Here is a 576,716-nt window from a genome sequence, read left to right on the forward strand (position 1 = left end):
TCCCCATTTGCTTTTCCCCATCTTTTCCTTGGCTCTGGTCTAGGTTGGAAGCACTCAAAGTATTGAGTTGTATAACAAAATCATCTGTGAGAGTTCACCAGTCCAGCAATCATGTGACCTAAGGGCACTGCCATGTCCACTTACCCTTGCTCCTGTCCCTTCTAGATTCTGAAGCAGGACGGGTGGTGACCAGAATCGTGGGCCTGACCCCTACTGTGCAGCTCCACTCTTTGAGCCTTACTGCCCCGGAGTGAGGACTGTGTGTGAGAAGCCAGGGGGAGCACACTGAAGACACCTGTAACCGCTCCCCACCCCACCCCACGATTGTTGTAGTGCTGTTCAAAACAGTCAGGCAGATAACCAGCCTTGGTGCCCTTGAACAGACCAATGGAAAAAGAGGATGTGTTCTGTATGCACGCTGTGAAATTTTATTCCACCATAGAGAAGAGTGAAATTGTGTCATTTGCAGGAAACTGGATGGAACTGGACATCATGATGGATTGGGACAATAAGGCAGACTCAGGAAGATCCATCTTACATTTTCTCTCATAAGTAGAACTGGGGTTATATATGTACAGATGCATATGTAAATGTAAGTCCATGCATATGATGTGCATGTAAACGGAGGAGTATTTCAGGATAGCATGGGGATTATCCCTAAGAAAGGGAGGGGGACAGGAGAGAGTAGAGAGGAATGAGTATGATCAAGTGAAAAACGGCATCACGGGGTCTTAACTTTGGCCAATGGACAGAGGCAGGTAAGAAGTTTGTAAAAAGTGTTGTGTGGTATCGGAGAGACATGGATGAGTGATAAAGATGTGACCTGGGCTCCTTTCTCTGAAGGGGCAGCAAAGAGTCTAGCTTCTGTCTTTCGTTCTCTCTGTGGTCAAGCTGGCCACTGTGGAGACACCTTTCATCCACCGCTTTTAACTGGTCAGCTGGCCACTTAAGGCAGCACAGTAAGTGGTGTGAGAGGGAAGGGGAGATGCAGGCCTCCCTGGGAGCTCCTGGAGGGAGAGGTTGCCTTGCCTCCCTTCAGGGGGCCTTGGCTGCATCAGCTCTGGGCCTGCTGTGATTGACAGCTCAGCTTCTCTTGTGTCTGGAGAAGCAGGAGCTGCTCTCAGTCACAGGAGAAAGTGGAAACATCCTCACACTGAAGATGGCGTGCGCATTCTTCTTCTGCCCCTTGCGTCCAATGTCAAGGTAGAAAATAAACGTTTAAAGTACTCAAACCTCATTCACCTCACATTTCCTGAGAAACAGGGCAGGATTGGTAGGAGTCAGACAGAGAAAAACAAAACCATGTCATTGCGGAACCCACAGCATGACTTCCAGAATTAGACAAAACAGACTGGGAACCTGGCATGGGTGTGTGTTCATACTGAGCTGGTTTTATTTTCTATCGTAAAGCAAGCGAGGCTTGATGAAAATCTTATGTTGGTTCACTGGTGCAGGAGTTACAGAACTCAGTCAGCCAACTTCACAGAAAGCAGCGCTGAAAAAGCTAATTTTTCTTTTCTTTTCTTTTTCTTTTTGTGCTCTAGCTGTCTCGTGTGCTAAACGAAGGTGACGTTACTTCCTTCATATCACCAGAAGGATGTGAGAACTGGGACCTTTAACACGGAGCGTGTGTGAGATGCTCAGGGAATGCCGACAAGTTGTCACACCACACGGCTGGCGCCTCAGTTTCTTCATACTCAGTGTTGGGGTAGTAGCAACACGTGAACCTTCGCTCCCGAGACAGGACTGACACTAGCATACAGAAAGCCTTCATGTCCCAGGACATCATAAGGCTTAGGGACCGGCAATATTTCTCTAGGGGCTGCTCAAGCGACAGACAGGAAGGAACACGGAGGCAATCCCACAGCAAAGCGGAGAGGGTGAAGGCTGCACGCTGCAGTGGTGCCTGTGGCATTCAGTAAGGACGTGGGCTCAGTACCCAAATGAATGATAAATGGCGCTGGTGGCAGCGCTGGTTACCCGTGTAGAGGTCACAAGGCACAGCCAAGACTGCCTAGTAGCAGAGAGCTTTATTAGGAGGAAGAAGGAGAGGGTACAAGAGAACCAAGCCTGGGAAGGAGCACGTGTGGAGAGCAGAGGGAAAGATGGTGGGGTGGAAGACACAGAGCAGACACACAGAGAGGGTGCTGCCTGTGTCTGGCTTTTTAAGGGTTCCCCGTGAACATGCTCAGGTGGGCTTCTGGTGCTACACCACACATGCCCTGATTGCGTGACCACACCACACACATGTAGTCCCCAGCACACACCGATGACGTAAGATGCAAGACCCTTTGCTTAACTCCAGAACTGCGCATGTGCAGTCATGCAGCTGGAGTAAGGGCAGAATTCTAACAAGTACTCTTCTGGGCAATTTTTAAAACTGAAAATAGGACTAATTTCAAATATCACTCTTAGCCAATTGCTAAGTGCTTCCATACAAGCTAAGTGAAAAAAAAAAGACAAAAAAATTATGTCTGGATCAAGGTGTAAATGTTTTACAGCTCTTTCCTTTTTGGGTGTTCACGGAGTTCCAGTATCACAGTAGGAATCTCATGTATGTAAACGATGCTCTCTGGGATGGGCTTTTAATATGGTCTCATGTAGCTGGGGCTGGCCTTGAGCTCCCAATGTAGCTGAAAATGACCTTGAACCTCTGATCTTCCTGTCCTACTACCGGAGTTCTGGGATTACAGCTGTAAACCATTGTGCCAAGTTAATTTGGTCCTGGGCCTCCACAGGAGGCTCTCTGTACACTAGGTAAGCACTCTTCTACCCTCTGAGCCTCATCCCCCCACTATGAATGTTATCCTGCTGCTTAGAAGGGCAGGGCAGGGCAACGCATCGTCTCTCCCCTCAAATATTGGGTCAAACTCTTGTGTTTTTAACCTTCACTTGGTTACTTATGTCTGGGAGGAACTGTTATTATTTTCAAGAATTAAAATTACGGAGAGATTCAAGTGGAAATGTGAAAGAGTAGCTTTCTGGGCTCTGAATTTTGTTCTGTGTGTTTCAGAGATTCCATTTTCACACTGACGGCCATGTTTCTGTTTGAGAAAGATCTTATTCTCATTTTACACATGGTCAGACGGATCTAGCCTAGTGGCTGTGAGCATGGGGCCTGGTGCCAGCATATTCCCCAGTGAATTCCACATCTTCCCCAAGCACACATCCCCACTTTATCTAAATCTCCCACCTCTGATCTCAGAGCACCAGGGGGTTCTGCAGGTTAGAGGCGTTTAATACATTCTGGTTGAACAACTTTTTTAATGAATTTTTACTATGAAAAGGGGGGGGGACTCAGACCTGCAGGCAAAGGAAGGGGGAAAACCACACGATAGTCTGGTTAAATGCCTCCTACATTACTCACATGCCAGAGGCTTGGTACTGCAAGCAGTTAAAAAACAGATAATATGTTGTAACACATAGGAGTGACTAATGGAAAACCAGTGTGAAATAGCAGGGCAATGCAGAAAGACAGAGCACACACACACACACACACACACACACACACACACACACACACACGTGCGCCCTCATATGTGGATCCTGGTCTATAATGTCTACAGGTTTACATACAAGCCTGTGCAAGCATGGAAAAAAGAAGACCAAGAAAAGGCAGTAATAGATGATGAGAAAGGATGGGGATGGCAAAAAGGATGCTCTGGGCATGAAAGAGTAAAAAAGACCTGGGTGGGGCTACACATGGGATGGAGTAGCAGGGATGTGGGGAGGTGTGGGAGGAACTTCACTAAAATGTGCTTGGTTTGAGATGTTACATGATATCTAACACATTTTATACTTATCTCACAACAAAACTTTAAAAAATTCATAGACATGTATTATGAGAGCTAATTGGTTTTCAGTTTTCTCTGTATTGAAAATAAACAAGGTGAAGTAATATATTTGGTAAATTTCTTGTTTCAGCCATTTCACAATATACACATTTAGCAAAGCATTGCCTCGTACTATGTAAATGTACACTCTTTACTGGTCATTTTAAGATGGCATATAAATAAAAACCAAAATTTTCATAAGGAAAAAACATAGGGCTTATGTTTTGAAGAGCCTGTTTCTTGTCTTGATTGAAACAATTAAAAGTGCTTGGATTCTGAGCCCGAGTTTAATGAAACAACCAAAATAACTCCATCTTTTGTATGCATAGCTTAAATAGATGGATGAGGGGGACTCTGCTTCTAACCACAGAGATCTCAAAATTGTCCATTAAAACTTGCATTTCTTTAGACATGAATATGATGAGCTGCGCTGACATGCTATGTATACCAACATGTCCTCAGCCCCTTGCAGCCTGCTTGATATTCAGGGAGGTGTGCGAAGGTGCTTGGCAGGGTGGCAAAGGGGGAGATGAAAGAGGGTCATATTGGCTTTCCACGATGAGCTGGGCTCTGCTTCCCCAGCATCCATTACTGTCTGCATGTTTAGGATTCCTTGAAAATGTCAGCAGAGTTGGCCTTTTCTGTCACCACCTCAGTCAGTGTTACGATTAATGAGAAGAAAATACTGCAAGCCGGCAGGAGAGGCCATCCAGCCTGGTGCCCTTGTGCATAGCCTCCCCTCCTGAGGTGGCTAAGTCCCCGTCTTACAAAGGTCTTGCCCACTTCCAGCTGTTGCTCTGTTCCTCATGGATTTCAGACTTATCTAGCACAGACAAAGCATCTGAGATACACTGCTGTCCCCTCCTCCAAGGCTGAGCTTCTCTGCCACCCCCACTTCTGGGGTCTGAGATGAAGGATGAGTTACTAAGAGTCCTTGGCCTGAAGGCTCAACAGCAGGAAACCCAACCTAGCTGCCTTGAGTATAGACAGAAAAGATTCTCTTCATATAATTGGCTTTGGAAATAAAAAAAAAAAAGGACACACCAATTAAATTTGGTGGGGAAAAATTAGAGAAAGAAATTTTATATGTGCCTGATTTTGAAAGCACCAGCCAGAGGGATGACTAGTTAGTCTGAAGATCTTATGTAAAAATCATAATTTGACCTTTGCTGTTTGCAATATCTATCGGCCAGCTGCATACTAATGAGTGAAGGAGAATAATTGCTCAAGGTTGGGTACCAAAGTGCAGTCAAATTCCTGCTGCTGTAAGGCTCAGCACTGCTCTGATCCCTGCATGGAACACTGTATTCATTTGCTTTCCCGGTGCTGTGATAAAAATACCCTGGACAAAATCAACTTCTGAGGGGGGTTGTTTATGCTGTCTCACAGTTTGAGGATACAGTCCATCCTGGCTGCAAGTCATGGTGTGAGGAGCTTGAGGCAGCTAGTCACATTTTCTCCAAAATCAGGAAGCAGAAGAAGAGGAAAACTGAGCTCAGCTTACCATGTCTTTGTTCACTCCAAAAGCCCAGCCTGGGGATTGGTGCCACCCACAGCCAAGGTGGGTCTTGCTGGCAAAGTAATGCCAATCAAGAATTTCCCCACGGGCATGGGTAGGGACTAATCTATTTTTGATAACTCCTCACAGGCATGCTCAGAGGTTTTTCTGTTATGGGACTTCATATCCTGTCAAGTTGTTGATTTAACCCTTATAGACCACATGGGGCACACCACACACTCCATTGTTACTTCTTGTAACAGAAACAGAGTACACGAGGAACCTGTATTTGATTGCTAAATAATACAAACCAGGAACATACATTATGAGGTTATAGGCTCATTGCCAAGCAAGTGTAGAGCCCAGAAGTGAAACTACTGAGTCTGACTGTTTGCATTTAATTTCTTGGTGTTTTGCTGGAGAGCAGAGCCTGGGGCCTTGTTGGTGCTGTTCCCAATGAGATCATTCAGCCAGCTCTGGTTGCTTTTTTATAAGATGTTACAGTGAACAGAGCTGGAGACCTCACGCAACTGAGTGATACATTTCTTATTTAGGTGTAAGAATTTGTTTTTAGACTTATCGATATCCAAATTTCTAATAAGATTCTTAGAAACTTTGCTTTTTGTAGTTGTTTGGAGGCAGTCTTACTATATACCACAGGTTGCCTTCAAACTTTTTATTTGCCTACCTTGGTCTTCCCAGTGCTGAAATTATAGTTATGTGTCACCATGCTTAGCAAAATTGTTTTTGACTTAATATGACTAACTCTTCATTCCTCCTAGTCCCCTAAGCAGAAGCCTGTTCAAAATTAAAGGAGAAAATAAGAGAAGCAAACAATTAAAAAAAATTGCAAAAAATGTTTGTCATTATCTATCAAAGTAATGCAACCTACAATGAGATACCCTAGCATTCCAGTAAGAATGACTGTTATCCAAAAAGCAAAACAAAGCAAATGTTGGTGAAGATATGGAGGAGAGGTACCTGTATGCTTTGGTGGAATATAAATTTATGCACCCACTATGAAACAGTTAAGAAGTTCCTTAAAAATTAAAATAGAACCACCTTATGACCCAGCTATCCCCCTTTTGAGTATATATTCAAATAAAGTTAAATTAGCACACCAAAAACATACCTGTATGCTCATGTTCATTACAGCACTATTCACAATAGTTAAAATGTAATCAGCCTGGGTCCCAGATAACAAGCTGGTAGTATGTGCATACAATGAGGTTTTATTCTGTGTTAATGAAATCCTATTAGTTGTAGGGAAATGGATGGAACTGGGGAATGTGAATTTAATTGAAATAGACCAGTCACAGAAATAAAAGTGCCATACATTCTCTTCAGGATGCAAAAACTGAAAGAGGTTTACATGGCTGTGAACTATTAATAGCTGCTGGCAAGAGGGGAGGGTGAATAAAGGGATTTTCTCAGGAATGCTGTGTGCAGCTATAGAAACATAACACTGAACCCTGTTCTTATGTTCATTTAATAAATGCCAGTTGCGGTTTTATGAAAGAGAAACAGATCATGTGCGTGTTGGCCAATGGTTGGAGGTAAGCCCTTGCAGAAGGGGAAGGAGGAGGCCCAATGCTCAGTGAAGTCTGTGTTTGAGACTGGAGAAGTTTTGCCTTGGCTGTCATGATCTGCCCGAGTCTTCAACCGTCCTGTCCCACTGGAGAATGTAGAAGTTGGTAAGTCCTGACAAGGCTTTTCCTTCTGGCTCACACAGCAAGGGCAGAAAAGACTGTAGAGTTTTGAAGGGTGGTGTGTAAGTTTTCTCAGACAGCTCATCTTCTTTTATTCTTCCTTTCTCAAAACAAGGAAATTGAGAATGGACTTTTGTTGTTTTGAGATTTCTTTGGACTTTCCTGCCTTTTCTAGAATCTATTTCTTGAAGGAGAAGTTATGTTAGCTCTTAACATTCTCTCACTTTTCTTGGCGCTCACTTAAAAACTGTGTGTATATGTATGTCTGTATTAGTTTATGGGCTCCACACATGTGCAGGTGCCTGCAGAGGTCAGGAGGTGGCATTAGATCCCCAGGTACTGGAGTTAACGGTTGTAAGCCATCTGATGTGGGTGCTGGGAACTGAACTCAGGTCCTCTGAAAGAGCAGTTCAGGTTCCTAACCACTGAGCCATTTCTCTAGCCCCAGCTCTTACTTGCCGATGGCACATATGCATCTGGGTGTAGAAAGAAAAAGCTCTGCCTTTGTAGTGTGCTGCTTATGCAAGGCCCACTAATCTTTCTCTCCTCTGCACTTACTGATGGTAATGGAAAGGAGGTCCCAGAAGTCAACTAAACTCCTGCTCTGATGATGCGTTGTGCAAGTTGTGCAAACAGACCATAGGGATCCAAGTTGCTTTCACCACTTGACTTTTTAAAACCTATCTGTGATCTACAGACACAGCCCAGCTCCTGAGATAATTTTAAGTCTTGGCTTTTACTAGCATCTTATTTGTCTCCAAGAATCTCTTTTCATTCTTTATCCCTGTCCTCTAACAACAAAAGGCTGGAGTCATGATGTACAAGGTATCATCCCACACTTTCATCACTTCTCATGCTGCTCTCTCCTGTAGCTGGAACATCCTCCATAGAAACATCTTTCTGGTTTCTCTTGTCCTTTTAAATGACACTTGAAATGGTTGCCAGGCATTCTGCACAGACTCAGTCTTTGTGATCCCATTCTCTTCTGCCCTCACCCCAGATCTTCAAGATCCAAATTTACTTTGGCTGGGCCCTCATTTGCCATTGCATGTGAAGCTGAAGAAACTTTGAGTTTTGTATCAGTCCTATCTATATTTCTGGGTCTCTCTTCTAGCAGACGCTGACTCCTTGGACAGGAACAGTAATATTTCTATATCAGAGTTCAACATCCAGAATAGAGTAAGCAAACAAAATATGCAGTAGTTGAAGAGATTAAAATGCAAATGAGTTAAGTGGCTCGTGTAGCTCACATGATTGGCTTCATGGTAGGCCTCTGAACTTCCTGTGTCAGAGGAAGTAAGATGAATGCTGTGGAGTGTTCCCCCCATCAGGACTGACGGCCACTGCAAGAGTGTAATGAATAAGGAGAAAGCATTTCTCTTGACAGCTTGTTCTAACCACCGCAGTACAAAAAAAAAGTGCAAGAATTCAAGATTTTTCAGGAATAAAACTTGTGTTAATCCCATTCTTTCAGCAACAACCTTTATGCTCAGCATTACATACTTTATAGTATTTTTTCTCTTAAAATTAAGAAGATTATTAATAATCTTGGCATCATCTTTCTGTTGATGGTCTTCAAAAAGGAGAAAAATAGTAAATTAGGAAGAATGCAGTTTTTTTATAGAAGAGCTAGACACAATGGGTCCAGAGAGAAAGTGGAAGCAAAGAACTTTAAGTTTGAAGTGCCAATGACCATTCTAAATTCTGTAGATGGTTTACAGCCAAAACACTAGCTCTAATCCTACAAACATTAAATATATTTTAATTGTTCAAAGTCAATTGGACACCACTGATATTTATTATTAGAAGTCCTGTGGATGAAGTTAGATTGCTTACAGGATTTAAATGAGCTTTGGAATCTCATGTATCCCACTACTGGCCTAATGATTTGAGACCCACGAGGAGGTGCCAGGGAATTGTCTGGGTGGGAAGAGCTTCTAAGAAATCAGTGTGAAGGAATAAGTCAGATGCCCCTGTTTAGTTTCCCTTGGAAGGTTTAGCTGTACCATTTGCCATATTTGTTTGTTGTATCCAGCTGGAATGACAAACTCCAGAAATACTCTTTTAAATGAGCTCTGTAAGACAATATCCTATACAAAGAGGAAGAGCAGGGGCCATGGCTGGTGACAGTTTATAAAGATACACTGTTGAATTATATCTTTCCTGCAATGAAGGAGTAAATACAATGAGTCCTGAGAGGTATTTAACAGAAAAAGAAAAGGAAATTAAATCAGAGATCAGAGCACTACAGAGGTAGAATGATGGGCCCCTAGAGAAGCCCACATCCCAGTGAGAACTCGTAAACGTTTTGTTACATGTCAAACGATGGAATTAAATTTGTATGTTGAATTAAGATTGCTAATTAGCTGACCTTAATATAAAGACAGCATCCTGTATTGCCCAGGTATACATAGTATACCCAGAAGAATCCATAAATGTTTTGGAAAAGGGAGCCAAGGTCAGAACTTCAAAGAAGTTATAACCTATCCTAGTTCTAATTTTAAGGATGTAGACAGGACCATTAATCAAAAGATGCAGATGGTCTGTAAAACTTGGACCAGAGAGCTGAGGCTGTTTCTTGGGTAGTGGAAGGCTTGCGCAGCATGCGGGAAGCACCCTAGGATCACTTCCTAGCACAGTAGAAACTGGACGTGGTAGAGCATCCCGGCACTTGGGAGGTCAAAATATTCATGGCCGTTCTCAGTTATGTAGTGCAGTTGAGGGTAGCCTGGGCCACATAAGACTCCATCTCACAGAGAAAAAAGATCAAAAGTTAAAAGAAAAAATCAGAAGCTGGAATGTGAAGGGAGTGGAGTCTCTCACGTTTTTTGTAGAGGACAGAGGCTCAAATTTTAAGGAGAGCTGGTGTTAATATGGTGACATTCCATAGGTTAGCCTGTTCTTAATTCTTTACCAGATTTCACCTCCCATAAATGTTGGAAAAGATGGATAATGTTATTGTTTTTCTGCTTTATTTTCAGGTGTTCTCAATGTAAACTAAACTCGAAACACAAGCCATACAAAGTTAGAAAATATTTTGACAAATTTTCATCTTTAGATAATATCTGCTTCCATGGTATCAGGATTCATAACAAGGCTTCCCTTTGTGGGTTCATATGGATGGGACCTTTGAATTATTTTTTATAAGATTCAATATTCAAATTAGGGACAGTGTGGTAGTACACATCTGTCATCTCAGCACTCAGGAGGAAGATAATAAGATGAAGGTGGAACTCTGCTCAAAACACAAACAAACAAGAAAGAAAGAAAAATAAAAAAGAAAAGAAATAACCCCACTTACTTTGGAACTTCATTCCATCATATGCTTGTGTTTGATTGCCACCAGTGGTCAATTTTTCTTTTAAATTTTTCTTTTTTAGTTTTATGTGCATAGGTGTTTTGCCTCACTGTATGTTGATATTAGGTACATGCCTGGTGCCCACAGAGGTTAAAAGAAGCCACTAAGTTCCCTGGAAATGGAGTAGCAGATGGTTATTAGCTGCAATGTGATTGCTGGGAATAGAACCCATGTCCTCTGGAAGAACAAGAAAGCAGGGCTCTTAATGTTTGAGTCATCTCTCCTGCCATCAGTGGCAGGTTTTACTGTACCTTTTTATATTTATGGAGGTTATCACTTAAAGGAAATTCAACAATCATAGAAGTGTTTCATCAAATCGTTTAACAAGTAACTATGACTCATCTATAAGAATAAAACTGCTAATGTTTAATATGGACACCTCGTTCTAAGGTGTAGTGTAAAATGGAATTATTTAGTACTTGGCAGCAGCAGGGGACAGCACAAGCATCCATTCAGGAGTGGCTGGGTCAAATGCTGGCTTCAGTTCTAGTGTTGTGCTCTCGGCAAGATTCTGCCATTTTTAGACTGCTGTATAAAATGGGGATAGACTGTGCCAATCCCCCAAGTGTTGTGTGATATTTTGATTATGTTCTGACAAATAAAGCTTGCTTAGAGTCAGAGGGCAGAGCTAGCCATTAGCCACCAAAAGTAACCACAGAGATTTTGGAGGTCTGAGGAGAGATAGGACAGGAAGTAGAAAGGCAGGGCAGAGAGGGATTTGGTCTTTTGGAGGAAGGAAGGGAGCAGGTAAGAGAAGACTGGGGGCTTCTATGCTTCTCTGCTCCTTCAGGTTCTTACCCCAATATCTGACTTTTGAATTTTTATTGATAAAGAATAATTAGATTAATGCTTCATCCAAGGTCACTGAGGGACCTTGAGATGAAATGGTTTTCTTTGTGTTGGAACTCAGTGCATGCTGGCCATCACTTGGTCTGATTCTTGCTCTACCCATGTCGTTACCCAAAGCTACAGAATTCAAGAAGTTTCAGTGACCACTCATGCTTGTATGCTTTCTATAGCTATTTCAAGATGTGCTTTCTCATTAAAAGTGTTCAAGCAATACAGTGTGTGTGAGTGAGTGTGTGTGTGTGTGTGTGTGTGTGTGTGTGTGTGTGTACAGTACATATGTGGAGGTCAAAAGACCTCTACAGGTTCTCTGTGTGTTCTGGGGATCAATCTTAGTTCATCAGGTGTGGTGGAAGGTACCCTTATCTGTTCAATCATTTCACCTGCCCAAATAGAGATAACATTGCCTCTCAGGCAAAAAGGAAAGGAGAATATTATTTCATTTCTACTCCTTTAAGGAAATGAGTAGAACATGGTGTCCTATTCATGCAGATACATGCAAAAGATACTGAGGATTTGAGTCCTATGTGAGCAGCCATGGGAGTGATAATGCCATGTATGTCAGACAAAAACAAGTGTGGTTTACTGAGTTTAGCATTGCATTGGCCGCTGCACTCCATGGTCATTATGAAGAATGTTTCATGTTTATACCAAATTCAATCCTGAGTGCTGGATTCTGATTATGATGTCACAGGTCAACAATGGATGTCTTCCTCATTAACTGTCATCCACTTTATTCTTTAGAGGCAGGGTCTCTCACTAAACCTGGAAATCATGGGTTGGCTAGATTGGCTGGCCAATGCACACAGAAGTAGAATTATTAACATTCGTGGCCATGCCTGGGTTTGTATGTGGGTGTTAGGGATCTGAACCCATGTGTCTTCATGCTTTCCGAGCAAACACCTCACACACTGAGCTACCCCCTTAGCCCTGGAGCATGCAGCCATCAGCTTTAAAGAGTCAGATCATATTGAAAAAAAAAAAAAATGAAGCCTAAAGCTAATAAGCCCATCTTTTTCGCGTAGATTTGAAGAATCCTGCATAGTAGCCTTGCCCTGCTGGTTCCCTTCACTTCTCCAAATGAAGTTTTTAGTAGTCTGAGTGTGTCAGCTTTGGGGTATTTAGGGAAATAAAGTTTGGAATATTCGTTTTTCAAATGTAGGCACAAGACTGCGCTTCATATTTTAAGCAGAAACTGCCCAAAATTAAGTACTAAAATTTATAGGCAGCCAGAACAGCCCAGGGTTAGAGTGCTTGCCCAATGTGTCCAAAGCTCCGGGTTTCACCCTTAGCACCACAAAAAAACAAAATGAAGTTTACAAGAATCATTGCTTTAACACAGAAATCTGTTTATTAAACCAAACAAAAACAGAGAAAATTATACCAGCCCTCATTTTTTAAAATTTTCATTAAATAAGCAAACTCTAAATTCACACCTTTAAAAGGTGTTTGTGCATCTATGTATTTCCAAAATACTCATATTTCAATAAGATTTTCACATTATATTCACCAACAGTATCACAAAATTTCTTTTTTTGTTGTTTTTTGTTTTTTGTTTACGTAACTGTAAGGAACAATAATTCTAGAAACACTAGAAGAAAAAAAGCATAGCAATGTCCACAGTTACAATAAAAAGTGCACATTACCTGGTCACAATCACAGTCAGTACTTGGAAAACTATATGTAACAAGTAGGAAAGGAACACCACTGATGCCTTCAGCTCATTGTCAAAAACCGAATGACATACATTTTACATAAAATAAGGCAAATTCAAGAATGCACAAAGAATCTGTAATTCAACCCAAGCTAAACAACAGAAAGGAAAATAGTACAAGCATGAACTAAAAGTACTTCTTAAATATTTTAAAAATAGGCTTGCTTCAGTGCACAGAAAACACCACTCCGTGTGTGTGTGTGTGTGTGTGTGTGTGTGTGTGTGTGTGTGTGTGTGTGTGTGTCTAACTCTAGAAATGGAAAAAAGAAGGGCGTTGCGGGACAGAGGGGGCAGTTCATTGTAAGGTTCAGCTCTATGTGCTGAGAGTTCTCAATTTTAGCAAAAAAGAAAAATCTAAATGATACAAATCATATCAGGAGATATAACAGCCTTTTCTGGAAACGATTTCCAACAGAAATGGAAAGTACACACGAGAGTGCAAAGTTTACGATTGTCACTTGCAACCTCCTAACATTCAGTCATCTACATCCAGTCGCTGCTCTGGAGGGTCGCTCGTGGGCCAGCAGCACAACCAGGGGCCAGCAGCGTTAGGGCAAGCACGGTGTGCTGCGGCGTTTCAACACATCTTTTTATAACGCTTAGAAACCTCGGTCATGAAAACTGCTGTGGTAAGCTGCCGTGTGGCGTGGGTGTTTTGAGATTGGCAGAAGAAGTACAGAAGTGCAGGCATCTCTTGGGAGTAGTTCCTGATGGGGCGGCTTAAAGAAAGTAGGCAAAGGGTTGGTTGGTTGGTTTGTTTGTTTTCCAGCATTGAGTGTTATTATTATTATTTTGTAGAAAGAATTTGGAAAGAGGAGAAGGCAAAAGGGATGTGGGAAGGATACTTACAGTAGTTTCTCAAAAAACAGTTTTCTTTTAGGACCTATGAAAAAGTTACCAAAGTAAAAATGACCATTTCGAATGAAAAACAAGTATTCTTTTTATAAAAATTACATTTTTCTTTTAAAATACAAGATCCTTTTCATTGTTGTCATATCCTGTAGCAACAAGAAATTTGGCTTTTTTTTTCAGATACTTCAGCTTTCAGTCCAGTGAGTCAGTAGAAAGTTCCACTAATATTTCAGTTGGATCTTGAGCTATATTTTATATACCCCAAGCTTCATTTTTATCCTTGAATTAAGAATATGCAGCCTTTTAAAAATTGCTTGTGATATTTATGTTGACACACTAAAACAGAAAGCAACAGGCTGGGCACATTAAGCATCTCAAGTACTTCAAGGTCAGAGTTCCTTTGAAGTTCCTGAACACACCAGTGTATAGATCAAGGACGACGTGGCATGATGGAAGTATTTCTCTTAGAAGACTGTGCAGCAAGACCAGGAGTATCTCTGCTGGGAAATCAACTGTCATTAGTGGAAACTGCAAATTCAGAACTCAGTGACTATGGACATCGTTTGCCTCAGTTCTGTTGTAAAATGAGATTTTCCAGTTCATCTGCAGAACGCAATAAAAATGCAGCCGATTCTCGGTATCCTGCGACAAGCTGTCTCACAGCGTTGATTTCTGTTGGACTCAGCTGAGGTCTGGAGTTTGAACTGCTGGAGGATCCTGAGCCAGTTGCCAGCTGCCTCTTCATGCTGAGATCCGTGGGTCCTAGACAAAAAGAATCACAAAATAAGACAGGAATAGTATTTATTCTAACATCTCACATATGAGCACCCATCAAATTATGACTGAATTTATTCATGAATGCTGTCATGAGAAAGTCATGGTCTCTATAATCAAATGCATCTGCTCTCTGGAAGACTAAAGAGTAGTATGATGTGATGTGGGTGTCTGAGGATTTTTTTTCAGGTATCTTGGGCAGCATCCAACCATCACTTCTTGTTATAGAGAAGACTCAAGCCCTTTGAACATGAGTTCTTGGCAAAATTCAATTTTCAGTCTGTCTCCCACATGTTACAGATGCTTCAGTGTATCAGCAATTGCAATGATGAATTGCAAATACTTTTATTTGCTGTATTTATTAACAAAGATGATAACTCCCATAAATTCAGAATTTTAATGATTTCCAGGATAATTTTTAAAATTATATTTTAATATTTTTACACATTAAAATTTACTCTGAGAATTTCATGTTTAGAAGATATATTTGATCATGTCAACCCATCCACTTCTGCGCTTCCAACTCCATCCACACCTCCTTCAAGTCTCCCTCCCAAATTTATTTCCTTTTTTTTAAAAAGTCCACTGAGTCCAGTTAATGCTGCTGGTATGAGCATGGGTATAAGACCTCCACTGAAGCATGGACTACCCACACAGTCCATGTATCTCAAGTTACCAAGATCTTCTCAGCCAAGAGTAGGGCTGTATGAGCCCTTTCCCTATCCATACTGACATTTTTACTGGCTTGCAATTGGTCAGGTCTTGTGAAAATAATTTGTCCATTTGGCACAATCAAGAATTATCTGGGAAGAGAGTCTCAAAGAGAGATTGCCTAGATCAGGTTGGCCTATGGGCAGAAATATATGTGGAGCTTGATTGCTTTAATTGAATTTTCACTTAACTTGATTTAGACCTACTCAGAATGTGAGTGGCAGCACTCTGTGGGCTGAGCTCTGGAAGGCGTAAGAGTGGAGAAAGAAGTGAGTGTAGGAACTCATATAGTGACTACTTCATCTCTCTGCCTCTTGACTGTGGATGTGACTAGATGCTTCAAATTCCTGCTACCTTGAGCTCCCAGCCATGATGACTGGTAATTCAATACTGTGATTTCAAATAAACCCCTTCTCCTCTAAATGACTCTGCTAGCATTTTACCACAGCAATGTGTGAGGAAACCATACAACCTCTTAAGCAGTGTAGACATGAGGGCTGAGGGACTTCTGTTTGGTGTGTAGAGGAGACAAAGTTCAAGCTGCCTATTAAGGACTTCATTTAACACTTTCTTTCTTTTTAAAGGAGTTGTTTTAGATCTTTCTTTCTTACATGAAGATAATGTTGTCTACTAGGTGGATTAGTTTTATAACAGGTTAGACTGAAATTTTCTTTGAACTAGAGCAAGGAAGTACTTCTTGCAACAGCCCTATAGAGGAACTAGATGTTCTACGTTATTAAGTTGCATCTGTATTTGCATAAAATACAGTCAGATGTCCCTAGTATTCCATTATACATTTAAACCAACTCTGGTGGTTCTGATTTTGGACAACATTTAGTAATTTATACTTAAAAAATTGTATACAAATTTATTTAAAATCTTGAGTTCAGACATTAACATTGAGAAGACACTTCACATCAAAATCTCATAGTTATATATTTGCTTTTATAATTCAGCAAGCATTTATTAAAATTCATACAACTTGGAGAGAATATCTAAATTTAATAGTAATTGAATAAAATATCACTAAGCCTATCACAACAGTCAAGATCCCAAACTGCAATGATTCTGCAACATGAAAGTGTTTTTAACAGACTAAATATGTGTAAGTATTCAGAAAATGGCATTTCTTTTTGTGAGCTAAAGCAAGGAATATCATTTTCCTGCAAGTTCTTTTTGAGTCATGCGGGATACAGGTCAAGACCCAGCCCCTCTTCCATCGATCCCTGAAGGAGGTAGAGGTCTCCTGAGAGGGAAACATCTTGGCTTGAAATTTAATTAGAGCAGACATAAGAGCTGCACAAAGAACTCTGACCTCTAAGAGATACACACTTCTGCTTCTGTCATGGCCTTTCCAAGCTTTGATTTTTCAGGCAGGGTTTATCTTCCATTTAGTCTGCTATTTACAAAATCATGTTATCGACATGACAAGCCTGGCTTGTCACATTTGTGGAAAGGAGTCACTGAACCTGCGCTCAAACAAACAGTCAACAGTCTCTGCTCTGTCTGCGAAGTTCTGTGTTCTATTTTCCTTTTATTGATAGACTTGTTTTTCATATAATATATCTTGATTATGGTTTCCCCTCCTTCTATTCCCCTCCAAGTACCTCTTCACCTCCCCTCCCATTCTAATCATCATAGTGGCAGGTGTTATGGGCTGCAGGTGGACACTCTTCTAATCTGATTTTACTTGAAGGTCAATATGCATACCAACAAAGTGAAAAAATGAAAGAAATAGGAAGAATCCTCCTCCCAGTGTTGTATATGCCTCAAGTCTGTGCCCAATTACATCCTTTAAAATATAGAATGCTTTGGCTGGTTTTGCTTGTAGCTGGATTGCTGAATCCTGAACTGGAATTGAGAGAAGGTTGAACACAAGGTCTAGTTGTTTTGGGGATGAAGGAACCTCACTCAATTAGTACAGTTTAAGACTTCCTCAGAGTGTACCTCTGGCTTGAAGTTCTTTTTTATAGATTTTTGATTGCTAGAGTTTGTTTTGTTTATGAGATGGAGTCTCATGTAGCCCAGGTAGCTTTGAACTTACTATATAGCAAAGGATGACCTTTAGCTTCTGATCCTCCTGCCTCCACCTCCCAAGTGCTGTGATTACAAGCATGAACCACCAGGTCCCATTTGCCTTAAAATTCTAAACATCCCAACTTAGTGAAGATTTACACAGTTTTCCTCAATACTTATTAATCTATATAAATTTGATAAAACTTCATAATCTTTATACCTTCATTAGCCATCCCACTTTCCAAACCATAAGAAACCCCTTTTGCTAAGTGTTTGTTATTCAGATCTTTAATGTTATGGGGTGAGTAAGAAGAAAAAAGTATGTAATAGACATTTCTTCAATGAGCACTCACATAGCCCTCCTCCAGTTCACTACCACTCTTCTATTTCATCTCAAAGATGCAATGCTAGACTGGACCGATTGAGCTTAAATCAAAACACAACTGTCACATAATGAGAATGCATGTCCACTCTAAGAGCTCAAATTTGATGATGATTGTGGAACTTAAGTCTAGGAAGTTACTTTGAAGACAACACCATTGAAAGCATGGCTATTATGGTTATTAGATGAGCCAGGCCAGCAAATTGGAAGGACAATGACCAAACCAAAAAGATGCCAAAAGCGGAAAAAGTCTCAGTAATAAAGCTAAGGCAAATACAAAACTCCATAAAGTCATGTTTATTTAAGTATTCTGTGTTGGTCAAAGTGATGTGGACTTGTTTTTTATGATAATTCTAAAAAGTTGAATCAGAAGTTAAAGGTATGCCATGTTAATCTGTGCCAAAATTAGAGCCATGATTCATTCTTTAAGGTGTGAGGTATATTTAAGTGGTAAATAAATGGCCATTTATGATTCTTAATATTTAAGTGAATGTATATATTCATAATTATTCATTTTCTTTTCTAAAATTAATCTATCAGTTGACTGTTTGCTCCCAGTTTATGGTACATTTTTGTTTCTTGTTTAAAGCTGCTTCATTTTAGAATAATGTTTTAGTTTTAATTTACTTGAGATAATGTTGCTATTCTAGAACACTTTTAAAAAATTTTTAGCAATGAGAACTATATTTTTGAAGACCATGGTAACTCTTTTTAATTGTTAAAATTTATAGTGAGATGGGTAGAGAGATTGCTCTTGCAGAGGACCTAGATTCAATTCCCAGCATCCACACAGTGGCTCCAACCATTTGTAGCTCCAGTTACAGGGGATCCAATGCCTTCTTCTGGTCTCCAGAGGTATCAGACCTACATGTGGTGCACATACATGCATGTAGACAAAACATTTATACATATAAAATAAATCTAATATATATGTATTAGACAGACATGGCTGAGAAGTGGCTCAGTCAGTAAAATGCCTGCCACATGAGCATTTGGACATGAGTTCAGGTCCCTAACACACACCACAAAAAGCGAAGAGTGTGAACACCTGAAATTCCAGTGTTGAGGAGGTGGTGACAGGTAGAGTCCCTGGGGCTTGCTGGTCAACCAGCCTTGCCTAGTTAGTGAGGTCCAGGCCAGTGAGACTCTGTCTTAATGGAAAAGTGGACACATTTGAGGAGCAGCACCTGTGCTGGCTGGTTTTATGTCAACATGACTTAAGCTAGGGTCCTCAGGGAGGAGGGGGGGCCTCAATTGGGAAAATTTCTTGATAAGACCCAATTTTAATGCATTTTTTTATTGGTGATCAATGGAGGAGGGCCCAGCACATTGTAGGTAGTACCATCCTTGGGATAGTGGTCCTTTGTTTTGTAAGAACACAGGCTGAGCAAGTGATGAGCAAACCAGTAAGCAACACTCCTCCATGGCCTCTGCCTTTGCTCTTGGCTCCAGGTTCCTGCCCCACTTGAGTTCTTGTCCTGACTTCCTTTAATGATGAACTGTGATGTGGAAGCTAAAGCTGAATAAACCCTTTCCTCCCAAACTTGCTTTGGTCATGGTGTTTCATCACAGCAATAGAAATCCTTTACTAAGGCAACACCTGAGGTTGTCTCCTGGCATCCACATGCACAAATCCCACTTTCACACACCCATATATGCATACCTCCACCAATACTACACAGATTCTATTTCTGGTGTAATTTCATAGAATTAAGATGGTTTAATTGGTGAGAATTAAGTTTAAGGATGACAGTGTTTCAATTACATTTGGAAGAGTAGGATGTTTCCCACCATGCTCTTACTATTATCTTAATGAATGGGTGTATGTCATCTGTTTCAATACACTTCAAAAATCTGTCCAAATAGCTCTCTGTGTTTCTCATATCTTAACTGATCCCACTTTAGACTGTGCTGAGTTAATTTTTTTGTCAGCTTTGAAAGTGATCTTGGCAATAGTTAATCCATGCCTAATAGACACCAGTTTTTCAGTCTCTTCACTCTCACCAATTCCTTGAATACACACGGAATAAACGAGTAACATAGCAGAAACATCCTAAGTTCTTAAGAGGCAAAGAAAGCTATTTGCAGTCAGTTACTTAGATGTTTTAAGTGATCACTGATATTGTCAGGATCATATTTTCCACATACTTTCAGAACCATTCATTCTATAATCTCAATAGTTTTCAATGGTTTTTTGTTCTGGGCATGACTTTGGCTATTGCAGTAAAAAACAATAACCTAATGTAAATGAAGTGCCTTTGTTGGCTAGCAAGCTGTTTGGATACTAACTTTGTCTATAAGCTAAGTTTCATTTCTCTTTTGAGGGCAGCAGATATTCAATACAAGTATTCACTGATGATAATTTAGTACCTTTCTGTCAAAAGGTAAAATAAATTCACAACAAAAAAAATCGATATTTTAGCTACATTGAATAACATATATAAAGTATCTGCTGCAGTGCTGGCTCTCCCCAGACACCTCATAAATGACCCTCCCTTCACCTTCAGATAAAGAAGTGAATATTTATCAATGGTAAACAATAGCTGAACCACCAAACTAAATACATCACCAGATTCAACAGCCAATGAGTTACATTTATATTCACAAATCTAGGGGCACCAGAATTTGCCTTTGGGATATCTTTCCTGATAGGATCACTATGACATCATAAAAAATCCAGGTACTTTCTGTGTTTCCCAGCCACAGCTTTGTATTTGTTCCCCTAAAACTGAGCTTATCAAGTTCCATTGTTTTGGATAAAATTATTTGCAAACCCACTGGGGTCTGATCCCTTGAATAGGAAAGTATTTGTGATTCTGATTGTGCTCGATGTCTGCAGATTAATTAGGGAGATTTATTTTTCTTAAGAGTTAATGTTTGTAAAATCGGCTCTTTCACTGAATGGCATGAATACACTCTCTCGTGTCCTCTCATTGTTTTATTATCTTCCTATGCTCTTTTCTCTTGATTTGTCTTCAAAGAATTTTCAATCCTTTCAAATGTTCAGCTTTTGGGTTGGTTGGTCATTCTATTTCTTGTTTCCTATTTAAAGTAATATTCAGACTTATTTTCTTTTATTTCAGCATTTTCTTTGTTTCTGACTTGGGTTAAATGATTATATAAGAGAAATGATAAAGAGATAGGAATGCTAATTACTTTGATACTGCATACACTATATTTTACAAATAGGTACAATTACAGTACATTAAAAAAAAAAAAAAAAAAAACAAAAAAAAACTGATGTACCAGTAAGATGGCTCAGTGATTGACTTAGGATTACTACTGATGTGATAAAACATCATAAGCAAAGCAACTTCGGGAGGGGGTTATTTGGCTTATATTTCGTATTACAGTTCATCATCAAAGGAAGTCACAGCAGGAACCTGGAGGCAGGAGCCAATGCATAAGCCAGGAAGAAGGGCTGCTTACTAGTTTACTCACCATGGCTCACTTAGCCTGCTTTCTTATAGAAACCAAGACTACCAGCCCAAGGGTGGCCCAACCCACAATGGACTGGGCCCTGCTCCATTAGTCACTAAAAAAAAAAATGTGTGTGTGTGTGTGTGTGTGTGCGCGCGCGCGCGCACACGCGCGCACACTGAGGATGTCTTTCTGTATGCTGTAAATGTGTTGCTCTGATTGACTGATAAATAAAACACTTATTGGCCAGTAGCCAGGCTTCCTAGTATAGGCAGGATAAGCAAAGAGAATTCTGGGAGCTGGAGACAATACCAGCCACTGCTGCCATGAGAAGCAAGATGTAAAGTACTGGTAAGCCACAAGCCATGTGGCAATGTATAGATTTATAGAAATGAGTTAATTTAAGATATAAGAACTAGATAGCATGAAGCCTGCTATGGCCATACAGTTTATAAGTAATATAAGTCTCTCTGTGTATATTTGGGTCTGAGCAGCTGTAGGCTTAGGAGGGACTGGACAAAACTCCAGGTGTGTGTGTGTGTGTGTGTGTGTGTGTGTGTGTGTGTGTGTGTGTGTGTGTGTAAGCCAAGCAACAACCTTGAGTGTCATTCCTCAGAAGCTGTCCATCCTGTTTGAGACAGAGTCTCTTTCTGGCCTCGGGCTTGTTTAGACAAGGCTGGTTGGCCAGTAAACCTCTGGGATTCTCTTCTCTCCACCACCCCAGCTCTTGGATTAACAGTGTGTGCCACCACACTTAGGTTATGTTTAATGTGGGCTCTGAGAATTGAACTCAGATCTGCATGCTTGCATCACAAACACATTACCAGCTGAGCCATTTCTCCAGCTGTATTAGCATTATTAAAGTTTAAGGACTTATTTAAGTTGGTATAATTCATTGTGTTATAGCTCTTCATATATACTAATTATAAACATATGCATATATGCATATATATGTGCACATGCATGTCTGTGTGTGCATATATAGAAAATAAAGAATTGAAAGTTACATGCAATTTGGAGGCTGGGATATCTCAAGATCTGCAGCCAGCTGTCTAAATCATCAGCAAAGTAGGTAATGAAGCTGTGTTCAGAGCAGAGATGGCAATGTACTCTAGCTGCAGACATGCAGACGTAGGCCCTGGGAGAACTAAGGCTTCAGTCTGAGAAAGCTCCTGCACTGTAGTTCAGTCAGTCTCAAACAGGGGAACATCCTTCTTTTTAACAATTTGGCTTTTTTTGAGTGAGGTCATTCAAGGTTGGATGATTCTGACCTGATTAATAGTGAAATGTCTGGACTATAGCCATGTCAAATTGATAAAAAACATATTAACAATTACATTTAAAAGTTTATTATGGAGTTCTCTAAAGGGCTGGTAATCTCAGCTACCTTTAAAGTTTTGAGGTAATTATCTAATTTGTTATAAACATAAAATGTGAAAAGGAGTATTCTTTCTGTATGCTTAATGGCTATATGAATACTTTTAAATTCCTGTATATTAAATACACACATTTATCCCATAGTGATTAGATTTGATAGTTAGTTCTATAGTGACTTAAAATCTTAGGCAAACTATAGCCATCATAGAATCACTGAATAATAATGAGGTAAGAAACATGTTAATTGTTGAGGATATACTTCCTCTAGAATTGAAATTATTAGTAATTGACAATCAAATTGATAATTAATAACTACATTAAAATTTTAGAGTATTACTAAAAGTTCAACATTGATTCTCAGTTTGGTCATTACTATATTGGAAAATATTTTTAGAAAAGTCCTTCAAGGCATGGTAGAGTTTTGTATTTGAATCAGTACTGATTTTGAGGTTTAATTTTTAATTGTACATATATCCATGTGTCTGTGTGTGGATATGTCCACATAAGTGCAGGTTCTTGTGGAGGTCAGAAGAGGTATGATTCCTTGACACTGGAGTTACAGGTAAATGTGAACCACTTGATGGGGGTACTGAAGACTGAGTATCATTTCTCTGTGAGTATCAATACTCTTAGGAAATGAGACATCTATCCAGCCCTCACCAACTGTTTTAAAAAACAAAATTACATACTTTTTTAAAACCATTTTTCCCATATTCACATTACTATCAATAATGTGCAGTTACATATGACACATCATTTTTATTCAAGTGATTTAAATCACTGTCAAAATGTGCCATAAGGAGGTGACAGTCATGCAGGTCATTTTATACAACATAACATATTCATAGAATTCCATAAGTTTTATATTCACATTATATATGTATAGGACAAAGTAACATGAAATTCTTCAGTGTGACCCATCTATTTCTATAACCTTGATAAATTATTCTATATTTTACTTTCTGACGAGGAAGACTTAGAAAGTTTTAGCAAATCATATTTTAAGAGCTGCTATGGAGGATGTGTATCCACGGTCACCGTAACTCTGGTTGCCTTGGAAGTGGAGGTAAAATAGGGTGCTACTTCTGGAACATTTTTTGTTGTTGTGTTCAAATTCAAATGATTTCAAGATTAGAAGAGGAAAACAGACATTACCTTTTGAAAGGAAAACGCGCAGGCCTCTAGTACACAGACTATCATTTAGTGAGTCATCTAACAGAAATGAAGGTCAGCAAGCCTGGCTTTCCTATGCACTCAAAAAGAACATTCATATTCTATCTACAATTACCAAACACTGTGAAAGACACAGGACTCATGCAGAATAGGGTATTGGTGCTGAAGAAACTTCTCATTTTGTGTGTTTGTGGTAGAAGCTTGGTATGGGCTGTTTTCCTTGCACAGTGCCCTTTGAACATTGACACATCCTCTGGGGATCGGTTTGTACAAACCAGTCCAATTTGTACAAAGGAGGTCAGGACAATACTGGGTGTGAGCACTTGCTGTCTGTCTTGTTTGAGACAGCCTGTCTTGTTCATGCTGTGTATGCCAGGATAGTTGTCCTGTCAATTTCTTGGGGTTGTCCTCTCTCCATCTTGCTGGAGAAGTACTGGGATTTCAGGTACACTGCACACTTAGTTGCCTCCCAGTCCTGAGCAGCTTTTTATCCTATTTGTCAATATGGCGTAGAAGTAAAGTATAAAGATTTAAGACACATAAAAACTTAAGTAGAGGTTTTTGGAGCTAGATTGTGTGCGCTTGCCTTATCTCTCTGATTGCTTATCAAATATTCACTTTACCTTCAGCAAACATCAAGAGATCTGAAAGTGAAGCAGAATTGTAGGTTTCTACATCCCTTTCAATGCTCTGACCCACGATGATCTACCCACATGATTATTCTATTCCTTATAAAATATTAACTGGCTTTCTAAGCCATTTAATAACAAAGGTGAAAAGCTGGGAAAGGGGCATTAACCTTAATGGAAATCTATAAAATCTGTCTTCAGTAATATGCAGGGAGAGGCTTTGTATAGGTCTATAAAATGACTAGTATAAAAGAATAAAATATGTCTACTTTGAACATAAATATAAGATAAGCTTCATCCTTTTGAACAAACTGTGTTCATGAATATGATTTTTGGAACAAGGTTTTTATCATATATAACCATCCTTGTAATCATTTTATATAGCATAATCTAGTCATAGGATTCCACAAGTTTTATATTCACATTATATATATATATATATATGTGTGTGTGTGAATATATATATATATATGACAAATAAAGAAAGGACAATACAGAGTAATATACCACTAGATATTTTTAAAAGATTTCATTTATTTTATGTGTATGTATATTTCATCTGCATGTATGCATGTGCATGCCTGGTTTTTATGGAGGTCGGAAGATGGCGTTGGATCCCCTGGAACTGGAATTACAACTGGTTGTGAGCCATCGTGTGCATGCTAGTAATGGAACCTGGATGCTCTACAAAAGCAACAAGTGTTCTTTGCTGTTGTGCCGTCTCCCCAGCTTACCGCACATTTAATTTTGGGATCAGTTCTGAGATGGAGTGAGTGGCCCACACAAGCATGGACGCAGACTTCCTGGAGTACAGGTGTGTGTTTCCATGAGTTCTCGCTGGTGCACAGATGGAAGGAGAGATTGCAGGGTAGACATCTACATGTCAGCCAAAAACCAAGGTCATTTCAAATCACCATGTGACTTGAAATAACCAAAAAGAATACCAGCATTGTAACTGGAAGTGCAAAGGTGAGGCAGAGTGCTCAGCCATCTTGGGGTGATTCAAGCAGACAAAGATCTCTAGTAGGGGGAAGTTAGTGGCCTGCTGCCTGTGCTGGGAGTTCCACCGATATCCAAGCTAGGAGTGGAGGTTTCGAAGGGCAGTTCATTCAAGCACCCTATAGAAGGTAATGGTGCTGACTCCCTAGAACAGCAAAGCATGCTGAACTCCTCCCCAACCCAGGAGCTTCTTCCAGAATCCAGAAGCTAGAGAGAGTGGTGAAATCGGACTGGTTTGTACAAACGGATCCCCAGAGGATGTGTCAACGTTCAAAGGGCACTGTGCAAGGAAAACAGCCCATACCAAGCTTAATGATCTCATGTCACTTGAAGAGTCCTTGTGCAGTTTATCAGCAGGCTCAAGAAAGCAGCCCCTGAACACTAAGGGGGTCTTGTTCCATTTCTCTGCTGCAGTAAACAGCACAGGATTCTCAAGAGGACATTTGGAGTGCATAAAAATCCATTTTACTATGCAGTAGTAAAGATCGGGCTTTGAGAGAGGAGCCCTGGGAACAGCCTGCTCAGTGTTGAACTGTAAACACAATTACACATGCTGGATAGTCAGGGAAAGCCCAGGTCACTCTCCTCCTTTTTCAAAGCCTGTCTCTGAGGGTCTCTGACCTATAGGAACCCAGTGAAAGCCCAGTGGTAATTAGAAAGTTGCTTCATGGTTTCTGCAGATAATTCATATTATTTCTTTGATTTTCTAACAAATTACTAGAATCATGTTCAGTTATTAAACTTTAAAGATAAGTATAATCTCTCCAAATCTCTATGTGTTACAATACAAAACTGTCTAAATAATTCACGGTCTCAATTGAATTTTAGGTGATTGTTTTGATCCACATGGGAAAGCTGGATAAAGAGTGAAATTAAGTGTCAAAAGTGTGGTTAGGTTTTAGATACTGAGTTCCGACTTCCTTCAGCTAAACATCACATCACATTCTGCCACAACTGAATTTCCTGAATTTTGTTTTTGTTTTAGTTTTCTAATTTCATGGTAATTCTAGTTTATGTACAAAGGTTTTTAAACATCTATGTTCCGTTAAGAGTTAGCTCCACTCAAAGTTACTAATTAATAGCAATTAACTTTACACAGAACTTCCAGATGCATGAAAGTTATTTAAAAATCAAGCAAATTGAGCTAGAACTACAGATTTCTTTTTCTTTTATTTTTTTAAATCTTTGTGTATAGTGTGTGCATTTGCTCATGTGGGTGTGGGTGTGTGCATGTATGCAGGTGTATATACACACACGTTTGTGCATCCTTGTGCATGTAAGGTTGACTCCTGGTGTTTTTCCTTTAACTGATCTCCATATTTTTTTGAGACCAATCTTTAAATAATCAAAAAGCTCATGGATTTGGCTCGAATGGTTGGCCAGTAAGTTTCAGGGATCTTCCTGTCTCTGCTCTCTTCCCCCAGTGCCGGGGTTCCAGGCATGTGCCACTGGGTTCTGGGGATCTGATCTCACGTTCCTGTGCTTATACCCACTGCAGGCATCTTACCCACTGAGCTATCTCCCTAGTATCCAGAACCATAGCTTTCTAAGAATCATCCTTGAAGTTCCCATGCCAACCAAACTAACTTACTTCATTGAGAAAATGCCCGTGAGAGCGGCACTGCCCTTTGTGCCATTCACTACGCTCTGCTCTGGAACTTCCCATTAGCTTTGTGCCATTCACTACGCTCTGCTCTCGGGCTTCCCATTAGCTTTGGCTACTGAACGGTTGAAATGGAGCCTGTTGTGATGGAAGATCTGAATTCTGAACTTTATTTCACTTAGTGCATTTCAATTTAATAGTCACCTATGGTAAGTGACTATCATATTGGATTCCACAGATCTAGATAAAATTGCATTTGAAGAAAAAATAGAAAACACAATGTGGATACAAGAGTAGTGTAGAGCAGAAAAATGCCCTGATTAAATAATCAAAGGGATATGTTATAGCAGTGACTCTCCACTTGATCTTAGCCAAAAGGCCGAGAAGCGATTAGCAGTGACTCTCAAAATGTGGATCACAACCCCTTTGGCAAACCTCTATCTCCAAAAATATTTACATTAGACTCATAACAGTAGCAAAATTACAGTTATGACATAGCAATGTAAATAAAATAATTTTATGGTTGGAGTCACCACAACATGAAGAAGTGTATTAAAGGGTTGTAGCATTAGCAAGGTTAAGAACCACTGTATTAGAGTCATGAGCTTACTTATTACAATTACTTAGTTTTGAATTACTTACAATTCACTAGGGTGATACACATACCTGTGTGCTAGCATTTGGGAGATAAAGAAAGATTAGGACTGCCTAATAGTGCCTGCGGGGCCAGTCTGTGTCACTAAAGACTATCTCAAGGAACCAAAATAAATAAATAATGTAACAATAGGGGCTAAAGAGATGGTTCCATAGTTAAGATCACAAGCTGCTTTTCCAGGGGACCAGGGTTGGTTGCTAGCACCCAGATGGTGGCCCACAACCATCTGTAACTCCAGTTCCAGATGATCCACTTCTGGCTGCCATTGGTACCAGATATACTTGTTTACAGACACTCATGCAGAGCAAATATTTGTATATACAATAAATAAAATGTGTATGTGTATGTGTATGTGTGTGTGTGTGTATGTGCATGCATGCATGCGCACAAGTGTATATAAATACAAGTGCAACAAGTTGAATCTATTAGTGGAAAAAAATCTACCTATAATACATTGATTTTGTTTGTGTGTATGTATGCAGGTATGTGTCCACACGTATCCTCAGGTACCAAAGGCAAGAGGTTGATATTAGATATCTTTCTTTGCCATTCTTTACCTACTTTTTGAGGCAGAGTCTTTCACTGAACCTGGAGCTCACTGTTTCTAACTAGCTAAGCAGCTCGCTCTAGGAATCCCCTTGTCTCTGCTTCCCCAGTGCTGGGCCTACAGGCATTCAGGCTTTTTATATGAATGCTGGGTCTTCTAAATTAGATCTTCATGCTTAATCAGCATACTCTTTACTCACTGAACTACCTACCCTGCTTTAAAAAAATAAAATAAAATTTCACTCTGTTTTGACAACTCATTGCCTTTCAGCAAGAAGTCCACAGAGTTGTAATAACTGCAGACTCCCAATTACATGGACTCTAATTTGATAGCATAAGTCACCTTACTCACATAATATGCTATTAAGAACATCTTTCCGTATGTAAAGGACCTACCAGCTCACTGTAGAGGACTAGGTAGCATCTGTGAATCATTTTTAGACATTGCTATGTAAAATCATTATCTATAGAGCTTTCTGTGATAGATTACAGAGCCAGAGCATTTAGCTGATATGGAGCAAGAGGTGAAGGCCCCTCCCCATGCAGCAGCATCACTTCTTCACATGTGACTGTCAAGCCATCACCATTTATTAAGAGTAGAAGTTAAAGTCACATGAGTACCTCCCAGGTCCCTGGATGTTTACAGCAATCATTTTTTTTTCCTGAATCTCAGGTTTAAAAACCAAGCATATTTTCATGCAGAACTGATGAATTTCAAAATATTTCTGTGAAATATTTGAAATGAAATGTTTTTCTTCCTTCAATATTGTACTCTTCAGGGTATTAAGGAAAAGATGCCAGACATTTAGATGATATCTTCAGAGCAGGGAGCATGGCTCAATTAGTAAAATGCTTGCCTTATAGTATGAGGTTCTGAGATTCCCAGAGTGCTCCTGAAAAACACCAGGTGTGGTAGAGTGTACATATAATCCGAGCCCTTGAATAGCATATACAGTTAAATTCCTGGGGGTCGCTGGCTTACTTGCTACTTGGGTTGTAGGCCAGTGTGAAAACTCTGATTCAAATAAAAGGTGGATAGAACCTGTGGTTGTTTGGATGAGATGTCCCCATATTCTTGGGCATTTGGATATTTGGTCCTTAGATGATGGCACTACTGTGGAGGTTTAGTTGGCATAGTCTTGCTGGAAGCAGTGTGTTCCTGGGGTCAATTTCGGGTTTCCAGAGATAGGCACCATTCCCACTTCACTCTTGCTTCCTGCTTGCAGTTTGAAGATGTGTCTTATCAGCTTGCTACTCAAGCCACCATGTCTGCCTGGCTGCATGCTTCCCCATCTCAATGGTAATGGACTCTTATCCTCTGGGAACCATAGCCCAAAGAAAACCTCCTCCTTTTATCAGTTGCCTCTGTCATGGTGTTTTATCATAGCAGCAGAAAAGTAACTAATACCAAATCTAAAGAATATTATCCTAGGCTGCCTTCTGTCCTCCATGTGCATATGTGCACCTGCACACATGCACTAACACATACCAACACACGTACAACACACACACGCACACACACACACACACACACACACACAGAGAGAGAGAGAGAGAGAGAGAGAGAGAGAGAGAGAGAAAGAGAGAGAGAGAAAGAGAGAGAGAGAGAGAGAGAGAGAGAGAGAGAGAGAGAGAGAGGAAAGAATAAGAAAAATATCCTCAACTTCTATCATTCCTATGCTTAACCAGACTTTGTGAAGATGTCCAAAGAGGCACAATATTTCATTGGGAGAATCTTTTTACATAGACATTCATGATGCATGTATTCATTTAGTGTCCATCCAGTCCAAATATGAATCAGTTTATTTACTGATATCAATTATAAGGAAAGTTAAAAAAAAGTCATCTGTATGTCTCCAAGCTATGCTTATTCTCTGTGGAAAATGTACATAACAAATGGATGAAGACACAAGAAGTCTTCACAGTGCATTATGGGAACATACAAGAAGAAAACTGACCTGGGAAGTGATGGGGGAATAGCACAGGTGTTTCAAGGAACCTAAAAGATGACATGAATCAGGTGCAGGGGAAGTTATATGTACCCAAGATCAGCTCCAAGACAGCCCATGTCCTATGGAACATGTGGGGAGGAAGAAGTCATTTTTGCATTGTTAACTGAAAGTCTCTTGGGATGGCTGGACCATATCGTCTAGTTAAAACTTAGATATAAAAACTCTAAAGCTCAGACCGGAGGATGAGGACACAGACATTTGCAGAAGAAAAGGTAATAGCTAATGAGCTTTTCCTTGAGTAGCGTGCAGAACAAGGTACTTACAGGGACAAAGGGTGGAGAAGGGAAGGGAAATTGCAGCAAGAACAAAGTGAATGGGAAGTCAAAAAGCCAATGCTTAAGAGGCAGGAGGCAGAGAATGCTGAGGACACAGGTGATGAAAATGTTCTGCCCTAGGTGGCAGGACCATGGACGTTTCAAAATTCTAATCATTAGAGTATTCAAATATGTTCATAAAATCTGGAAAAAAAGGGTAAAATCATCTTACATTTGACAATTGGTGCAGATAATTACAACCTACCCATCAACTTCTACAACACTGTAAGGAAGAGCTTGCTTTAGTGGACTAAAGGAAACTGTAAGCCAAGTGTGAAATGGGTAGATGAATGGAAGGGCTACTTTGAATATTTCCCATAACACCTGTGATGGCTGAGGGGCTGCGGTGCTAGACTTATAAGGTCCACATAAAAAAACGAGGCTTCAGTCTTTTTTTTTTTTTTTTTTTTTTTTGAGACAGGGTTTCTCTTGTGTAGCTTTGCACTTTTCCTGGAACTCACTTGGTAGCCCATGCTGGCCTCGAACTCACAGAGATCTGCCTGCCTTTGCCTCCCGAGTGCTGGGATTAAAGGTGTGCGCCACCACTGCCCGGCCTGTGGCTTCAGTCTTATATGACTATTGTGATAACCTCTAGGTAGGCCTATGACCAAGTGTATCTGTTCTAGACTCAGTGACAAGCTTTGATCAAAAGAACCTTTAAAGTAGAAATCGCATATATTCATGTTATGACAAAACAAGGAAGATGACTGATACATAGATTCAGGCAGACTAGAAATAACCATAGAAATGTTAATTATTAAGGCTCATTATTACAACAACTTGGTCCTGTAGATTTTGATCTGTATGTCAGCCTACTTTATACCACAGTTGAAGAACAGATTGAAAAGTCTACTCCCCATGGAGTGTGTGGAGAGGAAACAGCCAGAAATAAATGATGCCTTTTGCACATAATTTAGATTTAAGGGGTCCAATGGGAAACTGCAGTGAGTCACAATAGCCTTCTGTAGATGGTGTGATGTGAGCTTCCTGACAGAATGCCCCATGTCAATGGGAAGGATAATGATGGGATGACTGGCTGCTTCTTGCTCCTTTCATTTGGTTAATTTGAATACATTCTTTATACAAATTGTAACTGCTGTCATTTTGATAATACTCCAATTTGAAAATTTGGATTGTTGGGTGCAGGCCATTGCCAGCTCTAAACAAATGGTGGGTTGGCTAGCAAAAGATTTGAAGGGCACTCTGGCAATGGTCACAGACAGACTCTTCTTGTGCTGTGAAGTCTCCAGTGTAGGCCAGATTTCCCAACTTCTATTATATTCAAAATGAAACAGGAGTTTATAAAACTCTACAAAAACCCCTGTGGACCTACACATTGATGAGTCAACTGGAATCTTCCTCTCTTTTGTTTTGCTTTCTTCTTGTTCATTCTTTTGCTTCTTTCTGGTTTATGTGCTGGATCAAACCCAGGAAATGATACATGGTAAGCACATAATCTACCACAGACTTGAATCTCCAGCCTTCTTTGTGTTTGTATCATATAAACGATTCCCCCCCTAGCATCCAAAATACATAAATGATTGTCTCTGCAAAGTGTTCAATGAGCTAAGCAGTAGAATAAGGTAGGATTGAAAGTGTTTTGACATTTAAACAAGACAAAGACCGCCTTAAAAACATATCTATTTCATTATTTCTATTGCAGGGGGTATTTCCACAGATTCTGGAAGAGGGCACTGGGCCTCCAGGAGCTGAAATGACAGGTGGTTGTGAGCTGCTTGATGTGGGTGCTGGGAACTGGGGTCAGAATAGCTTACATTCACAGAATTTCGGAGAGAGTCCCAAGATAAATGAAACTGTGTACCAAATCAACTTAGTAGTCTTTCTGTACTTGAAACAAAACTGAACAAAACCAAGACAGGAGTAAGCAATACCAGTGTTAAGAGAATTCTAGATTCTTAGAGAATGAAAAGCTGTTCTGAGTCCCTTTATAGTATGGAGTTAATCATTCCCTTGGCTATCACCATCAATGGATGCCAAACTCCTTCTACACTGGAGCAATTTTCTTTAGTGTCAGGGTAAACAGGATGTTTGCCAAGATTTTTATTTAGCTGTTTAATTGCTGTTACACTTAGTCCAAAGCTACAGGCTCAAAGAAAGTCATCTCATTTTCAAAGCGTTACAAATAATAGTGGATTAACTGTTGCGAAATAATAGTTTCAGATGTGTTTCATTCGTTTATGCTGTGTAATATTTGTTTAATGATGCAAAGATGTATTGCATTCTTTTATGTTGCACTTGTTTAACTCTTTAAATCTGTGTTACTTTGCTTGCCTAAAACACATAATTGCCTAATAAAGAGCTGAATGGCCAATACCTAGGCAGGAGGGAGTGAAATAGAAAGAGAGAATAAATAGGAGGATAATTCTAGGCTCTGGAGGAGTGAGGAGTGAGAAAAGGAGGGAAGAAGGATGCAAGGGCCAGCTGCACAGCCACACAGCCAGCCACAGAGTAAGAAGGAGAGAAAGATATATAGAATAAAGAAAGGTAAAAAGCCCAGAGGCAAAATGTAGTTAAAGTGAAAGGGGATAATTTAAGTTAGAAAATCTGGCTAGAAACAAGCCAAGCTAGGGCTGAGCATTCAAAAGTAAGATTAAGTCTCTGTGTATTTATTTGGGAGATGGATGATGGGCCCCCAAAGAGGAACAAAAAACAACTACAGTTAACAAGTAGGTTAATCTCATGGTGTGCTTTCTCAACAGCACACAGGCAGTCTTCAGGGCTTGGAAATTATTCTTTGTAGAGTATTTAAGTGACCCTCATCTCATAATTCAGGCCCATATCTACATGTTTTTATCATAAGCTAGCCAACAACTTGCCTGTGCCTACTTCTTATTTTATAACCTTCAAGAAGCAAAGATGGGTGATGGTATATAACATGAAAATGTAGACTGTAAACACTGATGGCAGAGAAGTAAGAGAACTGAGGGGCTCTTCCCAGCACACTCTGCTCCCAGTCTTCACAACATCCATCTTTCACTCTGATGCTTTGGCTGACATAAGAGGTCAGCAGGAACTTTTTTATTAAAAATTCAGAGATCCTAGTAGGAAGAGATTGCTGTTAAAGGATCCTCTAGCTTCTTTAAGTCTTTATCATTATATGAAACTGGAGGTTTTTAGGGGGAGGAGATGAAAAGAGTATCAAAAAGTACGTCTCAATATAATATTGCTCTGTCTGCCCTCAAACTATGAATTTGTAAGAGTTGCATTTCTACCACTTACACAGCTGCATGATTGGCATCTGTTCTAGAATTCTGCTGTGGCTTTAGAATACCAGCAATGACTGAGGAATGGACACCAAGGTGATTGTGTGTGTGTGTGTGTGTGTGTGTGTGTGTGTGTGTGTGTGTGATACACTTCACAGGATAAAGTTATGAATTTTCCGAGGGTGTGTGAGTACACCTGGGAGTCCTAAGTAATAGACTTAAAGGATGAGCAACAAACAACATTAGAGAGGAACCATCAAGTTAAAGAAACTCAGGAGGCTTGATCTAAGACAAGAGAATTAGATGATGCTATTTTTCTGACAGCAGTTAAAATGGTTACACAATCTGGCCAGACTTGATTCTTGTTTTGTTTTATTTGTCTTTATTTTTGTTTGAAAGACAACTTTGCTTTCTCTTTGGATAATTAGTTGAAATGTAAGAACAGCTTTCCTGTTACTATTCTATGGTAAAGATCAGCACCCCAATTGGTCTCTTTTCTTCACAAAACAGCAACAGCTACAACAAGAATAAGAACAGCAACAACTTTTGAAATCCTGTATGAGTTTTCCTCCTTCTCTGTCTTTGTACACATTTCTCGCACCGGGATCTCTTCGTATTTTTAATGACAGCCTCTTAAGTCAGACAAATATCACAGTGTAGGACAGAACTCCTTAAGTCTGGGAGCACAGTTGGCTGCTTCTCTGTCATCCATGTCTTGAGGCTCTTAATTAAAAACAAGAAGCCTCATATTTTCTTATTGTATTGTCCCACAGCATGATTTAGCCATTTATGGAACAAAGATAAATTATTCTGCTTGTGTAGGAATAGAGGTTGTGTAAGAATAAAACTATCTTGGTTTATTCTAATTTTGTTCACTTCTATTTATTTTCCTTCCCACTACCAAGGGAACCCAAGTTAGCATTTTCTTTTGCAGATATTATAGAAATGACTAAAATTTGGTGCAGTCAACTTTCAAGTGACGAACATCAATAGAGATCAAGAACAATGCTTTAAATGATAAAAGAAGAGGTGTCAAGCCATTGAGAAGATCACACCTCAAAGTAAAGCATTTGTACCCACAGAAGATTACTCTCAGCCTTGATGAGAGAAATCTCTCTTTGCAGTTGTCAGTGGGACAATGAAACGATCCATGGCTGCAAGGATACAAGTACCGTTGATGACTGGGCTTTAAACATGACATTCCTACCACCTGCTGTGGCTTAGGGAGCATCCTGATGGAGGTAGAAAGACTGAGACCTGAAACTAGGGTCTTGTGAATGTTAGCCATCATTGTACAAACTGTTTTATCCCACCCCACTTCCTCTCTAGCAATTGTGTACCATGAAGTTAAGTACACCACCTTTTACATTTTAAAGGATGTGTTATTGAATTATTCATCTTTTCTAGTATAACTAACTAAGAATTTTCCAGTTTGGAGCAACACCTCTGCTCCAAATCATGTGGCTAGGGCAGGTAGAACTCAACAAAACTCAGTCCAGGGTTTCTAGACCTGGCCTGCAAGAAGACTCCAGCAACACCTCCACACCAACCAGGAGCCTGCCGCCAGAGGGTAATCACGTAACCAAGAGTTACTTGATTCTGTGTCAAGCCTTTCAATCTCTGATTAATTTGAGATGTTGTGACATACAAACACAAGAAATCCAAAAGCATGAGCAAGTACAAGCTGGCTCTAGGCACTGCTCACTGATAACAGAGCATTGTTGATGCTCATCTACTAGCTGAGGAGGCATGGTAGCTTCTGTATGTTGTTCCATTCCATGTGTTTTTAGCAAAATCTTGTACATTCCATAAAGTTCCCAATGCCTTAAATTCTCCAAACTCACACATCTCTGTGAACTAGTGCATCATTCTTGACACACTGTACCTTTTAACATCAGATGCAGAATGAATTGCTCCTTGTGAAAAATTGCTTATTCTCTTTGAATTATTCTGTCTAATATAAAATAGCAATCATTCAATCAAACAACACTGCTGCTACTTACAGAAGCTGTGACAATGTATAGAGAGATCCAAGCAGAAAGACAAACATTGTGTTTTCAAATACCCTTGTTTTCACCCCACTATCACTGGCTAGTATGGATAACAGTATAACCATTTTCTTCTCTCAGGTTTAGAAAACACACCAGCCCCAAACGAATGTACAGAATGCAATCTGTTATAAAGACTCACCACTACTAGATGTGTCATTCAGGTTTAGCAGTCCTCCTCCTAGCCCTCGGTAACTATGGTAACTGTAGGTCCCATTGCCATTGATGTACAATACCTCCTGTGAGCCTGGAACAGTAGATGTTGAGTAGGTGGCCTGGGCTGCCTCAGGCTTGCACTGTTTGTCAGCAGGAGTCGTTTCGTCCTGCAATGAAATAGCATTGCGTCATTGTGACATTTCTGTTCTGCTTCACCTTGCACACTCTCAAAGCCAGGCACATGGCTGCCACTGGGTAAGAAAATTCCATACAGTGAACATTAAGCTAATGTTTATATTTTCTCCATCTTTGCTAAATAATAATAACAATAATAAAAAGAGTAAGGCAACAATGTGGACAGGCTATAGATGGAAAACATGACAATTTCCAACTAAATTTAAAATGAGAGAGAAAGAGAGTGCTTCACAAGCACCAAGAGGTGAAAGTCACCTAAAGGACCACTGGCAAGTGAAGGGACAGAGAAATCAAGGGACACGTACACAGTGGGATCCTGTTTGACCTTGAAAACAGGTAAAGAAACCCTCATATGTACTATAAAGCTGATGAAGCCCAAGGACATTTGTTAAGTGAGTAAGTGTGTGCTGTAATAAAGCAGATGCTACAGGAGAGGTGGGTGAGAAGGCAAAGGCACAGAATGGTGTTCCCCAGGTCTGTGTGGAGTCAGGCTGGGGAACAGGGTTTCATCATTCAGACAAGTAGGAACATGGACCTGGGATCTATACTTAATATTTCTATCCTAATATTGGGGAAGTGACTGGGAGAGAGGGTGGCTTTTAATTAATAGAAAACAACTTTAAGCAACAAACTAAGACTAAAAATACACAGAAAGTGATTGCAGTGGAAAATAAAAATATTTAACAAAATTTGATCTTTTATTTGTTCACTTCTTCTTCTATCTCCCGCCTTTCATTTCTTCCTTATTTCCTTTCCTGTTTCTTCCTTTCCTCATTGTCTTTCTATTTTATTTTATAGTTTAAAAACATCAACAATTTTGATTGAGTACAACCTCTTCACTAGGCCTGATGTGTTCATTCCAGGAGCCTGACAAAGGCCTTAGCAAACACCCAGGTCCTTCAGCTTTTTGCCTTTCTGTTTGCATACACATTCACCATTGTCCACAAAACTACCTTTACCCCAGTCAAAAAGGTGAGTTGTAAGGGAATAAAAAAATTAACTTTGTAATAAATGGTATATTTTCAATGACAAAATGATTGACTTTCTCTTTAGCTGTGAGTTTATAAATCTAAAATATACGCAGCATGACTAGTTTAATCTCACTTGCTCTATATACTATATTTCTTCTGACCTCATCCTTCCCTTAATGCTTCCATGTTGAGAAGACCTTCTCCAAGCAAGATAAGATCTTTATTCCCAAGCCATATCCCTAGCCTTCTTTGATTTTCAACAAGAAATATTTCTTTTTTTTAAGAATTTATTTTTATTTTATGTGTGTTGGTGTTTTGTCCATATGTATGTCTGTGTGAGGGTGTCAGGTCCCCTGGAACTGGAGTTACAGACAGTTGTGAGCTGCCATGTGGATTCTGGGAATTGAACCCAGGTCCTCTGGAAGAATAGCCAGTGCCCTTAATCCCTGGGCCATCTCTCCACCCAAGAAATATTTCTATAAATCCATTTCTAATAGATTTTAGGAGTGAATTTTTCATAATCAGGAGTGTTTTGCATGGCTTCAGATGAGAATAAAGTAAGCATTGAGTAGAGCATGTAATTGTCAGGTATTTTCCCAGCTGCAACAAAAGGGAAACAGTGAATAAGATCGTTCTACAGCTGAGCTATGTTATATTGATATCTCATCTTTCCTATGATGAAAACTTGGCGTGATTCTGTTCTTGTGTAAGGTGACGTACTCAGCTCAAATGAGTCTGTTTCACTCAGCCATGGGTAAGGGGCACATGATCTACAGCTTTCATATTTATTTCCAGTAAGATTATAAAAGAGAACTCGCAACTTGTTGATATCTCAATCTTAATGGTACCAGTGACTTAATTTCAAAGTAAAAAATAAGAAGAGAGAGGAAATGGAAAAGAAAATTTACATGGCATGAAATTTGAATTTTGTTGTAATATATTTACTAATATAACTATTTTTAAAAGTAACAAAATGATGCTTCTGAAATTTATCTCATGCAAACATGAACTGATCTAAATTGGTATACTGTTTGAATGTCGGGTTGTAACTGCAAAGCTTGCCCTTTGAACCACAGAACCCCTGCAGGGCGTATTACCTTCATATAGCACTTTTTCTGGGAGAAACTGTCAAGTCAAGCAAAGACCAAAATAGAATTAGAATCTGTTGCTGCTGCTAGCTCTACTTTCCTGACTGTCCAGTTGGTAGTTCTAGTTGACTAATTTTAATTTTTTACCAATGAAAGAGCACCCAGAGAAGGTGGGTTTCAGACTATGGTTCTCTGTAGAAAAGAATATGGAGTTATGAGACCCACTTCTGATAACTAAAATTTTAAATACATTTCTATTTGATACATAGGCAAATATTATATTTTGTTTTGTTTTATACTTAAGATGAAGCTTAAATAATGTGGGACAGTGAAGACGGTGTTTCTGGAAATCTGTTGTTGTTGAAAGCATAGGTCATAACAAGCAGGACTCAGATAATCAGGTTAATGACAGTGATGTGAACAAGTGTCAGGGACAAGGACAGAATCTCTAGTTAGTGGAAAAATACAGACCCCCATAAGACAGGGAACTATATTATTTTACAGTAAGGTTGCCTACCAACAGGACATTGAGTCAGAGCCTGACCCTTTCACCCTGTAAACATCCTATACAAATATCCTGTTAGCTTGCCCCACCTTATACAGATGACAGCTTCTTGCTCCCCCCACCCTGCAGGAACTATATAAACCCTCCTGAAGAGAAATAAAGTTGCACCTTGATCAGAATCTAGACTTGGTGTATTTCCTTTGTATCTCCTGTCTCTATATTCTGTCCTTAGGGTGGTCTAGAACCACGTTGAAGCCCTGCTGGCCGGGGCAAACAAGACTCATCAATAAATCACTGTGAGTAGTGTACAAACAGCTATCATGGGACAAACTGTGTTTGACAGGGGGATTGAAATAATCAAGTCAGATCTTGGTATATGTCCTACTTGATTCATCAGTTCTTCCAGTGAAACAGTTTCTTGTGTAGGTGTGCCAACATCTCTTGATGGGCATAGGACTATCTACATGCCATCTGAAGTAAAAACATTGCCTTGAAATTCAAAACTGAATGTGCAAGCAATGTTAACATTTTTATTTTGTGAGTGGGAACTTTGATCATTTTAGATTTTTAAAAATAATTTGAGATACTGGACATTCAACCAGTATTCTATGTAAATATTAAAAAACAATATCAAACACTATAGATGTGTTACACTGGTCCCAAGCAGTTCTGACTACATATACGCAACCTGTTTACATTAATTCTTCCATATTAACATAGGTGTGGCATATATGCCCTTAGTGTGAGCTTATTAAAGCTCACCAAAGAATGAATAGATGGATCTATGATGCTTACATGCTGTGGAAGTTGACTGTTGAATTCCCCCAAAGTCCCATGACTTATAAGCTTGGTCCCCATGGTGAGGTTACTGGGAGCCTCAGGGCTGCCTAACAAATGGAAGGTCCTAAAGTCACTGGGGACAGAATTCCCACGGGACTGTGGGATCTCAACCACCCTTTCCTTGCTACTCATTTGCTTTATGGTTCAGGATATAAATGGTTTGCTTTGTCTTGTTTTCTCAGTCCTTGCAACCCAGGTAATCCCATCATATGCCCAAAGCAACACAGGCCCTTGATTGCATGCTAACATGTCCCACAGGGTGAGGTAAATAAACTTATAACTACCTCTGGGGCTTTATTATAGCAATACAAAGCAAGTAATAAATATACTCAGATTAATTTCTCATGTAACCACCTATATCCTCTAAAGGTATTACATTCTTAAACTGATCTTTATGAAATCTGTATGGTTTTTAGGGAAAACATCTGAGTGTCTCCCTGAGGTTATGAGTTACGGAATGCTGACATGTGCTACACCACATCCTTTCTCTGTAGCAGGATTTGCAGCTTTATTTCACTGGGAACTCACCAAATGAATGCATTAAAGCATTACAGAAATGAATCAGCTCTAAGATATTCCTTCTGCCAAGACATAGCTACTGAAGTCACAAAGCAAAGGACATCAGAATGCTCTCTGTTCTTGGGGTACTTGTGAGAGCAAGACTCAGTTCTACCACTCATATGGCGTAAATAATCTGGGATCTGGTTGTAGGAAAGTGACAGCTCTCCTGAGATACAGTGGTCTCTCATGTCCTGTTTGAAAGTGACAGGAAGATCCTTTCACCAGAGAGGGTCTTGTTATGTAAAAAAGGCGACACTGTTACTGCAATATTTTCTTATGTATTCTTTGTATGGTAGAATTAATTTGTATTATGAAGTGTACTGTTTTAAAGTTTTGACTCTTTCTTTATTAACTGCTGTTCAAAACTGCTGTAGCCTGTAGCCGTACTGGGAAGGCAGAAAAATTAATTCCATTAATAAGCAAAGCCAACTTTCTAGGGATTATTTGCATTCAAACACAAATTTGCATTATTAGTGTTTTGGCAGTCCACTATACCTAGAGAAATAAAACATACAAATCTGCCAATATAATATGTTCTGTAGTGTCTTTTGGACAAAAGTTTAATGGGAGTTAATTCATGTTTTTGTGTTGAGGGATAATCATTTTTTAAAGAGAGATGATTTTAATGACATTAAAAGGTACATATGCCTTAGAGTCATGTTTTACCTTTGCCATCATATTCCAATAATTAATATTTTAATAGTTAGTGAGTGCTCCACACTTTCATAACTATCAGTTTACCCTGAGTACCTATGAAGTCTGTTTTTAAAAGAGGGCTGTATTAACATGCTACAAAGGTTCATATCTACACAGTGAAATAAATTTAGTTAATCTACAAGAAAAAGGGGTAACATTCCTTTTTATTAGAAATATTTCAAAATTTATAGTACATAAAAATAAGGATCAACAATGGAATAACCACAAACAATACTCTAGACAATTCACACACATCTTCTACCCCCCTCTTTCACACACACACACACACACACACACACACACACACACACACACACACACACGTTTTGATAAAAATATTTAAAAGAATAAAGAAGTATTTTTGTTCACTTTTACAATTAGACTCTGGCCCCATCTATTTTTATCTCCCTCCTACCTTCAACATAAACATACATTTGCATTTCATGTGTAGAGCAGGCTTATAAGAAGGTAGGCATTTGCTTTTCCAAGGAGGGCAAGACTGGGTGGATTGGAGAAGAGACTTGACTTTCAGCTGTCAGATCGTGACATGTCCTTTGAACTCCTTTGTGTTCCCTTCCACGAAACTGGACAGCTACCTACTGGGGTCTGCAATTGTTTTCTTGTTCCTTGATGGACCACACAGGTGGAGTCCTAATACCCTCAGGCACATAAAGAAATTTCCACTCAATATCTTCCACACATTCTCTTTTTAACTGAAAGTTAATTGTTTCCCTGTGAGGGTCCAACAGTAGGTTTTTATAAATATGGCCTTGGAAAGGTAGCATTAGATTAACTTCCACTCTCAACGCTTCCAGGATTTTTTATTTTGGATTTTATGTTATCTATATTTACCAAACATTCTTTATTTTTGTGACAACAGTTTCTATACAGACAAGCAGAACATACTAGTTAGATTGTGGGTGGAGTCAGTATCAGTCATGCCCTATCTGTGTTTGCTTGTCACTTTTGGTTTTTTACAGCACCATGGAATTTGCAAAACACTTCTCCTAGAACATGGAATAATATTTTTAGAACATCAGGAGGTGCGTAAAGAGCAAGGCATTATTAATTCACCTTTTCAAGATGAAGAACCTTGAATTAAGCCACAATCTTTTTGCTAAAGAACAGTAAACATGTAGACACAATGCAGTTTTCAATTTGCCCTACTTTTCTGTAAGCTGATTGTAGATTTTGAGTGTCCCTACATGTTCTTTGCAGTTTATATAATAGAACATTTTTACTTAAGATACATATTTTTAAATTCCTCCCTTGCTTTATGAGTACAAATGGGGCTAGTGAGTACAATTCAGTCCATGTCCAAACCACCGGAAATACTTCTTCCTTCTAAAAGCTTCTCTTCTCCTATTTGAGAGCATTCCAGAAATAAGTACATTGATAAGAGTTTCCAGGGAGGATAAGAGAGAACCAGAGCACTATTGAAAATGCTCTTCAACCAGCAAGAAGCTATCTGCCATGTCCGTGCCTGAACATATTCTGTGGGATAATGGGAATAGGCCTTTGATGATTTAGTCCATCCTTACAGACTTTATCCCTGGCTGGTATATGCTAACACTCAGAAATTGATATCTTACATGCACTTAGAAGGACTCCATATTCTTATCTCCACTTGAGGGCTATAAATGGTTAAGATGCCAAAATTGAAAAATTTTTTCCCCATGCAACACAGACAGACATTATTGAAAGTCACATTTGGATGGACTTCACATCATGCAATAATAAGTCTGATTATATTTATTTCTGATCTAAGAACTCAAACTCTTAGGAGGATAGCTATATTCAGAGATTCACCAAACCTTTTGAGTTTTTTGTCTGATATGTTCTCTGTAGAGTTATTTAAACACACCAACATACATGATTTCATGAGCAATAAAGTAATATTCCATGTATAAGTAGAAACTAATAAAGCTGCACTGAGAGAATGGGGGTACCATGATGGTTACAGAGGCTATATGAGGGCTAGAGAGGGAAGGAATAGGGAGCTGTCAATCAAAGAGTACAACATTACAAGTAGGAGGAGTCAGTTTTGAGATATATCTCACATCAAGGTGATTTTGATAGTCAATGTATTTTATATTTCAAAGTAATTAAGTTTCAAGAATCTCTTCATAATAAATGATAGGGAAGTGAGGCAATGGCTATGCCCATTAGCTTGATTGAATCATTTTGCACTATGCAGGCATATAAAACATCAAATTATACTCTCTGAATGTTTATAATTACTTCCCAAATAAAATAAAAACAAGGGTTCCTTGATGATAGCCATCCCAACTGGTTGGGATGGAATATCAAAGAAGTTTTAATTTCCATTTCCTTAATACCTAAGGATGCTGAACACGTTTGAAGTTGTTTTATGGCCATTGTATTTTTAACTATTTTAGTTCATTGCATGAACACGTTGAATGGTATTTTTGTATTTTGGTTTTTGTTCAGTTCTTTACATATTCACAACATTAACCCCCATGAACCTAGAAAAGGAAGTACTGAAGACAGAACAGTACAACTACGGAGGAGCCAAGGAGATGGAGAGAAGGGAGTAGGTTGTGTAACCAAACTAAGCCTGCATGATAATACCATATGGAAACCTATTACTTTGTATGCTTATTAAAATTATATACTGTCTAACTTGTAGAACATGTAGTAAAGAATTTATTCTGCTTCTTATATAAATATGCTTGTAGAAAATACACAAAACAACATAAGAACTAAAAGTCTAAAATAATAGCAATGTTTTTTGAAGTGTGTGTGTGTGTGTGTATGTGTGTGTGTGCATGTGTGTGAAGCAACTGATTAAGATCCACTGTCATCAAAAATACAAAATAAATACCTTAGCACAAACATCAACCAAATTACAGTGGATGCCTGTCTCTCAAGAAGAAACCAGGAGAGCACACTGTCATCAACAGGTAAGAATCTCTGCCATGCACGTGAGGTTTGATTGTTGGCAGTTTTCAACCTAAATGTTACAATTTGCTCCTTAGCAATTGATTAAAAGTCCCTGCACTTAAATTAAGAAATCTCTTTCCATAGGTCAGTGCTTGTTATTTTGGCAAAAGTGAAGATTTTAAAGACAATTCCTTTGAGATTCCAAAAAAAGACTGCAAGGCCTTTTCTCAATAGTTTTGTGTGTCACATGCAGAATTTCTCACCACAGAGAAATCTTTCAGTAACAGTAGATATTTTTAACATTAATCTTCACTACATTTTAGGAATAAGAAGTGATTTATACTAGTAATACAGTATGCTTTCTTTCTTTATTAGAATTTACATTATGAAAGCCTCAAAATATCTATGAAGTCATCATTTTTATCTATAGCCGAACTCTATTGATTAAAAATACTTTTGGGCCAGGCAGATGGCTTCCAACGTAATGGTATCTTTCAGATATGACTTATTTATCATAGCAGTCACTAAGTGTGACACTGAGAATTCTTACTACTCACAAGAAAATTTCATCCAGGACACAGATATTCAAAAAATACAAAACCCAGAGATGATAGAAAAGGTTAATCTTTTCATTTTTTTTTTCTTGAGCAAGTAGGAAATCCTGACTAATGATGTTATTTGAGCTCTGATGCTGTGAAGTAATCACTGATAGTTTCAAAATTAGAGACAGGTGTGCTATCATGGTTGAGTAAGCAGAATGGAACACAATCCCTCCTAATGTCACTCTACAGAATGGATTCTTTCACAGTTATCTTTGATGAACACAATGTTCACATGGTAAACATACTTCCATGGGGATTATGTATCTTGAAAGAGCCATGTAACTGAGATCTTAATTTCTACACATTAAAAACAAACTTATAGGTTATTATAATTTAACTGGGTGTAAAAATTACCCATCCATTTTTGGTAGTTTGAATATATTAATTATGAAGCAGTCAAACCAATGTAATTAGAAAACCATCAATACAGCAAAGTCTGACTCACTGAGGGATAATGGTTTTTATACTAATGTGAAATTAAATTTTAAAAGGAGCATGCATGAGAAGCCACAGAATGATCTAAAAATAAATAATCTAATGAGGAATTTAAAGCCCACTATGTAAGCCTGAGTGTGTGTTAGGTAGACGTGCAGACCTGAGCTCTTTGTTAATGTTCCTACTTTAATAGAATTGTTTCCTCTATTTACTTCCAGGTTATATGAAGTGTCTGACTTAGCAGATTGGCTATGAATGTAGTATGTTACAGTTTTAATATGATAGAAGATAAATGTTTCTATATTGCTTTATATGTAAGATGAAAAATTAATAGTTCGCAACAAACCAATTTATCAAAAAATGGTAATTTTTAGTAATTCTTTGTTTTAATTTTTATATACGTATATACATGAAACTAATAAATCTTCATAAACTACTTGAATTTGGTAAGCAGCAGCTCTCTGCCCACTCCCCAACCTTAAGACTCTGAATTATATACTCCATGTCACTGGGAGTAATAGGCAAATTTTCCTTCCATTTTGATTTCCTAGAAGTCTCCATTCTCTATATTCCCTTGCAACATTATATCTGTGCCTTTGCTGGCATCTACAGATTTTCAACAAGGGTCTCTAAGTCTAAATCCACGATGCAGACCTTTGCTCAGGCCTAGATTTGAACTACCTGCAGGACACAGCTACACACAGACTTCATGAATACCCCGAGGCAGTATGTCTAAGTTAACCTGTTTTTTCACTCTCTCCAGTTTCCAGGTGTAATTTGTTCTGCTTTCTGAATTCTTTCACTTGATTAACGATACTGTCATCTCTGTCTGGTCTTCTGTTCTAAAGACCCTGTCCTAACCAATAGCATCTTTGAAAAATCTCCTATTTATAATCTAGAATATTTTTTAATGATCTAATTTTATTTGTAATTGAAAACTTTAAGCAATGTTCTGTGAATGCTTTCCAGTTACTAGGCTAAGCACTTAACTAAGTGCTGTGTGCTTGTCAATCAGCATATAAAACAGACCAGCTCACCTACCCTCATGAGACCTAGGTAAATGTGGGGGAAAAAATGAAATATGTAAGATACAGAAGTTATTTCAGACAGAGAGAATATCTAATAGTAGAAGGAAGTTGTATAAAGTGACAAAGCAATTGGAAATGAGTGTCCAAAAGAGAATTTATTTCTAAGAATTGTATATGAATCAAAAAACTAAAAAGAAGAATGATAACAGATTTGTTTGAAGTCACAAAAGATCATTTACATGCACACCAGTGTGTCTTCATATGTGTATGTCTTCACACATGTGTACACATGTATTTTCATATGTCCAAACTACACAGAAATATATTCTACAGTAGATAACCTTCATATACAAAGACTGCTGGATATATTTTCTGTTTAATTTGTTCATATAAGGATAGAATTTAGATTTAGATTTCCTTGCAACAAAATTTTCAGATATGATTATTTTCTCCTTGCTCCGCAGTAGTTTGCTCCATCCAGATTAACTCCCTGATTTTGATTTCCCGGTATATAATCACTATGAACCACTGTCCCTGCTGCTGGGACACCAATGTACATGCTGAAAAGAGTCTACCGGTCGTAAGTGCTCGTGTCTGTGCTATTATTTACCGCTGTCCTCCCTGGACATGCCAAGAGCTGCCAGTTGCTGTCCTCCTCCAGTGGCTCATTTAGATTCTGTCAGACAGACGCTCCCAAGGCCTCTGTCCCTTTCTGTCACTCTGGTGACATACTGGTGCTTCTGTGGTAGCCGCCTCTCACTTGTCAGCTCTGCCAGCTCCACCAACCCTACCTGACTCTGTAACTCACCAAACACATGCCCTCCTTGTGAAGCTTGCCTCAGTTATTTCATTTTGAGGATGGATCTCTGTCTGTCTTTTAAGGACTTAGAATATCAGTGTTTTTTTTTTTTTTTTTTTTTTTTTTTTTTTTTTTTTCTTTTTTTGGTTTTTTGAGACAGGGTTTCTCTGTGTAGCTTTGTGCCTTTTCTGGAACTCACTTGGTAGCCCAGGTTGGCCTCGAACTCACAGAGATCTGCCTGCCTCTGCCTCCCAAGTGCTGGGATTAAAGGCGTGTGCCACCACCGCCCAGCTTTTGTTTTTGTTTTTAAGTGTCAAGTTAGTCATCAAGAAATATGGTCATGTTTATTCTAAGTTAACATTGTTTTTTCTTTTTCTTTTTTTTTTTTTTTTTTTTTTTTTTAGCAAGGTAGTGTTGTTTGCATTGTAAAGCATTACAAGTCTCCTAAACTCTAATTCAAATTCAAATATAAGCCCCCGGATACTTTCCTGCATGGTCAAGTCTACTACGTGTGACGTCCATTAAATATCTTCCCTAAACTCCACTGGCCTGGAGACCTCTTAGTCAAGTCTGGAAAGGCCATTCTCCAGGTTTGCCACACTGTTGTATTTTAACTTTCCCTCTGGTCTATATTTCTCTTCTAGAACACAACTGGCTGGATATTGGACCTTTTTTCCCCCAGAATTTTGAAGGCATTTATCATATATGGATAACATTTTGGGAAGAGGCATGGACAAATATGAGATTTAAATTTCCATGTCCAAAAGACATCAACTTCCTAAAACTCAGACTCCTGCCCTAGTTCATGTAAGTAGAAGGAACTTCATAACAATTTTTTCAGAATTGGGATAGATGCATTAGTATACTCCCTTTTTGAGATTCGTGACATCTGAACTGTTTTTTACATGATGGGTTGCATACTCCACCTGAAAATTCTGTGTATGGTAGAAAAAAATGTAAGCTAAATTAAAAAAAAAACTCAAGGATTGCATTTCATATCACAGTGATAGTGTAAGTCACTGTAGTTTCCAAACTGACATTCTTTTTTTAAAAAACAAATTTATTTATTTTTTTGCTTCCCAGCCACAGTTTCCATCCCTCCTCCCCTCCCAGGTCCTCTTCCCTTCATCTGTTCCTTCTCCATTTCTATTCAGAAAGGGCCAGTCCTCCCATTTACCCAACATGGTAAATCAAGTTGCAGTAATACTAAGAACCTCCCTGTGTATAAAGGCTTGGCAAGGTGACCTAGTATGAGAACCACTAAAAGAGTCAGAGACAGTCCCTGCTCCCATTTTCAGGATTCTCTCAGAGGGAATATATGATAAAAAGACAACTATTCATCTCAAATATTTTACAATGATATGGATTTTTGTATACTAATAGAAATTTAAGGCCTTTTTTGCTATATCATATGTATTTTTCTACTCTTATTTAAGGTATTATACATATGCAGCAAAATGTATGCATTTGTAATATGCAAAATGCAATATAAAGTTCTAGTCCTTGAAAAATATTATTACAAATTGTTTATGATAATTAAGTGCAGATTAATAGTTAGTCGTCTGTAACAATCGAACTTGTGATCATGTTAGGTATGTTTTCAAAATCATAGAGAAATATATTGTAGATAGATAGGTGATGTTCAAATGCTTCAGCAACCTATGGAATATGGCATTTAAGATGTTTAATAATCTAAGGATTTTCATGACAGTGAAACACATCTATTTTGGCAGCACCAATCTACTTCATAAAAGGATGATGGGCATCAAAGAATCTCTATATGGTGTTCACTTTCACTGTGGCAAAGCTAGTCATTTGGGTAAGAAACTGCCCCTGCCTTAACTGCTGACAGCATCCTGTACAAACTGGACAAGCAGGACACAAAGGAAAAAGACTGTCAAACTTTGTCAAGAGAAGGTGGGATAGTCCTTCAAAATTCCCACTTCACAGAAAAGTCTGTCAGATATTCTAGGTCTGTAGACCAAAGATGGATGCACTAACATTGCAGAGGAACCTTGGGTGACTGTCCAGGCAGTGAGATGTCTTTGTCATTTCTATAGTTTTGAAAGCTGCTTTGCTTTGCATTTCCTGTTTACTCAGGTAATATTATATTCTTCTTGCGGCTCTGATGGCATTGAAAATGAGATTATAGTTACCAAAATCAGAAATTTACATAATAGATGTAAAGTTTATAAGGTTGAGATACATAAAAGCTTAAATTGTTTATCTAAGAAAATTTTATGAGTTCTAAAAACATAATTTTGCACTGGTAATACAAGTTAATGATAGAAAGTAAATTAGGTACACAACTTTGGACTCATGAAGATAGGCTAGATAATGGAGTATTTTCTCTAATTTGCCAAATGCAAAAGGACTAGATATTATAAATGTAATTCTTACATGATAATTCTTTTTATTGTATGTAATCTTACTATGTTAAAGCTAAACATCTTTCTTTTCATTTAGACAAAAAGGGGGAAATGTTGTGGAATATTTGTTTAACTATGTAAGAATGTGTTGCATTCATTTAACTATGTAAAGATATGTTGCATTTGTTTAATTACATAAAGATGTGCTGCTGTTTTACCTTGCCTGTCTAAGGCAACTGATTGTTCTAATAAAAAGCTCAATGGCCAATAGCATAGGAGGAAGTATAGGTGAGACTTCCAGGCAGAGATAGCAATCAGGAAGAAGAATTTAGGCTCGAGGAAGAATGAAAAAGAAATGATAGGGAGATGCCAGGGGTCAGACAGACAGACATGGAAGAAGCAGAAAAGTAGGACATGAGAATAAAAGTAAGGTAAAAAGCCCAGAGGCAAAATATAGATGAATAGAAACAGATTACATTAAGTTAAAAGAGCTAGTAGGACAAGTCTAAGCTAAGTAATTCTCCATGTCTTTACTTAGGGGCTCCTTAGTGGCCCAAGGAAAGTGCCAACTACAGTTCAGTTACATAGGATAAATGTAGCAGGACTAAAGCTGTAGCTTTACACTATGTCAAAAGTGCTCTATGTTACATAAAAAGGGACTAACTTTAGCATCACTGAAAAACATACCTATAATTAAATAAAATGCATACTGTAGTATATATTGAACACACACCCCGTTCAAGACACTGTGGCTGCAGATATAGAGAATATCATAGATGGAAATCTGCTTCCAGTGAGCTTGCACATTAGCATGGGATGCAGGTAACACATACACAGATAATTAATTATAAGTAATTGAGAGCTAAAAGAAAACCAGCCAATATTACACATGCATAGAATAGAGGACCTAAAGATAGATATCCAATCCAGCACAGGTCATATGCACAAAACTGCAGTGTCTGGAGGAAGAGACGTGCTATTTAGATGGTGTTTATCAAGCCTTGACTACATCCAGAACTGCTCTGACCTGCTTGTTTGCTTAACTCATACAACAACCCTATGAATTAGACATCATTAAGCTATGGCTTCATGGGAGGTGAAAAGGGGTATAAGTGATTTGTCATTCTATGAGTTCAGCATCTAAGATCCAGACATGGAGTTCTTGCTCCCAATGGAGAGGCTCAACCACAGTATCTTCTTGTTCTTCCACTATAAGACGAGCCTTCTTTCCATCTCAGAAGCATCAAGGTCACAAGATTTCCAAACCTTACTATGAAGTCAACAGGATGGGGTTATTTAATTGAACAGAGAAAGCAAACAATGATATTTGTTCATCCACTCTAATTATTTTGCACCAGAGTCATGATCAAAAACTGTCAAAAGCTCTCTACTCTCAAAGGCTTGCTTTTTCTAGGAATAAAGCTGGCCACTGATAAGTAAATAATTAAAATGTACACTTTATATGATAGTTAATGATTTAGCAGTATAAATGACAAACAGTACTAACCTTAAGGTACAAACTGTTGAAGAGAAGGTCATGGAATTTAAAGTATGGCGGACAGAAGCAGTCTAGGAGGATACTTGCAGGAAGCATAGCTTAGCGTAAGCATTGGAGAAATCAGATTGTCAATCATACAGACCTATTTTTTTCATTGGAGAGAAATGAATAATACCTCTTCACCTGGAATGCTGGAGTGGCATGGTCAAACCATCTGGTGATCCTTCACTGTTCTATTAGGAGTCAGCCTCTACCGGGATCCCCCAACATCCTAACCACTGTTTAGGTCCTAATCCTGACCTTTGTCTCTCAGTGAATAGAACACATCTCTACTAAAGAGGCTCCATGTACTTTGTATCCTCCACCAATAGAATCTAGACTTGTGCTTGTACCAGATCCTTCCTCTAGGCCCTAGCCCTGAGCTCTGTTTACCAGCCAGAACCATGGCTCCTGTGTCAGGAAGCAGTATGGGAAGAAGGGACAGTCAGAGACTGCATTGGATTGATCTCTTGATATCTGCTTTGAATATACTATGTAATAATGCTGATCCAGGAGGGAGTACAGACAAGCAGTTAGGCACACAGATTGGAACTTCAGAGAGAAGGTTTGCCGGGAATGTATATTTTTGAGGGAACACATTCTGAATAAAATGTAAATCCATGAGACTACAGAATAAAAGAAAAAACTCCACAAGCAAGGCCAGGGGTCAGAAAACTCTAGGTTGAGAATAAGAGACATACTACATGCAGAAATAGTTGTAAGAACTTGTGAGGAAATGAACATTCTGTCCTACAAATCAAGGACAGTATAAAGTATTAGGTAGACAAAAATAACAGACCTGGACAAATACTCCTGGAAGTGCAGATCAGATGATCACTAAGACCACCAGCTTTAGAAAGGTAAAATTCATTTGTGACCTTGAAGGAAGAGTAACTTGTAAGTGGAATGGACACATAAATCTGCATCTTTTCGAGGCAGAATCTATGGACTGAATTGGGCAACAGTCACTGAAGACACTGTGTTTAAAGAGACCTGCTGTGACAGGGAGAACACATGTAAACTGTGAGAACTGGGGCATGGGTAGAAGCAATCATATGTGGGGTTTCTTTTCTTTTCACCTTTTTCTGATGGGAATGGAACTGAAAAAGTGACAGAGAATAAATGTTGACTGAGGGTAGAGTGGAGGGTTGGTGGAGTGTGTGAGCAACAGGGTTACTGTCTCTCCTGGGACCCCAAAGAGTTCATCTTTGATGAGAGAAGGGGAAGCCATACCTTAGATGGATGTATGCTAATGGGCAGAGGAGAAGAGAAACTGCTTTGTTCCATGAACAGGGACAGGGTATGGTGAAAGGATGGATAACACACAGCAAGAGAGTCAAGTTTCACTGAAGACACTGTGGTGGTTTGAAAGAAAATAGCCCCCAAATGGAGTGACACTATTAGGAGGTATGACCTTGCTGGAAAATAGTGTGTCATGGTGGGGGTGGGCTTTGAGGTCTTCTATGCTCAAGCTATTCTCAGTGTCATAGTTAACTTCCTGTTGCCTGCAGATCAAGATGTAGAACTCTGAGCTCCTTCTCCAGCACCATGTCTGCCTGCATGCCACCACGTCTTGCCATGATAACAATGAACTAAACCTCTGAAACTGTGAGCCACCCCAATTAAATGTTTTCCTTTATAAAAGTTGTCATGGTCATAGTGTCTCTTCACAGCAATAGAAAGCCTAACTAAGACAGACATCTACACAAAAGATGCCATGAGTCAGCAGGGTTCTAATGCAAAAGGAACAAGCTCTCCCTGATGAAGAAGCCACCTCTCCCAGGTGTGTGCCCCGAGGTAGGTGCTGTGCTCATGCTTACATACTCCTGCTTTGTTCACATGAGTTAAGTGAGATGAAAAAGTAAAATGAAACAGAGAAAAGACTTCCCAAGTTATAGGGGAGGAAACAGTCTTCCATGAGAAGAATGACATTTTCCAATATTGTACAACATAGTCATAATAGATGGGTATAGCAGGGATCTACTTGATCCCAAAGCTACACTCATGCTGAAGACTACAGCCTTATAACATGAGCAGCTGTACTGAGCTGTAAGGATATGGTGGGATGTCTTCAGCTAACTTCAGATAGAGTGTGAATGTGACAGAGCAAAAACTCCAAATTCTTTGAATTCTACACTCTTCTGACTAATGAAAGTTTATTTGGGTACTCCTTCACATTCCAGGTTCTGGAACAATCCCTCACGCAAGTGACTTTTATACAAGCCCACTCTTTTCCCTGCAGACCACCATCCCCTCCCATCCACGCTCTTCCTTCCCACAGGTGATGAAGCACTCAGTGAACCAAGGACTCGGCTCTAGTCCTAACTTCACTCTTGTCCTAAAACAAGGCCTGCCCAGAGTCTTTGCTAAATCGCATTGGAGATGACAAGAGGACACAAATTCAAACTCTGAGGCTTCAGCAATGGCCTCTCTCCATCACGGACCAGTTGCTGCTTACCGAAATACCTTTAATGGATCCTTCTACTCTGGCAGAGATTGCCAGAAACATTGTATACATAGTTAAGGTAGGTTAAAGGAAATCCTTATCCACTAGTGTGCCTCAAGCTTAAGCTAATTTTGTGACTAGAAAATTAGGACACAGAATGTAAAGAGAACAATGGGGCTGGGAGGTGTGACTCATTTGGAGCACTCATGCCTTGCATATGGAGTAGGACCTGAGTCCAAGCCCCAGCGTAGTAGACACAAAAATCATAACAAAATAATTAAAATTAGAAAAAAAGAAAGAAGGCTAGTCATACAGTTTTAATAGGATTTATTTTAATGTAAAACAATATACCAATGGAATTAAAATTTTAAATTTAAAAATAGCCTCTTCTTTTTATGTTTCTTTAATAAATAAAATGGTATAAATGGAGTTAAAATTGAAGATTATTTAGGCATCCTAGCATTACATGTATCTAGTTTTAGCTGTACTTTCCACCCAATGTCTATAGAAAAATGTACAAAATGTGGTTTTTTTTTGTTTTTTGTTTTTTTTACTTTTAAAGTTTACTAAGAGCTTTAAATGATAGCTTGAAGTCTAAATATCACCCAACTGTTCAGGATGGGGGCATTTCGCTTTAAAAATGGCATTTAAAAGAAAATTAAAATGAAGAATAATGGAACTGCACAAATCATATCTCTGTGAATTGAGTGTTGTCTTCAATTCAGAATTTGTCTTTGTTGGGATTAGCTGTTTGTGGCAACCAGGCATTTTATAGGAGGCAGACTTACTGATAAGCAGTTTTCTTTTCCCTTTTTTAAAATTCACTTTTGTTCCCAATCATTAAGATGATTAATATTTTTAATTCCTCCAAGGCTAAATTATGCAAATAAGCTGAAACTCCCCTCTCCCCTCCCTCATTCATTTTATGAACCATTTGCAAAAGGATACGACAGTGTACTTGGGAGTGTGGACACTGCAATGAGTTATGTGAAGACACTCCAGTGCTTCTTGGGAGCCTGGCCTGAGCTAGGGTACAAGGTTGAGGCCAGCCCCCAATACCACACTTTTTTTTTGTCCCAGGTGTTTATGTGGATAAAAGGCACTATGGTATCTGCCCTTCAAGATGCTGTTGAATAGAGCTTTACTGGTCTTTGTAAAAATCTTATAATAGTGTGGTCTAAGTTACTATGTAGACATTGTATACATTGTATACAACAAGAAAAACAATCTGAACATCTTAAATTCTAGAGGAATGTAAGGAAAACAACAAACCTCCAGAGCCTGCCTGTACCCTTCGGCTCACTCTATCAAAACCTGTGTTTCTCTTACTGGGTTCTGGTGTGTTTGTCTGCCCCCGCCTGTGGAAGCCTGAGGTTGACTTCAGTTCACTTCAGTTGCTTTCCACCTTATTCATGGAGACATGTCTTGTCACTGAACCCAGAACTTGCTGGTATGTCTATTCTGAGACTCCCCCTCTGCTTTCTTAGCACTGGAACTTCAGGGGCACCACACCTACTCCACTAGGTGCTCACTGGGCTTTTGTTATCCTGGCATGGGGCATGACACTTGCCTGGCCAGGGCTTTACCAATTGAGCCATCTCCTTGCTACCTACGTTTTTAAAATTTTACTATTTGAGAATTTCATACAGGGTGCTTTAATCAAATCCCACCACCCCCAGCCCGTTATGTATCCATCTGCCAATTTTATCTCCCAATTTCATGTTTTTTGTTTGTTTGTTTTTAATGCACCAAGTGTTCTTAGTGCTTCCAGTATGTGCGTGGATATAGAGCATTCCAATGGATCGTGGTTCCATTAGCAGTTCTCCCAGAAGTGAAAAGCTAGCAAACAAAAGCCCAGTCCAGGTACAGGTTATGTCCCTTTGAGGTCACATAGACCCCCTTCTCCAACTGATACAAGCGATTGCCATTTCTACCTCAGAACTTGAAGGTAAGATCCTACCCCTTCTGTGGGATGTCTTCCTATATGCTGTGAATATATGTTGTTCCCATTGGTTAATATATAAGCTGCTTTGGCCTATGGCAAGGTAGCTTAGAGGCAGGTAGAAAATCCAATGAGAGAGAAAGGAAGGAGAAAGGTGGAATCCAGAGAGATGCCAGCTGCCACCCAAGGAACAGCAAGATGCCAGCAGACTGGTAAACCCACAGAACACGTGTCAAAACATATATTAATAGAAACGGTTTAATTTAAGATATAAGAGCTAGCTAGCAAGAGGCCTGCCATAGGCCATACAGTTTGTAAATAATATTAAGCCTCTGAGTGATTATTTTATAATCAGCTGTGGACTGTGGGGCTGGGCAGGATGAGAGAAAACTTTTGACTACATACCCCTGAAGACACCACATACTTGGGTCATAGGACATGGAGAAATCAACCTGATATTGAAGAACAGATATTGTGTGTGTCCCTTGAGATACACTTTTTAACCTGATCAACAATGACAGCATAATGGGGTGCATATACATTTGTTAAAAAGAACAAGACCCCACCACCCAATGTGGAGTTAAGGGATATAAATCAGTTACCGCACCCAATGTTCCTGTTCCATGTTTGCTTTTCAATTTTCACTTCAAATGATTTGTTTCTGTCGTGTTCTTGATTTCTAGCATTTCTTTTTATTTTGAAAGAAAATTTCATTTTTTATGAATTTGTCTATACTATGAGTGGGAAGGCAAAAAAGTGAGGAGAGATATTAGTCTCCTGCTAGTGACACTTATAGAGTTTTGATAATGCATAAATGATTGCATTGGCATTCCTTCTCATCTTCACATATAAAAACTCAATGATAATTTGTATATATTTTCCCTCTTGAATGGAGTTAGAAGCGATTTTATGTTTTGCATGCACAGTTCCACATTAGGTATAACTCATGGACACAAACCACCTTTAGTATGTTGATAATATTTTTCCTTTATGTGTACCTAACACATTTGCATATGTGTGAACATTTTAAAAATAACTTTAAGTAGCTACCTTTGTACATAGTTTTCAGATACAGAATATACATACAGTATATAAATGTATGCTTGCATATATTTCTAAAAATACAAAGTAAATAAAAATGTCATATAGACTTCTTTTTCTTTTTTTAGCAGCTTTGTTTAAAACTACTTTCTCCCCAAGGAGCTATGCATTGGAGACATAATGTCTTCTCATGGTATACATTCTGCCAGTCTTTCAAGGGCACAAAATTATCATTGCCTTTAAAAGTGGATCTTTCATGAAATGTGTATTTGAAGCATATGATCAGAGCTGAAGAAAGAAGATGGCTGCCATGAGGCTTCATCTCCACCCCTGTATATTGATGCTCTAAAGTGCTCTGTTTGGTGTGAAACATCCTCCATGGCCTGCAGTAGCATTTATAACAAACTACTGCATTCAGCCTGCTGCTATGACAACTATCCAGGGGCAAATGTCAGGTCAGCTCCCTGCATCTGCATCTCCCTATAATTGCTTTGTCAGAAGCCTAATAGCAGCCTTCTTTCTCTTGCAGAGCAGTAAAAAGCAACAGTGGCCAAGAACTAAATGTTGAGGCATTCTTTGTCTGTTCCATGCTCATATTCTTGGTTCCTACCATACTGTCTGTGATTTTTCCCTATTTGGTGCAAAGTGATATTTACTAGGTTGCCTCCTGACATTTGAAAATGCAGCATTAATGTGGATGATTAACTAACTGTTCTTGCGATTGGGCACTCTTAATGTTAGTGGGCATTTTGTGGAAAGTCTCCTTTTGTCCCTAAGACTGATTATTTGTCCTGCCACATCTAGCTGACATGTAATTATTATTAAATGCCTATCTTCATTCTAATATGAAACTGAGTGTCTTTGGGGCTCAGAGTGGTAAAGAAATCAAGGCTGTTTTAATCCCACAGAATGATAAAAATCATAGAGTCAAACACTAACTATTCAGAGGGACATCTGGAAGCCATTACAGTGTAGCTGGACATGTGTCAAGCACTAAAATACCCTGTGCTCAGAGTTGTTCCTAAATAGTGAGGTAGAAAAGGGACTTCATCATGTGTATCAATGCTTCATGCAGGAGGTGCATCTTCTAGCAGATACACCTTGAGGTGAATATATAATAAAGGCCAGGTGTGAGGCAGGACTGCGAACAGCTGGAGAGAAAGTGGGTCTGCTGATGAAAGAGTTAGTTAAGATCCATACTCAAACACCTTCAATCCATCAAATGTCACTCAGAAAGACAGAAACCAGGCACAGCCAGATCTGCCTCTGCAACACTGAGTTGTGAATAACAATAGCAATGGCATGCATATTACTCTGTGTCTGATAATCCCAAATACAGGCATATACATGCACACAAACTTGAACTCTCAATGTAAGTATGATGCTGTGTGATGCTCTGCCTCCGTGGTCTGTCTTTTTTTTTTTTTTTTTAACTGCTAAATGAAAATGATACTGAAAGGTGAAGACTGTAGAATTTAAGTCTGGACCTGGCATATGAAATGTTTGACAGATGTGGCTATTAGAATATGAATAATCGTTAAGTGCTAGTTCAATGTAAATAAGTACAGAAAGGGTCTTGCATTTTAGGAATTGACTCAAGGTGGAACTTAAGGAAATTCACAGATAACAGGACGGTCTCAAAGATAACTTGAAAGCCTCCTTGGACTTCACAAACTGGTTTCATAGGCAGTAATTAATGGATAAAGATGCAATTGAATTAAACTAATGTGGCCTTTGGAGTTCTGTACTCATAGTAATATTCAAATTCCTGCATGCTGAGAGCTGAAATTCATGAAGCATTCTGATCTTCATTATTCAGACCATTACCCCCAAATCAAAAGGGGGATGGATCTTCTGCACTGGATCTGTCTTTTGTTATCCTTTTAAAGGGAAACTATGTTTCTAGTAACATAAGCAATGAATCTCTGAAAAGGTAGGGAAAAAAGAAGGAAGGGAGGAAAAGAGAGAGGGCAAGGGACAGAAAACCTAAGCTGAAAACTAACCCTTTTTTTAAAATGCCAAATGCTGTTTATTGAAGGAGGGGAGAGGTCTTAAATACAGGCTTACAGCATAATGGGAGAACCCTGGAGGGCAGAAGTTCGCTACCGATGTTTTACAATCTTGTATCTAAGCTGTTAACATCCATTATGCAGGATACACAGACAAGGAACTTCCCTTAAGCATTCAGGAGGGTGGAACCTGGTAGGGAATTAGCATAGGGAGGATATCAAGGTCAAGGTCAGCAAGCAAGACAACAGTTACCCAAAACGGGGGTCAGAGCCCTACAGGTCCCCCTTTTACTAAAAAATGAGCTTCTGACTTAGTTTGCATGGGACATTAGCAGATACCTTACCTGTCATGGGGACACCTGCCCAGGCCACACAGGTGCTCTGTCTTAGGTTGGTGAGTGCCCCCCAGGAATTACCCATCTCTGAATACTCATTTCATAATTGCTTACTACAGCTAGCACAGTGAAGACCCTGGCAGCAAAAGTAGCTACCACAGTTAGTTAATCTTTCATTCTATTGGGCATGATACATTTAATTCAATAGTTATATACATTTCAATTGGCTTTGAAAATTATAAATTTATAAACTCAAGTTCCATTTGCTTTTGGGATACCATCTTACAAGGACTCCAATTTGCAGTAAGGCTCATTAAGGAAGGGAATGGCTCAGTTGCCTTTAGCCTACTGGCTATGGGTGGGATAGGACCTCTGTTGGTCTTTTCTGTGTCAAAAACTAACCCTTTTTAGGAATGCTATTTTCACAAAAAAAGAAGTTGGTTTTTATTTATATATGTAGCTATTTATTTATTTTAATGTGGTTGTTATCATTATTATGTGTTGCTCATGACTGAAGCATGTGCCATGCTGCCTTGTGTGCCAATGATATGTGGTGTGTGTGCGTGTGTGTGCGTGTGTGTGTGTGTGTGTGTGTGTGTGTGTGTGTGTACACAGGCATGTGCCCATGGTATATGTGATGTGTGTATTTGAGTAAGCACAGGTGTGCCTGTGTCATGCTGTCTGTGCAGAAGTCAGAGGACTTTTTATTTATTTGCTGATAAATAAAATGCTGATTGGCCAGTAGCCAGGTAGGAAGTATAGGCGGGATAAGCAGACAAGGAGAATTCTGGGAAAAAGAAAACTGAGGCAGTAGATGCCAGCCTGCTGTCCAGGCAGCAGCATGTAATGGCACACAGGTAAAGCCATGGAAAATGTGGCAACATATAGATTAAGAGAAATGGGCTGAGTTTAAGGGTAAGAGCTAGTCAGTGGTAGGCCTGAGCTAATGGCCAAGGAGTTTTAATTAATATAAGCCTCTGTGTTTTCACCTGTGTCTGAACAGCTGTGGGACAGTGGGGTTGCAGGGCCCAGGCAGGACCAGAGAAACTTCAGTTACACCTGGCTCCTGTACTTCACACTCCATGTGAGCTGTCCCAAGCTACAGGTGGATTCTCCATCTCTACTATGCATCTCACATTAGGTGTTGTGGGACTACAGGTGTGTGCCATCTTATCCAGCTTTTTCACATGGGTTCTGGGGATCGAACTCAGATTGTCAAGGTTTGTATAGAAAATGCTTTTTTTTTTTTTTTGAAACCTGTAATATACCACTTCATTCTTTAAATGATTTGTAAAAAGAGATTCTTCTTCTGAGAACACATGTTCGCAGCCTCTGAGCTGAAGCACCTTTGTGTGCATGCCCACATAGACTCACAGGACACCTTGACACTCCTACCTTCTCACTGTTTTCTAAGGGCTTAAATCAGGCTACCATACTCTTCTGCTTTCTCAGATACCCGAGATGAAGACAGATTTTCTGTCCTCTTTTCTACAGTACCCTGTTCAAAATAATAACTAGCCAAAAGAAAGACATTATTAACCAAAAAATGTTTTGTTTTACGTCTGTCTACTTGAATTACTTGAGGATTTTCTTTTCTGAAACATTTAGGAAGCGTTTGCTCACATTGAGATATTTTATGACTTAGGTTTAATGTTTAGTTTAGTTGTAGCTCTCTTTCATCTTTGACTTTCTGGTATCTATCAGAACTATAGTATATAGTAAATGACACTTGGATTTTTATAAAGGAATTAGAGAACACAAAAGTTAGAGACACAGAAGTGTGACAGGCACTTCATGCCACACATATCATATGATTGATTGTAGCTGCTAGCATGCCCCACTACATTTTCTTAAATAAAAGAGCCCAGAAATTTTATAATAGGAACAGAAAATCACTCAGGAACTGGTTGATCTTAAGGAGAAATCTGACTTGATGCACCACTTCTGGCTTTACTTCCTGATGAAGGTGCCAGTGATGATGATAGAAAGCCTCTTTCCAGAGAATCCTAACACACTGAGTAGTGGTTTCCATATGTCTCATTCCTGGAGTATGAGTGAGGATTAATGCAGGTGCCATGGAGAAGTGTAGGAGTCACTGCCTTGTCCAATTCAAGTCATTTTTTTCCTCAAAATTATTGCTGACAAAGTAAAGGACATGAGAGGACCATAAAGATGAGCTTCCTGAGACTGGAAACTTCAGAAACTTATAATGCAGTAGTCAAAAAGGCTGCTGTATGAAGACCACCAGTCTTCCTACACCATTATGAGAGAGAAGTCATCCACCGAGGCAGAGCACCAACTGAAATAGACATCTGCTTGAGAACATGCTTCAGAGAATAGCTTGTTCATCTGCAGTGCCTAAGCCTACCACCGATGCTCTAATGGTACACAGTAGGACTAGTAACTGTGAGCTAAAAGGACATAGAAAGACCGACAGTGAAAAAGAATTCTTAACGAGGGCTACTCTTACTCTCCTTCAAAGCCCCAGCAATGTTCACTCAAGTCTCAGATTAAGACTGACAGCCTATACACTGTGCATCCCCTGAGGCTACCCGTCTCATTGTATCTACTTCATATGTGGTGTCAAGAATCACAAAGTCTCCTTCTTTGAAAAATATTATCCAATTTTCTGAGCTTTGAAATCCTCTAACTTCATAACAGATGTGTGACTCTAGTGCAGTTTTCCCAATATATGTAATATTGGTCCTTCTCAGTTACTAATGGCTTGTAAAGTATATAAATTAAGGGGAAAGGATGGGACAATGAATGAACAAATTATAAGATAAAAATGAATTTATTTGCCACAAACCAAATATATAAGATTCATCATTTCTCTGCTAAGCCTAAAAATAGCTGTTTTAAAATAACTTTAACAAAGTGCCTCATTCATGGAGAAATCAGTCAATTGTGTGTTTTTCTGCCTTTGACACAGAAAGCATATCAATATATTATTCTGAGTTTCTGTGTCTGAATTTAAGCCACCTATTCATCCTGTAGAGTGCTATCTACCATCTTACAATTGAGAGCATCATAAGCTAAAGATAAGCCTAAAAATAAAAATACAATCTTCTATTTAAATATGTGAGAATTTTCCATGAGGCTAGGAAATGAACCAGTAAACTAGGCAAGTGATAGAGAAATAAAATAATCAGAAAGTGGGGATTGTGAACAGCTTCCGAAATTCAGAAAGTTCACACAAAATAAGCAAGTTGCTGAGCTTCTCATTGTCCTACCCATTCAAAAGATAATCAATTTGATCTGTGTGCCTTACACTATTGTTGACAGACAGACAGAACAATATGGCTACATTACCATTTAGATACACATAGACTGGTGTGTGTAGGAAAAAAAATGAGTGAAATTATTTATTTAAATTAAATTTAAATAAATTCAATTAGTTATATAAGAAAAATGAGTGAAATGATACACTTCAAACGGAAATAAATTCACTTTCATTTTTTATGATAAAAATTATCTGATTAATTTAATAAAACTAACAACTGCTTTTTGCTATAAAATATCTCTAAGGTAGAATATTAATTTCACATGTAGCTATATGGACATAAATTATTAGAAATATTCTGAATCAGCTGAGCTAGGCTGTGGTAATAAAAATGGCATTTCAATATTGCTTGTGTTTATTGTAGAAACATTAACAATAAACATGATTTATATGATTATTTCGTTGTAATTGAACTTTTATAATTATTTTAGGCATATATTCCAAATTGTTATATATATATATATATATATACATATATATATATATATATATATAGAGAGAGAGAGAGAGAGAGAGAGAGAGAGAGATGACCTAGAAAAACACATCATGTGAGGCAACTCCACACTGTGGGAGGAACTCAGCTTCCCTAGACCTGTACGGACAGGCACTCCCTTACACACCTGCTTCTGAAACCCTCTGGACATGGGAAGTCATCTTCTTTACTGCTCCCCTTTGGCAGGCACTCAGGGTATGCATTATTTCACAGAGCACACCAGAATCCTGCCAATCTACTTGGCATCCAGCTCCATGTCCTACCATTCCTTATCAAAAGCACCAAGCTGAAGCCATGGAAGCAGCTTGGTTGATGAAGTGATGCCTGCCATGCAGGCATGTAGACCTGACTTTGACCCCTTGCATCAACATGAAAAGCCAAGTGTGGTGGCACATACCTGCAGTCCCAGTGCTGGAGAGGCAGAGGCAGGTGGATCCCAGGGGATGGCGAGCCAGCCGGTCCAGCCAATTGGTGAGCTCCAGGTTCAGTGAGAGACCCTGTCTCAAAAAATATGATGGACAGCAGTTGAGGAAGACACACTACATTAAGCCCTTATCTCCACACACATGTATGTTTATTGTACACATCTAACATAAATGAACACACACATACACACATCCCAAGCTCCCTTTATGGAGAATATTGTTTTCAGATATTAAAGGACATCTATCTGTTTGGAAATGCTCCTCATGTCAAGAATATGTCTGGAAGATTTCCTGCCTGTCAACATCTTCCTTTCTCAAGGTCTAGCTGAAACAGTTTCTCCTCTTGAGTCCCTCCCAAGTGCCCAGAAAGACTTTATAGGACTCTCGACCTTGGTAGCTCACCACAATCCATCCACACAGTATACCATCTGTGCTTTGCTGACTTTTAATAGAATGAGAGCTTATTGATAAAAATGATGCCTTAGTTGGATTCAATGTGAGAGTTACAATGACTGCTTAATAATTTTCCAGAATTAAAAATCCTCTATTATAAAACATCGAGCCAGGCCAGGAGCTCCTCGGGAAAACTTTTCCCTCCTTTCTACATTGGCTACACTTGTCTATCACACATTAATGCATATTGGCCAAAAAAAATCATTTTAGGATGGATATAGAAGTAATTTTCATCAACCATTCTTTGTTGAGATAATTTAATATTTATGAAAATTGTAGTTCAACAGAAAATTAAAAAAAAAAAAACCTGTCAGAAAAAAGTTATCATTTGTGAACACAAATGGGAATTCATTTGTATTTGAAGACCAGCCATTATCAAGCTAATGCTGACAGGACAGGAGCAATGCAGTTAGTTTTCTCACAAAATACTAATAGTTGTGGTCAAATATTTCTATCTGCACTCAACTCTCATGAAATGTGAATAGTGAACTCAATTTTTAAAACATAAATGGCAAATATGTATTGTTGCCTCTGTGTGATTTTTATATTCCATAAAATGCTTTCATTGCACAGATAACATTGTTTTATCTTAGTTGAGTGGATCAGGAGGTAGGCTATTAAGTGGCGATTTCCTCCAAGATTCAAACATTCCAATCTTCAGGGAAACTTCGTAAGACAGGAAGCAAAGAATTCTCAATAGCTTCAGGATGTCCCTCAAACTGACCAGATTCTCCAGGCTCCTCCTTCCCTAAGATGTATGAGCTTTAAAGACTGCTCAGAGTCTCTCCTGGAAGAAGAGAGCAGCAGAATTGTCTCGAAGAACAAGGACTGCCTGGAAGGGGCTCGGGCCATTTGAGGCACCTGGAAAAGACAGTGTATGATCTGTTGAGCAGCCTGCAAGGGTTCAGCTTTCACGAGCTGTCACCTACCCTGGTGGGCCCTGGTGATGCAGCTGTTTTTGAGTCATTTCTGCTCCTGTAAGCAACTGCAATAAAACTCATTGGTTCACCAAATTGGGCTTTGGTGATATCACACTTTGGTCTGTCATTGGTTCCTGGTCTGGGGTGAAGAGACATTTGTTCTCATCTCCCCAGGAAAGTCTGTCTATCATACAACACAGGAAGACGAGGGAAGTGGGAAGTAAGAGTAGGCTGTTAGCATTGTGTACTTGTGTAAAATTGTCAAAGAAATTTGACTAATAATAGGCGTATAATGGGGTATAAAGAGACAGCTCAGTGGTTAAGAGCACTTCCTGCTACTTTACTGGACCTGTGTTAAGTTCCCAGCACCCATATGGCAGCTTAGGACTGTCTGTAACTCAGTTTCAGGGGATCCAGCAACCTCTTCTGGGCTTTGTGGTATCAAGCATACAATATACATATCATACATGCAGGCAAACACTCATACATAAACTAAAACATATAATTACACCTTATATATTTATGGGCTGTAAAGTAGTGGCACATGCCTTTAATCCCAGCATGGAGGAGGCAGAGGAAAGTAGGTCTATGAATTTGAGGTCAGCTTGCTCTACAAAGTGACTTTCAGGACCACCAGGGCTACACAGAGAAAACCTGCCTCAAAAACTATACACACACACACACACACACACACACACACACACACACACACACACACGTTATTATATATACATATGTGTGTACATATATAAAGAAATATACACACACACACACACACACACACACACACATATATATATATATATATATATATATAATAATTTCCATAGATTAATTCTTTAAAAATATGCATGTGACCATTTCCCAATTCTGGCACAGGAATGAGGATTTTGCCACCACAAGTCTTTGGATTGGTTTTCTAATTTGCCCAGCACATTTTACTTATAAATTTAAGCCTATAATGTCAGATCCAATTGTTAGTGACTTTTCTTATATGAAAAACCCCTGCATTCCTATGGGAATAGAGGGTTCGAGGCCATGTGATTATACAGATGTTTCAGCACAAACCTATCAATGCAAGGAAGAGCAACACTCCTACAGCCCCCACTTGGTATGGATCCAGTCTATGCACATGTGAAAGAAACTCATGGACAGATTCATTTCAGAAGACTTTTGGGATTGACATTCCCTTGCTATTCTTTCTGCAGAGGTTGGACTTTATGGTGTCCTGTTGTGTGAAGCAGGTGGCTGAAGGACAGGAGACCTCCCAATTAGAAAAGATCATCAGTGTATACTGGGTGACACTTAAAATAGTCACATTATGAATAATGGCTATAAAGGGACCTGAGCAAAAGTAAAACTGGAATTAACATTCATGCCTGACTGAGCTTCTTGACTGAGGTCTAACAGATATGGCCCCTGATACTGAATGACCTCAGCCTTATCAACACAGGAACAACAGCAAAAGAAGAACAAGAAACAAGAAAACTAAAGAACTTTCATTATATAAATATATATATATATATATATATATATATATATATATATACACACACATATATATATATATATCATATAAATGTCTTCCTTGCAAGTTCTATAAAAATTAGAGAGAAAAGCACAGAAGAAAAATTCACATGAACAAAGCTGACTGACAACTAGAGGGTTTGGAGACTCGAGTTCAGTCTCCTCAAAATGGGAATGACAGAGAGGGTGGGATTCATGAGACCTGAAGATTTATGACTTAGTCCTGCATTCAAGCCCTATGCGATTCCTCCCCCAGCAATGGGGACAGTGTCCCAAATCTTGGGGACAGGGTAGAGTATGTGCTATTGGCATTGACAGAGGTAAGGGTGGGTTTGCTAAAGCCTGACCCACTCTGTGCAGATTGTGTGACTGTCTTTATTCCCACATGGTTTTCACAGTCCAGCCAAAGATCCATGTGTGTAGCCAGAGAGCGTATTTTGAATGCTTGGAGGCAAAAACTTAAAGTGACTGTTAGGAATAATCAGAGGTTTTAGTGTCTACATTCACATGTGTGTTATCTTAGGCTTGTCACCCTGTGTAAATCTAGAGACTAGGGTATTGTTTCACTTGGAATGTTACAATCTTTTGAAAATGTGTGAAAATGTGTGAAACTGACCCATCATGGACTTGGCACTTGGGCAGGACCAGAGGACAGTTTAGCCTCTAATTCTCATGAATGTGACATAGAGGTGCAAGCACCTGCTGATTTCCTCACCTCTTCTAGTGCCCCAGTGTCCCCACAGCTACACATTAAGATACTCTTTTATTACTATTACTATGCTACTTTATTACTCTCCTTTAAGACATTGTTAATATGAACATTGGAGGACACTATTCTGTAATTGTGATCATAGTTAATTTATATTAAATTTAATTTTTATATCAGGTTTTAAAGGGAGATATTACAAGGATACAGATCTTCTGTTTATTGAGACTCTTAGGAGCCTTGGGGATTCTTTCCCTTTATAATGCTGCTACTTGGAAATTGTCTTAGAAATAATAGGCAAGATGTCCTTTTACATGAAGATTGTATTAGAATAAGTAGAATCTGGCCCTAGTAATCTATGGAAAGGAAGTAATAGGAAGCTTTCCAATAATCTCAGAAGATTCATAGTGACAGAGAAGATCCTCAGAGAACAGATGGAATGGGAGCCATAGTGTAACTCTTTTAACATTTACAAATTTTTATCTAAGAAATTGTAAGAGAGGGGAGTAAATGGGAGAAGAGGAGGGAGGGGAAACTGTGATCAGGATGTAAAATAAATGAAAATTTTTAATTAATAATTTATAAGAAGCAAGTATGCTATAAAAGCAGGGAATGAAATGTTCAGTAAACATTTCTTTATTAATTTCTCAAATTATAAAATCCATGCTTTATGACTAAAAATACCTTAAAACCTTTAAGTCAGTATGATCATCAAATGCAAGATGACTGTCTTAAAGAGGAGTGTCTTCTCGAGCAAGCCTGTGACTCTGGAAAATTTTTTCAATGGCTCAAAACATTGGTTTATCCAGTTTAATAAAATACGACAATTTCCTTGGCCATATGTCTAAGATGTCGCCAATAAGTCCATACCTTTTCATGTGTCTACTATTAATATTCATATTAATGAGGACATCAATGCCTAGCAACACATACTCTACCACACAAAGCCAAAAATATCATGAAATATAAAATGAAGAACATTTTATGATTACTGTCAATGGGGTTTGTTTTCCTTAGGTAGTATATTTCATCCTATAGATAGAAGAGCAATGTTGAAACATATTAAAAGATTTGAAGATACAGATCTTTCTCCAAAATATTGTCCTTAAGAAAGGAAAATGCTACGAGTGTAATAGAGACTGAGGATGCCTAAGAACAGTGACCAGGAGATACGCACTAGCAGACTAAGAAAACAGGCATCAAGTCAAATCTCAGTTACTAGGACAGTTTGTAATTAAATCAAAGATTATACTGAAAATATAGCTTTACATTCAGTGTATGGTCAAGCTTATTGTCTTAAGGAAATCAAACTGCAGAAATGTTGAAGAGGCTTTCTATCGCAAAACCTGGTCCACAGGGCTAGGGACTCAGTAGGTAAAATAATTCCCTGGAAGCATGAGGACCTGATTTCCAGATCCCAGAGCATACATGTCTGCACTTCCAGCACTCCTAAATTAGGATGGAGGCAGAGACAAGAAAATCTCCTAAATCCCGTGGGCACCTCACCTGGTTTACACAAAGGTGGATAGCAAAGAGACATTGTCTCCAGCAAGGGAGAAGGTGAGGTTGTCCTCTGATCTCTATACATATGCCGCAATACAGACATAAATGCACATATATACTCATAGACACACCATGCATACACACAGGGATGGGGATTTTAAGAAGATGAAATTGTCTCAGTCTGCATTTTTGGTATGTATCCAAATGTATCCAAGACAAAATAAAATGTATTAAGATTCTCTCCACATACATGGCTACAATTCCAGTGTTTGCACCAATAATGACATGTCGTCTAACAACAGGTCCACTCTCTAGTGTGCCAGAAGACCAAGGGAAAAAGCATGAAGAAATGCAGACTTCAGTAAATGCATCACCGTTAAATTAAAAACTACAATAGCAAGGAACTATGGTCTTTTTCGATATTTCTAAGTCTTGATCCGATAAATTCATGCAGAATTTCTGCCAATATTTTTTTAGCTTAGTAAAAAAGTCAGTGTTTAGCATTTTATTATTCTCTTCCCTTCCCTTTTATTAGACCAAAGTAACCAACCAACATGCCAACCCCTCCCACTGGGTTATTGATTAGAATCAAAGGTGTTACATCAGAGTCAAGCATCGATTTTTCCAACTTTCTCAGTAACTGTGCAAGGGGATGTCCCCCAACATCCACTGCTTTATCCTTCAAGAACAGGAGTTTCTAGAATGCTGCTGGGGAAACCACCAACCATTTGACTTTAGGTGAACTCTCCTTTAGAACTACCAATTAATGTAATTAGAAGAATGGAAGCTATAAATCAAGAAAGCCATTATTTCCAAACTCTTAATCTTAATCATCGATCAAGCATGTGGATAAAATGTGTGACACTCCTCAAAAAAAAAAAAAAAAAAAAAAAAAACCTCACAAAAAGTTGACGTGGGTGAGAAATAAACAACCAGTGGGGGGGCCGGGGTCACTCTCCCCCTTTCTCCTCCAGGATGTCTTTTTAAACGCACTGTGACCTAGATAACATTCAAGTGTTTTTCTGATAGTACTTGCCTACAACCCAACCTATCACTGAACAACTGGGGCCAGCCTGGGCTACAGAGCAAGACTTTGTTTCAAAGAAAAAAGAAAGCGAAAACAAACAAACAAAACCAGAAGAAAAACTCAAAGCGATAACGAAGAAAAAAAAAAAAAGAGCTAGACAGACACAGGAACTTTCATTCAAACTTACACTGTCAGAGACAAGCAAACTCTGGCCTTCCTCTTTTTTTTTTTTTTTTTTTTTTTTTTGAGTACACACCCAAACTGAGGGAGAATTTCTCTTTTATCCTAAACAAATTCCAGATTTTCATGCACAGGAACAGAAACCCTGCATGTATCCTGATGTGTGTGGTGATTCACTTCAGTTCTGTGAACTCGGATGTCTGATGAAGCTCTCATCTTCAACCTTGCCACTGGCTGGCTTCAGGCCTGTGCTGCATAGATTTGTATGAAATGGACTTTTGGAATAAAGAATTTAACACATCCATAACACCTTTTATGTTCATAGCTCAAACAGCTCCATAAAAATCCAGTTAACTCATCAAACATCATAAACTATGAAGGACATACATAATTAGAACTCACTATGTGGCCAGCCAGTGGCAATGAAGGGTCAGGGCGAGGCTTAACACAAAAACAGAGTTTGACCTTTCAGTTTCTGAAATGTTATGTCTTTACTTCAGCCAAGGGCTGATGGAAAACTTCTAAAACATGGGTAAATTCTAAGAATTGTGAGTTTGGTTATGGGTACACACAGAAAGCACAATTTCAATGCCAAGAGCCCAAATAACTAGGCATAGGTTTGGATCCAATATCAAAGCAACATTATCAATGTCAAGTTGGAAGGAGAATGATGTGTAGAAGTCTTCATGTGTTATCTCAGATGATATCTACAGAACTTGTAGTAAGAATAAATAGTTTAGAATTTTTTTAAATGCTAATTATGTATGCTGTACTAGCATTCAGGGTGCATAATCAGGCCTTGGCCTTTTCTTGGGCTACATAGCTAATGAGAAGACACTACACTTTACATGACTTCAAATGTGCTTCCAGAGAGCTTAAGCATATAGGTGGCTGTTTTCATGCAGTTTCAACTTACGTTTATGAGAACATGACTACCAGTTTGGTAGGGTTGTGGTACTTGTAAAGTGTCTAACTGATTTAGAAAAAGATAATAAAATACAATCGATTCATTTAATTTCATGTGGATATGAAGAGGGCTATCAGAAGGCAACCTTGGATATTGTTTCCTAGTGCTAACTACTTTTATTTTCTACTGAGGCAGAGTCCCTCACTGGTATGTAACTCCCCAGATAGGCTAGTCTGTCTGCCCAGAGAGCACCAGGGACCTGCCTATCTCACCCCTCCAGCTTTGTAGCTACTAGTCCATGCCACTCTGCCCAATGTTTTTGCTGTTGCTTTGTTTTGTTTTGTTTGTAGGTTATAGGGATTGAAATGAGTTACTAATGCTTGTAAGGCCAGTGCTTACTGTCTGAGCCATGTTCTCAACCCATAGGATATGATTAAAACATTGGTTTCTTTCTTTCTTTCTTCTTTCTTTTTCTTTCTTTCTCTCTCTCTCTCTTTCTTTCTTTTTCTTTCTTCTTTCTTTCTTTCTTTCTTTCTTTCTTTCTTTCTTTCTTTCTTTCTTTCTTTCTTTCTTTCTTTCTTTCTTCTTCTTCTTCTTCTTCTTCTTCTTCTTCTTCTTCTTCTTCTTCTTCTTCTTCTTCTTCTTCTTCTTTTTTTTGGTTTTTTTGAGACAGGGTTTCTCTGTGTAGTTTCAGTGCCTATCCTGGATCTTGCTCTGAAGACCAGGCTAGTTTCTTACTTATCACCCTGAGCCTTCCAAACCCATTTAGGGCTCAGCAAGAATGATCCTACATATACCCATTTCAAAGCAGTCAGCTTTTCATGATACAACCACCATGTTTTAGCAAATTCAAGGGAAGAGTCAAGGGACCACTGGTACCCAACTATCCCAGTATAAGGAACAATAACAGGCAATCTCATTCCGAAATATTGCTGATAGTTTTTCTTTAATTGATGGTTGCTCTAAAAAACAAATACTAGCCTGATTTAAAGGCCTTCAATAATGACAGCACAAATATATTATTAAAGAGTAAATAACTATCGAAGTAAGTGTGGTATTTCTACTGCTCAAGATAATCAAGCATATGGTACATATATACTTAACAATATATGAAAAATAAAATATACTCTTCTTTCATACATAAAGACTTACCAAACCACCACAATAACTTTATGAGTTAAATATATGTCTTTATCTATTTTATAGCTTGAACACACACCAGTATATAACCTGACAAGATGGATACTGTAGAGTGATCTTATAGATAATAATACAACATGAATTTGTCACTTTTCATCAAATATGTGTGTTACTGATACTGTGCAAATTCTAGAGTCAGTAGGTGGTGCATGTGGATGTACATCAAGCAGGACAGTCCTTTCCCTTCTAGAACTTTAATATTTCAGATATTAGAATTAAGACCTTCTCTCAAATGGACTTAGTCCAACTATTGATGCTTATTTCTAGTTTTACTGCTACTGAGGTAATGGCAAAGGACCCAGAGAGGAGAACATTCTAGGTGGACCTTGTTGCTGCTTGCTTTGTTCCCAGAAAAATGCTTAGTATGTAGCATGCACTCTCATTTTTAAGGTGCTTATATAACTCTGAAAATTAGTACTGTTAACAATTATTATTTCTCAGGAGGAAACTGGAGCACACAGGTCTGACCTAGCTTGCTGAAGGCTGTCCAATCTGTTACGGTAGACATGAGAATAAAAATGGGGTATAGTTATTCTACAACTGCACAAGCTCACCATGATGCCAGATGGCAATGCATATAGTACTGTGTCCCACCTTATGATAAATTTCACCATTATAATGATGATAAATCATCTAAACAGAAGACATGGACACCAATAAAGCCCAAATTGTTTTATCCAACAATGATACTGTATCTTGTTTAACTTTGCAATACTTAGGACTATAAGTACATAATATTTAATAATAATCAATTCATAAAATAATGTCCTTCTGAAATATTTAAAAGATATTCTGATCTTGAAATATAAATCTTCTTTTGCTTGCTTGAGGAAAATAATATTGAACTAACAATTTACCCTGCAATCACCTCAGCTGCCGTAAGTAGGATGCACCCACTTTATTTATAAAATTAAAAAGAAACAGAATAAAGCAAGCCTTTGTTGGTAGCATATAATGTAACACACTGCAATTTAGAACTTTCACCATGGATAATTAAGAGAGGAAGACCGAGACGGGAGGGAAGTTGACTGGGAAGATAAGAAGGAAGGACAGGAAAACACAGAAGAACTAAAAGACCCACCAAGGGAAGCAGCAGTGAACAGTGCACCCAATGTGCATACACACGTTCCACTGCACAGCCAAAGCATCCAGACCATAGCTCTCAGACGTTCCCTACCAAGAGTAAGGTCAGGACGTGAATAGCCATTAGATTAGGTCCCCACTTCAGACTTTCTAATCTTTCAGGGATATCCGTACTTTGATTGCCCTCAGCATAATCTATTGCCATTGGTGCCACCCCCACCACTAATCAGTCTAGAAATATATGCCAGTACAGACCTGACAGCACTAAAGAAAGGTTCATTTTCATTACAAATGAACACGTTTGAGTCACGATCATAAACGTCAAGATAAATTTGAATAATATGATAATCAGTAAGTCAGAACCTCTTAGTTAGCCATTAAATGGATGCAGGAAGTTCAATTCAGTCTTGCTATTGTCACCCCCAGACTTTTTTGTTTGGTATTCATGGATCACCAGAGCACAGCGTTTTTCAACTCCAAGTTTCTAAGAACAGAAGTCTGTCTGTGTGTCAGATCCATTCATGAGTCCGCACTCCTCCACACTCCTCAGTACCTGGGGTTTATCCAGACGCATCCTCTTGGCAGCATTTCTACTCTCGCTTTCACAGGCTGAAGCCAAGATACTCTCTGCAACTGCTGAAGTAAGGTGGGAAGGAATAGGTCGAGACTAAAAAAAAAAGAGAGAGAAAGAATATGAAAAATTATTAACAGTATCATTAACAGACCACATGTCAGAAGAGCTCAGAAGGCCATCAACATGGGCAGGAGAATCTATTTCAATAGAGGAAATGGAAATTGTAAAGATGAAAAATGAAAGCTAGTTAGAGGTTAGAGCTACAGCTGCTACACAGAGCTATCATTCATTCCTGTGTCTCAGTTGTCACGAGTACTTATTTAGGGTCATTATGTTGGAGTATGAACAAGCAATGGCAAAACTGCTGACCATAGTTCGCAAATAAAACATGCCCTTTAATTATTTTATGAACATGACAATGCACACACAAACCAGAACAAAAACAAACAGGGCTGTCACAAAACAAAACAAACTAACAAAAATTAACCAACACCACACCATGCCAAAAAATCTCAATTTTAAAAAAATATGTGTGTGTGTGTGTGTGTGTGTGTGTGTGTGTGTGCAGCATGTGCATGAAGGCCATAGAATCACCTCAGATGCTGGTCTTCATCCTCCACCTTGATTGAGAAGGTCTGTTTTATCGCTGTGTTTGCCAGGCTAGCTGGTCCAGGAGTTTCCATGGTATCTCCTGTCTATGCCTCCCATCTTGTTATCAGAACAATGTAATTATGAATGTTTGTTCCCATGCCCATATACCAAACAATCATAATGTGAATAGTGCAAATGCTTATTGAGGTTTAATTTGATGAAGAATACATATGGTTAAAGTACCTGGAATATTTCTTACCTTGGTTAAACACAAGATAACTGAACCAGCCACACAATAATTTCTGTATACCCAGGGGTTTGTTTTACGTGAGATTATTTGCCTGTGTGTTTAAATCCACGTTTTCTTTTATTTATTAAATATGAATATGAGTTTATATTAATAATTTAATAGGCACATGTTGGAAAATATATCTTCTACATAAGCTACATAGAAATTAATTAATCTTCTAACTGAGCTAATTATAAAATATGGGCAACTCTCCAGATCATTTACTATAATCACTGAAAAGTTTTTCATTCTTTTTGCACATAATTACATGTGAAACTATCTAACTGAAAGATGAAATACTTAATGATATAGCACATTTTTAATTAAGATAAGCAAAAGATAGATTTAAAAAAATACATGAAAATTTAATCACAGAGATAATAACAAAATATGGGGAAATTGAAAAATATATGTATCCTGGATGCCTAGCATGTACTTTAACATACCACTTCAGGGATTTCAAAGCCTCACCACAAAGTATGTGTTGTTATTTATTTATTTTTGAATTAGAAATATCATTGTGTATGTCTAAGCACAAGTGTGTGAGTGCCAGGAAATACATGGAAATCAGCAGACAACTTCCAGAAGCAGATTCTCTCATCCACTGTGGATTCAGGGCTTTGAACTCACATCACTGGACTTGTGCATAAGTTCTTTACCTAGGGATGATGTTGCCAGCCTTGCATAGATATTATTTATTAGAAGTCTCTCATGTGATTCAGGATGTGATTCAGGCCTTTTTTTTTTTTTTTCTCTCCTAGCAACCTTGAATATGCCTTTGTTGTATGTGTCTCATTTTACTGACTTTGTTATATAAAATGTGCTTTAGGAAATTGAAATACAAAGCTGTGGACTGAATTTAGCTACTCTAGAGTACCATTTCAGACAAAAGCTTTGTATTTCAATTTCCTAAAGCACATTTTCAAATGAGGCAAACCCAGAGGAAAAGTTTGTCTCAAAACTTGTATAGCTTCATTTCACTGTCTACTTCAAGTATGGAAAACACACTCTAGCACAGCATCAAATATGTGTTGAACCATAAAATCAGTCTCCCAATAAATAATGACCACTGTCTGGCAAAGCATTAGAATCTAAACTATATGGAAATTTTATCTATGCCCTTTTCTATGGAACTTCCTTTGAGGTAAAGTTATAGTAGAAGTGGAAATAAAGACATTTCATTATGAAAAAAGAAAATAAATCATCTGATATGAAGCTGGTATTATTTAAATGGGTGTTAGGAGTTTATAAAAATCTATCTGCATTATTAGATTTTCATCTGGTTCCAGGAATGAAATTGATAATCTCAATTACATATCAGAAATCCTCTTTTTCTTAGTTTAACCAACAATAGTCACACATGGCACAGGGATACATACTTCCATTTCTTATTATTTTTATATTTCTCTTTTTTTTACATCTCTATTCCAAATTAGATATAAAAAGTTATAAAATTTAGTAAGTTGATGGGATTTCACTAATGAACATGCAAGTTTCTTAAATATGTGTTGAGTATGTTTTATTTTTTTTTGTAAAAGTTTGTTGAACAGGAAGTTTGTTAAACATGAACAGAAAGTAAAAGAAATACTTTTAGTTAAAATTATTTCACAGAGGGTTGGCGATTTAGCTCAGTTGTAGAGCGCTTGCCTAGCAAGCACAAGGCCCTGGGTTTGGTCCTCAGCTCCAGAAAAAAAAAAGACAAAATTATTTCATAGAAATTCTTTCTTTATTTTTTTAAATTGAAGAATTAAGCCAGAGGTGTGGCTTTTACTCTAAGAATAAAAGTTGGCCTTCAAAAGAACTTACATAATTTTCTTTAGAGAAAATCATGGGGATGATATGGTCTTTCCCATATGTGTGACTGGTCTATTGAAGCACAAGAAGAGAGTTCTGCCTGAGTGGAACAAATTATCCTTTTAAGGTCACCTGACAATTGTAAGTCTCAGACTTGGGGAGAAAATTAAGTTCAAAATTAAAGCAATCTTAGACTCTTCTAACTAGTGGGGAGATAAGCAGACATACAGACACAAGATTCAATGTTGCTAACACATAAAAGACAGAATTTTGAAAATTGAGCTGTTCTAAGTTTCTCGTGGAACTATAATGTGACAACTATAGATGACCTTTGAAACAAAGTCACAGACAGTTTGTTTTCCTCAGAAGTCTGAAGAAACTGACAGCCAGATAGATTAATTTGCTGTGCTAGAACCAACAGATCTACGTTTGGGAGTTAGGCTTCCTGGATTCCAGTTCTCCATTTTTTCTTTTACATTGTATTGTAATTAGCACTTCTAAATAATTAATAGTTAATGAAATAAGAAGTTATTAAAAACAGTTATCTGCAAACTGATGTGTTGATCCAAAAACAAGAAGAGAAAAGTCATCCTATACAAATTTGTATTTTAATCCTGTTTTATTCAAGATCACTGGACAGAATGACAAAGTGAATTAGGAATCCTCAGTGTGAGATGTTTTTAAAAACCTCAAGTCTCAAATGTATAATCTATGTGTGTTTCTAAGTAGAATCTTATGTCATGTGAATACAATTTTGAGATGATTCTCAATAATAATTCATATTGGGAGCTTAGGATATTCATAACTTAATACAAAAAGCTTAGATTCATCATCTAAGTTTCCAATCCTTGAGAAAAGTGCTTACATTATTCATTTTTTAGAGAAAGTTAAATCAAAGTTTGAAGAGACTGCATGACTTGGCCAAGTCCATTAATCATGTAGATTCACTGGGATTCAAACATGCATGATATGAAATTGTAAATAATTTATACTAAAGAATTATTTTCACTTCATAATTCCAGTGAGATAATACAAACTGGAAGATGGATTATTATAGATAACCTCATTTTGTTTCTAATCAAGGAATTAATTAGGGCTTCTTTAGCATTTTCATTTTTGGGTGATTTAAATCTTTGCCTTACACTTCTCTACTAATTCCTAAATACTATGTTCTGCCACAACCTAAAGTCACAAACTATTAATGTTGGATAGGCCAGAAGTGCCAATCAATTACTTCACATGATCCTGTGGTCGGGCTCTGTTTCATGCCTGCAATGAAGGTGTAGGAGATTCTTCATGAGCTATCAATTCTAGAAAGCACTTTGCTTCTAACACTGGTGAGTCAATAGTAAAGTTCTCAGCGTCCCATACATAGTTCAGTGATAATTCATCTAATGGCGATATAGCTGAGGTTAAAACCATTGGCTTGATTTTCCTTCACAATTTGTCTTTTCTGTACTTCTCAGCTCAGTTATTTATATCAAGAAGGTGAGAAGAAAATGGATCCCGGTAGCATCTTATCAAACAATATTCTGTGGTATGAAGTGTGGGCACAATGGTAACCTGAATCCTCTGTTCTGTCATCAAACTTAACAGCTGAGGGCTGATTCCAGTGTTTCTGCTCTAGCTGGGATGTAACATCAGAATATGCTACGGGATTTAGTCAGATTTCAACAGTAGCGAAGGCTAGATTCCTTCCCTTATTCCTAAGACTGGCCATAAATACAAATGCTTACATATAGTAAATGAGCCAGGAAAAAGCACAAAGAATCCAAGGAAGAATTTATGAAAAACAGTACCTCTCCTGGTGAATGTGATTTTAGTAGACATACTATGAGGCATATGTATCTTAAAGGAAGATTTCTGGAATGATTAAAATATAGACAAATGCACAGTGTGTGTATGTGTGTGTGTATGTGTGTGTGTATGTGTGTGTGTCGTATACCTATACCAGAAATTTGCTATTTCTCCCCCCTGCATGTGGGATAAGCTCTTAGTAATTATCTCTTCATAATTAACAGTCATTCTCAACTGGATCCCAAGCTGAACTTTCCTCTGCACTGTTCCTGCAGCCATAATTATCTAGGTTAAAATCAGTGGGGTTGTGTCATCCAACAGATGGCTAAATGGTCACATAGAGCTTTGGAGTTGGAAAAGTCACATTTTAATTGGAACTTAAGATGTGATTTCAGTTGGCACCATGGAAATGTATCTTCCTTTTCAAAACCAGGGGAAGTGTGTCAACAAATAGTGCCAATTTTTAGCTGTAGAACTGCATATTAAACAACCTAAGGATGCACTGGTGATTGAGTATACATTTAAGATACTGTACAATCACAATTATAAAAAAGTTTAAAAAAATCAAGAACTTAAATCTACTTACGGTTTAATGTCACAGTGCTCTCTAAACTCTACTTTTAAAATGCAGCTTGATTAAGTGTTAAACAAGACCACACGAAGAAGCAACTATGGCATCCACCATGGATGTAAATAGAATTACTCTCTCAGACACTTAGAGAAAGTGATCCAGTGATAAAAAGTTAGGTAGCATATGTGAATTAAGATTTTTTCCCTTCCATTCTGGTTACTTAAAAAATTCATAAGTAATAATCATGCTTTTTGTTTGATATGAACACACAGTTTCCCCAAATGGTATTTAAATGCATAAAGGAATAATCATAAAAGCTACGCAAAAAAATTAAGCTCCAAAAGACCCCATTTATTTGCAGGGCTCAATGGTTCATCAACATCAGTATTATAGAGACAGTGAATTGACTGCTTTAGACTGACCCGGGTATTTGTCAGCAACTGCTTCGTGACTTGATTGCTCTGAGCCCCTCTACTAGGAACCGTTCTTTTTAGTTTTATAAATCACAAAACTGAGATTCACTCAATGTCATTGGTAATCTTGATTGTCAGTTTGACAGGATGTAGAATCATCTAAGAGACATGTCTGGGCATGCCCGTGAAGCTGATTCCACACGAAGAAGAAAGAACAGCATTCATCTCTGTCTACTTCATTACTGCCGATGCAATGTCACCAGTCACTTTACATCCCCACAGCCATCTTCCCACGCCACAAAGGACTGTATCTCCTCATTCTGAGCCAAGGTAAACCTTTCATTTCTTCAGGTGTTTTGTGTTAGGTATTTTGTAACAGTGATAAAAGTAACTAATGCAGTAATTCAATAGCAAACAGGAATATCATGTCACAGTGCATTGCAGGAAGGTACATATGGCAAGTCAATACCATCTTCTTTTATTCAACAAATACATTTGATGAGTGCTGTCTCTAAGTCAGAAATGTATAAAATTCAGAGAAATACATGCAACTTCCATGGTTATGACTTCTATTCTAGGTTGTGCTAGTACTGTGCCTAGCACACAGCTTTTAAAACATTAGCAATAGATTTGTAATCTGTCTTCAGATATTCTTAACTAATAGAGACAAGTATGTTTTCAAAACTTTGTAGTAAACTTATTTGACAAAATAGATATTTAATCTTTCTTATTGTGAATTTCTGTGAATGTTTTGAAACACGGAAACAGATGTGTTTGTGTTATTTTCCCGGGGTGTGCACACACTCTGAGTGCCATCCAACAAGCAAGGTTGCACTCCACCATGGCCTGTGGTCTAGATCATTTGAAACCTGAACTCCAGGTAACTCAAGATTTTAAACCAAGGCTTGCAAATGTGGTCAAAATAGTAGTTTGACAGTCCTTAATAGTGTTCTTAATATAGTTTTGATAAAAAATAGCAAGCAACAGAGCCTTACTGATCTCACCTGGCCTCCTGAGTTTTGGTCAAGAAGTTATGGAAGCTCATTGATTAGTTCCCAGTGACTGGCCTAAGAGGTCAACATATGACTTAAATAGATGAGGTGAGTCACCATTCTTTCATGAGACTAAGACTTGCAGTGAGAGAATTGCTTTTAGGTTGCAAGTTTTCAGAAGTGCTGAGGACAACATTTCTAGCAGGTAGAAAGGAACTGTGTGACAGATAAAGTACTACAGAGAAACACAGGTAAAAAAGTGGGGGTGGGGGGTAAAACATGCACTGTGGGCCAGGGGGTCTGTGGGGGAAGAACTAGCATCATTATCCTGAGAAAATTGCTTTGATTAATTTTAAAGAAATTTAAAACTACATTTTTTTTAAACAAAAGCAGAATATAAAATAATTGACATTTTGGCTTTTAATGTAAGTTCAATTTTTGTTGTTCATTTTTGATGTACTGGAACAGTGCCTTACTACATTGGATGCTGGCCTTGAGTTTGCAGCCATCCCTCTCCCATGGCCTCCTCAGGGCTGAGATGATAGGCAGGGGCCACCACATGTACTTCAAGTAAAAGCTTTCATTTATGAACTAGTGGTTCATATGTCTTGACCTTGATTTTTTAATATTCTTGGTCATGAATAATGATCTTTCATAAATTAAGGAAATTAATGTCTTGCAGCTTCATTCATAGCTGCAGAGTTCGGCAAATGCCAACTGAAAATAGAGCTGGCCAAGATGCAAGATAATGAAAGTATCATGCTATCCTTTCTAACCAGTTGACCCTCCAATCTCCACTAGAAAACATCACCTACTTCTGCAGACATATGGTTATATATTATTACATATAACAATACACAATTGTACATAATGGCATCTTTTTCTATCACCGTTTACTGCACATTAATTCTAGTCATAGACAGTCACTACTGTAACTACTTATTCACAATAATTACCACTTACAGAAAAATAAAAATCAATGTGTCAAAAGTCAAAGGAGAGTTAAAATTAAGTATCATATAAATGTCTTTAGAGGAAAAATTTAAATATTTAAATATATAAGTCTTAAATTTTAGTTAGCAGTAAGTTTTAGAAATTAACTCCCAAGACACTGGAGCATGTTCACAATAAAAGCCATGTAACCTTTCACTTGTTTCCAACTACAAAGTAACACACTGTTCTATATCTTTTCATTCACTCACTCTTTCACTCAACATTTTTAACACAGTTGAATGGGAGTTAGTCAACTTTCGTGATCAAGTCCTTGCACTCTGTTAAGACAGTGGGGATACTACAGAGATAAACAAGTTCAAAAACACAGGAGTCAAATCCTTCAGGAGCTAAGACTTTACGTAGGCAACAGCAATAAGACAGGATACAAGAAAACTGGAAAAGATGCACAAAAAGTGAAATTTGCACATAGAAGAAAGAGAGACTGGAGATTACTCTTAGAAAGTTGATTTAACAGATGAGCACACATCTGGTCCAATCCTAGTTGTTCACCAGGTGGAGACGTCTAGCGGATTTACAAGAGCAGAATTCAACCTTGGGTTTTAAGGTATGTTATCAGAACTCTCATGTGGGCCAGGCAGGAACTTTGACATCTGTTATTTCAAGCAATGCTAGTCTTCATCTTTAAGATGAGTGCTATCATTTCATTTTATCCAATGAAGAAGTTAAGGTTCAAGGATGCAAGACCCATAATTTGGTAAAATGTAGAATGAAGATCCACTGAATATCAAACCAGGGTCCTCCCTTAATTACTTACGACCAGTGTTGCTAATTGCCCACTGTTTCCTAGTTTATTTTTCTTCTTGCCCTGACCTTAGCTTGTGAGAAGAAACTTTAGTAGTTTTATGAAGTTGGTTGCTTTTTATGTTATTTTTTTTCCTCCTCATAATGAACATGGGGTTTTCTCAACACTAATTTGTAAGTTAAAGGGAGTTTTGCTAAAACAATCAAACAAACAAAAACAAAACTTTGGAGCACATTTTTCTTAATAGCTTCAGAGCCTGCTCTGACATCATGTGGAAAAGTCTTCAGTCTGATGGTCTTTCTCTTTCAAAGAGCTGTTTTTTCCTGGTAAATGTTAAGATTGCTCTGCTCTGCTCTTGTGTTATTGCAAAGTTGATTTATTTTTACTGCTGACTACTCACCTCCCCACCCCTTACCAGAGCCTTCATGGTTTGATCAATTCAGAAAGTTGATCATCATCTTCCCTTCCTTTTTGTATCTTCTCCTTAGATTTGCTAAAGAGGTCTATCTTTATTATAGTGAGATTCTCCCCCCCCCCCATCTCTACCTTCTTAAAAGAAGGTGGCTTTCTTTTTTTTTTTGGGGGGGGGCTCTCTTATTTATACATGCTAGCCATCACTTTTCTCTTTAGCTAACATTTATATTCTATTTGACCCACCTAATAGGGTTTTGATTTCATTGCATATAATGCCTGATATTTTTACTTCTAGAAGTTAGAAATGGAGGCTTATTTCCCTGTTTTGAAACAGCAACTATTTGCAGGGGCCAGGGCATTTCTTGTTTACCCACAACTCCCAGTTTATAGTCCTGCCTGATCACAAACTAAAATCCATCTATCCTGGAGTTGTATGATCCTTCAGCCTCCAGTCCTAAACTTGTCTGTGTTCTCTTAGTCTATCTTCCAGGCTGCTATCCTATCCCAGCAAGTATTTGTAACTGTGGCTGTACATTTCCTAACTCTTTTACGTCTTTAGAAATGTACTTGGTTTCCTTTTGGGCAAGATTTTTTTTTTAAATTCATATTTGATTCAGTATTTGTGTCTATAGTGGGAAGATGAGTGGTACAGGTAGGAAGTATTCTGTAATACTTAACATTATGCTTAAACTAAGTGATTCTGTGATAAGTAATTGTGACAAATATATTGGGCATATATATTTTTCCCATATAATTATTATTTAATTAAAATACATGTCGGAAATAATGGGCAGAGGGTTACCATAATCCTTGAGAAAATCCACAAACCAAGAGACAAAATATTAAGGGAAGCAACAATAAGTCTTTATGATAGATTGTGGTATGAAAGGAAATAATTGAAAGTATTAGAAAAAAAGTAGAAAATTGCTTGTCTGCCAAATATTTACATATATTATCATACATAATGGCCCAGCAGCCATTTCATTTAGAATATGAGTATCTGAAATATATAATCCAATTAGAGGAATTAAACTAACACAAGAATTAAACTTGGATCTCCTAGCTTCAGAAAGTCATAGTCTAAAATATGGGATTTAGACTATTTTTGAGATGATGAAGTTTTACACTTTGGAAGCCAAAATTGAGGAAGGTACTCTATGAGCAAAGACTCCAGGGTCCTAGCGTGGGTCTCCTGAGTGCTGAGTTCCTAGAGGTACTCTGAGCAGAAAAAAAAAAACAGTTTCACTATTAACATTGACTTGTAGTGTGTCTGAAAGTGTCTCTAGGCATGCCAAGAGAATAGGTTAGGGGTTCAAATGTTTACGGAGTGCATTTTCTAACTATAATACATATTCAGTTTTCTTCCTATTCATTGCTTGTATTTTGTAGATTATTTTAAGATGTGTTACATTTTATGCCAAGGAACATTTAATGAGGCAAAGATTTGTTGCATTCTTTTATGTTGCCTTTGTTTAACTCTGTGAAGCTGTGTTACTTTACCTGTCTAAAACACCTGATTGGTCTAATAGAGAGCTGAACAGCCAATGGCAAGGCAGGAGAAAGGATAGACGAGGCTGGTAGGCAGAAAGAATAAAGAGGAGGAGAAGTCTGGGAGGAGCAAGATCAAGCAATGGAGAAAAGGATGAAGGATCGAGAAAAGAAGGAGCCAAACATGGAATAAGAAGGAAAGAAAAGATATACAGAAATAGAGAAAGGTTGAAGCCCAGGGGCAAAAGGTAGACGATATAATTTAAGTTAATAAAAGATGACTAGAAGCAAGCCAAACTAAGGCCAGTCATTTATAAGAAAGAATGAATTCCTCATGTGTTTTATTTGGGAGCTGGGTGTCAGGCCCCCAAAGAGTAAAGAGTAAAAAACAAGTAACAAGATTTTGGCATACCAGTGTGAGGCTCTAGAATTTCCATAGGGCCTGAGAAAGCTAAAAACAAAAACATGGCTCCTTTAAGAGTTTCAGCAGTACAGTGAGCCCTTGAGCAGCATTAAGTAGGCACAAAAAACTAACTAAAAATGCCTGCCACAGTGCAGGACACCAGCATTCCATAGCTGGGGGATTGAATGAAGTTGCTGGTCAGGCACCTCTAACTGGGTTGCAAGTTTTAGGCTTAGCTTTCACAACTGGAGAGTGGGGTGGAGCCAGCCAGTAGGGTCACGCAGAGGAGGGCCCAGCTCTGGTTTCACAGTTTAAAGTTTGCTCACACATTCAAAAAAGATACACAGTAAAAGAGGTTCAGATGGAAAAAAACTTTTAAGTTCCAGTGTGTTTTATAATGTACATAGGCTTAAGAAAGAAAGAATGAGTATAGACAGTCATAGAAAGAAAGAAATAGTTTAAAATAATAAAGTCTAAAAAGATAGAGTAAAAATAACATAAAAGAGAAAGACACATAATGTGGAAAATACACGGGGAGTTTGGATCCTGTATTTTGCTGTATTAACCTTGAATTTTTTGATGGTTGATAAAAAAAAATGACAGCAGCTAAGAAACATGGGATTGAAAGGGGAACTGCTGAAATAAACCAGTCTAGATACTTAGAAATACCTTAACTTTAAAATGGAAGTGAAAGAATACTTTTGTCAAATGGAAGTCAAAAGTGCTTTGGAGAAGAGCTTTTGCTTTTGTTTCCACAGGAAACAAGAGGCTGTGGATTCGTTCCAGGTTAATATGGATCAAGTTTGATCAAGGGAAACCTTCTGAAACTTGACAGGTGACACATAACAATGAAGGTTACTGCTGGTTTTCTCAGGACTTGGCCATTATCTCAGTTTTCCCAGGGACCCCTAAAGATGCTTCACCCACAGACAACAGGAAGCAGCCTAAAGAAAACTATGCCCACATTCCCAATAAATGGTGTGAGTGGCTGTTGGTTATTTGGTGGGTTATGGATGTTTGTTATCATTTAGGGGAATATAGTATATTGATACAAATTTAAAGTTACCTTTGTTACACTATATATGTTTCTACTCTTCTTTAAGGTATTGTACCAATGCAGTTCATTTAAAAATTTAAGGTAAAATTCTAGTTTTTTAAAGCTACTATCATAAACTATTTAGGATAATCAAGAAACATAGGTTAGTAGTTAGTCATCCATTACAATCAAATTTGCAGATATTTTAGGCATGTTTTCAAGATTATACAGAGATATATTTAGATAGGTGATTTTCAAAAACATTAAAGTCTTACAGAATATGGCATTTAAGATGTTTAGTAACTCAAGGTTTTTCATGACAATGAGACACATCTGCTCCTGATAGCACCAATTTACTTCATAAAAGGATGATGGGCATCAAAGAAACTCCTTATGGAGTTTACTTTCATTATGGTAAAGCTAGCCATTTAGGCAAGAAACTGTTCTTGCCTGGACTACCTGAGAGTATGCTGTAAGAACTGGACATGCAGGACACACAGGAAAAAGGCAATTGAATTTTGCCCAAACAAGGCAGGACAGTCTTTTGAGATTCCTGCTTCACAGAAGTGTCTACCAGATAGTCTGCCTTCTGATGGATACCAGGCTCGCCTTGAACTCTCTAAATATACCACTATACCAGTCTTATTTACTTTTTTTTAATCAATTATTTTACTTTTATAACTTTTAAGCTTATTTTTGTTAGGAAAGACACAAAGTTCTAAAATCTTCAGGTTCCTGTAACACTAATTCTGCTTCTTTTTAAGTAGTGTAGATACAGAGACTTGTGTAAGGTACAAGCAAGGAATTAAGCTAGAAGACTATGCAGGAAGGTAGTCACAAGATGTGAAGGACTGAAACTAAAACAATAGCAGAAAAAATAAGAAGCTATAGCATTTATTTAGAAAATATACCACAGAAAGAATAAACAGTATTCAGTGAGTAACAGAGTCTCATTCTGAATTTTTAGGCAGGGGCGAAAATGACAACAACAATGTTATCCAACATAAACCAACTAGGAAGGGGCAGGTAAAGTTTTGGTAGATAAAGAATCCATAGAAAAAACATGTTTATGGGAAATCTGGATGCCAGTGTGCTAGAGCAGCAACATCAACATCTGGATGAAATATCAAAGTTCTGCTGGAGACTGTTGCTCATCTCTAGAACACAGTACTGTGCACTGAGAAAAACTTACAATTATGGTTAGGGTGCTCTGTAGTCCATGACCAAATACACAATTAAAATCAATTGCCCAAAGCAGACATAGGTAAATGGGGAGGCAGGGGAACAAGAGATGAAGAACTTGGGGTTGACGTAGGAAATGCAATGGTGGGATTTGGTACAAAGCAGTCACGTGTTCTTCATAAGAATCAATCCAATAGTAGGGAAGTAAGAGCCAGAGTCTGAAATGGTATGAACCCAAGAATGGAGAGAACGGTGTAATCTGCAAGTGAAAGTGTTCTTCTGAGGAAGCTGAAATGGCAAGGTAGATCAGCTGTATGAGGAATGACTAGAACTTGACTGGAGTCTATGGACAGAAGTCCTCATTTTCAAAGGGTCAAACAGAGCATGTAATAGGAGGACACTGTTGATAAATCAATGTTTGAAGGAGGGGGTGAGAAGAGGAACAGGTGCAGAATGATTATTTATTCAGAGAAAATAAGACTGGACACTGGTTCTGTAAAATCAGGGGAACACGCAAGAAACATTAGATGACTCCATGGTGTGTGTATTTGTACAAGTATGTGCACATGTCAGAGGCACCACCCATTTTTCTCAAGACAAGGACTCTCTCAGCTCCAAGCTTGCAAAGTAAGTAGGCTGGCTGAGAAGGGAACCCTGGGGATATGCATGTCTGTCTCCCCAGAGTTAGGTTTATAAGCACATACCACTGAGCTAGCATTTTTTTTTTTCATGTATTCTGTGGACTGAACACAAGTCCTTGCATTTTTGAAGCAGGAACTGTACCTGTACCATATCAGCCATCTCTCTAGCCTTTGGGAAGCATTGGGAAGCTTTTTTTTTTTTTTTTTTTTTTTTTCTAGACAGGGTTTCTCTGTGTAGTTTTGCGCCTTTCCTGGGACTCACTTGGTATCCCAGGCTGGCCTCAAACTCACAGAGATCCGCCTGCCTCTGCCTCCCGAGTGCTGGGATTAAAGGCGTGCGCCACCACCGCCTGGTCCAGGGAAGTTTTTATTACTGATGTGTAAGCTGTTTGAGTGAAGCCTAAGATTTAATGTCTCTACACTAATAAAGCCTTCACTGACAGAAACTCAGACTCTTGAAGCTGAACATGTGAAAACTGTGACATCAGAAGGTAAGATGTCAGAATTACTCAGGAGTGCATTATAGAATGCAATCAAATTGAACTGTTGGGAGTGAACTACTCGGATCAAGTGAAAATAGCCTGCAGTGTGTTCTGTTATAGAACTGCAATAGTAGGGGTGGACAGCTACAAAGGGGAAAGGGTTCCGATAACAGTCTGGAAACTCAACCCCAATGCTTGCTAACTAGCTTCCACTAAGCTAACTGGTCAAATATGTACATACATGAATATATATGTAATATGAAAATAATATATATATTTATATTTACATACATGTAATATGAAAATAATATATACTTATATTTATATATATGTAATATAAAATATATATTTATATATATGTAATATGAAAAATAATATAAATAGTTAAGAGTATAGAGGTGCCACAGAGATGTTGTTAAGAACCAGCGTGATGGGTAAATGATATTGTTGATAGAATTTTCAGTTTAAGAATCACTTTAAGACATTTAGTTAATTGTGGTTTGGGGGGAGAAGGAAGAGAGAGACAGAAGGAGAGCGAGCAAGCGGGTGCACACTCTAGAATGTACATGTTAAGGTCAGAGGATAGTTTCCAGGAGTCAGTTCTCTCCCTCTGCCTTTGAGGCACAGGCTCTATGGCTCTCATTGCCTCTGCTGTGCAGCACACTCTGAACCATTTGGGCCAAGTACTTCCAGCTGATTCTCCTGTCTATCTAGCTGTCGGTGTGTTGAAATTAGACGTGTGTCCCCGCATTTAGCTTTTTATACAGGTGCTAGGGATCACATTCATGTCGGCAGATTCGGTCTTTCCCCAACTCTGCTACCTCTTAGCCTTTTGATACACATTTATGAACCCTGTGTGAAAGGACAGAGATACCACTGCACCCTGTGATATGTAAGCAGGGACCGAAGGCAAGGGCTTTGTGTGGGATGTGACAAGCACAAGAAAAGTATAAAAGCCACTGGTCAAAACCCAGATTTTCTTTAACATGAAAGGATAGTTTTCTGGTGGTTTTAGAACTAGACTCATTTCTTACCCTTTTAAAAATTGTTACCGTACTTTTCCCTACAGTAGGTGTGATAACTACTATGGAAATATGTACAGAGACACAGACACAAGGACTGCTGAGACTGTGGTGACATCTGGCTCAGACTTCCTGACAGTGCGGCACAAAAATGAAGACACTAAGTGAAGAGCGCCAGTGGTAAAGGCTAAGGCAAACTCTGTTTCTTCACAAGTGGTTTCCCTTGCATTAAACTCTTAAGAAAGTCTCTTAAAAAGGAGTCTTTTATAATTCATATTTAGTAACTCAGTGGACATTATATTTTTTCAGTAAAATTTTATATAAAAAATTTAAATGAGACTTATTTCTACAAGGTAAATAGTCTCATAAACAACTAGGTGTGTGATTTTTTTCAAGAAGATGAACTCATTGAATTCAGAACCTAAGCTACTTGGACTATGTCAGTATAATGACACAATTAAGGATAAAAGAAGGATATTGCATTAAGTCCCTTTTACTGTATTTTTTCTAAATATTTTCATTTGAGTTTTACAGAAATACACATAAATATGTCCAGGTGACAAAGGTTTCTATGCAAATCTAGGAAAGAGAGAAATAGTACAGGAGGAACCTCAGTAGGCGTCAACTGTGTCTTATTTATAGACTGTTGCTTTCGTCAGTTTCTATTATAGCTATTATTGAATTTAAGATCACAGCCCTTTGGAGAAACTGATTCATTTCCTGGAACAACCAACTCCTGTTCTTGAGAGCAGTTATTGAAGTAACTTAAGGGTCAAAGCTACACAGTAGAATCAATAACAATTTAGCACACAATATTTTTCCAAGGCTTAATTTAATGGCTGCTTAATTCACTGAGGTTTTACAGTCTGAGAATACTAGCTGGACACTGGATCAAAATTATTCAATTTATTTTTCATTAAACATGCTATTCTATTTAATGCTTAAGATGCCAGGGTTTGAGTTTGGTGATAAGGACTTGGTGAAAATGTGTAGCAAAGAATCTTTTTGCAGCGATTCTAATTCATGTGTTAGAAACACCATGTAGAACACGAAACAATTTTTTTTCTGCTAAAGCAATCAAAATTTACTAGGTCTTGGTAATTCTAAGAAAATAAAAATCTATATATATGCATTATATAAATGCATATATACATATATATGCATATATATATGGATGGATGTACATATACCCTAATGTTTGTTTAATGTATTCAATGAAGCCAATTAAAAGTATTTCAGTCTTCTAAAATCCACATTTATGCCCAGAGGTTACTACTGATGTCCTTGGCCAGAGACACTGCCTTCTGCACTGAGTGGCAGTTAATGCATAGATTCATAGTTGGTGAAAGTACTGAGAATAAGCAACTGGCAAGTGCTCACCCGTAAAGGGACATCAATATCACCCTCTCCATGGTTCAAAGAGCATTGCAGAAGAGGTGGTTAAAAGCATCTAAGGGACAGAGGATGGGAAAGAGCTCTGTGAAAGAGGTCTTCTGGACATGACATGATTGTTGAACTCCGAGTATCAATAGTTACCAGCACAAGACTTACACAAGATTGTGTCCATCAACATTTCATCCATCACAGACAGGGAAGGGGCTCATTAGGCTCTTCCCCTTGTTGAGGACCTACAGTCACATAATATTTGCTGGGATAGGGACAGTCACATTCTTCAATGGTGTAGCCACTGGTAAGTTGCCCTTGCTTAGTTACATAATTGCAACGACATCAATAGTCATACAGGTAACTCTAATTAAATTCAGTGGACAACAGAAATGACATGAATATTAAAAAGGAATAGATTTTGTATGGCCAGAGGCAGAAGTAAAGTGAATATTAAGATCCACAATTATATATATATATATATATATATATATATATATATATATATGTTGTGACAAAGTAGGAATCTCACTTTGAATTTCATAAAGTCAACAAGAAACTCATAATCCAGCAGTTCTGAGAGTTTCTCACTACTTTCAGGGTGTTCTGGTCTCAGGGACCCCAAGAAAGTGGAGAACTAAGCCTATTGATTGGTACTTAGCCTCCTACAAAATACACATACACTTTACAGTTCCTTTTTCCGTGTATTTAAAATGAGTTGATTTCCTCCTGACTTGATGCATATTAGAGAACAAAATGCACATATAAAGAGAGTCATTCTGAGAATTTTTCACTCTTTCTCTTGTCCAATAGGGATGACTGTTTTAAAAGGAACAAAATCCTACTCAACATTCCATCGTAAGGAAATTTATGTAGAAAGTGAATGGAACATTCAAGTGTGCCTATTTAAGAGTGTGCTTCTCATTTCCAAGGGGGTATTCCAGTCTAGGGAGGATTAATAACTGAAGGGATGGAAACAGCTTAAGTTCCAGTTTCCATTTTCATCTACATTTTTCACATAGTTACCGAGGACCCTCCAGCTTGCATTTGAGCACTTCATGTCAGATAAGGGGTCATCTCAATGAATCATAATGACCAGGAAAAGGTAATCTTTCCTCAGTAACAAGCCAGATGAGTCATAGTTCTCTCTCTTACCTTTGAAGTTCTATTTATATGAATCACTGAATAAATGAATAACTGAATAGATGAAAAATATTAAAGGATAAATATTTCTTTGTAGCATGTTTAAGTTTAGTATGTAAAACTTATTGACTTTGTATTAATCTACTTTTTTCTTCCACACAGCAGAAATTTCTACTAAATAAACATCTGTGATAAAGTGAATACATGTAATTAATAAAATGACAGTGATGTTTTTATGGTTTTTTTTTTTTTTTTTTTTTTTTGGTTTTTTCAAGACAGGTTTTCTCTGTGTAGCTTTGCACCTTTTCTGGAGTTCACTTGGTAGCCCGGGCTGGCTTCGAATTCACAGAGATCCGCCTGGCTCTGCCTCCCGAGTGCTGGGATTAAAGGCGTGTGCCACCAACGCCCGGCTGACAGTGATGTTTTAAATGATGCAAAATCTATGATAGATCTTAGAAAAATTAAGAATTCTGTATGGTGCTTATTTATTTCTCTCAAAGAATGATTAATCTAATACTATATACCAAGAAATAAATAAGATAAATTTTACCAAAGGATGGAATCTCTAAATCTCATTGAAAGACGAGTGGTGGCAGGCACTTGCAAAAATGATACTGATATATGCTACCTTCATTTTTATTAAAAGAAGAATATATGTGTAATGTAATCTAAAATACACTTAGTTACAAATGGAAATTTTGTTTGTGAGTCTAGGCTGTAGAGGCTGAGCCATCTCTCTAGCCCAGCATCTGGAATTTTATACCAACTCTTTAGTGTGCTTGATTCTGATGTCAAAGTCAGCTGTGTGATATAAGATCATTCTTGTCCCCTATCTTCCTTCTATCGTGTGAAATATTATTAGATAATCCATAACAAGGAAACTAGTTCATGTTCTTCAAGCACGTCTCTCACTCTCTATTGCACTCTATTACCTGTATCATCTAAATCTAGTCACTCAGTCCTACCATTTTGCTTATTAAATGGCTTATGTACTGCAAACTTTGGATTTAACATAGAAATCATAAGAACCACATTTGTATTTGAAAGGCTCTGAAATTGCTGAATAAAAACATCACAAGAAACTTCTCCTTGGATGACAAATTAATAATAGATGATAATGTTTTCTTGTTTCAGATCCTTTGAAGACTTACTTTGTGCCAGAAATGACTTGCAAGGGTTTCTAGGAAGCACTGTCTGTGCTAGCAGACAAGAATTCTCCCAGAACTATGAACTGGGGTGATTATGTTCTGTAGAGGGGGAACCAAGCACAGTAGGAAGAGACAACTTACCCAAATCAGACAGCGGAAGGTGGTGGATGCAGAACCCCTAAATAGGCTCTCAGCATGTACTCTAAAATACAGGAAGACCATATCCGCTTTAGAGAGCAATATGAAAATTGACAATAGCTGGGATTTCTATGACTGTTATTCATTTCCTATGATTTGAGCTCCATAAAATTCCAACTATAAAGCCATACTTTGAATCCATCTCATTTTTAGCAACTTCTACCCATCACACTGAAACAGCCAGAAGGCCAGATCACAAACCCCAGTGATCTAGACTTTCATTTAGCCTTTTTAAGTAATGGGAGTGAGAAAACAAAATGACCAGAAAGTTTTTAAAATACTTTTAAAGCAGGAGCCATAGTGCAGCAATAGAGCATTTGCTTGCCTTGTAGTATGCTGAGCCCTAGGTTGGAGCTTCAGTAAGTGTTGAACTATAAAGCAGCTAACGTTTGTGGAACCACGCACACATATACCTTGAAAGGTGCGAAACATCAAGCACACATCAATGTTAGTTAGATTTGTGTAGATAAAAGAACAGTGGAAATTCACAATATTTTGATTACCAGTTTCTACCCCAAAGTAATCAATGCCAGGCAAACTCATCTCCTACAAAGCACAACATAGCAGGAAGGTCACAGCCTGGTTCACCACATGAAGCCAGTCTACCTAGGGCAACAGGCGCTTAGGTTTAAATGTGAGGACCTTCATTCCCCATCTTCATTATCCAGGCTTGGTATTTGTTAGACAGCAGAGGCACCCATCGCCGTCCATTCCAAAGCTAGCCATTCTCACACGCCCAAAGCTGCACCTGCACCTTCAGTTCAAGACTGGTTAACCTCGCATGCACTTGAGCAGTCACGGAAAGAAAACAAACACAGATGACGTGTGTGTGATAAGTGGCTTCTCCCTGATTTTCTCTCGTATTATCCTTATTTTCTATGACATGTTAGCACATGGTTCTGTGAGCACTGGCCTCCCAAGAGAGTCCTTATCATATAAACAAAGGGGATAAATGCTTGGGGTGAATGAAAAGGAAAGTGGGGGGATAAACACAAGCAAATGAAAACCCCTTTGACCTGACGTTATGGAAAAATAAACATAAAGACACTAAGATGGAAACAAAATAGTGCCATGGTTTACATGTGGGGTTTGGATGGAATCTAGGGCTGTGTTCAATTTATAACTCACCATCTCAAAACCACTTCTTTTCATCCGCCTGCAGGACTTGAGGTAAGTACGGATACGTTTCCTGGCACGCTCTTGATACTCAGGGAATTGTCGCCTGCATGAGTCAATGATAGCCTGGATCTTTTCTTTGGGCTGCTTAGAGATTGGGACCATTCGGTCCAAGTTTTCATCTACAAACAGCCTGACAAACATCTGTTGGCAAGAGGGAGACAGAGGAGAAGGGTTTGGAGGGCTGCTCTCTTCTCTTCCTAGCTTCCTGTCTTGATAACCGAGAGGAAAAAATGCTTTTTCTGGTTTATGCACTGGAGAATTTTGCAAATGGAAAGCCAGAAAATTTAAGCAAACATTCTTTTAAAGATTTTCTAAATGGTTGAATAAAGTATATAAATATATATATATAGAGAGAGAGAGAGAAAGAGAGAAGGATAGGGAGAGAGAGAGAGAGGAAATCAGACAGACAAACAGACAGAAAAGAATAAAAAAAATCAGGAAATAACAGTAGAACCAGGACAGCTGAGCACCCATTACATCTGCTTTTAATGATAAATGGGACTGAGACATCGCCACACTGCACAGTGGACTCATCTCTGAGAACCAACAGTTGACTCTTTTGTCATGCACAATTAAGAAAGCAAAGGAAATAACTGATGACAGACAGGCATAACCATATGAGGGCTAATCTGAGCCCCCTTCAGCCTAGGCAGACATGCATACTCACACAACACAGTTCCAATTCAGCACCCACTTGGCTTTAAAATTCTAAACAAAACACAGCAATTCTGGGGTATGCTTGTCAAAGAGTGTTTGGTATACTTTAACAATCCTTCTGAAAATTAAACAGACTTGGTTCTAGAATATTCACATTGACCAACAAGCAACGGCATGAATGTGAAGTGGTCAAAGCATAGCCACATAATGTGGGGGACTCACATTGAAAGCTTTCAGCCTCTCAGCTTCCACGCCATCTGTCTCGTTCACCTTCTCAGAATCCTCATGTTCATCATGGTCATCTTCATCCTCATCTCCCCTGTTGAGTGACAGATCCTCTGCACCCCGGTCAACACTTTCATTCTTGCCAGAATCATAGCTGGAGTAGCTGTGTGCTGGGGACTGGAAATAAAGGACAACATTGGCATTTTTCAAACCTCTGCCTCAACCATCACTTTTATGCTTTACTTTTCATTCCAATAGTTTCTCAAAAATCATTTTTGTGACTTTGTAACTCTAGATCTATGGCATTTTAAATTTTTGATCAAAGTTTAATTGAAATAGATTTAAGTATCTATTTCCTCCCCTACCCTGGTACATTTCAAGAGTGTCTACAGCAGTACCTAACAGTTATATCTCTCCATAAAGTTCTTATTGAACTTAGTGCTTCAAGAGTAATTACTGTTTCTACTCAATGCTTATATCAATAAAAGGATCAATCTGTAATTAATATACAATGGAAATATTGAGTCATATTGCTGGAAGTAGATATGACCTAGGTGTGTAACTGGTCTGGCTGTATTCATTTTCTTTGAACACACTAGAAACTGAAGAAAAAGGATACTTAATTTGCCTAGCAAAGATTTAAAATATTTAAAAATATTCCTGAGAATAAGGGTATTAATTGCATGATACTTTAAAAAAGATTTGTAAGCTGTCTATGGAATATCTTAAAATATCATTTGGTTTGCATATAGTAAAACTTCATTAAGCTTCTTCCTAACTGATACATTTATTGCTTCTATATCTTAGCATCTAAGGACACAGTAAAGTTAAAGCCAGATGATTAAGTGGATGCACTGTATATTTCGACATAAATACTTAAAAATTTGAAAATTAAATATTTTTAGATTTATTCTCACATATTAACAGTTGATGACCTCTCTAGAGGCCTATTTGTTTGTTCAAGTACCCATGCATCTGTATGTAAATGCGACAATTCTACATCAAGTAAACAGATTTAGATTATTTGTAATTTGGAGATAATATATAATCACATTTTTTCCTTAGGATCTAGGGATTAATTTGAGAGTTAGTTTGGGAGAAGAACCTGAAAGGAAATCTGTGTGTTATTATGATAAAGGGCTTAACTGGACACTAGGTAGCTGAACAAGAGGCTGTTATCTGGACCCACTGATACCAGCAGTTACCAAAGGCTACTGAGATACTAAGCAGAGATGCAAGAGAATTTAAAGATGATCATTCTGTAATTGGTTTTTAATTACTGACACTAAGATTTTCAGAGATATCAAATACCGTAAAACAAATAGTGAACATTTTGAATACATGACAAAGAAGAAATTAGTGTTTATAATTGGCCTATTGGTTGCCTCTGGGTTTACATCTATCCAATGAGGTGCTTCCATCATCCCAGTTCTTCAGATAAAGAAACAGCTTCCCAAAAGCTAAACAAACGTGGTTCATCAAGACAACTGTATATGCTTATTTGAGCTCAGTTCTGCCTGAATCCAAAAGCTGTACAGTTTACAGTTTACTACACATTCTCCCCTCTCTCTCTTTTCCTCCCCTCCTTTCTAAAGAAATAACAGAAAACACTTCTATGTATTGTACATGTTAATATTAAAACAAACAAGCAAAAAAGAGTTCATTCAGAAGCCCTCTTACACCTAAAGAAACAACATATTATTTCTACTTCCTCCTAAAATAGTAGTCTGTGATTTAAAAATCCTTAGGAAGAAGTGTTATTACCTGCTATACAACTTTTACATATATAGTGTAATTAAGTAATTAAATAATTTATTAGTGTTGTACCCACTTCTTTGTTTAGTTGACTAGAGAAAGGAAATGCCAGTATCATAAGTCAAAAACAAGCAGGTTTTCATACCTAAGATACAAATATTAACAGGAATTGTAACAAGGCTATTTTTCAACTTTATGGATAATCATACTTTGGAGTTAGATACATTTTAAGAATAAAATACATTCAAGAGAATAAACAATTAAAGAACAAGTTTTTAAAATAACATGATAGCAACAGAAAAAAAAAACCTTTTGCTTCAATTGCCAAATTAACTATACAAATAATATACAAATATACTAAATATTTAATGAGCTTTGATTTTATGTCAGGCATCATTCTAAGTCATGTACATATAACATAATTGAAGGCCATATAAACTGATGAAGTAGCTTTCTCAATGTTATATAACTGGCAAATGAAGTCAGGACTTGAACCCAAACAGTATCTCTGATAATTGATTATCTTAACTACAGTTTTTTTTTTCTGACTGTGGAATGGCCATTTACTGTTACAATGTATGTGGGAATCAACTCATGAGGCACTGTGTTTCTCAATGCCAACTTCTAAAGAGAATACTTCTAATGATAAATTTGTTTAAAATATTAAAGGGAACATACCCTCAGAAAATCTGAGAGACAATATATATGGTATGTGTTTTGTGTGGGTTGAAGTTGTTTAATGTTATGTTCTACATTCAAATGATGCAGGGGGCTTCACATGTTGCTCTAGAATCTTCATGGCTGAATTTCACAATAGAACTAACACTAATACATTTATATATGCATATTATAAATGGCCTAATTTTGACTGGCAAAATGGTTCAGCAGGTGACAGGGCCTGCTGCCTAGCCTGACAGCCTGAGTTTGAGTTTCAGTACCTAGATGTTGGTAGACTAGAACAAGCCTAAGTTGTCTTCTGACACCCATAAGCACACTGTAGCCCACACATGCACATACACACACTCTCACATACGTACACATAGAAACACACAATAAAGATAAATAAATGTCCTTTTCCCCCTTTTATTTATTTTTCAATTAAAATTTTTTTATTTATTTTACATACCAACCACAGTTTCCCTTCCCTCCTTTCCTCCTGCTTCCTCACCCCAAATTCCCGCACACACAACTCCCACCAACCTCCCTCCCCATCCACTCCTCCTCTGTCTCTATTCAGAAAGGGGAAAGTCTCCCATGGGCTTGAACATAGCATGGCACATCAGGTTGAGGCAGGACCAAGCTCCTCCCCCTGTATCAAGGCTGGGTGAGGTAATCCAGCATGGGGAATAGGTTCCTAAAAGCCAGCTAAGGGCTGCAGAGATAGGCCATGTCTCACTGCTAGAAGCCTCACAGACAGACCAAGCTATGCCTCTGTCATCCGCATGCAGAGGGCCTAGGCTGGTCCCATGCAGACTCCCTAACTGCTGGTCCAGAGTCCATGAGCTCCCATGAGCTCAGGTCAGCTGTCTTTGGGGGTTCCTCCCTCACGACCTTGACACTCCCCCCACCTCTGGCTCATACAATTCCTCTTTCTTCTTTCTTCAGCAGGACCCCTGAAGCTCGGCCCAGTGCTTGGTTGTGGCTCTCTGCATCTGCTTCCATCAGTTACCGAATAAGGGCTCTCTGATGGCAATTAGAGTAGTCACCAATCTGATTACAGGAGATGGTCAGTTCAGGCAACCTCTCCACTATTGCTAGGAGTCTTAGCTAGGGTCATCTTTGTGGATTCCTGGGAGTTTCCCTGTCACCAGGTTTCTCCCTAAACCTGAAATGGCCCCTCCTATCAAGACATCTTTTTCATTACTTCCCCCTCTTTCCCACTCCCAAGCCTAAACTGGCCTCCTGCGCCCAGCTTGCCTAACCTCATGTTCCCAATTCCCCCACCCTACTGCCCCTAATTTACCCAGGAGAGCTCTTCTATTTTTTCTTTCCAGGGAAATTCTTGTGTCCTTCTTTGGATTCTCCTTGTTATCTAGCCATTTGGCATCAAAATGTCAAATAATCCAATTTTAAAAATGGGGTACAGATCTAAACAAAGAATTCTCAATAGAAGAACCTCAAATGGCCGAAATACACTTAAAGGGTTGTTCGACATTTATAGTCATCAGGGAAATGCAAATCAAAGGACTCTGAGATATCATCTTACACCTGTCAGAATGGCTAAGATCAAAAACACTAAAGACAGCTTATGTTGGAGAGGATGTGAAGCAAGGGGAACACTCCTACACTGTTGGTGGGAATGTAAACTTGTACAGCCACTTTGGAAATCAGTATGGCACTTTCTCAGAAAATTGGGAATCAATCTCCCTCAAGACCTAGCTATAGCAGTCTTGGGCATATTCCCAAAGGATGCTCAATCATACTGCAAGGACACTTAATCAACCATGTTCATAGCAGTATTATTCGTAATAGCCAGAACCTGGAAACAACCTAGGTTCCCCTCAACTGAAGAATGGATAAAGAAAATGTGGTGCATTTACACAATGTAGTATTACTCAGCTATAAGAAAAAATTACCTCATGAAATTTGCAGGCAAATAGATAGAACTAGAAAAAAGATAATTCTGAGTTGAGTAACCAGAAAGACAAATATTGTATGTACTCACTCATAAGTGGATATTAAGACTAAAACAAATTTCTTAAAACTAAAATCTACAAAAACGATGGACTACATAAGGATGGTAAAAAGAATACTACATAATGCCAATGTCAATTTCACGTGTCAACTGGGTAATAAGATGGTTGAATATTCAATTAAACATGATGCACAGCTATGTCTGTCAAGAGGTTTATGTGTGAGAATAGTATTTGAATTGGTGGACTTAGTAAATTAGATTTTCCTCCAAGAGTAGGTAGGCATCATCCAATGCTTTAAAGGATAAAATGGACAAATGGAGAGAAACAAGGAAAATTCTACCCACTGTGTCTGACTGCATGAGTGGAGGCAAACTGGGACTCACTCCATAGGCTTCCCAAGTTATCTGACCTTTAAACTCACACTTAACACTACAGATAGCTTCCCTAACTGCTTGGCTTTCAGACAAAACGATATGGAACCTCTTGGTTCCCATAATTCACTGACTCAATATTTCTGTCTTTCATCCCCCATCTCTCTCTCTCTCTTTATTCCTCACCCTCACTGATATCTCTATCATGTCTATCTTTCTATCATCTATCATCTATCTATCTATCTATCTATCTATCTATCTATCTATCTATCTATCTATCATCTATCTATCTATCTACCATCTATTCCCTTTATGTTTTCTAAATTTTATTGATTTTGTTTCTTTGGAGAACTCTAATACAATGTGTTATTCATGTTATTAATGGTTCTGTTTGGGCTCAGCAAATTGTAGAAAGTAGTAGAAAAGTAATTAATTCCAGGACATTCAGATACCTCTGGTAGGTTAGAACTAACTAGAGGAAAGAACGTTAGCTCTGAGTTGCAAAAACAAAGAAAGAGACACGTATAAACACTATCTGGTGTCTGAAACTGCCATAGGCCTTGTGGTAGCTCCCATTTCTTCCTCATCTGGATACCTTTCCCTTTTAGAAAGAGCCTCTATTCCAACAGATGAAACTACTAACATTTCAGGTTCAAGCCCCCCTTCCGAAGGCATGCATTTTCAACTCAGTCTTTACAGGAAGAGAGCTTATCTGAGTACGACAGTAAGCAGAATCCAGGGGATTCTGTGTGGCGCAGACGACATCCTTGTAAGATTCATGCATCAAGTTCCAACTATGCTTCAAATTAATCCCTACACTTTTCCACTGTGAAACAACACACATACCCCACTGACTCAAACCTCTTTTATATCTTGTTTAAACTTGAGTTTTATTAAGGTAAGTCTAAAGTGGTACAGAGATCAGTCAGTGCAAGGCCAGCTTAACAATATAGATTTCACACAGCTTAACAATATAGATTTCACACAGCTTAACAATATAGATTTCACACATGATATTTAAATACATAGATGGACCCTGCTAAGCAGATAATAGCATCATAAGAAACAAGGACAACTGTCCTCAAATCGGTTAGCAAGGTAAAATACATCTAAATGACCTCTATAATAGGGGATCTTAAAGGGTCAATGCTCCTTTAATTTCTTGTCAGTGATGACCTATTCATGAGGTTTTGCAAAGATTACACTAAAATATAACTGTGTCAATAGCAGAGATACACTTAAGGAAAATTATTGACTTTAATGGAGGAGTTAAGTTATAAAAATAGGCTTTTTTTTTCAGTTTGAATTACTAGCAAGGTGAAGTTACCTGAAGTCATAAAAAATATATTCAATAAGTTCAAGGTTTCCCTTTAAATATATAAAGCATAATATATATTATAGGTGGCATTGTGCCATATTTGAAAAATTTTATAGTGTATTTGCTGAAATCAAATAATTCAGCTTTTCTACACACTATATAAGGCATAGAGTCTTAGCTATCTGCTATATACCCTTGTAATGGGGACGGAATTACAGTCAGTCAAGATAAAGAAAGCCCAACCTTCAGACCTGAAAACATACAGTAAGTTTAAAGCTTGAACTATGTGGCCTGCTGTCAACAAACTGAATTTCCGAGAGCTCAGAATTCTATTTCTGGAATAGAAGTTCTTGCCTCTCTTTGTGGAGAACCTATCGATTATGGCAAACCTGATTAAATTCTCTGTGTTCAGAGATGGCTTCAATGTTTAAACTGTGAACTCCAATGAAGCTGACTGAACATGTTAATTCTCATTTTCCTTCAGACCGGAGCAAGACATACATGATTCCCTCTACCTTCTTCTCTTCATAGCACCTCACATATGTTCTCCTCATATTGGGTCCAAATCTGCCAGGTACTTCCCTTTCTTTCACAGAACTATTCCACATTGAACAATGAGGGCATGAATAAATTGGACTGACCTCATGGACGGATGCTGTAAAAATCACCACACATCCCCAAAATAACTCAAAATATGACAGTCATTTGATTCAGAAACTTGCTTTGCCAGAATAGGGACTTTGTATGATCATTGCCTTGGAAACTTTAATTTTAACAACTGTGTTACTACTTCAGAGATAAATATGGAAAGTCTAAATGAAGGCATAAAAATAAAAATATATTAAGAACTACAGTTCAAGAAAAAAGGCAATCCTGGTTTTCTCTAAACAAAGTTGTTAGTTAAGTGGATAGGGGAAATCTTAGCCCTAGGTAAAGTCTGTTGCTTTCCCCAAAGCATCTAGCTACAGTCGGAAAAGACTTTCTGAACACACATTTGCACTTTTCTTTGGCAAGAAATTCTGCTCTCATAGTACCACCAGGTTTGTACTTTGAAACACCCCCATTGTCTTGGAATTTACCGATTGCTTCCCCCTATAGTAAAAGTCCATTTGTGCTCCTCTCTCCCTGCTCAAATGGCTGTGACAGTATCTACTTCACAGGACTAGGCTGTTTAAAGTATGAAGCACATGGCTAAAAGATAATTTGCATAACATAAGGTAAATTACCATTACTGTACTTTGCAAAATTAATGATATAGCTTCAAGGTTTTGCAAACTGTCAGCATTTGTCCAAAGACTACCTTTAACATATGCAATCCAGTTTTCCTTCCCTCTTTTATGACCTGTGTGATCTGGGATGGCTCATTTAACCTCTCAGGTGTCACCTTAAAAATTGAGGACAATCAAAACACTATGTTGGACCTAATAAATATATACCATTTTGCTTGTCAATTAAAATAATGCAGGCTAATAATAGCACCTACTGAGCAGGATTATAATGGGTTATAAATGACTTAGTGTTTATGGACAAAAATTACTAGAATATTGTTTCCTAGAGAGTGTAATACTACAAAAGGTTAAGCTAATGACTAACAAGAGGGCTGTACATAATTTATATTATAATACAATACATTAATATGCTAGTGTAGTTAATACTGTAAAGATTAGTTTAAAACTTCTCCCACTATTTGAAGAACCAACCTGAACCAGCCAGCCCAGTTATATCTCTCATGAGGCCACTTTTAAGGGCATTCCAGAGAGTCCAGAAATCAGGCGCCTGAAGGTGTCATGTGGAGCCAGCCATACTCCACAATCTTTTGGGAAGCATTCTTTGCCTGACAGGCAAAAAAGGTGTGAGTACACTGAAGCCTTAACTGCTGGCATTTTGACTGCACAAAGTGACATCATATAGTTGACATTTTGTTCATGTTTATTTGAAAGCGCCCTAAGACTTATTTTATGGCAGGAATGGTCAGGAGGCAGTGTTTCAGGTCTTCAGGACAGCTTATCAACAGTTTAATCCTCACTCATGTCTGACTGCTCCCTCAACTCTTAGCCTCCTTTTAGTCACTCAAATACTTTTTCTTTGGGCTGTCATTTAAAAACCAACATATTTAGTCTTTCTCAATATTTTTATTTTAGGGATGCACAATGAATGTCATAATATTGAATGTAATTAAATATAAGCATTTGTGTTGTAGCAAGGAACTTCTGTGCATAGATTGGAGATGAACTTCTAATCATAATGTGTCTTTTATGTATATTGGAAAATGCATAAAATATAGAGAGACATGTTATTATGGTGGATTTTTGGCCTCTTCCATCTCTCCAAAGAGATGTTCTTATGAATATAGGCTGATCTGAGACATCAAACAGCCAGTGGGTGTCAACCACTTCCATTCCATAGATGAAGGAATCAGGACATTGATGTGTTGGTGACCAAATAAGCAATGGAATTGGTTGTAAACATTTGGTCAAATAAATAACTTGCCTTTATACAAAAAGCCAAGCCAGAAAATAAGCTCTTTTGAATTTATTCTTAAGCCACAATAAAAATAAGTAAGAAAATATAGAAAAATAAGTGTAACTGAGACAGAAAATTTTTCTCTAACTTGTATAGATTTATATGTCCTTTGTAAGTTCTGTTTTTAAATATTCATTGAATTTAATTAAAATGAAATATAGCTATTTATCATATTGATATAAAGTATTTTAATACTTTTGGAAAAAATAAAGTGTCATTGTTGTATTTTTTAAGTAGGAGAAGACCTAAAGCAATATACAATGTAAAGGTGTATGAACCATGATTTTCCAAACAGCATTTTATTAAAAAACTGAGTTTATAATTAAACACTGTTTATTATTTACATGGTACAGATACCTTACATGTTAACATAAAACCATTACCTTTCAGCATCTGAAAAAAAAATTGAATTTCTCCAGTTTGACTTTTAGATAACAGGAAAAATTTTAAAGGAAATCTGTTTTTGTTTAATTGAGATCCTATGACTGTTCATAACTACAGTGAATCCCATTTCTCTGAAATAAACTTCCCCACAAAGTTCCATATACTACATTTTGAATATGTCTCATGTATTGCTAAGGGTGCTATTTTATTTCCCCCATAGTTCACATTAAAATCTAATCTATCCACTAATGTAATGGTATTAAGAGGTAGAACTTGGCAGGGGCAATTGCTTCATGGGAGTCAGGCTTTGTGAGTAGGATCCATGTCTTTATTTAATAAAATAAAAGACTCCAGAAAACTACTCTGCTGCATCTCTCATAAGAGGATGCAACAAGAACACCGAATTCCTCAGCCAGATCCCTCATGAAATATGCAATCTATTCACACTCACAGCCTTCCCTTCCTCCAGAACTATTAGAAACTAATATTGGCTGTGTATAGGCTACTCAGTTCATTATGTTTTTATTAAAAAAGTCTTAAAGAACAAAAACAGTCACTGACCACCACTATTTAAGAACTAAAGGCTAGTTTTCATTCTGTATTTCAAATACAGGGCATTGATCTTTATAACTTGTTTAACAAAGATTAAAATGTATAGAAACTGTTGGTCATGACTGTCCATAGATCATTTTATCATATCATCACATGGCTTTAGTTTATATTTTTACTTCATACTAGCATTTTGATCCATTTGAGATATTTTAACATATTGTTAAAATCTAATTATTTAAATATCTTAAAGAATGGAGAAATACTCTCACAATTTCACTTTTTCATTCTTTTTATTTTTCCTAAAGCAAATAGAAATGTTGAGAGCTAACATGACATTTGCTTTTGAGGAAGTAAATATATATTGGAAAAGTATGATGGAAATTTGGCTTTAAGAATATATAATTAAATGTGCATCTATTTTCAATAGATATAAGTATATACTCATTCTTGAGGGAGTGAAAACCTAAAGTTACTATAAATTTAGAGCGCATATGAGAAAAAATTTAGTAATACAAGCTGATTAGTAAGACTATGTCCATAAAGAATGGAGAAAATTATCTTTAAATATATCAGACTACAAAATAAAATTAAAACAATAAAACATACGGATAAAATATTTCCAAAACCTTATGATTTAGGTTATGTAAAAACTTCTTAGCGGGGCGGTGGTGGCGCACGCCTTTAATCCCAGCACTCGGCAGAGCCAGGCGGATCTCTGTGAGTTCGAGGCCAGCCTGGGCTACCAAGTGAGTCCCAGGAAAGGCGCAAAGCTACACAGAGAAACCCCGTCTCCAAAAACCAAAAAAAAAAAAAAACTTCTTAGCTAAAATATAATAACTTTGTTCTATAGCTTAAAAGAAAAAAATAGTGACATATTAGATTTCTCTAAAATTTTAAAATTCTGTACTCTAAAAGAAGTTCATAATAAAATTTTAAGAGAAGCCATGGGTCAGAAGACATTATTAAAAACAATTCTAGAATACACGATTTTCTCCAATGAGTGTTGCTAGATATCTCAAACACACGGAAAGGCAGCTCCCATGCCCAGAAAGTTGAACAACACAAAACAGGCTCCATTTTTGTGAACTTTTTAAATAGTTTTTGTTGTTGTTCTTTTCTTTTCTCCTCTCTCTCTCTCTCTCTCTCTCTCTCTCTCTCTCTCTCTCTCTGATTTACTGGTTTTTTGTTTGTTGAAATTTTTACTTTTGCATTTGAGACAGTGAGAGAACATGAACTATGGCAAGATTTAACTAAAAAACAATTGCCAGCAGATATTTTAAAGTTCATTGGCAAAAGAAGCTACAATAATGTCAAAAAAATCCTTAGTAATTGGTAATATCAAATTAAACTTCTAAGATACCACCACACATTCATAAGTTGGGTCTAAACCGACAAACAAAATTGGCATTACCTGGATGAGGATACAGAACCATGGAACTAGTTTACATTTCTAGCAGGAATACAAGATGATACAGATCCTTTCACATTCAGTGAGGTAGCTTGTTGTAAATGAGACATATACTCTTAACAGAACTTTAAAAAAAGATCCCCATTGAAAAGACAGTGAATCATGTCTACAAAAAACAAAGAAACAAGCCGGGCAGTGGTGGCGCATGCCTTTAATCCCAGCACTTGGGAGGCAGAGGCAGGCGGATCTCTGTGAGTTCGAGGCCAGCCTGGGCTACCAAGTGAGTTCCAGGAAAGGCGCAAAGCTACGTAGAGAAACCTTGTCTCGAAAAACCAAAAAACAAACAAACAAACAAACAAACAAACAAACACACAAACAAAAAAAACCCTGAATGTTTACAGTGATTTTATTTATTTATAAATCATCAGTAAACCAGTTGCACTACCACCATACATGGAACTTTAATAATACAAAATAACAAACTATTTATACAGGTAAATACGTGGATGCATCTCCGTAGGATAGTTTTTGCTGTGGGATGTTCTGTATGTCAAATGTGTTACTCTGATTGGTTAATAAATAAAACAATGATTGGCCAGTAGCCAGACAGGAGAAAGTATAGGCGGGACAAGGAGGAGAAGAATTCGGGGAAGTGGAAGGCTGAGTCAGAGAGACTGCCAGCTGCCGCCATGACAAGCAACATGTGAAGATGCCGGTAAGCCACAAGCCATGTGGCAAGGTATAGATTTATAGAAGAACTAGATCACAAGAAGCCTGCTATGGCCATACAGTTTGTAAATAATATAAGCGCCTGTGTGTTTATTTTATAAGTGGGCTTTCGGACTGCCGGGGCTTGGCGGGACCTGGAGACAAACTCTCTAGCTACAAGTTTGTTTTTTTTTCCCTCAAATAAGACATACTCTCCTAGAGGGAGGAAGGAGACTCACAAGCCTCAGCAAATGATAAAACTTAAAAGGATAATGAAGTAAACTCAACTTAGACAGCTCAGGAAGCCCTGAAAGTTGGGAGTTACAGGACTCCTTCCAAAGGTTATATAAAAACAATTCTCTGGAGAAGAGACTTTTAAGCAGTGGGGATATCTGCAAGTTGTACAGTAAGAGAGCTCCAAGGCGGCAGCTTTTGTGAGTTGTCAAGTATGCTGGGGTAGGATTTTTGATCATAAAGCTCCCTTTAAGTCTTCCAGGTTCTTGTAAGTAATTCATTGCTTATGCTCCTGTAGGTATACCCAATTAAACTACTTGATTCACTAATTCAGACTTAGATGGAATTGTTTATTTTGTGTATCATAGTGCTCTATCTGGGATGAACAGACATTTGTTTATGTCTCTCCATTAGGTCATCCAAAATTTTCAAGATCATTGTATCATGTGAGAGTAGCCTAACACAGTCACTTACTTACTGTATGACTCAGTTGAGTAGAGAACAAGGATAAAGCAGAATTACGGAGCCAAACTATAAGATTAGTTATTGTAGCTGGGGTTGGAGATGGCATGTGTTACAAAGGGGCATGTCAGGGGAAGTTTGGCTACATGGTTGCCTTCTCCACCTTAATTTATCCATGGTCATAGAATTAGATGTATATGTCAGATATATAGAACTCCTAGGCACAAGGGTGAGCTTTACTCAGTATAGCATATTATGCAAACAGATGAAAAGGAATGCTTGGGCTTTGTAAAGGCGAAATGACAATCATTATAATGGCACGTGGGAGGTAGCAATGAAAACTTTAGAGAACATAATGGACACAAGAATTCCATGACCAGTGGGACTGAAAATAATTCCTCAAAGGTCGTCTTCTGTGAATCACAGACCACTACAGGAGCAAGGATTTTAGTAGGTTGGCACCAAAGAGCAGCTGAGGTCTGGAGAGTTCAAGCCAGTCTGGTATCAAAATATTAAAACCAGAGTTCTGGTTTGATTCATGAAGCCTGGAAAAACAGACATGCCTCACCAAAACTACCCACTTTATATTTTTCCATACTGAAAGTCCTCAAGAATTAAGAAAAAGCTCTTCACGTTTCTCAGTCTTTTTTGAGGTGGTAAAGGACACAGGAAGGATGGATTATTCACTTACCATATATAGATTTGGGTTTTCAGATCTAAACATAAGATCCAAATATTGTTTATTAAATATAAAGTATCTCATTTTATGGGGGCCTGGATTCAATTAGACAGTTCTTAGTTACTCCAAAGATATAAGTGCCCAGTACTATGAACCTAGCCAATTACTCATGGCAGGAGAGGCCAGGAACCTAGAAGAGAATCTATTATTGCCACTTTCTGAAATCATTATATTCTTATACCACATATAAGTATAGTTCTCACCACTCATCTAAGAAGCTTGTCTTTGCTACAGACAGAGAACACTACAGAAAGCCACAACTGTTCAAAATGCAGAGAATGATGAACCATAGTCACAGATCCCAGGCCAAATGGATACCTTTGCAGCACAACATGTATTCCTAAGGCGCAGAGAGTATTGAAGCAGATTGGGATGATGTATTTCAAATACCAGAGGACTAGGACATTTACTTTGAGATAGTATCTTCTATTTGTGTCAAGAAAGCTATAACCATAAAATCTCTACCATGCGGTCACCTAAACAAGACTTGTTTAATAACACCAGTTGACATGACAATGCAAATGGGGAAATCTGACAAGGCCACAGCCATAGATGAACTCCTGGAGAATCTGTCTTTTCTTTGAGGGGGTTGAGTCCCCCATAGGTTATCCAATCCCACATGGTCAACCCTAAATGTATATACATATAAACAGTGCTAAATGAGTTCAGCAGATTATATATGCATACATACATATCTATCTATCTATCTATCTATCTATCTATCTATCTATCTATCTATCTATATGTTTATATATATATGTATATATATATGTATATATATATGTATATATATATGTATATATATATATATATATATATATATAACAAGCATACTTAAGAAGTCAATAATTTGAAAGGAAGACATGGGACATGGAAAAATTGGAGGGGATAGAAATGATTATGTAAATACAGTACTATTTGTGTATAAATTCCCAAGAAATTAAATATGAATGTAATAGAATAAAAGTGAATAATAACAACAAAAATATTAAGTAGAACTCATTGTGGGTTTCTGGTTAAATATACTGTTATAGAAAAGGTGTAATTGATTATTTTTAAGGAAAAGGTCCCTATTTGCTAGCATAGTAAAATTGACATATACAGTAGTATGACCCTGCCCTCCTTGACTTACACAGACACCACTAGACCTTCCTTTTCACCTACCCCAGAGCTCCAATGAATCCACAGGGCAGTTGAGAGCTCCAGAGTTTTAGAGGGTGCCTGAGGCTGGAAACATACAAGTGAAAGAAGATGCCTGAGATTTGATCACTTCTTGACCACGCTAGGGAAAGTCAACTCATCAGAGGAAAGGTCCAAACATATAAAGAAGCCCTAATAACTTCACAGAAGCTTGTCCATGTGGAGCAGATGATCTTTCATAGGCACTGTGATCACAGACATGAGATTTACTCTAACTAGTGAAATGAATGAAGCATTCTTTGGTAATTACAGAATTTGAGCCAATGAAGAAATACAATGATATAGACTACGTTCCAGTCCAAGTTAATAATCTGGATTCACGTATCACTCCCAACCACACAGCTGTACACAGCATGGGGAAGGAAAACACGACAATCATGGCACATGGTACATACACCTTAGCTAATGAAACTGTACCAAAGAATAAAGACCTAAACTGCCTGTTGTGGTGCAGGTCTGTAACTCCAGTAAATCTGGGGGATTGCTATGAATTCAATGCTAGCCTATGCTAGCAGACCATTTCATACTACATGACAATACCCTTCCTCACAATAAACAAACAATAAAGCCCAACCAAACAGAAAGTTTGAAAAATCTTATACAGTTCATGATACCAAACAAAATTTTGAAAATTCTACCACAATATCTTGAAACAAATATTTGAAATCAATAGTAAATTATCCAGAATTAAGACTAAACGCTAATTGGTAACACTGATAGAATGTGCAGCAACATATCTTTGCATCTTAGTGAGATGAAGGATGCCATGGTTTAATTGGCAAGGAAAATAGAAATTTATACTTTACAATGTCTTTATTTTCAAAGTTTAAAAATTTGTGTGTATGCATCCACATGCATATATATGTATGTCTGTGTCTGTGTGTGAGTGTGTATGCTTGCATGTCACATGTATGTAGAGGCAAGAGAACATCAGATCTCTGGAGCTGAAGTCATAGGTGGTCTTGAACCACCAGATGTGGATGCTAGGAACCAAACTCATGTACACTGGAAGAATAATAAGTTCTCTTAACCACTGAGGCATCTATTCAGTCTCCATACACAATGTCTTTAAACTGGAAAGTGAAGATATTTTACCATTGACCAGCCAGTAGGTAACATAAGTTCAGCTCATGTCAATGGGAACTTATGTAGTTACACTATTACAACAGAAATAAGGAGTGGTTTTGTAACTAGTGAATGACAACAAGAGCTACTGGGATATCCACTTAAGCTCATTATAGTATTTACTTTCTGTGGAATGCAGATGGTTTGTGGTATCCTTTTCTCAGCATATTTTAAAAGTTGAAGCAAAACAACTATCAAATTCCAGGCAAATTTCTTGGGGAATTTCTAAGATAGTATAATAATTCAACATTAATAATAAAAGCCATTAGAATATTTCATGCTACACATAAGTACTATATGTGTTTAATAAATAAACTGAAAATAATTACTGTTGTGATTATTTTAATAACATGCTACCAAAGAGGCTCAGTAATGGTATATGAAGCATCATACAGAATTTCCAATAAGCTTTGTCACTATGTTAGTGTCCTTGTTTCCCCACTTAGGATACTAGATTGGAATTAAAATGTGTTAGTATGGTTACAAAATGCTTATTCGGGACTTATGATGTAGCAGACACTATGTAGGGACTGGAGACAAATTTGCAAACTAAAATGGGAGATTATAGTTCTTTGAAAGAATGTCTTTACTAGTGAAGAGAGACAAATAACTAGCCACATTTTTATATGAATCATTTATATGAAAGAAATCAAGAAGAACATCAGGACAGAGATGGGAATCTGAATGATGTCACTGAATTATTAAAATCAAAACTACGTAAAAATAAATTTCTTTTGGAGAATGAAGTGGGTTTGTTTTTATACCTTACTTCCAACTGAATGGAGTCACTCCCCAAACTGTAAATGTCCACATCTGAATATCCTATCACACTGCACATCTTTCCAAAATCCTTCTTGGTGACTTCTGAACTCTCTCACTGCTCAGTAAACACATCCCACTCACCCTTGAGAACCTACTTGTTTGGTGGAGTTTGCCACTTATAACACATTTTCTCAGGATCTGTTTGTCACCAACACCTAGATAACAGGTTGCAATCAATACCCCTAGGTCTTCATTGTCTAATCCAACATTAACTTCTTTACTGTGTTATCAACACAACCCTTACTTTGAAGTCTGTGTTATTTACTGATAAAGCCCCTAGAGCACACTGTCTATGCAGTTTATCTTTTTACCTTTCCTCACATCCCAGTACATAGGTAATATTCATCACCTGACCAACAATTCCTTCCCATTAAAAATGATGCCAACTCCCAAGTGACTTCAATGTGCTTCAAAATGTATACTCAATATCTATCTGGCCCTGTGCTGTTCAATCCAAATGATGTTTGTTTTCACAAAATCCAGCCACTTAAATTTACTTACCGATCTTACCAACAAAATATATTCTTCAGATTAAGCTCCTTTTCTTACACTTAATCTTCCTCCACCTCCTAAGTGCTGGGATCATACGTATGTACCTTCACACATAGCTTAAGATTCCATTTCTCAGTTGCCTGACAATAAATTATGACTTTACAATTTTTTTTTGCACACTCTGGGCCTGCTGCTGTTTTTATGAAGGCCAGTCTTTTGAGTCATGTCTCTCCTAGTGTCTGACACATCTCTAGCCCCCTCATTTAAGCAAAAAATTGAATCACAACCTTCAGCTTTCCCGCATCTGTTTCTGTAATTTATTCATTAACCTCTAGCATAGTATCCAGTCTAGAACACATTCCCTCCCTCAGTCTAACACCACTGCACACTGATCCTGATACATAGGCTGAGGAAATCAGTAAACTCCACCAGGTAAAGCTTTACCTATAAATTGGTGCATATTTGCCTCAAAAGTAGTGCTTTGATGGTGGGAATAACAAATATTCATTAAACCATTTTAACCAGTTTTGGCTAGACATTAAGTTATCTCATGTACTTAGTTTTTCTTGCAGATAATGACTGATTTACCTTTATATTGTTAAAGAGAATGCATAATCGATCATTTTAAAATATGTATATGGGTGATGGTGAATGGCAGTCAGGTGTATAGGTTTGTGGTAGCTAAGGGAAGGATTTATTATTGATCACCTATGTAGCCCAGGCTGGCCTCAAAATCTCTATGTAACAGAAAATGAACTTCTGATCCTCTTGTAACTACTTCCTCAGTGCTGAGATTAAGCACATGCCAACATGCATGGCTTTACATTTGCCAGTCACACTCAGTGTAATCCTCTAGCTTCATATGAAAAGGGTTGTTGCATTGACAATGTGGAACATTTCATTCACTTAGACATTCTCTTTTTTAAAATTTACCTATTTTATTTTTTAATTTAGTGTTTAAGTTTCATATATTTCTATTAAATTTACATCATTTGGCCCTCCTTCTCTCCACTCCTACCCCTACCTTGGCACCCCCTTCCCCTGATCCCTCTCAAAGTTTCTGTAATTGTGTTAATTATTATGGTCACATATATGAATAACTATATACATACAACCAGTGCTGCTCTTATTCAATAGATTTGTATATATGCACACATAGGTTTCTATGGAGACATGACATGAGATAGTTAAGTCCGACTTTTGCATTTTTTTGGTACATCTGCAAGTAAAATTAATAAAATCTTTTTTTTTGGTAAAATTAGTAGTGCTACCTCGAATTGCAAATAACCAAATTCTTCAAGCATGTGTCTGTAAGCTTTTTATGGAAAATATTTGACATTACAGATTCAGAGGTTAATTTCTCATCAGCATATGCATAAATCTTCTTTAAATGTTAATGAAGAATGTTAATGACAGACACTAAGATCGACCTGAGAGAGCAGTTTCTGTACTATAAAATCCATTTTCTCTACATTCTCAGTTACTAACCCTGAATCTGTGCTTAACAATTGTGTAGTTTAAGTTGAAATCTACAAAAATTAAAACTATGCTTTTAAAATACTTAGACCTCAAATCTATGTTTATTTTTGCTCTGGGTTCACTGAGAAACCCTGTCTCAAAAAATGAGGTAGAGAGTGACAGAGGAAGACAGCTGATGTCACACACTCACACACACACACACACACACACACATTCATACGCACATATATACATATGTATACAGATAAAAAATCATTTTGGAGAATGAAGATATGCATAAAGGAGACAAAGAAAGTGTGGTGAGTGTTCATATCAAACAAAGACTGTGGATCAGTCCAAATTGTAAAATGTGGAGATTCTGGAGTTCAAAAATACAACAGCTGAAAGGAAATATTTACTGCAAAAATTCCACATTTAATGTGACCTTGCAAAGGGGCAGGGGAGGACTTTCAAATGTGAAAATGGATTGGCAGAATTTATGAACTGAAGACAAAGGTATTTGAATAAAGAAAATTGAACAGTCTCAGAGAGATATGGGTTATAAGTGGTATATATGAAAACAGGAGAGAAAGCTGGGAAAGAAGCAAAACATCTTCAAATAATAAGGATAAAATGTTTCATTTTTAGAAAGCATTGCCTTAGTATTTAGGAAGCTCAAGAAGCATCAAAAGCATAACACAACGCTGGAGGAAAACAAGGGGAAAATACAGAAAAAAACAGACAAGTGATTCATCATTCACAACTCCTCATCAACAACAAGAGCTCCTGGGCAATGGTACTTTGTACTTAAACGTTTGACAAAGAGAACTCTTCACTAATAATCCTATATGCAGCAGCTGTTTAAAAATAAAATGCTCTAGAACTTATTGCTGAAGATAGATATACTTCAGACACAGGACTTAGTGGAATTGAGCTGAACTGGCCTGAAAGCCTCTGCCTTGTTCCCAGGACTGGCTTTTCACAGTATTGGAAGGTGCTATGTAAGCTGTTAAGAGAGAAAAACAATCCATAGCTCCATCCAGCTGTAAAAACTGTGAACCAAAACAGAAACAGGTCTCAAAAATATTCAGTCGTGCAATAGTGTCACCTTTATGTTGGGGGAACCAACAGCAATCTAATTGGACTTATGGCTCATTCAACAAGAGGAAATTTTTGTCTGATACTGTAAAGTGAGCCAACTAGTCAGTCAGCTACCACACAGGGCTAATGATGTCATGGATCTTAAAGAAGAACCCACTACTGCAATTTTCCTAAACTAATATAATTTCTAACTGTATTCTAAACATTTTTCTTTATGTCCATATATAGCTGAAACTCTCATACCTCATCAAAAAAGCTCCTCCACCTAATATATAGAAACTACTATATTACATAGGTCCATAGCTGGCTGCAAACGCACAGAACAAGTGACTGTGGAGTTTCTAAGCCAAACTGATACATCTGAAATGCAAACCTATGCCTAACACTAAGGAAACAAAGTGGAAGAGGAGGCAGAAAGATTGCAGAGCCCCAGTTACCTATTAGTGTTCCATAGACCTGACAGGGCAAATGGACCCATGTTGAGAATTCTCTTACCAATACGGTCGCCTAAACAAGAACTGCATAATGCCAGTTGACATACCAATGTCAACAGGGGGAATTCTACAAAACAACTCCTATAGATGAAGAGCTACTGGTTGTCAATGGCTGCTGAGATAAGATGTAGTTTTCTCCAGAAATGAACTACCATAAAGGTTGTCAGTCCCAAGCATCCAGCCCTAGATACATGTATATATGAGCAAATATTAATGGAGTCATAGGTTATATATACATAGTGAATACATATATATGTGTATGCATATGTATGTATATGTGTGCATGTATGTATATATGTATATGTGATGTATATATGTATATATGTAAAAAAAGCTTGCAGCAATAATTAAAGAATTATACCATGAATTGGTGAGGGAGGGGTAAGAGTAATGTAGAAGCAGTGCTTATATGAAGTTCTCAATTAAAAGAAATGTAGGGATAATAAAGATAAAAATAAGTAATGCAAAGTTGTGAGGGAAACAAAGATATCCAGATACACAAAAACAGAGATTATTTTTTTACCTACAGAATCACTTCATAAAAATTACAAAAGGAAAATGTTTATGTTGGAAAAAATTTAGAAACTAAATCATACCCAAACAAACACAGAAAATAAATTACTACTGATTTTATAATTCCAAATGATATTGTGCATGAAAATTTATTTCCAGTCTTATCTTAAGGGATAATAAACACAACTGTATAAAATGTGCTGTTGAGTCAATAACATGTAGAAAAGCCATATACTTGTAACGAAAGCAAGAAGGAGATTGATGGGAACCCAGCTTTATAGGAAATAAAATAAGATAGTAGATTGCATACAGAGGAATGAATAAGAATTAGAAATAATAAAGCTAAATAAGAAATATCACAAATACATACTGACTTCTGCTTCCTTCTCTCATATTCAGAAAAATTAATAAAGTTGTAACATGAAACAATAGAAGAGTGTATAGTGCTTATATCTCATAAATATAAAAGAATAGCATCTTTGTACAAAGGAAAATAGGAAGAGGGAGACAGCACAGTGTTATTTGTCACATTGAAACAGAGTCACTGTAATCTAAAGCTTATTGTGATATAGTATACTTTGTAATAAATAGTGAATCAAAAATGAAATGCCCTAAAAATGAACAGAATACTTGAGTAAGTCAAAATGATGATTAAATTATTCACTCTGTAAAAGAGAAGGGAAGAATAAGAAAGATAAAATACTAAGACAGAGTGAAGTCAAAAAAATAAAAACAAAAATTCAGTTTGAGAATATATTCAACAAAAAGTATAAAACTTAAATCTTAAGACCCACAAAGGTGATTTTAACGTATAATAGAAAAGAATGGATTGGAGGACTTAGTATTGGTAAGATGGCAGTGATTTAGAGATTCAATTAAATTCTTGTGAAAATCTCAACTAGAGTTTATAAAAATTAACAAGGCGATACCAAAATTAATGTGAAATTACAACTCAGAGCAGCCAAACCTAATTTTAAAGAACAAAATAGAAGGATTCTTTCTGCCCAATTTCAAAACTGACTGCAAACTCTCAATAGCAAGACAAATACATATATGAGTAGATGAGAATGAAGAGTAGAGAAATAAGCCCAAATGTCTCTCATCTACTGATCAACAGAAGAAGAAAGGCCACTCAAGATCACAAGCCAAGCTCTTCATCAGGGGATAGTAACAATAAAAACAGCATCCAATACTATGAAAAAGAAGAGAGTTAGTGATGAATACCATGCTGTGGGTTGAGCAATGGATTGTTTTTTTTTCTCATTCTTTTTAAGTTTTTGTGTCTTTCACATCATGCATCTCCATCCCATCCATTTCCCTGTCCCTTCGTATCCACTCTTTGTCCTTGCAACCCCCACCCCACAAATAAAATAAAATTTAAGAGAAAAAAAAAAGAAGAAAAGAGAAAGAAAAAGAAGAAAAGAGAAAGAAAAAAATCAGTGTTGTCATGGAAGCTGCAGTGTGACACAGTGAATCACATAGTAAACACTTTTGTCCATATATCTTTACTTGCAAGAGTTCATTGCAAAGAATTCTTTGTCTGGTTCAAGGCCTCTAGTTTCTGCTACACTATGGATGCTGGTTCTTCACTGGAATTCCTCTTGGTTATCCTGCTGTTGCCCCATGTTTTGAAATCCTGCAGCTTTGCATCTGCAGGACCGATCCCTTCACCTGCTCCAGCAGGTCACAATGGGGTGGAGGTTGGGGTGGGCCAACTCATAACCCTGATTCTGGGCCAGTGTAGTTACAGGGTTGGGCAGGCCACCAGCTCTCCCCTGCCCTCACCACCAGGGTGAGCTCTCCTGCATTGCCCTGGTGAGTCCACCCCTTGCAGTGAGGAGCAAGGGGTAGGGCCAGTTCCGCTTTTCATGTTTTCAGGTTTGGATCTCCCACATCTACAGCTTCAGGGTCAACTCTACTGTGTTGTCCAGGTGTGGTGCAGGGAATGAATAACTATATAGTTTGGGTTTCACCAAAATTAAAATCATTTGTGACTCAAGAAAGACCATCAAAATAGGTAAAGGAGCAGGCACAGAATGGGAGAAGATATTGGAACATCATGTATCCCATGAGGGTTTATATAAAACATACAAATACATCATATAACTCAATACTGGAAGGAGAAATAATCCAGTGAGAAAAATGGCAAAGAATCTGAGTAGAAAACTCTGCAAAGAGGAAGACACTTGGCAGCAGGTATCAGCCAGGGAATGGAGTCAAAGCCACAGGATGATTCTACTTTAAGTTCAGTAAGACAGCTAAAATAAAAGAGTAGATGGCAAGTATTTGTGAGAATATAGAGAATCCAGAATTGTCATTCAGTGTAGTTTAAAATGCAAAATGCCGGCCGGCAGTGATTGCACACACCTTTAATCCCAGCACTTGGGAGACAGAGCCAGATGGATCTCTGTGAGTTTTGAGGTTAGCTTGGTCTACAGATCCAGGACACACACCAAAACTACACAGAGAAACCCTGTCTCGAAAAACAAAAAAACAAAACAAACAAACAAAAGACCAAACAAACAAAAAATGCAAAATGCCACCAATACTTTGGAATACCTGCTGGTCTTATTTAGAATGAACAGAGCAACCACATGAATGTGTAAGTTTACATTCAGATATGCACCCAAGAAATATGGAGAAATATGTATCAACATGACCTTGTACACAAATGTTTATAGCAAAACAAGTCTCAAAGTGGAAAAACATACTTGTCATGAACTGATGAGTGGGAACATAAGATATGGTCCTGTATGTTCAGACCATGGGATGCTATCTGCTCATGGGAAGAAATCTAGTACTAATTAGTGATATGAAATATCTAAGTCTTGAAAATGTCCTAGGAAATGGAAGCCTCTCTGCAGAGACTACATGACATCAATTCTGGGAAGAGATCTGGAGATTGATGCACTTCCTTGGTTTCTTAAAGCCAAGGAAGTGGGGGAAGAAGGTCATTATTAGGGGACAGAGTTTCTTTCTTTTCACTTGTTTGAGACTGGGTCTCACTATGAAACTGGCTAGTCTGGAACTTGCTATATAGACTAGACTGGCCTTGGCCTCACAGAGATCTGCCTGCCTGCAGTTTTCTGAAATTAACCATAGTAACAGATGCATTATTTGTGGATATACCGAATCACCAAATTACACAAATTAAGTTGATGTGTTGCATAGCATAAGAATTCCATGGTAATTTTCTGGAAGGGAGACCATGGGACAGGCTAGTGGATCCCTTTCTATATGCAGGAAGATCAGTCAACCTCATTCCCACCCACGTGAAGGCGCTCTTTTACCAGAAGTGCTTCATGAATTATGTGCCTCTAGATGCTAGGCACACCAGAGGGTAAGACATAACTGATGAAGAAATGCCAGAGCCTGCAAGCAAAGGCGAGCCTCCTGATTTTCTCGTGTGGATGCCATCTACTACTTAATGCACAGAGGAAATGCTTGCCTTGAATTTAAAAAAATCTTGAATGAATTGACTTGAAACAGAACATGATGTCAGAAGCAGAGACAAGTACATGGCTGGCAATTTTACACATTACTCCCAAACATTAAATTTAAAAAAATAATGTTTTATTCATGGGCACAAATAAAAATGTATTTGCGCTCGATGTTTAGGAAATGTGCTGAATGCATGAATGGACAATGACTGCAGGGGGTGCAGGACAGGACACTTGTGCAAATTTACTGTGGGGCAGACAGCACTGAGTCTTGCTCAAGCTGGCACATGACAAGAACTTCTCTTCCTCCTCAGCCTTCCCCCTGCCTTTCTCAGCAGAGTGTAATGTAAAAGACATATGTGCAGGGAAGGCACAGCAGTCTTGCTAACATGTTTGCAGAAACTCTGACATGGATTTTATACTATGGGCTTTTGTGCTCATGATGCTACCTGGTACAATACCATCATTTTCATCACATCCAAATAGAAAGGCTTTAACGAAATGCTTTCTCTCGTTGTCTTGTGGAGTTTAATGCTCACTCATTCTTTATTACGCTAATAAATCAGAATAGTTTTGACAGCTGTATCTCGTCGATAACACATTGAGAAATGGTCTTTTATCAAGGCAGTTCTGTATGTGGGTATAATATCCATATAGACTTGTGCTAATGTAGATAAACATATCTTTGAATTCTTGTTGGGGACACAAGAGCGTTCTACCTGTGCAAGCTGTACCTAAAAGTCTGAGGGGAAACTCATGATCACGACTGTGGTCATGACAGTTTTACCCGAGGAATTGTGCTGCAGTTCTCTCGCCTTATCCTTATGACACAATTTTTAACACTTCATTTTCAAAATTAGTAATGGTAAGTATGAAGCATCAGCACAGGAAGCCATCAGTGAGTGTATACCAGTGCAGCAAAAGTTCAACTGTCCACCACCTAGAGCATAGATAGTATTTATGTGTCATTGTGACAGGGAACACCCTCCCAAGGAACATGGGTTACGTGGGTAACAAACTGACTTGACTAGTCACATGGCATTTGTCCTACTTTCATAACTAACACAATTACAGAGAATAAGACCTTTATAATCAAACTCTCAAGAAGTTGGCCTAAGTCTAAAATAACAGGAAGCTAGGTAAGAGGGCCTACAAAAACAGCCAAGTCTGTAGCAGTTATAGCAGGGTGATTTCAGAATTTATTGATGTGTTCATATTGACACAGTCTTTGCACTGTGCTAGGGTTGTGATTTCAACTATGAACAAAACTGTTGTACTTGATCTATCGATATTTACATTATTGAAATTGTGATGAAGAGATTTAAGTGTGTTTTATACTATTTTCTCCCTATAATTACTTCATTATTTTCTACCAAAATAGTAGTAGTAGTACTACTATTCAAGTAGTCTGTGAAACTGGACAACAATATGTGTGTGTCTGTACCCAGATGTGTGTGTGCCCATTCTTGTATGTGTATACAATTGGGACTGTGACCACTTGTATGTGCATGTATGCTCATATATGTGTGCATGGTGAGGTTGACTTTGATGATTATCCTGTAGACATGACAACATTTTTTGTTTTTGTTTGTTTGTTTGTAAGTTAAGGTCTCACTCTGATTACAGAGCTCACTGCTTCAGAGACTGACTGGCCAGTAAGTCCTTGGGATCCACCTGTCTTTATGGCGCCCAATAGGATGGCTTGAGTTTCCACCTGAAACTTGAGAATACTTAATAAGCAATTCTAAATGGAGCCCAAAACAGATTCCTGCTTCATGTCCCATGTGAGTGGTGACATGCTGCAGCATTTGGGCTAGAATGCAACATGGCAGGTTCCCACTGCAGTACACAGTGGCGTCTTCAAGCCACACAAGCACACTGCATGACAGATTTGGTTTTTACTAGTACATAAAAAAAGAGGTTTCTAGGCTACACACTGCTTTAATGGAGGCATAGGCCCACTGCTTCCTAAAGTTGATGATACACATGGCCCAGAGCTGGAGGTAAATTACCTCTGCCATACTGAAATGCTAAAATGGGCAGAAGCAGCAGCCTTTCATTCTGGCCATGCAGTCTAGCAGTTTAAATTCTCTCCTGGCCAGAAAAAAGTTATAGATTCAAATCAAGACCGATTCAGATAAGATAAAACTTTAAACAGTTTACATTGTTTATAAAAATGGACATAGACTTAAAAGAATGAAAAAATGATAGACAGTTAAATAAAGAAATAGTTTTAAAAAATAAAGTCTTTAAAGAGACAGTAAAAGTAATATAAAAAATAAGCCACATAAAAATGGAAATCACACAGAGAGTTTAGATTATATTGTCTTTGAGATTTTTAACTACAGACAGATATTTGATTGTAAAAGCTGCTGAGTTAAATCAATATGTATATTTTAAAGGTATCTGGACTTCAAAGTTTATGTTTAAGGATATGTTGCTTTAGAAAAGAGGTTCTATTTTTGTTTCCACAGAAGATGAGAATCTATGTATTGCTTCCAGGCTAATATGGTTTGACCATCTGAGATCCCCTGAAAGGTCTCCAATGACATCATGGCCCAGATAATCCAATATCCAAAATCACCTTCAAGGCAACTGGCTCAGAGAATACAGCCTCACCCTCACAGACTACTCCAGTCAGGAATTGACCATAATCCTAAATTTTTTTGTGTGTCCCCATAAGATTACTAGTAGCCTCTATCAGCAGGAAGTAGCCTAGAAAACTATGCCCACATTTCCCAAAAATGAATTGTGGATATTTGTCTTTGTTAGAGATTTGTTACAAATTGTTATTGGTCATAGTCATTATCTTTCTAAAAGAAGAAAGGGGAATAAGATATAGAAATGTAGGATACAGATATGATAGGATGAAAGGGTAGATTATTGAATCTACTTTCCAAGAGCAGCAACTTGTTTAAAATGCTTAAATTGCTATAGATTTTAGTTTATTGATACAAATTTAAAGTTGATTTTGTTATACTGTATGTATATTTTTACTCTTGTTTAAGGTAATATGTTTATACAACTCATTTAAAATTGTAATGTATCGTTAAGAAATAAATATTAATAGTTAATCATCTATGATAATCAAATTTATGGTCATGTTAGATAAGTTTTCTCAATATACATAGATATATTTCAATTAGGTAGGTAATCATCAAACACTTCAAAGACCTACAGACATCTAAAATGTTTTAAGAACTTTGACTTTCTGGACTTTGAGACATGTCTGCCCCTGGTAGCACCAAGCTGCTTTAAAAAAGACAATGGGCAATGAAGAAACTCATTATGGAGTTTGTTTCCTTTTGGCAAAAGTTAGCCACTGGGCAAAAATGTGCCCTTGCATCAACTTGCATAGACAGTATGTTGTATTAAATGGACATGCAGGACCCATAGGAAAGTGACCACTGAACTTTGCAAGATGAGATGGTCCTTAAGGTTCCTGCTTCACAGAAGAAACTGTCAGATATTCTATAGGAAACAGAGAAAAGTGACTGAGAGACTCTGGACCTAAGGGCTGAATATGGATGCCCCATTGTTACAAAGGAACTTTGGATGATTGTCCAGGCAGACAGATGTCTCTGTCATTCTTGATTTTTAGAAGTTGCTTACAATGCTCTTCCTGTTTACTTATATCCTCCTGGGGTCTTTGATGTAGTTGAATATTAGATAGTTATAATTATGGTTTTCCTTGGTTATGATAAGAGATAAAGTAGATATGAAACCTTAGAGTCACAAATAGAGGACAGATATGATATCTTCTTTAATTTTGCCAAATACAAATAGACTAGATATTATAACTATAATTCTTGCTTGATAACTGTTTTATTATATGTAATTTTACTGTGTTGAAGTTAAAACCTTCTTTTTGAATAGAAAGAAAAGGGGAATGATGGGTGATGGCTTTCTGTATGCTGTGAATATGTGTTGTACTGATTTTTGGCCAATGGTGAGGCAGAATAGGTTAGGTGGGATATTCTAACTAGAGAGGAGGAAGGAGAAAGGCTGAACAGAAGAGACACTGCCAGCCGCCGCCATGGGAAGCAAGATGTAAAGGTACTGGTAAGCCACAAGCAACATAACAAAGTATATAGATTTATAGAAATGGGTTAATTTACCATGTAGGAGCTATCTAATGAGAAGCCTGAGCCATTAGGTCATGCAGTTCATAATTAATATAAGCATCTGTGTGTTCATTTGGGCCTGAGTGGCTATGAGACTGTAGGGCCACAGGAGCCAGGCAGGATCAGGAAAACTTCAGCTACAGGGTTGCAATCTTGTGCTGCAATGCCCAGCTTTCTACTTGGGTGCTGTGGGTGCAAATCTGATTCCTTTTGCTTTGCATAGCAATCACTTTGCCCACTGAGATAGATCTTCAGGTTCCAGAAAATTCTTGTTGGGAATTTTTAGTCTGAATCAGTCTTTAATGCGAAAAAAATCAAACACGGAGCTAAGGACTCCTGTAAATAGACCAAGATCTCAATGTCCCATCATGCTCTGGAGACCTGGTGAGAGACTCCCAAATTAAATAGGAGAGTTCTGAAAGGATTCAAGTCTGGATGCTTGCCCTATGATCTTTCTCAGGACAATGTATATGTCATTTACTACAGACAAGGATGACATAAGGTGACAAAGAGTAAAAAAATCCTTCAATAATAATGATAACAAAGTTCTCACAATTCAACAAGACTGTGGGAGAATGGCAGACCTGAAGTTGGATGCATTTACTGAGAACAGGGAAGTCATTTAACTGTGAATGCAGGAAAAAGCTAAGGCAAAACATGAAGGGTTAGACTCTCAGACACAGTGTCTTCACTGAGAAATGATTCTGAAAATCTAAAGGGAACACATATAACTACAGAAGAAACATAACCTTTAAATATTTTTGTTGTCACTTTATTCCAAGGTGTCATAGTACACACTATAAAATCCCTGCAAAATTATTCCTACTTGTAAAGCACAATTCTTCTCAGCATCACCATTTCAGATCAGATACAACTCAACTCTTTGGAAAACGTTAACTTTAACTTCTAAAAAGTCCTGTATTTCATTTTAGCATGGCTTGAAGTTCCAAAATCAGAAGGAAATTTTGTAGTTAGTTTTTAATGATTATAGTTTTTAATTTTATATTGTTAATATAGTTAACTGATTCAATAAATATTTCCTAGAAATTATGCTACATGCTAATTTCGCAGAAATTGACAGTTGCATTATCTGAATCAATATGGGAAATAAATATGTAAATGAGTATTTCTAACTATATTTGAGCAGCCATCACCTCAACCACCTAAACCTTGGTCCCTAAACTTAATGTTTAAAATGACACCATGGAAAATGGTAAATCACAGTAAATAAAGGCACAACAAGTCAATGAGGTGTGTGTGTGTGTGTGTGTGTGTGTGAGTGTTGGCAGGGGTAGATAAAGCAACAATCGTGATGAAACTATATATAAGAGGAGGTTCAAAGTATTTCTTGAAGACCCCGATTTATTCATGGAGAATGGTTAAGTTCTAAGCCCAGCACTAAGTGTGATACTTGTGGGCTGAGTGAGAGTCAAGGGTGCTGCAGAAGCAAGGACTGTGTGAAGCAGTGACTGCCAGACTTAGGAGTCAAAAGGACTGCAGGGAGTGGTATCTACCCAGAAACTGACTCTAGTGGTTTCTGCTCCCATTCTACCATCCACTCAGCTGGCCAGTGCTGGAAAATCGACAAATGAGCATCTTGGTTAGACTATTTTAAACAGTTGAAATGACATTTTAGTCCATTTGTCTCATACAGCTCCCACCTCAACATGCACAGAAAGAAAATCTCATCACATCCTCTAATAGAGACGACATCAAGTTCACAAAAAAGCCTGTACAGATGTTGTCTCTGTATTCTTCCAGACTCAACATTGTTACTATCTCTCCATGTAGCTAGAGTTTTCCTGCCTTGCCCACAGTCAGGACAAATCTTTGTCACCCGCCAGTCCCACAGCCGCTCAGACCCAACCAAGTAAACACAGAGACTTATATTGCATACAAACTGTATGGCCGTGGCAGGCTTCTTGCTAACTGTTCTTATAGCTTAAATTAATCCATTTCCATAAATCTATACCTTGCCACGTGGTTGGTGGCTTACCGGTGTCTTCACATGCTGCTGGTCATGGCTGCGGCTGGCAGTGTCTCTCTGCCTCAGCCTTCCGCTTCCCAGAATCCTCCTCTCTCCTTGTCCCACCTACTTCCTGCCTGGCCACTGGCCAATCAGTGTTTTATTTATTGACCAATCAGAGCAATTTGACATACAGACCATCCCACAGCATCTCCACATTTTAATTCTGCTACTCCTTCTTTTCTTCCTTTCTCCTAATGTTGACTATGTCTAGAATTAGTCATGCATCATTAGATGCAAGCTCATCACCCAGCTCCTGCCCATTCATTCTCCAGTTCCCTGCTGAGATAGTATTTATTCCCCAAGGTGGTCTTGAGTCTCCAAATCTAAACCATTGCCACTGTGTTTCTACTACAAGCTCTCTTCTCATTCAACCTGTAAATTCTCTGTTTGGAATAACTCAACCCAAATAGACTTGTGATGCCTCCATGAAACAAGGATGGCCTATTTTTTTCCATTATTGTATTCTTTTGGTATTCCTTGCTGGAGAGACTCAATAAGTATCTGTTAACTGATGAACAAAATATCAAACAACATTTAAATAAATTCATTATTTAATGAAAAGTTTCTATGTAAATGTTAAATCAGAGTTTCTAATATTCATAAAACATGCATCTCTACTGTCTTATTCATAAGTGAAAATCAGGACATGAAGAGACAATCATGAAAGCCAATCACAGCTGGTATTCTAAGATCTCCATCAGCATTAATCCTAGTCCTACATGCAATCTAATTTCTGCTCTGACAATATGAATGAAAATATTGTGAATGAGGAATAGTGAGCCAAACTGCACAAATGAATGCCATGGGAAAGTAAGGGCTGCTAGAAAGAGCACTGTACAGCCACAGGGGATAATGGAGAGGTCTGGTCCTCTTTAGAGAAGCCAGGGAAAACACTATCCCTAGAATTGGAAAAGAGAGCACATTTACAAACCAATGAACAGTGGTCTTCCCTAACAGCCTTGAAGTCCAGGCACCTCTGGCAGTGAACACCTTCACCAAGGCAGGTGGTGCTGAGACAAGGCAGCTGACAAAAATGCTTTCCAGCCTCAGAAACCTGGTCAGTGCTGACAGTCTGACTCCATCAGGAAACTGGCTGAAACTCTGCCCACACAACTGTGGGTGGAAGAGCACCAGATACAGATACAGAGGAAGAGAGAGGGAGGAGAAGGGAAGAAGGAACAAGCAGCAGAGGAGAGTTTAAGATATTGCAGACGATTTAGATGAGGCATTTACAAGGGAGGCAAACTGAATAGAGTCAACTTTTGAAGAAGTTATTGGAGAGCTGGAATTTTATATTTTGACACCTTTTTGTTTTATGTTACTGGATCTGATAAAATTCAGGCCTTCAGTATTTTTAAGTCCAAATCCCTTGGGCATTGCAGTTCTTTTGAATTTTGCTTACACACAATTCATTCTCTGCAGCTAATTAAGCTGAAGAATTGTATTATCGAGTTTGAAACAAAAGATGATAAAGTTCTTAGCCTATTTAGCAACAAAACCATTGCAACATGTTAAAATTTGTGTACACACTAATCATGACTTATAGTCAAGTTTAAAACTTTCGATCATCTTTCCTAATATTGGGATTCCTCAATGATACTTATCTCATGCATGAAACACTTTGAGATCAGAGAGTGTCTTGTTTTCAGACAGGGGGTATCAGGAAACCCATCACCCCTATTCTCTGCTCTCATGAGGCACAGACATAACTATAAATTGTACTTTTGCTTTTACAGCATTTTACTCAATGATTGAGTTCTGAAAATCATCCTTTCCTTGAGCTTCCTAAGGACATGTGTAAAAATATGAAGTTATTCTCTTGTTTCTACTCATGTTTTCTAGGGGTCTGGACCTCTTTAATGGACACAAGCATCTTCACTGTTTCATTGTTTTGTTATACTCTATTATTTATGTGACTGTGTCACTCAACCAATTTTTCAAGAGTAGGAATTGTATTTTACTTAGTGTCAGCATCTTCCTTTCCAACATGATAACTGGGATTTTGTATCAGTGTTTCTTTAATGGGTGAAATAACATTTTCCTTATCACTTTTGCAAATTTAGTATTTTGATGATATTAAACACCTCACCAATGAGTCAGAATTGCATCTTCCTAGATACTGGGAATCATTTCCTTCTCTCTCTGAGATAAAGTCCAAACCTTTTACACTCAGTGGAAACTGCTCTTCACTGGGCCTTCTAATTCATTTTTCAATTCAGTCCTGCCTCTTGTCTTAAGCATACACCAACTCCCATCATTCACCAAATTTCAGAATCTTCCTCATTCACATTATGCATAATATGCTGCATTGCTTGCTGATTTATAGTTATAACCCAAACAGTGGTCTTTAGAATTTTCTCCTGGATCCACTCTAAACACTTCAAATATATTTTTCATTTGACTTTGAGTTTGACAATTATATTCCTAGTATTTAATTCAGGGATTTGCACAAGTATGTATTGTGCAATGCAGTTTAGCCCCTCATTTTATGAGTAATTCAAGTTGAAAAGAGACTCAGTTTAGTGACAGCTGAAGGTTTCTAAATAACTCCCTTTTCTGTTTTATTTTTGAAAATTGTTTCTTTTAAAACCCAAATAATATAATATATTTTAGCAAAATATGTCCTGACCATCATAAATTTACATTCCCAAGCCTCCTCCAAAAAAGAAGACTTTCTTTTCTTGCACCATGCCTTATTGATGTAATGTTAGGGCATCACTCCACCTGTCATGGAGTATGTTCAATGTCTCTCAGCTTTCATTGATGTCCCTGTAATCCAATAATGAACATTTGAAAGCTAGGGAGTCAACCCAGTCAGTAAAGTGCTCACCACTCAAGCATGATTATCTAGGTTGAATCCCCAAAACTAATGTTAAAAATTGAACAGCTAGTGTGGTCTTGCACACAGAGGGAGAAGGAGGCAGGCAGAACACTAGGGTTTGCTGGCTCTTCACTTGACCTAATCAAGAATTTCCAAATTTCAGTGAGAAACTTATTTTAAAACACAAAGTGGATGGTTCCCAGGAACAATACATGAGGTTGTCCTCTGGTTTTTACAGCATGAGTACAAAAAGATACATGTGCACCTATACATATACAAACATGTGTGACTATACACACACACACACACACACACACACACACAAGCAAGACTGAAGATTTGGATCGCTCTGCCAACCAAAGGACACTGAGTACTAGTGGTGTGCCCTGAAAGCTGTGGGTGAAGCCAAGAACAAGTAGCAGAAGTAGGAAGTTATAAATATCAGCTATTGCCATAGGCCAGTTATGAAAATGTGATACATAACTGTCATAAGTATTTTATTTTCTCTGGTTATAAATAGGTTTTCTGTATATTTATGTATTGAAATATATTTGATTTCCTCTTTTTGTATTTATAATATAATATATTGACTTTACGTTAGAATTTGGTACTATTGATTTTATGCCATAGCATTTAAGCTACTGGATAACAAGATAAGAATAAACATCACTTGAGCATTTTACTTCCTCTCAAAGTGAGAGGTTAGTCTCTTCAATATTAAATCTAGAATGGTTACTGTTTCTTGTTATGCAGAATTATGACCTGGTTACTCTCATTTCTTTTGCTTTAAGCATGATGTAAGAAGATACAGATGGACACTGGGTTCATAAGAGTCAACCTTGGATAGTTACTTTTATGAACTAGCTTGACTAGAATATATGACAGAAAGCTGATAAAGCATTGCTTTCTACATGTTGGGGAAGGGAGTGATTCTCATTTTCCTGGCAAGTTGGCTGTAGAGTATTACATCATCAGAGTTAGAGGGTGTTATCCAATCCATTGAAGACTTGAGCAGAAGACAGAGGAATAGTGAATCTATGCTTTTCAGGAATTAGGCATCCATCTCCTCCTGTTCTAAGACACTGGCATTGTTCAATTGAGTTTCATCCTTCTTACTTAGACTAAAACTTAGGCCACAAGTATTCCTCATTTTCAGGCTTGTGGAGTTAGATTAGAGATATCTTACTAGCTTCCCTGGATCACAATCTGTAATTGGCATATCAGGAGCTTCCACAGTTATGTGAGTCATATATATATATATATATATATGTATATATATATATATATATATATATATATGTGTGTGTGTGTGTGTGTGTGTACATATATATGTATATATATACATATATATTATCTATATATGTATCTATCTGCCTTATATTCTATATATTTTATTGATTTTGCTTTCTTGGAGAACCTTCAGTAATACAGAAGGCATTCCCAGGAATAATGTCTTAGTTAATGAAAGTATAGAAATAAACATCACAGGTGAATATTGAGGCTTTAAATTTTCTATAAATACCAAGATGAAATCAATTAAAGATGCTTAATTTCTTTCTATCATTGTGGTTTAAAACTCACAAAAGTAGCATTATGACATTACATTCTTTAACGATCCCCAGTGCTTCCCAGTTTGCTGTGATGCCTTTGTCATCAACCCCTCATGCTGAAAATTTATCTCATTTAAATTACCGTGTGGCAACATAGTGAGGAATCTCTGCTCAGAAGGTAAATTGTATCCTATCACCTGGACTAGGACAGGCTAAGTCCAAAGACTGGTACTGGTGAGTTTAATAACCAAGGTGAAAATGTGAAGACACTGCTATCATGAAAAATCAGATGGGATCAAGAGCACAGTAACATAGTCCAATGTCACCACTTGTCAACTCAATAAGCATTTGATAGGGAGTGAGCCTTGGGCATACAAATGGCTTCAGCATGTGAACATGCCACCATCACACTCTCCCTCTGTCCCTGGTTTACATAGACATCTCCTAGAATTTCACAAAACATTGTTTTCTGGTGGAATTAATTCTGACTCATAGTACCAGAGAAGTAGCATTTTAGTTGGATATTGATTCCAATGGGATCAAGGCATACTTTAACAAGTAGAGATGCCAAGGTATCCTGGGATCTGTTTTGTCAGTACATGCTATTCATAGAGACAGGCGATGGGATTACTGCCTCTGGAGAGAATTGCATGTTTCAGGTATCTGCACAAGAAGTGGAACTAGAAGGAAGGATGGGATCACAAGGGGAGAGAAAGAGAAGGCAGTATTTACTCCCTTGAAGAATTTAATATACTTCTCTATGTGGCCAATCTCAGGAGGTGATTTACAGGCTACTGAAAATGTGTATTAAGTTTCCCAAATAAAATGCACGAGTTGAGAACATTCTTGTCATTTCTAAAGAAGCTTTAAATTCTGGTGCCAGTAGGAACCACACTGGCAACAAATGCCTATAAAAAATGTATTCCATCTTGTTCAGACTTTATAGTTGCTTACAAGTTAAATATTATTATTCACAGTTAAAAGTGAAGACTTACTAAGTCATAAATATGATCAATGTGGCTTTCTGACTAGGAAGTAAATAGGAGCCGTATTGTAGTAGTCGAGGGTGTGCCATCAGTGAAGCATCTTCCTGCTTATTATCAAGAGACTTTGTTTTGTGTGTTTGTGTTTTGATCTCACACACACACACACACACACACACACACACACACACACACACACACACACACATTGTGCTTCCCTTCCTCCCACCCCACTCTCTTGTCTTTCTCTTCCTTTGGTCACCCACACCCATAGATGTTAACATAGCTATGGGGTCGGAACTATCTATTGGAGCCTAGCAGTCTTGCTTTTGGGATGCAAGCAAAATGAATGACTGTCCTCCCAGAATCCTTCAGTTGCCAGTAGATCAGCATGGAGTGTTAAAGCCCCATTGGCTCCTCTTCCATCCACGACTGGCTGGAGATAGGCCCAGCCTTGCAAAGGCCCAAGGCAGTGAAGATAATGTTTAGTAACTCTTCTTATCATTGGACTCTTATATTCTGTCTGTTTCCTCTTCTACAAGATTATCTTAATTTACATTGAAGTTGCAGTGGTTTAAATGTGAGCTAAATTAGAGATTTTTTGATTTATAGAGATTTTATTTTCCTATATGTAAAACCAGGAAAAATAACAAGTTTATTTCTAATGGATCATTGGGAAGATGGCATAAGATAATTCTTTAAGTAGTTCCCTAACTATTGTAATAACACAGAACATTCTACTTTCATCATTGGTCCCCAGGACAAATTAATTAGTTCATGCTTTTGAGCCCATTAAGTCAACCTATCCTCTTGGCATGACAAATTTCAATATTTCCATTTCAAAAGTATAAAGTACATGACAATAGGGGCCTGTGAGATGCCTCCATTGGTTAAAAGTGCTTGCTTCTCAAGCTTGAGGACCTGAATTTACACCCTGGGGCCCATGTGGAAAAAAAGCAGGGAATAAATCACACAACGTTGCCCTTTGACCTACACGCACATGTGTGGCACATTCACAGTGGCATGTAACTCACATGCACACACATTAGTAATAAATAAAGTTTGAAAAATCACAAAGATGATGTCATCAACTATTTTCAGATGTGTCCTTTAAGACTGATTCTTGAATGTTTAATATTAATAAGAATATAAAACCTTATATTGAGACAGTTGGTTGATTAATTTGGTTTTCATTCTTCTTCCTTTGTTCTTTTCTCAAATATAGGTTAGTATTGTTTCAATGAGTTCTAATCACACCAGTTCTTATGAGAAATGCACAAATCATTTCAGATTGTTAAAACTAGAGCATTTTATTATTCTACCTTAAAACTCTGTTACTGTTGCCAAGACACCTACAGAATAGAAGAATATTTTTAACCATTTGACCTTATTTCTAAGAATGAGCACAATTCATTAAGTACCCACACATACACATATACACAGACCCCACAAACCAAGATTAAAATCCCATAAGAATAATAAGCATCATTAACCACAAAATCAATTAAAATAAGATTGTTTTGAACTATAAAGTAAAAAAGAAATCTAATGGTCAGTCAGTCTTGTGTCTTGTTAAAAAAAATGCACCTTATAACTTCCATTACATTAGTTATAAATGCAAGACAGTGGTGGTTAGGGGCCACTTGGGTTTTCTATTGACCTCACTGAACTCTTGCATGTTTAAAAAGGAACTTAGAGTGCATATTTTGTTGCACAGGCAGAATCACATTTACCTTGCACATTTACCTTGCACATTTCAGGACATAAATTATAGAAGACTCTGGTCTACCATACTTGTTATTCTGAGATAACAAACCTGTGATGACTGAGTGTATTGGATATGGACAGGAGACACTCATAAAAGACACTCTGCCTCTACCCTGCTTCTTGTAATCACATCAGAATATTGGAGAAAATAAGCGTATGTGATGGGAAGCAGGGCAACAACGACTATTCATTGCAGCATTTTTATTATAGTGTGTGTGTGTGTGTGTGTGTGTGTGTGTGTGTGTGTGTGTAGACACAAGGACTTCTACAGTTATGTAGACATCAGATAACAAATGGCTTGAGTAATTCTCTCCTTCCACAGATTCAGATTCTGAAACTTGGCAGAACATGCCTTTCATACTGAGCCATCTTGCCAAGCCCACAATGACTTTTAAAGGGGTCTGGTGCTATAGAGATGGATCAGAGGTTACACTGGCTACTTTCCAGGAGATCCAGGTTCAGAACCCAACACCCACATAGTGCTCACAGAAGCAGAAGACCTGTTTTCAACACTAGGCTTCATCACTTAATTGTGTAATTGACAATTAAGTCAAATTAATTACAATCTGACCTTGATTTCCTTCCCCATAAACACAACTGGTGAGATGCACCTTCTCTTCTTACCATGACAATGCTTAGAGGTTTGACTATGAAGCCTTGCACAAAAGCTCATCCTTCTTACAGCTGATATAAAACACCGGTAGCAGACCTAATACTCCCTTTACTCTGTGGCTATCAATGCAATTCAAGCCCTCTATCTCCTGTATAACACGTTTATTTTTCTAAATAGTTCTTGGATCTCATTTCCTCTTGTCCCATAATGCTCCCTCGAGCCCTCACCCTATTAGTAGTCTTCTTCATTCTGTGTCACTTAAAGCCACCTGGCATCAGAGATGCCTGAGCAATCTACCTCAAGGCTCAGTCTGCCCATGCTCTCATGCAATGCCCCCCACCCACCATGCCCCAAAGGCTCTAAAAGGATCTGGAAGTTTCCTTCGATCAATATGCTGACTCTCCTGACCTGTCTGTGATTTATTGTTTCCTGTTCATCATCATTGTCCTTCCCTGGTGCTGTTCTCATCTACTCCCTTGTCTCTGAAATTGCCCCTTTGTCACCAAGAGGCTAGGTTTATTTAATCATTACGAATTAATCGAAGGGCTGGCACGATGACTACAAAAGAAAAGGCATCTATGTGCAATACCTGGCTACCTGAGTTCCATCTCTGGGTCCACACACTAGCCCTGGCATGCCCTTACACTACACACAAATTGAATAAGATAAAAAATTTAGAAAGAATTCATTCACAAAGACATGATTAGTAGGCCCAGATGACATTCTTTCATACATCTCATTTTCCATGTTTTCCATCATTCTCATCAAAATACAAATTCCTAAACTTGGTCTTTCTAGCCACCAAGATAGTACCAAGTACAATCCACTGCAGTAGCTGATATTGTGAAAAAGAATATACATTATTATTTCTATCCTAAACAATTATTCATCTGGACCAACATCTCTATGTAACACCAAAAGAGTCTGCTATTGAAAAATCATCAAATTTAAACAATAATAAGTTAGAAGACCCACAAACAAAGGCAATCTAATTACAAGTGTCAAAGCCTGGCACTTAGCATTTCAAAGACCATCTCATGCATGCACATCTTAAGAGAGGTCATTCCTTAAATTCTTTCTTATATTCACAGTTTAAAAAATATTATATCAATTTTCATGGTAATTAGGACTAATATTTCATTGTCTTTAATTTGAATGGTAACATTCATTTATGTGAAAGTAAATGCAAAATTAATTGAAATAATATGACAAGGAACATGTGGGAGAAAGAAATATCATTATATAAGTAAAAGCAGAAGCATCCTGGGGCCTGAGCCCAAACATTATAACCAAGATTTCATATTAGGCATGAAACAGTACTCACAAACCCTGCTTGATGTGAGTATATTATTAATATGCTTTACATGTAACAGCAGTTATTATTGAGGCATTATTCTTGTGAGATTATATTAGAATAGTTTACCATATTATGTAAAATGTGACTAGGCTACCAATTCTCAAAATTAGAAAAATAACAATTAAATGCCAACCCTTCGGCATTTCTAGAGTTCTATATTTCCCTCCATTAGAATTCTGGATTTGTTTTCAGTGCCAGCAATTAATAACTTCTAGACTATAGTCGACACTAAGTTTGTGATTTATTGCCTTTTCTTTCTCTATATAGCTAGTTCCCTCACATTTCCTCGTGGGTCTCATTTTCCAAGATCATTGTCATTTCTTCTTAGTTCTGAATTTTAATGTTATTAACTTGCCCCTTAAACTGTGGCCATGAGCAAAGAAAACAAATACCACCTAAATTCTTTGGGTGCAATATATCTTGTCTTTAGATTGGTTAATGTGATTTCTTTCTGGTCTATTGAGTGAATTTGCATAATAATAAGCAATCATTTTAAAAGTATCCTCCAATTCTGCTCTACTTTCCAAGCATTTCTATGCACTGTTCAAGCCTTGAAATGCTTTTAAATCATTTTTGTTTGATATTATTCTCAATAAAACTGTGAAATAGGTCAGTGTTAAACTCATAAATCTAAGCTTCTTGGTGATTCTACATTATTAAGCTTTTAAATCCCTTCAACAAACAGAGAAATTGGTGGCTGTATAATTACCTAAGATTTCACAGAAAGTTCCCTGAGAATCCATAAGATAGTGTTGATGGAACAAAGTTTGGAACAAAATTATTTTGATAGTATTAGAGTAAAATAATGCTGATTGAAAACCAGAAACCATAGAATATTTCATGTATGGATTCTAACTGCAGAAAAATATTACCAGACAAAATCTAGCACATGCAGATTGGTATATACACACATGAACTCCACATACAAACATGTACAACACACACATACATGCACAACACACAGGTACACACAGCCCACACGCTAAAAACAGAAAAAGAAAAATAGCGAGCTCATTTTTTTCCCTATGTCTCTTTTTCCATTCCCTGCTTATTTGATTCCTGTTTCCATTAGTTTCCTTATAACTTGCTGTAATAGCTCTGTAACCAGGCCCCCATCCCTCCTTCCTCCTGGTTCTCATCTCACCCTCTACAATGTTGCTAGAATAATATTCATAAACAACCAAGTTAAAGACATCTTTATCATACTTGATAGTGAACATAACTCAAAGTCTTAAAATGCTCTAAATCCTTGACTAAGGGACTTTAGCCATTCTGAGTTCTCTAAAATTCTCTAAGTCAGGAAGGCAAGCTCACAGATATATGCTCAAAACAGGTTCCACACACTGCTTAATCCATTCTCCTAATTAGAAGTCTACATTTGCCCTACCATGCCCCTTTCTGTAACCAATCTTTATCACTGCTGTCCCTTGGGCATGATCTCATTCCATCCCACTCATTTCCCATTGTGTCACTTAGAAGATCAGACAGTGGCCAGACATGGGCCCTGTTCTGCTGGATCATGAGTTGAAGACAATCTACTTTGTTCACATACATATTTTCGATTTCTGTAATAATACTTTGGAGGCAGAACCTTCAACAAGTATTTGGGAAATAAATACTATGCACATAATTTATCTTGCATAACAATGACAAGGTCTTCAAATGTTAGGAAGTCATCCCTGATAAGTCTTAGTCCTCTTGAAGGCCTCTTCGACAACACAGCAAACCGAATCAGACCAAATCAGAAAGCCTAGATTTAATGAGTAAAGCACTCCTGGGTGATTCCCTCCCTGCACCCCCTCCCCCCTGCAAAGAGCAGACAGACATGAGACGGGACTCCAGATCAGAACAACCAAGAGAGTCTGTTTTCTGGGATGCAGCTTATACTCCCCTGTGGGAGTCACCTTGAACCTCTCTGGATTTGATCCAGATCCATGTAAAAATGACCAAGAAGGAAAAAGAAGAAAAGACTAAACCAAGGATAATTCTAGACATAAGATTCAATAAACACACACAATAGAAAGAAGAGTTTGCTTTTGGGCTCTCTAAACAGTACCAAGGAAGAACAAGGGCCCTAACTAGGATCCAAAAATGGAGCCAAGAAGATGATTGTTCCAAGAAAGGTTAGTAAATATGAATGAACTAGATATGGTCAACGTAAGGAACATAAGACCCAGAAGTCACAGAGAACCATAATTGGACAAAATACCCTTACAAGTCCTGCTTTGCTCTGTGCTTTGTTTGTCTGGAAAAAGATGTTGCATTTAGAAATTTAAGCTAATTACTGAGTGTGTTTGAGACAAAATCTACCAAATTTCAATGGCATGGGTCTTAACCATGATGAAAGGCATTCTATGAACAAAAAACTGGCAGATCCTGATTGACGGTCATGTGGTCAAGACTATCAGTGGTGGTTTGCCCTTTCAAGAATCAGATATGGATGTCCTGGCATGTTTAGAACCTGAAGGTCCCACAAATCTCAAAGAAGATGGAAACCATGCACCCAGATGTGCAATTAAGTGACATGAAAATAAAATTTAACAAATTTATTTCAGACTATGTTGGAAAAGGCAGCGAAAGCTCTGCCACTGTTGATCCTTTTTGTGATGTCTTTATTAGAGAAGTAAAGATAAAGTCCAATGCTGAATTAGGAAAACTTTAACTTCATTAAGATGGTTGTGGAGTTGAAGGGAGGTCCTAAAACTGAGTGATCTTATGCATGCTTAGAGCCCCCAAATCTTAAAATTCAGAATTATCGTGATGACAAGCAAACTGTCCTAATTATATTCATATACATGTTTTGTGGTTATCTAGGCTTTTTAAAGGCACGATACTATAGAATGAAGAAAAATGCATCATTCTCTTTTATAAGATGTATGCAATGATTCAAATGTTAGCAAGTAGAACATCTCCTGTGCTGTGTGATCTAACTTTGAACCACCAAAGAATGTATTTATGCATTTACCAGGGTAAACGTGGTAGCAATCTCCCTCAGGCAAAAGAGCTTAAGTGTCTTATAATGTCAAGTGACTCGCCTGAAGAGGATAAAACAGAACACCCTCGGGCAAAGAGGAGATTTAAATAGAGCCAATTTCAGAAGCATAGTGCCTGAACTACAAAATTAATCCAGGTTGAGACATTTTGCTTACAGGATCATGTCAAAAGCCAGGTCTACAACTAGATGTTAATGGTCTGGAAGAATCAAGGACATCAACAATGAAGAATGCCATAAAATTCTCAGTTCTGTCCAAAGTGCTGCACCTTTGAAAATGACATTCTTTATATTCTCTGATGACAGCTGGATATCTCCTCTGCAGCACAACTTGATGAGCTGGACTAAGATGCTAACAAGTTGATTGACATCTATAGAAGAAATTGATTCTTTAAAATGAACAAAGCAGAATTTCCAGTATAGATACTTTCAAAGATTAAAATGTTTTAAGTAATAACCTGAGCATAGCGAGGTTGTAATTTACTTTAATATAACCATCTAGAAATTAGATAATATGTCTGAAAGAGGTTTGGGATCCATTACATCTTTTTGTACATATTTAATCTACAAATTCCAACTTGAACACTGACACTTCACAGTTCTTTGGCATCCCTAAAGCAAATTAGTGATGAAGCCCCCAGGTCTCCAAAGCAAACTGGAGAATTTAATTGAAACCTTACTGCCCATTCACCTATCCAGTCTAGAGAAATAAGAAATTGATGCTATGACTGTTCAAAATTGTGAGCTGAGACTAAACGTTTCACACTTGTACTTGGCAAATTCCCAGGGACTGATCCATAAGTAGATTATAGAAATGAAATTCATCAAATCAAACAATTCCTATATCAAATAATACCCACATCATTGAGACACAGTTCACTTGGTTATATTGCTCCTGACACAATGTTTTGTGAACACACAGGATGCATAATTATGAGCTTATTAGTAATGTGTATGTGTGCTTCGTCTTGATATTCATGACCTTGCACAAACCATCCAGCGATTGTAAGGGAGTCTTACCTTGCTTCCGTTTTCTCTTGCTTCTCCTTCCATCTTGAGGTCAGAGATTAGAAGGTTCTTAAACTTGCTTTTCCCATTACTGCCTTGCTCATCTATCCTGTATTCTGAAGTCAGCTGCGCAGAGAGGGGGCTGTCGCTCAGATTCAGTGGCTGTTCCTCCTGCTCCAGCCCAGTTTTGCCATCACTGCTGGAGTCCCCAGGCTCCCTGACATGAGCTCCCCCTGAAGCAACTGAGCTGTGCCCCAGAGTCTCATTGCCATTAAAGCTCTCTGCAGCAGAGTCATCTGTTAGGAAGAAAGATGTGTAGTTTGAGTAATATGCTAGATAATCTCCAACTGGTGCTAAGTTTTGATAGATACGCAGCAATATGCTTCTGATTTTATTCAGAAATGTAATTTAACTAAGCAGTAACCTCGTTTGGAAGCAGCAATTATTGTTTTAATCTAGTAAACACACTAAAACACAGGCATGATATCAAATTAAAAAGAACATAGTTCAATATCAAAAGCAATCTGAAAGAAAAGTCAACTTAACAAAAAAATGATATAATTAGCAATTGTTTTGCAAATCGATTTGACTCCTCCATTAAGAATATTCAGGCTTGGGGGCAATTCACAACTAACCAGGTAGATACATTGCTATATGCTTCATGGGTGTTAAGTATTAAGTAAAATATATTAAAACCACTCATACATAATCTTTGTCCCAGGAAGTACATTTTAATGACTTTTAAGTGTAGATGGTTTAATCTTTGCATGCAGCTCTGTGAAGTTAAAAACACATGTGTATCTGTGTGGAGCTGAATAGCATAATGATTTAGAAAAGGCAAATATTTACAAAAATAGAAAAGTGTGCTAATAAGAGAAATAATTAGAATATTATATATCTACTCATACTTCATTTTAATATTTAGGAAAATGTGGTTCATGAAGTACTGACAGGAAAAGCTACTCGGGTAGCTGATTTTGTTTCAATGTATAAAAAGAAAATACAGCCGGGTGGTGGTGGCGCACGCCTTTAATCCCAGCACTCGGGAGGCAGAGGCAGGCGGATCTCTGTGAGTTCGAGGCCAGCCTGGGCTACCAAGTGAGTCCCAGGAAAGGCGCAAAGCTACACAGAGAAACCCTGTCTCGAAAAACCAAAAAAAAAAAAAAAAAAAAAAAAAAAAAAAAAAAAAAAAAAAAAAAAAAAAAAAAAAAAAAAGAAAATACACAGACAAAATTTACATGAAACAATTACGTTCTATTTTTCTTATGTCAACTTTACCATAGTCTACAAAGGGTAATGCTGAACAGATATGAGAAGCTGTTTTTTCTTAAGGGTATTAATAAATCTTAACTATAGTAATATAAATAAATAAGAGGAATAAAATACACTGTGATTTTTGCACACTTCTGGATATCATGAAATATGCATTGTTTTGTAGGGTGTAATGGAATAGTTAATGTTTTTAATCAATTCCATTCATAGAAATACACACTGAGCCGGGCGGTGGTGGCGCACGCCTTTTATCCCAGCACTCGGGAGGCAGAGCCAGGCGGATCTCTGTGAGTTCGAGGCCCGGGCTACCAAGTGAGCTCCAGGAAAGGCGCAAAGCTACGCAGAGAAACCCTGTCTCGAAAAACCAAAAAAAAAAAAAAAAAAAAAAAAAAAAGAAAAAAAAGAAATACACACTGAAACTCTAAAACAGGTCTGTTTACTTATTTATTCAAAAGATCTCTTTTAGGCCTACTCTCTATCCAGTATGTATATAAATACTTGGCCTATAAAGACTCTGCTTCCAGTGAGTTCACAAATAATTAAAGGGACAGAAAAGTAAACACAATACAGACAAATGCACTTCCTATCCAGGGCAAGAAACAAAGACTTCTGGAATTATGGTAATATGAATTGAACTCCTATAGATAAAGAACACCGGCCAGGTGAACATCTTGGGAATCTTACTTGCAGGGAGGTGAGCCCGGGCAAAGTCATGGGCAGAAGGTTACTTAGGGCAAAGGAGCTGTAAGAGATCATGGTGAGCAGCTAACACAGAATAGGAAAAGAAAAGTGGTGTGCCTGTTAGAGGGCTGGGCCCTCCCTCGGAGCAAACTTCAGCATGTTAGATGCGTTTGGGGAGGTGACATGGAATTGGCAAGGAGGGGACAGAAAGAAGATTTTTCTCACGTCGTTTTGCTTTATGAGATGATATTCTCTATGCCGCACACACCTGACTGTAAAATTCTGTTTTACAGACGTTACTCGGACTTTTGTGAGGACAGTGGTATGAAGGGGGCAGAAGGGAAGTTGAGAGGGATCAGTTAAAAGAATCAGAACCCATCAAAGTTGGCATCTCTGTAGGCTGGGGTGGGCAGGGAGAGAAATAAGAACACAAGAGTGAAGAGAAGAAATGAGACAGCCAGGGGTCCAGGATGAACACCAGGGTCCCAGGATGGACACCAGGGTCCCAGGATGGAAGGCAAGGAAATGTACTTAATGAACTTAAATAAATAAATAAGCAAACAAACAAATAAAATGACTTATACAATAATTTAAAACAGTTTTGTGTAAAAGTTAGAACATATTTAAATGGAAAATTATACTTCATTACACAGTTTATATTTCTAATCAAACCCAGTTTATGAATAAATAATATATACACAGGAATGCTCAAGAGACTGTCCCAAACAACATAATGGTAGTTTTCACAGCTATTTATTTGAAAACAAAACCAACTTTTAAACAATGAAACATATTATTTTCTAATACGGATTTAAAGAAAATGACCTATAAAAGTAATTTGACTATTTGTCCCTGTGCTTTATCTAACCTTGGTCTCAACAATTCTCGCTCATATAAACCCTCTTCTTTCTCGCCAATTGGACTCCTGGAGCTCCACCCAGGGCCTGGCCATGGATCTCTGTATCCAGTTCCCTTAGTCAATGGATGGGGTTTCTAGCACGACAATCAGGGAACTATGAGCCAGTGGCTGAGGGGCCCCCAGCTGGATCAGGCCCTCTGAATAAGTGAGACAGTTGATTGACTTGATCAGTTTGGGAGGCATCTAGGCCATGGGGCCGGGTCCTGTGCTCAGTGCGTGAGTTGGCTGTTTGAAACCTGGGGCTTATGCAGGGACGATTGGCTCAGCCTGGGAGGAGGGGACTGGACCTACCTGGACTGAGTCTACCAGGTCAGTCTCAGTCCTCGGGGGAGTCTTTGCCCTGGAGGATATGGGAATGGGGGGGTAGGCTGGGGGGAAGGGGAGGTGGGCGGGAGAGGGGAGAACAAGGGAATCCATGGCTGATATATAGAATTAAATTATATTGTAAAATAAAATAAAATAAAAAATTTAAAAAAAATAATTTGAAAAATGTGTGTTATTTTATTCTAACTGAAGCATTTATGCTAATTCACAATGGGTTATTTATTTTGCGTTGTTATTTCATTCCAAGAAAATCTAAAGGAGAACACCATGGACATATTTAAATATAATTGTTTTCATTTATAAACACATGTTCTAACTTTTGTTCACTAGAATCCTCTAAAAATATATCAGACATTCCCTGTAAGAAATCTTTACCAATATCAAATACATAACCTAAATATGTGTTACATTTTAAGCCAAATCCATGCTAGCATAAAGCAAATTAAATTTCTATTATAGTTAAAATTAAACCTACTATATTTTTTGTTTAATCTGAGATCATAATAAATAGGTAATACACTGATAAACTTATTTATATATTAGGTTGGATGAGAATTACCATTTTGGAGAATCTTTTACAAATATCATTTAATTATAATTTCACATAAAATATAAGCAATGTGAGAAATATTTTTAGATGGAGTTGTTCACTCCAGATGTTACCAAGGTAACTAAACTCAATAGCTTTACATATTTGATTCCTAAGTAAATCAATATGCTTTACAGAACAAATCAGTAAACTATGTTTATTTGTATAAGATATACTTACATATCTTGTAATTAAAATGATTAAAGGTAACATTTCAGGATAAAATTTTTAAAAAATCAATTTTGAAACAAATTTCAGAGGTTTTCATTTAGATAAATCAACATAGAGCACTGAATAAACATTAAATAGAGGGTAAATTAGCAAATTTTTATTGTCTCGCCTCATTCAACCACATTAGCAAATCTTATAGTCTGCGGTTTATCCTAAACAATCAGACCAATTCATTGCTTTCAGGAGTCCTCTGCCTTCTTACCCAATGCAGTTGGCTCCATCCACCTTGGATGCTGGTGTGAATGACAGGCTGCTAGACTGAGAAAGGTGTTTTGAATTGTAGTGGGTGTGGAGGGGAGGGGCTTCGGGTACTCAATCAAGGCTGATGGGTCTTCTCTCAAGGATTCAGTTTAGGAACTATAGCATCTGAATCAAGACTCTGTATTAAGTCTGAAGAAAAAACAGCACTTGGAGCTTGGGTGAACAGAGATGCCCAGGGTACCTAGCAACAGATGAGAATGTGGAATATGGTGATGCAATAGTGTGGAATCCACTGACCTGACATGGGGAGGGCTGGGGGATATTTGGATTTGATGTATCCTTAGATGAGTTTTGATGGAGTGGATTTAGTGTTGTGGAGGCTTGTGTGCCTGCTACCTCTGCTCTAATTTCCACAGAAAGATTGTAATACCAAACAGGAGGCTATCCATCTTATTCTTTCTCCTTCTTTACTCCCCATATCAACCATCAGGTAGTAAGGATCTTTCAAACACCGATTGCCTTGAACACTTCTATCAGCGTTTTACATGGAGGTCATTTTAATGACAACCAACTTTAATGCTTAGCTTTCCCCCTATGAAGCTGACTAAACTTTAACACTGTCTAAAGTGTATATGTGTTACTGTGGGTATTTGACTATGGAATCGTGAGTCTGTGTATATCAGTGCTGTGTGTGTGTGTGTGTGTGTGTGTGTGTGTGTGTGTGTGTGTGTGTGTGTGAACACTCCTGAAGCACCTGGCTTTTAGTCACTCTCCATAGCCCTTCATCGTGGCCTTTGACCAGCTGCTTTTAGAAAACAAACAGGAAAAATTCCATCCTTACCTAAAGATTCATACTTGGAAGCTTACTTCTAAAATCTGGGTTGGATGCTTATGACTCTAATACGACCTTTTTGTTGTTGTTTTTAGCCTAAATGCATTACATTTCTTCACTTAGGGTAAGTTGTTCTTTGATGTATTTTTGAAATTTTTTTTCATATATCAGTATAAAACAAACTTCAAATCCCCAAGTATAAATGTAGATAATTTTGTTCCAAAAGATAGCACTTTATATGAAGAAGAAAAAGAATGCTTCAAAGTTCTTTATAAATCTATCTGCAAAGTGAGATCAGGTGCAAGCACTCTTAATATCTGTAGATGTATTCTGTAATCTCAGTGTCCTGCAAAATCTAGACCCATGTGCACGCCTAAAGGGAGCAGACCCACCCCCCCTCACTCCAGACACCCTCTGCTCTAAAGCAGAAGGCAGGTTATTGTCACTATCATCTTTTATTATCTTACACACAAGAATTTAAAGTCTGATTCCTAACATCCTGCACCCCAAGATGGGAAAAATATCTATTAAAATGTTATAATGCAGTACCTGACCAGCTAAAGCAGGAGGATCATGGGTTTGAAATTTTGCTACCAAATCAAACCTTGTTCTGAATAAATAAATGAATAAACAAAAGTCGGTCACTTCTGTTTGCATTGCACAATGTTCTTTGGATTATAGACTATTTGACAATATAACCTTGAATGTGTACAGAAAAATGTAGCCAAGGTTTGAAGTCAGAGTATTCATACCAAGGACAAATTTACTGTGATAAATAAATGCATGTATGACAAACACTGAGAAGGTACAGAACACTGGTTTGTAAATCATAAAACTGATTTTACCAAGACTGAGAAAATAATGCCTTCAGGTTTTGACTGAATGAATACTACAGTAGGTGATCTTGTTGCCTTTGTTTGGTAGCCCTTAGTTCATTCTAAAAATTAAATTTCATATAAGAAGGTAATATAAAGTATGCATAGATATAAGGTACCTCTTTCAAAGCATGTAAGTAAGCAATGAGTAAACAATGAAGCTAATTCCTGTCAATCGACAAAAGGTAACCTTGATTATTTATTTTGTATTAAGTGTTCTGCCAGGGATGAGAGAAGTGGTTCACTTGGCATGAACACTTCAGAAGATCCAGCACCTGCACAGTGGCTCATAAATTTCTGAAACTCCATTTCCAGGGGAGCTAACATCCTCATTTGGCTTCTGTGGACACTGCATGTACATGGCACATAAACATCTATGCCGGCAAATACTCAGACACATAAAATAAAATACGTGTTAAAAATAAACAAACATCTATTAAGCACTCATAGTGGACAAGATACTCCATTGAGCATGGTAAATCAAAGATAAACCATACAAAACTTTGATCTTAGTCCAAAGTAAACTGTCAAGAGTAGAACAGTATCTGGTTCCTGAGAGTCCCGCATGATTAATATAGAAGTGAAATTAATATGAAGGCATCTCTAGGAGAAAGAAAATCACTAACATCCATGGAAGTGACAGTCATGATTATTTAGGTACGATTTAAGTCAGGTAAAACAAGGTTCCGGTTTTCAGGGAATGCTGGGGACAAGAGGCAGAGTTTGAAGGACTAAAGATTCGTGCATATCCGTATTGCTATTGGTTGAAGCTTATCCAATTCAGGACAGCCTGCAAGCAGCTCCAGAGGCATGCAGCAAGCTAGGAAGAGTTCCTGCATGATACAACAGGGATATGGACTTCAAAGAACTATGAGTACTTTGCTATGGATTCTTGTTTCCTTGATGATTAAGTAAGTCTCCCAAGGAAGGAACTTGGAGAAATTCATAGATGACATCAGTCTAGTCTCAGGAGAGACCATTTATCTCTATGTGACCTCTAAGCAACTATCAAATGACCTATGACTAAACTGCCTCCCGATTCTAAGATGATTCAGTCCTGTACATGAACATTAATATAGTAACTTCAGTGGCTTATTAGTTGTCTAAACTACAAAATAATATTTGAAGTTTATCTGTTGGCTTGCTTAGTATTTTACAGAATTGAGTTTCTGATAGAAAATTATGTGTATGCACATTTTAAATATGTCAGTCACACACACACACACACTCACACACACACACACACACACACACACACACACACACCATGCACAGATGCATCCACAGACTCTAGAACAGATGTTCCTGAGTTAGTTAACCTGCCACTTAATTTGTCTTAAATTGTATCTAACTAGTCAATACCATTGTTGGTTTTCAAGTCCCTTTCTCTAGAACTGATTTGGCACACATCAGTAGGAGTTGACTTATTTCCCTTTTTTCAAGGCTTTCCTTTCCTTGATTTTCGAAATGTGTACTATTAATCAAATTGGAGTTTAAATTTTCATAAGCTAAGCATTTTGCATCTTTTTCCCCTTTCTCTATTTGTGTGTGTGTGTGTGTGTGTGTGTGTGTGTGTGTGTGTGTGTGTGTGAGAGAGAGAGAGAGAGAGAGAGAGAGAGAGAAAGTTTATATGATGCACTGTGTTTGTGTGTGTACATATGTGTGTGATGCATGTATGTGTATGCATGTTTTTGCCTGAGTTCATGTGGAGGCTCAGAGTTGATATAAACCAGTCCTGGTGTGCTTTTATCATATTTACAGAGGCAGGGTTTCTCAGTCAAACCCAGGGTGCCTCTACATAGTTAGTTTGGGTAATCAGCTTGCTCTGAAAATCCCCTTTTTCCACCTTCTGAGGCTGAAATTATAGGATTACCAGTAATTATACACACTTTGGGGATCTGAACTCAGGTTATCAGGCTTGCTTGATAAGTACAGTAACTGATGAGTCATTTTAGCAGACCCTAGACATTTTACATATTATACATCTTTGTGTTCCTTTGAAGAACCTAGTCTAGTTTTGGACACAAAACTAACATCACAGATACAGATAAAGATTCAAAACCAGATATAGATAAATAGATTGAACAACATCATAGATTAGGGAAGGCAATAATCCAAGTGTTGATGGTATTCATATACTATGAAGCTATTTACTATCATTAATTAAAATTAAGGCAATTCTGTAGACTATGTAATATTTAGTTTTATATAGGAGTCAATATTTACAAAGACAAAATACCATGTTATAATTCAGATAGACCTAAGACAATTATTGTATAGTGGCCAGTGTATTCAAAGAAGGCTGGTACAAAACCACCTGAGGGATATTTACCTGAAAACAAATTAAGGTGACAACAGAAACAAGATATTATCATACATTAGTAGTAAATGGTCATTCCATTAGAAGATTGACAGTTTCTAGAAGAAATGATCTTTATCCTTAACTGTTACAAGCTGATAACTAAGGCACATACACACACACACACACACACACACACACACACACACACACACACACAAAAAACAGATTTAAAGTAAGTTATTCTGAAAAAGAAATGTTCTAATTGAGGCTAAAATTAATACAATACAAAAGGAGGTTGCCCTATATTGGCACTTAGTCCAGCAACAAATTAAGAGGAATTTTTTTTTACCATGTCAATAATAAATCAGAAAGTACTTTATTCTTAAGAGCTGAAAAGAAATAAAAAATATATAAACACCCAGCTGTAATAAGTTCATGTATGATACAAATGCCTTTGGCCAGATAGGATCTTGGCTACCTTCTTTTTGATGTTTGTGAGTACTATCAGGTCAGCTCTCCACCTCACAGAATCTCCCAGGTGCCTCATGGGAGGGCGAATACATGAAAGCAAACAGAGAAAGGGTGCCCTGGATATCTGGATCAAATCTGGGTTTTGTATGAAACCTGGGGCAATCCTTTACAGAGGACAAAGAGCCGAGCAGGTTAGGAGATGTGTCTTCAGAAGACACCTGATGCATCCCTTGTTCTGCTCTGCAGAAGGGAAGGTATTATCAAGGCAATTCTTGTTGAAAAAGAGAAGGCATCACTTAAGACATACACCCAGCAAGTCCCTGAATAGCTTGACATCTGATTGAAGAAACTGAATTTTGGCATGTACAGTGAAGTTTGTTCATCACCAGTACAATTTATGGTTCGGAACCAGAGGTAAAGTCTTGGGCTACAGATGTTTTCGGGATATCTTTGATCACTGTCAAGTATTTCACTCTTATCCCTAGGTTTCACCTCCACTGGTGTATACAAATTAGTCAGCAAACACATCAATTAGTCCATCAATTGTGTATTGCATATGTCCATTGTTAAGGAACTAAGGGAAAATAAAACATCGCCTCAATTCAGAACAACAGCTGGAAATAACTTATATGTACTTTAGTTTCATCTGGGAAAAAAATGAATCTGTAGGTGATTTGTGTGAAGTACTCATTACAAGTGTCTTTGGGTATATGAGATTGTTTAGTGATGTGTGATGGTGTCGTGTGTGGGTTAGCAGTCAAATGTTAGGTGTAGAAATGACCCACAGGGAGAGCTGTAGGGTGTCCTTTCCCTCCTGATTGACAAGTGCTGGCTTTCGTAGGCATCTCCTCTGTCCACGTTGAAAGAATAAAACCTGTGCAGCAAAGGAAATGAGTCACAGGAACGTGGTGTTTGCTAACTCCTAGAGAGGATAAAAACTGTTACCACTGAACTTCATTGTTTTTCTAGTTATCATCTTTACATGTTAGTATGTGATCATTTTTTCCCATGGGTTCTGTCTATCTGCAATAGATTTTCCAATAGATTATCAACTTTTGTGTTTGTCTTGCTTAATCTGGTGAAATAGTTGTTCTTTTTAACCCCCATCCCCCCAAAAGCAAACTTTAAGTTTGTCTTACTAGTGTGGAATATTCCTCTTGCTTTTGAGAAAATCTATTGTCTCAATTAGCTTCAGATGTCAACTTGACACAGCTCAGAGTTAGCTGAGGGTATCTTAGCTGATAGATTGCCTTGATCAGATTGGTGGTGGATGTGGTAGTGGTAAATATACTTGATTGCTCATTGACATAAGAGGGTCTAGTCTACTCTGGGTAGTGCCACCCCTGTCCTGAGCTGTATAAGAAAGCTAGCTGAACTTCAGAAGCAAGAAAGTGAGGACCCAGTCACCAGCACTCCTCACTGGTCTCAGCTTCAGTTCTTCCTTGAGCTCCTGCCCTGACTGCCATAAAAAAAAAAAAAAAAAAAAAAAAAAAAGGATGGACTGTGATCTGGAGATGTAAGATGAAATAAACCATTTCCTTACCAAATTGTTTGAGCCACATTGTTTATCACACCAACAGAAAACAAGTCAGGACACCCAGAAATAGAGTGATATCACCATCATGAAGATGATGGGATGGGAAACATCCTCCCCATGAACACAATGACTGAGTAAAAATATACATAAATTCACTAAAATTCTAGCAATCACTTGAGAATGACCACACAAACAATCCAATCAAAGCTGGCAAGAATATCTAAGAAAACAGAACAGATACACAAAGTGAATGTCGAAGGGATCCAAACTACATAACAGAATACTTCGAAACACTGAGGGGAGTTATACCTGAGGAGACAACACACTGAGTGGCCAAGGAGTGGGATATAACTGAGTACCATATTTGAAGCATTCATTGTTTCTTTTACCTGTGAGGGATATGAAAAACTAAAGCTTAAATGGTAGAGATTCTGTTTTTATACAACTTCTGAGAAAGTATCCAGGTAAACTCATGCAAATGTTGAGTAAGCACCTCTGTCTTAGAAGCATTTGAGGGGAACTATTGGGAAGAAAGCTCTTTTATCTATTTCAACCAATCTGATTGGTACGAGACAGATATTCAATAACTATTTATAGACCTAGACTATCACAGGAGCACACACCTCACTGTTAGTGTGTATATGAGAACTAGGCTATGGATCCTCCACACACATTTCTAAACTAGTTTTCATATGCATTAGAGACTGTGATGGTGAGAAATTAAGCGGCCTCCTATCCACTGTCCCTCAGCCTAATTTCTAGAGCCTGAAAATATCATCAAACATTACTCCCTTGATCCTGCTGTGTTATGTGGTACAGTTGATCTCAGAGACAGATATCAGATTAAATGTGATTAATCAATCATGTGAGCTCTTCCTTAGAATTGCAGAGGTAATCCAGGAAAGGGGATGTCCATCTGTAACCCCAGCACTCAAAAGACTGAGGCAGGGGAATTAGGAGTTTGAAGCCAGCATAGTCACATAAAAAGACAATGATTGAAATAGGAAACAAACAAACAAACAAAAAAGCCATATACACTACCATAGAACTTTCTTCTGATTAGTGTTGAGAAGTGAAACAACCTGAAACACAAGTCCTGTGACCACTTCTGGCCTGAGAATCCAGAGGACAGCCACTAACAATATCAGGACAACCTAAGGCACTGAAAGACATTCCTCTAACAGCCAGCAAGGAAACAGGAGCCTCAGTCCCACACTCAGAGGAATTAAAGTCTGCCAGAAAGTCAAATAAACTCAGAAATAGACTCTTTCCCAGCCCTCCTCATTGCAGCTTAACAAAACTGAGACCTTGATTTCTACCCTGGTGGCACAGACCCAGCAGAACCTGCCTGGACCGCTTAGCAACAGAACTATTAGATGTGGCTATTGCTTCAAGATGTCATGTCTGTGATCAATTTTAGGCAGTAAATTTACAAGAGTTATATAAGCACATTTACAAGTATTTTTGATTATGTGTTAGGATGAGTAATAACAGAATTCAGACATGACAAAGGGTAGACAAGTATCAACCCCCTCAAAGTTTAGTTCCTGAAGAATTTCCAGGCATGACTGTTTAAAAAACATGTAGGCATTTCTAGCCCAACAAAACCAGAACACCAGTTCAGTTCATCTCAAATAGGATCAGAACTGCCTGTGTGTGCATGTGCTTGATATGAGTACATATTTGTACAAGCACATATGTAGGCCAGAGTAGGGTGGTGGGGATTCTTCCTCACTCGTACTTCACCTTAGTGCTGCAGACACTCACTGAACTGAAGGTTTGCTGTTTGCTGGCCAGTGAGTTCTGCGGGTCTGCTTTTCCTCACATCCCAGTGCTGAGGTTACAGATGGTACATGCAGTTCCATGCTGAGGTTACAGGTACATGCAGCTCCATGCTGAGGTTACAGGCACATGCAGCTCCATGCTGAGGTTACAGGTACATGCAGCCTTGCTTGAATTTTTTTATTGAAGACCAAACCCTGTTGCTCACAGGGTCAACTGTTCAGCCCTAGAAGCATTTCTTATGCAAGAGTTTAAGTGCCAAATGAGAGAAATTAATACACCTACACTTAGCAATTGGCTGGTTGTACGTGCAGTCACAGGGGTTGACTGTGAGTAGCAGTAGAATTAAATAAGATGGACAACCCAGAAAGCTAGGTTCAGAAAAATTGAACCTGAAGATAGTTTAATCCCATCTACTTACCTCTGGGGACTGCTCAGAAGAAAGGTCTATCATTATTGTTCTCTGCACTTATCAAAACCAAGAAGGAAAAGGACCTCTAGCCACAGGAGTCTTACTTTGTAAAAAACCACATGGAAGGATATTTTTCAAAAGAGTGATGTAAGTGTGAGAAGGCAGGGAGCTCACAACATTAAAGACATCACCCTTAACACAAGTGAAGAGAGTTACATGTGTAAGCTGATCCCAGATGAAGCCGAGCTGTGTGCCATCACAGGTTCCTTGTGCTGAGACACTAGTGATTTTGCTCACATGGTGAGGGGACAATCACCCTGATTAGCATTATTTAATCTTCAGAGTCTATCTTCTGAGGCCCTCAAGTTCCTGTTGGCTCCTGTCAGCTAACCCCCCCAGCTATCTATGTGCACAGAGGCTTTCTGCAAGTCATTTCACAGAAGGACAGATCGATGGGGAGATCAATCTTGCTGAAATTCCACCCTGGAAAAATATTACTTCTAACATGGGCCTGTGATTTAAACATTTTATCTCTAATTGTAGAATGAGAGACTTATTTTTCTTTGTTTTTTTCTGCCATGAGAAAGCAGGTAGAGAAATGTGCTGTATGGTGGGAGTGTGTGCAGAGAGAGACATCCTGGATTCATGGCAGACCTATTAAGGTGCCAGGATTTTAAAACAAATGGGAGGAGAAGGTTTGGAGTACACACCCATTAGGGTTTCTCCTAAGCCCTTCTAGCCCAGCCTGAGAAATTCTTCCCTTTAAGTGTGTTGTGTCAGGACTATATGCATTGAGAACACTGGGACTCTCTTCTCTAGGGTTCTGAGAAAACTAGGCTATCAGCCCTCATTGGATTTTTTTTCAACAGATAAATCCTAAAACAAGTACTCTGAAAAGCACTCTTGCATTCCTTGATCTTCCATACTGGTCATTGGCACATTGACTCCTCTTCTATACTTTGAAAATGTCATTTCCTAGGCTCCATTGCCTATTGAATTATACCATAGTCCAGACAATGAAAAACATGGGCAGGGATGTTGACAGAGCAAGAAGAAAATGCAAGGCTAGTCCCTCACTTAAGCCTTAAGGTGGAGCTGTGCCATACATAAACCTTCTTGTAAAATTATCCTCGATTTTTACCACACACACACACACACACACACACACACACACACACACACACACGGCAGTGTGGGGCTTTAAAAATGCTCAGTGGAAAAAAGTCTTGCAGTGTGGCATGGGCACCCCATGTAGATATCCCAGAATCCCACAAAAGTGGTCACATACATGTACCTACAATCCCATTGTCTCAAAAGATAGATAGGTGGTAGATACCAGCTGGAAGCTTATGGGCCAGCTATCCTGTGTACAGAGTGGCAAAAACCAAGGCAGCCCTGTCTCAGACTGGGAAGGTGACTACTGACACCCAGGGTGTCCTCTGACCTCCACAAGTGCACTGTGCCACATGTCTACATTCATTCCCCACCCCATTCCTCCTTATGTACCTTACTTATGATGAGGCTTTGTGGGTGGTGATTAAGAATAACTATCCAGAGTTTTAAAACACTGCACCAGAATTGTAATATTTGGTTCTATTTATATTACTTCCTACTGTTTTTTCCACAAAACCAACAGAATCAATTCTCAGTCTTAAATATGCCAACAAAATAAAGTAAATCAAGAAAATGTCTCACTTTTTTTTCAGTTAAAATCCATTTGGGCAACTGTTGCTATTTCACAGTAGATCAAACTGTGCTATAATTGACTCCAGGCCCTGGAAAACACTTTCCTGCTTTGATATTATCTTTTAAGCAAAGCAAAGGTCTAAATACAGTCCTAGCCTGCCTACATTTTTGCCTTTGAAAATGGACTCTAACCAACTGTATATTTGAAATCCCCCCCCCCATTTCTGTGCATGTGTGTGTGCATGTGTGTGTGTATCTGTGAAGTCTTGAAGTTAACATTAAGAATCTTCTCTAAAGTCTCCACTTCATTTGTTGAGACAGGCTCTCTAGTTGATCCTAGAACTCACTGATCCGGGTAGTCTAGATTGGCCCAGGTTGCTATGGGCAGGGGCCCCATCTCATCTTTCTGCTGCTCTCTGCGTGCTGGAGTTCTAGGCAGCTTCCAGACCTGCTTAGGTTTCACTCAAGTTTGGATGATCTGAACTCTGGACTTTATCCTTGCACAGTGAGTGCTTTCCTCATGAGTATTAGTGGATTTATTTTGAGGAAGTTAGACCAAGGTCCAGGAACACAGTGGACTCAATTCTTACTTCATAGTTAGAGCAACCTAAATTTTAAACAAAGCACTGAATGGTGGGTGAGATAAAAGGAGAAAAGGGGGTGGAGAAAGCTAAGATGAGGTGGGTACTGCCATTCTCACCCCCCAGGGCTCCTTTCGTGGCCTGGATCTACACTCCAATGTACCACAGGCCACTAGCTTGTTCAAAACAAATTCTGAAAACATGAACTACAAACAAAGAACAGAATCCAAGTCCACCAACTTATTAAGATTCTAAAGACACTTAACTGCTTAGTTACAAGAAGTGTGCTGATCTTGGCATGAATGCGTAGCTAGCTTTGAGGACTAGCACTAGGCGCTAACTTCATAAATAATGTGAATAGGAAAACTCTGTAATTGCATACCATGTATGCAATGTATAAGCAATATAGACACCAAAACATTAGAAGCTCAATGATGTAATTATATCATGGCTTTGTGGGATTTGCTCTTTTTGGATATTTTCCCCATCATATTGCAACAAAATAGAGTATGTCTCAGTTCTCTTCACACCCAGGCCACTGCTTTTCCCCTTGGATTGAGTGGTGCAGATTTCCTGTAGTTGCATTGGACATGCAGCATTAATTAGCAAGCTGGAAAGCACTGTGGTTTTCACTTTTGGCTAGCAGACTCCAGTGAGTCTCTAATTTACACATTTCAGCTCTGCAAACACTTGCCAACCAATATGTTAGGAGTGACTTTTAATTTGGCAGAGCCTCCGTTTCTATATGTGTTCTGCATATGTGTTCACTGTCACTTGTATTATTGTACAGCTAAGTCATCACCACAGTTATTGTCGTAATATATTATTAATCACAATTACATAGCATTATGCTCACATTTATTTTCCATTTGTATAACTACAGAATGATGCTATTGCTACAGTTAATTAAGGTTTCTATGAAGAACTGTGAGGTCAATCCTAGTCTTCTCAAAGTGTTAGGTCTTTTGAAGTGACTGGTCACATTTAAAATAATGACAGACTGTAATTATAACTCAGTGGGTTACACACTTGCCACACAAGCCTGATGACCTGAGTTCAATATCCAGAGCCCACATTAAGGTGGAAGCAGAGGAATAATTCCACAAAGTAGAACTGGCCTCTATGTATCTGACATAGCTTGCAGGACATGCACAGCACACACATACCACACACACACACACACACACACACACACACACACACACACACAGTGGATATCTGTTCTACCTATGACCTTAAAGTACCTGCCCCTGGGGTGTGGCCTCAAACTCATGATCCTCCTGCCTCTGTCTCCTTCATTCTTGTATATTGACACAATGTAAACTACTTTTCTATTCCACTTAAGATAATTTGTATATTGATATAAATTAAAAACTATAATTGACATACTGTACACATGTTCCTACTCCTATTTGAAATATTTTTTATATGGATACAAATATAAAATTATGTTTGTCATACTGTCTGTATGTTCTACCTCTGTTTAGGATATTTTGTATATTGATATATTTAAGGGTATTGTTATCATATTGCACTAAAAATTTCAATCTCTGTTTAAGATATTTTGTGTATTGTCACAATTTTGATGTCATTGTCCTTATACTGTACATCTATTTACAGACTGTTTACCTTGACATGTGAAGCCTTAGTCCTTAAGTTACTTAGGCGGATAAGACTTACAGAGTAATAGTCACCCATGCTTGTCATATCTATAGTTATGTTAGCTAGGTTTTCCAGATTTACAGAAACTTATGTCAGACGGATAGATAATCTTCAAACACTTTATAGACCTGGAGGATATGGTATTTAATTGTTTTGATCATTTAGAATTCTGTTGACATGAGGCATGATAGCTCCTGGCAGCACTGATCTCCCAAGACAATGTTGGGCTTCTAAGACACTTGATATGAAAGTTTGTCTTCTTCTTGGTACAAAATGGCCTGCTGGGCAAAGAACTGCCCTTGCCTCAACTGCTGACAGTGTGCATGCTGTCCTTTCCAGATGAGTAGAACACAAGGAAAAGTGACTACTGAATCTTGCCAAGATAGGGTAAGATAATCTTTCAAAATTCCTGCTTCTAAAAATGGTCTGTCAGATTTTCTAGGCCTGTAGTCAAAACTAGATGCCCCAACAGTGCTGACAAACTTTAGGTGACTGTCCAGGCTGCCAGCCATCTCTGTCTATACTCACAATTTTTCAGAAATAGCTTGCTTGCCCTTCCTGTTTTCTCAGGTGATATTATTTTCCTTCTCAGGTCGTTGATGGGGTTGAAGACTAGAAAGTTACATTATAATCCTTTAATATCTTAGCTAAGAACATTCTAAGTAAAGTTAGAATCTTTAGGGTAGGACAGCTATTGGAGTAATCTCTGTAACATGCCATTTACCTATGGTCTGGACATTTCTGAACATTTAGTGTGTGTTTCTTGTTTGATGTTGTTCTTACTGGCTGTATTTCTGTTTTTGTTTATGTTATTACCTTTTCTCTCTCCTGGACAATACTTGATAATTGTTCCTATCCTAGATAGTTTTGTATTCGTTTAGAACTTTCTTATTTAGACAAAAGGGGGAGATGTAGTGGATATCTCTTCTACCTATGACCTTGAAGTGCCTGCTCCTGGGGCGTGGCCTCAGGGCTACACTTAAAACCTGGCACTCAGGTATGCTGGTCTCTTCTCTCCCTCATGGGCTTGGATAGTGCTGACTGACTCAGGCAGCAGAACAGCGTGGGACAGTACCCCAGCATTCCATGACCCTGCAATGATTCTCCTATTCTCCTATTATGTTTAGTGAGTTTTCTTTCCTAATAAATTCCTTTTAACCTTTAAGCAGATGCCTGTGGATTTCTCAATTTACACACACATGCATGCATGCAAATAAAAACATTAGCAACTTCAGGAAATTATTACCAAATTGTTCTTTTCATCAACTAGTTCAAGATGTTGTTAAAAATGAAGTTCATGCCTTCAATCTCTTGATGACCGTAGTTACACATGAATATCTCTTGATCTACCAAAGATTAACCAAGCTTATGCAGAAATGTGCTTTTCTTGCTGTCAGAGTTTATCTGCTGAGAGGATGGTGTACCCAAAACCGAGAATGAGAGACACTCCACTGTCTTTATGCACCTCTGCACTTTGGCAGGAGTGTTCATGACTCTACACTCTGAAGCTGTCATTCTATTAGTAACTTTATAACTTTTACTAACCAAGTTTTGAAAGAAATTCAAACACAGGCCGATTCTCAGCCCTTTAGGATGTAAGGCTAAAACGAGCAGTGAAGATATGGGACTAAGTTCCCAATGGATGCATGTGTGTGAGGTCACTTGTCACAGTTTGAGAAATTAGGCTATGGTATAGTGTGGCGCAGTCTTGTGTTTATAATTTAGGTGCTGAAAATGACAAAGAAGAACCATGTGAGGTATGTCCAAGCATCAGTGATACAACTGAGAATCCAGACCATCCTATGATAAAATGGTTCTCACAAATTTGGCCATATGTGTATTTTATATTTTAACTTTCATCCTTTTATCACAAGAGAACATTGAGTTTTAGGAAGGTTAGAGTTGGTGCAGAGAACATAATGAGTTGATAAGGTCACTCCAGAATATTTTATCTGATTAACAACTCCTCTCTAGTACATAAAACACAAAATGAAAATATTTCCCATTATCTAGTTTTTTTCTCAAAATTTCAGTAGCACCTTTTGTTTGTGATTACTAGTCCCTCCAGATCTAAGTATTTGATATAAGGGAGTAATGAGTAATATCTCACTAGCCTCACCAATGATATTCCCCTTGATGACTTAAAAACTAAAATACAAGGGCTAGAGAGATGGCTCAGTTGTGAACAGTGCTTGGGGCTTTCAGAGGGTTGGAGTTTGAATCCCAGCACTCATACTGGGAAAGGGACCTCACAACTACCTGCCTGTACCACCAGCTCCAGGAAAGCTGATACCCCCTTCTGTCCTCTGTGGGCACTGGCATGCAGGTGTACACACCCTTACAATAACACATAGACATAAATAATCAGTCTTTTAATAATTAAATCTTTCTTTTCTCTCCTATCTTCTTGTCTTTCTCCCTCCTCTCAACCACCTTCCCCCATCTTCCCTTCCTTCATTACATCACAAACAAACAAATGAAAAATCACAAGGCAAGGTTATAAAATCAAAGACCACTAGGGCAACCATGGTTGGTAGTCAAGAAAAAAAGCGAGGCTGAGAAAAGAGGTAAAATTTCTAAGTTCAAGTGATGCCTTGGGACATCTTGGGAGCAATGCTGTGAATATCTTTAAGAGAAAAATGAACAAAGGAAGCAGCCCACAATCTTTTGGCCACAGCCTTTCCCCTCCATCCTCCATGTGAAGAGCAGCAACTAAAGGAAAGAATTGAGGGCAAAGAAAAGCCCCAGTTCCCTCTGTGCGGCCAGTGTTCAGAGAGACACATGTCTCCTCACAGGAAAAGAGAATCCCCGGAGGCCTGGTTAATGAATGTGCAGAAAACAACAGCAACACAAAGATCACATTAAAAAATACATGATTTTCTCCCTTAAATTTCCCCCATGCTTAAAGCAATTTCTAGGGAGAAGACACACATGTACAACATTCTCTAATTAAAGTCATGGCTTCTGGGTGTTTTTAATTTTTTTAAGTATTTTAGAAGCATTTTGAAAGCATTATAAGTGAGCTTTATTTTCTCTTCCTTAATATTTTTTTCTAATTAGAATAACTATTATTAGATAAATCTCTGAGTTATTGGTTGTGCTGAGTAAAGTTAATTTATTCTCCTTTTAAAAAAACTCCCTTGGGTTTGCTCCACAAATCATTGTATAGTCATATTCGAATGTGGGTTATAGTTCTTAATCTATATTATCCATGGGATTTCTAATACTAAAGTTATTTTTTATTCAAAGGAAGGAGACAAAATGAGTCTCTCACAGACAAAGTAAAAATTTTAAAGGGCTTTCTGTTGCATGAAATTATTAATGTGATTGAAATTTATTGTGCGTTTTGGCAGGGGGCTCACTGGGTGCTTAATTTACAAGCTGGAGGTCCTGAATCTGATCTCAAGAACACGTGTGGGGGAAAAAAAAAACCCAGCCAGGTGCCGTGGTGCATTATTTGTAATCCTAGCACTGGAAAGCAGTACTGGCAACAGCCAAGCCCTAGAATTTGATAGCCAGTCATCGTATCCTATCTGGCTAGTCCCAGGCCTGTGAAAGATGATGTTGCAAATAAAGAAGGTGAACAGCACCTAGGCCCTCTGCATGTGGGTGTTGGTGGTGTAGCTTGTTCTGTTTGTGTGGCCCCTAGCAGTGGGACCAGGATCTGTCCCTGGCACATGGGCTGACTTTTTGGAAACTATTCTCCATGCTGTGATGCCTCGCCCAGCCTTGATGCAGTGGGAGAAGCTTGATCCTGCTGCAACCTGATATGGCATGCTTTGTTGACTCCCATGGAAGCCTGCTCCTTTCTGAATGGAGGAATGGATGGCTGTAGAGGTGGAGTAGACAGGAGGTGGGGGGAGGGAATTGAAAGAGAGGGGGGGAGGGAGACTGTGGTTGGTATGTAAGATAAATGAAAAAAATTAATAAACAAAAGAAAAAAGAAGCTGGACAGCAGTTGAAGAATGGCACCCAAGCATGTCTAGTCTCCACATGCACATGCATAAATATAGACACATTACATGCACGCATAAAAAAACAAAATTAAAGTATATTATCAGGTATCAATATAAAATTAGGCATGAATTCAAGGAAGCAATTGAACACATTTTCATACAGTGTGTAAGGTTTTTGAATACTCTTTAGTATGTTTTGATGTTTTCACTCAGATTTTAATCCTTTTGCTTCTTTTAAGTCTTGGTAGTAAACAGTTTTTCTCTTTCTTTTAATTTTCCTGCCTTTCATTGCAATTTCTTTAACCAAATGTATTAGTGAGACAGAGGCAATTAATCTTTCCAATGCTAGCATCTTGAGCTTCCATAAATGAAAAACTCTGAGGTACATCCTCCCAACAGGCTCTTCTTTCTGCAAAGACACAATGTCTGAAAACCATGATGGTGTTTTCTAGAGTTGAGAATACTCCACCTATTTTTCCTTGTTGCTGTGAATCTGAGCGGATTTATGTGGGTAAACAAATGTGGGGGAACTTGTCTATTGATCTATACCTATAAAACATTTACATAAGGAAGAAAGATAGGATGTACATCAATAGGTGCATTACTTACTAATCAGTATTATTCGCAAAAGGAACAAGAGAAAGAAATTCAAAGCATTTTCTGTCTAAGAGATAGAAAATGATTCTAAGTGGCTACTGTCATGCATTAAGCCCAGTGTAGGCAAGTTTCTTCATCATTCCCTCCTTTAATCCCATGACACAACTATTATCTGTGCATTTTGAATCAGAAAACTTCACGTGCTGAAGCCTTCTCAGGTGATAGCCCCACACTCTTCCTTTTCTTAGCACTACAAGTTATGTTAGCCTTCAGCACAGAATGCTTTCTGTTTACAAAGCAGGAGAAATTATGTTGTAGATAGAAGCCCTGGATTGACATTCTGAAAAGCACAGACTCAGGACCTAGCCCTGTCTCCCATAAGCTGTGTGGTTGGTCAAAATGTTCTGAACCTTAAAATCATTACAGAGAAGAGGCAGCTGTGGTACTCTCATCATGGGATGCTTGCTATGATTAGTTAATGTTGCTGAGCATTGAGCATCATCTCTATCAAAAAAAAAAGATATTATCTTTGGGGAGATAGACAACCTTTCATGAATAAGTGGGTGCAAGAACAAGGGATGGATATAGTTTGTTGAAGGAATGACAAAAGAATGAATGAATCACTAGATAGATGGTTGGGTGAGAGGATGAATTCACAGATGGAGAAATAATATGAGTCCCAAGATCACATTCTAATAAAGCTCTGATTTGTCTTCATCATTTTCCTCTTTCTGGAGTGCAATGTTTTTCTGTGAAATGTTGAAAGTGGCCATGCTCTCCTTATTCATAACACAGGACATTCAGGCCCATGAATATCCAAGGCAAAACAATAAAAACAATTATTTCCTCATCACTTTGCCTCCATGAGGCACACAAAATGACTTCTATGCATCACTTAGAAGTGTTAGCTCCAGAGTGAATTTGAATAATCCTCTGCTTATTAATTACACACCTTTAACAAACACCCCCTGACCTTTCTAACTATCAGTTTTCTCACAAAACTAGACCATCACATAAGTATACGTATCAGAAAGGGTTTTGCAACATTTCTGTGAGATAATGTATATTTTGTATACATTATGTAAAGGTAAATTTTGTAGCAGGATAAACTTAATTAGAGGAAACAGTCCCTCCCCAACATCTTTTCCGTGTAGTCTTAGTGAAAATACAGAGACCTCAACCGTTTATAAATGGTTTTATTATTTATTTTGTTTTTGTGATATAATTACATAATTTCTCCCTTCCCTTTTATCCTTCCAAATCCTTCTGTATACCCCTCCTCGCTGTCTTTCAAATTCATGGCCTCTTTTTTTCATTAATTTTTATTACATGCATATGTATATGTAACATTATATAGACTCCAATCTTCGGTTCGTGGATCAAAGATTGGACTCATCTGAACTTTTCTTATAACGTATCTCAGGAATTTATCCTAAGAAACATTTGAGAGACAATCATGGTGAATCAATTTAGTTATTAAAGGGCTAGAGAAGGACTGTGCTTTCTTCTGAAGAACTGTGTGGTAAACTCTGTCTAGACTTTGTGATCTCTCACACTTTCTCACAAATCATGTTCTCCTCTTTCCTTCCATCATGTCCTCTTAAGGTGAGATTGTGACGTCTCCTTCACAGGCCTATGCTGGGCACACGGCTCTCCACCTGGCAGTGCCCTTTGGTAAGGCTGTGGAACCTTGGGCCATTAGAGCCTGCCTGCAGGCACGGGGCACTGGTGGCATAAAGTCTGGCTCCACTTCCTGTTTCCTGGGTTTGTGGTCTAACTCTGGCAGTGATGTCCTCAGCGCCTCTGACCCCCTTTGCCCAGAAATGCAAGCTACTCCTACCATTGTTGTTCCCTCTGAGATGAACTGTCCCTCTGAGACCATGATCCAAGAAATTCTTTCTCCTGTCAGTTGTTTCCAGGTATTTTATAAAAGTAGTGACAGAAGTAATTAACTCAGGGACAGAGGCTCCCTCTATTAGCAGGGTTGGTGGATTTCCCCAGTAGCTAAAACTGAGATAGATCAAATAATCATTAATCCTGAGGTAGTTTTTATAATTGTTAGAATTACTATGACATAAGAACTGTAGTGTTACTTGTATGTGTGTTTTCAGGTCTGGCTGCTTGATACTGGACAAACAATGGTGTGCTCTTCCCTGGGGAAGACCACCTCTTCTAGTCCTCAGCTGCGTAGAGTTCTTTGTGTGGGGGAGGTGATGCCTTTCCCCCATCCAGTTGGCATATCCATTGGTTTCATCTTTGTTTTTGCTCACATTTTGGCAATCATGTTGGTGAGAATTTATGGGTGGAGCTTCTGACATTACTAGGAGACACAATCTCACAGCACACTCCCTGATCCTCTGGCTCTTTCCACAAATTTCCACCCAAATTTTAACAGAATGTATATGTATATTTTTTATTTTGTATTAAATAGACTTTTGTCAAACATTGAGCTCAAGAGCCAAGCATAAATGTTTCCTAGTTAAAATGGTTACATTTTAAAAATTATTATAATCTAGTAATTAAAGCCAAATATTGTTTAAGCATACCAAAGAGTTGTAGAGGTAATGGGGAAAAAAACCAACTTTGAAGTTTTTACATAGTCTAATTGTTTTACAACATGTAAACATTAAGGTGAAAAATAAAAAAGCGCAAAAGAACAAATTTGAAGTGTTTTTGAAGTTTCATATATATAAACTAATTATAGGAACAAAATATAGTATTTATTATTTTGTTTAAGATCTCTAAAGTTAAATTTCCTGCTACCTCCTCTCTACAACACCTCCAAAACATACCCTCTTCTGGTCGATTTCCTCAGGTAAGTGGTGGCACCTGGGCATATGAGGCATGACAGTTCTTTCTTCGATGTGCACAAGACCTGGCTAAATCTAGCTTCTAAACTTGCTGTCCTATCACCCTCACAGGATGCTATGATTTTTCTGAGTATTCACCATGACCTCCAAATGGAGTGTTTTTATGGAAGCCTCAACTCAGCATCTCATTCCACATTTATTACTGCCTCTGTTGTCACCTGTAACTCTTCAGTGGTTACACAGTTCTTGGTTAAACAAATGCATGCATCTGAATACATGAATAAATTACATATTTTTTTGCATGTATTATTTCTTTTCCACCTATTCAGTGCTTCCAATTTTCCAGTTTAGGCTTATAGTCTAACTACTGCTGCCAACTCTACCCCATATTAGTGATCCATCCTACCCAACTTTTGTAACATACATCTTCACAGGGCATTAAACCTTTTTCTTACTCTTTTACAGATGCTCCTGGCCCCCATTCATAATTAAATATTACCCACATGTATTCCAGAATCATTCTCATCTTTCCACAACTTCTATAGTCATTTTCCCCACTGTTTGCTACACATTTTATTACAGACAATTCATACTCACCTTTTGCATTCAAGATGTTGGTCTCAAGTCAAAATCAAATGTACAGAATATAGAAAGATGCTATTGACATCAGCAAAATTGTTATTATTATTTAACACTCATCTAAGGTGACCTTTTTAATCTGATGCTGTCTCATAATATTGAATCTTAATTTCCTTTTTAGAAGCAAATGCAAGCAGTATTCACGTCCCCACCCTGTCTTTTCTGCTAAGAATTCTTCTTACAACCTCTTCCCTAATATCATATGAACTATCATCTATAATGGACAGGTTACAAGCTAGTCTTGGTTTGCACAGTAGCCAGTCACCCCACAAATCATGTGTCCATGTCTGGAGCATCAGAGACTTTAGAGGTCTTGGGAGACCCTGATAGTCGCAAGGTTTTCACTCCTCAGCTGAGCCCTGGCCTTATCCACTGGGTTCCAAGCTCTTGACACTGGGTTAAGAGTTGGACATTTGACTCTTTGAAAGATAAAGCCTTTGAGGAGTAGCTGTGCACTGAAGATGATCTACTCTTCACCAGGCAGAACCTCCACAGAGCAGAAGGGGCAGATGAAACTTGCCTTGGAGAGACAGCAAATCACCAAGCTGTGTCTCCAGGGCAGGTGTCACTGTGTATTTGAGAGACACAGCACAGAATGGAGAGTGTAAAAAACTAAGCAGAGCACAATGATTTTTTAAAAATTTGTTGTAAAATTCTAGTTAAGATAGTGAATGGCCCAAATCCCGCTTAAAGATTTAAATTATAATCTATTTATCTACTTACATGGTGTATCACATTTAATAGTGTCCCTTTTCTCTCGATCATTGTTTTTTTTTTTTTTACATTTTTTCAGTCATTTGGCCAGTTTTGAGCTTAGTGTCATGTATAATGCGCGAGTCAATAATTTTAAAGTTGGTCATTGGCTTCTCTCATATTTACTCAGTCTATGGAAATCAGCAACTTATTCTTCTTTGTTTTGTGGGGATAGCAAAATAAAGTAGATTTTCCTCTTCCTGTTTGTGGTTTTTAAGGGCTCTAACTCTTAAAAATCACTAAATCAAAAAGATTGGAATAAGCTGTATTACTTTTTCAGAGGGTCTTTCTGGGTCTCCATTTTCTTAGGCGACCCAGACGCTACATAGTTATGATGGGGGCACTGGTAAATGGAACGTGACCTGCACCACCCCGTGGGCACTTTGTGATATATGTAAATAATAATTTCATGTAACATTTTAATGCATCTGTAAGATTCAATACCTGTGGTTTATTTCAGCACTAATCAGTCTCAGAGAAGTGGAATGTAAGTGTGATGTGTAGTCTGTTTTCACAGCAACACCCAAGTCTCTTCCATTCTGGGAAATTAAACCAGCACACACTTCAAATGGTAATTAAGAATTTTATGATAATGGCTATATTTAGCACAGACTGTCATGTGAATTGTAGCGTGTAGTACATTAGTAACCCAGCATTGTATACATGGGAAATAAACCCCAGTTTCTGAATACATCTTATAAATACATAGATCTAAACAATTGCAAACCATTATGAATACAGTGTGCTATAATTGTCACCATGAGTATTTTAAATGAAATAAGTATTCACTCAAGGAAAATCACAATTAGAAATTATACCAGCAATATAGTATGTAAAAATCTATTCTTTCAAACACGTGTCCTGTTTCATACGTGCATTAAAATGTCTTTTGAAATGATTAAGTTTTTGATAGATTAGACATTTCCACAATGAACATTGATATCAAGCGTTGCAAACTCATAGCTCTTAACATAAAAGATAAATTATTATAAAATGAATTTTGTAAAGACAAAACAAGGGGGCAAACACAAACACTCTCCCAGAACAAAGTCCATTTGCAGCAGATAACACACAATCCTGAAAGAGTAACACGTTGTATGTGTTTTATACCAGCATGCTGAACAAAGTACCAGCAGAAAACACAATGGCTCAATAATGCACTCTACCCTAAAGAATACCTTTCATCATATTGTAATCACCTAAAGATTAATGCCACTTTGGGTTTCTAAGAGCATTTTTAAAAGATAAATATATATATAATGGACAAAAGAAAACTCAACAGTCCCCAAATCAAATGTCATCACTTTTGGTGATGAATAAACACAACTTGCTTAGGCTACCAGCTTTTTTAATGAAAAAAAAAAATCCCTCTGGAGTTTTAAATTTCAAAGCATGGGACTTGGGATAAATGCAGGAAGTGCCAAAGAGCAAACAATGCATTTTCTTGCTTATTTAATTTGGCCTTGCTCCCAGGATTTGCATTAGAATTCAAAAGTATCTACCTTTTGTCCCTAAAGTTTCTGATCCTGTGATCTCAATATGCTCCTTAAACTAGGCGCTCCCGAAGCTCCCTTCCGAGTTCCCCCGCTGCCTTTCTGCTGCTTCATGGGACAGTCGTCAGCGAGGCTTACAGAAACCTCACTCACCAGCCTTTTACTAAGAAGGAGCCCACACTTACGGTGAATCCTGCTCTTCAACTTAAACACCAGTGGCAGGACAGTTCTATCATTGCTGATCCAGCATCCCTCAGGCGAGGTCCAACCTTTCCCGGGAAGTGTACCCAGGGATTAGTCTGACTTCCCCTAAATTCTCTCCTCTGCACAGTAAGAGCTAATCTTTCCTGTATGAAGCAGGAGATGGTGTTGCTATGACAACAGAGCACATTCTAGCAGTGGGACTACTGAGATGAGCCTTCAAAGACTCAGAAGCCTGCACTCAGTCTTCCTCCAGGGCGATGGGTCCTTCCTTTAAGATTTAATCCCCCAACAAGTTGACTGTGAGCATCTATTTTGCTACAGGGGGATCAGAGCCGAAGAACACGGACAGATGATCCAGGAGTTTTCATAAAAGTGCCGTTCTCGGCTATATTGAATTTCCAGTTGTAACTGGTCCATAAAGCTCTGTTACCCTACTCCAGTTTATCACAATCTGCTTAACTCTTTGGTTTTCCCAAAACAACAAAAATACATTAGAAACAGCGGTAAAAGGAGAAGCTTCATCTTTTGTGGAAGTGTTTGTATATTATCACCAGTGTATTAACTTGATGGTTAGATACACTCACACATACAGTTTCGAGAACACACACACACACACACACACACACACACACACGTCCATTTTCTCTCCAGCATCACTGTCTGGAGGCTTCAGGTTTCAGAGTGGGGGAAGGGAGATGCTAACAAAAGCAAATCGCTGCAGCCACATTTTGCATACATATATTAGCCAGAGAACAATCAAAGCTAGCACCAATCATCTAGGAAAAAAAAAAATCTTTCCAATGTAAGTGCCTATACAACAGCCATGGAGATCAAGTGCCAGGCCACGGATGGTCTCATTTCATATACTATTTTCAAACAGAAATATTAGGTATGATGATAGATCGTAAATAGCTGACCATGCATTTTAATAGTTCTAAATGTGTACTCTTTGAACACTTATTTCCTTCAGAAAGATTACTGTGATTCAGAAGCAGATATCCATTTTATGGGAAGGAAAGACTCTGGGAAACTTCTCCCTTCTTGGTAGCACAGGTTTACCTTAAAAATCGACGGGGTTATACCCAAAGTGAGACTTTGACACTTTGCTCACGTGCACATGTCTGCATGTGCCATCAGGAGCGCTGCTGATGGGGGAGGGGCACGTACATGCTAGTGTACACGAATGTGCAGGTCAGGAGAAGGTGCAGGTCAGAGAGCAATACCCACTGTTATTCTTAGTTCCTCTCTACCTTACTCTTCTGAGATAGGTCCCTCATTGCCAGTTCAGCAGCAGCAGCTGCCTAGCATGCTCCCAGCATCACCTACTTTTGCCTCCCCAACACAGGTGTTTCACATGGCTGTGCCTAGCTTTTGAGTGCTGATCACCTGAGCTCAGATGTATGTCCTTGGATGACTGAGCCGCCTCCCCCGTGCCACCCTTGACAGCTGACAGGTCATTTCCCCCATTATTTTCCCATTTCTTAATCCTTTATATCAGGAGTGGCTGCTTTTAACATACAGCACCATTACTCCCATCAGCTTCCACTGGGCTCCTCTTTGGCTAAACCGGATCTACAACACCTGCCTTCTCTTGTAGTGCCCCTGGAGAACAGGATGCAATGCTGCTACCACCCAGAGGTGAAAGGAAACCTAGGTAAGACGATGTCAATGTCCCATTGATCGACTGCAAAAATCCTTGTTCTTGGCCTCTCACCCTAATGTGTTTGGAAAACTTTAATATGAGCTAGATTTCAATACTGAGTTAAAGGCATGAGTCTTCATCTTGCAGCTCACAGAAAGTGGACGTGGCATTTTAAAGCTCTTTTTGATTTGTGCTCTTGATTTTTATTCCAGTGAAAAGTACGAGTTCTATTTGTGTGATGTGTGCCGAGCTCGGTGTACTTCCACTTTAGGATGCATGGGACTCATCCCCTCCCCCCTCACCACACTCTTTTCTAGGGATTATCTGAAGATTTGGTCTCATAATTCAAAAAGTTATAGCACCTGTTTTCATTATGTTCGTTATTATCTAATTAGTAAAAGGATTTTATTAATTTTTTTCTCTCATCTTCAGGGAAACTGGATAAATGCCAAAACAAGTAAACAACATATGGCTTGCTTTCAAAACCAGCCAACCAGAATCCTTTATTTCCTAAGACTTTCTTAGCTTAAAAAATGTGTTGAAATAATTTCCTACTCTAATAGTAATGTCTACCATCTGCTGTTCCTTTAAGAATGACTACCTGGAGAACAATTATAGTCAGTATTCCCAGTTCTCTGTCCCCTCAAGAAGACAATATTATTTTTATAAAGTTTGTAAGTCAGTCATAACATGGCACACCTTACACTTGAGTTTTAAAAATGAGTTATAACCAAGTAAGAACATCCATAAGTCACTCTTACGCTAAGAAATCTAAAATTGATAATTTTCCCTCAGCTATTATTTATATGAACCTCTATTTTGCAACATAATAATTAGTGTGTCAAATAAATTATAATACTATGTTTAGCTTAGAGAAAACAGAGAAAGGAAACAGCATATTTATAAAAAAAATGAGTTATTGCTGGGTAGTGGTGGTGCAGAGGCAGGTGGATCTCTATGAGTTGGAGGTCAGCCTGGGCTACAAAGTGAGTTCCAAGACAGCTAGGACTGTTACACAGAGAAAACTTGTCTTGAAAAACAATAACAACAACAACAAAAAGAGAATTATAAAGATCATTGCAGTTTGGATTTCGAATGGGTCAAAGCCTTGATCCACAGAGTGGCGATACTGAGAGATAACATCAGCAGATGTGTTCTAAAAGGGTTGGCTGGGCTCTATGCGTCTGCTTCTGTCATTGCTTCAGATGGCTGTGCGACCATTAACAGTTGGAGCCTATTGGGCAGTCCTTAGGTAACTAACTAGTCGTGTGCCCTTTAAAGGATGACAGGGCTCTCCTGTCTGTTTCTCCTGCTGCTTTTAGCTGGAGATGTGACTTTGTTCCTGCCTTTGCTTCCAGCATGACATGCTCTCACCCTCTGCTTTTCCCAAAGGGAGATGCCTGACTAATAGTAACATACCTCAGTTTCCTAAAAATCAAAGTAGGGGAGATAAGAATATATCACAATATAGGAATTTAAGTTGTACTTACACATAAAATTTTTTCTCATGGTGTCTGGCATGCTACCATTAATGATAGAGATTACAGATGATGGAAAATACAAGAGCTAAATATTCATCTTTGTTTCTATTCTCTCTCTCTCTCTCTCTCTCTCTCTCTCTCTCTCTCTCTCTCTCTCTCTCTCTGGTTTTCAAGACAGGGTTTAATCTGTGTAACAAGCCTGGCTGTCCTGACCAGGCAGGCCTTGAACTCACAGAGCTCTGCCTGCCTCTGCCTCTTGTAGCACCATGCCCAGCCTTGTTTCTGCTCTAATGTATTTTCCACAGAAGGGCATGCATGCAATACAGTTTATGAAGGATTTAAAATATCACCCATATGATTTTAATGTCTAGTAAAGTGAATAAGGGTATCTTAGAATTCTAAACATGCTGGGGAAAAATACAAACTTGTTTATGTAACAGGTAAGTATGGTTCAACAATGATAATAAATAGGTAAATACCATTTCAGTTAGTGAAGTCAATTTAAACATGTTTCTATCATGCATGAGTTATTACTTAGGCAGTTGACTTGACACCTCTTTGTGGATATTCTGGTAGGCACTAGGTTATTTAGCGTTCCGTCACTGGGCTCTAGAGAGTTACAAATAAGGACCATGGTAGCCAGGAAGCAGCAGAGTTCACCAACAGTCTCTAAGGACTCTCTCTCTGAGAAGGCCTCATAGAGAGAGTGATCAAATTTCAGTGAGCAAATATAAAAACAAATATTCAAACATTTTTACTTTTATAGCAGACAGTAATATTCCATGGTTGTCTATAATTTTAATACCTATTAAACAAAATAGATAAATAATAATTCAGGAAAATACCAGATGAGAAACATAAAAAAAAATCACTGGTCATTAACTATATTGATATCAACAAAAGCAATATTTTTAAAAAAATAAATACATGACTAAACAATGAAAATGGACCCTCATCTTGATACTATCTTCTTTTTGGGGATAAAAAAATAACTACAGGGGCATAGTTACAACATACTTTAAATTGTACAACAAAATATATTCCAAATGAATCAAAGGCTTAAATTTCTTAAGAACATATAAAAATACTAGGAAAATTAAGAGGGAATTTAAAAACCATATACCTGGAGGTAAACAGGTGAAAAGAATTAGTGCCTGGTCCCCAACTATACTAATTTATTCTCACAGCTTTAAAGTATCCATTGGGAAGTCATCTTTCCAGCAGCAAGCACATGGAAGTGGTAGAAATACAGGCAAGACACTTTTGAAATTGTAAACATTTGTTGTCTAGCCACAAATAAAGCAAAACACATTATCTTTCAAGGCACTAATTATTTTGATATAATTATACATAGAACATGATGGCAAAGGGTAGAGGAGGCCTTCCTATGTCTGCCCTGCTACAAGAAAATGGACACACTAGGTTAAACTAGAATGTAACAGTCTATCAAAGGTCTGACTGAAAATAATATAAAAGCTAATTTTTAAAATACATGTTTGAAATACATTTCCAGGTACCAGACAGCCAAAGGCCAATCAAGTTAAGAGCCCCAGGCCTCTGAGAGAGAACTCAGAAAAATTCTAAAGAGAGAAATGTGAACACACTTCCTATGCTACCTTTCCCCCATCAGGGGAATTACCAACTTTGGTGTTAGGAGAAAGACTGAGACTTTGAATGTACAAAAAAAGAGTAGATCTTCTGATCTTCTGAAAATCCTGTAATACTAGAGGAGAAAAAGTAGATTGCCTATTGAAAATGGCACACAGAATGTAAATGGTCTTGAGTAGAAGGAAGTAGCCCCCTGTTCCATACTTTCTATTTCACAGAAATAGCAAAGGAGACGAGCAGAAAATGAGCAGATTGCTATTAAAAATGTACCTAGCACTGTCAGAGACAGGGGCTCACTCTGAGAGTAGGAATCTAATATCAGATAAGTTCATCACTTATTATGGCTCAAATGATCTTGCCCAACTGGGAAAATCTCTGAGATAGGTCATTTTCCCAAGATTTCCAACTATTTTTTTTTATAAATAATATCCTAAATTTGAGTTTTTTTCAAAATATTTGAAAACATTGTAAAAATAGGGCCAAGAAGATAAAAGAACTAATTTTTAAAACAGATAATGGAAAAGACACAGATGTCCCATTCATTTAAACTAGCTTCTGAAGCTACTTTAAAATAATGAGGAGTAGATGGGAGGTGGGCTGGGCATGAGGTGGGAGGCAGCAGGAGGATGGGAGGGAGGAGGAACTGTGGTTGGTATGTAAAGTGGAAAAATTAAATAAAACTATATGTATATACATATATATATGGCTATTATATTTAAGAGGAAAGATGAAAACAATGGCATTTTACTCAAACTGGAATATGTAGAAGAGAATTAAATGGAATTTCCCAAACTTAAAATGTAAGGTAATTAAAATCAGTCATTTGCTAGGTTAACTGTATTGGCGATGGCAGACATAAGTAGAGGAAAGGCAGACATAAGTAGAGGACTAGAGCATGACTTACTGAGTCAAATGGCTAGAAAGAAGAATAAGAACCTCAGGCAACAAGATAGTGATAATATGGGTGTGCTTTAAAACTTAAACAGGTCCCAAAATTGGACTATACACTACATTTCACTGATAAAGCCTGATAAATTTGACCATTACAAAACACAAAAACCATAATGGATTATTGTAAATTCCATGGAGTTCATTGATTCAAATGAATCAATTGTTGATTTTTTTGCAAAATTGTCATATTTGTAGGCAACATATGGCTGTAACTGCCAATCAAACATGCTTCTGTATTGTCGGCAGCAGTTAAGTTTGCTGCCTTAATTTTAAATGCCCTTTTTTGTCCTGTCCCAGTTAAGTTGTTTGTGTGAAAAATGTGCAGTTGGGTTTCGAAGGGTGCTGGGGATCAGTTCCCCTGTGGTTTTTCCTGTTTGGAAAACAGTGTCTGGCTTGCCTACGGATACAGAGTAACCATTCCTTGACTCCTGCTGTTAGAGGGGTATATAAGCCCATGTTGGTACGAATACAGAGAGCTGCTTCCCTGACGAACTGCAACTGGGTGTCTAGAGTGCTGTTTAACCTCGGCATCCCTCGCCAGATTTCGTGCTCCAGCTGCGCAGGTCGCGGCACTACACAGATGCTGGTTTGGGCTTAATTTGTTGAAAACTGCAAGAATATAATGTTGAAAATGAGTGTTGGAAACTTGTGTGCCAGTAATGTGAGCAAATTCTTTATGGAATCCAGTACCTTCTCAATTCCACATACAATTGTGATTTACATATAAGTGTCGTACTTCCTTGATGAATTGGACCTTTATTGTTATATAATGTCCATCTCCGCATTGGCTGATGTTTGAGTGTGTGTTCTGTCTGATACAAGCCCAGCCACTCCTGCTGTATCGTCATATAATGTCCATCTCTACATTTACAGATGTTTGTTTTAGTGTCTGTTTTACCTGATACTAGCCCAGCAGGGAACATCTGCTTCCCCCATTTAGTCAAGATGTGACCAGCAAAGGAGACAAAACAAAAATGAAGAAAAAAAAAAAAGAGCCAGGCATGGTGGTACAGCATGCATAAATCTCAGCACTTAGGCTGAGGATGGAAATCATCACTTTGAGGCCATGTTGGTCTTCGTAATAAGTTTCAGAAGAATCAGGGCTACATTGCAAACTTCCATGAAATTTTAGAAAACAGAAAAAGATTTTTTTTAAATATGTTTAAATATGTTCTGTATGCAAGCCTCCTGAAAACGTACTTTGAATCTGTTTTCAGTTATTTAATTCATTTAGTTGAATTTTTTTTTACTGAAGATTTAAAACAATATTTGTAATGTTTAAGGAAGGTTTAATTACGTGAATGCATGTATACTGTTTGTGGGCATGTACATATGAGTATAGTTCCCATGGAGGCCAAGGAAGACCTTGGATCCCATGGAACTCAAGTTAGCAACAGTTGCAAATTACCTGACTTAGGTGCTGGGAAGTGAGCTGGACCCTATGCAAGAGCAGTGTGTGCTCTTAACCACTGAGACGTGCCTTCAGCTGCTTTACTAGGGAGTTAACCCATTTACTTAATTTTCTTTTTTGAGATCTAGTTTCTTTATTTTACAAAGGAGAAAGATGATATCTAGGTTATCTCAGTGAGAGAGAAAGTTTAATTTTCAAATAATTATCTGCATAGGGATGAACGCACTCCCGCCGGTTTAAACTTGCCTTTGTATGTTGCTTAGCTCTTTGTCTTCTGCCTGTCTCTTTGCCTGCTTTCTTTGTGTTCCACTAACTTTTGTTACAGTAGCATGCTTGGACTTTTCCTCTTTTCCTTCCATTTATGATCCTGACATTTGCTTTGTAGTTTCTACCTCATTTCATGGAGCACCTTAAAATTAGAACATTTCTGTTTAATAACATCTCAGCTTTAAGAACATACCAACCCTCTATTCCTTATATTGTTTATGTCCCATCTATTATACACTGCATGCACATTAATACTGATTAATAGATATTTTTTGTGTTTTGTCTTTTTTTTAAATTATTTATTATGTTTACAGTGTTCTGCTTGCATGTATTCCTGTAAGCCAGAAGAGGGCACTAGATCTCATTACAGATGGTTGTGAGCCACTATGTGGTTGCTGGGAATTGAACTCAGGACCTCTGGAAGAGCAGTCAGTGCTCTTAACCTGTGAGCCATCTCTCCATCCCATTTGTGTTTTGTCATTTCGATTTCATATATTGTAAAAGTGGCCAAAATTAAAACAGTACAGTTTACTATATTTTGTACCTGTTTTATTGGACAGTTTGTATAGTACTGTGTTGTAGTGTAACATTGAAGAACTGGCCCACCTCCATTTTAGGCTTAAAAGCCATCTTATAACAAAGACAAACTAGGTCCATTACTGTTCATTACTCTGTTTTTGAAGGATCGGACTGTGCTCCACCTATAACCTTAACTACAAATGGTTCTGTATGGCCAGGAATGTCAATCTTATCTTTGTTTCAAAAAGTTAATAACCATCTTGCAAGCCTTCCTTTGTTTCAAAAGGGTTGTTATGGCTTCCTTGTTATGACCACCTACTGTTAAGGCCACCTTACAATCATGTCTTTGTTTCAGGAGGTCTTTAGGACTAACTTACTATGTTTATGTCCTGCTCCTGTAACCCTGCCTATTTTGCACACCAAATCCTCTATTTGGAAACCCTCTACCCCAGGCTGTAAAATCCCTAATCTTCCCCATGTCCAATGCTGATCTCTTGAACCTGCCTTAGGGGGAGGCAACCTGTGTATATGAATTTAAAAAGCTTGCTTTAGTTAATTTGGCCATGATGACTTGGGTCAGTGCTCTTTCTCCACCCATCTTTAAGATTAACATCTTTCCATTTAAATCTGAAGGATCCCTTTCACATTTCTTTCAGGCAGACTGAAAAGAAACTCATTCAGTTTTCACTGTGTGACACAATTCTTAGTTTGCCCGCCCCTCGTTTTTGAAGGAAAGCTCTACTGAACTTGGTATCTATGATCAGCGTTTTTCTTCTAACCCTCTGCTGCCATTGGTCTGCAAGAGTTCTGCTGAGGAGTCACTGGTTACCTTATAGTAGCCCCATGGCCAGGACAAGTCTCATTCTCTGATTCCACTACTCTGACTGTCAGAGGTTTGACTGTACTGTCTCACTGACGGTCTCTTTGGAGTTATCCTAGTTGCGTTGACTTCAGATCTGTACATAAGTGTCCAATATTTCTTTAAATGAATTCCCTGTCTACTTTCTGCTCTGATTGTTCTTAAATTGTCTGCTTGACAATGTCTGGCATGATCCTTACACTATCTTAGTTTTAATTTTCATTCCTTTTATTCAGTGACAGTTACATGACTTGTCTCCAAGTTCACTGATCCTTCTCTCCGGTTGAATCTGCTACTAAAATTTTCAAGAGAAATTTTCAATTCAGTCACTGAATTGGAGTCCTGCATTTCTTTTGATCGTTCTTGTCAACTATATTGTTTCACCAACATTCCCACTTTTATGATACACTGATTTCAGGATTTTCATCCAGTTGCTATATTCTCTTTGAGCTTGTAATTCGTCTTCTACAGCAGTGTTCCAAGCCTTCTGTCAGAAACTTCACTGATAGGATGTTGTTCATTTGATTGAACCATGCTTCCTCATATCACTGTATGCCTTATGATGTTGTTGTTGTCATCGTTGTTTGGTAATCTAAAAAATTATCCACCTGTGTCAGGCTCTGTGGACTGGATTTGTACAGAAATGACATGTGTCAATCATTTCATCTATAAAGTCTTAGACCTATCAAATATTTTTATGTGAGGGTGTCCTCTTTGAGTTTATGTAGTTACTTTCAAATGTCCTCAAATACCAAAGCAGCTTACTCATTCTTCTGAGAGATCAGTGGCTGGTGTTTGCCCTGGAAATAGCCTTTGGAACTGCAGAGTATCTGTTGCTCTAATGTGCCATGCACTGACCTCTGATTTTCAGTGGTTTCCCAAATATACTACTATCTCATCCAGTTTTGACTAAGGCTAAACACTAGCTTGTTGGTCCACCATAAACCTGTAAGGTATTCCAATCATGTGAGTTGTGGTTCATTTGTTTCTATTTTGAGAAGAGAGTAATCCCTATAGGAGAGGTTTCCTCCTGTGTGCATCCTACTAGCTTGCTACAAGGAAGGGGTATGTGCATGTAGGATTTCCAGGACTTTCCTATGACTCTTTATTGTTTTGCATTAAAATGTTTTATATCATTCTGTTTAAAATTCTGAAAAATGTGTTTCCAAACATACACTGCTGTTGGCTCCATGCTTTCATGGGAAAATGGAGGTCTGGGGTCCTTTATTGTTGGCTTTTCCAATATCACTCTGCATGCTTCATTGAAACTGCAATAACTGTAGTATTGTAAACTCATAACTACTTATTGGGAACAGACATTGAAAAGGCCTGGGCACAATGCAATACTCCTTTTAGGTCAGTTACATTTGATGCCATTCATCTCAAGACACTGAGATAGTTTCCGAGTCCTGATTAACACTGACATATTCTGCTCAAAAACTTAGAAACAGGCAGTTGTAAGACTAATCTGGGGTATGGTTGTACCCCTATAAAGAAGATTTATATAGTTGAGAGTTCTAAGGACTCCTGTGAAATTTAGCCTCTTGTATACATGCTCATATATGCATTCTCTCTTCCTCTAAAATTAAAAAACTAAGCAGATGTATATTCACAAAAATTGAAAAACTGGAATATCATTTTATTGAATTGTGCTCAGGTTTTAAGAAAAAATAGTGAAAACTCTCTCTTAAAAAAATCTATTTTGGGAATCTAAAGTTAATTATAGATGAAGCCAAAAGTCCTGCTCCTTCTGGACCTGCCAATTGATTGAACTGGTCAAGCCCTCAATTACATTTGTTTTTCAGATGAAGACTAGGCCTTGGATAAATGGCCCATTGATGGCATCTGTCTTACCCTAAAATATTTGTAAACTATACTTATTAATAATAATAGTGATAAGCAACAGTTGCAATATTAGCTGTACTATATTCCAAACAATTTTAAAATCTAAATGATTACGTGATTGGGTGTCCAAGGAACATACCATGGAGGAAACTATACTCGAATGTTTCATTAGTGTAATAGCCATGCCTTCTACATCTCAATTCTAATTGCACATTGCCATGGAGATAGCAAGTGGAAAAAAAATACCACTCATAAAAATCAGTATTAATTACAATGGTGTGAGTTATTAATAGCTTTGCCTACTTTCCTTTATCCATAATATTATCTGAAATTCCATGCATACTGTTAAAAAGGAAGAGCACAATTTCAAGAGTTGTGTGTGGCTGATGTGCCTATTGCTTTCAGCTTCTGAAAACCCTGCTGATAATTTTCATTATAATCTGCCCCCCACCACCTGTTATTTATACCGTTCTCTGACCACACGGACACTGTACTTTACCAGGCTCTAGTCAAATGTTAATCTCAGTGGCCTGTTTCTCATTTCTCCACTGTTCTTCCCACTTTGTCCTACTTCCTAGGCCTTCACCTCTTTAAGATTACTGACAATCTTCTGTCTAAAGCAACCTTCACTGGAACCCTCCAGGATGTTTCTATTTGGGTAAAAGGACACTTCTATATTCTTACATGAACATGTATTTGTCATGTTGTTAATTGTGTTCAGTATTGAAATTGTCATAACTAAACTGAACACCCTGAGCATAAAAAAATGTATTTAATCACTGAATATCATAGTCTATCATGGGGACTACCTTCAGAAATCGTTAAAATTACATACACACTGTGATAATAAGTAAACCATTAAATGAATGGACAACCAGAGTTCTAAGGAATAAAATTAAATAATGTCTGCTCAGATTTTTCTCAGCTTCATCCCCACAGCCTCTGCCTTCTGACATCCTTTCTTTCTGACCTGGGAAATGCAGGAATAGATTCTGATCTTCTAACCTCTACCTTCCTAATCAGTTCTCTGGACTCTGCTTGAAAGTGACTTTATCAAATGCCAACTCTATCCTTCGTTGATTTCCCATCCACTTTAGGTTGAATATCAAACCCTAATCATGGCAAAATAAGTCTTGGGAATCACTAAGGATATTAGAGATACACACTGATATGTCCTTTGTGCACACACGGCTTTCAAATTCATGTAACTAGTGTAAGTGCACATGCTGGACACTCAATATAACTTAATCTTCACAGCAACTCTGAAATCCTGTCCCATTCTGTGAAGGATGCCTTGTTCAAAGCCCTGCCTTCCTTCTGCTACAGCTCTTTTGTTTACTATGTGCCAAGGAACCCGTGACATTCTTTTTAAAGTCACTAGAGTATTTCTGTACATAATTTAAGATCTTTTGGTATCACAGTCTATGTGTCTTGTGTTCTTATGCATGTACTTTGACTTCTTCCCTCTCTCCCTTCCCTCCCTTCTCGCCACCCTGTCTCCCTCTCTTTTCCTGGTACGTGCTTCTGTAGCTCTTTTTCGGGTTATTCCTGATTATTCTTTCGGAGCAGAAGTTTTCAACCTGTGTGGTCTCGACCTTTCACAGGAATCGAATATCAGATGCCCTACATATTTAATATTTACATCACGACTCATAACAGTAGCAAAATTAAAGGTATGAAGTAGCAACAAAATAATTTTATGGTTGGGGGTCACCATAACATCAGGAACTGTATTAAAAGGTCGCAGGGTTAGGAAGGTTGAGAAGCAATCATTTAGGGTATAGTTCAGTGGCCTCTTGTTTTTGGCAGCCACGCCTGAGGGCCTTTGGTCTGACAAGTGCTCTTATTCAGTGTTTACACAGGACTTCTGTGCAATTTGACTTTGCTTCCTGGGTTTGTTCTTTAAAAACAAAACAATAACCTGTCAGTGAGTGATCTCTGTATCCCACAGTCTCACTATCCTAATATACCTTTCCAGAATGTGGGTTTGAGTACGGGTTGTTCTGGGTCTTCTATAATCTGTGGCATGTAGAAGGAGGGACCCCTGTAAATTCAGAACCGAATTTTAAGAAAAGCTGTTGGTTTTTTAGTTTCTTCCTTTGATTGGCTATGTCTGGAGACATGATGGAGAAGAAGGGGCCCATTTGTAGTGAACCAACTTGCCAGCAGAAATGGGCCTGCCAGCACTTGCCTATCAAGACATTAAGGGAGTCACATCTTGCCCGTCCTGTCAAGTCTGCCCCACAGACACAGGTTTGGCACCGCCACCTAACCTCTGTCAATCACAAAGTCACAAAAGATGTGAAGAACTTTCTGTTTCAAACAGTTGTGTTTTGGAGCTACATTTTTATGCAGCAAAAAGTAACCAACATATACTCTCCTTGGTCTTTGATCAGCTCCAAGGGAATGCACCTTCTTTCTAGTCTGTGTTTGCAACTCCTTTAAGAGCACTTTCTATGAAGTGGTGGTTAATAAATGTTTACTGAATTAAATCAATAAATTCAATTCTCCATCAATTTGATTACCAAATACAAAGTATCCCTGACTTCGTACTTCAGATTTTATCATATTTTTTGTTTTGGTGGTGGTGGTAATGGTGTGTGTGTGTGTGTGTGTGTGTGTGTGTGTGTGTGTGTTGTACATTTTTATGTGCATGTTCACATGTCTATAGGCATGCTGTGGAACAATCCAGAGTATAGATGCATGTAGGGACAGACTCAGACAAAAAGAGCCTCTAAATGGTCACTGTATGTATGTGTGTGTGTATATATATATATATATATATATATATATATATATATATATATATTTAGAGAGATAGAAGAGAGAGTACATAAAAATAGTTTAAGAATAAAATAGTTAAGTTCTTTAAAAAGGAATAGAGTAATAAAGAATAATAAACCACATATAGATGGAAAATACAGAGAATACAGAGTCTGGGTACTGTATTTTATTGTATGGTTTTTACATTTTTTTGACTACTAATGAACAAATGAAAACTGATAAGAGACATTTGATTAGGAAAGCTGCTAGATTCAATAAACCTGTATTTTTAAAAAATCTTGACTTCAAAATTTGAGTCAAAAGGTATGTTACTTTGAGGAAGAGTTTCTGCTTTTATTTCCACAGGAAATGAGAGGCTCTGGATTCATTCTGGGTTAAGAAAAGTTAGGTTTGATGGATAAAGACTCCCTGAAAAATCTCCAATGGTAACAGAAGGCCCAGATGCTCCAACATTTTAGAGTACCTCTATTGCAGTTTCCTCTGAGTTCTGCATCCAGAACAGTTTCAAAGCTGAGATGATCCAGCTCACAGAATAATCCTGTCAGGATTTGACAAAAATCCTAAACTCTCTCTTGGTCCCCCAAAGATTACCAGTGCCTATGGTGATAATTTATTTGTATTCAAATATTATTTGTATGTTAATAATTAAAGTTCCCTGGGGGTCAGAGCTATTAGCAAGCCATAGGAAATCAGGGCAGTGGTGGCGTACGCTTGTAATCCCAGCACTTGGTAGGCAGAACTAGGTAAGTCTCTGTGTGTTCAGGGATACAGCCAGTATTGGATACACCTGCCTTTAATTACAATACCAATCAATAGAAAACCTGGAGGTCTATACAGACAGGCCGTGATAAGGCGGTCATGTGGTTGGATTTACAACCAATGAGAAGGCAGAACAGAAACACTATAAAAAGACAGACACACAGGAATTAGCTCTGGTTCTGAGAGGTAGGACCACTGCAGGAGGGAGGGTAAGGTTTTAGCTCTTAGCTCTGACCTCTTGGCTTTCTTCTTTGCAATGGTTCTGTGTTTCTTATTTAATATGGCGGTTGGTTACATCTACAAATGGCGCCCAAAGAGAGGGCAAGAGTTTCCACCTAAAACCTGAGAAAAGATTCTAAAACAGAGCTAAAAACAGCTTCCTAATTATCTCTCTCAAATGAGCGGCAGCTTGCTGGTTTGAGCTACTGGTGCGTTCCTAGCGTGTGCGCTCAATCTGCCCTATGGTGGGAATGAGGCCTCTGCAAGTGGCACATTAAGCTGTGTGGTAGATTTAGCCTTTGCTAGTACAAAACAAAAAAGGTTTCTGGGCTACACACTGCTTGGATAAAAGCATAGGCCCAAGATAGCTCCCAGAGCTGGTGGTAAACAGACCACCACCATGTTGGGAAGCTGAGGTGGGCGGAGCCAGCAGCCATAGTGCTGTTACGGTCTTAAAATGCTGCGGTTTAAAGCAATAGATTCACAATAAGACAGATTCAGATGGAACAAGACTTTAAATGCTTTACAATGTGTGTAAAAATGTATATAGGCTTAAAAGAGAGAGGAAAAGGAACATAGACAGTTATATAAAGAAATAGAAAGTTTTAAAAAAATAAAGTCTTTAAAGAAAAAGTAAAATTAATATAAAAAATACGCCATGTAAAGATGGATATCACACAGAGAGTCTGGATTATATTGTCTTTGGGATTTTTAACTGCAGAAAGACATTTGATTGTAAAGACTGCTCAGTTAAATCAATGTATATATTTTAAAGGTATTTCAATTTTGAAATTTGTGTCTAAGGATATGTTACTTTGGAAAGGAGACTCTGCTTTTGTTCCCATAGAAAGTCAGAGGCTATGGATTTGTTCCAGATTAAAATACATCAGGTTTGACCAGCCAAGACCCCCTGAAAGGTCTCTGATGACACCATGGCCCAGATGATCCAACATCCAGAATGGTTTGAAGGTAACTGGCTCAGACAATACAGCCTCATGGACTATTGCATAATCCTAAAATTTTCTTTGTATCCCCATAAGATACAGCACCCCCCTCCAGCAGGAAGTAGTAAGAGAAGCTATGCCCAAATTCCCAAATTATATGTAATTTTACTTTGTTAAGGTTAGAAACTTCTTTTTTGAAAAAAAAAAAAAGGAGGGGGAGTGCTGTGGGAACCCGTTCTTGGGTTCCTTGTGGCTTTACCCAGCAGGTCCAAAATAGACAGCTATTAGGACCACGGGTCTGAGTGCAAGTGTCTGAGATGGTCTTCACTTGGCTGTGCTGGGGGATGGTCTGTATGTCAAATTGTTCTGATTGGTCAGTAAATAAAACCTGATTGCCCGAGGCTAGGCAGGAAGTATAGGCGGGACTAACAGAGAGGAGAAATAAAAGAACAGGAAGGCAGAAGATCACTGCCAGCCGCCCACCAGGACAAGCAGCATGTGAAAATGCCGGTAAACCACGAGCCACGTGGCAGGATATAGATTTGTGGAAATGGACTAATTTAAGCTATAAGAACAGTTAGCAAGAAGCCTGCCACAGCCATACAGTTTGTAAGCAATATAAGTCTCTGTGTTTACTTGGTTGGGTTTGAGCGGCTATGGGACTGGCGGGTGACAAAAATTTGTCCTGACTGTGGGCAAGGCTGGAAAACTCTAGCTACAAGTGCCCACAATCAGCAGGGAGTAGTCTAGAGAACTGTTCCTACATAATCAAAAATAAATTATGAATGTTTGTCATTGTTTAGGGGAATTAGTTACAAGTTGTTATTAGTTATGGTCAGAACAAAAGCTAAACAAAGGAGATTAGATTCAAGAATCTTGTTCTAAAAAGAAAAGGGGGTATATAGAAATAGGATAAAAAGGGTAGATTATTGAATCTACTTTAACCAAAAAAACAACAATTAATCTCACATATTTTACATTAGTATGGATTTTGGTTTATTGATACAAGATTAAAGTTAATTTTGTTACACTTTATGTATATTTCTACTCTTGTTTAGGGTATTATGTTTATGCAGTTCATTTAAAAATGTAATATATAAGAAATACAGATTAATAGTCATCTATAATAGCAAACTTATAATCAAGTTAGTTAGGTTTTCAAAGTCATACAGAGATATATTTCAGAGAGACAAGCAATCTTCAAACACTTAGAAGACCTACAGAATATAGCACTTAAAATATTTTAAGAACTTAGACTTTTTTTGAGAGTAAGGATGGTGGGCATTGAAAAAACTCCATATGGACTTTGTTTTCTTTTTGGCAAAACCTAGCCATATGGGCAAAGAAACTGTTCTTGCCTCAATTGCTGACAATTACTATCCAAACTGGACCAGCAGGACAAAAAAGAAGTGACTGCTGAACTCTGCCAAGACAAGATAGGACAGTCCTCCCCCTGCTTCACAGGAAATTCTGTCAGATATGCTAGGCCTGTATGCCAAAGATGGATGCTCCAAGATTGCAGAGAAACTTTGGGTGACTGTCCAGGCAGTCTGATGTCACTGACATTGGGTAAAATTTCATCCTTCTGGAGTCTTTGATGGAACTGAAGACTAGATAGTTGCAGTTTTAATTTTTCTTAGTTACAATAAAAGGATAAATTAGATATAAAGCTTTAGACTCACCAAGATAGGATGGATAATTAAATGTTTCTCTGATTTTGTCAAATACAAATAGACTAGATATTGCAACTGTAATTCTTATTTGATAACTGTTTTGTTGTATATAATCTTACTATGTTAAAGTTAAAACATTCCTTTTTAATTAGACAAAAGGGGGAAATGCTGTGGAATAATCCTCTTATACACTGTATAGATTTGTCACTCAAATTGATTTAAATCAGTTGACATGACTTTGTTTACATATTTAAGGACACAATCTGTTTTCCCTTACTATCTTTATATTGTTCATATTTTCATTGAAATATTACATTTACTATAGTATTTATTTTGTGCTTCCCCCATCCCTTATAAAATGTAAGTTAATTAAAACATAAGTTAATGAGAGAAATGTTTTACTGTCTTTTCCTATTTGTATCCTTGATTTATCTCAAGTTCCCAGTATAGTACCTAGTATTGATGCTTGCTAGTTGGATTTCGTTATTTTTAGAGGCATAGGACACATGTGAGCTTTGGATGAGAATGGACTCCATAGGTTCATATGTTTGAATACTTGGTCATCTGTTGGTGGAAGTGGTTGGGAAGGATTAAGAGGTGTGGCCTTCTTGGAGGAGTTGTGTCATTAGGGGAAAGCTTTGAGGTTTGAAAAGACTGCTACCCTGTGTCTCCCTCTGTGTCATGTACTCATGGATCAAGATGTGAGCTCCTATATATTACTCCAGCACCCTGCCTTCAGGACTGCTGCCATGCCCCCACCATGATAATCATGGACTCTAACCCTCTGCAATTGTGAGCCCCAAATCATTTTATAGGTCGCCTTGGTCATGGTGTTTTGTCACCACAATAGAAAAGTAACTAAGAGCATACTGTGGAGAAAATGACTATTTGGAGAGGACATGTATTGTGCCCATATAACCCGGGTAAGAACAGTTACTTCTCATAATTTGGGCAAACTCTACAGAAGGAATCCCTAGGTAAAAATGAGATGAAGAATTTGAAAAACCATTACATCCTCAGAATAAAGGTGTTATCTATGTAGAAACTTCATTCTTTAGCTGCTACGTTACAATCTTAGCTACAAAGACATTTTTTCAGAAATTCAGTCTTTTTTTTTAAATCTCGAGAATATGTAACTTCAAATAAATGTAAAGGATTCAATAAAGCTGGTTTACCCTAACTAAGCTGCATAACTCAGAGAAGGAAATCTGGAGGTCTAAACAAAACAAGGCAGTCTTATTTATTTATTTATTTATTTATTTATTTATTTATTTATTCATTTTTCTTTATTAAGAAATTTTCTACTCACTCCACATGCTATCCACAGACCCTCCCTCCTCCCTCCTCCCTCCTCCCTCCTCCTTCTTCCCTCCTCCCTCCTCCCACCTCCAGCCCTCATTCCCAAGCCACCCCACATCCCCCAAATCGCCGTCTCCCATGAGGAGTCAGCAGAGCCCAGCACACTGAGCCTAGGCAGGTCCAAGCCGCTTCCCACTGCACCAAGGCAGTCTTATTATTCTGAGGTTTTCATTTAAATGTTAAAGGATATATAAAAAAACACCAAAGACAACATGATGAAGAATTATAAGTATTTAGCTTCTTCATTAGTTTATACTACAAATGTGAAATATTTGCTGAATGAGTACAGTGAGTGAGTTTATCTTAATGGTGCTCTTTGACACATGATGGGTGAGAAAACTATCCTGGCATCCAAATCCTGAAAAGCACTTGTGTAGGAAGGGAGAGAAGAGCATTATGAGCCTGTATAATGTTCACTGATGCATCTATAAGTGTGCCAATTTCTGAGCTCCTTGGACAAATAACAGTTTGTGTGAGATCCCCATTGGGGATGGTGGCTACTGTACTACACTTCCAAAAGATCACTCTTTCAGGTCACATGTCCAGCATTGCTGGAGTCAAACTGAATTTATTGTCAACTGACTAAGGATGAGGATATTATTCTAATTAGTTCCGCATTCATGGAGTCATAATTCATAAAACCTATGCATACATGAAATATAGCTGCTTTCTATAATAGCAAATATTGATTGTATTTATAGTTAGAATAGCATTCTGGTAGTGATATCATAAATATATTGACATAGAGATTGTATCCTCAGTACTGTTGTATTTAAAGGAAACTGAAATGGTGTTTAGAAAATCTGAAAAGCCATTACTAAGTCAACATTAAGATGTTTGCTCCATGTATCTGTAGGTATAAGGACAAATGGTTATAGATCATTGCCAGGGATTATGAGCCAAACAAGGATGACACTAATAGACTTGCCAAACTGCACAGAAAAAAGCTGATCAGGGCTTGGCCTTACACAAACAACTACAAGAAACTGAGGAAATTTGGGAGTGGGAAAGGTGGTCTTTCCCAGGGAAGAACACACCAATTGGTTGTCCACTGTCAAATGGCTAGCCTGAAAATATACATACAAGTGACATTATATAGACTGAGCAGGTTATATTTAGGAATATATGAATATAGACAAATACATGTATGCCTGCAATTACAATTAGTTAAATAAAAGGCTACAAATTTGAGGAAGAGCAGGGCAAAGAATATGGGAGGGGTCAGAGGGAGGAAAGGAAAGGGAGACACGCTGTAATTAGATTAAAATCTCAAAAGGAAACTAAAATAAAACTAAAAAGAATTGCTGTAACTCCTCTAGTTATGTTACGTTAGAAACTACTTTGATTACCAAGGGAAATAATTATGCAATCATTAGAATTGTGTATTCTCAAAGATGCATCAATTCTTCCAAGACAGGAAAAAAAAAAAAGATAAAGAAGCAGCAGGGAAACATGCAATAGGATAAAAGAGTTAAGGGTAACAACAGAAAAAGAAGGGGCTGAAGAACTGCAATGGGATGTTGTAAACATCAAAGTCTATGAAATTAACAATTAACAAGATGGTTCAAATGGAAGAAGAAAAGATGACAGAAGCCTGATTGAAGAGAAACAATGAAAGAGACCAAACGCTTTTAAGAACTGTAGAAACTGATCCCTGGATGGTGAACCTCAGATCTCAACTGTCCATCATCTGAGGGTCGAGGAGGAGAGTGATGGTTCTCCATAAATGAGCCTTCCTTATGAATTTTAACATGATATCTCTACCACAGCATTATAAATGAGCTAAAAATGCTTGACTATTTCCCAATATATTTATAAAATATGACCGAGGAAGCAACTGCTGTTTCTAAATCATTCTCTCTTTGAAATTTGTAAAATTTTTCAAGAGACATATTTAATCTGATTAGTATGCCAAGTATCAAAAGAGAGATCATAGGATTTTCTAAAAAGATTAAAACAGGTTCAGTTTCACTCATATATTCAGCATGTCTTTATATATTAAAATTCAAATAGGCAGAGAGGAAAATATGTCAATATTATGCTGTCAAAGAATTAATTCACTTGGATTTGGTAGTGTATATGCACATAAATATCACTAACACCTAGAGTTAAACGTTTTAAATATTTGAAGAAAAGGTCAATATGATACTAAAATTTAATTTACAGACCTGACTATACATAATTAAGTTTGCCACATAAAATGCTGTCCATCATTCAATCAGTTTCACGGCCGAGAAGCACAGTAACATCATTGCCTTTCATATTGATGCTGATACTCTTCTACAATGATAGTTTTCTCCCTACCCACTCCCCACTCCTAACCCTGCATGAGTGGAACTGTTCAGTACTGAAATATCTCCTCAAACAGCCCATGTATGGAATGGTTGTTCTGCGGATGGAGGTACTACTTGGTGAAATTCTGGAAGTTTCTGGAGATAGAGAGGTTCTAGCTGAAGCAAGATGTTCATTGGAATACAGATTGTTCTCTGAGATATTTTGATCACAGTGTTAAAAAAATAAACAAACAGCAACAAGAACAAAAACTAGTGAGTGGACATAGGCTAAACCCTCACCTGAATTAAATAAAGAGTAAAGGAAAATAATTGCCTTACTGGATTATGGGCTAAATTAAAGAAACATTTTGTGTTGGCTAATTGTATGTCAACTTAACACAAGCTGGAGTCATCTGAGAGGAGGGAGTTTCCCAAGTGAGAAAATGCTTCTATAAAATCAGGCTGTAGGAAAACCCACAGGGAATTTCCTGAGTTGGTGACTGATGTGGGAAGACCCAGCCACAGCTGGTGGGTCTGTCCCGGGAATGGTGGTCCTGGGTTCTATAAAGAAGCAGGCTGAGCAAGTCATAGAGAGCAGTAAGCAGCACTCCTCTGGACTCTGCACCAGCTCCTGCCTCCAGGGTCCTGCCATGCTTGAGTTCCTGCCCTGACTTCGTTCAATAATGAGCAGTGAGGTGGAAGCATAAGCCAAACTCTTTCGCCCAAAAGTGGTTTTTAGTTATGGGATTTCATAACAAAAGTAATAACCCTAACCAAGACAGTCTTTCTCTCTGAAATTAACCATATCAGTAGGTTATGTCAATAAAGCAATAGAAAGACGACTAATAGACTCACTCATATTAGTAAAGTGATAAGCAAATACATTGCTTTCCTAAATTTAATCATGTTACCTCTAATCTGTACATCCTGAAAGAGTTCATGTCATGTCCCAATGAAATACCTGTATTTTGTATAACTCACAATATCATGAAAACTTGTAAAAACTGTTCTTTCCAGACATTCTCTGCTGGTTGTTATTGTATTGTGATGATGAATAAATTAGTAGCTAATCACTGAATATTATAGATTAATTATTTTCCTTCATTGTGGGGTATCTTTCTTCCAAAAATTACATTTTAGAATTTGTATGTAAGAGTCGTTATTACATGACACTAATGTATAAGGAACAGTTCCATTTCTGCAGTGGAAGGCTGGCATGTTTTTTTCCCTGACATACACTAAGCGATGTGATTGAATAGTTGGTTATATCTCCTGTTTTTAAAGAATTAACACTTATGAGTAACATAGATCATAGAAAGAGCAGCATACCTTAAATGATAAAATCAGAACACTATCACTACTTTCTATGGCACAAATGAAGTATTGTTGAAGGGCCAGATAATCCTGAGGAAAGCGAGTTTGAGATCTGTCTTAGCTGACTGCTCTGATTTGTTCACCTACAATGGAGCAAGTCAAAGGATCCAGGAAAATGATGTCTACAGTAAAGAGTTTTCACTAATACCATGTGCAAAGAGTTTTCTAATTATTCATCTGTTCTTTGAGAATGTATATAGCCCAGGGGTGTGCCCTTTACTCCACTCTGCATTTACTACAATATTATAAACATTTTGACAACACATTCTTTATTTCAGAAGTTATTCTGAAGTGTCAGTAATAATTGTCAGTCACAATTGGGTTTTTTTCCTATCAGGACAACATGCTTGAACACATTTCATCCTACTATATTAGCATGCAGTTAAAGTTATAAAATCTCTACTTCATGTTCTTGGAATATATAGATAAGAAAAATATCCTTTGAAGATAAGCAAATGCCCAGCAATATGAATAATAGTGGGCATAGAGCATACACTGTACTTGAGAACTGTAAAATGTTCAACAAATAAACAGTGGCAACACAAGCCAGTTAGTATATATGTTCCCATGGTTTGTCTTTAGGCATCAACATGTTCTCCAGAATTGGAGAACTTGATTCAACTCTCATAAATTGTTGAAACATAATCCATTTATTCTACTCAAAGGGCTTGCTAAAATCACTCTAACACATAAAATTTTCCACAAAAAAAAAAACATCAAACATCAGTTTTATTCCCTCATGGTATTTTAACTTATATGTAATATATCATTTTCAAATCATAATATGTTCATTTTATTGAGTAATAAAATACAATTTATAAAGTTACTGAATTTTATTAAATTTACTCAGTAATGCCAGGTGATCAATTAGAAAAGGATATCCACATAAGGATACTATTATATTCTTTAGAAAAAATAAGAATGTGATCCTACAGAAAAAACAGCACAGATATTTAGAACAGATACAACTTTAGAAAGTATGGTAAGAACTATCATGCCCAGAAGAGAACACATACAACTTACTCTCTCAAACATCTGTTATCATCTCTTAAATCCATTTGAATATGTACCTATAAGCAGTTATTAATTTTGGAGGTTAAAACATTATAGTAAGAACTAATTACCAGTTTTTGTCCTGCAAATAAACTTATGTCTTTCATTCTTTAGTTAAATACATCTTGTCTACCTGCCCATTGAAGTTCAAGTGATGCTACAATGTATTATATATTCAAGATGAAAACTATAAAACATTACTCATTCTAAAAGTGAATACTTAATATAGTCTCATCAAAAGGAATGAGAGATTTTTAGGCTGAAATTCATGAGCTTTTATCATTTGTGCCACTAACAAGAATTTTGGCATGCAAATAAGTTCCAAAAAAGTCTCAATGGGTTGCTATGCACTATGAAGTGCAATGAAACTATAATGAATCACTTCTTTTAAATTAGAATACATACTCACTTACATCTGCCCACTACTGCAGAGCAGAATAATTTTGAAAGAAAAATCTGTTACCTAAATGTAGCTCACCACACCGAAAGCCTAATAATAGGTACAAAACCTGTTTGTGTGTACAGAGGTGTTTGGAAGTACCGGTCAATAGGTGCCTACAGGTGTGCAGCCAGAAGTCGATACGGGCTTTCTTCCTTAGTAGGTCACCACTTTATTTATGAGACAGAGTCTCTCACTGAACCTGGAGCTGACTCTTTTGCCTAGGCTGCCAGGTCAGATGTTCTCAAGATCTACCTTTCTCTGACCTTGTCTTCTACCTCATCAATCCTGGGAAACAGAAGGTAACTAACACATTTAGCCTTTAAGTGGGTACTATAGATCTGAAGTCAGGTATGCTTTGATGTGAGTGCGGAGGAACCAAACTTAGGGCCACATATTTGCACAATAAGCACTTTACCCATTAAACCATTTCCCCAGGTCCCATAAAAATCTGATAGATTAGTCACCAAGCTAGAGGACTTTTCAGAACATTTGTGGGTTTGTGTTTTTTTAATTAAATTGAGGTCTTTGTTTGAATATCAGAGGAAATGTCAATATATTGCCAAAAGAAAGATGAAATGTCAAATCTGACATTAAGTAACAGTTAGTAAACTTGAAAAAAATTAAATATTCATGCATGTTTTCAAAATACAATATTTAAGAGTTTGATCTAAGCATAGTTGATGTCTATAAATAGAACCAAGTTTCACAGGATAAACTGATTTCCAATGTATATTCTAAATACAAAGTTAACACTGTGAAATCACAGGTACAATATATCACCTGTAAGTCCTAGTGACATTCTGCTGTACTCATAGATCACAATGCCTTGCTCAGCCATCATCAGAGAAGCTTCTGCCTGAAGCAGATAAGATCAAATACAGAGACCCAGAGACTGACATTATACAGAGAATGAGAGACCTTGGAGCACTCTGCCCTAAATGGGTTGTAATTATCAAAGCCCTTCCCTCAGAGCTTAGGGAACCCTGTCAAAGAGGAAGGAGAAGGAGTGTAAGAGCCAGAGAGAATGGAGGACATTAAGCAAACAAGGCCCTCTACATCAACAAGATCGAAGCATGTATGAGCTCACAGAGACTGAGGAAGCATGCACAAAGCCTGCATAGGTCTACACCAGATCCTTTGTGTATGTATATATTATGGCTTCCAGCTTAGTGTTTTCATGGGAATCCTGAGTGTGTCATAAAGTGGGTCTCTGTTTCTGGTGCTCTCTCTTGGGCTCTTTTCCTTCTCTTTGTTTGTTTGTCCAATCACAATGTGTTACTTTTGTTTTATCTTATCTTTTTTATTTTATTATCACTTAGAAGCCTGTTTGTTTTCTAATGAGAGACAAAAAGGGAGTGGATCTGGTAGAAGGGAAGGTGGGGAGAAATTAGGAGTAGAGAGAGGGGAAACCACAATCAGGATGTATTATGTGAGAAAAAATTTATCTTCAATAAAAGGAAACAAGTATGACAACTATGAAAATCTAGTCAACTTGGAGCATGAAGTAACATATACTTTTTCTTTTTGAGAAGTCATATGGTAAAGCATTCATTATTAGAAATGAATGATTCAGTTCTGAGTATTATCAGAGCAGTTCTCAAAAGATTTCAACATTTTACCACATTAAAATATAAAGTTCCTTCTTTGTTTTTCATAATTAATGACTGACTAGCTTTATTTTTTCTGTTTATACAATTATTTCAGTTTTTACCTGATAAAAAATATTGTCTCTAATTATATGTGTATTAAGACTTCAAAGCTTTAAATTTGTTGAATTCTTTAGAAATACTTGATCAAGAATATTAACATATTTTCATATAATTTGCATGTTCAGACTTTTCTTTTATTATCTTGTTAATTCTCAATGCTTAATTAAAAGCAGCCTGTCTTTGCTGATGATGAGTTTTCATGGAATCCTCACTATGGCTCTCTAAAGTGGTCCACTATGCAAAGATTTTAGTTCCTTTTATTTGAAAATGGCTTTAACATTGAAAAGTATTTTTGAAACACATAATATAAACACATGCTCCTTTTTCCAAGATAACATCAACTCTTGCTCTAGACTATTGTTTGCATCTACTAGCCCATCTACACGAATAGCTAAAAACTGTAATATAGAACTCTAGAGGCTTTGAAAAAGTCAAAAAGTCAAAATATTTCATCTGTTTAGAGTGTGATTATGTAAAAAGTTTAAGCTTGCAACATGAATCCAACAGATTAGCACTAACATACTAACATGTTTCAAAAAAATATCACATGTTTAAGACATTATTCTAAGGATGCAGAATGAACAATACAGTTCATGTCCCTCCTACACACTTATATTCACACACATATTGATGGCATATGAAAGAAAACAAATAAAATACAAAAAATAAGTTATAAAAGCAAGTACTATAGAGAAAAAAATTAAATTGAGGAGATATATAGGCATTGCAATCTACATAAAATGATCATTTAGGCCATGGAGAAAGGTGATATTTAAGCAAACTATTGAAGAAAACTGTGGGATCAGGCGTATAGAGAAGAGAGTTTTTAACAAAAGTCATACTAATCACAAAGAACCCTGAAGTCTCTGTACTTCTGGTATGAGTAAAACATGGCAAGGAAATCATATTTGTTGTGGCTTTTGTTGACTTTACACTTTATTACGAGCGGTGTGGAAACCACTAAAGCGTTTAGCAAAAGAGCTATGTGGACTGATTCTAGTTTCAAGGGGTCATCCTGACTGAGATTGGGTCGTAGAGTAGAAGTGAGCCAGAAGTGCCAGCAGGGAACACAGATGTAAACTTTAATCACTAGGACAAATTATGGTTGTGGTTTGTGTTAGGAAGTACATATAGATGTGAAGAAAACAGCTCAGATTTGGACAGGTTCTAAAGGTAGGATGAACAACAATCAAAATCTTAGAGACAAAATAATGGATTAGAAAAAGAGGGAAGTAGTGCACCACTGCCTAGAGTGACTAGAACAATGGAGATGAGTTTGATGTGGAAAAGTTTGCAGGGACAGCAGGTTTAATTTAATCATCACTGTGTAAAGATGAACTCAGTTTAATGTAGAAGGAATCTTAAAAGTTCTTATTAATAAAATCAAACCTGTGAGCCAGGTATTGGGGTGAAGCTGGAAGATCAGAAATACAGAACAAGCCACAGCTACCTCACTTCTCCGGATCCTCAGCTGGTCTTGTCTCCTCAGACTGGAGGCCTCTGAGTCCTCATCCAGAATGGGTCTCAGCTGAACTGTGCTGCTCCAAAGCCTGAAAGCTTAACCAGGCCAAATGCTTAACCAGCTAAATGCTTCTAGTTCCTGGTCCTCACGCCTTATATACCTTTCTGCTTTCTACCACCACTCCCTGGGATTAAAGGCTCATTCCCTGGGATTAAAGGCGTGAGTCACCATGCTTGGCTGTTTCCAATGTGGCCTTGAACTCACAGAGATCCAGAGAGATTTCTACCTCTGAAATGCTAGGATTAAAGGAGTGTGCTATCAACTGCCTATCCTAAGTATCTAGTGGCTTTTCTGTTCTCTGACCCCAGATACGTTTATTAAGGTACACAATATTTTGGGGAACACAATACCACCACAGTTTAATATGGATTAAATATTTTATTTTGTGTCCATGTGGAAATGCAAAATTAGCAGTTTTTTGTAAGTCTGGGTTGAAAGAGTATTCTGTTTTAGAGTAAAAAATGACACTGTTGAATAGATGGCATTTGAAGAAAAGTATAAATGATGTACACAGAAAGTGACTGTAAAAAGAAATCAGATATTTAAGGAACCACAAATCACTAACAAGTTAATAGTGAAAAAGGGAAAGATCAAGACAAAAAGTGAGAATGAAAAGTTAGAGATGTAGAAGGAAAGTAGGAGGAGAGGAGAGAACTGCTGGCCTGTGAGGATCACACAGTGGAGGCCTGCTGTGACTGCAAAGGCTTTGTAGGGTACAGAAAAGTCAGCCAGGTCTAGGCTGTAGATGGCACTGGCAGAGAGGCTTAAACACAGAAAACAGCTACAAGTTTAAAGACAATATCTTAGTATATTAATTTATCCTCTCTCCTCCTATACCCAAAATTTAACAGTAAAACAGTAAGTCTGAATTATGCAGAAAAATATTGCTTATTTCTGAGTATTCTTGCAATAATTTTATTAAGAAAGTCATTTGAATTTTAATCAAGGTGAACAACATGTATCTAGAACAAAATCTGGTCTAGCCTGAGTACTGTATAATACCATACATAGTGTCCAAAACTCAAAAAGAAAAAAAAATGTGTGTTCTCTGTCATATACAGATCATATGTCTTTATGTAGAGAGGTGTGAGTATGAGTAAGGTCTACAATTCAAAAAGGCTATCGAGGGAGTGTATTAGGTTTTGTAAAAGGATGAAATGTAGGGAAAAACACACATGTTGGGGGAAAATGATACAACTATTTTTTTTAATTTGAACTCCATAGCTTTTATTTTTTCATTCTTTCCTTTTTCTTTCTTTTTCCTTTTTTTTAGTAAATATATGAATTCAGATTTCTGTATATTAAAGTAGCAAGAATCATTATTTGTACAAAAGAACCTGACATGTCAACATGTGGCATCCCTTTGAGGCACTGACTAGAAACTGGGCTTGCTTCTTAATTTTATTTCCCGTTAGTGCAACAGGAACAAGACATCTATTACATTGATCCACTTAGAAAAGTTATTTATTTTAAACCTTTGGGAAGAGAGATCTTTAACCTGAATTCTTTTTCCCTTTCCCCTCCTGTTGAAACTATATAGAGGTTTAACACGTAAACTATATTGTTATATAGAGAGAATGATTTTAAAATTAATTAAAAAAATCAGCTGTGGAAGCTGGGAAACCACAGACTCGATAAATCAGCAACAAGGGAGTTATAAATGGTGACCTTCTTATGTTAAAGCCATGCAGAGGTGCACAGAGTAACACTGGCCCAACAGCCATAATACACTGTCACATGTCATCCTGTTATACACAGACCCCAAAGTACATTAAAACCTTGTTAAGTTATTAAGGAAAATTACTTCTTTAAAGGGAAAGAACAATAAATAAAAGATGATTCATTGATTATTCAGAGACCAAACTCAGTATGCACTGGGCTTTAAACTAATCATTATTAATACGCTAATTTGCAGCAAAAGATGGAGAAACTCCATTCATTGGTGCAGTGCTTTGGTAGAAAGTCAAAAGCCCTTAGCAATCACCAAATGGAAATTATAGAGCTGGGGAAAAGAAATGTCTGAAATGAAAATTCACAGAATGTCTTTAACAGAAGCTTGAACATGGCTGGAGGAAGGGTAAATGGTTTTGAAGTTAGATGAAGGAAATGACTTAAACCCAAGCACCACAGAAAAGGGAGTTGGGGAAAGACACAGCACAGTCTAGGTGGCCACTGTGTTGTTGTGAACAAACATAGAAAGGCTGGCTGCTTGCAAAGGGCGCTTCCTACCTGCTCTACACCCTACCATGCTTCCCTTGTGCAAGCACAGCTTCCCAACAGTGCAGTGAGCACAGCAGAATGTGGCCTGGAAGGAGTAGCCTCTACAGACAATGTAAATCTCACCAAAGTATCATTCACATGGGCCAAGAGAAGCTGTTTGTAGCATCTTCCAAATACTCACTTTGGCAGATGCATTATGCTTCTGCAAAAGGCATGTAAAACACAGCTAGTCAAAAGCATAGAACAAAAGGAAATTCGCTCTAACTGGATGAAACAAAGAACGTTTCTCTGCTGCATTGGCATCCTTGTAATGATACCCAAATACAGTGTTATCTAAAAACAAATACATTGTGAGGTAGTCTATCTACTACATGATAAGACAATCAAAATGAGATATTTCTGTGCATTCAGATTGTCATCTTTTCATAATGTAAGTATTCATAATTATCTTGAATAAAGAATTCCTGGAATTTTGTTGAATTCATATATTCCTCCAATTCTTCCAAAAATATACTATAATCCAACTTTAGGTTTTATTTTAGTAAGAGAATAGGGTTATAGAAAAAGTTATCTCTGCTAAGATTTGCAAGCTGCAACTGTTCAAAGTACTGCAGATGCAAGAAAGTTTCACTGCAGAGCATTTTAGTTCTTCAGATGTTACCTGGAGTCCACTACAGGAAGACAAAGCTGTAACTTCCACATGCACTGAGTTCCTTCTGTGCACCAGAGTTCAAAAACAGAACCCTTCATTTGTTTCACAGAGATTTGAGCTAAGATATTCTTTTACATGAAAGAATATAAAAGGCAAGTTGAATTGTATAGCAGTATTTAATGTTTTCAGGGTTCTAGGTGGTGGCTATGGTAGCATTTATTACCCATAACCAAGTGGAAAGCATTTATTTTTAGCCACATCACTGAGTATAATGTAGGTCCCTGAATGGTGAACTCTCAGCTTATATTTAATTTGCATGTGTGTCTGAAAACCCCCTGAAGGGTCATTCACAAATTGGCATGGGAAGATGTATTGCTAGGTAGTACATTCTTTAAGAGCAAATGGAATTCACATACTCTACTGAACAAAAATTAAGACAAACTTATTTCTCTTTAATGAATAGATTTACATATATAACTACTAATTTTACATAACACAAACATATATAAATATATTAAATATGTATATAATTAAACCTAAGGGCTACTCAACCATTAGCTGTTGTATTTTCTTAAAATGAAGTCACAATTCAGCATATGTATGAGTGAAAGAAACAGAAAAATATACCATATAAACAAACTGAAAGAAAAAAACACATGATGATCTCCTTAGAGATATCAGAAAAGCTTTGACAAAATACAACACCCCTTCATGATAAAAGTCTTGGAGAAACTAGGTATATAAGGGACATACCTAAACATAATAAAAGCAATATGCAGCAAGCCAACAGCCAACATCAAATTAAATGGAGAGAAACTCAGAAGAATTTCACTAAAATCAGGAACAAGACAAGGCTGTCCACTCTCTCCATATCTATTGAATATAGTACTCAAAGTTCTAGCTAGAGCAATAAGACAAGTAAATGAGATCAAGGGGTACCTAATTTTCAACAAAAAGCCAAAATTATACAATGGAAAAAAGAAAGCATCTGCAACAATGGTGCTGGTATAACTGTATGTCAGGATGTAGAATCATCCAAATAGATTCATATTTATCACCCTCAAAATTCACGTTCAAATGAATCAACAATATCAACATAAATCTAAATACAGTGAACCTGTTAGAAGAGAATGTGGGAAATAGCCTTGAATGCATTGGCACAGGAAACAACTTCTCAAAAAGAACACCAGCAGCACAGACATTAAGATTGACAATAAATTGTACCTCATGAAACAAAAAAGATTCTGTAAGGCAAAAGACACTATCAATAAGACAAAATGGCAGTCTACAAATGGGAATAGATCTTCACCAACCCCACATCTGACAGAGGACTGATTCACAAAATACATAAATAATTCAAGAAACTAGACATCAAAAACCAATCAGACATCAAAAAATAAATCAGTCCAATTAAAAATGAGGTACAGATCTAAACATAGAATGTTCGACTGAAGAATCTCAAATGGCTGAGAAATACTTGAGATGTTAAACATCCTTAGCCATCAAGGATATGCAAATCAAAACAACTCTGAGATACCATCTTACACATGTCAGGATGGCTAAGATCAAAAACACAAGTGACAGCTTATGCTAAAGAGGATATGGAGTAAGGGGAACACCCATCCATTGCTGGTGGGTGTGCAAACTTTTACAGTCACTTTGGAAATCAATATGGTGGTTTCTTAGAAATTTGGGAATTAATCAACCTCAAGAGCCACATATACCACTCTGGATATATACCCAAACGATGTTCCATTCTATCATGAGGACACTTTCACAACTATGTTCATAGCAGCTTTATTCATAATAGCCAGAAGCTGGAAATAACCTAGATACCCCTTAACTGGGGAATGGATAAAGATTTAAAAAAAATGTGGTACATTTACACCATGGACTATTACTCAGCTGTTAAAAACAATGACATCATGAAATTTGAAGGCAAATGGATGGAACTAGAGAAAATCATCCTGGGTGAGGAAACCCAGACCAGAAAGACACACATGGTATGTATTCACTTAAAGGTGGATATTAACTGTTAAATAACTGATAATCAAGCTACAGTCCACAGAACTAGAGAGGCTAGGTAACAAGGAAGGCTCAAGGGGGAATACTTTGATCTCCCAGAGGAGGGAAAATAGAACGGATTTCATGGATGGACTCGGGTCAGGTGGGGGGATAGAGGGAGGGAGTATTGAAAGAGATGACTGGGTGGGGGCAGACATTTCAGGGTAAGGTAGAAACCTGATACAAGGGAAACTTCTAGGAATCTACAAGGATGACCCCAGCTAAGACTCTTGGCAATAGGGGTTATATTGCCTAAACTGGCCATCTCCTGTAAGGAGGGATTAGGACATCAACCCAGCCACATAACCTTTGACCAACAATCTGTCCTGACTATGAGATATGCTGGGGTAGGTAGCATAGAGACTGTGGTAGTGGTCAACTAATGACTGGTCCAGCCTCAGACCCATGCTATGAGACACCCAGGAGCACCAGGACCCAGAGGCTGGATGACCTAGAGACCTAGGATGAAACCAAACATGACTGGGGGAAAGAAGAGTCATTGTGATGGATGCCTAATGCTATTCTGCTACAACCAAAGATTGGTGCCTAGCCCAATAGTCATCAGAGAAGCTTCATCCAACATGTAAAGGAAATAGGTGAAGTGATCCACAGCCAAACATTAGCCTGGGCTCAGGGAATTCTGCTGAAGAGGGGGATGAAGGACTATAGGAGCCAGATAGGTCTAGACAACCCACAGAATCAACTAACTTGGGCTCATAGGGGCTCACAGAGAGTGAACTAACAACCAGGGACCCCGTATGGGCACTGACCTAGGGCCTCTGCGTTTATGTGACAGTTGTGTGGCTTGGTCTTCTTGTGGGACTCCTAAGAGTTGGAGCAGGGTCTGTTTTTGACTCTTTTGCTGACTTATGTGACCTCTTCCTTATATTGGGTCACCTTGCCCACCTTAGTACAAGGGGAGATACTTAGTCTTAGTGCAACTTGATAGGCCATGTTTTGTTGATATACTTGGGAGGCCTGACCTTTTCTGAATAGAAATGGAAGAGGAGTGTTTGGTGGTGGGGTGTAAAGGGACAGTTGGGGAAAGGGGCTTGGAGGAGCAGAGGGAGAGGGAACTGCAGAAAGAATATAAAATAAATTAATTTTTTAAAAAAGAGCAAATGGGATTCACATAGTCTACTGAACAAATATTAAGACAAATTTATTTTTCTTTAATGGATATATTTATACATATAAATACTAATTTTACTTATGAATACACACATACATATAAATATATTAAATATGTATTATTAAACCTAAGGGCTAGTCCTAACCACTAGCAGTTAAATTTTCTTAAAATCAATAGTCACAATTCAGTATTTAAGAATATGAGGGAAAGAAACAGAAAAATCCATCAATTACTGGGCATCCTACCCATGGGTAGAATTAAAGTCCACAAAATAAATGATACTAGAGATAAAAAAAAAGAGGAAAGTTTAGCCTCATTCATATGAGCTAGCTAATTAAAATTATTTTAGAAGTGAAAGATACTCAGAAATGTTCTATTTGAAGACCTCTAGTGGTGATTTGAATAACTGGCAAATTTCCTTTCCTGTCCTATCTAATCCAGTACAGTATTTAAGTATTCCAGGATATTCCTTTCTGTAGACATAATGCAAGTGCTAGTGGGAGGCTGTTTCATTTCTTGGGGAAAACAAAAAAATTAAATTTCCAAATAAGTTGACAACAAGCCATCAAATAAAATGATGTTATTTTTACACTTAAAAACATTTTAAGTAAAAAAAAAAAATTAAGTCTATAGATTTTCATTTCCCATTTATAAATATTCATTTGTTCTTTCTTCTCATCTCAGGTTATTTGAAATCTGTTGATGTTTTACTGATCAGAAAAGGTTTTAGCCAACATTAAAACATGCAAGCAATAAATATATAATTGCCCTTACAGATGAGATTAATGCTTGTATTTATTTTTAAATTAGAAAGAACTGAAGATTTATTTTGGAGGAGGGTGTCATAACCCTATAGGCATAGACATAGTTACCCACACTCATATTAGTGGGCACAAACTGGGTCCTCATTAAAAACAAAGTACCTCAGGTAAAGTTAATTCTGCTTTTTCAAACTTATGCTCTTCTTATCGAGGATTTTTTTTTTTTTGTCTGTTAATATATCTTTGGTCAGCCTCGTTTCTGAAGAGATACTATATACTGTAGACATTAAAGTGAGTTTGCCCCGAGCAGATAGATCAGCAAATAAATAAACTATGCAAGTGAGAAAAGCTGAGTTTGGTCTCGGGAACCTATGTAAAATAGCCCAACGTGGTGACATGTACGTAATCCCAGCACTCCTATAGCCAGATGGGAGACAGAGGTAGCAGATCTTTAGAAGCTCCAGAGCCAGGTAGCCTGGCACAAGTCTCAGGAAAATAGCAAAGGAGACCGTGTCTCAAACAAGAGAAATGTGAGGATAGACACCAGACATGGTCATCTGACCTCCACATGCATGAATGTTCTCTTTTTCAGACTGCACACACACACACACACACACACACACACACACACACACACACACACATTAAAACATAAAATTAGTCTTGTGGAACAATGTGCTTCCTAAGTCCTAAAGTCACTTTAGTAGATTTGCTATTTGTCGCAAACCACAGTGTGTTCCTCTCTTACATACAAGACATTTTAAAGGCAGGTGTGTAAGAGAAGATGAAACATGAAATATTTAATAAATCGTGTTCAAGATGACACACACATATACGTATAATTATGTACTGCCTAATTTTCAGCCCAGCAATGGACCACAATTCATGCCTATCAACCAAAAGAATTGTATTGCCTAAAAACACTGTAGCCAGCTTCACTGTGTAAGTGTATTCCACAAAAGTTGCACAAAGATAAAATTGCCTAATTGTGCATTTCTCAAAATGCATCTTTGTTATTTGGTTAATGCGTGACTGTATAATGACGTCAATATAAAAAGCAATGATGAAATGATTGTTTAGATAATAATAAAATTACAGAAAATGATTTAAAGCATCCATCAGGCCTAGAGGAGGATTTTTGAAGCATGTAAAGATTACTTAGAAAATAATAAAGGTGCAGTAATAAACACAATGTTCAAACACCCACGTGGTACCAAAGAGGAAAAACAATGGCCGTGACAATTATCTGAAGGAAGTTGTGAAACTTGAGAAGTGGTCATTTCAGTCCCCTGCTACAGTTCAGTGGTGGTCATTGCTAACATTTGCACTTAATATACGAAGGGTGCAATCAATATCCACAAAGCTTCCCTATCATACAAAAAGGACAGTTTTTCTTTTAAGTTGAAATGTATTTATATTCATACTTCTGTTCTGGAAAAAAATTATCAAAGGTCGTTCAGTAATTTCTAGATCAGACTCTGCATTCCATCAGCATTAGAACCACCACCATCTTCTTCCTTGGGCCCTCTTTCATAGGAACCGATGGCAAGATGTTTTGAGATTCTTGGAAAAGCAGACTTAAAAGGTGATCAATTTATTCTGTTCTTACTCCTATCCAAGGAACAATGACTCTCCCATAAGAAGTCTGCCCTTGTCAAAACTGCTCATGATGACTCCTTATTTTTAACCCAAACAATCTAACAGCATCCTAGACCACTCCATTTGTCCCACACTACACTGGCTTGTGCATCTCTAAGACTCCTTCTACAAAAAAGCAAAAATTCCCAAGTGCCCTTTGCTCATGCTCTTGGGTGTGATTCCTTAGGACACAATGCTAGACAAGGTAAAGTGAAGCCATAGGAAGCTCCCGGTCATCCTGACCAGAGAGTGAGTCACCATGCACAGGCGTGTGCAGACCTTATCCTCTCAAATTACACTCCTATTCTGGCTACCGCTACTCAGATCTTCACAGAGAATTTTACATATCATCTCTCTCAAAGCAGTTTGCTTCTGCTGTGATTCATTTATTAAACTTTTCTGTAAAGATGAAAATATTCTCATAAAATTATCCATTCTTGTCTTTCCTATAACCTGTTCTCTGAGATGTTTAGATATTTGTTCACAATTAAAGCACATGTATATATGCTTTAACTCAAAAGTAAGCATTTGAACCTTTCAAGCCAAGTAATTGATTCTTTTTGCTACATCAAGCTTAGCCTGAGGGCAGTTCATCTGAAAAGCCCCAAATTCTGTATAAAGGAGCTGTGAGAAGAAAAGGAATGTAAAGTCACGGTGTGGTTGGCATCAAAACATTGACCCACTGTACAGTGTAGCAGCTTCCTGGGGACAAGACCTTGATACATTACTTCTGCCTGTGCTACTCTTAGAGTCCTTTGTCATTTTTCTCTTCCTACATGTGCATTGTCATCTAGCCTCTAGATCGTGGCAACTTCTGTAGCTAGAGTTTTCTCCAGCCCTGCCCGGGCCCTCAGCCACTCAGACCCAAATAAACACACAGAGGCTTATATTAATTAAAACCGTATAGCCTAATGGCTGAGGCTTCTTGCTAGCTAGATCTTACATCTTAAATTAACCCATTTCTATAAATCTATACCTTTCCACATGGCTGGTGGCTTACTGGTATCTTTACATCTTGCTTCTTATCAAGACTGGCAGCGTCTCCTGACCCAGCCTTCCTCTTCCCATAGTCTCTCTGCTTATCCCGCCTATACTATACTTCCTGCCTGGCTACTGGCCAATCAGCGTTTTATTTATCAACCAAATCAGAGCAACATATTCACATCATACAGAAAGACACTTCCTTTGAGAGGATCTTCTGCTCTTTTATTTCCAGTAAGACTAGGGCCCTACTCTGAAGGCTCTCTTCCTTTAAAACTATGGTTCCCATTTTTTCCCTGTCATTTATAATTGTTATCTAAAGCATCTCTGCTAAACTGCATCACAACCTTAATAATGAAGGCCCCATTCTATTTTGCAGCACCTCATATAATCATGACACACAGGAAGCACTTGATACATATATTGTACATGACTATGTAATCTAATTGGTTCCTTTTATAGACTCTGTGATGGGACTGAGGCAAATATTCCTTTTAATCTCACATGGAGTCTCCTTAGATGACCTTACCATAGGGCACACATGTGAAGTCACAGAACTGGGATCTGAGCTCAATTCCCATGGTTCCATGGCCCTCATTCATCAGTACTATGAAAATATCTGCTGCACAAAGAACTCTTAGGAAACTTTCATGAATATAACAAGACATTATATTTTAGCAGAAAATCATCCCAACATGGTTTATGGGGGAAAAAAGAAACAGCTTATTTTATAAAATGGGAAGGAATCATAACACAAGAGACCATTTTGAAAATTATGCTATTCTCAGGGAAATGGATGGAATTCATTATGTTGAGCAAAATAAGCCAGCCTCAAAAAGATGAATATTGCATATTTTCTCTCAAATGTAGAAGCTAGATTTCATCATATATATGCTTATATTTTTGTATATGTGACATGAAAGCAAAGGTGGCATATTTGGTAGAGGAGAGGAACCAGGAGAAGCGGGGGACATGATGGTTATATGAACAAAGCACAATGATTATGTATGAAAATGGCATCAACCCACTATTTCATATGATAACTACAAAAACCTGAAAAGTGAAAACAGACAATTTTGGTTTGGTAAACTTCTTACCTTGTATTAGGATATCCTCACCTCCATAGCTCAAAAAATATTTACAAAGGAAATGTCAAAATATCTACTTTATAAAAATTTTCTTGCCTAGTGTAATGCTTTTCTTTCATTATAAGAACTGGAAATTCTCATTTATCTATAGATATAAGATGCAGGAAGTGTCCTGTTCACAGATCGGTGGTTGGCAAGCTGTGTAACACAGGGAAGGCTAGATACTATTTAAAACTCTCAGACAAAAATATGTGCAAACTATAAGTAGTGACTATAAGTGGTAACTAACTAACTTCTCAGTTCGCCAATACATCCTCCAAAGCCTTGTGTCTTATAAGCACTTAATGAAGTTTACTGTGCAGGTTTTTTTTTTTTTCCTGTTCACTAATACAATTAACCTCAATTTGTTTCTGTTGAAAGTTGTTGTTTTGTTTTAGTTTCACAGTTTGCTTTAGGATCAATTATCTGATTATCATCCAGGTCTACTCAGATGAATAAATTATACTTTGGATCATTTCTACTTTCCATACAATTTAAAACTCATTTAAGTATGTTTATTATATCTAAATACTGCTGTGATTATATTTATTTTAGGGTATGGTATTTCCAAGGCTGATACTTTAGGCAGCTCATTTACTTTTATACTTTATGTAGAATATGGTACTCTTCAAAAAATATATTTTATTGTTATTTTATGTGAGGCAAAGCTCAAAACTGTTATAAAATAAAAGGCTTATGAGAAAATGTAAATCATTATTGGCATAAGTAGATAGTCATGAATGAAAATTTTTTTATTCTACTTTCTGCCAAAGCCTGCCCCATTATTTAGAATAAAGCACAGTAAAATAAAATGAGAAGTTTCAAAACAATGAAAGCAATAGAGGAACCCAGTCACAATTTCTTATTGTCCTTTCTACACAGGGGTAGAATAGAGAAGGATGAAAGAATTGTCAGAAGTCAATTAAACTTTTAACAGATAAAAAGAAATAAGAATTTTAAGCACAGAGTAATTATTGTCAAGAGATCTTATTAAAATAAACAGAATTCAAAGTTTGCTTCTGTTTTGGAAAACCATACAGAACCAACAGATTTATTTTTTGCAACTTATAAACAATTTAATTGGGAGCTTGCTTACAGTTTCAGAGGGTGAATGCTCTGCACCATGGTGGTCAAAACCAATAGACTAACAGTTAGGGATGATACCAAATGATCTATATTGCAGTGTAAAATGAAAAGGATGCAGATGTGAAGTGAGAGGGTATGGAAAAATCATTCAAATGAGTTATTTTATAAGTGGATTCAAAAGCATAAGCTACATGAAAGTAACAGAACATCAATTATATGTTCAGGTGACAAGAAGTGGTGCAATGATTGAGTCTGTATGGTTTAAACCTTAGAAGCAAGGACAGGCTATAGATATAGTCAGTGAGTGATAGTTACAGAGGAGGGCATGAGATGGCTTAGAAACTCACATCTAACACCAGATTCTCCAGAAAGCTGAATGTTTTTGTTCTAACCATGCTTCTAGCACTTCCAAATTATGGAGATAATAGTTTAATAAACAAGCCTGGGTTTCCTCATCTGTATCAAGAAAATAACAGCTTTGTTATAGGGTTATAGCAAATTTAGTAAGTTAACTCTGTAAACTGTATGTGGTATGCAATAAACAATCAAGAAGGGTTAGCTTCCATCATCATCTATGCTCGTTTTCTGTTAGAAATAACATTAAAATAATCTGACTTTATAGTTGCACTATGTGAGTGTTGGGCTATATTTTTCTGACTCTAAAAGATTTGTGCACATGGACATTCAGAAGAAAAAGCTACTGATATTATTGGCATGCGTTACAAGATGGTGTACGCTCTTGCAGACTACATAAGGACACTAGGATAAGCATTCAGGGCACCGACTCTGCTGTATGGAAAATTCTGGTCTCATTTCCTCGGCTGTTTTATCATAGATTTGGATAAAGACAAAGCCAAGCCTTGATGAGTTGAGCTCTTTATTCTGTGCAATGCTAAGAGCTATCCCCCAAGCTTTTATAATCTCAAAGTAATAATATGTTACTAAAATAAATCCCCATGCTGAGAGACTAGTTAAAGATATTGAATTTAAAAACTCTTCAAAATTCTGGAAGATATCCTGACATTTCAGGTCACCAAATGTATAATGAAACAATTTTATAAAGTCCAAAAAAAATAAAATGTGAATGAAAAAAATATCCTTTTAGGGAACTTGAAAGTAACAATTATTGTTAAAACAGCTTTCTTCTCAACTGCCTCTTTCTCACACCGCTCCCTCCCTCCTCTCCTCTTTCTCCCTCTTCCTCCTATTCCTTCTCTTTCCTACTACTGCTTCCTCCTGTCACCCTCTCTTCCTCTGCTCTCTCCTCTCATTACTCATGGCACACAAACCTGCACACACACATGCTCATTCCCGATGCTTTATCTTGACTGTCTACTGCTATGGATTAAGAGATGCCTCAGAGTTTAGTAATGCACACCTCTAGGCATGTCTGTCAGAGTACTTCCAGAGCAGATCTGCTCCTGAGATTTTTGATCCAGTGAATAAATGAATCCCTTGGTGAAGTCATAATATAATGGCATTATTTCAACTTGATCACTGATGGCATGCCTTTGGGGCTTACATGGTGCCATGTCCCTTGGCCTTTCCTGTGTTCCCTTACTCTTCCTCCTGTCTACCATGCGGTAGCCTCAGCCATTGGCTCCTTCCTACATGATTTTTCTGCCTCACTTGGAGCTATAATCAATGAGGTCTGATTCTTGTGAACTATGAGTCCAAGTAAATTCCATCTGCTTTAAGTTGTTTATCTTATTGGTCACAGAGATGAAAAGCTAACTAACATGCATGTCTGTCTACATTCAAGACCCAAAGAGGTAAGTGTATACATAAACAGGAAGGAAAGGGTGCCTGTGATAATATTCTTGAGATAACTGTGAGGTTTCATATTGCCTGTAGATTTTGACCACATTTTTTTTCCCACCAATACATGATGGATAGCAGGAAAAGAAGGCAAGGAGTCCTGGATCACTTTTGCAAGAAAAAATTTAGTCTGTTCCTTCAGCAATATCCTTGCTTTCTAAGCACTCCTAATGTGTGCAACCTAGCTATTCAAATGGCTTTTTGAAGCAGAGAGGATGATCTGGGAGAAGGCTGATGATAAGCCTTCCATCATCCCATAATCCTATAGTCCATGTTTTCCATTTAAATAGCACTAAACTCACTCAGAGATGCAGAAAAATGATAATTCTCACATACATTGGACTACAAATGTTCCTGGGAGAGTAGGCACAAGCCACCTAGTCTCACTTCAGTTTCCTTTTGCTTTGTTTTACTATTTATTTTCATAATAAATTTATGATATATATAGTGTGTTTGTAAGCACTAATGTAATCGTTAATGTGATTAAAAGTAATATTTCATAAAAATCATTAATAAATCATTTTATTTAACAGTTTCTTTACACTATCTTCTTAAAGAGCTCAATTTAAGATCACACTACTTTACAGTTTCATTGTTTATAGGTGAACCTGGGAGGTAAACACAGAAAGCACACATCACCAAAACAAATACTTGGTTAAAAGATACTGAATAAAAAATGGAATTTAACCTTACTACAAAGACAAGCAGACAGGGAAGAAACATCATAACACAGTTTCAGCTCAGAAATGAGTTTATTTTTCCAGATGTCTCACTCTAAAGTGAGTGTGCAAAGATGAATAAGATAGGTTTGTTTCTTGGCCCCAAAGCACACCCAATCAAATGGAGACCTGCAACTGATAAGAAAACAATTATACTACAATTTTATAATAAACACAATGAACTATCCTTTCAATCCATTTCTTCAATACCCTCCAGCTGTCCTTTCTTTTTATCAACCCACAATCTTACTACGATTCTTATCAACCCAGTAAATAAAGATTTTTATGGTCAATTTAGCTCTATGATGTAGCTTATTTATCTGTTTGGCCATCTGTCATATAACCCTAGCTTCAAAGCCCTATTCAACACTGAACTTATTGAGTTGCTGAATTGCCTAAGGAGTAAAGCTGGGTTTTTTTCCCCTTCTGTTCTTTAATAATAGCTAGCTGACTCAAATGAGCACAAGGAAATGGTAAAGAATACATAATTAATTTGCTTTTATATAAAAGTTTATAAAATATATTTGTGTAGTATTAACACCAAAGAAATAAATTAGAGAAAAGAAAACTATTGCTCAAGACAATAAGGGAAACTCAGGTGGTTCCCATGTTGTAATAAGATGCAGAGAATGATTTATAGACAGACTTAAAAATTGTATTTGAGTAAACCAAACATGGTAGTTTATAAATAATCACAGCAATTGGCAAATTGAGACAAGAGGATCACCTCTAGTTTGAGGGTAGTCTGGGCTACGCGGCAAGTTACAGGCTAGTCAATAATACATAGCAAGTGTAGGGAAAAGGTGCTGGCTAAAGAAACCCACCCTGACCCTGGAGCCTAGAACTAGGTAAAGATGGCTCAGATAAGGTCAATGAAAGAAACACAGTTTGGCTCAAATCAGAGCCATCTCTGCCCCTATCCAACTGACTTGTGAAACCAATCACAGAGCAGGACAGTAGAACCCTGGCCCTGGGACACAGGACCAGAGAAAGAAATACAGCCTGGGTTTGGGACCTTAATCAGAGAAATGGATCAAGGAAACATGCTCTGACTCTGAAACTAGTACCAAAGAAATAGTCGTGATCCCTAGAATCAGAGTCAGCAAAAGAAGTGTGCCCTGGCCTTAGAATTAGTGGCAAAAAGCCAAGAAAGGCCAGTGAAAGAAACACAGTTTGGCTCTGAAATCAGGGCCATCTCTGTCCCTTGCCCACAATACTGTCCAATCCCTGTGCAGAAAAAAAAAACAAAAAAAAAAACCTAACCAATCACTGGTTGACTCCACCCCCAAGACATTCTATATAAACTGCCCTGCCTGGTCAGTTGTGGGCTGTTCTCTCCACCCTGGTAGAGGCAGCTACTCTCCTCGACTCCTCCGTCCCCAAAAAATCTCTTTCTCAAATGAGTTTTAGGTGTGAAGATCTTCATTCACTGGCATGGAGAAGATCCTTGCTGAGAGGTGCCTCAGTGTGTACAGCAAGAGAGAGCTGAAAAAGTAACACTTTTCTCCTGAGCCAGAGGAGATTGCTACATTTCTGCAAGGATTTCCTCTTTTGCAGAGTGAAGCAAAAGAAGCAACATCTTAGGTTGGAGAAGCAGAGCTCTGCTAGGAAGTCCTCTTAAGTGGTGGCTGAACAAAGCTCAGCTGTAGCAGCTCTCCAGGAGAGGAGTGAGATTGTTATATCTTGTGGGGAGACCACCCCCCATCACACCAAGTATAGCCTGTCTCTCCTGAACAATCAGGATACCCTCCCCTGCTGAAGCAGTTCCAGGCCTGACTTTCCTGAATAGTCAGGATACCCTTCCCAGCTGAAGCAGTTCCAGGCATGACTCTCCTGAGCAGTCATAAAAACTTCCCTTCCAGGGCTGAGCTGTCTCTTTGCAGCTCCAGCCAGCAGAGCTGTCCTAAGCAGCTTAAGGTTTTGCCTGACTCCCCAAGTAGTCAGGATACCTTTCCATAGAGCTGCAAAATTCACATTTTGGTACCCAAACCTGGAACCAAACCCACAGAGTTGCAACAAATTTACTTACAGTCAGAACCACCTATCTCAACACACACACACACACACACACACACACACACACACACACACACACCTGAATAAAAGCACAAAACATATCTTCTATAAGAGTCAAGCGATCTCTTCACCTGCACATTGGAAAACACATATGACTTAGTATTCAGACTGAAAAGGTCTTGAATCCACTTCTCAGTTTTGTCAGGATTCTCTCATCTCCCAACATGCAGATCCATGCAGTCTTTCATAGACTAGGAAATGTGGTCACAAAAATACTGACAAACTTCAATTGCAATATCTCAAAGTAAATTGGCAGGAAGCAAAACTCCCAAGTCATCTGACATCCTTTGCTGAAAAAAGCAGGTGTGTCAAAGCAAGGAACTACGCCTAGTTCCCTGAGTTAGAGGAGCAAGATCTAGCTAAGAGGAGGTAGCCTTCGGGGTGTGGCAAGATCCTAGATCCAGATGGAAATACAAGAAATTCTTTAAGTACTTTTTTTACGTAAAACCGCTTATATAATATGAATGAGATGATAAGAGGCAGAGTTTTAACTTGGGGAAAGAAAGCAAACTTCTCAACATTGCAACTATACATGAAGGACAAATGTAATAACCTTGAAAATGCACTTTAAGTAAATGTAGAACTAAGCATTTTTTTTTTAATATTTAGGATTTAGATGTAAGCCAAATTTTTCTTCCTTCTGCTTTTAGAACATAATTACCACTTACAAGGAATTTCAAGTAATTAAATATACATGTGCATGCAAGTGCACACACACAAATATAGCTAAAGGATTTAAGAATCAAAATTCCTTACAACTCATAGTAAATTACTTTCTAGTTGCCTGCTCTTTTTATATTACTTACAGTTCATCTATAATTCTGAAAATTATGATCTGATTATTTATATAGCAAATGCCATTAAAAACACATTCTAAAAGCTTCATTAGTTTAACTACCTTGACTCAAAAAAATTAAATAAATTCATCAAGTAAATAATTTTAATTTGGTATTAAAGAAACTTGATGAGAATAAAATGTCAGCATTGTGGGATTTCCAGGTGTTTTAAATCCAGAAATGTTTGGGATTTAAACAAAGAGAACAAAACCATGTTTACAAACAAGTTTAATTTTAAAGCTAATTTTATTACATTTGTGTTTGCAAAACAAAAAAAAAAAAACTTTTAGTCCACACAAAACTTCCAGAAAAATTCCAAAACTGCTAAGTAAAATATTTTAAAATGCAGAAGAAATTATCTGACTTACATAGACAGGAGAATCTCTGGGGAATTTGACATTCAGACTAAAATCACTTTTAATAGGTTTTCTAATTAAAACTCAGCATCATAAAAAATTAACCACTAAATTTAATTTCCCACTAAGTAAAGTTTTACATCATTCTTATTAAAAACATGTTTTATTAGATTTCCCAACTAAATTAAATGTTGAGCGGTGGATGCATTTATTGTTAGTTTATGTGCCTTAAAAATTACACAAAACTACCATATTTAGCCAAATTAGATGCAATTTTAGTGAGGAGCCTATTTTTACTAAAATGTTACTTACATATCAATTGAGCAGTAAAAAAAGGATTGCATATAAACACTGAATAGTTGTATGTCATTTCGGTACATGAGTCTTCTTAATTTACATCCAATGTGTACAATTTTCAGCAAATAATCCCAGACTGAACGTCTCTTAGATCAGTAGAGAGGCATGTTCATAAATTATAAAAGAACCCATAGCAACTGTCATAAGAAAGGACAGAGCTGAACCCTGTACAACCTCACATATGAACTCTCATTCTGAAAGAAACTTAGAAAGTGCTAACTAGAACAGCATTTGAGTATGAGGCTCTGAGCTTGACAGGGCTGCCATTGTGGAATTAGGGGAAGCTAGGAAGAATTTTAGAGGAGGAAGATTGGAAACATTGACTCCCACATGTTCATTTAGCTTGATAGGCCTCATAAGGATATGCACAGTAGCTCAACACTCTGTACGTTTTAGGATAAATGTGTAATACAGATTCATGCTACCAGTTCAGCACACAGTCTAAATTGTGATAGAAGAAAATGTGGGACCTTATTTCATAAGTCTTTACTTATTGATTCCTCACACAACTAGAGCATTCTATTTTTAATCTATGCCATTCATACCTCCCCGGGGCTATTGTCAATTTACTTGTATAGGTTTTGCTGCTCCCTGCAAGAGAAATGCACTTAATTTCAAATACTATTTGATTTGATATTATTAATGGTCAGGTTACTTTAGAGCTTTTGGCGTGGACAATGGAATGGGACAAATCCATGTAGTTCTAACACGTTATGTTCATTTTTATATTATCCAACCATTCTAGGAGTCAGCTCACATGTGGAATGGATGGAGAGGATTATATTTCTTGACACTTACTCTTGTACACCATCTACTTAAGGTCCAAACAGTTACTTTTTAGAATCACACCTCTGAATAATATATTTACTTCCTTTTTGACTCAACACTTAAGTGAGTACATCCTATTTGAGGTGCATTCTATGTAACATATGTCTTTGATGGAGGCATAAATCCCCAGTATGGAAGCAAATTGACTCAAAATGTTTACTATAGAAAAGAAGAAAGCTGAAATCAATTAATATAAAGATAGTTAAATAGGTTTCTTAAGAACACATTTCAAGGATATTGTTCTACGTTATTATTTGGGGGAAAGTTCTCTTATTATTGTGTTACTATATGAAGTACCCAAGTAATGCCACAGCAGCAATTCCAGTCTACATTCTAAGAGAGACTTGTTGACATTGTTTGTTCTCATCTAACAAGATCTTACAGCACTAAGTTGACTTTGGCAGCACCAGTTTTTCCAGAGGGTATTCAAAGTAAGAGACATTGAAATCTCAGAAACTGTCTTCTGAATGTTTACTCAGAAAGCTAGTTTTACAGGTAAACTGTGTTTTCTATTCAGAAGAAGGACATTAGAAACATTAGATACTGAAAATTACCCAGGTGTTTCATTCCCATAGTAACCTGTACATAAACAACACAGGGGATAATGGTTACTCTTCATTGTCAGCTTGACTGAATTTATAATCACCGTGTAAACATACCTCGAAATGTGTCACTGGGGGTATTTCCAGAAATGTTCCACTTAAGAAGGAAGAACCTTTATGAATGTGACCAGCACTATCCAGTGGGCTGGAGTCCGGGACTGATGAAGCAGGAAAGGAGAGCTGAGCATCAGAATTCATCTCTCTCTGACCAGCTGCCTCCTGCCACCATACCTATCCCACTAGGATAGACTGTATCCATTCTAAAACCACATTGCCTATTTATCCAAAGCAATGTTGCCTATTTATCATGTGATATTGTTACTGCAATGAGAAAACTGACTACTTCAATAAGGAACAAAGCAGATTTTATCTATTTGTTTGATGTTTTAAGGGGATAAAATTTTACTTTGTAGTATGAACTGGTCTTAAACAATAGTCTCTATAGATTCTTAAAATAGATTCTCTAGTCTCCATCTCCTGAGTGCTGAGACATCAGATTTATGCCACCATTCCTCACATAACGTATTTATACTATTATTTAATGATTTTTTCTGAAGTTAATATTCCTAGTTTGAAAATGCATTCTCTTAGTAGTGACATAGGTGTGAGTAACATCACAATTTATTATAATTAAGCATGATTGTTGTAAGATCAATACACATACACAATTACATATGGACTTTACAGTATAGTGTTTGTATTTGGATTAGCCACTAAATTCCAATGTAATGCTATTTTTTAAATAAAAAATAACCTGATCAGTTGGAGTATATCAAAGCATTTCTATAAAGAATATATTACAATGAAATAAGAAATTTAATTCTAGTGAATGAATCATATATTTCTAAATGCTAACAAAATTATCAAATGTATTCTTGAATGAAAACTTTGCATAGAATATATATTTGAAAAGCTAATTTCAAGTGGAAGTTAAAGTGACTGTTGAAAACTCAATCTGCATGTGTTTTTTCCTCTTTGCTTTTTCTAGACATTTCAACACTCATGTGCTTGGCACACAGGTACTGTTAACAAGATGTTTATCCAATAATGAAATAGTCATGAGCCACATTATCTTCAGTAGATGGCAGAGCATATGTGTGATGTTGTTCCCATAAGATTACATCCTTCAGTGACATCATAGCTATCTTCATTTACGGAAGCATACCAATGTTTACCCAATGGTACAACCACATAGTGACACATTACTAAGGATGTGTTGCTGCATGACTATTCCAAACACAACAGAAAACCCAATTTGCCTAGAAAAAATAAATAACTCTAATTTGCTGCAGTGGTTAAGCTGACATATCACAGTTATAACACTGACTAGCTACCCAAGGACACTATGTACATGAAGTTACTACCCAATAATAAGAAGGTGTTAAGAATAGAAATATACATTTTCTGTTGTAAACCTTTAGTCTTAAAGCTGATTAACATGAAAAGAAGATAATTACGTGGATGCGCCTCAGCTTCCTTTAGCATTCTTATCTTTTTTTAAGGAAAAGGGACAAAAAGCAAAAACTTACTGTGTCTTCAAAAAGAAAGAAATCTTCTGATGCAAGTTTTTGAGTTAAATCAGGTGCAAGTATTCTCTTACAAAATATATCAGAAGTAGTTTACAGTACAGTATTTAATTTAGGAAACCAAGCAGATTATTTTGTAAAAAACAATTGACCCTTCCAAAGGGAATCAAATGCATCATTAAGCCAAAGTTTCCAACCTGCTCCTAGGGCAGACACTCTTGTTGGCTATCCTGTCACAGACAACCCCAAAAATCAAGTGTCAGATACTTCAGGCATCTCATGACAAAGTAATAACTCAGAGGAAGAAAAGTCGTTTGGAGTTGCTCCAGTGATTATAATATCTGATATGTAAAGGTAAGAACTTAGTGGGTGTCATTTTTACCTAGGATCTATTTAAATGGATGCCATAGCATGAAAAGTAACAAACAGGCAGTCTCAGAATCCATGTGATCTGTTAGCTCTGGAATGTTTCCTGGAACTCTGTGAGCCAGCCACAGCCATTGCATGCCAAAGTTGTATTCATAACAAGCTCCCTAACTCAGCAACATTGAGGACCACAGGCTTCCTCAATTTAGGCAAACTCAAATGTTACAAGAGCCTTTTGAATTTAATCAAAAGATATTATTTTAAACCTATTGAACTATTTAAACATGACCATGGGTTTTCTTTAAACCAAAAATAAGGGTTAAACGCTTCCTATGCAAAGACTGTGATTTTTACATATTTCTTACATTTTTGGTTCTGTTTTTAAACAGGGTTTATGTATTTCTTATTTTTATATTTTTAACTGAGTGAGGGAAGCAACATGAACTCCAAATAAGCAAAAGGAAGTATTCTCCACTGACCTTGAAATACTTCTCTCATAAATTCTTCATCCAGTTTCTGTCTTTTTGACCCTTGCTTAATTATCTAACCCAGAATAGAAAACTTTCTTGCTTTTCCTCCCTTCCCCCAATACACAAGAATTTGATGACTATATTGCAAGTCTTTCATAACCATAGTCAAATGAAAACAGAAAAGAAAGGCTTTAATTTTCATTCTCCATTTTATATGGTGCTCAATAAAGACATTATGTAAACCTGCCCACGTTAAAATTTCTGGAATTTCAAAAAGCCACAACACCCTACCTTCAGCATCTTAAACAAATATTTTCAACTTGATCTTAAAGGAAAATAGGACATTTTACTCTAACTTCTAAAATTTTTGTTTGTTTAGAATTTAAAAATCACATTGGTTAGGTTTCAGCTGGTTATACTGAGGCTGAGACAGAAGGGCTAGGAATCCGAGGCCAGCCTGCACTACATGAAACCCTGTCAAAATGAAGAAACATGCAAAAATTACAGGGACAATAAAAGATTTTAGATACAATAAAATGGACGTTTTAATCAATCATTAAAATAGGAGTTTATCCCAGGATTTCTCCCAACATTTTGGACACATCTGACTTATGGGTACAGACAAAGGAGCTCACATTGTCACAATAAAATATTACTCTTGCACTGTTCAGCTATCAAGTGTAATTATTCAAATTGAAATCATAAGCTATTAATATTGAAAATGCTCCCCACTCAGACTAACTGGATAGTGAGCCCACAGTATGGACAGTGACCACCATATGGAACAACATGATCATAGAAAATTCCCATCCTCATAGGTGTCTCCTGTATCACATGTCCTATGCTTTTCTCCAAATTTCCCTTCAGAACGTCTCCCTGTGGTTTCTCCTAGCATCGGCTTCTGTCTTGCACAGACTCTGCTTTCTTACCCAATCCAGTTGTTTGTAACTATAGGACTGCTTGCATCCCTACTCACCAAGAATGCCTTTGTCACATCTGGAGATGACATATTTGCCTCTAGGGGGAAACATGCGACTGCCATGGAGTCAATAGCTGGAAGGAGGCTGCTGGAAGTTCACCCAATGAGTCAGGGAGGCTGAGAAGCTCTGCCCCCATGAACTCTACAGTGGACTCACATTAGGATGCTCACCCAAAATTAGATAAGCTACATCAGAAGTCATTACCTTTTCACACACTCCAAAGATTAATGTACACCATTCACAAGGAAGTAATATATCCCAAGCTAACCTAGACTCAGTTCCTAAAACAGCCCAGTAATTTTTAAAAGACACATATATTTAAAATGTTTTTACTATAAATTCTTATTTTTAAAGAGCAAAGTAGTTTCTCATACAGGTTAGATAGATCACTTTCATTTCATGAAAGTTGGGGCTATGCCTTTTAATTTTTTTGTATTTTTTGTATTTTATCTGCTTACCATTACATACAAAGATACACACATATATATGTTTACGTACACAATATTGTATAGACACATGCCAATGTACACATACACACACATATATCTATATGTATGTATATATCTCACTTGTAAAAGAAGGACAATTAGGTATGAATGGTATAAGATAAAAAGCACACTATAATTATAAACAAGCATGATAAAATAGTGCAAGTGTATGTAGGTGTTTGTGCATTTATGTGCACACACACATATGCACATAGGGGTATAAGAATTATACAGTGTGGTGGTAGCATGTATTACTTAGGAAAATGCCATTATCAAGGAAAAGGAAAGAAAATATGTAAAACTCATTTTACAAACCATAATTACATTGGAAAGCTACACCTTAATTATTTAAATGATGGAACATGTAAGAACTATCTGAAATGGAGCACATGACAGGAAACTCATAGTGTGAGAAGACTTATGAATTAATAATTCTCGCAATATGGAAAAGGGTAATAAATGAGAAAATGATATAGTTTCACATGGTAATTTCTCTGAAGAATGTTAGCAATTAAGAGATGGATAAAGGGAGGTGGGCCTTTAGCAGATGTCCTTTTATAGATCGCAGGTCTTGAAAAAGAAAACTGGGGATTCATGTGGGTGTAAATGGTATTGAAAGTAACAGGACTAGATTTGCTCTCCTGAGTGGTGAGTATGAGAACAGAGTCAAGGAATACACCCAACATCTGTGAGCAGAACGCGGCCAGGAGCTCACCAAGGTGACAGGAAAGCAGATATCTCATTATCTTACTTTGAGGTCATGATCCTAATAATCTATGAGGATGGAGAAAACCTCTCATACACTAGAAGGAGAGATGGGGCAGTGTGAGGGAGAGCCCTTAATGTGTAAGAGGAGGGTTAGAAGGAGGCTGGGGCGTGATGTGGGATGGTCTGTATGGCAAATGTGTTGCTCTGATTGGTCAATAAATAAAACACTGATTGGCCCGTGGCTAGGCAGGAAGTATAGGCGGGACTAACAGAGAGGAGAAAAGAGAGAACAGGAAGGCAGAAGGAGTCACTGCCAGCCAACGCCAGGATAAGCAGCATGTGAAGATGCCAGTAAGCCACGAGCCATGCGGCAAGGTATAGATTTATGGAAATAGATTAATTTAAGCTATAAGAACAGTTAGCAAGAAGCCTGCCACGGCCATACAGTTTGTAAGCAATATAAGTCTCTGTGTTTACTTGGTTGGGTCTGAGCGGCTGTGGGACTGGCGGGTGACAAAGATTTGTCCTGACTGTGGGCAAGGTAGGGAAACTCTAGCTACAGGGGCGGAGCTAACTAACATTCACATGCAGCACGCATCAGCACAGCAGAGTGTTTTCCCCAGAGATAATATTGGAAAAGTTGTTTCATGGCATCTTATTAAGTCAGTATAGATTTTTATCATGAGTTGTGCCCTAGCCAAAGACCTACAACTGGCAATTCCAACCAATAAAGCAATACATTTTCATGATCAGAGGCATTGCTCTAAAATGTACATTCTCTCCATTCTCTAAAATTATATATGATCAGAAAGAGATTATAAATAGGCAAAATGCATTGATTACAGTGTATATATAATAACTGATAAATATATAATAACTGATATATATATATACATATATATATATCAGTTATTTTGTGATGCTGACACCATTAATATGTGAGGGATATCTACTTATTTTACATCAAAGTGACATGAATTTCCTTATAGTATTCTGAAATAAAAGCCCTTTGTACTGAACAGCTATTCTACTGAATAGCAAGTCAGATATCATCTTGAAGTCATTGACAACATTCTCTTTCCTTTCTTATAAATCACGATGATGTGACATCCATGCCACTTAGACGCTTCTAAATGAGGAAAAGAGAAGTGCCCCATGATGGGGACATTTGCATATTTAACACTAGAGATATCTTAAGTCTTTCTGGTGCAGACTGAACGCAAAATCATTTCGAAACACTGGCAACTTTTAAAACTAGATTTTAATAACAAGTTTCAGGAAAAACAAAAACCAAGAAAAGAATTTATTCCTATCTACTGATGTAGTGAAAAAACTTACCAGCCACAAGAGTCATGTAAACTTATATGTGATTGAACTAATAACAAATTTTGAATGAAATTCTCTGGTTTTGACTTACAAAACTTCATTTTACACCTGATATTATATTTGCTTGCATCGAATTTTATACTTACAATGACAAAAATCTACAAAGAATTTTTGAAGTTCTTTGAGCATATCAGGCCTGAAGCACTGACTTTCAATTGAATTTGTCTATAATGTCCATATTTGTTCCCAGATCATCAGTAGGGAGACTCAGGAATCTTCCTGAGATTCTAGGATAGAAAACGACAATATTTGCTTCCTTCTCTCTGATGGGAAAGCAGCTCAGGATCACAACAGAGCAATTTTTTCCTACAGTGTCCCTTTGATAAGATTGTCCTTTAACATATGGTCCTTTATATTTGGGACTAGGCTGTTAGGTCAAAGAAAATTTAATCATCTTTAACTCTTCATCTGCTCAAAAATAAATGTTGATGTAAGAGACATAAGCCAGAAAACATCATCAGAGATCTCCTGTAGCACATTTTATATTTGAGAAGCAAAACAGGGATTGCTTGGATTTCATAACTCACGTCTTTTTATAAATCAGTCTAACACTTTAATTTTGAAAAGAGTACTTAAATCTAAAAATACTAAAGTGGATGACATAACCTGAGTGCCCAGAAAAAAGTCTCCATAGAAACAGACTTTTTTTTAAGATGGACACAAGAGTGAAGAGGTGGCTCTGATTTTAATAGGTTCTTGCTCATTGCTGGGCCTCATTGCTTTCTTTATTCATTTATTCAATGTGAAAGGCTTACCATCTTGCTGGCCATGGAGAGTCTGGGGACTTTGCATTCTTTCTTCCAGATTCGAACTAAGGTCAGAGTTCACGGCTGACATCCGTGTTGAATCACTCATATCAAATTCATCACTTTCTATTGAACTTTCATCCTGAAATGGTTTGAAAATATCATTAGGCACCATAAAACATAACTGTGTGCAAGTAATGACTAGTCTATGTATGTGGTCAATGAGAGGTTAGTCAGTAAATTATTATCTGACTCTATAAAATGTGGGACATGTGGGGCAGTGGTGGCTCATGCCTTTAATCCCAGCACTTGGGAGGCAGAGCCAGGTGGATCTCTGTGAGTTCGAGGCCAGCCTGGTCTACAAAGCAAGATCCAGGACAGGCACCAAAACTATACAGAGAAACCCTGTCTTGAAAAAACAAACAAAAAAAAGTGGGACACACTGATAAATACTTGGAACAGTAGATGATGAAATTATTTCTACCTTTAAGAAATGTTAAGAATTTTGGAGATTCAAACAGCATATTATGCACAGTCCTGTTGTAAAGGTAGAATAATGTGTTTATAGAGGAAGTAATTTAGGAATTAGCCTGAACATTAAAATAAAAATGTTCTTGTTAATGAATTTATCTTAAAAGAGGTGACCATTAAAAAATGATGGAATGAAAAATGTAAGTTTTACATAAACAAAATGACTCAGAAAAATATTCTAAGCACAGATCTTATAATGCAGTGGGAATTTTTCATCAAACAGGATGGACTCTAATAATAAACTAAGATTATATATATTCAATGTATTTGATATATCCTAACATATTTTACAAATAAAGATGATAGTTGATAGATAGATAGATAGATAGATAGATAGATAGATAGATAGATATAGATGATAGATGATAGATATGCTAGAGGGGGTACATAGATGATAGATATGTGATAGATTATAGATAGGTAGATAGATACTAGATAAATGATATATGTATATGATAGAAAGACAGATTATATATGGATGATTGGTCAATCATAAAGGAGAGGTAGATGATTACATGTAAATAAATAATACAAAGATATGTTATAGGTAGACAGAGCATTGAAATCCCAAAAGGAGTTCTATTGTATAAAACTCTCACTAAAAGTCGGGTCACAAAAATGTCTAACAAATGACTAGTTCAGCAAAAATGTCAAGTGTGAACAATTAATAAACCAAGACTTGTATACTTTTTAATTTTTGAGATTATAAAGAAATTACAACACTTCTTTCCCTTTCCTCCCTCCAAACCCGCCCATATAACTCTCATTGCTCTTTTTCAAATTCATGGCCTCTTTTTTCATTATCTTTTGTTATGTGCATATATGTACATGTATATATACATGTACATTCTTAAATACAACCCAATTGGTCTGTATAATGTTACTTATATGTATGTTTTCAGGGGTGACCTGAATAGCCAATTGGTGTTCTCTTCCTTAGGGAAGACTATTTTTCCAACTTTCAACATTCTTTAGTGGCTTGTGCATCTTTGTTTAGGGTTGAAGCCTTGCAAGCTTCCAAAGGCGGGGGCAACCAACAGTCATACCCAGCTGTGACACCCATGACCAAATCAACTACCAGTATGGCACAGTAAGTTGGCAGTAGTGGCACACATACTTTGATAATAATGAACAATTCCTAATTGGAATTAGGACCCACTTAACAAGAGGGAAAACAAGCTTGGCACTGGAACCCTAGTTAACTTCTCAGTGCTAGTGAAGTCATAAATATTGGTAGAGAATCTACAACCACTAATGTAGTAAACCAGCATAATCCCTAACAACAATATAAACATTTGTCCTTAAACTAAAGGTAAGTGTAGTCATTACCTCTCATCAAGGAAACATCTCTTTGAAACTAGGATACTTAACTCCAATTTCCCTGAGTTTGTCATTGTACTTCAAAGTAATTTCTTTGCTGATTACAACATGCTGTTGGCTTTTGTGTTGTTAAAAAAAAAAAACTAAGAACTTTTCCTACTCAAAGAAGCTTTTTCTTCAGTCTTGGAGTACTTCAGACTTCATGGTTATGAGGCAAGTACTCTCTATCTACTGAGCCACTCTTCTAACCCTAAAAACTGTTTATAAGTAAATATTTTAAATCTTTAGCATTTATTTATTTTTGTTGGGGAGTTATTGTGCAGGTCAGAAGACAGCTTGCATTGAGTCATTCGCCCCCTTCCATCACGTACGTCCATCCTGAGGCCTGAACTCAGGGCACCGAGTTTGGCAGTAACATTTTTCACCTGCTGAACTATCTTGCCAGATCAAGTATTTCTTATAGATAACACAAACAGCTGATGAGATCTAACTGAATTAAATTATGTCTATAGGATTTATGTATGTGTAAAATGTGTGTTTGCGTGTGTGTGTGTGTGTGTGTGTGTGTGTGTGTGTGTGTGTGTGTGTCTGTGTGTGTGTGTGTTTAAAGAGGGGCAAGAAACAAAGTCTTAATCACATTCCCTATACTGTAAAATGACTATAAAAATTGCTGAACATTGTAGCTAATCAGTATAAATTTATCATCATTACATAACATTTATCAGCATACTTTCTTAGAAGTTTGGACAAATGATTAACAGGATCTCTTATTAAATGTGCTATTGTCCTAATTGGGCTTCGATTGTTGTGAATAAAGACCATGACAAAAGGCAACTTGTGGGATGGAAGGGTTTATTTGGCTTATATATGTCAAGTCATAGCTACTGAGGAAAGTTGAGATGGGAGTTCAAGGCAGGAACCTGGAGGCAGGAACTGAAGCAAAGACCACAAGGAACAGAGCTTATTGGCTTGACCCCCATGGAAAGCTTAGTTTGCTTTTTTACCTATCCAAGGGTGGTACAATCTACAATGGACTGGTCCCTCTCACTTCAGCCATTAATCAAAAAATGCCCCACAGGCTTGTCTACAAGTAATCTGATGAAGATATTTACTTAATTGAGGTTTCTCTTCCCAGGTATGTCTAAGTTTGTGTCAAATTGACAAAAAACAAACAACAACAACAACAAAAACAACCAGCACACCTGCCACACATATCAGCTATTTAAGATACCAACTTTAAAATACTTGTTATCATTGGTGAATCAACAATTGGAAAATTTATGTTTTTCTTTAGCATTACCCTATGAAGTGTAAGTGACTTATTATAATTCTCTTTATTCAAATACCAGTCTTTACACATTTATACATTATACAGTCTCATCTAAAAGCATATACTCATTCTATACATTTTCTTACAATTATTTTCTAATTCTTAACTAAATTATTCTTTTTAATGAAATAATAAAAATTAACAGAATATAAAATTATTATTTTGTTAGCGTGGAAATAAAGCTAACTATAATCAGATAAAAACCAACAGAAGATTTCTAAGGATTAAATTTTCAAAGGAAGGTTTATGAGACTAGAAAGTACATTTATTATTATTATGTAGTTGTTTCTCCAGGATCGTTTTTCAAACATTCATTTGAAAGTTTTCTGCACAAGCATCTGCTTGGTATTGTAACACAACCAGGGATGACTGTACAGATAAGTCCATGCCTTATGGGATTGAAATATCACCATGGTTCTTAGTCCTACCTAACTGTAATTGAAAATTCATCTTCACATTTCTGAATGTGCCTTTTCTCTACTCACAAATTCATGACCAATGTCTACATCATAGTATGTAAGTGACCCAATCACTACCATTCAAGGCAGTGAAAATTTGATAATCTTTTATCATTAGTCTTGAAAATGTATCCAATCATTCACTATCAGCAATACTATTTTAAATATCTTAATGTTTAAATTGCTTCCTGTACCACATCTCTGAAACTAACTTTATTATCAAAGCAAAGAAATGTCTTCTAAAAGCTTTTTTTTGTTTGTTTTTTTTTGTTTTTCGTTTTTTGTTTTTCGAGACAGGGTTTCTCTGTGTAGCTTTGCGCCTTTTCCTGGAACTCACTTGGTAGCCCAGGCTGGCCTCGAACTCACAGAGATCCGCCTGGCTCTGCCTCCTGAGTGCTGGGATTAAAGGCGTGCGCCACCACCGCCTGGCCTAAAAGCTTTTAATAATTATTATTTTCTACCCTGTCCACCACTATTCACCCAGCACTGTCTGAGACCTGTCAATGGTCCATTCTAAAATAAACTCTCCCAGACCAAGAAGAAAAAATAGGTTGCAGGAAACAAAGCTGGAGAGACAGAAACATCTAAGTCCTTTAATATTGGACATGGAACTACAGGATTTAGTATTTTCCCTACTAAGTTCCAGTCTTACTTTGGTCCAGTATTCCATCACTTCTGCTAATATAGATTCTGTGTCATTGTATGTTGGAAAGACATAGTTAGCTTTTTTTTGTTGTTTTACAGGTGCTTACAGTTAAGAGATCGCCTTGAGTCACAGAAAAGACTTTGGGCTTTTAAACAGTCTTGCGACTGAAAAACTATGGGCCTTTTTGGTGTTAGACTAGATACAGTTTACACTGTGATATGGGCATGAGCCTAGGGGGCCACAAAGCAGATTGTGTTGGTTTGAATCAGAGTATCTTCCCTAGACTCTGCTGTTTGAATACAGAGTTCCCAGTTGGTGGCACTGTTCTGGTAGGTTTAGGAAGTATGACTTAGCTAGTGGAAGTATATAATTGGGGGCAAAGTTTTAGGTTTCAAAGCTACATGCCATTCCTATTGCATTCTCAGCTTGGTGCTTGCAGTTCATGAAAGGAGCCCTCAGCTTCTTGCCCCCTCCTTCACCCACTCAGCTGTCATAGTTTCTAGTCTTCTGGAACTACAAGTCAAAAAGAACTTTCTCCTGTAAGTTGCCTTGGTCATGGTGTTTTATCCCAGCAGTAGTAACTAACAACATACTTCATTTCTTTCAGTTTTGCTCAAATGATGTCATCCATCTCTTTATTCTTCTGATCATTTGTTCAGTTTTGGGGTACTTGTTGCTGAACCCAGGACCTTCCATGCAGGAGGTAAATTCTGTATTACTGATTTGCATTATAAATAGATTCCCTTTGACCTTCCTTTCTTCTTTTAATAGAGTTTAAACATCTTTTTACTTGCCTAATCTTACTGATTATTTTCTTTATTGCCTTTTCCTCTCACTGGAAGACATGCTTCATAAATATAGGATTTTTGTTAATTTATTTCTAAGAGTATCTCAGTAAATATTTGTGAATTCATTGTGAATTCAATTCATCTCTCTGATACAGATGCTCAAGCATTCATTCTTATTACATTTAAATACAACTTACGATCAAGATTTACCTTGTTTGAATTTCAGTTCAGTATGGCTTATCTTATTCAACTTCCCAAATCTGTAGTAGTTATAGCTTTCTAAAATTTTGTAAATAATCTAATAACAAGTAATTTCTTTGTATATTTTTAAATAGTATGCATACAATTTAATAATTTCAAACTGTAATGATAAGGATAATTTCCCTAATTATAATTTTAAAGGCTTGGCCTTTTAGCTCAAACATGTATTATGCTTTAGAGTCAGAAGGACTCAGAATATGTGGGCTGTGTGGTTGGCACAAAGCTGATCATAATTTGAGGAGAGAAGTAAGCTTATTGACTTCCAAATTAGCTTCCTAGAAATAATTTGACAGCTCTAACTTTTCTATGAGACCTTATTTTTCAATTCTATAATGATCATGGTGTCAGTTGTTCCATTCTTAGTAATAGACACATTTTAAAAACCTGGCTTTGAGGTCTTTAGTATAATGACTTTATTGCTGTTAATTCAATCATTTATTGTTGGCCATCTGGTAATATTTAATGTAATATGGCCACTTCACAGATATTTATAGACAGTGAACCCCAAATCTTTGGAAGTAAAATAATGTTACAGTTTCAAGATTAAAACTTTGTCAGTATAGAGGAAAAACAAAAAGATAGGTTTAAATTTTATGAATAAAGTAGCCAAAAAATAGGATTTGATCATGTTTTACAAATAATCTAGTATTTTAAAGTAAATATTTAACCACATTTCCTGTTTCAGGGAATGTTCAAGGAGGGAATTTACTAGGTTGAAGGTCTGTTTCCAACAGAGATAATCTGAATGTTTCTACTAGTTAGTGGTGACCACTAACTAATGAGAATTTACTAAATTCATACAGTGTCTTGATTGCCTTTATGAAGAATACAAGTAGCCTACACACAGACACACACACACTGATACATAGATACACACACACACAAACACACACACATATACACAGACACACATGCAAACTTGAAATCACAGAGATACACACACAAACTCATACACATACAAACACATGTACACAGATACAAACATACACAGAGATACACATAGACACACATGCAATCTCTCTCTTTCTCTTTCTCTCTCTCTCTCTCTCTCTCTCTCTCACACACACACACACACAAATTCTTTTATCAACATTAGAACTAGAATTCTAGAGAATATCAATAAACATACATTTGGTGTCTGACATAAGATAGTACATTGCTAGATTCAAATAAAACACAATAATCTGAAACATGAAAATATTTGTTATTAAAAAATTATAACAAATTTTCTATCAAAAATGCAGACATGTAAACAAAACATTATCAGATAATTCATGGGAAAATGACTTAAAAAGATATGTATGTGACTGACAGGGACATTATTGCACTAGAAATCATCTTAAGTTGGTTTTTCAGCTTCTAAGAGAAGACAGTCGCAGAGGTCCTCTGTCCTTGGCTGCTCTCTGGTACAGATGCTCAAGGACTTCCTAGCTCTTTGCCAAGACCACCCACTGGCAATTTAGTGAGAAAAAGGAATCTTTCTCACATAGCACTAAGGAAGATGGATTCATCCAGAGACTCTGTATCCAGGCTGTGGAGTCTCTGTGCCCTTTGCATGTCAGTGAGGTCCTGGTGACATTTCTTTTCATTAACAATATAAATTACAGCCTTCAAGTGGTACCATGCTCAGCTCCATAGCCATGGGTCTGGAGCTTCGTTCCCACTGTGGGGATGCAATCACAGATGTTTGTGGTTTACCTCATCTTGCTGTGAGTTTAGCAGCTGCAGTTTCATGTGCTTCATGTACGCCATGGTGATTGGCATGTTGTAGTCAATCATGCTGGTCACCAGTGTTGGAGGCTTTCCATTATCTGCAACAGAACATTTCAAATCCATGGTGAATGTGACACTGTATTCCAGCTGCACCTTCAGGGTGAATCAGGGTGTCTAATTAAAATATAGTCTTCAGCACATTAATGATTAAAAAAACATGAAAGCACTGTAGATGAATTGCACAAACTATAACATGCAAATTACTACGAACTATGTTGGCCCAATTTAACAGACTGAACAAATCCACTATTTCTTACTGTAGAGTTACTTTAAATATCCTGAGTAACAATAAATAAAAATAATATGCTGATTAAGCACTTTAAAAAAATCAGTGAACAGATGTTATATATGTGTGTATATATATATATGTATATATGTATATATATATATATATGTATGTATGTATATATGTGGAAGTTGAAAGAAATTAGCTTTTTATTTTTACTTTCTTTTAGGAGCTAAGTTATCTTCCACCACATAGTAGAAGGATCTTAAATGTACCTGTAAGATTAATGTGATTTTTGAGATAACTTAATGCTTAGGAAAATTATCTGTATAATTTCAATGAATGGAAAAGCCAAATTATGCTTACATAAAAATTTTAATTGAAGGCATTCCACATAATCTATGATTTCTGGAAATAAGGATTCTATAGACTGGAAAGCTTATTTATAGTGTTGAACTTTCGTGTTGAACTTTCTTGCTGAGTATATCTAAAATACCATGAAATAATACCATGATGGAAATTTAAAAAGTAACATATTAAAAAAAAAAAAAAAAAAAAAAAAAAAAACTTGTACAGTTGAAGCTGCCTTTGGGAGTGGATCCCGAATTACTTTGTAAGTGGGTATTCAGGATCCACTGCTCCCAACTTGAATAAATGAGATGATATGACTTGTTGAACTGTTTCAATCCTCCACATTTTTGTAAAATGTAAAGTGCGAATTGACATTACGAAGAAAAATTCCTTCAAATCTCAGTCCTGGGCACTGTGGCTACCTTTGTGATCGGTTCCATCTGGGTTCAAGTGCATTCTTTTCTGACACTCGGAGCAGCTCATTAGAAACCGTGTCACTGCTTCTCTTGGGAGGAAGGCGTAGCTCTCTGAAATCTGAAATAATTCACAAAATATCAGTGTTATCACAGGAGCTGACTGAGCAAGATTCCACAGAGATAATCACTGTCTTTCCCAATAAGACGCGTTATTCCAGAATGGCAGTAAGCACAATGAAGGCATGCACGGCAAACCATGCATCATTTCAAGAAATATCTATCCAGCTTGATCAGGTGACTCTTAATAACAGCCAGTAATGCCATGTGAAGGGCAAAGCATTGGCTGCATCTGGGTAGATATGTGCTTTTTGTTTCTGCATTTCTTTTAGGAAAATAATGACAATGTACAGAGATGCTTATGGATTTTCAGCATTATTGAATATTGTTCTTTAAACTTACTCATGGCAAGATCAAATTTTGGATCATTTCATCTATATATTTTAAAATTTAGCCTCAATGAGAGGCAATGGACTTTGGATTCTGCATGCTGATCATTTCTCCAGTATCGCTTTAAAGTGTTATAAGAGAATAAAAGTTAAATTCACATATATACTACAGCAGTCAATTATCCTCTCCACAAAAAATGACACACTTGGGAATGAGCTTGGGCCACCTCGCTCATTTATTTTATGCAACTTTCATAATTTATGTCTAGAATAGCTCCTGTTGTCAGAGCAGCATTTCCTACACTCTATGCAAAACTTTATGTTCAGACCTATGACCTTGGTTTAGGGTAGCAATCTACACTCCTGTTGTGATGATTTGCTTAATATTAAACTTTTTATAAGGGTGTTTCTCTCACTGAAGCAGATAACTCTGTGGTGTACAGACATTAAACTTAAAACTCGGTGGTGTTGAGCCCCTCTCTATGAAAGCTAGTACTGACTCAGACAGTCCTACAAGGAAGTCTGATGCAGGCGTTTAGATTTCTCCTAGTGTTCTACGATTGTCACAAAACAGATGACAAAATCAGTAGACGGAACAACTGGGTTATACATTAGATGCAAACGTGTGGGGTAATTCCTTAGGTGTATGCATCACAGTTACAAATACTGATGTATTTCAAGTTGCCCTAAAGGAGAAGGAAATGTGTAGCCATTGTATCATTGAGAGAATGTGTATGCCAATTCCTTTGCTCATGAGGAGGTCATTTTTGCTACCCTATGCCACGGGAGGAGCACAGCATGGAAGAAGCAGCACATGCTGAAATCCAACATCACAAAGCTCATGCCTTCTGAGCTTCACATTGCTGTCAGTTTGCCTTACTCAGGGGTCCCCACTGACTCCTCCAAAAAAGCATACAGCAGCTCGCTAATGAGATTTAAAACCTGCTCAACAAGAGGGAGATGACGCCTGGTACTGGAAGCCTAACTACTCAGTGTTAGTGAAATCATGGTTATTGGAGGGGAATATACAACCACTAATTTACTACACCAGCGTAATTCCTGACAACAGCCTAAACATTTGCCCTTATACACATAGATAAATGTAATCTTCACTCTTCATCAGGGAAACTTCTCTTTTCAACACACAGGATCCATTACAAAAACCCACAACCCATCAAAATGCAGAATTGTGGAGCCCAGTCCCAGTAAAGATATCTACAAAACACTCCTAAGAGAACATTGAGGAAGAGGAGGGGGAAAGACTACAACAGTCAGAGAATCAGGTCCTTTGCTGTGAGATTGTGTCTCCCGGTAGCATCAGAAGCCATATTCATTAAGTCTCAGCAACATGACCGCACAAACATGAGCCGAACAAGGATGACACCACTGAGCACGGCAAACAAGATGGAGAACCTAAACCCTACACCAATAACTACAGGCAACGGACGAAAGCTGGGAGCAGGAGAGGTGGTCCTCTCCAGTGAAGAGCACTCAGACCACAGCAGCTGCTCAGGCATAGGAAATGAAGACCCATGGAAGGTTTTCACATCTATTCCCTATTTCTTAAACACCCATCATCTCTACTCTTTCCTGATCTCTTCTGAAATAAGACTTCCAGGATTGCCAACAGTGATAGCACCAAGGAAGAGAAAGAAGAATGTCCAGAATCATCTTATTATGGAAAACTATATTAGTTGAAACAAGAGGCCACTATTCAAGACTATCATACCAGTGTAAGAGAGTACCATGTGGATGGGGCATAGAAATAGGAAGAAAACTCAATGAGGAAGGTAAGAACAGCAACTTCATGATACCATGTTACATGTTACAACTATTCCTTATACCCATGCACAGAAGCTTAGTGAAGGAGATCCTATGCATGGCTGAAAGAAGAGAGAAGTGATCATTTGACCTTAGTTTAGAACTGGACACCAACAGCTGTCCTACCCTCACACCCCAGCAGACAGTTTTTAATGTCATCTACATTGAACTGTAATCAGCTTAAAATAGTATAACTATGAGAAGTGCTATGTAAGCTACATAGTAACAGAAGAAGTCCATAGCAAACAGACAGTTTACAAAAACTAAGACATGATTTCAAAAATTATCATCATAAAAGAAGATGGCTTATGAGGAAGCTACTTTGTACTACATAACAGTCTGAAAGAAATGAACAAATCCACAGTCAATCCTTACTCACAAAGAATTATTCTAAATGCAAACGGATTAAGTTTTCCAATCAAAAAAACATAGAGGACTGAATGGTAAAAATCCACATATAAGTCCTCTATCCATGAAAGATTTCTTTTAAGTATAAAACATATATAGGCTGAAAATGAGTATGTCTAAAAATATGCAACTGACAACCAGAAAGAGATGAGTGGCTATATTTTTATGGGATACAACAGAATTGCCACAAAAATAAAAAATCAATATAACATTATAAAGGGAGTAATTATCAAAAGGATATAATAACTGTAAGTATATGCACACTCAACACAGTACCAAAATATATAAAGCAAGTACTAATATAACTAAAGAACATGGCAGACAGCAATAGAACCATCCATTGATTTGATGAAGGCATGGGTCTAGGACTCTCATAGGTATCAAATCTATAGCAGCTCAGATCACCCATGTGAAATGGCATAGTATTTGCATATTATGTGCACATATCTTCCCAGATGCTTTAAATCACCTATAAATCACTTGCACTGTTTTATACAGTTTAATTGTTAGGCAAATTGGGAGTGGATGGTACATGTCTTTGGGAGATGTAGGCAAATCTCTAAAAGTTCAAGGCCAGCCTGGTCTACATAGTGAGTTCCAGGCCAGTCAAGGCTACATAGTAAGACCCTGTCACAAAACATAGCCCACCCTTTCCTGAAAAGAAATGGAGGAGAAGTAGATGGGGTAAGGAAAGAGGGGAGGTGAGAGGGAGGGTCTGGGAGGCAGGAAGGGAGGAAAAACTGTAATTGGGATGTTTAAAAAAAACACCAAAAAATAAAGATAAAAGCTTTGCAATCATTGTCATACAGAGCTGTTCCGTGGAATAATGATAAGAAAGATGTCTCCACGTGTTTGGCTCAAGCACAGGTTGTTTAAAACCGTTTTTTCGTATGTTGTTGTTCAGTCTATGAATGTGAAACTTGCACAAGTGGAGTGTTGACTATGAAGTAACAATGGAGGCCCCAGTACCTTCCTTTCAAACACAAACAAATCGAAGCAGCAGCAGACTGGAGTGACACTTGAGGTCCAAGAACAGACACAAGCAGGCCATCGAACCACCGCGGCAACAGAATGTGCGTCCTTCCTACGCACACGCAACCGCTTGCAGGAAGAAACATCTGTGGCCAGGAAACAAGACTCAGACCCCACAAAACTTTATTGTTTTCTGAATGCTGATGGGAAATTCGACACTATCAACAGGAGGGGCTGGAGAGATCACTCAGTGGTTAAATGTGCTTGCTGCTCTTGCAGAATACTGGAGTCCATGTCCCAGCACGCCTACCAGACAGCTAACAACAGCCTGCCACTGCAGTTACAAGGGAACCCATGCCTTCTTCTGGCCTCTAAAAGCACATGTATACACAAAAGATATATATATAAATGAAATAAAATATCTTTTAAAAAGAAAAAGAAATTACCAATAGGAGAAAAGTTGGAAAAGTCACACATGAATGGAAATTTCTAAGAATGGGTAAATAAATTTAAAACGGAAAAAACCTTGAAACAACTGAAATGGACAAACAAACCAAACGGTTGGCACACTAGACAAAGGGCTCTAAGAGAAGTGTCAGTGACAAACACCTGTGTTATGATTACAAAGGGAAGGTTTCAAACAAACAGCCTTATAGCTGAATAATATAGAAAAAATGCAAAACTATCAACCATTGTTGAAGGAGAAAATGTCCATGCTTTAAAAAGACTATATAAATTCATGTACAGCAAACTAGCCCTAAGAGAATACTCAAAACAATCATTTGGATTATAAAAAAAAAAAAAATGAGCACAACCAAGAGGCCACAGGAAGGACTACAAATTTGAAACGAAAAATCAAAATTATCTCTGTTTATGGATGGCATGATATTTACATGTACAGACAACTGTAGACTCTACCAAGAGCTGTTAGTTAACAAATTCAAGAAAGATGCAAGATAAAAGATGGAATTTAAAAAAGTTGTATTTCTACATATAAAAACTATCCTCCAATTCATAAATACCATTTAAATAGTGTCAAAAATAAAATAAATGATATATTTAATAGAGTGTTTTAAAGTTCCATGCATTAAAAACTATAAATGTTTTTATTTATGAGATAGTATCCTACTCCATAGCTCAAGCTTGACTGAAACTCACAATTTAGTCCAGATTTTCTTCAAACTCGTGAAAATCCTGCTTCTGACACCCTAATGCTAAGAATATAGGCATCAGCTATCATACACAGCTTAAGTAAGCAACAATTGATGAAGAAAACTGAAAATACCAGTAAATGGTAAAATACCGTATGTTCATGACTGAAAGAATTAATATTGTTAAAGTTTCCTTACCATTCAAAATGATCTACAGTTTTAATGTAATTCCTATAAAATCCCAATGGTATTCATATAATCACAAAAAACTTAAATTTGTGTGGAACCACAAGAGGCTGTTGACATGTCAATGCAATTGAGCAAGAAGTGAATAACAAGGCATAAACTACTTGATTTCAAAATATCCTCAAAGGCTACAGCAATCAAAACAGTCTGATAGTGATACAAATATACAGATAGATTAATGGAGCAAGATATCCTGAACATAAATCTATGGATTGTGATAAATTTGTCTTCAACAAATATGCCAAGAATGTACATGAAGAAAGGATAATCATTTCAATAAGTAGTAAATAGAAAATCAGACACAAAAGAAAAAGTTAGACCACTCCTGTGTTAAAACATCAACTCAACATGAATGGAGGACTAGAATGACCTGAAAAATTTGAAATACTGAAAGGAAATATAGATAAAAATCTTGACAATGAGTGATGGATTTCTAGATATGATCTCGAAAAAAAAAACAAAATCACAAAAAAAAATGAGATTGCAATATAATTTTTTCAAAGAAAAGGAAAACATAAGTATAATGAATAATTAGCCTATGAGACGAGAGAAAATATTTGCAAATTATGTATATATAAAAGTGTTAATGCTGAAAATACATGAAGAACTCAAATAACAAATAACAAAAAAAAAGTTTTTAAAAATACTCTACTGTGAACTGAATATTGCATTATTTGCAAGTTTTTATGTTTCAATCCTTAGTGCTGTGGTATTGGGAGGTGAATAGGTCACAGATGGAGCTCTCATGAGAGAGACCTGAAGGATCTTTATTACTGCTCTCATCAAAGAGACTAGAGGGAGGTTGTCTTTCTCTTTTGCCTTACACCATTTGAGGATTCTTGATTATAGCAATCATTTCACAATATATTATTATACTAAGATACCATATTACTGACTCTAAATATATATAATATTTTGCTATTTATTTATACAAAAATAAATCTGAAAAAATAACAAGTTTTAATGTTTTTTAAGAAGGCATTAGAAAAAATGTTGGAAAGACTTTACATGATCTTGGGTTGGGAGAATTAATATTATGAAAACAACCATTTTACTAAAGTAACTTGTAGATTGAATGACATTCTTATTAAATTCTAATGATATTCCTCACAAAACTAGGAAAAAATCAAGTTCAAATGGTAACACAAAAAACCATAGATAGGGAAAGCAATTCTAACCAAAAAAAATCCAGGATGTATTAAAGAAAATCTCAGACTACACTACAGCACCATGATGACATAGACATCATAGTAGCAACATTAAAATAGATGTGTAGAACAACAGAACTGAATATAAAACACACAAATCTATATTTTGACTAAAATGTCAAGAATACACACTGGATAAAAGATAAAAAGACTGAACAAAAAAGACTGGCAAACCCAGATTTCACTTTCAGAAGTATAAAAATATGTCCACATATCTCACTTTGAATAATGATCAATTCAAAATGTATCAATTTTTGATACATTAATTTAAAATGTGGAATGCTGAAACCACCATAGGGAAATACTTCCAAATAAAGGCTTATGTAATGACTCTCTGAAAATAAGACTGTAATAACAGAGGAAATCATGTCAAGAAGTGACTAATGGGGTTACATTAAATGACAAAGGTTCACAGCCAAAGAAACTATCAGTAGACTAAACACACAGACAACCTATAAAATGAAAAAAAAAAATCCAACTACACTTCAGACAGGGTGTTAAGACCAGAAATAAATAAATAAGTACAAAACTTAAACATAAAAAAGTCTAAAACTGCTCATCAACTAATGAGTCAATGAATTAAACAGACAGTTCTCAAAATAATAAACACAGATGATTACCATACATTGTTTAAAGTGTTTTATGCCTTTAACTGGGGAAATGCAAGTTAATACTTACTCTAGTCAGAATGGTTATGATCAAAAAAATAACAACAGGTTATTTTGAGATGATGTGGGAAAAGAGGGACCCATTATGGACATCAGTGTGGAAGTTCTCAAAACACAAAATGTAGAACTACCATATGACATAACTGTACCACTCTTGGGCATGAACACAAAGGACTCATCAACAGATAGATGGACACTAAAATGCTGAAACATACATGTGATGGATTTTTATTCAGCCATAAAGAAAAATATGGAATTTTCATAAAATGAATAAATCTGAAAATTACTGCATTGAGTGAGGTAACAAATATTCAGAAAGATGAATATTGAATATATATTTGCAAATCCTAGCTTTGATCATCACATATGGGTATATATTTAGATGCATTAGTACAAACCAAGAAACTAGAAAGGGTACCATGACCATGAAGAAAAAGTTTGAGGAAGTGGGGGAGCAGTAATAGAGTACTTGTAACCAGGAAGTACAAAAGACATTACCAGGGTTGGACTAGTTTAGGGTAGGGAGAATAGATGGAAGAAGGGACTGTGAATGGGGAGGATCAACCAACACAAAGTATATGTGAAAACACCAAAATGAAACCTACTGCTTTGTATGTTAACTAAAAAACAAACAAAACCCACAAACTCTGAGGCAACATTCTTAACTTAGGTTCACAAAATATATCTTTATAAATAAATTTTAAAGCTCTTAAATTACCTACATTTGAGAAATTAAATTTAACAGAGTCTGGAGACAAAATACTCTCACTTGATCCTGTGGATATCATTCTTTAGTGTGATGAACAGTAATATTAAAAGATTGTTAAGAAGCTCCTTGGAATATGAAGCACATGGTAAGGGCCCCTATGGTAAAGAACCCTGGAGTCCGCTGCACAGGCAGCCTGGAAGAAATGGTGAGCTGGAGGTTCAGTAAGAGACCATGTCTCAAAAAGTGAGATATACAATGGTGAGGAAGAAGAAAGTGTCCATCTCTGGCCTCTACATACAGGTACACATGCACCTACACAGACACGCCAATGAAAGCACTGTTTACATTGGCTCATAGGGAATTTCTAAAACACAAAGTCAACTTTAAATGGGTGTTCTTAAGTAGCAATGCATTTCAGAGATAAGTTCTTGGCTGACGAGGGTGTGTCCTTCATGTCTGACTGTTCAGTAAAGCCCCAACACCCTTCCTGTGATAAATAACAGTCCTAAGTAACACTATAACTATGTTGGTAAAATGGCTCAGGAAAGTTCTTGCCAGGCAAGTATGAGAACCTGAGCTCAGATCCACAGCATTCATGTAGAAGGCTGGGTGCCAGTGCACACCTGTACTTCTACACTTCTTGTAGGCAGCAGGAACCCTGGAGTCCACTGCATCGGCAGCCTGGAAGAACTGGTGAGCTGGTGGTTCAGTAAGAGACCATGTCTCAAAAAGTGAGATACACAATGATGAGGAAGAAGAAAGTGTCCATCTCTGGCCTCTACATACAGGTACACATGCACCTACACACACATACATGCAACACATACATTCACATGCGTGCGCGCACGCACGCGCACACACACACACACACACACATACACACACAATTTTAAACAGAAAAATACTATAAATATAAAACAAAACCAAAATATTAGAGGCTAGGTGTCCATGTTGATAGTAAAGCCATTATGTCACAAAGGTGAGGTCCTGGGGTCCATCCCTAGCACTGAAGAAAATAAAACCTACAAAGAAAAAAACCTAAAATTGAAAAATATATATTTATTCAGATATTGGATCTAGCATCCTATCAATACTATAACTAATCACATAATTACATATGTATATATAGTTCAAATGTTATGATATTAATATAATATTACATGTTATATTCATAAATGTCTATCTGCTTGATTTCTTTCTCTAAAATGACCACATCTGTGTTTCTGGTTCAGGTACCAAGTGTCATCTCTATCCGTGTCCTCCTATTCCTTTGAGGCAAAGTCATTCCCTAAAGCCAAGGCTCATGCATTCTAAACTGGGTGGGAAGCCAGCCACCATCTCAAATGCCTCTTTTCTTTGTGGCCCTTGGAGCTAGGTTTACAGGCATGTGCAGGCCTCACAGCTTGTTGAGCAGGTGCGGGGACCCACTCTCCATTACTCATAACTGTAACAAATACTCTTCGCTGCTGAGCTATCTCTCTAGCCCCCAAATTGGATGACAACACTTTTTTAATGAACTGAAAAATAAAAATATAAAAAGCCCATAGGAACTGACTCCAAGAGACTATGAGACCAAAGAAAGAGGCAGCCAGATTCAGGACAAAAGCATGGTCCTGGGTGGCAATGTTAATGACTTCCCACAATTTGGGTAGAATATAAAACTGAATGTACTCATCAAGACAAAAGTGACATTATCCAAGCCAGCACATACCTTTGGTGTATCTGAAGGTAACAGAGCACAGTCAGCTGCATTTTTAGCACTGGAGTCTGGTAAAGCTCCACTCAAATGGATATGTCTATGTTTAGTATTTGTGGAAAACTGTGTAAGGGCAATTGGCCAGGACTGCTCAGTCCTGACAACCACAGCAGGTATGACTCAAGATGACTATAACTGTGTCACGTTGTGTCCACAGAACTACTTAGGAAAAATAATGACAAACTGATCCACCTGCAAGATCAGATCAATGATCAAGCTGTAAAGGGGTCACTTCTGCTTTTCCCTCTTGATGTTTAACAAAAACAAAGCAAGCTAACCATTAAGAACATATTTTTGAGAAGTCCACTGCAAAGATTGTAACTGAAAGAAAAAGGGCACTCTGCCTTGCCAATCAATGTCCTGTAGTTGGGAAGAAAAGAGAACCGGTATTTAAAATCAGACTCCAAATGCTGTTGACCTCCCATCCAACACAGTAAAATGAAAGGGGGGAAATCAGGTACCAAAAAGAATTGAAATAAAGAAACCAGCTGTAAGGAAACCAACTTGCAAAACTTATCCTGTAAATTCAGCAGCAAATAGTACCAAAATGTTTTTGAAATAAAACTATGTTAGTGTGATTGGTTATAGGGAAGCCAGAGGTCCACATTAGGAGTTTTCCTCAATCATTGTCCAACTTATTTTTTGAGACTGGTCTGTAACTGAACCTTTAGCTTATCCATTTGACGACCCAGAGAGTTTCAGGGCTCCCACTGACCCCCATTCCAGTTATAGGATTATAAGCATGTATCCCCACATGCAGCATTTGGCATAGATGCTGGGACTGAGGCTCAGGTATTCCTGGTTATGGGCAATCACTTTGCCTACTAAGACATGGCCCTTTACATACACTATTTAAATATGAAAAATTTTTATTTAAATATTAAATTGTTAGTCCAACTTGGATCTGAACATGTAAATGTAAAGGTTAAACTAATTAGAATCATTTAACAACAAGTAATTGTCTTACTGAATTTTTCTGACTTTGTGTCTCATGGTTGTATAACTCATCTTTATTTCATTAACTCAAGACACAAAATACTGAAAACTGAGAGAAACACTTATACCAGAGAATTTGAATTGAGATTATTTGTCCCATGATTTCATTCTCAATACCAACCATCTTTATCTAACATCAAATGAATTACATGTCTCCTTTCAGCAGGAAGACTATTCATCTTGTACATAACCACACAGTTCTCAGGTCCACAAATGTAAAGTATTAATCATTCTCATGATTAAGATTCACACAGATTATATGATACTATGACCTGGTTCAGACATGTTACAGAGGAAATTCTTACTAATCCATCAATGTAGAGTTCCATTTCCCATTTAACCCTCACAATAGTCCTATGAACAGATCTCTATTCCCCTATGACAATTCTTCTGAAAAATGAGAAATCTATGCTTCAGAGGGATGTGTGTCTTGCAGGCAAATGCAAGGCAAGGTTTGACAACGTGGTTTCGGGTGTGTCTCTTGGGTCACTCTAAATTATATGCACCTCTGGTAACTCTCTCTTAAAACGATGCAGAACACAATGTCAGAACAGTAACCTTAGAGTGCAGGGTAAGTATTCTAACATGTTTACAATGTCTGCTGGCGTGAGGTTCTGTATATATATAAAATGCTCTAACTCATTTGGGTTCAGTATTCTCAACAGGAGGTGACAACTCTAGCCTGGTCTCAGTTTACAAAGTTTCATGAGAAAAGCATCAGAATACCTAGTAACACTCAGAATTCTACCTGAGAGAAGTTAACTGGCAATCATGTTCCAGAAGAACTGGCAGCTAAAGTTATGGCTTATCAGTACTGCCATATTATTCTAACATCGAGAAACAGGACTTCTGATGTTAATGCAGTGAGTTAAAGGAATTAAGTCATTTTCTTTTCTAAAGGAACAGGATTTCATCTAGGTATTGGCCATTTACATTTCTTATCTGCACCTGTTTTTTTTTTTTTTAATTAATCAGGGACAAACATAGTAAAACTACATCAAGATACCATTTCAACTGAGTCAGAATGGCTACCATTCAAGGTAGAGGCCCATGCCTGTAATCCCAACACTCAGGAGACTGAAATGAGAGAGTTTCTGTGAAGCCAGATTGCAAAAGGTGGTGAATTCCAAACAAACCCAGTATAAGGTGAAACTTCATCTCAAAACAGAAAGGAAAACAGGAAGGGAGGAAGAAGGGAGAGACAGAGGGATGTGCGAGAGAAAAGGGAAAGAAAAAATGACAGCAAATGCTGTTAAGATGTCGGTCAAAATGAGCCTGTCTACATGGCTGGTCTATGCTGTGCAGCTATTAGTGCCACCGAGGCACTCAGTATGAAAATTCACCAATGAAGCAGAAGCAGAATTGCCACAGGATCCAGCTACACCACTGCTGGGTATGTATCTGAAGGAATCAAAGGCATCATAGCATGGAGATCCTTGCACTAACATATTTACTACAGCATTATTCAAGCCAAAATAGGGAACCAAACTGAGACCTAGTAATGAATGGATAAGGAAAACATAATGCATATCTACAGCCATAGAGAAGAATAAAATTATGTCATTTGCAGGAAAATGGTAAGCAAATTAGACTCCGGCAAATACATGTGTCCTTTCATATGTACAAACTAGATATATATGTGCATATGTATGTATGTGTGCATATACATGGCATGTAAACAGAGGGGACTTAGGAAAGAAAAGTGTTCAAAGAGAGAAAAGAGGGGAGAAGGGAGAACTAATGTGTTGAGGAAGAGAATCCAGCATATGCTTTTCTGCAATTTTATGTATTTTTATTAAATTTTAAATAAACTCGTCATTTATATATGATCTCAAAGCAGGAATGTGGAGTATTTAGGGGTTGGAAGGGACCAAGCAGTAGGGAGGAGAGGACAATAGGAATGAAGAGGTAAATATGATGGGTGTATGTGTGTGCAAATATATATATATATAACTGTCATACAGAAACCCACTATTTTGTACATTAACTCAAAATAATACAGACTTCTGCTTAGATACCAATCTTAGCCTAAGATTTGAAGTCAATGAGCTGAAAAAGCTCTAAAGCATGTCGAGTTGTAAGCATGGACCATTGTTTCATAGAACACCAAATAGAACCCAGCAAACCACAAGATTTTGTATTCAGTACTGTACCATGTTGACCCAAGCACACCAGAGACTACCCTCCACTTCAGAAGTCACAATCTTACAGTTGCTCATGTGGGAAGATGGCTTTGGTTTGCCTGCAGTACTACTGACCAAACCAAGAACTTCTGGCATGGTAGACAAGCATTGTACTACTGAGCCACATCAGTGACAAAGAAACAACATGCTGTGCAGGTAGAACGTGACCCTTTTCAGATACTAAGCTAGAAAGCAATGAAAACTTCTTATAATCACATTAATTTATAAAAATTATCTCTACATTAATTTACATAATAGGAATTAACACCTTTGAAAATCACAACTTTTCCCTGTTATTGTACAGCATGTCCTTGTAAAACTTTGCCCTTAGAGGTCAAACCTCTGTATTTTTCTTTTATGAAACCTTATTCATAATAGGTGAAGAATAAATTACATAATGATCACCTAGTGAAATTCTTTTCAATTCCTTTGAGAAAATATCTATAATAAACCACCTGAAATGTATACAATGTGATATTGCAGCTGTAGAAAAATATTTTTAAATTAAGTTAAATAGAATTGAAAAGAATTGTATAAATACAAATCTTATTCATATCTGTAAAGTCACATACAGTGGTGTGAATCATGATCCTAATTAGTCTTATCAGTTAAAAACCAGGAGTCAAATATCGGGGTAATAACCCAAAAGATTAGAAAAACAAAGGAGCAGCCACTGGTGCCTTCTTCCTTCTCCTGAGCCTCTGATAGAATGGGGTGAGATCTTGTCTCTACAAATCCTCAGACCAAATCGGGGGAGGGGAGGTCCTGTCTCTAGGAATCCTCAGACTGAATGGGCCAGAGATCCTTTCTCCACCCACCTTATAGTCCTGTCTCCACCTCCCTGTGCTGGGATTAAAGGCTTGAGCCACCACAGCCCAGCTCTGTTTCTCTTTTAGACTGGTTCAATCTCCTGTAGCTCAGAGTGGCCTTGAATTCTTGACTTTCCTGTTTCCTCCTCCCAAGGGTGGGATTAAAGGTGTGTGCCACCACTGCCTGGACTTTATGGTTAACTAGTGGCTAGCTCCACCCTCTGATCCCCAGGCAAGCTTTATTTGTCAGAACACAAACAAAATATCACACAACCGTGGTGTACAGAGAGAGTCCTGTCTAAAGAAGAGAGACCTCAGCCTGGGCAGCACTGCCAACTGAGTAAGTCTCAACCTTTACTTTACCTATCATGTGAATTACAACATTTCATAGACGGGACTTAAGACTGAAATGCCTATAGTACTCTCACATTTGACGAAGAGTGAAATTTTAAATGATGCCTGACATATATGCACAGATCTGACATACTTATAAGATGTTACAAAATGAAGATGCTAAGGGAAGAGGAGCTATGAGCACCATTGTGCTGCTGCCAAAGAAATAATTTTCAAGGATGTATAAGAAATGAATACCCATAAAAATTAAGACATTTCTCAGCTGAGATGCAGTTGCTCTGAGTCTTATTGAATGGATAATCACAATAATTATTAACTAATGCTGCTAGATAAGGTTCTAAGAACTAATGTGACTAAATAGGCCACATTATTCGAATCAGCTATTGGTAATTACTTGATTAATTTTGCAGTGATTTTTGAAAGCTACTGTGATGAGGATTCAACATGTAACATCTGCTAAGTAAAAAGTGTGGAAATAGCCACAGTCAATGAGGCCAAAAGTCAAGCATGCCAACCTGCCAATCAAAATGTGTTCACTAGGGACCATGAACTTAGCTTCGAAACTCTTTTGGAATGGCTGTGCTGTGTTGTATCTATATGTTCTATAAATCTGTGCTAATGACCAACCGAATTTCTGTGTCTTCATGATATATCTAATGTCAAAACCAGGGTGTTGGTAGACTTGCCTATCAACCCAAGCCCACCACTGCTGACCTGTGGAGTGCTCTCATATTGTGTTTGGGTTTCTCTCAGTCCTACAGTACTGCTGGTTTTCCTCTTCCTGGCTAAACACTATTATCATTTCTCCAGCTTGCTATTTTCACCACATTTCTTTTTTTCTTTCTTTAATCACTTCCTAGATTTAATCTTGTCACTTTTTCATCAATTCATCAGGCTGTTTGTACTTATCTGAGCCAGGGAAGGATGACTTAGCCCAACCAGGTATATGTAGGGTTCATTTTTATTTTTTATTTGTGTGTGTATGTGTTTGTGTGCATGTGTGTATATGTATGTGTGTGTGCATATGTGTCTTTGTGTGCATATGTCCTGTATGGATGGGTGCCTACAAAGGACAGATAAATGCATTAGATCTTCTAGAGCTGTAGTTACAAGTTGTTGTGAATTAGCTGACGTGGTTTCTGGAGCCAAAATCAGGTCATGTGGAAGAATAGCAATCTCTCCAGACTCTGAATGTTAAACAAAAATAAAATTTCTAGACAAAACGTAAGTAATTCAGTGTCACTTGATATGTGAGAATGTGGGTTTGCATCTGAAGGTTTTTGTTGTTTCAAATTTGAAACACATTATTTGGTCAGGAACATTGGAGAATCTGAGAACAGAAATGTGAGTCAAGGTGTGCGGAAGTAATATGGGAACAGTCTGTAGGCAATCTTAAGTAAACATATTGACATAAAATAATGTTTTATATCTTTAAACCACATACTTCACACTATAAATGGTCATATCCACACATTCATGACATATGATTGATTGTTTCTGGTCTTCATTGTATTTGTTAGTATTGCAGTCCACTAAATTGCCTTGATAATTCCTAACGGGATATACCATGAAATGTGAAAATACTGGTTGAAAAGCAAAGTCATGCATCTCTCCATCCAAAAGCTTTTGTGTGGTGCTGAGAGAAGGTGGTGGGAAGTGGCCATATTTAAAATGAAAGTTGGCAAAGCCAACAGAAGACGAAAGGGAGCAGGAATATTTCTAGGCACTTCAGGTCTTTTTTTTTTTTCCAAACATCTAAAAGCAATTTGAAGATTTGAGGCAAATGCTTCAAATTTGGTGTGGAATGCAAGAAATAATGGAATGTGGTACAGGGGCAAAAAAAGAGTCCATTTTCTGCAGAGACATAGGAAGGCTCAGAAAGTCAGTGCAGGCTCTCAAGAGCCTACCAGAGGCAAACACACAGAGGAAACAATCCCAGGGCATTGCAGATGAATCTTCAACTACATCCTCCTCCTCAGAAGAGCAAGGACAAAAGAGAAGTAAAATGTGACTCGAGTCAAATTATAAGCATTTTTTGTTGGAAATAATTTTACTTTATTAATTAGACCTCAAATAGAGACATTGCTTTATAAGGAAAATGTTCTTCTATTTGCACATACATGTGCATATGTGCAGATTTACGTGCACATATGTGGAGGCCAGAAGACAACATTGGGTGTCATTTGCCCCTTTATAGACATACTGCCTCACTGGCCTGGGACTCACCAAGTAGCCTAGGATGGCTGGCCAGAGGGCCTGGGAATCCATTCTTGTCTACACGCGAAGTCTGGGAGCCACTGCACAAGTTTGGTTTTTGGTTTTTGGTTTTTCCAGACACAGTTTTTTTTTTTTTTATTTAACAGGTCTGGCTGTCTGGAACTCACTCTGTAGACCAGGCTGGCCTCAAACTCACAGAGATCAATCAGCCTGCCTATGCCTGCCACGTGCTGGGATTAAAGGTGTGGACCACCACCACCCTACATTTTTTCTTTTTTAAACAAGGGTTCTAGAAATCAAACTCAGGTCATCATATTTGGCAGACATTCTACCTTACTGACCCAAGAGCTTTCTTTCCTCTTTCCTTTCTTATAATAATGAGCTTTATTTTACAATAATTAAAATAATCAAGTGTGATCATATCATAATTCAAATAAACCAAAAGGTGGTTCCCTAAAGTTAACAGTGCCATTTTGTGTCAGCTCTTGTTGAGGACTACTGGGCTTCTAGGAACAGATTGCTGGGAAAGAGAATTCTGACACTAGATGAATAAAATATGAGCAGATGGGCCCTGGAAAAGGTTTTGTTCATACATGTTTCCTAATAGTAAAATGAAAGAATCCCTAAATATTGAGTGAAAATAGGACTCAACAAAGCCAGTGTTTATAGAATTCCCAGAAGCATGAAGAACTACGTTAAAATACATGATTGTGTGCGTAAGAGTGGAAAATAGACTTCTACTTCCCCTGAGGAGTGAGTAGAGTATGATGCAATCCTGCATCTGCTGGGGCTAGGGGAGATGAACAGACAGGCTCCTCCCTGGTCTAGTGTTCTCTGTCACATTCCTGCTCCCCTCTAAGCTTGTGCCCTTCCTGTACGCTGCTAGTCCAGGGAGCATCAGCAATTTCCTGGGTGTGTGCATGCCAAGTATACAGTTATTGCAAACACCCAGCATGAGCAAATGAGCCATCTTATGGTGATGGAAGCAGATGAAGTGTAGGGTTGGAGACACTATCCAATGGTTAAGAGTGCTCAGAGCATTGGCAGAGGACAATTCAGTTCCCAGTACCCACAAAAGGTGGCTAACCACCACCTGAAACTCTCATTCCAGGGGGATCTGATGCCTCTGGCCTCCACTAGGACCTGCACTAATATACACACACCTACACACGGACACATGGACCTATGCCTAATGAAAAATAAAAAATAAGCTTTTTTTAAAAAACAGAGGATGTTTAGATTTCAGATTCTAGGAGCTGGAGATATGGTTCAACCCATAGGAGCATTTGCTGCTCCTACAGAAGGCCTGGACTCGATTCCCAGCACCCACATGGCAGCTCATACAGTCTGTAACTCCAGTTCCGTGGGATTTGATGTCCTCTTCTGACCTCTGTGGGCATCAGATATGCATGCTGCATATACATACATGCAGGCAAAACACTCATACACGTTAGATAAAAATAAATAAACCTTTGGCTATGAGACTCTGCTAATGAGTTTGGCCCTTTGGTACCACCTGTGTTAACTTACACAGGCAAGGTTCAGAGCATGACAGGATGGTAATGTACCATGGAGGCAAAATGTGTTATCTGAATTTTTCAATCGCTCAACATCTGGAAAATGAGATTTTTAGAGACACTACATGAAGAACTTATCACACAGTTCCCTTTAGAAAATGTTGCAAACCTGGGATGCTCACAATGATCGCAGGTGAGTTTTTCAAGCAATGAACAGACCTGTTCTGATTACCATCATGCCAGGGGGCTGTGCTTCTGAAAATGTAATCTTAAGGAAGACTCCTTTAATGGCCTGGAGTACTTAAAGAAATGCCACATGTCTGCCTCTATCACCTCTTCTTGGAAGATACTGTTTTATAATACATATAATATAATAACTGTACTAATATTTACACACCTACTGGATTTATCTAGCAATAGCAATCTTGCTTACATGTTCTATACCAAAGTGGAAAGAAAGGAAATCCTCGGTAGAAACTTCAGATTCTCGGAAGTGTCTAAGTCACCGTTTCAGCTTTACAGACGTCTTTACTAATCACGACAGTGTCTAAGTGTGCTCAAATACAGCGTGATGCCTGCTGACCATGAGAAGGCATAGCCTGGGGGAAGAGATCTGCATGAGGAGTAGCACAGAAAAAAATAGGTAAAAAAAAAAAAACCTCATTAATTTTTCATTTATCATGAAATGAATATAACTGATTTTCATAATCCTGGTGAAAGCCCTTCTCAGTTCATGGATAGGAATGCCTAAATGCCTAGGAGGTGATGTCTGTAGGTCACTGGGAAGCATAGTTGCCATGAAAGAAAATAGACTTTTCATCACAAACTTAAATAGAAACATCTATTTCTCTCACTTCTTCCCACATAAACAATACTTTATTTTTTAGGAAAAAAATTCATATCATTTCAATAATGACTACAGTGTTTGAAGCAAGCATTGTGTTTACCTGTACATATATGATTCATGGTCCTCAAAACAGCAACTTTAAGGTAATCACATGCCAATATAACAGCATAGACTTTCAGGATATAGACTCAAATTTCGTTGGCATCATAGCTGCTACCGTTCTTTCTATTACCTCATGCTAGTTCTTGAAATTATATCCCATACCAATTCAATACCATATAATCATTTAGACATATGCACACGCTGCCTTGAGAAATTCAGGGCTTTATTTAGTATAACATGATGGTACCCAGGAAAGAAGCAGCCTCTGAAGTGAGTGGAAGCTCTTCCAGAATTAACCATGCCTATTACTTTTTAAAGCTTCAGTATCTCACTTTCACCACTAGGGTGCACTGAAGTTGCAATTTACTAGGTAGATGCAGTGTTAACGGAAATTCACACACAGGTTGATTTCCTTCAAGAAATGTTCATTTGGACACTATTATCTAATAAGAAATTCATTTGTGACATATAATTTGATACATTTATGTCATTTAATGTGATATTAGTCAATGATTAAATTGCTTCTGTAAGTTCTCACATCTTTTGGCTGACTCCACTGACAGCAAAAATAACTCCAGAATATCAAAGATCTGGGTGACATTTCTGCCACTGTTACAGATAACACTATGTCAGTTTTGATAAGTAAAGCAAACTGACCTTCTGATTTAAGGTTGCTAGTAGATGAATTAAATGGCTGTGTCATTGACTCTGTTTTAGTTGCTTCCTCCCACCTTAGGGTTTTTCTACACGTGTTTTATTAGGTTGAATGAATAATAAGTGGTAGTTGTCCCCAGATAGACTGTCCTAACATAAAAAAAAAATGAATGCAACATTATGTGTGTGGTTTTTAAATTTAATCTTTTTCCAATATGCCGAACAAAATGGGTAACACCTCAATATGAGTGTGTGTGTGTATACTGGTGTGTGCACGAGGGTGTGTGTGTGTGTGTGTGTGTGTGTGTGTGTGTGTGTATGCAGGTAAAAAATACGTAGTAGATGCATTTGAAAGTCACAATAGACTGGACTCAGCTCAGCAGTGGCACCATTATTTAATGTGCACAGTTGGAATGAGCCGGTCAATGCAAGGGAGAGTCACAAATAATCACAATACCTCCAGTATTAAAGGGGAATCAACGCTGGCCCAGAGTCAGTCAAAGAAAAATCCCTGCCCTACATTAAATTGTGGTTTGTTTATATAGCGTACCAGAACTGTGTGGAGTGAGGGGCACTGCTCACTTATTCCATCAACTGCTCCACACCATGTTCACAGCAGTTGGGTGTAGCCAGAAAATTACTCCATTTTTACTGTTTTATCCAAACCACTCATACTATTTGGTCAAAAGGGCAAAAATCTTCATAGATTATAACTTCTCCTTCCTGCATTTATTAAGCATACAATAGGAGCCTGGCATTTTACAGCAGTATCAAAGAAATTTGGGTTTTCCACCTTAGCCACTTATAAAAATGAAAGAAATAACCTCAAAAATTTCCCTGTAAGCTACCTATAATTGAGCAATATTTACCTATAAACTCTCCATGAAACTATGAAAATGTTTTCAAGATATTCATCTCTTGTTTATAATGGTATTGATTATTTTGGAATTGTTACTATTTGATTATTTTGATTAATTAAATTGATTAATTTGGAATAGTGTACTATTGCTTTTCCCTGTCTCAGATATCCAGAATGGCTGTTTATTTAAGGCACTAGAATCTCTAATAATAAGTGAAATAAATAATATATACTGTATAAAGTAAACAGGATTCTCCATTTGTTTGTTATTTTATGTTGATTTTCTTTTCACAAGTCAAAGAACATGGCTTACAGATAGGAACTTAGTTGAAACTCAGAGAATATCTCCTGTGTCCCTTTTAAACTTCAGCAGGAAACTATTATTATATTGGATTTATGGAAAAAGATGAAAAAATATCAAGAAAGTGAGAATTTCTCTCTCTCAAACATACACATACACTCTCTCTCTCTCTCTCTCTCTCTCTCTCTCTCACACACACACACACACACACACACACACACACACACACACCTTGTTTTCTATTCTGTTAGTATGTCACACCTACAAAGAATCTTTTCTGAGGAATGTACTTAATTTTCCTGATTTTTAGTCTAATGCTTTCACCTCAAAATAATGTACTCAAATCCCTTAAAAATGTTTCTTCAAGGGAAGAATTTCTCTCTTTTTGGAAAATAAAGATGTTTGAACGTTAACTTCATACCTTCCTAACTTCGTCTTGTAAACAAAGTTCTCCACTTGTGTCAGAGGCCACTGTTCACTCACAGCATTTAGAGAGGGCGTGCACCCACAGGGAGGACAGAAGCTTTGGCCATGCTTTGTCTTGGACTCCCTTGCTGGACCTATGCTTAACCCAAGCACATCTGGCAGCTTAACTTATTTTCAGCTTCCTTTTGCCTGAAAACATAGGATTGTCATATAAACAACGAGGTCAATGGTCCAATTCAAATACATTAAGTTCTAAACACTAAACTTTGGGTACTGTGATAAAAAAAAAAGATTAAAATATGCTTGGAACACACAATGGTTAATCTCAGTTGACAACTTTGTGAGATCTAGAATCCCTTGGGAGATGGGATTATGGGCGTGAATTTCTGTCAGAGAGTATCTTGTAAAAGTTAGATGAAGTGAGAAGATATGCCTACTCTGGGTGGCATAAGGCCCTAGGCTGGGCTCCTGGACTGTCTGAACAAGAGAAAGTGAGCTGAACACAGCATTCATGGGTATCTGCTTCTACTCTCTTCATGGAATTTGAGTAGTTCCTTCAAGATCCTGATTTCTGAACTCCCACGCTATGAGGGACTGTACCCTTGGATTGTAAACTGAAATAAAAGCTTCCTCCTTTGAACTGTTTTTGTTTTGTTTTTGTGATTTTATCAAGGCAACAGGAAAACATCCTAAGACAAGACCAAAGATTTCCTGGCACAAACCACAGAAATGTATAGATAATGTCTTATTTGATCAGTAAAATATCCAAATAGCCCTGCTCCACTGAGCACTAGCACCAAAATGCCACAATACCAGAAGTTCACAATGTCTTATGCGCTTACAGCAAAGATGCAGAAGAAAATAGCTGAAAAAGCAGGGTGGTCTATAGGACGGTCATCACTTTTCCTTTCAGGTCAAGGGAAAGTGCCACAGAAGTGCCCTGACATCTGCTGCTCTGGAACTTAAAGACACGTAGGGAGCTGCATATACAATAATCCCATCATAATTCTGAAAGTTTGTTTGAAAAAGTGGAGAAAAATGAACTGTCTGTGGACATAGGTATTTTTGGTCTTTCTTCTTTGATTGCTATTTAAAAATCATACAACTGTGAAAAGCATGTTACATCCCATTTTATCATCATCATCATCACCACCACCACCACCACCATCATCATCACCATGATTATCATCCCTGTAGAACTCTAGATAACAACACAGCAAGGCTTTTCTACCTCTGAGTAATGTTTGTGAGCCAGTCTGATATTATGAAAGCCAGGAGCATCCCATACACTAGGCCATGACTTATGTCCTCCTGTTTGCTCACTTTGTTGAGTATTTCCATTTTTTGTTCAAAGGATAACAATGGTCTCACATATTACCATCACTTTGTAAAACATTTTAAAAATAAGTGGAATAAAGACCTGCCATATTATATCCATGAGTCAGCAACTCCTGGAGCCAAAAATATTTTTGAATAAATTGTTATTATGTTTTAGCTCAATTTAGTCTCTCCACACCAAAAGGCTTGTCATTCATCATGAGTTCACAAGAACTCTGGGAGTTTTTAATATAACAGATTAGTAGAATTAAATGAAGGTTAAAATATCAATTTTAAAGGCAGATCTACGGGAAACAGCAGGTATTTGGATAAGTACAGGACAAAAGTGATATAAACTAAAGCTTGAAAGTTGTGTGTTCTAGACACTACACAGCAAGTGTTTTCCCTAAAAACTGTCAGAGAAGAAATGAAGTCCTGTGTAAATATGCTATTTCTAGGCTATTTCTCTAAAACAAAATCTTCCATTCCAATTGAAAACAAGTCTTTAGAGAGTGGGTTTTATGATTGATGTTGGAGGGAGAGACTTTCTCTTTCTAGTAGTGTGGCTGATGATGAAGTGCTCCTGTGAACAAACTCCTCACAAGCTCTTGTAAGCAACCAAATGAAACTCATCAGGTCATCAGGAAAAAAGGATACTAAAAGTAGAAGTGGGATCATGGGAAAGACAGAAGGGAAAAGAGAAAATGATCAGTGAGAAAATATGATTGAAATACAGTATGTAAACACAAGAAAATTTTATGAACCCCATTGTTAACTGTCATTAATATATGCTAATAAAACATATTAAAATTTTATATTTTATTAAATTAGATATTTTATTAAAAATAATATTTTAAAATATTAAAAAGTCAGTTTTAATTTTTTCAGAAAATTATGATAAGTTCCTCAGAAAATTAATAAGCAAAAATTAATATTTGAATATGAAACTTTATTATCTTGAAACCTAAACTTTAAAACCAGCAAAACCAAGGATTAAAGGACCCATAATCCTCTGTCTGGAGAGCTAAGTTAGGCCACCTGTCCTGTACACTCTTCTGCGAGGATACCCGGAATTGACTGGGTAGAGAAAAGCATACCACTCATCACAAAATCAACACGTGTCAAGCCATTTACATATGTAAAGTCATTTAACCCACCATGCACATCAGTACCTCTTCCCAAAGGCAGGAAGAAAATGCAAATAATTGCCTACAGCACCACAGACAGCAAATAAATATTAACCCTGAAATTTAGAACTCTGACTGCCTGGCTTCTAGCATTTTTTTTTTTGGTATAGCTCTCTACCATGAATTAAATAATGTCATTATTGGCTATATATATATATATATATATATATATATATATATATATATATATATATACACTCCCTCACAAGCTCTTGTAAGCAACCAAATGAAACTCATCGAGTCATCAGGAAAAAAGGATACAAGGATACTAAAAGTAGAAGTGGGATCATGGGAAAGATGGAAGGGAAAAGAGAAAATGATCAGTGAGAAAATATGATTGAAATACAGTATGTAAATGCAAGAAAATTTTATGAACCCCATTGCTAACTGATATATATATATATATATATAGAGAGAGAGAGAGAGAGAGAGAGAGAGTAGTACATGTACATTACTTATTTCATACTACAAATTATGTACGTGTGTGCACACATACACATGTAGATGTTCTCACATTGATGACACTGTCTTTCCCCAGGCCCTAACTAAAAACACGTTGCTGAGCAAGCAGCTGTGCTCAGCTCATGATGAAGTGGGAGGGGCAAAAGGCAGCTGGAGAACAGTGGTGTCTTCACTAAGGAATCATTTAGGTCAAAGCTAATTACAGTTAAGGACTGAAGCACAGGACAATATTCTAAATTACATATGTAAACTATTATTGTATCATTAATTCTGAAGTAACATTGCACATTGCTAAAGTGTATTTCTGCATTCAATTTTCCATAAGAAGATATATTTTAAGCTCAAACACAAGTGGTACTTAAATGGTCTATTATGCTAATGTGGATAATTATAAGTTGACTCTAGTCAAATACACTACAGGAAACATATCTAATGCTAGAGTAACTGTTAATAAAAAACTTATTCAAAAATAAGAATGTCCTATAAAATAATGAGTAACTACTTAAATAATTATCAAAAGACCTCATATATTCCAAAAATGTGTCATTTTTGTGGATTTTGAGAGCTCATGAGTTAGACTAGACATCTTCCAAATTTTTCTATGGCCAAATTAGATAGAGATAAACTTTAATTGGCATAATGCCTAGATATTTCAAGGAATGATATACTGCAGATAGAAAATCAAATGGCATTCAATAGTTAATTCAATATTAAAAGACCACCATTTCCTGCAGAGTGGAAATATAGAAAGAATATTTGCAAAAAAAGGCAAAGTAAACAAAATGACCACTAAATCTATTGGTAATATTGTTAAGACATGGTATGCTTTTATGATTAGTTGTACAAGTATGGTTTCTTGGCCATGTAGAAAGGGGAGAAAAAGGTCAATAAACATAACTATGCATGCTCTATGTGCTAATGTGTTAGAAGGAAGAAAAAAATTGAAGTCAAATTGGAACTGTTAGCATTGCAAAAGGTTTTTAGCTAATGAAGCCAGTGGTACCGTGAGAACTAAGTTCTGGCCCAACAGCCTTTGACTCTGACAGCACTATGCCATCCCGTTGTAATTGCACTTTAGCTTTATGCTCCGTTAATGGCATATTTACATTACTTTTTATCATTACATTCCACGCATTGTATAGTCATGTGCACAGTTTCACTGACACTGCAGTTTTTTCCCCCCATATTGAATTAGAGATATAAAATGGAAACGTTTCCTAATTAAAATTCATTTGAGAGCTAGAACTAAAAAGAACTTAAGTTACAATGAACTTTCTTGATATTAGGACAAGGAGATAAAGCTTTAACGTGGAAATAAGAACTAAACTTGAGGAAGGAGTGGATCTCCTAATAAGACATTCTCAAGAGGAACTACGAGTTTCAGGTGCTGCTTAAGCTTTTGAGACTAGTTCCCCAACCTCAAAATGCAGAAGGGGTTTCATGAAATGTGGATACAAAATTTTATGTGTTGGAAACACAGTAACAAATTCACTGTAAATATTTAGTGTCTGTAAATTAGATTATCCACAGTCACCCAACAAAACATGAGGTGAAAGCTTGGATCTGGTATTGGCTCATGCCTCTGCTTGAATTTAAAATATCTGATAAATTCATTTTAAAGGCTAAATAATTTCAAGTTGCTTTTGGTACCACACTACCAACAATGAAAGCGCTTTCTCCTCATATTTTCATTTTATTTTGTTCTTTATTTTCTTTTAATCTGATAGAATTTGTATATTCCTATCACACAAAGTCTTGTCAAGTGCACATAGCTAGTTCATGAGAATGCAGTATCCTAAGAGTCCACAGTTAGTGGTATTAGTAGATCAATGTATAATTTTTCTGTTACTATCCAGAGGAACAAGCCTGGTTTAGGAGACAGGAGGAATGGGTATGTTCAGTGATATTAGTCTACATAAAACATCCCAAGATGCTAGGTCGTTTTCGTTAGTCATAGGAATGCCTCCTAGGGTGCATAAGTCAAAAGGAAGTTTATGTGGCAGAATTATGTAAGGAAACTTACACTAGTGCCTGCCCACAAACCATGCAATTGAGAAACAGCCAAGAAACAAAACCGTATAGAAGGAGGGATAAATAACAACATTGTATTAAGGGTTATTATGCAGCTACAAAGATTCAATATGACCCTGGCAATATAGCAAAAAATAGTTATGAAAAGAAGCTATTTCTTATGCTCAGAGCTAATTTTCAAACATATGTACCTGTATTTGAAACTTTGAGCATTTCACACATTTTTCTGTATCTGAAAAAAAAATGGATCCAGACTGATATTGTGTATCAAGATAGCTGAAAACAGTTCATATAAAGGTAGCCAAAAGCGAAGCTCAGTAAGAAGTCATAAAAAGAACATTATCCCCACTGCTGAGAAAGCTCTTATAATGTACACTTTGCTCGTATTGGCAAAAAGTAATTTACCCTTCAATGTTGGTAGAAAGGGTGAAATATCTATAGTAATACGGTTTTATAAAAATTTTAATTAAATAAAATGTAGATTAAAATGTGTATATCAAACAGGTACAATTAGTAACTTCAAAACTGAAATATAACTCCATTTCAACAATGCATATTCCACTATCAAATAGTTAATTAAATTTTCTTTTCACATAATTTACAATAGAATAATATATTTCAATTTTTAAACACTCAAGGGCATTGGTACTATGAAAATAACATATTTTAATATTTTGTTCAGGAAAATTAAGACATATAAAATAACACAAAAATAGTGTATAATTTTCTTATCTATATTGCTATAAGATGGAAGGGGAAATATACAAATACATTCATTTGACTTGAGAGGTAAGAAATAGGAATTTGAATGATTATAATCATGTTCTTATCTCCCAGTACATAATTCATATATTATGACACATTGAATATACATTTCAACTATGTCTTCCTATTTATAGGTGTTTGACTGGGAATATTATGTTTATACATATTTAAAGAAATTAAGTTAAGAATTATAGAAACAGGTTTAAACTTTATGCAATAGAGCCCATGACTAACACAGCAAGTGATAAATTGTGGCATAAGTGCTGAGTCTGACCATACTCTAATACGGGACATTACTAACCCTTTACACTCCTGTCAACATCAAAAATAGTAACAAAATTCAGAATGCAGGCTTTCTCTCTCCTCTTCCACTTACTGCTTTGTAAGTTCTCTTCTGTCCAGCGTGTTTCCGAATTTGTTCTCCATTCGGCCCTGTTTCCACGTGCATGGAGTAGATGATGTCAAAGAAATCTTCAACCACAGCCACTCGCCTTAAAGACAGCTTCTCATCAACTCCGACGCCATCCTGGCGATGATACATGACACCAACAAAAAGAACGAAACAAAAACACATGAGATTAATGAAACTATTTGCATTTAACAGATGATTAAACCAAAATATTTTGATAAAATGAACCAAATCATCTTCTTGCCTTCCTTGTTCTTTCAAGACCAGATTTCTCTATGTAGTCCAGGCTGGCCTCAATTTCCCAGTCCTGCTACCTCATATAGATACCACCACACCCAACAATCCCATAAATATGTGTATTACACATACTGAATTATAAAATGTTAGTGAAAACCATGGTTAATATGAAATAAATCATTATTACCCATCAATTTCATCCTTTGAGTTTTCATAATGATTCCTAGCCATTAGCATAATTTTAAAAATTACAAATTACATGTTAGCACCTGGTAATTTTTACTACAGTAATTCCACTCTAGATACTGCTCAATCCATGCAAACAATATTTGAGTTGCTAGATCATGCCTGCTGTATTTAGAAAATAAAAGACAAGGATAATAATATATAGCCTCTACCTCTAAACATCATAACTTAAGAAACAAAAGGCACCTCTCTCCAATTGTAGACTGGGTGGCAGATGTACTAAAATGTCATTCTCTGAGGCAAGTGGTTCTCAACCTGTGGGTTGTGAGTCCTTTGGGGATCAAATGACCCTTTCATGGGGGTCACATTATCAGATATCCTGCAAATCAGACATTTACATTAATATTCATGACAGTAAATAGTAATCATAGTTATAAAGTAGCAATGAAAATAATTTTATGGTTGGGGGTCACCACACAATAAGGAACTGTATTAAAGGATCACAGCATTAGGAAGGTTGAGAGCCACTGCTCTAAGGAGTGTACCCAGTGTGTGAACAATGAATCTCCCAAATAAAACTTCATATTGAACAAATTGCTTATGCATCTCTAAATTCAAGTTTCACAGCTGCAAAATGGAGACAACAGGAGCTGTTGACCCAATCTGTCAAACTATAAACCTTCAATGTAGGCTGGCAGCACTTGTCATTTTAATGATCACATTGCAATATAATTAGGGTCCTGTAGGGGTGTCAAGGATCAACATGTTATCTCCTGCTCAGAAAGCTCTGTGGAAGAAATATAACTTGACATATAGGGAGGTTTTATGTTTCAGCAGAGGGAAGTCCAGGCAAGAATAAACAGTTGAAATGGATGCTAAATCATATTAAATGGTAGGCTTGAGACATTAGAAAAGATTAATATTCCATGAAAAAGTTAATCTTATGTGACTGCAGCATAAAATGGATTCCTATTTGCAAAAACCATCTATACCCACATTCACATGCATACACACACTCAAACAATACATATATGTTTGAACACATGCACATAGTGTTCCTAAAGAATAGCCTGGTATAATATGACCTTGCCATTGTTGCTTGAAAATACCATGAAATAAGTCTTCCTCAGGGAAAAGCACATCAATTGATTATCCAATATCCAATGGTCAGCTCTAATAATATATACAATCAAGTAACATAATACAGACTGAGTATATATACATACATATATATATATACATATATTTAATAAACTTTTTAAAAAGAAGCCATAAATTTTAAAGAAAATAAGGGTGGGTACATGGGAAGGTTTGAGGGAAGGAGAGGGAAGAGGGAAAAGATGTAATTTTAATATCAACTTGTTGTGAGATATTTGATGTCACTGTGATTGGTTTAATGAAAAGCTAAAAGCTAAACAGCCAATAGCAAGGAAGGAGGTATAACAGGTACTTCTGGACAGAGAGAGCTCTGGAAAGAAGAAGGGCAGAGTTGCCAGCTGGGCACAGAGGGAGCAAGACATGCGGAAGAGGTAAAAGCTACGAGTCATGTGGCAACACAGATGAGTAGAAATGGGTTAATTTAAGTTATAATAGGTAGTGGGAGAAGCCTAAATCTTAGGCCGAGCCTTCATATTCAATAATAAGTCTCTGTGCCATTTTTTTGTGAGCTGGAAGCTCTAAGAAAAGTCATCTACATCAATTTTTTAATTAAAAATAATACCATGAGAGGGTAATTACTCCAAGTAAAAGTTTTAGGCAGTTAGTGAGTCAAAGGCAAGATTGTCCGCCAATGGCAACGCCAACAGGCTGAGCTCCTACAAAATGAAAAGCAATCAGCATCTATTTTTTCTTACATCTAGCTTTTATTTGTGCATTTGCAATGTGCAGTAGGCTTTGTACATAGCAGAGTCTGGAGCAGCATGCTCATATAACGTCATACACGAGATTGCGTAGTAGGCTCAACTGCTGGATCTTTTACCACCCTTCAGTTTGAAGTGCTCCCTCACATGTCACCTGTGATGCTGATAGTTTCTAGTTTGGCTTCAGATCCTTCTCATACCTGTTTAAAGCCTTGGGGCACCCCTTCTATATTAGGATCCCCAGAATAGCACCACTCTGCCTTGTGTCACAAGAACAATGCATAGCAAGGACTACATGGAACTTAACAATGACCCACCTGGAAACACACAGCTTAAAGGGCAGTGTCCAAGAAAGCACAACTTGTTCCAGAGGTCTCACATTAGCCTGCATCCTCCATCCTCAGAGAACATCCATCCTACTAAATATAAATCTAAATTCTGACTCTGTCCATCAGCAAAGTCTTCCATGAAACTTTATCTGCTTTTTTCCACATCATAAAATTTGTACAGTGCCTACTCATGTTTCTTTGCTAAATAGCCAAATGTACACTCTGCATAATCTTACAAATGGAGGTAATGTATTTTCTTCCCCAGATTAATTTGAATCTTACTCATTTACCCACTTAAATCTAAAATGATAACCTATTTATCCATTTTATAAAGTATCTGAAAATCATAAATATTGGCAAGTTCTGTGTTAGCTACTAGAATTCTCAAGGTATCTATATATAAATATATATGTGAGTGTATATAATTGATATATATTATACACTTTGATGTAATATATATACACATATATATATCTTAATATAATATATAAATATATAGTATATAATTGAGAACTTGATGATACCCACTTTCTAGTGCAGGGAAGAAATATTAAAGAGCTGATTGCTGAGGGATAAATTTTCATTACTCTCTATAACTACTTGTTTAACAAAACAGAAAATGATTCTTTCATAGTATTGGAGGTCAGAAATCCAAAGTCAAGTGTCAACAAAGCTGTGTTCCATCTGGAATTCCTGGAGGAAAACAAGTCCCTCCTCCTGTGCTCCTGATTAGCGGCTAACATTCCACAGTTGGGCTTTCAGAACACTGCCTTCTCTTCCATATACCTCTTTTCCACCGATCACTCTTAATAGGGAACTTTATGATGACATTAAAATCCGTTAGGTAGGGACTGAGGAGATGGTTTGTGGGGCAAAGTGCTGAATGTAGAAATTGTGAGAACTTTCCCAGAATCAAGTCAAGCCAGGCAGGGTGGTGTACTTCTTTAATCTCATTGCTCCTTTGGTGAGACAGAAGGCAGAGACAGGGGAAATCCCATCATAGAGAAGGGAGGTGGGCATCAAGTTCCACCCTAGCCAAGGAGTTATTGACAAGTGAGAGCTCTTGGGAGAAGGGGAGTCGGCTTTCTTTAAGAGTGCACTTTCCTAGCAGGTTGAGCACATTACAGTGGATGGCTATAACCTAAGAGCATACGGGCAGCACAATTTGGACTAGATAGGTTTTACAAAAAAGAAAAAATAAATGTAAGGACCAAGAGCTGTGTGGGAAGGAAGGTAGCTCTGGGAGGAGCCAGGGATAGGTGAGTGAATATGATTGAAATTCTCAGGTAATTAACAAAAGTTGCAATTGATTTTGATGAGAATTTTTCTAAAGGTGCTGCTCAAAGAGCAAATGAACATGAAGTGATCACTGTTAGTAGTTAGATGGGAAGTGTATATCAGAAGAGCCCTATGATAGCACTTCACATTCACTGGCTTTGCCAGAATGAAAATATATATTGAGGATTTAGAGACATTAAAACCCTCATACATGTTTACTAAAATGCTAAATTACACAGTGACTCTTCAGACAATTCAGCAGTAACTCAGAATTTATTAAACAGATTTGCCATATTACCTGGCTGCTCTACACGAATGTATATTCAAGAGGAATGATAAATGGAGTCCATACAACATTTGAACAAGTGTCCACCGCAGCATTTCTTTTGCTTTCTCTGGGCTATTTTATTATAGCAACATAGTAATTAGTACATCATTATATTATAAATTTATTGCAAAAAATATGCTGAGTCAAAATATTGTAGAGAATACTGATAACTTACATTTTCTTTGTGAAGAGATCACTATACTCAATCAATCCCTGATGAACAGCTGCACCTCCTAGATAATTCAAGGTTTTGCACATGTGGATGTCAAGTTCCTCAGCTTAGTAATGTGTACTGTCTTCCCCTGTATACATTTTCTTTGTTAAGTTTCTCTAGTACATTAATCTCTTTCCCACATTTACACACTTTGGTTGTGTATTTTTTCCGTTGTCTCACTCTCCTCTACAATTCTTTGTTGACCCTTCATTATATACATTTGTTCATCATGAAGGCTTTTGTTCCTTTTGTTTTTCTTTTATTAAAGGTAGATTTTTCAAATAATATATCCTGATCATAGTTTCTCCTCCCTTTACTTATCCCAGGTCCTCCCCACCCACTGCCAACCAGATCCATTCCCTTTCTGTCTCTCTTTAGAAAAACAGGCTTCTAAGGAATTAATGTAATACAAAATATAATATAATGATAAGATAACACAAAATAAACACTTCAGAATAGAAAAACCACAACAAAAGCCAGGAATAAAAGAGCCCAAGAAAAGCACAAGAAACAGATTATAGACTCAGAGATCCACTTATTCTTACACTCAGACTCCATAAAAACACAAAAATGAAAGTCATAATATATACACAAATAGCTTGTAGGGTTTAACCAAAGGGAGATATAGGAAAAAATAAAATTACAATAAAAAAGACAAAATTTAAGAAAAGAAAAAGCCCTCACATGATAATACCTTGTCACCAAATGAAGATTCCAGTACCAGGCATGGATTATATCTAATTGAATAGTTGGCCAAAGGGTTCTCATGGGAACCCGCAAACAACAAGGCTGTTACCAAGGCTATAGGTCACTCTTTATAAATTGTCAGCAAGACCTCATTGCTGAAGACAATACCTTCAAAACTCATTGTGCATGGAGAAGTCAAGCTGGTTTCTACATACAGCCTTCACACCTATGGGCTAGTGTTCTTGTTACCTGAAGACAATGCATGCTACCAAAGGAGAAATATAAACACCAACCCAGCTACAGACTTTTCAGTATAGAATGGTGACCTGCCTGCAAGATATGGTGGAATAAAACTTGTGGGAGTGACCAATCAATATTTCAAATGACTTAATGCCTATTTCATGAGATGGAACCCATACTCAATGTTGCTTCATAGCTGAGAATCTGAAACTAGATAGCCCAGGAGTCTAGAGTAAAATCAAATATTACTGTTCTACTAAAGAATTTCAGAAAAAAAAAGACTCCTAATGATATTCTGCTGTACTCAAAGATCAGTGTCTTACTCAGCCATCATCAAAGATTTCTTCTGCAGCAGATGGGAAAAATACAAAGATCCACCATCAAACAGTATGCAGAAAGTGAGAGACCTTGGAACACTCAGCTTTACATGGAATGTCTCCATCAAATCTCTCTCCTCAGGGATCAGGGGACTCTGCAGAAGAGGAGGCAGAAAGAGTGTGGGGGCTGAAGGAATAGAGGACTCCAAGGATACAAGGCTTTCTAAATATAACAGTACAAACACATATATGAACTCACAGAGACTGTAGCAGCATGCACAGGGCCTGCATGGGTCTGTACCAGATTGGGTCTTAGATCTGAAAGGAGAAGTGAACACATGCCACCATCCCTAACCCAGAGCTATCTCCAATTGATAACTACTTGAAAATGAAAATTTAGCTTTCTCCAAGGGATTCTCACAGGGCAAACAAACTATTCTTAAGGGTAGGCCCCATACCCAGCAGCAGATAGCCAATATAAAATGAACTCAACATCATATTTTGAAGTTCTTTGTCTCATAAAACCAGTACCTTTTAATATCCAATTATAGAAATCTAAAGTTCTTTGAAATGAGGAGTATATGCATATGGCATAACCATACAAGTGAATACTATTCTCACAAACAAAGGACAAAGTATTTGTCATGATATGCCATGAATAAACACTGAAGGTGCTGAGTTAGAGAAATCAGACACAAAAGACCATGCATTGTATGGTTCCATTCATATGAAGGACCTGACATGCAAACATAAATTTGACCAATTCTAGTCTTGAAAGGGGAGAATAAAGACTTACTACTAATGGTTAAGACCTTTTAAGAAAAATAAAATTATTCTAAATTTAGATGATAGTGATTGTTGTACAACCCTCTGGACTTATTGAAACCACCAAAGTTTACACTTTAAATGATAAATAGTATGGTACATGAATGATTTTCCAACAACACAGTGGAAATGTAGTATCTAATAATTTGGAATGTTAAGTACAAGGATGTGTGGGAAGAAAGTAAGATGAGGGGATGAGATATTACTTAGATCAGAGGCAAAGAACTGGCCTCATGTACATGAGGCCATGCAGTTTACTCCCAGCAGTATGGAATGAGAAAACTCAAATAATATACTATCAAACTGTCCACATACACATTAATGTTGAAAAGTGTTGCTAAGCAGCTCAAACTAAACTCTAATGGAGGCAGATATGGGGTGGGATAGTAAATGTTAGGCAATTATCTCATAAAAGAAGTATACAAGTACATAAGGTTATAAACTTCACTGACATAAAAGATGTGTGGCTTGCAATTTTACATAGTAATAAAGTATATTTTCATGATAAATTCTATGTAGGAGTCTAATTCTCACAGGATGTTTTCGTGGACTTCTATGTTTCTAAAAAATTCAGCTGGCCTATGGCTTTGGTTGGTCTATGAGATGACAAAATTTCATCTCACTCACACCCAGTTTTCTCAATACTTTTGTGTATAAATGTGGTATTTGATTTACTGTTAAATATTTTCTCACCCATGTACAAATTTTGATCATTAAACTGATAATTCAAATTCTATGCTAGGCAAATAGATAAAAGAATAAGTCAAACCCTGGCTTATGGCATTTTCTGGTTTATGTGTTGAACACTTCCAACATGGCTGTTTCAAGCCTCTACTATATAATCACTGAACATAGAATTGGGAGGAAATTAACAGAAGTGCCATATTATATGATGTTTTCAGCCTGATATTATATACTAGAATAATCCCTTCAAGAGCATAGAAATAACTATACTATAAAAGAGTTTGGCATTGACAAATTCTGAGAATTTATTGTAGTCTAAATTACTTAATTTAATTTTTAGTAATGGTCACATTTCTCAAACTATTGATTCTAAAAATATTAGCATTAACCCTAGTTATCAAAGACTAAGCCATAATGCCATTGTTTTATATTAATTAAGATGAGTGAATGGCACATTTACTGAACTCAGTAAATTTATTTTATGGAATAAATTTTAAGGTAAAGGTGTGCAAAGACAGCAAGAATTCAGGAAATGAATTCATCTAACATGACACTTCAAGATCCTATGAAAATCTTTGGTATTGTTGAAGAAAATTGATATCTAAACAAATGTGAGAAAGCTTAGCCAACACATGAGTGGAGCCTATGACACAAGTCTCTGCTGAACTTCACCCTCCTTTTCCACACAGAATTCACTGAGAACAACTAACTAAGGGCAATATACCATGGTACATACTGTGCCAGAGTCAGGGGTAAAAATGTCTACCACCCTCCCTTCCTCAGATAAGCTATTACCTGACAGGTGTCCTAACTGGTAAAAATCATTGTAATCATGTGTTAGCTGTTGTTATGGACAGCAATAATAGTAAAATATTTAGATCCAAAAGCATAAGGAAGGGCTGCCAATTTTCAACAACTATAGTGATTATATAATAAGAGGAAAGAGAGAGACAGAGACAGAGAGAGACAGACAGAGACAGAAACAGAGACAGAGACAGAGAGACAGAGACAGAGAGTGGATAAAGACACAAATATGTTTCTGGGACTCACTTTTCAAGAATTCCAAACCCAATAACTCACAAAGACCACCAGTAAATATTCTAATTTTTCAGTCACCTTCAAGATTCTATTTATAGTGAAAGGTACCATTTATTCAAATAGAAAAACTAATTTTAAAGTAAACATGACAATCTCTAAACTACTCTTTTTTATCATAAAGAAAGATCTTGCCATTTGACCTAGAAGGCTTCAGTTGACAAAATATCCGTAAAAACAAAGCATCAGGCTGACTAAGTGATTTATAGGAATGTTTCAAGGTACAACATTTGAGTTTTAGGTATTGATCACTACAGACATTCACTAATTTTGTGTAAAACCACATGCTTTTCAATCAAACTATAATTTGGAACATGCACTGCACTTTTTCTTAGCTCTTTCCATGTGTTTAAGCTACTGGCAATATTTTTAAAAGGGAAACAAATACAGAGCAGGCATAATTTTAAGCAGAAGGTATTTCAGGGAAAGAAAAGCAGGCCAAAATAAACGTCACATAAAGAGGAAATGGAGGTTTTGAATCTTCAAAAAAAAAAAAAGCCTGAGAAAAGCAACTCTATACAAAATTTATTAACTTTTCATCAGCTATTCATTTGCAAAGATATAGAAAAAAATCCTATTTATTCCAAAATTGACAACTTAACCATGAAAACAGTGCTGCATTCCAAGTTTATGTTTCTTCAATGAGAAGATAATTACAATTATTTACATGGAATATTAATCCTCTTTTCAGCACAAACAAAAGGCCATGTTACTAGGAGGTCCAGGCTTGCCAGCACAGAGCACAGTGGAAAACAGCTTCACCCAGAGATCAGCCTATCAGACACAGTCGTACACCAGGGTTGTCAACACTCCAGGAGCTTGGCCTATCAGACACAGTCTTACACTGAGAGGGCTGGGGAGCCAGACCAGAGCCATGAGAGGTTTCTGACAGCCCTGCCAGGGACCAGGCCTTAGTTTCAGTTTACTGAAACTGGCTGGAGCTGAGCAAGCAGTTCTCAGAAGATCACAGCTCAGGGGCAACCAATCAGAAGGTGCCCCACAGCCTTCTGCTGGATCAGCAGGACCCCGCCCCCCTGCAGCCTTCTGCTCTAGCTAAAGATAGCTGTGCATACCCTACAGCTGGAAGGTCCCTAACCACTAGAGCCTCCAGCCAATCAGTCCCCAGTCGTATCTTTCCTCCACCAATCAGCACCAGGTTAATCCATCCTCCCTGGAATTGCCTAATTGCTTAACAGGAGCTTGTGATCTCCCTTCAGGGCCACTATTTGCCACCCCAATATGTTGGAAATAATAAATGTTCTTGCTGATTGCATAATGATAGTCTTTCTTGGGAGCTTCTCTTGGACCCTAACATATGGTGCATTGGCCAGGAAGCCCCTCACCCCAAGACCCCTGACGCATTGCGTGTTGGAAACCCAGCTGGCTGGTAAGTGTAAGTGTGAGCGCTCTCTGTCTTGGTCTGTCACTGTTCTGACTGTCTGAATGTCACCGTTCTCTTCTGTGTTCCATGTTTCTGTTTTTCGTTCTGTGTTTCTTCCTCTAGAGAGCTTGAGCTGACTGAATTTAGAGGCCAAGTTTTGCCTGGTGGATGCACTAGAGGCACCTCCACCACGTGGGCCAAGAGATGTGCTAGACTCACTTGAGAGGGATGACTGGGTCCCTTTGGTTGAACTGGGACAGATGGTCCCTTTGGCTGAATGGGAACATCCCTGTTGCAAAATGGAACTCCCCAGGGAGACAATCCCATTCCTGGTTTCTTTTGTGTGTGCTGTGCCAGTACATTGTGGTCTCTGTTGCCCCCTTATGTTTTTTGTCTGCTCACTCACTACATAACACTTGACTCATTTCCTCTGTTTGCTCAGCTGCAGCCATGTTGTAACGGTGCACTGAGGCAGGACTTCAAACACCAGATAAACTGGGGCTGATTTTTTGCGATGGCCAGGGAAGGTGACAATCTTTTTATTTTCAGGATACTGACTGCCAGGAAGGCACTCTGTGGCCACAAGCTGCCCCTGTGGCTGCTGCACTCCCCCTTCACTTCCTTCCTGAGCCAAATTCTTCACTGTGCATCAAGGCCCTTGCTGCCAGTGACTTCCCATCAACCCTTTCATGTTCTGACATTGCCTAGAAAAAAGTATGCTTTTGTTTTCATGGAAAAATATATGGTTTTTGTTCATTCAGATCCAATGGGTTATAGGTATTTGTCATCATTTAATGGGGTTGGTTACAAATTGTCGTTGGGTAGTGTAAGGAAAGAACTACTGCTAATCTCAGATGTTTCATGTTGGTACATGTTTTTATATGTTGACGTAAAATTTTGAGTTAGTTTTGTTATGGCATATGTATGTTTCTGTTCTTGTTTGAAATATTATGCCATGCAATATTCTGGACTACTGAAGGAAACCACAAGAAGGACGTTGATAAAAGTTTTCATGTTGTCTGAGAAATAGGAAGAAGGCAGGAGACTGGAATAATGAATAGAAGAGAAAGGAAAGAGATGCTTGTCTAAAATAAGAATGCCTTCATGAACCAGAGGAGCAGAGATAGGAAACTAAGGGTATATAGTAAGTTGTAGAAGGCCAGAGGGGGTATGAGATTTGACCCTGTTGTGTTAATTCTGGTTGGTTTTCTTCATTTAAAAACAAAAGCAAAAACAAAGCTGATAACTCTTCACTGCAAAATGTTTGTATTGGGAGTGGGGTCAGTCATGCTCTTTATTTATTTTTTTTTTCCGAGACAGGGTTTCTCTGTGTAGCTTTGCGCCTTTCCTGGAACTCACTCTGTAGACCAGGCTGGCCTCGAACTCACAGAGATCCACCTGGCTCTGCCTCCCAAGTGCTGGGATTAAAGGCATGTGCCACCACCGCCCGGCCAGTCATGCTCTTTAAAGGAAAGAGGGGACTGAGGTCCCATGTCAGACTTATTTAAAAATACAATGTATAATTAAAAAATACAGGCTAATAATTAATTATCATGTCACAGCCCTCCAGGTTACAGGGTTCTATATAATTGGCCTCCTATGAAATAACAAGACTAAAGCTCTCAGCTATTCAGAGTTTCATAGAAAAGTTCAAACCTGTTTCTTAAAAATTGTCAATGTCACATCTATGATCTGTAAATGAAAATTGCAGTCTAACCACTCCTATAATATCTATGGAGAGGGAATAATGCTTATAAGATAAAATCAGAACAAATGCAGAACTTATGCCTGCAAATAGCAATACCTCTGAAGAAGCCATTTCAGAAAAATATAGCTCTAACACTGTATTTGGTGTAAGAAATGGTTGCCATCAGACCAAGAGCAGCAGCACTGATGTGGACTATTGTATGATGACATGTGATTCAACTCTGATTTAGAATATACTCTATATGGTGATAAATACTTAAGGTTATACAGGTCTATTCAGATTAATAAAAGCTGACTTAGAGATTTACAGCTAAGTACCTATATCTTTGCCATATGTATTTAAATCTATCATAAGACCCATACTGCTCCTTGGCACAGGTCTCCACATCTTACTCCACAAATACTAGCTCAGCCATGTTCATTGCTGTTCTAGTCACAATAACTAGGAAATAAAGTCAACCTGAATATTCTAAACCAGTGAATGGATAATGAAAATACACTATATAGACACTATGTAATATTTTCAACTATAAAGAAAAATGAAACCATACATTTTGCAGGTAAATGGAAAAGACTAGAAAAGATCATATTCAGTGAGGTATAACCTAGATCCAGAAAGTCAAATGTTGCATGTTTTATCTCATGGAGGCTTTAACTGGAAATATTCAGACATAAAAACATAGCCTGTAGTAACTACAGAAACCAGGAAGGTAAAATGGGGCCATTTATAGGATAGGAGGTTGGGAAGTAATAGAGAGGGGATAGCAGGGAGTTCTGATCAGAAAACTGGAAGAAGGGCAGATCTTCAGAGCAGGGGAGATGTAAATGCAGAATAAAGTGGGAAGAGGGTAAAGGGGGACAGAAATATCCAAGGAATCTGATAGGGGAAATGGAAAGGGAGCCTCTTTAGGGAAGGGAGAGGGAAGCAAATACAGAAGGAAGAAGGTGGGTAAAATACAAGGATGTCTGAAAAGCCACAAGGAATTATACTTCTATTTACTAAATAAAAAGTGGTAATACGTGTATTTTCAGATGACCTACCTAACTATAACAACAACAAAAAAGTACCAGACATGAGAATCTGTCTTTGGTGTTGTTGGCCAGGACTGTCAAGGAGACTCCAAATGTGCAGCCTATTGCTGCTGCCCTTGCCTAACCCCCAGAGGTGCAAGGCAACCCCAATGCTGAAGACATCACACACTTTGAAAACAGGACCCAGAGTCCCCTGAGCTGGAACTGATAAGAATGTCCCCTTGCTGAGGGCTAGCTTTCATGGTACCAGACATCACCATACAAGCTTCCATAGGAAGAAGACAACCAACAATTCTGCCCAGCTATGAGTCATATGAACCACATCAATGACCATCATGTCATGATAGCCCTAATTGTACAAGTGTCAATCTTACCTTGTCAGTAACCAACAGCTCTCTTATTGGACTTAAGGCCTATCTAACAAGAGGAAGGTCATGACTGGTACTGAAAACATACCTCACTATTCATCACTAGTAAAGTCATAGTTTTTGAAGGAGAATCTATAGCAATTAATTTACTCGATCAGCATTATTTCTAAGAACAACCTATACTCACATTGGCCCTTATACCCAGAGATATGTGTAGTCTACAACCATCATCAAGGAAACTTCTCATACAACAGATGGAGAGCATTACAGAAAAACCACAACTGAACAAAGGGTTGTGGAAGCCAGTCCAGTGGATTGATCTAGAAAACACTTCTGAACCTAAGGCTCAGGAAACAGTTGAGAAGAAGGGACATAAAGATTCTAATAGCCAGAATATCAGGAAGTTTACTGTGAGATGGTGCCTCCTAGTAACATCAGAAGCTACACCCGTAATGTCTCACCAACATGACTGCCCAAATGTGAGCTATACAAGGATGATACCAAAGAACATTCTAGACTGGACAGAGAAAAGCCTATGAGGCCTCAACCCTACCCAAGGAACTGTAGGCAGCTAGGAGAGAGAGAAGTGGCCTTCCCCAGGGAAGAGCACACTGATTGATCATTCACTGACAAATGGTCAGCCCTGAAAACATACATACAAATGTTATACAGACTGAAGAGGTTTTCTTTAGGAAAGAAAGAAATTACACATATATAAATTACATATATATTATATAATATGTAAATGCATTGTTACTGTAAAAACCAAGGCAATGAGTTTGAAGGAGAATGGAGATGGGTATATGGGAGGCTATGGAGTAATGACAGGAAAAGAAGAAATGTAATTGATTCATAACCTCAAAAAGTAAAATAAATAAAAGTTACAAAGAAACTACAAGAAGAAAGAAATCATTGTTTAACAAAGCACAGACTGTAATGTGTGTATGTGTATGAACAAAAATATGTTCAAAAAGTTATTCACAATATTCAAAGAGGCCACGAACCTCAAACAAGGAGAAAAATAGACAGTATCTCTATTGACTAAGGTTATAGAGTAGACAAATGAGTGTCTAAAAGAAAGTTCTACATCATATGTCACTTGGAAAGTGCAGATTGGCCAACAATCCCACTACCTGCCTATTAGAAGGGCTAAAAATCCACACAAAGCTTCCAAAATACAAAACCACTTAATTTTCAACTATTACTCATGAGAATGAAAAGCATATATCAACTTTGGAAGACAAATTAACAGTTTCTTTTAAAAATATTAAACACACTCTTAAGATATAATTCAGTATCCACACTATTTAACATTTATCACTAGAAGTTAAAATTTTATACCCACACACACAAAAAGAAAATCTACACATGGATACTTACATCAGCTTTGTTCATAATTGTCAGCACTTTCAAACTGACAAGATGACTTTCAGTAGATGTGTAGATTATATGGCAACCAGAGAATAGAATATTATCTACCACTAAGAAGAAATGAACCATCCACACCAGAAAAGACAGAGAGAGATCTAAAGTATATGCTTATAAATGAAAGGCACAATTCTAAAAAGGATTTATATACTCATGCTAAATCCAAAACTATAGAGACTGTAAAGAACTGGTAGGTGCTGGGGTTATGGGTGGAGAGATGAATATCAAGAGGAGGTTTGTAGAACAGTTGGATTATGCTGGTTGGATGCTACTATACTGTGACAATGAAGGGTGGTGTAAATTAAGACATTTTGGTGACAGTGGTTTATCAATGGCTTGCTGGTGGTGAGGAATCTTGATGATGTCGGCCAGGATGAGCCTATGGGGATGGCGCATATTTAGCATGCTGCACTTTTATATAATATTGCTGTAAATGTAAAATCTCTTCAAGCAGGAGTGAAGTGGAAAAGAGGGTGCCAAGAGCCATGGAGAGCAAAACCACCACTCTCCTGAATGGCAATTATAAAACCCTACTCAAATTCACAAAAAGCCAGCTCACAGAATTTTATAAACTAAACCCATTCATTCAAAAATACTGAAAACTTATAGAGAACTAAAACATGCCAACAAAATGTTTATGTACATTGCTGTATGTGCATCTCAAAATGTGTTCTTGATTTTTTTAAAACATAGTTCATGTGTGGGAGCATGTATCTGTAACCCTAAAATTCAGGAAGTAAAAGCAGAAACACTGAGTCTGAGAACAACCTGGGAAATATGTCAATATTACATCTCAAAGACAACAACAAATATACAGTAAAAGCATGTTTTCCAGGGATAAAAACATTTACTTCCCTCAACATTTGTAGCTAGAGTTTTCTCAGGTCCCGCCTGGGCCTGCAGCCACTCAGACCCAAATAAACACACAGAGGCCTCTATTAATTAAAACTGCCTGACCATTAGCTCAGGCTCGCTACTGACTAGCTCTTAGACTTAAACCCAGCCCATTTCTGTTAATCTATATGTCGCCACGTTTTCCATGGCTTTACCTGTGTGCCATTACATGCTGCCCCCCGGATGGTGGGCTGGCATCTCCTGACTCAGCCTTCTACTTCCCAGAATTCTCCTTGTCTGTTTTTCCTGCCTATACTTCCTGCCTGGATACTGGCCAATCAACGTTTTATTAAACCAGTGTACAAAAGCATTATTCCACAGCAAACATTCTTTTAGCAAAGAAAACTTCCCCCATGAAATAACTACAAAGCCTGAGCAGCAGCAGGTTTAAACTGTTGAGCTCTGTAAGTCAGGCAAATGCCCAGGGTTATGTGAGCAATGAGGCATTAGACATGAATAGAACCTGCACAGTAAAATAGAACATTCACAGGCCAAGATCTGCCTGCAGGGACACTGAGGACTAGAAGAAAATCAGATCTGTTCTCTTGCAGAGAAGCAGGGCAAGGTGACACGTTTTGCTTTGCTTTGCTCTTGGTTAAGGAATAAGAGTTTCTGTTTTTAAAGAAAAAGGAAGGAAATTTGAGAGAGATAGATCTCAGAGTTAGAAAACACAATAAATCTTTAACCAGGACAATATCATCTTAAGAATCTACCCTTGCATAAGCAGCAGGAGAACTGCATATAGCCTTGGAACGACTATATTTAAATCAGCCAGACAGAGATGACAGATCAGCTTTACAGAATAGCAGGTCGTCTGTCAGCAGAAGTCTCGATCCACAGTCAGAAGGCGCTGGAATATCACTCCAGGAATCTGAGTGAATGTATACCAATAGATGCTTGTATGAACAGACAATTATCATTGAAGAATGAATATTTCCAGGCAAACAAAACTCAAACACAGTATCACCCTATTATAGGACTTAAGGGATGTCCTGTAGATTGAGAATTGCTAGAAGATTCTAGAAGGGAAATACTATAGTTCAAAGTCTGATTTATTTGTAACACCTTAAAGATCTTTAGGGTTTCTCACATACTGTAATAGCTAAGTCCATTTCTATGGACTTGACTAGCACAGATTATTTTTGCCTGTGTTTTACAGGAAATGAAATTGTGCACAGTGAAGAGAAAATGGCTAAAATTAAGAACTAGTTTTGTTCCTCCATCTGGGAAATAACTCAGTCTTCTGGCTGTGCTTATTGGAACAATGGTGCTGTGAGATGTTTTGTGTGGTTGGTGTGTACACATGCTATTTATAAACATAGAAATAGAATGATGGTTACAGATTTTATAGTACAGATCCTATAAAATAATTGTAAGTTTATTGGAGGGCAGGAATTATAAAACAAGATGAGTGGCTCTTTAAAAAAAAAAGATGTTATTTTTGAGCTTTCTGTATGGGTGCTCGTATGCAGATTTTAGCACATGTGTGCAGTGTCTGTGGAGGCCTGGAGAGGGTGTTAGGTCTCATGAAGTAGGATTCACATGTAACTGTGAGCCATCCGTCATGGGTGTTGGGGAGCACACGTGGCTCCTTTGGAAGGGCACCAGGTGCACTTAACCACTGACCACCTCTCCAGCTCCCGTGTTCATTTGCTCCTTGATTTTATACCACCAGTGATTACTGAAACTTTCCTCTTGTTGACTACGTTAAACTCTCACAGGTACGGTCAGTGTTAACTCTTCATACTAACTGTCTAGTCCCAATTTATGTTGGGAATGTTGAAGCTCAGAGAAATGAATATGTCTCTCGAGGTGACGTGTCTACAAAACAGCAGTAGATAGACTAACACATGCAGCATAGCCTTGATCACTTTGTTAAGCCAGGACATCTCAGAAAAAGACATGAGCCTAACCAAGTACCCAAAGATGTATATGAATCACAGTATTTAGGGCATACTTAGTGTGTAAGACAGAGACTATATTCTATATTATAATAATGGGGAAAAAAAGCTCAAAATACTTTAACTGAAATAAAACAGAAATTAATGGTTCTCTGCAGCATGGCAGTTCTGGCACCTGGAACCCTTGTTTACCAGGCTTTTCCAAGACACTGACATCTTCGAGTTTGGAGGAAACATGGAAGAGAAGATAGGAATGAGCAGCGCCCGCTGTTCCCACTGTTCACTGCAGCCCGAGTACCATCTCACAAACAATGCAGCCAGGTATCCCATGGGACTAGGGCTTAGCCAGTTAAATGTTTGCTTTGCAAGTACAAAGACCCAAGTTTGATTCCCAGATTCTGGTACAGGTTTGCGTTCTAAGTACTGGGGAGACAGAGACAGGTAGAGTCCGGTGCTCACTGGTCAACTAGCTTGACTACTTGACGAAGTATGGGACAATGGAAGATTCTGTTTCAAAAAAAAAAATAATAATGTGGCTAGTTCCTGAGGAATTAAATCCAAGGTTGTCTTTAGAACTTTGCATGCATACATGTGTGCACACATACTTAGAATGGATGGGCAACAGGCCCATTGAAATCCAAAATGTGCTATTACTCAAAAGGATGAAAAGAACAAAGATGGAGGACAGTTTGGAAGTCCCTGCCACATTTACCATAAAAATCCATTAGAAATGTAGGATATACACAAAGATGGGAAGATACCTGATAAGAAAAGAAAAAAAGAAAAAGAAAAACAGGTTGAAATTCAGTGGGGGAGAATCAAATGCTTAAGTAAACAAAACTGCTTAGTGAAACAAGTAATGAAAGATCCCCTTAAAAATACTTAAAAATGCCCGGGCGGTGGTGGCGCACGCCTTTAATCCCAGCACTCGGGAGGCAGAGGCAGGTGGATCTCTGTGAGTTCGAGGCCAGCCTGGTCTCCAAAGCGAGTTCCAGGAAAGGCGCAAGGCTACATAGAGAAACCCTGTCTCGAAAAACAAAAAACAAAAAACAAAACAAAACAAAAAATACTTAAAAATATGTAGAAAAAATGCAAAAATTATAAATGTACAGAAGGTTGTGAAATTATGTAAAGTAAGTACACACATGCAAGGAACAGTCAGGCCAGTCAACAGAACAGTAGTCTTCACAAACCTCCTGTGGCTATGCCTGGTGACAACCCATGCTTGCCTACCCCGAGACAACCACTACCTCACTGCTCAACACAGACTACTGGGGTCCCACTGTTATGCCATGTGTTGTGGTATGTACAGGTTTATTAAATTATCTGCCTTAATTTACTCTTTGTTCTCAAGGTAAGCATTAGAGGGTGCTGAGGAATGTTCTGTATGTCAAATGTGTTGCTCTGATTGGTTAATACATAAAACACTGATTGGCCAGTAGCCAGGCAAGAAGTACAGGTGGGACAAGCAGAGAAGAGAATTCTAGGAAGTGGAAGGCTGAGGCAGAGAGCCGCTGCCAGCTGCTGCCATGACAAGCAAGATGTAAGGTACCGGAAGGACACGAGCCGTGTGGCAACTTATCGACTGATAGACATGGGTTAATTTAAGATAGAAGAATTAGATAGTGAGACACAGTTTGTAAGCAATATAAGTCTCTGTGTGTTTACTCGGGTGAGTCTGAGCAGCTAGGGTGGGCCTAGCGGGTGAGAGAGATTTGTCCTGACCGCAGGCCAGGCAGGACTGGAGGAAACTCCAGCTACAAATGGCGCTCAATGGGTAGGCAAGAGTTTCCACCTAAAACCTGAGAAAAAGGATTCTAAAATGGAGCTAAAAACAGCTTCCTAGTTGTCTCTCTCAAGTTAGTGGCAGCCTGCGGGTTTGAGATACTCTATGGCGGGTTCATGGCATGTGTTTGGGCTTGACCTATGCTGTTACACAGAGGTGTCTCCAAGCTGGGTACTATGCTGGGTGTTGGATATAGTTTTTGCTAGTAAAAAAAAAAAAAAGAAAAAAAAAAAAAAGATTTCTGGGCTACACGCTGCTTAGATAAAAACATAGGCCCACGATGGCTCCCAGCTCTAGCAGTAAATTATCTCCACCATGTTGAAAAAATAACTGGGCAGAGCTAACAGCCAAGACTTCTGCTTTAGTACTAACTGCTGCAGTTTAAAACAATAGTTACACAACAACGCAGATTCAGATGGAACAAGACTTTAAATGGTTTACAATGTATGTAAACATGTACCTAGGATTGAAAGAGAGAGAAAAAGGAATATATGCAGTTATATAAACAAATAGCTAGCTTTTAAAAATAGTCTTTAAAGAGACAGTAAAGGTGGTGTAAAAAAAATAAGCTACATAAAGATAGATATTAGAGAATCTGGATTGTGTTGACTTTGGGATTTTTAACTGCAGAAAATCATTTGATAGTAAAAGCTACTGAGTTAAGCAAATATAGATATTTTAAAGATACCTTGACTTCAAAATTTGGATCTAAGGATATGTTGTTTTGAAAAGGAGGTTCTGCTTTTGTTTCCACAGAAAGCAAGAGGCTATGGATTTGTTCCAGATTAAGATACATCAGGTTTGACCAGCCAAGACACCCTGAAAAATCTCCGATGACACCATGGCCCAGATGATCCAACATCCAGAACAGTTTCAAGGCAACTGGCTCAGACAATACACCCTCACGGGCTACTCCATAATTCTAAAATTTTCTCTGTGTCCCCATAAGATACAGCGCCCCCCTCCAGCAGGAAATAGTAAGAGAAGCTATGCCCAAATTCCCAAATATACCAAGCTGGCTTTGGAGATGGAATTGGCTCCTCCTTCTCTAAACCCAGGCATATTGCTAAAAGAAAATGTTAAGAGATTCTTGTGTCTCAAATTAGAAAAGCCCTCTGGTGTGGGACAGAGAAAAACCAATATTTTTATTTAAAACAGGTTGATTATAACTGCGATCTCTTTCTAAAGAAGAAAGGGGATAGTATAGATAATGATAGGATGAAAAGGTAGATTAATGAACCTACTTTTAAAGAGTAACAACTTGTTTAGAAATGTTTTACATTGCTATGGATTTTAGTTTATTGATACAAATTTAAAGTTAATTTTGTTATACTGTGTGTATATTTCTACTCTTGTTTAAGGTATTATGTTTATGTCACTCATTTATATTGTAATGGATAATTAAGAAATACAGATCAATTAGTCTTCTATGATAGTCAAACTTATAGTCATGCGAAGTTTTCTAGGTATACATAGATATATTTCAGATAGACAGGTAATCTTCAAACACTTCAAAGACCTACAGAATATGGCATTTAAAATATTTTCAAAAATTTAGACTTTCTGGACAGTGAGACATGTCTGCTCCTGGCAGCACCAATTTACTTCAGAGAGGAGGATGGGCATCAAATACATTCCATATGGAGTTTATCTTCACCTTGGCAAAAATAGCCATTTGGACAAGAAACTGTTCTTGCCTGGACTGCTTGATCGACTGGACATGCAGGACCTGTAGAAAAGTCCTGAACTTTGCTTGGCAAAATGGTCCTTCAGGTTCCTGCTTCACAGAGGAAACTGCCAGACATTCTACAGGACACTGAGAAAAGTGACTGAGAGACTCCAGGCCTGTGGGCTAGAGACAGATGCCCCAAATTTACAGAAGAACTTTGGATGACTGCCCAGGCTGCCAGCTGTCTCTGTCTACTCTTGCAAGACTCCCGAAAGTTGCTTGCATCCTTCTCCCATTTCTCAGGTAGTATTATATCCTTCTGAGGTCTTTGATGTAGTTGAAGAACAGAGATAGTTATAATTTTCCTTAGTTATGATAAAAGATAAGTTAGATATGAAACCTCACAAATATAAGATAAATAGGATATCTTCTTTAATTTTGCCAAATACAAATAGACTAGATATTGTAACTGTAATTCTTGCTTGATAATTGTTTTGTTATATGTAATTTTACTATGTGAAAGCTAAAACCTTCCTTTTTGAAAAAAAGAAAAGGGGAAGTGCTGTGGGATAATCTGTATGTCAAATATGTTGCTCTGATTGGTTAATACATAAAACACTGATTGGCCAGTAGCCAGGCAGGAAGTACAGGTGGGACAAGCAGAGAAGAGAATTCTAGGAAGTGGAAGGCTGAGGCAAAGAGCCGCTGCCAGCCGCTGCCATGACAAGCAAGATGTAAGGTACTGGAAGGACACAAGCCATGTGGCAACTTATCGACTGATAGACATGGGTTAATTTAAGATAGAAGAATTAGATAGCAAGAAGCCTGCCACAGCCATACAGTTTGTAAGCAATATAAGTCTCCTGTGAGTCTGAGCAGCTGTGGGACTGGTGGGTGAGACAGATTTGTCCTGACCACAGGCCAGGCAAGACTGGAGGAAACTCCAGCTACAAGAGGGGCCTCTTATTTTCAGCTGTTGGAAATAATACTATTGCAATATTTTTCTCTGCCTCTTGCCTATTGCTTTTGAATACTGCCCTAGTTTGGGTTACTGTTGCTATAAGAAACACCATGACCAAAAGCAAGCTGGGGAAGAAAGGGTTTATTTGGCTTATACTTCTACATCATAGTCCACCATTAAAGGAAGTCAGGGTAGGAACCTAGAGGGTGGAGGCTGATGCAGAGGCCATGGAGGGATACCGTGTACTGGCTTGCTCTTCACGGATTGCTCAGCCTGCTTTAAATAAAGAACCCAGAACCACCAGCCCAAAGGTGCTCCCACCCACAAGGGCCTTGGCTCTCCCACACTGTTCACTAATTAAGAAAATGCCTTATATGTGTGTGTGTGTGCTCACAGCCAAATGTCTGGAGGCATTTTCTCATCTGACGCTCCCTCCTCTCAGATATAACTATAGCTGTCTCGTTGAAATAAAAGCAGCCAGCACAAATGCCCAGTCAAGTAGGAGAGTTTCTTCAAAATGTATTATACATATTTAGCTTTTTTAAAAGATTTTTCCAGTAACTTTTCATTTTTCCTTTTATTGAAAATAGATTTTTTTTCTCACATAATATATACTGATTACAGTTTCTCCTCCTTCTATTCCTCCCAGTTCCTCCCCACCCCCACTCCCATCTGGATCCACTCCCCTACTGTCCCTCATTACAAAACAAACAGGATTCTAAGGGACAATAGTAAAATACAATGTAATATAGTAAGATAAAACACAAACTAACACATCAGAATGGGACAAGACAGAAGGAAGGAACAGAGCCCAAGAGAAGACAACAGAATCGGAGACCCACTCATTCACACACTCAGATATCCCATAAAAACACTAAAGTAAAAGACATAATGTCTACACAGGGCCCTGGTGCAGACCCCTGCAGGCCCTGTGCTGATTGCCTCAGCCTCCACGAGTTCATCCAAACTCTAATCATGTTGATTTAGAGGGCCGCGTTTCCTTGGTGTTCTCCATTCCTTCTCACTCTTATAATCTTCTAAAGATTATTTTTTAATGCACATGAGCTTGTAGATGCCAGAAGAGATCATCAGATCCCCTGGAATGTGAGTTATAGGTAGTTGTGTGCTGCTGTGTGGGTGCTGGGAACTGGACCCAGGTCCTTTATAAGAGCAGCAAGTGCTCTTAACTGCTTATCTCTCCAGCCCTGCATTTCACTGTTATATATGATGTTGAGGACTTTGTTCAAGTGGCCTCATCAATTTACTGTCCCTGTAACAGTAAGTGCACATCCTCTTTGTTCAACATTCCTGTCAACACTTGGGATGTCAATCATTCTGCCGTTCTCCAATGGGATGGTGTTGACTTCAGTTGCCTTCTCTGATGACTTGAGGTTGAGGAGGAGATCAGAAATTATCTGTATTCATAACTGGCACAGACCTTGCCTTCCACATTTCTCCTTGTGTGTTGCCAGTTTTTAACCCGTCTTTTTTACATGCGTTCTTTAAACCAGCTGCAGATTCATTCTGTGCCAGCTTTTCACTTTATGAATAATATTTTCAATTTTTGTCTGAAAGATGTTAAGAATAGCTTTATATTCTGAAAAAAAAATCAATCTTCCCTAAATATCCTGCAGATGGGCCGACCTCAGTGGCACAGGCCCATAACACCAGCACTTGGTGAGCTCCTCGCCAGCCTGGGTTATACAGGGAGACTCTGGCTCAAAAAGAAGTGAAATCTGAATGGAACTATATGTAAATTGATAGTGTGTGTGTGTGTGTATGTGTGTATGCACATGCATGCACGCGTATGATGTGTATATTTATTCATTGGAGAAAAAACAAAAATATTTAGCTAGAAAGTAATAATCATTTTTAAAGATAAAGTTGAGATGTTTTATTTAGGATTAATTCATCAATTTATTCGGACGATACAGAGAAGCTTTGATAATTGACTGCAAAATGAGAGATTCCTTGACTAGACAACCAGACTGTCATATGTCAACAAAGAAACTGGAGAATAGCTGCAGCTTTAGTGTGAAACCAGCAAAACATGAAGACCACCACACAGCACTGGAGCCTAGGTTTCCTTGCTTCATTATTATTATTTGGCATTTTATCTCCCTACATGCTTCTCTGCTTGCCTTTCTATGACTAACAAGAAAATAAAGTAGTCTCAAAGAAAAGCAAATTAATATCAATAAGGAACAGAAAATATTTTCTTAAACAAAAATTTCCCCAGGACGGGAAGTTTGAAGATGTGACCATCCCAATAACAACCCTCCCCACCCCGACTCAAGTGGTGGCTCTCTCCCTACTCAGATGCTGCATCTTGGTTGTAAGTTGGATGTAGATATTGGAGCCTTTTCCGGGTGGTCTCAATGTCATGTTTCCTAGAGTGGGATTCTGGGTGCTCTGTCATTCTCCCAAGCACCAAGCTCCTCTGCTAACATAAATTGGCACCTGTCATGAATATGAGTCCAGGCTGTTTCATTTCGGAGCCCATTTATTCCCCCATTGTCCTTTACCTTCTTTGGGGCACATATTGTGTGGTTACCATTGAGAGAGCCCTAAGAGATTAAGAATCATAACCATCAGAGTTCTGTGGTCAGGATCTGGGATGTGGAACGCTCCATATGGCATGGAGTCCTCTAAGGACAGAAATGAGATGAAGACACAACAGTGGGTGACAAGGAAGAAAGATCACTAAAAATACCACCTGTCTGTTCCCTCACCGCCCCCTCCATGTCCCTCTCTGACATCCATGGAAAAGCTCCACCGTACTTCACTTTGCCATGTCCAAATTCTCACCTTTCTAATTCGATCTCCACCCTAAATCCAGATAATCTTTGAACATGCTGGACCAAGTCCTACTACCCTTCTCAGAAACATCCTCTTTGCACATAGGAAGAAACCCACCATTGTTGAGACCCACAAAGTCCTCAAGAGCCATCTCCTGCCCATTCCCAACCTTACCACACCCACTTTCTCTTCTCACTTCTTTAGTTCTATCCTTTAAAGCCAACCAACCTTTCCTTCTATACAGTGGCTTGATAGAATGCCTCCAAAGGTAAGATTTTTACCAGTGGGCACTGAGAGGGGATGAGGTCAGTGGGGCTCTTCTGCTATAAATGGAATTAGATATTCTTCTCATGAGAATCTTCAGAAGACAAAGGTTCTTTTCTGCATTCCCTTCTATCTTTTACCATGTGATAACACATGTTCTCCCCTTCTTGAGGATATACAACCCTTACCAGACACAAAATAGCAAGGCTTTGATCATGGGCTTTCAACTTACAAAAAGTGAGAATTTTCTCTTAAAAACATCCAGCCCATGGAAGTCTGCCATAGCAGCTGAATGGAATATGGTACTTCCATGAGATTTTTGTTATTACTGTTCCCTCTACTTGATGACTCTTTTTCCAGCAACTTCCATGTTTGAATTTTTCTCATCCTCATCCCAACACATAAACATGTTGTGTCTAAAGCATCCTCCCAACTTGTCTTTAACACATGCTATCCAATTCGCTTCTGCATCAGATGAGAAAAGCTGTAACTTAAGCACATAGGTATAAATGTATCACTTTCTATGCTACTAGAGTGAAGCTTCAAGACACTATTTTCCTGTTGCATACAAAATATCAATAAGAAAGTCTGATAAGATCAAATGGATCAACAAGTAGTTTCATGCAGCTGATCTTAGGTAACTAGTACTCTCTGAGATTTTTAAGTGAGACACAAAACAGAGTGGGAGCAGCCACTTTCTACACAGACACAGCTTAGTGATTGGCAGGTTGACCTTGAGATGGATACAGGAAAGAAAAAATGTTTTACAAGCAGGTAATCTAAAGTTCAGAAAAGTCTTCAAAAGAGCATGCAGATTTAGTAGGAAAAAGAACAAGATGGCAAATGGAGGAAGTCAAGAAAAATATTCATAATGAAAAAATAAAACTAGGAGAAAGTAAAGACACAAAATTGGGAGTGGGAAGGAGTATGACCAGGATGGCAGATCAGAAACATTTAACAGCTTCTCTGTACCTCAGAAGGGAAACCATCAGAAAACAGCTTCTTGGTGAAGTGAGTGATACATAGAACATGCAGACATTCAGAATGGGACACACACTGCCTACAAGAGGTCCAGAGACTGTTGTCAAAACACAGGGTAAAAACGAATGCACCAACCAAGAAGCTGAGACAGAACAGGAAAGGGCAAACAGATAGGTGAAAGGAGAGAGAGACTAAAAATCTTATTCAGTAAAGTATATGCATTTTTAAAAATTATGTATAGATACGGGGTTGAGAGGGTATATTCCTGGAGGTGCAGGTGTTCACAGAGGTAAAAAGAGGGTGCTGGATCCCCTGAAGCTGTGGTTCTTGGCAGTTGTGAGCTACCTGACAAGGATACTGGGAACCAAACTCAGTACGAGCTTTTATTCACCGGACCACCTCTCTAGTTCCAGAACATGAAATCATAACCAGTGAGATAAGGCAAGAATAAATAGGTAAAAGGGCCACAAATGACTAATGAAGAGGTTAATTTATTCAGACAATAGGAAGCTACCCAATAACAAGATACTAAAGACACCAACAAAATATTTTTAGATCTGCTGAAGAAAGCCTACCAACTTATCACCAAAATGAATATATAAAAAGCAGCAGTTTCTTAATAAACACAAATATTGACTGGACTGAGAATGAATTTGGTATATATCCAAGAAAATAAATATCATCTTTTAACAGAAATACCCAGATATTCATGCGTATATGCGTATGTTCACAACAGTCCAGTCATAGAATATTCTAGGAAAGTGGAACACTGGGTAAATAAATTGTGTTATATAGTCACATGTAGGATTATGCAGTCATACATAACAGTGAAACCATGTCATTTGTGGGAAAAATGAAGAAAAATCACCATGTTACGTGATATAGGCCTGAGTCAGACCAGCATTGCATGCTTTCTCTTACACGTGAAATCCAGCAGAGAAAAGGACATGAACGTAGAAGCCAAACTATTAGTAAGAATGAAGGTGATTTGAGAAGGGAGGAGGAAAGAGATAATAATGTGAAGTGAATATGATAAAAGTTTCACATGTATTATAAAAGTGTTACAATTAAATCCATTATTTTGTACTATTAATTTTTGCTAATAAACTATGTGGAGGAAAACGGGATGCTTCTCAGTTATGCAGCAATATCTATGCATTGCCTTTTCCACAAATCACTCTGGCCTCCTCTTTTCCTTCATGGTTATTGAGGATCTACAAATCCACCTTGGTTATAAGCTGATAAGGAAAACTATTATTAATGAAAGGAGGAGAGGGAGGCTGGGAAGGAAAAGGGGCAAAGCCTCAGTTAAACTGGTACCAGAAAATAAAATGTGAGCAGCTTCAAAGGAAAATTAAAGGTTGTATCAAGAAAGTCTCATCCTTAAGATTAAGAAGTGTGGCAAAGGCGGCATGTGTTTTGGGTTTCTTCAGGAAACCCTGGGTACATTTTGAATGAAAAAAAAAAGTCAAAGCCACTTCAAGCAACTCAAGTCATAGTTTCACCTGGGGCTTGGACTGTATCAGAATCTTTCAATAGCTATAAGTCCCTCATAAGAGAAAGTGTGGCCAAACAAAATTACTAAGTGTCCCATCTATCGAGTTTGAGAAAGACACATCCATCCTCCATTGCTAGGATTCTTCCGAAGAGTAAGTATAAAAGCCCAGTTCAAAAGGATGGTCTATTCAAAACTACAGATCTACTCAAGAAACTCGTAAATTTCAGAACCTGAAGCTCCTAGGGTCCTCTCTCGAAATGAAAGCTGTTGGCATACACATGGCATGGGAAAGTAATCTGACCAAGGCAGTTCACAGCCTGCCAGGCTAAGGCTGGCAACTGAAGGTCACAGATGGCTCCACCTGTTCTCAGCAGACCCCTTTCGCTGAGTGTGTTCACACTGGTAATCAGTAGGGATGCACCCATGCACTAGATTTTACTCTTGAGCAGACCGTGATCAGTCTGGACTGTTTAATCCAAAGGCAGAATCCCCTGACCCGTATCGCTAGCCCCACCAACTGAAAATGTCAAAAGCAGCCCCAAACGGAAAAGGAATAGAGTCCAGAAAAGAGAGGCTATGGCACTACATTAAGTGCGGAATTGGAAGTAATACAGCAAAGGAGCTTCCAACCATCCCACTCTTTATCTTCCTGGAACTTCTGATATCCTGACCCAGAACAGTGTCAAGTATTTGTCAAGAAAAAACAAACAAGCAAACCCCTTCTGGCTGGTGCGTAGTGACAAGGAGACAGTCCTATAAATATAATCCATTTTGATTAATGAAACTGTGGTTTTCACGTATATGCTGGAATGAAGCAAGAAGGAAGACAGGAAGGGGGGAGTAGAAATGGGCGGGGAGAAGGAAGGAAGAGGCGAGAGAGGGAGGGAAGGAGCAAGGGAGGAGGGAAGGAAGACTTAAAATATCTTGATGGTTAAGCATGGTCCGAGACATTGTTTCATGGGACTAAACGCTGCATGTTAACAGGAAAGATGTAGCAGGCAGAATAAAAGGAACCGTGTTATTTTCCCCTGTGAACTCTTTATCACAAAAGATGCCAAGGTATAACATTCAGAATGGAAAGCCAAGTGAAATAGGTGTGGAGGAGGGACCAGCCCACTCTGGACTTCTGCCCTCTCACTTCCTGCCTGTGGGAGGCTGGCTGAGGTAGCTGCTGGGTTTGAGTTCCTGGAAGAGGCGCTGAGGCAAAAGAGGGCTCAGGTTGTTTCTTCTTGAGCGGCTCTGGCTGCTGCAGCTGGTACTGGTGAGGTTGCCCTGGCGGTCTCCATGGCAACAAGGGAGGGGGCTGGGAGGACCAAAGCCTGCACCAGTAGGCCGGGCCTCGCCTCTGATGGGCCTCCAGGGCGTGCTTGGTACTAGGCGTTCCGCCAGGGGGAGCTGTGCTGCAGCTTGGGGTCCGGCAGCCTCAAACAGAGAGGTTGCCATAGCAATGGCTGGGCGGGGGAAGGCCTAGACTCTTCCTGCAGGTTTTAGCACACAGTGTCCTAGGTGCCCAGGCATGGATGAGATCAGCGCCCCCTTTAAGCGCTGCTGGGCCTTTGGGGCCCTCAGAATTTCGAGGCACGCTAAAACCTGACCAGGCTCTGCTGAACCTAGCGTCTCAGCAGCTCCAATCTCTTGCATAGCCTGTGCACCCCTTTCCTGCAGAGCCTGCTGAGCACGATTTCAGTGTGGCATAAGGTACACATCACCAGACCCTGTCACTACAGAAACGTGCCCCACCCTAGTTGGCTCTAATTCAGCAAGGCCAAAGCCGCCCGTGGGACAGCAGAGAATGACTGGGGTCTTTCTGATACCTCCTGGGCCAGAAACAGCTGAGTCCGACCCCTTCACTCTCCCCAGCTGTTTAACCCTAATATCTCCCCTTTGCCTGGCTTTTTCTGGAATCTGGGAGCGAAGAGTCAAAAGGGTGATTTATACATATCGGACAGAGCAGACTTTGTTGGTGCTGGCACCCACCACCCACACCTCCCTCAGGTCTGCAGCTTAACTAGTCCCAACCTTCTAGCTGCCTAGACCCTGGGGCCTTCCCTACCATTCCTGGCCTGATAAATCAAGTACCTAGTAGAAGCATCACGAAAGGACAATTCAAATTTCCATGCAGAAGGGCAGGGGCTGTAGCTCAGGGGTAGAGTGCCTATCCCTCAGGCATCACACTTACTGCCAAAATACATATAGGAACTAATGTGGCTTAGGACCTAAAAGATTTAAATGGTAATTCTTTACCACAGCCTGTTCAGGTAGCTACATCCACAGAGAAACATGTTCCTTGCTTTCAAAGTCATCAGATGGTGCCAGGAGTCGGAATGGTGGTTCAAACCATAACCCTAGTGTTTGAGAAGCTGAGCCAAGAAGGAATGCTGAGCATTTGAGGTTACATGTTGAGTTCAGGCTAGCCTGGGTTACAACATGAGACTCTATCTCTAGCCCAACTTTCCCAAACTGCCAGATTGGGAAGGAAATAAACACTATTGTGGGTACACACACACACACACACACACACACACACACACACACACTCAAATACTTTTTTCTCTCCACTTGAAGTTTTTGAGAGTTTTTGATGACGCACAACGTGGCACTGCCATTTTCTAGAGCAGCAGCTGACAATTTCCTGTTGTAACTTGGATTGTTCATAATAAAAGCTTCTGCAGTCTTTTAATGCAATGCTTAAAAATTTGAAATTAATAAATTTGTAAGAGATAAAGCATCTCTGAATGCATGCTGCATAATCGGTTTTCTAGATATTCATGAAAATGCCTGAAGAATCAGTGTGGGATTGAATGACTGCTTCTTTTCCGGTACCTAGAACAAAGTCGATCACTATCTAGATAAAGGGTACAGGAAACAAAATCACTTGCTAAGTTGAGTTAAGCATAACGGTTTGCTTAAGAAATGTCAGTGGTTTTACACACACACACACACACACACACACACACACACACAGGTAAAGGCAAATATTTGGACACTAAACCATAAAGTATCATTGAAGCAGATTTTTAAGTTTCATATATTTCTTAAAATACAAACTGATTGTTAACACGGATATTTCTTGCTGTATTTGTTCTGAAACGTCCAGTTTTATAAGGTGATCAATTTCTAGATTCTTCTGGAAGTTTTTATCTTAGAAATTAACAAAGAATATGCATCTTAAATCATTTTCCAAACTGCTTAATTATTTTCACAGTGGCAGAAGTCTTCCTACTCTCTCTTCAGTAATATTACCCTCAATTCCCAAATTTGCTGTATTGGCCATAGTGGGGGAATGTGAGTCTGTATTTCTCCTTTGAGATGACTCTGTGTATAAGCCACAGACTGTGTCTATTGACATTGAAAGCTTTGTCTTATGTCCCCAGGGTCTCATGGAGAATTGCAAACAATTAGAGAGCCTTCTGTTCCAGCATACAGAGGTTTCATAAAATGAGAAGGTAAATGGAAAAGGTCTCAGCCTTCTGTGGGGCTTCCTGTGACATTTGAAAGTTTCTGCTCTTCACGTGTTTCACTTGTTCAGAACTTTACAGCAGACTGGCATACTTTCAAACAGGTCCTGAGTGTTTGCCTCTCTAAGTACTGTTTGTTTCTGGAGACACAAACAGGTGAACATAATTCATGTGTGGAATTGTATGACTGTAATTCCACCATACAGGAGCCTGGGGCAGTAGGAGTTCATGTGTAGCCTAGTCTGGATTACTTAGTGATACCTTGCCTCAAGCAAACTAAACAAGACATATGTGTCTACACTGTGTGTACAACATAATACAAATTCTCATGAAAGTTCTCAAAATAAATTATTTAACGTGAGTGTGTGTTGTAATTGAAGAGATTGGAAAAAGGAAAGCATATTTAAATATGTTGATCTAGTAGCAGATACCAAATACTCATTACCTAATTTTTACTAACAGCAGGCAGGTGTCAGTAATCAGAAGTGGTATTCTTTTCATCTTTACTTTTCAAGAAATCTACAGTAAGAAGGTATTTGGATAATAATATAATATAGTACTTGCAGACCCAAACACCCAGGACCTGTCTGAAAGCATGTCAATCTGCTGTAAAGTTCTGAACAAGAGAAACACATAGAGAGCAGAATGCTTAGCAAAACTTTTTAAATATCACAGGAAGCCCCACAGAAGGCTGATCCCCATCACTTACTTAAAAAGCCAGATGCAGTAGAGCAGGCCTGCAATCCAAGCCTGGGGAGGCAGAGACCAGGGCTTTACTGCCTAATCCATCTAGTCATGAACTTCAATCCTATCTCTGAAGGATAAGGTGGTGAACAATTGAGGAAGACATCTATGTTGATATCTAACCTCCATGTATATTCATACAAAGGAGCATATACCCATTCACAGTCTGAATATGCACAGAGATGATGCTTTTTTGCATTGTGTAACAGAAAATACTCAAAAGTTAATAATTATCTAATCCTCATGTTATAGTACTTCCTACCTCTTCTTTCTTCCAGCAAAGGATTCAGATTATTGGTGACTATAAAAATATATAATCTTAATTTTGCTTGTCATTTTTGGTTAGTACATTACTGTTGTTTCCATTATTCTTCAGGTACATATATTTTCTCTCTCAATATTCATCAGATGCTCCCTGAGACAGTAAGTTTAATTTAGTGTCCCACATTTTCCATTGTAAGAGTTTACATGTATGTAAGTTTGTGCTTTGGTTATTTTTCCCTCAAGGGGTAGGCCAGTTGGAAGAGCTCCCTCTGCTTTTTCTTTATCATCATCTGAAATCCTTTGATCATTGAAGATTGGTTCCTGGGACTTCAGAAGTGAAGCTCTTTGTTCATCTACCCAGTTCCCCCACTCCTCTGCTGGTACATTCCAGTCTGAGCTGGGATCAGCAGAAGACAAACCACTTAACCCAGACCATTTATCATTGATATAGGGTTGATTATGGCTAACATCCCACTGATAATCAGAAGTGGTAGACTGAGAAACTGGCTCAGCAATAAACCCAGTGCCAGAAAATATTGAATGATCACTCCAGCTCCTTCCCCAGTCTTTCCCATTGGCATTAACATCATCAGTGTCTTGAGTCCAAGCAGATGGCTCTGTTTTCCTCTTGACTGCAGAAGCAGGTGGAACAGAGTTCCACTTCTCCTCACCAGGGTATTATTAACGAAAAAGAGTATAGTTTCCTCTGTAGAACCGTTTGGTAGACTTGCTTGGTGAAGAAAAAAATACAGCTGATAAGGCTTCATCTTGAAATAGGGAAACGACTTGCAATTAATTCACTGGCATAGACCAGGTGAGAACCCAAGTGAACAACTGTACCACCAATCTGTGCTGTTACCACAGAATTTCAAGTAGAAACAAAATAGGAGTGTTTCTAGATTATTCTCTGTATTCTCCTCTAAGCAGTGATAGCCAAATCCCTGAACAGCCATAGTCTGGGCTGTTAAGTACAATTTAATTAACAGAGGAAATTAGAGCAGATGACAGCTGGATCTAGAATGAAGGAGGTGCTAACATTCCTCTAGCTGTGCCTCTGTCTCCTTGGTGAAGTAAAGGCATTCTAATGGACAGATGTTTGAATACAGTCGCTTAACAAAAGTCAGAAACATTAGTTATGAGTCACCAATGCAAAGTCTACTTTAACCACCCCTTCCTGAAGTAAGACTTTATAACTGTATGCTAGTCTTAATCAGAATTATTCTTTCCATCCCTAAATAGCAAGAGAGTTCTTACATATTTCCAAGTCTTTAATCATTTGGTAGAAAATCCCAGTAGTACACCCTGATGTCGAAAGTAAGATGTTTTATCATAAACACACAAACTTTGAAAGTGGGACTTACTCTTTATTCAGACTTATCTTCTCTGTGTAACTAACTACTCTGCCTCTAGTAGAAAATGAACCAGCAATTTGGATAACTGTGTTGCTGTTAGCATTAGCCTTAATATAAAATGTCAAACTGACTTAAACTTTTATTCAGTGACACATACATTCCAGCCTACAAGGATGCCACTCACTCACTCCCCTATCCACTCACTCACTCTTTCAGTCTTGGCAAGTGGTACTGCAAGGAACACGGGGTTGCATGGCTCGCTCTCTCCAGCACCAGTTTCAATTCCTTTGGACATGTAGAGGTGGGATTCTTGAAGTGTATTTGTCTCTCTAATTGTGTCAGGAGCCTCCACATTCTTCTCCATTATGGATGTGGATTTTGTTGCATGTGCAGAAAAACATTGTACAATGTTTATATATAGCAGTCCATGTTGTACATCTACCTATTTTTCATTTATTATTTTGCATAAATAAAATAGCATATCTTAATTACTTGCTATGAAAACAAAGAGATGTTCGGTTAAGAAAAGAATCAGAGCCAGGTGGTGGTGGCACACATGCCTTTATCCCTGGCATTCAGGAGGCTGAGGCAGGTGGATCCCTGTGAGTTCAAGACCAGACTGGTCTACAAAGTGAGTTCCAGGACAGCCAGAACTGTTACACAGAGCAACCCTGTCTCAGAAAAAAAAAATCAGTTTCTGCTTGTATATGCCAAATAAATGTTGAAAGAACATGTTAAGAATATAGTGGCTGACATACGATGGCAATCCTTATATCTTGATGTGTCCCAGCCTATGTCAGTGTTCATGGATTCCTAAAGAGCATATATGAAAGATGTGTGAATATCAAACCTTTTTATTGCCTTGTGTTCTATCAAGGTAATGTTTTTACTAAGGAAAGCATCCTTTCAGTAAATGGTACATTCGTCCTTTTCAGTGTGAATGGTAATATCCACTGCAACTTCAATTATAATTGCTCACAACTACTTTGTGATCATTTCTTCAATGTCAATTTTATTTTTTCAACTTCGGAGAAATGAGCTAGTGAATACAACTTCATACAACAGTTGGGAGAGTGGATACAGTTAGCACATTGTCTCTTCTCATTCACTTAGCACATTCTGTTGTGCTGCTGGTGGAAGTGAACTTGACAATGGAAAATGTAGACAGATTTTGCAGACTATAAGATAAAGTTCAGGGCCAGCAAGACGGTTCAGTGGATGAAGTCAATTGCCACCAAGCCTGACAACCAGAGTTTGAGTCTCAGAATCCACAGGGCTCAAGCATCAGTTCAAGAAAAATACTGATAAGAATGGGGAAATTGCTGTGGGATGGTCTGTATGTCAAATTGCTCTGATTGGTCAATAAATAAAACTGATTGGCCAGTGGCCAGTCAGGAAGTAGGTGGTACAGGGAGAGAGGAGAATTCTGGGGAGCAGAAGGCTGAGGTAGGGAGACACTGCCAGCCGACACCATGACAAGCCGCATGTGAAGACACCGGTAAGCCACAAGCCACATGGCAAGGTATAGATTTATGGAAATGGATTAATTTAAGCTATAAGAACAGTTAGCAAGAAGCCTGCCACGGCCATACAGTTTGTAAGCAAAATAAGTCTCTGTGTTTACTTGGTTGGGTCTGAGCGGCTGTGGGACTGGCAGGTGACAAAGATTTGTCCTGACTGTGGGCAAGGCAGGAAAACTCTAGCTACAGGAAATTGTTGGTTGAATTTGCCTTTGCTCCTTCTGTTATTCTCTAACTCCACGGTGGCCTTGAAAAATGGACAGCCATGTTCCTGTGCAGCCTTGTAAATGAGAGCAAAGCCACAACTTTTATGAAGTCTCAACCCCAAGGTCCTGTTGTGTTATTTTACCTGTCCACTGGTCACCTGGAAGGCACACCTAACAGGCTGTCTGCTGTTTACCAGACTCAGAACTCATCCATTGTGAAAGCCTTCTCCTTTATCGCCATTTGTGGAAACAAACTGTGAGAAACACCTTCAAGGAACGGTTTCTATCTTTGCCATTGCCTGAGGCAGTGGATAATAGTTAAGCAGCAGGCAAAATAAAAGGCTTGAAGGGAAAAACCAAAGAATGATGTAGCCAAGCTGTCATAGTCCACTGTTTGTCGTTTGTTTGTTTGTTTCTGATGAATGCAGGAGGCCTCAAGTATAGAGATATGCTTGTGCTCAGCTAATAACTGAGGTACCAAGGTCCCATCTCTGACTGAACTTAAAGCTCTGCACAAGCAGTAATGTTAAGGGAGGGTCATTAATCCCCTGACTGACAGTAGAATGATTGTGTTGATGGATGCTAGTCTTTTGACAAGCATAAGAAAATTCATTGGTTTCACACATTTAAAGTCACTAGTTCTGTCATTAAAATCCTAAAGTAAGTTGGATTTGTTGCTATACACCTGTGATCCCACCACTCAGGAGGCTAAGGCAGGAGGCCAGCCTAGTCTATACGGCATAGTAAATGTGTTAAACTAGGAAAGACCTCCCTGAGTAGAGCATGGAGTTGCCTACCTGCAGTCTCAGCACTTAGAAGTCTGAAGTAGGAGGATCACATGTTTAAGACCTATCTGGGCTAAAAAAAAGCTCTGAAGCCACCCTGACTTTATAGTAAGTCTTTAAAAGACCATGTGTTGTCTTTAAAAGGAAAGGGATTGTGTGGGTCTAGCAAAGTGACAATAGCAGATTGTTTTCTAAGGTCCATGACCGCACTAGCCCCAGGAAGCTGCCTAGATTTCACATACCAGACATGAATGTCCCCTGTTGACTGGGTCTTAAGTCCAATTAGACAGCTGTTGGTTGCCAGTGATATGATTATGCCTATTTTGCCATGCTAGTCATTATCATGGTTCATAGGTGTTGTAGTTGATTAAGACTGTTTAATTGCTTTCCTCCCTTGAAACTGTGTATTATTTTCTAGAACCATGGAAGCTGGACTAAAAAAAAGAGTCTTTGAGGTCTGATACAGCTCACATCCTCTGAGTCATTTGTCCTAAGTGTGTGGTATCTTCAGCAATAGGAACTCACCCTCAACCTCTGATAGGCAACCAAGGACTACATCAATAGTCTATGTTGTTTTGGGAGTCATTTGGACTGTCTTGAAAGGAAGTTTCTCATGTCTGATACTGGGTGTTTTGTTAGTCCATGGTTCTTGTGTCAGTCTATGTGGTTTAACTTCATATACATATATATTTTAATATAAAATAAATATAATTTTATATAAATATAAATATGATTCCTTGAGGCTTAATCAACAACCTTGGTTGTTATTTGTCCCTCCTTCTTTTCCTTCTATCTCTGCTAGACCAGCATACCTTACTACATTCTAAATCATATCCTCATTCCTACAGACAAGTATCAAAGAAGTTTGGCTTTACAGAAAATGGAGACCATCACAGAAGACCAAAACTGGACACAAGTAGGGATCAATGGATCCTGGAGAGCTCAGCCCCAGTGGACACATCTGCATCACAGCTTCTGCAGCTATGGCTCAAAAAACATCATGGAAGAGAGGGTGGAATGTTGTAAAAGCCAGAGTACCAGGAAGTCTGCAGTGGAAACTGTCTCTTCTAGAAATGGACGATAAGACAGAAACAGCAATATCAATGGACACATTAATGTGAAAGAAGGGAAATCCGACTCCTGAACAAAGAGCTGCAGGTGACTACTGATTTCTGGGAGAAGCAGAATTAGTGTCTCACAATGATAAGCCCCTTTATTGGTTGTCCAATTCAGAGTACAGAGAGGTTAGCCTTGAAGCTATAGCCACATAAATGACTCAGCGTGATTATGTGTGTGGGCAGAGCATGTGTGTGTTTGCATATATATGTGACAAATATAATCGAAGAAAAAGAGAGTATCAACTTGAGAGCTGGGGCATGCAAGGGGTTCAAGGGAGGGCAACTGGGAGAGGCTGGAGGGATGATGGGATGGAAGGGATGAAGGGAAGTGACGTAATTCTATTTCAATTAAAAACATTTTAAAGAATAAAGAGGCAATGGGAAGGGAACAGAACAGCGGAAGGTGGAGAGAAGACGGGTTCCTTGGTTGTTAGTGACAAATAATACAGACAGCAAAAATAGTAACTCATAAGACTTACTAAACAATTGCCGGGCGGTGGTGGCACATGCCTTTAATCCCTATACTCGGGAAGCAGAGGCAGGTGGATCTCTGTTAGTTCAAGGCCAGCCTGGGCTACAGAGTAAGATCCAGGAAAGGCATAAAGCTACACAGAGAAACCCTGTCTTGAAAAAAAAACAAAAAAACAAAAAAAAAAAAAAAAAAAAAAAAAAGGACTTACTAAACAATTACTAAGCACAGGTGTTCCTTCACTGCCTCTGAGGTTATGTTCCAGTAAAATTATCAGCTAATCATACCATATGTTTAAATATGTTTAATACAAAGAAGGTAAATAGCAAGTGTTGGCAAGGATTTAGAAAAATGAGACTGTTCACCCACTGCCCTGGAAATCTCAACAGTATAAACAACATGGCAGCTTTGAGAACAACCTGGCAACTCCTTAAAAGGTGAAGCATTAAGTCCATCGAGTGAGTCAAACAACCACCCCTTGGTTTTATATCCAAGAGAACTGGAAGCAAACGTCCACATAAATACCCATTCACAATTGTTCCTGTCATTACTATCCTGATAAGCCAGAGTGGAAACTATAGAAGTTCCCACTAATTAAGTGGAGATGAAATTGGACATGTTTGTGTAAAGGACTTTTTGCCTAAAACAGTGATGAACCTAGACACTCTAAAACATGACTGAAATTTGGAACATGATTTTCACCAAAAGAATTCATACTTTCTATCATACCAGATATGGAATACATCCAATATAGGGAGCTGATTTGATATACAGTTGATTACTTGTTAGTGGCCTGGGGACAAGGTTAAAGAAGTAACTATAAAGGTTGAACATGTCACTGTGGGATGGTGGCAAAGGGATCTGGTGAGAATTGCAAAGACCTATGGATACTCTTACTAATGTTCGATTGTAATTTGTAAAAATATTGTAATTTTTACAGTGTCTAAGTTTGGTCAATAAAAAAATACATTAATACATTGCAAGTGGTTTCATATTTGTGCTGATTTATTATAAACTGAGTACAGGAAGAATAGAGTCTAGAAATAAATGTACTGAAATGTCCCGAGTGATTACATTTTAGTATTGGGCTGAAGGGAAATATCTAAAATTAACCTCCTTTTTACATTTATTTGTTTTATATTTTTTTAGATTAAAATACAATTACAACTTTTTTCCTTCCTTTTCTTCCCTAAAGTCTCCAATATATCCCTCCCCACTCTCCTTCAAATGAGGCCTCTTTTGTTTACTAATTGTTGTTGAATGCATGGATGTGTATGTGTGTGCACAGATCTTCTTAACTATAACCTATCCGTCGATATGATGTCGCTTGTGTGTATGTTTTCAGGGTTGACCATTTGGCACTGGATGACAGAATTAAGTGCACTAACTTTATAACCCAAAATTAGTCATAGCAATTTAATTGATAAAGATATAAAATGAAAATGAATTTGATATAAATAAGTAGAAAACCATTTACCACAACACAAATGAGATTTGCCCCGTACTTTATATTGTATCAACTCAACATGGATGACAGACTAACAGTGAACTGTGATTTATTTCACATACATAGTACATAGAAAAATGTGTTTGAAGTTGGTTTAAACAAAGAGTCCTTCAGTGTGTGTGATGGTTAGTTTACATTTTAAATTTGACCAAAATATGAAGCACCTAAGGAGAAGAGAAGCCCCTGGGAGTGGTTGAGGACTTGTCCGGGAAAGATGAACTGGTGGGAGAAGGTCTGCCCTGGATGTGAGCGACATCACCCTATGGAGTCTAAGACTGAATAAAAAGAGGGTAAGGAGGAAAACAGCAAGCGGTCCTCTTCCTCTGCTTCCCAAGTCAATGATAATAGAGAGAAGCCTCCTGCCGCAGGGCCCTGCCTGCCATGATGGGCTGTATCCTTTAGCCACCAGCCAAAGAATGAAACTCCCATTCCTGAAGCTGCTTCTTCAGGTGTCTGATTGCATTTTAAAAATGACTTGTACAGTATGACTGCAAAATAATAAACAAAAAAGCCAGTTTAATAAACAAGTGCCTGGATACATCTTATCACTCCCAGGCAAAGCACTAAGTAGCCATTCCTAAAGAGAGAGAATAAAGGAACTGAGGGGAACTAATATGTTTGTTAAACTTGTGGGGGTATATGCATGACTAGGCATTTGTCAAAACCAATAAAACTACATTACAGGGAAAAACTGAGTTTATGTAAGTAAATATGTTAGTTAAAGAATTAGTAAGCTCAATAAAGAAAATACTAAAAATAAGAACAAAAATAAATTTGGTAATATATGAATAGGGTTGATTAAATATAACTGGGCAAGTGAATCATCTGCCACAGGCTGCATGGAATCACGCCCTTACATCCACACACACAGGGCCTGGAGAATAGAGTGTTTATCAAAACATTGAGTGTATTGCCTGAGCACTGAACTCAAAGCTTCAGTTAATTCCTATAATAGAGGCTAGTGCTGTTTTTGAGTAAGTGCTAAGTTACTTCCTATGAGAAAATTATCTGCATCATTATTACCACAATAATATACTATGATGTAACATAAACACATGTATGCCCGTGTAACACGGTATATAACGTCCCTATGGAAAGTGTATCTTCAGAAGAGTCAGTGTTATAACAGAGGACACACCAACCACATGAGAAGCCTAAGGGCATTTCCACTGGGATGATGTACTTGATCTCTCTCCAAAATGATAGTAAAAGTCACAAAAAGAAAGAGAGTGCACTCAGGGGCCAGGAGGCTACAATGCCAGAATATTTTAAGGAAGGCGCAGGGTATCATGCTCATGAGGTGTCAGTCTGAGGACAACAGAAGAATCAAAAGGACAGAGCAAAGTGCAAGATTTCTGCAAAGGCAATGCTCAAATTCAAAGGTGAACTGAAAATAAAACCCTTATTAATTCACAAGAGTTTGAGTGACAGTGCGAGCCTTTTTAAACTTCAGAATGAATGCTCAAGTCCATCTCACTGAGATATGAAGGGACAAAGCTTTTGCAAACATATGCAACAAATTACAAACACAAACTCTGAGCAAGCAGAGACCTAGCTACAAATCAGTTGTAAAGTGTTTTTCTAGTATGGCAGGGTCCTAGGATTCAATATGCAAGCCTTTATTACCTTTTTAAAGTATATAGAAAGCAAAACAATAAGCCAGATGTGGTGGCACACACCTTTAGTCCCAACACTCAGGAAGCAGAGGCAGGTGGATCTCAGTGAGTTCCAGGCCAGCCTGGTCTACAAAGCAAGTCCCAGGGCAGTCTAAGACTGCTGCACAGAGAGACCCTGTCTCGAAAAACAAAATAAAACAAAACAAACAAAAAAACAACAAAAGAAAGAAAAAGAAAAAGTGTGTCACAGAATTAATATACCGGGAGAAATTGCAATTCAGAAAACGGAAGTTATATTGAGAAATAATGTGTAGAATCTTCTTTATAAACATTACATTGTGAGTTTTATAACTTAAACAGTATCCTAGGTTAGGGCTGAAATGGCTCTTATCTCTTACACTTCACCCTCTCTTTTCATGATGTTCCCCCTTCTAGTTTATCCCTAGTTAACATTTTTGGTGATTTTTTCCAAGTTTTCAATTATTAGCCCACTTTTAATTTTTTTATTTTTAATTGTATATATGCATCTATCTGTCTGAGGGGGGATATGTATATGCATGTGCAGGTGTCCATATTGGCCAGAAGAGGGCATCAGATCTCATTGGACTGGATTTACAGGTAGCTGTAATGGGGAACCTGATATGGGTGCTGGGAAGTGAAGTTAAACTCTCATCAAGAGTGGTACATTCTCTTACCACTGAGCTATCTCTCCAGCTCCTACCAGCCCACTTTACACTATACTTACTTCCCTACCTTAGGCTTACATGTTCAGCTGTTAAAGTAATGGCCATCTTTATGTCTGGATAATTCTGCCATGTCTTTGAAAGATCTGAGCTCATATTCTACCTACAATATAATGACTTAACTTGCCATAGTTTCATGGGTGCCTGAAGAGCATACTACTGCCCTGGACTGTGAAGATCACTGATTGTATTACAGAGATAACAGTAGCCAAAACACCTAATAGGTATAGTACTCCAAGCCTCAGTTCTCACCAAACCAGAGGAAAGCCAGAAGACACCTGGATACGTACTGTGGAACAATCCTTGTATACTGTAAACATGTATCACTCTTATTGGTTAATAAAGGACTGACTGGCCTATAGCTGGGCAAGACGAGATTGGGCAGGGGGGCCAGACTAGGAGGATGCTGGGAAGGAGAAGGGTGAAGTCTCAGGAGTCGTGAGCCAGAAGCAGAGGAAGCAGGAGCTAAAAATGCTATGCTGAAAAAAGGTACCACCACATGGCAGAACATAGATAAGAAATATAGGCTGATTTAAAATGTAAGAGTTAGCTAGTAACAAGCCTGAGCTATTGGCTGAGCATTTGTAATTAATAGTAAATCTCTGTGTGGTTACTTGGGAGCCAGTGGTCCCAAAAGAAAAACTCCACCTACAGACACTTAATGAGATGTGTAGCAGCAAAGAAACATCAAAACTTTTACTCTGTAGGGAGGTAATTTTTATAAAGTTGAGCAGTGAACAAGCCAGCCTGTCGTTTTGAAGAGAGAAGCTACCTCTGGCCTGACAGCCGTGGGCAGACAGCCCTACTGTTATCCTTGAGAGGACAGGAGCAAAGGCTGTCAGCACCTCCGCTCACAAGACATGAAAATGTGATGGAGAACCACAGAAACTGCCTTCCAGGATTCCTCCAATCTTTCTCCTGGTCTTGGGCCAAATAAGAAAGTTATTAAATCATACTTAGGCCTTCATGCCAGAGAATTTCATATGGCTCTCATAGATAATTACCGTTATTGTTTTCATCTTTTGGCTACAGTAGAGGTGTCAGCCTGCTCGTATCTGATTCACAGAAAATTGTCTCCACCAAAGTCTACACTGAGTAACCTCAATACGATAGATACCTCACAACTATTACTAATCAGGTTAAAGTTCCCTTTCTGAATTTGAAATTGAGAGGAGAGGCTACAAAAATTTGATGCTACAGAAAGGCATCTTGTGTAAGCAAGGGCATGGTAGATAAATGACTTTTTTTTTTTTATTTTTAGAAATGCGATTTTCAGAGAAAGGAATGGACTGTTTCTGCAGAAGGAAGCATTCCAAGCCTCCTCCAGAAGCCTACAATGAGGAGGAAACATACTCTTCCCAGACCCCAACACTTCTCCTCCCACTGAGTCCCATGAAAATTTATTTTGTACAAAGTTCTCTTTGATTCTTCCAGAGAGTTTACATTGTCTTAACTTATCAAACTTTGTTGTCTTTGCTTAAGTAGCAGTCACCTTCCTAGGAGCATGATTAAAGTGTTCGAGTCATGACTTAGCTCCCACTTCACTGAGAAGTGAAGGTCAGAGAGGCCTTCTCCCTCTGCTTCAAAAGACCACAATACCCTCCTCCTACTCAGAGCAGAGATATGGTAATTTTTACACCATGTGCCTAACACATGACAGTAAACAGTTCTTTTGTAGAGGAAAATGTTTTTCTTCAAGTTTAAAATCAGGCTTGACAAAGTTATGAGAAATAATCATACATATTTGTAAAATATCTTCATTGCCGAAAAATGTCACTTTGTTTAGAAATCTTTCTGGCCTTTGATGCAAGATGATCTGTTTTATCTTGGGAAGTGTTATTTTCTCTTGCTTTGAAATATAGCTCTGAACGCTTTGCCAAGACATGGCTGCACTTTCAGTTTTACAACATATTTGAGCAGTGCCAGACCACTGTAAGATAGTTTCATAACTGCTAATGCACACGAAAAAATAAGTAGACATGCAGGCACGTAACATGGATTTTTCTCCCTGCATACCTGTCATCATTTTCCCATTTAACCCAAATGTGAAGAACGCGCGATGGGAATGTTACACTGGTAAATCTATTGGTCCTGAATATGTTCCGCTCCACCCTCTACATGCTTCTCTCTTTTCGTAAGCTATATTATGTTCATCCTTCAACAAGTCATTCTGTTTCCCTCTTCTACCTTTGTAAATTCAAGACACAGTGTAGCAGCACAGAAGCAGCAAACTCCATATGCGAATTTCACAAACAGGAGCAATCAAAAATGCACGCATCCATTCTCACCTGCTCCCTACTTACTGAATGCAAATGACGTTACTTACTGTTCTTACTGTTGTGACCAAGGACCTGACAAAAGCAACTTGGGATGAGAGGGTTTCTTTTGGTTTGAGGCTATGGTCCACTGTGGAGAGAAAGCCATGACAGCAGGAACAGACCATGGCAGGTCACATTGCATCATTGCTATTGGAATCCTAGTGCGATGAATGCTGGTACCCAGCTTGCCTTTTCCTTTATATTCAGTTCAAAACCCCGTCCATGGTGGAGTGCCAACTCCACTCAAGCTGAGTCCACCCTCCTCAGTTAAACTTTTGGGAAACACCCTTGGAAAGAAACCTTGGGGTACACTTACAATTATAAACCCACTCATGTTAACAAAGGACTGATTACTACAGCTGCCAAGACAAAATGATCACTCCATCTACCACTGTTCTTGACCTAGGGTCATAACAGTTACAGGCCATTGTGAAGAAGGTGGTGATGAGGTTGAACAGATGGCTCAGGAGTTAAGAGCACTTGTTCCTGCAAATTGCTCACAGCCTTCTGTAATTCCAGTTCCAGGGCATCTGACACTCTCTTCTGACATCGCAAGGCACCAGGTGTGCACATCTGCACATACAGGTAAAATGCTCATTCATATAGAATATAATAATTAAATATTTTTTATTTTATTTATTTTTTATTTTTTTGGTTTTTTTAGAGACAGGGTTTCTCTGTGTAGCTTTGCGCCTTTCCTGGAACTCACTTGGTAGCCCAGACTGGCCTCAAACTCACAGAGATCCACCTGCCTCTGCCTCCCGAGTGCTGGGATTAAAGGCATGCGCCACCACTGCCCGGCATCTTTTTTAAAAATTAAAAGGCAGTGATATCTCTGTTGACATTGTACTCAGTCTTTCATATCCAATATACATATGAATACTTCAGTTTTTTTCCTCTAGAACAGCTAAAATGCCAATGAATCATTAGCTACCTGGCCAAGTTATAAAGTAGGTCAAATACAACTTTGAGTAATACTCAAATGCTGTTAGCTACCTACAGGCAGATTTTTCACCCACTGCTTTGGCTATCACGCAGCTGCAAATTAACATGCCCTGCTGCAAATTAACATGCCCAATAAAAGATCTCAGTCCTGGAATATAAGTATATTTTAAGATTTCTTTTCCTTAGGGGAAATAAGAGAGGAGGGGAGATGGGCAAGAAAGGAATATGGAGAGAAACAACTAACATTAAAGGCCATTTGAAAAGTCCCTGGAAGCCTACTACTGCAGAAGCTTCCTAAAAGATCTACATATATAAAAGGAATCTAAATTGAGTCACCAAACATTAGTGAAGACAGTGTGCCAACTAGACATGCCACCCAGTAAAACCTTCAGTGCCACTATGCATTGTTTCTTGTTGAGTCATTAGCCAAATGGTTCCTGTGAAGGCCCCCAAATATCACAGGCTATTGTCAAGGCTACTGGTTTCTCTTCACAATCTGATGGCAAGGCCCTGTTGCTGAAGAGGACACTTACATATGCCACCGAACAAAAGTCACTTGGTGCCTAACTAGAACCATCACCGATACAGATTAGTGTTCATGGCACTGGATGCTGCAGGAAAGGTAAGTTCCATATAATAATGATTCCCAGCTACAATTCCTGCGACATACAGCAGTGACCTGTCTGCAAGATATACTCGTAATCCAATAGTGGCACAAATGTCCCAGGAGCAAATAAACCAACTATGTTTTTATTGGATTTAAGGCCCACTGGATGAGATGGAAGCTATCCCTGAAACTGCTAACATGGCCAAGGACCTGAGGCTAGATAGGTTATGGGCCTAGGGGAAAACTTAATACCACTATTCTGCTAAATAAAAATGACTTCTGATGACATTCTGCTACACCCATAGGTCAGTGCCTCACTCAGCCATCACCAAAGAAGCTTCTTCTTGCAGCAGATGGGAACAAACACTAAAACCCACAACTAGACACTTTGCAAAGAGTGAGAGCCTTTAGAGCACTCGGTCCTAAATGGAATATCTTCATCAAAGCCCTCACCCCTAGTCTCAGGGAGATCTGTGGAAGAGGAAGTGGAAAAGTTCTAAGAGCCAGAGGTGATGGATGGACTCTAAGAAAACAGTGTCTTCCAGACATATCAGGACTCAATCATCTATAAACTCAGTGACTATGGCAGCATGCACAGGACTTTACAGGTTCCAAGCCACATAAAGTTCCATCACTGACAGAAGGAAATAGATATAGGACTCCCATCTCTGAGTAAGAAGCTATCTCCAATTGATAGTTCACTGGCAAAGGAAAAATCAATTTTCTCCAATGGAGTCTCACTGGGTGTATTAACCTCACTTAAGGGCAGGCCCCAGGCCAACACAAAACAAAACTTGTATTTTTTGTAGACTTTTTGTTTCATTTTGCTTTATTTGAATTGTCTTTTGGTTTTTGGTTTTTGATGTTGTTGTTTTTGCTTGTTCACTGATACTAATTTTTGTTTTTTGTGTGGGTTTTTTGTGCATATGTTTCTTTATTTTTTGTGTGTTTGTTTTTAAAGAGATAGGAAAAGAGCATGAAGTTGGACAGGTAGGGAAGTACAGAGAATATGTGAGGAATTGGAGGAGGGAAAATCGTGATGAAATATATTGTAGGAAATTTTTTTCAATAAAAATTAAAATAATCTTTTTCTTCCATCTTCTTAACACCCTACACCAAGAAGGTAATTTTGTGAAATATTCATTGCTCATCCACTTTGGCTGGTCTGGATTTCTAACCCTTTACTGAGATTCCCGTTAGAAAATTTTCAATGAATGTGATTTTAAAAAATGTTTCAGTATTTACAAGATGGACGTATGGCTATGCGCTAGATTAAATTTCTTCTGACATCTATTTTTGTTGGTGTCCATTGCTTGTTTCCGAGACAGGGTCTCATGTAACTTAGGTTGAACACAGTCACAGTATGTGTAGCCTAGGCTGACCTTGGACTCTTCCTGATCCTGCCTCCAGTGATGGGACTCCAGGCATGCGCCACCAGGACTATCTGTCATTGACCTTTTGCTATTATTGTGCTGACACCCAAGCCCAATCTCAGCATCCCTGTCTTCATTTTTCCTTATGCCATTGTTGAGAGGAAAGTTCTAATATTCTCTCAAAAGCCTACTTGTTTTCTTTAGAGTACTGTTTATTTGCAAACGTAGCATGGGCTTAGTTTAAGATCCAAAATTATCCAAAGCAGCATAGTAAAACGTTGAAATAGTAACCCTAAACTCGGTTCCTTACACGTTGGCACATAATCTTTAAAGACCAGTTTCTTGTGCACTGTGACATCAGATTGACTTTTCAAATACAATTCATGCCAATCAACTTTTCATTCCCAGTACAACTAACCCTATATGAGGTGTTTACTACAAAATGAGTGTTCTACATGATGTATTCATTTACCCATAATCCATTCTGCTAACTGCCACCAAATCAACCCAAAGAGCACAGTATACCTTTCCGTTCTCCATCTGGAGATGGGTCAGTGGATAAAAAGAACCTGAGTCCAAATGTCTAGTACACATTCCAAAGGACCCTCAAAGCTGCACAAGTGCCTATAAACCAACCCTGTGGGAGTGGGGTGGGGCAGAGACAGGAAGATCAAGGAAACTTGCTGGCTTTCAGCTTTAGGTTCAGTGAGAGGCCCTATCACACAGGAATTAGGTGGAGCATCATAGAACAAGACAGCAGACAGCCTTGTCTAACCTCAGTGTACATACATGTGCATTCATCACACACACACACACACACACACACACACACACACACACACAACTTATTTTTAGTAGCATAAAGTCTAAAGTTCCCAATTTATTTGAATAACTTGTATAATTATTAAAACTTAAAAGAAATATATTAGGTCTAGAAATTAGGAGATTGAGTAATATCCATTACCATGTTTACCTCCAAACATCCATCTTTATCTGCAGAATGATGCCTCAATCACCTTGGAGCTATGACAGCACACAGGTCTTTTTTTAAATCTTCACAACTGCCATCTTAGCATGCACTCTTGGCTTTCTAATCCAAAGCTATCGTGTGGTATTCCAAAGAAAAACATTTTGCAAATAACATAATTGCCAAAGCTCTAGCTACTGTCCCTTCTCTCTGCAGTCAGTAGTCTTGACTCGTGTTCTGTGAGAGTATTGGCCACACATCATTTTTACTCCTTTCCTATGATTCTCACCCAGAACAAATAACTGTCTTCTATAAATTTCTCTAACACAAGGCTTTATTTCTCTTGGTTTTCTGAAAAATGTCAGTATCGTGACTCTAAAAATCAAAACATAAAAACAAACAAAAAACTACAGAATCAGAGTAGTCCAAGATTGTGACTGCTGTGTAATGATACATAGCTGCTGTTACAATGAGATACAAAACAGTTTCTGAGGCCTAAACATTCTTGTGACTTCCTCCTCAGGTCTCCTTTTTTAACCTTTCTTCCCAACTGATACTGTTTTTATTTTCTCCACAGAGCACTTTATATTTGGAAGCATATAGTTTATTGACTTCCCAAACTGGTTTATTTTTTTTCTTTCATTCATTACATTCTGACCACACTTTCCCCTTTCTCTGCTCCTCCCAGTCCTCCCACCACCCCTGCCATCACCAGATTTATTCCTGTTTCCCTTAACCAAAAAAAAAAAAAAAAAAAAGAAGGAGGAGGAGGAGGAGGAGGAGGAGGAGGAGGAGGAGGAGGAGGAGGAGGAGGAGAAGAAGAAGAAGAAGAAGAAGAAGAAGAAGAAGAAGAAGAAGAAGAAGAAGAAGAAGAAGAAGAAGAAGAAGAAGAAGAAAAACCTGGGGATATCTACAGCACATAGCCTAACAAGTTACAACACTTGTGGTATATTGTGGTATGGTAATATATATTTAGTCTTTTTAGAAGCTATAGAACAGGCACAAACCTTTATATCAAGGCTGGAAGAAGCAACCCAGTAGGAGGAAAAGGGTCCTAAGCACAGGCACCACTCCCGCTGTTAGGAATCCCAAAAGAACACCAAGCTACACAACCATAAGTTACATGCAGTGGACATAGCTCAGACCCATGCAGGGTTCATGTTTTTTGCTTCAGTCTGTGTGAGCCCATGTGAGTCCTGCTTAGCTGATTCTGTGAGCTATTCTCTAGTGGTGTCTTCAACCCCTCTGACTCCAACAATCATTCCTCTCCTGTGTGGTTCCCTGGCTCCTCCTAGGGGGTTTGGCTGTGGGTCTCTGCATATGCTCCCACCAGGTGCTGGATGATGCCCCTCTGATGACAATTGGGCTAGGCACCGATCTATGAATACAGGAGAATATCAATGGGAATTATTTCACTGACTTTTGCTTTCCAGTCATGTTTGGTTCTATCCTGGTCTCTGGGCTGTCCTGCCTCCTCTCTATCCAGGTAATGTCATGATCACCTCATTAGATGCTGAAAAAGCCCTTGACAAATTGGTTACTTTTACTTAGCAGCATGTGTTTAACATTGCTTATGCTTTTTCATAGTCCATTTCATCTTATTGCTGAAAAATATTTCTTTGAATGTACTAGTTGATTTACCCATTCACCTGCTAAAGGATGCCATGTGCCTTCCAAATTTTGTCTATTTTTTAATAAAGTTGATATAAGGATTCACTCAGATTTTTGTGCAGATTTCAGTTTTAGCACATTCCAGTAGATAATAAGGTCTGTGGTATGGTAATATATATTTAGTCTTTTTAGAAGCTATAGAACTCTCTTGTACAGTGGATGAACTGTGTTGCATTCCCACCACCTTGGATGGGCATTATTGTTGCTCCACACTCTCCCCATCATTTATAGTGGATGCTTTGGATTTCTGTACATCTAATAAGTAGCATCTCCATTTAATAACGGCATCTCATTGTCATTTTTATTTGTAATTTTAACAGAATATGATGGTGATTACATTAGCTATTTTATGCACAGTGTCTTTCTTTTTTAATTATAGACTTTAAATGATGTTTTTCTCCTAGGTGTATGAGTGTTTAACCTGCATGTACATATGTGCACCACACACATGTCTGGTGCTCAGGGAAGCCATAAGAAAGTATCAGATTTCCTGAAACTAGAGTTACAGATAGTTGTCAGTCACCAGGTGGGGGCTGGGAACTGAATCTGGCCCATCTAGAAGAGTAGCCACAACACTACAAAATGAATTAAAGAAAGAAAGCTTACCTCATATGATTAGGAGAAAAATTCAACGTTGTAAGGTTTAAGCTATAATGACACAGTTAGCCATTGCTGACTTGTAGTCATTTTATATATTGGAAAAATGTATGACTGCTTAATAGTTCAATGAAAATGAATGTTTCCCCTGTACAGAATTTATGTATGAACTCAATACTCATGATCTTAATGTAATGCGCAGTTTGGTGTTTGCATAGACTAATGAATAAAAGCAAATGAGAAAACCATATTTCTTATGCATTAACACAAAGAAAGGATGTACCAAAATCTTGAGCAATGGCATTTGGACTTTAACATGGACTTGTTCAGCAAATAGTAAGTAACTGCTTTATAAAGAGCATGATTTTAGAACCTTGGAGGTATTTCTATATTTCTATTCACAAAAACATTGTTTACCAAACTATATATTGAATTTTCCCTCTTATGTCTGACCTTATACTGGAAAACATGCTCTACCTCAGTAAATTGGTGGAGAACATGAATTTCAACATAGCAAAAGCCAGATGAGAAGAACAGCAGGAACACAATGAATGAAGAGAAATGGAAACCTTTTACACTAAAATCTAGGCAAAGAGAAGGATGCCCATTCTCGACATTTTATTAAATATAGTACTGGGAGTTCTGCCAAGAGAGGATCCACAACAGAAAAAAGAATTGAGACGAAAGTCAAACTATCTTTGCTGATAATGACATGACCTCATGTCCTGAGAAAACACTACCAAAATACTGTTGTAACTAATAAACTACTTAGTAACGCTGAATGATACAAAAGAAACACACAAACGGGAACATTTCTAAGGCCTGACAGTGAGCTAAGGAGGAAGTCCAGAGAACAAACCTGTTTCCAGTAGCTACAAAAATAACAACAGCAGGAACAAATTTACCCTTCCAGATGAAAGGTGTCCATAATGAAATCTAGTGTTCAATGAAAGCAACTTAAGATGACACAAATAAATTGAAACCTCTCTGTGACCCTGGACTGAAAGAATTAATATTGTTAAAGCTTCCACTATACCTAAAGTGACCCATATAATCAATGAAATCTTCTTCAAAATGCCAATATCAGCCTTAACAAAGTTAGAAGAAAAAATCAAAAATCAAAATAAAAAAACACTTGAAGATCTGTAAGAAGCCAGACAGTATTTTTTTTTTTTTTTTTTTTGGAGCTGAAGACCGAACCCAGGGCCTTGTCCTTACTAGGCAAGCACTCTACCACTGAGCTAGCTAAATCTTCAACCCCTATCAGCCAGTATTTTTAAATTTATATATCCTGAAATATAAATATATATGTGTATATGAATATGTGTGTGTATTTCTGTATGTATGTAGAGGAAGAAAGAATATATATTCACACACACACACACATATACACATGCACACAGGGATTTATTTAAATGGCTTATAGGATGCGGTCTAACTAGTTCAACATTGGTTGTGTACCAACAGAAGGTCCAAGAATCCAGTAGTTGTTCGGTCCACAAAGCTGAATGTCTCAGCTGGCCTTCAGTATATGCTAGAATCCTGAAGAAATAGGCTCTACTGTTGTCAAGAAATGAACTTGCCATCGAGAGCAAGAAAAAGTAAAGAGAGAGTTTCCCTTTGGGATGTCCTTCATCTATGTTGCAAACAGAAGGGGTGGCCCGGATTAAAGGTGGCTCTTCCCACCTCAAATATCTGGGTTAAAAGTGAGTCTTCCTGCCGCAAATGATTTAATTAAGAAAAAATACCTCACAGGTGAACCCAGACACTTTTGTTTTAGTTAACTCCAGATGTAGTCAAGTTGACAATCAAGAATCCTCATCACATACCCCATTTACATACAGTTACATACAATTTAGAAACAAATCAATATTATAATATTAATATTATATAAAAACATATAATATTAAATACTTTAAACTGAGTTCAAAATATTTATTTCTATATGCCACTCAAACTATATTTCTCAAATGTCACCTAGACTATCATGTAACTGAATGCAGGAGTCACACACTGGACTTAAGGTACATTTCCAGGTACCACCTCCCACTTTCTGTGGCCTCATTGCATTTCTGCCCAAACTTCATACTAGAAGATTGTTGTCTAAGTTACAACTCAAATAGTAGAGGAAGATATATTTATATGTACATTGGATCAATTGTAGATAGATAGCATCCAAATACATTTCAACATCTCTTGTTTTGGCAGGAACTCAAATTTATTAACGGCAACTTCCATTGGGAATCAGGGACTCTACAAACAGATGGATTGATCCTCACTCACCATAATTACAAGAGCTGAGAATGGTTATCTCTTGAGAAGGGTGGCAAAAGGCCATCTGTAAGATATCACATGAAAATACACTCTTTGGATATAGATTAAAATAGTTTCTCATAAAGAGACAGTGTAACAGAACAAATGACAATATGGTTTTATGTATCTCTTAAATGCTCTACAAATAATCATCAAATAATGATCCAGAACTACAAATTCCAGAGCACTGGATTAGGTTTCTATATCCAAGATTTATGTGAGTGACTGTATGGTGATTATTTACATAAAGATATTAAAGTTGAAAGTGAGTATGACATATAAAAATCTTAAGTCCAACTAAGATTGTGGCAGGTGATCTAACAAATACCAGGTCACAGGTTAAAACTAAAGCACAGTAATAGGTGTTAGCATAATAGTCATCACACAGATTAGTCCACTGTTAACTATATCATTATGGATAAAACAGTTACTATACAAACATGAGACATGATTGTAAACTTGTATGTCACCACTAATATAGTTGGGAACAGACAAAAAGTACCTTGTCCTAAGTACTGCCATTTTTGACTTCAGACTCCATATTACCTCTAGGGTGAATCAAAGTTCAGGTTCCCAAGTCCTGGTGGAGCTGGGAACCTCTCAATAGCTGATCCACCTCCTTCTTAAGTCATAGAAATAGTTGTTATGCATCTTTAGTTCTCTAGAAACATTATGACTGTTCCTAACAACAGAAGGAACAGATGAATCTGATTGGTTGGACTGAAAAGCTTACATTCTATGTCAGTTGGCAGAGATGGAACACCTAGGAAAAGCCCCTACCCCTTGAATCCTAATTGGTGGAAAAATGTAACTGTAACTTAATACAGATGTTTGTGGGTTTGTGCTTAAATACTTGATGAAATGAACATTCTGGGTCTCAGTTCAGCTCCCGAGTCTGTTCTGTCACATTCATCAATCGTGTGTGTGTGTGTGTGTGTGTGTGTGTGTGTGTGTGTGTGTGTGTGTGTTGCTCTGTATTAAATCTTGCTTTGTGGGAGCCTCTTGTGTCTGCTTAGGTTGATTCAGAGCCTTGAACCACATTATAACTTTTATTATACAAACCAAATCTTCATAGAGTCATATCCAATAGTTGACAAATAGTGATAGGAAGTTAATTATGTCTTTGACTTAAGTCTTGCCTAACTTTGCTACCTTTTACTATAGAAATACAATACTTAATCTGACAGTAAACAAGTGACCCAATAAACACATATCTGGCCTCAACCTCACAAGTACAGAATTTCCACAGTTTTGGGGGGCATATGAACTATTTATAAAAACTATGCATATATTATACTATAAAACAGATTAATGTTGTTAGGGATTTTTTGGTCTTTTGAGGGGCCCACCACCCAGTTCCCAAATAAATTCACTTACAGAGGCTTATGATTACCTATGAATGCCCAGGCTTAGCTTGGCTTAGTTTCTAGCCAACTTTCCTTGTCTTAAATTATCCTGTCTATCTTTTGCCTCTGGGCTTTTCCCATTCTCTTACTTCCGCAAATCTCACTCTTATTCCATGGCTTGCTGGTTGTGTAGCTGGGTGGCTGGACCCCGATGTCCTCCCTTCTCTGGCTTCTTCTCTGGCTCCTCACTTCTCTGTCTCTTCTTTTCTCTATACATTCTCTCTGCCTACCAGCCCCGCCTATCCTTTCTCCTGCCTCACTATTGGCCATTCAGTTCTTTAATAGACCATCAGATTTTACACAGGCACAGTAACACAGCTTCACAGAGTTATATGCAACATAAGAAAAACACATCTTAAAATATCTTCCCCAACAACAGATTCAATAAACTTCTAAGACTCTCATTAATATCTTCCTGACCAAATTTTACTAATTTTAAGATAAAATGTAAAATGAATCATTAAATAATAAAATTGAAAAATTTGAAAAGTAGAAAATAAAAAATAACAAAGGTATTTTATATCAGAATGTTTGCCATGTAGCCAAATTGGTTCTTTGAAATACTTTTTTAATATAATGAAGACTAAAAATCAGTGAGATGTACTACTTCAGAAGCCAAAAACAAAAAATAAAGTGAATAGCTAAAATCAAAAATTAATTAATTAATTAATTAATTAATAGAAGGCTGGTTCTGGTGGTGCACACCTTTAATGCCAGCACTTAAGAGGCAGAATCAAGCAGATCACTGTGAGTTCAAAGCCAGCCTGGTCTACATCATAAGTTCCAGGACAATCAGAGCAATGCAGTGAGACCCTGGAGAGAGGGTAGCAGGGGGTGGGGGGGAAGAGAATATAAAAGAACAGAAATTAACGATCATTTCAGGACATTGGAGTATCATGCTTTCTCACCGACTTCTGGCTCCTATGAGAAGTCCCCAATTACCCCAGTTACCATTCCGTTTGTACCATGTGGCCTTTCCTCTCATGACTTCAAGATTGCATTTCTGTTGATCTGTGTCTGCGTTCTTTTATTCTTTTCCCATATGTGTGTGGTACCCTGGGCATTGCATCTGTCAACAACATCGCCACCCTTTAAATTTTTTTAGATAGGGTTTTGATACATTTTCATTTCTGGCCTTGAACTTGTGATCCATCTGTCTCAGCTTCTTGAATCACCAGGATTACAATTTGAACCACCAGGCCTGCCTTACATACTATGTATCCAGTCTAAGATCAACATGCTTAATGAGCCTCAGAGACTGTTCTTTTCTTCTTGTCTCAGTTCATAATGTCTTTGACTTAAGTCTTGTGCCAGCATAGTTAACTGGTTATCCCCTGAAATCCTATAAGCAAGCATGAAACAAACATGTGTCATTGCATTTATTTTTAGATATTTTAAATTTTTAAGTGTGTGAGTGTTTTGAGCTGTATGTATGTATGTGCACTAAATGTGTGCTGGGTGCCTGAGTAGGCCACATTGGAGTTTCAAATCCCTTTTACTTGGAGGTAGAGATGGTTGTGAGCTGCCATGTTGGAACTAGGAATTGAAGCCAGGTACTCTCCAAGAGCAGAAAGTGCTCTTAATTTCTGAGCCATTGACCCAGCCTCTATGTTCTTGCTTTTAATTATGGACTTTGTTTCAATTCCTTGAGTTAGTTTTGTGCAGTTATTTATCCTTTGTATTTATTTATTTTTCTTCCCCAACACACACACACACACACACACACACACACACACACACACACACACACACACACACAGTTGATTTTATATTTGACTTTTTTCTCTAATGAACCGATTTCTCCTTGTTTTAGTGTTTAAAATTACTGTCTAATGTTAGCATTTAATAAAGCCTAAAATAAATACTATCTCAGCTCTAACTGCTTTAAAGTCATCTTCTACTTAAAAGTTCATTTTTGTTCAAAACATTGCTACCACCTTTTCCTTAGTTCCTAGTTGTCTAATTCCTGTGCTCACCATTTCCTCAGACATCCTCACAGTTCCTTTTGAGGTCTCTCCATTCCTTGTACCTGCAATACATCCCTAACAATTTTTTTGGTGACTGCATTAATGGCAAAGACTTTTCAACTTTCACACAAAATGTCTCACTCTGTTCTCTAATTTCTTTTCAAGCCTTTGATGTTGTGTCCTTTCTGTTACTTCTTTTGAAAAGTAAGTCACCTGTTTATGTAAATGATCTGGAATAGTATGTTTTCTCTTTGAGTACTTTGAACATTATTTTCTTTCTTCAGAGTTCTCTGGTGCTCCACTACCATAGACCTGGTAGAGACATCTTTTTATATATCTTGTATTTTCCAACTTTGAAGATTCATCTTGCTTAAAGATTTTTGGTATTTTGTGAAACTTAAATTTGACACTGCACTTGTCTGATCTATTGAAATGTATTTTTTATCTCTCTTATTCCCTTGCCCTAACTGCTTTCCTATTTTGAATCACTTTGTCTATCACTAAATTCAAGACATTTCTATAGCTCACCCTTGACCTCAGAAATTACCAAATTCTGTGAATATGCTGTTTACCATAACTACTGACACTAAGATGAGATCATTAGAATTATGATGTCATGGAGTGGCAATGATTGCCAGGAACCAGGTGAGAGGCTTGGACAGGACTCTTCCCACATAGCTCTCAGAAAAAAAGAGTCAATACTGCCAACACCTTGGTTTTAACTCTAAGCCTCCAGAAACATGAGACCATAAATTCCTGCTATTTCCAGTGCATTGACAGAGTGGCTACCTTGGAAGATTACACATTTTGATTATTTTGATGATTTCTTTTTCACTTCTAGGAGTATCTGACTTGAAAAAAATCTCTGTGTTTTTTAAATAAACATCTCAGCTTTGGTCCCCATGATCCCACTGCTGTTGAACATGGGAATCTGAAGTCATCATACATTGAAGAGGCAAGAATAAATTTGTTGGAAATACTTACTTTGTTGTCAAAGACAAGCAACTCTTTAAAGGATATTCACATATCTGGTTACAAACAAGAGCAGAGTTTCCTTGTTTTCAGCCCTGATACCCTCCCTCTTCAGAGCCTCATCGCAGCAGTCAGCAGAACAAGAGTTAACAAGAACAGATGTGTCACTGTCACCAGGGGGGGGGGGAGCAGAGTTGGAATTACAGTGTGAGTCACTCTGTTTACTCAAGTGGTCATCAACTGGACCACAAGCCACCCAACTTCATCGGCTTTTCTCCCACAATCAATATGTCCTGAGACACAAACCTAATAGAAGTGTCATACAGAATGTGGACTGTCCCGGTTGTCACTCTCAGAGGAAAGAGAAGTGCAAGCAAGGTGAAGTCTCCATTATGCTGAATTCCCCATCTGAAAAGCTGTTCTTCACACTAGGATCAAGTCCTTCTTGGTTATTGTCTCTGCCCTTATTAGGAAGAATTCTTATTTTACTAGATGTGGATATAAGAGATGGCAAAAAAGTTGTGGTGTTTTTATTTCCTTACATTGAACATTCAAATATGTTTGGGTCTTGTGTTTAATTCTTCTTTCGTTGTTGCATACCTCTTACCATATGGAATCCTTGAGTTCATTCATACCAGCAATATGTCTTTGGATTTTGTCCTGTGAGCACATGTTTTTCTGTTCTGACAGCATATTCTGATCCCTCATGAGCATCCTAAGATCTGTCCATAGTTAGATGTATACTGAATAAATCCTCACAATTTGGCATTCTTCCTCAGTAATATTTCTTAGCAGGTATAAAATGGTATTCCTGTCTCTCACAATTTCTTTCACAGTTTTTTCTTTTGGCCCAGTCAAATCCACACTGGTCCATAGCCAGTACATTTCAGAGTTCAACCACATTCACATGGCAGTTCTTAGTTATATAAGATGCACTTGATAATTTTCAAACTTCTTTCTAGGCAAGAATTACATTATAAAATAACTGAATTTTTTCACTTCAATCTATGAATGGATCAATAGTACTATGAAATTATATTAAAGTCCCAAGAAAACTATATTCTATTATTGATGTTTGAATAAATAACTTACCCCTCTTTTCATCTAGATCTAAGTTTGTTCCACATACAAATATGTGTAATCTATGTTTCTGCAGAAATTTATGAAGAAATAAAAATGTTTCTTTTGCTTTCTGAACATTAAATTATTAGCTAAAACAAACAATTCTACTAAATTGCACATGTTCTAACCTTTGAAAGCAGCTAGAGATTGAAGTTCAACAAAGCTGATTTACGCAAATTGATCTAAATAAAATCAGCTGAGGTCTAATCTTACTGAGATTTTATTAAATATTGTAAGCACTTCTTCTGAGTTAGAAATCATACAGGAAGCTGGGGGCTTGTATTGGTTATTTTTCTTCACAAACTTGGTTGAATTTACAATCTCTGAGAAGACACACTCTTTTTCTTAATCTTTTTTATTTATTTATTTTTGTGTCTTTCATATCATGCCTCTCCATCAGATTCATTTTCCCATCCCTTTGTATCTGCCCTCTGCCCTTGCAATCCCCCCCCCAAAATAAAATAAAATAAAATTTAAGAGAAAAAAAGACAAATCAGTCTCTTTAATCTCTTCATGGAAGCTGTAGTGTGACAGTGAGTCCCCCTGTAAACCCTTGTTTCCACACATCTTTACTTGCAAGGATGCATTGCAAAGAGTCTTTGGTCTGGTTCAAGGCCTCTGATTTTTGCCACACTATGCATGCTGGGCCCTCACTGGGGCTCTTCTTGGTTATCCTGATGTTTCCCTGTGTTTTGGAGTTCCTGCAGCTTTGGGTCTGCAGAACCGGTCCCTTCACACGCTCTAGCACATCACAGGTGGGATGATATTGGGGTGGGCCAACTCATAACCCTGGCTCTGGACCTAGGTAGTTGCAAGGTTGGTCAGCCTGCCAAGCCTTCCTTGTCCTCACCACCAGGATGAGCTTTCCTGCATTGCCCTGGTGAGTTCACTTCTTGCCTCAATGAGCAAGGGGCGGGGACAGTTGCCAGTTCTCCTGCTTTTCATGTCCTTGGGTGGGATCTCCTACACATGCACCTTCAGAGCCAGCTCAACTGTATTGCCCAGGCATGGTTTCAGGGCCACTCTCCTGAGTGCTGCAGCTGATGAGAGGCTGAGACAGCTCTCCCACCTACCTCAGGGATTGATGGGTGGAGGTAGGCATCTCTTCCCTGCCCATGCATCCCATGACAGACGAGTAATGAGAACAGCTCTTCTAGTCTCATAACTTCAAGGCTAGCTCACCCATATGTCTGCCAACAGGATTGGCTCTATTGTGCTGCCCAGATGAGGTGCAGGGCCTGATCTCCTGAGTGTTGTAGCTGGTGGGGGACAGGGGCAGCTCACCTACTCTTATGACCTCAGGACCAGCTTTCCCACCTACCTCAGCTATTGATTGGTGGGGGTAGAGTGGATTAGAGGAGGGCACCTCTCCCCCTCCAACGCTGCCACCTGACAGTTGAGTGAGTAATGGGGACAGCTCTCTTGTGCTCAGAACTTCAAAGCTAGTTTACCCACACTTCTGTCATTGGGGTTGGTTCTATTGTGCTGTCCAGATGAAATAAGAAGACATAATCTTATGAGTACCTGGGAGAATTTCTCCAGGAAGGTTTAAGTGAAGGGGGAAGATGCCCCCTCTCCACTTTGTACATGGATGGGACTGATTCCATGGGCTGGGGAGTCAGACTAAATGAAAAGGGAAGTGGATAGCCTGAAAAGGCATTGCCTTCCTCGTATTCCTGGTCCACCCAGATGTGAAGTCTTCCTCATGTACCAAAGAAGAGATGTGTTCTTGACACCGGGCCTCCCCTGCTGTCACAAACTGTACCCTCAAGCCTAGAACCCATGAACTAAGATGATTAAAGTCAGTTTTGCTATTGAGGGGCCAGTTTTAGGATGCAAATTTTAGCCTATACTGTTTACCATCAGAATGATATTATTTCCTAGTAAGTTGCATGTCTACAAAACTTACCATAATCTATTTTTGTCACTTCAATATCTTTTTTGCCAACTTAAAAAATCTAATCTGATCTTTTGTTACTCATATATTAACATTGAAAATATTTGCATTTAAAGCTTCCATTTAACAAATACACTCATCCTTCTAAATATGTATTCCTATTAAATATTCTAATATTGATTAGAGAAATGGTTGTAATTTGCCACTCTAACAAACATCTGTTATAACCAACTTATAAATTGAAGACATTTATTTTACCTCATGGCTCTGCAGGTTCCGGCCTGTGAATGGTTGGCCTTAATGTTAGAACCTCTGGTGGAATATCACAGCAGAAGCATGGCCCAGAAACAAGAGAAAAAAGGAAAAGACTGGGGTCCCACTGTCTCCTTCAAGGACAAGCTGCAAATGACCCAAGAGTCTCAAAGTGGTCCCCATCTCTTAAATTTTCTAGCACATACCTGTAGCTAGAGTTTTTTCTCCGGGTCCCGCCAAACCCTGGCAGTCCCGTAGCCCACTTAGAAAATAAACATACAGACGCTTATATTATTTAAGCTGCTCAGCCATTAGCTCAGGGCTACCATTGTCTAGCTCTTACTCTTACACTCAGCCATATTTCGCCATGTGTTCCGTGGCTTTACCTGCTGCCTTTACATGATGCTCCCTGGATGGCAGGATGGCGTCTCCTCCTCTCTGCCTTCCTGTTCTCTCAATTCTCCTCTCTGCTAGTTCTGCCTATACTTCCTGCCTGATTACTGGCCAATCAGTGTTTTATTTATCAATCAATCATCCACAGTACTTCCCCTTTTTCTTTTTTTTTTTTTCAAAAAGGAAGGTTTTAACTTTAACATAGTAAAATTACATATAACAAAACAATTATCAAGCAAGAATTATGTGGAACAAAGCCTTGTTTGGAAAAAGCTACTGATCATGGATGTAATAAATTAGTCATGGATTCTCCAAAATAAAAATTGATATGATATTAAAGTGATTCCTGCAGTGGCAGCTGTCCTCGAACACAGTGAAATAATGACTCACAAGAAAGAAGTTATGGCTTCCATTATGATGTTATTGAAATAAACATTAACATCATATTATAAACTAGCTAGGGCAGGCATATAGGATCATATACAAATCAATAACGAACTGAAATGGGGCAGACCCTGAAAACCATTTGGCAGCTGAGTAAACTAAACTTGCAATCACCTGTAACATAGTGACTGCACTCTTGGGCTTTTGTCCCAGAGATGTGAAAACTTATGTTCACACTAAACCTGAACAAGAATATTTATAGCAGCTTTGCGTGTAGTAGTACAAAATCAAAATAACAACAGATATCCTTCAACCAATGTTAAAAGCAAGTGGTGATCTACCTGTCCATCCATACCCCAGAATTCTACTAGCAACAAAAGGAAACAAGCAACTGATACATAGAACAGCTTGAATGAGACTCCAGGGAATAACGCTGGGTGGAAAAAAAACAGTACCAATCCCAAAGGATTATATGATTATGGATGGGGCTATGAGACAATGAAAGGAAATTAGATATGGCCATAAAAAGTAAACTGAGGAGCCCTTGTGGTATAGGGACTGATTAGTACCTTCAATGTGGTGGTAGATATAGGAGACCACCCATGGAATGAGATTATATAGGATTTAACACACACACACACACACACACACACACACAGAGAGAGAGAGAGAGAGAGAGAGAGAGAGAGAGAGAGAGAGAGAGAGAGAGAGAGAGAGAGTTTTCTATCTAGAAGACAGAATGGGCAATATGTTTACTATACCAAGTGACATTAAGGATGAAAGCTATTTGTTGAAGATAATACACAGAAATAGAGAAGTCTAGGTTCCTTGACAGCCAGGTACCACCATATCAGCCTTACACTACCTAATTTTGCACTAGTATTGAATTAAAAAATACTAAGAATGTATTTTGAAGTTAATATACTATAAGTATATATAAATTACATAGCACAGGATCTGCTTATGTTTTCCTTAAATACTGTCTATATTATCTGAAGCCACCTTCACCATTTGTCTCCAAAACAATTGTCAACAGATGGGAAGCATATGCATATAAAGATAGATAGATCCTACTTCACCCTTGGCTTGCTAAGATGCAAATGTGGCAGGGAGCTGTGGATCCTTTACTGCAGACAGTGTCAGCCCAGCATTGGTCCTTGTGCTCTGTCCAACGGTCCCCAAGATGAACTAACAAAGTCAGGTCATTACAATATCTATCATGAGCCTCCTGAAGCTCTTAAATCTTGTACTTTTATCATTTTTAATACATTTTTGTTTCAACAAACACCCCATTGTCATAAAAATGTATTTGAAAATGTATTTTGGCCAAAGTCTGCCTTGGATAATAGGTAGGAAAAATTAGTAAATATTCTTTCTAGGCACAGTGGAGCATGCTTAAAATCCTAGCACTGAGAACATAGAGGTAGAAAAAATAGAAGTTCAATTGACATCCTGGGTTATATGAGACCCTATCTCAAAAAAAAGTAAAGGAAGTAATGGATGGCCTTGTAAAGGTTACCATGTTAACAGCATACAAGTACATCCTTGCCCCACCCCTGGTGGTCTGTGTTCTACTCTGATGCCCTAGGCCTAACCATCTCTTCAAGCACATTGTCTGAAAATTTTCATAGGTGATTGTATCAATTCTAATGTATCATTCTATTATCTTTAGGGGGATAAAATGCCATTCATCCAAATAGATGGTACTTTGGAATTTGTTGATATCAATTGTCATAAGACATGCAGGGTAAGAGAGAGTGAAAAAGGAAGAAACCTTGACTGCTTAATGGTTGGGAGCTGGTGTGTGTATGGCATGCAGTGACTTTACAGTCCTCACAGCCATGCACAGTTCCTATTTGACATGGCTCTGGAGAAACTATGAAGTGTTAACCAGTTGCAGTTATTGGCACTTTTAGGTATGCCCTGGTCCTTTTTATAATTCAGGCCATAGGGGATACCCTTTTAAAAATGTTCAAAATTTCACTGTAAGCTTCAAAAATTTACTTGTAGTAAATAGTAGGAGTCTAAGGTTTGAGTACCAGAAATATAAAGCCTGAAGATGTCATCATGTGCAGCTTACACCATAACCATGAAGCCTATACTACAAATGGAAAAAGCAGAGTTCCCACATTCCTAGTGAGACTGTGCTGATCTCAGAATGAGCAGAGACATGAACAAAGACAGCATGGTTGGAGAGGCGGCTCTGTGGTTAAGAACATACTGTCCTCTGTCAGATATGGGGTTAGTGAAGATCTTTTCCCATTCTGTAGGCTGCCATTTTGTCTTATTTACCATGTCAAATAATCCAATTTAAAAATGGGGCACAGAATTCTCAACAGAAGAATCTCAAATGGCTGAAAGACATTTAAGGAATTACTCAACATCCTTAGTCATAGGGGAAATGCAAATCAAAATGACTCTGAGATACCATCTTACACTTATCAGAATGGCTATGATAAAAAAAAAAACATTGATGATAGTTTATGTTGGAGAGGATGTGGAGTAAGGGGAACACTCCTCCACTGCTGGTAGGAGTGCAAACTTGTACAGTCACTTTGGAAATCAGTATGGCGGTTTCTCAAAAAACTGGGAATTAATCTACCTCAAGACCCAACAATACCATTCTTGGGCATATACCCAAAAGATGCACAATCATACCACAAGGACACTTGTTCAACTATGTTCAAAGCAGCATTATTCATAATAACCAGAACCTGGAAATAACCTAGATGCCCCTGAACTGAAGAATGGATAAAGAAAATGTGGTACATTTACACAAGGGAGTATTACTCATCATGAAATTTGCAGGCAAATGAATGGAACTAGAAAAAAACATTCTGAGTGAGAAATACAAACATGGTATATACTCACTCATAAGTGGATATTAAACATAAAGCAAAAGATAACCAGGCTACAATCCACAACCCAAGAGAAGCTAGGTAACAAGGAAGATCCTAAGAGGGATATGCATAAATCACTCTAGGAAGGGGAAATAGATAAGATCTCCTGAATAAACTGGGAACACAAGGATTTGTGGGGAAAGAAGGGGGAAGGGATGGGAGATGAGAACATGAGAGAACGGGAGGAGGGACAGCAAAGGAGAGCAAGGAAAGAGATATCTTAATACAGGGAGTTATGGAATTAGGGAGAAACCTGGTGCTAAGGGAATTCTCAGAAACCCACAGGATGACCCCAGCTAAGACCCCAAGCAATAGTGGAGAGGTGCCTGAACTGGCTTACCCTGTAATCAGATTGATGACTACCCTAAATGTCATCATAGAACCTTCATACAGTAACTGATGGAAGCAGATGCAGAGATCCACAGCTAAGCACTGGGCTAAGCCTCTGGAGTCCTGTTGAAAAGAGGGAGGAGGGATAATATGAGCAAGAGGGGTAAAGATCATGATGAGGAAACCCACAGAGACAGCTGACTCAAGGTAGCTGAAGCTCACTGACTCTGGACTGACAGCTGGAGAACCTGCATAAGACTGGACTAGGTCCTCTGAACATGGGTGACAGTTGTGTGGCTTGGGCAGTTTGTGGGGTCATTGGCAGTGGAACCAGGATTTATCCCTGGTGCATGAACTGGCTTTTTGGAGCCCATTCCCTGTAGAGGGATGCCTTGCTCAGCCTTGATGCGGGGGGGGGGGGGGGGGGGGGCTTGGTCCCTGCCTCAACATGGTATGCCAGACTTTGTTGACTCCCCATAGGAGGCCTTATCCTCTCTGAGGAGTGGATGGGGTGTGAGGTGGGGAAAGGTGGGAGAAAGCAGGAGGAGGGGAGGGAGGGGAAACTGTGGCTGGTATGTAAAATGAAAAAAAAAAACTTTTAAATAAAAAAAGGGGCACACACTGCTTTTACAGAAGACCCATATTTAGTTCCCAGGTACCTATGTTGGGCATCACAAAAATACCTGTAACTGCAATTTCAGAAGATTCCATGTTTCTTGACTCTGAAGAAAACACACACACACACACACACACACACACACACACACACACACACACACATCCATCATTAAAGTAATAAATCTTGTTTTTAAAAGGCAACAGAAATTTCATGATTTTGTTTCTTGAGAAAGAATTCACACCTTCCCATCCTCTAACTCTAAAGATTCTAGGAAAGTGAAACCATAGGACTGGATGGCTTCCCAACATTTCCAATGGAGCAGATGCCATATCTTTCAATTATTTTTCTGTGTCCAACATGGCTTGTGAACCTTAGAAATAACTGAATGCCAGTAGATGTCATGGCACAGCCTCCTAGCATCCCATGAGTGCAAGTGTGTTCACCTGATGACATCAGAATGTTCCCAAACCATTTGGGGAGGGGGTACCAAATGTGCAAATTCCATTTATTCACCAAATAAAAATGGTACCAAGCTTCAGGACAGGGGCAGCATATAGAGAAGTGGTGCAGCTTTGCAGAGTCCCTGGAATCCAAGACCTGGTTAGCTCCTCATGCTGAGACTAAAAGCATTGCATAACATTTTGAAAATGGGGATCTCAAATGCAATGAAATTATCAAGAACTAACTGAAATGGGACCAGAGTGATGGAGGCACCTGCAGCCAAGACCGTCCACATGAGTTCAGTTACAACTAGAGTGGTACATGTGTGCATATGTATTCTCTCTCTCTCTCTCCTCTCTCTCTTTCTCACACACACACACACACACACACACACACACACAAACTCTTTCACACACACACACACACTCTCTCTCTCTTTCACAAACACACACACACACACACACACTCATACACACACACTGTCTCTCTCTCCTTTGTCTCCTTCTCCTCTTCCTTCACCTTCCCTCCCTCCCCTCTAAGAAATATTTTAAAAATTAACTAAAATTTAATTTATTTTATTGGGTTTTGTCTGCTCTTCTTTTTCTCATTCTTCAGGCAGGCACCCGGATTGTTGATGTAAGTCATCCCCTCTCTTGTAGGATAAGTATTTACTGCCATAAATATTCCTAAAATCTCCTTTATCCAGAGATTATTTAGAAGTATGGTTTCTAATCTTTAAATACTTGGAGAATTCCAGGTTTCTTTCTCTGTAGATTTATAACTAAAGTCTTTCATGGTCAAGGACTAGGCTTGCATGCAAACGCAGTCACCCGTATTGTACATGCATACATGAAAACCATGCAGTCACCCGTATTATACATGCATACATGAAAACCTAGCACACAATTCTGTAATTTTATTTTTCAGAAATCATGCATATTTGAAAGGCTTTATATGATGAAAAATGATTAATATCTAATATTGTTCTTGCTACAATAATGAACTTCTAAATACTTTCCTGGAATCATTTTCCATCATCCTGAAAATTATTCAGCAGTTATTGTACCCTAGCTGCAACAATTCATGGTTTCTCTTCATATGAGAATATTTCTAAATACTGTATTTTTTCCTGAAAACTGGCATATGATGACATCAAGAAACGTGGAGAAGCATCTAGAACAACCCCAAGCTTGCACTCTTGTCTCTGTGTTCATGAACAAATGCATCTAGTGAGTTACAATTCACATGAGTTGTGTAATTCTTCTCCTTGAGCACTTCAGGATGACTCAATCAAATTGTCTTGTAGCCTCCATGGTTCTAGTGTGGAGTTTTCAGTAATGCTTATTTTTGTTTACCAACTTATGATGTGTCATTTGTCAGTTTTTCATGGCTGCTTCTGATAGTTTCTTGCATTGCTTTCTGTATAGTACATTTGGGAAAAGCTTTCTTCAAGTTTATCTTGATTTTCAGTGAACAGCTTAAATTTTCAATCAAGTCTGAAAAACTTTCAAGCATTGCTTTCCCTTTTTTCTTAATAAATTTCTTTTTCTATGATTCCAGCAGCCACAAACATAAAATTCCCTGAGATAACCCAAAAGATTCTTGAACCCATATATATTTAATTTTTCTGCTGTGTTATGATTTAAATATAAATTGGCCATGCTGGCTTATACCTGTAATCTAGCACTTGGGAAATGGAGGCAGAAGTTTCAGGGTTCATATCATTCTTATTCTTCATGGTGACTTCAAAGCTGGTCTAGGTACATGAGACCTTGTCTCAAATATTAAAATTACATTTACCATAGGTCTGTGGTTTTAATGTTTGATCCTCAGATGGTAGCATTCTTTTAGGAGGCTCTAGAAACTTTGGCATTGGCTGCACTAGAGGCAGTAGGTGGGTCACTTTAGGTAGTGGTAGAGAAGTCATTTGGATCACTGCTTTACCTATAGTAAGCTGTGAGCTGAATAGCTTTCCTCTGCCACATGCTCACACTCCCATGATGTTCTGTCGAAGTGTAAGAAGCCACAGGACAAGGGGACAAAACCTTTCTCAGAAACCATGAGCTGAAACAAGACTTTCATTCCTTTAGTTATTCTGTGCCAAGTATATGGTCACAGTAATGCAAAAATTGACTAATATCCCTCCCTCTCAGATAGCATGAATTTACTGGTCTGTCTTTCATCTGCCATCTCCATTCTACATTTAAATACTGCAGTGAATTCTAATCACTTATTATACTTCTCAGTCTGAGTGTAACTGATTCTGCTACGTCTTTCTCTCTCTCTCTCTCTCTCTCTCTCTCTCTCTCTCTCTCTCTCTCTCTCTCTCTCTCTCTCTCTGCTGAGACCATCTACCTTTGCATTAATCCAGGAGAGTTTATACCTCCTGTGTAAAATATGAAGATGTCCCCTTTTACAATCCTTCGTAATTTCAACATCTATCTCAACTCAGAGTTGGTATTTGGGCAATATTTTTCATGTTAGAATTTGCCTAATTTTCATTATTTTGTCAGATGACCTAACAATTGCACTTTATCTCCTGAACATTCTGAATATTATGTTGTAAGATTGTGGTCCTATTAAATTTGCAGTAGTTATGAAAGTTTGTTATGTCTTGATATTGCATATGGAATTCCTTTAGTTTCTCACTCTGGTCTTCTCAACAGTGATTTCAACCTCATCTCACTCTTCCAAGTTATTTGGGCTTCTTTGCATCTATCCTGTTTATGTGTTTGGGGAGATAGTCTGGAACTTATGCCATGGTTTTTACCATGTCAAAGACTTTGGTCTGATGCTTTAAATATGCTCTGAAGATTCATAGCATAAATATCTATTCAATTTACACCAAAATTTAAGGGATGTTCTCTGTGTGATTTCTCTCATACTGTATAGTTCTTCTCTACCATAGGCACCTCTTTTCTGATTCCCTGGCCTGAAAACCTTGGCTCCTCTTGGATTCTTAAATTTCTACTGCTGCACAATCAGAAATCACTACAGCCATCTTTAGGAAAGCATATCAGAAAAGAAAAGGAAAGTTTCAGTGGTAGTGTGTGTGTGTGTGTGTGTGTGTGTGTGTGTGTGTGTGTGTGTGTGTGTGTGTTGCACAGATGTGCACAAGGATGCACAAGCAGAGCCCAAGAAAGGCCTCTTCATCTTTTCCTCTTGAGGCCAGGTCTCTCAATGGATCTGGATCAAGGCTGGAGAACAGAAAATCACAGGGATGTCTGTATCTTCCCCTACAATACTGCAGATTTGGGTGTATGTGCAACTACACCAAGATTTTTATGTAGAGGCTGAGATCTGTACTCAGGACTTCATGTTTAAGGAGCAATTGTTGTTGTCCACTGACCCATCTCTCCAGCCCAGCAATGGGATTCTTACATTCATTCTTTTGTCCTTCTCTCATGTTCCTTTGGCAAAAGAAAGAAATTTATCACTTGTGTTTCCTTCCTTCTGTTGGTACTGGCACCACCACAGAAGTCATGTGACCGCAGAACCTGTACTTGCAATCCTGATGGGCTGTTAGTAATGATAGAATAGAAAAAGAAGAGGAGGAGGAAGAAATGGAGGAGGGAGGGAGGGGAGGAGACTTCTAACCTTTCTATTGCAGAGGTAGTCTCATTTCCTGGCTCTCTAAACCGAGAGCAGATTGTTTCTACAGTCTCTCTCATTGGGTAGATCCATAACTAAGTCAACTCTCTGATTTAACTCCAAGAGATGAAAAGGCATGAAACTGCCCTTGCCACACACATGTGTGGTCTTCCTGCCAATGATTTCTCAAGAGCAGTGCTTCCTACTGTTTTCAGAAATTTTAGTGTCCTCATTAGAATAGCATCATCTTAAGATATCTGGCCACATGGAAACAAACTTGATAATTTTAATAAAATCAAGATTCAGAAGCCCTCAAGGAAACAAGATACATAGTTGACTGGTAAGTACCTAAAAAATAAGTCATCCATTTTCCAAAACTCATTTTTAATCCACAAACAAATGTCTCCCAAAGGCCCTGGTATTAAATGTTTGAGTCTTGCTCACATATATTTTAAAATAAGTAATCCCTATAATTCTCTGAGAAGGAAGGCCTCAAATAGGAAATGAATAAAGTAACACATTACCTGGAAATGGTAGAGAAAATGTTAGACACTTGATTATTTGTGGAGCCATATAATTATTGAAATGATGCACTTGCATATTGAAAATGTTAGTAGTGATAATAATTTAAAATCAGAGAGCTGAATCAAAAGTTACATTAAATCATCACATCATTATAACTAAAAAAAATGTACTAGGTACCATGCTTTAGAAAATAATACAGTAGGCAGACAGCAGAGGGAGAGAGATCAAGAGAGACTGGCTAAACAGATGGCACTATTCCAAGAAAGCCAGACAACAGTGAACTCCATTCGGTTCCCTCTCTAAGAGGCATTGTTCCTGTGGCTGCCTTGCAGTGGGATTTTGGAGATGGACATAAGTTAATTAAATATAGAGATTCCAGACCCAACTAAAAACTCACAAAACATTGATATCTTCAGAGAACTGTTTATTTATACTGAGAAGTATAGCAGATGTTTCCACCACCACTGGCAATAGTCCAACCAGCACGTGCTTTCTCCTTGGACAATCAAGTAGGGACCAAAATAATAGGGTTTTGTTAAGTATGGGTTTAGAGAAGATAAAATAGTAGGCATTGATTAAATTATGGCAGCAGGCACATCAGTAGGAAAACTTCTTCCTTCACAGTAATGATAAGCTTTCCGGAAACATAAAACTCAGCCATTGTGGTAATGTGGCATCCTATGGACACTCTCTCTGTTGGGATTTTACCTTCAATTCATATTTTCATGGCAGGTCAAATGCCACTTTTTTCTTCGGCTCCTCTCTACTCCTTACTTTTCCTTCCTTTCTACCCTTTTCTTGACTATGCCAAGAACTCAGTTTTGGCATGGATGGCAAAGAAATTTCTCTCACTGGTGAAGTCTTGTGCAGAGTGCTCTTCTTCTTCCCAGCAGGCAACAGCCCAGGGATGCCCTCTCAGTACTTTAAACTGATGTTGGTTGTCAGTCATGATTGAAAGTCTTGATTTTTCAAGTTTAGAATTGAGAATGTGATCTTACTGCCCTTATTTAAAAATGCTAGGATACACCAATCATTCTACATCATGCAAAGTCAGCAAAATATGCAAATGAGCTAAAGGGCACTTATTCTAACACCAGATTTATTAAATAGGGATTTATAAAGGCATACACATCTCAATTGTTTATCTGTGGATAGAGGTGGTTTAAGAAAGATTTTCTCATCATGAGCATGTTCCCTTTGTGGTCTTAATTATAAATTTAGAAATACTACAAAACCCTTAATACGTAGTTCAAACTAAATGTCACCCTACTCTTGTTCAAGTTGCTGCTAATTCTAAATTAACATATTCCAAATTAAGGAGTCCAACAACTAAATTAATCGTTTTGTAAGGATAACTTTTATAAAGAAAGAATGAGCTAAAACAAACATAACAAAAACTCCTGCCTTGACCCCGGCAAACACCAATAGGCAAATAAGTACAAAGTCCCTAGAGAACAGTGACCCATATCTGATATTCAAACAAACCTTTGATGGTATATTTGAAATCTCATCTAATTAGGTCAATTGTGGAGAGCATGCTATGGTTATGGCCAAACAAGACATTAGATCCCCTTATGGGCCATTCAGCTTTGCCCCATGTCCCTGGATTAAACCCTTAAAATCCTCCATCCATCTGGCAGTGAGAACAAGCAGAAAGGCCCCATGTGTCTCACCCAGGTTTGGGACAGCCTCACTTTGCCACTGACCACTCACAAAATGAAAAAACAAACAAACAAACTAAAAAACTTAAAAGACTCTACTTCAAATGATTTCCATAACTACCACCTTGTACACAGCAATGAGATTCAGTATTCCATAAAATTGTCTTTATTGCTGAAAGCATAAATAAACGAGAGAGAAATAGCCAGCAACAGGAAGATTAGCTTTCTGCCCATAAGGCAGTTTTCTCCTTGTTATCCACACTAAGCTTTGCCTTTCTTAACTTACATTCTGAATCTTCCTCAGCCTCCCTGTTTCCTAATGGCTCCAAAACACTTGAAAAATCTATAACTGTGGAGATAACTACATTAAATGAACACTTGATTAAAGTTAGGAAGTGTGAAACACTTGAACAAACTCCAGACAGTGAGAAAGGGAGAAAATCAAAATAAACTCAAGAGAAAGAGGAAAACCTATTTTCCATCTCGCTTTAGTAGTTTAACAAATATATATACATATATATATGTGCGTGTATATATATCTACACACACACACACACACACACACACACACACATAGATGGCTAATACTGCTATTTTCTATCTCCTATAGTCTATTCCCCAGGCAGTGGGTAGGTCATTTTAAAAGGCATTACCTTATATTATATTCTTTCTGAATTATGTTGCATAATAGCTCTTTCTAATCAGAAAAGTTTACATTTTGCTGGATCTTTTTTGAAACATCTTGGTTATAATAATTTATTTTTACAGATGCATTTTTCTCTTTCCCTCTTCCTGTGGAAAACAGTATGCCACACTGCACTTTACTGTGACAGATCTAGTACAATTAAATAATTTTTTGAATAAAAACTTGAATAGAATTATAAATATAGATGCATACATGAATAATATATATGTATGTATATCAAATATATGCACATACTATACACATATCTCTCTATATGTGTATAGGTATACATACATGTATGTATACCTTAATGTCATTGATTGGCATTAAATGTTTCAATGCTTTATCATAGGTTATTTGTTTTACTAAATTATGGATTATCTTGTTATGGACCACCATTCACCATAACCCAAAAAATGATCATGAATTAAATCTTAGAGTAAGTAATAATTTAAACTGTTTCCACCTGCTTCTTCAATGCTTAATAATCATAATCTAACTTAACCCGTTTTAATTGCACTAATCCCTTGGGAAATTTTATATGAAAGGTATATGTACTAATTATCATTCACTGAATAACAAATTACTACCAACTGAATGGCGCAAAAGGTCCATTATCTAGCGGTGGGTCAGAAAGCCAGCATGTTTTAACTAACTCTTCTGCTTCTTTTCTCATGATGCTGAATTTGTCTCTCTCATGGGGAAACTCCCCTAGGGAAAGACTCTCTTCCAATCCCCCTTTCTTTTGCTAGCAGAATCCATTTCTTTGTAATTGTGGGATTTCAGTCCCCAAGATTCTGTCGGATGTTGATCAAGGGTGCTCTCAGAGTATTGAGGTGTTTTCTGCCCTTTTAACTCTGTCACCTTGGCAGATGAAAATGTATTTACTATATAGAATACCATATATAAATATACATGTATAATACAGAAAGCATGCATGCACTACAGAAGGGCTGGATCAGCTAACTGACAAGCACACTGCACAGTTGTTTTTTTTTTTTTTCAAGAATACATCCTGCCTTCATAACTACTGTAGGTAGCCTTGCAGAGTAAAGATCACTTCAGTTCATCCTTCCTATTCATCTGTGGTTACATATCTTCAAACAACATCTCCTCCCTTTCACCTACCCATGAATAATTCAAACCTCTGGTAAACACCATTTTCTTATCTACTTCCATAAAGCCAGTGGGCTTTTTTTCTTGTCAATTCCATGTATGAGTAAGATCATACAGTTTTGTCTTTCTTTGCCCATCTCATGTTTCTTAGCATCATGACCTCCGAGTTTAGGTATGTTGTCACAAATGCCTATTCATAACTAAATAGTATTCCACAATGTGTATATGAATGCATAAGTTTTGTCTTATATACAAATGGAATCAAAATTAATCAAAGGTTTAAATGCAAGACCTTAAACTTTCAAAATACTAGAAGAAGATAGTGGGAAAAACACTCCACAAAATTTGTCTGAGTGATGACATTCTTTAGATATGACCTCAAAAGCATTAGTAACAAAAGCAAAAATAGAATGCTGTGATGTCATGTCAAACTACAAAGCTTCTATACAACAAAGGAAACTCACATCACACAGAGACAACATGCAGAACATAAGAGAGTATTGGAAAACTAAATATCTGACAAAAGAATAACCTCAAAATGTGTACGAAACCAAACAATTCAACAGAAAGCACATAAATATCACAAGTTAAAAATTGGACCAAATAACGGAACAAATATTTCTTAAAGGAAGACATACAAGTAGCCAACAGATGATGAGGATATACATCTATCTACACAACAAATGATACAGAGGGTCACCAAAATATTAAAAATGGCACACCTCAATTTGAAGCATAAGCAAGGGAGATAAAACCAGAATGTCAAATGGATGCATGCACTCTTGTGTGTACTGCAGGACCATTTATAATGGATGCATGCACTCTTGTATGTACTGCAGGACCATTCATAATGGATGCATGCTCTCTTGTGTGTACTGCAGGACCATTCATAATGGATGCATGCACTCTTGTGTGTACTGAAGGACCATTCATAATGACCAAGACACAGAATCAACCTAAGAGTTATCAGCTCTCAGCAACCTGTCCCCTTTCTCTGCAGAGGGGGTCACCCTGGTATTGAATATATTGCAGGCTTTCTTTTTCTCTTTATGTTTTGTAACCTGTTTAATTTTTTAAATATTTTTATTTTCTATTATAGTTTTATTAAATAATTTTTAAATTTAAATATATTTTGCTCATATTCTTCCCCTCCCCCAATTCCTTCCAGAATCTTTCCCCTTACCTACCCACCCAACTTGAAGTTCTTTCTCAAACCAAAAAAATAAATAAAAAACAATACAACAACATCATCCCCAAAGAAGAAAGCAAAATAAAACTATGTTTGAGTGAAATGAAGACTAAAACATCAAACCATAACCAAATATAAGCACACACACACAAAAAAAAACTGTGGAGTTCATTATATGTTGATCAGTTACTCCTAAACATAAGGCCAGTCCTGGAGTGGCTCCATGGAGAAAACTGATTTTCTTCCTCCCAGCAGGAATAAATGACAGTTCAGGTGTTAACCTTCACTCTAGTGTCTGGGTTCTCATTTATTTATGCATGCATTCATTCTAAAGAATATAACAAAATAAAATATAAGACAAAAAATCCACCGTATCAAAATTGGACAAGACAAACCAACAGAAGGAAAAGAGCCTAAGAGAAGGCACAAGAGTCTATATGATTTTTCCTAGCAGCCTCAGGTATAAAAAGACTGAAATTATTAGGTCAGAGATGCCTTAAGCATTCCTGTCTTAAGGTTGACCTTGCCTATGCATACATGTAGGTTCTGCCTTGCCCACACTCAACGAGATGAGATTACACAAAAATGGGCATATTGGGGAATTGTCTTAAAATTTTCTTGCCACAATTCACACACACAAAAAAAGGAGAATCATAGGACTTCCCATGGCATGGACAGAGTGATAAAATGGGAATAAAATCAACATATAGGCAAGAAACAGCTTAGGGACATACTTGAATTGTTGCCTGAAAATACAAATTCCATGTCTTAAGAGATACATGGAGCTATTTACATAACCTGCAGGCAACAGATAAATTTCAGGTCAAAAGTGCTATTTATCACATAACCATTTATCACCATAACCAAATATAAGCACACACAAAAAAAAACTGTGGAGTTCATTATATGTTGGTCAGTTACTCCTAAACATAAGGCCAGTCCTGGAGCAGCTCCATGGAGAAAACTGACACAATCTGTTTTTCCTAAGTTTGATAGATTCCTATTTTTAAATATTTTATTAGAATTAAAAAATCTGATATGTGTAGCCTGGCTCAACTACTCAGCAACAAGCTGCTGAATTATATTGATTTGAAACCTAATAATTATTTTATTACCTGTAATGTTATTTCAAAGAATATGTTGAACTGTGTGAGTTTAATGTTTTACTCATTTAATTTATATTTATTAATATTCATAAACCATTCAGAACATTCGGTTTATGGCCACAAATCTACTTAAGTCATGGCATCCCTGCTGTAACATTTTGGACAGCCATCATTCCTTGCGGAATAAAATCTAAACTAACGTAAACACTAGAAGCCCCTCATAATCTCACCCTAGCTAACATTTTCAATATCATCTCTACTGCAGCCTATGTTTTAGTTACTTGAGATTGTGTAGCATCCCTTAAAAAACACCTTGAAGTTATTTCTCCAATGATGTAGACGTCCAGTGTGCACAAATGTTTTCTGTAATGCCAAGAATCTGGAGGTTTGTGATTAGTGTTGTGATTTTTAAGTACAGAGGCAGGCCTTATACAGCAGGAGGCAATATGTTAGTTGAAGTGAATAGTGTGAATCACAATGTACTATGGTGAAGTAATTATGGACTAAGGATCAGAATGACAGATACATGAAGAAATTGTCACATGTGTGTCCAAGGCAGTGTGAAATATAAGCTATCAATTTAAGAAACAAAATACTGAAACTTGGATGGATGGATGGATAGATAGATAGATAGATAGATAGACAGACCTAAAGCTCATCTCTATATATTTGTGTTTTAACAAATTTTACAATGTGTTAAATATTAGTATAGGGTATTAATCTGCAATCACTAATTTTGGGGGAATATTCAAAATTTTTAGCCATTAGAATACCTTACTTAAATATTTAGAAATACATGTGTTATTTCAAGAATTGTTGATCCCATTTAAATATTTTCATACCCACAGCTGAGTGATTCTGATAAATCCTTAATTTAATAAGAAACTGATAGCATCACGGGATTATTGTGAAGATTATAAATGATATTTCACTTTAAATGAATTATTCAATAATTTACCTAAAGAACTTCATAAGCATAAAGTATCAATATATCAATCACATTAGCATTCAATATTTTCAGTTGCTTAAATAAGATATATGATCTCTGAAAATTTTTTGAAAATATTTTTATTTTTAATTATATGCAAATATATAAATTGGGGGAGGGGTGCACATAAGTTCAGTGCCTCCAGAGGCTAAAGGAGAGAAGAGGCCATGGGATTCCTTGGAGCTGGTGCTATAGGTGCTTTGAGCTGCCCATGGTTGGGACTAGGAACTGAATCTAGGTCCTCTGCAAGAGCCATACATGCACCTTACTGCTGAGCCATCTCTCTAGCCCCAACACTAAGAACTGTTGAGGGAAAATAAAGTCAATAGTTGACCAATTTTTAAGATGGCCTTAAAGAGTGCTCATTTTTGTGACTATAGGTAGGAATGAAAAAGGCTATGACTGCCATTGAAAATAGTTGCTAGTTACCTGAAAGTATTATTATTGTTATTATTATTATTATTATTATTATTATTATAAAATAGTAACATAACTGCCAGATAACTCAACAGTCACATATCTTGATATATATTAAAAAACAATTGTTACTTTAATATTTATGTATTACAATTTCATATCAGTGGTATTCACAATAACCAAGAAATGGAAGCAACCCACATAATCATCAGCATAATGCATAAACAAAACATGGTTGTACATATTCAATGGAATGGAATATTATTCAAACACAAAGGGAGAAAATTCTGACTCATATGACAGCATGAATGAATCCTGAATACATTGTCATAAGCACAATGAGTCAGTTACAAAAAGACAAATCCAGGGGTTAGAGGGAAAATCAAAGGGTAAAGGGTGTACAGTATACAAGATGTTCTAAGGGAATGAATGTTTCAAGCGCACGCGCACGCGCGCGCACACACACACACACACACAAATGTGAATATACTTAGCAGTAATTAACTATACAGCTAAAGTGATTAAGACTACATGGGCAGATGGACAGACATGTAAGTATAGAGAAGGGAGAAAAAAATCCTCTCATCTTCACATAAATAGGAATGTCTGGCCACACAACAGCTAGTAAACAATGTTTATTTCTTTCATAATGAACACAAACCAAATCCCACATTAGGTCAGGTTACGGTAGAGTTTGAATGGTGCATACGGCTGGTGATGAGAATCTGAAAGCCACAAGACCTGTGGAGTCAGTGGCAGGAAGGGACCAATTTGTCAAGAACTGATTATAAGAAGAAAGGAAGTCAATCCGCCACGACACGTAGACTTTTAGCATATATGAAGAAGTGAACTGTGCTGCCATACATGGTGAAAATGAGAATTCGAAGAGAGATTCTGGTTTGTAGAACCTAGGCTGGGATGGGCTATGAAGAAAAAAAATGTCATTTTCTGTATTTTCAATTGAGAAACTTAGAAATATTTTTTGTGAACAGTAGAAAGTATAACATAGAAATTTCCAGAAAACTCAGACAACTCATAAGTGTGATCACCTATAAAAAATATAGAGAAATGGCGTTCAAATGCATCTTAGAGAGATGATTTAATTCCAAGGACACAGAAGTAAACAACTTATGAAACCGGAAAAAAAGATTTTCCTCATAACAAGATACAAGAGAGTTCTGCAAAGTTCTGAGGGAAAACTAGAAGAATCTATCATTAAGGTGTTATCTAGGTATAGAGGCCAAGAAAAAGAATATTTCCAATACCACACACACCTCAAAGAACACATCACACAAACTATTCATTAGGGAAAGAGTGGTAATCAGATTTAAGAGTCAGCCAAACCTGAAAAATAGTGGTAAAGAAAACTAGGTAAAAATGCCTGAGATAGTTTTACACATGAACAAAGGAAAACGTTGTGAGAGTCAAATTCTATAATATAAATATGAAAACCTTTACAGCACAAACACAACTACACTATATAACAAATATTTATATGTAATACATAATAACTCTAACCTAATAAATGCAATAAAAACAGGAGCTAAGTGACAAGAAGCTCAGAAGAAAGGAAAATACTCCTGCCCTCTACAGTGGGAGGAAGTTAATAATAACATATTCAATTGAAATTTCCACCTAAAAGAACAATGTCATTCAACCACTTGGTTTTCCTTAATTTTTCCTCTTAATTAATTTGCCTATTAGTAATTGTTTCAATTTTACACATTTTGTTACATTTTGTTAAAATTATATATATTTTACTTGAGTGAGCCTAACATTGCAAATCCAGTTTTGGGATATTATTTCTGTCTGTCCTTATGCAACTATTAATCAATATATCTAAACTGCTTTTGCTATATACATTTTGAGAGACAGCAAAGTAATTGACTGATGGTAGTGGCTGTCTAGATGAGACATTTGGTAAGCTTTTTCCTTCCATCTATTCATTGGCATTTCTTAAATCATAAGAATGCATAGGATTTATAAATTAAAGTCATTTGTTTTTTACAAAAAATGACAATAAATATCTGAACAATACACATGTATACATACACACATGCACATTGTGTTTTAATTCTCTGTTTTGGTATGGTTTTGAATTCATAACATATGCCTAATTTATAATCACAACTTGGAGTTCTCTTCTTTGTTGATGTTTATAACAATTTCCTGCTGTTTACCTTTTCGGCATTTGCTATGTACCAGGAATATGCTACTTAGGACACATGCTTCTAGCATATCATATATAACATATAAGATATAATCAATATTAGTATTATATAAACCATGTTCTATATTATTAGTCACTGCTTTGCAAACCAGGCAAGTATCATTATTGATATTTTATAAGGAGATTTTTATGTGGATGTCAGGTTTGCTACCAGCAGAGCAAAGGAGCGAGTGATGTTCAAAGACATATACTCTATAAATGTCCTGCTTCCTACCAACTAGTTTCCATTATCCATATATTGGCATACAGAGATTTTGGAAAAAAAAAGATATAACCTAAACCATACTGGATTCATCTTGATCATCCTTAATTAGCTAATCAAAGTAGAAGTCTTAGCAAATACAACAGCTGTGAGAAAAATAGCTATATGATCTCAACACGAAATTGAAGGGCTTAAAATTTTGCTGCATATCCTAGTATCTGCTTCTTCACCTTTTCCTGTTTTGTGCAGTGAGTCTACAAAATAAAATCCTGAAGCAAAGTATTCGGCTGGCACAGAAAGAACTAGGTAAATACTAGTGTTGACACCCCCCCCCCGCATTGTATTAACTAGTAGGACAATGAAGAATGGATGGAAAAGTCAAGAGTTACTTTCTTAGGATCCTCATCTAGGATAGTCTTCACACACTTAGTGTCCTTATATTCAGGGGTGCTTATATCTAAGTGTCCTGCCATTTGACACTCATGAAAGTGGCCTATGCTGGAGGTCCCCAGTGTCTGAGAGTTTACACAGAAATTGAACAAGAAGGATCATAGATGGTTTGTTCCTATGACAATGCCACAGGAAATGACTAAAGACACTCCATAAGCAGCATTGCTGGCATTATTTCTGGGCCCCATTTAACTTCCAAAACTGATGTTGTAGATACTATGTGCTATGTATTGGTTGTCAGTGGCAACTGGTTCTATCTAAGAATAGATTAGCAAAAACATGACACTATGATGTCTTATGTCTCTTAGATAGGCACATAGTATAATGGTTTGTGAGCACAGTTTCTCCTCTCTGAGATCTGTAGCAAATTCCAGATGAAGGTCGAATACATGAGATGTTTCCAAAAGCAGGATGTTAGAAGAGGAGGAAGTAGTAGCAGATTCTTCCTAAGTTATTACTTCTCTCACTCTGATTAGAATAAAGGATTTATGAACCCCACCATAGTCAGAGAACTAACAAAACGCTAACTGTTTATGATCTTGTCCATGAATATTCATTGTAATCACTTTACAGTTATCAATTAGTAGTATGCACAGCAAGAACAATATGAACTCTGAGGCTACAGATTGCAGGACTGAATAAATCATCATTTTTAAATCACATCACTAAAGACACTGCATATTCCTTTGTGGAAGAAATTGCATTTTATGCTCCACAGTAAAGTAAATATAGATGAGAGTAGAGGGAGGCAAAGCTTGCACCATGGTGTCTTTCCCTACAAATATAGGTCAAGGAAATCTATGATTTGATTATGCAGTTTCAGTATTCACTATTTAAAGCTAAAAGAAGGATTGCAAACATGGGATTACTAAATTTCTCATTAATGTTTTATACAATGTAATGAGGTTTTTAAATGTACAAGACAGTGCATTATTCATAATACAGAAAGATTAAATTTTCTCATTATTTTTAACTTACCATCCATACTATCAAGTGTAAGAATATATTGTGGTAATTCAGACTATGTCTGTGTTTCAATTAATTGTTGTCACAAAACAACATGTCAATAAGGATCAAAAGCTTCTAATGAACTATTAAAGTAGTAAAGAGAACAGCCATACTCCTGCTTATTTGATAATGTCTCTGACTGAGTTTGTTACAATCACTGTCAGATATTTATTGAGTCTTTTTTTTTTACAGAGTTTTAAGGTATCTATTCTTTCATTCCTCAGAATTTCTTACACTTTTAATTTTAAAAATGCACTAAGAGCGTTTGCATGAAATCAAACAAAAAATAAGCAGATGGGATGTTAAGCGAACTGCATATGAGCACACATCCAGGTCCCCGTCCAGAACTAAAATGGCTGAGTTGCAGGATGGTGTTGCTTGGTGACCAAACAGTGTCATTTCAGCCACTGAGTTATCTAAACATCAGTGACAGAAAAGTCCTCTCAGCTTCAGACCTAGTCAGGACAAATATTGCAGGGCATACTTATTCCTTCTAGTTGTTGACAATTTTTATTTTCAATCAGTTTTAAATTTGAGGGTCAGGAGAAAGTCCCTGCAAAGCTGTGTCTATTCTTTGGAGAAAGTAAGAAGTAGACCTCAGCTCCTCTAACTATGAGATTGACAGACAGTCTTGTTGCAATTAAGACTCTGTAGTGTGTCTAGTCTGCTCTTGTAGCCTCCCAGTTGCTATCTGTCTCCCTTTCATTAAATGAAAGTAGTTAATTAGCTAGCCAGGCCTGTTCTCTCTTCTTTCTCTTTTTCTTTTTGCTGCAGTAATGATGTCTAATTATCAGCAGCAGTGGATTAATGCAACATCAGGAGCAAAGCATATCTCACTAAAAGAAAACTAGCCAATGTCCATCAGACCCTCAACAGCTCAGAATGACTCTCCATCTACTTGAAAATACCATTCACAAGCAGTTCCTCATTCCAAGCAATGTATGCAATATACATGCTTTGAATGAGAAGAAAACCTATTTCTGTCTTTTTGGCTATTGTATCCATGCCAATATGAAGACAAATGAATGTTTTGATTTTGGGGGGGAGCGGGGGAATACATTCAGACATTGGGGAAAAGGATAAAAGGGATATTTTATTTATTTTTAACTGACTGAAACTGTGATTGGCTGCCTCTCGGAGAAGGTGGAGCCTATAATTCTGTGTCAGGAGCAGCAGAAAATTTTTCATAAAGAACAGTAGAAGAGCTCATGAATTAAAATCCTATTCAACATTTCAAACTAGGCTTGAATGGAACACAGAGTGCTTTAAATACTACACGGAAATCATTTAACAATATCACCTGGCAGATCACATTGTCTCCCATTAATATATGGAATCTTTACTGAAAAGAGAAACACGTGCTGCATTATTATCCCCCTGCACCTGTCACCCTCTATTAGACGTCTTAGCAGTAATTCTCTAACAACTCCACGTTTATTTTTTTGACATGAAAATATGGGTGTCACAGCATGTGAATGCTGGTTTGAATAACTCACACCCACGATTATCTTGGTGCCTGTACAACCTTTATAAAATTTGTGTTATTTGGAAGTTTAATTAGTGTTTAAAGGGACACATATTCCAACACATATAAAGGCTGCAATCAGATCTATGCAAGCATGAACTCACTGGACCCAAACAGAGAATCTAAATTTAACACAAAAAGAGTGAAAAACTGGAAAACTTTCTGGCTAGCAATAATATATAATATAATATGTAATATTTATAGATTACCATTTAAGTCGTACTTTTAAAAGACATAACATTTTACTCACTCAGCTACAATTATAATTCACGTTGCTTAACAATAAATTATTTTTCCTGTCCATTCTTAATACTAGTCCCCATCCACGTGAAACACAGCAATTCCTCTCTGTAACACACTTCTGGCTCATGCAGATGTAAAGAAACCTTACTCTAAATGATGCCCAGCTAGTCATTTTCATCCAGCAAGGCAAGCTAATACCTCACCATTGTCTTAAGCAGGGCTCTGTGCTACAGAAGAAAGCAAAGGCAACATTTACATCTACCTCCTGCAAACCCTTCAACAACTAAACCTCAAGAAGAAGAAGAGGACAAACTTTTGTGTTTCCAGTTCACCTTTGTTTTCAGATTTTCCATACAAATTCCAAAAGAAACCTCCGTCCTTCAAGCAACCATTCCCAATTAATCTTGGGAAACCCAAAGCTCCTTTCCAAACCTGAAAGAGTCCTCCAGACGGAGCGTGGCAGAGCCTTTCATGCACCTTAGAGAAAGCAAAACCTTCTCCTTCGGAAGCCTTCTTTCTAACATCCTCAGGGAGCTGTGCACTGGGAAATAGTCGCCAGTTAAAAGGGGGGTGGGGTGGGGGTGGGGGGAAGGAGCAAAGCTCAACGAATCCCAAAGCGAGACAAAAATACAAAGGGTGCCAGCTAGCTCCTCCATCCCCAGTCTAGGTGAGTATCCATCAGGAGGCAGCTAGGTGTTATACATCTGACCTGAGATCTTACTTGTAGCCCCCTGTTCCCATCGTCTTGCAAAGGAAGCGGATGCTGCTGAAGCCTCCCAGCCCCACAGGCATCTGCGTTTTAGAATGAGATACACCGGTCTCACAGCCGGTTCCTCGTTCACTACAGCTTTGTGGGTAGGAGACTAGCATCAACCCAGAAAGAGGAACAGATACACCGTTTGATCGCGCCCAAACCCGTCTCTCTTTGTTGTGCATCGCCTAGCTGAGGAAGCTTCAGTGGTGCAAGTGAAGAAGGGGATGGGGGCGGGGAGGAGGAATGTCCAGGACCTTATCTGCCAACCAAACAACAATCGTGGCTAGGACCTCAGGGGGCGACCAAGTCGCGCGGACTGTCCTGTGTCTCCCCGCTGGCTGTCTCACAACAAAACTCGATAGTGTCTTGGGGAAAGCCCCAAAACCACCTCGACCGCCACATTCAGGCTTTGTGCCAATGAAGAGACACAGTAGCCTATCTATCCATCAGCACCGTGCTATCGGAGCGTGCGGCTGGGCTTCCAGCCTGGCCTTTATGCGCCCCGGCGGAGGTAGGACACGCGCCAGGCGCCCAGTGAAGGACGTGGGACAATGGCCTGGCCAGGGGAACACCAGGCGCCGCCAGACGCGGTGAAGGCAAGCTCCAGCCACCGTCCTGCAGCGCAGCCCCGAGGCAGACAGGGCCGCCTGCTCTGCAGGTTCGCTGTTGCTTTAAAATAAAGGACCACAAAGACTTTCTAGAAGGGAAATCACTCCCGGCCACTGCGTCTGGGAAGACTTGAGGAGGGGGCTGAGGGGGGGGTGGGCGGCAAGGAGCCAACAGTGGCTCCAGCATCTCCCTGCCTTCCCCTCTCTCCGCCCTCCCTTCCGGGCTGCTCCGGCAGACAAATAACAGAGAAGGCGGCTCACCGTGGTCTTGACCCGCACGAAGAGCACTTGCTTGGCGCCGCCGCCTCCCCCGCGGACCTCATCCGGCTGGCCCAGCTGGAAACCCTTCGATTTGACCCAGAATTTAAATTTGGCATTGTCGGTAGAGCTTGACTCGGAGCCGTTGAGGAGCTGGACGATCCGCTCGTATTTCTTACGGGTCACCGTCTTGGTCTTGCCTGAGTCCCCGTAAGTCCTAAGGCACCAGTCCTGGAACTGGCGGTACATGTCGCGCTCGCTCTCCATGTTCCCCCCCGCGCTGCCGTGGGCCGGATGCTCCCAGCGCACTTCGCACCTGTTCACCCAGGGCTCATGAAATATGCAGCCCGGGCCACGATGCAAGGACGCGAGGTCCTGGCCGAGCCTCGGGAGCCTGCCTCCGTTGGGGTGGGGGGGAGGACCAGGGAGAGAGGAGGAGGGTCCGGATGGGCACCAGCAATCAATGCCCTGTGCTACCAAGTCTGGTTCGTTGGTAATTGCAAAGGCTGTCTCGGACGCTTTTCTCGTGCTCTTAACGGTCGGTCCGTTTAATGCTGTGTGACCAGCACCATCCCAACAGCAGCTGGCCCAGAGGAGCTGGGTTTCTGAATAATTAAAATCCCATTTCTCGGTTTATTAAAAATCCCAATATTAACTTGAGGTTGTCTCTCGATGCCTCGCCCCGGGGCTGTGTCCAGGGCAGGGCAGGTGGAGCACAAGGCAGTCTCCTGGCGCGCGCCCCAGAAGCTTCCCCAGTGGATGGTCCAGGAGCCAGCCCTGCGCCTCTAGCGAAAGCAGCCCTCAGTAGGCGAGCTCGAAGGGCACACGGGTCCCTGGATTCTTCTTGCTGGGTCCAGCTCAGCCTTGGCCTTCTCTGTGACAGGACTAGAGAGACAGAAAGTTCTTACCTGTCATGTTGGTCAGCCTATCAGATTCCCGTTTTACAGGAATTTAAAAGAAAACCAAGGTATCCCAAAAAAAAAAAGACTCAACATGCCATTTCTTCAGATGCATTGGGCTAAATTCCAGATCGCAGGTAGGTTGTCAGAGTTAGGTTTCAGAAATTGGCCCAGTATTCACAGACACCTGACCACAGTTCTATAGGCTAGATGGAGTACCCCAAACAGGAGTCCGGTCCCGGGAATGTGGGAGCAGGAAAGCAGGCCGCTGGCTGGGGCTCTTCGGGATGATGGTGGTGTCCCCAAGACAGGACCCTCTGGGTTCTGCTGAAGTGGGTACAGACATGGAAATAAGTTTACCGCCCAGAACCTCTTGCGTGAAATTAAAATGAAGCGAGCAGTCCTTCCCCCTCCCTGGGTTATAGTTTGCAGTTCACGCGGGAGGTTTCGGTTGTCTATTTTCCCACTGCCACGTCATGGACCCCCCTCCGCTGCTCCCAGGAGCCAAATCGGAGTTGCTCCTGACGATTTTCCCAAGCAAAGGAAGTCAGCGATCCCTCCATCAGGATTTCCACCCGTGTGTCACGGCGGCGCTGGAACCAGGGGAGTTCCAGTCCTGCTCGCTGCGGCCGCTGCTCTTTATTGCACTCCCTGCCGAGGCCCCCGCGGGTCGCAGGGCTCGGCTCAGCCAGCCCGGTGGCCCGACCCCCGCCGCGCTCCTTGAGGTGTCCGAGCCCACCCCGGCGGCTCGCTGCGGTCGCCCCGGCGAAAGCCCCAGTGGGAACGCGGCTCAGTCCTCCGCCCGCAGCCGGTCCCGGTGCTCTCCGGCTGCTCAGTGGCTCCCGCGCGGCCAGGCTGAGCGTGTGCGTGTGTGTGGTCGAGCGAGGGTGTGCGGGGCGCGGGGGTGCGGGGGTGCGCGTCTCCTGGAAGGTCTCGAGGCGGCCTCAGCCGGGACTGACAGCCGGGGCGCTGCGCGAGCAGCTCCACACACTAAACCTCTCGCCTCTCCCCTCACCCCACCCCTCCCACTCCCCTCTCCTCCCACCCCCACCCCTAGGCCCCTTCCAAGCTCTCTGATTGGCCAATGGGACAAAAGTTTCTGTGGAGACGGCTGGGCGCTGACGTCACGGGCAGAATTGTCCCATTTAGGGATCCCGGGGGCAGTGCGCATGCTGCAGGCTGCAGGTTAGAGGCAGGAGGAGGTAGCAGCGGCCTGGCGGCAGCCAGGTGGCGGAAAGGAGCTGGAGGCATCCAGGTGGGGGGACGAGTCCAGCAGGGTTTCCATGGAGATTTCCTCTGGGTCTAGCCTAAAAACAGCAGATCAGCTGACACCATTAGCTCAGGACCTAATTACTGCTTATTGGAGCAACAAATGAGGGACTGGGCCAGCTGCAGAGGAAGAGGTTTGCCCCCGCCCCTCTGTCTCCTCCTTTCTCTCCCTCTCCGTCGCTCTCGAGTCCTGGGTGAATTCTCATTAATTTGCAAGATTGCTACCACGGCTCTGCTTCTCTGGAGGCCACCCTTACTGCTTTTTATTCTCTTTAGTTCTCCCTTTTGCATCAAAGGATGGTACAATAAACGGGTTGTCCTGAGTCCTTGAATTTTTGCCCGGTAAATAGGGGTTCAGTGGAACTCAGAGACCCTGCAGTCAAACAGCAGTCACAAATCTACCAACCTCAGAGTGAGGGGGTGCCACTTTCAATTTATTGATTTTGCTGTTTGTCTTTAGATCTCTCGCGCTGTTTTAAAATACCCGAATATCTTAAATACACCAATATACGGAATGAACAAATGGAGGGATATTATGAATTACCCTTCTTGGTGTGTTGTGTTTCTCAAGAACAGTTCTGAAAGTTTTGCTTCTGGCATCCTAGATAGGGCATGATTCCAAGTAGAGAGATGTAAGTTTGTTGTATGTAGTCCATTTGTTTCCTAGAAGTTTCTGGACCGGTATTTGGTTCTGGGGTACTCATCTGCTCCACAGTAAGCTAGTTCTATGGAGTTGACTTTGTCATAGAAAAAGTTGGTCCATAATTATGCATTCTTTTTGATAGGTGTTTATTCTGATAGGTCTTTCTGATATTTGAGAGGTCTGTATGTACTTTCAGAACCAGGAAGCACCCTTACTGGAACATTCAAATTAAAACACTGTTTCCCAACCCAAATCCCCTTAATAATGACTCTAAAGTTTTTTTTTTTTAATACTAAGACTATATACCTTACTTTGGTATACAGTCCATGTATACACCCCTGTTTCAAAAATTATGAATAAAAGATATAATTTATACTGTACACTGATATTTATCCTTTTTCCTAGTTATTTTACTTTGTGTTGTACCAATGAAATTTGTGTGTTTTGACCCAGCAGAGTGTGACAGCAACTTAGAATTTGAGACTATTCTGTTGGGTTATAAAAGACCCACTGTACCTGGTGCTGTGTCTACACACTTACATGACTATGTTTCCCATGTTCAGGGAGAAATTTGATTGTATGGCCCTTGAAAACTCATATTCTCTTGTTTCCTAAAATAACTCTGACCTGATGGTAGATCTCTGTGAGTTCGAGGCCAGCCTGGTCTACAAAGCGAGTTCCAGGAAAGGCACAAAGCTACACAGAGAAACCCTGTCTCAAAAAACAAAACACATAACAAGTGATTAAAAAATGGATACTGAAGTAGGAATGGTGCTAGGTGCTGAGGAGCTCAGGAGGCAGAGGAATGAAGATTGGTATCGGTGTGAGCCCAGCCTGGGGTATTTAGTGAGTTCCAGATAATCAGAGCTGCACACAGAGGAAGGCTCTAAGGAGGGGGGGGTGGTGAAGTGGGAAGGTAAAGAAGCATTCATGTCCTATCCCAATCTATTTCTAATGGCTTTTGCTGAGTAGTGTTAGGATGAATTTTATCCTCATTTAGTAGATGTCAGGGATGTACCACATACGTATGTGCATTGTATTTGTAAGTGTGTGGACATACAATGTTCATAGAGTATGGACATTGGAGCACCTCAGTGTAAGTAACTGACAGTGCACAGATATGTCATTAACCTTCATTTGCATTAAGTAGATTAGATGCAGAAGAAAAAAAGCCCCCAAGTATGAAAATAGGCTACACTCATCTGTACTTCTTCAGGGAAAGAAGTAAATAACCATGGAAAGACTATTCAAACTGGAACAAAGGAATTAAACACCAGTCTTCCAAAAGTTTCTAATCCTACTGTTGGCCGTGGAACCAGGGATGTGATGTGCTCTGGATTTGTTTACATTATTGACAGGGAAACTGAGGCAAAAACCTTTGGGCAATCATACCCACCTCAGATGTAATATCTAACAACAATTTAAACCCTTCCTCAGTCATTCACTGCAAACGCATCTTCCTCCATTTAAGTTCTCCAGGATTAGGTCTTCCCAGCTCTGCTCTGAGAGTTATACTGAGCCTCTTCTTCATCTATATGATTCACATGAGCCAGCTGCCTCGAATTTAATAGGTGATGCCCTTCAGAATTGCTTCTTTATACGTCTTACCTCACCCAACAGTGATTCTATACTTGATATACAACACCAGCCCTCAAGCTGAGCCTAACCTTGGTCCTAGTAGGCTGAGAGGGAAAGTAGATAATGAAGAAGATAGAGATGGCTGCATGGAAAATAAATTTAAATTTATAATGTCCACAATTTTAGCCATAATATGCAAAAATCACAGAAGTTAAGTTTCTTTTAACCCTGTGGTCAATTTATATATCATAGAAAATCTTGCATTTAATATATCAACCAGAAATATTCATAAATCACTTGGATCATCAACAAATTATGGCAAGGACGGTGATATAGGATCAGGGCTCAAAATAAAAATGCTTTGTTGAATGCATTTGAATTAAACTTGCACTCAACAAGTAATCATCAACAAGCAGTTCAGTTGCTTCAGGGTTAAAAAAAAAAGAAGAAGATGGATATGTATGCATGGTCTTCATCTCACAGAACTTAAATACCTCTAAGGAAAACAGGTAGTAAAGTAGGAAGTAATTGGGCCTTGAGGCTAGCACCAGGGAGAAAAACAATGGTGGTACAGGAGATGGCAATGGTGAGCAGGAGGACTTGGCAGTATATTGAGTATCTTTCTGAGTGGATAGCACCTCATGGAGAGATACAATGATGCACAGCAACCAACTACAAGAAGAAACTGGAAGAGGGACCACAAAGCACATAGATCTCAAAATAAAAGAGTGATTAACATATTCCAGAAGGCCCTTGGCTCAGGAATTCATTGAGCAGGAAAGAGAGAAGCAGAATGTGATACTGAAGTCATCTTCAGCAGCCAGCTCTTGCAGGACAGTGCTTGTTATGATTGGGAGGCGTTATTTTTTTTTATTGGTCCAATGGGAAACCAAAAAGATGTTTAAAGCATGACAGCTACACGATGTGGAGTTTTGTGAGTCTCACTGGCTCCCCAAAGGAGGGTTGAAAGGGTATGTGAATAAAAACAGAGCCAAAGAGGAAACTTCTAGATGTTGAATCAGCTTACATGAAATATCATGGTGATGGATTCTCATGTTAACAAGGAGGTAGGAGGAAGTAAGTAATGGGTTGAATATATTTTCCATGTAGAAAAGGTCTTATAATAGCAATATAATGAATATTTGGGCCCTCCCTCCAATTCACATGAAAAAAATTTCAATTTTCAAGGTAATAACATCTGAAGATACTGGCTTTGAGAAAAATTCAGTCATGGCAACTCTCCTAGTTTGTTTTTTCTTTGCTGTGACAAAAAATATTGACCAAAAGCAATGTGGGAAATAAAGATTTTATTAGTTTTACATGTCCCAAACATAGTCCATCACTGAAGAAAATGTAGGCAAAAATGCAAGGCAGGAGTTCAAAGAAGAAGCCATGGAGGAAACCTACTTAGTGGTTTGCCAAAATTTCTTTCTTATACAATCCAGGGCCAATGGCCAGGAGTGGAATGCTCTACGGTGGTCTGGACTCTCCCACATCAATCATTAGTCAAGAAAACCTTCTACAGACATACCCACAGGCCAATATGAAGGGGAGAATTGTTTAATTAAGCTCCATTCTTCCCAAGTGACTCTAGTGTGTGTCAAGTTGACAAAAATAAGGACCACAGAGACAGAACTTGGTGTCCCGAGACATCCTTCATGTGAAGATTGAACATAAAGTTAGATACCGAATCTGTCAGCATCGTGATCTTCAACATAATCCCCAGAACTGTAAGAAAAACAAATCCATTGTTTAGAAGATCCCTAATGTGGTATTCTGATATAGGAAAGCCAGTGAACTAATACAATGGTGAGTTTTATGTGCAAACACAGAGAGAGGTTGAATTGTGGAAGGCTGTCTGGTTCCAGGCTTGGGTAGTGAGGCTACTGAAGGCATTGGCTTACAGAGAAGAGTTTGAAGCAGGAACAGATTGGGAGTTGGAGGCTGAGGGAGGAGCAGAAGCAGGTTGGGGTGGAGAGGCAGGAAGAAAGAATTTAATTTCAGAGGAGTTAAATTTGAAATACCAGGAGAGTTCTTCATGCAGGCATTTGAATTTAGAAGCTTGAACTACAGTGAAAAGTCTGGGCTGGGGATATAAATAGGGGAAATTTAAAGCCATAGGAATGAATGACATCACCTCTACCCACATCCCCCCACAGAAGGGAAAGCCTCCATCGTGTGATATTGATTTTGGATATACCAATCCACCATGACTGAAATAGACAGCACTGAGTAGCAGAAGTTGGCTTCTATGGGTACAATACTGGTAGTGGGAAATGCCTGAGAAAAACAGTGAGGCAATTTGGATGGATCTTTCACTAGATCTAGATTGTTAATGAGTTCCAAAATTTACATGGTCTTAAGATCCTTTAAAACTTAAAAAGGAAAGATTTAGATGGTTTTCTGTTAGGCTTTTCCAAGATTAGCTTAGGACCGCAGATAGGCTAAAATTGGAATCTTAAAGGAGTTGGGTAGAGACTCTGCTGGGCTGTGTCAGTAAGAGGATCTGAGTCCCTACACTAGACTCGAAATTATGGTGGGTAAACATGCTGCTTTGAAACAGGGAGCTTCTGAGCAGCATTGCCCATTCAAGTGTTTAGGAGTCTATTTATGGTCTTTCCAAAGACAAGGGCATGAAGACCATCCAACTCAGATGGCTGATCTCTGTGGAACTCGTTGGCTTTCAAAGTCAGACACAACAAACCCAGTTAAAACAGAAGCCAATGTGATAGTTTATATGAAATAGTCTAAAATCCGATCCCATTGCTTCTTTGTTGACTGCTTTCTCAAGAAATTGTGAAAAGATCTCTTCTTTGACATGTTAGAGATCTTCAGTGAGAAAAAAAATGATAAGCCAGACACTCGGGCTCATACCTGTATTCCTAGAAGGAGGAGGATGGCCATGGGTGTAAAGATAGTCTGGGTTACAGAGCAGTCTTGGGTAATATTCTGACACTCAAGACTGTCATTAATAAGACTCAGAAAAACACACTGTTAAGTATAGGCCATGTTATCAATATCTGTATTCTATCCCCTCTCAAAAAACAGGAAAAAAAAAAGATTTTATATTTACTGTTTGGCCTCCAAGCTTTTCATACTTACGTTTAGTGAGACCATAATTAAATTTTATGCATTGGTCAGTATTTCACTTCTATTTAACTACTTAAGTGCACAAACCAGAAAACATGTAGATTTGGTCATCTAGTTGATCTGCTGAATTTGTCTATGATTCCAACTTTCACATATCTCTGTAAGCAAGCTCCTGGTACAGCCAGTCCCTACAACCAAATATGGATTCATTCAACATTTATCCCCATGACATTTCATCTTGCTGCTATAACTATAATGTCCAAAGTTAACAGTCTGGTACACATGTCCCTGTAACAGAGAAAAAATACATTCTTCTGGCCCCAAATATTGCTTTATTTTCCACTAGCCATATGGCTATTCATATATATCTTTTAACAGTAATCCTCATATTCATCTTCAACTCAATGAATGTATTATTGTTGAATTTTTAGATTATTCTAAGAATATTTTGTCATGGCCAAAAAAAAAAAAAAAAATCTTTGGGGTTTGGAGTAACATACCTTTGCTCATCTTTGCCATTGTGTTTGTTCATGTTTTTCATTCCTAACCTGATTGTCACTGAATGAACTAAGTCATAACTTAGGGCCATCCTCCGGCCCTAGCGTGTTATTTATAATGATGATTAATCATCTTAGGACATTTGTCCTAAAACTTGCAGAATAAAAATGACAAGAATGGCACAGAGATTTCTTGGCTAAAACCCTAGACTCTAGAAATAGTTTTTACAAGGGAGAAATCTGAGATCAGACATCTGAAATCTCTAAAAGATCAGCAACAATACTGGCATAGGCATGAAGGGAACTATGGGAATCACTCGTTTATGCACCTTGGATCAAACAAACAAACAAACAAACAAACAAAACATAAGTATTTAGACCCCAAAATTTTAAGGTCGCATTTATATTAAATTTTGAAAATGACAGATAAATTTTAAAAAATCTTTTGTGCAAATATATTTCTTAGGTAATTTCTTTTTAAGTCATTCACTGTGGTAATGTTTTATTTGTGCACCCCAATAAAGCTTATCTGGGGATCAAAGGAAAAAGCCAGTCACTATATTAAACATAGAGGTCAGGCAGTGGTAGCACACACCTTTAATCCTAGCATTCGGGAGGCAGAGATTCATCCTGATCTCTGTGATTTCAAAGCCACACTGGAACAGAACCAGTCATGGTGGCACACACCTTTAATCTCAGCACTAGTTAACCTTAGAGGTCTGGAAATTTATACAGACAGACAGGAAGTGATAGAGCTGGGTGGAGAGAGGAAGTAAGATGGCAGGGCACAGAAGGGTATATAGGTCTGAGTATACAAGAAGTAGCTCTCTCTTGGGCTGAGGATTTCCTAGTGGTAAGAATGTGGCTGGCTTCTTTCTGCTTCTCTGATCTTTCAGCTTTCCCCCAATATCTGGCTCCAGTTTTTTATTAATAAGACCATTTAGCAATTAATCTTACAATTCACTTCCTCCTTTTGCTAGCCTGAAAAAAAAAAAAAAAAAAAAAAAAAACAGAACCATCACAGGAATGCCTCAGTCTCTTCTCACTTGAGGAAACACTAACTTTCTATTGAACTGATCACCAAGGCCAACTTACATACCATTGCTCAACATATACAAAGGATGTCATTCTGGATAATGTAGTAACAACCCCAGTCAGAACAACAAAGCTATGAACTCATCAGAGTTATGAAAGTAGTTTCAATTAATAATTTTAGTTCAGTATGGCCATGGAACTGAACCCCCAAGAGAATGAAAAGATAGAACTACCTATTCTCATCCACAGTGGAACATGGGTTATGAAGAAAGTTTTGTTTCAGAGAATATTCACATGTGAGTGTGTTCCTTTGGGAAAACAAATACACATGATTTGTATATTAGCTATTAGCAGTGATCTTTGAGAAATCAAGAATTCCTTGAATGGAGTAGGGGCAATGACTAGGCAGTTAAGAGCACTTACTGCTCTTGCAGAGGACCTGAATTCAGTTCCTAGCACACACACACACACACACACAGAGAGAGAGAGAGAGAGAGAGAGAAGAGAGAGAGAGAGAGAGAGAGAGAGAGAGGGAGAGAGAGAGAAGTGTAGGAAGTGTGATGGGGGAAGGGAATCACAATTGTCTGTAATTCCAGTTCTAGGTCATCCAGTTTCCTTCTCTGATCTCCTCAGGTACCAGACACACACGTGGTATGGATATATACATTCAAGAAAACACTCTTACACATAAAATAAAAATAAATACATTAAAAAAAATATTTTCTTGAACCAAAGAGTTCTGAGAATGTCATTTCATCAGAGTGTTTAATTTACTCTCAAGTAAACTGAAATGATTTCATGCCTTATCCTTATAAAATGTTTCAAAATGTTCATGTGGCCATCATTTTTTTTAAAAAAACAGAAAGACTGTCATTTATAAATATCATTCAGTTAGTTAAGAAACCTGTAGTGATGACGTAGGTGCATGTTCTTGCTGAAGCCAGTCAAGGTACTAGCAAAAATATTGATTTATATATTTTAAGAATAAAATCAATATGAAGTCTCCTCGTTGTGCCATAGCTGCCTGAAGGCTGTAAGAGCCCTTCTGCTGGCAAATAAAGTGAAGCTGCTCAGTGCTCAGTTTTAATTGTGTAACAGGGATCAGAAGATATGGGCCAAGAAACACACACATGCATTCATACATTCTCTCTCTCTCTCTCTCTCTCTCTCTCTCTCTCTCTCTCTCTCTCTCTCTCTCTCTCTCTCTCACACACACACACACACACACACACACACACACACACACCCCAAAAATAAAAACCACAAAGTCACTTGGAAACTATTCAACACACCTAAAAGGTCCAAGTGATTCTGTGAGCAGTGTCAATATCATCTTTTTTAAATAATATGTTTTATTCTTAGAAAGTTTCATACATTTTTATAATGCATATCATTGATATCCATCCACCAGCACCAATTCCCCTGAAGCCCCCAGCCCATCTCCCTTCCTGCCTCATGTCGTCTTTCCTTTTTTTTTTTTTTTTTAGTTTTTGTTATTAATAGCCCCAAGACTAATTAGTGCTTCCCATATGTACATGGTGTGTGACCATCCACTGGGGTGTGAGCACTTACAAGCTGCCATATCCATAAAGGAAAGTGACTCCCCTCCTGCACAGCAATCAATTGCCAACATCTCCTCCATCAACACCTAGGGGTGTTGCCTAAGGGCTCCTCCCCCATCTTTGCTGGAATGTTGACTGGCTGGTCTTGTGCAAGTAACTACAGCTGCTATGAGGTGAAGCAGAAAACAGCCATGCTGTGTCTAGAAGTGAACATTTCACAGTTCTCTTTCCTATCAGCTGACTCTTACATGTTTCTGTGCCTTCCTCCCCAAAGTTCCCTGAGCCTTGGTTTGGGCGGGGGGGGGGGGGGGGGGGGAGCTGAAACAAACAACCTAGGGTCAGCTCAGTACTCAGAATTATTTATTCTCGGCACTTTGACCAGTTATGAGTCTCGGCATTGACTACTACCCACTTCAAAATGGAGCATCTCTGACCGAAGTTCAGAGCAGTCCAAATCTATAGAGCCTAAACTTAAATATTTAGAATGCACTTTGGCTACATGACCATTTAGCAAAACAAAAGCAATAGGTTCCCTGCTATGGTCTATAATCTCCCCAGCCATTGTGTGTTGATTAAGTAGCAGTACCAGGCATGAAAGCCCTCCTGGGGAGGCAGGATGCATATCCAAACAGAAAGGAGTTGCTTCTCCCTGTAATTCTCATGCCACTATTGCCCCAGTGAGCACACTTCACTGGGCAGGTCTAGATTGTAGTGCCCAGGGCCCAGTGCTGCATAAGACTACTGGTGTATTTATTTTCCTCTCTAGCAACCTACCTAGTGCTTTAGGATACTATATAAACTATCCAGCAAGGAATGAGTTTCCTGCTCAGTCTAGGTTGATTTTTCTATGTCCTACATTCTCATCTAGTTAAAGCAAGCAACTAAGTGCAATGGCAGTAAGATATATTAATATGGGTGCCTCTGGTGCCTCCCTGACAGATAACTCTTAGGGATGTATCCCATGTTGGGTACTAAGATTTTCAGTTGAATAATTATGTTTTCTTGGAGCAGCATTGTGCATCCATGGCTCAATATTAATTTTTCAGTTAAGAGACTTGGGGCTAGAGCAACATCTAAGTGCTGGAGTTGGGACTGAAAACCCCATATTGACCTAAGACCTTGAAGCTAAAACAGCCATGAAATTGGCCTTACCACCTACCTCTTGCGGGGGCGGAGGGGGGGGAGTTGATATTTTGTGCAGAGGGAAGCACCCACATTTTAAGTCATCTATTTTTCGTCATATTAAGATCAACTGTCTGTAAATATATCACCAGAGATGTCCAAACTCTCTAAAACAACCAACTATCATTTACATGCCGGAACAAGTAACAAATAAGACTAAGTTGTAAGGAGGTTTTTCAATGTCAACACTGGAGTACAGTCAGGACAGTGGTCACTGTCGTATGACTGGTAAAGGGAAGTTGTGCTTCCTAACTGAGGTTGCAATGACACATGGGGTTCACTCTGTGAAAACCCATTAAGCTCTATCATTATTACCAGCATGCTTTTCCCATATCTGTCAACCTTCAATTTAAAGTTTTACTTTAAATAAACAAGAAACCCCAGGGTTATTATTCACAAAATCTTAAAGGTACAATGATGTGCTAAAGAGGTGGTAAAAATGGAATCACATAAAATGAGTAATCTGAATTAGAAGGGAAGACAGGAAGAGGATGGGAGAGAGCCAGAAAAAAATAATAATATCAATGGCACACAAAAAAATAGCTATGGAAAATACTGAGCCAATGGCATTGATTAATCTCTTTAAGTGTGAATTGTCCAAATACATGAAACCAAAGACAAAGGTAGTCTCAGGGGAGAGAAGATTAAGAGCCAATTGTGAATAGCCTACATGAAACTCATCTAAAATAATAATTCACATAGGTTTAAATAAAGATTCAAGAAAATAAAAGCTATGTCAAAAGTACCAGAATAAAGTTGGACAATTACATTATTTTTTAACAAATACGTAAAAAACAAAGTATTTTCAGGATTACTGTGGCTTACCCTTAATGCTAGAAAGAACAGTTCTTTACGCACATATCCTTCATACAAAGGACCTAATGAGAGCATTAAAAAGTATCAGTAAAACTTATTAGAAATGCACAAATTAATAAACTAAGCTAAGCCACTGTGAGAGTGGAAAGTTCAATATCCCTGTCAGTAACTGAGAGATAAAGTAGCAAAAATATCAAATGCCCTGAGCAACAGTGTAAACCAACTCAACCCAAGTGATATTTATAGAGTGCCTGCTCCAACCATAGTCAGATACACATTCATTTCATTTTCACATGGAACATTGTCCAAGGCACACCAAATTCTAGAGTGGAGAACAAAACTTAAAAAGTAGTTAGATGCATTGCCAAACCACATTAAATTAAGTTAAAAATCAGTAATAGAGGAACTGGGGAGATGGCTCAGCTGGCAAAATGCGACAGACACACACACACACACACACACACACACACACGCACACGCACACGCACACGCACACGCACAAGTGTGAGGACATGAATTCAGATCTCCCAAACCCATGTGAGAGCCAGACATGCACGTCCCTAACCCTAGCCCTGAAGAAAGGCAGATCTCTGAATCTCACTGGCTAAATCCAAATTTCAGTTTCAGTTTTAGTAACAGGCAAAAACAAACAAAGAAATAAACAAATAATAAAAAGAAGTTGAGAGCTGGAAAGAGCACTGGCTGCTCTTCTAGAAGACCCATGTTCAATTCTCAGCACCCACATGGTGGCTCACAACCATCTGTAACTCTAGTTCAAAGGGATTTGATGTCCTCTTCTGGCCTCCAGGCAAGTGGTACACAGATGTGCATGCAGGTGAACATCATACACGGTGTTTTAAAGATGGATAATGACTGGAGGAAGACACCCAAAGCTGATTTCAGGTTTCAGTGTGGGTGCACACACACACACACACACACACACACACACACACACACACACACACACACTCACAGATAGCTAGGAAAGTCCACAAATTTGAGGACAAAGCAAAATATTTTAAAATAATACTTGTTCAAAGTAGTCTTGAGAAAATAAATTCACTTTTTCAATTGACTGAAATACATCTCAAAACTTTTAAGACAAAACAAGGGAAATGCTTAATGTATATATGTGTGTGTATATATATACACCAATAAATGGCAGATTTTAAAAAATCTGAAAGTAAACTTCTACCTTAGAAACAAAGGGAGAAATATAAAATAAACCTAAATAAATATAAAAAGACCTATAATAAAATTGTAATGAAATCTTAGATAAGAAAATAGATGAGGAAAATTAGCAATATCAAAAGTAGATTCTTTGAAAATTAGGCTAGACCCAAACAAAAAATTATATAGCTAAAACTAAGCAAGGGGAAAGAGAAAATAAGTATCAAATTAAAAACTGAACCAGAAGACATCATTGCCCAAGACAAGGACATGAAGAGAAGCTAAGTACAAATTATATAATTCTGTGCTCACACACTTGATGAGTTAAGATGGAACAGTTTCTTGAAAGACAAAAGGTATCAAAGCTTAGGTAGGCATAGTGGATCATACCTGTTACCAAAATACTCAGAAGGCTGATGCAGGAGGTTTGCTGTGAGTTGGATGGAGCCCAGTCATAGCTGCACTAGTTACTGGCTAGACTGTGCTACAGAGTAGGAATAGTTTCAAAAAACCAGAGAAAAGCAGCTAATTCTGAAAAGCCCCATATATATGACAGGAATCAAGCTAACAATGTATTTTCAAAAGTCAAAACACCAGGTGGTTCATTGTAAGTTCTAGTGATGTATGGTAGCTAAGAGAAAAACCTCGCATTTTCTAGAAACAGAAACAGAAAGAACACTTCCCACTGAGTGTGTGGGACAATCACTGTCTTAATACCAATCCCAGAAACACAAATCTGGAGAGAGAAAACCTACAGGCAATATCTCCTGAACATAAATGCAACTGTTCTCAACACAATGTTAGAAAATCATATGCTACAATATACATTTAAGTATTTGAAAATATACAGAGCATCAAGTCAGAAGGTCTTCCATGTGACCTATGCACAGTCTTTCCTCTGTGGTATTATAAGCCATATGCTTCTAACATTGTATAATTTAATGAAATTAGTTACTTACAAATGCATTTCCTCCACCAGACTCAAGTCCCTAGTGGTAAGGATTCATGTTTTGTTCATTTCCTGATCACCAGGATCTTATCCATAAACTGCCAAGGAATAAGGCCTCAAAACACATTTTTTCCAACCAACTTGTTTACATAATTTTAAACACACTATCACAGTCTTAATCCTAAAAGTCGGGTTAATAGATGAAAGATGCTGTCTTAGTTTCTTTTCTTGTGACTGTGACTAAAAGCTCTGGCAAAGGTGACTTAGGTGAGGAAGGGCTTTGTTTCCCTTCACAGTTCAAGTCCAGCACAGCAGGGAAGTCAAGGCAGATGGATCTTGAAGTAGCTGCTCACTTCGAACACACACTCAAGAAGCAAAGAGAGATGAATGAATGTTAGAGCTGATCTTGTATTCTCCACTTTGCACACAGTCCAGGGTTCCCTGTCCCAAAGACAGCATCTTTCATCTACCTGATTTAAACCAAATAAAGACTTTGATTTTACAATTCAGACTGTGATCTTTTGATTTAAATGATGTAAACAAGTTGGTGAGACAGTTTCTAGGTGCCACAATGGGCATTAATTCACTCCTCAATTAATATAATCAGAATAATCCACCACAGGCATACACCTTGGGACCCTTTTCCCAGGTGATTCTAGATTCTGTCAAGTTTGCAATTAATCCTGTTACTGATACAGAGTAAAACTGGCTTCATCTGGTGTGACTTAAGTAGAATGCTAGGCATGAACATTTTGAGAAACAGCTGATGTCTTAGTTAGGGTTTCTATTGCTGTGAAGAGACACCATGACCACGGCAACTCTTATAAAAGAAAAAGATTTAACTGGGCTGGCTTACATTTTCAGAGGTTTAGTCCATTATCATCATGGTGCAACATGGTGGCATGCAGGCAGACATGGTGCTGGAGAAGGAGCTGAGAGTCCTGCATCTTGACTCGAAGGCAATATGAAGTGGTCTGTCTCACTGGGTGTGGCTTGAGCATATGCGAAACCCCAAAGCCCACCCCCACAGTGACACACTCCCTCCAGCAAGGCCACACCTCCTAATAGTGCCAGTCCCTCTGGGGGTCATTTTCTTTCAAACCACCACAGCTCATTTGTCTAAAGTTTTTGAGTGCTAGAATCATTAGGGCTTTGTAAGAAAAAAAAAAAAATGGAGTATGTAACACACTCCTATTCCCACTAATGTGTAAGGTGGATCTGTGTTTTCTTACAGCCACAGGAATCTCATTTCTGAAACAAATTTAAAGTAGTATTTTTATACTTCCTCTAGTCCTTGAGACAGTTAAATGAGATAACACGAAGAGCATTGCAAGCATCACACTACAAGAACAGCTTTCAGTTTCAAACTCACAAATCACCTCTGTAATTTTCCATTTGACGTTTTCAGAGAGAGGTCGACTTACCCAGGTACCTAACTCTCAGAGAAAAGTGCTCTGATTTTTTAAATTGTAATTCTGGTTTCTCTGTTCTGTTAGTTAACAGATGTGTATCTATTCTTTCACCATGACCCTGCCTTTGTGATTGTTGTTTTCTGGGTAAAAATGTGTGTTTATATATCTGTGTTTATATCCACAAGTAGTCTCAGTTTGCTGCTGGTGTCAATAGTACTTTTAAATTTTAAATTCTGCTGCCTCTAGCCAATGGGTCAACAATTGACTTCCCTGTCTTACAATGTGTTCTCCTTTCTTGGTACTTACCCTGTTTCTGCTTGCACATAGGAAAACAATTGGCTTTTGTGTCATACAAATTTATCCTTACCGGGGTGGTTCTGTATTCACTGTTTTCCATATACAAAATCATGTCCTCTAGGAATGATGATGTTTTATTTCTTTTGAATTTGTGGACCTTGCCAGGTTAGACTTCTAATATAAACTATTGTCTGCTCTGACTTTGGTAGATCTTTTCTTCTTACCTGGGGCTTAATTCTCTTAGTCACCTAAAGGGAAAGATTAACTGCTTTTAAATCTTCTTTTTAAAATTATGCAGTTAGTGCCATAAACTTCCCCACAGGCACTGTTTTTGCTACATCTCACAAATTTTGTAGTATGTATTTCCATTTTTACTGAGCTGAAAATGTTTTGTATTTATGTATATATTCATGTATAAGGATACTTACATGCTTAGGTCAAACCTTTGTATTTTGATCTTTAAAATTAGTGAAATTGTACAGCTATCATTTTGTTTATATTTCATTTCATGTCCTCTAAAGATAAATTTTTTATAGTTTTAAACCTTTGCATTTGTGAAGTACATATTTTTTTTCTTCCCGGAATGACATCTACCTTGGTAAATGATCCATGTGAACTTGCAATGGATGGCTGTTTTGCTGCTGTTGCGTGGAGCGTTCTATAAATGTCACTTACATCCAGATGAGTGATGGTACTTTGCAGGGCATCTGTATCCTTACTCACTTTTGTTAGCTGTGTCAGTTATGGAGAGGAATGTTGAAGTATGCCACAGCGAGAGGAAGATGGTGTATTTTTCTTTCGATTCTATGACCACAGCCTGGTGTTTTGAAACAGTGTTGGCAGGAACACCCACATTAGAACTCATTATGTTTGCAGGGTGAACTCACCCTGTAGTCCTATGTAATGGTCCTATGACTTCTAATACAGTTTTGGTAGGAAGTGTACTTTGTCTAAAACTAATAGGAATATTTCTCCTTTCCTTTATTTAGAGTAAACTCACTACATTCCATCTTTTAATGTTGACTTATGTGAACCTCTACATGTAAATGACACACCCCTGAACATCTTTAGTTATTCACTCAGGCAATCTCTGCCATTTGTTTATACATTTTTGACATCCAGGAGAAAGTGATAGGATGCGGTTGGATTAATGTCCGCCATGTTTTTATTCTCCATTTATCCTATTTGTTTTGTGCATCTTTCCTTTCCCCTTTCTTTTTAGTTGTTACATGTGAATTCTTTTTATTTAGTCTCTTAGTGTATCAACTGTGCTCCTTAAAAATTTGCACTATGACTGTAGTAAATAATATATACTTATATATAATATTCTTAAATATATGTGCACATTTAAATACTCTCAGTCTACCTTCAAGTAAAATGACACTACTTAATGTATCCAACAAATATCTAGATATCACCAATTTTCCCTCACGTCACTCATAACTTGGCTGCCATTTCTTGCATATGTCTGCACAATATAATAACCAATACCATGTTATTACTATTGCTTGAATAATAATTTTTGTTATGATCAATTAAGTACAAAACAAAGAAAATTTATCATTTTACCTTAATTATTCTTTTATCATTCTTTTCCTACACTTGATCTTAGCCAAAAGGCCGAGAAGTGATTATCATTCTTTTCCTATATGCCTGGATATCTAACCTATAAAATTCTCCTTCATTATAAATAAACCATTTTAGTATTTCTTTTAAGGAAGATCTATTGGCTATGATGTTTCTTAGACATTTTTGAGAAAGCTTTCAATTTCTCTATTTTTGACTATGGAGTTTGTGGCCTATGGAATTCTAGGCTGGCGGTTTTGTTTTCTTTCAACATTAACCAATTTTCCTATTCTCCTGCACAGATAGATGTGTTTTTATTCTCCAGCTTCTTTCAAGATAGTCTCGTTTTCTTTGGTTTTCTCTACTTTTTTTGGTGCTTGTAGGCTTTTGTTTGCCTTTTGTTTATTTTATGTATCCTCTGCACGTTCTTGGAACTCTTTCTTCCTAAAGTCTTGGCCGCTGTTACTTCATCCACTTCTCCCGAAGCCCAGTCTCTCTCTCCTCTCCTGTGTTTGGTAAGATGTGTGTTGCCCTTTGCCTATGCTGCTCTTTCCCTTGATTACATTTCAGACTCTCCCATCTTCCAGCACAGTGAGTCTTTTATGAAGATGTTTACACCACTGGTAACCAACTTCTCCATTTTTCCTCTAACATTTCCTTCTGCTGCTTTCTTTAAATTCTTATCTCTGTGCTCTTGTCTACTGTTTTTTTTTAACCAATATCCTTATCCCATTCATCATAATTATATTAAATTTTGTAACTGATAATTGAAATATTTGTCATATCTGACTCTGGATGTAATGTTGGCTCTGATTCTGTATTTAATTTTTATTGCCTTTGTTAACACAATTTTCAAATTTTTTTTGTTTTAAAAACTGGACAAGGATTTAAAACAGAGAAAACAGGCCTTTAGTACATGATATTCTGGGAGGCAGTAGACTGTGTTTAACGTTTTCTGTTGCTGCACAAGCAGGCACTTCATAATCTTCTTGTCTCATGTCTTTTGTCTCCCCTCTTGAATTTCATCTTCCCGAAGCACTGTTCATCAGTGATGATCTGTTTATAGCTCTCAGCAGTAAGCACTGATATTATATTTGCCTATGTGACTGATGGAAAGGTGAGAACTAGGGACTTGTTGCAATTTTGAAATTAGATATCACTATTTTTTTATCCACTTGTATCTTGAGAAAGTGATCATGCAAGGTATTTGTAGTGGTGGGCTTTAATTTTCTTCTCTGTATTCCTCATTATCTGACTTTGACTCTGTGTGTGTGTGTGTGTGTGTGTGTGTGTGTGTGTGTATGTGTGTTCAGGTATGTGCAGGTAGTATGCCATGCGTACACACAGAGGCTAGAGGACAACCATGCATACCTTTCTTCAGGTTCTGTCCTCTAGTTTCACTTTTCTTCCTCTTTTTTTTTTTTTTAAAAGAGATGCATTCTTTATTAAATGGAGCTCACAGATTAGCCTCAGCTGGCTGGTTGAGGGAGGCTTCAGGGATTTGTCTGTTTATGCCCCATGTCTCCCCAGTTCTGGAATTACAACCATGTGCCACCAAACTTGCCTTTTTCAGTTGAGCTCAGGCCTTTTCACTTACAAGGCAAGGAAGCCACCTCTCCAGACCAACGTTCTCAGTCTATGTCCTTGGAATCTTAACTCCTACTGGCTGTCTTCTTTCCCAACTGTAGGTGAGACTATTAAGCTAAAATGAACTATAATCAAGGAGCAATCCTTCTTGTTACTAAGTTAAGCCCCTGAAAAGGTCAACTTTTGTTTTAAAGAATACTTTGAGTTTATTTTGCAATTTTCTTTCTTTCTCACCGTTTTCTAAACTTTCAAGTCTACATTAATTAGATCTTCATCTTGAGATACAGATTCTAATTTAAAAATTATTTGATTTTTGAGATTTTAATTACATCATTTTCCCTTCCCTTTCCTCCCTCCAAATCCTCCGAAATATTCCTCATTATTCTCTTTCAAATTCATGACCTTTTTCCATAAATGCTGTCACATTCATATATATATATATATATATATATATATATATATATATATATATAATACTTATTATTAAATACAACCTGCTCAGTCTGTATGCTACTTGTATGTTTTCAGGGCTGACCATTTGGTATTAGATAGCCAATTGGTGTTTCCCCGGGTCAGAATATTTCTCCCACTCTCAGCATTCCTTAGTTGACTATAGTTCTGGGTGTAGGTTGAGGCCCCATGGTCTTTCTTCCATCCACTTTGTCACGTTTATTGTTGTCTTTGTTTAGGTAGTCTTGCTGGTGAGACTTTATGGGTGTAGTTACTGACTTTACTAGAAGAAACATTTGTTAGTCAGCACTGTCCAAGAGAATCTCGAAACACTACAGACTATTGTTATTTCACTTGGTTGTCCCACCCCAAAAAAGGTGTAAAGTAAATAAATCCCTATTGCTGAAGATGCCTGCATTTCAGACACAAGGGCCAAGAGGCCACTGGAATTGGCCTGAATGGTTTTTCTCTAAGGACTAGATTTCTTCATACCAGAAGGTACCTATGCAAGCTTCCAAAAGAAGGAAACAACCAACAGTCCGACATGGCCTGGCACAATAACCCTAAGGGTTCAGAAGTGGCATGCATACAATGGTAGTAACTAGAGTGAGTCTTACAGAGAAATACCAGGAAGATAGGATGTGCCCTCGTAAGCTCAGTAAAAGGCATGGTTTTCAGAGGAAATAAAAATATAAAGTCTACCTAAGCATATTTGTTGAGAGAAAGAAGGTGGTAGATAAAGAAAGCTTGGCTAATACATTTATTTTCAAGAGATAAAATAACAAAATTAACAGAATTTTTATTCTCTGTACTGATAAACTTGAAATGTTATGACACTTATGTCTATGTTATTTCCTGTCTTCTTTGGCGGATATTGTCATGGACTGAACTAAGAGTCTCTGACAGGCTCGTGGGCTTGAGCACTTGATCCCCCAGTTGAAAGTCTTGATTTTAGAGATGTGGTAACTTTAGAGCACGGGTTCTAACTGGCGGAAAGAAGCAATTAGATGCATACCCTAGGGATTATAGCCCAGGCTATCCTCCCTTCCTATCTCTGCTTCCTGATTCTACAGTTGGCAAGGAGCTACAGCCATCATTTCCTACTGCAATGAACTCTGCCATGCCTTCCACACCATAATAGATTGATTACCTGAAGCCACGGGCCAAAGTTAACCCTTCCTTTCTTCCTAGATATTCCAGCAAAACAAAAAGGGAAAAAAGGAACTAATACAGACAGACATGTTTGGATTTGAGGAGCTGGGTTGTTAAAGGATGCTTCCAGACTACCATGAAAATATTTCATAGTTTTATAATACTTTTAAGGATTTATTTATTTGTGCATGTGTATGCATCCAAGTGCCTGTGAAGACCAGAGGTCTCAGATCCCTGGGAACTGGAGTTAAGGTGGTTTTAAGCCTCTGAGCATGAGTGCTGGGAACTGAAATGAATTCCTCTGCTAGAGCAGTAAATACTCTTAAACGCCAAGCCATCTTTCTAGCCCCGTTTTTGTAATATTTTTATTCTTGATTAGTTCTAGGGTTAAAATGGCTGCCTAAACAAGGCCCAGACAATGATAATATTAATAGACAAGCTAATGAGGAAGGGAGAAAATCTCACAGCACCCCACTTTTAGACAAAGAACTGCAGACAACTAATGACTGCCAAGAGAATGAGAATTAGCCTCTCCCATGGATGTGCTCTTAATTGGTTATCCAAAACAAAGTGGTGAGCACTGAAATCATATAACATAAATAACAAAAAGAACTCAGCAAGTTGTATTTACGTATCAGTGCATCTATCTATCTATCTATCTATCTATCTATCTACCTATCTATCTTTCTCTCTACTATACATATATATTACAGTAATAATAAGAGGTCATTACTTTGAGATAGGGACAAGGGAAAAATGGGAGGGGATGGAAAGAAGTGATATGGGAAAAATAGGAAGATTAAAGGAAGAGGGAAATGATGTAATTATACTTTAGTTAAAAATATTTTTAAAATACACTGTTGGAATAAGTGTCCTTATTTTCTGCATGCAATTTTGTAGAACAGGAAGTGTGACCTGAAGTAATGATAGATTAAATCTATAATTTCGAACCATCTTTTACAGCAGTGTTTGTCAAAGTGAGGTCCCAGGATTAATCCTGTCAATCTTACTGAAAGCATTCTGGAAATGTCCATTCTCAGGTTCCACTCAGACCTGCTGAATAAGAGATGTAAATGCATATGCATTTTACCCAGCCTTCCACCACCTACATGAGAACATCTCAAGTTTAGAAACCAATTTTAAGGTGCTGGGGCTGTAGTTTTGTGGTAGAATATGTGCTTAAGGAAGTCCAGAGTTCAACCCTAGCGTCGTTTTCACCCTAAAACAGACTTCTCCTGATAAATACTAAATTATAATAGCATTTGTCTATTCCTGTTACAGTGTGCAAATTAAACTGTCTATTAGTTCTGTACCTGTTATAAAAATGTGTTACTCAATTAGTCATTATTAATGATTCTATTACTCTAGGGATTATCATGCACACTCACAAAATAAGCTCCTTTTACAAAATTTTACAAAAATTTGAATGTGTGAAAATAGAATGACAGATTTTCAAGTTTTAAGTCTTACAGGGATTGGAAAGTAAAGTTACATTTCAAGAGATAAAATGTTTTAAAATTAAAATACGAATTTAATTTTTATTCTTAATGATTTCACTTTGAAATAAATGTGTACTTCCAAAAATAGTACAAAGAATTCCAGTACAGTCTCCATTCAGTTTCCCTCCAAGTTAATATTTATATAACCAAATTTATGATAATACCAAAAATTAAAAAATACTCATGACTATATTTAAATTTCATCAATTATTCCACTCCTGTCTAAACCAAGAATATCTCAAAAGAGTATGATACCATTCTCCTATGTGTTGTCCACTTTTTCACCACTGTGAAAAAATAATTTAGACAATCAAGGTATGAGGAAGAAATATTTTGCTTCGCAGTGTCAGAGGTGACAATTTGTGGTCCCTGGGACTCATTGGCTTTGGACCTAACACAAAGAAGTACCTTGTGGCAAGGGTTCACAACAGCAGAGAATTTCTGCCCAAGTCTTAGTGGCCAAGAAACAAAACAAAACAAGACAACAACAACAACAAAAAAAAAAAACTAGGGGAAAGGACATAGACCCCATATCCCCTTTAGGGTATACCCAATTATACGGGTCCAAGAAAATGCTGAAGGAAGACTCCAGACTCAAATAGTGTGCAGAAGCAGAGTGTTTATTGACTAGCGTATGCAGGGTTGCTCACCTCTACAAAATGGCAATGACCCTGAGAGTAACTTAGAGGCTCCTTTTATGCACAGCTAGGGAAATTCAGGAACAGTTAGGTCATCTCAAACATGTTTGGTCAACAAGCAGCAGTTATACTGGTATATTTTTGATTGGCTGAGGTTTTAGTTTTTCCATCTTTGGGCATCCTGGGTCAAGTCTGGGCCTGTTTCAGAGGGTTACAGGAACTGTCCTTTTTGGTCACTGACTTAAGATACGATACTGTAGGGGTTGGCTCAGGCCTGGTATGTGCCTCCTTCCTCATTTCTGCTGTCAGGGCGTTGTTAACTAATGTCCCTTTGTTGGGAAAAAAAATTATTTTCTCTTTAAAAACTGAAACCTAGATCTGGCTGTAAAATGGAGAAAGTTTAGATCTCTCACAATGATCTTCCATTAAGCCCCACCTCTTAGAAGTTCAGCACTATCCAACAGAGCCATCTGAGGACTTGGCTTTCAATACCTGAGTCTTGTGGGAAGATTTATGATCCAAATATCAACCTTCACATCAAAGTGTTGATAAGAGTGCTGTTAAAGTTGTTCCCTGGGATAATGGAGTAAATACTTGGCTTCTCCTCTGAGGTCACTCATTTTTCCCTACAATGACTAAACTATCGTATGAGAAATGCTTTAAAATTATGAAAGTGTTTTGTTTCCCATGTTCCTTGTTCCCTGTTCATTTTAGCTTCCATTAATGATTTTTGCTTGCAGTAATTACTACTATAATACTCACCAAATGACAATTAAAAAACCAAAATACATCTTTTCTACTTCATTTTGTATTGATATTACAATATTAGAAAGAAATTTTTCTTTCCTTTAAATTTATATTCAATTTCATATTGATACTAGAATGACCTCCTAGAAATATTTTGCTCTGTGAGTTATACTTGCTTGATGCCATTTACCTCAGTTCTCTAATTTCCAAAGATGTGGTCACTGGGTATTCCAGTCTTTTCAATGTGCTTTTATTATTTTTTATGTTTCTTTACCATCTGATACCCCCAAGATATTCCAGGTTTATTTTGCATTTTCTCTGTCGCAATGCTGGAATCTGAGATTTCTTGAATAATCACAGGTTTAATTTTACTAAAAAAAAAAAACCAGATACTGGCATTGTATGTGCACATTGGTACTAGATAACACTTGCTTCTAGAAACCCTTCAAATGGAAAGAGCTGAAAAGCATCCTTACCACATCTGTTTAATTTTCATGACTGTAAATGAGTCAGTCTATCTATCTACTCATCTATCATGACCATAATTATATATCTAGTCATCATCTAACATCTATGTATCAACTATCATCTATAATCTAACATCAGCATCATCTATCTATCCTCTATCATTTACCTAACTATCCAAGTATCATTATCATCACTATATATAATGTATCATCTATCTATTATCTATCATATACCCATCCTCACCATCTATTTATCTCTCATTATCATCATCTGCATCCACCTCTGTCAATCATAATCATCATTGTCTATCTATTATGTATCTTTTTATAGTTAATTAATATTGATATTTCTATAGTATTTGAAGTCAACTATCACATGATTAATTGTTATTTTATTATGTGTAACTACTTTCCATTCTCATTATTTACAATGTAATTATTATTTTATATATTATATACAATGATTTAAAGATTGCTAATACATGCATCTGTGAAAAATAAATCACAGTGAAAATAAACTACTGTGGAGTCCTCCTCGATTTGTATTCAAATAGTTAGATGTTTCTCATTTATTACAGCTATTTAACTCATAGCTGAAGATCTTTAGTCTGGGGTTTATTCATCTGGACCTAAAATTCTCTGCTTTCACATCTAATTTGTTTCAAGTACATAAAACTCTATTATCTTATACTTCTTGTATTATCAAAACTTTATTTTTCTGTTTTTCTCTCATCTTTCTCCTTTAAGGTACAAAATTCAATAGAATGTAATCAGTAGCTCCTTAATTGGATTTACAGTCCACTCAACAAAAGAAAACCTGGTACTGGAAACCTAGCCAACCATCCAGGGCTAGTGTAGTCATGAATCTTGGAGGAGAACTTACACCCACCACTTGGAGGAGAACTTAAACCAGCATCCCTAACTGCATTCTAAATAATTGTCCTTATATATAGAGGTAAGTATAGTCTTCACCCCTCATCAAGGAAACTTCTCTTTGCAAAAAATGGAGACCATACAGAAAAGCCACAGCCAATCAAAAGGGGTTGTAATGTGGGGATTTAACAAGGCAATTCCACGAAGTTAAAAGAAGGTTTATTTGGGGGTAACTTACAGCCAGTAAAGGGGTTGGTTATAGAATCCAAGAGAGGTGAGGTGCAGTCCAGCGGGGTTCTCTGGAGAACTCTGATTGGGTCTGCCATCCAGAACCCAGGATCACAAGGAGCCAAGAGGGCCAGCTCAGACATATCTTGGGTCTTAAGGGCTCCCATCTTGGCCATGCCCCAGGGGCAGGTCATAGATAGGCATGGCAGTTACCAGCTGCCTCATTGAGGCGGTGCTTCAAGGTCAAAGCTGGAACAGCTACCCACTACAGAGTTGTGAAACCCAGCCCCAATGGATACATCTATCTATAAAACACCCCCACATCTGAGACTCTGCAATCATTTTGAAAGCATGGGCAGAAAGATTGCAAAAGCCAAGAGATCAGGGAGTTTGCTATGAGATTGTATCTCCTAAGAATGTCAGAAGCTACACCAATATAAATCTCACTTAACGTGACTACCCAAACATGAGCTGAACAGGCACAATGTAATAGACAAGCTAATGTGGAAGGTGAAAATGCATGAGGCCTCAACTCTATATAAAGAACTACAAGTGACTAAGGGATGTGGAGAGAAAGAGAAATAGTCTTCCCCAGAGAAGAGCACACCAATTAGTTATCCAATACTAAATGGTCATCCCTAAAGACATATACATTCAAGTAACACTATACAGACTAAGAAAGTTGTATTTATGTTTGTGTGTATGTATGTTTGTGTGTATGTATGTTTGTGTGTATGTATGTTTGTGTGTACAAACAATAAATCAAAGAAAAGACCATGAATTTGAAAGAGCGCAGGCAGATATGTGTGAGGATTTGGAGGAAGGAAAGGAAAAAAAAGAAAATGATGTAATTGTATTATAATCTCAAAATAAAAGAAATAACATAAGAAAATATTTTATTTTATGTGTAAGTATGTGGGCCTGAGTATACATGCACCACATGTGTGCAGTTGCCTGGGGAAGCCAGAAAAGAGTGTCAGATCCCCTGGAACAGGAGTTAGAGGCAGTGTGAGCTGCCTAATGTGGAAGTCATGAATTGAACCAGCAAGGGCTCTTAATTGCTGAGCCAGTACTCCCGGCCCTCCCATACTGTTAAATTTTTATTAGCGCATGTAGTGTCTGGCATGTTGAAAGTTATGTATCTAGGCTTCATTTTGGTTCAGGGTGGTATGTAGAGCATGACTTCTTTGAAAATCCTGTACCACTTACCCATTTTGGGGGCTGTTTTTAGTCCATCCATGAAGATGGTGGGTGCAGAATACCTCTGCAGTCAGGCAATTTTTTCTTCCTTCTGCAATTCCAATTGAGTTTGGGGATCATGCTTCCGTCTCTGAGAACTGAAGAACATTTCTTCCAATGATTTTTGTTGTTGTTGTTGTTTGAGACAGGGTTTCTCTGTGTAGTTTTGGTGCCTGTCATGGATTTCTCTCTCTAGACCATGCTGGCTTCGAACTCACAGAGATTCACCTGTCTCTGCCTCCCAAGTGCTGGGATTAAAGGCGTGCACCACTGCACCCTGCTCTTCTAATGATTTTTAGCCTTTCATTATGGTCCTTTTCTAAACTTTTACTCAAGGCTTCGAAAATGATCATTTTCTAATTCTTGTACCCTCTTTTTGCATGACTACCATTTTTAGGCTGGGACTGTGGTTATGTTTCATTTTTAAACAGCATATTTCATTACCATGGCTTGAAATAATCATCTTTTGAAAAGCTTGAACCAGATAGTAAGCCTTCTCTTTAATTACTAATTCCAAGCATGAGGAGTTATTATAAAAAATGCCTTTATTATAATACATATAACTGCTGGGGAATGTAACTCCATGGTGGGGCTCTTGACTTGATGCCTAACGTCCTAGGTTCAATCCCAGATAACAGATATACATACATACATACATACATACATACATACATACATATGTGGGGGGTGGGGGTGTGTGTGTGTAAGACAGAGAGAGATCTAATACTGTAGTTTAATCTTATGTATTCAGTGGTCAGAGTCAATTATTCCTGGTATCCTTTTTTGTTTGTTTGTTTGTGTTTGTTTGTTTGTTTTGGAGCTGAGGACCGAACCCAGGGCCTTGCGCTTGCTAGGCAAGCACTCTACCACTGAGCTAACCTGGTATCCTTTTTGATGTTTGAGTGATGTACAACTAGTTCCTGGTTCCCTGAAACATATTTATTCTTTCAGAGCTTATTTGATTCTGACACAAGAGGAAGTATAAGGCTCACTGTATATTTTCTCTGAGCTAGTCCTGGATCAGCCACGTTTCCAAAATGGTATTTAGAAACCACAGTCTAATCATTAAATGCACCCATTGGATGGAGTTTTCAAAATAACTTCTAAGTGCATGATTGATTTGTCAGAGAATTAGGAGCTTCTAGAGGCGTCCAGAGACATAATGGAGCAGCCATGATGACATACAGCACAGACTTTAATGAACCACAAGCACAGAGAACAATCAAAATTACCATTTAAGGAGCCCTCAGCAGGCATGTGAGAGGAAAGTCAACCATACAGAGCCTAGAATCCTCACAGGCAATGAATTATCTCTGTTTCAATCAGTCAGCAAAGAAGAAGGAGCATAAAGTTATGGGAGAGTATTTGCTCAGTCTGGACATGACTTTCTAGACCTGGAAAGACAGAAACTGTCTTCTAGTAATTCCCCAAGTATGGATGCATCATTACTCTTAGCTGGGAAAGAAATTAACTAATGCTGCCTACTTAGTTCATAAATTCCAAAAGTCAAATATTAAGTGATCTTACTCCATATTTACTTACAGAACAAAAAAAAAATATCTGAAATAATGACTTTTAAATTTCAGTCTCACAAAAGTATTGCATAAAAGGAAGACAGAAGGAAGGAGAGAGAGAAGGTTTTTTTTAATTGTTTGTTATTAGTACAGGAACTCACACATGCATGGCAGGGACTCAACCACTGAACTACATCACCAGCCATAAGAAGGCACATACAACTTAACAAAATAATGCTCCATGAACAGCAAACATTGGTGTCATCAAGTCAAGTGTACGAAACAAATATGCTGACAGGAAAAAAAGGCAACTGTATAATCTAGAATAAAAGATTATTTAAAAATGCTGACCAGGGAAGATTTTCAAAACTTCTAAATAAAACTTCTAGAAATGAAAAATATACCACCGAAATGAGAAATTTAATATAATGTTTGAACACAAATTATAAGCTGCTGACTGAAAGGGAAATTCATGAGTTTAAAAATCAGCCAGACATAACACCAATTACAAAGAAGAGAAATGGGAAGTAGAGCTTAAATGTTGAAGGCAGGGTTAGAACACTGTATCTCTATTCAGAGCTCCTGAAAGAGGAACAGCAAGAAAGGATAAAGGCAACTCCAAATTGAAAAGAGCCAAGAATATCTAGAACTGAAAAAGGCACCATTTTTGAGATTTTAAAATGCTGATAACTTCCCAAGATGATTATTAAAAAGAAATACACCCACACACAACAGAGGCATGAGAAGTGAAGTGGGGGGGTTCATGAAGGAAGTCTAATGCCCGCGTGTGTGTGTGTGTGTGTGTGTGTGCGCGCGCGCGCGCGTGTGCACACAGGTGCATGCATATCATTCTGTGCATGCAGAAGTTCGAGGACGGCTATGGCAGTCCTCTCTTTCTGTGAGCAATCTGGGACTGAACTCAAATCATTGGTCTTGCGAACAAAGGACTTTGACCCGCTGATCCTTATAACCACCCCAAAAAACTTCCTCTTTTTTAAATGAAGGAAAACAAAATACTCAAGAAAGAGAGCTGAATATGGGTCTCTATGGGGAAGAGAAAATATACCCCAGTGAGTATCAATATCCTCTGAAGCTATGATACAGGAGTGATGTGTCAAAATGGAAACATAGTTAGGATACATGATCTGAATTACAGTATGGCAAAGGCTTTGAATAATATAATATAAAATGCTATGTTCCACCAATAACATGTAGAATTTTAGCCCTTACCTAGTCATACATCCTCTGAACATACAAAGATTGATAAAATTTCACAGTGAAATTGATACCTCCCCCACCATAACAAGATGTTTACTACTACTTTCTCAGTTATGGATAGACCAAGCTGACAAAAAACTAATGAAGATGTGTAAGATTTATGCTTTTGTTTTCCAGTGCTGAGGATTATCCTGCATGTTACACATGCTATATAAACATCTTACCACTGAGATATATTCTTCAGCCCTAGATATATAAGATGCAAATATATCTGTTAATAAGCATGCTCTATGAAACAGATATACTCTAAAATGCAGAATTCAGTTCTTAAAGTCATATGGAGTGTTTGTAAAATACTGATCATTTAATGAGCCATGAAATTAGTATCTGTAAATTTCAAAACATCATGACATAACAAAACTGTATCTTTCACTGATTAAATTTAAGTTGAAAATAAGCTTACAAAACTAATTTTAATCACTTATATACTTGAAAGTTTTAAAATATTCTATTGAATAATTCAGATCATTGAGAAAATCCTAAATGTATTAGAAAATACATTGAAACAATGATAATAAAACTACTATACACCAAAAAGTATGAGACACTATAAAAGCATTACTAATGGATTTAATATTCTTATACTTTATGTCCTAATTAAAAGGCTATAAAAAGAATAACAAAATAAATCCAGATTAAAATTAAAAATGTAAGAAAAAATAATGTAAGACAGCTCTAAAATTAATGAAAAATAAAAATGGCTATAATTCTTGAATAGTCATACTCGGAAAATACCAATAATATGGTTTTCCTTATATTTGTTCCTATGTGAATAATTAATTATATATAATATATACATATATAATTGATTTGTTTACTTATCATCCCACATATGTTTCAACCATGTTTGGTTCCCAATATAATCATTTGTGTGTTGATTTTCAAAGTTTTCATATTTAATGATGAAGTCAATGGTACAAAAGAGTTATATATCACTTTTCTAAGTTAAATATAGAATTTAAGAGATGGTATTAAAAAAACTTGATTTTTATTGTTTTATAGTTGTTGGACAGAAACTAGTTAAATTTGACAAAAACTAGCTATGACATTCCCCTTACCAACTCTTACAAACACATCTTACCATACACTTTTTATTTCTTGTCTCCAATATCTCACATAATTATCACAATAGAAAACACAGCTTAAGTTAAAAATGCAGTCTCTTAGCTATTTATTCCTGAAAAACCAAAAGCAAATTATATACTTTCTCATTCCAAAAGGGAAGAATAAGGGAAAAGTTACAGTCAGATCAAAGCAAAACCAAAATCCAACCGTATAAATAGCTCACTGTCCAACATTTGGGACTCAGTAATTATCTTCTGGGCCCTAAAGGGCTTAGATAGTTACATTTCTGTCATCCACAACACATAGCTTGTCCAGTAGGCTCAGGTACTGACCCTGAAATTATTCAACAGAAAATTTTTCCTCAATGATGCAAGCCTTTTATTCATCAAAGTTAACCAGTGCCAACTTAATTTTCCTTCCTGTTACATGGAACTTAAGTTCTGCTGGCTTAGAAATGTTGGTTCCAAACAGTGGAGCCCTCCTCCCTAGAGTTAGAACAAATATATTCTATTGCACTGGAAGCTCAGACATCCCCCTGGCCACTTGGGACATCGGATGCCCTTAAGCCAACAGGCTAAGAAAGGAATTAACAGTGCTAAGAGGAGTGACTGATCCAGATATCCTAAAGGAAATTTTTTTCCAGGGAAAACTGGGTACTTTTTTTCACAATGGCAGCAGGAGTTCCTTTGGGGTATCTCTTGGTGTTACCATGTCTTGTTATTAAGGCTATTGTGAATCTACAACAGCCTAATCTAAGCAGGACGACAGAGGGCACAGACCCTTCAGGAATGAAGGTATGGTTTGCTCTTCTGGGAAAGGAACCACGACTTTCTGGGGTGCTTGCTGAGGGAGGAGAAAATACAGAAGGATAATAGAGTAAGGTAGTTATAAGTGCTTGATACAGCTATGTGACTAGCTACAGAGGTACAGTTCCGGAGAGGAGAGGAGAGGAGAGGAGAGGAGAGGAGAGGAGAGGAGGGAGGGGAGGGGAGGGGAGGGGAGGGGAGGGGAGGGGAGGGGAGGGGAGGGGAGGGGAGGGGAGGGGAGGGGAGAGGAGGGGAGGGGAGGGGAGGAGAGGGGAAGGAGATGGAGGGGAGGGGAGGAGAGAAGGAGAGGAGAGGGGAGGGGAGGGGAGGAGGAGAGGAGAGGAGGGGAGGGGAGGGGAGGGAGGAGAGGAGAGGAGGGGAGGGGAGGAGAGGAGGAGAGGAGAGGGGAGGGGAGGGGAGGAGGAGAGGAGAGGAGGGGAGGGGAGGGGAGAGGAGAGGAGAGGAGATTATAGTGAGGTAATTGGCATGAATGTTTCTGTCGTGTTTTTTTAAGGATGTGTTTGTGCAGATATCCATGTTTTCTTTCCTTAATATACCATGTAATATTATATTAATTAAAGGAACATCAGTGCTTATCATATTTAAGTTATGAGGTGCTAAAAGAATGTCCCTCAAGGGACACTGCTGATAAGTTTTAGGCCTCCTGAAGGCCTTTCTGCCAGTGCAGCAAACCAAATCAGACCAAATTGGAAAGCTCAGGTTTAATGGGTAAAGCACTGCCGGGCAATCCCCCAGCCTGAAGAGAGGAGATGGGAAAAACCACGTGTCTGTTTTCTGGAATGCAGCTTATATACCCTGTGGGAGTGGTCTTGAGCATCTCTGAGGGAGGAGCTGTATTTGGCAGGCTTTGAAGGGGCAGGTTTGGGGAAAGAGATGGGGGAGGGGAGTTGAGATGGCTCTTCCACCAGACTCCTTCCAAACATTGCAGACTCTTTGGGTATAGGGATGCCAGGGTGCCAGGGGTTGAGGTGGAGCTCCCACCCAAACAATTGCCACCTCTTCCAAAATATATAATATATTGTGGTTGTATACAAAATATTCATATTATTTCAGTGTAATTATGACCTGGTTATTGCTTTCATTTGGAAATTAAGTAAGACATAAGATATATTGTGTCAGGTTGATTAGGGGTGAGCTTGTGATGGCGATTCTTGGTTGTCAACTTAACTATGTCTGAAATTAACTAAAAATCCAAGCATCAGAGCACACTTTGGGGGATTTTTAGTTAATTGGATCATGAAATGTATAAAGACACCTCTTAAATCCAGATTATTTGCAGTGGGATAACCCAGTCTGAATCCAGGCCATGCTGTCTGCTAGCAACCTATATAAGTGACGTGCAAGAAGGAAGCTTTTAACTGTTCTGTTCCTGCTTGCCCTTAGTCTTGCTGACAAGCCCATCTATTCTACTGCTAAGGCATTGCTTCACTGGTATTAGAACCTACTTTTTTTGTCATTCCAGTGAATACTGAAGACAAGCTGAGATATCCAGCATTGTGGACTGAACAAGTATTGGGTATTTGGGCTTTCCATCAGGAAGTAGCCATTGTTGGACTAACTGGACCACAGCCCATAAGCCACTCTAGCAAATCCTATATAGAGAGAATATATATTATATGATATATATGTGTATATATATATATGAACAAATTTATTTTATCAGTTATGTTGCTCTAGAGAACGCTGACTAATACAATAAACAAGTCAGCCAGACTATTTCATTCTTTTGTCCTCTTTAACCTACATAACAAGACAGAACTTATACCTAAGAGGACAGACTGATTAAAACAAATAAATCAGCTCTCATAATATCGAGCATGCCATAACATAACAAACCTATCTCTATTAATGGTTCTAATCTTTCATTTAAAATGTACAAAGCAATATCTAAGGATCAATACAAGTTGGACAAAAACCAATAGCAGCTCCAAACAGAATTAAAATGAATAAAGCAAAAATTAATCTCATAGGAAACAGGAATGAGTTAAGAACCCAAATGAAAGTTAAAAATAATTCAACTAACCCCCTCAGATTAGTGTAAGAAGATATTGCACCCATAAAACAAGAACAGAAGTCACCAGAGAATAAGGGCTTATAAAGACCAAAATTTTAATTATAGTTATGAAAGATATCAGTCAATGCACTTAAGAAAATATTCTTGCAAGACCAAATATAGAACTGGAAAGACTAAAGAAGTTTATAACAATGCCTTACTGGTTTGTATATTTGTAAAAGTTGTATGTGTATGGCATATGCACATTTACAATGTTCATTCTTATTATGGAGGATTAATCCAACTATATTAGGATACTAATATAATAAGCATTGTGGTTTAAAGTCATATTAAGTACAATGTCATATGCCATAAACTCACATACTGATAATTTCAGTGAAATTTCAAGGCTTCAGAGATCATAAGGAGATCAAGAAATACTTTAGAGAAAAGACAATAAAACAATATATACAATAAATCTAATCAAATGTAAAAAATTGTATGCTCAAGGACAGCAGGCAACATTACCAAATTTGAATGGGAAATTGTTTTAAATAAAACTTTGCATATAGTTAATCTGTCAATTAAACCAGATAAGAAAAAGTATGTTTCTAATAAAAGGAGCCAAGATCTGCAAAGCTTATTACTCACTCTGAAACATGAACATAAAAATAAGAAAAACACAAAAGAATGAATAATAAAAAGATCACCCTGGGTATGAGCTTGACTGCTCTTCCTCAATAGAGGAGCTACTAAGACCTCATCTGCAGCTTTCACCAGGCCTGAGCTCCACTGAGAAGAGCAGGCCTGGTCATGTTCTGAGCTTTGCCCAGGAGTACACACATACAGACTTGTTTATTTTGTGAAGTTTAGTCATAAAACATATACACACCTAATTTCTACCTTGTCTTAATAAACCAGAAAATTCTAGCACTGGTGCAAATGAACACTTTTATTATAACTGCTCCTTAAGTCATTATAATTTGTACTTCAAAACTGAACCACTGTCCCCAAGAGCATATGAAAACAGATTAATCTGTTTGGAATCCTAGTGTAGAAGGTTAAGACAACCATGATCCTGAATTCATAAAGTATTAAATATGCCCCTCATTTTATTTATTCTTCTATTTATTCATTCTCTTTCACAGTAACCTCACCTTCTATTCCTCAGGTAATCACTCTGCTGTCACATGTAAATCATATTATTTCATATTTTTTCATGATGATTGGATTGATATATATGCTATAATCTTAATTCATTTAAAAGTTACCGTGTCTTATGTTTCATTCTGTTTCATCCTTAGGCAGCTGTTGTACCACATGATAAATCAAGAACCTGGAACAAAAAATATAACATCTGTGATAATGATAATACCCAAATGAACTTTAAAAAGTTATTTTAAAATTTTTAATTTTATATGCTAATTTGGACCAGAGTAGAGAAATTATTTATTTTTATTAGACATAAATTTTCAAGATAACCTCTCTCATATTGGTCAGCCCTGGTTCATTTGGAGGGCATATAGAACCATTATAGAATCCTGAATGAAATGCATGTTTAGCTGTCATTCTTCTCTTGGAAAGCTTTAATTTCAATACCCAGAACTTTTCAGTTTGTTAGCATTGTGTTTTAGAGTAATTCCTATATTTACATTGAGCAAAACAGAGTTCTTTCTAAGTTCATGAAAAGGTTGTAATTTATTTTAAGCATGGGGACACTTTTTTCAAGTTATGACTTTATCTACATACCTTTGTTTTAAAAATAGTTTTCCAAATGACAAATTAGTTATCTATTGAAAAAGCACATTAAAAATATGATGTCACCAGAAAACCATCATAGTCTATTCTAAAACAATGCTATGTTTTCATATATAAACCAAAATTCATACCAAATGGTGCTGATGTACTTGAATATCATAAAGAACATACAAATAGCTAAAAAAAAGAGTTTGAAAGACATAAATACTTGGAGTATCTGCAACAGCAATATCTCTTATGAACATATGTAGAATGACAAATTCTTCATTTCCACAGATGCTAAGAGAGGAAGAGGAGCTACCATCTGTCTTTGACACAGTTGACTCCTTAGCCAGGGATGTCTTAGGAGAAAACCAAGATGCCAATGCAAAGATCATCAAGCAGAATCTCTCAAAGAAAAATGCAATTTTTTACAGCTGTTCCTTTACAAATTCATATATATATATATATATATATATATATATATATATATATATATATCCCTACATGATGAAAAATTGGATTTGCCAAAACCATGCTGTGATGAGATATACAAATTTCAAAGTATAGGGCAAAATATTCATAAGCATACACAGTTGTTTCCAAACACAAACCTTTAAATAAGCAGAACCTAGTGCTTTAATTTTACTCATTACTGAATAACTTTGAGACAGCTACCATTAAGAAAAATGATAAATGTATCCATCTTTGGAGGTGGATCATTTGTTCAATAACAAGTGTCTTACCTCATGCATATTCCCAGGTCAGCTACAAGACCACAGTGAGCTAATTCGATGTTTCCTATATGTGCACAGATGTCGGCATCTGCTGGAGCACATAAACCTACCAATGGCTACACCCTCAAAGAAGAATGATTCTTCCTCCTCCAGAAGTCATCAAATGCCAATAATGCCTCAGCTAGTGTGGGGCTTAGTGGATTTTAAAAAGGGAGAAGGGTAATCGGGGGAGAACATGAAAATTGGGCTGGCAGAGATACTGTGGTAGTTGGAGGGGGAAATAGGGGTTGACTGTGATCACACTTTGTGCATAATATTTGTGTACATATACACAATGGAGTACTACTCAGCAGTAAAAAACAATAACATTATGAAATTTGCAGGCAAATGGATGGAACTAGAAAGTATCATCCTGAGTGAGGTAACCCAGACTCAGAAGGTCAAACATGGTATGTACTCACTCATAAGTGGATAGTAGATGTAAAGCAAAGGATAACCAGACTACAACCCACAGCTCCAGAGAAGCTAGCTAACAAGGAGGACCCAAAGAGAGACACACCCTGGGAAGGGAAAGCAGATGAGATCTCCATGAGTAAACTGGGTATGAGGGGTTTGCAATGGAGGGTAGGGGATAGGGGATGAGAACATAAGGGAATGGGATGGTCAAGCTGGAACAGAGATGGAGTGGGAGAGCAATAAGAGAGATACCATGATAGAGGGAGACATCATAAGGATAGGGAGAAACTGGGTGCTAGGGAAGTTCCCAGGACACCAACGATGAAACCAGCTTAGACTATGAACAATAGTAGAGAGGGTGCCTGAACTGGCTTACCTTGTAATCAGATCGGTGAATACCCTAACTGTCATCATAGAGCCTTTCTCCTGTAACATATGGAAGCAGATGCAGAGATCCACAACCAAACACCAGGCCAGGCTCTAGAAGTCCAGTAGAAGAGAGAGAAGAGGGATTCTGTGAGCAAGGGACATCAAGATCATAATGGGAACTCATGAAATTTAGACCAACACCTGTGGAGCCTTTACAGGACTGGACTAGGCCCTCTGCATAAGTGAGACAATTGTGAAGCTTGATCTGCTTAAGGGATCCCCTGGCAGTAGGATCAGCCCTGGTGCACCAGCAGGCTTTTTGGAGACCCCTACCTGTGGTGGAACACCTTACACAGCCTTGAGGCAGGGGGAGGGGCTTGGTCCTTCCTCTACTGAATGTACCAGGCTCTGCTGATTCCCCATGGGAGGCCTTACCTTCTTGTAGGTGGGAATGGGGGATGGGTAGGTAGGGGAAGGCTGGAGGGGTGAGAGGAGGTAAAATGGGAATATGAGATTGGTGTGTAAAATAAATAAAAAAGCTCTTAATAAAAAATAATTTAAAAATAAAATAAAATATATCACCTTCAAAAATATTTGGAATTTTCAAAGAATAAAAGATGATGTCATTCTGTATGCTGTGAATATGTGTTGCTCTGATTGGTTGATAGATAAAGCTGTTTGGCCAATGGTGAGGCAGAATAATGTTAAGCAGGATATTCTAACTAGAGAGAGAGGAAGGAGAAAGAGCAGAGAGACTCTGCTAGCCACTGCCAGAAGAAGCAAGATGAAAAGGTACCAGTAAGCTACAAGCCATATGGCAAAGTGTAGATTTATAGAAATGGGTTAATTTAAGGTATAAGAGCTAGCTAGCAAGAAGCCTGAGCTATTAGGCCATATAGCTTGTAATTAAAAAAAATTAAAAATGTAAAATTATGTATATATAAATATAAGAGATATCTATGTAAGAGTGATTCAGGGCAATAGGTAATGTCATGTACATTTCATTACAGAGAGAGAATTAAGAAAATATATATATACTTTTTTCTTATATATATTTCTTATATGTCATATATATATATATACATAATTTTTATATACATCATACAACAACTTAGCACAAATTTAGCACTTTGGACAACACAAATGAGTTTTTGCACATGTCTGTAGGATTACATCAGATGTATGTTCCTGCTGACATTAAGATGTCCTCAGGCCCACAGTCTCTGTGGGAGACTCCAGGATCTGCTGCCTTGCCATTTCCAGCAGTTAGAAATACTTCACCTTCTTGCAACTGTGGCTTCTTCTATTGGCTTCAAAGCCAGTGAATTCACAGTTCTCTGGCCATTCCCATCCTGCCTTCCTGAGTGATTTCTCCCTTCCTTTTCTATGTTTTAGGGCCTTTATCACTCTCAGGTGAATATCTGGATAATCTAGGATAATACCTCTCTGTTAAGCCCAGATTATTAGAAAACTTAATTTCTATTTGTAGTGTAAATGAAAGTTTAACATATTCACAAGTTCTAAGGAATTACTTCTGGACTGTTATTATGCAGTACATGTGTGGTACCCAAAAAACATGCATTTTGAATAATTTTATCAAGGACTCAAGCAACATGATGTTAAAAGACAGAGAATAAGCAAACAAACAAACAAAAAATACTTGTTAAAAAGAACATAAAACAGCAGTTACCTGTGGTTGTTTGAAATCACAAGATAAAATAGAGTAGTAATGGCACTAAGTCTGCTGGTGTGGCTTCATGTCTACCAGTGTCCTTAGGTATATGACCTTAAGTCAAGTCTGTAATACACACACACACACACACACACACACACACACACACACACACAGAGTTTCTTAATTTTTTTCTCTGTAATGAGATGTACATGATATTAACTATTGCCCTGAGTCACTCTTACATAGATAGTATCTCCTATATCTATATAGAAACAATTTGTTTTCTCCTTTTCTTTGAAAATTTCATATATGCACAAAAGGTGATTATAGTCAGCCTCCATTTCCCCCTTCAACTACCACAGTATCTCTGCCTATCTTCATACTCTTCTTCCTTATAATAAAAATATACTTTATCAGCTTACAGTGGTACCACATTTACTTCATGCACAAATTACCTAATGTTTCAAAAGTTGATGTAGCTCCAACAGCCCCTACACAGCTCTGCTTTCAGGGGTTTCTCAGTCTGTAATCCAATTTGAATAAGTAACCACTGTTTGGAACATGCTCCTCTCAATTAGGATAATGAGATCCAAAGCCAGTCAGTTAAAAAATATTCTATGGCTTTTACAGTATGTGGAAAATGTCACATCTACTTACATTCTATTGGCCACAGAAGATCCCATGGTCAAGCCAAAAGTAGAAAAGACAGAGGATCTGCAGTTCGTAAGTGTGTAAGTCACAGCTATATAAGCATTACTCAGAAGCACTGAGATGGTGCCTTTCCCTAGCTATTTTTTCCTAAATGAATTATCCATTCTAAAAAAAAAAATCAGGAATCATATCCTGGTGGCTCTTGTCTCCCATGATTCCTTAAAGAGCTTGCCTGATATTAAAGAAAAAATACTATAGAACGATCATGTTTGAAAGTGAACCCTTTATGTGGTATTGAGAAGTAGATGTGTTTGAGTGCATAGACTTTCTTGAGGGAATTAATGCTCTTTGGAGAAAAGGCAGCAGTGAGCTTGCTCCTTCTCAGCCTGTGCCATGTGAAGACAGTTAGCGGCAGGTAGACCATCTGCAATCAAGAAAAAGACCATTCACCAGAGACCAGCTAAGTTGGTAGCTGGCACAACACTCCATCTTCTACTGTTAGAAATACACATCTGTACAAGTCACCTTGCCTATCTCGTTCTGTTAGGTGTGGAAGCAGAGTAAAGGAACATAGTTTTCTATCCCATTTTCAAGTGTAACACAGACCTACAACTAGCCAATACTCTATGTTTCTGACTTCCTTCCCCTTTACATTACATGTATGTGGTAGGTTGAAAGAAATGGCCACCACAGGTAATGGCACTATTAGGAGGAGTGAACTTGTTGGAGGAAGTGTGTCACTGTAGAGGGTGGGCTTTGAGGTCTCTTTTGCTCTAGCTTCCCTCAGTGTGATAAGCAGTTGACTTCCTGTTGCCCGCATGGTACAGCATTCTCAGCTCTAGCACCACATCTGCCTGAATGCTGCCATGCTCCCTGTCATGATCATAATGGACCGAACCTCTGAAAATGTAAGCAAACTACCCTTAATTAAATTTTTTCCTTTATAGGAGTTTCCATGGTCATGGTATCTCTTCACACCAATAATAAGCCCTCACTAAGACAGAAGTTGGTACCAGAGACTGGGGTATTGCTGTGATGGGATGGACCATGTGTTTGTTTGGAGGAATTTGGACTTTGGTACTTGGGGTTAGGAAAGCAGTGGAATGCTTTAAGCACTGCTGAATGGGCCATACTAGTAGGAGCATGGAAGACAGAGGTGCTGAGAGATATTTGAAATGTGGGCTCACTCAAGAGGTTTCAGAGAAGAATTTTAATATGTTGCCTAGAGAAACTTCTTGTGATATTTTGATGAAATTGGCTCCTTTTTGCCCTTGTCAGAAGAGCCTGCCTAAGGCTAAAGTGAAGAATTTTGGATTAATTTTGTTGGCAGAAGAAATCTCAGAACAGCCCAGTATAGACTGTAGTGTGGATATTAGTGATAATGAAAATTTATAATGAAAAGTAGCAAGCAGAGCATGGTAAATGGCAAAAAGTACATTTTGAGAAAAAATGAATACTAGGAAGTGGAATGGAGCTAAATCCTATGTTGAAGGAGATAAATGGATTAAGAAATGGAATAAAGGGAGTGGTGACCCCAGGGAAAGATCCCACCCACCTAAGTTTCCAACTTGTGGGAAAAAAAAACTAAAGAAAAGGTTAGAGCTGGATGTAGCTGTGCATGCCTTTAATCTCAGCATTGGGAAGGCAGATGTTGGCAGATCTCTGAGTTTGAGGTGAGTCTAGTCTACAGAGCAAGTTTCAGAACAGCAGAGTTTAGGCAGTGAAAGACAGCAAGCTGGGGAAGATGTCATTGAATGAGGGGCCAATGTTCCAGCTCCAGAAAGAAGTAAAATTTGACGGCTTTAGACACACAGTTCTTACTTTAGTTAAGGATAGAAGAAACGGGTTATGGAATTTACCTCCACACCTAAAGAAAGGTGCTGAGGCCAGACATGTGTCAGGGGTGTTCCTGAATGGAGGCCTAGTAGAGGGGCCGTTGTGTGAAGCTATGAAGTTGAAGCCTGGATTGTTTTGGAGAACCCAAGATGTTAGAGATACCAGAGTTATAGAATACCTGCCAGGGAGAGCTGCTAACAGGGAGTGGAACCAGTCCAAGAGCAAGAAGTATGCTGGAGCCAAACTTGAATGGAATTGGAGATCTGTAAAGCATTTTGACATCAGACATGGAGATGCAAAGTTCAGAGTTTGCCCAGCTGCTTTTTGGTCTTGTTTTGGTTCAGTATTTCCTCACTATGCTCCTTTCCCTACCATTTCTGAATGGTAATGTATATCCTGTGCTATGATATGTTAGAAGTATGTGATAAGCTTTTTGATTTTGGTTTTTACAGGGGGATTACAGTTAAGAGATTGCCATGCAAATCAGAAGAGACTTTGACACAGTTTGAGACTGTTATAGACTATGGGGACTTTTGAAGTTGGACTGAATGCTTTTTTTTTTTTGCATTATAATATGGCTATAAGCATTTAGGGCCCAGGGAATCTATGTGGTGGTTTGAAAGAAAATGGCCCCAAAAGGAATAGCACTGTTAAGAGGTATGAACTTGTTGGAGGAAGTGTGCCACTGTGGGGGCAGACTTTGAGGTCTCTTTTGCTCAAGCTTCCCTCAGAGTGACAGTCAGTCGACTTCCTGTTGCCTGCAAGATGTAGCACTTGCAGCTCCAGCACCACATCTGCCAGTACACTACTGTGTTCCCATCACAGTCATAATAGACTGAACCTCTGAAATCATAAGTGAGCCACCCTGAATTATTTTTTATAGGAGTTGCCATGGTCATTGTGTCTCTTCTCAGTAATAGTAAACCCTCACTAAGACGGCGTACTAATATGTAGGCATTGTTTTAAACACTAGGGCAGGGTATTTTGTTGCAGAAAAATGAAATAAATGGAGGGAAAGGCTCTTGTAGTTGCTTTAAGCAATGTTGCACTTGAATCAAGTATTGTCTGTCTTTGAAACTAGCTTCACAGCCTCCATCTTCCTTTTCCTAATATTTTTCTCTTTCTCTGACCTCTTATCTCAGGAACTTATGTCACAGCTTTCTTTTCCAAATCCCATGTCAATACCATGCCACACACTCTGTCCCCCTCACCAAAAACTCATTCTCTCAAATGTCTTATTCCTCTTTTTTCCATTTAGAGTAGCTTCCACCTTGTGGTATTTATCTATATTTATTTGAGGAATTGTAAATGATTTTTAACTTATGCTTCTCCCAACTCTTCTTTATCCACCACCATCTATGACCAGGATCAACTCCTATACATGCATACCTATAATTCAACTGTATACCCAGGAAAGGATGATAGCTGATGGGCAGAAACAAGACCAGCCAAAGGACACCCACTGTCTCAGATAGGGTTTTGATTGCTGGGATGAAACACTGTGACCAAACAGCAAGTTGGGGAAGAAAAGGTTTATTTGGTTTATACTTCCACAATGTAGTCCATCATTGATGGAATTCAAACAAGGCAGGAACCTGGAGGCAAGAGCTGATGCAGAAGTCATGGAAAAGTGCTTCTTACTGGCTTGCTCAGCCTGCTTTCTTATAGAACCCAGGACCACCAGCCCAGGGATGGCACCACCCACAATGGGCTAAGCCATCCCTATTAATCATTAATTAAGATAATACCTTACAGACAGATCTTGGTTTTGTTTTTTGTTTTCGAGACAGGGTTTCTCTGTGTAGCTTTGTGCCTTTCCTGGATCTCACTCTGTAGACCAGGCTGGCCTTGAACTCACAAAGATCCACCTGCCTCTGCCTCCCGAGTGCTGGGATTAAAGGCGTGCGCCACCACTGCCCAGCCAGGCAGATCTTATAGAGGTATTTTCTCTATTGCTCTTTCCTCCTTCCAGGTAACTCCAGCTTATGTCAAGCTGACATAAAACTAGCCAGCACACTCACTAAGCATGCATCCACTTGAGGCAGTAGCCAAACAACAGGAGATTTGAAGCAGAGGAACACAGGGTTCTTGTCCTTTTGAGCCCACGTTCCTGGATGGAAGATACTACTTCAACAGGATGTAAAGTGCTGTCCTAGGTGGACTACCTGCCATTGCACACTTCCTGCTTGCCCTGCTCTACCCTGGAAGATGGGACTGTACTACTCAGGATTCTGTCATCTTACTTCTGTTGGGTTTATCTAAAAGAGGTTTTGACAGAACACTGAAGACAGAAAAGTGTGCTGAGTGAATAAAAAAAAAGAAACAGAAAAGTATGATGTGAAAAAGTTTATAGCTTGGGAAAATGACTATAAGTAGGTGGCAGAACTAGTGGCATTTGAACCCAAACTGATCTACGCAGCTCTTCCCTCATTATTCTATATTTAACATAGCAAGCTCAGCCCATTCATCATCACTTAGCAGGTCCTAAAACAGTGAAACAGAGCAAGGGAATTCAGGTGACAGTCGCAATAGAAAGGGGGCAGGATAGAGAGAGCTGTTAGAGCTTACCTTGTCTGGAAGTGAAGAATTCCGTGAGAGGCGGTTACACTAGAGCATTTGAAGGGCTCTACAGACATGACCCAGGGAGAGGGGAGACTGTCTGCAGCAAGGACACCCCTAATAGCCCAGCTGTAGATGCCTCCTTTCACCCAGCTGTGCTCAGCACTATTTCAGGGATGGCATCTGGATACGGGACCAGGCACTCTGGGGCATGTACTCCCTGCCATTACAAAGAGCTAAACTAAAGCAGACCTTCTTTGTAAAAGTACGTGAGAAACAAAAAAAAAAGGCCTTCCTGTCTTCTTCTTTTTATGTTGCGCAGGCTTTTGTTGAGGCAAGGCTAGGGAATAAAGGTGCAGAATTAGGGACACCATTTTTAAACAACAGACACTTGAGGTTGCCTATTTGGAAGCTTCCTGTCAATTTTCTTATCTCATTCTCAACTCCTCTTTCTGGTGCTGTTGTTTTGCCTCTTTTCACAATATTTAAACCAACGTGTATTTAGATGGATTCATGAAAAGCTACAAAAGTTGCACATACTCCCAAACAGATGCAAATTGTATTTTCTCTTATTGTTTACTTTATTTTTTATTATTTAAAATAAATTTTAAATTTAAATATATTTTGGTCATATTCTTCTGCTCTTCCAAGTCCTCCCAGATCCTCCCCCACTACCTACCCAACTTTTAAGTTCTTTCTCAACAAAGAAACAAAAATCCAATATGACAAGAAAACTAAATAAAAACATGACCAAAAAACAAAATAAGCAAACAAACAATAACCACTACAACCAAATAAAAATACATGAAAAGTATGTATAAAACTTTAATTGAATAAAAGTACATAAAAAAAAAGAACCATGGAGTCAGTTATATGTTGGTCAACTGCTCCTGAACACATGGCCTGCCCTGGAGTGGTTGATATACCCAGTCTATCTCTACTGAAGAAAACTGATTTTTCATCTCCCAGCAGGTATAAGTGACAGGTCAGTTGTTAACCTTTACCCTAGAGGCTAGGTTTTCATTCATTCACTCATTTTTATTTTAAAAATATAGCAAAATAAGATACAATAAGGTAAAAAAAAATCTATGAACTTTGGAGTTGGACAAGACAAACAGAAGGAAAAAGCCCAAAGAGAAGGCATAAGAATCAGAGACCCCCTTGCTTGGTCACCCAGGAATCCCATAAAGACACTGAACTGGGAGCCATAATATATACACAGAAGACCTGTTACAGACCCATGCAGGTCCTGTGCTTATTGCTTCAGTCTGTGTGAGTTCATCTGAGCTGTGCTCATGTTGATTCAGAGGGCCTTGTTCTCCTGGTGTCCTTCATCCCCTCTGACTCTTACACTCTTTCCACCTCCTCTTCCTCAGGGTTCCTTGAGCTCTGAGGGGAAGGAATTGATGGAGACATCTGATTTATGGTCAAGTGTTCCAAGGTCCCTCGCTCTCTGCATGTGTCTGGCTGTGGGTCTCTGTACTTGTTCCCATCGGCTCTACTTCTCTGATGGCAGCTGAACAAGGCATTGATCTTTAAAGGATAGCAGAATATTATTAGCTGTCATTCTATTACTATGTTTTGTTTTATTTTTTACCAGAACATTTGATTTTCCTCTGAGCTATCTAGGCTGAGATTCTTGGCTACCTAAGTAAGCAGTGTTGGGTATGGGTTACATCTAGTGGTGGGGGCCTTACGACCTAAGTCAAATCAATTATTGGTTGGTGACTCTCGAAAGCTGTGTGCCACCACTGCACTAGCATTTCTTGCAGGCAGGACAGCGTTGTAGACAAAGGGTTTGTGGCTGGCTTGGTGTTTATGTGACTCTTTTGATAGCGTGCAGTGTGCCTTCCTGTACCAAAGATGCTGCAACACAGGGGTGAAGGCGCTGTGTAAGCACCAGCTAGACACGGCCATGCTTGATGCAGGTGTTACCTTAGGCAATGGGGCCTTACTGTCAGTTCGTGAAGACCAGCCTATAGTCTTGGCAACAGCCTGGGCTGTTTGGGGGTTCCCGTGGGTCCCCTGTGGCCCACATTTCAATTAGATATAACCCAATCCAGGTACTGGATGTTTCACTGGGTGACAAGAAATGGCCAGTCGTAATTCTGTCTCCCCCGTTATTTGGCAATTTCATTTTGATGGCCTTCATAGCTGTATATATTCAGGGAAATTTCTACTATGTTAGGTTTCTATACTACTGTTCAAATGCTCCTTAAATTTAGCTGTCCCTCCTTGTGTTCGCTCCCACAAACTCCTTCCCTCCCTCTCCCCACTTGATCTTCCCATTCTAGTGTCCTTTCTATCCATCTCTATCTGTTTTATTTCTCATTCCTAACAAGATCTTTTTGTTCCCTCTGGTCCCTTATTCTATAACTACCCCCTATGAATTGTAGCTTGATTATATTGACTTAACAGCTAATATCCACATATAAGCAAATACATACCATATTTGTCTTTCTGAGCCTGAGACACCTCATTCAGGGTGATTGTTTTCTACTTCCATCCATTTGTCTACAAATTTCAAGAGCTCATCTTTTTTAATGGCTGAGTAATACTCCATTGTGTAAATGTACCACATCTTCTTTATCCATTCTTCTATCAAGTGATATCTAGGTTGTTTGCAATTTCTGGCTATTACAGATAGACAAGCAACGAACATGGCTGAGCCAATGTCTTTGTGGTAGGATAAAGTGAAATATGTTGGATATCAAGTCCTGACTATGCAGTGTAAATACCTTGAAGGGACAGGTTTGAATCACACAAAACAAACAAGCCTAGGTATGTTTAACCCCTTAGCAAGAGCAAGACACAGAAGAAGAAGAAGAAGAAGAAGAAGAAGAAGAAGAAGAAGAAGAAGAAGAAGAAGAAGAAGAAGAAGAAGACTTTTTTCCCCTTCACTCAAAAGCTGTTTTCGCAGAGGCCAAGATACCACAGCCATGATGACATTAAACCCATCATTGCACCAACCAGTCACACAGATGACAGAAACCCCTTACCCCTTCTCATTGCCTCGGCAATGATATAAGAGTGAGCGAATCAAGTATGTGGTGTTGATGAGAGAGAGACTTAAGGCCACAGACATTTTGGAGTATAATCTTCCATCAGCCACCCAGCTGGTCAAGGCAGAGACAAGATTAACACCAACACCAGTGTCTCACTGTCCTTGACCATCCATTCCCTCAACCACTGAACCATCCTCTTCCTTTGCCTTTTTCATTCTGGAAATTTCTCTCCTGTAATTTTCTGGGTAATGGTTTTTTTAATGGACAACTTGTCCAGTTGTCTAGCGCGTGTTTCTCTATCTGTGAATGTAAATAGCCCCGAAGCCAGGTGCATTTTCGTCTCATCTGCTGAGTAGTGTGGGCCCAGGTCTGCCAAGCCCTGGCTTCACTGAGCTAATCAGCACGAGGCTGCCCCAGGAAAGCCAGCGATTCTTCAGTGACTTTCTCCATGAACACAGGAGAGGAGGGCTTCCAAGCAACAGTAGGAATGGCCCAGGCATCGCAGTTTCCATTCCCAGTTTTGCTCCTGTCCCCTCTCCTAACTGGAGTCAGACACGCTCTGCTCCTCTTTCCCTGCAATGGGAAGGGAGGAATAGCAAGCCCCCACCCGGGCAGTGCCAGAGCGAGAGAGAATGAATGTCTAAATTGGCCCCTTGGTCTGCCCTGAGAATGCAGAGGAAGCCCGGCTTGGTGTGACAGTACCAGACTGGGTGGACAAAGACCTGCGCAGACACAGATGCCCGAGCTATTGTAGCCAGTCTATTTCCTGTCATTTAAACCCAGTGCCGTTTGTTATTCAACCCAGACTGTATTTTGGAGATTCAATTTGTAGGGTCTATCCACACATGGTAAATTGGTGTATATTATCTCAGTTCATTTGCTTGAGGACAGGTGTTCACATCTAAGAACCAACAGCCCCATCGACAGTAATTGGTGTCTTGGCTGGCAGTCTGAGCCTAGAGGGCAAGGACTAAAAGTGCATGAAGAATGAACTAATAATAATTTCCACATGAAGCACAGCGTATTTCACTCGAGGCTCTCAAATCCCATTTCAGGCATTCTTTCTTTCTCACGGCAGCACAACCGGTCTGTGGGCTTGCTATTCCTCTCATTCTGTTGCCAGGAAAAGAGGGGCCGAGAGCGTCTGACTCCAGAGAGAAGAGGGGAACCGGAGCAGGACTGAGAACCGACACTGGGGAGGCCTCGTCCTCCCCTCTGTTCCCTGAAAACCCTCCTCTCCCGTGCTCATGAGGCTCATTTATTATTTAACGTCTTAGCAAGGATATTGAGGAATGCAGGCTAGTGAATTCAATTTTGCTAAGGTTAATTAATTCTAAGCTGCTTGCAAGTCTGCAGAGTGGACAAAGCCATACAACAAAGTCATAAATAACCGACCCAGACACACGGTTTCCATAAGTTTCAAATGCTTCTAAAATGTAAATAAAATCATTACCATGCACTGAACATACTTGCAGTAACACATAGATTGGGTAAGTGCTCCAAAGTGACAGGAGAGCAGTCGATCTGAGTAACATCTAAAGGTCTGTATGAAGAGAAGAAATTTCCAGAACTGAGGTATTATCTTAACTACACTGCTAATGCCATTTCAGAATACTTTGCATGCTAAATTCACCTAAAATATGAAATTAGAAAGCTCCGTGCTAGTGGTTCTATTAATAATGAGCAGAGAGAAAATGGAACTTGTGCCCTGCAGCTCAGGTGAAAAGACATAATTAAAAATACTGCACTGGAAAGTGGTTTCTACTTCCCAGATGGCATCTGGCTTCTGCATGCTTACAAATGGCCACATATAATACAACCAACATTTTCAATTAAGCTCCTTCTATTTGTAACAAATGTAGTTATTTATCACCAATGGAGGAATTCCATTGGATACGTTGAATAAATGGAGAAAAAAGGAATTGATTGCCAACTATTCTTTTCATGGTTAAGCGTACAAACATGAAATAAGAAATCTAAAGAAATGAAAATTGCCCCAAGTATGGTGGCTCACTTCTATGATTCCCATATTTGCAAGGCTGAGGAGGATCACTATGAGTTCAAGGCTAACCTAGGCTGTGGAACAAAAACTTGTCTTAAAAGACTCAAACAAATTTTAAAAATCCAAAAAGAAAACAATACACTGGCTAATACCACAAGACATGTTTTCAGGCTAATGGGTTGCATGCAATGCCACTTCAGAGAATGTAACTCATGGGCCCCTGGCTGAGAATGAAGAGTCTGGGCTGGGTGGGTAGTATTCACCTGAGTGAGGAGAATAAAGTATCTTCTCTATTCCATCTAATTGACACAGTTAAAACACCAAGCCTAATCAAATAAGTGGAATACAAAATGATCTAAAATTCTTCCTAAGAGGCAGGGGTTGTCAGCTTCTGTTTGGCCTAAATGCTGAGATATAACAAATGATCTCTACTGTGAAAAATATTTTAATCTATTTCTTGTAACACAAATTGCTAAACTGTCTTATTAATAAAAAACCCAGAGCCAAATACTGGGGTAAAAGCTGAAAGATCAGAGAGGCAGAGCAGCAAGCCACCAGTTCTTATCCCTATGAAATCCTCTACCCCCAAAGAGAGAGAGAGAGTTCCTGTTTCCTCGCACCTTATATACTTTTCTGTGTCCTGCCATATTACTTCCTGGGACTAAAGGCATGTTTCATCACTGCCTGGTTCTGTTTCTTTCATGTAGCCCAGTGTGGCCTTGAACTCACAGAGATCCAGACAGATCTCTGCCTCATGAGTGATAGGGTTAAAGGTGTGTGCCACCACTGCCTGACCTCTATGTCTAATTTAGTGACTGGCTCTGTCCTCTGATCCCCAGGTAAGCTTTATTGGGGTACATAATATATCACCACAATTTCTCATTTAAATCTAAAGCAAAAGTGTGTATGTTGGCGGGTTGGGTAGAGGCACAAATGCACTCTTGGAAGAGCACACTGACACATGATGATGAAGGAAAGACTAAAAAAGCCAAAGCAATAGGCCCAGGCAAATCATCAGAGCATGTAGGGAAGTGTGATTATACACAAGGGCCATGATTTCCCTGTGCCTTACAGGTTCGCGATTTCATCCTGTAGAGATGGCTAGCCATCTTAATTAATGAGCTTCCTGTTACGCTGGCTTCCACAGATAACTCAGAGAGAAGCTCAACTGGCAGCATAGGCCCCATCCCTGGCTCTGAGACCAGATGGTAAAGAGGGACGGAATGCAAGTCACCAGGAGCGCAGTGTGCTCAGCTTGTCACTGGCATTTATAAAATACCCGAGGAAAACCAACCTAAAAGATAGAAGGTTTATTCAGCTCATGGTTTCATTAGTTTCCATCCACAGTCACTTGGCTCCATTGCTTCTGGGCCTCTGCAGGGGCAGAACACCATGGTAGGGATGGTGCAGGTGTCAGGGAGGAAGGGAGAAGAGGAGAGGAGAGACCTCCAGAGCACTCCCTGGCTCTCAGAGGCAAGCACCCACTGACTCACTTCCTTCAATCAGGAGGAAACATTCCCACTTTGCAGTAGCCCAACAGCACCACCAGCTGGTACCAAGCTTTCAACAATGAAGACTTCTCTCTCTGGCCTCAAACGCTGCTACAAAGATTAAATGTGTTCTTAGTTCTGAACACATCATCCGCCCACATGATGTCACACCTACATGGTCACCCACGGTGCTTGCCCGCATCTCACTTCCTCCCTTGCCAGTTTCGAGCATTTACTTTTTACTTCACTCCACTCCCTTGCCAGGACCTGCCTGTTTCTGGACCTCTACCTGGCACCAAGTTTTGGCTCAATTCAGCTTGCCAACACCCGCATCTGCCATCAGGGAAGCCAGTTTCCTAATACACACAGAGAGAAAAAGCAATTGAGAATTTAAGGCAAGAAACAGGAAGAAGTCTGCTTGTGTTTCTCATAATATTATTGATATTATTGGTAATATTCCACATGGCCTTTATCTTCATCCCACATTTTGGAAGCTGTAAGAAAGATAAATACTGAACTCGCTTCCTGACTCCATGTGGTTTTCCTTTGGTCCTTTCTCCTTCTCCATCAACAGACACATTTATATTCTCATTAATTCAGCTGCTGTGGGTTTACAAGCATATGTTCACTGGAAGGTATTTAAATGATTGTGACCTCAGATTGGAGTGAATAAAAACCCTCATTATTTAAAGAATTTTAGCATATTCAATGAGGTAAATGCTGAATATATCATGTGCAGACCAGGCTTCTTTATTTATTCTAAATCAATGAATATAAAATGGATTTTGAAGGCTTCTGTTTCTGGTACGAACAGAAGACAGCCACGATAGGACACAGTTGTCACATCTAGAAGAGCTCCAGGTACTGGAGAGGTTTAGTAAATACTTGCTGCATGTATAACCTAGTGCATTAGTTACTTTGTTGTTCCTGTGATAAAAATCTCATGACCAAAAGCAACTTAAGGAAGAAAGAACTTGTGTGGGTGCACAATTCCGGAGGGATGGAATCTATTCTGGCAGGGAAGACATGAGGTGTCAGCAGGAGCAGGAAGCTGACTTGTCCCCTTGTCATGAAACAGACAGAGAAGGGAGCAGGGCTCTAAACCCTCAAAGCATGCCCTTTGTGATGTACTTCCTCCAACAAGGCTCAGCTTTTTAATGGTTCCATAACCTCTGAAAACAGTGCCACCAACAAGAGACTAAGGGTTACAATACACAAGCCTTAAACCACCAGATCTAGGGACCTGAAAGAGCTTAGGTGCTATTTTTTCTGATTCCAATGGTCCTCCCCCAATATGAACAGAGCTTGGAGCTCAAAGATGATACACAGCATGTGAATAAATTGGTAAATGAAAGACCCGGTCACCTGTTTGTCATGCTCCAAGCATATTTAAAGAGCACATATGCAAAAAATGCATTGCAGAAGTAGGAATGGTTATTACCTCTATGTTGTGTGTTTATGTTTTTGCTTCTACCTTTCTGATTAACATGAATATTTTTTTTATTATGAAGACAACTACACTGATGATAAATGGAATTCAAAAAGCATTAAATTCGTTTAAATAGAAAGGATGATTTCACTCTTGCTCCCCAAAAACAGATATTTTTAATATTTGAAATACACACACATACATACACATACACATTTTATTTATATGTGAAATGGTTGACACTGTATGTATTGTATTATAGCCTGTTTTCTTATTTAATGATAGTTATTTACCTTTATCTCATTTTTGCATATTTATTTTATAACTCAATTAATTAATTAATTAATTAATTGTTCCCAACCCAATCACATTCTCCCCTCCCTCTCTCCTCTCCTCCCATCCCCTCTTCCTACCTTCCCCTCCCCATCCACTCTTCCTCTTTTCTCTTCAGAAAAGGACAGGCCTCCTATGTATATCAGCCAGCCATGGCATATCAGGTTGCAGTAAGACTAGGTAGGCACTTCCTCTCCAATTAAGGCTGAATGAGGCAACTCAGTAGGAAAAATGGGTCCTAAGAGCAGGTAACAGAGTCAGAGACATCCCAGCTCCTACTGTTATGAGTCCCACAAAAAGACCAAGCTAAACAACTGTCACATATGTGCAGAGGGCCTAGGTGAGTCTCATGCAAGCTCTCTTGTTGGTGGTTCAGTCTCTGTGGGTCCCCATGAGTCCATGTTAGTTGACTCTGTGGATTTTCTTGTGGTGCCCTTGGCCTCTTTGGCTCCCATAATCTTCCTCCCCTTGTTCCACAGGATTCTGAGAAGTTCACCTAATGTTTGACTGTGGGTGTCTGCATCTGTTTCTGTCAGTTGCTGGGTGACGCTTCTCTGATAACAATTAGTCTAGGCAACAATCTGAGTATAGCAGAATATCATTAGGAATCATTTTATTGACATTTTTTTGCCAATCATGTTTGGTTCTACCCTAAGTCTCTGAGATGTCTAGCCTCTGCATCCTTGCCCTCCAGGCAGCATCAGGGGTGGGCTCCCTCTCACGGTATGGGTCTCAAGCTGGACCAGTCATTGTTCGGCCACTCTCATAATTTCTGTGCCACCTTTACCCCAGCATACCTTGTAGGCAGGGCAAATTGTAGGTTGATGGTTTTGTGTCTGGGTTGGTGTCCTAATCCCTCCACTTGAAGTCTAGCCTGGTTACAGGAGATGGCCGGTTCAGGTTCTGTATCTCCCATTGCTAGGAGTCTTAGCTAGGATCACCCTCATAGATTTCTGGGTGTTTTCATTGCACTAGGTTTCTAGTTCATCCAAGAGATGCCCCTGATTCCAATAATCTCTCCCAGTACTCTCTCCCTCCATCCTCCCCCCACATGCTCCCTCCTGTTTCCAATACCCACACTCCCATCCAGACCCCTCCCCCTTCTGCTTGTGACATCTCCTCTATTTTCCCTTCACAGTGAGATTCTTGAATCTGCCTTGAATCTTTCTTATTACTTAGCTTCTTTGGATCTGTGGATTGTAGCATGGTTATCCTTTACTTTATAGTTAATATCCACTTATTAGTAAATACGTACCATGTTTATCTTTCTGGGCCTGGGTTACCCACTTGCTAGAAAATTTCATGATGTCGTTGTTTTTAGCTGATGAGTGATACTCCATTGTATAAATGTACCACATTTTCTTTATCCATTCTTTGATTGATGGACATATAAATAATTTCCAGTCTCTAGCTATTACAAATAAAGCTGCTGTGAACATACTTGAGCAAGTGTCCTTGTGATATGATAGAGCATCCTTTGTGTATGTCCAGGAGTGGTATAACTGGGTCTTGAGGTAGATCTATTGCAATTTTCTGAGAAACTGCCACACTGACTTCCAGCTGTACAAGTTTGCACTCCCACCAACAATGAAGGATTGTTCCCCTTGCTCCACGTCCTCTGCAACATGAGCTATTACTTGTGTTTCTGATCTTAGCCATTCTGACAGGTGTAAGACAGAATCCCAGAGTCATTTTGATTTGTGTTTCTCTGGCAGCTAAGCATGTTTAACAACTCTTTAGGTGCTTCTCATCCATTTGATATTCCTCTTTTGAGAATTCTCTGTTTAGATCCTTACCTCATTTTTAATTGGATTATTTGGTTTGTTGATGTCCAGTTTCTTGAAATCTTTATATTTTGGAGATCAGCCTTCTGTCAGATGTGGGGTTGGTGAAGATCTTTTCCCATTCTGCCATTTTTGCCCTTTTAATGGTGTGCTTTGTGTTACAGGAGCTTTTCAGTTTCATCAGGTCCCATTTATTAATTGTCTATCTTAGTGCCAGCACGATTGATGTTCCATTCAGGAAGTTGTCTCGTGCCAAAGTATTCAAGGCTATTCCCTTCTTTCTCTTCTATCAGGTTCGATGTATCTGGTTTTATGTTTTATGTTAAGTTCTTTGATCCACTTGGACTTGAGTTCTGTGCAGAGTGATAGATATGTATCTATTTGCATTCTTCTACATGCTGACATCCAGTTAGAGCAGCACCATTGGTTGAAAATGCAGAGCTAATACCAATACTTCTCAAATTATTCCACAAAATAGGAACAGAAGAAACATTGCCAAATTCATTTTATGAGGTCACAGTTAACCAGATACCCAAACCACACAAAAACCTAACAAATAAAGAGAATTAAGATTATCCACCATGATCAAGTAGGCTTCATCTCAGAAATGCAGGGGTGATTCCTTATATATAAATCTGTTGATATATTCCACCATATAAACATATTGAAAAAAAAAAAACACCACATGATCCTCTAATTAGATGCTGAAAAAGCCTTTGATAAAATCCAGCACTCATTCATGATAAAAGTCTTGGAGAGATCAGGGATACAAAGAATGTAACCTAAATATAATAAAGATAATATACAGCAAGCCAATAGCCAACATTAAATTACATAGAAAGAAACTCAAAGAGATTCCACTAAAATCAGGAACAAGACAAGGCTGCCCATTCTCTCCATATCTACGCAATATAGTACTTGAAGTTTTAGTGGGAGCCAGAAGAAAATTAAAGGAGATCAAGGAGATAGAAATTTGGAAAGGAAGAAGTCAAAGTATTGCGATTTGCAAATAATGTGATAGTATACATAAACAACCCCAAAAATTCTACCAGAGAACTTCTACAGCTGATAAACACTTTAGTGAAATGGCGGGATACAAGATTAACTCAAAAGTGTCAGTAGCCCCCCTATATCTAAACAATAAATGGGCTGAGAAAAAAATTAGGGAAACAACACCCTTCACAGAAGCCGCAAATAATATAAAATATCTTGATGTAATTCTAACCAAGTACGTGAAAAACCTATAGGTAAGAATTTCAAGACTTTGAAGAAAGAAACTGAAGAAGATATCAAAGATGGAAATACCACCCGTGCTCATAGATTGGTAGAATTAACATGGTAAAAATGGCCATCTTATCAAAAGCAATATACAGATTCAATGCAATTCCTATGAAAATTCTAACACAATTCTTTACAGAGCTTGAAAAAACAACACTTAATTTCATTTAGAAAAACAAAAACCAGGATAGCTAAAGCAATCTTGTACAATAAAAGAACTTCTGGAGGTATCACCTTCCCTGATTTCCAGCTGTAGTACAGAACTATGATAATAAAAACCATGTGATATTAGCATAAAAAACAAACAAGTTGATCAATGGAACAGAATTGAAGACCCTGATATAAGTCCACATACCTATGGACACCTGATTTTTGAAAAAAGCCAGAAATAGACAATGGAAAAATGAAAGAATCTCACTGTTTTAATAGACATCAATTATTTTCTTGAATTAATACACTAAAATGTATTCAAACTATTTATGGTGATCAATTAGTTCATTTAAAGCTTTTTGACTGTGATCAATATAGCACTTCATACTTGTCAAGTTATTATCTCAGACAAAATTTCTCTAAAATAGATGCTATTTGAAAACTCCAAGAAAGGTTTTTATGTGTTTTTGATAGAATTCTCCAAAGATGGTATATCAATATGAAGAGAAATGTACATTCCAATTTTGCATAAGATTTTTTGCTTCTCTATAATATTAGCTGAAATCAGACATTATGAAACAGAACCATCTTTGTTCACATGATGAATAAAAATATTTCATCGTTTCCATTAAATATTTAAATTGTCCTAATTTTGTGTTGTAATATTATTTGCTGCTTACTTGTCAATTGCGCTGTATAGTTGGCCCAGTTTCTTCAAGGATTAAGTGTCTTTTTTACTGATTTAAATCCGTAAAAAGGTGCAAAATTATGAACAAAAATATTTGTAATATATGTTGAAGATATTTTCCTTGCTAACTTATTGCCTCTAACCATAGTTCTTTAAAATTTTTGCCATTTGCAGAGTAGTTCTTTTTATACTATACTGTCAAATACATTACCTTTTTATTTCATGGTTTTTGAGTCTGGTGAAAGCATTTTCTACCTCAAGAACATTAAAATACTCCACATTTTATAGTACTTTTAGATTGTTATATTTGAAGTCTATGTAAACTGGACATGTGTGTGTAATGAGATGCAGAAATTTGAATTAATTTCCTTATCAAATAAGGATCTAGCCTTTCTATCATTAATTAGATAAACTGCTTGCTAGCACATTAGACTGTTGCTGTACTATACAACCACATGTTCCTACATCTGCTCATCCTAAATCCATTATTACATTACTTTATATGAGTATGCATATTAACTATGAATTCTAAAATATATTCAAGTGTTACAGAAACAGTCAAACCACAGAACATGACTAATGCAAAGAAGCATGAAATGGTGGGGTTTGTCAATGGCATTATATGTCCCAAGATCCCCTGCCTTCCTCTCTGCAAGCTCCTCCCAATTCACTTGTAGTTTCTTATTCAGTATCTAGCTCCTCTGAAAAGTTATGTCTTTGAAGGCAGAGCATTTAAGTTTCTTATCGAGCCTTGAATCCCAATGTAGAGACTTACTAACATTCATCAGCTAATTTATATTACTTACATATTGAATGAATCAATGACTTAAATCTTGCAGAATTAACAGCTGGATATATTTTTGATGTATGAAAATAGAAAGCAAGGAGTCAAATTGGCTATTATAGACAAGAAAGTACCAAAACATTTCAGAGGACAACTCAGCTTCTTATTTGATAATCTGATCTAAACTGAAGTAGTAGGTAGTAAATCATAGAAATATTTAACTATATGCTAAAAAAGGGAGAGGCTTGTTTGGTTGACTGGGGAACACAGCACACACTTGCCTTTAGCATGACTTCAGTCCATGATCTCACCAGAGAAGACATGAAGAAACCAACTTGTCACAAGATGTCACATGGGCTGTGATAGACAGAACATGACATATTTGATCACTTCAGCAAGATCTGGATTATAGAGAGTCTTGCAAGCTAAACTGATACCACTTTGCTAGATATTTATGTTTTTAGGGGAAAAGCAATATTATAAGAATAAGATAGTAGGGGCTGGGGGATAGCTCAGTGGTTAAGAGTACTTGTTGCTCTTGCAGAGGACTTCAATTCATTTCCCAACATCTGAAAGCTCACAATAACTTGTAACTCTAGCACTAAAGGATCCAATAGAGTCTCCTGGACCCCATAGGCACTGCACAAACATGCACATACCCATATACAGACATACACACAAGTACATATTTTTTGGAGGGTGAAGTTTGAGACAGGGTTTCTCTGTGTAGTTTTGGTGCCTGTCCTGGATCTCACTCTGTAGACCAGGCTGGCCTTGAACTCACAGAGATCTACCTGACTTTGCCTACCAAGTACTAGGATTAAAGGCATGGGCCACCACCACCCGGCACAAGTACAAAATTTTAAAATCTTTTTAAAATGAAGATAATATACAGAACTCACTGGAGAACACAGCTGATATTTGACACTACCCACACCCCAATTTGTACAAAGCAATCTGTCTGCGGCAGCCAGTGAAGAGTTCTCAAAACAGGCATGGTTAGATGTTATAGGCCTAGCCAGGGCCTAAACAATAAAAACTATGTAAAAAAATAAATCTTCATTCATGACTGAAAGTGCAAAATTTAACTGGTTTAAATAATAAAAACTAAGACTATAATTTTAAAGGGTAACAAAGAAAGATCTTTGACCTTGAGAGAATGTCAAACAATAAAAAAAAAATCACCAATCATAGAAACAGTCATAAAAGTTGAATACTTGGATTTACCAAGATTAAAATTCTGTGCTTTTAAAATATACTTTCAAATCCGGAATAGTCAACATGGCGGCCGCCATAAGATGCCTCAGTAGAGTCTTCAGACAACATCAAAGGCATTGTCTTTCCAGGACAGCTTACCAGGCCCCTCCCTACCCTTGCTCTGAGAATGTTCTCTGGACTCACAGACATTTTGCTGTTGCTGCTGCAAAGCCAGTGAGGAAAATTAAGAAAGAAGGAAAAGATGTTAGATGAAAAAGCAGATGATATAGAAAAGATAAAGTCATACACCTACATGGAAAGTGAACCTGAAGATGATGTCTATTTAAAACACTTGTACCCAAGGCAGATCTATGAGGTGGAGAAAGCTGTTGACTTACTTAAGAAACTTCAGATTCTGGACTTTACCAATCCAAAGCAAGGAGTTTATCTTGATTTAACATTAGATATGGCATTGGGGAAAAAGAAAAAAGTGGAGCCTTTTGCCAGTGTTATCAGTTTACCCTACCCTTTTGCTTCAGAAGTCAACAGAGTTGCTGTATTTACAGGGAATGCATCAGAGATTAAAATAGCAGAAGAGAATGGAGCTGTATTTGCAGGAGGAGTGGATCCGGTTAAGAAGATCTTGGATGATGAGGTTGTTGTGGACTTTTATGTAGCTGTTCCGGAAATAATGACTGAACTTAACCCATTGAGGAAGAAACTGAAAAAAAAAAAAAAAAGATTTCCAAAGGTTACTAGAAATTCCATTGGTTGTGACATCCCCAAAATGCTTGAATTATTTAAAACTAGACATGAAATTATGGTAGATGAAGAAAGGTCGAATTTTCTCAGCACCAAAATAGCAACATTGGATATGCCAAGTGACCAGTTAACTGCCAACCTTCAAGCAGTTATAAATGAAGTCTGTAGGCACAGACCACTAAATCTGGGTCCATTTGTGGTGGGTACCTTCCTTCACAATTCAACCAGTGAAGGTTTGCTGCTCTAGACCAACTCGCTGTTGCCCAAAGAAGCTAAAACCAAAGAAGCTGCCTGAGAGCTGTGTTGTGAAATTATTGGGGGCAGGATTAAAACAACAGAGAAATCTATAAAACTGCATTGTTTCTAATTTGGTTCCTTGTGTTTTCTTGATCAGTACATTTAGAAGTAAATTTTAACACTATTTTTTTTTTTTACAGTTTCAAAAATAAATGTCAGTTTTAAAAAAATAAAATAAAATATACTTTCAAGAGGACAGAAATACAAACCACAGGCTCAGAAGGAATATTTGGAAAACACATATTTGATAAAGTATATATATGCACTTTTTTATGTACAAGGGGGGCACATTCACAGGTGTATGGTATCTGTGGAAGTCACACATATGTAGCAGGAAGCCATTCCAGCTTTGAGCTGGAAATTCCAACCCCCACTGAGGCTTCAGCAACTGTCACACCTACAAGGCAGGGCCAAGGGAGGCGCCGGGAGACCTGAGATCTGGATGGGCCAACGTGCTCTGTCTGTTCTTGGACCCTAGATGGTGGAGGATGACTGAGCAGAGCTCCAGAGAACACTGCTGGACTTCGATACACCTTCCGCAGACCCCACAACCTACCTTTCCCTTTTTTGTAAGTTACCCACTAAATAAATCTTCCTTGTAACTACGTGGAGTGGCCATAATAATTTCACCAAATCTGGCGCCCAACATGGGGCATGAACCCATGACCCTGGGATTACGAGTCCCATGCTCTACCGACTGAGCTATCCGGGCTTATATTGTCCTTGGATAGAGGACGTATCAGATATTAAACTGATAAGAACAGATACTACACTTGATCTTAGCCAAAAGGCTGAGAAAATGTTTTAAAAATTTAGACTTTCTGGACAGTGAGACATGTCTTCTCCTGACAGCACTGATTACTTCAGAGAGGAGTATGGGCATCGAAGACACTCCATATGGAGTTTATCTTCACCTTGGCAAAAATAGCCATTTGGGCAAGAAACTGTTCTTGCCTGGACTGCTTGATCAACTGGACATGCAGGACCCATAGGAAGGTGACCACTGAACTTTGCTTGACAAAATGGTCCTTCAGGTTCCTGCTTGGCAGAGGAAACTGCCAGACATTCTAAAGGACACAGAAAAAGTGGATGAGAGACTCTAGGCCTGTGGGCTGAAGACAAATGCACCAACTTTACAAGAGAACTTTGGATAACTGTCCAGGCTGTCAGCTGTCTCTGTCTACCCTGGAAGACTCCCGAAAGTTGCTTGTATCCTTCTCCCATTTCTCAGGTAGTATTATATCCTTCTGAGGTCTTTGATGTGGTTAAAGACTAGATACTTACAGTTTTCCTTAGTTATGATAAAAAATAAATTAGATATAAAACCTTAAACTCACAAATATAAGATAAATATCTTCTTTAATATTGTAACTGTAATTGTTACTCGTTAATTGTTTTGTTATATGTAATTTTACTATGTTGAAATTAAAATCTTTCTTTTTGAAAAAGAAGCAAAAGGGGAAGTGCTGTGGATTTCGTTCTATATAAATAAAGCACTGATTGGCCAGTGAGCAGGCAAGAAGTATAGGCGGGACAAGGAGAGAGGAGAATTGAGGAAGGAGGAAGGAAAGAAGACCAGCTGGAGCTGCTGCCAGGACAAGGAAGATGTAAAGTACCAGTAAGCCACGAGCCATGTGGCAAAGTAAAGATTAATAGAAATGGGCTAATTATAAGAGTAAGAGCTAATGGCCAAGCAGTTTAAATAATGTAAGTGTCTCTGTGTTTACTTTATAAGTTGGCTCTGGGACTGGCGGGACTTGGCGGCGGGAGCTGGAGAGAAATTCTCCAGCAACACACATACCTGATCTCTTGTAACTCATGTTGCTGGTGTCACCCAGTGTGTGTGCTGGGAGCTCATCTCTGTAGGATCTATATGCACTCCTAGCCACTGCGCCATGTTTCCAACCCTGGGAATATCTGGCATCTATAAAAATGTTCTCTATTCTGATTGTAGGTGTTTCTATGAACTTCTGTGTCTTGTTTCACTAAGAATTAATTTTACCTATAAATTGGATCCTAATATAGCAAAGTTTAAAAATCAAATGAACAGTTTTTGATAGAGAGACAAGCCATGCATACAGGGACCCACCTGTCATCCCAGCTTTTGTGAGGTGTAGATAGAAGAACCAGGAACTCAAAATCATTCTCTATGTAGAATGTGTGAGTCTAGTCTGGGCTACTCGACACCCTGCCCCTAATTTTTTTTTCTTAAATGTAAAGTGAAGCATTCTTCAAAAGTGCAGTTGAAATGAAACCATGAAGCATGGGTAGATATGAGCCAACTGGAAGATTAGGACAAGACTGCTTGAGCTGAGGAACATTTGTGTAAAAGATAAGGGGGTGGGGATCTGAGTGTCAGGAGCAGCCTGTGGCCACCATAGCAGAGACATTGTGAAGGAGTGCATCAGATGAGGTCCGGGCTTGTCCACCATGCAGGATTTCAGCAGTATTCTAAATGCAGGGACACCTCAGTTAGCCTTTTTCATATGCTCTAAGAAAACAGCACAGACTTGCAAACAGCAAGGATTTGCTATTCTGGAGGCTCCGAAAGATATGATCAAAAAGCCTCAGAGTCCTGTGACAACTGGCTACAGAGTGTTGCCTTCTTGCCACATACTCACAAGATTCTTGGAGGTGCTTTGATAAGGAAGAAACACGCCCTTGTCATCTAGTCACCTCAGAAGTACCCACCACTTAATACTCTGCACCAGAGAGGTAGATTTCAATAGATGAACTGTAAAGGGTCACATTTAGACTCTGAGGGATTTCATGCAGAAGAATAATGTAATCTGCTGTCATTTTTTAAAAAAGATTTATTTATTAATTGTGTACACAGTGTTCTGCCTACATATATGTCTACATGCTAAAAGATGGCACCAAGATCTCATTATAGATGGTTGTGAGCCACCATGTGGTTGCTGGGAATTGAACTCAAGACTTCATCAAGAGCAGCCAGTGCTCTTAACCTCTGAGCCATCTCTTCAGCTCTGATTCATATTTTTAAAAGATCAGTCTGAGTATTGCACTGTGAAAGACTGGGACGGGAAAGTTAGGGTAGGGAAAGATGAGGAGGGCATTGCAAAGGGAGATAATAGAAGCCTGATCCAGTGTTGCTAATGAGCTTCAAATAGGAGGCTTATCATTGATGTACTTAGACCATCAACTATGCAAATGAAACCAATGACAAAGTTATGTCATATGAGTTTGTTGTGAGGATAAAGTATATATAATAAGATTCCATCCTTGCTCCACATAATATCGATGCTGAATACAAGTCACCCAGTCCTTAAAATGATCAAAATAAATTGCTCTTCTTTATCTCCTTTTACTCTCATCTTCCTGAAAGTTGCCACCAGTCCCAAGAAGCCCCCATCCCTTACACATTCCCTTCCTTCTGGCGATCTTACCATAGACCTACTGGGAACTAGCCTTGTAAAGAAAAATGCTGATTATTGGTTTTCTCACCCAAATTATAATAATAGTGGATCAATATTTTTAAGAACTAGATCCACACCTCTAATTAAATTGAACAGACACCAGATGGTACCTAGATAGTATTAAATTGATTTTATTTTGTTTTTTCCCTGAATTTAAACATTTAAGTCTTCTTTTCTGAGGGTGGTTTAATGAACCTTTACATGATTCTTTAGTCCTCTGTGTTTAGTTTTATGGTAATATCAAACCTATTTTTGTTTTTTAATGTTATTTCCTCCAAAGCTATTATAATAATATAAATATAAATTATATTGTCTTGATAAAGAAGACTGAACAGACATGAGACAAGAAAGAAAAATAATATTAAAATGAACTTGGAAAAAGGATGAAAGGAACATGTGTGGGCAATAGGATGCAAAGGTTGTGGATATGGGGAAGTCAACAAGAACTCTATTTCCCACCTCTATTGGCATCGGTGAAATGTGTCTCACTGGTCATATTGAAGTCAGGGAAGGAATCTTTTTAGGATATAAAAAAAACAAGTTAATGAATTGTTTTGAGGCAACAGTAGAATTTTCAAAGAGAGATATCCAGGGACATCTATCTGCAAGTTATTAGATGGGGTGCTGTAGTTGGATGCACTAAATGAGGCAGCTGAGATAAGGTGAACCACTAGAGGAAAACTGTCCTGCAAGGCTGGTTATCCTGCAGGAAGATACATTCAATGTCAGGCATCATCAAGCACTGGAGGATGTTCTGAGGTAGATTGGCATGTAAAGGGGGAAGAAGTAGAAATCCTGTTTCTAACGATTGCTGATCAGAGCCAGTTATTCATTTTAAAGAGTTTTAAACAATTATCTAGACAATATTCAAGGGGCCACAGGGAATATGCATACAATACCAGGTCAGTCAGTCGACAAGACAACAGGAATCAAGGCAAAACTGCAACCACATTTATCTGTGCACACACATGTACACAGATGTGCATGTGCATACACACATATACCATACACAGAGATGGTTGAGTGTGTTCTAACACAACACATGTGAAATACTAAAAATATTTAATGCCAAGAATTAATGTGCATTACTTGAAAACTGCAAAGTGGTAAGTCAGTATTATTAAGATACACATGTAATCTAAAATTTGAGAGAAGACAGAAAAGTGGGGAAGAGAAAGACAGAGTGAGGGAAATCAATATTTCATGGAAAAGTCTGACTAATAACAGACACTTCCTGGACCCCCAACATGTATCACACATCCTGATAAGCATAACATTGAAACTGTTTCTTTTAATTTTTATATAGTGTATATATTACTTTACACTTAAAGAAGCTGAACATCTGAGGCATTAAATACTTTAAGATTATACAGCTTGGGGTTGGAGATGGTTCTGTAGTTAAATTTGAGTATTGCTTTTACAAGGACTTAAGTTTAAATCCTAGTACCCATTTTGGGATACCCACAACCACCCATAACTCCAGCTCTGAAAATCTGACATCCTCTTCTTGACTCTGCAGGTACCTACACTCACACATGTACAAATCCAATGCATACATGCACACATACACTTAATTAAAAATAAATTAAGGGCTGAGACTGGGGAGATGGCTCAGCAGTTAAGAGTTGGCTGCTCTTCCAGAGGTCCTGAGTTCAATTCCCAGCAACCACATGGTGACCCACAAAAATCTATAGAGAGATCTGATTGCCTTTTCTGGCATGCATGTGTACATGCAGATAAATCATTCAATATATAAATAAATAAAGCTTTAAAAAAAATAAATCTTTAAAAAAGGATCAACTTGTTTATAATGATTAAAAACCAAGGTTGATTCTGGGTACATCTTATTATAATATTTGTGTTACTTAAAGTGTTACCTATGATTCTATAAAGAAAGAACATGAGAGAAGCTGAAGCAAGGTGTTTGTGCCCTGAATTACTTCTGTAACAGACTTCTCTGTGTGGACTTCGCCTAAGGTTTCCACATGTATCTAAATCACCCTCACAACTTTTATCTGCATAAGAAGTGGAATAAAACACTGCCTTACAGCCTGTGGGTCTCCCCAGCCTCTGAGAAGAGCTGGCTATTACAGAACACACCTCCACCAATTCTCTTCCACTCACACCAAGTCAAGAGCTTGGGTGCTGCAGCTGAAAGAAGGACCAAGCACAGAGGACAAAGTTCCCTGGCTACTGCACTGCTAGAAAGCAGGCTTCCGTTTCCAGATCACCTACTGGAGCTCAGATGGAGCCCCTGCACTGGTTTCTAGTAAATCTGTAGAGAGGATGCCAAGTTCTGTCCAACCCAGAATACTTAGATTGCTTTGTTTTAGTTTTAGTTAGGGACCAAACCAGGGTCTCACACATGATTGACAAGCACTCTGTCATGGAACTGCATCCCAGTCCTGTTGATATTGTTTCCTTGTTTTCCTGTGGTGAAAATTAAATGCAGAGTTACACACATTCTAAGCAAGTTTTCTACCACACAGATCTATCTGCAGTCCCAGAGTTCTTCCTTAAACTGGCATTAAGGATGGTTTCCATTTCCACATTATACTCATTCAAGCACATAGCAGACAGTGGGGAAGTGCTTATGGCTCCTGATACTGATTCTTAGATTCACCCACCTTGATCTTGCCCAAAGCATGACCCTGCCACACTGTAAGGATACCCTCTAAGAACCGTTAGTTCCCAGGTCACACATCTACCCTTCAAACAAAGGCCAATGAGAATGAATTGTTGGCAGCTGGGAAAGTGAATGGCTTCTTGGGGAAAGTCACAATCATTGAAGTTCATGTTAATGTAGGAAAAAAATATTGCTGAGAAGAAAGCAGAGTTCAAATTTATAAAGGTATCATGGCCAAAGAGAAAAAAATTAAACCTGAAGAGATATAAGAATTACTACAATGAACATGGACATGCACTAGTTCCTAGCCTATCATAAAAAATATTAATTTTATCTTCTGTGTATGAATGATTGCCTACATGTATGTATGTGCACCATGTGCCTGGTGCCTGAGAAGGTCAGAAGAGGGAGCCTGATCTCCTGGAACCTGAGTTACAGTAGGTTGTGAGCCACCAAGTGGGTGATAGCAACCGGCAGAGGAACAGGTCCTCTGCAGAGCAGGAAGTGCTCTTAACTGATGGACCATGTCTCCATGAGATTGTTGGGGGACGGGGTGTGCATGTTTTGAGCTAATTCTTCAGACCCCAGACCATGATTTTCTGCAAAGAGTTTCTCCATGAGACTGTGTGTGTGTGTGTGTGTGTGTGTGTGTGTGTGTGTGTGTGTGTGTGTGTGTGTAGCCACAGTATGCATGTGGAGGCCAGAGGGCTACTTTGAGGAACTGGTTGTCCCCCCCCCCACACACACACCTTTGCATGAGTTCTGGGAATTGCAGTCAGATCATTAGACTTGTGTGACAAATGGTTTTACTCATTGACCCATCCAGTTTCCTTCCACTGGACAATAATCACATCAATGATGTAGCTTTTCAAGATATAGCTTTCTGTAGACATCATAAGCCTAGCAACCCACTGGACAGTCAACTCTTTAGTGTCTTTGTCCTTTGTCCTAGACTCTTGATTCTATTGAAAATATTAACTGGTTGTTATCACAGTCAATTTCAAGCTTTTGAAACTGGTGTGGGTCTTTAAAATTATATATTTATTTATTTATTTATTTATTTATTTATTTATTGTGTATGCGAGTGTGCACATGCACACATGAATCATGGCAAACAGAGGTAACAGGACAACTTGCAGACTGGAGCAGGTTCCCTCCTTCTACCACATGGGTCATGGGGATAGAAATCAAGTCGTGTGTTATAACAGCAGGTGACCTTACCATCCCACAAGTACCAACATAAAGTTTCTAACATTACAAAGCCCTGCAGCTTGTGGCTTGTTCATGTTCCCTTTTATTCCCATATTCAATACATCAATTTCTTTTTACAGGCCATCTATTTTCTTAGAGTCTAGAAGACAGTGGAAGTCTGGAAGCTATTTTTAAAGCCATCAACTCCTCCACCATATCTCCTCCTTCTAAGTAAGTCTGTGAAATGGATTTCCTTTACACAATGTGAGTTGATGTTTAGGCTTTTGCTATGGCTGCATCTTACTTTCAGGTACCAGCTACTCTATTATAGAGCATTTGTGATTCTACAGCTAATACTAAGGTCTGGACACAGCAATAAATACTGGCCTAATAAAAAAACTGATAGGATTTTGGGTGCAAGAGCTGATGGTGGGTGATACAGAAACTGTTTATGGGCTGAAAGTTCCCATTTTATAATAACCTTTGGTTTCTACTTATCTCATTAATAAATGGAACAGAGAGAATTACAGAGTAGTCTGATTTTATTTTATAATTGATAATCACATGTGCATCCAATTGTCAAAAGGCTTCTGAAAAAATCTAACTGGACAAAATTAACCTTTTAATTGTTGGATCAAAATATGCTTTTGGAGTTATGAACCACTTCTGAGAGGGACAAGTTAAGGAAGGCTAGGCAGCATTACTTACTAACCAGAGTACTCAGTGTACTTAGAAGTTTGGCAATTTACCCTGCTTTCATGGTACACGCATACATATGCAGAATTCTAACCCTAGGTGAAGGAAATTGACAAAGTCTTGTGTGCCTCTGGGAATCTGAGTAAGAGTTTTGCATTTGTGAGCAGTTTAGAAATGGTGACTCAGGGAGACTTTATAGAGTTTTCCCTCATCAGTTTTTTTTTTTTTTTAACTTGAAATATTTGCACATTCAACAGCTGTCAAGGTTTCCTTATTCTCCTTATCCTCTCAGGCCTTTGGTCTACCAGCCCCTGCCAGGTTAGGATTTTGCAAACTTTGCCAAAACAGGACAATTTAATCACTTTGCTTTTTCTGTTTTGTTTTTTGTTTAAAGAAAGACAGAGACAAGAAATTATTTTCAGAAGGAAAAAAATTGCAGATTTCTAGTTTTATGATTTTCTTTTTAAACAGGTACACCTAGTTGGCTAATGTGTCTCACACAGCTCAATCAGAACATTTGCATATAAAATCTTTTGCTGTTTTCCTGACAGTGTTGAGTATGAGGAGAGGTGTTTGCCGGCAGCTGGAGAAATTTGGAATCCTGGGTGGAGGTAAGGTCTATACATCACCTAATTGCAGTCTATTACAGCGCTGCTGTTAGCCTTCTATCCTACCTTGGGCAGATTTTCTCTGAATGATGGTGAGCAGACTCCAGACAGCTGCTGAGTTGCCTGAAGTATGGCACTATTTGAATATTGATGCACTTTGAGGGAATATAATGAATGAAATTGAGCTGTCTTCTCTCTAAATGCTTGCTGTGAAGCACAGGAAGCCATCTGCACACCTACAGCTACACCAGGCTTGCCACACTGTGCTGTTTCACTGTGGGGTCACAGTGGCCTTGGGATAAGGGCAAGCACTCTGCTGCTAGCATAGTGACCTCTCCATTCTTTTCACTTTCATCTCCACAGCTTGGTATTCCTTCCTGATGATTTTCTTTAGTGCTGATGAGGTGTTCCTCTTTATCTCTTCCCTTTCCTTCACCTGAACATCAGCAACTTGGCTTTAGAATTGAACTTGTTCCTTCTGTTGGTGGAGAACTGAACAGACAGAGAAACTTTGGAAGTAATTCACCCTCTTTCGAGTGATTTTTTTTTCCTTTGAGATGGGGTCTCATATAGCCAAGGCTATCCTCCAACTTGCTATGCAGCCAGTAATGAGTTAAATTTTTAATCCTCCACCTCTAACTCCCAAGTGCCAGGCTAGTGTCACCAGGCTCAATTCATTTGGTTCTGAGAACCAAACTCAGGGTTGCCTGGACCCTGTCTTTCCCAGAAGCACTTCCTGACAGTGTCTGAGTCCTTATTTGTAGTTTCCATTTTCAAGTTACATGGAGACTGGTTTCTAGATTCTTGATGCTTCTGTGGATGGTGGCAAAACAGAATTGTGCTCTTCAGTGATGAGGTATCCACAGAAGGTAGGGAAGAAATCACACATTGGGAGGAAGGTGCCAAGCCTAATGATTTCCCTCAAGTAGAAATATGGTGGATACGGGAAAATCTCTGTATCGTTATGCGTGTGTTTTCCTTTATTCTAACTGCATTCATTAGACATTCTTCTACACTAGGCTCTAGGCTGAGTGGTGGAACACTGTCAGGTTGTCTTTGTAGTTCTCAAGAGACATGCAAACAACTAATATTTTGTTTTATTATTCTTAAAGTTCATATTAATTCATTTGTAAGAACCTAACTTAAACAGTTTTTGTTTTAAAACACTTTAGAAATCTTTCAGATATTTCAAGAATCAGAAAAATTTAAATTTTTTTTCAAAATACCATGGTTTTTATATATGGGCATTACATATGTATCTTTTGAGGGTTTCTTGGCATTTAAATAATATAGGTGATTAGTAATGAACATCATTTGAGAAAATAGGAAACAAGGACATTTCACAACACTGAGAACATTAAATCATTTTACACTATTAGTAAGAGGTAAGAAATGTTACTTTTAACTGAAAATGTTTAATTTATCTTAGCTGATTTTTATGAGCGATGTCTAGCTGTGGTTATAAAGGTAAGGCTGGGGAAGCAGTAACTTAATAATTGAACAATATAAAACTGTAATTGATATTCATAAAATATGATGTGTGTATGGGAGAGAAGTGTCTATGAAGGAGATAAGATAAAACAGATTTCAAATATCTGACTTAAAATTTATCAGATAAAAATATGTAGTAAAATCTTAGAGCTTAGTTGCATAATTATTCTCTTTGTGAAACAGATTTATATCTAACAGATGTATCTAAGGGGATCTTTTGATGCTTTTAATGTTTTGGAGTTTAAATTTTTTAAACAAATAACAACATGTTTTCCTAATACAGCAAGGTGTGCCTTCCATCCCACTGGTAAAGAACACATCACTGTCTGTATTGCCCTGTAACATTCTCCTAGAGTATCTCTTTGAAGCTCATTTTGTGATTTTATTTTCTCCAATTTTATACTTGAAATCTGAACTTGAGTCACTCTAATTGACTTACATTCTTGTAAAAATTTTTCAGAATTAATTTTATCAGCCATTTGCAACACAGCCTGGTGTTCATCACTTGGAGGATACTATTGAAGGGGAACTTAATTGGATGAGATTTATTTCTCCCCCACACACCATTACACATGCTATAGAAATGTGTGTACAGCTAAAGGAGAAATGGGGAATAGGCTTTTCTTTCTTCGGCATAGTATTTAAGTAATATTATTACCGTATTAATCAGTACCCAGAGTGACATGGAACACAGTGCTTTGATTTTTCTGAATTCTAATTGAAACTGAAAATCAAGTAGTAGCTCTTTTGAATTGCTTTTCACTGATTTAGAACGAATGCAAATCTGTCTAGAATAAAATAAAATCTTCCTGAACAATCAATTCAGCACAATTATTTATGGAGAGTCAGGCTGCATCTATGAAACTCAGGTGATCACTCTGAATCTCTGATGAGCTGATTATTCAAATCAGTGGTCAATTAAGATGGTCATCTTATCTATATAATTATTAGAGTAATGTACATCAAGTCATACATACTCCTTTTTTAAAATGGCTGTACATTTCTGCTGACATGTGGGACTGCCCCTTCTTTTGCCTTCACAGATGGATCTGTGATTTTCACAGACATCAGGACCCAGCATTCAGGTGAATGATAAGGACATGAGTCAGAAAGGTGGAGGGACAACTTCACACAGACTGAAGGGAAACTCGGAGGAAGAGAGCACAATACACATCTAATGCTGAAGAGGCTGAACACAGTAATGACAGGAATGCATGAGCATGAAAACACACAGGCAATCCACGGCAGAAAGAGAACCCACAGAGAAGAAAGACGTTACATTAGCCAACACCTATGGCAATGGGTTACCACACAATGCTGAGGTCGATGCAAAACTTTGAACTGACATATTTTGGAAAGTGAGTCCAAGAAACAGAAGAAGGAATGGAAATGGGAGGGATAAAAGACAGTTCATGGGATCGCATCAAATCTGTTCATACGGGAGCTGCCAGAAATCAGTTCTGTTCAGGAGCTTCAAAAACTCAAGAATGGGATTCAGAATTCTCTGTTTTGGTGGGAAAAGATGTTTATCCATCACCTCCTAAACTCTGACTCAAGACTCCATTACGTTTGCAGGTTTTCACAAGCATCTGAACCCTAAGTGGGATTTGCTAATGCTCAAATAATTATCAAACTCTACAGCAGAACATGAAGGATATTCAATCCATACAATTTAACATGCAAGTATCACCATAGCAACTGAGGTCAAAAGATGGGCAGAAAGGATCTGATCCAGAGCAGGTGAGTATCTAGAATGACCTGCTCCCTCAGACTACAGAGACCTACAAATTTCTCATATTGGACCTACCAAAGACGCGTCACAATGCTGGTTGCCTGTAGTATGCAAAACTGACTTATATAGTATTAGTCTCAGCTACTGCAGCCTAACGCATTTCAGTAGCTTATCTTCCTCCTCTAGCACCTATTCAGAATTTTCTTTGAGTTTGGATTGCTTGGTTAATGAGAAAAATCTCAAATATCTTTTCCCCAAAAGGATATATCCTTTAGTTGCTTTACCCCTGTAGGGACATGGTTGTTGGCAATTCTCATTTACTTTTATCACTATGTGTAGATGCACCAAGACATGCTCTGCAGGCTTCTTCAATTTCAAAAGAATTCCTAGCAGAAAATGTCTGTTAGCAGTCCCAACTCTCAATACCAATCAGATTCAATTCCTCTAGACAGTGTGGTACCTCCTGTTCTAACCCTTATGCTTTAAGTCAATTCCTCCTATATGTTCATCCATGAAGGGTGCTGGCATGGTGACAGTCCATTGTCAGCTGCATCAATGTGCATATCAAATTCATTTCTGAACCACTTGTGGGCTTTTTTATTTCATTACATGACAGAGACTATACTTTCCCTTCCATGAGGCCATACTGTGAGTTGCAAGCAGGGGAAGAGGGAGTGTTTTACTGGTCCAGCTAGTTAAAAAAAACAAAAGTAATTGGTCCCCCTCCTTGCCTGAGCAGTGCAGGAGAGCTGGCCCAGGTGACTTGGGTGCTGAGTTGCTGGTGGGCTGACAAACTCAACTACCACCCATGCCCAGATTCAGAGACTTGAGTTGGGCCACCCCAACATCTATGAGCTACTGGAGTGTGTGAAGGAGCTGTTCCTGTGGAACCATATCTGCAGGATCTCCATGTCTCAGGACAACAACAGAATATCCAAGAGGAGTCTCTGTGAGGGTCCAGTGTTGATGGTGTAGAAGAAGCCAGAAGCCTTGAGCCAGGCCAATGACTCATTGCAATGAACACTTGCAAGTAAAGCTGATTGGGCAAAGGGGTATACAATGTGACACTGTAGCTTCCAATGCCACTATGACAAATGAATATGTGATGGAGATTCTGGAAAGATAGAGGAGTAGACTGGTATATGCATCACAGAACTGCAGAAGTTGAGTGAAAGTTGTATGCTGCAGTTGATAGAGGAGCAGGTCATATTCAGAAGGGTCAAAGATTTTTTTTTTTTGTTGAGGGGGAAGTTACAAGGGTGGAGGGCAGATACAGAAGGACTGGGAAATGAACAGGGTTGAGGTGCATGATGTAAAATTCCCAAAGGATCCATAAAAAATTACGTTTTAAAAAAATGTGACTGGGCTGGGCTGGCGGTGGTGGTGGTGGTGGTGGTGGTGGTGGTGGTGGTGGTGGTGGTGGTGGTGGTGCATGCCTTTAATCCCAGCACTTGGGAGGCAGAGACAGGCAGAGATCTCTGTGAGTTTGAGGCCAGCCTGGTCTACAGAGTGAGATCAAGGAAAGGCACCAAAACTACACGGAGAAACACTGTCTCGAAAAAAAAAAATTGTGACTGGTGTGGAAATCTAAACCACATTTTCATGACATTCAATGATGCCCTCCTAACCTACTAAACCAAACCCAAATTTGTCATTTTGGTCATAGTGACAGATTGTTATTGCACCTGACCATCTGTCTTACTCAGTTGTTATGACAAAGCCAACTTTTTGATAGGACACATTTGTTATATAGTAACTTGATATCCCATGATCAAACACTCCTACTAGGACCAGGCAGCCTGCTAGTAACATTTGTTTTCTATCATTTTGTTCCTTTTTCTTTGTCTTCCAGGCTGGCTTCAGCCTCAGCTTCCTGAGTACCTGGATTACCTTTGCCCCATTCACCTTGTACAGATGCAGGAGTCAGGGACTACTCTAAGACATCAGCTCTGACCAGACATAAGATGTGCTGTTTCACCTTGGTGTTGGAATTCCCAGCCTCAGAACTAAAGAAATGAACACACACAGTTTCTAAGCTGCCCAGTTTATGGTATATGTGATGATATATTAGTTATTTTTCTATGACTGTAAAACACCATGACCAAGACAATTTGAAGGAAGTGTTTATTTGGGTTTTAGTTCTAGAGGGATAATTGTCCATCCCTGTCACAGGAAGAGGCAGGCATGGAAGCAGGCATGGTAGTTAGAACAGGAAGCTTAGGGCTCACAATCTAGAACCATAACGAGGAAGCAGAGAGAGCGAACTTGGAGTAGGGTTAGGTCTTAGGCTCTCAAAGCCTCCCCGCCAGTGACCTACTTAGTCCAGCAAGACCACACCTCCTAAACCTCCCTAAGCAGTTTCAACAACTGGAAATCAAGTGTTTAAAAGCATGAGCATGTGGGGCTCAGGGGGCATCAGCATTCAAATCACTGCTTGTAGCAACATGAGTAGAACAAGATAGGCTTAAACTCCACAGTTCCTCCCAGATTATAAATTCCATTTTGGTGGCACTGGGAACGTGGAGGGTGGTAAGACAATGACAGAAACTCCACATTTCCTGTAATAAGATTGTCACTCCACAGGTCAGGGAAGCCTGCTGGTTTTTGTCATGTTATAATTCTGAATCTTCATCAATTTGATATTCTGAAGAATAGCACATTAATTTAAGATATTGATGAAAATGCAAACCAAGAAGCAAAAGTATTGTGTGATATCTAGTCACCAAAAACAGACCTGAGAGCAGTAGTATTACCTATTGGAGATTCAGGAACACTTAACAGCAATGAAGAGTGGGGGGTCGAATAGTCTGAGACATATTGTCACTGTCTCTTGGCAGTGACAGACATAGACATATCAATTATACATTCAGGAAATGTGTGACCATAGAGTAAGCCCACGAACTCAGTGAACCCATTGTCAGAGATACTTGGGCCAGGCCTTTGTATAACCATTGACCTCTTATATTTGAATCACCAAGTCAGTTTGGACTGTTTGACTTCTGATTGGAAGGTCAGCTATAGCATCTAATAATATTCAAAAATATTAAAAGTTTCCTCGTTCTACGTTAATGGCTTATAGTACCTTTGGTAAAAGATGGGGAAAATGATTCTTGTATTCTTGTTCAATAGTGCTGTAAAGTTATTCCGTAAGGGGGCCCTTCTTGAACCTCAGCAATGAAGCTGAAAACAACTAAGCCCTGTAACATGGTGGTGTTCCGTCCTGAGATCTGACTCGAAGCAGCATTAGGGAGGAAGATTCCCGTAGGTGGTGGGTTGGGCTGAGGGCAAGGGAGGATGAATCGGTGGCTTTTGTAACAACAGAAGCACTTTACAGTACAAGGACAGTGGTGACTCTGAAGGCTGTGGGTCTGGTTGGCTTACATAAGTGCTTTTAGAGGCTTTGGAGGTAGGAAACAGAAAACAGGTTAAACAACTAAACAAAGGAAGACACATAAAGGAGATGATGCGTGACAGCCTACTGCCAGTGGAAGCTTGCTTACTCAGACCTGAACTTCCTAGCTGACCCTACAATAGCCCATGTGGTGTTAATATGCTAAAACTGCATAAGTAAAAATACCATAACAGAAACTATCGACCTGTTTCCACAGTGCTCATCACCACCTGTCTGCTTTGGTAGCTGAAGAACGACTCCATTACTGGTCTGCGGGCTCGGGTGTCACATGCAGAGGTTGGAACTGCATCTCTGAAGTTAACTTAAGCACATTGTTCAACAGTTTATCAAGTCAACAAAACAAAAATGAGTGATTTTGTGAAAAAGCCATGGTTTAGCATCTTAGAATAAGAGTTAAGTGAAGAGATTAGGTGAGTCTGTTCTTGAGCAACAACCTCTTGGGTTAGGTTTTCTTCAATTTGACCACCATTTCTGTGGCATATTTTTTTTAAAGCACAGTGTTACTGATTCAGCCTCAGAGTAAAGGGGCTATCTTCCAATACTGGTTGGTGAGATGCCTGGAACTTATTGTTGGGGTGGGGATAAACAGGTACAGAAGACATGAGTATTTTCTGTTCATGTTTGGGACTTGCCTAAATCTATCACCTACTTTAAAAAACAGAATTAACTTTGCTGATCACTGAAGAGAAGTATTCAGCTTCTAGCAGACCCCTTATCACCCAGCACTCAGCCACCATCCAGTAGAGTGACTGTTGGCTAAGCCTCCCACCTTGGTATATCTGCCTCCACACCAGAAATGTAAGGAACACCTAAAAGGCTTAATGTGCTCATATGTGAAGCTCCCTCCAGCTCTGACATTCAGGAATGCCACGATTCCATATCTAAGAGCTCATGGTACACACACCCTGTAGAGGTGACTTCTGAGCTTAGCCAGCGTGTCACAGAGCCCCCACCATGTCTCTGGAGTGGGAAGGCAACAGCTCCCTTTGCAGGGTTCTCAAAAGTAAAGCATGAGTTCTTCTCCACTGGAGTCATCTTGCTCCTAGATTTTATCTGAGCGCCATATTACAGCCATTTCCTCTGAATGTCCTATCCCTTCACATCTAACTCACCAGCGATCATAAATCAGAATCCTGGTAGGGAATAAGCCATCCAGGCAGAATTGAATAGTTTCTGGTTCTGCTGACAGTAATTTTAAATGACTCTCTCTGCCCTTGCCTTTGTGACAGTGTCCTCTCTGTGCAGAATTTTCTTCTTTAAATACTTCCCTAAAGTTTTAATTTGCTTCCTTCATTATGCTTTCTTACAGAAAAATTCTATGCTCAGTATTGCTTTAGCAACAGTCCTCTGCTCTCACACCCTTAGCGCTGGCTCACCTGAGACCCCGCCAACACGGTCAGCTCTACTGCGCTGCCTGGGCAAAGTGCAAGGCCTGCTTTCCTGGGTGTTGTAGCTAGTGAGGGGCAGTGCCAGTTCTCCCACTCTCATGACCGACCCCAGGACCAGCTCTCCCGCCTGTCAGAAGCAATAAGGGGCAGGGGATAAGGGAGGGCATCTCTCCCTTGCCTGCTCCACCATATGGTAGATGAGGGATGGGGCCAGATCTCCCATGCATGTTCATGGGGCCAGGTCATCTGTGTGTAGATGTCATTCTAAATGGTCTTATTAAATAAGAAACACAGAGCTAAATAAAGAGTTAAAAGCCCAGAGATCTAGCAGTAGCCAAGAGCTAAGACCACCTTATCTTACCACTCGCTGCCTCTGCTGTCCTTCCCCTGAGAGACTTTCTTCCTGTGTCCTGTCTTTTTTTTTTTTTAAGATTTATTTATTATGTATACAATGTTCTGCCTGCATGTATGTCTGCAGACCAGAAGAGGGCACCAGATCTCATTACAGATGGTTGTGAGCCACCATGTGGTTGCTGGGAATTGAACTCAGGTCCTCTGGAAGAGCAGCCAGTGCTCTTAACCTCTGAGCTATCTCTCCAGCCCGTGTCCTGTCTTTTCATTGCCTTTCTGTTCTGCCTTCTCATTGGTTCTAAACCCAACCACATGACTTCCTCGTCACTGCCTATCTATACAAGTACCAAGATTTCTACCATCTCCCCGTCTTCCCAATCTATTGATTTCAACCACAGTTTTTTGATGGATGTGACTGAAAGTACCATGACTCACTGTTACAAAGGTGAAGGCAATGTACTCTCAGATTTCCTCATTAAGTGACAAAAAGGAGGCATTTCTAAGCCAGAAAAGCTGGATCATGCCACTGGAGTGCACACCATACAATTGCTTTTGGATCTTTGCCAGTGCCTACCAAAGCTTTATTCAAAGACAACCTCCTAAGTTCCAGAGGTGATTTTAAAACCAGGCATTCGAAGCTTGATAATATCTGACTTTGGATTTACATTTAGAGTTTTTGCTTTTACAATCAGCTGTTAATGAAATATGAAGTATTCTATTTTCTATTTAAGACATACTCAAATGAACAGATGAAAATAAACTCCATTTAAAAAGCATATTATATTCTAGGCTGGAATTTCATTATGACATGAACACCTGCAAAATCAGAGTTTTGTTGCAGATGAAAAAATTCTAAACTCATCTTCCAAAATAAGTTTCAAAGCTGTATTTGAGGGCTGGGGAGGTGGTTGATTTGGTAAAGTGCCTGCCAGGAGCACGAAGACAAGTTCAGATTCTCAGAACCCATACAAACAGCCAAGCACAGAAGAGCACACCTGAAACCCCAGCACTGGCCTTGGGCTGGAGACAGGTAGACCAACAGCAAGTCTAGCCCAAATGATAAACTGCAGGTTCACTAAAAGACAGTCTCAAAAAAACTGACAGTGGGCAGGCACAAGGAATGATACCCAGTGTTGACCTTAAGCTCACTCCACACATACACAGACATACGCTGTGCATACCAACATGCACAAGTGTACCTATCCACACAAGTACATACAACATACACACACCACCACCACCCCCTCTCACATACAGCTCCCCACAAAATCTGTGTTTGAGCAGAAACCAAGTTGCTTAGAAATCAAATACTAGAGAGACAGGCAGCAGAGCCCTTCAGCTCTGTGTGTATAACGAACACAAATACTTAATTATCCCTGCCCCAGGGACTGAACCCCCTGGGAAGAGTCAAGTTTCCAGGTTCCTTATCAAAATGAAAGGATTGCAAAATATATTTATCGTTTTGTCAGCTCTGTTTAAAACTGCCTGGGAATAAATGCTGTTTGTTACTGTGGCTTTCCTCCCTTCTTTTTGTTTAGTGTTCATAACGACAATTAAAACTGGGGTGTAATAAGGCGTCTGGTGTAAACAACTGCAGACAAAGGAAGTGGTGTCTCTGGCAAGCAGGGGCTAAGGAAATGGAGGAGACAGCTTAGAGAAACCATCAATCTCAACAGAGAAGGGACCCTTTCACCCCCTCCCCACCCTTTACACACTGTGTGGCTCTGGGGCAAAAATGATCAGCTTTATAAGTTACCCTTGGAATCAGATAATAACTAACTTATTGTTAATAATCTAATTATTCCATAGAGGTTGGCCATATGCATTCTTAGAATTTTCAGTGACGCTTCATTCTAAAATAAGGTCCAGGAATTCTATGTCCAGAGCATCAACAAGAATTCATCCTGCTGGATTCCTTCCTTGGTACATACGCAGAACCACATACATATATACACAGGCAGGTGGGCATGGAACACACAGACACATGCATGTACAAGAACACAGCGCACATGCATGTTCAAGGAGAAACATTCACACTTGCATACATGTATACATACAATATGCATAAGCACACTTTCACATATGTACAAAGAAGTGTATCCTCAGACACCTACAGATGAGGACACACCAAGAAACACATGCACATACATAGACACATACATAGAAGGTATACAAACCTACAGGCCAACACAAAAACACAGTGTACAGATGTGTACAAGGAGCCACACTCAGCTGTGTATACATGGACATAGCTAGACAATTTCACACTGTCACTTAAGCAACAGAAAAATATAGGGGCACAGTGACTGGCACACATGCACATGTCTTCATCAGTAGACACATGTACAGACACATGAGCACTCAAAATATAGTTGCACAGGTAAACAAATGAAATGCATAGGACACATGTATACAACTGGGCACAAATAAGCACACACATGTCCAAAAACACACCCACAGAGATGCTGGCATGTGTACATGCTCTTACAACCATACATCCATACACCAGAATGAACTTACAGGACACGGGGACATCTATGTGCACACATGCATTCTGCTTACACATGCACACACATGTACAAATACATGTCCATAGAGGTTATAGTCACATATGTCCTGCACACTCACATATGTGCACACACACGTTGAGAAGAGCTATCTGTCTTCCTATAGCTGTTTCAGGTCACTAGGCTCTGAGCACAGGCTCATTTTCACTACTGAAAAAAATCATATTCTGCCTGCCTCTCCTCAGTGACTCGGGGAAAGCTCATTCACTGCTCTTTCCCACCTCAGCTCCCAAAGCTAAATTGCTCCATTTCAAAGAAAGGAAAAAATCCCTGATCTTGAAGTGGGCAACACTTACATTTTCCTGACTTGGAGTCTAGCTTGTTACCTCTTCCCCAGATGCACAGGACAGTGGCAGAGCCCTTGGGACTTCCTTCTCAGGGCACTGTCCATGGTAGCTTTCTCACTTCCTTCTCTCACCATGAAAAGCAAGTGGAGCAGATGCTAGAATATTAAGTCTATTTTCTCCCTGGCCTAGGGCACGGTTTGTGTGTGATCCATCTTTGTATCCACAGTATCTAGCAAAGCGCCCTCCTTATAACAGGAGGCAGGGAGGCTGACAGGGAGAGCCCCGTGTCCGATCCTTTGGCTCAGTATCTGAGGTTTGTGCAGGGACACAGGAGCATGTACTTGGGCAGGAGATAGTGTGTGCAGTCTTGTAACACAGTACCTTTCTATCTTCTTGGGGGGAAAGTCCATTTATATTCTCTTACGTTTCAAAAGATTACTTTTGGTGACAGTAAACACTGTGTGAAAAGAACCCAAGGAATGTCATGTCCTAGAAAACTGCCTGGGCTTTGAAGATGGTTTAAATTTCCTGCTAATGGATAGCTAAAGCCTGGACTTCTAGTAAACTGGGTTTTGTTTTTTTGTTTGTTTGTTTGGTTGGTTGGTTGGTTGGTTGGTTTGGTTTTCGGTTTTTAGATTTGTTTTTTTTTTTTTTTTTTTTTTTGGTTTTTCGAAACAGGGTTTCTCTGTGTAGCTTTGCGCCTTTCCTGGAACTCACTTGGTAGCCCAGGCTGGCCTCGAACTCACAGAGATCCACCTGGCTCTGCCTCCCGAGTGCTGGGATTAAAGGCGTGCGCCACCACCGCCCGGCAGATTTGTTTTATTTTTAACAATACATAGGTGTATGGAGGATGGTGGGTATGTCCACGAAGGGCAGTGGTAGTTGCTGATCACTCAGTTCTTGAAGTTATAGGTAGTTCCAAGCAACATGCTAGGAGCTTCACTGAGCTCAACTGCCCAAGTATGCACTCTTAATGCTGAGCTCTCTCTCTCTCCATTCCTAAATCTCCGGGCATTTTTATTCTCTCCCGTGTAAACGGAGATAGTAACTATTAAAGAAGCTTTGGAATTCGGGAAATAAACTGCATGGTTTCTGTTCCTTTTGATACTGGAAACATTAGCAATGAAGTAAGCATGACTGAAGATATGTAGCCGTAGTCTTGGTCATGCCGGTATCATCGATTACTATTGTAAGAGTCACAGAATAAAGAGCAAATGAAGTGAGGGAGGAAATGAAGACAAGTTAACTGGGACGTAAGGTAGCCAGCTACCCAGTCCATGAGTCACCACTGAGAGTCACTACATCCTATCATATGGACACACAGACCCACTGCCATGATGGGCAGTATCAAGTGTGGATCACAACCATCAACTCCAGGTCTAGGGTGTGTAGCACAGTGGATGCCTCATCTCAGAAGACACCATGATCTGTATATAATCTCCCCTACAGGCTCATGTATTAAAGTCTTGACCTCCCCTGACAGTATTATTTTGGACGATTCTGAACATTATAGGTTGTGAGAATGAGTTAGAAGAAGAAGGTCCCAGAGGAAATGTAGGTAGAGGTTGTACCTAGCCCTTAGTCCTCTCTTTGCTGTTTGCTTCCATTTTGGCTTCCATAAATTGAGTGGCTCTGCTCCAATCTCTACTTCTCTCCACAATACAAAACCTCACATATCATGAGCTAATATTGTATGACCAATACTCCTGAATTGAAACATCCCCTACTTGAAGGAAATGGGACACTCATAAGACGCAGGAAATAAAGTCACAAGTCACAGGAAACTCCTAGAATTTACAAGATTAACAAGTCTGATCCCCAATGTTACATAAAAAGTAATGGCTGCTGGGGAGATGAGACTCTGGTCAGCTGAGCTGACACCAAGTTATGCAGAGAACTCTGGGGGTGCAGTTCTTGTGAGTCATTGCCCATGCTAGGATGGACTTGCCAGCATTGCAAAGAGTTGTCTATGCTTCTGTAAGCAATTCCAACAAACTCACTAATTTACTAATCTAGAGGTGAGTGGACTTGTTTCTCTGGTTTGCTGTCAGTGTCCTGGGGTGTCCACAAGAAGTCACACAATTACCATCGATCTTTCCTCTTTTACCTAGTTCTCTCTGGTATTTTGGTCATTGCACAATAGCAACTCATTCAGAATACAATTCTTTTATCTATCTATCTATCTATCTATCTATCTATCTATCTATCTATCTTTCAGTTATCTTTTCACTTATTTATATGTGCTGTGTGTGATTGTGTATGTGTGTGTGTGTGCATGTCAAAATAGTGTATTTGTGGCAGTCAGAAGATAACTCTCAGGGGCAAATCTATCTCTCCTTCTACTGTGGGTAACAGAGATAAAACTCAAGTACTTGGACATGTGCCACCAGCACTTTTACCCACTGAGCCATCTTGCCAGCCTCACTATATAATTATTATTCTAGTTAAAAAATATCTAGAAGGTTTATGGAAATTTATGTTTAACATAATAAATCCAAACTATAGAGCTCTGATATTAAATTACACTTATTACTTCTTTTACTTCAAACTGGCCACATCATTTAATCTCTCTGAAAATTGTCCACATGTGGAGCCAAGAAGATAATACTTGCCTTGCTGGTTGATGAGTTAATTAAAGAATATAATTCAAATGGCTTGTGGTATATACTAGCAATGACTGAATAACAACACCCTTTCATATATTTATCCATTTTCATCCAATAGCTAAATCTTAATAATCTTTCCAGATACAGATTCTAATCCAGTAAGAGTATAATTATGTTCATAGTACATTCTGCACATGTCAGAACTGAGAAGAGAGACCAGGTGAGGAAATCAGAAGGATCACTAACTCCCTCTGACAACCACTCCAGACAGCATCAGTATAACACCTGACTCTTCTGAGCTGTCAATCTCATTACTCCTGGGAGCCAGGATGTGAAGAGTGTAAACTAACCTAAAAGTTTAAAACACAATGAATGTTCTTGATAACAAAAGCAAAGGTAACTGGAAAGAAAGAATAAACGTTCAAAGTAGTTGGAGTCTGATGCTTTCTTCATAGAGACTTTTTTTCTCCTCTAGAAGGATCTCCCCAACTTCCTGAGCATGATGATGTCATATTTAATCAGCAAAGTCCTGACCTTGATATCAAAAGGCCTTTATTGCATTCTGTCTTACAAAATGAGTTATGGGGATGGAGAGATGGCTCAGTGGTAAAGAATACTTGCTGCTCTTGCAGGGGACCTGGATTCAGTCTCTACTGCCACATGGCAGCCTACAACCATCTGTAACTCCAGTTCCAGGGTACCTGATGCCTTTTTCTGGCCTCTGTAAGTACTGCATGCATGTAGTACACAGACATTCATGCAGGCAAAACACTCATGGACACACAATACATAAATCATTTAAAAAGATTAATTGTGGATAAACATACAAATTTTCTCCCCATGCTGCTAGTCTAGCACTGAAGGGGAGGGTGGAGGTAATGAGTATTATAATCTTATTAACAAAGGGCATTCATTTAAACCAAAAGCAATGTTGTTAAGTTACTAATTCATCTCTATTCCTAGTTTCCTCATTTTCCTTTATCCCTGTGAAAAACTGAGGCTTGGATCAGTGGAGCCTGTCTTGAAATCACTGGCTCTGGAAACTGGAAGCCTCCCCCTGGGAACCTGTGCTGTTTCTGAACCTCCCCTCCTCTCCTCAGAACCTCAGCACAATAATTGTACCTTCTCCTCCAGCTCATACTCTCTGACTCAGGCAAGCAAGGCACCTACAATGGGAAACTATACCCTATTAAGTATTGTACCACAGTCTTATGATCCTAGCACATGGAAAGCAGACACAGGAAGACCACAAGTTTCAAGGTAGTCTGTGATGCATAGGGAGTTTGATGAAGCTAGTCAGAGCCACATAGGAAGTACTTGTGTCAAATTTACAAAGCCAGGCAAGTGAAATGTCTCAGTTGGTAAAGGTGCTGCCAAGCCTGATGGCTGGAGTTCAATCCCTGGAACTCTCATGGTACAGAGAAGTTATCAATTCTGACCTTTTACAATTGTGCCATAGTTTATACATACATGCATAGATAGATAGATAGATAGATAGATAGATAGATAGATAGATAGAGATGGATATATATATCCATATATATATATTTAACCTCTCCCCAAAGAAAACAATCTCTCCAACTTCACTTTGTGCTGACATTAAACAGTGGTTGTGGTGGTATTGTGTTCCCCAAAATATTGTGCACCCTAATAAACTTATCTGGGGTCAGAGAACAGAACAGCCACTAGATGTAGAGGCCAGAAAATAGTGGCACACATGCCTTTAATCCTAGCATTCCAGAGGCAGAGATCCATCTGGATCTCTGTAAGTTCAAGGCCACACTGGAAACAGCCAGGGATGGTGACTCACGCCTTTAATCCCAGGAAGTGATGACAGTAAGGTATATAAGGCATGAGGACCAGGAACTAGCCTGGTTAAGCTTTTAGACTTTGGAGCAGCAGTTCAGCTGAGACCCATTTGGATGAGGACACAGAGGCTTCCAGTCTGAGGGAAAAGGATCACCTGAGGAACTGGTGAGGTGAGGTAGCTGTGGCTTGTTCTGCTTCTCTGATCTTCCAGCATTTCACCCCAGTAACTGGCCCCGGGTTTGATTTTATTAGTAAGACCTTTTAAGATTCATGCTACAAGTGGTGAAGGGCTGAAGTCACGAGAACGCAGCTATTTTGAGTTTGCATGCTTGTTTCCAGCATGCACACACTTTCTCCCTCATCATTCATCAGAACACTAACTTGGGTTCTGTGGTAAAGGGTTTTGTAGATACAGTTAAGGGCCCTCATAAATTGATTTTAAGAAACAGAGATTTTCGGGTGTGTCTGACAAAACCAGCAATGGGGGGCATTTAAGAACCAGGACTTCACTCAGGCTCATCACAGTAGTTAGACAAATTCCTTAGGCTGGGCCTGGAAGAAGCAGAACCTTGTTGGGTGCCACATAGAAAGGGTGTGGGAGTGGCCAATATGGGGCAGACTGACCTTAGGCTTACAGCCAGCAGAAACATGTGGCGCTCAGTCTTGTAAGCTTGAGGAAGGAATCTTCTCAATGCCCATTGAGCTAGGAAGCATGTTGATTTCAACCCTGGGACATTCAACGTTGAATCTTCAGTACCACATACAGCCTCCTGAATTGGCCATGCATACTCTCCTGATCTATGAAATCGATGGACTATGAACCGATATATGAGTAATTGCTAAGTCATTAAATTTACAAATCCTGCTATACCACAGTGGAAATCTAAAGCACTTCAACTAGAGAAAGCCACAGAGAAATAAATAGACTTTTGTTTTACTAAAAAATGCACCTTCAACAACTTAGCTGAATGTTCTGCTCTACATGACCCAGTTAATACATTAATCCTATTCACAGTATGCGGCATCCTGGTGGCCACTGACAAGCAAACAACTGCTGTGAACGTTCTGTTAGAAATCACCACACCTTTCTTCATGTGTCTGTAGCCAGAACCCTCCTCTACTGTTAGGTAGATTCTTTTAGGGGAAAAAAATGAGTCCTGATTGTTCTCCATTCTAGGACAATTTGCTCTGTGGCAATTTGGAGTTTAAATATCCTCATCTCATGAGCCCATCCATTCTCCCTTGTGTGACATTCATACATCTTGTTTGAGGTTGGTGGGAAGGGAGGGCCAAGAATTCCCTGGGCAGGGTTCCTGAATGTGCAGCAGAGGAGCAGTAGCAAGAAGACATCAGGAATGTCATTAAACCAGCTTCCTATTACTCAGAATCAGGCGGACTCTGCCAGCCCTTCACTTTTGCATCCTGGTGGCAGGAAATGCGTCAACAAAAAATGAAGGTCCTTTGCAGGCTTCTAGAGCGGAAGGCAAATGACATGAGGAGAAAGTCGAGAGAACACTCTTTCTCTAAGGTCAGAGACACCTCAGTACTGAATTAATTTTATTATTGTTATTATTTTAACTTCAAATTTTGAGCAATCATTTAAAAAAAAAAAGCAAGCAATTTCACTAAAGGCACAACCAGAGCGCCACCATGTGGAGGAGCCTTTGCGGATTCACAGGTGCTCAAGAGGCTTGCACACTAAGATCCTGTAGCAACTTAAGACAATCTGCAACATGGTGGGAAAGGACAGAAAAATAAGTGGTCAAGAAAACAAGGGTCTTCAAAAAGTTTGTGCATATGCTCTATATTGCTTCTAATCAATATACTTAGAGAAGGTGTGACAATAACTCCCAACTCCAGGTTCTGTGCTACATATATATGCATATGAGTGTCATGTTTAAAGCAGTTATTGTATTTAGTCACCTGTGTTATTTTCAAAACTAGAGCAGCATAGTCAGAACCAGTCCAGTCATATAGAGAAGTGTTTTGTCTGGTTTATTAAGTCCCATTTATTCAAACCTTACTGCTAGTCAGTAAGCCCTGTCCACAGTGATACTGGTGTTTTCAGATTTGTTTGACTGTAAGGTCGTAGTTGTAGATTTTATTGTTTATCATTCAATTCTTCAGTTATAATAATCATTTCTAATGATGTTATGTCCTTTTATTGCTCTGTTGTAGGTTTTAGTTCTGGAGAAGAATGCTTGGATTTCCTTGGATAGCTTTTCTGACCCATTTCCCCAGGGAGCTTGACTTATGATCTCATCAATACTACAATGTGATCCAAGTGTAGTTCCTAAAAGGAAATGTAGGCAACAAACATCGATGTGAAGCATGCTGTCATTTCAACATTAGTCCACCAAGTCATTCCTGCAGAGCAAAAACATGCCATATGTGCAGTGATTTCAAGTGCCTGTTTGCTGGTGTATACTGAGCATCCTTCTATACTGTTTGATGTCCTCTGGTCCATTGTAACTGAAGTTTTCTCCAGTCCTGCCCAGCTCCATGGACCCCACAGCTGCTTATAAAATAATCACTCAGAATATTAATTAAAACTGTTCGGCCATTAGCTCAAACCTACCACTGACCAGCTCTTACACTTAAACTCAGCCCATTACTGTTCATCTATATGTTGCCATGTGTTCTGTGATTTTACCTGTGTGCCGTTACGTGCTGCTCCCTAGATGGCAGGCTGGCATCTGCTGACTCAGACTTCCATTTCCTAGAATTTTCCTCTCTGCTCGCCCCACCTATACTTCCTGCCTGGCTGCTGGCCAATCAGAATTTTATTTATCAACCAATCAGAGCAACACATATTCACAGCATACAGAAAGACATTCCCCCATCACTTCCTCTTTTCTGTCTAAACAAAATGAAGGTTTTAAATTTAACCTATTAAAATTACTTATAACAAAACAATAATCAAGCAGGAATTATAGTTATAATATCTAGTCTATTTGTATTTGGCAAAATTAAAGAAAATATTCTATCTATCCTGTATTTGTGAGTGTAAAGTTTTATAACTAGTTTATCTTGTGTCATGACAAAGGAAAGTTATATCTATCTAGTCTTCTACTACATCAAAGACCTCAGAATGATATAATATTACCTAAGTAAACAGGAAGTACATTGTAAGCAACTTCCAAAAATCTAGAATGACAGAGACTGCTGCCTGCCTGGAGAGTCATCGAAAGTTCCTCTGCAAAGTTAGGGCATCCATCTTCAGCCCACAGGCCTAGAGTCTCTCTATCACTTCTCTATGTGTCCTGTAGATTCTTTAGTGATGGGGGAATGTCTTTCTGTATGCTGTGAATATGTGTTGCTCTGATTGGTTGATAAATAAAATTCTGATTGGCCAGCAGCCAGGCAGGAAGTATAGGTGGGGCGAGCAGAGAGGAAAATTCTAGGAAATGGAAGTCTGAGTCAGCAGATGCCAGCCTGCCATCTAGGGAGCAGCATGTAACGGCACACAGGTAAAATCACAGAACACATAGCAACATATAGATGAACAGAAATGGGCTGAGTTTAAGTGTAAGAGCTGGTCAGTGGTAGGTTTGAGCTAATGGCCGAGCAGTTTTAATTAATACAAACTTCTGAGTGATTATTTTATAAGCAGCTGTGGGGTCCATGGGGCTGGGCAGGACTGGAGAAAACTTCAGTTACAGTCCATGGGCGATCAGTCAGTATGGTTTCACCAGTGAGTATTTCATCAACATCACAGAAGTGACCTGACTTTAGTTGAAAGTTTCCCTGAGAAGATACTCCTCTCATAACCATCCCAATATCAAGGCACTTGTGTAATTTTTAGATTTATTTATTTTTATTTTATGTACAAGGGTGTTTGAATACATGCATGTATGTGTGCCAAGTGTGTGCCTGGTGCTGACAGAACACAAATAGGGCATCCATTCTCCTGAAACTAGACTTACAGATGGTTATGAGCCACCATTTGGGTACTGGGAACCAAACCTATGTGATTTGCCAGAGCAACATGTGCTATTAACCGCTGAGCTATGTTGATCTGAGCCTCAATTCCCACTTCTCCAATATTAGACACATACCAAAATGGGAGCTTGAATCTTCTTTCCCCATTAATGAAATGAATAAGAATCAAGGCATCAGCAATGTCACAAATGTGACCTTTGTTCAGGGTGCTGATGCCAGCATGCCCTTTCTAAGAAAGAATGTGCTTGTTGATCAGAGACCCTCATCGTGTCTGAAGATACTTTTTTTTCTTTGATATTTTGTGTTTAAATAATCTTTGCCTTAAATTCCTCCTTTCTTTGAAGCCTTGTAACTGCTTCTTCTTTTGATATTATCAATCTGTTTATAGGTGGGAGGAGATTCATGGTCAGTGTACTAAATTAAAGAAGGAAATGCTATTGTTACTCTGATCTCTTCACTTATCTCCACAATGAAAGTACAAACAGGTGATTATACCCTTCCACTGTATCTTTATATGCCATCCCCATACTTGGCACCACTATTTGGCTAAGAACCTATGGCTAGACAGGTCACAGTTTCTAAGGGAAAAACCTACTACTATTATATTGCTAATCGCACATAGTAGGATACTGACTCCTACTGACTTATTGTTGTACTAATAGATCAATGCATCTCCCATCCCTCATTTGAAAAACATATATTTGCAACAGATGATGTTTGACACAATAACCCACAACTGGCCAAGGTGCAAAAAATAAGAGATGCAGAATAATCATCTCTGAAGGTAAGATACATACAACCTTCCTTCCAAGGCAAAGGGATCACTGTAGAAAAAGAAGCAGAAAGAGTGTAAGAGCAGAGGCAGTCAATAGCTATAGGAAACATTATCTGCTGGAGACAACAAAGTGGCTGATCATAATGAACTCACAGTGGCTGCCATGGTACTTACAAGACCTGTGCAAGCCCAAGCTAGACCAAATCACAGCAAGGAGAGGGGAGCTGGGCACACAATCTCACCCAAAGCTCTGGAACTATGGACAGTTGACAGCTTTGGGGAGAAAGAGAGAGAGAGAGAGAGAGAGAGAGAGAGAGAGAGAGAGAGACAGAGACAGAGAGAGAGACAGAGAGAGAGACAGAGAGAGACAGAGAGACAGAGAGACAGAGACAGAGAGGTTTCTCTAAGAGTATAGCCCTGGTAAGTTGATTGTTTTTGTGGAAGATCACATACCTAAGACCATTTGGGCAGCACAATTGGTCTTCAAGTGTTCAAAAAACAAGCAAACAACCCCTTTTAAGAAACCACATAGTTCTAGGGATTCTACTACTATTTGAAACTTGTTCTATCTATCCTTGTTGGGAAATTCCTCCCCATTATATGTCAAATGAATTTGTTTTCCGAGACAGGGTTTCTCTGTGTAGCTTTGCACCTGTCCTGAATCTCACTCTGTAGCCCAGGATGGCCTCGAACTCTCAGAGATCCAACTGCCTCTGCCTCCTGAGTGCTGGGATTAAAGGTGTGGGCCACCACTGCCAGGCTGCCAAGTGAATTTTTAAAACTCATATTACCAGTCTTAGGGAAGAGGAAATCAGTTCTTTCACACATTTTCCCTATTTACGTAGTAATACACGCTATAAATAGGCTATATAACAAAAGTTGGAATATTTTAAGCAAAAAGAAATACTCTTGTAAAGAATAAGGCTGTATAGATTTGAAATAGGTTCACCCAGCAAAATTTGAGTTCTTTTCATGTATGGTATATATTTAGAATAATCGAATTGTGGTGTTTCAAAAATATTCTGGTTATGCAAGCAAGACCAGTAGAATACAAGCAAAGCTCTGCACACATACAACAAATGTGTACTGATTCTATCCAGCAACAAATTCCCATAGTACTAGAAAACTGATGTGAACCCTTCCCTTGATCCTCAGACCAAACTGGGACCCATGAGCACCAGTCTCCATCTTAGACATAGCATGGTGTCCATGCTCTTTCTAATTGTAAGAGCAGCAGTAGACAGTGCTGTGTAGATGTATATGCCAGAAACAGAAGAACAGTTAAATAGGCTGAGGCTGAGGCTAGCAGCAGACTGGAGGATGAAGGCGGAAGGCAGGAATCAGAATGAACTTCAGGGGCAAGCATTCAGCTATGACAAGGAAAGTCAGGGGCTCGGGAGATGGCTCAGTTGGTAAAGCTTTTGCTTCACCAGCATGAGGGCCTATGGATAAAATGCCAGGCATGCTGACAGGTTCTTGTAATGCCAGTACTGGGGAACTGCAGACAAAAATATCTCTAGGGTTTGATGGCCAGCTAGCCTAGCCTAGTTAGTGAGAGACCTTGCCTCAAAAATAAAATGAGGGTTGCATATGAAAACAGCATAAAGGCCATCCTCTGTGGATGCCATGGGAACATGCAACCATGCACACAGGTGCACCTGAACACAGTGTAACACACACACACACACACACACACACACACACACACACACACACACGGAGTAAGTCAGGAGACTGGAGAACTGAGAAGATGGAACAATAGCAAGAGGGGAGGAAGAGGCCAGATCTTTCAGTATGGGCATCTATCCAGTTTCTGGAGGTTCCTCTCTTTCTTTGGATGGGGACAAAGTAGAAAGTATGGGGTCTGCACGAACCGAAGGCACAGGGTTACAGAAGAAAGGAAACTCCACTTTTGGCTGGAGGGGAGAACCAAAAGAAAAGAAAATGTGACTATCACTCATTAACAAGGAGGTACCAGGCAACTGTCAGTCGTTAACCAAGACCTTTGAGGACAAAGCCCTATCTATACCCATACGTCTTTGAAGGGTCATTTCTGCTATTTTCAGCTAAAACTTTATGATGCAAATCGGTAGATACCAAGACATTCTTGTCTTCCATTTTCATTTTCAAACATGGATTCCAATCATGACCTTAAGCTAACTATTCCCCCAAATGTGGCCAGGTTCCCTTTCTTCAAGGGTGCTCCTGCTTTGGAAATGACTTTCTTACCTGCTGCAGATAGTAAGGTTTTCTGTTGTCGTATCTTTTGTTTTAGCTTTGCACTCACCAAGATGTCCATCCACCGTGTTTGGCTACACTGCTTCTGTCTTTTTATGTTAAAAAAAAATATTTGAACACATACATTTCCTAGGACAAGGTCTTGACTGACTTAAAATTTTACCACAGGGAAACTTCTTCCCTGACATTTTCCCTTCTGTTGTTCTCCTTGTTTTAGTGTCCAGAAAAATGCTACCTGACAGATAAAGACGAGAAGTCTGTCAAGGGACATTCCTGCTATAACCTTGATATTTGTAGCCACAAATACAAGAGGTATGTGATTCCTCCAGTAACCTCAAAAGGATTCGTAAGGATGCCAGCCTCACAGAGACACGTGGCAGAGACACAAATTATCCTCTTTTTTTTTCTTTTGAAATATTCACCTGCAAATCAAAGACAAGGGCTATTGCAGTTAAAGAGCAAAGATCTCTGTGTACGGGTTACTTTTGTGTAGACACATGAAGCTTCATCAAATGGCAATAATGTTTGTTTTCCTGGCAGCTGAAATCACAAGCTCTTCCTGACATTCAACATCCTGTAACATTCTTAAAGATTAGAGGAGGAAAAAAACCACAATACTCAACAGAGAGGTGGGAACACTGGGTGCGATATGCAGAAAAGGACCCTGGGAGCGCCTGTGCTTTGAGCCCTGTGGGCTATCTCAGACCCTGGCTGACTTGTACAGTAAGTGAGACTTGAGGAAAGGCCCCCCTTTACAAACTGGAAGCCTCTTCTGCCACCCCTTTCCCATCCCTCTCTGAGAAAGAACACATTTCCAGTCCCATTCTGAACCAATTAACCTCTAAAATAAAATAATCAGGAAAAAGGGGACTTGTGAAGGCATTTGGTGATAGGTTTCAAGATAGAACTAATTACTAAACTCACTGGGAGCTCCTGAAGGCAGCAGCAATAAAGGGAACAAGTACCTGGGATTGGTAGATCCAGATAATGCGATCCATAACCTGGGCCAATGTCCAGACTTTGGTGCATAGGACTCCCAGGTGACTTGGAAAATCAGCCAGGTTTAAGAACCATTGGTCAATTCTTCTATCCCCACACATAATGAGAAAGAAAAAAAAAAGACCTTTTAAAATAAAAATGAAATTCCCTAGTTTGTGAATGTAAGGCATAGCTATGTCCATAATTTCATGAAGTCTGTCTAAAATTAGACTATATCTCTGCATACTATTTAAGTAGTAATACTTAGGTTAATATCTCATTTAGAAAAGTAATTCATGGGGAAAAAATTACAAAATGTTCTTTCTTTTGCTGCTGAGGGCTAGATTGAACTGAGGCCCTGGTGTATGGAGAAGGAACACGGCTCCTTCTCCCAAACCAGGAATATGCTCAGCAGAGCTAGTCATGGCCTGAGGCCAGGGCCTTGGTGAAGCTCCAGCTTCAGATCCTTCAGATCCTCAACTTTTCCTACCCTAAGGGGGTGTGGTTATCAGTCCCAAGGCCTCTGTGTGCTGAACCAATGATGCTCTTGAGATACCCAGTGTTCCCCTTGTGTACCATTGTTTGATTGGGTGCTCACTGACTTAATCCCATTCTATGATGTCCTAGTTTCCCCTAGAAATGGGATAAAAGAGGCTGCACTTCTTAATAAACCTACCTGGTGTAAGATACATCTGTGCAAGAGCTTCTGAGTCCACCTGTTCTATCTTCTTTGTTTCTGACCCTGACCTCTTTCCCTCCAGGATCCTGCCACTGAATCCTGGTCATTTATATTATTATATTTCATCTTGAAAGAAATGTGTAAACATAACAGTGTACAAATGTAAGAATTTATATCCCCAAATGGGGCATGCTGTCTTATTTTTGCATTTCCCCTGTGTTGTCACTGTGACACAGTATTTGACATGGATATTTAAAGGAGAAAGGGTTTATTTGACTCACAGATTCAGAGGACTCAGTCAATGGTTTTGGTTCCATGTACTTGGGTAGAACATCATGGTAGCAGATCAGGGTGGAGGAGCAGAGTTCATCACCTCATGGTATCTACCAAGCACAGAGCATGAAAGGAAGAGACCAGGGATGATACACCACCACGCCCTGTCCTCCACTAACCTGCTCTCTAGCTAAGCCCACCTCCTAACATTTCTTCAACTTCTCAGTAAAGCTCCCATACTTAAGGACCAAGAGTAAAACATGAGCCTTTGGGGGATATTTCATATTTATACCATAGCACTTCAGGTGGCTTTTATTGTTGTGTCAGAAAATAAAATATAGGGCAAAATGTTAAATTACTCTTTTTCTCCAAAAGGCTCTGTTTATATGACATTTTCTCTTTCTATTAAAATAAACTATCTCATTTACCATGTAAGTTTACAATTTTAAACTTCCAACATATGTCTAGAAATATTATCAATATATACATATTATTTTTACACTTACAAAATGATATCACAATGTGGCATTCTAACACTTTAAATTTTCTGAAAATTTCAAGATCTATCCATTTTGCTGATACATATACTGAATTCTTTATTCTGGATCTTGTATGAACATTCTACTTTATAAATAAAAAATCTCTATTTCCTTATTTGAACATAAATTATTGACTGCACAAAGAAAACTCCTGGACAACTAATATGTTTCCTCATTATTGCACATGTACAAGAGTTTCTCCAAGTATTTGAGATAAATTGTAAAACTGAAATATTTTTCAAACTTACCAGGTAGTTTCTTCTTCTCCAAATACCATTATTATTCATTTAGGGACAAGTCCCCTGTTATGGGAGGGCAGATCTCACCTTTTCAAGGGTTCCTGGGAGGAAGGGAGAGGGATAAAAGAATATTAGATAGAAAGAGAGACCTAGTTGATGAGAAGAAAGACAGAAACACAGGATAGTTTCAGGAGGACCTGGGTCAATATCCAACAACCTTTTCATTTATTCTAAAGTGCTTTTTATAACAATGCCAAGGGGTGGGGCAAAAGACACCCCCCCCCCTTGCTAGATCAGAGCACACCACACAGCCAAGTGTTAGACCCTTCCAAACACCTGGTAACCATGCCTGTGGTCAAATCATCCCCTTTTGCAGGCCTGCTGGGTAAAGCAAGCTCAGATTCTCAGACCTTGAGTAAGTTCTTGATAGGAAACCTCTGTGGGTCTCCACACCCTGTCACATCTGACAAGGCTGGTCCTTACTCTTGACTCAGTCTACCTTAGAAGTTGCAGCAATCCTCCTGCCTCATCCTCTTGAACACTGGGATTTCAGGCATGCACTTCCACACAAAACATCTGATTAATACTTTATTCATATGTGTATAATGGTGTGCAATTCCACAAGACTTTGTCAGTGTTGACATTATCTGTCTTTTACAATGTCAATCTTATTTATTTCAGTTACTATAGTAAATACTTCATTAAACATTTGTGACATTGATCACTTTTTTATGTTCATATGCATTCAGTATTTCCTAGAACATGTGCATGCTTAGAAAAACTTTCATTTGAGAAATGTCTAGATCAAAGACTTGTTCCCTTTTTGATGAACTCATTATTCTAGTTAATTTATTGCCAAAATCAATGAATTTATTTAGGACAAGAATTTCTCATAAGAGGATTCTGAAATCAATGAAATGAAAATACCAAAGCACTTCATGATAAGGTATACAACTTACTGAACTTCTTAAATATGGCAAAATAATATTATGTCACGGTATCCAATCTTTGCTCCTGAACAATGAGGTTTTAAGTGCTACCTCCACTATTTAGAGCTGGATGAACAATTTCTTAACCTTCTTGGAAAATATACAAAATTGTGATTAGAAAAGAAATCAGCAGTTGATATTTATCTCATATATGCAAGTATGCATTTAGTACAACATTTGGAGCATAATAAGTATGTGTATTTTGTTATAATGATCATGATGGTGTTGACTGGTGGTGGAAAAGTGACCATACTACATTTCCCACAAAAACAGATTATAGATGAACATTGTTAAACCAGATTAGATCCATGTAGCAAGATCTGAACTCAGGCAGAAAAGGATTCAGAAGTAATTTTTTTTTTTCTTTTTTGTTTTTTCAAGACAGGGTTTCTCTGTGTAGCCCTGGCTGTACTGGAACATACTCTATAGACCATGCTGGCCTCAAACTCAGAGATCTGCCTCTTAGTGCTTGGATTAAAGTCATATGCTACCACTGCCAGGCCAGAAATAATCTCTTAATTACAATGAATGAATACCAATGGAATGTCAATGCCACCATCAAGTTTCACCAGCCAGTCTCTGCCATATGTTTTTTGGTTTTGTTTTAGTTGTTTTGTTTTGTTCTTCTGTCTGGTATTCTGCTAGATATTTTACTTATATTTGCATTATTTTACCTACTATGTCTTACAGTAATCCATGAACTTGTATTTTATTCCTATTTTACATATGAAGCAACTAGGAAAGATCCACTCACTTTCCCAAAGTCAAACAACTACTAATAAAGCCAGGATTTTACTTTTTGTGGCACTGAAATCAGTGTCGTTTCTATTATAAAGGTATTTATTGTCTGTCTTAAAAAAAGGATCCTTACCATTATACCCATAGATAAATACATTTCTCAACTTCCACTGGAAAAGATTCTATTTGCAATAGATGGAGATTAACACAGGGATCCACACGACTGGCCAAAGTGTAACAAATAAGAGACTACTGAATTCTCAGCCCGAGAACATAGATACCACATACTTTTCCTCCCAAGCCTCAGTGATCATCATGGAAGAGGGAGCAGTAAAAGAGGAAGAGCTGGGAGATGAAGGATGACTCCATAGATACATTATCTTCTGGACAGAGCAGGGCAGCTACACATATGAACTCACAACAGTTACAACAGCATAGACACAACCCACATAGCAAGTGTGGAGAGAGGAATTAGGAACACTTTCCCAGGCCTAGCCTTGAGGATATTTGTGTTGATATTATGTCCCCCAAAATATTGTGCACCTTAATAAACTTATCTGGGGTCAGAGAACAGAACAGCCACTAGACAGTCATAGAGGTCAGAAAATGGTGGCACATGCACCTCTAATTCTGGCATTCTGGAGGCAGAGATCCATCGGGATACCTGTGAGTTCAAAGCCACACAGGAAACCGCCAGGCATGATGACACTTCAAGCCTTTAATCCCAGGAAGCAGAAAGATGTGTAAGGTGTGAAAACCAGGAACTAGAACCTGGTTAAGCTTTCAGGCTTTTGAGCAGCAGTTCAGCTGAGATGCATTCCAGATGAGGACTCAGAGGCTTCCAGTTTGAGGAAACAGGATTGGCTGAGAAGTTGGAAGGTGAGGTTAGCTTTGACGTGTTCTGTCTCTCTGATCTTTCAGCATTCACCCCAATACCTGGCTCCAGGTTTGTTTTTATTAATAAGACCATTTAAGAATCATGCTACAGATAATTGGCAATTGTTAGCTGCTAAGAGAGAGAGAGATAGTTTTCTCTGAGTATAGCCCTGGTAAGTTGAGCATTCTCCAGTTTAAGCCCACAAATTTGGGCAGTACAAGTTGTCCTTGAAGGTTTAGAAAAAGGTTGGATGGGTTGGGAAGGAAGAGTGGATCTGGAAACAGGGGAAGGGGTTCAATATGATCAAAACACATTGTATGAAACTCTTAAATAGCTAGTTTATCTTAAAAAAAAAAAAAAGATGTTTCATTTTGATAGAGGACTGCATTTTCTGGCAATCTAATGGCCCAAACTTTATGCCATGTCTTCTCTGAGATAAATACAATCAATTTGCTAATGTCTTCCTTGTTTATAGCATCTTATGCTGGAATTCTTTGAGTATTCTCCATGAACCTTACCTCATTTAATTACTGAAGTTGGCATGTAGAGGTTTTAGCAATTTTGAGAATCTAGTGGGAAATTTGCCAAGTGTCTCTTACATTCTGAGTTCTCATTTAGCTTGTCAATGCCATAATTACCTTGTTAAGAGCTGAATTACTGGACTTACTCGTGTTTAATGTGCTTTCTGATGTGAACAATAGACCTCTCTCTGTGGTCCCTTTATTTTTGGCTTTTTACATTTTCTGTTTGTATAATTCATTTTATGAGTATCTTAAGAATTATTACTGTTATCAAGCATAAATAGTGTGTTCTCCTAATTGTTTGATGTTAAATTCAAAGCACTTTAAATACATGCATTTAGTCAAAAATTTAAAAGCTCTTCTCGCAGAATTATCCAAGACAAATACAAATGCCAACAACAAGAGTTTTGTATGAATTCTAATCTTATTTCTTATCTCTAATCATGAATCCAACTTAAACATTTCATTGATGGATCTGGAGAGATAGCTCAGCAGTAAAGATCACTTGCTGTACTTGAAGAGGACCAGGTTCAGTTCTAGCACCCACCTGGTGGTTTACAAACACCTGTAACTCCAGGTTCAGGGGATCTGAACCCCTCTTCTGGACTCCTCAAGACACCAGTACATGTATTCATGACAACACATGTTACACATACATGAATGCCAGCAATCACTCATACATGTAAAATAAAAATATCTAGATGGTTTTTAATCTATACTGTTCCACATCTTAATTATAATGAGTTACCTCAAATATCATTAGAAATATGTGAATGCCCATTACTCACAAGCACATACACTTATATAATAGAACTCTTAAAAACTAGGAAAATCTAGACCACTTACAAAGTCCATCCTCTGATAAATTATATATATATATAAATATATATATATATATATGATATAATTAATATAATATATATAATTGTACATTTTATACATAATATATATGTCTCATTGGAAAATCATCATATGAGCCTTTTATTTTCATGAACACAAATCTAGTGCTACATTGTTTTATTGTGGAAGAACTTACAAGTGCTGAAATCTAACTAAAATTGTTTTATTCTAAGTAAAAATACACTAATCTGAAGCCAGGCAGTGGTGGCGTATGCCTTTAATCCCAGCACTCGGGAGGCAGAGCCAGGTGGATCTCTGTGAGTTCAAGGCCAGCCTGGTCTACAAAGCGAGTTCCAGGAAAGGCACAAAGCTACACAGAGAAACCCTGTCTCGAAAAACAAAAACAAACAAACAAACAAAAAAACACTAATCTGGAAGCCCATGTAAATGAGTGACCATACAGACTCTGATGCCATGCTTTAGTCCTTTTCTGTGTACACTGAATGATTTCTATATAATTTTGAATACTCTGTGATTTTAAATGAAGTTTATTTTTTTACTATATAGTAATTGAACAAAAACAAGTTTCAGTATGACATTTTCATATATGTAATTTATATTAAATATGTCCTCCTAAAATCAGAGTTGTCTGTGTTTCTGGCTGACTTCCTGACTTCCATACAGTCCTCCTACTTCTAATCTTTTTTTTAAGAGTCTACACTTGACAAAACCACTTAATGTTTGTCTTTCTGAGCTTGGCTTATTTCACTTAACATGCTGATTCCTGGTTGTAGCTTGAATATTAAATGGACTTTTAATAAAAAAAAAAAAAAAACTGTGGGGCAGCTATCCACCAACCCCATAGTTCCCCAGAGTTTTCTGGAGTGAGAGTAGCAGGAAATATTAGATAAAAGGATTTAGATTGTGGAGATAAACAGATAGAAAACACAGGATAGCCTTGAGAGGGCCTGGAACCTATTCCAACCAGGCCCTGATGGTCTGTGCCCTAAGGTATTTATAGAAATGCCAAGAGGTGGAGCAAAAGACCTCCTCCCAGCACAGCCAATTGCAGACCATTTCAGACACCTGCACCCAGGCCCATGATCCAGTCATCTTTGCTCTGGATGATTGATAAATAAAACGCTGATTGGCCAGTAGCCAGGCAGGAAGTACAGTTGGGACAAAGAGGGAGGAAAATGCTGGGAAGTGGAAGGCTGAGGCAGAGAGACTCTGCCAGCTGCCTCGATGAGGAGCAGGATGTAAAGTACCACTAAGCCACGAGCCATGCGGCAATAATAAAAATGGGTTAATTTAAGATAGAAGAACTAGATAGCAAGAAGCCTGAACCATTAGGCCAAACAGTTTAAATAATATAAGCATCTGAGTGTTTATTTTATAAATGGGCTGCGGGATTGCCAAGGCTTGGTAGGATCCGGAGAGAAACTCTCCAGCTACACATCCTCTCTATGTGAACCTGATGGGTAAAGCTACTAAGAACCTGAAAATGGGCTCCCACAAAACCTGAAGTAGAAATTGGGGTAAATGCTGAAAGATCAGAGAGACAAAGGAACAAGCCACAGCCACCACCTCTTATATAATGTGATGACACATTGTATACCCTAATAAAATTTGCCTGAAGATCAGAGAGACAAAAGAACAAGTCACCTCTTACCTCTGGGACTCCTCAGCCTGAAAGGCTTCTAGTTCGTGTCTCCTCACACCTTTCTCTGCCAAGCCATCACTTCCTGGGATTATAGGCATGTGTGCTTCCCAAGCAAAGGCATGAGATCTCAAGTGCTGGGGTTAAAGGTGTATGCCACCACTGCCTAGCTCTGTTTCTCTTCTAGACTGAGTCAATTTCATGTAGTCCAGGGTGGCTTTGAACTCACGGAGATCTAGACATAGCTTCAGGCAAATTTTATGAGGGTATACAATATATCACCACATCTGGTTCCATCCATTTTCCTACAAAGTACATGATTTTGTGTTTCATAATAGTTGAATGACTCTCCATTGTGTATATGTACCACATTTCCATCATTTACCCATTCACCTATGGGCACCTAGAGCAATCTTGTGATTTGGCTATTGTGATTGAACAGTACTGCAATAAATATGTCTTTCCCCATATCTCTATTTCTTACTACATTAATTCCTTTAGCTATAAGCCCAGGGTTGGCATTGCTGGATTATAGGGTAGTTATATTATTGTAATGTTTATTACATCTTTTATTTTTTGAGATTATAACGTAATTACATAATTTCACCCCTTCCATTTACTCCCTTTGAATCCTTCCATATATACTTCATTGTTCTCTTTCAAATGCATATCTTCTTTTTTCATTCATTGTTATTACAAGTACATAATTTTAAATTTTAAGAATTGTTTTTATTTATTTATCTGTTTATTTTGTGTGTGTATTCTTGTGTGTGGGGTGTGGTGTAAGTACAAAGGCTAGAGGACAGCACTGATTATCTGGAGCTGGAGTTGTAGATGGTTGTGAGCTATCTGTCATGGGTGCTGAGAACTGAATTCTTAACCACTGAGCTATTTCTCCAGTCTTCATTTTAGTTTCTTTAAAAAAAAAAAAACTTCTATATTGATTCTCACAGTGTGTATACTAATTTAAAGTCCCATCAATAGTGGTTAAGGATCTCCTTTTCTTTGTTTCCTTGCCGATATCTACCATTCCTGTTTTCTTGATAATAGCCATTTTGAGTGGTGTGAGATAGACTGTCAATATAGTTTTGATACCCATTTTTCTAAGAGCTAAGATATTTTTTATTTCTTTGTAAAGTGCCATTCACTTCAAAATTGCTTTCTTTTTCAGAGCTAGAAAAGCAATCCCAAAACTCATACGGAAGAGCAAAGGTACCCCCCAAACAGCAAAAATGACCTTGGTGGGGGGGGGGGAGGATGAAGAAATACTAGTGGTATCATATGCCTGGACTCAGATTATTTCTCAGATCCATTGTACAAAAACATCCTGTTCCTTGCACCAGTAATATTGACCAGTGAGACATTATAAAGAACCCAGAAATATGACAGTGTACTATATCCTCCTGATTATTTCAAAAGATGTCAAATATATGCATTGGTCAAGCGATAGTATCTTTGAAATGTGGTGCTGAATCTACGACATTAGGATTAGAGTTCAAGCCAGCCTGAGCAATATAGGGAAACTTTGTCTCAAAACAACAATAAAAAGTGATGCTGAGAAAAACTGGATATGCAAGTACAGAAAATGAAATTAGATCCCTACCCTCCAGCCCATACAAAAGTCAACTCAAACTAAACCAAAGATGTAGCTGGAAGTTTTACTGTGTCCCGGAACTGGTGGTCAGGACAAATCTCTCCCACTCGTGTCCTCCAAGTATACACACAGAGGCCTATATTAATTATAACTTCTCATCCATTAGCTCAGGCTTATTACTGACAAGCTTAAATTAACCCATAATTCTTTATCTATGTTTAGCCATGTGGCTTGATACCTTTTCTCAGTTCTGCCTTGACATCTTGCTTCCTGTGTCTGGCTGGTGACTCCTGACTCAGCCCTTCCTCTTCCCAGAATTCTTTTCATCTGCTCACACCATCTATACTTCCTACCTGGCTACTGGCCAATCAGCATTTTATTTATCATCCCATCAGAGCAACACATAGTCACAGCATACAGAATGACATCCCACAGCACAAAGACCTTAATAAGTCCTACAGCTTGGAACTTAACAGGCAAGTCCAACCTCTGACTCTATGACATGAAACTGTCATCTATAAAGTTTGTACTAGGGTATCTCCCAATTAAGTAGCAAAAAGGAAATTGCAAACACAGAAAATTCATAATTTTTTTAAGTAACTTATAATTTTGTTTGGGGCCACATATTGTACATTTATATGAGGAAGAAATTGGGGAAATGCATTAAGATATTTGCCTATTCAACAACCTTCTGAGCAGGACTCTGATGTTTAGGAAATAATAGAAAGAACTGATAACTGGATTGCAAGAAGCTGAAACGTTCTGCCAAGAAAAGAAAACAATTGCCAAGATAGAGATAGCATACATAATGAAAGAAAATCTCTTTCAGCTGTTCATCTTACAAGGGATTAATACCCAGAATACATAAAGAACACAAAATATTCAATAGCAAAAGAATATACCATCCAATAAATGAGTAGATGAACTATACCCTGTCTTTTTATTCCATTAGCTCCACAAAATTCAAAAGTGGAGATGAGCACAGGGAGTCAGCATGGACATGAAGGCACATTCCTAACTGAAGGACTGATGGAGTGTGTCTTAGGATGGACTAGCATGAGCTAGAAATTGGCTGTTTTTACCATTCCCACAGGAAGGAATTCAGGGAGGACACTGAGATTGCATTAGCTTTTTTTGATGATAGCCATTTTTTAATAGGGGTCTCTAGGAAAGCATAATTCCCTAACTAAAAGCATAGACTGATCTGGTGACCTGTCCAAACTTGCATTTTCTGTATATAACCTCTCCCATGGTGGCATTTAGTGAAATATGTATTCAAACCTTTGAATATTTTAACCACAGTTCAAATCCCTTCCTTAAACTCCATATAAATTTGTTGAACACCTCATTGTGACATTCACTGGGATGTCTATCCTTAAGTTTTCAAAGCAGTTTTTCCCATGCAAATGTATTCCTCTTTTGAATTTTGTCTTTCAGCTCCACATAATTCTGTCTTTCTAGTTGCAACCCAAAGCCTCAGGAGCTATCTTAGATTCCTCTCTGTGCTCATAACCCATGTTTGATATATTTCCCAATTAAACATTCAAGTTATATCCATGATCTAATCAGTACTTAATCCCTATCCCTACTACTTGGTCCAAAACATCAGATACCCCTTCTAGCCTGCAATGGCCTCCTAAATGATGTCAGTTTTCCATCCTGCCTCCCCTCTGGACTACTGTTCATATGTCAGAGTGCTAAGTCTCATTTACATGGTGTTCTCTGCTCAGTGCCTTCTCTGCTCCCTCGGTGAATTTACAATTACCCTTAACTTCTCCTGTCCATTATAGTCATTCCCAATCTCATCTAACTACATCTCTGACTTCATCTTCTGAGATGCCCCTTGTACCACATCACTACAGACATGATGGCTTCTTTGCTACTCCTCACTTAGTGGAAGATGGCTCAATTCATGACCTTCATCCTGTTCATCCTTTCATCAAGAATGTACTTCCTCCATGAAATGAGGTGAATGTTTTTGTCTTCCCTCCAAATTAATGTGTTGAAACCCCATCCTTAACAAGATGTATTCAGAAGAAAAGCCTTGAGAAATAAGTCATTGGAGTGGATCCTTCCATGTTAATGATCTAATTAGAGCCTTCTATTTCAAATCATACCATATAACTACTATATTTAGTTTTGCAAAAATAGTCAATGTTACAACAGATTTCCATGGGCACATTCTACTAATGAAACAGACTTTAAAGAGACCCAAGAAATCCTCCAAGTTTCTCCATCAACAAAGTCAATTTATAAGGATGAAAGAGGGGCATGGACGGTACAGAAGCATATGTGAGGCCCTGGAGCCTATCCACACACTTGAAAGTAAGCAACAAACCAGGAAATGGATGAACAAGTGAGAAAGTAAATAAAAATAAAGATAAAGGGAGCCAACATTGCTTTTTATTATGGAATGTGAAGAAGAAAAATTCACAACAAATAAAAATCTCAATCCAAATGTCTTCACCATTATTGATCCAAAGGTTTTTCCAGAATAATTCTTGGAATCTGACCAGTGACCATGTTACCAATGTGCTACTCAGGGTGTGAATGTAATAAATAAACGACACTTGATGAGTGCTCTGACATTCTAGTTGCCGGCCTTACTCAGAATGGAATAGACTCACGAGGGAGATTAGAATTAAATGTAGATGGATAGTATATATGTAAACTCCATGAAGATAAAAATCCTGACATTTTATTTCATAATTGTAAAGGGAATAAGAATAGTATGGCCAATGTGAGATAGTGAGGGAGCCAAACTGTAAACAGAACTATAGATACAACTAAGTGAGTGGACTCATTAACCCTCTTGTTAAAGACAATAGTGTGAGAAGCCTGGTGCTCTGAGGGGGACCCAGATCCCCGGGATGACTCACCTGCAAGTTAGGCTTGATCACGGCCCAGGCTGCCCTGTGTTGTCTCACTCCAAGATTTCTACCCACTGCCATCGCTCTTAAACCCAGAGCCAGTTGATTCTGGGTTTCGCCTGGTACTTTGCAAAAGGAGAGTTATAGGAACTGGTAAAGAAGATGTTCTCTGAAACGCTCTCCAGGGTGTTTGCAGAAACATATGTTCGTTTCCTACACAGCAACCCGGCTGCAAGAAACACATCATGTCTATTCTCAAGATCCATGCCGGAAAGAACTTTGACTCCCATGAGAACCCCACTGTTGAGGTTGACCTCTGCACCTCAAAAGGTCTCTCCCGAGCTGCCACGCCCAGTGGTGCCTCCACAGGCATCTATGAGGCCCTAGAACTCCACGACGATGATAAGACTCACTACATAGGGAAAAGGTGTCTCAAAGGCTGTTGAGTACATCAATAAAACTATCTCGCCTGCTCTGGTTAGCAAGAACCTGAGTGTTGTGGAACAAGAGAAGATCAACAAACTGATGATTGAGATGGATGGCACTGAAAATAAATCCAAATTTGGTGCTAACGCCATCCTGGGAGTGTCCCTGGCTGTCTGCAAAGCTGGTGCTGCAGAAAAGAGAGTACCCCTTTACCGTCACATCGCCGACTTGGCTGGCAACCCTGAAGTCATCCTGCCGGTTCCAGCTTTCAGTGTGATCAACGGCAGCTCTCGTGCTGGCAACAAGCTGGCCATGCAGGAGTTCATGATCCTCCCCGTGGGGGCGTCCAGTTTCCGGGAAGCCATGCGCATTGGGGCAGAGATTTATCACAACCTGAAGAATGTCATCAAGGAGAAATACGGGAAGGATGCCACCAATGTGGATGATGAGGGCAGGTTCGTGCCTAACATTCTGGAGAAAAAAAGAAGCCCTGGAGCTGCAGAAGAATGCAACTGGGAAGGCCGGCTACACTGACCAGGTTGTCATCGGCATGAATGTGGCTGCCTCTGAGTTTTTCAGGTCTGGCAAGTATGACTTGGACTTCAAATCTCCTGATGATGCCAGCAGGTACATCACGACCGACCAGCTGGCTGACCTGTGTAAGTCCTTCATCCAGCACTATCCAGTGGTGTCCATTGAAGACCCCTTCGACCAGGATGACTGAGAAGCCTGAAAGAAGTTCACAGCTAGTGCAGGCATCCATATGGTTGGGAATGATCTCACAGTAACCAACCCTAAGAGAATTGCCAAGGCTGTGAATGAGAAGTCCTACAACTGCCTCCTGCTCAGTCAACCAGATCGGCTCTGTGACCGAGTCCCTGCAGGCGTGTAAGCTGGCCCAGTTCAATGGTTGAGGCGTCATGGTGTCCCGTTGCTCTGGGGAGACTGAGGATACTTTCATCGCTGACCTGGTGGTGGGACTCTGCACTGGGCAGATCAAGACTGGTGCCCCATGCTGATCTGAGCGCCTAGCCAAGTACAGTCAGATCCTTAGAATCGAGGAAGAGCTGGGCTGCAAGGCCAAGTTTGCCGGCAGATCCTTCAGGACCCCCTGGCCAAGTAAAGTGTACATGGACATCCCTGAAGCCACCGGCTGCTTAGACCTTGTCCCTGATGTCAACGAGGAGGCTGAAAGCTGGCCCAGCACATGTCCCTCCCATGGCACTGCTTCCTTCGATGTCCTTAGACAGCCACATCTGACCACCTGGACCCCTGCTGGGAAACTCAGCCTTGTAATCATGGGATCGGTCTGAATCATTGTTTCTGTCACCTCACTTCCAAGCTAAGTGCCTGGAGCCCAGTGTAATCTTTGGGGTGGCTGCAGGTAAGACCTCTGCCCCAGCAGCTCTACATGCAAAATAAAAGCCTCAGTGACCCATAAAAAAGAAAAGAAAAGAGAAGTTGTGCTTTGTCTAAAAAAAAAAAACAGAGCAGGTGACAATCATTCAGCAGATGTAGGACAACCATTAGCAATGACCACAGTGAAATCAGTTACTTAAGTTTCACAGGGATAGTAGGGTTCCTTCCACTGGTCTCTGCACTATATAGAAAAAAAAAGAAAGAAAAACAAAAGAGAAGGAGATGAGGAAGAAATGAAAGAAAGTTGCTTTTGATCTTTCATCCCAAGCATATCCTCAGATGCTGCCTGTCTCACTTCCTGCGTACGCACAGTGTCCCCTGTGGGAGTGATGGAAGTCTCCCAGGAGGCAGCACAGGACTATGACAGTACACAGGAAGCTCGGAGTCTCAGCCCACACTAGAGAACAGTTAATCTACAGCCTCCGGAGCACAAATGCCAGCCCCTTAGGTCATCTCCTGTGTCTGCTCTCCCTGGTGGCGGCTTTCTGCTTGCTCCTAGCTGAATCATCCCTGACCTATACTTCTCTCCTAGTCATCCTGTCAAGCAGTGCTAAACTTTTATTGCGTGCTATAAACTGGACCTTATGTCAAGGATGAGACACAGTTGGTTTTATACAATATTTAGGTGTGAGTAAGAGATTGCTTATTTTTCTGTTTAGCTATGGCACTTTGCTTTCTTTCTGAAGCAGCGTCCCTTATGTGTCTCCTATTTGTCCTTGAATTCAAGATTCCCCCCGCTTTCGCCTCCCAAATGCTAAATTAATAGTGGGAGCCAAATGTGCCTGCCTGCTCAAGTTGGAGTTTTAAATTTTCAGAGGTCAAGCTAATGTTCCTCCAAGTAAGAACTGTGACCATCCACCCTCCTCACCTCTTAATCCTGTCTTAAGCTCTAAGTACTACTCTCCTTCAAGCACTGGCAGTATCTATATTTTGTATTTTATATTTATAGTCTAAATTTGTATTCCTGTGACCTAAATATCTGACAGAAACAGCTTAAGGGTGGAAATGGTTGTCTGGGCTCATGGGTTCAGAGGATTCCAATCCATCCCAGTAAGGAAGGCATGGCAAGATGGCAGCTGTTCACGTAATGGCAATCAGAGAGCAGGAAACAGCAGGAACTAGAGTCTGGACTAGTAATTATCAAAGGTTTACCTCTAGTGACTCATTTCTGCCAGCCAGGCCTACATCCTCCAAGCTGCACAGCCTTCAAACTGGTACCCAATGCTTACAGCCAAGCATTCAAAACAGGACTGTGAAGCATGGTGATCTAACCAAGAAAAGACTCTCATAGAGTTCAAAGGTTGATGGATGCCACTCCTGTTTATTAACTGCTGTGTGGACTTCCTGCCAGACATCAGGCCTCCTTAGAGGACTGAGTGACCTGATCTCACATCATCTTCTCTTCATGGGTGAATTACCTACCCATGTCTTATTCATTTTCCATGCAGTTATCTGCATTATTTTGGAGATTTCTACAAATATTTAAAACATGTCTGTCAACCTGGCTACATGGTTCTTTGACCTGACTAGTTAAAATTCTCCCCTCTAGTCCTCTCTTCAGTATGACCACAACTTGAACTCTCACCATGACTCTCTCACTTCAGAAAGTGTTGGCACCAATATCCAACCTAGCGAGTTGATGTCCTCTCATCTCTTGCATCTGAGAGCTATGGTTGACTGGCTGTCTCATAATTACTCTTCTCTCATTTCTTATGTTTTTCACCCTGTCAAGGGCTTTATTTCCTTCTGTGTTTAGCCTGGTCCATGAAGTACATTATGTCAGGCATTATTCTCTACCCCTTTCAAATTCTTTTTTTTCTTTTCATTTATTCTTTTCTCATATAGCATATCCCTTCAGTTTCCTCTCCCAACACTCCTCCCAGTTCCCCCACCTCCCCTCTCCCCAAGATCAATTGCTCCTCCTTTCCCCTTCAGAAAAGAGCAGGCCTCCCAGGAATATTAAGCCATCATGACATAAAAAGTTACAATAAGACTAGGTACATACCCTCATATCAAGGCTAGATGAGGCAACCCAGTAGGAGGAAAAGGGTCCCAAGAGCAGGCAAAAGAGTCAGAGACAGCCCTCCTCATACTGTTAGGAGTCTCACAAGAACACAAAGCTAAACAGTCATAACATCTATGCAGAGGACCTAGCACAGACCTATGCAGGCCCCAAGATTGCTGCCTTAGTCTCTGTGAACCCCTATGAGCCCTTGTTTACTTCTGTGGGCTGTGTTCATGTGGTGTCCTCAACACCTATGGCTCCTACAATCCTTCCTATCCCCTCTTCCATAGGATTCTCTAAGCTCTGCCTAATGTTAGGCTGTGGGTCTTTGTATCTGCTCCCATCAGCTGCTGAAGGAAGCCTCTTTGATGATGATTGGGATAGGCACTCATCTATGAGTATAGCAGAATATCATTAGTAATCATTTCATTGACTAATTTTTTTGCCAATCATGTTTGGTTCTACCCTAGGTTTCTAGGCCATCTCCCATGAGTTCTGAGACACCATTGCCCCAACAAAGAAATAAAAAGACTAAAACAAACTTTATGACGGTGATAGAGGTCCTTACAAAAAGAAGTGAATAAGTCCCTTAAAGAGATCAAGGAAAAGACAAACAAACAACAGAGGAAATTAATAAATCCTTTTAAAAAAAGAAAGTCAAGAAAAAACAAACAAAATTGCTCAAGACCTGAAAATGGAAATAGAAGCAATAAAGAAAACACAAACTGAGGGAATTCTGAAAATGAAAAATCTAGGTAAGTGAACAGGAAACACAGAGGCAAGCTCCACCAACAGAATACAAGAGATGGAAGAGAGAATCTCAGGTATTGAAGATATGATAGAAGAAATAGATATATCAGTCAAAGAAAATGTTAAATCTAAAAATCCTGATGTGAAACATTCAGGAAATATGTGACACTGTGAAAAGACCAAACCTAAGAATAATAGCAATAAATGAATTTCAAAGGCTCAGAAAATATTTTCAACATAATCATAGAAAAAAAATTTTCAAACCTAAGAAGGAGATGTCTATAAAGGTACAAGAAGCATACAGGATTTAAAATATATTGGAACATAAAAGAAAATCCACTTGCCACATAATAATCAAAACACTAGACATACAGAACAAAGAAAGAATGTTAAAATCTGCAAAAGAAAAAGAGCAAGTAACATACAAAGCAGACCTATTAGAATTATACCTGACTTCTCAATGGAAACTTTAAAAGTCAAAAGGGCTAGACAGATGTCTTGCAGACTCTAAGAGACCATGGATGCAAGCCCAAACTACTATACCCAGCAAAACTGTCAATCACCATAGATGGAAAAAACAAGACATTCCATGACAAAGCCAAATTTAAACAATATCTATCTGCAAATCCAGCTCTACAGAATGTACTACAAGGAAAACTCCCTCCAACCCAAGGAGGTTAATAACACCCATGAAAACACAGGAAATAATCTCACATCAGAAAAAAAAAAGATGGGAAGCTGTAGAAAATCCTTTTGTACACTGTGAAGATTTGTTGCTGTGATTGGCTTAATAAACAAGCTGACTGGCCAATAGCTGAACAGAATAAAGTTAGGTGGGAAAGTCAGACTAAGGATGATTGGAAGGAGAAGGGTGGGGTAAGGAGTCATCAGCCAGATGCAGAGGGAGCAGGAAATGAATGTGCCATGCTAATAACATGCCACCACATGGCAGAGCACAAATAAGGAATATGGGTTAACTTAAAATGTAAGAGCTAGTTTGTGATAAGACTGAACTATTGGCTGAGCCTTTATAAGTAATATAAGCCTTGCATGGCAATTTGGGAAGCAGCTGCCGGTTATTTGGGAACATACAAACAGGACAGGAAATGTCAGTTTACAGGAAGCACACTTTCAAATTCTTCATGCTTGTTTATCACACATTTTCTGAACACCTGGACCACAGATCAAGATGACTATCTGAGGGCCTGATTCCCATCATCCATGATATTTGCATCTATACTATCTTGCTTTCATTTGTAAGTACTTAGATACATTGCAATGTATAATACCATTCATAACTAAAGAACTGAGTCTATCAAAGTTCTGATATCTTATTCATGAAAAATCAATAGCTTTTATTTCTTTATAACTTATAACCACTTCATCTAAGCTGACAAAAATTATGAATTTTCTAAAAGCAAAATTTGATTCAAGATTTTCAACTCACCTTCGCCATACCCATCTATTTTTGCAGTATTTCAAAAATGCATTTTTATTGCTTTGAATCATCTAGGGCCACCTTGCATATGTTGAGTGTGTGTTGTACCACTGGGTTACATCTCTAGCCCCCCTTTTTTGCTTTGATTTATTACATCTATCTATCTATCTATCTATCTATCTATCTATCTCAGTGACATGCTATGGCATACATGTGGAACTCATGAAACAAATTGCAAAAATTGCTTGCCTCTTTTTACTGTACAGTTTCCAAAGATAAAACTTACATTGCCAGACTTTGCCAAAGTGACTTTACCAGATGAGCCACCTGGTAAGTCCTTGTATTTTTTGTTTGTTTAATTGGGATTTTCCTATGTAGTTCAGTCTAAGTATATGTCCTCGGATTTCTTATTTTTGTCTCTCAGTTGCAGGAACAACAAGTAACTTCCTGGGGAGATTTGGAGAAAAAAACACTGTTCACTCCAGATAGAATGTAAAACAGATAAAAGAGAGGATTGTGCCGGGTGGTGGTGGCGCACGCCTTTAATCCCAGCACTCGGGAGGCAGAGGCAGGTGGATCTTTGTGAGTTCGAGGCCAACCTGGGCTACCAAGTGAGATCCAGGAAAGGCGCAAAGCTACACAGAGAAACCCTGTCTCGAAAAACCAAAAAAAAAAAAAAAAAAAAAAAAGAGAGAGGATTGTACCTAAGTCTACTTTGTTGAATCAACTAGTTTGTTGGGATTTGTGCTGTATGGTTTTATGTCAACTTGACACAAGCTAAAGTCATCTGAGAGGAGGGAACCTCAATTAAGAGAACCCATCCATAAGATCAGGCTGTAGACCATTTTCTTAATTAGTGATTGATCAGGGAGGGCGAGCCCACTGTGGGTGGTGTCACCCTGAACTGACGGTTCTGGGTTCTGTGAGAAAACAGGCTGATGGACAGCACAATAGAGCCAGCCTGATTGGCAGAGCTGTGGGTTTAACATGAATCTTAAAAGGTCTTAATAATAATAATAATAATAATAATAACAATAATAATAAGAATAATAACCCAGAGCCAGATACTGGGGTGAAAGCTAAAAGATTAGAGAAATGGAACAAGCCAGCCATGTTCCTACCTCTATGAAATCTTCAGCCTCAAGAGAGAGAGTTCCTGTTTCATCACACTTTATATACCTTTCTGTGTCCTGCCATATTACTTCCTGGGATTAAAGGTGTGTTTCACCACTGCTTGGTTCTGTTTCTCTCATGTAGCCCAGTATGACCTTGCACTCACAGAGATTCAGACAGATCTCTGCCTCCCTAATTATAGGATTAAAGGTGTGTGCCACCACTGCCTGACCTCAATGTCTAATTTAGTAATTGGCTCTGTCCTCTGATCCCAAGGTAAGCTTTATTGGGGTACACAATATATTACCACATGTTGGTGAGCCAGCCCCAAAGTTGTAAGGATGGGAGAGCTGTCCCCATTACTCATCTGTCATTTGTCAGCATGGGCAGGGGATAATTTGGAACTGCCCTGAGCTATATAGACCCCGTGTTAAAATATATACATATGCATACACATAGATACATATACATACATATATACAAAATCAAAAGCCCAAAACTAAACAGAACATAAATGAATCAAACAAACAAAAAGCCTTAGTTGGAGGCTCACGAGTCTTAAAACTTTCTGAGCTTTTAGAGTCTTAGACGTTTCTTTAGTTTCCTGAATCTCATATACCCCCTCTCTTCTTCCCTTTTTTATTTCCTTCCCTTCTTCTTTCTTTCCTCCTCTTTTCAATTCATCTAAACAGATACACAGCCCCAGTACAGAACATACACAACCATCCCTACCTCTACAATGTTTTAAAACATTTTTCTAAGTGAGTGAGAGGAGGATAGTGGAGCCTTCTTTGGAAGTTAAGTAACTGATTGAAAAATGCAGAAAGTAATAAAACCACTCCTCCAACCTTGATGACAGTGTGTGCCTAATAGTTATACAAGCTAAGTTCTCAGACCTTCTCTACCGAGTCTACATGTTATCAGTGCCAGCAGCACACGGGGTGGATGATTTCTGCCCAAACTTTGTAAGCAGCCTCCTCCTAAATCCCCAAAGTTAATCATGACAGAAACCAATCTTGTTCATTTCTTTTAAAAGCCTGAAGCAATTTGTTCAGCAACCATGCTGCTGAGGATGAGATAAAGGAAAGGCACATGGAGGGCAACAGAGAAGCATCCAAACAGGGGAAGGATGTGTACAGAATGAAAATGAACATTAGGAGTGGCTGCTCAGGGTCACTTTATCTTTTTATTCTGAAAATATAGGAAAATCATATTGCTGGTTTGTTAGCGAAAATTCAGGAATTGAGAGTTTTAGGGAAACAAAAATTGGCACATGCCACGTTGCTAAATAGCTTTTCAGTCCAAATCCCTGGTCATCACTAATTGCATGATTCAAAAGTAAGTGAATGGAAGTCTTATATTCACTAAATTTAAAAGTTAACAAATGGTGAGTAGAAGAGAAAGTAAATCAAAACACAAGCAGTATCTTTACATGAGCAAGAAGCACTGGTTTTCAAATAAAACAAAAACAGCAGTTCCTACACCCCAGAATCACTTCTTATTCTTATCTCAGAGTGGTGGCCAGTGTCTACTAACAGCAATTCCCTTGTTCTCCTGTTGAGCCAATGGCACGAAATGTCCAAGGTAGTCAGTGACGATCTCAGATTCCAAGTCAATGGAGTTTTACCAAAGGAAGTCTGGGGAGAGGAGCTCACTGACATCTCCATACAGGGTTATCTTATCTAAGTAGCTACTAAAATCTTCCTTTTATGTTTAGAGCACATTCATGGGGGACGCAAATATCTTCTTGCTACGTAGCACCCAGAGAGATCTAGCTACGCATTTTCACTGGAACTCTGGGTTTATCTTTACAATGTGATTAGATTGAGAGGAGTGAAAGAGATTGGTAAATCTCACCTAGGAATTGTCTGCAAGAGAGGACTAATTAAGAGAGGAAAGATCACCCTGCGTGAGAGCAGAACAGTCCAAAAGTCCATGAAATGTTCAAGGTAGTCAGTGACAACCTCAGATTCCGAGTCAAGGAAATTTTATCAAAGCCCTAAAAGAAACATTCTTCCCCTTTGAATTTATAAATGGTAACAAAGATAGCTAACGTCATGGGAACAGAGAGGAAAACTTTGTAGTAGTCTTGTAGGGTTATAGTGAAAAGAACCACTGTAATTCCCCTTCATGATTTCTGGATCTGCATGTGATTCCTGGTTATGGGGAAAAGAGTGTTATCTTAGTTAGGGTCACTATTGCTGTGATGAAATCACATGACCAAAGAAACATGGGGAGGAAAGGGTATATTTTGTTTATTTTCCATGTCACTGTTCATCACTGAAGGAAGTCAGGACAGGGACGAGGCAGAACAGGGCAGGATCCTAGAGGCAGAAGCTGTTGGAGAGGCTATGGAGGGGTGCTGCCTAGTGGCTTTCTCCCCGTGGCGTGCTCAACATGCTTTCCTATAGAAACCAGGACTATTAGCCCAGGAGTAGCTCCACCTACAATTGGTTGGGTCCTCCACCTATCACCAATTAAGAAAATGTCCTACAGGCTTGCCTACAATCCAACCTGATGTAGGCATTATCTCAATTAAGGCTCCTTCATTTCCAACAACTCTAGCTTGAGTCAAGTTGGCAGCCAGCACAAGTACCAAATACTGCATATTGGATTAGAATATACATCACATTTTGTGGGACACTGATTCAGCCTTACAAAGTGAAAGGATGAACGACTATGGTTGGTCGCCGAAGAGTCAGAAGCCATGGTTACCAGAGTTAGAATGAGCTTTATTAGAAAGAAGAGGGAGAAGCCAGGTCTGGTGGAGGGAACAGAGAGAGGAAACACAGGGAGAGAGGCGCAGAGAGAGAGAGAGCATGGTACGTAGTCGCCTGCTGATGATGTAAGGCACCAGACAAGCCCCAAAGCTGTACATGTACAGAATTCTAACACAGAGTACCACATCGTAGTTGGTCCCATAAGAATAAACTAATACCATTCTAGCATTCTATCAAACCAGCTCTTCTGGAGTCCATCAGGAACATCAGTGCATTCTGTAAACATGGTCTTACTGTTGAATTTCCTATTCAGTCAAGTGATTTTCTTGGTTATAAGCAACTCCATGTGAATGTCATCATGATGTTTATGACGTTCTGTAAGTCTATAGATGGTATTTTTAACAGAACTACTATTATCAGGGAAAGCAATTTTCAGGACAGCTTCAGTACATAGCAATGGGTATAACAAGGTTAAGGCCAGAGAGTGAAGGTCACACGACCAAGTCCACAAATAATACTCCAGAGTACTTTCAGAGAGGATTAATTAAGAGAGAAAAGACAACTCTACACAAGAGCAGAATAGCCTTATAGTCTGGGAACTGAGATAGAATGAAACTGGGAAAGAAGAAAGACAGCTGGCATATGCATGCACTCTCCTTTCTGCTCTCTGGCCACTGTGATGTGAGCTTCTCTGCTCCACTATCCTCTCCCTACCATGATGGGCTGAAAACTGTGAAACCATGAACTAAAACAAATCTTTACTTTCTTAAGTGGTTTTCCCCCAGTATTTTGTTACAGTAAAGACAAAATAGTGAGTACATCCCCTTTAACACCATGCTCTGATTATGTCCTTTCCAAATGATAGCTTTCCAGCCAAACTTTTAGCTAAATCTGGAACTCAATATTGTTTCACAACACTAGCCACATCTTCATTTAGGAAAATTGAGGCATTTTTTAATGTATACCCACTAGAGTGTCTCCTTTTGCAACTACTTCTAAGGGATATCCTGGGATTGGACTATTCTGCCATAATTGTACACTTTTGAGTGGTGCCCTTACACTTTGCAAAATTATTTGTTGAGCCAGGTCTACTTTATTTCTCTGGTGGTCACTTGGTCACAGGGAATACTTGCTATGTAACAATTTCCCCTGAATTAAAACATTCCACCCTGGGAAGAAACTACTTAACATTCAGGAAGTAAACAAAACTTGCAAGGCTCAGAAAATACAACTCATCAATCTCAGGAAGTCCCTGAAACTTATAATATTCACAAATACCATTCCCAAAGTTACACTGAATCCATTCTACAAAAGGCAAAAGTGTAGTTATATAGCAAGAAAAGTAAAGCTTTTATTTTTTGTTCTATGGTGTCTTTCTTAAGTAGTCATGATAGCTTTATTTGTTGTTTACTGTAATGAAAATTAGTGCTAAATTTTTAAATTATTAACTCAAGTGTTATCATTTATTTTTATATTATACAGTGATAGTCTAAAGTACAAATATAATGTCATTAAACTTCATGATAAATTGTGGAAAATACATGATTCAAATTGATAGTTCATATCTGTGATGTATTTTTCTTCCCTAACAGTAATGATACTGCAAATAAACAGATAGATAGATAGATAGATAGATAGATAGATAGATAGATAGATAGATAGATAAGGTCAATTGCTTTTACCTTGACTTTTCTTGACACACACATGTTTTAAAACAGTCTGAATCTTTCTGTGAGCAAGGAAGGGGCTGGGAGCTAAAGGAACTGTAGGAACATGTATCTGCTTTCCCTTCTCTGCAGCCATTTTAATTTTTAAGACGTTGGTTCCAACATGAATGATGGTTCCAACATGATGATTGTTTATAACTTTATAATTCTCTGGCTCCATGTTGCTATTCCAGTGGAAACTGTCTTCTCTGACCATTAGTGGCCCTGCTAACCATGTGGCATGTTCCCCTGTGATCTCTATGAATCTGGCAGAGCTCCATTCAATGTGGATACACCAGAAATCTGTGGTTCTAGATTACCTAAAAAGCAATGTGAAATGATGAGCCAAAAGAGGTGAGAAATGTGCATACTTCTGCACATTCTCCACTGACTCATCAGAATACTTTAAGAAATCACAAGTTTAAGAAAAAATAACTAAGAATTTGAAGACAGGCGCAGCAGGGAATCAAATCAAATGTGAAGCCCTTTTAGGGGTAAGACTCTGTGACACCAGTTTCCTGTCCATGGACGCAGACTTATGGGGACTAAAACTAACACCTGTAGATACTTCCCACTCACACTCAACAGGAGCTGAGTTAAATACAAGCCATAATTACTACCAGACTTCTAACATCTGAGAATTAAGAGTTGATCAGAACTGGGTGTGGTGGTACTAGAATTCCAGCACTCAGAGGGCTGAGGTGGGAGCACATCAAGTTCTAGGCCAGCCTGGGCTACACAATAACAACAACAACAACAACAACACACACACACACACACACACACACACACACACTCAAAAATATAAATTACTATCTATAAACAGGAAGCAGAAGAAAATGTTTATAGAGCCTGGCTGACATTTTCATAATGTTATAATGTTAATGAAATTTTCATCACTTATAAATGTTGGGTTTTTTTTTGTTTGGTTGGTTTTTTGGTTTTTTTGTTTGTTTGTTTGTTTGTTTGTTTGTTTTTTCACCACTCTTACCCTGCGAGGAAACGTCATGAAAAATGACAGAATCCACTAACAAGAGTTGTATTAAGATAAGGGAGAAGGACAGATGTGCACAGGTCTGTGGAGTGAAGTGAGGCCGGGAATCACGGCGCTGGCTTAAAAGGCTGGGCCACGCCTGCGCATACAGGCCCATGTGGCTATTCCACACATGCACACAGATCACATAGTTGTGCTGCCACTTTATGCAGCCTCACAAAGCAGCAGGGTCCTGGTCACTCGAGACGTTTTGACCTGGAAATGACTAGGCAGAAGTGACTAGGTCCTGCCAGGCATGTGTGACCATGCCCAACCGTGGGGAAATGTTGTGAATCCATATCAATAAAACTTATAAAAATTATTAAATGCTAAACAACAAAAGAAAATAAATTTAAAATGTGAGCACATGGATTTCTAAATGCACTGAAATGAGAAAAATTAGGTAGAAGGAGAAGGGAAAAGATACATGAGGAAAAAATGTAAGAATAAATCAGTGTCTACATGAAAATTTAGCCTTGGATTTCCCAGTAGCCCAAACTAATATTATGAGCAGAAATTATCTCATGAAAAGAAGACACACTAGTGAGGGGTTGCTGTTGGGAAGAACGGTTGTAGAGGGATGAGAGAGGTAAATTGTGGGGGTCCACAGAGACCCCAGCTTGTGGTTTATTTTCATCTTGACTCAGGTCAGAGAGTCTGAGCTTGCTTTCTCCTGCAAGGCTGCATAATAGGATGTTTTGGCCAAAGGCAAGGTTACCAGGTGTCTTATACTTTAAGGCCTAATTACAGGATACTTTGCCTTAAGGCATGGTCACCAGGTGTCTTAAGTACTAGGAGGTGTTTACACTTGATTGTACTTTGTACCTTGAACCGTGATCTCCTTGAAAGGGGGAGGTCTTTTTGCCCCCCTTGCTTTGGGTATATAAAGGCTGTGAGTAATAAAACTCAGGGTCTGCGGTATTGACCCAGAGTCCTCCTGAAGCTATCCTGTGTCTGTCTTTTTCTTCATCTACATCTATATTTCATAGCCATCATTCCCCAGTTCCACACTCCCCCCTTCAGAACCATTCAACAAGTTGGGTGGCACTCCGCAGTGAAAGGGCTGAAAATGACTAAAGTTTGTTATATACATGTGTGGAACAGTGAATGAATAAAAATAAGTAAATAAAAATGAAAAGAAAAGGATTATGGAACCGGTAAGATGGATTGGTTGGTAAAGGCACTTGCTAAACAAGCCTGATGATACATAATAACACACACAAATAAAGTTTAAAAATAGAGAAGTACGATCAAATTACAAAAAAAAAAAAAAGCTCCTGCTAGCAATTTAATTACTGTTCCGTGAAAATGTTATCTTGAAAAATAAGGGTAATAGAGAATGAAAGAACAGGATAATACTTGTCTCTGGTGAGAGGGATGGAGATGAAAGGAATGAATGTTCCAACGTCAATCATTCTCAAAATTGTGTAGAAAATCCTTTAAAATTAAAGAAATTAACTACCTAAAATTTGATCATATGGGTTATTCTTTGGGAAACATGACCAAAGAAGTAAATATTAAGAAGAAAAACCGAACATGATGATGGCCCTGACATTGTTTATAAAAATGGAAACTGGAAATACTGAAAATTTTCAACCCTAAAATGATGGTTATTAAATTATTATACATAGAATGTCATGCAAATTAGAAAATAACCGGGCTGTGTTCCATGCCAACAATACCATTAACTGTGCAAAGGTGGACAAAGAGGAGCAGCGCATGCAATTCTGAAGTGGGGCAGCTGGAGGGCTGAGAATAGCCAACGTCCAGACAATGCGGTAATCAAGGACGCACAAAAGAACAGAGAAATAGGACAGTGAGGTATGCTGGTTTATATGGAATTGTGGGCTGTGGAACAGAAGCAACCCAAATACTCACCTGGTCTTAAAGACAAAGGAAATTCCATAGCGGATGGATAGTTTTATTTTTAAACAAATGGTACTAAAATAGCTAGCCACACACACCAATAAATGAATAAACTACTTTTGCATGGTTTCTTTATAGTTTTTCTGTAAACAAAGAGTGTATAATTAAATTTTAACTACATAAGAATATAATAAATAACCTAGGCTACAAAGACCACCAGCACTGACATATACATCAGAGCCGTATCTGGGGACATGTGGCTATGCTGACTGGGAAAAGTAAACAGAATTCCTTTAACTTCAGCACTAGCCTTGCAATGGAACTTTCTGAAAATTGCTCTCTCCACTTGTTTTAAAAGACTCTACAAATATGCACAAAAGTTGCCAATGGACCAGTGCTAGCCCTGGAATAAGAATCAGAGCCTAATCTCTTAGAAGCCTTGTTTTTTAAGGAAGGGATAATTGTGCATAGCACTTTCAATTGTTTTAAATGAAAGCAGATCTCATACTTAGCACCTATACAGGGGATTTACTCAAGGAAGCATATGAAGAAGCTGGATTTTCTACTTTCTACAATGTGGCACCAGATCGGTTTATCCCTATCAAAGTCCCAAGAAACGCTGTAGTTGAAAATATGTAGTTGGAATTATGCAAAGATTTTCCCAACACAATTCACAGTCCACACATAGTTTAAGATGAGGTGATGATCCCCATGCTGCCAGTGTTGTGAGAAATTAACTGAGAAAAAGTTGTTCTATCCCATCTGAAAATCATGAATGCCTGGGGAGATAGCTCAGTTAACCTGCATTGAATCTCTAGAACCCAGTGAAAGAAAAAAGAAAGGATTACATTGCTGGTATATACTTTTCATCCAAAAGTTGGGGAGGTGGAGTCAAGAACATCCTTGGGACTTGCTGATCACTTCATCTATCCTATTTGGAGAGGTCCAAGCTAATGAGACAGTGAGAGAATGATCCTATAAAAGAAAAGTGGGTGCTATCTGAGAACTGACAGCAGAGGCTGTCCTTACTCCTTCTCAAACTCACACACATTACGTGCCATCCCAAGGAAAGTGAGCAAGTCACGATAAAGCACAGCCATTGGTTGATGATTCAATCTGGCATCCACCTCTGATCTCCTTTGACCTGGATCTTCTAGTCAGGTCCAGAGTCATCCCGAAGGAAAAGGGACGCAGAGAGAGGAAAGTTATTTTTCACTTGATGTCTTGGCAGATATTCGGCATAAGCACATGTGTTAGCAAAACTCACATGCAGTTAGAAAGTGTCTCTTCCTTTGTCATCATTGAGCTTATCTCTCTGCTGTCAAAAACAATCAGAGACCATAGAGTTTAGTCCTTAATACTGTTTAGTGCCCTCACTTTGTAATCCACTCTACAGATCAGTAATCACATGAACTTTAGTCTTATATGGAGGAGTCTGAACATATGTTATTTCTGTCATGTGCCAATAGCAATTTAGCATGGACAAAATGGTGGATGGTGTGGTCCTTTTCCCAGGTCAACACATTTTCTCTTCCATGTATGTGCAATTAATGCTTGCATTGGGAAATGTTCTTTGTCCCAAGGACCTCTAAGAACACAGTGAACTTGAAATATACCCCTATTTAGCTTTATAACTGGCAGGTTGAATATAAAATAATATATCTTCATCAGTGGCAGTAAACCTTCTGTCTTGTTATTTATTTATCGTGTTCCTCTATCACCATTGAAAGAGAAATCATAGACAAGAACATAGAGAAGATGATTTTGCTTCAGCAAAGTCCAAATTAAAATCTTGTGAAAGTGGTAATATTTGTCCATCAGACAACAAACACTAAAAGACCATCCCATCATCTATTGGGCACACATAGCAGCCTCTATCTGGTTTTCATTGCACTTAGGGCAGCTCACAATATTCAGTAAACACAGTGTCTGCCAGGGGGCAGCAGAATATAATGCTTCATTCCCATGGGATTCCAGGCAGTTGTGAAAGCTGCTGCACACTTGGACAATTAATCTGAAACCAAAACCCCACAGTAGCCATGTTGCATTATGTACAGTGGCAAAGGTTTGTCTGGGGGTCTCTTATTCATTCATATGACAGATTCACATGAGCCAAATCTAAATCTCCAGACATGAATGAAAGGCAAATCTGTTGGGTTGAGTTGCTTAAATCATTTCTTTCCTAATTCTGTCCTTTGTAGCTTTCCCAGATCCCCTTGCTCTCTTGAAGCATTTGCACACAAAGACAAGACTTTCATGGGCAAACTAAGATATCAGAATGATGCTCTTAAAGGACACTTGAGCCAGTCCTGCAGCGAATTCCAGTGTTTGGAGCGGATTTCCCAAAGTTTATCAGGTGAGCCTTCAGAGTTACCTCTTTGTGAGTAATTAGTTTTAATCTACTTAAATGAATCATTTATTTTACCTACAGTGTTCTTCTCTGAGTAAAAAAAATTTCCAAAAATTGGTTTTTAGGGGTTTCTGGTTCAAAGCAGAAAATAAAGTAATCATTAAGAGCCTTGCAAAACACGAAACCAAAGAGACATGAGAGGGATTAATCAGAACACGGTTCTGAAGGAGGGAAAAGCAGACAGATGAAAACTCAGGGGAGATGATACTGAGTCTCAGTGCAGGGAACTGTGCAGCAATAGAATCTAACCACAGAATTGAAGAGTGGCTCGTCACCAACAGTGTGAAGGTGACGTCAGGACTGAAGGACAGGCGCTTGCTCAGATGCCACCGTAAGAAACAGTCAGACCCTTCCGTGCACACATTTCCTGTGCCCCGGTGGGACTGCCCAGCATCTACCCAGATGAAAACACTTCGTTCTACTCTCTGGAGAAGAAAGAAGCAGATCCTTGGACCAGCCATGCCTTTTGCTTTTAGTTGGTTTGAGATGTTTCCAAATTATTTTGTTCTATGAGCACATTGTTAGAACCATCTATTTTGGTGTCTGTGTTTCATGGGAAAAGGAGTTCAGTTGATGTTTTTATTTCCAATATACTTAACTATATTGCCTGGGCAGAGGCTGAGAAGATTGAATGATTTGGATACTTGTAATGTATGTCTTACTCACTTGCCTGGACATTCAGCTTAGATGGGTGGGTGAGTAAGGGACTGATTAAGCATTATGCTGTGCACATAACCACGATAGGTGGCTAGTTTGACTTCATCAGTGTTTGGGGATCTGGTAAGTATGGGCAGTTTTGAGGCATGACCATCAAAGGAAATACCAGGCCCTGCTGAGCCCAAGAAGATGTAAAGCCAAGAAATTAAATGAAATATTAAATGGGACTTTCAGAATTCAAGCACCTATATTCTTATTCTCAAAATAATTCTGAAGAATTTTCTCATAAATACAGTCATTGGAGGCTTTCCACAGAAATGGCCCCATAGGGCAGATCAAACAGATAATCCAAGACTAAAATGTACCAATTACACACACACACACACACACACACACACACACACACACACACACACACAAATGCATCAATTCCATTTGTTATGGCTCACTCCTATGTTGCATGGGCAGACTCCCAAGAGACAAAAAAAATAAAAAATAAAAATAAATGGGAAATGTATAAACAATAGTGAGTGAAAGATATCTTAAATAATGTCGTTAACATTTATTACTTTTCTATTACCACAACAAGACAACATGACTGAGGCAACTAATAGAAGAAAGTTTCAGAGGGTGTGTCCATGACTATCATGGCAGGGAGCATGGCAGCAGGCAGGCAGGCATGGCACTAGAGCAGTGTGCACAGCTCACCCCCTTGTGTACAAGTAGGAGGCAGAGAGAGCTGAGAATAGCTTGGACTTTTGAAACCTCAAAGCCTACCACCAGTAACACAAATCTATAGATGAATTTCTAAACAGTCTTATTAAATAAGAAACACAGAGCCAAATACAGGGGTAATAACCAAAGAGATCAGAGAAATAGTGAATAGCCATGACTAGCCTTAGCTTACCACCATGCCGTAGCTTCTCCAGAGAGAGCTCCTTCCTATCTAACCTGTGCTTCTATTGCCTTCCTGTTCTGCCTTCTCATTGGCTCTAAGCCCAGCCACATCACTTCCTTGTCACTGCCTGTCTATACAGACTTTCAGATCTCTATGGCTGGTTCTGGGAATAAAGGTTTGTGTCCCCATACTTGCCTGTGTCCTTGACCACACAGAGACTCTGCCTGCGATGTGATTGGATTAAATATGTGTGCTACCACCGCCTTACTTCTGTTTGTGGCTCACTATATGACCTCTGATCTCCAGGCAAATTTTATTTATTAACATACAAATAAAATATCACATTTCAGCACAAATAAAATATCACCACACACAACCTCCAACAAAGCCACCCTTCCTAATCCTTCTCAAACAGTCTACCAACTGAGGACCAAGTATTCAAATATATGAGTCTATGGGGGCCATTCTCATTCAAACCACCATGGTGGGAATAGACTATGGTTAAGGAACAAAAGCAGAATAGTATAAAATTCACTATACTCAGAGAACAGAGAGAAATGCATAGAAATTCTATACACTGTTTTAATTAGTATGTGGGTGGAAGGGGTTCTAAAATATGAAAAATTACAACAATGGAAGATAAACAAACATAAAGAGAAAAAAATTAGTGAAATAGTTCATTTTTCAAGCTTCATGATGTTCTAGAGAGAACAAAACAAACAAATAACAACAACAAAAAATACAATGCATGAAAAAAATCAGGTAGGACATTTTTCGAGGAAACCATTCAAATAAATTTCCCAGAACTAAAAGCAAAGGATTTCTACCTCGAAGGGTGATTATTGTGTTGAATGAAACTCCCACTGGATGCTGAAGAGGGGTGGGAGGGAGGAGGGGTGAATAGAGAGGACAAACATCCCTACTGTGTAAGAAAGAAAACGTACAGATTTCTAGAGCTACAGCAATGCAAGCACTAAATAGTGATTTAAATAAAAATTGTAACTAATTAGAGAGGATTATGTGGGTGGTAAGTAGAAATGAGAGACTACAGAAGCTTACTCTTTAGAGTGAAGTTAACAGATAATGCCTCCAATTAAAAAAAATGATAGAAACATAAAAGTAATATTTCTGAGTATAAAACAACTACATAAAAAATGCTAGGGACAAGAATAGAAGAAAGGATGGGATGCTGTTATTTGTTTTTACTCCAGTCTTGGAAGCTACCTTACAATCTGATTTTATATACGAGTATGTGGTGTGTGTGTGTGTGTGTGTGTGTGTGTATAGAGAGAGAGAGAGTCTGAGGACTGGGGAGAAGGCTCAGCGGGTAAGGGTTCTGAAAACCTAATGACCTGGCTTTGATCTTCCAGTGAGAGAATCAACTCCTAAAACGTGTCCTCTGACCTCTACACACACACACACACACACACACACACACACACACACACACACACACACACGGCAGGCACACACATATGGACATACAAGCACATGCACTCACACAATCAATACATTAATTAAAATGCTTGAAACAAAGCGTTTAGAGAGACTACAAAGGGACTAGTGGACCTCTCCAGAATGGTTTTAAGTTGAACTACAAAGGTCAGTGTGCAAACAGTTACTCTAGACCAGTGCATCTCAAAGCACAATGTGACTAGGAATTTCCTGGGATTTCAATAAAAATACAGACCAGAGTGAAATTTTGTATTGTCCATTGACCACAGCCTCCTTGCAGAAACTAACTTTGTTGTTTTTTTCTTTACACATTGTGGACAACCAAGCTTTAGAACGGTATTTTGAACCTCAATGTACATATTTGAGTCACATGGTAAATGATCTAAAATCTGTGTGGAGGGAAGACAATTGATAAAAGACCAGAAAATAGGGTTAGTTCCCTATTAGAGAATCTTTACAAGGATGATTCAAGAATCCCAAACTGCTAGTATCAGAATGCTCTAGCCTCCCAACTTTAAGCCATTGAAGAAAGAAACTAAAGAAGATGCCAGATGATAAAGTAGCATTCCATGCTACTATACCAGCAGGAACAATATTTTAAAAAGGCTATATTATCAAAAACAACCAACATATTCAACCCCATCAATATTTCAATGATAGTCTTACTAGACTAGAAAAATATCCAAAACTTCATGTAAAAACACAAAAGACACATGCAGCCTAAGGAATCCTATGCAGAAGCCACACTGTGGGGGAGGGTGACAACACATGCCCTCAAATTAATCTCAAGAACTATAGTAACAAGGATGGCATGCTACTGTCACAGAAGCAGTCATTTCACCAGTGGAATAGAGTGGAGAACCCGGAAACAGGCCAGCCAGCTATGGCCACCTAAGTTTTTGACAAAAGCATAAAACAATATTCTAAGGGAAAAGCCTGTTCAACAACTCGTGCTGGTAACACTGGATACTCACCTGCAGAGGGGAATTCAATCTGCATCTTGAGCCCTGCACTAAAATCAATTTAAAAATGAATTAAAAAACCTTAATTTAAACATTAAAATGCTGAAACCGCTAGAGAAAACATTTCAAGTTACAGGTAAGAGCATTCTGAACAGGACTCCAGTGTACAGAACAGTTCCAAGATCAACAAACGGAATGATATAAAATAAACAGATTTTGCCCAGGAATAAAGCAAACTATCCACAGCCTTAACAGGCAGCCTAGAGAACGTGGAGAAGATCTTTGCTAATTATGCCTCAGGGAAGAGATGGTTATTTAGAACGTATTAAAAGAGCTGCAAAACCAAAAAAGTACACTAAAAAACCCTACAACAATAAATGGGCTAAAGAAATGAACAGATAATTTTCAAATGAAGAAACATAAATGGACAAATAATTTTCAAAGTGCTCTTCAGCCTTAACTGTGAGAGAAATGCAAATGAAGACGATTCTGAGATTCTGTTTCAGTCGAAATGCCTAGAAATCAAGAAAGTCGAATCAAGAAAACAGAGGACCATAAATGATGGCAACGGTGAGGGATAGGCGCCCTTCATTGCTGCTGCTGAGAGCGTTAGCTTGCACAGCCATCATGGAAATCTCTTTCCCCAAAAATTAAAGATAGAACTATCATATAAGCCAGCTCTACCACTTGTGGGTTTACACCCAAAGGACTCTCTATCCTGCCATAGAGAGAGCCATGGTTATTGCTGCCATATTCCCAGTAGCAAAAATAAATAAAATGGAGCAGTCTAGATGTCTAGCCCAAGAGTAAATAACAAAAATGTGACATATGCACAATGGAATTTTACTCAACTGTAAAGGCAAATAAAATTATGAAAATTTCAAGAAAACTGTTGGATCTTGAACGTATTAGACTTCAAAAGACAAAATTCACATGTTCTCTCTCATACACATATCCTATCTTTCAATATTTTGTGTATGTGCAAATAAGGATGAGAGGGAGCACAGGCCAGCAATCTAAATAGAAGAGCAGAGAAGAATTAGAGAAACGTGGGCCGGGGGAGGGGGCAATAGAACGCATGTGATGTGAGTGTGGGAAGAAGGCTACTAGACATGTGAAGGCACAAAGGAAGAATGTAGATAGGAAGAGAATGTTTTTAAATAAAAACTTTGTTTGAAAATGCTGTACTGAAACCTCTTTGTATTCTACCTATAATAATAATAATTTTTTTCTTTTTTTATTAAGAAATTTTTTCATTCATTTTACATACCATCAAAGATTCCCCCTCTTCCCTCCTCCCACCCCACCCCAAGCCTCCCTTTCCCAACCCACTCCCACTCCCCCCCCCAAGAAGGCAAGGCCTCCCATGGGGAGGCACATCCAGTAGAGGCAAGTCTAAACCTTTCCCCCTGCCTCACGGCTGCGCAAGGTATCCCAACACAGGTAGTGGCCACCAAAAAGCCCGCTCATACACCAGAGATAGATTCCGATCCTACCACCAGGGGGCCCCCCAAGCAGATGACAGAGCTTTTCTCCAATGACTGATGAAAGCAGATCCACAGCCAAACACTAGGCAGAGCTCCAGGAGTCCAGTAGGAGAGAGAGACAGAGAGAGAGAAGAGGGATTCCATGAGCAAGTGCATCAGGATCATGATGGGGAAACATGCAGAAACAACAAAACCAAACTAGTGGGAACTCATGAAAGTTGGATCAATGGCTGTGGAGCCTGCATGGGACTGGACTAGGCCCTCTGCATGGCAAGACAATAATCATAAATTTTAAGGAATGCTGCGACCTGACACCACAGAGCTATGACCTGACCCTTCCACCACAGCTGCCCTTCTTAGGATGAACTAATTGACATGGCCCCTAATTGCATGGCAGATTTTACACAACTGGAAATCAATACACAGCATCTCATGTTAACCCTTCAGAACTGTATACTGATCCATCTAAATACTCCTCCCACCATGGCATAAATTACATGCTGGGGAAACTACACATAAAAGAACTCACTGAGACTATTAACATACTTCTCTCACACAGATCCATACAGCCCACCACCTTGTTCTATAAGCTGTACTCTAACCGGTGCTCAGCCTGGTGTTCTCTGCACTACACTTAATAAACTATTTGTTCTACTCTAGTCTAGAGAATGAATCCATTGTCTTTCTACCAATCCCTCCTCTGCTACTGAAGTGATAGACATGGAGCCTACTTTAATGTTCAAGCAAAGGCAGGGCAGTGGATGTTAATGACTGAGTACCCAAGACCACTTCCTCAGACCAAGAACCTGAGTGTTATCCTTGACTATATACCAAGTTGGAGATCAGCCTGGGCTACATGAAATTCTGGCCCCAACACTAAAAACAACAAAGTGTGCAAAGAACTATTACAGTCCCTCAATAACTCCTCAGCTCAGACTCTCAAAATGATGTATAGGACTCCCTTTACAGAAGCCAAGTAGTAATCTGCTTCTACCATGTTATTTCTTCCAGTGGTTCTGATGATTCCCAACTGTACCCAAGCAGCCCAATTGATCAGTCCAATGAGTTAAATGTTCATTTATCATCATGTATGGAAATATGGTTTCTGCCTCTGGATTGATGGTCATTAATTAGTCATAAAATAAGTCAAAATGTAATTGAGATAACTACCCTGGAAGAAGATACTAAGAAGAAATCATAGATCAAAACCCAGGCCAGAAGGACAAAATATGTGAAAAGACAAAAATAATTTAGTTTTAGTCCTTGTTGAAGTTAAGGCTCTTTAGTCAATGCCAAAATCAATGCCCCTGTGGTTTATAGTGGAGACTTCAAGCTTCAGAGCTTGTTTATTTATGAATTTGACTTCCAAAGACCAATCCAGAGTGCTGCAAGCTCTCTGTTAGCCGCATCCACTGTAAGACAAGCCTGTCAGATACTTGGCACCTATATCGAGGAGGATTATGTCCTTATCTTGATCAACTATTTCTTATCATAAATGTTAAATATTCTAGAAGAGTTTAAAATGCCATGAAGTTTAAGGAAAAGTAGAAATCACCTATCATCAGCATTTTTAGTCAAGCATATCTGGCATTTTGCTATATTGCCTCTCTTTTGTTCTAATGGCTATATAACAGGAAAGATATCCTAGCTGCTACCACAGTGCTTGTCTTCTAGCTACAACCTCTCCAGAATTCTTGCTTCTGTTGCCATGAATAGAGGTAGACAGTCTGTGGTACAAGAGAGACTATGATCACACACATGTGAGTTAGCATCAAAAGAACTATTTGGCACTAGGTCTGTGTCTACACATCCCTTGTGCTTGCACAGGAAGGATGTTTTCCTCCCAAGCATTGAGGTCGCTCAATTCCTTCCTCCCATCTGCCTGTTCTCTCAACCTTCTTCTCTCTCCTGCACAGCTCCAAATCTTTCAAAAAGAAGAAAAAAATGCTTCTGAGGCAAGTCTGTGAATATTTTTTATGCAGCACTTCAGTAACTTGCAAGTTCTGCCTTTGAGATTTATAGTCAGAGCTGTTTCTGAAGTGTGTATTCAGTGAAATTGGCTTGGAAAAGGGCCCCTTGGAATAACAGAGTTCTGTGATCTAGGGAGGAAGCCTCCAGTGAATCGTAGCCTGATACAGATGAATAATCTCATCATGCATATACGCACTTTTTTAAATTTACACAATTGAAGTCACAGATAGAGCTTCATATATCAGAATGAATTTTTATGGATGTCTGTCCTGTAAACATTATATCTAAATCATAAAGTATTCTTTGAGGATGATTTTAATGCATGTAGAATATCTCATCTCATAGTCTATGACCTGCTCAACTGGTTGACAAGCAGTGATGTCATGCAGTGGGGAAGAACAGGCTCTGAATTCTGATGATCTGTGTCAAGATCCAGATCCTTCACATACCTATGCAGCCTTGTAGAATGCACTCCACCTTTCCATGCTTTCTCTGCAAAATTATACCTCTATAACACTAAGAATGTTGCTCTTTTGATACATTTACCCTACAAAATAATTAAGAGGTTTGAAAGACACATAGAGAACATGGTGAATAATTTATATATAAGTCTTGCTACAGCTAATTTTTAAGTTATTTCTACTTATTTTTATAAATGCACATCATAATATGTATGTAAATCTTTTTCTCTCCTTTTGAAATTCAATTATTTTTAGTGTGTGTGTGTGTGTGTGTGTGTGTGTTTTGCCTGCTTGTATGTATGCGCCCAATGTGTGTGCTTGGTGCATCTGGAAATCAACATGGATAGTCAGATCTCCGGAAACTAGAGCTACAGACAGTTGTGAGCTGTTACATGCGTGCTCAGAACCAAACCAGGATCCTGTGCAAGAGCAAAGAATGCTCTTAACCACTAAGCCATCTCTCTAGCATATTATCTTTTTCTTGCTTACCTTTCCAGTAGAATTGAGAGGCAAAATTTATACACCAAAGGCTATACATTATAAGGGTCTATACATATCTTTTAAAAATCATGTATCAAAAAATAGTATAAAAGTTTCTGCCCATATAGCGGTTAAATGTTCTCCCTCAATTAAATTCACAATCAGTAAGGAAGGACTCTTTTTTAAACACAGAATAAACAAGTCCCTCCACACATCACCCACACGGCGCTGGCAACACACACACACACACACACCGTGTCACTCTTCTCTCCAACCCCTCTTCAGCTACTCGTGTGCTGGCTAACTATCATCAAGAGTCCCACGTTTCTCCCCGTTCCCTTATTTTCCTCTAAAATATTTTATTTAATATTAATAAATGCATATAATGTGTTTGTATTATGTTTACATTCTTGTTGTTGTGCTAAGACACAAAGACCAAGGCAACATGTAGAAGAAAGAATTTATTGGGGGCTTACTCGCTGTTTCAGAGGGTGACTTCATGACCATCGTGGCAGATAACATGGCAGCAAACAGGCAGTCATGGTGCTGTAGATGTAGCTGTAGCCGAGAACTCACATGTTGAGACAACAACCACAAAGCAAAGAGAGCTAACTAGAAATGGTGTAGGCATTTGAAACTTCAAAGCCTACCCCCAGTGACACATCTCCTCCAACAAGACCATAGCCCCCAATCCTTCCCAAATAGTTCCACCAACTAGAGACCAAGCATTCAAGTATGTGAATCTATATTCATTCAAACCATAACAGGTTAAATATGCCTCCCATTCCCTCTCCTCCAGTTCTTTCCCTGTCCCCCTACTACTATTCCCTCCCAACTTCATTCTCTTTCTCTCTCTCTCTCTCTCTCTCTCTCTCTCTCTCTCTCTCTCTCTCTCTCTCTCTCTCTCTCCCTGTCTGTACACACACAAAAAATGTATTATTCTCAATATTCTATACTCTCATTACATTCTTTTTTTACCTTCTAATGAAGTACAACTATAATTTATTTTATACTTGTGGAATAATTTTTTCCACATACCTCTCCCAGAGAACAGGAACCAGGTGACCTCATGAGTAACAATATATACTCAGTCTGACATACTGATAGATATGTCCACTGGTGCAATAATGGCATGAACATTGTGTGAATAAGCAACCAGTTTTTAAATTTTTATTTTGATCCTGCTCCACAAAATGAAGCTCATACCTGGCACTCTTACTGGGGCCAAGAACTTGTGACTAGACAAGCCACACACACTAAGAAGAACCTTACCACTATTATTCTGCTAAATGGACACAGAATTAAACCCACTCCACTGGCTTTAAATGTGGGACAAACACACAGAACTAAAAAGGTTAAAGCATAGACACCTGTATATAAAACACAGGACCTGACTCAACAGTTGGGACAAGTTTGAGCTGAGTCCCTGGATCTGTTAGAAACAATCAACATCAGGCAAGAAACAAGCGATTTTCCACTCAGTATATATATACACATACATACATACATACATTATCTCCTTTTTGGAGACATATATCAAAGAAAGAACTATGGATAACACTGCAGATTAGACATCAACTCTGTATAACCCAGTGAAAAGCAAAGCTAGTGTCCAAAGGCAATAGACCCTCTTCCTATAAGACAAAGAACTGAAGAAGTAAGTCTGGGTGGGATTTTTACCACAGAAAAGTAACCAAACAGCTTTCACCAGTCTGGAGTCAGGGACGTAAATGCCAGTGAGGTATTCTCCCATCTCGGACATGGACACTGCAAGAGACACTGAACCAAAGAGACACTGTACCAGATGTGGAGTTGAAACCAGGACTTGGATTCTCCATCCTCTGTGTGCAGAGACACAGACCCAGCGAGGTCATCAGTGGAGACCGGGGCAGCCATGGTGAGAGCCTGAGGCTGAGATTCTCACCATATGTCCAGGAGTTAGTGAACTGAGAGGCAGCCCCCTGCTGCTACTTAGGTGAGCTACACAGGAATGAGGGGAGGATCTTGCTCAGTTTTGTGTGATGCCCTGGTGGGAATGACTCAAAAGAGGACCCCCCCCCCAGTGACAAAAGCAAGCACAGGAATGTTTGAACCTTGGTATTCTGGGTAAAGTGGACCTCCCACAAGAAATCCTTATTGGGAAGGGCACGGGGGCCTAACTTGTTTGAGGTACCTGAGAACAGTAGCTTTTCATCGCTCACTTCCAGAGAGAGTGCTCTAAAAAAGAACAATCCACGGAGAGAGTGAAGCCACACACACACAACCAGAAAGAAACTATGACTGAGGTTGTAATGCCTCTTTTTTATTTTATTTTTAAATGTATATTTTTTATATTTTATTTATACTTTTGTGCTTCAAAAATATTTATTTACTCCTCTGTCTCCTACAATCCTTCCTCCTTCTCTTCAGCAGGAGTCCCCAAGCTCAGCCTAATGCTTGGCTGTGGGTCTCTGCATCTGTTTCCATCTGTTGTTGGGTGAAGCCTCTCTGAGGACAGCTGTGAGTAGAGTAGAATATCATTAAGCATCACTACATTGACTCTTTTTTCTCCAGTCATGTTTGGTTCTATCCTAGGTCTCTGGGTCATCCAGCCTCTGGGTCCTGGAGTTCTAGGCAGTGTCAAGGGTGGACACTCTCGCGGCAAGGGTCTGAGACTGGACCAGTCATTGGGTACCACAGTCTCTGTACCACCATTACCCCAGCATATCCCATAGTCAGGACAGACTATAGGCCAAAGGCTATGTTGCTGGGTTGGTGTCTCAATCCCTCCACTGGAGGTCTTGCCTGGTCACAGAAGACGACCAGTTCAGGCTATATATCCCCTATTGCCAGGAGTCTTAGCTGGGGTCATCCTTGTAGATTCCTGGCAGTTTCCTTTGCACCAGTTTTAACCTGACCCCAAAATGAACCCCTATTCTCCTCCTCCATCCCTCCTCCGCTGACCCCTCGTGTTTCCATCCCTACCCACCCCCAAGGCCACCCATGAAATCTCTTCTATTTCACTTTCCCTTTGAGCCCTCCTTGTTACCCAGCCTCTCTGGGTCTGTGGATTATAGTCTGGCTGTCCTTTACTTTACAGTTAATATTTACTTATGAGTGAGTACATGCCATGTTTGTCTTTCTGGGTCTGGATTACCTCACTCAGGATGATTTTTTTCTAGTTCCATCCAAGAAAACCCACAGAATCAACTAACCTGGGCTCACGGGAGTTCACAGAAACTGAACTGACAATCATGGAGCCTGTATGGGACTGACCTAGGCTCTCTGCAAGTATGTGACAGTTTTGTAATTTGCTCTACTTGTGGGACTCCTAACAGTGGGAACAGGAGCTGTTTCTGACTCCTTTGCTGGCTTTTGGTACCCTAGTCCTCATATTGGGTCACCTTACCCAGCCTTAATACAAGGCAAGGTGCTTAGTCTTACTGCAACTTACGCAGATTTTTATTGATATCCATGGGATGCAAGACCTTTTCTGGTTTGGTTTTTTTTTTTTTTTAAGATTTATTTATTTATTATGTACACAGAAGAGGGCACCAGATCTCATTACAGATGGTTGTGAGCCACCATGTGGGTGCTGGGGATTGAACTCAGGACCTCTGGAAGAGCAGTCGGTGCTCTTAACCTCTGAGCCATCTCTCCAGCCCGCAAGACCTTTTCTGAATAGAAATTGAAAAGGAATGGATGAGGGGGGAGGGTGGAAGTAGAAAGAGGGACCTTGAGGAGATGGGGAGGAAAACTATGGTCAGGATGTAAAATAAATAAAAAAAATATGTAATAAGATAAAATTAAAAATATTTATTTGCTTTTATTTTATGTATATGAGTGTTTTGTCTTCATGTATGCAATGTATCATATGCATGCAGTACCCATAAGAGCCAGAGAAGGGCATAGGGACCTTTAGAACTGGAGTTACAGAGAGTTGTGAGCTGCTGTATGTGTGCTGGAAACCAAAGCCAGGTCCTCTGTAGGAGTTATCACATATCCTCAGCCATCTCTTCAGCCCCTGTTTATACTTCCGTGCCTTGTCCATTGCTGTCAGCATTACTCACCTGGACAGGTTCTTACAGCTAAAAGGACCAGCTGTAAATAATCCCAAGACAGCATGAAACCCAAAATATTGGTGCCCTCTGAGTGTAGGGTGCTGTGTGATTATACTGCAGACTCATCCATGACGTCTGTTCAGCCAGCTACATGGATGTACACAAGTCCGTCCATCTCCAGCATACTCACCATCCCCCACATCCATTCTCCACAACAGAGTCACTCAAGGTTTTCAGGGCATGACGCTTACTGTTTTGAGGCATACTGAAGTTGAATAAAGATTTCAAGTCATGGCCTTAAGAACACAAAGAGGACTGTGTCTCCAAATGGTCCTGATGCTTCAATATCATTAACTTTGTAAATCTCCTGACTACATCTTTCTGTGGGCTCCCCCACTTTCCCTCCAGTGGACACATATGAAAAACATGTTTCAGTCTGAATCTTACTGGGTTTTACTGATATTATTATTATTATTAATTATTATATTTATTATTATTATTATTATTATTATTATTATTATTATTATTTTGTAGCATGAACCATTCACTCTTAGAAATTATGCAGGGTAGCTTGTAGCTGGAAGTTTTCCTGTGTCCCAGCCAGTCAGCGGTCAGGACAAATCTCTCCCATTCACATCCCCCAAGAAAATACACAGATGCTTATATTAATTATAACTACATGGCCATATCTGAAGCTTTTTGCTAGCTAGCTCTTATATCTTAAATTAGCCCATAACTATTAATCTATGTACCGCCATATGTTCTGTGGCTTTACCTGTGTCCTGTTACATGTTGATCCTTGGGCAGCTTGCTCCACTCTCCCCGCCTTCTTCCTCTCTCTTCTGTCTCTCTCTTTGAATTTCCCACCTGCCTCTAAGCTGCCTTACCATAGGCCAAACGGCTTTATTTATCAACCAATCAGAGCAACACATATTTGTAGTGTACAGAAAGACATTCCCTTATCAGTAGCTTCTAAGACATCATTGAAATATCTCTCCTTACCTCTCTCCTCTCTATCCTTTTTACCTATGCTGTCTGGATAACTTATTTTATATATATATATATATATATATATATATATATATATATATATATATATATATATATTCCAACATAATGTTATCGATTATTCAGTAATTTCATATCATGCATCATGATCACACTCACTCCCCAGTCCTCGGAGGTCTGCCCCCACCCTTGTGACTTCCCCCTGCCCTCAACAAAAGAATAAGGAAAAAATCAGTTCAATTTATATTGCCCATATGTTGCTGAATGGTCTTTCTGTATGCTATGAATGTGTATTGCTCTCATTGGTTGATAAATAAAGCTGTTTTGGCCAATAGCAAAGCAGAACAAGGTTAAGCAGTGCATTCAAACTAAAGATGGAGATGAAGAAGGGCAGAGTCCAGGCCAGATGCTGTGAGCTGCCCAAAAAGCAAGATGTGAAAGAACTGGCAAGCCACAGGCCATGTGGTGATGCATAGATTAATAGAAATGGGTTAATTTAAATATAAGATCTAGATATTAATAAGCCTGAGCCATTGATCAAACATTTATAATTAGTATAAGCCTCTGAATTATTATTTGGAAATGGCTGCAGGATTGGGGGAGGCAAAGAAAAGCCTCCAGTTACACCCACATGCTCATTGTAGCATGGTCAAATTCCCAGCTATGTTGATGTCCTTGGTCCATGCTGCCGCCAAAGGCCATGTTTGGATCCATGGTCCTGCAGTGGCTGGGGGCCATGTTGATGTCCATGGCCTATGTTACAGATATAATTTTAAGGACGATGTTACTAACACAATCATAACAATATATAGATGTAACCAACTGTCTTATTAAAATAAAAAACACAGAACCAATGTAAAAGAGAAAGCTGAGAGGTCAGAGCTCAGAGCTAAAATCTTACCTCCTGCAGTGCTCCTAGCTTCCCTGAAAGAGAGCTACTTCCCGTGTGTCTGTCTTTAAATAGTCTTTCTGTTCTGCCATCTCATTGGTTGTAAACCCAAACACATGACTGCCTTGTCACTGCCTGTAAGTACCGCCCTCCAGGTCTTAAAGGCCGTTTGTCTCCAATGCTGGCTGTATCCCTGAACACACAGAGATCTACCTAGCTCTTCTACAAAGTGCTGGGATTAAAGGCGTGCGCCACTACCACCACGCTCTTGCTATGGCTCTAATAGCTCTGACCCCCGGGCAACTTTATTTATTAACATACAATGAAAATCACATTTCAGTACAAATAAAATACCACCATATTTCCCCTTTTCTATTTTAATAAAAAGAAAAAAGGCAAAAGGTTATAACTAACAAAAGAAAAACTATATACAAAAGTACAATAACTATATACAATATATACAAGTAACAAATGCCTAAACGATGTCTAGTCCATTTGTATTTGACAAATCAGAGAAAATAATTCCCTTATCTATCCTATTTTGGTAAGTTCAAAACATATCTAATTCACTTTCTATCCTAACTAATCTTCAACTATAACTAACTAACCTTCAACTATAACTAACTAATCTTCAACTCCCTCAGAGACCGAAGAAGGAAATAATATTAGCTAACAAAAATAAAAACAGGAAGTGCATGCCAGCAACTTCCAAAAAATTTGTGAGTTGACAGAAACAGCCAGCTGCCTGGACAGTCATCTGAGGTTTCTCCGCAGTGTTGGGGCATCATCTTCAGCCTATAGGCTTAGCGTATCTGACAGACTCATTTGTGAAGTAGGTTGTACACAAGGTCAACAGTTCAACCTCACATTGGGTGAGAGCAGTCCATGTACCAGAAACACCTGAATTCCACTAGTGTCATGTCATGATTCAGGATTTTAAATTCTGGAAATTGTTGACAGTTTTTGAATTCAGCTGTCCATTCTTCTTGGCTGTGTATATATGGCTTCATCTCAGCATCCCCTTCTTCTCCACATCCCTTTATTAAATGCCAGTCTATTATTGAGAGGCGTGAGCTTTCAGCTGCTGTTCCATTGCACAACAGAAGCCCTCGGTCCACTGCCTGTTCAGCTGCCTTCGAAGAAAAGGGCACTGTACCTTTTCCGGATTGTGAAGGCCACTTCAGGGATGGTGCCATATTGTCCTGGCCTCAGAAGATGCCTTTTGATAAAGCCATAACCACACTTGTTTTGGCAACAATCAGTAGTCTTTTGTTTTGTATCCTGTCTGTCCATTTTGTCCTGTTGATTCGAGGATACTTTGTTGTCCAGTGGCTAACTTTTGCCACAATGAAAGTTAACTCCATATGCAGTTTCTTCAATGCCCATATTTTCTCTGAAGTAGATTGGTACTGCCAGGAGCTGACATGTCTCAAGAAAGAAAAATTTCTAAGTTATTAAAACATTTTAAATGCCATATTCTGTAGATTTCTGAAGGGTTTGAAGATGATCTGTCTAAAATATATCTGTTCAATTTTTAAAACATATCTAATATGACTACAATTTCTATTGTAATGTCTAACTACTAACTTTCATTTCTTTATATCCTAATAGTTGGTAATAATGTAAAGTATTTAAAACTAGTAATTGTCTTTTTCTTTTCTTTTCTTTCTTTTTTTAAACAAGAACCTTAAATTTAATCTCCTTTGCTTATCTTTTTCCTAACCTTTGACAGCAACTTGTAACCGACCCCCCTAAACAATGAAAATTATCCTAGACCCAAAACCCATTAAAAAGACAAAAAAACCACCCACCCCACACCACCTCTTTGGGAATGTGGGTGTCGTATTCTTAAAATTGCTTCCTCCTGGGTATGGGCGAAGTTATCTTTATCCTGAAAGAAAAATTTTAGGTTAATTGTCAAATTCTAGGAAAGGTAACTATATCCTTCATTATCCAGTCTGTGTATAATGCCAAAGCTCAGGGTTTATCTCAAGTCCTTATTCAAGTAGTCTTTGAGACTGGATCATCTCAGCTAGTCATCTCAAAATTGCTCTGAGCACCTTGTAGTTCAAAGCTGATCTGTAGATGATGTTTGTTAGCTTAGTGATATTATTATTGTCCACGTGGAATTGTTGTTGTTGTGGGGCCCCATCTTCTTCTTGGAGACTTCAGTTGATGTTAGGCCTGGCCGTGATTTCCTGCAGAAAACTGATAAGAGACTCGAACACAAAGACATATATATGCAGCTAATTGAAGCCTTTTTTTTCTAGAATTAGTTAGTACTCTATATGACCATTCATGTCTTAACAAAGTTTAAAATATATATATATCTATATATCTATTAATCTTGTAAATTTTGATATAAAATTTATACTTTAAGAAAAGTTTAAAGAATCAGAATAGAATCAAAGAGTTGAGATTAGTAATAGAATAGTCCCTTAATTAATTTGGCTTTTGTCCTGTCCCATAGCAGAAGATGGCTCTTTTATTCTGGCATGATACAGGGAGTTTGCATTTTCCTTTTAACAACATGCTTGAGTTTAAAGAAGGAGAGAGCCATTCTCCAACTCCAAAGTCAGCTTTAAATTTTAATTGAACTGGGACTATTAGAAGACCAATAGTGTTAAATCTTTAGAGAAAAGCAGAAACAAACATTTAGGAAGACATAACATTTTTTAGATAATATATACCCATACACCACATGCTCATTGTAGCATGGTCAAACTCCCAGCCATGTTGATGTCCTTGATCCATGCTGCCGCCAAAGGCCATGTTTGGGTCCATGGTCCTGCAATGGGTGGGGGCCATGTTGATGTGCATGGCCTATGTTACAGATATAATTTTAAGGACGATGTTACTAACACAATCATAACAATATATGACAAAATGCTTTACAAATTATAAAATACCTTATAGATATAAACTATTATAACAGCAAGATAATTCTACAATTTGTTCAGCAAGGACTTTACCTTGATTTCTCAAATGATATTTTTATATGCTAAGAGAAATTTAAACTTTGCATCCCAGTACAATTTATAGAAACAATTTTATGATTTATACAATATTTTATGTTCTTAGATATTTATATTATCCATTAAAATAAGTAACACTGAAAAGTTAAGAGAATGGCATTTATTGTGTGTATATTTCTGTTTCTCCAGTTATATGAATGAAGTTTTTATTTTTATGGAAATTAGTTGCATGAAACTCAAGTGAAAATACATAAATGTGGCAGATATATTTCCCTAAGCAAAAATTAATGTCTGAAAGAAAATCTAACCAAACGATAAGATTTCTCTTGCCTTCTCTGAGTTTGCTCATTTATGCCACTCAGAAATAGTTTCATTTTATTGTAAATTATTCTTCTGCTAGATTTTTTGAGGTTTATTTCCCTCTTTATCAAAAGAACCCATGTTTCTCTGAAGGCAGAAATAAATATTAAATTCCTATTATTTTCTTTTCTCAGAAACAGTCTTCTCTATTTGAAAATCCACCTGGGTGTGTGATGACTTCAAATGGAAGATTGATCTTCACAAAATAGTAAAATACCTTATGGCCAGAGCTTTGATGGTATCTGTAGGGAAATAATACTCTCCTGTTTATAAGGCCATCTATTTTCTCTTGGGAAAGTGAACTAAGAGTACACGATTATATTGGAAATCCATAACAATAACTGAGATATCAAGTGTTCAGGGGAACCATTCCTTTTACGTCATCTTGAACCCGGTGTTGTCGTCATGGCAGGCTTTATTTACTGATTTGTTGTTGTTTAATATCCGGGAGAACAAGTTCCCACTGTTTTACTTGACATTTTCTAGAAGCATATGTTTTGATTCATTTATCTGCTGCCCATAAAATACTGAGTCATGTTTCTTCTATGAGCTATAACTTCCTTAATAAACCCAATGTGCCTATACAGAGTCATAGAAACTGGAAGTTGAGAGTATCAGTAACTATTGTAATAATTTGTTTAGAATTTTTTGTTAAATTCTGAAAAAGTATAATATTTATTTGGTTATTCAACAAATATTTATTTGCGTATACCATGGGTTATATAAACCCATGTGTAAACATATTTAACTTAGGGAAATTCAAATCTACAAATTCAATATTAACTATAATACTATATGAAGATGTGGGCTGTATTTTATGGGATTCATCTTTGCCACTGTAGTACAAGAAAAATAGCTAATCTGTGCTGCAACCAGTTATGTGCTTTAGAATTAAATGGAACAGTATGTTCCAGATATTGAAAGACGTAATTTTCTTTTCTCAGTCTCTATTAGTCATTAATATATTTACAACAGCATCCTACACATTGAATTTCTGAATGCCAAAACTATGTCCAAAGATTGGGGGATGGACTTTCATTCCATCCTGATGCTGCCCAGTATCCTAAGATGATTCCACTCACTGCATTAGACATTTGATAGAGAGGAGAGAGACATGAGAGGAGGGTTGGAGCCAATGAGCTTATGAGAAAAGGGTACCCATTCTATGTTAGTTCTGAAAATGATGCAGTATTTGCTTTATAGCTACATAAACAGAGTCCCAGTGGCCTTAAACTCATCCTTGGATAGAAGATTCATTTACTTTTGAAAAATCTCCAATAAAGTAATAAAATTTTGAGGAAAAATGATAATGAGAAAAATCAATGATCATACATATACAAGTGATTAAGAAAAAGTCCTCTCATATGTTTTATGTATCTATAAACAGTTCCATCAGAGGGAACTTGATTTAACCATAGTCATCTATTTACCAGTATAGCAGGTGTATCTTAATACCAACACAACTTTATAAACAAATTTTTGTGTGATTATCTGATAGGTGCAAAATACCACGTTACAATTAACCTTATTATACCCAAAATTATATGTTGAAAAACATTTCCTTTGAAAACTCACATAGAAAAATCTTAAGACCCTTCCCTCCTTTATGAATTTTTTAAAGATCTACTTATTATGATGGAAATGGTATTTCTAACATGCCTTTATGAAATTTTAACACTAGACCAAACATATATGCTTTCTTTTTTGTTTATCTTGTTTGCTACATGAGTTTTAAAAATTGTTTGTAATGCCAGGCAGTGGTGGCACATGCCTTTAATCCCAGCACTTGGGAGGCAGAGCCAGGCAGATCTCTGTGAGTTAGAGGCCAGCCTGCTCTATAGAGTGAGATCCAGGACAGGCACCAAAGCTACACAAAGAAACCCTGTCTCAAAATAACAAAAACAAGGAGCTGGAGAGATGACTCAGTGGTTAAGAGCACTGGTTGTTCTTCCAGAGGACCCAGGTTCAAATCCCAGCACTCACATGGATGGAAGTTCATAACTGTCTGTAACTCCAGTTCCAGGGGAACTAACACCTTCACACCAACGAACATAAAATAAAGTTAAATAAATTATTTAAAAACAAAACAAAACAGGAGAGACAGAAAAAATTGGTTATAAGTTTTTACATAAATTAAGAAATGTAAGTAAAAGCCATTCATAAAGTTTCATTTTATGGGAATTTAATAAAATTCAAATTTATAAAGAGTGACTGTAAATGTCCAGTCTAGTCTAATTTATTTAAATACCAGTCAAACTAATTTTCTATCTTACTTAGATATTTCATTCTTATCCAAAGCACCCCATTAATACATGTATTATGAGAACTTGCACAATTATGTTCAGCTCTATAATACTAACATAACCAAAATAATTGAAGATAGATGTATTAAAATATAACTTATTAATAACTAGATTAATTAATAACAAACCAAGGTTCTGTGCACTATTAAGGTACTTGAATCTGAGTAATCTGTTGTATTTTCATCAGTTTTCTGTAGTTAAAATAAAATCATATTTTTGTCATGTTTGCTAATAGTATTACTATATAACCCATTACACTGGATTATTTTGAGAGTCGATTCCATTCTTGTCATCCCCTGCCCAAAACTCTGATCCGTTGTTCTGAGTAAAAGTCACTTTAGATATGTCTGAAAATTACTCAACTTGTTGAGTAATTTATTCTAAATGCATTAGCCATTGGTCCTTAGATTTTCCTATTATTATCATAACTAAATGGACTCGTCATTTAATGGCATAAGGTCCTCTCTTCAAGAGATGAGTGATCCAGTGTAAATCTGCCCTCTCTTACTGGCTCAACTCTACCACTACAGTCTGCATTTGGGTGGTTGGTAGTCCTGCAATGTCCTGTAGTAGACAAATAAAAGCCCTCTTTTACACTCTTTGTTGAAAGCCCCAGACAACTAGTTACTTTAACCTCTCTACAGCTGGTTCAGCCCCATGATATTGGCCAACTCTAGGAGACACAGTTCAGTTTTCACTGGAAACTCAGAAACCCTCACTCTACATCCTGAACTTGAGCTGTTCATGAGATGATTGCCTGAAAAGGTGAACTTCTTGCTCTGCTGTCATTTTCTCCATAATGGTCCTTTGAGACAGGAATGGTCAGGAGTAATTTATGCTAGAGATAGAAAGTAAAAAACAGATAGAAAATAATCCATGAATGAGTGAGAGAGACAGAAAAGTCAAAAGCAGCTGCAGCACACCAGAGGTCAGAGGATGACGTAGCATAAAGAGGAGAAGATCTGCACCTCCTCAGCATGGGGAAAGCAACTACAGATGCCTCGGCAGACAACACTCAAGTGTTAATTCTCCTTTAGCTTCATTTAGCAGAACTTCCTTAGTGCAAAGCAAAATAATCCTGAAACATCATGTCATGTTCAGAGCTCTTAGGATGATTTAGCACATAGGTCAGAAGACAGTAGCCCCTGGGTCAGATCCAGCTCATGAGGTGATTTTACTGTCATCTTTGAGCTCAGAATGTCCTTTATATTCTGGATAGCTGTGGGCATAGGGAGGAGAAGAAGAATATGTCTTGGCAAAATAAAATTTTATGAAATTGAAATTCAAATGTTGACTATGTTTTATGGAACTGTGGCCTTGCTCTCTTTTCTGTATTATCTACCACCCACCACTTTTGTGATACAGTGAGAGTCAAGTAGTCATAAGAAAGACTTTGTGTCATAAAACCAAAAATATTTACTGTTTGTACCAGAGACTGGGGTATTGGTGTGATAGGCCTGACCATGTTGCTTGTTGAAGGAATGTGGACTTTGGATTAGGAAAATCTTGGACACTTTAAGTAGGTCTTAATGGGCCACTCAAGTAGGATTATGAAAGACAGTGGTGCTAAGGGTGACTTGAACTGTGGGGGACACAGCTCAAGAAGTTTCAGAGGGTAATGTGGTGATATTTTTTTTGTGTTCTAACAAATAAAGCTTGCCTGGGGATCGGAGGACAAAGTCAGCCACTGTATTAAACATAGAGGTCAGGCAGTGGTAGTACACACCTTTAATCCTAGCATTCAGGAGGCAGAGATTCATCCATATCTCTATGAGTTCAAGGCCATACTGGGAACAGAGCCAGGCATGGTGGCACATGTCTTTAATGCCAGCACTACTTAACCATAGAGGTCTGTAGATCTGTGCAGATAGACAGGAAGTGATATAGCTGGGCAGAAAGATGAAGTGATGTAGCTGGGCAGAAAGATGAAGTGATGTAGCTGGGTAGAGAGAGGAAGTAAGATGGCAGGGCACAGAAAGGTTTTTTTGTTTTAGGGTTTTGTTTTGTTTTGTTTTTTGTTTGTTTGTTTGTTTGTTTTTCAAGACAGGGTTTCTCTGTGTAGCTTTGTGCCTTTCCTGGAACCCACTCTGTAGCCCAAGCTGGCCTCATACTCACAGAGATCTGCCTCCCTCTGCCTCCTGGGTGCTGGAATTAAAGATGTGCCCCACCACCACCCTATATAAAGCCTGAGTAGGAAGTAGTTCTCTCTTGGGCTGAGAATTTCCTAGTAGTAAGAACTTGTGGCTGTCTTGTTCTGATCTCTCAACTTTCACCCCAATATATGATTCCTGGTTGTTGTTGTTTTTTATCAATAAGACCATTTAGCAATTTGTGTTACTGGGTAAGAATCTTAGTATGTGGCCTAGGGATCTTTCTTGTGATATTTTGGCAAAGAATGTAACTGCTTTTTGCCCTTGTCCAAAAAAAAAAAAAAAAAAAAAATCTATGTGAAGCTAAATTTAAGAGCTTTTTGATTAATTGCATTAGGAGAGGAGATCTCAAAACAGCCTAGTGTTGACTGTATTGCACTCTTAAGCAAATCTGTAATGAAAAGGAGCAAGCTGAGCAAGGACAAATATAAAATGTACATTTTGAGGAGAAAAGGAACACCAGGAAGTATAATGGAGTAAAGTCCAGTAATCAAAGTGAAAACGCTAAACAGGAGTAAAGGGAGTGGTCACCTCGTGGCAATATCCCACCCAGCTAGGCTTCTATCTTGTGAAAGGAATTAAAGAAAAACTTATGGTCAGGCATGATGGCGCACGCCTTTAATTCTAGCACTAGGGAGGCAGAGGCTGGTGGATCTCTGAGTTTGAGAACAGCCTGGTCTATGGAGCAAATTCCAAGACAGCCAAGCTTAGGCATGAAGGAAATCATCAAAAACAGAAAATTGGTGAAGATGTAATTGAACAAGGGGGTCATGTTCTAGCCCCAGCAAGCAGCAAAACTTGGCAACTTTGGCCACGTGGTTCTGGCTTTAGAGTCAAGGATACAAGAAAGGAGTTGTGGAATCTCCCTCTGAGACTAAAGAAAGTCACTGAGGCCAGGTATGTGTCAGGAGTGTCCCTGTATGGAGGTCTAGAGAGGCCATTGTGTGGAGCTGTGAAGGTGAAGCCTGAATATCACTGAGGACCCTAAAATGTTGGAGATGCCAGAGCCATGGGGTGCCTGCTGAGGAGATCTGCAAACAAGATGTAGAATCAGCCCAAGAGAGAAATGTGTTGCAATGAACCAAGTTGAAAGGAGTTGGAGATCTGAAGAGTGCTTTGACTTCAGACCTGGAAATGCAGAGTCTGAAGTTTGCTCAGCTGGCTTTCATTCTTGCTTTGGTCTGGGATTTCTTCACTATGCTCCCTTTCTCTCCTTTTGGAATGATACTGTATATCATGTGTCACTATATGTTGGAAGTATGTAATCTGTTTTTTTATTTTGGTTTTATAGGGGGTTACAGTTAAGAGATTGTCAGGAATCTCAGAGGAGACTTTGAACATTGGACTTTCCAACAATATTGAGACTATTATAGACTATGGAGACCTTTGAAGTTGGACTGAAAGAATTTTTGCATATGATTATAAGACTATGGGGACCAGGGAGTAGAATGTAATATTTTGAATAAGAATGGCCTCCATAGGTATAGATTCAAATGCTTGATCACCTGGGAGTGGCACTGTTTAGAGGGATTAGGGGGTGTGGCTTTGTTGGAAGAAGTGTGTCACTGAGGGTGAGCTTTGAGGTTTCAGAAGACCAAGCCAAGCCCAGTGATTATATCTCTCTTCATGCTGCCTATGGATTTGGATGTAGAACTTTCAACTACTTCTCCAGCACCATGTTTGCCTGTGTGCTGCCATGTTACCCACCATGATGACAATGGACTAAGCCTCTGAAACTGTAAGCAAATACCAATGAAATACTTTTCTTTAGAAGTATTGCAATGCCAGCATTATTCGTAATAACCAGAACCTGGAAAGAACCTAGATGCCCCACAGCTGAAGAATGGATAATGAAAATGTGGTACATATACACAATGGAGTACTACTCAGCAGTGAAAAACAATGATATCATGAAATTTTTAGGCAAATGGGTAGAACTAGAAAATATCATCCAGACTCAGAAGGCCAAACATGGTAGGTACTCACTCATAAGTGGATACTAGATGTAAAGCAAAGGATAACCAGACTACAACCCACAGCTCCAGAGAAGCTAACAAGGAGGACCCAAAGAGGGACACATGGATCACTCTGGGAAGGGGAAGTAGATGAGATATCCATGAGTAAACTGGGGATGAGGGGTGAGAAACGGAGGGTAGGGGGTGAGGGATGAGAACATAAGGGAATGGAATGCTCAAGCTGGAACAGGGATGGGATGGGAGAATAATGGAAGAGATATCATGATAGAGGGAGACATCATGGGAATAGGGAAAAACTGAGTGCTAGGGAAGTTCCCAGGAATCCCCAAAAATGATCCCAGCTTAGACTACTAATAATAGTGGAGAGGGTGCCTAAACTGGCTTACCCTAGTAATCAGATCAGTGAATACCCTAACTGTCATCATAGAGCCTTTCTCCAGTAACTGATGGAAGCATATTCAGAGATTCACAGCCAAACAGCAGGCCGACCTCCAGAAGACCAGTCAAAGAGAGAGAAGAGGGATTCTATGAGCAAGGGGCATCAAGATCATGGTGGGAAAACCTACAGATACAACCAAACCAAACTAGTGGGAACTCATGAAATTTAGATCAACAGCTGTGGACCCTGCATGGGACTAGACTAGGCCCTCTGCATAAGTGATTAACAGCTAAATAAACACATAAATAGATTTGATGCACACCAGACTGTATCACAGAGTCTGTCATACATATATAACATATATGTATGACAGATACTGCTTGGCCTCATGGGTTCTTATAACAAAGCAAAATGCAGACAAACTAAGAAAATACAACTCAAACTGACAAACATCATCATGAGACAGTATAGAATGTAAAAATGAAATTAGTCTCTATTGTAAACATCAGCTGAGATTCTCTAAGTTGTGTAGTTCTCTAAGCTACTGTTGTGTAGCTTGATCTGCTTAAGGGACCCCCTGGCAATAGGATCAGCGTCCATCCCTGGTGCATGAGCAGGCTTTTTGGAGCCCACTACCTATGATGGGACCCTTTGCACAGCCTAGAGGCAGGGGGAGGGGCTTGGATCTGCCTCTACTAAATGTACCTCCCCATGGGAGGCCTTGCCTCCTTGTAGGAGGGAATGAGGGTTGAGTTCAGAGGGGGAGGCTAGAGGGGCCAGAGGAGGTTGGAGGGGGATCTGTGATTGGTATGTAAAATGAATAAAAAATTTTTCCAAATTAAGAAAAAAAATGTTGCTATGGTAGTAGTGTCTCTTCAGAGCAATAGAACTTTGACCAAGACACTGGTCCTTTATAGAAATTTTTCTGAGTGCTGCTTGGCTGCAGCAGAAAGAGTTTTGGTGGGATATGAGAAATAAGATGCAGAAAGCATAAGGTTCAAAGCTCGTTCCATCCTTGCTGTGTTATACCAAGGATGATATGGATATTCTAATTAGTATAACAATAAGCATGATTGAAAAGTTATGTCATTTGAAGGAACAAGGCTAGAAATAAAATGAATTATCAAATGACTACTGCAAAGTCCTAGTGAATGATGGGACAGGTCTGAAGTGAAGACTGAACTGGATGGAACTAAAATGTTTGAAGTGTTGGTGTTAATAAAATGACTTAATGAAATCAACATTTAAGGGCAACATAAAGACCACTGTTTCCGATTTGGTTTCACAGTTTTTTGTAGCACTATTAATAAGAATGAGAGGTAAAAATATATAAGAGGGTGTTACGGTTTGACTGTGGAATATGTTTGAACGCCTGGTCCCCAGATGATGGCACTGTTTCAGAAAACTGTAGAACCTGAATAGAGTGAACTTCAATGGAGGAAACTGTCACTGAGGGGTGATCCTGAGATCTGACTTTCCAGGCCCACTTCCTGTCTGCTGTCGGTTTCTTGTTCTGCAAAGATCGAAGACTAGCAGCACATTCTTTCCTACCATCATGCTTCCCTCCATGGTGGGCTGTGTCTCAAGCCTCAGCCTCTTACAAGAATTTTGTCAAAGCAATAAAACTGACTAATACAGAAGGATGGATTAACTGCTAAATAAACAGATAGATTTGATGCACACCAGACTGTATCACAGAGTCTGACATTCATATATATATATATATAACAGATACTGCTTGGCCTCCTGGGTTCTTATAACAAAGCAAAATGCAGAGAAACTAAGAAAATACAACTCAAGTTGACAAACATCATCATGAGACAATATAGAATGTTAAAACGAAATTAGTCATCATTGGAAACATCAGCTGAGACTCTCTAAGTGGGAAACCATAGCCCTTGATTGTGAGTGTGGGAAATGCATATGTTTCAGGAGAAGGCCCAGATCCTTCAGGTAATTAATGAAGCCTATATAATAGTTAAAAGATTAGGCTAGAGGTGCAGGGACATAGGTCAGTAGTAGAGCTCGTGTCCAGCATGTGTGAGGCCTGGGTTTCATTCTTTGTACCACAACAAAAGAAGGAAAGTATGTTCTAGAAATAAAACATACTCATTAGTTTTGAGTTTGAGATGGTGAAGGGCAACAGAAGGATGGAGAATGGGTTGGAACTGTATCACAGTAATTTCTATTGTATTAAATTGTTTTAAACTTCTCTTGAGAGCAATTAGAGTTGTTAAAAATAGGAAAATTTTCAGTTGCAAGTAATTTGACAAAACTGAATGTGCAAAATATCACTGTAACTATGGTTTAGGGACTAATTGGCAGAGGACAAGATTTAAGATGAGGAAAACAGCGAGACTATTTAATAATAACCCCATGAGACATGATCTGAAATTATACAGTTACAAAGGAGTGGGCAAATTCAAGGTCAAGATTGGCCACTGATTGGCTGTGGGCCAAGTAAAGAAATACCATGTGAAAATCTTGGATACTAAAGTATGAGTGAATGTAGATGGCTAAATTACTTTTCTTACTACTGTAACAAAATATCCAGCAAAAGCCTCAAACTCATTGTGTATCCAATGGTGAGCCTCCCACCTCCACCTCCAAAGTGTTAGGATTATAGTTGTATACCACCAAACCTGCTTTTATCCAGGGCTGGGGATCAAAGTCCAGGTTTTGTGTACGTTAGGCAAACACTGGGCCAATTGAGCTATACACTGCAGCCCTTTATATATACAGAACAGTTCTGTGAAGAAGCTGCCCCTGGAGATCTGTCCATGGTGCTGCTACTGCTGAGTCACTGGACAGTCATCCTGAGAGCCTTGAAAACAAAGAAAAGATCCTCTTTCCCCATCCTCTCAGTGGTGACCGGCAGGATCCATGCCATAGCAGATGCTCAGCAAGCAGTTCTTGAACAGGTAGCAGCTGCTGTCACTATACAGACAACTCTATAGTTGATGATAGAAGGACAAACTGATCTGCAAAATGTGCCTCCTAGAAGCTCAAAAAACAAAGTGATAAATGTATGCATCATTTTATAAAAATAGTGAGCTGCTTAAATGAATGTAGAGGTCCATTTTACCTCTACTTAAACATCCATCAACAGCTACATTCAAAATAACGAACTTGTTTACTGAGCATAAGTAGGCAGTTCATTTGAACCCACAAGATATTTATTGGAAGCAGTTATGTTAATATAGCAAAAGCAATCAGATTTCTGCAGAAATATGTTTAAAGTCTAGTTACCTTACCTGGGTTATATACTAGACATCTCCGACTATTTGCTTTGTTTTGTTTTTGAGAAAGGGTTTCTTTGTGTAGTTTTGTTGCCTGTCCTGGATCTTCCTCTGTAGACCAGGCTGGCCTTGGGCTCACAGAGATCAGCCTGGCTCTGCCTCCTGAGTGCTGGGATTAAAGGTGTCCACCACCACCACCTGGTATCATTTGCTGGTTTTTTGTTGTTGTTGTTGTTGTTGTTTTGATTTGGGATTATGGATGCTTATGAGCTGCCATGTGGTTGCTGGGAATCAAACCCAGCTCCTCTGAAAGAACAGCCAGTACTCTTAACCATTGACCCATCTCGCCAGCCTCTCCTCTCTGACTTCTTGTTTCTCTACCTGTCAATAAAACTATCAGTCTATCCTTTAAAACAAAGATTTTGTGAAGAGTTAAACTGGCATGTATAAAATAATATTTAAAATGCTTAAAAACAGAAAGTAAAATGAAACTAAGTATCTAATCAATGGCATAGGCTGCATCTCTTATGTCCATTGAATCGGGTACAGAATTTTCTATCTGTAATATCACATCCTGTTTAATAACTTTTAGATAGGGAACATTTTATGCCTTAGGCTTGTATTAGAGATGGTTAACCTATACAACTGTATCGAGTATAGAGAGAAATTGTTCCATTGGCACTGTAAAATATAATTCTGCTACCGCATTGAATGTAGTTAAAGGACCAGGAGAACTGCTGAAAAAATCTTAAACTACTTCAACATCATTCTTGACAGGAGTGTTCACTGTTTGCATGCTGATATTTCAGAACACCGTGATATTTGTGAATTGTTGGATGAAATAATTGAGCGGTGACATAATTCCATTTTTATATATTCTAAATGCATTTCTGACTTACGCTGAGGAAATATAGGAATGAAATGCAGAGAGAAGTTGTTACATTATTTTAATTTTATATCTTCAATTGTATTTATCTGCATTAATAAAATTCATAAATTCGGTGATATATACAGAAATATTTTTATGTTTGTGAATGTGTTTTCTTATTTCCTAAAAAGTACTTGCAAACAATGGTGAAACCATTAAAAATGAATGCATGGTTTGAGACACCAATTTATAGTTGGATCCATAACAGTAATAATAGTTACATTCATAATAGTAGTAAAAACTATGGTCACCTTTGGAGAATTATAAAATGTCAAACCAATTAACTATCTAAAATATTAGTAGATAATGGAGAAACACTTTACCTGTGTTTTTCTGTTAAAAACTCTAACACTGAGAAACCAAGTAATGGTATGCCAAACAAAAACCATAAATATATCTATTTTTTGGAATGCATTGTTTTTAATGAGATCGTGGATTTAGGCACTGATACAAATGATTACTGACATCACCTAATGAGAGTCAGCCAGACATGGAATGTCTTTTGGAAGAATTTGCTCTTTTGCTGAGGCATTCAACCCTGAATGCATCCAAACCTGCAGAACTAACACTGCCTGACAGAAAATGTACACCAAAGAAAGATGTAAAGTGTGCAATACAGACTAGGGAAGGTCCAAGGAAGCATATCAGCCATTCATAAGACATGACAAATGGAGAAATGAAAATATATAAGCTATTATGGTGGGTATGAGTAATTAAAACCCTCCCTGCAAAATTTAATTTTCTTCTAGTATAAAAAATATATGCTAAAGGACATAGTAATTTTCTCTGGGGTACTAATTAATATGGCCAGCATGAACTGCATTCCTTTGGAAATACATTTTTTTCTTTTATATTGTCCATGGAAGTATAGTATTACTTATGATAATGTATGCCTTTAATCTTTTAGTTAATACACCCAGAGGCCATGGGATTTGAGCTGCTAAGAAGGCAGAAATAAATACAATATTACACATGAATCTAGAGAGTGAGGAACTCTAGGCTTTGCTTTCTAAAACTTGAGTAGTCAGGATGTTTCAAGAAAACCACAAGCCCCATTTTCCCTTTGTAACCACAAACTTTTGTTATCCTGTATAAGGATCGCAACCTCGAGTGACAAACCTATTGTTTACTTTTATTTTACTCATTTTTAAAATTTTATTCTTAAAAACTTAACGTCAGATTCAATTCAATTCATAACTCACATTTCAAAGCAGCACATAATTATATAGTGCTAGGGTCCTTGGAAATAATTCTTTAATTCTGTTTGGGGGAAATTGTTTTCCTCATCAAGTACTCATACAAATCCTATAGCTCTGAACTGTGACTGCAGTTTTTATTTTCCAACAAATTATTCAATGAAAAACAAAACTCATTAGCTATGGAGCTGTGCTGCACATTAAACTTCTAGAACTGAGTCCTGGAGTCTGATCTGAATGAATCCTTACTTCTCTCTCCACCCTCTCCTGCCTCATCCCATGGGAATGGCTATTTTCTCCTGCGCTCCTGGGTATGAGAGCTTTTGAACCCCATATAGGAGTGAGATGATGAGGTATTTCTTTTTATGTATCTGGTTTATCTCTTAAGTATGACATCTCCTGCAGTCACCCATGTTATTATTAATGGCAGAATCCCTGTTCCTTCATACCTCGTGAGACATTAAGGGTTCTTACTACAAGTAAATAGTGTGTGTAGTAATGATTATATTTACTACCCTAAGCTGATAATTCCAGAGTACGTGCAAATGTCAAAAAATCACCTAAATGTAAATAAGTATTGCCTATCAATTGAATATTGAAGTTAAGTATTCCACATAATGTATCACTTAATGAGATTTCCTTCATCTGCACTAAGAAACAACATTAAATGTCCCCCTGGCTATAGAACTCAAGTGTCTCCAGTTGCAGCAGAATAATTTCTTTGTGGATACTGGCTTGATAAGGTCCAGGTGTTTGATTCTGAGACCCGGGTGTTTCAGAGAAAGGCAATCCTCTTCTGCTCTGAGTTATCAAGACAATTTTCACTTTTGTACTTTATATTTGTCCTTTCTCACTGGGAGGGAAAACAACTATCATTTTCCTACCAGAACACCTTGATAGAAATAAGTATATACATCAGGATGATACTAGTTCCTGTTTTTCTATTCTACAAGAAAATTGCATCTCAAGAACATACACGGGCACTTTCCGCACCTGCTTTAAAGCCATTCTTAATTCTGTCTGTGCCATTCAAATGTTTCATAATGATCTGAAAAATTGTAATTTTCATTAATAAAATCAGTAACACAACATTTCTTTAAATGAACAGCTGGACAATTCTTTTGAACGCCATTCCAATAATACTTTATTTAAACAAGCAAAATGCCTTTATGTCATTTCCAAGGATCAACTTGAAACTCAGGTAATTCCCCTCCTCCTCTGTGACTCTTAGACAATGACAATTAGATAAATACTTTTGGATTGAGTAAACTTTCATTGAGACCGTTTTCTCCCTTACAGAATGTAAAAAAAAAAAAAAAAAAAAAAAAAAAAAAATCAATCTACCCTTGTTGAAACTCATTAAATTTCATCATTTTGGTGGTTTCTAAACTCATGGTAAATTACTGATTAAAAAAAATGATCAAGGCATTTAATATAATTTACGAGCTCAATACTTAAGAGCCACATAAAAAGTGAGCACAGGAGTCATCGTTCATCACGTGCCTACAACAGCTTTGCAGCACAGGGAGAGCCCCAGTCACATGTGCTGAATGAATACATGAATAAATGTTACGGCGAGTGTCGCATAATATAATGCCTTGGATTTTACATATTAGCCCCCTCAGTCAACCACATTGTGAGGTCTTGGGAAATAAGATGTGTCCGATTGCCAGAATGCTATCTTGGTCATAGGAGGCCATACATACTGAAGGATGGAATGGAGTGAACGAGCCTAACTTAAGGGAAGACCTCTTGGTGCAAGCCAGACAGTCTCATCTATGGATATTGCAGTCTTCGACTCCCTGATTCTTCCACATAAAGAATTGCAATTGCTGTGCACAAACCTAATTCTTTAACATAAACGTGGCCTGGCTGCTGTGCCACCTTTGAATTCTACTTAAACTCATCTAGCATTCACTACCATTCAACTGAGAGGCAACAAAATACTATACAGTGATTTATTCTTTACCACTGGTCATATTTCTACTTGGTATATGTTAAGTCACTTAATTCATTTATTATTTCTAGCCATAATTTTATGGAGTCTTTAGAGGTTTCTTGACATAGAATCAGGTCACCAACTTTAGGAGGAGCACAGCCAGCTAGGCTGGTAAAACTGCAGCTGCCCCGTTCTTGGTAGTGTGTATAGGCATGCATACTAGCTACTTCCCACTGAGCCATCTTGGAGACGGCTGCTGCATTTGGTGATTGGTGACACATGACCATCAGAATTCTGGGGGCCAATGAGAAAGAGACAGCACAGCTAAGAGAGTCTCTGGCTGCCAATGAAAAATTGGAAGAGGGTATATAAGTTTGTCCTGTATCAGCAATAAATGAGTCTGCTGCATGCTTCTCACCTGACTCCAAGGGGTGTCCAGATAGGGCGACCTGCAACAAACAAATAGAAATAACTTTTCTGGACTGGCTGGCTGGCTGGCTGGATGGATGGATGGATAATTTTCAGTACTTGGAAGCCCATGGTGGTAGTGGTGTACAATGGTTAGACTCTGCAAGTCTTTTTTTCTTCTTCTTTTTTTCCAGATAATCAAGTCTTTAATTTTTAAGTTTCAATGAATGATACAATAAATATGAGTAAATTGATGTAAACCAAGTCTTTGGAATTCCAAGACACTGTTGAGGTTGTAAGGAGACCATGAGACTGAACAGTAGAAACTGCTTGGTTGCAGCCAATGCCCCATAGTCAAACTGGCTGCATAGAGCCTCTGTGTCTTCATGCGCTTGACAATGAACTGGGTCAGGTGTGAACCTAGGGTCCCTTTTCTTTGCCTTGCTTAGGCCCAGCTGTGTTTCTGACCCCCCCCCCTGCTTGAAGAGTAGAGATAGGTGTGTGGGCCTGCTTAGAGCATGTGGCCCCTAGGGGTTTGTTTTCAGAGTGAAAACCAAGCCTACAGCAGATGAGCATGGAGCTCTTCCCACAGATTCCACACACAACACCTTAACATGGGGCCTGCTGGGTAGCTTCTAAGCTCCTCTTTGCAGGACAGAAAGAGAAGAATCTAGAAGCTTTCCAGAGTCACCCAAGAATATCCACACAGGTGCCTAGGACCTGCCCACAAGAGCATTCGTAGAAGTGCCCGAGACCTGCCCACAAGAGCATCAACACAAATTCAAACATGAGAATTACTATTTTCAACAAGTAGCCCAAAAGATTCTGAAGCAGATATTAACTTGACCAGGTACAGAAAACACTGCCATATTGTTGAAAGTGTGATTCTACCCAAGACAAAACCTAAGAGTAAGGTGTTACTGAACTCAAAGCCAAGTGCCATGGTATTACACCCAGAATAACTCTTGCCTGGTGATTTCACACAAAACAAACAACCAAACAGATCACTGATCTGGTTAAATCTGAGATTTGGAAAAGGCAGTGAACCCATCCAGACCCTGTAGCTGGAGAGCAGTGCCTTCAAACGGGCTCATTGATACTAACCCTGATGCAAAATGAATGCCATTTTCCAGGTTCCAGTGAGTTTGCTGCCTTTGCTTAGCTTTGCAGTGTCACTTGCTGGCTATCCTTAGATGAAGTGCCCATGACAGTAATATCTAAGTGTCCTTTACAGTCTTGAGAAGTGCACCATTCATTAAACCATGGAGTAAAAGGCGATCTTTGTTCCTCTCCTCACAGAAGCAGGATGGCTATGCAATTGCAGATAGCACCTCAAGTGGAAATCACTAATACTACACTGTATCCCATTTAATTTATGTGGATAATGATCTTCAGAATGAAAAAGTATCAACATCACATGTGTTAGACTCAATGTTGCTGCCCTGTCGTAAATGAGCAAATTGGCATTTTGCTTTAGAATCAGCTTCTTATGTCTGGTTACTGTCCTCAACTCCTAGGGTTGGGATTTCTGCTTCTAGTGTTTAACCCCATCACCAGCCATCACTCTATTCCATTTATCAGACGTCTGTCTAAATGTAAGCACATTTAGGTCTTCTTTATATTGTGCCATGCTGACACCCTGCTCCCCTTTACTGAGCACCGTCTGAGGGTTCCAGTCACTCAGTTTTCACGCAGCATCATTTCTATCTCCACACACCCCAATGTTCGTCCATTCCCCACATTTTCAATGATGAAACAATCCTCAGCTCAAGACTTTGTCTCCTAGAGAAACTGTTCTCATCCGTTTCAGTTGGTCAGGTACAAAGTCAGGCCTCCAAGCTTAAGTTTTTACCCCTCTGCTTACCTGAAGCTACCAATTACCTTGTAACCTACGAAACCCAGAGATTAGCTATTTTTCCAAGTATAATGCACTTAACTAAATAAAAATCAAAACAAACAAACCACAACAACAACAACAAGAAAGCAAGCAAACAGAAAAACCAAGCACAGGTCAGGACTGTTTAAGGTGGATCATCAAATTCCCATCAAACAGTAGGGCAAGGACAGTCACAATTCTTCCAACAAGTCCTTAATCAAAATAAAAATAGGAACAGCTAGCAGATTTTGGATTGCTGTCACATCTTCTGCATGTATGACAAAATACAAAACTTACCTAACATGCCATGTGAAGAATAGTTAAAGAAGGCTGGAGAGATGGCTCACCAATTAATCAAGAAGATTCTTCTTACCAAGTTGCTGAGTTTGGTTCCCATCGATTGCCTAAAACTGAAGCTTTGAGGGGATCAGATGTCTCTGGCCTCCATGGATATTTTACACATACATAGTCTCTCTCTCTCTCTCTCTCTCTCTCTCTCTCTCTCTCTCTCTCTCTCTCTCTCACACACACACACACACACACACACACACACACACACACACACACACCAGAGATTTGTCCTGACTGTGGGTCAGACAGGAAAACTCTAGCTACAAATGGCACCCAACGTGTTGGCAAGAGTTTCCACTTAAAACCTGAGTAAAAAAGATTCTAAAACGGAGCTAAAAACAGTTCCTAGTTGTTTCTCTCAAGTTAGTGGCAGCCTCTGTGTTTGAGCTACTATGGCAGGTTCCTGGCGTGTGCGCTCGACCTGCAGTATGTCGGGAATGAGGCCTCTGCAAGTGGCACATTAAGCTGCATGGTGGATTTAGCCTTTGTTAGTACAAAACATAAAAAGAGGTTTCTGGGCTACACACTGCTTTGATAGAAGCATAGACTCACTATTTCTGAGAGTTGATGACTCCCAGAGCTTGCAGAAAATGTACCACCACCATGTTGGGAAGCTGAAGTGGGTGGAGCCAATAGCCACATTTCAGTCTTAGAATCTGCAGTTTAAAGCAATAGGCTCAAGGTAATATAAAAAATAAGCCATGTAAAGATGGCTACCACACAGAGAATCTGGATTATGTTCTCTTTGATATTTGTAACTGAAGAAAAACATTTGATTGCAAAAGCTGTTGAGTTATGCCAAAATGTATACTTTAAAGGTACCTTGACTTCAAAATTTGGATGTAAGGATATGTTGCTTTGGAAAGGAGGCTCTGCTTTTGTTTCCACAGAAAGGCAGAGGCTATGGATTTGTTCCAGATTAAGATACATCAGGTTTGACCAGCCAAGACCCCCTGAAAGGTCTCCAATGACACCATGGCCCAGATGATCCAACATCCAGAATGGTTTGAAGGCAACTGGCTCAGAAAATACACCCTCATGGACTACTCCATAATCCTAAAATTTTCTTTGTGTCCCCATAAGACACAGCATCCACCTCCAGCAGAAAGTAGTAAGAGAAGCTATGCCCAAATTCCCAAATATACCAAGCTGGCTTTGGAGATGTTTAAAAGTTAAAACCTTCCTCTTTAAAAAAAAGAAAAAGAAAGAAAAGAAAAGGGGAAGTGCTGTGAGGTGGTCTGTATGTCAAATTACTCTGATTGGTCAATAAATAAAACACTTATTGGCCAGTGGCCAGGCAGGAAGTAGGCAGGACAAGGAGAGAGGAGAATCCTGGGAAGCGGAAGGCTGAGGCAGGGAGACACTGCCAGCTGCCGCCATGACAAGCAGCATGTGAAGATGCCAGTAAGCCACGAGCCACATGGCAAGGTATAGATTTATGGAAATGGATTAATTTAAGCTATAAGAACAGTTAGTAAGAAGCCTGCCACGGCCATACAGTTTGTATGCAATATAAGTCTCTGTGTTTACTTGGTTGGGTCTGTGCAGTTGTGGGACTGGTGGGTGACAGAGATTTGTCCTGACTGTGGGCCAGGAAAGAAAATTCTAGCTACACACACAACACACATACATATAGACACCAATACCACACCCAACATACACATCACCCACACATACAATTAAATAACAATAACAATAAAATCTTTAAAAGTAAAGTTCAAGAATGGAAAACACATAATGTATAAATATTCCTTTGGCATTTGGGTCGCGGTGGGAAGATATGATACCTGGAAGTCCTTCTGTTCTGATCTTTTGGCTCCATGCCCTAAATAATGCAATTTGTTGTGCATTCTTAGGGAGGAACCCAGCCATTTGGCTTGAGGAACTTATGTTATTAGAATACTGTTTTCCAATGTGTTTTTCTAGCATAGAATTGGGTTTTAAAAAATAAATAAAGTGTTGGCATTCAGTTTATTACCTGCCTCTACTTTTAAAGTATATGGTTCAGACAAAAATCACACAGAATATGCATGTCCTTTACAAGGGTATTGATCAAACCCCCTCTGAAATTGTCTCCTGCTAACATTCTTTAAGTCAGAACACCAAAAAGCAGCAAGTGTCTTTATATCTATTACTTAATCAATAAGAAATAAAACTTCTACCACTAACAAATTGCCATTTCTGCAAGAACAGAAATGTTCAGTTTGATTCATAGTTCCTCATTATTAATGTAAATGCAAACAAGGCTAGGTTTTTTCCCCCACTGAACAAAAAGCATCTTGATCAACCTAGGGTTTTATTTTTCACTGTATTGTATTTTGTAATTAAAACTAGCCAAGGGAAATTCTCTACCCCCACATCACTGTGTGTATTAAATTTCTAAGAATCCTAAAGCAACTCGAGACTTTCTATTTTAGCAAACAACCAGGCATTAAAATCAATAAATGAGCTCATGATGTTGTTACTGTACTGTAGGCCTCTGATGGAAAAAGAGACAATTTGGTGTTAGCAACAATTACTTCTCTCCAGTTAAAGAAATGTCTGTCTGTGTTTCATTAAATAAACTATATAACTTGGAACATGGAGTAAGGATTTGTGTTTTCATTATAGTAATGTTAACTAGCCTATTTATTTTGAGTGAGATTGCCATTAATTTAGATTCTTAGGTGCTGTGCCTCGTACAGCTTCTGTATGTAATTCACAAGCAGAGATATATCCACTGGCTGGGAAAGACCAAGAAGGGCTATCTTGGACTTTTCCAGCAATAAAATACTGAGTATTTACCACCCCTAACCCCTGTGGTGTTTTTTCATGAAGATAGTGAAAAATAGTGGCATTTTCTTCTGATATTTATTTTGTATTATAAAGATATTCACTTATTTTCATTTCAAGTCAAAATGTAAGGCTTTTAAAGTATGTATGCTCATTTCTAGGCCAGTGGTAGGTACTAAAGTGACCTCACCTGGATCTTGACATGAAGGAGGTCACAGATTGGGAGATTCCTATCCAAATGCTAAGGCATCACAGGGATTCCTAGAGAGAACTATGTATCAAGCAAAGTCGGAAACCCCTTGGTTTATGTGCTACACAGGAAATTTGTAGTTCAAGAAGAGTTTGAACAAAACATATGAAACTCAATGTGCTGAATTCCTAACCAAAAACACAGGAATAATATCTACTATTCAGCACTTCTCTGGCAATAAGTGGGCCAATGACAAATAAATGTGATGATGTGTTTTTTATATAATCAGTGTTTAAGAAATATTTTATATATAATCAGTGTTAGAGAAGAACTACTTTCCTGTCATTCATACAATAGTATGTTCATTCCAAAGTTCATGCATGTTTCATTCAAGGAGGTAAAATCATCTTCTAAGGCATTCCATGCACCGGGATGACTATGAAAACACACTGCATTTTCACTAACTAATTACATTTGTTATTACTTTGATATTTGTCTTTGGATTTAATGTTAGTTCTTTTATTTAATGCATTAATAACAAAACACATAAATAAGTATAGCTCACATTTTAAACATTTCTTAATAACTCTTTTCTAATGTTATTAGTTCCCCTTAGAATCCTAATGTATTATTTTAGATAATTAAAAGCATTATTTCAAACCAAGCCCCAAGATTACAGCAGCCATCACAGAATGGTCCATGGCAGACAAACTGTTAAGTCTACCCTGTCACAATGAGAGTTGACATTGAGATACTACTAAGATCTCTCTGGGCAGAAAACCAGGAAGAGAAGCAAGCCATAATATGATACAGATATAAGCAGGCATCTGTTAGACCTCTGGATGAACCTGAAAGATACAGCCAGGAAGACAGAACTTAAAATGCTTAAACGTTCTTGGGTGAAATTTTCAGATGCCACTTCATCTCCTAGGCTGCAATTCCTTTTTTTTTTCCAATAGCACAGTTCAAAACACATTAGAATCTTGTGATATTTTTTCCTTCATATCCTGCCTGCCCTGTCTTCAAAGTACATCTGAGTTCTGAGCACTGCACCCCTTTCTATCACTGCCTCATGAATCCATGCCAACCTAAGCTCCATGTAGCTAACCAAGAGTTCTAACTGCTCTTAATAAAAAAGTTTTAGGCCCATTTCACACTGATACAAGGCTAAAAATTCTTTTTACAAAATCTGGAAGGAAATTCCTCTCAGAATACATCCTTGGGCTTCAGGGGAGGCACTAAAATTAAAAAATTTCAAATGTGACAAGTTAAAAGATTTCTGCAAATGTAAGTAAATAAGCCCATATGTGTGGCCTTGGAATCTTTGAGAACAACTTTCTAAGCATATTTCTGAGTATTTTCGCTATAGAATATTCAACCCAACAGCATTCCTGGGAAATCTACAAAGATGTGATGATTGAGAAGTAGCCTCAGAACCTTCAGATTATGAGTTGTTGGCCAAAGGGGTCTGATGGGAACCTCTAGACAGGGCATTGTCAAGGCCATAGGCTGCTCTCCACAACCTGACAGCAAAGCCCCATTGCTGAAGACAACAGCTACACAACTCATTGAACATGGAGAGGTAGAGCTGGTTGCCCACATAGAACCTTCACCCCCATGTTCCAGCATCTTTGGTACAGAAAAGTACTCAGGATGCTACCAAAGGATAAATGTAAACACCACCCCAGCTACAGACTTTTGGGTCAACAATGGTGTTCTACCTGCAAGTTATGCTAGTGCAGTGATGGCACAAAGACCGTGGGAGAAATCAACCAAGATCTGGTTTGGCTTAAGGCCCACTCCATGAGATGGAACCCATACCCAACACTGATTGGTTAACCAAGAAGCTGAAACTAGAGAGCCCAGGGACCTAGGAGAAAACCAAATACTACTGTTCTACTAAAGGAATGCAGCAAATGACTCCTAATGACATTCGGCAATACTCATAGGTGAATGCCTTGCTCAGTCGTCATCAGAGAAGCTTCCTCCTGCAGCAAATACAGATACCTATATTCAAACAATATGCAGAAAATGAGAGACCTTGGAACACTCTGCCCTAAATGAGATGTCTCCATCAAATCCCTCCCCTCAGGGCTCAGGGAACTCTGCAGAAGAGAAGGCAGAGTGTCCTTTGTGTATATATCATGACTTTCAAGCTTGTTGTGTTTTTATGAGATTCCTGCATGTGTGAATGAGTGGATCTCTGCATCTATATGTTTCTTATGCCTTTGGGGGCTCTTTTCCTTCTGTTTGTTTGTTTTGTCCTATTCCAATATGTTTGTTTTTGTTTTATTTTATTATTATCCCTTAGAAGTCTGTTTTCTAACGAGAGACAGAAAAAGGGTGGACCTGGATGGGGGGGTAGGGAGGAACTAAGAGGAATAGATGGAGAGGAAACCAAAATCAGGGTGTATTATGAGATATCAATGAGAGAGAGAGAGAGAGAGAGAGAGAGAGAGAGAGAGAGAGAGAGAGAGAGAGAGAGAGGGAAGCAGTCTCAGGAAGATAGGGGTAGGACTTCTCAAATGAATATGCTTCTAGTTTGATTTCTGTTATCCAACAATGACCAAAAGCAATTTGGGGAAGAAAGAAATTATTTGACTTACTGGTTCAGGCTATCATGGAGGGAAACTAAAGTGGGAACTTGGAGGCAGGTACTGAAGCTAAGACTGTTGAAAAATGTTGCCTACTCCCATTATAAAGCAAGAAATCCATGGGAATCTGCTTAAGAAGTACTAGGGAATTTATTAGGATATAAATTGAGGAAATACACTCATGAATACAAAACCAAGTAAACAGCTGAAGTCATCCTCTGTCCTCACTAGGATCAAATCCACCTGGCAGCCCATGCCAGGAAGCAGGAACTAGGGAGAAGGGACCTTGTGAGGTCACCTAAGTCAACAGCAAGACGCATCACCTCCTTTAGGTCCCATATAACACAAGGTCATGGGCAGAGGAAATACCACTACACCATTTTGCCTATGACTTCTCAGCTAGCTTTCATATATAGCCAAGATCCTACTTCCCAGGGATGGTACCTCCCACAGTGGGCTGTGTGCTCCCATATCAAGCTGTAATAAAGAAAAAGGTCCCCACAGACATGCCCACAGGCCAATCTAATGAAGGTTGTTCCTGAATTGAGATTTCTTTTTTTTTTTTTTTTGTTTTTCGAGACAGGGTTTCTCTGTGTAGCTTTGCGCCTTTCCTGGAACTCACTTGGTAGCCCAGGCTGGCCTCGAACTCACAGAGATCCACCTGCCTCTGCCTCCCGAGTGCTGGGATTAAAGGCGTGCGCCACCACCACCCGGCAAATTGAGATTTCTTTTCCCCACATATGTCTAGGTTGTTGTCAAGTTGACAAAAAAGGGTAGACACATTTCTTAATGATTAATAATACTTAAGGATTAGGCACAGTGAATTAAGAGAGTTAAAAAATACTAAGCAGTATAAATGAAGAACGCTGTGATTTTCATAAAGGGGCTTTCCTAAAATTTCGCCATGTTCTATAACACTTCCACCCTTTAACACAAAATGAAGCTATCCAATAGTGAGCATGAGCATGAGCTGGACATCCAAAGTGAAATTCTCATCTTCCTCTCCCATCTACTGAAGAAAGGAAGCACATTGTAAGTATTTCAGAGGCCACACAATTGATGAGGAAGTTGTACAAGGTGGAATTTTGCTGTTACTAGTCAACAAGGGGCTATATGGCTCTTCATTTGTTGGACTCAATTCTTGTTGGTTTCAAATCTCAGGTAGAAAAAGCACAGTATGTTTTTCTGTGCTCCCATCAGCTGCTTGCTATGACGTTCTGTTGTGTGGCTATTTCCTCTGCATTGAATGATCCCCTCATGGAGGGTAGAGGGAGGCTGATAAGACTCAGTAAGAAAAAAGATAGAGGCCAGGTAGCACAGAAAAACTAGAAGCCTTCCCTCACCTGGGCTTTACAGAACAAATAAAATATGTCCCAGCCAATTTGCAAAGACTGGAAGCCCTCCCTCTTCTGGGCCTCATGTAAGGACAGCTGCATACATTTTTAAAAGTCTCTGGTTTATAAATTGTGGGGGGAAAGTGCTCTTTTGTGGCATGTAAAAAGTCACACAGCCTGTTCTTTGAGCTCATGCTTCCTGCTCAGCTCACTAGCCCACTCTCATCTTCAGGGGAGCTTTCCCTTTTATTTATTTATTTATTTATTTAGTCATCATTATTATTATTTGAAACAATTTTTTATTCATTTTACATACCAACCACAGATCCCCTTCTTATCTCTCCTCTCCACCCCACCACCTAACCCCACCCCACCCCTCTGTTTCTAGCCCTAACTATGTATCCTTGGTACAAGTCTTTGCTCTGAGACACAAGAATCCAGATATGTCAACAAGTGCCTCTAGGACATGCTGGTGGGTGCCCTGGCATTTAGATCTGCACCTAGAAGAATTCTTTCGAGTTTCATTTGTAATAAAAAAAATAAAGATTTATTTACAAAGCACATATGCTCAACACATAACCAATCCCACTCATAATTCTCTACATTGAGAAAAAGTAAAGCAGAAGCACAATGATTTAAATAATCATGGTGATAAATTGAACTGGCTTTAGACTTATTTAAATGAAATGTTCCTATTTTAAAATCTTCTCTCACCTTGAACTATCTTGGGTTCATACACAAGTCTTCTCCCCCATCTGTTTCCTGACTATTCTTAGCTGGTGTTAATTACTCAACCTTATCTGTCTTCTCAGCAAGTATCAGAAGAAAGTAGTTCTGCTGTCTTCAAGCAAAGTTTCATGTCGGCTTCCCAAACACAGAGGCTCTGGATCAGCTTCTTCTGCACAGCCTCACCAGCATACTTCTGCAGTCTTGATGGATCCTCCAGGTATGTTGAGCACCCAGACCTGTTGAAGGGATGGTCTTAGTTGAGTAAATAATAGTTCCAAATAATGTTTATTCAGGTTACCTTTCACATGTGTCAAGTTCCACCTCTTACAATGTAATCCATGGCGTTTACCTTTCCCTTGGAAGTGACTTGGGATCATTAAGTTGTGATTTTTGTCTCTTATTCTTAACTGTAGTAATATCTTGGCGCCTCTCTTCAGCTTGAGAGGGGTACCATATAATGGCTCCAAAGTTCTTGTGAAAAAGCTGCAAGGAAATTATGCTTCTTGGTTACTTTAAAGTTCTAATGAAAGGGCAGAAAAGAGCCTTGGTACAGTGGCTCACTTAGTTTCATACCTCAGTTGACAGAAGTTCTGAGATAAATTATGAAGTATAAATACCTAAGTTACAGCACGATCAAAGTGGTGGGGAAGACACTACCTGACTGTTCTGGGACATTCCTAGAAATGACAGTTATATCTTTTGTGGCTTTGTTTTGCTTGACTTGATAGACTATCTCTAATTTTAACATGATTATCCAAGAAATAAAATTTATGTTTCTTAGTTTACACATCTGCTATATACTTAGAGCACATTTTAAATGTTTTCTTACACTGTATTTATTGTGTGTGCGTGCATGCATGGGTGCACATGCATGCATGAGTGTGCATGAACTGCAAATACTTGCAAGTGGTGACCAGGGAATAACTCATGGAAGTTGGTTCTTTCTTTCACCCTGTGTCCCTGTGGTCAATGTAGGTTGTCAGGCTTGGTGGCAAGTGCCTTTACCACTCAGTTTTACCAGCTTCAGTTTTCTGGTTTTATGAGAAAGAAGAGCTACAAAGCCTGGGATGGCTGCTAAAGATAATTTTTGATTTATAAATGCCCTTCCTACCCTATGTTATTGTTATGAATGTTATGAATCCCTGTTTTTTAATGTATGTATAAATTTAAAATTACAGTTAAAGAGGGACTTAATGTTGCTAGAAGTTTCATTGTTTCTTTTTTTTTTTTTTTTTAAGACAGGATGTCTCACCATCTCATGAGAATGAGGCTGGCCTTAAATGAATGACCCTCCTGCCTTTGCCTATAACATTCCATTAGTTATTTTCTATTTGAAGGAGCATGTTATTATGCACAAGAAAAACCTGTACTCAAAAGTAGGAATTGATTCTTTGACCATCAGTATAATACACACATACACTGTTACCATTTAACTTAGACTTTAGACTTGATCTGAGTTTCTGTGTTAAATCACCAACAATCAAAAATATACATTTACCTTTCAAACCTCCATTATTTTTAAAAAGATTGGGCAGATTTTTTACCTCTTCATTTTCAATTGGTCTTGAAAAGTACAACCATCAATAGCTCTGTACAACTGATACAATTTACACCCATTATTTAAAATATACCTATTTATTAAATTTGATAAGTGACTTCTGCTAATTAGTCTTACAAGTTTCTAAATTGAGGATTGTAATCATTGATGAACTAATTGCCTCCAAAAGTCTCCCACAGGCAGGATGTATCTTTTATGAAGAAAAACTAAAGCACACAACACTAATAATGCATGAGCTCTCTGTTGAGAAAAATACAAGCATGAGAAGCGTTTTCTCTCTAGTGTATGAGACTATTAACAAGAACACTGTTAACAGGAAGTAGACAAGTTTCTTGCTATCATTATTATTCAATTCAGCAATAGATGCTTCCCATACATACTGTTACTTGGGTCTTTGAAGGCAGGGGTATGATTGTACATGTGCGACTAAAAAAACTCAACCATTAAAAATGCTTATGCCTTTGCAGTCTTCAAATACAGAATCACATATGCTTATTTACATGCTTTGGGGTCAAAAGAAATAAAAGGTCCACACAAACCTTAAATAAATGACAGCAGATAACAGGTGGCAAGGTCCCTTGTCCTTCTAGGAAAAGGTGTTCCTATTCAATCTGGAAACCAATAGAAATTCATTATTGGATACCCTGAAGAAGACAAATGACACAGAGTTTTCAGGAGCACAGTCTGTTTCCTTTACGTCATGGTAGTAAATATCCATCATCCCACATTGTGGGTTTATCATCAGTCCTTAGAAATTGGAGCAATGATTGCAGACTCTGGGGGAAAAGCTCCCATCTCCTGGCTTCGATTCTCTCTCATACTAGGATATGAAATTATTCTTTATGCTTACCTTTGCTGAGCACAACATTTTAGAAATTAATGTAGCACATGTTACTACTATTACTCAAGGTTATTCTGTTATTACACTATAATTCTCCACAGTCATACATTTTAAAACATAAGCAATTTTCAGCTAAAAACACATTATGTTCCCAAACATGATTCTCTGATTTCATTCTGTTTAAAATGATAAATATAATTACTGATAGAAAATAATATTACACGTGGTTAATCATAGTCAATTATTTCCTAATTAAGACCAGAAAAACATTCTTTCATAATGCAGCCAATGTATAAATACACAGGTTTCTAATAACAAGAATATAGGCTAAGTTCATTTTCTTGTATTATTTTTAGCCCAAGACTCCTTAAAAATAAATAGCTGTAAGAAACTATCTTATCTGTGCCTATGGCAATATGATCTTGGGCCCCAAATCCGGTAGTGTTGATGATTTCAGAGCCTCAGGAAGTACACAGTACTTATTTAAAGAAATGAAAAGTAGATTGTTAATATGTTTGTGTTTATTTACACAGAGTTAGACATTGTGACATTGATATAGTGGAAAGCTATACAGTCTTTAATGTAAATGAAGGTATATAATGTACCAACATAGTTGAACTGCAAAACATAGAGGAGTAAAAAGTAAGTTGACTAATAATGCTTACAAAATAAGTATAGTATGGCATGGTACATAGGTATAATTTGGATAAAGTTATAAACCACCTAATATGTTACATAAAATGGATCAACATGCATTCATTAAGTAAAACTGTACACATACAGAATGTGTCCATACTCACATAAGGACAGAAGTTCTATCTAGAAAGAAAAGATGACAAAATTTAGACTGGAGAAAATTTTCAAATGTATCTGCAATATTTACCTTCATAAAATCTTGTGCTAGAATGTGGAGTAATGACCCCCACTGTTAAGAATACATCTGTTCTTGAAGAAGACCTGGTTAAGTTCCTAGCACCCATATCAGCTGGATCACAACCAACTGTAACTCCAGCTCCAATCTATTTGATGCCCTCTCCTGGGCCCCATAGATACCTTCACTCACATAAATGACACGACACAACACACACACACACACACACACACACACACACACACACACACACACACGCACACGCACACGCACATGCACACACACTTAAAATTTTTAAATCTTTAAATAAAATTTTGTGCTTTGGGGTGGCTCATGAGCTCAAAACTTTCCTTAATAGTGCTAAAATTTCTTCTTTTTCATTATGTTACTGTTAAAAAATTTTATTTATTTAAGTTTATGTGTGTAATATTATTATCAGTAATTGTGTGTGTGTGAGTGTATGGAAGTAAACCGTGTGCATGTAGATGCCTACAGAGGACAGAAGAGGTATCAGATCCCCTATGGCTGGAGTCTCAAGTGGTAATGAGTTACCATGTGAAAGATGGGAATCAAACCTGGGTCCTCTGGAAGAGCAGCCAGTGCTCTTTACTGCTGAGCTATCTCTCCTCCAGCCCCATGTACTAGTCTTTCTATTTGTACACATTGTTGAAATGATGCATAAGATGGAGGCATTTTAGCTTGACTCAAAGCAGTGTTACTACCCTATCAGTGATGTCAGGTGCTCATTTAAGAAGTTCTAGATTCACTGCAGGATGCTATCTAAGAAGAATTGAAAACTTAGTTATATAACATTGTATTCTTGGACACGGGATTATTTAACTGTGTTAAATATAACAAATAATTATTTAGGGGTTACTATGTGATGCTTTCATAGATGCATGTGAGTGCTGCAACTCTGGGGAATGGGGAGGCATCTTGACTGCTTGGGGAGTCAGTTATGCCTTGAGCTGCTAGGACAGCTCTGGTAGCCAGAGCTACAATAGGACAACTCAGCTCTGAAGGGAAAGATATCCTGGCTGTTCAGGGAGTCAGGCTATATCTTGAATGGGCATGGTAGGGGATGGTCTCTCCACAGGATATAGCAATTCAGATATAGCACCTCTCCTGGAGAGCCACTACAGCTGAGCTTTGCTCAGCCCCCACTTAAGGGGCTCCTTCTCCAGCACAAGATCTTGTTTCTTTTGCTTTACTCTGCGAAAGGGGAAACCCCTGCAGAAATGTAGCAATATTCCCAGCTCTGGCAAAAAGTTGTTACTTTTTCTGCTCCACCTTGCTCAGTCCCCTAAGGAACATCTCAGCAAGGTTCTTCTTTTCTGCTCTACCTTGCTCAGCCCCCTAAGAGAATGTCTTTGCAAGGTTGTTTCTGCTCAGTCCTCTAAGGGATGTCTCAGCAAGGTTCTTCTTCTCTGTGACAGTGAATGAAGATCTTTACAACCAAGACTCTTTTGATAAAGAGATTTATTCAGAAATGAGTAGTCCAGGAGCACAACTGCCTCTACCAGGATGGGAAAGAACAGCTGATAACTGAACAGGCAGGGTATTTTATATAGAATTTCTTAGGGGCAGAGTTTCTCCAGGGAGATTTTCTGTTGGGGATTGGCTAGTTTTTTTTTTTTTTTTTTCCTGCTCAGGGATTAGTTAGTTTCATTGGTCAGGGGTCTGAGATGGCCCTGATCTCAGAGCCAAACTGTTTCTTCCACTGGCTTTTCTTAGCTGTCTGGCTCTAATTCTAAGGCCAGGGCATATTTCTTTGACTGGCTCTGATTCTAGGGACAAAGCACATTTTTTGGCACTGATTTCAGAGTCAGGGCATGTTTCTTTGGTTCTGGGTCCAGGGATAAAGTGTTTCTTTCACTGGTTCAGGTCCCAGATCCAGGCTGTGTTTCTTCCACTGGTCTTTCTTGGCTTTAATTGTAAAGCCAGGGAATATTTCTTTCACTGGCTCTGATTCCAGGAACAAAGTCTGTTTCTTTGGTTCTGGGTTCAGGGATAAAGTGTTTTTTTCACTGGCTTGAGTCCTAGATCTAGGCTGTTTCTTTCACTGGTTCTGGCCTCCAGGGTCAGAGTGGATTTCTTTATCTAGTCCCTTTTCCCTATATTCCCCCCCTTTTTGTTTAGTAATAAGTAACTATTACTTATTGAAAAGGGGGCAAAGTTATCATTAGACTACTTCCTGCTGAATTGGGGCATCAAGGTTCTTAGGACAATCTTGATCTTCCTCCTCAGGATGCAACCAGGTTCAGCAGACCCCTGTCTCTGTAGCTAGGGACTGGTCCTCCTGTAATAGTAACTAGTTAAAAGTCTGGTTAGAAATATTTTGCATCTGTTGTTGAAGAAATCTAGACAAGAGGTTTATGAGGCAGGATGAAATTAATAGAACTAAGAAAAGAAAGAAAAGAGGGGATAAGAAGGGTAGCATCCAATTCCATATCTATTAGTGATCCACTGGCTAGAGGTATCAAGCTGTTTCGGGTTTGGAGATATATTTGGAGATGTTGGATTTTATCTTTCACTACACCTGATTAGTTGACATAAAAACAACATTCTTTCCCAAGAAGGAGACAAAGACCACCTCTTTCTGGTGGCCAGTAAGTCTATTTTTCCCTGAAGGGTAAGAATAGTCTGAGCTACCCATTGGAAATCCTGTAAGAGCCCTTGAGGAACTTGGACCCCTTCTTCTACTATATTCCTAGGGGTTGAGAGAGAGGAATGTGCACCTTCTGTATTTTGAGCATGTCTGGTGGGCAGGATTGATAAATGCTATAGTAAAGCTTACCAATGACTCCTATTTTCCACCTGGGGTGCCATGGATCCTTAATTAGGATGTGAAAGATTCCCCATTCTTCATAAAAGGCAGAGTGTTTTCCTGACTATGCATTATGTCTCCAGCAGTCTGCAGACCTTACGACATGAGTGGTCTGGTTGAACTGCTGGACATAGGTCTCCTGAATTTCAAATCTTCATACATAGAGTTTGATACCAATAGGGGTGAGTGGGAAGAAGTATAAGGGGAAGAGGTAGGGTATGGCCCAATAGGGTGGGGCTTGAGTCTTGTTTGTGAGGTCTCATTCTTCTGAGACCAAAGGTAGGCTGGTAGTCTGTATATAGTTCCAGAAATTGTCCCTTTACTAATTGACAGGCATGGGTAAGAGCTATTAATTCAACCTGCTGATTTGTGGTGTGGGCGGGAAGGGCTCATGTTTTGACCACTGTGGTGTCTGAAGCAATAGCATATCCTACTTCATGTTCTCCTTTATATAGGAAGGCGCTGCCATCTGCATACCATGTATAAGAGGTCTGAGGTATTTCTCCTTCCTGTATATGTATAGGATAAGGTAATAACTCTTCTGGGGTCTCAATGCATGAGTGTGATGGGAAGTATTCCAGGATTGGTTGGGGGAGAAGATTTGATGTTAAGAGGTAGACATGGTTGAAAAGTCAGTGTTGCATCCTCTACCAATGCTACCTGAAGGGTGAGAACTTGGGAGGGAGGTAATGTTAGGAAGCCTTTGTATGTTAAAAGGTGTGACAGCTGGTGAGGAGAAAGGACAGTAATGAGTGGCCCAAAAGTTAATTTCATAAGGAGATACTTTCTATCTGGGGGGTCTTAGGATCCAGGTTGGTATATTGTAAGAGGGCCTTTGTAAGGTGGTTGAGGAATTGAGACAGGTTTTCATTTTTTTTCCTGGATGACCTCTTGGACTTTTTCATAATTTAATGCCTTAAGCGCAGCCCTGCAGACACCAGCTAGGAGGCCAGTTATAAATCTATTCCTAGACAGAATGTCTCCTGTGGTATTGTAATCCCATTCAGAGTCCTGATCAGGGACTGCCCTAACCCTCACTGGGTAGGTGTTATCCATTTGATGGAGTTCACCTGCATGGACCCTAGCCTGCTCCCAGACCTGTGTCTGCTCTTCTGGGAGGAGATTGTTGGTAAGGATCATATGAACATTGTGAAAGGTAAGATCATAGGATGGAGAAATGTACTAGAATTCTTTAATAAAAGAGGAAGAATTGGCAATATAGGATCCTAATCTTTTTTCTACTTGGGAGAGTTCAGATAATGAGAAGGGGACATTTACCCTGACTAGACCATCCACCCTGGCAACCTCTCGCAAAAGGGGGAACTGGGGCTGGTTCAGATCAAGGAGGGACGGGAGGTCCCAAGGTAGAGTGGGAACAAGTAGCGGGAGGACTGGGGCTGTGGGTGAGCTGAAAGTGGGTGCCAGTGAGAGTTGACTTGGTGGATGGCCTGTTCCTGAGGTGGGAAAAGGGAAACTGAAGGGGCCAGAAGAGGGAGCTGTGGGCTCTGGTCTATACGGAGGAGGCTCATTAGCTGGAACAAGGGAAATAGATTCATCCTGCTCTGACTTCATAGCTAGCATAGTTGTGTTTTGATGCAATAGCACAGGTTGTTATAACTTCCTGCTGAGATGATTAGTAAAATACAGTTCAGTTCTACTTTTCAACTACTTATTATATAGTATGGCCAGCACAACCAAGCAAAACAGGTTTAATGCAGGTATGGCAATCTGGCTGCCTTTCAGTGACCAAACACTAAAGAGATTTGCAGACATATGAAACAATAACAGTCTCCTAACTAAAATAACAAAGTACAGAAGTGTTTTAAAGAAGAAAAATAAACTAAACGGTCCATTAATCCACTGTCAAGAACAAGATCTGAATACATTTCACGTCAAACACCTCTCTTAGCTTTGACCTCCAATAATGTCAGCCTTTTGTCCCCAGAGGCATCTCACATGCCTCATAGTAGCTGATGGAGGAGAAAGGGAATGATCCCAATGGCGGTTTGAATTGGTATGGCCCCCATGGACTCATAAGTTTGAGTGTGTAGCCAATAAGTAGTGGCATGATCAGGAGGTGTGGCCTTGGAGGAACTGTGTCACTGTGGAGGCAGGCTTTGAGGTCTCAGATGCTCAAACTACTCCTGGTGTGGGGTGTAGTTGCTTCTGCTGCCTGAAGATCAAGATGTAGAACTCTCAGTTTCTTTTCCTGAACTATGTCTGCCTGCACTCTGCCATGAGGATAATGGACTAAACCTCGGAAACTGTAAGCCAGTCCTAATGAAGTATTTTTGTTTATAAGGCTTGCTGTGGTCTTGACGTCAATCCACAGTGATCAAAACCCTAAGACAATCCCCTTCTTCAAGCAAGCACATGTGTTTGTGTAAGCAAGTTAGAGTTCCAGGTTGTAGTGATCAATGGTAACCAGAGATTCAATTGGAACCTTGTGGGCAGCTGGGCATTGCAGACCTAACTGAACTAATTCATCATTGAGGACCTTACTTCTGTGTGTTCTTGCTGCCTTTTCTGAGTGCATGTCCTCCCATGTGTCTTGGAATGCCCAGAGAACCTCACAAGCCTGTTTTTTTGTCTTTTCACCCACTGTTTATGTTCATTTATATGTTTAGCTCCTTCATTCTTTCATTCCCTCCCTGCACACACTCAGGACACTTTCCACAGTCACATGTTCCTTGTGGTTGTGGAACTTGTCATAGTCCTCCCTTCAACTTCCACTCAGGGCCTGAGTCAATGGAAACAGCTATGTACCTTTGCTCTTTGTTAAAGGAAAATGGAAAGAAAATGAGTGAAGGAGGGGAAAATAAAGGAGGGAAGAGGGAAGAAAAATTGGCAGAGGACCAAGAGAGGAGAATATTTAAAAATCAGAGAATGGGGAAAAATGGATTATTAAATAGGAGGAAGCAAACGTTATCAATTTTTCCCAGCTCAGCAAACAACACTTCTTTCCACTTGGTAGTAAGGAGAATCTTTTTTTTTTTTTTTTTCTCAACATACAGTACAAAGAAAGACTCAGATCTGAGCCCTTATCTTAGCAGAAACATAACTTTCTCCAACATTTCTGTCCACTGCAGTTATCCAGATACCGGGAAAGGGGAATCTGCAGGTTTATAGCAGCTATTGTACATCTGATGGGTGTCCACACAGCCAACTCCATTGGCCCATGCTCTAATGCATGCACACACACACACACACACACACACACACACACACACACATACACACGTTTTCTGTCTATAGTACCTTGATTTCTTCCAGCACCATAGCCTTGCACTCACTGAGGGCTGTGGAGAAAACTGCCAAGCCCTCCACCATTTCCATTAGCAATTGAATTGTCACATTTCTACTGATCTAGTTTTAAATGCAGTTTCTTAACCAGGAATCCTCACCACTGTTTTGAACCTGTTATTTCCTCTTGATAAAGTGATGGCATCCTCTTCATGTTGTCCATCCTTACATTAAAGATCCCTGCTCACTCTCCTCAGAGTGGAAACTGCAGATATGTAGGGGCCCTGTGATGGCGCAAAAAAAAAAACCTGATGCCAAGGGTGGTCATGTGCAGGGCTTCGGGAATTAAGTTTCATCTGTTTCTTTTGGAATTGTTAGGCTTCAGATTTGAATAACTGATAAGCCAATTCTGGTTTAAAACCGAAATGTCAACTATTAATTTCAGTTAGGGTTCACATCAATACTTCTGCCCATTGGCTAGGACAAATCTTTTCCCATAAATCAGACCTTTAGTAAGTCAATCAGAAAAATCTAGTCAGTGAAGGTAAAACAATAGATCATGGGTCGGGGAGGGTCCTGGAAAATGTTTCTCTCAGCTTGGTGCAAACTCTTGTTAATCCTTCTTCACAGACATGGTAGAAAATTCTAACAAATTAATTTTCCCTTTCCTCTTCAAAAATGTTCTATGTACATCCTGCCTGATAATTGTTTGGATAGACACAGAGAAAGCAATTTTATATTTAAAAAACATAAATCAATGTATAATTTCAGTAAATAAAATTATGCTGTGCCATATTACTATTTAGCTGTGCTTTTTGTTTTGTATATATTTATAAGTAGTCAAGGGAAGTTATCTACTGTCATTAGAAATTTGAATATCAGTGTCTATAACAGAATGAAGATAATTTTCTCATACACTCTTTGTATAAATCACAATATTCCAAAGCTCATCTCTATTTCAAATAATTTATATAACATACTTTCTCACTGGACTATAACCAGAAAGCAGTTCATTAAATACATATGTTTTGCATATATATGAAATGAAGGCAAAGATTTTTTTTTTTTTTTGGTTTTTCGAGACAGGGTTTCTCTGTGTAGCTTTGCGCCTTTCCTGGAACTCACTTTGGAGACCAGGCTGGCCTCGAACTCACAGAGATCCACCTGCCTCTGCCTCCCGAGTGCTGGGATTAAAGGCGTGCGCCACCACCGCCCGGCGAAGGCAAAGATTTATCAATATTTTTACATCACTTTACTGTCAGAAATTTTTGTAATATCAATTTAGAGGATGGAATGATGTTTATGAATCCTTTGAAAAATGTCTATCAAATTTGAGATGGAATTTCATGATGAATGAATTCTATGACTAGAACCCACTAGGTTCATGATTTTATAGTAAATGGGCTAAGAGAGACATGTAAACATTAGAAATGAAATACCACATAATTCTGCTCTTTACAGCATATATAACTATCTCATAAGAATAATATAGTTTAAATTAATTCGATAATATTCTAAAAACAGGGCTTTAGCACCATCTTAGAATCCATCTGTTCAGGTGTGCCCATCCATTTTAAAACCAACCCCAACAAAGCTCAAGAGATGGGCCAGTGGTTAAACCCAATCATTACTCTCATAGAAGACTTGGGTTCAGTTTCCAGCACCCACATGGTGGCTCACAACCATTTGTATATAGCTCCAGTTCCAAGCAATTTGATACTCTCTTCTGACCTCCATAGACATCAGGCACCCAGAAAGTACACATGTATACACAAGACTCATACACATAAAACAAAACAAATACATCTTTTAAAATTAAGTAAAAACCACCAACTAGCTTATTCTATTTCATATACTATTTCTCACAGATAAGCTAAATATTTCTCTTTTTTTCCAACATAATGGTCATTGATTTTTTTTGGGAATTTTCCCATCATGAACCCTGATCACACTCATTTCCCAGTCCTTCTAGCTCTGCCCCCCACACTCATGACCTCCCCTAAAAAAAGAGAAGGAGGAGGAAGAAGAGGAGGAAGGAGAAGAAGAAGAAGAAGAAGAAGAAGAAGAAGAAGAGGAGGAGGAGGAGGAGGAGGAGGAGGAGGAGGAGGAGGAGGAGGAGGAGGAGGAAGGAAGGAACACAAGTCCAGTTTGTGTTGCCCATGCACTCACTGGAGCATGGTCAAACTCCCAGTGTGCAGCCCCTTACAGAAAACTGAGTCCTTCCCCACTTATATCCCAGTAGAATCCCTCAATCATTGAGAGTTACAGTTCATAAGCTAAATATTTTTAATCTGAAGTAATTTTATCATAAACAAGATGAATATTCATTCATTGGTACTCTGAGATGCATTTTTCTATGATTTATTTAATTATGTATTTATGTGTTTATTTATTTGTTTGTTTATTTTTAACCAACATTACTCTTCTTCATACTGAAGAAAAGAAAATCATATAAATCCAGGTCTTTTTTAATATCTCTTTATTCAATTAATGTCATGATACTGAGGGCACAAAACATATGGGGTCCCAGCCCACAGAATTTTTTGCTTACATTCTAGCTGATAGATGTGTTGTTACATTTGTTTATGCTCTGGAACATTTGTTTAATAATGCAAAGATGTATTGTATTTTTTCATGTTGCATTTGTTTAACTCTGTGAAGCTGTGTTACTGTGTCTGTCTAAAACACCTGATTGTCTAAGAAAGAGCTGAACAGCCAATAGCAAGGCAGAATAAAGATAGCAAGGAGAAAAAAAATAGATGGGGCTGGCAGTCAGAGAGAATAGATAGAAGGAGAAATCTGGGGGGGAAAGAAGAAAGAGCAAGAGACCAAGGAGAGGAGGATGCTAGGGGCCAACCACACAGACAGCCACAGAGTAAGAGTGAAAATAAGCCCCAAGGCCCAAGACAGATGAGATAATTTAAGAGAAGTTGGCTAGAAAAAAACCACACTAAGGTTGGGCATTTATAATTAAGAATAAGCCTCTGTGTGTGATTAACTGGGAGCTGGGTGGCATGCCCCCCAAAAAGAGCAAAAACAACCAACAACAAGAATGTTTCAAACTGAACTTTGATTCATTCACTGTAATCTTGAAAAGCCTTGAGAGGAGGGAAGAAAATTCATAAATGTTTATAATGAGACTAGATTTCATCCAGAGAGTATTTTTTTTCCTAGGGATTCCATGACAAATAAAAAGGTGAGTGATTTAAAAGGGCTATTCTCACAGAGTGCTCCATGCTAAAAGACCAAAACCAAGGTGTCACTAGACTGTCTGTTGGTTTTTATGCAGCAGGGCAATGTTATTCATTAAGTGGCGCTGATACCATGCAAGAAAAGCCATGAAGCATGGCAAAACCCACTATAAGAGTTTTATTAGGAGAAGGGAGGGACAGGAAAGAATGTGATCAGGCCTGTGGAAGACATGTGCTGGGGAGGGGAAGGAGTCTGTGATCTGCTTTTTATCCCCTACACATGTGCATATGGACTTACAGGGCTATGCCATGAATGCACATAGATTGCGTGATCACACTGCCCGCAAATTACATGACCATGCAGTGCATGGATTACATAGAACATAAAGTCTTGGAATGACTAAGCATCTGAACAGCACACGGGCAGTCATGTAGCTAGGGAAGTGGTGAGAGGTTCCAACACTGTCCTCTCTCTATTGGCTCGAAGAGAAACTTCTTTGCTCCTAGCTTCCTGTGGTCACTGGCAATTTTTGACACTTTTCGGTTTGCAGTTTGGGGTCTCCAGTCTCTGATTTCCAATTACAAGGCCCTCATCTTTGTGTGTCTTTGTATTCCAATATCTCTCTTTCATCACGGGGCTAGAACTTTCAATTTGTGGAGAGGAACAGCTTATTTACAGTAGACTTCTGCGAAATGATCATGTTAAACGGACACAACAGGATGCACTGGAATCCTTAAAGGAATGCTGAGTAGATGTGTGTTTCCTGGTTTATTTTGCATTTGCTACCATTACACATTTATGGCCTTAACCTATCACGACTCATCTGCTCTCTTCAGTCTTCCATCTGGAACCCAGCTCTTTTTTTTTTTTGGTTTTTTCGAGACAGGGTTTCTCTGTGTAGCTTTGCACCTTTCCTGGAACTCACTTGGTAGTCCAGGCTGGCCTCGAACTCACAGAGATCCGCCTGCCTCTGCCTCCCGAGTGCTGGGATTAAAGGTGTGCGCCACCACCGCCCGGCAGAACCCAGCTCTTTGAGGGAAAAAAAAAACCCTTGACTAGTCAGCTCCTAATAGTGGTTATAATGAGTTCACTTGGGCAGCCATACAACCAGATAACAAATGAAATCTGTGCTTTTCATTAGAAATAGTTTCTGGAGTTTTAGCTTAGAATAAAATAGGATTGTGATATGATAGTTCTTTGCTTATGCATTGCCAAAGATGGTGCAATGAGAAAATCTCTTCTTTTTCTTTACTATAAGGCTGTATGTTTTTTTTTTTTTTTTCCTGTTCAGAAGACCAAACCCTGAAAATTGCACCTGCTAGGCAAAGTACTACAGCACTAAGCTTAACCTCCAATGCCTTGCTGTGGGGAGACCCCAAACTGCCCCAGGCTTAGAGGCTGGGGCAGCTTCTGTGACAGGCTTACTGACTGGCAGGTAATACCAGGATCCAGGAGAAGCCATGAGCTGATACCACACAGGGAGGGCCTACATCTAAGGGTAAATACCTGACATTCCGAACATTCCCTATATCCCTAGACAAATGTCAGCCAATCAGAGTCCTGAACCCTGGAAATCCCCTCACCTCAACCTCTTCTATGATAAAAAAAAAAAAAAAAAAAAAAAACAAAAAACACCCTGCCCAGGCTGGGGATCTCTGCGCTCACCTCTGCATCTGACAGAATCCAAGCTCTGAGCTTAAAATAAAGGTTCTTTGTTTTTATATATGGGATTTGGTCTCTGTGGTGGTCTTTTGGGGGTCCCCACGATCTGGGAATAACACAAGTTGTTTTTATCTTTGAAGAATAAGCTCTTACTCTCTTACTATATTTTCTACCTTTAATTTCCACTGTTACTGTTAAACTATTCGTATGCAAATTTTGTTAATTGTAGAATCTATTTTTAAGTGTTTTCAACTAAATGTTTTCAAAACACAATTTGGAAACACTGCTATTAACATTTCCAAAGGGATCCTAGGCTTAGTCACCTTAAATCAGAGATCCTGCTGCTGAATAATAGCTTTTTTCCAGGAAAGAATCTTATTCAAGTACAAATGGGATGCTTTCCTGCTCACTTGCAATAAGCTAAGTTCACTGAATTTAATTCTACAAATTATTTGCACATGAGCTTTATTTAACATATTACTACTTATAGATAATAAAAACAAATTAAAATTAACTTTGGAAAATTATATTGTGATTTTGTATACATAAAAATCAAATTTTAATTTTTTTGAAAAATTTGTCACCATAAGTATAAAACAGTATATTAGACCATGAAACAAAAAATATTTCCTATTACTTCTGAGCACAACCTCATTATTATTTATTGATCCTGGTGTTGGCTACATTCATTTTGCTGTCTAGTCATTACATTATAAATATAGTATTATTATCTTTGCTTCATAAGTAAAGAATGCCTTGAAATATAGCAAAAGAGAAAAAAGGGTATGCTCAAGTAGAGAATACAAACCTTTTGTCCGTCTTTAAACTTTATTTCATCAATTCAACTCTCTCAAAGTCTCACAGAGAAAATAATACTTCAACATTTTAAAAAGTATATATTTCACCTATTTTTGACCTAAATCCATTTTCTCTTAGCTAAGTGAATAGATAAAACTAAAGCCGTTAAGTCCAGCATTTCTCCCTATCGTTGATGAGCACGTTTATTCAGCATCTATTGTGAGCATAGCCTGAATGCTGGTGTCACTCAGAGCACAGACTAACGGGTCCAGCCATCAAGGAACTTACAGTCTGCAAAGGAAGTCGAACATACAACATGACAATATAATTTAGAGTTCTAAATTGACCATCTATTGTCCCTTGGGTGAAGTCTAACCCTGTAACATTACTGCACGATCTAGTCTCACTTCCATAGGCAATGATTCAGAGAAGCCACTAAACTAGACAGCTCTGGGGGTAGAAAGAAAGATTCATTGGGGATCAAACTGCCAAGGCCATCTCTCAGATAAGACGAGCATCTAAAGAAGAGAGAAGAGAAAAATAGCAGAAAAGCAAGCAAATTTTATCTGTCAGTCATCAGGGAGGGGTCTGCACTGTGATACAGGCAGGTCTGCTCAAAATAGGTGCCTTTTGTGATAAAACAGAAATTTCCTGGCAGAAAGAGAACAACAGAGAAGGGCTTGAGGACCCAAAATATGTAGTATATATAACTATACTAAATATATAGTTATATATACTATATATATAGTATATATAGTAAATATAAGTATAGTATAACCTACTATATCTATTAGGATTCTGCTGCACTCCAGCTGCATGATCGCACATGCGCAGTTCAGGAGTTAAGCAAAGGGCCTTACGTCTTACATTACCAGTGTGCACTGGTGACTACGTGCAAGCAGCATGGTCATGCAACCAGCGCATGCGTGGTGTAGCTCTGTAAGCCCACCTATGCATGTTCACCGGGAACCCTTAAAAAGTCGGACACAGACACCACCCTCTCTCTGTGTTTTGTTTCCTCTTCCCCTCACCGTCTTTCTCTCTCTGCACATGCTCCTTCCCAGGCCTGGTTCTCCTGTTCCCCCACCACCACCCCTCTTCCTCCTAATAAACCTCTGATACTGATACTGGGTTCTATCATGACAGTGACCTTTCCATGCGGTAACCAGCACCATTCATCATTCTTACAATACCAATACCTTATCAGAACTCCATTGATTATGTTAAACTCTGAAGTTTTAACATATCTATCATCTTTAAGTTTTATTTTTTTACCTTAAATCACTTCCTCAGACCTTTACAACTTGCATCTATATGTCTTAAGTCACTTTCTTAGACTTTTACAACCTACATAATTTTTCCTTTCATCTAGAAGCATCTATTTACCATAAGACATAGATGCTTGATTACTGAGAACAGTCATGAAAAAGCAAGGCTTTTTTGATTTGTTTGTTTTTTTTTAATAAAGGAAAAGTAAAAAGACAATTCTTAGTTAGTAATAACAGCATGATAACTTGAGTTTGTCTTTTATTGAAATCTGCTTTGTGAATGTGTCCTGTCCAGCAAGAGGCCTGTTAGCCAGGTAAACCTATAAGTTTAAATTTTTTAAATCTGTATCATTAGCAAGTGACATGTATGTCTTTTGTACCCAAAGTTACTTTAAAGTCAAAATATTCTAAGGAGAAAGCAGATTCTAACTATGAATGGACTGACCTGGATCTGCAGCCTAGGGGCAGGTTTTGGCTGAGGTCAGCTTGCTGATGCCAACCTATCTGATAAAGCTAGGGCCCACCATCAACACCATTACAGAGATCTGAGAAAGACAAACTTGGGCAGGGAATATCATCCAAATAGCCTTTGTATCACTTACAATGACAGAGGCTTACCTGCTACCTGGACAGCCAGCCTGGGTTCTTCCATGGTGATCTCTATGGCTTTGTTGGGGACAGAGGTTGTTAGTCTTTGGCCACCTCACAGAGCAGCATTAAGTCTTAGGCTACCACACAGGACAGACAGCATTAGTATTTGGCCCCCAGCCCAGATCTATCTGAGGGATTTTCTTATAAAGGAGGAACTTGAGGGACTGGCCTACTTTGGGACAGAGTGGAGTAGTCTATGCAACAGTGTTTGCAGTTTCAGCAGGACCCTGAAGGTAAGCAAGGCATGGGGCAGTTCTTTGCCCAGTGGTCGGCATCACCACACTCAAGCAGGTCCAAGTATAGTCTACTTTGGATGTGACTGCAGGGCTGCCAGAAGCTGGTACTTCTGTCTGTCAGAGGAAGCCTTTTCGCTAAACATTTTGAATGGCAAATTTATCATGTCTCTCTGAGAGACTTGAGGGCCATGATCTAATCCATTCAATATATCGGATTTAAGTTAAATTCAACTTGTTTTTAGTGACTTCCTTCAGGCTTAACTTTGATAGCATATACATAAGACTAAAGCTTGTCCCCATAAATGGATTACATTTATATTTCACATGTCTACAAACATAGCTCTGAGCACATTAAAGAATTTGATCATTTGTAAGGTGACTGAACATTAACTTGTGTATCTCAATCATCTTTAACAGTTTACAACAACTTCGTAGCTTTTTATATGATTAGGATTTTATTATTTTATCCCTGTTAAGATTGAGCCTTAAAAATTTGAATTGAAGATTTAATTGAGGATTCTTTAGCATCAAAGTAAAATTTCAAACCATAAATACAGTCCACAGGGACACTGGGAACCTTACTATGCTGATTACGTAACAAAGCCAGTAAAGACCAAGAAGATAGGGATACATCTTTAAGTCTGTTTGGCCATCCTGAATGGACCTTAGAAATTCATAAACCTTATTGATCAAACATATGTTCTTCCTTATCTAAAATTTTCCAGAATCCTGATGTTGAACTCAGCAAAGACATAAGTAATTAGACTTACGTCTCTATATCAATTTCTACTAACCTGAGCAGACCACTATAACTTTAGAAATTTATAAACCTTAATCATAAAGCATATGTTGTTTTTAAAGTCCTATTTTCAATAAAACGTGTTTAAGGTTTCATCCTCATCTGTTATTTTTCACTCCCAAGACAAAAATTATTATACAAAATTCTATCATAATCCAAAATATTTTGGAGACCTGCTGTTGCCTCTTTAATGTAGGGGAAATAAAATAAAACAAACCATCTTGGAAGCCTGGTGTTGCCTCCTTAGTCCAAAAAAGGAAATACAATGATAAGCAGAAGGCTCAGGAGGACTAAGTTTTATGGGCACTGCCATAGTTGATTTATACATGGTCACCTTAACCAAGATGGCAGGGAAGTCACATGGCATGCCCTAGCTTTAAGCTTAATAAGGATGGCTCCCAGCCACATGGTTGCTTCCATCCTAATGAGGTCATCAGCGAAGATGGCAGCAAGCCACATGGCTGCTATTTACTCCAAGGTGAACCCATTAGGCACACTGCCCTTTAAAAAAAATCTATTTTCCTAAACAAGAGTGTAAGCCAAGTTATACACAAGCATACTTTTGGAATTCCTGGCTACTCCCCCAGCTACATGACTACACATGTGCAATTCAGTAGCCAAGCAAGGGGCTTTAAATTCTACGTAATCCATGTGCTACATGATCATATAGTTTGTGCGCAGCATGATCATGCAATCTATACGCATGCTCGGCACAGCTCCGTAAGCCCATATGCACACGTGCAGGGGAATCCATAAAAAGTGGATCACAGATTCCTCCCCCTTTTTCTTCTCCTTCTCCTCCCTGCCCTCTCTCTCTGTCTTCCACAGGCCTGGTCACACTCTCTTCTGTCTCCTAATAAAGCTCTGATAGTGGGTTTTGTCATGGCTCGTGGCCGTTCTCACACATGAACAGTGCCACTGAATGAGTAACATTGCACCACTGCATTAAAACCAACACACACTGTATCAAATTAAAATTTCTTTTTTTTTTTTTTTTTGGATTTCTATGAGTAGATGTTTTAGCTACTAACCTTTTCTATTACAAGTTTTAAGCTAACTTCTGTTACAGATTTTACAGATCTTTAAAACAATATGTAATGAATTTACAAATCCTGAAACACATAAAGTTTACACAGTGGTCTTAAAATCTTGAAACAAAGCAAAAGGTTTCAAGATATGAGAGGGCAGAGCAGAGCAGTGGTTCTCAACTTATGGGTCACCACCCCTCTGGGAGCTGAATGAGACTTTCACAGGGGTAGCATATCAGATATCCTGCATATCAGATATTTACATTATAATTCATAGCAACAGTAAAATTACAGTTATGAAGTAGCAATGAAAATAATTTTATGGTTGGAGGTCACCACAACATGAGGAACAGTACTAAAGAGTTGCAGCATTAGGAAGGTTGAGAACCACTGATTTAGAGAGTAAAACAAATACAAAAGGAGGGTATAAGATAAGCAGCAGTCATCCCTAATGAGAATAGTTTACCTTGTAGCTGTTTTTTAAGCACATGGTGTCTTCCTGGGCTGTTCTGTTTTTCTCTCCTTCTCCCTGTCACAGAGTCAGGTGACCTACCTGATGTTAGTTATTTAGCTGCGTTGTGTTCTTACCCTGCAAGGAAGTGTCACGAAACACGACAGAATCCGCTTATAAGAGTTTATTAGAGATAAAGGGATAGAGAGTGCGCAGGCCTGTGGGAGAGACACGTGCATGGAGAAGAGAGAGGAGAAGAGAGAACCGGGAATATGGCGCTCTGCTTTAAAAACCGGCTGGGGGCGTGGCCAGGTACGTCACTACTCCACGTGTGTGCGTAGATCACATGGTCACGTTGCGCGCTTACGTGGCCATTTAACATCATGGATCCTGGTTACACAAGACGCCTTGACCCAGAAATGGCTATCTTGACCTGGAACTGGCTAGGCAGAGGTGTCCAGGTCCTCCGGGTATCCTGGTTACGAGAGACGCCTTGACCCGGAATGCCTATCCTGACTGGAATTGGCTAGGCAGAAGTGTCCGCCTGGTATATGCGACCGTGGGGGCATGTTGTGAACCCTTCACCTGACCCAGAACAGAAACTATGGAGGACCTGCTGTGGGATGTTCTGTATGTCCTGTGGGAGCCTGTTCTTGGGTTCCTCATGGCTTTACCCAGCAGGTCCGCATAGAGGATGATTAGGACCATGGGCCTGAGTGCAGGTGTCTGAGATGGTCTGCACTTGGCTGTGCTGGGGAATGGTCTGTATGGCAAGTTGCTCTGATTGGTTAATAAATAAAACCTGATTGGCTGTGGCTAGGCAGGAAGTATAGGCGGGACTAACAGAGAGGAGAAATAAAAGAACAGGAAGGCAGGCGTCACTGCCTGCAGCTGCTGCCAGGACAAGGAAGATGTAAAGTACCAGTAAGCCACAAGCCATGTGGCAAGGTATAGATTTGTGGAAATGGATTAATTTAAGCTATAAGGACAGTTAGCAAGAAGCCTGCCAGGGCCATACAGTTTGTAAGCAAAATAAGTCTCTGTGTTTACTTGGTTGGTTCTGAGCCGATGTGGGACTGGTGAGTGAGAGAGATTTGTCCTGACTGTGGGCAAGGCAGGAAAACTCAAGCTATAAGGACCTTTTAAACACGCATGGGTAGGTTTGAAGAGAACAAGTCATAACCTAACTCCAGAGCCAGCTTCTTTATAGAGTCAAAAAGCATGTGATCATTTTTAATATTATCTGTACCCAAATAGACATGTCAATCTCTGTAAGACTGAACTGAGTGATCAGGGGGAGGAGCCAGAATGAACGAAAGGCGAAGAAGGCTCAGGGACAAGACAAGAGTGTGGAGCAAAAATGGCTTAGAGGTGAGATTGTTTTGGAGTAGAGAGCAGAGACCTCAGAGAGGGGACTGGGGCATCACTTGCTTGTGTGCTGGCAGAAGCTGTTACAATCTTTGAGAATTTGGAAATCAAGTCTTCCATTTTCTGGTTTGTACTGAGGCCAAGCCATTTGTAGTAAGACAGTGAGGCTTGAATGAAATCTCTGAGTCCAAGGAGGAAAAGAGTTTAGAGAAGACAGGTGAGGAATCAATGAATCTAATTATGAATGATAGGAGGCCATGGCTAGAGACAGGAGCAATCAGAGAGATGGACCAGGTAGGAAAGAAGACATCCTTCTGAAGTGGCGCAAAGAGGAGGAGGTGGGAGAGGTTTAGGGGAAGTGCTGCAAACAGTACTATGCCAGAGGGAAGATTCCAATATCACAGAGGCTCAGGAGGGCAGAGAGAAGGTCCCTGATGCACCTGTGTGGCTTAGGGTAGGCTCCAGTGTCGCATCCGCCTCGACCAGCAAGGAAGACGCAACACCAGGCTCTTCTCCAAGCAGTTTATTCAGGAATCTTGAAACAATCTTCTGACTTCTGACCCCGGGGAAAGCCAACCCACAACCTAAATAGCTCTGGGCAGCCAACCCTAATCTGCCACGTGGGTACTGTGGATAGGTCCAGGTGCGAGGGAAGCAAGCCAAATCCTCAGCCTTAGCCAAATAAGGAGTTGTTTATCACAGAGAGCACTCACCGTTGGGAGGGTGGAAGGTGGAAGCTAGCGCCATCTTTGAGGCGCGGCTGCACGCAGCTCCAGAATCCAAGAGAGACAGAGACAGCAGGCTCCGGCAACCCAACAAGTGTGATAGAGACAGAGCAGGCAGCTCTAAGCTCAGGGACAAGGGGTTAGCCATGGTTAGAGACATGGAGGGAGCTCAGAGACAGGTGGCGAGGTGGAAGGAGCAGAGCAAGGAGGATATGGCAGAGACTTTGGGGTTTAAGTGCCATGGTGACCAGAATTTCAATCCAGGTGTCCCCAAGTGGACCAATAGACTTGTGGGAGGGGTTTAGGATCAGTGTAGGGGCATCCCTCCTCCACATGATGGGGCATCTAAAAGGGCATAGGGAGACCATGTGACACGCACCAAGGTGATTTTGTGGTAGGCTGTACCTTGTAGGAGCCAAGTGAGAGCAGGAAGCCACAAGAGAGACACCAAATAGGCCAGGAGAGATAAGTAGCTAGAGCAGGTAGAGAAGTGGCTGGAGAGGCAGACTGGAGTCCAATATCATGGATGTCAGGAGCGCACAAAAGCAAGTGATCTGTACCCAGGAAGGTCAAAAGTCAGCAGTTTCATTCAGTTAGGATAGACAGAGTCTTTTCCGAGGGGGAGGAGTGTCTAATGCCTCAGCTGGATTTCAGCACTAAACATAAGCAATTGTGAAGGGAAACTTCAAAACTAAACCATTCCATGGAGAAAAAGAAAGGTTTGTTGGGGATCAGACTTCCAAGGCCATCTCTTGGGGGGGGGGGGCAGAGAGAAGAGAAACTTCAACTTCTCAACTTTAATCCTTGCCATACACGAGTCTCTTTCTCTTACAATCTAGTTTATAGCCATCCTGAAATATGAATGCTTAGACTTCTCAGCCTCATTAAGATCTCTGCCACCTCTGGCAGTCATTTGGCCGGCTTGATTCCAGCTTTTGGTGACATTAATACAACAGACGGAAGCATAGTTGTCTCTTAGACCAATAAACGGGTGAGCCTGCTGGATGTTCTAAGCAGAGGACATGATGCCTTCTCTTGGTGGTGTTTTGCTGGTTTGCTTGCTTGCTTTCCACCATTGTTTGGTTGACTTCAGTTGCACAGCCAGTTTCCTAGAGGAAGCCATCCTTTGAGAAATAGGTTTGCTATAAACAAGTATAAAAACTCTATGGTTGCATCTATCATAGGATGGCGAGGGGGCATTTTGACATAACGTTATGGCCTGCGTAATCATAGAAAAGAAGACAGTTGTGTGTTTTTATAGAGAAAGCTTCTAAATAATTCTAAATAGCCAAAGAGATACCCCAATGTGTCATAAAAATACCATCTGGTACTAGACCCTCCACTGATTAAATAAAGTCATTGTGATGGTTAGTTTTTGTCAACATAGAACAAACCTGAGTCACCTGGAAAGAGAGAACCTCAATTGAGGAAATGTGTCTATGAGACAGGCCTGTGGGAATGATGGGGCATTTCCTTGATTTATTTTTTATGTGGGAGGGCCCAGCCACTGGGAGCAGTTCTACCCCTGGGCAGGTGATCCTGATCAGCCAAGAAAGCCATGGGGAGTAAGCTAATAAACATCCTTCCTCAGTGGTCTTTGTTCCAGTTCCTGCTCCAGGTTCCTGCTTGAGTTCCCACTTCAACTTCCCTCAGTGAGATCCGGCCCTGCCTCCCCTCAGTGATGGACTTACAAAGCCTTTCCTACGCCATGTTTGCGTAGCCAGTGTTTTAGCAGAGAAGCAAACTAACACAGTCATATACACATCCATCTCTTCTAATTACACTTCCCATGTGAGATGCTTTCAAAAATGCCAACAATTAACTGATCTACGATTATCCCTCAGAGCTACCAGTTAATAAGAAAGTAACAGCAAATTGCAATGTAAATTGAATGACAAACTTTGTGAATTTTCAAATTACTATGTAATATTCTCTCTCTGGATGTTAGCACTGTGCCTCTGTTAAATAAGTAAGTGTGCTACATCCGAACACACGATGACCAACTTTCATTTTATTTCTAATATTCCGTATCACCAGCATATATTTAAACAGGGTTTCTGTAACTCAGACAGAGGCTTTGGGTACTGAGAACAATATAAGTGAGATCTTAAAGTAAAAGGCTCCACATGAAGCCTGTTCTTCTGTTGTGAGCACGGATTTACAAACTGTACTTTCATAAATGATTTCCTTCCAATGTTTTTTTTTTAAAATCTCCCAAAGTTGGTTCTTTTTGTGAGAGCCAAAGTTATGTTTTAAGTTTTGATTGCTGTGCCTAAGAGGTTCATACAGAAAACAAACAAACAACCCCCCCCCCAAAAAAAAAACTCTACCCTGTAAGCCCCTTGCCTAAGGACAGATACTCTGAGAACCCAGAGGCTGTTGTTTATGGGAGATAACAAGCCTTGTTTTTCACTTCCCTAAATAAGGCTGGTTAACCTAATTACATGGAGGTGGAAGGTAAGTAGAAAGGAAGTACATCAGGATGTATACTTGCTTCTGATTGGATGACCATAGGGAGTGTGTAACCTTGTGGATTTCTTTTATAAGCACCTGACGGACATAGCTTTTGGTCATTTTCTGGGAACTCTGGAACAGACTTGGCCAGAGTCCATCGTCCTGACCAGTATTTAATTACAGCTTGTCTCAAATTTGGCTCAAAACTGTGGTAGTGGTCTTATTCTTGCCTGATAGAATTAACACTTTTTCTCCTCTTTTTCTGTTAACAAAAATAGATTTTTTTTTTTCAGGCAATATATTCCGAGAGGGAAAATGGCCACAACCCTGACCCTAACTCAGAAGCTATTCCCAACTGACAGCTGCTCACAAAGTTAAAAGTTAGTTTTTTCCACCAGATTTCACTGGATATATAAACCACATTTCTTTCCAACTTCAAGAGAAGGCGAGAGAATGCCTCTGGAAAGGGTCCTTAGAGTAGTAAGGTTTTCTCTTTCTACAAACTAAAGCAAGACTCTGAGAAATCCCCAGGCAATCAAGAAAAGGTGAGCTGTGGAGACGGTGGTGGTGGGCCGTGTGCTGGTCAGCTTCCCATTACTGAAATAAATACCTGAGATCAGCCATTCACAAAAATTAAAGTTTGATTTGGACTCATGTCTCTTCAGTTTTCAGTCTGTGGTTGCTTGGCCCTGTCTGTTGCTTGACGAGGTAGCAAGACACTTTATCTTGGTGGGATGGAGAGAACTGCCCACTTCCTGGAACAGGAAGTAAAGGAAAAAGGAAGAGACTGTTCTTAGCCAGGCGGTAGTGGCACACACCTTTAACCCCAGCACTCGGCGGCAGAGCCAGACGGATCTCTGTGAGTTCGAGGCCAGCCTGGGGTAGAGAGCAAGTTCCAGGAAAGAAAAGAGAGACTGAGGTCTTGATATCCCCTTCAGTATGCACCCTAATTCTCAATGGTACTTCATTCTGGGGACCAAACCTTTAATGCATAGGCCTCTGGGGAACTTTTAAGATCCAAACTATAGCAGTTGTGTGTATCTTCCACCTTCAACCTAGTCCCCTTCAGCAGAGCGTGACATTGGCTAACAGTGGGGGTGGGGTGGGGTGGGGCGGGGCTTCATTCTGTGTCTGAAGATAGTCCATGCCCTCTTAACAAACAAGGGGGAAACAAGAGGGGACAGCATTAGGAATGTGACAACCTCAAGGCAAGGAAGCATGAATCATCCTTTAGATGGACTAAGTCTTTGGGAAAACAGGCCTTGAACTATTTTTTGAAATGGATTTTTTCCCCCAAAGGGTGATTTTTCTGCAAAATGAAGTCGGTGTTAGGTGGGAGGCCAAAGGACCAAAGACCAATGTGCAGAAAGAGTGACAGGCTGTCACAGGAGGCATGGCTCCTTGTTCAGGAGCTGCTGCAGAGGGTATTTAAAAATAAAACGTAAAAGAATCAATGGGAGAAAGCTTCAGCGGCAGTTCATGATTCCGCCTCCCCCAAACAAGGCCAGACAAAATGACACCCCCCCCCCATATCTTCTTACCCAGTCTCCAGCTTAATAAGATAGGAAACATGAAATACTAGATAGTGGGCAATAGACACCTATGAAAACCAAAACAGGAGAAGAAAAATCATAAAGGCTTTGTGGGGAGTAAGTTATACTTCCTTCCACGGCTGTAGACTTCTAAGCCTGACCTGGGAAGGAAGAGAAAGCTGGAGTAGCTGAACGTTGGGCATACTGCACTGGAGCAGATGTTGAAATCGCTGAGGTGAGTGTTGTTCTGTGGCCAAAAAGAATGATAAAAGCTTCGTGGCATGTTATGAAAGAAAGAGAAATAATAAATTCATTAGAAAAGTTACATGAGCAAGAATAAAAAATGTATACCATTGAGAATCAGAAAATTGCCAGGCAGTGGTGGTGCATGCCTATGATCCCAGCACTCAGGAGGCAAAGGCAGATGGATCTCTGAGTTTGAGGCCAGCCTGGTCTACAGATCGAGTTCTAGGACAGGCTCCAAAGCTACACAGAGAAACCCTGTCTTGAAAAACAAACAAAAAAAAATCAGAGAGAGAGAGAGAATCAGCATATTAATTTAAATGATTTATGCATATATGAATTATTTACTATGTACCAGAAACTATATGACTTATAAATATGGATATATGTGTAAATGCAGATATAAATACTCCAAAGCTAAATGTTGATAGATAATAGATATACAGATAAATAGATGGTAAACAGAGAGATAGATACATATATGATAGGTGAAAATCGATGATAGATACATGCATACGTAGAAGACAGATGATCAGATGATGGATAAATCCTATATCTCTATATCCTCTATTTTTTATATGTTTACCTACCTCTGTTTATGTATCTGTTTTCTCCTTAAATGCCATAGAAGATGTTATTATCTACTTTTACTGATGAAAAAAATGGCAGTGCCAGAGATCTTGCCCAAGGCCACTCAAACAGGAAAATGCAGAGGTAGAAATCTTACAGCTGCTCCCTCCACTCGGCCTCAGTGATGTGAGATAATGATAGAGTCATCATCCTGCTCCCAGCTTTGAACTACTCTGGAACAAGGAAGAAAAGGGATTATAAATCTGATGGCCCCACTGACACTAAACATATACTGTGTGTGATACATTCTACATACCAACTGTACCATCCTAATGCCATGTGAACACATTGACTAATGTGCCTGATAGTTCACTACTAGTGAAAGATAGAGCCAGAATTCAAATGCAGGTCTGTATAGTTAAAGAACTACATTCTTTGTACTACTGTTGCTTTCCACTTATTTAAAGGCTTATGAGGTCCCAAAGTCTAAAAGATGGTGTTGGTTCAGATTAATTAACAAAATCAGCTATTGAATTATACATTTGGAGGGAATAAGTGACTTTCACATACTCAATACTTGAGATGTAGAATAATTACCATTCTTCACATTTTTCTGATATGATAACCAAGTCCACCACCCCACTCAGAATACCAATTGGTGCAAAGCTAATGGCAGAGACAAAAACTACAGCCTCTATATTCTAAATCATATGTCATCTCTACTCTAAACTCTTATCTACAATGATGGAGGTTATTGGATGTGAGTGGAGAGGAATTCAAACAGTGGCTTTAAAGCTGAAAATGTTGAAAAGGAAGACTTTCTTCTATCTGCTCACACAAAATCATATAAAAATGCTCTATCAATGCAGCTACTTCACTCTCTAAAAAAATTGACAGGAAATTTCTGAATATATAATTCTATAAAAATTCCAAGCTATTGACTGGTCATAAGGTAAGAGTCAGGAGAAATTTTCTTTACAGTGTTTTAGTTTTATGTGACTCATAACTATGGAAATATGTGCTAAGGCAACATTTTTGAATGGTTTGTAATAAAATTCCCACATAGAAAATACTTGATGCCAAAATATGTGATTTTGTATCATAACAACTAAATTATCTCCATTATAAATTTTAGAACAAAATTTATAATCCACAATTATTACCAAGACAATCTGAGAATTGAAGGTAAAAAGCCAGAAATTATCCCTGTGATTGACTGATCATCACCTGTGTTTATGTATTTTGCTGTAATTTTGTGCAATTTGTGCTTATATGCAGAATTATAAGCCAAATAGTCATGATTATGTTAATAGTATTTTCTTCTTCCTTAGAAAATGAAATCCAAAGGATACAGCAATTTATCTAGGTTTAAAATTGCTTACTTACCAATTCAGTCTAAGGTGTAAATTATATGGACAATCTTGAGGGAAGAAAAGCATCATATTCATCCATTCCATATTTTCACCATAATTTTCTCCCATGGTTCACCAGTCAGCCTATTTCTAAGAATTCAAACAGGTACTACATTGATTTGACTTTGCTTAATAATGCACTTTATATACACTGGTCACCTGATGCTATGTGGTTTGGAAAGGATAAGTGTATAACATCTGTATTGTTCTCTCTAAAAATTAGTTCTCTTAATGTTAAAGTTTGTCTTCTGGAAAGCCACCATTTCATCTTATTGACTGGCAGCACACTAGATAAAGGAAGGAAACTTTGATGTTTGATGTTCCAAATTATAATCAGCTTTTTTGAACTATAACAACATGAAGAACACTAAAGACAGCTTTAATGATTCCTTGGCAAATCATTAATTTATGTATTTTTCTTGCTTTATTGCACTAGCTTGAATCTCCAGCAGAGTACTAAACAGCAGTCATAGTAAGAATAAACAGTCCTATGTTGTTCCTGGCTGAAGAAGTATGCAGACTTCCACTACAGGAAGAGTGAAGAGAACCTGGAGAGAGTACTCAGCACATGCTGCTCCTGCAAAGGACCAGGTTTGTTTTCTGACACCTATGTTGGGAGACCCACAACTACCTTCATCTCCAACCCCAGGGAATCTGCTGCTCTTTTCTGGTCTCTGAGGATGCTTAACATGAAAGATAAACCTTTTTTTAAAAAAAGATGTTTGAGGTACTGTATAGATGACTTTTAACAGGCATAGTAAAATTCCTTTCTTTCTTTCTTTTTCTTTTCTTTTTTTTTTTTTTTTTTTTTTTTGGTTTTTCAAGACAGGGTTTCTCTGTGTAGCTTTGCACCTTTCCCAGAACTCACTCTGTAGCCCAGGCTGGCCTCGAACTCACAGAGATCCGCCTGCCTCTGCCTCCCGAGTGCTGGGATTAAAGGCGTGAGCCACCACTACCTGGCTTAAAATTCCTTTCTACTCCTATATTTAAAGAATTTATATTAGGAATTGGTTGTTGCTGGAGTTTTCTCCAGTCCTGCCCAGCACCATGGACCCTGCAACCACTTATAAAATAATCATTCAGAAACTTATATTAATTAAACTGCTGGGCCATTAGCTCAGGCCTACCATTGAACTAGCTCTTACACTTAACTCAGCCCATTTCTGTTTATCTGTATGTCACCACGTATTCCGTGGCTTTACCTGTTGCCTTTACATGTTGTTCCCTGAATGGCAGGCTGGCATGACATGTGTCATGTCCCCCGTCGATCCCCCCCACACCCCCATACCCCCACACTCCCACACCCCCACACTCCAACATCCACCTCCCAGCCTCTCTTCTCTCTTCTCTGTTTGTCCCGCCTATCATATACTTCCTGCCTGGCAACTGACCAATCAGCGTTTTATTTATTCACAACATACAGGACATCCCACAGCAATTGGTGTTGAATTTTATCAAAGTTTTCCTCATATCTATTGAGATCACCAGAGTTAATAGATGAATTACACTGATTGAATTTCAAATGTTATAAAAACCTCCATGATATATATATATATATATATATATATATATATATATATATATATATATATATATATATATCCTCCATGGTTCTATGGGTTGTGGTCTGATTGTTCTTTATTTTATATCTAGAATCCACTTATGAGTGAGTACATACCATGACTGCCTTTCTGGGTTTGGGTTACCTCACTCAGGATGATTTTTTTCTAGTTCCATCCATTTGCCTGCAAATTTCATGCTTGCATTGTTTTTCTCTGCTGAGTAGTACTCCATTGTGTATATGTATCACATTTTTTTCATCCATTCTTCCGTTGACGGGCATCTAGGTTGTTTCCAGGTTCTGGCTATTACAAATAGTGCTGCTGTGAACATAGCTGAGCATGTATCTTTATGGTATGAATCAGCATTCCTTGGGTATATGCCCAAGAGTGGGATGGCTGGGTCTTGAGGTAGTTCGATTCCTAATTTTCTGAGAAACCACCATACTGATTTCCACAGTGGTTGTACAAGTTTACATTCCCACCAACAGTGGAGGAGTGTTCCCTTTGCTCCACATCCTCTCCAACATTGACTGTCATTAAGTGTTTTTGATCATAGCCATTCTGACAGGTGTAAGGTGGTATCTCAGAGTCATTTTGATTTGCATTTCTCTGATGATTAAGGATGTTGAGCAATTCCTTAAATGTCTTTCAGCCATTTGTATTTCTTGTTTTGTGAATTCTCTGTTTAGCTCTTTAGCCCATTTTTTAATTGGACTGTTTAGTATTTTGATGTCTAGTTTCTTGAGTTCTTTATATACTGTGGAGATCAATCCTCCATTAGATGTGGGGTTGGTGAAGATCTTTTCCCATTCTGTTGGCTGTCTTTTTGTCTTTTTTTTTTTTTTGGTTTTTCGAGACAGGGTTTCTCTGTGTAGCTTTGCGCCTTTCCTGGAGCTCACTTGGTAGCCCAGGCTGGCCTCGAACTCACAGAGATCCGCCTGTCTCTGCCTCCCAAGTGCTGGGATTAAAGGCGTGCGCCACCAACGCCCGGCTGTCTTTTTGTCTTATTGACTATGTCTTTTGCCCTGCAAAAGCTTCTCAGTTTCGAGAGGTCCCATTTATTAATTGTTGTGCTCAGAATCCTATACGATAAAGCAACCTTTGGAGGCATCACCATCCCTGACCTCAAACTCTACTATAGAGCTATAGTAATAAAAACAGCTTGGTACTGGTATAAAAACCGACATATGGACCAATGGAATCGAATTGAAGACCCTGACATTAATCCATGCACATATGAACACCTGGTTTTTGACAAAGGAGCCAAAACTATACAATGGAAAAAAGAAAGTACCTTCAACAAATGGTGCTGGCATAACTGGATCTCAATATGTAAAAGATTACAAATAGATCCATATCTGTCACCATGCACAAAACTCAAGTCCAAGTGGATCAAAGACCTGAATATAAATCCAGTTACACTAAACTTAATAGAAAAGAAAGTAGGAAGCACTCTTGAACGCATTGGCACTGGAGACCATTTCCTAAATAAAACACCAACAAACTACAATTTTTATCTCTTCCTTTGTCTTTGGGCTATTGAGTCCAGTCGTTATCCTTCTCTATGCCATATACCCATCAAGGCACACCCTTTTGAGTACCAAGACCTTCAACAAAGCAGGTCCCAGAGTTACTCCGATGGGCTGTGCAAAGACACCAACTGGTCATTGGGAGTGATGCGAGGCTGCCCTTGTTTCAACCCTAGACTTCCAGTTCATCTAGAAGCATATGCAGAACCTGAAGATGGATATTCCTGATGGTAGAACACTGCTTCAAAGCTGGTACCTCAACTGTGTTTTCAGTGAGTCATGTCCATTCTCCTTTAAAAATAATTTACATGCGTATTTTTGCCAAGGATTCTCAGCAAGGATTCAGTTGTTACCTATCTGATTGTGTTCTGGATCTCTCTGCTTGCTTGTGCAGCTCCTTCTTCCATGGGATTCTGGAAAAGTGTTTCCTCTGATCCCCAGATAAGCTTTATTGGGGTGCACAAATAAAATATCATCACAATCATCTGACCTCTTAACCTTACTGTCTGTTTCCTCAACTCAGCACGTCTCTGATGGTATGAACCAAGGCTTTAAAAACAGCAGCCTGGAGCCTGCCCCAGACTTCCCTTCTGGTCCAGAGGTGAGTACCCGGATCCAACCCGGTCCCCATCCCTGGACACCTGCCACTCCGGGAAGACCTGCCCAACTTGGCACCAGGTTCTGGCCACCGGACAGCTCCCCTTCTAGCCCCATCGGGAGGGATCCCCTTTTCCAAGCCCCCCGGCAGCCCCTGCAATCTCCGCGCCCCGCCCCCACGCCCATCTGCCCGAGACTCCAGCAACTTCCTGAGACTTAGAGACCAGCCCCCAGCTCCCAGCCTGCCCCCGACTTCCCTTCTGGTCCAGAGGTGAGTACCTGGGTCCAACCCGGACCCCATCCCTGGGCACCAGCCACTCCGGAAAGACCTGCCCAACTTGGCACCAGGTTCTGGCCACCGGGCAGCTCCCCTTCTAGCCCCACCAGGAGGGATCCCCTTTTCCAAGCCCCCCGGCAGCCCCTGCAATCTCCGCGCCCTGCCCCCACGCCCATCTGCCCGAGACCACAGCCACTTCCTGAGACTTAGAGACCGGCCCCCAGCTCCCAGCCTGCCCCCGACTTCCCTTCTGGTCCAGAGGTGAGTACCTGGGTCCAACCCGGACCCCATCCCTGGGCACCAGCCACTCCGCGAAGACCTGCCCAACTTGGCACCAGGTTCTGGCCACCGGGCAGCTCCCCTTCTAGCCCCACCAGGAGGGATCCCCTTTTCCAAGCCCCCCGGCAGCCCCTGCAATCTCCGCGCCCTGCCCCCACGCCCATCTGCCCGAGACCACAGCCACTTCCTGAGACTTAGAGACCGGCCCCCAGCTCCCAGCCTGCCCCCGACTTCCCTTCTGGTCCAGAGGTGAGTACCTGGGTCCAACCCGGACCCCATCCCTGGGCACCAGCCACTCCGCAAAGACCTGCCCAACTTGGCACCAGGTTCTGGCCACCGGGCAGCTCCCCTTCTAGCCCCACCGGGAGGGATCCCCTTTTCCAAGCCCCCCGGCAGCCCCTGCAATCTCCGCGCCCTGCCCCACGCCCATCTGCCCGAGACCACAGCCACTTCCTGAGACTTAGAGACCGGCCCCCAGCTCCCAGCCTGCCCCCGACTTCCCTTCTGGTCCAGAGGTGAGTACCTGGGTCCAACCCGGACCCCATCCCTGGGCACCAGCCACTCCGCGAAGACCTGCCCAACTTGGCACCAGGTTCTGGCCACTGGGCAGCTCCCCTTCTAGCCCCACCGGGAGGGATCCCCTTTTCCAAGCCCCCCGGCAGCCCCTGCAATCTCCGCGCCCTGCCCCCACGCCCATCTGCCCGAGACCACAGCCACTTCCTGAGACTTAGAGACCGGCCCCCAGCTCCCAGCCTGCCCCTGACTTCCCTTCTGGTCCAGAGGTGAGTACCTGGGTCCAACCCAGAACCCATCCCTGGGCACCAGCCACTCCGCGAAGACCTGCCCAACTTGGCACCAGGTTCTGGCCACTGGGCAGCTCCCCTTCTAGCCCCACCAGGAGGGATCCCCTTTTCCAAGCCCCCCGGCAGCCCCTGCAATCTCCGCGCCCTGCCCCCACGCCCATCTGCCCGAGACCACAGCCACTTCCTGAGACTTAGAGACCGGCCCCCAGCTCCCAGCCTGCCCCCGACTTCCCTTCTGGTCCAGAGGTGAGTACCTGGGTCCAACCCGGACCCCATCCCTGGGCACCAGCCACTCCGCAAAGACCTGCCCAACTTGGCACCAGGTTCTGGCCACCGGGCAGCTCCCCTTCTAGCCCCACCGGAGGGATCCCCTTTTCCAAGCCCCCCGGCAGCCCCTGCAATCTCCGCTTCCTGCCCCCACGCCCATCTGCCCGAGACCACAGCCACTTCCTGAGACTTAGAGACCGGCCCCCAGCTCCCAGCCTGCCCCGACTTCCCTTCTGGTCCAGAGGTGAGTACCTGGGTCCAACCCGGACCCCATCCCTGGGCACCAGCCACTCCGCAAAGACCTGCCCAACTTGGCACCAGGTTCTGGCCACCGGGCAGCTCCCCTTCTAGCCCCACCGGAGGGATCCCCTTTTCCAAGCCCCCCGGCAGCCCCTGCAATCTCCGCGCCCTGCCCCCACGCCCATCTGCCCGAGACCACAGCCACTTCCTGAGACTTAGAGACCGGCCCCCAGCTCCCAGCCTGCCCCGACTTCCCTTCTAGTCCAGAGGTGAGTACCTGGGTCCAACCCGGACCCCATCCCTGGGCACCAGCCACTCCGCGAAGACCTGCCCAACTTGGCACCAGGTTCTGGCCACTGGGCAGCTCCCCTTCTAGCCCCACCGGAGGGATCCCCTTTTCCAAGCCCCCCGGCAGCCCCTGCAATCTCCGCGCCCTGCCCCCACGCCCATCTGCCCGAGACCCCAGCCACTTCCTGAGACTTAGAGACCGGCCCCCAGCTCCCAGCCTGCCCCCGACTTCCCTTCTGGTCCAGAGGTGAGTACCTGGGTCCAACCCGGACCCCATCCCTGGGCACCAGCCACTCCGGAAGACCTGCCCAACTTGGCACCAGGTTCTGGCCACCGGGCAGCTCCCCTTCTAGCCCCACCGGGAGGGATCCCCTTTTCCAAGCCCCCCGGCAGCCCCTGCAATCTCCGCGCCCTGCCCCCACGCCCATCTGCCCGAGACCCCAGCCACTTCCTGAGACTTAGAGACCGGCCCCCAGCTCCCAGCCTGCCCCAGACTTCCCTTCTGGTCCAGAGGTGAGTACCTGGTCCAACCCGGACCCCATCCCTGGGCACCAGCCACTCCGGGAAGACCTGCCCAACTTGGCACCAGGTTCTGGCCACCGGGCAGCTCCCCTTCTAGCCCCACCGGGAGGGATCCCCTTTTCCAAGCCCCCGGCAGCCCCTGCAATCTCCGCGCCCTGCCCCCACGCCCATCTGCCACGACTCCAGCCACTTCCTGAGACTTAGAGACCGGCCCCCAGCTCCCAGCCTGCCCCGATTGCCATTCTGGACCAGAGCCCGCCCCGGACTTCCCTTCTGGACCAGAGAGTTGGACAAGAGAACTCCCTTTTGGACAAGAGAGAGTCTTCCTGAATCTGTCAGCTCTTTCTGAAACAAGTACACTGATTAGACGAAGAAGGAACCACAAGGAGATGGGCAGACGTCAAGGCAGAAGTACATACAGCAAAATGAAGAGCAATACAGCATCACCAGAACCTAGCCCGCCTCCAACATCTAGACCTGAACACCAAAAATTGGAAGAAGCAGAAGAAAGTAGCCTTATGAGTAACTTCATGAAGAAGGTAGAGGCTTGTGTAGAGGAAAAGACAAGAAAATTGGAAGAACGCTATAAACAACTAGAGGAAAGAGCAAACAAATTAGAAGAAAACAATAAAGCCCTCCAAGAAAAAATAAATTCCTGGAAGAAAACATTAAAGTCCTGGAAGAAAACATTAAAGTCCTGGAAGAAAACAATAAAACACTGAAAGAAAATCATGAAAAAGCAATGAAACAAACAAAGGAAACAGGCCAAGAACTGAAAAAGGAAATTGAAAAAATAAAGAAGACACAAACAGAGGGAATGCTGGAAATAGAAACCCTGAGTAAAAGATCAGGAACTTCGGATGCAAGTATAACCAACAGAATGCAAGAGGTGGAAGAGAGGATTTCTGGCATTGAAGATACAGTAGAAGAAATAGTTTCATCAGTCGAAGGAAACACTAAAGCCAACAAAGTCATGAACCAAAATGTCCAAGAAATCTGGGACACCATGAAAAGACCAAACCTACGAATTATAGGGATAGAAGAAGGTGAAGAATACCAACTCAAAGGCACAGAAAATATATTCAACAAAATTATAGAAGAAAACTTTCCCAACTTAAAGAAGGAAATGCCTATGAAGATACAAGAAGCCTATAGAACACCAAACAGACTAGACCCCCAAAAAAAGTCCCCTCGACACATAATAATTAAACAACTAAATGTACAGAATAAAGAAAGAATATTAAGAGCAGCCAAGGAAAAAGGCCAAGTGACCTATAAAGGTAAACCCATCAGAATAACACCCGATTTCTCAATGGAGACTTTGAAAGCCAGAAGGACCTGGACAGATGTAATGCAGACACTAAGAAACCATGGATGTCAGCCCAGACTAATATACCCAGCAAAACTTTCAATCATCATAGACGGAAGGAACAAGACATTCGAAGACAAAGCCAGATTTAAACAATACCTATCCACAAACCCAGCCCTACAGAAAGCACTAGAAGGAAAATTCCAACCTAAGGAAGTCAGATACACACTTGAAAACACAGGCAATAGATAAAGCCACAACAGTAAACCCCAAAGAAGGGAAGTACACACACACTACCACCAAAAATGACAGGGATGAACAATCACTGGTCGTTAATATCCCTTAATATCAACGGACTTAATTCACCTATAAAAAGACATAGACTTACAGAATGGATACGAAAGCAGAACCCAACTTTCTGCTGCATACAAGAAACACATCTCAAATTCAAAGACAGACACTACCTAAGAATAAAAGGCTGGGAAAAGACTTTCCAATCAAATGGTCTTAAGAAACAAGCAGGGGTAGCCATACTGATATCCAACAAAATAGACTTCAAACTAAAATCAATCAAAAGAGATAAAGAAGGACATTACATATTCATCACAGGAAAGATCCACCAAGATGAAGTTTCAATTCTGAACATTTATGCCCCAAACACAAGGGCACCCACATATGTAAAAGAAACATTACTAAAGCTTAAACCACATATAAAACCCCCACACATTAATAGTGGGAGATCTCAACACCCCACTTTCACCACTGGACAGATCTCCCAAATCGAAACTTAACAGAGAAATAAAGGACTTAACTGATGTCATGACCCAATTGGACCTAATAGATATCTACAGAACATTCCATCCTAACAAGAAAGAATATACATTCTTCTCAGCACCCCATGGAACTTTCTCTAAAATCGACCACATACTTGGCCACAAAGCAAATCTCAACAGATACAAAACAATTAGAATAACCTCCTGTGTTCTATCAGACCACCATGGGTTAAAGTTAGATCTCAACAACAACAAAAACTACAGAAAACCTACTTTCTCATGGAAACTGAATAATGCTCAACTAAATCACCAATGGGTTAAGGAAGAAATAAAGAAAGAAATTAAAGACTTCCTAGAGATCAATGAAAATGAAGACACCACATACCCAAACTTATGGGACACAATGAAAGCAGTGCTAAGAGGGAAATTCATAGCACTAAATGCACACATAAAGAAGTTGGAGAAATCTCACACTAGTGACTTAACAGCACACCTGAAAGCTCTAGAACAAGAAGAAGCAAAGTCTCCCAGGAAGAATAGACGCCAGGAAATTATCAAAGTGAGAGGGGAAATTAATAAATTAGAAACTAAGAGAATAATACAAAAAATTAATGAAACAAAGAGTTGGTTCTTTGAGAAAATCAACAAGATAGACAAGCCCTTATCCAAACTAACCAAAAGACAGAGAGAGAGAATCCAAATCAACAAAATCAGAAATGAAAAGGGGGACATAACAACAGACATTGAGGAAATCCAGAGAATTATAAGGTCATATTTCAAAAACCTCTACTCCACAAAACTGGAAAACCTAAAAGAAATGGACATTTTTCTGGATAAGTACCACATACCTAAGTTAAATCAAGACCAGATAAACTATTTAAATAGCCCAATAACCCCTAAGGAAATAGAAACAGTCATTAAAAGTCTCCCAACCAAAAAAAGCCCAGGACCAGATGGTTTCAGCGCAGAATTCTACCAGATCTTCAAAGAAGAGTTAATACCAATACTCTCTAAATTGTTCCACATAATAGAAACAGAAGGAACATTACCAAACTCCTTTTATGAGGCTACAATTACCCTGATTCCTAAACCAAACAAGGATACAACAAAGAAAGAGAACTACAGACCGATCTCCCTCATGAACATTGATGCAAAAATACTCAATAAAATATTGGCAAACAGACTCCAAGAACACATCAGAACAATTATCCACCATGATCAAGTAGGCTTCATCCCAGGGATGCAAGGGTGGTTCAACATACGAAAGTCCATCAACGTAATACACCATATAAACAAACTCAAAGAAAAAAACCACATGATCATCTCACTAGATGCAGAAAAGGCATTTGACAAAATCCAGCACCCCTTCATGATAAAAGTCTTGGAGCGATCAGGAATACGGGGAACATACCTAAACATAATAAAGGCAATATATAGCAAACCAACAGCCAACATCAAATTAAATGGAGAGAAACTCAAAGCAATTCCACTAAAATCAGGAACGAGGCAAGGCTGTCCACTCTCCCCATACTTATTCAATATAGTACTTGAAGTTCTAGCCAGAGCAATAAGACAACATAAGGAGATTAAGGGGATACAAATTGGAAAGGAAGAAGTCAAGCTTTCCCTATTTGCAGATGACATGATAGTATACTTGAGTGACCCCAAAGATTCCACCCAGGAATTGATAAAGCTTATAAACACCTTCAGCAACATAGCAGGATACAAGATCAACTCAAAAAAATCAGTAGCCTTCCTATATACAATGGACAAAGAAGATGAGAAGGCAATTAGAGATACATCACCCTTTACAATAGCCAAAAATGACATAAAATACCTTGGGGTAACACTAACCAAGCAAGTGAAGGACCTATATGACAAGAACTTTAAGTCCCTGAAAAAAGAAATTGAAGAAGATGTCAGAAAATGGAAAGATCTCCCATGCTCATGGATAGGCAGGGTTAACATAGTAAAAATGGCAATCTTACCAAAAGCAATATACAGATTCAATGCAATCCCCATCAAAATACCAACACAATTCTTCACAGACCTGGAAAGAATAATACTCAACTTCATATGGAAAAACAAAAAACCCAGAATAGCTAAAAGAAACCTGTACAATAAAACAACTTCTGGAGGCATCACAATCCCTAACTTCAAGCTCTACTATAGAGCTACAGTAATAAAAACAGCTTGGTATTGGCATAAAAACCGACATGTGGACCAATGGAATCGAATTGAAGACCCTGACATTAACCCACACACCTATGGACATATAATTTTTGACAAAGAAGCCAAAAGTGTACAATGGAAAAAAGAAAGCATCTTCAACAAATGGTGCTGGCATAACTGGATATCAACGTGTAGAAGGCTGCAAATAGATCCATATCTGTCACCGTGCACAAAACTTAAGTCCAAGTGGATCAAAGACCTCAACATAAATCCAGCTACTCTAAACCTGCTAGAAGAGAAAGTAGGAAGTAATCTTGAACGCATTGGCATAGGAGATCACTTCCTAAATATAACACCAGTAGCGCAGACACTGAGACAAACAATCAATCAATGGGACCTCCTGAAACTGAGAAGCTTTTGTAGAGCAAAGGATACGGTCAACAAGGCAAAGCGACAGCCTACTGAATGGGAAAAGATCTTCACCAACCCCACAGGTGACAGAGGACTGATATCCAGAATATATAAGGAACTCAAGAAATTAGACATCAAAACGACCAACAGTCCAATTGAGAAATGGGCTTTAGAATTAAACAGAGAATTCTCAACAGAGGAAACCCAAATGGCTGAAAGACATTTAAGGAACTGCTCAACATCCCTAATCATCAGGGAAATGCAAATCAAAACAACTCTGAGATACCACCTTACGCCTGTCAGAATGGCTAAGATCAAAAACACTGAAGACACTTTATGCTGGAGAGGTTGTGGAGCTAGAGGAACTCTCCTCCACTGCTGGTGGGAATGCAAGCTTGTACAACCACTTTGGAAATCAATATGGCGCTTTCTTAGAAAATTGGGAATCAATCTCCCCCAAGATCCAGCTATACCACTTTTGGGCATATACCCAAGAAATGCTCAATCATACCACAAGAGCACTTGCTCAGCTATGTTCATATCAGCATTGTTTGTAATAGCCAAAACCTGGAAACAACCTAGATGCCCTTCAACTGAAGAATGGATAAAGAAATTGTGGCACATATACACAATGGAATACTACTCAGCAGAGAAAAACAATGACATCATACGGTTTGCAGACAAATGGATGGATCTAGAAAAAATCATCCTGAGTGAGGTGACCCAGACTCAGAAAGACAAATATGGTATGTACCCACTCATAGGAAGATACTAGATGTGGAACAAGGATGACTGAACTGCTACTCACATCACCAGTGAGGCTACCTGGAAAACGGGACCCCAAAAAAGACATGGAGAAATGGATGAGATCTACATGAACAGCCTGGTCATGAGTGGGAACAATGAAGAGCGACGGTCGAGGGAAAGAGAGTGGGAGATCCTAGCTGGATCAAGAAAAGAGAGGGAGAACAACGAATAGGAGACCATGGTAAACGAAGACCACATGAGAAGGGGAGGAAGCAGAGAGCTAGGGAGGCCCACGGAGATCCACAAAGATACCGCCAGAAAAGACTGCTGGCAATGGACGAGAGACGGCAGGAACTGACCTACTCCGGTGATGGGATGGCCAGACACCCTGTTAGTTGTGCCATAAACCCCATCCAAGGAAGGTCTGAGGAATCTGGATGCAGACATCCATGGCTGGGCCCCTGGTGGAGCACTGGGAGTCTAATTAGTGAGAAAGAAGAGGGTTTATATGAGCGAGAATTGTTGAAGCCAGGGTTGGATAAAGCACAGGGACAAATAGCCAAACGAATGGAAGCACAGGATCTATGAACCAAAGGCTGAGGGGCCCCCAACTGCATCAGGCCCCCTGAACGGGTGAGACAGTCATTTGGCTTGATCTGTTTGGGAGGCAGCCGTGTGTTGGTGCCGGGTCCTGGGCTTGTTGCATGAGTTGGCTGTTTGAATCCTGGGACATATGCAGGGACACTTGGCTCGGTCTGGGAGGGGGGACTGGTCCTGGCTGGACTGAGTCTACCAGGTCGATCCTGGTCCTCAGGGGAGACCTTGATCTGGAGGAGGTGGGAATGGGGGTGGGATGGGGGAGGGGGAGGGGGGCGAGAGTGGGAGAACAGGGGAATCTGTGGCTATTATGTTGAACTAAATGATGTTGTAAAATAAATTTACTTAAAATAAAAAAAAAAAAAAAAAAAACAGCAGCCTGGCAGCAGCTGGGTGTGCTATGGAGATAATGTCATGTGCTCCTCTTCTTGCAATAGTCATAGCATTTTGTTTTCTTTTCTGATGCTGGAGAACCATTTCTCCCATATTTTACTCATTTTTTTCTTGTTGTTTACTGAAGAACCCCATGGCTATTAATTTTTTTGAGGCTTCGAGGAAAAATCCAGCTTACTGAAAATATATTCATGAATAAATGAATGTCCAAAATAAAAAGCGAAAATCTTCCCCCTCCTTTATGTCCAGAGGCATGTTTGGTGTATATCATTGGAAATTTTGTTCTTATGTGAAAAGAATCATATGAAAACACTTTTTGTTTTTGTAAAAGTGAGAGTATGCATGTATTTTTCTTTAAACATTTTCCATCACTATATTTTTCATCATGTTCTTTCTCTTTCTTTCTTCCCTCTCTCAAAAACAAAACAAAAAACAAATGACAAAACAAATAAACAAAAAATACCAAAACAAAGCAAACACACACACACACACACACAAGTTCATTTTGTGTTGGCAAAATCCTCTTGGGCGTAATAGGGCCTGCTTTGGAGTGTGTTTGATATACCTAGTGAAACTCCATTGGAGAAAACTGATTTTCCTTCTCTGGTAGGTCTGAGTTGCAAATAACTTCTTGATTATGGATGGGACCTTGTATTTACTTCCAAATCTCTGTGTTGGAATTTTGTGGAGCTTGACCTTGTGCAGGGCCTGTGCATGCTGCCATGGTCTCTATGAGTTCTTACGTGTACCAGTCCTGTTGTGTCTAGAAGATGCTGTTTCCTTGGAGTCATCCACAGCCTCTGGCTCTTGCAATCTTTCTGGTGCCACAGTCCCCCACTCTCTGTATCTTGTCCAGTTGTGAGTTTCTGTGTCATTTACCATCTGCTGTAAAATGTTTCTTTGATAAGTTTCGAGTAGTGAACTGACTATGGGCATAGATATATGTATTGCTGCCTGGGGGACCAGCCACCAGACAGCTCAGGGCTCAAAAGGAATCCACAGCATCAGCGTATACTAAGACTTTTCTATCTGAGGAGGTTAGGGAAAAAGATACTCACTCTCTTAATGGTTTCCTTCAGATCTTTTTTATTATTCTTTTACGTTCTCTATTCTTTATTTTCCTGGTGGTTTTCTTCTCTCGTTATCTCTGTTTTCCTTCTAACTCTGTCTTCATTCGTGATGCTTCTTTTCTAGTGCCTTCTAACTCTCTCATTGCTAATATTTTCCTTCTCACTCTCTCATTGCTGATGTTTTCCTTCTCACTCTCTCATTGCTGTTGTTTTCCTTCTAACTTATTTTAACTCTCTCATTCTTATTGTTTTCTTTCTAACTCTCATTATTTATGTTTTCCTTCTAGTGCATTTTAACTCTATCTTTTCTTCTTTTTCTTATAGTTTCTATATGCCAGCAAAATCTTTCAGGCAATATAAAAATTACATTGTGGTTACATTCTGTTTTTCAAGTGAATGATTACAATGAATATAAAACAAACAGTAAAAAACAGCATGTTTCTATATCCCTTACATGATTAAACATTTTGTGTATTACAGGTGAAAAACAAATTATCTCGAGAACCCACATACATTCATACCCAAGCAACTTGTTATAGATTAACCATGTGGGCAAGCAAGGTATTCTTCTCAGCCAGGTCTTTTATTGGTAGGCTGCATTTTGTAGTTAAAAAGAAAGAGCCAACTACTTTATTTCTTATCTTGAAAGGTAATCTTATAAGGAATCTTAAAGGAATCACAAACCTAAACTTTTATATATGAAAAACAATTAGCTCTACTTTAAATCTTTGGAGTGTGTTGTATGATATTTTGTTTGTGTTCTGACAAAGCTTGCTTGGATATCAGAGAAGCAGAGCGGCAGAACTAGAGACTTCTTACCTCTATGAATCCTAAGACTGAATAGGGGACACAGATCCTGTCTCTACCCACTTTATATTCCTGTCTCCACCTCCCTAGTGCTAGTATTAGAGTTGTGTACCGCCACCACCACCAGGCTTTGTTTCTCTTTTAGACTGGTTCAATATCGTGTAGCCCAGGGTGGCCTTGAACTCCTGATCTTCCTACTTCTTTTTCCCAAGTGCTGGGATTAAAGATGTGTGTCACCACTGGCTGGCCTCTATGATTAACCAGTGGCTAGCTCTGTCTGCCCTCTGATACCCAGGCAAGCTTTATTTGTCAGAACACAAAGAAAATATCACACAACAGGGGTGCATACCCGCTTATCAATTGTTTCTTATGTCAGGAGATTGAGGGCAAAAATGGGTACAAGAAATTAATCATTATCTTTGGTCATCAAACAATCCTTGCAAGAAAAGTGCACCAGCTAGTAATAAGTGGGCTGCTTTATTCTTGTTCCTTGACCTCAATGAGTTCCACATTTAACTATGTGCCTTTCTAAAACTTTAGATTATCTTCTTGGGTATTTCACCTCAAGGCTATTTGACAAAAACACCTTGGTCTAACTTTAAGTTATTTTCAAAGCTTTATTTCAGCTGCAATGCACTCCAAAACCTGTGAACACATCTTCTACATTAAGATTAAAAGAATTAAGCAGGCTGGGCTAACTGGGACTCAGCTGTTTTTCTTAATCATTAACCTGAGCCACAGTCTATATGGCTCCTCAATAGAAACTCATGTGTTGTAGCAGTGTGACACTTCTTGTTCATATTTTTAATCATCAAAACTCTATTTAAGCCAGGCGGTGGTGGCGCACGCCTTTAATCCCAGCACTCGGGAGGCAGAGGCAGGCGGATCTCTGTGAGTTCGAGGCCAGCCTGGGCTACCAAGTGAGTTCTAGGAAAGGCGCAAAGCTACACAGAGAAACCCTGTCTTGAAAAAAACAAACAAACAAACAAACAAAAAACCTCTATTTAAACTAACATTATTATTATCATTTAGACAATAAAGTCATTTAGACAGTAAAGTTTAGGATGAAATCATCTTCATAATAATCCACAGGTAAAAATGCCCATTTACACCATGCCAGATACCAGGGAAAAATGGGAGCAGCAAACATGTAAAAGCACAGCAGAAGCAAAAGACATTCCAGGTCTGTGGTCTCGGGCCTTGCCTGTCTAAGACTGACCCATCAGAGAGTTTCCTCTTGGTGTGCTGACATCTTGAACTTCAGTTGCCACCTCCTGCTCCTCTGGCACAACCAGCTGTACATATGTCATTAGGAGTTACAGATTTTTTTATTCAACCAGTTCTTAAATCTTTTATTACTATTTTTATTATCCTATTAAATACAGCATTCATTTTTTCCTTTGGTATGGCTCTGGTTTCATACGCATAGACTTCTGTATGAAAGATTCTCAAAATTATTGCTTTGAGGAGTATGAGTTTAAGACGTGGAAAGGATTGCACTTACATGCCATCTCTGACTGTATTCTGTTTGCTCTTCATTTGAGAGGGAAATCAGGGCTTGAGAATGTTACAGCACTTTCCTATTGTTTATGTGCTCAGTGAGTCAAAACAACAATTTCAATATTATGACCTCATCATCATCATCACCTAACCTATCTTTTAATAATACAACACATGTAAGTTTACATACATGCAGAATGATTGATTTGACATAATTATAAAAAGTCATTCTTGCTATCCAAAATACATACATAAAATAGTTGTAAATAGAGAAATTTAGACAAATGATAAATGAAAAATGGATTCTCAACCTTGAAACCTTTCTTTCTCTAATGGCAAGTGACTGCCTCATAGTCAGGTATGTTTCTTAATATATTCCATCCTTTTTGTAGAGTTTCCTATTTTTACCAGAACAGTACACCTTAATATATTCATTTCTTTTTAATAATGCCTGTGCTGCTATTCCTTTTTTATTTTCATCTTACAGTGCTATATATGAACCTGATCTCTCACCTGACATGCACAACTAATTCATTCATTGGGCCAGCTGGAGTTCAAGTATAGATGACTGTGCTAGATACATGTCATGCTAAATCAATTATTTAGCATTCTGGTAGGTGGGGAGGAGGGTAGGGCAGAAGGATGCTGATTTCTGGCATTTAGCATCCACGGGAATGATCAAAGGGGATAAAGCACAGAGATACTATATGAAAGCATACATTGTCATCCATTCCCTAGACTTAATACTGTCTTCATGGTCAAGATGATAGGAGGGGAAGCATCCACACCCCACTCCGACCATAATCTATAAAGAACTATTTACAAGGTGGAAGAGATGGCTGGGTGGGTAAAGGCATGTGCCGTCAAACCCAGCAACTGAAATTGGATGCCTGGAATCAAATGGTGGAAAGTAATAACCTACCCCCATAACTTATCCTCTGATCTCCACACATGTGCCATGGCATTTACATGCATGCACACACATACACATACACACATACACATACACACACACACATACACACACACACACCTATACACATAAATAGATGTAATTTTTAAAAGAAGTAATTATAAATTATAAAATATATGAGTTTAAATAATACTCATTTTGATATTAGAACTTCATTTCTATTCCAAATTTTTAAAAACTCTTCAAAAATTTATAGCAACCATTTTTATTTGGCAACTTGAGAAAGTCAAAAGACATTTATAAAGCACAGGTGATAATTCAATCACCATTTCTAGAATCATGAGAAAACAACAGTGAAATAAAAAGTATAAAAATCTCAGTGCTCAATGTTTTGTGTCTGTTGCATAGAGATTGAGACCAAGCAAAAGCAAAGCCATCCAATGCTTTTGACAGAGTTCCAGCTAAACTCTCCTGCACGGAGGGCCACTGCCTCGGTGAGACCCTCTTGTACCTATGGAAGTGAAACCTATGGACATGATACCATATCACTCAGGTGGTTTTGCTACATTATGTGAAAATAGAAGAGTTTGAAGGATGTAATTAAGGTCCAGAATCAGCTGGATTCAAAGTAGAGAGATTACAGGGTAGATCCAAATAATAACCTCTAAGACCTTTTTCATCTGGGTATCAGAATAAAAAACACAGAAGCTAAAGGTGCAGAGTGTGAGCAGGAGTCAAGGTGAAGAAGAGTCTGATACTGCAGGTAAAAATGCTACCTTGAAAACACTCAAAGCCAAACACAAGGAAAGAGAATAAACACTTGTTGATGAGTAGAAAACAAAGACCTTCTACCCCTGGGAGGAGCTGAATTCTATGAGCAAGCCAAGCATATTTCCCTAGAGCCTAGATGAAAATTAGGCTTGTTGATACCTCAATTCCAGCACTGGAAGGAACTAGGCAAGACCTTAGCTATGCCATGAAGAACTTGGAGTGAGAGAATGCTTGCTAATAAATGGTTATTGTTTGAGCTTGCTAAGTGAGTGCAATTTACCATGCAGAAATAAAAATTGAATATGCTATTTTAGGGATTAATCAATGCTGGTTGATAGGGCATGTTTGGAATGGGATGTAATGAGCAACAAAACTGAATAAAATGTAAATTGATATGAGGGATGCAACCTTGTTGCAGAGCATTAGGAAGAAACTCCTAATAGTAGCTACATCTAAAAATGAGCTTTTACTACATGATTATTTTGTACAAAACTGAGCTTAGGCAGCAGAAATATAATACTAGACAGGGTGAATACAGTGTTGTTCTCAGAGTTAACTATCTGGTAAAAGTCAAAAGGAAATTAGTATTGTTGAAAAGAAAGTGAACCATCATAGAGAAAGCCCAGGAAGGATGGCTGACTCAGCTGTGGTAACTTGGCCATGGTTTACTTGAATGAGTGATGTCTAGGATAAAGGGAGGAAGGGAGGCAGAGGAACCCTTAGTTACTAGTGGAGAAGGCTAAAGGTCTCCCAGTGCTAATCATAGTGGGACATAAACACAGAAGGAGTTCACATTTCAGGCTGACAAAGTATGTAGTACTGGAACATGGGATAGAATAGGTAAGAAAATATTAGGAGCTGGAAAAAGGCAATGTAGGGCTTGTAAATAAATGAGTTTACATTTTACTCTATGATAAGCAGAAGGCCACCAAAGACTTAAATATGTAATTTGTTCAAGGTTGCAAGCGACGAAGCGCAGTGTAGATGGATGTTCAGGTGTTTCAACAGTGCATATTCAACTTCAACTTGATGGATTTGGAATTGCCCTGGAAATATACCTCTGGGAGTGTCTGTGAACATGTCAGAGTTCTCCAGAGAGATTGAATTCAAGGAGCAATATTCACCCTAAAGATGAGCAGCACCATTTCCTCAACTGAGGTCACAGAAGGATTGAAAAGGAAACAGCAAAGTGAGCTAGAGACCATCATTCCTCTCTCCTCTCTCTCTCTCTCTCTCTCTCTCTCTCTCTCTCTCTCTCTCTCTCTCTCTCTCTCTCTCTCTCTGTGTGTGTGTGCGTGTGTGTGTGTGTGTGTGTGTGCTTATCATTAGTGCTCAAATAAACCTACAAGAAAGTAAAGGCACATAGATTTTCTGACAAGGAAAGTCAACATCATAGATTAATTCATTTCATAAATGTTAAATGGCAGAACCACAATTTGAAACAAAGCCTACAAGGCCAGGGAGGTGTTTCAGTGGGTAAAGTGCAGCTTATATGTGAAGACTGGCATTCAGATCCCAGCACTCTCATCAGCATTGGGTGGGCATAGATGCCAGACTACAATCCCACTGCTTGTCAGAGGTGGGGCAGGGTAAGGGTGAGACTGGATCCCCAGGAAAAGCTAGACAAGCCACATCACCTAGTTTCCAGGTCAACACGAGAGCCTCCTTCAATACAGAAGGCAGAAAGCAGCTGAGAAAGGCACCAGTCTCAGCTTCTGACCTTCATATTCAGATGCACCGTGTGCATGTTTGCTTGCACACACACACACACACACATGTGAACACACATATGAATATCAAAAAGAAAAGAAGCAGCATCTTTGTGGTTTCAAAATTCATATTTATTCCACTAATAGATACAGTATGTGATTGATAAGGCCAACAGTTACAAGTGAGAAAGCCATAGCAGAACTGGAGATTAAGGAATGATTCCAGGAAATCTTCCCAAGGTGGATATGGAAGGGAGAACAGTGGACTGTGGCGAATCACGGGTGGTGCTGAAGTGTTTAGCCTGGCTACTTAGAAGATCGGAGCAGACCAAACTGAGAAACTTGGGGAAGTGGTATTTGGTGATAGGGATTTGTGTATGGGTTAAAAGAGGAGAAAATATGCTGAAGATAAAGTATTTTGAGCATAATCAACTAAACAGTAACATTTTGCTTTTATTCTTATTTTTACTACCTCTACGTTATTATTAGTTCTTTGAGAATTACTTTTTTAATTGAGATTATAATATAACAACATTTCTCCCTTCCCTTTCTTCCCCTCAAGCCCTCCCAAATATCCCTCCTTGTTCTCTTCCAAATTTATGGCCTCTTTTTTCTTTAATTATTGTTTCGTGCTTATATGTGTATATATAACCTGCTAAATATAACCTGCTCAGTTTACATAGTGTTACTCCTACGTAGATTTTCAGGGGACCATTTGGTATTGGATAACCAATTGGTGTGCCCTTCCCTGGGGAAGATTATTTCTTCCACTCCTAGTATTCTTCAGTTGCTTGTGGTTCTTTGAGTAGGGTTGAGGCCTAATGGCCTTCCCCCAATTCAAGTGGTAATATTCTAGAGTGATGTGCAACAATTTACATTTGAGAGGAGATACTTTCTTATCCCTGTGTTCTGATAGCCTTACCCTTAAGACATCCCCACTTCAATGTCTCTTTTTTAGTCTCCTTACAAATGCTAACACCAGCTAACAACATCAAGAGACACTTCTCTCTGCCATGAGTCATATATAGTAAATGAGTGAGTGCAAAGACTCATGGCTACTTAAGGTACTGAGAATACATGAATGTTCAGTCTGTAGCCCTGAACAGGACATTTACACCACCCGCTCCAAGGCTCAGGCATCATCACAAAGCAGGTAGGAAGAATCTGAGGGCTGGAAGATAAAGAGAAGGGCTGTGAAATGGTGACTTCTGACCGTAGAAGATCCAACACAGTTGTGACCTCACAGCAGGTGTGGCAGCCTGCAATGTGTCTTCACAAGAATAGGTCTTTCCTGTCAACAGCCAATCACAGATCAGGGTGGGGAGCACAGGACCCCATGCTTCCTGTTGAACTACTGATAGATCCTGAGGCAGGAGCAGTCATTTCCTATTGCTGTGTGTCCACTGAGGAGACCACCAGGCTCTAATGGATAGTTCCAAACCCAGCCACACAGAAACAGTTCTGGCTAAACTTAGTGGATCTCAAAAATAGACATGAATCTTGGAAAAGGACTTACAGGAAGGTTGGGAAGGAAATAGGGGTCCAAGAGAAGTTACACACGTGAACAGGGGTGTGCCCAGAATGCACTTTACATGTATGAAATGCCAAGGGACAATTTAGAAAAATATTTTTAAGATTCATTTCCTTTTATTTCTTGTATATGAGTGCTTGCCTGCATATATCCCAAAGAGGCTAGCAGAGAGGGCTACGTCCTCTGGAACTGGCACTACAGTTGTGACCACAACTGGAACTGGTTGTGAGACACCACATGGGTGCTGGGGATTAAACTCTAGTCCTGTGCAAGAGCAGCAACTTCTATTAACTACTGAGCCATCTACCCAGGCCTATGAATAAAATGTTTTTGAAGAAGAGGAGCGATGTATTGGAAACACATTTTTAGCTTAATTCTATTTATTAAGCCAAAGTTTTACCTTCAATAAGTTAATATCTCCAGATCTCAGGATCATTTTTATTATTTAGACTATAGGAAAATGCTCTAGATATTTTTGTGTATATTATCTGCAGATGACATATGTCACTTAGTATATACTATATAGAAAGAGGACACACATATATATTGAAAATACACAAATGACCAGATTGTATGATATATGAAAAAATTATATAATAAATGCTATATATATGCTTTACATACAATATTTTCACTTAAATTTATTATAGTCCATATTAAATCAGTTTTTGCCCTTCACTTCCTCTCCTATCAGCAAGCTACACATGTATCTGTGTGGCATATAATCTACTTTATGTAGTTTTAACTGCTTACATATATTGCTTTATATTTTAAGATATTATAAGAGAGTATCTATCTAGTCTGTGCCAGAAATTACTGGGTCTTAAGATTTCAAGGTTCTGTACAGAATTAAAAACACATATATTCAAGTCCAATGAATAAGAGAAGGCAGATGTAGAGATTAGACAGAACTGTTCAATTCACTCCATCAGGGAGGTTCTTGACTAGAAGAGTACAGTCAGGTGAGATGTAGCAGGAGTCTGTCACTTCAATATAGAAAAAGACAGTTTTCAGGGCTCCCTTCTGTAAGAGGTTTAAGTCAAGACTCAAAGCACTGTGGTAAAATGTCAATATTACCTTTGACTCTGAAGCCTATACATTTTATGAGCATACCAGAATTTAAGGATGATGAGCCTTTCTGAAAAATCTAGGCAGTGAGTTAGAAGAAACCCTGAGATTCTGAGATATCAACACAAGGACTGCTGGTTTGAACTTGAAACTTTGTAAATATTTTACATTGTTATAAAAGTAAACTGTTAAGAAAGCAGTGGATGTAGCATAAAACTGAGCCGGAATTAAGATACACTTTGGAGCACAATCACACAAGTCCCAATGATTCAGTACATGCCATTTTAGCAAGTATATACATGAAGATCAAAATCACCAAATAACAACAAATTAGCCCTTCATGGAAACATGCTATTGATGGTTGTGATGAGCACCCTTGATGGCCAAGTACATTAGACTGAAAGATACTGTGGAGGGTAGTGAAGCGCATCTCTGGTGTGTCTGTGAGGATGTTCTACAGAGAGTTGCTAAGGGGCAAGAGCTATCCTGAATGTGGAAACCTGGGTATCACTCTTCTATAGGCTGGGGGCAAGATGGAATAAAAGAGATAATTCTCCCTATGTCTCTCTTTTTCCCCTCCCCCTCTCACCTCCCTCCCATTCTCCCTGTCCCTCTCTGTCTCCATCTCCTTCCCTCTTTTCCTCCCTCCTGCCCTCCTTCTGCCTGCCCCCTGAAGAGAGTTACTCTGTTATGCCAAGCCCTCCTCACCATGATGGACCAATGCTTTGATAGCAGAAGCCAACATAAATTCTTCATTCTTTAAAATTGTTCCAAATATTTGTAAAGCGGCAAAATAGGCTGACTGATGCAAGGCAGTGGTCTTACGAGAATTCTAAAATTAGTGGTAGTACAACCAAACAAACAAAAATACACTACTAAGATTCTACACAAAAGTAACAGAAGGTAATAACAAAAAATCATTTTATTTTCCCTCCCAAATTCTGCTAAAATAAAGGCCTAGAAACAATGAGCAAACCCATGGAAATATACTCTGATAACATATGGATTCTGGCTCTGCAAACAATATTTGTCCAATTTGGAGTTGGGTGGTGAGTAAGGATTCTAGGGAGAGTGTCGCTCTCAGACCTAGGGCCAGAAGTGAGAATGAACATTGTGAATATCAAATGGCCAGAAAGCTGACAAGGGTTGTTGAAGTTTTGTCAATAAAGACATAGGCTCCAGGAGCTAGAGATTGAACAAACTGATTCTCAGTGAGGAAAACTGACATGCGTCAATATTCAAAGCACATGAGTTCATAATAGTATTAAAATGAACTAAATGAAAAAAGAACGGATCTCAGGTCTTCAGGGCTCCTGTCCCGGCCATGCCCCAGGGGCAGGTCCTAGGTAGGGGATGGGGGGGGGTTACAGGCTGCCTCACTGGGGCAGTGCTTCAGGGTCAAAACTGAAACAGCTACCCATACAGTCATGTGATTTTTCTCCTGCCTCTTCCCCTGCCTTGATTTCTGGGGGCTGGAAGAGTCAACCCGGGACTGCCTTTTCAGAAGATACCTGGTCTTTTGCTTTTGAATCTGACTTGATCTGGCTTACTGCGTCAGTAGAGAAACCTATTATTGGGGTACAGAAAGCCTATTATCTTGGTGCTGGAAACCCAGGAAGACTTGAGCCTTCTCTGCCAGATAAACTGGGTCCCGCTGTCACATGAGAGGCCACCCCTCTCTCTTTATTTTTCTCTCTGCCAGATTGGATCGACTTTTGACTTGAGGTAAGTCACCCATTTCCACACCACCACCTACCTCTACCAGGTTAAGACCCCTTCTGGGTCAAAGACCTTCTGGATCTCCTGCCAAACCTTGGCCACACCAGGTCAAGCCCGACTCATTTCATGTGGTGGGGAAATGTCCTACCCAAAGGCTACCCACCCTACCCCCTCTCAACCCCAGGCTATTTCAGGGAATGCCCCGCCCTAATCTTTGATCTCCACACAGGCTTGGAAATGGGCAACCCCACCCAGGTCTAAACCCGATCCTCAGTCACCCCTGGGGTGTCTGATATGAAATTTATCCAGATTGGGGCTGTCTCACACCGCAGGACAAATGGTTTGAGCTCCTTTGTCCAGGAGCTCTGCACTTCTGCCTCTCTCCCTCTTCCCTGTTCTCTGCTGTCTGTCTACCTGTCTCTCTCATGTCTCCACTCTCAGATGGCCTTTACTCTTTCTCGCTCCCCATTCCCATAAACCTCTTGCACTAGCCCTGTTGTTCCCGGTGTGTTCTCTTAGTGGCATACCTTGAAAGAGCCCACCGAAAGGTAGCCGCTTTGCCTCTTACTCACTAGGCTCTCCTGGCGTTTGGTATGGCTATGTGGGAGTCTCTCCTCTGGCGATGCTGGGAGTCTCTCCACCCACAACAGACCCGCTCTCTTTGTTTCTGTCTGCTCTCCCACCCTCAACTTCGAAAATGCCCTGTCCGTACATTTGTTACAATGTGGGAGTCAGAGCCGGAGAGGCCAGCTGCTTCCCGCCCAGCACATGCCTGTTGCCCATTATATCGTCTACTGACCTAACCCTCCATAAGGTATGTACGGATCATTTTGTCTAGAAATTTGATTCAAAATTCTAAAGCACAGTTCTTCCATTGCTGCGCCCCTCTGCCCTGCATTACCATCCCCGTGGGTATTTCTTTGTATGCTGCTCTATATCTTAAAATTACAGTGTGTGCTTGTCTGGTTCCTGTAGCCTCCTGTACCCATGTGGACATCTCTTCTCCTGCTCTTGCCCCTCTCCCAGCAGCCTGAGACCCACAGCTTAAGCTCTAGCCCAATGCATTTTCCACACGGCCCTGGCTCTTTTGGCCTGCAGACCCACATGGACACCTCTACTTTCTCCTGCTCCTTCCCGGCTTTCTCTCCCCTTGCAGCCAGACTGCCGGCCCACCATGCTGTCTCTGTTTCTGCCCGCAGTCCCGCAGCTCGCCTCCACTGTCAACTTCCCCTTGGAAATTAGAGGAACACACTCGCTCAGTGTTCCATTTTGGGACCGACCCTCTCTCACACACATAGACTCAGATTTTCTTTTATCAGCTTGGCATCAGTACAAAGCAATGGCCAAAACTGGCGAACCTATTTCCAAATTCTCACAAATTGTTAACTACCACTGCCACAAACAAGTGATCCCCAAATACCTTATACCGAAACTTGCTCTTATACTTCCAAAGTCCCTTACCTCTAGGGCTCTACTTCCTCATTCCTAAAAATCTTTTATTCCTGTTATTTCTTTGTATGCTGCTCTATATCTTAAGATTACAGTGTAAACTTTAAGTCTTTCAGCATTTGTGAGTTGTTCATATGGCATGGACTAAAATCTATATAGTTTATAACAAAGTCTGTTTCCCACAGAAAGTTTTGTTTGTCTTGGTGTTAGAATAGTTCTATTCCACAATAATAGGTTTCTCCACTGACGCAGATCAAGCCAAATTGAAAAATAAAAGACCAGGTGTATTCTGAGCAAACCAATTCTTGGGTGAATCCTCCAGCACCCAGAGATTGAGGCAGGGGAAGGAGCGCAGGAGAAAATCACATGGCCTGGACTAAAGGAGGGAGTTTAAGTATCCTGTAGGCAACAGGCGATGATTTGGCCACTTGTAACACTTTAGGTGGGGATTGTGCCACTGGCAGTTTTAGAGAGAAGCTGCCACAGTTACCAAGAATGCAGGACTAGGCTTTTTGGCAGCTCTTCCCCAGTGGAGATTCTCTGAGAGGAAGGAGTTTGAAGAGAGAGAAGTGGGCCCCTCTGGAGTAAGCTAGAGATTCCAGCCAAATATCCTGCCCTTTTTGGGTATATGGACACAGGTTCAAATCTGGCTACTTCCTGTTGCCATGGTACATGTGGAGAGGAGGAGTCAGGAATTGTTGGGTTCATGTTTAGCAGGAAGTATGGGTGAAGAAGCATTCAGTTAATTGCCATGCTAGAAACCTTATGAATCCATTCCTAGAAGAAGCAAAGAAGACAAGTTGCTAGGAGAAAGAAAAATAGATCATTACCACCAGCCCTATGAATGGGAAAACTGCCAGAAAGGATGAATGGAGATGTGCCCTGGTTGTATTGATGAAGTTCTTTGGACAACTGTGGAGTGATTCAATATTATTTTCCACCAGGCCAGATTCTTTGACACAGTTGATCCCAGGAACATGTAGGTGTCTGTAAAACTGCTAGAACAGATTTACACTTGGTGTCATAGCAAAAGCTTTGGGTTTAAAAGGCATGAACATTTTTCCTGTGTCTAGAGAGCCTGGTTTTAGCCCAACACATTTCTTTAAGTGTATACTTAGAAGACAACCAGAGGAAATTTAAAATCTTGAACTTGTAACTGAATAGCAGGAGTCAGTGCTCTATCAGTTTATCAGAACTTCATTTATCAATGCTAAAACTCTGAACCTCCAAAATTCCAGTGTAATAATAGTGCAGAAAGGGGACAGAAGTCTGAAACATCTTTATATACTTTAAATCATTTATTTATACTTTTACAACTTGCATTTATATATCTTAAATCATTTTCCTTGTTCCTTAGTGGAAAGTCACATTTGAAACCTATTTATTCTTTACTGTGAAGCTATGAACAAGGCAAACTTGTCTGTATTTTAACAAGAAACTTAACTAATGAACTAACTAGTGCTACCAAGGTGGTAGTAGCCTTTGGAGGTCGGGGGGAGCTGTTAAACAAGCAAAGCTATCAGTATCCTAGTCATCAAACACCACCAGATCTGAGAAAGATAAATTTCACCTGGGTAAGCAGAAGTGAAGCAGCTTCTGAATCTATTAAAAATGACAGGGACTTACTGGCTACCTAGATTGCTACCCCAGGTTCCTCCATGGTCCTTGGGGACAGAAGTCCCAGGGCAGTGTTAATGTCCAGCTGCCAGGCCCAGAAGATATGACAGACTCACCTGTGCAGTAGGAATTTGGGGAGACCAACCTACCTTGTTTTGGCAATGCAGGCAATCTGTAGCATGAATGCTAATTGGTCTGAATAAAAATCCAGAGCCAGATATAGTTCTCTGTAACTTTATAAACATACATTTGCTGAAAGATCGGAGAGACAAAGAAACAAGTCACAGCCAACTCTCACCTTGCCAGCTCCTTAGCTGAAAGGGACTTGAGCTTCTGTCTCTTCCTGCCTTATATTCCTCTTTCTGCCAAGCCATATCACTTCCCATCTCCACCTCCCTAGCTCTGGAATTTAAGGCATGAGATCTCAAATGCTGGCATCAAAAGTGTGTACCGCCACTACCTGTCTCTGTTTCTCTTTTAGACTGGATTGATCTTGTGTAGCTTAGAGTGGCCTTGAACTCACAGAGATCTGTCTGCCTTTGCTTCCCAAGTGCCAGGATTAAAGGTATGTGTCACCACTACTTGGCCTCTATGGCTAACTAGTGACTTAGCTCTGCACTCTGATCTTCAGGCAATTTTTATTAATTAGATCACAAACAAAATCTCACCACATTTCCCCTTTGTTGTCTAAGTAAAACTAGATACAATAAGTACAATAACTATATATAATATATATAGGCAATAAATACATCAACAATGTCTAGTACATTTTATTTTGACAAACTCAGAGAAAATACCCCATTATCTATCCTATCTTGATGAGTCTAAAGTCTTGTACATAATTCCCTTTCTATCCTAACTTGCATTACCATCTAAAACTATCTTTTGATGTCTCTCAACCTTATATACTTTACACCTATTTAGTGAGTTTCTTTTCTGAATCTGGACAAGAAAAACTATAACCATCTAGTCTTTAACTCCCTCAGAGACCCAAGAAGGAAATAATATTACCTGAGATAATGTTCTAATTCCTAAAAGCTGAACATTTACTTCCAGAAGAGGCCAATTTGGATGCCAAGATTCTGGTGCAATTATTGTTACATCCACACCTGTGTCTACATGACCTTCAATGACATTTATTTGTATTTTTAATTTTTGTCTTTGTTCATTTATGGAAGTCTGCCAAAATATTCACTTTATGGTTTCTCCTGAATTATTTGTTCACTCTTTTATAGCTTTTCTATCATCCAGAACAGTATGGTTTTTTACAATAGTCATTAGGTTCTCTAATTGCTCTGGAAAGGAGTTTCCTCCATGATGACAGGAAACGACTGAACTGAATTTGACATGGGAGCCTATGAGAGGACCCCAAGATGTTCCCCAACAACAAAGGGTTACCTTGTCTGTCCCTTGTTGATCTTCATTTGTTAGTCCAATGCCTGCCTTTGCCACACCTTCTGCATACTCCAGAAGGGAGGGGCATTCTATTGGGATTATTCTTAGCAAAAACATTGTTTCTAGGAATGACCTGTTTACAGCCCCTTTTTAGGTGACCTTGTTTACCACAACTGAAACATTTAACATTTCAGTTTTGCTTCAAACCTCTGGAATTCACCTCTCCTATCCAAGTATCATCATGGTTATGAGATTCAATATTGACTGTATCTCAGATCCTCTCCTCTGAGGGTGCTGATCCTGCCTTTAATGGCCTAATTATCCTTTTGCATTGTACATTAGCATTTTCAAAAGCCAGAGATTCAATTATTTTTTGTTTAGCTTCTGAATGTGGTATCATTCTATTTACTGCTGAAGTAATTTTTGTAAGAAATCAGTAAAGGTTATTTTTGGGCCCTGTATAACTTTAGGAAATGACTCAATTTTCTTTCCTACTTCTTAAATTCTGTCCCAAGCATTCAAGCCTGCTGTATGGCATAAAGCCAGGGTGTGGTCAATCATGTAAAGATTGCCTTTCTATATTAGCATAATCTCCCTCTCCAATAAGTTGGTCTTCAGAGATTTCCATACCTGTAGCCATACTTTGTTGTTCAGTGGTCTTAGCCCCATCTTTCCATTGTAATTGAGGATCAGCTTCAAAAACTGCTGTAACCAAATCTCTCCAGTCTTGAGGGATAATTCTATTACAAGTTGACCACAAGTTTAACATCTGCTTCACAAAAGGTGAATGCATGCCATATGAGAATATAGGTTCCTTAAGTCTCCACAAATCTAATATTTGCACAGGAGTCCATTCAGTTCTTTCACAGTCTGGAGGATTTGTGTCAGTGGCAGTTCCTGTTAAGTTACTGGAAAAATTAAGATTGGCTGTTTAAAAGCCTTAGATTGTTTCTCTGTAACTTTATAAAGCAACACTGAGATTGGTTCTCCTTTAAATTCCTCTTTCTGGGTCTGACTATCTCTATGATATATTTTAACAAGTTTTTCTAAAACTTTTATCCTGGCACTCATATTAGCCAACTTTTTTGTAGAAGGCAAAATCAAGTTTCAACAGTATAACCAATTCAGCATCTCTAAAATCAAAATCAAGCAAATTACTCTTTTTTGTTTTTGTTTTTGTTTTTTGAGATAGGGTTTCTCTGTGTAGCTTTGGTTGCCTGACCTGGATCTTGCTCTGTAGACCAGGCTGGCCTCAAACTCATAGAGATCTGCTTGGCTCTGCCTCCTTAGTGCTGGGATTAAAAGCACGCACCACCATCACCTGGCTCAAGCAGATTACTCTTAAATTACAAAATTTGGCTGCCAACAAGATACATCCTTGTACATGAATGCATGGAGGTACAGCCTTAATACCTCATTAAACCAGCATTGTTTTAAATCTTATCTTTTATAAACCATATTTTCAATACAGGACAGGAATTATCATACAAAAAAAATCCATCCTAATCCAAAATATCTTGGAGACCTGTTGTCTCCTTGGTAGACCCATTCCATGTGGTCACCTTTAATCAAGATGGAGATGAAGTCACATGACCTCCCTCTTCTCTAACCCTAGTCAAAATGACAACTGCTCATGTGGCTGTACTTAAAAAAGATGGTGGCAAACCACGTGTTGTTTTCCAGAACAGTTCCAATTTGGAGTTACAAGTTTTAAGTTAACTTTTTGTTACAGATGGTTATTTTTAACCATACCCAATTCCTTAGCTGTTTTTTAAATATGATAGAACAGCATAAAGTCACCTCAATATTATACCCAAATGACATATGAATCTCTGTCATTACATCAGATTCAGTGGCCAGAAAGCCCAGAGGCAAATTCTGATCCCAGGCAGCTAGCTGCAATGGAAACAGTCAAGCTATCACCAAGACACATGGAACACATAAACTCAGGCATCCAAGACCCATCAGCAACAAACATGCAGTGGCCACATGCATTTACACACCCAGCTGAGCCCGATGCAATTCTCTATCGCTCATGTCCACAAGAAAATATACAGGCACAGATCCATCCAGACATAGACACCACTGCTTTTTGTAAAATATGATGGATCTGGATGTTGAGAAAGTAAGGCAGGAGCATCACAAGTTTGAAGCCAGCCTGGCCTTCATAGCAAGTATGAGGCAGTCTGAGCTACATAGAGAAACTGTCTCAAAAAGAAAGACAGAAAAAGAAAAGGGAGGGAAGGAGGAGGGGAGAGAAAGAAAGGAAGGAAGGGAGGGAAGAGATGATAATTAAAATACGAATTTTTACTGAGATCTAAATTAAAATGAATAAAAATGTAATCTAAAATAATTAGAAGAATGTATAGGTGATATTAAGATTTTTTTATTTGTAACTATGATTCATGGATAGATATTTTTGAAGATCTTGACCTTATAGATAAACCATGATATATTTTAAGTTTGTTTAAAAAATAATATGAGAAGGAAGCAAGTGAATAATATGAGAAGAAAGGAAGGAATAAACACAATGAGATTGATAATGACTGGGACTAAGTTACACACAGATGTGAACTGATTATGTTATCCTGTCAACTTTTGTATGTCTTTGAAATCCTCTGAAGTAAAAAACTTCTATAAGAGTATGAGCAGACATTTATTCCACATAATTGGTAAAATTGATCTAAGCATCAGCTTGAATTTCAAATTGTATTTTCAGTGCAAATTATCTGTTCTAAGACATGAAAATGCTCAATATAGCATTGACTGGTATTGAATCTACTCAGTGTGGGGGAAAAAACAGATGATGCAGAATCTGACTTTTCTAAAAGGGGAGGTTTGGACCCAAATCAGGAAAGACATTTTCTTAGTTGCTCTTAAATTAGTATGTCATTAGCACTCTAATTAGAAGCCACGTCCAGCAGTATTCCTGCAGGGAACAAATGAGAATCTCAAAATCATTTAACTAAAACAGGAAAGTGTGCGAGTTGAACGTTGTGAGCACTGGAACCCTAACAGTAGATGGCTACAGTGAGAACCAGAGAGGAGCCTAGAGGGGAGGGACAGATTGTGAGCTTTTCTCGCTGGATGTCCTCCTGTGGTTCTCTCCATTCACCCAACCCAGCTAAAGCCAGGCGACAGAGAAGCCGAGGAAATGAACAACTGAGAGAGCCTCTTCTCCCAGAATGGGATGTGCAGATGGGCAATGCAGCCGGAGGGGCGTGTGCTGACTGACAGTGACAACCCGGCGCATATGCCAACTCTAAATCAATGTATCCTCTATCCTTGTACTTACATTTACACTCAATAGAATGCTTAGAAAGAGAGGATCTCAGAATATAGACTATGGACTAGTTCACCTTAACACCTAGTTTTTAAGGTATTAAATGTAAATCATAGAAGAAGAAAATGTGAATGTCCAATGAATTATGAAAAGATATTCTAATTTAACAAAAATCTGAGAAGTTGAGGAATTAAATAAGGAGTCTACCATTATCCATTAAACTGGCAGGTGTTTCAACTATTCTATATACATACTTTTTTCAACAATTAGGTGTACTATTACACACACACACACACACACACACACACACACACACACACACACACTCCTAAGGAGACACAGGTTATTTCACTGCTTGTTCTGAATCAATTTTCACAGAGACAGAGTGGAATTATTTGAGAAATACTCGGGGCTTCTCGAGTCTGTCTCTGCCTGACCCACAGAGGCTCACTTACTCACTTTGGTACTGCTTTTTTAGCATCTATAGGAGTTTTGCCTACATGTATGTGGCACACTGAATATTGGGTGCCTGAAGAGGTCAGAAGAGGGTGTTAAAACCCCCCTGAACTGGAGTTACAAACAGTTGTGAGCCGCTATGTGGGTGCTGGGAATGGAATCCAGGTCCTCTGGAAGACAATTCAGTGCTCTTTACTACTGAGCCATCTCTCCAGCGGATTTCCAACTTCTTACTAAAACTAATAAACTTGGGGCTGACATGGCTCAGTGCGTAGCAGCGCTTGCTGTGCAAGAGTGACAATGCATACTTTGAAGCCAGCATCCAAGTAAAATGCTGCAGAAATGGAGATAACAGAACCTAGCTCCAGGTTCAGTGACTTTCTCTCTCTCTCTCTCTCTCTCTCTCTCTCTCTCTCTCTCTCTCTCTCTCTCTCTCTCTCTCTCTCTCGGGGGCATAAGGAAGAGAATGATAGAGCAGGACGCTAAGCTTCTCTGATCTCCATGAAGCACATGGATAGGCACACTCACTTGCAAGCACATATGCCCATATACTGCATGCATAATGGACATGCACTTACACATTTGTGTATGTGCACTAGAAACACCCAATAAAGGTCTCTGTGCAGTAGAAATGGGGAAATAGCATACGGTGTCACACTTTTAAGGGTTATGGTTGCATAAGCACTCTGATAACAGGAAACCATCCATTGATTGTAAGTCTACATTACACCTCCTGTATTTGCACAAAGAAGCTGACATAAGAACACTTATTTCCCAGTATTTGCAGCAATTACTTCAGCAAATAAACAGAAATGAGCAGTTGTGTTCATTGCTAGTTTGGAAAAATCTTGATGCAAAAACTTGAGTGAACAGAATATCAATAAAAATATATGCTTCCCATGGAAGTCTAGTTATGCCAGCTAATGGTTATAATACATTTATAGAAAAATCTATATTTAAAAAACTATGAGGGAATATAGCTGGACTCACAATAGTAATTTCTATAAAGCTACATAGGTTGGAGTAGGAAAAGATAATCAAAAGAGCCTTAGATTTATTATTGTATTTGGATTCACATCAGGAACATTTATTCATGAGGCATTTATATGATTAAAAATTTATACAGTTTTAAAGAAGAAAAGAAGTCCATCTGACCATAAGCCAGTGCAAGCTTTCAGACATTACACATCAGAGAGACCTTTTAACTTACCAGGACTTTCCTGAGTAGTGCTCCTTCATTTAAGCCATAACAGTTTTACTCATATTTAATGCTATTTTTCTTATTGAATTACTGGAGTTTTTGTATTAATAATTTATTTCCCAATAAATATGAGTCATATCAAATGCTTGAATGGTAAGGATGTAAGAATCCAATCACTTCCACTGATCTGTGTTACCTCCATCTGTTCATTTCAAATATAATTTTCCCTGAAATGAAAATAACCAATGCTAAGATACTTATGCTTTACAGTTTCCTAATGTTTTCCTATAAATAAGAAAGATATCAAAAGACAATTTTTCTCTGAATAGTTATGAGTACTATTTGAAAAACTCAGAGTGAGAATTAATCCAAGCTTTTGGAAACAAGTTAAAATGGAGCCAGAAAGCGGAAGCAGACATGGTTTGGTGAGGGATTGCCAAATTTTACTCAGACAGAGGAATTTGTTTAATGGGCTTATGAATATATGATTGTTATATCTCTACATGTGATGGAAAGTACAATTATTACTGCTATCACTTTTGAATATTTTATGCTTCAGAGAAGGAGAAAATGGTTTGGTTCTATGGCTGTCTGTAGTCTTCCTTCTCTTGTGATCCCCAATTCAAGGAAAAACGACAAGCTGGTGCTCAAGGTTCATCTGAAGGTGGACATCCAGACTATGTTAATAGCTCCATTCAATCAAGAAGACCCAATGATAAACCCATACATCTGATGTCATCAAGATTCTGTCAGCTCAAACCATCAGTTGGATGCTGATGCTCCTAGATTATCTATTATTAATGTAGCCATTTGAAAACCATGTAGTTAATGTTATGCATTATGCATCGACCCTGACCTCAATTGTATCATTAAGTTGATTGGTTATATTTGCTCAAAATGACAGCATAAGCATTTTAAAGTTAATAATGATATGGAGTAAAAATTTTAAATATACATAATTTTTCACATATTATAGTCATTTTTATTTATTAGCAATGATAACATAAAAATTACAGTTTACCTTTCATTTTTTATCACCATCTCCAGATATTGTTCTCTGTATTAAATAAAAATCCTACTAATAAAAATCCTACTAGTTTAAAGACTAATCATTTTAAATTCATTTTACTTTTAAAATACAGTGGCACTATTTAATATATTAAAAAAAATCTGATTGGTGAACTTTTTCAGTCCTTAATCATTATATTCTGTGAAAGAACTTATTCTAGTAGGAGTAAAATATGAGAACTAGACTTTTGAACTAATTTAGTATTTGGTTAACCTTCAGAAAGATGTGAACAAATTCCATGGGGCTTCTGCCAGCAAATTTCAAAATAATTGGTTTTACTTTGCTTTAATTAAAAAAAAAACAACAGTTAAGTAGATGTTGTACCTTTTACTTGATAAACTCCAGCAACTGTAATGCTAGACTAGTTGATCAGCTTTTCTGTCCCTTTCCGCAGCCATCACCAAGGGAGCAGAGCACATTCTCATTTGCCCTCCACTAGAGGCAACTCCATTCTCTTCATTCTTCTTATGTTAGCAATATTGACATAGAACAAGGAAATATGAGCGAATGTCTGATGGACCATATACAGATGTTCAACTTCACCAACAACCTGAGAAATCGAAAATTAACATGGGTCCATCTTTTACCAAATAGGTATCTCAATGAAACAGACTTTCAAATATATATAATTTATAAATATAATTCAAATATATTATATATTGAACACAAATGAATGAATTTAATTTTTATAAATGAAACTTCATTAATTTTATGAGATTTTTCAGGTTCTCAGGTGTGCTAACAGGTCTTCAGAGAATATGTTGTCTCTGGTAATAGCTGCCTTTTCCCTCCACTAGAGTTAGGGAGCAGGACTTACTATGGATTCTGTGACTCATCATGGACTTAGTGTTTCCCCATTGTTCATTTATACACTAAAGCTTTATTGAGCTTTTAAATACAGTAGCAATGATATCAAATTGGGTAGTTACTAAGAAGTAAAATTTTCCAGACCCTTGACATCATATTTTGCCAACTTTTTACAGTTCCTCTGAGAATATCCTAGCTAACAAAGAAGCTATACAATTGAGGATCCGTAAAAGAAAGGGTTGAAAATAAGACAGTATTATGCCAAGCATGCAAAACAAGGTGAAAACTCATCAGAAAGCATGCATCAATTAGGTGGAGATCGAAGTTAAATTGTCAGCAGCCATTTCTTGATCCAACAATACTAGCACACTTTAGAGAAAGGGTTTAAAAAGACAAAAGCAAACAGAATGTGCTAAACAAAGATGAAAATAACCACCTCATGGGAAAACACGTACCAATTAGTAAGAGGTCGCTGTCAGAGTGTCAGCCATTTCTTTACCCAACAATACTCCTTTACTATGTTGCTTGTCCTATGCAGACTAAGTGGGAAGAAATGTACACATAAGTGCTATGGCAGAGAAAAATTCAGGGCCCTGCACAAACTCTAAGGCAAATGGAGTAGAAGAAGCAAGTGTATGGCATAAAGGGAGAAACTAATACTGAGAAGAAACCCTGGTGCTGAGTCTCGGAACTGTGGTATATCTCATTTTCTTATGACACCATCCAGTTTCAGTCTTCAAACTCAGGTGCTAAAAGAATAATCAAGTAAAAAATGAGAACCCTACAAATATGTAATTCTTATTTGTAAATAACCCATTGCATCAGGAGGAAAATTATCTTTAAGCACTAGAAAAGGGCAAAAGTTAAGACCCAAGCCCTGCCACTCATCTACGTTGTAGGATTATCAGGAGAAAAGTCATTAAGAGTCATGATGTTTTCGTGAGCATTTTATAATCTGTATGCTCTTGGATCAACCCTTAATTTTGTACTTGGTCAACTAGGACATTTTTCCTCACTGTAAAATCTAATGCAGGTTTCAATACTGAAGAGGGAGCTGGAATGCTGGCACATCCAAGCAGTGCCATATTAAAACTGCATTTAGTACTAGACATTTCCATCTAAAAAATAATGAGAAAAATATGAGACATGTTAATCTATTAATCCAATATTGGATAGCCTTCATGGTTAATTTAAAGTGCTCTGTTTATAATCTTTGGCTCTCCTCAGAGTCTCTGCTGCAGACATGTTAGTAGAAGCCTGATCCTCTACCCAACTGAGTTCATTTCTGGTTGATACAGACATGTTAGTAGAAGCCTGATCTTCTACCCAACTGAATTCATTTCTGGTTGATACAGACATGTTAATAGAAGCCTGATCTTCTACCCAACTGAGTTCATTTCTGGTTGATACAGACATGTTAATAGAAGCCTGATCTTCTACCCAACTGAGTTCATTTCTGGTTGATACAGACATGTTAATAGAATCCTGATCCTCTACCCAACTGGGTTCATTTCTGGTTGATACAGACATGTTAATAGAATCCTGATCCTCTACCCAACTGGGTTCATTTCTGGTTGATACAGACATGCTAATAGAAGCTGGACCTTCAACCCAACTGAATTCATTTCTGGTTGATACAGACATGTTAATAGAAGCCTGATCCTCTACCCAACTGAGTTTATTTCTGGTTGATACATACCTGTTAATAGAAGCCTATTCTTCTACCCAACTGTGTTCATTTCTGGTTGATAAGATAGCATAACTTAGATGACAATAGACAATACTTTATTTATAGAGACAACTATTATTTTAGGCTTTTATATAATCCATGTACAAGTAGCTACCTGTAAGTGCTTCTACAGGTGATATATGTATTGGTTTCTTATTCTTTCTATAGCAAACCATTCTAAATTAACAAGCAAAAACTTGTAATTTTTCTAATCCTGGTCCAGAATTTCCTGATAAGTCAACAGGGTGAGGCTCCTTCTATATACTTAAGGTTGCAATCTTTGCCTTTCTATTTTATAGAGGCTGTATCAACTTTTTGTCACATGCATCCCCCACCCCCACTCATGCCTCTGCTTTCTTTCCCATTAAAGAAACAGAATAATCAAATTGGGCCTTCCTGGATAACTCAGCATAATCTTCCTTTATCAGTAACCGCTAAACAACTGCAACCAAACACAGCAAATGAAGGATTCCTTTTGGCTGAGTTTCAGAGGAGCAACCCACTTGGGCAGAGCATCCTGATGATGAGATTGGTTTATGGAGGAAATAAATTTCCCTTCTGGCATGCAAGAAGCAGAAACAAAGGGAGCATAGGAAGAAGCTAGAGTAAGATATAGTCTCCTTGGACATTGCCCAAGTGATGTTTCCTTGAACTACCTCTCACTAACTCCCCAAAATATTATCCTATTCTAAATGGACCTAAGTACCAATCTATTTTTCATACCTAGATAGTACATAGCTGCTCCCAACTGGTCCCCTAGATTTGCTCAGTCAAATGACTAACCCACAGAATTCCAATTCCAGGTCCTTAATTGCATTTAAAAAGTCTCCTTGTTTCATTGAAGTTAACATCTACATGGTCTGGGGCTAGGAAATTATACTGCCTTTGCAAATCATTGTCACTCCTCAAATTCTCACGTTGATGTCTTAACTTCTAGCACCCTAGAATGCACTTATCTTTGGAGAGGAGGCCTATAAAAAGGTGAATAAACCAAAATACAGCCATTAGTGTGGGCCTTGAAACCAATATGACCAAGAACTTATAAAAGAAGAGGTTGAACGTATGTATGTAAACAGAGAAAGGGCAGTGAGCACACAGACATCATGTCTACAGTGGAGAGAGATCTCAGAAACTAAGATCTGCTAATGCCTTGGTTACAATCATGCACACAAACAGGCAGCACTAAGTGATCTCAGCGGGTTTAACTTTTGAGAGAGAACAAAGAGATGATGGTGTATGGGAGTGATTGGATGGAAGAAAGGGAAAGGGGATGTTGTAATTATATTAATTTCAAAAACTAAAAAATATTACATGTATAAAGATATATATATTACATGAAATAGAGAGGAGAAAGTAGTGGAGAGTAAGGGAGGAATTAGAGGGGGGAAAGTTAGAGATGGATTTGATCAAAACAGTTGTGTGTGTGTATAAAATTCTCAAACAATAAAAAATGTAGTTAAGCAGAATACTAACAAGTTACCCATGTCCTCTCAGCTTAGTAGCTCTTTCCCTCCTATTAATGAATAATTATTTCATTACATGCAAGTACACAGTTTGTTCATTTGCTTATTGATTTTTTTCAGTTTGAAGTAAATATGAATAAAATTCCTAGAGCATTCAAATGCAGATTTTAGTGGTCATCAACCCTCAATTCGTTTTGATATCAGTGCCATGCTGACCTCAACTAGTGAATTAGAATTACCAAGCATTTCCTCTGCTTCTTTTTCCTGGGCCAGACTGTGAATAACTGGTACCATTTTCTCTTTCCTTTTTCTTTCTTTTTTGTCTTTTATTATTTATGAGATTATTATGTAATTACAGAATTTCTCCCTTCCACTTCCTTCCTCCAAACCATCCCATATTCCCTTTCTTGCTCTCTTTAAAATCCATGGCCTCTTTTTTTCATTAGTTGTTGTTACATGCATATATGTATATGTATATATAAGATTCCTAAACATAGCCTTCTCATCTGTATAATATTACTTCTATGTATGTTTTCAGGGATTTGATATTGGATAGCCAATTGGGGTGCTCTTTCCTGGGCAAGACTATTTCTCCTGCTTTCAGTGTTCCTTAGTTGCCTGTAGTTCTTCATGTAGGACTGAGGCCTCATGAGTTTTTGTTTTGTTTTTGTTTTTATCCACTTTGGCATGTCTGTTGGTGCCTTATTCAGCTCATTTGTTCTTTAAACATTCTGTAGACCTCATAGAGGAAACCATTGGTCCTACTGCCCACTCCCTCCAGTAAGTTATTAGTTCTTGCTTTGTGTCTTAATTGACACAGTCCAATCTAAGTGATCTAATCTTCACTGTTATAGTTGTTAGTTTGGATCTTTCCAAGAAACTGTCTGTTCTATTACAGTTGTTATTTTGGGGGCACATGAATCTGAGCCGTGCCCAGCACAGGTGTGTGTCTCTGTCACCATGACCTGTTTTTCCAAAGACAGAAAGCTTAACAGAAGCTGATGTGGAGGTGGAGGGATGTTTCTCTCAGCTAAGGAGAGTCTTGGTTGGAGAGGGGCCTTTGTTACAAGTGTTGGTGGACAGGTATATTACATAGTGATGCCCTTCCCTCTCCCCTTTCCAGAGACACACAGGGTGGGGAACCTTCCATAGAAGTAACACTTCAAAATGCAGCTTCCACAAATACTCAGTCTCACACCAGTCCACACTCAGCCTCCAACATCAAAATCCCCACTCTGATCTTCCTATAAATTTTGTTTTTAAAAATATATGAATTTATGGAGTAGTGAGAAGGTTTGCAGAAGAACTGAATCCTGCTAACTAATCTATCACCTCACTTACCAGTGTATTTGGTGAGCGCCTCTAATCCCAGCACTCGCAGGAAGCAGAAAGTCAGATCTCAGTAAGTCTGAGGCCAGCTTGGTACCTGTAATTAGTTCTAGACTAACCACCATGGCTACACAGTGAGACCCTGCCTAAAAAATATATGAAATTGACGATACATTGTGTTTAATGCTTTATAGTCACTGTTCTCTGAAGGGATTCTTACTCTTATTCTTACTGTTCAGTTTAACAGAAACTTAGCTGTTAGCTAAATCTTCCCTTTCCCCATCTTTCCCTCATTAAGCCTCTGGTAAATACTATTCAATACCCTATATCTATGAGTCCCATTTACTTATATTTCACATGTGAGAGTGTGTGGTATATGATATCCTCCAGGCCCATGCATGCTACGAGTAACAGGATAACTTTCTTTTTCATGAAATGGATGTCATTCCATTGTATATGTGTACTACATTCTCTTCCATTCACCAATAAATTACAACATCAATTCTTCTTCTTCTCCTCCTCCTCCTCCTCCTCCTCATCCTTCTTCTCCTCTTCCTTCTTTTTTGAGACAGTTTCTCAGTATAACACTCCTGGCTGTCCTGGAACCCACTTTGTAGATCAGGTTGACCTCAAACTCATTGACATCCCACTTTCATCTGCCTCCCAAGTGCTGGGATTAAAGGCATGCACTGCCACCACTTAGCTTCAATTCTTATAGATCCCAGAAAAGACACCAGTTATACACACACACACACACACACACACACACACACACACACACACACACCACTATTTATTTATTCTTAGGATTTTGGGTCTAGGGATTGCAGCAAGTTTGGAGCCATTATGAATAAAGCTGTTGTGAATACCCTTTTAACAGTTTGAGGTTGATGTAATTAATCCTCAGTTTTATAATTCCAGGCCCAAACTGAAAACAGTGGCTTCAACAGTGTACCCAGATATAACTGAATCTCCTTATAACAAATTTATCACCAGCAGCAGCATCAGTGTTGCAATTCACTAAACAGAATGACTAGGTTCTCTGCAGAAAATACAGACTTGAGTTCAACCACTACCCTTGCTAGCTAACTTCTGCCTGAAAATCATTTCCTATAGCATGTGCTATGGATCGGGTGTTGTATTAGGGTTCTCTAAAGGAACAGAATCTGTAGAATGAATCTCCAGTAGGAAAGATATTTATTCAATTGGATTACATGATAGTTCAAAATGTCCATCAGCATGCTGGAGAACCCTGTAGCTGTCGGGGATGTTCAGTCCAGGAGACTGGTTGACTCTTCAGTCCTAATTCAGTCCAACTGAATGCCTGATGGATTCCTGAAGAGTCCCTGATCTTCAATGCACACTGGAAAGCCTAAGGATTTGGGTTTGATGTCAGTGAAGGATATCATCCAGAGCATCAACAACAGGGTAGGCACACCAGCAAGAAGTGAAAGCCGTGTCTTAGCTACTTTCTGTTGTTGTGATAAAGCACTTTAATCAAAAGTAAGTTGGAAAGGAAAGGGTTTATTTAGCTTACATTTTCAGGTCATGATCCATAATTGAAGAAAATTAGGACCAGAACTCAAGTAGGGTAGAAATTCCAACTGGGTAAAACTTAAAGCAGAAACCATAGAGAAATGCTGCTTACTGGCTTGCTCTCAGTCTCACATCCAGGTACCTTTCTTATACATTAGGACTGTCTTCCTAGTGATGGCACCACCCATAGTGGTCTGAGCCCTCCTATATCAATTAGCAATTAAGAAATGACCCAAGGACATGCCCATAGTCCAAACTGATGGAGGCAAGTCTTCAGTTGAGGCTCTCTATTCCCAGATATATCAAGTTGACAAGCAAGATCAACTATTATAACAAGCAAGAACCAAAGCTTTTCCCTCAGGGCTCTTTCTATCTAGGCCACCACTGAAAGTCCCCACCCATTCCCCTTGGTTAATCATTCAGGAAGTGCCCTGATAGGCATACCTAGTGGTTTGTCTCTTTGTTACTTTCACATTCAATCAAGTTGATAATTAAGATTAACATTGTAGATATGGAAACTCCTTTACTTTCCTAGAAATACATTTCCACTGGGTCTCTGTTTGACAGTATGTGCAATCTTAACCATTTTCAAATAAGTTCTATTGATTCAAAAATTTACACAGTCAATAAACATGACAAATACTTATTTACCCAATTTCTATTGCCCCTTCCATTTGTCTCCCCAATTATAAACTCAGGGGTGTAATAATGGCATCACAGTGCTGAGGAGGTGGCAAATGATCTGCCATGCTGACATTCACTGAGATGAACATTTTACTTCAGGTATCTTTATCTCACTGATGTTGATTATTCTCTGAAATTTTGCATACTATTTCATTATACATTGTCAACTGAAGACATTGTGTCCATAAATTTTAACAAGTTAATGGAAAATACATACAAACATTGTATGTTTAAAATTCTAACCACAGTATACTAGTTGTCTGAAAGTCATAGCTATTGTAACTCAGATGAAATCATGATACTTTCAAATGATTCATTATATAATAATACAACGTAGCTAATAAAATATTGTATGAGCAAAAATGTCATTAGGCTTAGGTTTTTGTAAGGTCAGGGAAGAATGCTTATGTATGCCAGATTCCATTCTCCTCATTATAGAAGAATAATTCTCTTGTCCCCACTAGATCCTGTAGAAGGTGCTGTTCTTACTAGGTATTAATAGACCTATTTTCATAATTATTTAATTTTACTACATATCTACAGACTAATAAAGTTTGAGAGGTGGTAAAATGCCACTCAAAGTCCTACATTTGACTCAACTATGATCATGACACTATTGAGGTATGAAAATGAACACTTGCTTGAGACCAAGAAAAATCTTTCAATAAAAGGCGAGTTCAGAGTTTATCACCATCAAGTTTAGTGAACATGTAGGAAATCTGGCTTCTTTTGAATTTCCTTGAAATGGCTAGTGAGTCATATTTATTAAATTGGGGGAATCTTTATAAGCTTTAATTTCATATAAAATTAAATAATTTCTTAAATGGGTAATGAACCACAAACTTCAAAATAAGTTATTTTCAGCAATAGTGTCCCTCAGATATTAGTAAATAACTGAAATTTTCTGAGTTTTCATTTCTATGGTGCTAAAATGGTGGCAACAGTAAGACCTTGAGCTAAACTAACATTTCAGTAGCTTCAGTGTTTAGTTTTCTGTTTATCTCCACAGGGTCAACATAGGACATTCTCCATAAGAGAGCATGCGTGTTTGGGAGACAGAGTCAGGAGATAATGAGAAAGGATGTGTGTGGAAATTACTATGAGCTATAACTTCACAATTTGGCTAGTAGCAGCCAAATTATAAAGATGAGGCTCAGGAATCTGTGTTGCATTGTACAGATAAGAGAGAATTCTTGCAAGGTTTTAAAACTCGAATGGTTTTTAAGGGAACGACTTGGTGTTAACCATTAGGGAATGAAATAAAGGTGAGTGATTACAGGAGAGGAAGAATCAATAGAGGGGATGTTTTTCTAGAATAGGTGTGAGCTAATGATAGCTCAAGCAAGGTGATGTCAGTGGAATTCAGAGTAAAAAGCACTGAGAACAAAGGGACCCAGTGCACCTAGTTGACACACAGGACTAATAGAAAGAGGCCATGACTACTCTGAGTTTGTGTTGAGGGAGGAGATTACATTTCCATTAGTTCAAATGGAAAGTGTATAGGGAACAGAGAAACATCAATTTGGTTTTGGAGACTTGATTTGAAGCATAAGCAGATATGAAAGAAAATACATTGTACAGAGCAGAAAACACAAGCCTGGATGATGAGAAGCCAGGGACACATCTATTCCAATTTGAAACAAAACATTACTTTAAAAAATAGACATACAATGTTAAGATAAGGTTTCAAGTTGTGCATTACACTAGAAAAATAAGGCCCTAGTCATTTGTATGTATTGCTGGTTGTGTTTTTAATTTATTCTCGGGCGTACTTCATTTAATAATGTCTCTTTCATGTCTGTGCATTGCTGGAACACGGTAATCCAGGTCCTCTGACTTGACAGAGCTTAGCTCCTTTTTATGTAGGAAGCTATTATCAAGACACTTAAAGTGTTCTTTGGTTGCAGTGATCACGATTTTAAAAGAGAGGCAATAGTAGAAATATCCTATGACCTAACTCAGTTAGCAGAGCAAATCAGTGATAAGATCTAAAAAGGCGAACTAAGTTTATTATCAAAAGATAAGCTTTACTGGGTAAATAAATGTATACTCAAACATTAGTGAGCTGAACAGATCAAACTCGTTTGATTTACTATGGAGAAAACAGGAGTGACACTATTAATACTCCAGTATTTCCTGAGCTCCTGTACTAGATTTATAAGGATTCAAGGACTCAAAAATATAATATATGGGTGGGGAGACTGACCAATTGGTAAAGTTCTTCACACACACACACACACACACACACACACACACACACACACACACACGAGGTCTTGAATTTGGTTCCTAAAACCCACATAAAAAAGCCAAGCATGGTGGTGTACACTCATAGTCCTGAAAGTAGAGAAGCAGAGACAGGCAGATCTCTGAGGCTGTCTGGTCAGCTCAGCAAGTTCCAATCCAAAGAGAGACTGTTTAAATAGCAAGCTGATGCTTGGTATGTTGGCACATGCCTTTAATATCAATGGTAGAGAGGCAGAGGCAGTGTGATCTTTCTGAATTTGAGAGCAACATGCTCTCCATAGTAAGTTAGAGACTAGCCAGGGTTACATAGTGAAACCTGGTCTAAATGAAAGAAGGAGTTAGTTTTCCCCATGTTACAGTACAATGCATGCTGGTAGCACTAAATGGACTTAATGAGTGCTGAAAGAGAATAAGGAAGAGAGAGACAGGAAGACAGAGAGACAGAGAGACAGAGAGACAGGGACGTACATTAAGTTGGGAGGAAAAAGTGGTAGAGAGGATATGGGAAGAAATGAAGGTGAAGGAATACATGGAGGGACTTGATCAAAGCACATTATATGCATTATGAATGTTAAAATATTTTTAGGAGTAAACTTGACAGCTCCTGAAGAATCTCAGCTGAGGTTGTTCTCTGATCTATATGATTACACAAATAAACACACAAGCACACTCACAAATAAAACCTAAAACTTAATAATAATAGTATAGAAATGACATCAGGAGCTGTTACAATATGCAAAGATTTGCAATCATTTGATTGTTGCCTACATGTTTACAACTTTGATTTACCATGGAATAATAATATTTAAGTCGTCCTCATCTCCCCAATTTAAACTATTCAGGAAATTACATATGAAGCTCAGGGGAACATGTTTTCCAGGGGTTTATCGTGAGTTTTTATAAATGATGCTGAGGGTGCAAACCCAGGTCTTACACAAGTCAGACAAGCACTCAAAAACTGATATATGCTTTCAGCCCTACTATGTTAGATCTCAAACATGCGTGGATACATTCTGGGATTCTGTGATAGTTCTTCTTTAATTGTGGTATATTGTGGTATCTTGGGAATATCATGGAGAAATCTGAGCTTCAAATCAAGGAAGGTAATGTAGCACAGGAGCCTATCTTTCCATTCTGTGTATATGCAGTATTCCTATTTCCTGTGCAGTTTTACCAAGACTGTAAAGTAATAGATAAAAATTTAAACAACAGTAAATTGTGAACATTAGATGACCAGGAAATGAGATCCTCAACTTGAATGTGAACATAAGTGACACGATCTTAATAGATGGAAAACCAACAGATTATCATGGTTCTGTGGGGCAAGAGAATAATTGTTTAACATGCAAGTAATTAGTTTAAAGGAGAGGCGTAAGTGGATAAGACAGACAAGCATTCATGCACCATAGTTAAATGTTTCCAAGATTTGTTGAAACATATTATTTATAGATTTCAGTTTCTTAGTAAACCCCTAGAAGAAAAAATACTGAAAATAATCCTCATCTGCACATTATAGATAAACTGATAAAATCCAAAAACTGGGGGGGGGGATCTTGATAGGAACTAGTTAACAGGATTAAATGATGGGTTTTACATACAGAGGACAGACTATGGAGCACTGAATTTATTATATTTGAAAAACAAAACTAACAACACTCGGCCTTAAAACAATAGATAATGGTCTTCATGGGTAAAAGGGACAACAAAGCTAAGTGATTTTGCCCAGGACAGGAAGGATGGAGGCACAGCCCCTTCTGTTCCCCACAGCAGCTTGAGAAGTTTCTTTAATCTTTTAGGAAACTTAACTCAGATAAAACTGGACATTTGGTTTCAACACAGAGAATTTCAGAATGAACCAGTATAAGGTATAATTATAGTTTACTAAATGACATTTTATTATTCAAGAAGTGGAGGGTTAGGGGTTTGAGGCAGCATCCTGGACTACATAACAAGTTCAAGGCCAGTCTGGGCTACCTGAGACACTGTCTTAAATCCCGACCTACCTGTTTCCTGTCCAGAATGAATCACTTCAATGGAAAAAATAAGGCAACAACTTTCACATATAAAGCTGTTTTGACTGAGTTTTCATTTTGTAGCTATTTAATGTTATGAAAGTGATTAGGTTTTATTTCTAAATGAGATCACCAACACATCTGACATATCCCTAGAATACATGAGTAACAATTGAGTTAAATTAATTTGCAATAAGAGTGAGGTCTTTTCTATGTCTTTAACAAATTGAATGAGCCCATTACATTGATCAAATTTATTTTTCTTTGATATTCCTGATTTACCCAATTTTATCCTTGGTTATATTTATCCTTGGAATATTTTATATTCTTAGGCATTCACTTACATGCAATTCAACCCAGAAGCAATTAAAAATAGAGATAAAATGGTTTTAGCAGCAAAGTAGGTACTTTCCAAGCACCTTCTGAAGATTGGTATTTAACAACAAACTTTTTCTCTCTAAATCTTCATTGTGATAGTGCATTAAAGTTTCATCTACAACATTTGTGTTTTGTTTATGGTCCATTGAGAAAATAAATGCTCCTTGTAATAAGAGAATGCTGGCATAATGCCTTTGAGAGATGTGAGCCACCATAATATGTATTTAATAAATTGCTTTTGTAAGGTAGAACTATAGCTACTTAAAATGGCAAGTAATGTTTTTCATTGTAACACTAGGAAACAAAAACATATAACCACATACACCCGTATTTAAGTTGCATTCTCCTCCTGAACGCATATAACCCAGTCCCAGGAGAATACTGGAGAGACAAGTAGCAAACCTCCTGAAGGTGTCAGCTGGGGAGATCAATGGAGCAGAGACTGTTACAGCCGAGGCTACCAGACACCAACAACTGACCTGTGAGGCTCTGCCAAGGGAGAGAAATCATCATTAAGAGAGAAGAGCCTAGATGAGTAATGGAGCACTGACCTCTTACCTGAGATTTCCCTTTGTATGGTTTCAGTTACCCAAAGTCAGTCATGACGGCAAAATTCCAGAAACCAACAGTTCACGAGGTTTAAGTTGCATCCCATGTAAAGTAGCTTAGCAAAACATTGTACCATCTAACTCTATCCTGCCTGGAATGTGAAATATCCTGCTGTGTCAGTGCTGTGCATACACACTTGTCAATCACTTGGTAGCCTTCCTGAGTTCTGTTTCATCTTTCAAATAATGTGTATTTTACTTTATAATGTTCCCAAACTACACGAATACTTAGATTGCTAATTTAGATATGCCAAAGAGAAGTCCTAAAATGTGTCCTGTAATGGAAAAAGAGAAAGTTGGATATAAGTCTGTAAATGTACAGGAATAAAAGCGTAATATACATATGGCTCAGAATACTTCAGTTTCACATATCTATTGGGGATCTAGGAAGGTGACCTCAAGTATAATAAGGGAATATTCTGCTACCTTGGCATTAGCTGCCTAACAGCTGCCTAGACTACACCTCTTGAAAGAGTTTTTCAGACAAATATATATTAACTTTGTATACTTATGCATCTTGAAGTGATTCATAAAGAGACAGAGGGGATACCCTTGCTGGTTATTAACACAATATTCACAGATATGCTCCACAGTTATGAGTGCTTACGGCATGATCCCCACACTCCAGTGAGGGGTCAGAATGTGATGCCTAATGACTGATGAATTCAGTAATGAAGTATCTTAACAAACAAGAAAATAGCTGAAGATTGCTGAACATTTGGGGAATCAAAAAGAAATCAAAACATCTGTTGGAAGAGAGCAAACTGCTATGGAACAATCTTTTTGTACACTGTGATTATTTGTTGCTTTCATTGGTTTAATGAAAGGCTTAATGTCCAATAGCTAGGCATGTACAGGTTACGCAGGAATTGTGGACAAAAAGAAAGGGTAAAGAAGGACAGGGTCACTAGCCAGATGCAGAAGAAGCAAGAGATAAACATGCTATGCTGAGAAAAAGTACCACCACATGGTAGAGTGCAGATAAGAAATATTAGTTAATTTAAGTTGTAAGATCTAAGTTGGTAACAATCCTAAGCTATTGACCAAGCATTTATAATTAATAATAAGTCTCTGTATGGTTATTTGGGAACTGGCTGGCAGAACAGAGCTGACTCACAGGACAGAAAAACTCCACCTACAGTGAACAGTGGATTTATAATACAGAAGGGCAATGTCAGTGTTCAGAAATATGCTAGGAGCCCAACTTGGCCTCAAAATTTTGTATCTCATGCACATGGACAAAAGTCCTATGAATATTAAACCACACTTCAGTTGACTTATTTCCTTGGTTTATGTTGGGCTGTTAATGCACTTTTCATTTTTGAAGTCCAACCAGCAGCTTGGAAGAGCAAAATTTGTGCTGTAGTATGCATTCAGGTCACATGAGAGCTCCTAACTCACAAAGCAGTCATGTCTTTACATTTTTTAACTCTTCTGAATTCATCTTCCTATCATGTGAGTCTGAATGTATGTATGCCTACAAATGATTAACATTTCATAGAGAATAACTACCACCATATATGGTCTATAATGCACCTACTATGTAGCAACACTTACTAAGTAAGCAGGTATATCACCAAGCTTTCCCCTGGCATTTAATGAACAAAGAAGTCTCATAGTAACTATAGCCTGTTTTCCCAAAATGAAAAAAATTATAGAAGCCATTTATTTTCTCCACTAAATATGACCAGAAATAATGTTATTCATGATCATTGTTCATGGCCGCATTAAAAATATTCCCTGGAGACTGACGATATGGCTCAGCAGTTAGAGAACTTGCTACTCTTCCAGAGGACCCAAGTTCAGTTCCCAGCACTCATGCTGGGCAGTTCACAACCATGTGTGGCTTGCTTGGCCATCCACATACATGTGCCATACACACACACACACACACACACACACACACACACACACACACACACGGAGACATATATACACAAAAAAATATTTTCTCCATTAAAAATCTCCATTGCACATATAGAAAAAAAAAGAGGATTATCATATTCCTTTTAAGCCAAGATCACAAAGATGCCTACTTCAACTTACTTCGAGGCTCGGTAAAGATTTCTGAAAAGCAAATGAAAGTCTGAAATGATTTTTAAAATGCAAAGTATCATTGTTTCACTTTAAATTTGCAAGGCCAGTTCTTCATTACCTACTTTCATGTACTTTGTGCCCTTGGGTCCCCATTTTCTCCCTGAATCATAGTGTCAACTTTTTAAACTAGGACTTTGCCTTTGTCCATTCTCATTCTTCCCATCACACTTCATTGGTAGATGAGCCTACTCATTCTTCTAGTGTTCGCTACTTCCACTCCATTTTTTGACCACTGAAATCATACAAGGAGTAGTAACTTATGCCCTCGCCACCAAATCTCCATGAGTTTGCAAAGCAAACAAAAAAGATGGTTGAGAACAATAAAAGACTCCACAATTTTCCAAGTTTATTTTCCATGCAGCAAAATTTAGTAAATATTTGCAATCACATGAAACTTGTTCTTCTGATTTTATTTTTTGGGGTTATAGCACAATTATATTATTTCCCTTCCCCTTTCCCTCTCCAAACCCTCCCTATACCCATCCTTGTTCTCTTTCAAATTCATGCCCTTTTTATCCATTAATTGTTGTTATATGCATATATGTATATACATGTATATGCCTAAATACAACCTGCTCAGTCTATGTAGTGTCGCTTGGGTGAGTGTTTTCAGAGCTGGCCTTTTGGTATTGGATAACCAATTAGTGTGCTCTTCCCTGGGGAAGACTGCGTCACTCTTCCTTCCTGTAACTCAGACTCCTCTTTCCCATCTTTACACTGACTTCTCTTCTACTGCGTCCCAAAGCCACTTGCTCGCTCGCCGCTTTTTTTCTCTCTTTGGATTATTGGAAGTACAGTTGGCTGCTAAATTTTTGTATCTGCGCCTGAATAGAAATAGCCAAATGTGCTTTTCCTGAGAACTTTCACAATTATAAAACTTGATGACCGTGTGAGCATGGAGCATACCCAACAACGAATTATCAGGTGAAACCTGCTCCTTTGGCCATGTAGGAGCCAGGTCTTAACTGGTAAACATGGAACAGAGAAGGTTGACGGGATTTGAACAGGAAACAGACATCACCAAGTGAAAAGAGAAACTGCATTTTGTGATGAATCATAAGACCCAAAATAATGCAGACTGCCATCTCCAGTCAATCAGCATATACATTTCAATGTAAGCTGATGGAGAATAGTTCCCATGTACTTAAATTCCTCATCTACTTCAAAACCTAACACAGCTCTCTATATATGCCAGGCATTAAAAGGGTTTGAATGAAATACAATTCTGAAATTGGTGACTACTCCAAACACATTGACTAAAATTGTTTGAAATTGCTATCTAGGTAATTTAAAAATGCAAATAAGTATGGAAGTACACGCACAAAAGAAATAAAATTATATAAAACTATAAAACTGGAGATATATGCAAATACAGAAAGAAGATTATATGCAAGCATACATACAGTAAAGTGAATTTCCAATTCCAGTTCATAGAAAACAAAAATAATATTTTCCGGTTTTCAGTAACCTATCTTCTAGGAATTGGTTATGATGAATAAGGAACCTCTGGGTGTGTGTGTAATTAATATGTATGCTGAGGTATCGACTTGTCTGTGATTACATAGGTTGTTATCTTACCTATGCTTCCCTGTCTCTCAAGTGTTAATACTATTTGCCTTCTCAGCCACCTCCTCTGCAAAGATGCTCTGTAAATAAATGAGGTAATGCTTGGGAAATCTTTGCAGCTTGGGATTGAAAACCACCTCAGACTATAAGATGTACTTGCTATTCCATGTTCAAGCCTGGCGTGTTCTTGTCTCTGTTTTAAATGGAAACTGCATTGTTTGAGTTCTTGGGTTCGTGTCAAAATCTGGGTCAATATAAAGGGATGCTTATTTTTAATTTTAATACGGACGCTGTTTCAAACTCCTGTACGCTAGGGTAGAAAATTGTAGGAAATAAACAAAGCACATAAATCAAGCTTTGAAGGAGAAAAATCTTCATCTGGAAGGGTTTTCTCTTTTTTTTTTTTCAATGAGGAGTATAAACACTGTATTTCCCAAGAGAAATATTTGGGTCCAGAGAAGAGGCTAGTGTCACACAGTGTGAGTGTGTGCGCGCGCGGGGGTGTGCACGCGGGTGTGTGTGTGTGTGTGTATGTGTGTGTGTGTGTGTGTGTGCTGTGCGTGCGCGTCCGTGGAGAGGGGCGGGGGAGGCGGATGAGGAGGATGAGATCATAGCTTCAGGATCCTCAGGAAACCCTGGTACAGGCAGCAGCCAGCCTCCGCTGTGCCCACATGACCCACAACTCTGGCAGCGGACCCGGCACTTCCAACATTACTAAATAATCAGAGAGCGGCTCCCACTCCGGGCCCACACCTCCCTGCAGACGATGGACACCTTCTAAGAGTTTGGCGAGTGGGTGACCCAGGCGCCCGTCCATTGCAAGGTGTGTGTGCACGGTGACGGGCTTCCTTGACGGCTTGGGGTGGAGGAAAGCTTGGGGGTCCAGAAAGTCGGGGTGCGAGGCTAGGAGTGGGCTCAGGGACTCGGCTGTGGCACTGTCCCTCACCCGGAGCCGGGGAGCCCGGGAGGCGCCAGGACGCGCAGCCGCCTCTGCGCAGGGACCGGGCGCCCTAGCAAGGGCAGACGCCGGGCAAAGTCTGGAGCCTCGGCGGCGGGGAAGGGCTGCGCCCCAGCGCCCACTCGCGGGGTTCCCACCTGTGCGTCCGCGCCCGGCGTGTGCGGGGGACCGCGACTGCAGCAGGCATCTCCCAGGGCGGCGGGGCGGCGCCTTGGGCCCGCGGGGCGGCGGCGGCGGCTGCAGTGGGATGCGCGTGGCAGATGGATCCTCGCGCTGCAGCCCACCCGAGGCCAGGGCTGCCCACAGTACCCCGCGCATCGCCGCGGGATGAGGTGTTCCGTCGGGATCTGCCCACGGGGTCGCTGTCGTGGGCTGTGATTCGGGGAGGCGGCGTGGCCAACCCCCGCCCGGGATGTCAGCCTCAGTGCTGGGAAAGTCTAGCGGGGAGTGGGGGAGGCCGGGGTTGACCGGGAAACCCGCGAGCCTGTCTCTCCCGCGGCGGCGTGGGGCGGGCTTTGCAGTGCGGCGCGGGGCCGCGCGGAGCGCTAAGCACGAGTGGACAGTAGAGACTGCGGGGCTCCCCACCTGCCTCAGCCTTCCTAGCCTGTTGCCCACTTTAGAGTTCTGGGCTGGACAGAGGGCAGCTGGGAGGTTCATTTTGGTACCCAAAGTGGAAGGTAGGGAGAGGACTCTGTCAGCTGCCCAAAGCCAAACAGAGGAGGCTGGCAAAGGCATGCTGGGACGCGGTATCATTAGGGCCTGACCTCATAATTTTGCTCTTGGACAGCCTTGGGACATGGTGGCTTTGGGAAGATAAGGATGGAACTTGAGGCCGGCTGTGGGATGTATACTAGTGATAAAGCATAGCCCCAGTGGTTTATTCTTGCTCCAAAACAGCTTTTGAGTTGAGGTTTGCATTAAAGGCTTCCTTTTACCCCCTCATCACTACTAGCGTTTATTGCGGTTTTGTGTCTTTTTGACAGAAATACTTCATATTGTTGAAGTGTATGTAGTTATTATCATTATTAATTATTATATTTACTTTGCTCATTTCAGTGTCTCCACATCTTAAACAGTTTGGTGTTGTTTAGTTTACTACTTTTCTTAATTCTTTGACTGGCATAAGAGGTAGGCTGTATTACAGTAACCACCTTTTTTCATAAAGGATGTCCAGGCAAAACAGCTTCCCAGGGGTTGCATCGTCACTACCCGTCAGGGCCCATTTTAGCTTTAGATCAGTGACCAAAAACTTCCTGAAGATGAACCCCTTCGTTGGGTACACTAAGGACAACTAATTCTTTATAATTTTAATGCCATGATTATAGCCAGTATCCATTGCATTAAATAGTTTACTTTTGACACACAGTTCACCAGGTTTCATAGAATTATTATAGATCAGTGCAGCGTGTAACAACAATATTAAAATTTAGTAGTTAAGATTTATCACCAACATAACTATCATCAAGTAGGTGGCTCCAGTTGTGTTTATTTACAATTAAGGATAAGCCTCCTGGGCTATCAGTCTATTTGTTTAAAGAATAGATTTTCTGTACTTGATTTTCTTGTTCATGGTTTTCTTCAGAATACATTTTCGTCTTGCAGAATTTTTAATAAGTTCCATTATCTTTAATGCAATCAGTCTGACAGGGGTTTGGGCACCCAAGTAAAAAGGGTTATGCAATTCTCTTTCAACTGCCACTGATAAAAAGAGAGGCTGAATTCTGAGGGCATTTGTGTATAACTGGTCTTTTAGCCAGTTGTCTGTACTGTCTACATAATTATGTAAAAATGAAGATGGAAACCAAGTTTTCTCATTAGTTCTAAATCCACATACTTTCAAGCATATCCACTTGTTTGAAATGAACCATGATGAAAAGAAAGGTTTCTGTGGGCTCAAGCCCAGCTTCACGTGTTTAGAGAATTACTCCTCATTTGAGCTTATCGTTATCATAGAGTTTTTATAAGATACACTTTTGAGGACAGATGTCTCTCTTAAGTCTTCATCTGTTATTTTTAAAGTAAATGTAATTGCTTCTTCACATAACAAGATTCCAACTTATTTTGACATTCATGGATTGCCTCTCATTCTTGCCTTTCACTTGAATTAAATTCAGTTTGCATAATTTTAAACTCACACTTTCAAATTTATAAGTAAAGACCCTAAAATCCAACTGAATTATATGATCATGAAAACAAGATCTGTAGACATGAGATATAGCCCAGCTCTCCAGTGGGTATCATTCCTGCCCTTGCACACCCTTAGATTATGTCTAGATGTTTATTTGTGAACCACTGGAACACAACATTGTGGTCAGAGCATTGCATGTCAGGAGCAAATG

The 576,716-nt window shown here is 38.8% G+C and overlaps 2 protein-coding genes, 1 long non-coding RNA gene, 1 other non-coding gene and 3 pseudogenes across 15 annotated transcripts in view; 4 read left to right on the forward strand and 3 right to left on the reverse strand.

Annotated features, from left to right (window-relative positions):
- Positions 1–13,978: 13,978 nt before the first annotated feature.
- On the reverse strand, positions 13,979–335,191 carry Nol4 (nucleolar protein 4). Of its 9 annotated transcripts, none has more exons than XM_037196983.1 (11): positions 333,327–335,191; positions 250,531–250,680; positions 249,581–249,643; positions 223,749–223,860; positions 222,675–222,787; positions 215,652–215,784; positions 136,229–136,512; positions 93,235–93,414; positions 72,413–72,526; positions 35,836–36,016; positions 13,979–14,572 (listed from the first exon to the last, which is right to left on the reverse strand). In XM_037196983.1, exons 1-11 carry the CDS (start codon positions 333,588–333,590, stop codon positions 14,379–14,381), a joined length of 1,788 nt encoding a protein of 595 aa, XP_037052878.1. In that variant the 5' UTR covers positions 333,591–335,191; the 3' UTR covers positions 13,979–14,378. The 9 variants fall into 9 exon arrangements, with proteins under 9 accessions (XP_037052878.1, XP_028743552.1, XP_037052876.1 ...); XM_028887719.1 differs by lacking the exon at positions 249,581–249,643 and adding an exon at positions 92,305–92,496 and having other exon boundaries at positions 333,327–333,590; XM_028887727.2 differs by lacking the exons at positions 249,581–249,643; positions 333,327–335,191 and adding exons at positions 92,305–92,496; positions 332,136–332,277 and having other exon boundaries at positions 14,379–14,572.
- Positions 335,192–391,081: 55,890 nt separating this feature from the next.
- Positions 391,082–392,062, forward strand: LOC114705693 (annotated as a pseudogene).
- Positions 392,063–392,703: 641 nt separating this feature from the next.
- Positions 392,704–392,776, reverse strand: Trnat-cgu. The gene has a single exon. It is a non-coding gene; the product is annotated as a tRNA-Thr (tRNA).
- On the reverse strand, positions 392,762–392,867 carry LOC114705699 (annotated as a pseudogene).
- A 6,585-nt stretch (positions 392,868–399,452) lies between these two features.
- On the forward strand, positions 399,453–408,730 carry LOC114705694. The gene is made up of 4 exons (XR_003736427.2): positions 399,453–399,549; positions 400,566–400,625; positions 403,157–403,853; positions 407,454–408,730. It is a non-coding gene; the product is annotated as an uncharacterized LOC114705694 (long non-coding RNA).
- A 27,532-nt stretch (positions 408,731–436,262) lies between these two features.
- LOC114705680 lies at positions 436,263–437,852 on the forward strand (annotated as a pseudogene).
- A 136,160-nt stretch (positions 437,853–574,012) lies between these two features.
- Dtna (dystrobrevin alpha) overlaps positions 574,013–576,716 on the forward strand; it is a 358,974-nt gene continuing 356,270 nt past the window's right edge. For 2 of the 4 annotated variants that reach the window (XM_037196986.1, XM_037196985.1), the window contains exon 1: positions 574,013–574,242. The gene's annotated coding sequence lies outside the window, so the exon portion shown is untranslated. The remainder of the gene's footprint in view (positions 574,243–576,716) is intronic. The other 2 variants (XM_028887703.2, XM_037196999.1) reach the window with 2 other exon arrangements.

Source organism: Peromyscus leucopus, chromosome 19 (assembly GCF_004664715.2).
Source record: "Peromyscus leucopus breed LL Stock chromosome 19, UCI_PerLeu_2.1, whole genome shotgun sequence".
In the NCBI taxonomy this organism is placed as follows: domain Eukaryota; kingdom Metazoa; phylum Chordata; class Mammalia; order Rodentia; family Cricetidae; genus Peromyscus; species Peromyscus leucopus.

Excerpts from the sequence above, each read along its gene's own strand:
- Nol4 (XM_028887719.1), bottom strand. The coding sequence starts at position 333,590 with ATGGAGAGCGAGCGCGACATGTACCGCCAGTTCCAGGACTGGTGCCTT. Across the intron at positions 223,861-250,530 it reads AGAAGAGAACTTACAAAGCA|ATTTCAGAGAGCTACGCCTT; the intron begins GTAAGTGGAAGA and ends GAATTATTTCAG. Across the intron at positions 136,513-215,651 it reads TCTCCATGGCCAGCAAGATG|ATGACTCTGCTGCAGAGAGC; the intron begins GTAAGCCTTTCA and ends TCTTCCTAACAG.